The 574,562-nt window shown below is 44.5% G+C and overlaps 2 protein-coding genes and 2 non-coding genes across 5 annotated transcripts; all 4 read left to right on the forward strand.

Annotated features, from left to right (window-relative positions):
* Positions 1 to 149,621: 149,621 nt before the first annotated feature.
* On the forward strand, positions 149,622 to 474,289 carry FCHSD2 (FCH and double SH3 domains 2). Of its 2 annotated transcripts, none has more exons than XM_030200031.1 (20): positions 149,622 to 149,726; positions 151,167 to 151,264; positions 223,973 to 224,018; positions 276,998 to 277,074; positions 287,327 to 287,471; positions 295,560 to 295,693; positions 303,558 to 303,612; positions 304,436 to 304,564; positions 344,041 to 344,163; positions 364,018 to 364,113; positions 398,774 to 398,890; positions 405,062 to 405,166; positions 443,337 to 443,498; positions 450,556 to 450,690; positions 455,569 to 455,652; positions 456,982 to 457,159; positions 462,807 to 463,027; positions 466,444 to 466,573; positions 466,688 to 466,770; positions 471,958 to 474,289. In XM_030200031.1, the coding sequence occupies exons 1-20, from the start codon at positions 149,706 to 149,708 to the stop codon at positions 472,039 to 472,041; spliced, it is 2,223 nt and encodes a 740-aa protein (XP_030055891.1). In that variant the 5' UTR covers positions 149,622 to 149,705; the 3' UTR covers positions 472,042 to 474,289. The 2 variants fall into 2 exon arrangements, with proteins under 2 accessions (XP_030055891.1, XP_030055892.1); XM_030200032.1 differs by having other exon boundaries at positions 443,337 to 443,426.
* Positions 474,290 to 543,689: 69,400 nt separating this feature from the next.
* Positions 543,690 to 571,887, forward strand: RPS3 (ribosomal protein S3). Its single transcript, XM_030200037.1, has 6 exons — positions 543,690 to 543,772; positions 545,334 to 545,464; positions 551,242 to 551,335; positions 559,475 to 559,569; positions 561,258 to 561,445; positions 571,651 to 571,887. The coding sequence occupies exons 1-6, from the start codon at positions 543,743 to 543,745 to the stop codon at positions 571,875 to 571,877; spliced, it is 765 nt and encodes a 254-aa protein (XP_030055897.1). The 5' UTR covers positions 543,690 to 543,742; the 3' UTR covers positions 571,878 to 571,887.
* LOC115469804 lies at positions 563,659 to 563,810 on the forward strand. Its single transcript, XR_003942069.1, has one exon. It is a non-coding gene; the product is annotated as a small nucleolar RNA SNORD15 (small nucleolar RNA).
* A 117-nt stretch (positions 571,888 to 572,004) lies between the features above and the next one.
* LOC115469805 lies at positions 572,005 to 572,150 on the forward strand. Its single transcript, XR_003942070.1, has one exon. It is a non-coding gene; the product is annotated as a small nucleolar RNA SNORD15 (small nucleolar RNA).
* Positions 572,151 to 574,562: the final 2,412 nt, after the last annotated feature.

Consider the following 574,562-nt stretch of genomic DNA (forward strand, 5'->3'; position numbering starts at 1 on the left):
AGGCCATGAAATGAAGACCACATGTCTCTCTTAGTCCCTCCAGAGCAGGGGTGGAGCAGTCTCCTTTAGAAAGTGTGCATCGGTTTCCCACATTCATTCTTTCAATGCCATAATCTTTTTTTTTTCTTTTTATATCCTGTAGATTTATTTATTAGGATTTTACTTACCACCTTTTTGAAGGAATTCACTCAAGGGGTGTACAGTAAGAATAGATCAAACATGAGCAATAGGCAATTACAGCAGCAAAACTATTCAAACTAGGCGTGGCCTACTGGTTAGAGCACCGGTCTTGTAATCCATAGGTGACCAGTTCAAATCCCACTGCTGCTCCTTGTGATCTTGGGCAAGTCACAACCCTCCATTGCCTCAGGTACAAACTTAGATTGTGAGCCCTCCTGGGACAGAGAAATATCCAGAGTATCTGAATGTAACTCACCTTGAGCTACAACTGAAAAACGTGTGAGCAAAATCTAAATAAATGCAAAGTATGGCATGGTATACTATTTGCAATGACAACCCAATATGTACTAGAACATTATAATTGGTAGTGAAGGGTAAAGCAAAGATGAAACATATAGGGGGCCTTTTGCAAAGGGATGCTGAAAAATGGCCTGCAGTAATGTAGATGCGTGTTTTGGGCGTGCGCAGAATCATTTTTCAGCGCACCTGTAAAAATTGCCTTTTTTAATTTTTTTGCCAAAAATGGACGTGCGGCAAAATGAAAATTGCTGCACGTCCATTTTGGGTCTGAGACCTTACCGCCAGCCACTGACCTAGCAGTAAGGTCAGTAATGGTTTACGCGCTTAAAATGCCGATTACCGCCCACGCACCAGAAAATTACAATATTTTCCAGCACGCGTAGCAGACGTGCGGCAAAAGTGAAATTACCGCAAGGGTCACGCGGTAGCCGGGCGGCAACTCAAAATTAACCCACGTTGGGCGCACATAGGCACTTACGTGGCTTAGTAAAAGGGCCTCATAGATAGGTAAGAAGAGTTAGAAAGTAAGGCGACTAATTTAAAGAGCGTTCAGGGGCGTATCTGACCTTCAGTGGTAGTGGGTCCAGAGCTGAAGTGAGGGGGCACATTTTAGCCCCCCCCCAGCGCCGCCGCCACCCCCCCACCGCCACCGCCACCGCTGCCATCATCATCATCATCGCCTACCCCCCTGCTGCCGCTGCCGCCATCATCGCCGACACCCCCCCTGCCGCCACCGACCGTTTTGACCCCTCCGCCCACTCGCCTGCCCGCTCGCTCGCCGTCACCTACCTGGGCTGGCGGGGACCCCATCCCCCACCATCCGAAGTCTTCTTCCTTCCTTTCAGGTTTCTGAGTCTGACATCCTAAAACCTGAAACCTGAAAGGAAGGAAGAAGACTTCGGCTGGCGGGGGATGGGGTCCCCGCCAGCCCAGGTAGGCGACGGCGAGCGAGCGGGCAGGCGAGCGGGCAGGGGGGGGGGTCGACAGTAGGGGGGTCCAGGACCAAATCTACGGGGACCCTGGCCCCCATGGCCCCATAGCAGCGACGCCCCTGGTTGCACATGAGGTCAGAGAGATGGTTAAATATTATCTCAGCTAGGGTAGGAGTGGAGAAACCTATGTACAAGCTAGAAAGTAACAGACAGGTCCCTCCCAGTTACGAACTCGTCAGCCGACAGACAGCCGTCCTGTCAGGTCATGCTTTTCCTTCAGTGTGATTGCACACGAACACGTTTGGTTAAATGCTCCACGTGATCGCTATGCATTTTATTTTCATGTATCTAAAGGGAGGAACCAGAGTTTTCACCTTTGTAAAAGAGAGAACCGGCTTAGGCTTCTGTTAAAACTGTAGTTTAACTTTGTAAACAAGCAGTGAAATCTAAAGAGAGAGAACAGAGGTGCATAAAAGTGTTAGATCACCGGGCTGTTGATGAAGGAGATGGTCAGTAATACGCCGATGGTAATGATCGTTAATTACGCTCACAGTTTTCATAATGGACCTGGACATATACTGACAGCTACGCATTGTTCTTTCTTTTTATTGCGTCTTTACATCCTGTCCATCGTTGTTTGCTTGTTTGCGTTACGTTGAATGTGTTACTATTATTGCATAACACTCAGAAGGACCTTTGTACCTGTTAGTGATTTATAATCTGTTACAACTTCAAATTACAGGGACCAGTTTTATGAGTGACTTGGAGCCGCTTTGCCCTCAGATCTAGGACATTGATTCCCAAACCTGAGATAGATTTGCATTTATTTTATTTATTTATTTATTTATTTATTGATTGATTGCATTTGTATCCCACATTTTCCCACCTATTTGCAGGCTCAATGTGGCTCACATACTTTTATTAACATTGTCATTCCAGGATATCAAATACAGTTAGTATTGTGCAGAGATTAAGTAGGGAAGAGAGAAGAAGGAAGGGAGGGATTAGGGTAGTTATAGAAGGTGGGCTTTCGTAACTGAGTAGGTTGGTGAGGTGGATTAGTGAGGTTATCGGTTCTCATTGTAGGCTTTGTTGAAGAGGTATGTCTTCAGAGATTTGCATACACTGCCTCCTTGGTATGCAAATCTATCTTGTGCATATTCATTGTGAATTAGATAATGACACGGGGCCAGAGCCCGCGGGGATGGCAGGGATAGAGTGGGGTACAGGGACAGATCCCACGGGGATGGGGACAGAGCCCATAGGGACAGGGGCAACAGTGCCGTAGCGAGGGCAGCTGACACCCGGGGCGAGTTGCCGCTGCGCACCCCCTCCCCCCGGAGCGCTTACCACTACCATAGAAAATGGGGCAGGCGGGCGGGAGGGCCATTCCGCCCGGAGTGCACGTCACTGGGAGCTGAGTCGGCTCCACTGGTTCCCTGCTCTCTCTCTCTGCCCCGGAACAGGAAGTAACCTGTTCCGGGGCAGAGGGAGCAGGGAACCAGCAGAGCCAACACCCCCCCCAGCAGCGTGCACCCGGGGTGGACCGCCCCACCGCCCCCCCCTTCCTACGCCACTGAGGGGCAAACTTTGTCCCCGTGTCATTTGCTACTTTGAAGTCTGTTAATGAACTGGACTGTTATGTTTGAGTGATGCAGACGACAATATTTTGATTATTTGGAAAAACAAGCAAACAAGCTGGCCACAGCTAGCAAAAATTTGCACGGGGGATCCTGCTACCAGCACATCTTCTAAGAAGACAAGTTGCTCATTTTTATTGTTTTCTGTGGTTTATGCACAACAGTTGCACAGCGTATTGTTCCTTTTTATACTTTAAATATAAAATCGTAAGTGTTCGAGGCTTCTACAAATGAGGACCGAGCCACGAGGATGGGGCGGGGACAAGGACAAACCTGCGGGGATGGAGACAGGGCCCATGGGGATGGAGACAGGGACAGACAGAACCTGCGGGGATGGGGTGGGGACAGAGACAGAACCCACGGGAAAGGGGACAAACTCTGTCTCCATGTCATTCTCTAGTGTGAATTATATTTTTTTGAACCGCAACAACTATGTGGTCATTTTACTAAGCTCCTAACACCTGTTGACTGCAGCTACAATGCCTTACCATGGGACGTGCTCAGGCATCCTGTGATAATTTTGGCATAAGCACATGCTTCACATACTAAAAACTAGATTTTATTTTTTATCACTGGGTGCAGGTTCAGGGGGTGGAATGTAGGTGTGTTCACCACTAATCAGTTAGCACAGCTGTATTGCTGCACGCTAACCAATTAGCGTATGGTTAATGTGTGAGCCCTTACCACCTACAAAATAGGTGGCAGTAGGGCTTGTGTGCTCATGGCCAGGACCGCCGAGAGACTAGGCCAGGCCCAGGGCAAGGCCGCCCCACCTCCGCCCCACCCCCCGCCGCTGCTGCCCCCCTGTTGCTCCCCCCGCCGCTGCAGTCCGCGGTCTCATCTGCCTGCCTCCTCGGCTCCGGGCCCCCTGCATTCGAAGCGGCAGTCACAGATCGCCTCTCTTCTGGCCTTCCCTCCCTGTGTCCCGCCCTCGTCTGATGTAACTTCCGGTTTCCACAAGGGCGGGACACAGGGCAGGACGTCAGAAACAGAACTAAGCCTTCGCGGGAAGAAGAGGACCTTGGCTGGCAGGGATTGGGGTCCGCCAGCAAAGGTAGCCCACGGCAACGACGGCTGCGGTGGGGGAGGGTTGGCGGTGGGAGGGGGGTCAAGAGGGTTGTCGGCAGGGGTCGTCAAAGTTGGTGGTGGTAGCAGTGGCGGCGGGGGGGGGGGGGGCGGTAATGGCGGGGGGGTCGGCGGCACCGGGGGGGGCTAAAATGTGCCCCCTCACCTCGGGCTTTGGACCCCCTCCCACCGAAGTCTGGCTACACCCCTGCTTTGACCCCTTTTCTAATTCTATATCTTTTTAAAGATACAACGACCTGACGTGCACATAATACACAATACTTAAGTGTAAATAAAGATTTGCATATTTAAAAGCACAGAACAGCGCCAATGTGTGCTTGTGTAACCCCTTGCTGTATTGGGACCTATGAACGGAGCCCTAGGTGGGAGGTGCCCAGCAGGGAAAAAACGTGAGTCCATCTAGCACTGGAGAGTGCCTGATTTGTGGAATCTCCGTATGGGGTGGAGCTGGTAATTATTATATAAGGGAGGACAATATTGTAGAATTTGTCCTTGGTAGCCTGTGTTTGAGAACGTCTATACCCCCGCCAAGTGTGGAAAGAGAGAGGGGGGTACCTGCTGAGCCAACCCTGACAGTTGAGGACTATCATGTCAACCGTTACTTGGTTCTAATTTGTTAAATAAAGTTCAGTTGATTTTCTTGACTCTCCTTACTATCGTGTGGTTTCTGGGTTGGAATCAGAGGGAACCTGAAGTGAGTTGTTCACACCCAGTCTCCTGAACCCCAAGGTCAGCTCTCAGATAAAACCTGAGATCCTAATCCGGCTAAGAGAGAGAAGAGAGAGAAGCGAGTTTTGCCTGGACATGCGCAAAACAGTGTTGTAGCTACTTAGGGCCACAGGGACCTGGGCCCCCGGTTTTGCTGGCGGGGGTCCTCAACCCCCACCAGCTGAAGGGTTGTCCAGCGCCGGTCCTTTTAGTGAAACTGAGCATACCCAATTTCACTAAAAGGAGCGTGCAGGATGTGAGGAGGGGAAGACAGAACAGGGCAGGCAACATGGCGGCGCCAAAGACTGGCGCTGAACAACACTTCAGCTGGCAGGAGTTGGGGACCCCCACCAGCCAAGGTATTTGCTGTGGCAGTGAGGAGGGAGCGGCGGGGGTGCAGTGGTGAGGCGACAGACCAGAATGTTCCCCCCCACCTCGGGCTCTGGACCTCTCCTACGGCGAGGTCTGGCTACACCCCTGGCACTGAAGAGCCACGCTTACCGTGAAGCTTTTGTGCGCATTCACTAGACGCATTCCTCCGCTTGTGTTTGGTTTAATAGGCACTTTCTAACAATAATAGAACCAGGGGACATAAGCTGAAGCTAGAATGTACCACATTACCAAATTTGAAACAAATAGGAGAAAGTTTTTATTTACTCAGCGTGTAGTTAGACTCTGGAACTCGTTGCCGGAGAATGTAGTGACAGCAGTTGGCCTTGCTGAGTTTAAAGGGGGTTTGGACAGATTCCTGAAGGAAAAGTCCATTGAACATTATTAATTAAATTTTTTCTTTTGTTTTTGGGTTTTTGCCGGGTTCTTGAGGCCTGGATTGTCCACTGTCGGAGACAGGATGCTGGGCTTGATGGACCCTTGGTCTTTTCCCAGTATGGCGGTGCTTATGTTCTCATGTTCTCATGCTTTAAGCATTGGTTGGGTAGTTTTCTATGCTATTGTGCTATGGGGTTTGCATTGAGGGGTTTAACACCCAGACTTTAAGTATCAGCCCCCAGCAGAGGGGAAAAGAGAAGACAGGTACTAGCTATGTGGAAGATTGTCATCTCCAGTGTAAAGAAGGACCCTCCTTACCAACCATTCTAGTTACTGAAGAGAGAAATTCTGTGAGTAGGACAAAGCAAAGGAGCCCAGCTGGAAAGAGGATGTGGATCCGGAAGCATTTCTGCAGTATTAGAGAAGTCTTGACCCATATGTGGGGAAGATGCATTTGTGAGAATGAACAGAGGTATTGTGTACAGATCCCAGGCAGAAGTAGAGAAGAAACTTTATCATTTGAAACAAATCAGAGAAAATATTTCTTCACTCAACCTATAATCCAAGCTCTGGAACTCATTGCCAGAGAATGTGGGAAAAAAAGCCATTAGTGCAGCAGGGTTTACAAAAGGTTTGGACAAGTTCCCAGAAAATAAAGTCCATAAACCATTATTAAGGTGGACTTGGCAAAATCTAGTGCTTATTCCTGGAATTAGAGGCATAAAATCTATTGTTCTTTGGGGATCCTGCCAGGTACTTGTAACCTGGATTGGCCACTGTTGAAAACATGATACTGGACTTGATGGACCTCTAGTCTGTCCTAGTACAACAGTTCTCATGCACTTTTCTGAGTGTTATCCAAGTGACGAAAGAGGAACTATGAAGAGGATCTGGTTTTGAGGATCCCACAGGCCTGGGAGACCAGAATAGGGAAATGAAGAAGACTGTATGAGAATTGTATTTTATTTTTTTTTATTTGTTACATTTGTATCCCACATTTTCCCACCTATTTGTAGGCTCAATGTGGCTTACGTAGTACCGGAGCGGCCTTTGCAGGCTCCGGTGTGAACAAATACCTCGGAGTCATCTTCGACTCCTCCCTCTCCTTCTCTGCCCATATCCAGCAGACAGCCAAGACCTGTTGCTTCTTTCTCTTTAACATCAGCAAAATTCGCCCTTTCCTCTCTGAGCACACCACCCGAACTCTCATCCACGCTCTCATTACCTCTCGCCTTGACTACTGCAACCTACTCCTCACTGACCTCCCACTTAACCATCTATCCCCCCTTCAATCTGTTCAGAACTCTGCTGCACGTCTTATATTCCGCCAGAACCGATATACTCATATCACCCCTCTCCTCAGGTCACTTCACTGGCTTCCGATCAGATACCACATACAGTTCAAGCTTCTCCTTCTTACCTACAAATGCACTCAGTCTGCTGCCCCTCACTACCTCTCTACCCTCATCTCCCCTTACGTTCCCACCCCGAAATCTCCGCTCACAGGACAAATCCCTCCTCTCAGTACCCTTCTCCACCACCGCCAACTCCAGGCTCCGCCCTTTCTGCCTCGCCTCACCCTATGCTTGGAATAAACTTCCTGAGCCATTACGCCAAGCCCCCTCCCTACCCATCTTCAAATCATTGCTCAAAGCCCACCTCTTCAATGTTGCTTTCGGCACCTAAGCTTTATACCTTTCAGGAAATCTAGACTGCCCCTATTTAACTGACTGTACATTTGTCCTTTAGATTGTAAGCTCCTTGAGCAGGGACTGTCCTTCTATGTTGTATTGTACAGCGCTGCGCAACCCTAGTAGCACTTTAGAAATGTTAAGTAGTAGTAGTAGTAGATGTTGTGGTAAGATCAAGTTCATGTGGCACAGCCACATTAGGGTATCGGAGAACGGAAGAGTTGTGTTATGTCCATTACGTGCTTTAGTTTGGTTATGTTGCAGAGATCAGGCATTTAAGTTGGATCGGTAGAGTATGCCTTTTTAAACAGGTTGGTTTTTAGTGATTTCCGGAAGTTTAGGTGGTCGTACGTCGTTTTCAAGGCTTTTGGTAATGCGTTCCACAGTTGTGTGCTTATGTAGGAAAATTTTCTAACATCTCACCAGTGCTTGAAGGTCAAATAGGTGCCTATTTCCATCCTCTTTTGTAAAGACATATTGCATCCTATATGTTTTGATAAAATAGCAGCATAAATCCAAAAGAAACTACAGCTAGATTGATGCTGTGGACATTTACGAACCATGGCATAAATATTCACACGTATGGTATGTATGTTTGTGCATATTTTATATAACAAAAGAGAGGGAACGAAGTACAAACTAAAGTCCAAACAAAAAAACAGCACCACGGGCCTTTAAAAAAGGAACACAGTTCTTTGATGAATGAGCCTTGACAAAAAGACCCGACACGGGCCGTGTTTCGGTGACTAGCACCTGCGTCAGGGGTCACAGTGATGACGTGGAAAACTTGGGGAATAACTCGAATATATTCCTCTACAATATATTATTCCTTTTCATCCATTTGGATACAGAAAGTGAAAGTGCCTTGGTGCTTTGTAGCTTTTACTATATGAGACGTGGGGTAAGGAATAATATATTGTAGAGGAATATATTCGAGTTATTCTCCAAGTTTTCCACATCATCACTGTGACCCCTGACGCAGGTGCTAGTCACCGAAACACGGCCCGTGTCGGGTCTTTTTGTCAAGGCTCATTCGTCAAAGAACTGTGTTCCATTTTTAAAGGCCCGTGGTGCTGTTTTTTTCGTTTGTGCATATTTTATAAACATGCATTAATATACAGTCCATGTTCCACCTAACCTCCACCTCTGAACATGCCTACTGTAAAGCCACACTAAAATATGCATCTTTTAGTCACTGTATGTTCATTTATGCATGAAATCACTGAGGTAATTATATAAAATCCCATTTATGTGCATAAAAGCATAGGACGCAAGAGCTGCTCTACTGGGTCAGCCCAGTATCCTGTTTCTAACAGAGGCCAGTCCAGGTCTCAAGTACCTGGCAGAGTCCCAAAGATTTCATGCTACGTAACCTCAAGGGTAAGCAGTGGCTTTCCCCTGATCTACCTTAATAACAATTTATGGACTTTTCCTCCCAGCTACATTAACTGCTTTTTACCACTTGTTCCGTTAATGTCCGGAGCCTAACTATATGTTATTTGTTTTAAATGCGCCAACCATTCACAGCCTTTAATGAGACCCAGTTTTGGGTAGCTTTGTGGGAGAGAAATGTGGTGTATAAGCCTAAGAACTGAAATGAATAGGAAAACTAATACTTCCTGGACTTAAGATTTCTCATAAATCAAATGGAATGGTCTACTTCAGCCAACTTCTTTCCAACCCATAGTTCTCCTGCTTCAACTGCCATACCAGATTAGAGAGCCAGAAAGCGTCACCTCTATTCCTTGCTGAACAGGGTTTGATCAACACAATCAGATCAACTGTTCTTGTTAATTCAGTGTTCCACTTAATGATCAGTTCCTCTCCTGTTAGGTCCTGTGGAAGATCTGTGAACTTGTCTGGACTTAGCTTATTTCTAAGGAAGCTCTTTGTCACGCCAGCCCTATGATCGACCTTCAATTACCCCCAGGTTCCAGTCTGCACTTGCCCATTGCAGTGATACAGGAGAGGGAACAGATTCATAGGTCCTCAATGTTACCCTCCTGACTTTGCGTGTATTGGCTACTTCATAGTCTAAGAAAGGCCTAACACTGCCTAAGGATTCTCTGTGACTTAAGTAGAGGTTAGGTATCAACATGGTGATTAGAGTCCTCAAGAACAATTAAATGATTATACTCCAACCTTACTCCTGTTACTCTATTTTATCTATCTACTAGTAAAAAAGGCCCGTTTCCAAAACCAATGAAACGGGCGCTAGCATGTAGCTTTTTTTTGTGTGTGTGTGTATGTGTCACAGAGTTATTTTGTGTGTGTGTGTGTGTGTGTGTGTGTGTGTGTGTGTGTGTGTGAGTGAGTGTGTGAGGGTGCGGTGTGTGTGCAGGTTGTTGATGTGTGTCTTTTTTTGTTTTTTGCTTGGGGGTTGGGGGATGTGCTGTGCTGTCCTTGGTCACTGTTTGCTGCTGGCTGTGTTGCGGGTACTCCTTCCAGCTGGGCCACAGCTTGTCCTGTTCGCCCACGTCCCAGATGGTGACGGGCACGTTGTTTTCCGGCTCCTCTGACTCCATGTCAAGCGATCCCAAATATAGTCTGTGCTATAGGCCCTCTGGCACTCTTCAGTACTGGCATTAGGCATTTAAAAATTTCCCCCCCCCCTCCCCCGGTCTATTTTTGCACATACCCACAGCAGGAATATTCTTCTCTCGTTCCAGCGGTGGTTCTGTGCTCTCCGTGCTGCACAGATAATGAGCCATTCTGCTGGGGAATGCTCCTCCCTTATTGTCACGTAGTTTCCTCTGATTGGCCGGCTTACGTAGCCTAGAGTTGCCTGGGAACGGTGTTGTGATGGTCCTTTGTGTTTCAGAATGTTGAGGGTGTTTTTTCTGATTGGTCCGTCATGCGAGGGCGGGGCAGAGAGACATGGTCAGTGTTGTGGCTTCACCACCATGAATCCATGAACCCTTCAGGGAGTGACTGAGTGACTTCAGAACGTTGTCTTCAGAACGTTGAGGGTGAGTTTTATTATAGTAGATATGTTCCTTCTTTGCTTGCACCCTATGCTGTCTATTAAAATGTGTTATTGTGTATTGTGCTGGCATTGTAACTGTCTATTGCTTAGGTTTGACTTATTCTTGCTGTACATTGCCTTGAGTGAATTCCTTCAAAAAGGCAGTAAATAAATTCTAATAAATAAATAACAGTACCTTCACAGCACCAATCCTCAATCTGGGGCCAGAGACCATAACTCCCTCCAGGGCCAGGAAAACCTGAACTATAAGAACATAAGAACGTTATGCGATGATAGGGGCTCCATTTCCTCCTCTCAGGGACTCTGAACATTTATAAGTACATAAGTAATGCCACACTGGGAAAAGACCAAAGGTCCATCGAGCCCAGCATCCTGTCCACGACAGCTGCCAATCCAGGCCAAGGGCACCTGGCGAGCTTCCCAAACGTACAAACATTCTATACATGTTATTCCTGGAATTGTGGATTTTTCCCAAGTCCATTTAGTAGTGGTTTATGGACTTGTCCTTTAGGAAATGTCTAACCCCTTTTTAAAATCTGCTAAGCCAACCGCCTTCACCACGTTCTCCGGCAACAAATTCCAGAGTTTAATTATGCGTTGGGTGAAGAAACCTTTTCTCCGATTTGTTTTAAATTTACTACACTGTAGTTTCATCGCATGCCCCCTAGTCCTAGTATTTTTGGAAAGCGTTAACAGACGCTTCACATCCACCTGTTCCACTCCACTCATTATTTTATATACTTCTATCATGTCTCCCCTCAGCCATCTCTTCTCCAAGCTATATAGCCCTAGCCTCCTTAGTCTTTCTTCATAGGGAAGTCGTCTCAGCCCCGCTATCATTTTAGTCGCCCTTCGCTGCACCTTTTCCAATTCTACTATATCTTTCTTGAGATGCGGCAACCAGAACTGAACACAATACTCAAGGTGTGGTCGCACCATGGAGCGATACAACGGCATTATAACATCCTCACACCTGTTTTGCATACCGTTCCTAATAATACCCAATATTCTATTCGCTTTCCTAGCCACAGCAGCACACTGAGCAGAAGGTTTCAGTGTATTATCGACGACGACACCCAGATCCCTTTCTTGGTCCGTGACTCCTAACGTGGAACCTTGCATTAAGTAGCTATAATTCGGGTTCTTTTTTCCCACATGCATCACCTTGCACTTGCTCACATTAAACGTCATCTGCCATTTAGCCGCCCAGTCTCCCAGTCTCCTAAGGTCCTTCTGTAATTTTTCACATCTGGATCATCAGCTCAGGCAATCAGGATAAGAAAAAAAAACCCCATCCTTTCACCTGGCAGCAACCAGCCTCGGCTCTCTTCCTTACTTTCCATACTTTGTTATTGTGGGGTTCTCTGGATTTTCACATGTCCCCAAACACATAAAGGAATAAAACTTGTATTATAGGTGTGCAGCAGTTTTGAATGAATTAAAACCGCATTGCCTGCTCATGTTGCCAATTTCAAAACATTTTTGTTTGCTCAAGGCCGGATACACTAAGCACTTTTCACACAGACAGAAACTGAGAAAAACCCTTCAGTACATCTGGCTCACTGCATATATTAACAAAGCACTTAGCACAAAAAGCTGCTGATCCCTGGGGGTAAGCAGCACGGAATCCACCTACTTTTTGGGATTCTGGTAATAGCACACACAAGGGAAAAAAATCGAAACTGTACTCCTCAAGAGATAATATACAGAAAAAAGGAGCAGTATCACAGTGACATTCCTAAAGGAACCTTAAAAACAAACCATAAAAAGAAAAGTACCATGGAAGCATTAGACATACGAAGAAGAAGAAAGAACAGGGAGACAGGAACCTCAGGGAAAAATGAGCATCAACCAAACAAGTGAGGCAAATACCTGGAGGATATCAAAATATGCAAGGACCTTTATTGTAGTAGTCATACAAAGCAAACCGACATGGCCGTGTTTCAGCGCATGGACCTGCCTCAGGGGTCATCAAGCCTGTAGGACTGACGTTAATAAAAAGAAAACTTGTATCTGAAGCAGTGGCGTAGCTACAGGGGGGGCCACGGGGGCCTGGACCCCCAATTGGCTCCAGGGCCCCCGGTTTAGCTGATGGGGGTACCCGACCCCTGACAGCTAAGGCGTTTGTCCTGTGCTGGTCTTACATCGCCTGGCGCCCTGTCTTGTTTTCAGATCCTGCTCAGTTTCATTAAAACGAGTGTGAATGGCGCAGAAAACAGGACAGGGCGGCAGACAACGTAAGACCAGCGCGGGACAAATGCTTTAACTGGCAGGGGTTGGGGACCCCGGCCAGCCAAGGTACCTTCCAGCAGTGGGAGGGGGAAGTGATGGTGGGATGGAAGCGGTGGCAGGGGGGCAGAAGTGGCTGCGGGAGGGCGGCAGCGGGGAGGTAGGCCAAAATGTGCCCCCCATCTTGGGCTCTGCCCCCCCCTACCATCGAGGTCTGGCTACTCCCCTGATCTGAAGGATGTGAAAGTCCTTGGCTGTGCAAATCGTCATGTCATCCAAGTGAGAAACAAGCGTAACTATTTTGCAAAGCAAAAAGAACTCTCCGGAGAGCTGGTGATGTACTTCATGCACTTCTTTTTATTAACGTCTGCCCTACAGGCTTGGTGACCCCTGAGGCAGGCCCATATGCCGAAACACGGCAGTATTGTGTCCCTTTGTATGACTAGTGCAATAAAGGTCCTTGCATATTTTGATATCCTCCCGGTATTTGTCTCACTTGTTTGGTTGAGCATCAAACATACACCCAGTGATGTAGAAAGGGGGGGGGGGGGCAGGAGGGGCGGTCCGCCCCGGATGCACGCGCTCGGGGAGTGCCGGCCCCGCTGGTTCCCTGCTCCCTCTGCCCCGGAACAGGCACTTGGGGAGGATCGGCCCTCCCGCAGGTAAGAATGCGGTCCGAGGGGGGGGGGGGTGCACCACAGAGGGGGGGGTCGCGCCGTGCTGCACTCGGGGGAGGGGTGCGCAGCTGCGACCCGCCCCGGGTGCCATTAGCCCTCGCTACGGCACTGCATACACCAGAGGCAAGACTATTGGATTTCCTATAGCACACAACTATTCCAAATCCTTGAGCCTACTGCAGGTGATCGATCACTTGCAACCATGGTCTAAATACTCATGTTCAACAAAAATCATTCCAAACCTTTTTAGCAATATGTAAGGCACATTGAACCTGCCATACGGTGGGAAAATGTGGGATACAAATGCAATAAAAAACTAAATAAATACTGTACAGCTCCCTCAGATTTTGCAGCCTAAATGCATGGCCCTGCATTATTTTAGTGTGAAATCTTAGGGATCAATATTCAAAGCGACTTAACCTTGCAAGAGAGCCTCCTGCCCGATTAAATTGCTTGTGCCTTCCTATTCATTGGTATTCAGCTGTACTTCACCAGACAGTGCTGTCGTCCGGTTAGTGCGGGACAGTCCAAAGGCAGCGATGAGGCTAAATATTACCTCCTTAGCTTCCAAATTCCACAAGTGTAACTGAGAGGGATATAGGCCTGGGTCCCCTTCTCTACAGTGCACTGCACCAACGATTCTTCAAGCTTCGCTACATCCCTCCTCATGTTATCCACACCATTAGGTGCAGATTTTGCTATCATCCACAAAGAGGCAAATCTTACCAGACAGCCCTTCGGCAATATCGCTTGCAAAAAGGTTAAGAACTGATCCTTGCAGCAGGGCCGCCGAGAGACAGAACTAGGCCCGAGTAAGGTAAGGGAAGGGGGGTAACGGGGAGGGGAGTGGAGGGGAGGTGATGGGGTGTGTGATAGGGGGCGGTGCGAGGGTGTGAAAGGGGAGGAGTGAGGATGGGGTGGGTGGGGTGTGGGCGGGGCATGCATCCTCTTTTGGGGGGGGGGGGGGACCAAATATGGTAATCCTACCTGGAAGCAGGCAGAAAGAAGAAGCTTGCCGAGCCCGGACCCCCCACCCCCCTTGGAGGCCAGGCCTGAGGAATTTTGCCCCCCCCCCACACCCCTCTCTGTGGCCTTGCCTTGCGGCACACCACTGCTACTGTACTATCCCTTTCCTCAGAGTGAACTCCATTTACCACTACCTGTTGATGCTTTCCACTCTGCCAGTTTCGAAACCAGTCAGTCACTTTGTCGCCCATATTGAGGGCACTTGGTTTTATCTGTAAGATGCCTAAGCGGAACTGTGTCAACGGTAATGCTAACATCTAAGTACAAAAACGAAAACAAGGGAAGGTTACACAAGTGATTACTAAGTCATGTTAATTCAAAAACTGGGGAACATCATATTTATACAAGACAGGGCATAACATCTCTTGTGGTCCTTTCTGTTTGGAAATCTTACATAATCCCGGAGCTGGTAGGATATAATAACCGAAACAACAATTAGGACACTGATGTTTTCTGTGGGGGCGTTGAGTGTGTTTACTTGCTCAGCACTGAAGACTTTGGATTCAGATAAGTGACCACTTCTAAGATTATTGTTATTGACAATTGAGTAAAGGTTCTTGTAAAGTTAATTTGGAGAATTAGTGCATATATTGAATATTGCAGTTGATTAAACAGATGACTGAACTTACATGAGTGTTACTATACTGGGACAGACCAAAAGTCCATCGAGCCTAGCATCCTGTTTCCAACAGTGGCCAATCCAGGTTACAAGTACCTGGCAAGATCCCAAATCATTACAATACATTTTATGTTGCTTATCCTAGAAATAAGCAGTAGATTTCCCCCAAGTCCATCTTAATAATGGCTTACTTGGGAGCTATTCAAACCTTTTTTTAAAACCCCGCTAAGCTAACTGCTTTTATCACATTCTCTGGCAACGAATTCCAGAGTTTAATTACACATTAAGTGAAGAAATATTTTCTCCAATTTGTTTTAAATTTGCTACTTTGTAGCTTCATTGTGTGCCCCCTAGTGCTAGTACTTTTAGAAAGAGTAAACAAGCGATTCATATCTACCCATTCCACTCCACACTATCATATCTACTACTACTACTACTTGACATTTCTAAAGCGCTACTAGGGTTACGCAGCGCTGTACAATTTAACATAGAAGGACAGTCCCTGCTCAAAGGAGCTTACAATCTAAAGGACAAATGTACAGTCAGTCAAATAGGGGCGGTCTAGATTTCCTGAAAGGTATAAAGGTTAGGTGCCAAAAGCAACATTGAAGAGGTGGGCTTTGAGCAAGGATTTGAAAATGGGTAGGGAGGGGGCTTGGCATAAGGGCTCAGGAAGTTTATTCCAAGCAATCTCCAATAGGAGCAACATTCCATGTAGAAGTCGGCCCTTGCAGATCACCAATGTGGCCGCGCAGGCTTCTGCTTCTGTGAGTCTGACGTCCTGCACATACGTGCAGGACGTCAGACTCACAGAAACAGAAGCCTGCGCAGCTTTCTACATGGAATGTTGCTAGTGGAATAGCAACATACTACTACTACTTGACATTTCTAAGCGCTACTAGGGTTACGCAGCGCTGTACAATTTAACATAGAAGGACAGTCCCTGCTCAAAGGAGCTTACAATCTAAAGGACAAATGTACAGTCAGTCAAATAGGGGCAGTCTAGATTTCCTGAAAGGTATAAAGGTTAGGTGCCGAAAGCAACATGGAAGAGGTGGGCTTTGAGCAAGGATTTGAAAATGTCTTTTCTCCAAGCTGAAGAGCCCTAGTCGCTTTAGTCTTTCCTCATAGGGAAGTCATCCCGTCCCTTTTATCATTTTTGTCGCCCTTCTCTGTACCTTTTCTAATTCCACTATATCTTTTAGATACGGTGACTAGAATTGCACACAGTATTCGACGTGCAATCGCACCATGGAGTGGTACAAAGGCATTATAACGTCCTCATTTTTCTTTTCCATTCCTTTCCTAATAATACCAACACATATTTGCTTTCTTCACCACCGCTGCACACTGAGCAGAGGGTTTCAATGTATCATCAGCGATAACACCTAGATCCCTTTCCTGGTTGGTGACTCCGAATGTGGAACCTTGAATCACATAGTTATAGTTCGGGTTCCTCTTTCCCACATGCATCACTTTGCACTTGCTCACATTAAATGTCATCTGCCATTTGGATGCCCAGTCTCCCAGTTTTGTAAGGTCCTCTTGTAATTTTTCACAATCATCTTGCGATTTAACAAACTTGTCTGTGTCTTCAGCAAATTTAAATACCTCACTAGTTACTCCCATGTTTAGATCATTTATAAATATGTTAAAAAGCAGCAGTCTCAGCACAGACCCCAGGAGAACCCCACTATCTACCCTTCTCCATTGAGAATACTGACTATTTAACCCTACTCTCTGTTTTCTATCTTTTTTTTTTAATTTCTTTATTAAAGAACTAGTAAAAAAGGCCCGTTTCTGACACAAATGAAACGAGCGCTAGCAAGGTTTTCCTCGGAGTTTGTATGTTTGAGAGAGTGTGTGTGAGAGTGACTGTGTGTGAGAGAGAGAGAGTGAATGTGTGAGTGTGTGTGTGTGACAGAGAGAGAGTGAGACTGGGTGCGAGTGTGTCTGTGAGAGAGAGAGTGTGTGTGAGAGAATGAGAGTGTGTGCCAGGGGCCCCCTCCCCCTCCCTCCCCCTCCCTTCCTTCCCCTTGCTCCCTCCCTCCCTCCCCCTCCCTCCCCCTCCCTCCCCCTCCCTTCCTTCCTTTCCCTCCCTCCCAGTTCCAGGGTCGTTCCTTCCCTCCCTCCCTCAGACTTTCAGGGTCGTTCCCTTCCTCCCTCCCTCCCTCCGACTTTCAGGGTCCCTCCCTCCTTACCTCCGACTTTCAGGGTCCCTCCCTCCCTACCTCCGAGTTTCAGGGTTCCTCCCTCCCTCCCTCCCTCCGGGTTTCAGGGTCCCTCCCTCCCTCCGAGTTTCAGGGTCCCTCCCTCCAAGTTTCTGGGTCCCTCCCTCCCTCCTGAGGAGTCATGGCGACTGCCCACACACCCTCCCATGGGGCCCAGAGGGGCAGCTGTGGCCGTCGCCTGCTTTCCTCCTCTGCAGTGCCGCTCTGACTCCTGAGATCCCCCCTCCCCCGCGCAGGAACGCGCGAGCATACCCGCGTGCCGGCTCGGCACAGCAGCACGCTCTCCGTGGCTCTGCCCCCTCTGCTCATGCCCAAGGAGGACTCCGACCTTTCTTTCCCTGCCATTGGTCGTGACGCTCTCAGCTACTCCGCCCCTCAACGCTTCTGTTTCTCTTTCAAGCTCCACCTCCGCCCCTGTGCCCTGCCCCTTTCGCTCCTCCTCCTCTGGCTCTGGCGTTCTACGTGACGTCAGCCAGGACTTCGGAGCCTAGCAGACCAACTCTGAAGAAAGCCACGGACACAGGCAGCCAGACGCATAGAACGTTGGAGGTGAGAATTATTATATAGGATGGTGCACATCATGATTATAACAAACCAACTTTGAGAATAGATAACTGATCATTTGACATATAGACCATGGGTTACAATACTTATAAAAAAACACATGTTCGCTATCAGTACAGCAGTAGCTCCTCATGTACCATTCTCATTTTCCTTTTCCTCCCACCATGGTCCCCCCCTGCCTTTTGAAAATCCAGACACACAATATCAACCGGCTCACCTTTATCCACATGTCTATTCAGCCCTTCAAAGAAATGTAGTAGATTGATGAGGCAAGATTCCCTTCACTAAATCTTATGTCCTGTCTCGTAAAAATATGATGTTCTCCAGTGTTTGATTTAGCATGATTTTAGTGACCACTTGTGTGACCTTCCCTTGTTTTAGTTTTTGATTTGTGTTGAGGATAGGTTGTTCAAGTGTGGCACTTTTGTTTATTTTTTTAAATCTAAGTACATCATATCTGGTGCTATCCCTTGATCCAGCTATCTGGTTAGCAGGCAAAGAAATACCTCTAGTAAACCATGCTACCTCAGGTCCTGTAATCTACTGGATTTCACAAACCTCATTATCCTCTGATTTAGAAACATTTCCATTAATGTACTCAGCACAGAGCTACATAAGTACATCCTATATAATAATTCTCACCTCCAACGTTCTGTCTTGCCTGGGACCGTGCCTCCCTCGGAGGTGGTCTGGTAGGCTCCGTAGATCAGACAAAGACGTCACTGGCTGCATTATGACGTGATCCCACACAGCTGATCGACACCCACGAACTGACACGCGCAAAATTAAAAAATTAAAAAAGGCTCGAGACTGGCTGCCGCCCTCCCCAAACTGCCCCGCTCACCAACCGCCCTCACAAAACCTAGCAGCTGACAACACTGCTGCCCTCCCAAACCTGCCGCCCTCAAAAAAACAACATAGCAGCTGGCGAGATTTCCGCACTACCGAAATGCCATCCCGAACCTGCCGCCCTCAAAAAAACAAACAGCTGACGAGACTGCCGCCCCCACGAACCGCCAACCCGAACCTGACGCCCTAAAAAAAAACAGCTGACGAGACGGCCGCCCTCCCGAACCTACCGCGCTCAACGAACGCCCTCCCGAACCACCACTGACAGAACAGACAACTCCTGCTGCCATGACACAGGCGCCTGACAGGCAGCTCCGAAATCAAAATGAAGATGATTTCAAACGTACTGAGAAACCTGTAACTGTTCTGCAGATCTGAAATCAAAACGAAGATGATTTCAATACTACTCAGAAGCCTGAAACTGTTATGCGTAAGTGTCCTACTGATTATTATCTCCTGCGAAGAACGGAAAGAGGGGGGGGGGGACGCAATTCTCATGGAAACGGGGAGGGGGACTTCATGGAGAGCAACCTTACATTGCCACTCACACAGGATGGGGTGGGGGCAGGAACTTCGAATGGAAAGGGGGGGGGGGACCTGCACCTAGGACGGAAGGAGGGGGTCTTGCGCACACACACACACACACACACATACTCACTCTGGCACAATGTAGCTCTATGTCACACACACTCTCTCTCACAAACACACACACACACACACACAGTCTTTCACTCTCTGTGTCTCACTGTCACACACACTATCAAAAACACACAGACACACACACTCTCTCTCTCTGTCACACCCACACTCTCACACACACATACACTCTGTCTCACTGCCCACACCTGTGCTCATGCAAGGGCTTGCCGGAAGGAGGAGGATATGGAGACACACATACACACACACACACACACACACACACACACACACACACACACACATACTCTGGCACACTGTAGCTCAGTGTCAAACATACACATGCTCTGTCTCTCTCACACACAACCAGTCTTGCACTCTCTGTGTCTCAGTGTCACAAACACACACACACTGTTTCTATGTCACACCCACACTCACACATACACATATACTCTGTCTCACTGCCCGCCCCTGTGGTCCTGCAAGCAGGGGCGTAGCTACGGGTGGGCCCAGGCCCACCCAGTTTAGCCTCAGGAGGGAAGGGGAGAAGTTTTGGATTTGCAGAGGGGAGGTTGGAAGGAAGGGGAGAGGTTTTGGATTTGCAGAGGGGAGGTTGGAGGGAAGGGGAGAGGTTTTGGATTTGCAGAGGGGAGGTTGGAGGGAAGGGGAGAGGTTTGGGATTTGCAGAGGGGAGGTTGGAAGGAAGGGGAGAGGTTTGGGATTTGCAGAGGGGAGGTTGGAGGGAAGGGGAGAGGTTTGGGATTTGCAGAGGGGAGGTTGGAGGGAAGGGGAGAGGTTTGGGATTTGCAGAGGGGAGGTTGGAGGGAAGGGGAGAGGTTTGGGATTTGCAGAGGGGAGGTTGGAAGGAAGGGGAGAGGTTTGGGATTTGCAGAGGGGAGGTTGGAGGGAAGGGGAGAGGTTTGGGATTTGCAGAGGGGAGGTTGGAAGGAAGGGGAGAGGTTTGGGATTTGCAGAGGGGAGGTTAGAAGGAAGGGGAGAGTTTTGGATTTGCAGAGGGGAGGTTGGAGGGAAGGGGAGAGGTGCAGGGAGAAAGAGCCAGATGCATAAGGGGAAGGAAAGAGAGGAAGAGAAGCTGGTTGGGGGGTGGGATCAGAGAGGAGAGGGACACATTGGTGTGGAGGAGGGAGAAAGGGGACATAGGGAAGTATACAGATACAGAAGGGAGATGATGGGCATTAGGTGGGAGCATGGGGACAGGGACACAAATGTGAGATGCTGTATGGGGATGGCACATGGGCACAGAGGGGTAATGCCTGACAGGGGGGGGGGGACGGGGATATGGAATACAGATAAAATGCTGGAGAGGGGGGTATATGGACACAGAGGGGGGGAGATACCAGACAAGGGGGAGAATATGCTGGGCATAGGGTGCATAGGTGCACAGGGGAATGATGATGGATGAGGGGATATGAACACAGGGGAGATTCTGGACAAGGAAATATAGGAAAACAGGGATGGGAGATGGATGATGGACATGAAGAAAGAAGAAATGTCAAATAGGAGACACTGGCAAGTGAGTTAAGAGAAGATAGAGGGAAGCAGAAACCAGAGACTGGGACCAATATGATTTGAGAAAAAATGACCAGACAACAAAAAGGTATAGAAAATATTTTATTTTCAATGTTGTTTATTTATTTATTTATTTATTGCATTTGTATCCCACATTTTCCCACCTTTTTGCGGGTTCAGTGTGGCTTACAATACATTATGAATAATGGAAATACAATTTGTTACAATTCAGGTTATGGATTACATTGTGAAGAGTTAAACGAGTCAAAATCAAATTCGTTAAGGAGTAAATCAATTGAAAGAACATTGAGACATTGGAAGGAGACAACAGGAAATTAAGGGGCGTTATATGGAGCAAATGGTACACATTTTTCTGTGAGTAAATGTTTGGGTGTAGTGAGATTAGGGTTAAGAATTCATAAGTAGATGTATAACTGAACAGTGAGTGTGAGCTTTATGTGTTGTGGTTTCTTCCGTAGATTTTATCAAAAAGATGTGTCTTTAGTGATTTACGGAAGTTGGTTTGTTCGTAGATCGTTTTCAGGTTCCGCGGTAGTTCATTCCAGTACTGCGTGCTCATGTAGGTAAAGGTTGATGCGTGCAGCGTCTTGTATTTCAGGCCCTTGCAATTAGGGAAGTGGAAGTTGAGGAAGGTTCGGGATGATCTCTTAGCGTTTCTGGGTGGTAAGTCGATTAATTCAGACATGTAGGCTGGGGCTTCGCCGTGAATAATTTTGTGGACTAATGTGCATACTTTGAACGTGATTCGTTCCTTGAGTGGAAGCCAGTGTAACTTCTCTCGTAAGGGTTTTGCACTTTCATATTTTGGTATTCCAAAGATGAGTCTGGCTGCTGTATTCTGGGCTGTTTGCAGTTTCCTCAAGATTTGCTCTTTGCATCCGGCGTACAGTGAGTTGCAGTAATCCAGGTGGCTGAGAACGAGGGATTGTACTAGGCTGCGGAAGACGGATCTTGGGAAGAATGGTCTTATTCTTTTCAGTTTCCACATGCAGTAGAACATCTTTTTGGTTGTGTTGTTTGCATGGGTTTCGAGTGTTAGGTGTCGGTCGATAGTAACTCCAAGGATTTTTAATGTTTCTGAGATTGGAAGGCTTAGGTTAGGTGTATTTATTGCAGTGAATTCGTTCGTGTTGTATTGGGAGGTGAGTATCAGGCATTGGGTTTTTTCTGCATTTAGTTTCAAACGAAATGCATCTGCCCAGGTGTTCATGATGCGTAGACTTTGGTTGATTTCATTGAATATTTCTTTGATGTCTTGTTTGAAAGGGATGTATATTGTTACATCATCGGCATAGATATATGGGTTGAGGTTATGGTTTGATAGGAGTTTTGCCAACAGATTTGGAATGTACATCTTGCCAAAGTTGATGGTAAACATGGCTGGGGTCCAGGACAGAAATCTAGGAAAGGACCCCAAAGTCCATTACCAGGCTGCGCCTTCAGCTTCCAGCATGCAGGCTTTCTCTGGCCAAGGAACCAACCCCTAACACCATCCCTGGCATGTGCCATCTTTATATTTTGCACAGGAGCAAATGCCTTTCTTTCTTGTTTCTCTGGTGTTGTACTACATGCAAGGTCTAGTTTCTTGGGGTTTCCGTTTAATTTCTATTTCTAGAGTTTGTGGTCACTTATTTTGTATTTGTGTCTTGTGTGTGTGACTGAGGTATTCTGTTAGCATGAAGTTTCCATGTAGCATTCTGTAGTAAATTGGCTTGTTCAGCTTTCCTGATATTTATTTGTATTTTAGGGCCCTACTATAATATTTAAGGCACTTCTTTTTCATAGGTAGGATCTTTGTTTTTGGAAGTTAGTGTTGGCATGGTAGATTTGCTCTAGGTTCTGAGTGACTTTTGTTTTATAGATTTTTTAAAAGTTAATTTATAATATGTCTGTAATTGAGATTACACTAGAAAACAAAATTTCTTTGTATGATGAGTTTTATGGAGAATTGTCCTTGCTGTGCTCTGTATCCATTGTTGGTGGAGGGCCAGGAGGTTCTCTGGATGCAGAATGTGTGGCTCAATGGGGCTGAATAGTGCAGTCTATTGTACTTCCCTTAGCTCTCAATTGGCCTGCAGCCACTGAAGCCTGCACTGCAACCCTCATTGAAGTTATGGGGAGTGGGGTAGGGACAGAGCATGGGTGCATCAGGTTGCTGTTTTTTCTCTTTCAAAAAAGTTGGCAACTCTAGTGCCCACCCATCCAACCTGTTGGCCCACCCAAAAATTGCCTTCTGGCTATGCCACTGCCTGCAAGGGAAAGGACTGTGGATGTTACTGGAAGAAAGGAGCGATGCAGAGCACCTGTACATTGGCACTCTCACAACTCTGTCACACTCTATCTCTGTGACACACACACACACACACACTCTCTCTCTCTAAAACACACACACTCCAAGGAAAATAAAGGGGGTCTGAAAACACGGGGGGAGGGGGCCTGCACCTCGGTCGAAAGGGCCAGGGGACAGCATTTTGGACAGAAGGGGTGGAATTGGGGGGGGGGGGCTCTCACACACTCTCTCTAACATACACACTATCTCTCACTCTCACAGACACAGTTGGTTAATCATTTTATTAATGCATTCCAAAAACAGTCTCACTGTGTGTCTAACAGTGACGTTCCTAGGGTGGCTGACACCCGGGGTGGATCACCGATGCGCCCCCCCCCCCCCGGGTGCATTTTTATCTGCTGTGGGGGGGGGGGGGGGGTGCCGCGCGCCTGTCGGCTTCGCTCCTTCCATGTTCCCTCTGCCCCGGAACAGGAAGTAACCTGTTCCGGCGCAGAGGGAGCATAGAACAAGCGGAGCCGACTGGTGTGCGGCACCCCCCCAGCGGCGTGCACCTGGGGCGGACCACCCCCACTGCCCCCCCCCCCTTGGTACGCCACTGATTTCTAAGAATAACTCTCTCTCTTTAAGGAGGGAGTGGGGGCTGCAGTGGCGTACCTAGGGTAGTTGACACCCGGGGCCGGTCATTTTTTAACACCCCCCCCCCCAAATCCAGTACTAGGCATGCCGAGAATACAAACACTATAGAGCAATTCTACCATACCATAAGCAGTCATTTCTACGAGTCACACAATGAAAAGGAAAGCATCTTAAACACTACAGTGAGCACTAGAACATCAATTCACCTATTGTAAAACGAAACCAGACAGAATAGTACAGATCGTAGATCCTGCACAGTCAATGCCAACTGAAAGCCATGTCTTTTTCACAAACACAGATACACCCTAATCCACTATAGAATAAGTAATCATAAACTTTCTATTTAGACAAAAATTAAACTGAACCCCCAATGCCAGACTCTGCATACAATGCAACACCACAGAAACAGAAAATGTCCCCTAGTACTGTGCAAAATATAAAGACAGCAGATGTAAATTTGAAAAAAAAAACCTAACAAGTACCAATCACCACTTTACAAATTAACAAATAGAAATAAAACAAATATAGAAAGTAAAATAATACCATTTTATTGGACTAATACATTTAGCTTTCAGAGGCCAAAACCTCCGTCCTCGGGTCAGTACAGTATAGTGCTGTTACAGTATCCTATCCTGACCTGAGGAAGGGGGTTTTGTTCTCCGAAAGTTAGTCAAAATGTATTAAAATTAGTCCAATAAAAAGATTACCTTATTTACATGTTCTTTTTTTTAAATTTATTTATTTATGCAATTTTTTTTTTATACATCCAAAGCAAAGCTTTGTCAAAAAGCTTCAGTTATTAACAGGAAAATCAAATAATGGGAATACTCCCAGGAAATAAATTTCTATAATTACATAGTCCTCAATATAGGAGGAGACTGTACATATAAACCTAATAAGAGGTTAGGTATTATATAGGCAACAAGTTAAAAAAAAAAAAAAGAAAAAGAAGGCGTCTAGGTATTTAACATCAAATAATATAAGTCCGTGATAGAAACTCTCATGATGGTTTAGGATTCCTTGCATTTAAGAATGATCGAAGCTGAACCGGGTCAAAAAAATGGTATGTCTCTGAGTCAAAAAAGATTACACATTTGCAAGGAAAGCGTAACTGGAATTTCGCTCCCAATTGAACAGTCTCTTGTCTCATTATCAAGAATTTCTTTCGTCTTTCTTGTGTGGCCCTCGACACATCCGGAAAGATTTGAATCCTTTCACCGATAAAGGTGATCATTGAAGTTTGCCTCAAATATAACCTTAACAAGGATTCTTTATCAACAAGAAACACAAATGATACCAAAAGCGTAGATCTAAATTCAGCCTCCTCCTGTGATTGCTCTAATAAAGCTGATACATCAAGACTCACAGAAGGTTGAACCCTCTGCGGTGTAGTTTTCACAGGAAGGAAATAAATCTTTTGCACAGGAGGAAGGTTGTTTTCTGAATATTTAAATACTTCTATTAGAAACTTATGAAACAGATCTCTTGGTGAGGTATATTTAAGAGAGGGAAAGTTTAACAATCTAAGGTTTAAACACCTACTTCGATTTTCTAGATTCTCAATCTTTCTTTGCATCAAGTCCACATTTTGAAATATTTTAATCTCTTGATCTTTTATCTGAGTTATCGAAAGATCACATTGCTGTAAGTTCTTCTTTTGGGTAGACAATTCTGTTTGAAGATTTTCAATTTTCAGAGAGTTAGTATTCGAATTAGTTACAAAATTCAAGCATACCTTATGCAGAGATTCTATAGCACACCATAGAGATTCTAATGTAACATTCGGTGGTTTCTCCAAAGATTGCAGAGTCACGGGTGGGATAGGCTGGTCAGCAAAGCTTTGCTGAACCGCAGAAATTTGCTCCATGGAGTTGTCTGTAATTCTGCTTTCCTTGGGAGTACTTTCCAGATTCGATCTTTCGCGGGGAATCCCCACTATTGGCAGCGCCATTTCACTAGAGGAGTTCTCCCTCCCCAACTCCGCAGCCGCTTTCTCAGGCCGAAGGGCGGGACTTCCTCCCGGAATGCTTCCTGCCACTCGAATCTGCGACGGACTACGAGGGCTTAGCGAAAGTTCGCTATCCAAGCCCGGACTCCTCTCGGTCTCGGGCAGCGGAACGCCCGATGATGATACTGGAACAGTGAAGGCTGTTATTGGAGGTTGCCTACGGGTCAGGTCAGTGGAGGGTAGGGAGATTCCTCCTCGCACTTTCCCTGTCCGTTTAGGCATAGCAATAAGAAAGAAAAACAATTCAAGGGAAAAAAGACTCTCCAGCTCCGACTTCAGCGTCCTAACCAGACACCATCTTGAAACAGTCTCCACCTTATTTACATGTTCTATTATAAACATTTAACACATCTACAATACTTTATCCTAAAGCAAAAAAAATAAAAAAAATATATTTTATTTACAGTTTGTTGTCTCTGGTTTCTGCTTTCCTCATCTTCTTTTCACTGTCTTCCTTCCATCCAGCATCTGTCTTCACTCTCTCTCTCTCTCTCTGCCATCCAGTGTCTGCCCTCTCTGCCGTCCCTTCTATCCAATGTCTGCCCTCTCTCCCTGCTCCTTCCAGCCACATCTGCCCTCTATCTCTGCCCCTTCCATTCACTGTCTGCCCTTTCCCTTCCATCCACTCCACTGTCTGCCCTTTCTCTCTGCCCCTTCAGTCCACCATTTGCCCTCCCTCTCCCATCCATCCAGGGTCTGCCCTCCCTCTCGCTCCCCCTTCCATCTAGGATCTGTCCCCTCTCTCTGCCCCTTTTTTCAGCCCCCAGTTCCAGCCCCCTTCTCCCCTCTGAACACCCCCACCCAGTCCCCTTCTCCCCTCCCCTTCTCCTGTCTGAGACCCCCACCACAGTCCCCTTCTCCCCTCCCCTGTCTGAGACCCCCACCCCAGTCCCCTTCTCTCCTCTGAACACCCCCCACCCCAGTCCCCTTCTCCCCTCCCCTTCCCCCCTCTGAGACCCCCACCCCAGTCCCTTTCTCCCCTCCCCTTTTCCCCTCTGAACACCACCACCCCAGTCCCCTTCTCCCCTCTGAGATCCCCACCCCAGTCCCCTTCTCCCCTCCCCTGTCTGAGACCCCCACCCCAGTCCCCTTCTCCCCTCTGAACACCCCCACCCGAGTCCCTTTCGCCCCTCTCCTTCCCCACCTCAGTCCCGTTAAAACCGGCGAAGCAGCGTCGCAGGCAGCGCCTCGTGCCCTGCTTGTAAAAAAAAAATCATATCTCCTTCCTTCTCCTCGTCTTGACGTCGACTCGGGCCTTCCAATCAAATTGATTGGAAGGCCCAAGTCGATGTCAAGACGTCAAGACGAGGAGGAGAAGGAAGGAGATTTGATTTTTTTTTTTTTTTACAAGCAGGGCACGAGGGGCGCTGCCTGCGATGCTGCTTCGCCGGTTTTTTTTTAATGTGCAGCACCGCGGGAAAGGCCACGGGAGGCGGCGGGAGCGGAGCACCCCCCCCACCCACTGGCACCCGGGGCGGACCGCTCCCACCGCCCCCCCCCCTTGGTACGCCACTGGGGGGCTGGAACTTCGAATGGAAAGGAGGGAGGAAACCTGCACCTAGGACGGAAGGAGGGGGTCATGCACACACACACACATACTCTGGCACACTGTAGCACAGTGTCACACACACACACACACACACTCTTTCTCTCTCTCTCACACACACACACACACACACACACAGTCAACAGTCTAACCTTAATTTAAAAAAAAAAAAAGGTCACACTCATGGACCATCTTCAATATTATACAAACTACACAATTATTCCTTCTCATTATAACACTTTCCTAACAACTATTTGGTTTTAAAAAAACCCCCAATATAACCTTGCTAGCGCCCGTTTCTTTAAAAACTAAAACGGGCCTTTTTTACTAGTAAGTAAATAAGTATTGCCACACTGGGACAGACCAAAGGTCCATCAAGTCCAGCATCCTGTTTCCAACAGTGGCCAATCCAGGTCATAAATACTTGGCAAGATTCCGAAAAAGTTCAATATATTTTATGTTGCTTATCCCAGAAATAGCAGTGGATTTTCCCCAAGTTAATTTAATAATGGTCTATAGACTTCAGACCTTTTTTAAACCCCACTAAGCTAACCACCTTTACCACATTCTCTGGCAACGAATTCCAGAGTTTAATTACACGTTGAGTGAAGAAACATTTTCTACGATTGTATTAAACTTACTACTTTGTAGCTTCATCGCATGCTCCCTAGTCCTAGTATTTTTGGAAAGTGTAAACAAGCGATTCTCGTCTATCCTTTCCACTTCACGCATTATTTTATAGACCTCTATCATATCTCCCTTCAGCGGTCTTTTCTGTAAGCTGAAGAGCCCTAGACGCTTTAGCCTTTCCTCATAGAGAAGTTGTCCCATCCCCGTTATTATTTTCATCGTCCTTTCTAATTCCACTATATCTTTTTTCAGATGTGGCGACCAGAATTGAACACAATATTCGAGGTGCGGTCATACCATGGACCGATACAAAGGCATTATAACGAACCTGTAGTTCCACTTTTGTCCTTTGGGACCACTCCCAACTCTAGAGAAGAGCTTTCTCTTCTAAATCAGGGATAATGAGGTTTCTGGAATTTAAATCTCATTAATTTCTTGGTTGGTCTTCAGCTTTGTTAGGGGTGGGAGAGAAGGGGGATCAGGATCATGGGGGAGGGAGGGGGGAATTGGAGGTGATGTGGGTTCCGACCAATATTCAGCCAGGGCCCACATAAGCTCCAGTGATCATCACATTTAGAATTAGTCCTGAATATTCAGTTCCGGTGCCCGGACATGGTCTGGCATCGCATATCTGAGACTAATTCTGCCCGCAGCAGCCAGTGTTTCAAAACATGCTGATCACTCGCAGGCTGAATATTGACCGGATGGTTTTTTGTAAGCATTTTTCTTAGACATTTTGCACTAATTCTAGTTTTACATCAGTGGTTCCCAAGCCTGGTCCTGGAGGCACCCCAACCAGTCAGGTTTCAGGATATCCACAATGAATATTCATGAAGAGATTTGCATGCACTGCCTTCACTGCATGCAAATCTCTCTCATGGATATTCATTGTGGATATCCTGAAAACCTGGGTGCCTCCAGGACCAGGTTTGGGAACCACTGTTTTAAATGATGAAACTGTGCTGTTTAAGACTTGTGTAATCTTGTGCTTTTTTTTCTCTCTTTCTTAATACTCCTAGAGCTTATGGTTAGGATGATAGATAAATAAACATAATTATTATTCTTTGATGATGATTATACATGGCACATAACACAAACAATGATTATGTCTGCTATCACTGGAGAATTTGAGCTTCATCCAGAAGCTTAGGAATTATCCAGGTATCCTCATAAAATTATTATTAAGTCACTATTTAACATGTTTGGTGGCAATACCTAGCAGTATCATTCTTACCCACATGGATAAGCAGCATAGGATAATAGTCAGTTGGCTCGATGAATCTCTGCAAACTCTCCATAATGTCTCAAACCTTGGCTCCTGGCAGAAAGCAAACCTACGTAAGTACATAAGCCCTGCCACGCTGGGAAAAGACCAAAGGTCCATCAAGCCCAGCACTCTATCTCCGACAGCAGCCAATCCAGGCCCCAAGAACCTGGCAAAAACCCAAAATTTAATAACGATCAATGGACTTTTCCTTCAGGAATCTGTCCAGTCCCCCCTCTAAACTCAGCAAGGCCAGTTGCCGTCACTACCTTCTCCGGCAATGAGTTCCAGAGTCTAACCACACGCTGAGTAAAGAAAAACTTTCTCCGATTTGTTTTATGTTTAAATCTTTTTATTCAAAACAAAAGTGACAATTGCAATTACAAGTCACAGGTACAGTTGACAACTTATCAGGTCTGCAATCATACTTCAATAAACATATTATGTGGAAAAAACACGTTTCAAACTCCCCTTCCCCTCCCTTTCTTCCCTATTCCCCCCCCCCCCCCCACCCAAAAAGACATTCAGACAGTGCATCAGAAAGGTGTGGCACATTCAACACTATTTCACAGAGGCATTAACTGTTAAGAAGACTGCTCCTGGCTGCGGGCTGTAGTGTGTCCCAGAAACGACTCCACATCAACCGCAAACGTTTGCCCTCCGGTGACTCAAAATTCTTGATTCCCCGTCTCTCCAGCTTTAGTCTCTCAATCATTTGCACCCTCCAATGCGCCACAACTGGGGCGGTCGACTCCCTCCAGTTCAGTAGCAACACTCTCTTTCCCTGTAGCACAGACCTCCTCAGGAAGTCTTTCAAACCCGATGCGTGAAGATTTCTTAGTTTAAAGTCCTCAAATAAAAGCAGAGGCTGCATGGGCACTGAGTAGTTCCAATATTTCTGGATAGCCGCTAGTATCTCTGCCCAGAAGTTTGCCACTAATGGGCAAGTCCAGAACATATGGCCCAAAGTAGCTGGGTTCCTGCCACACTTTGGACACGCCCCTGTGGATCCAAAACGCGCCTTGAATGCTCTATTAGGCGCAATATATAGTCTTAGCGCAAACCTGTACTGCAGCTCCCAGTCTCGGGAAAAGGTGGCCTGTCTCAAGATGCTTCTGAGAAAGTCTGTGAACAAACTCTCCGAGACATCCTCCGCTAAGTCCGCTGCCCACTTCGCCGCATAGCCCGCATAGTCCAGATCTTCTGTTGTATCCAACAAATTCCGATGGAAAAATCTTAATGGTACTGCATTTTGGGAGCCCAAGGTAAGAGCCGAGCTTAAAACATCCTGTGCATCCTCGCATAGGTTCTCCCAGCCGAGGGATGCTGCATAATGCCGCACCTGGTAATAAGCATAAAAGTCCTGAGCTGGTAATTTAAACTCCTGCTGCAGTTCTGTGAAGTCTTTAATCTTCCCCTCCTCATTCAGCAGCTGGTAAATATAGTGGATCCCGCGCTTCTGCCAGGTGAGAAGAGTCTTTGAAGATGTGCCCGCTGGGAAGTCTGGGTTGTTTCTCAACGGCAAGAATGGTGTTGCTGCGGGCGAAAAGTTGTGGCGCCTGCACAGCCACCTCCAGGCCGCTCTTGCAGAACTAATAAACGGATTTTTCCGAATCTCCAGCTGTGGTTTCCTGCTTGTTGTGTGTATCAGCCATCCCAGATGCTCCTCAGGGGCCAGCGATGTTTCTATTGCAGTCGGTGTGAAGTCCTGGGTCCCCGCCAGCCAGTCCCGAACATGCCTCAAAACACAGGAAACTACCAAGTACCTAATATTCAGCAGTCCCATTCCCCCATGAGACTTTGGCTTTTGTATTACTGCCATCGACAATCTAGGGCGCCGATCCCTCCACAAAAAGCCTTGCACCATGCGATGTAATATCCGCTCTTCTCTGCGCTGCAAATATAGCGGCAACATTTGGAATAGGTAGAGCCACTTAGGCGCTATCATCATGTTAAAAAGTGCTATACGGCCAGTAAGCGAAATGGGATAGGCGCCCCAGAGTTGTAGCAATCGACGGGTTTCTGCCAGCAGTGGGAACACATTCACTCTGTATAGCTTAGCTAGATCAGTCGGGACCACAACCCCCAGATATTTTATTTTCTCAATCGCCCATCCCAAAGGGAACTGTTCTCCCCAGCCAACTTTCACCTCCTCTCCTAGGGGCAGGCCCTGTGACTTTAGTAGGTTTAGCTTAAAGCCTGACATCTCCCCGTACCCCTTCAGAACTTCTAACAGGCAATGGAGTGTCGAGTGGGCCGGGTCTAGAATGAGTAAGAGATCATCGGCATATGCAAGTATTTTGGGAGCTGCCCCCTGCGTTTGTATGCCCCGTATCCGCTCCGCCGCCCGAATCTCACATAAAAGAGGCTCTAAGGAGAGCACAAATAGCAGAGGAGACAGGGGGCATCCCTGTCGTGTCCCACATCTAATCTCCATCTCTTTCGTTCTAATCCCATTCACTATCAGCATAGCTTTTGGGGATGTATAAAGTGCTCTTATAGCCTGTAAGTGCCATCCCGTGATCCCCACCCATTGTAACACTTCAAACATAAAGGGCCAAAACACTCTATCAAAGGCGCGTTCCGCATCTAGGCTGACTATCAACCCCGATGTGCCTCCCACTGTATTGTGTATGACTGCTGCTAGTAATTTGCGCACATTTAAGACTGACTGGCGACCTCTCACAAAGCCTATCTGATTCTCCTGAATTACCTGGGGCAGCAAAGGGGCCAGTCGGTCTGCCAGGACTCGTGATAGAATCTTCACATCCACGTTTATTAGTGAAATCGGCCGATATGAGCCAGGGTCCAATAAATCCCTCCCACTTTTTGGCAGAAGGCTAACTAACGCCATATTTGCCTGAGGAGGAAACTCCTCGTGCTCTATGATTTCTGTGTAGTATTCCCATAATGGTCCCAGTAGTTGGGGGCCTAACATTTTGTAAAACTCGCCCGAAAAGCCGTCAGGCCCCGGCGCCGAATGTAACTTTAGAGCCTTGATGGCACTCTGAACTTCTTTAGCCGTTAATGGCACATTTAGCCCCTCCACTGCTTCAGCCGGGAGCTGCGGCATACCCGACCGAGCTAAGTAGTCCCTTATTCCTTTTCGCTCCCCAGGCTCTCCTTGGTATAACCCTGAGAAATGCCTCCAGAAGGTCTCCGCCACCTCCTCCGCTCTAGACACTCTCTGTCCTGCACTATTCCTCAGGACCGGTATATAGTGTGACCTACGCGCTCCTTTCACCATGCGAGCTAGCTGCCCTCCCACTTTATCTCCATGCTTGTAAAGTTTATACTTTCTGTAAATAAGGGAACGGGTCGTTCTCTCATGCAAGAGTTCATTTAATGCAACCCGCGCTGCCCTCAATGTATCATAATTGTCTGCTACTGGGTCTTTAATGTACTGCCTCTTTGCCTGTCTAAACTGGCGTTCTCGAGCTAGGATCCCCCTTGCGATCTGACGATTTCTCTGGCTCACATAGGCTATTATGTCTCCTCTTAGCACAGCTTTAGCAGCTGCCCAAAAAAGAACTGGGTCTTCCGCATGCTGGGTATTAAAGGTGCTATATTCCTCCCATTTTTTAAGAAGATATTCCTGAAATTCCGGGGAGGAATATAAATAGGCCGGGAAGCGCCAGTGTCTCGCTGTTTGATAAAATGGCTGTGCCTCCAGGTCTATCCAGACCATAGCATGATCTGACAGCTCCTCAGGCCCTATCCTTGCTGCCTGGACCTGCGAGAACAATTCTTGGGAAAGTAATATATAATCTAGTCTGGATTGTGTACGGTGGACTCTTGATGTATGAGTGTAATCGTTCTCATCCATGTTCAGCAACCGCCATGGATCAACTAACCCTGCAGATTGACAAAAGGATTCTAGTAGAGTGGGCCCATCAAGCTCCCCTCTTCTCCTTGGTCCCGTACGATCCAGCCCCCAGTCAAATACCTGGTTCATGTCTCCTGCTATTATTTTGGGCAGATCCGGGTACTGTTGGCATTTGCTTAATAACTGTGAGTAAAACTGTTTGTTCATCCCGGTTGGTGCGTAAACAGCCACCAAAAGTCTATCTCTGCCCTGCAGGTGTATTTTTACTCCAACATATCTCCCCTCACTATCTTTGAATAAGGGCGTTACTTGGCAGGCCAAAGCTTTATGTATTAAAATTGCTACCCCTCCTTTTCTGCCTGCCGCTGGAGAACCGTACACCTCCCCCACCCACTGTTTTTTTAGCTTTTCATGCTCCTCTTGGGAGAGTCTCGTCTCTTGAACGCAGGCTATCTGGGCCCCATGACGCTTCAAAGCCTCCAATAGCTTTGTTCTTTTTATTGGGGACGTGATCCCACAAACGTTCCAGGAGATCACGCGAACCTCATTCCCCCGTGGCTTGCTCAAAGCTCTTGTATAGTGTTACAGTCATAGTATCCTCTCTGCGTTCCCAGAAGAGCCCAGCCTCCCTCCCAGGGAATCTTCCCGTTAAGTTCTTAAAGTCTCTGTCCGTACTTTTCCTCTTTGTCATGTGTTCATTGCTACAAGTGTCCCACCTTTCGATGCCCCAATTGCTCACAAAATTGGTTCTGCTACCCCCCCAACTACCCCTTCCCATGCCCTCCCTCTTCTGCTTCTGACCCCTACCTCCCCCCCCCCCCCCGCTCCCCTCTGCCGTCCCACCCCTCCCCCATTCCTTATCCTTCCCTTTATTGTCCCTCCCATCTCTGTGTCCCCACCCATCTCTCTCTCTGGATGGGTAATCGGGGTTTCCGTGCCTCCGGGCCCCAACTCTAGCATAATCATGGCAGCCCCTCCATAAACAAGCTTGGGCATCAACCCCTGAATCCCTGCGTGAGATCTTACTATATTGTAACCAACACTCCAACATAGCAATAAACATTTGATACATTACATTAGGTAAATTATTTCTCTTTCTCTCCTCTGTCAGGCCTGTTTTTCTTGTCTTCCAAGTCCTCCACGTGGTGTTGTGCTGCAGAGACTGTGCTGCAAAACTTCCATTTGCCGTCGCTTTTGATTTTAAGTACCGCAGGGTATATGAGCATGAACGGCACTTTCATTTCATGGAGTCGCTGACACCATGGAGTAAATTTTTTCCTCTGCTCCTGCAGTGCTGCCGAATAATCCTGGTAAATTCGGACTTGGTGTCCATTGTATTTGAGATCCTGGCGTTTTTGTCTATAGCCTTGCAAGATTTCTACTTTGTGTACGTAGTTGTGCACCTTGACTATAACTGTTCTCGGGCTTTCCTTTCCCTCTTGATATCTTCCCACCCGGTGGGCCCGTTCCAAACAAATCTTGCCCGCATGGTCAGATAACGCAAATTCTTCTGCTAGCCACTTTTCCAACACAGACGCTAGCGCTTGGTCTGGGACCGCTTCTGGGAGGCCCACCAGCCGCAAATTTCCCCTTCGCGATCTGTTCTCTAGGTCATCGAGTTGAACCTTCAGCCGCTCCACGTTTGCTGTAAGGTCCGTTACTTGGCGCGCGATGGGGCCCGACGCATCTTCGACGTCTGAGACTCGCTTTTCAAGCTCACCCGTTCTCTGCACAGTGTCCGTGAGGAGCGACTCTAAGTTCGCGGTGCGTACACATAGTTGATCTAGCTTTTGCGCCATCACCTCCTCCATCACGTCTCTGAGCTGTTTTAACTGCTCCTCTGTGAACGCGGCGTTCCCGCTCAGCGTCGGGCCTTCCTCCGCACCACCCACTACCTTGGGTTTGTCTTTTTCTTTTTTCGTGCTTCTGCTGGTCATCGCTCTTGCTGGAGTGCTCAGAAACTTTTCCATAAAGGTTCTCCGCTATATTCTAATGTTTAAGGGCTCTTGCCTTTTAATATAATCGTTTTAATTTCAGATTTCAGGGGTCAGGGCCTCGGAGCTCACGAAACCACGTCTGCCTCCTTTCAGAGCATCACGTGACCCCCCTCTCCGATTTGTTTTAAACCTACCACATTCTAATTTCAACTTGTGTCCCCTGGTTCTATTATTGTTAGAAAGTGTAAACAAAGGCTTCACATCTGTCCGCTCTACCCCACTCATTATTTTGTAGGCCTCTATCATATCGGCCTTGAGCTGCCTTTTCTCCAGGCTAAAGAGTCCTAGCCGTCTTAACCTCCCGGGATATCATATCTGGTCAGCATATGGACACATCTCCATCCCTCACAAGTGAATCACCTTCCCTTCCTAGTTTTCACTGATCTGCACCTTAGCCACACAGACGTACACCCCATCTCCTTCCCTCTCCAAACCCTCAATACAGACATATCACACATACCCCACCTACAAACCCCCTCCAGCAGCCACCTACTAACCACACACATGTACCTTCACAGACCTCCAACAAAAGGGAAGTGAAATGCTTAACACATGTACTAAAAATGCTAGCATGTTTTTCTGAAAAGACCCCTATAAACACTGTGTTCAGTCTTACAAACTCCAAAAAGTTATGTAGGTTTATATATGAAAAATAGGAAGGAAAAGCCTCAGACTTCTAATGAGTGACTTTATACTTTTCTACCCGTTCATGTATCCAACACAGGCATAAAAACCTTCCAACCTCCCTACTTTCACTCTAGACTTTATTTTTAATTAACATGTTCCAAAAAACTTTCATTTAAATTATACTTAGCTTCTCAGCTATACCATGCTATTTAGAAAACTGTCTCCTATTGCTCCTTTGCAACCCTTCCCCACCCACCCTGCTCCACCCAGTCACACACACCACCCCACTTCCCACTTTTAGTCCTCCACTACTGCAGAACAACTGCAAGACACAAAGAGGGGCATAATCGAACGTCGCCGGCGATCTATTTTGGCGGTGGCGCAACAGCTGGCCGGAACCGTATTATCAAAAAAGATGGCTGGCCATCTTTTTTTTTTTTTCAATAATACGGTTTAGCCCGGCCAAATGCCAGAGTTCGTCAGGTTTGGGATAGCCGGTTTTGTTTTTCAGCGATAATGGGAAAAAAATGCCGGCCATCTCAAACCCGGCGAAATCCAAGGCATTTGGTCGTGGGGGGAGCCAGCATTTGTAGTGTACTGGTCCCCCTGACATGCCAGGACACCAACCTGGCACCCTAGGGGGCACTTCTAAAAATGTTTTAAAAAATACACAAATAGCTCCCAGGTGCATAGCTCCCTTCCCTTGGGTGCTGAGCCCCCCAAATCCCCCCCAAACCCACAACTCTACACCATTATCATAGCCCTTATGGGTGAAGGGGGGTACCTACATGTGGGTACAGTGGGTTTTTTTTGGGGGGGTTGGAGGGCTCAACACTTAGCACCACAAGTTTAACAGGTAGGGGGGGATGGACCTGGGTCTGCCTACCTGAAGTGCACTGCACCCATTAAAAACTGCTCCAGGGACTTGCATACTGCTATCAGGGAGCTGGGTATGACATTTGAGGCTGGCATACAGGCTGGTAAAAAAAGGTTTTGATTTGTATTTTTTTAGTGTGGGAGGGGGTTGGTGACCACTGGGGGACTATGGGGAGGTCATCCCCCAATCCCTCCAGTAGTCATCTGGTCAGTTGGGGCACCTTTTTGAGGCTCGGTCGTGAAAATAAAAGGACCAAGTAAACCCGGTGAAATACTGCTTAATGCCGCTTTTTTTTTTCCATTATCCGCGAAAGCCGGCCATCTGGTAGCCACGCCCATGCCCGCCTATGTACCACCTTTGCCAAGCCGCCGACACGCCCCCTTGAACTTTTGCCGGCGAGGCGACGGGAAAGCAGCGATGCTGTCAAAAACGCCGTTTTCGATTATACCGATTTCGCCGCTTTTGAGAGATCGCCGGCCATCTCCTGATTTATGTCGGGAAATGGCCAGCGATCACTTTCGAAAATAAGCCTGAAAGACACCCAGAGGAATTGTTATACACACATGCAGGTCACAGAGTCATCAAATGTGTTAAATTGAGTCCTTCTGTTTGGAGGAATTTCCACGTTGAACGCATGGATGTTATCCTAGCCAGTTCCCTTAGTAAATTCTAAGCCTTCAAGACACAAAACAAAGGCCACGCCTTTGAACAGGCTTTGTAGCTTTTGTCTTCATTATAACACAAGGAAGGGAAGGCATGAATCATGTGATTTTGGCAAAGCTTTCTATATTTTGCAATGGCTACTGATCAAAGTCGACATGGATCTAGCCAAGGGAAGTCTTGCCTCACCAATCTGCTACATTTTGTTGAAGGCATGACTAAACATGTGGATAGAGGTGAGGCACTTGGTATGGTGCATCTAGAATTTCCCAACGCTTTTGATAAAGTCCTTCATGAGAAACTCCTGAGGAAATTAAATAGCTATGTTATTTTACTGTTAATCCCAGTTATTAATAACTAGGTCTCACTGAATAAAATGGGATCATGTGGTAAAATAGCAAGAGTTAATGGTAAAATAACCCATCTTAACAGTAACTCACCCTCCCTTAGTATGAAGAGTTAACCAGAGCTGATATTATGATGTCATAATGCCTCATTCCACCAATGCCTAAGAGCCAATCTCATCTGTGATGTCACAATGGCTTGATTGTCCTATACTTGGCTCAATTTTACTACATATAGCAATGATTTCGATTTCTAAAGACATTTCTTTTTTCTTTAATTAAAGGGGGAAGTTAGCAATGTGAGCTACCGTTAAGATGTATTTCACTATTAATCCCACTTATTAGTAACCAGGTCTCATTGCATAAAATGGGACCTGTGCTAAAACAGCAAGAGTTAATGGTAAAATAACATATGAACGGTAGCTCATGTTGATAACTGTCACATTTTCAAGGCAGAAACTAGGTTCGTGAGCCCTTGGACCACTGCCGAGGAGTGGCAGTGGCAGGCAAAACCACCCCACACCAGAGACAAGGCAGAACTCTGACAGAAAGAGCTAGACTTCACCTGCACTTGACCGCCGTTCCTCAGGAGTTGAGCCCCTGGGTGCAGGCGGCCGGCAGGACTTACCGGACAGGGCAGGAACTGGATACCAACTAGGCTGAACAGGGACTGAGGGTCAGAGGGGAAAGGAGTATACATGGGCAGCAAGGCAGGAACTGGGCTAGGACCCACAGACGGACCATACGGCACAAGGCAGGAAAAAGAACAAGCTAAAGGACAGGAACTGAAAGCTGCCAAGCAGCCACTGAAACAGGGTACAAATACTGACAGACAAAAGTCAGGACTGAAAGCTGCAGAGCAGCCACTAAGCAACAGACACAGACAAACAGAAACTAGACCAGGAATACAACCCAGAAACAAGACTAAGAAATAAGAAATAAACCTAAGCTAAACTACACACAGACTAACTAAAACCGGACAAGAAACCCAAACAAGAAACCAGACTAGGCAGAAGTGCAACAAAGCACCAACAAACTAGGGACTTTAGACGATGCAAAGGCAAACACAAAAGTTTCCAGGTGATTAATAAAGCCCCTCAGCTGCTGAAGTTCAGCTGCAGGAATCACAAGGCAGCTACAGGTGCTGTTCAGGCACAAACAAGAGAAGCAAGTCTGGCAGCCCGGAAGATCCGGACCGGACTGGGCTGAAGTCTGGAATGGGTGATAGTTCATAGCAGCCACCAGTTCTGGCCACCAGGGGGTGAGGCAAGCACAGACAAGGAAACAGTCACGAACGTGACAGATAACTTTCCCCCTTAGTGTGAAGAGTTAACCAGAGCTGATATTGTGATGTCATAATGCCACGCCACCAACCTCAGCAGTGATGTCACAATGGCTTCATTGTCCTATACTTGGCTCACTTTTATTACATATAGCAGTGATTTCAATTCCTAGACAGATTTCTTTTTTCTTTAATTAAGAGGGGAAGTTATCAACATAAGCTACCGTTAAGATGTGTTATTTTACTATTAATCCCATTTAATAGTATTCAGGTCTCATTGCATAGAATGGGACCTATGCTAAAATAGCACATTAGTGGTAAAATAGCCTGTCTTAATCTTAGCCGCCATTGATAATTATGCTCCTTCACTATGTGGAAAGAGGGCACACTATTTCGGAAGGAAGACACTCTCGTGTGAAAAATTACAAGAGGACCTTACGAGATTGGGAGATTAGGCATCCAAATGACAGATGATGTTTATTGTGAGCAAGTGCAAAGTGATGCATGTGGGAAAGAGGAACATGAATTATAGCTACATAATGCAAGGTTCCAAATTAGGAGTCACTGACCAGGAAAGTGATCTAGGCATCATCGTTGACGATGCATTGAAATTTTCTGCTTGGTGTGCAGCGGTGGCTAAGAAAGCAAACAGAATGTTAGGTGTTATTAGGAAAGGAATGAAAAACAAAAATTAAGACACTATAACGCCTTTGTATTGCTCCATGGTGCGACCGCACCTCGAATATTGTGTGCAATTCTAGTCACTGCATCGAAAAAAGGATATAGTGGAATTAGAAAAGGTACAGAGAAGGTCGACGAAAATGATAATGGGGATAGGATGACTTCCCTATCTACTATAATAAAACTCACCCTCAACGTTCTGAAGACAACGTTCTGAAGTCACTCAGTCACTCCCTGAAGGGTTCATGGATTCATGGTGGTGAAGCCACAACACTGACCATGTCTCTCTGCCCCGCCCTCGCATGACGGACCAATCAGAAAAAACATACTCAACATTCTGAAACACAAAGGACCATCACAACACCGTTCCCAGGCAACACTAGGCAACGTAAGACGGACCAATCAGAGGAAACTATGTGACAATAAGGGAGGAGCATTCCCCAGCAGAATGGCTCATTATCTGTGCAGCACGGAGAGCACAGAACCACCGCTGGAACGAGAGAAGAATATTCCTGCTTTGGGTATGTGCAAAAATAGACCGGGGGGGGGGGGGGGGGGGGAGAAATGTTTAAATGCCTAATGCCAGTACTGAAGAGTGCCAGAGGGCCTATAGCACAGACTATATTTGGGATCGCTTGACATGGAGTCAGAGGAGCCGGAAAACAATGTGCCCGTCACCATCTGGGACGTGGGCGAACAGGACAAGCTGCGGCCCAGCTGGAAGGATTACCCGCGACCCAGCCAGCAGCAAACAGCGACCAAGGACAGCACAGCACATCCCCCAACCCCCAAGCAAAAAACAAAACAAAACAAAAAAAGACACACATCAACAACCTGCACACACACCGCACCCTCACACACTCACACACACACACACACACACAAAATAACTCTGTGACACATACACACACACACAAAAAAAAAAGCCACATGCTAGCGCCCGTTTCATTGGTTTCGGAAACGGGCCTTTTTTACTAGTGTGGAAATAATGAATGGAGTGGAACAGGTAGACGTTTCCAAAAATACTAGGGCTAGGGGCACGCAATGAAGCTACAAAGTAGTAAATTTAAAACGAATCGGAGAAAATATTTCTTCACTCAACATATAATTAAACTTTGGAACTCATTGCTAGAGAACGTAGTAAAAGCAGTTAGCTTAGTGGGGTTTGAAAAGGTTTGGATAGCTTCCTAAAAGAAAAGTCCATAAGCCATTATTAAAATAGTCTTGGGGAAAATCCACTGCTTATTTCTAGGATAATCAAAACATAACAAAAAAATGGCAATGCTCCACCTTATAACGCTTGAAACGTACACAACAAACTGTGGACAGAGCAACTAAAGCTCAAACAACCATTTATTCTTTGATAAGGGGACGTCTCATACCGTCACACAGGAACTTGTGTAACGTGCTTCTTACAAGCCTCTGCTTTTGTGACTATTTATAATCATCGACTGCCCCCAACCACCGATAGTGCACCCAACTTGCCTATCCTATATAATAAAAAGCACCTCCAACATTCTGAAGCTGACTTCGTGGCACTGTGGCAGTGTAGGGTTCATAAGTCTGTAACTCAGCGTTTCATTGGCTCTCACTGTCAACGAAGAACCAATCAGACAGAACGGAACTTGGAGGAGGGAAGTGGAGTGGATTGAATCTCTAACAAAGAATCATATACAGGGAGGTACGAACATCAGTGGAGGCAAGTGCACAGAACGGAAGGGAAGACAAACATTTAACCACTTTGTCACACACATCACACACACAGACAGACAGACATCACACACACACACACACACACAATCACTCTGTGTATCTCTCTCTTACACTGTCCGTAAAACACACAGTCACTCTCAGTCTCTCACATGGGCAACTGTATGTTGCATTCTCAGGAGTAAGGAGCTCTTCTGATGTGATTGTTAAACTGATTGAAGGGCCTGAACAAGGAAAACTTTTACCACATTGTAACACAGTTTACACAAAAAATATTGTATATAAAGAAATCTTACACATGTAAACAACAATTATATTCAGAATACAACCGTGGAAACATTAATGGCAGGAACTCATTACTTTGCCAGCGCCCGTTTCATTGCGTTAAGAAACGGGCCTTTTTTACTAGTTATTAATAGCCTTTAATCCATTTGATACTTCAAACGTCTTATAAATACCTCTGTGCAGCAAATATTTTTTTTCCTTTCTTTTTTTTATATGGATATTCTCTTAATGCACTATCGCTTCAATCCAGTGCTAGTAACAAGCTGCAACACTCATACAAAGAGCTTAATCTGGTGCAGAAAAAAAATGGACTTATCTTTATCGTGCTGAAAGCCACAAACTTCTCAGTTATCCTGAGATCGTACTGTGTCGGGACGGGACTAGACATATACCGGAGATTTAACTGACCGTTGACATGGAGATCTAGAAAGTGCAGGATGTTTGCAGCCCACAGTACGATCTCAGGATAACAGAGAAGTTTGTGGCTTTCAGTACGATAAAGATAAGTCCATTTTTTTCTGCACCAGATTAAGCTCTTTGTATGAGTGCTGCAGCTTGTTAGTAGCACTGGATTGAAGCGATAGTGCATTAAGAGAATATCCATATAAAAAAAAGAAAGGAAAAAAAATATTTGCTGCACAGAGGTATTTATAAGACGTTTGAAGTATCAAATGGATTAAAGGACATTAATAATAGGCAAGTTGGGTGCACTATCGGTGGTTGGGGGCAGTCAATGATTATAAATAGTCACAAAAGCAGAGGCTTGTAAGAAGCACGTTACACAAGTGCCTGTGTGACGGTATAAGACGTCCCATTATCAAAGAATGGATGGCTGTTTGAGCTTTAGTCGCTCTATCCACAGTTTGCTGTGTATATTTCTAGGATAAGCAGCATAAAATGTATTGTACTGATTTGGGATCTTGCCAGATATTTGTGACCTGGATTGGCCACTGTTGGAAACAGAATGCTGGGCTTGATGGACCTTTGGTCTGTCCCAGTATGGCAATATTTATGTACCTATGTACTTGTCTGATATTGAAACCACCATGCGTGTGCAAACTATTCCGCATGCACAAACTTGTATGCACACGCACACTCTTTCAGATAAAAAAAGTGCACTCTTTCTGAAATATTGTGCCCTCTTTCCATATAGTTTGCTGAGAATAACTGTTAGTGCTGAACTGCAAACTGGCAATTTTGGGGATGTTCCAGGGACGGAGTCGGCACTTGGCTGCCGATATTCAGCACTTAACCGGCCAGGTTAACCGTATAAATAGGACCACATAAAAGTCAGTCCTATCTTTATGCGGCAACCCATAGCTAGTTAAGTGCTGACTATCGGAATTAACCAGCTATACATTAGCCGGCTCCGGAAACCCCGAAATTCAGTTCGGAAGTCCAGACAGAGCCAGCCACTGGAACTTATCCGGTTACCAGACATATTCAGACCAGTACTTTTTTTTTTGTTGTTGTTACATTTGTACCCCACGCTTTCCCACTCATGGCAGGCTCAATGCGGCTTACATGGGGCAATGGAAGGTTAAGTGACTTGCCCAGAGTCACAAGGAGCTGCCTGTGCCTGCAGTGGGAATTGAACTCAGTTCCCCAGGACCAAAGTCCACCACCCTAACCACTAGGCCACTCCTCCACTGTTGCTACTATTTGAGATTCTACATGGAATGTTGCTATTCCACTAGCAACATTCCATGTAGAAGTCGGCCCTTGCAGATCACCAATGTGGCTGCGCAGTCTTCTGCTTCTGTGAGTCTGACGTCCTGCACGTATGTGCAGGACGTCAGACTCACAGAAACAGAAGCCTGCGCAGCCTTCTACATGGAACGTTGCTAGTGGAATAGCAACATTCCATGTAGAATCTCCAATAGTATCTATTTTATTTTTGTTACATTTGTACCCTGCGCTTTCCCACTCATGGCAGGCTCAATGCGGCTTACATGGGGCAATGGAAGGTTAAGTGACTTGCCCAGAGTCACAAGGAGCTGCCTGTGCCTGAAGTGGGAATTGAACTCAGTTCCCCAGGACCAAAGTCCACCACCCTAACCACTAGGCCACTCCTCCACTGTTGCTACTATTTGAGATTCTACATGGAATGTTGCTATTCCACTAGCAACATTCCATGTAGAAGTCGGCCCTTGCAGATCAGCAATGCGGCTGCGCAGGCTTCTACATGGAATGTTGCTAGTGGAATAGCAACATTCCATGTAGAATCTCCAATAGTAGCAACATTCCATATAGAATCTCCAATAGTATCTATTTTATTTTTGTTACATTTGTACCCCGCGCTTTCCCACTCATGGCAGGCTCAATGCGGCTTACATGGGGCAATGGAGGGTTAAGTGACTTGCCCAGAGTCACAAGGAGCTGCCTGTGCCTGAAGTGGGAATCAAACTCAGTTCCTCAGTTCCCCAGGACCAAAGTCCACCGCCCTAACCACTAGGCCACTCCACTTGGATAAGTTCCTGGATAAAGGTAAGACAGCAAAAGTTAGAACAGCTCTGTATGGTCCTAACTCTATCCTGGTCATTTAACCTGTTACTGGACTGAGTACCACACTAACCAGATAAATCACAGAGCCAGCCTGACTCCCTCCCTACCCTTACGCAGACCACCCTGGTACAAACTGGATACTCCTGTGGCAGTAACTCCAGATTGTCAGTGGCATTATCCAATTAAGGGGATGAGCAGCTCGCTCAGATTTAACCACGCAGGAGCCTCTGCCGCCTGGTAAAATCATTCTGAATAATAATAAATTGATAAGGAAGATCTGCCTTTGTTGAGCCCATGCTAGCAAGAATTCCCATGAAGCCGGATAGTAATTTTGTTTTTTTTCATACAGGATTCTGCAGTTAAATTTGTAAAATGCAAAATAACATTGTTTGTATACCTATCAATCGGGTCAATATTGAACGAGCAGTGGTGAACATTGTTTTAAAATGCTGAGCACCATCTACTAATTTAGACCTATGTATTCGATGCCGGCCCAGGTCAGCAGTGGTACCCAGAAATTACTTATTATTTGTTACATTTGTATCCCACATTTTCCCACCTATTTGTAGTCTCAATGTGGCTTACATGGCACCGGAGAGGCCTTTGCAGACTCCAGTGTGAACAAATACAAAGTGGTGTTGTGGTAAGATAAAGTTCATGTGGCACAGCCACATTAGGCAATCGAGCAACGGAAGAGCTTTGTTATGTCCATGACGTTCTTTAGTTTTGATATGTTGCTGAGATCCGGCATTTAAGTTGGATCGGTAGGGTATGCCTTTTTAAATAGGTTAGTTTTTAGTGTTTTCTGGAAGTTTAGGTGGTCACACGTCGTTTTCAAGGCTTTTGGTAATGTGTTCCATAGTTGTGTGCTGATGTAGGAAAAACTGGATGCATAGGTTGATTTGTATTTAAGTCCTTTGCGGCTTGGGTAGTGCAGGTTTAGATATGATTGTGTTGATTCGGATGTGTTTCTTGTTGGTAAGTCGATTAAGTCTGTCATATGTCCTGGGGCTTCACCGTAGATAATTTTGTGTACCATGGTGCAGCTTTTGAAAACAATGCGTTCTTTGAATGGGAGCCAGTGTAGTTTTTCGCGGAGCGGTTTTGCGCTTTCAAATTGCGTTTTTCCAAATATAAGCCTAGCTGCCGAGTTTTGAGCGGTCTGAAGTTTCTTTAAGGTTTGTTCTTTGCATCCCGCATAGATTCCATTGCAGTAGTCTACATGGCTTAGTACCATTGATTGTATCAGATTGCGAAATTTGTCCCTCGGGAAGAATTGTTTCACATGTTTAAGTTTCCACGTTGAGTGGAACATTTTCTTTGTTGTGGATGCCGCTTGGCTCTCTAGTGTTAAATTACGGTCCAAGGTAACGCCGAGGATTTTCAGACTGTCTGAGATAGGGAGGGTGTAATCTTGGGTGTTGATATATGTGGAGTTGTCCACGCTATGTTGGGATGAGAGGATGAAACATTGTGTTTTTTCTTTGTTGAGTTTTAGCTGGAATGCATTTGCCCATGAGTCCATGATGTTCAAGCTGAGCTTGATTTCGTTGGTGATTTCTGTCAGTTTTGTTTTGTAAGGAATGTATATTGTGACGTGGTCTGCATAGATGAAAGGGTTAAGGCCTTGGTTGAATAGGGGCTTGGCTAGTGGGTCATCATTAGGCTGAAGAGGATCTGTGATGGTGGTGATCCTTGTGGTATTCCACAGTCTGCTTTCCATGGTGCTGATATGTTTGAGTTTGATTTTACTTGAATGTTCTTGTGGTTAGGAAACCCTTGATCCAGTTAAGTATGTTTCCAACAATCCCGAACTTATCTAGTAGTCTTATTAATATATTATGGCTTTACCATGTCGAATGCACTAGACATGTCGAATTGGAGAAGGATGTTTTTGCCTGTTGCTATTTCCTGCTTGAATTTGGCTAGGAGAGTGAGTAGTACTGTTTCAGTACTGTGGAGGGGGTGAAAGCCAGACTGAGATTCGTGTAATATTGAGAATTTGTTTATATAGTCTATAAGTTGTTTGGTCACCATTCTTTCCATCAGTTTGACTACCAACGGGATAGATGCTACTGGATGATAGTTAGTGATTTCAATTGGGTTTTTTTTCTTGGTATCTTTTGGTGTCGGGGTGAGTAGAATATTGCCTAATTCTTTGGGGAAGAGACCTTGCTGAAGCATGTAATTTAGGTGGGATGTGAGGTCTGCTATGAAGCGGTAAAACAACACTATTAAGAATGTTTTATGTTTTAAGTTAAATCTTATTTTGTATTAACTGTTTTATTTTACCTTGTTTGGTTGGGTTCTTTCCTGTTCCTTAATAACTGGCATTCTTTTCCATAGATTAAATTAATTTTAAATTATTGTTAACTGCTTTGCTATACAGTGTATTAAAGGCAGTATCAACGGTTTCACTAGACAAAAGTTTTTTTTGGGGGGGGGGCACAGGGGAGGCTACTCATGTATTGGGGGAAGCAGGTCAAAGTGACATTTCTGCACATCACACCCCTCCCCCATTTAAATCTGCTATAACAGTCATGGCGAACCTATGGCGCACGTGCCAGAGAGGGCACACAGAGCCCTCTCTGTTGGCATGCGCACCGTCGCCTTACCCACCGGAAGTTTGTTCCCTCCTCCCTTCGAGTTCCAGGCCCCCTCCCTCTGAATTTTAAAAGTAATCTATTTTACCTTGTTGGGGTTAGGGCGGCAGCATGCAGGCTCGGCTCGGTGCTTAGTTCAGTTTTCCCTTCTCTTTCAGCTCTGGTCCCGCCCTTGCGGAAACAGGAAATGAGGGCGGGACCAGAGCTGAGAGAGAGAGAGAAGGGGAAACTGAACTAAGCACCGAGCCTGCATGCTTTTTACCGCTGCTGCCGCCCTAACCCCGACGAGGTAAGATAGATGACTTTTAAAATTTGGAGGGAGGGGGACCCTGGAACTGGGAGGGGGGCCTGGAACTCGGAGGCAGGTGGAGGGGGGACAGGAGAAGGAGGGGGGATGAGGGGGAGGGGGGACAGGGGGGACATGGGGAGAGGGAGAGGGGACAGGGGGAAGAGGGAGGGGTGAGGGGGAGGGGCGAATGCACCACCTGTTAAATTGCCCTGTTGGCACTTTGCAATAAATAATTAGATTTTGGGTTGCTGTTTGGGCACTCGGTCTCTGAAAGGTTCACTATCACTGTGCTATAAAATATAGCACAAGTCCCAAATGACTTAGAAACCCTTGTATCCAGTTTCAGCCACACAGAAAACAAGTATTATTTTGTAATACCATTCAATGAATTCTGCCATATGGGAGTGAAGTCTGTAGACTATACAGTCTGGTTTCCAAGATATGCACAATGAATATGCATGGCATTGATTTGCATAACAAGGAGGCACTGCATGCAAATCTATCACATTATATCAATGAGGATATGCTGAAAACCGATGCACCTCCGGGACTAGGTTGAAAAGCACTGCTACAGAGTATTGGACAGAATCTCAGAATAAACCTGTCACTTCCAGTTCTGTAATCCACTCCACATCCCCCAATAATGAAGCTGGGACATAATTCAGCATAGAAAAATATATAAACATTAAAACTCTAATATCATCTTGGGAATGCACTCATCTTCCACTGGAAACACTTTCAGAAGCAACACAAAACCCTGCACAAAAAAAAGACACTCAGAACCAAGCAAACACCATGCCAAAATATTGCTAACTTTCACTATCCAAACTGCAACAGACCTACCTGTGAAAAGGCAACACTGCAAATATTGCATCAGGCCCTAGAAAAATCAACACTACTACTACTACTTAACATTTCTAGAGTGCTACTAGGGTTACGCAGCACTGTACAATTTAACAAAGAGAGACAGTCCCTGCTCAAAGAGCTTACAATCTAATAGACAAGTGAACGGTCGGTCCGATAGGGGCAGTCAAATTGGGGCAGTCTGGACTCACTGAATGGTAAGTGTTAGGTGCCGAACGCAGCATTGAAGAGGTGGGCTTTAAGGAAAGACTTGAAGACGGGCAGGGAGGGGGCTTGGCGTAAGGGCTCAGGAAGGTTGTTCCAACATAGAGTGAGGCGAGGCAGAATGAGCGGAGCCTGGAGTTGGCGGTGGTGGAGAAGGGTACTGAGAGGAGGGATTTATCCTGTGAACGGAGGTTACGGGCGGGAATGTAAAGGGAGATGAGGGTAGAAAGATAGTGAGGGGCAGCAGACTGAGTGCATTTGTAGGTAAGAAGGAGAAGCTTGAATTGAATGCGGTATCTGATCGGAAGCCAGTGAAGTGACCTGAGGAGAGGGGTGATATGAGTATATCGGTTCTGGCGGAATATGAGACGTGCAGCAGAGTTCTGAACAGATTGAAGGGGGGATAGATGGCTAAGTGGGAGGCCGGTGAGGAGTAAGTTGCAGTAGTCCAGGTGAGAGGTAATGAGAGCGTGGACTAGAGTTCGTCTAAAGGACGAAATGTCAAGTTGGGGCAGTCTATATTTCTGAATAGAGGTATAGTGGTTAGGAGCCAAAGGCGACATTGAAGAGGTGGGCTTTGAGCAAGGATTTAAAGATGGGCAAAGAGGGGGCCTGGTATATGGGCTCAGGGAGTTTATTCCAAGCATGGGGTGAGGCGAGGCAGAAAGGGCGGAGCCTGAAGTTGGCGGTGGTGGAGAAGGGTACTGAAAGGAGGGATTTGTCTTGAGAGCGGAGGTTACGGGTAGAAACGTAAGGGGAGAAAAATCAACACACCTCCTACTGGGGAAACAACAAATCAAACTGCTAGAGATCCCTCTACAGGAACTGAATCGTTTATCTCAGGCACACATGGAAAATATGGGTATACCTTCATCTAATGCAGAATAATAGATCACAAATTAGAAACAGAAAATGCAGACAAAAACTGAAATAGAAATTCCCCCCCAAACTAGACTGAGATGTGAAAAACTGAAATGCATTTCATCCTGTATTTTGCAAACATATTAAAAAAAAAAAAAACAACAGATGTGCACAAATCCCAAGCTGACAGTCCCTAAAAATGAAAATGTTTTTCTTTTCTACCTTTGTTGTCTCGTCATCTTAGTTCTTTGTTCTCTATTTTTCTTTTCTGCCTTCTAGGTTCTTTTTCAGGGTCTCCTTTTCATTTCTTCTCTCCTATTGTTGTCTTCCATTCCTCCTCTACATGTCTCTGACACTGATGTTTCCTTTTTTTCTCCATTTTTCTCTTATTTCCCTCTCTCCCACTCATATCTATTTTACCCCTCATTTTCCTGTTTTTTCACCACCCTTTCATCTTTCACTCACCTTCTAGCTTTCTATTTCTCTCACCACCCCTTCTCCAGAGCTCCTATTGTCCCCTGTTTCTTTCTGTCCTATAACCCTCTATATTTAATGTACTCTCTTAGTCCTTCATTTCCAAGCTCTGCACTTACCCCCTTTCATCTTTTTCCTGCCATTTCTCTTAATTGCCTTCTTATCTTCTTTTAGCTAGACTTTATTTCCCCTTTTCCCTCCATATACTCACTTCTCTAGTCCTTCCACTTGTCTTTGATTCCTACCTTTCAACCACCTTCTAGTTCCTTATTTCCACTATCTGTACTCATAGCCTACTCAGCCTCATCTACCTCCACCTCTCATCCCCTCACCAACCCCGTTCCTTCCCTGTCACTCGTCTCCTCTGCACCTCCGGTCCCTTGCTTATGTCTTACCTCCTTAAACAGGCTTCCATTCCCCCTTGTACTTACCCATTTCCATCTTCTCTCACGTCCTTCAAACACTTGCCCCCTTCCTTTGCATTTCACCTTCTTCATAGCCCTCTGCCTTTTTATCTTCTCTCCCCAACGTCCATTGCTCCACCTCTCTCCCATCTCTAGCATTCATTCTCCCATCCCCTTATCCTCTTCCCCAGCATCTGCTTACTGCCTTTTCCTCCAATAGTAATTCACCCTGCCTTTTCTATTTTCCCCAGCATCTATCTACCCTCCATGTCCACCTTCCACTGCATATGCCCTTGTTTCACCCTTGCAACACTGTCTGTCCTCTTCTTTCTCACTCCCCCAGCATCAACCCCTTCTCTCACTGCCATCTGCCAACATCTTCCCCCTTCTCCTAGAATCTCCTTATCTCAATTCAATCCCCAGCCTATGTGTCAGCCCTCAGCCCGCTTCTCCCAGCCCCAGCAAAAAACTCTTCTCTCTCCTCAAGCCCCAGCATGTGCCCTGTTCTCCCATCCCGAGTCTGCCAGTTTGCCTCCTTCTTCCAGCCCCCACATCAGACCCTCTCCCACCCCAAAATGGTCCCAGCTTTTTTTTATTTTTGTTCCCTACTCCACCCCACCCCATCCCCACCTTGGTTCGCCAGCATCTTCCCCCTCCCTTCCAGCATCACCCTTTCTTGCCCTCCTCCCATGGCGGTCCCACCCCTCCCATTTCCATCTTCGTTCAAGCTTACCCTCCTCTGGCAACTTCTTCCTGCTTCAGAACTGTCACCACTGTGAAAAAAAAACCTACACTAAAGGAAAGGGCAGCCCTCACTCAGGTCCTGCTGGTCTCTGCCCCACAGCAACAGTGTATGTCAGAGGGGGCGGAGCCACTACAATCTGACTGAGAGCTACACAGCATGAGGCTCTGTGCAGGCTGCCCTTTGATTTATTTTGTTTGGTTGTGTGTGTGTTGTTTTTTTTTTTATTACCCAGCTGCAGACAGTCCTGGAGCAGGAAGGAGCTGCAGGAGGAGGTCCTCTTGTAAAGTTTGAGGGAAGGGAGCAGACCATGGGGGGAGGTAGAAGCGAATTTGGGGTGACAAAGAGGTAGCAAGCCATATTTTGGGAGTGGCATTTGCCACCCCATAGCGACACTCTATAGGTGGTATATTAAAGGGCTCATTTTCAAAATAAAAAAAAAGTCCAAAAATGTCATAAGTTGGCAGAAGGTCTTTCTCTCTCAAAAACATCTGTCGCAGTTTTCAACACCCTGGTTTTAGACATATTGCTCCACAGTTCCTCCAGATTTCAAGGAGGCATGTTGGGTGTTTTAGGCGGGACATGAGTGGCACCAAAAGATAAACTTTTTTCTGCAGTAGTGGAACAAAATGAAACATTAAGACTTTTTGGCTAGAACCTGTTTCAATCGTGACTAAGTGACCAAAGGTGCCTTAAATGAGCACTGGAGGGATTTAGGCATAAATCCCCTTACTTCACCAGTGGTCACTGTCCCCCTCCCACCCTCAAAGCTGTAAAAGAAACAGTACATACCAGCCACTATGACAGCTTCAGATGTTATGGCCGGTCCTATTAGAGCAGCAAGCAGGTCCTTCGAGAAACCTAGTGGTCAGTGCAGTGTACTGTGGAGAAGCGAACCCAGGCCCATATCCCACTCTAACTGGTACATGTGTGGTGGAAAGTGTGAGCCCTTCAAAACCCACCAAAAACCTACCGTACCGACATCTGTAGCCATAAGGGCTATTGTAGTGGTGTTTAGTTGTGTACAGTAGGTTTTTGGTGGGTTTTGGAGGACTCACTATACAATATAAGGGGGTAACAATGAGATGTGTATCTGGGACCTTTTATGTGAAGTTCACTGTAGCGCCCCCTAGGGAGCCCCACTGCTCTGCTGGGATGTCTGTGTGGTCAGTCTATTAAGAACGCTGGCCTCCCCTATATATTCCAGTGGCTTGCTTTTGTATGTTTTTCCCTTGGAATTTCCCCCCCCAAAAATGGTCCTAAAAAATAGACACACAGCACAAAAAATGGCCAGCAAATGGCCACTTTTGAAACAAAAAGTTGGACTTTTTTTCTGGTTTGAAAATGGCCACGTTCGCTACTGGAATTTTGGACATTTTGCCAAAATGTCCAAAATCAGATTTAGGCGTCATATCTAAAATGCCCCTCTAGGTCTCCAATAAACCATAAACAACCAGGAGACCAGAGTGGACCCAGAGTGGACCCATTGCTACAGCTCTAAAGGAATGTGAGAGTTGCAAATTGATGTCTCGGTCTACTAATTAGGGTGGAACACATCATCATAAATACCTTGATTCGCAAAGTTGCATCACTCTCCAATGGAGAAGGCTGGCTGCTGTTTGTTTAATTTACAAGGTCTTTTATTGAAGGGAAAGGGAAATGGGACGATATACTGCCTTTCTGAGGTTTTTGCAACTACATTCAAAGCGGTTTACATATATTCAGGTACTTATTTTTGTACCAGGGGCAATGGAGGGTTAAGTGACTTGCTCAGAGTCACAAGGAGCTGCAGTGGGAATTGAGCTCAGTTCCCCAGAATCAGAGTCTGCTGCATTGACCACTAGGCTACTCCTCCACTGGCAACATTCCATGTAGAAGCCTGCCTTTGCAGATCACCAATGCGGCCACGCTGCTGATCTGCAAGGGCAGGCATCTACATGGAATGTTGCTAGTGGAATAGCAGCGTTAACATTCCATGTAGAATCTGAAATAGTAGCAACATTCCATCTAGAATCTCCAATAGTAACAACAGAATCTCAATAGTAGCAACATTCCATGTAGAATCTCCAATAGGAAAAGGGAAATGGGACTTGATATACGGCCTTTCTGAGGTTTTTGCAACTACGTTCAAAGCGGTTTACATATATTCAGGTACTTATTTTGTACCAGGGGCAATGGAGGGTTAAGTGACTTGCCCAGAGTCACAAGTAGCTGCAGTGGGAATTGAACTCAGTTCCCCAGAATCATAGTCTGCTGCATTGACCACTAGGCTACTCCTCTACTGGCAACATTCCATGTAGAAGCCTGCCCTTGCAGATCAGCAATGCGGCCGCGCTGCTGATCTGCAAGGGCAGGCTTCTACATGGAATGTTGCTAGTGGAATAGCAGCGTTAACATTCCATGTAGAATCTCAAATAGTAGCAACAGAATCTCAATAGTAGCAACATTCCATGTAGAATATCCAATAGTAGCAACATTCCATCTAGAATCTCAATGGTAGCAACATTCCATGTAGAATCTCAAATAGGGAAAGGGAAAATGGGACTTGATAAGGTTTTTGCAACTACATTCAAAGCGTTTTACATATATTCAGGTACTTATTTTGTACCAGGGGCAATGGAGGGTTAAGTGACTTTGCCCAGAGTCACAAGGAGCTGCAGTGGGAATATGAACTCAGTTCCCCAGGATCAAAGTCCACTACACTAACCACTAGGCTACTCCTCCACTCCAAGACATTATTATACAAAAATACACAGCAATAACCGAACAGCTGACTGAAGAGTAACAAGTAAAACCAAACACTGCAATACTGCTAGTACCGGCCAGCTGTTTAAGGTGCATTTCACTTTTAACATTGGGTGGGTACAGTGCAACAGTCACCCATTCACCTTATGCTTTGTGATTCTGTGAAAGCAAGATTACTGGGTGGGGGTACTGTAAAAATGGGTTGTCTATTTACTCTTTCTATGTATTTAAAATGATTTTGCACATGGGATGAGCTTTCTTGGAGCTGCTATCATCAGACTGGGCATCCAAATGGCTGATGAAATTTCATGTGGAGTTGTGGACAAATGCAAAATAGTAGACATAGAGGGGCATAATTGAACGAAAACGTCTATCTCCATAAGCGTTTATCTCCGAGAACGGGTCCGTGAAGGGGCGGACCGAACCGTATTTTCGAAAAAAATAGACGTCCATGTTTTATTCGACAATTTGTGAGCTGGGCGTTTTTGTTTTTCAGCGATAATGGAAAATGAAAGCGCCCAGCTCAAAAACGAATAAATCCAAGGCATTTGTTCGTGGGAGGGGCCAGGATTCGTAGTGCACTGGTCCCCCTCACATGCCAGGACACCAACCGGGCACCCTAGGGGGCACTTTTACAAAAACAAAAAAAAAGGTAAAAGAGCTCCCAGGTGCATAGCACCCTTCCCTTGTGTGTTGAGCCCCCGAAATCCCCCTCAAAACCCACTGCCCACAAGTCTACACCATTACTATAGCCCTAAGGGGTGAAGGGGGGCACCTACATGTGGGTACAGTGGGTTTGGGGGGGTTGGACGACTAAGCATTAAGCAGCACAATTGTAACAGGTAGGGGGGGGATGGGCCTGGGTCCACCTGCCTGAAGTTCACTGCACCCCCTAACAACTGCTCCAGGGACCTGCATACTGCTGCCAGGGAGGTGGGTATGACATTTGAGGGTGAAAATAAAAAGTTGTGAAACATCATTTTTTGTGGTGGGAGGCGGTTAGTGACCACTGGGGGAGTCAGGGGAGGTCATCCCCGATTCCTTCCAGTGGTCATCTGGTCATTTAGGGCACTTTTTGGGGCCTTATTCGTGAAAAAACAGGGTCCAGGAAAAGTGTCCTAAATTCTAGCTAAAAACACATACTTTTTTCCCATTATCGGTGAAATGCGCCCATCTCTGTTCGGCCGATTACCACGCCCCAGTTCCGCCTTCGCCACACCTCTGACACGCCCTCATCAACTTTGTCCGCATCCGCGACGGAGTGCAGTTGAAAACGTCCAAAATCGGCTTTCGATTATACCGATTTATTCGTTTTGGGGAGATAAACGTCTATCTCCCGATTTGGGTCGCAATATAGGCGTTCTTCTCTTTCGATTATAAGCTGGATAGTAACATAGTAGATGACGGCAGAAAAAGACCTGCAAGGTCCATCCAGTCAATGACGCAGATCGGGAAGAATAATCCAAATCTTTAGTTACCTGATGCTAGGGTCCACCTTAGGAGTCAGCACTCAAGAAAAGGATCTAGGTGTCATTGTTGACACACGTGTACAGCAGCGGCCAAAAAAAGCGAACAGGATGCTAGGAATGATTAGGAAAGGGTTGCAAAATAATAACAAGAATATTATAATGGCTCTGTATTGTTCCATGGTGTAATCTCACCTTGATGTTGGGGAGGGGGCTGGAAGGGGGTGATGGTAAGGGGCTGATGTTGGGGGGAACTAGCTGGAAGGGCCTGATGCTCTGGAATGTTGCTGGAAGGGGGTGATGGTTAGGGGCTTATGCTTAGGGAGCTGTCTGGAAGGGAGTATGCCTTTATTAAACAGGTGTATTTTTGAACATTTCACATAGGCACGTTAAGAAATGACCTATATGAGGGTATTTAATAAAGCATCCTCTTTGGTATTATAAAACTGCACGTTCAAGTATGCATACAGGCAAGCAGTACATTTCAGAGACTGAGATCACATACCCTAGCTTAGGAGTGAGGTTCATTCCTGTCTTCATGGCCTTGTCTTCCCTGAGTGCCCCATTTACCCCTGAATCATCTAGCAGTCTGACTGATTCCTTTACCGGCTTCTTGCTTCAAATATACCTAAAAAAGTTTACTAAGTGTTTTTGCCTCCAACGCAATCTTTTTTTCAAACTCTACTACTACTACTGCTTATCATTTCTATAGCGCTACTAGACGTACGCAGCGCTGTACACTTAAACATGAAGAGACAGTCCCTGCTTGACAGAGCTTACAATCTAATTAGGACCGACAAACAGGACAAACAAGAGATAAGGGAATATTAAAGTGAGGATGATAAAATAAGGGGTTCTGAACAAGTGAATAAGGGTTAGGAGTTAAAAGCAGCATCAAAAAGGTGGGCTTTTAGCTTAGATTTGAAGCCGGCCAGGGATGGAGCTTGACGTACCGGCTCAGGAAGTCTATTCCAGGCATATGGTGCAGCAAGATAAAAGGAACGGAGTCTGGAGTTAGCGGTGGAGGAGAAGGGTGCAGATAAGAGAGATTTACCCTCTTTGGCTTCCTTATCAGAGCTTTGCATTTGACTTGCCATTCCTTATGCTGTTTCCTATTATTTTCATTCAGATCCATTTTCTGAAGGATTTTCTTTTAGCTCTAATAGCTTCCTTCACCTCACTTTTTAATCATGCCGGCTGTCGTTTGGCCTTCCTTCCTCCTTTTTTAATAAATGGAATAGAACTGACTCGGGCTTCCAGGATGGTATTTTTTGAATAGCATCCAAGCCTGATGTAAATTTTTGACCTCTAAGTAATTGTTGTTGTTGATTTTTTTTTTTTTTTTTGGGGGGGGGGGGGTTACCATTCTTATTTTATCACAATCTCCTTTTTGAAAGTTAAACGTATTGGATTTCCTGTGTATAGTTACTCCAGAGATTATATCAAATCTGATCATGTTATGATCACTGTTATCAAGCGGCCCCAGCACCGTTACCTCCTGCACCAGAATTGTTCCCGAAATCTCTCTCCAATTCTTCTGCCCGCTTTAAAGGACTGTAAGGCGTACCCTCTGTCTGAGCTAACCTATGACACCTCTTCACTTCATCATCCAGCCAAACTTCCAGCCAGGAATACATCAAGCACATGCCGTTCATTCTTAAATCTCCATTACCCTACCTGTAACGGCCTCAAATATAAATCCACTTACGCTTCCTCCTTTTCCCTTCATCAGCACCCAATTATGGAATACTGTGCAGAAGGAAGGGATCCTCAGGAGCTTAGCCTAGAATGGGTGGCAGAGCTGGTGGTTGGGAGGCGGGGCTAGTGCTGGGCAGACTTATACGGTCTGTGCCGGGGCTGGTGGTTGGGCGGCGGGGATAGTGCTGGGCAGACTTATACAGTCTGTGCCGGGGCTGGTGGTTGGGAGGCGGGGATAGTGCTGGGCAGACTTATACAGTCTGTGCCGGGGCTGGTGGTTGGGAGGCGGGGATAAGGCTGGGCAGACTTATACGGTCTGTGCCAGAGCCGGTGGCGGGAGGAGGGGCTGGTGGTTGAGAGGCGGGGATAGTGCTGGGCAGACTTATACGGTCTGTGCCAGACCTGGGGTTGGGAGGCAGGGATAGTGCTGGGCAGACTTATACAGTCTGTGCCAGAGCTGGTGGTGGGAGGCGGGACTGGTAGTTGGGAGGCGGGGATAGTGCTGGGCAGACTTATACGGTCTGTGCCCTGAAGAGGGCAGTACAAATAAAAAAAGTAGCACATATGAATTTATCTTCTTGGGTAGACTGGATGGACTGTGCAGGTCTTTTTCTGCCGTCAACAACTATGTTACTATGTTGCCAAAAGCTGTCAAAACTACCCGAAACCATCTCAACTTTAGGAAATTACTCAAGACCGACCTGTTCCGGAAGGCCTACCCCCATGATCCAACATAAATCCTAAAGTACTGCCAAACAGCATATAAATGGACCATTTCGGACTCTCTTACCTTTACCCACCTTACACCCTATTCTTTCTATCCTAACAGTCTACTACCATCTATTGTATTTGTATGACTACCGGATAGGCGTTAGCCTTTTCGGTTTATTGTAAGTCACATTGAACTTGCAAGAATGTGGGAAAATGTGGGGTATAAATGTGATAACTAAATCAATGAATAAATCATACCCCTGCATTTCAGTTACCTTAATGTATTTTGCTTTCCATAACGTGCCGCTCTTCCCGCGTTTGTTTCCTATGCAATGTAAAGCTGGTGTAGCTACAACCCATTCAATGGTCTCTATGAGAAAATTCAATACCTAAATCTGCTTCTGCCATTAAGGCTTGGGAGCCTGGAGTTTTATGGCTCAGAGCCATCCCTTATCTTCCCTCTGTACATCCTCATGCCCGGCTCCTCACCCTCCCTGCTGTTTGCCAGTGGCTTTGCTCTGCTTTCACTTTATTTGTTTGCTGGGAGTGAGATGCGATTCAACCAGCTTCCATCTGTCACCTCTCTTATCTAATTTAAACTCATCAGCCAGGTCTGCACTTTTCGCCTGGACACTCCGAGTGAACTCAAATAGTCAAGAGAGATTATCATCTAACAAAGGTTAAGGAGTAGTCAAGGATCTGCAAACTAAAACTTGGCGCACGCATTTGAGGCATAGATTTATTTATTTATTTGTCACATTTGTATCCCACATTTTCCCACCTATTTGCAGGCTCAATGTGGCTTACATAGTACCGTATCGGCGTTGGCCAATTCCGGAGAGCGCTATATGATGGGAGTAAGGGAGAGAGGCATTGATGTTCAGCAAACAGGGAAGACATTTTGGGGTAATCATATCTGATGATCTCAGAGTTGCAGTGGCATAGCTACGGGTGGGCACAGGCCCACCCAATCTTGGCTCAGGCCTACCCAGCTGCAGCACCACACTGCTCTCTTCTCCCTTCTCCTCTGCAGCGTCCCGGTCTCTGAACTCCTTCCTTCCCCAGTGTCGATACAGGTGTCCTCAGCGCCTGCAGTGATTCATTCTTGCTGCTTGCACCAGCCCTGCAAGCTTCCATCTGCCGCGTTCCGCCAGACAGGAAACAGGCAATGATGTCAGCGAGGGCGGGATATGGCAGATGGAAGCCTGCGGGGCCGGCACAAGCAGCGAGAATGAATCGCTGCAGGCGCCAAGGGCGCCTGTACCGACAGCGGGGAGAGATGGAGTTCAGAGACAGGAGTGCAGATGCCGGGACGCCGCAGAGGAGAGAGAGAAGATGTGGGTTAGGTGGAAAAAAAAACCCTCGTGTTCTTAAAAATTATCTCCAGGAAGATTTTTGTAGTGTGTGGTTGGGGAGGGGGAACGTGTGCAGGGAAGGGCCCATCCAATTTACTTTCCATCCAAAATACAGAATCTGAGTTGCGAAACAGTTTGGCAAGGCTGCAGCCAGAGCCGAAGTAATACCAAGCTGCATGGAGAGAGACATAACCAGTGTACAAATGAGGTGATGATGCCTCAGTACAAACCATTGGTGGGACTGGACAACTTATTGGAACATAATGGGCAGTTCTGGTGGCCACATTTTCAAAAAGAAATAGACAGAGTAGAGACTCATGACGCTGGAGAAATAATAAGCAGTAGCAGAGGAAAGCGATGCATTATCTGTCCCGTAACGCTATGACATGATGAGAGAGGCATCCAATCGCATCGGTAATTCTGTAACTGTGCATCTGTATATAGACACCCAAAGGGTACCTGATTGGTGCATATTCTAGGCATCTACTTTCCTTTACAGAATACTAGTGTAATCAGGTAGATACACACTTATGGTTTTAGGCGTGAGCAGAGGTGGACTGACCGTTCGGACAACCGGGCAGTATCCGAGCGTCCACAGGCTCTGCCCAGTTGCCCCCCACTGCCACTGCACATTACAGCCTCCCCAGCCTCAGCTTCAGTGGTGGGCCCTGGTGGTCTAGTGCCCTGTGCGGAGGCAGGAAAGAATCCCACTCTTTCCTGCCCACTGCCGCTACTCTGCTTGGTGGTGCTGCCATGTTTTAAAAATGGCTGCCGAGACCCAGGAGACTACTGCGGGAGTTCTTGGCAGCCATTTTGAAAAAACAGTAGCACTGGGCCCGGACTGGGATTCTTTCCTGCACCTGCAGACCACCAGTGCCCTTCAAGGTAGGACTGGGGAGGACCCACTTTGACTCAGGGGTCTGTAGTGAGTGGGAGGGGGCGGTAACTGTGGCGGTGGGGGGGGGGGGACTGTAGTGTGCAGGAGGGGACAGTGGTGCAGTGGTGGGGCAGCAGGGAATGGCTGGGAGGCCCAATGACCCCCACTGCCCAGTAGAGGGGGCCAGGGCTTAATCTGTGAGGGGGCCCATGCCCCCATGGCCCCACCTAGATACGCCCCTGCTCTCCGCCCCTCCTGTCCAGCATCTCCTTCTCTTGCATTTCTTCTTCTACCCCCTCCTTTCCCCTTAGTTTACCCTCTCCCCTGAAACCTCCTTTATTCCTGTTGTGGCCACAACTGTCTGCAGTGAGATGAAGCAGAATGGACCACAGAACCTCACGCGAAAGCACTCTGCAAAGGTCTGCTGGTCTCAGTCTCTCTGATGCACAAAGGGGTGAAACCAGCAAAACCTTGCACAGTGCTTCAGCCCGAGGCTTCGTGGTCCATTTTGTTTCTTTTTAATATGGACACTTGCTGCTGTTACAACAGGAATTAAGGAAGTTTGAGGGGAGGCATTGAAGTGGAAGAGTAGCCTAATGGTTAGTGCAGTGGACGCTGGTCCTGGCAATCTGGGTTCAGGGCCGCCGAGAGACTGGGACAGGCCCAGGACAAGGCCTCCCCCGGGGCCCCCCCACCCGAGGTCACCGGGCCCCCCCTCCACCTGCCACCGGGCCTTCTCTCCACCCCCGGGCCCTCTGCACTGACCTTAAGCACCTCACCTTCGAAAACGCAGCAAGCAGCGGCAGACCACTCCTTCCTTCCGTCCTGCCCTCGCGGAAGTTACGTCAGGCGAGGGTGGAACACGGAAGGAAGGAGTGATCTGCCATTGCTTGCTGTGCTTTCGAAGGTGAGGTGCTTAAGTTCAATGCCAGGGAGCGACGGAGGGCGGGCGGGCGGGCCGGACTGTGGCGGCGGCGCCAGACCCCCCCCCCCCCCCGGAGACCTGGGCCTGGGGAATTTTGTCCCCCCCTCTCGGCGGCCCTGTCTGGGTTTAATTCTCACTGCAGCTCCTTGTGATCTTGGGCAAGTCACTTAGGGGCCCATTTACAAAGGCACACTGAAAAATGGCCTGTAGTAGTGTAAATGCATGTTTTGGGCGTGCACAGAATCATTTTTCAGCGCACCTGTAAAAAATGCCTTTTTTTAAAAATTTTGCCAAAAATGGACATGCGGCAAAATGAAAATTGCCGTATGTCCATTTTGGGTCTGAGACCTTACCGCCAGCCATTGACCTAGCGGTAAAGTCTCACGCGGTAACCAGGTGGTAATGGTCCAGGCGCATAAAATGCTGATTACCGCCTGCACGCCAGAAAATAAAAATATTTTCCGGCGCACCTCACACGTCAAAAATGAAATTACTTCAAGGGCCACATGGTTTCCGGGTGGTATCTCAAAATTGACGCGCGTTGGGCATGCGTAGGCACCTACACAAAAAGTAGCACATGTGAGTTTATCTTGTTGGGCAGACTGGATGGACCGTGCAGGTCTTTTTCTGCCGTCATCTACTATGTTACTATGTTACACAGCTTAGTAAAAGGGCCCCTATTCCCTCCATTGCCCCAGGTACAAAAACCTTAGATTATGACCCCCCCTAGGGACAGAGAAAAGTACCTGTATATAATGTGTACAGTGCTGCGTACGTCTAGTAGCGCTATAGAAATGATTAGTAGTAGTACTAGTAGTAGATGAACTGAGGGGGGAGGAGGGGGGGGAAGGAAGGGCATAAGTAGTGGAATGTGGACATGTAGGAGCAAAGAATGGATGCTGGGGGCAGGAAGGAAGATAGGCACAATGGATAGGTGGGCATATGCTTTATTTACCACCCTTTTGAAGGAATTCATTCAAGGTGGTGTACAACAAGAATAAGTCAAACATAAGCAATAGACAATTACAGCAGTAAAAATATTCAAACAACACAATATACAATAAAACATTTTAATAGACAGCATAGGGTGCAAGTAAAGAAGGAATATATAAATAGATAAGATAGAGTAACAGCAATAACATAACATAGTAACATAGTAGATGACGGCAGAAAAAGACCTGCACGGTCCATCTAGTCTGCCCACGATAAACTCATATGTGTATACCTTACCTTGATTTGTACCTGTCTTTTTCAGGGCACAGACCGGATAAGTCTGTGCAGCAGTATTTCCCGCCTCCCAACCACCAGTCCCGCCTGCCATCACCGGCTCCTGCACAGACCCCGTATAAGTCTGCCCTCCCCCATCCTAGCCTCTCAACCACCAACCCCTCTTCCCCCCGCCACCCAATTTCAGCTAAGCTTCTGTGGATCCATTCCTTCTGCACAGGATTCCTTTATGCCTGTCCCACGCATGCTTGAATTCCGTTACCGTTTTCATCTCCACCACCTCCCGCGGGAGGGCATTCCAAGCGTTCACCACCCTCTCCGTGAAGAAATACTTCCTGATATCTTTCCTGAGTCTGCCCCCCTTCAATCTCATTTCATGTCCTCTCGTACTACCGCCTTCCCCTCTCCGGAAAAGATTCGTTTGCGGATTAATACCTTTCAAATAAGGATGAGAGAAATGGAGAAAAAAAGATGAACTAGGATTGATGTCAGAGAGAGATGTACGGGATGAAGGGAAGAAGACAGGGAGCATGAAAAAAAAAAACACCAGAAAATGGAACTGAGATCATGGCAAAGGGCTTAGAAGAAAAACAACAAGTAAAACTGGTAGAGAGAGAATCCAGGATTAACCCAACTGGGACTGGGGGGGGGGAAGAAAAAGACGCAAAATATTAATTTCAATTTTTAGAGGATTAAATATATCAACTTTGAAAAAGTGAATTTCTCGTATTTTGTTCCTTACAGATGGAAATGCATTTCTGTTCCCCTTTCTTCAGTGTTCCACTGCACAAGCCGAGATGAAAGAGTCTGTCGACATGTAGGTTCTGTGTAAGAAACTGTAGCAGACTGTCTTGTTCCCTTTTCCAAACTGGAGGTGTATTGCTGGTCTTCTAAAATATTTACAATATTTTCGTAGGTAGGGTTCATTCTTAGATTTCGTGTTGGTACAGTATGATAAGGTTCTGAGTGTCCATTTTCAGGCCTTTGTGTTACTTCACAAAGAGGCTCATTTTCGAAAGAGAAGGACGTCCATCTTTTGACATAAATCGGAAGATGGACGTCCTTCTCACAGAAACGTCCAAATCGGTATAATCGAAAGCCGATTTTGGACGTCTCTAACTGCAGTCCGTCGCAGGGACATCCAAATTTCAAGGCGGAGCGAAGGCGGGACTTGGGCATGCCTAACGCTTGGACGTCCTTGACCCATAATCAAAAAAAGCAAGGATGTCCTTGACGAACACTTGGATGTTTTCACCCAGACCTGTTTTTCTTACGAATAAGGCACAAAAAGGTGCCCAAAATGACCAGATGACCACCAGAGAGTATCAGGGATGACCTCCCGTTGCTCCCTCAGTGGTCATTAATCCCCTCCCACCCTCAATAAACATTTTTAAAAATATTTTGTGCCAGCCTCTATGCCAGCCTCAGATGTCATACTCAGGTCTGTAACAACGCATGCAGGTCCCTGGAGCAGTTTTAGTGGGTACTGCAGTGCACTTCAGACAGGCGGACCCAGGCCCATACCCCCCTACCTGTTACATTTGTGGAGGAAACAGCGAGCTCTCCAAAACCTACCACAAACCCATTGTACCCACATATAGGTGCCCCCTTCACCCGTAAGGGCTATGGTAGTGGTGTACAGTTGTGGGTAGTGGGTTTTGGGGGGGCTCAGCACACAAGGTAAGGGAGCTACAGTATGTTCCTGGGAGCATTTTATGAAGTCCACTGCAGTGCCCCCTACGGTGCTCGGTTGGTGATCAGTGCACTACAAATGCTGGCTCCTCCCACGCCCAAATGGCTTGCATTAGGACATTTTTGGCATGGATGTCTTTGGTTTCAAAAATCGTCGAAAGTCAGAAACGTCCAAATCCAAGGGCATCCAAATCTAGGGATGTCGAAATCTACGGACGTCCAAATGGACGTCCAAATTTAAGGATTTGGACGTCCCTAATGGTATTTTAGAAACAAAAGATGGACGTCCATCTTGTTTCAAAAATACAGTTTTCCCCGCCCCTGGATTTGGACGTTTTGCAAGGACGTCCAAATCGAAACTTGGACGTCCCTTTCTAAAATGCCCCTCCAAGTATCTGGCAATGGAGAGATAAACAGAGTGTGCTGGGGGATGAGGAGGGATGAATGTGGGCAGGGGCAAGGAAAAGCGAGACAGAAAGAGTGTGAAGGGGAAGGGGAGAGATAGGAGAGGGAAGGAAAGTGGTGGAGAGAGGAAGATAAGGGAGAAAGAGAAAGATGGAAGAAAGCAAAAGGATGGGAAGGGGGAAAGGAGAGAGTGGCATAAAAGCTGAAAGAAGGATAGAAAAGAGAGATGAGCGGGAAGGGGCTAAAGTGGAGAGAAGGAAGAAGGGAAAGAAGTGACAAATGAGGGAAGTATATAAAGGTGGAGAAGGGATGTGTGTGAGAGGAGAATGGAAGAGTAGAGGTAGGATGAAGGAAAACATAAATGGAACCTAGGAATCACAGAAGCAAAAGAAATTTGACAACAGGATGGGAAAATCTAGAAGAAATGCTGAGAGAATAAAATGGGTAAGAGAAGAAGAAAACTTAGAAATCAGTGGGGAGAGGAAATGTTCAAAAAAAATACATTGAATTAATAAGGAAAGGCCAGAAAATTAAAACAAAGCTAAATAAATAAACATTAAAAACCAAAAAGATACAATGGTATGAAAATATTCTATTGTGTTACCCTCTGCACCTACAACTGGTGGGAGGGTTGAGGATCCTTGTGGCGCCTCTGAGAGGAGGTCGGAGCTAGTGCTTATCCCAATGGCTGGTTTACCACCTTTCACACAGACTTGATTTCTGCAGGCTCAGACCCTCCCCTGGTCTGACCCTCTTCCAGGGATGACCCCTCTCTGGATTCACCCTGGTCTGGGGACCGAGCTCTCCCTGGCTCAAATCCCTTGCCCTCGGGCTGGGTCTCTCCTCCACCCACCTGTAGCCCACACACTGTCTGGGATGCGGCTTCAGGAGCCACAACCCCCCCTTTTCCTTAACATAGGCAGCCGAGAGACCTCGGTTTGCCAATTTTTAGCAGTAACATCATTAATCATCACAAGACACAATGTATTTAATCTGGTATAACTCGGCCGCAGCTTTATTTATATACAAACATCTTACATATGGGCATACCCAAGCCTCCTCCAGCCTCTGGCTCAATGTCCATCCGCAGTCTGCCGTCCTAGCAGGACTGACCAATCGTAAACCTGCGCTCCCCGCCGTCTAGCAAGGGGGCTCCACCGTACTCGCAGCTGCCCCAGCTGCCTAGCTTAAACCATCAGGCTTGGGTACCCCGCCAAAGCTGCGACAGTATAGAACAATGCAAGTAAACATAGCATAAATTGGGCAGGGAGGGCTGGGAGCACCTGGAGCCCGGACAGGAAAGAGGGCATCCGGGCTCCTCCCCGGGGCTTTTATACCCCGTTTTTCTCTCCTCCCTTCTCCCAGCGGGGTGCCCCATTCCCGTCGGGCAGACGAACACCTATTACCTGTCCTGGGCACCCCGCTGGCCTGATCGCGCATGCCCCCTCGGTGCACGGCGCCATGTTATCTTCGGCTCCGTGCACCCAAGGGGGCACTGCGCCTTTCTGTATCAAGCACTCTGAATTTCCCTTTCCTTCTCCCGGTCTCTTGGCAGGGGACCCTCAGGCCATCAAAGACCCCTATCTGGGCATATCTCCAACCTTTATCCCCTTGGTAACACCTCCCTCCTTGTCACTCCCAGGGAACCTTTTTCTCCACAACACCTGTAACAAACACTCCCCAAGGGCTGGGCCTCTCTCCACCCTCAGACATCCCACTCACTCCCCCCCCCCCCCCCCCCCATGCCTCTAAGGGGGAAACTCTTACGCCCTGTAATCCCTATATAATAGGGGATTCCATGCATAATTATTCACTACTGGCGTGCCTACTGAAGAGAGGTTTTATTTTAAAAGACAGCCCTGGCCTTCAGCATTGTTTTTGCCTATTTCCTTACCATGCCTAGTGATTATATGCCATCTGTTCTGCTCACACATGTTTATATTTATTGTATTTGAATTGTATAATTTGTAATCTCTCTTTTCGTAGGTCACTCCTTGCACGAGACCCATTTCCTTCATGGATACAGCTGTGTGGCTGCTGTGTTAGTTCACTTTAAAGGTAGTAAATAGAAATAAAACAAAAGAAAGGAAAATACGGTGATACCTTTTTTTTTATTTTATTTTATTTTTTTTTTTTATAATTTTCAAATAATACAAACCATGTATATACATACAAAGAATGTTAGGAAATGATATTACAGGATATCTCCAAAACTCTAACACAATTAGGTAATAGTTCTTCTTACTTTGACCACAATAAGTCAGACAAGATACTAGGAATTTAGTTAAGGAATTGTTTTCTTAATAATTAATTGAGAGGAAAAGACACATAAACCAACTAGCTGATATTACTAGCATATCAAACTGTGTGATGATTCAGGTACATCCAATACCATCACTCTCCTCTTTGGCAATCACCCATGCCTGCAATTTCTCAAGGTCAAGAAACACATAGTTAACATCATTTAAAGAAACAAAACATCTACACAAATATTTCAGTACAAAAGATCCACCTAATGCGAGTATTCATGGTTTTAGCGCCAGAAACTCTCGCCTTCTTTTCTGTGTTTCTTTATTCAGGAAAAACTTGTATCTTGGCCCCCAGGAATAATGCTTTCATATGTTTAAAATATAAACAGAAAATGTTATTCCTATCCGGCTCCAGTGCAAAGGTCACAAGGAGAGTGGTACGGTGAGTTATCACCTCTAGAGAACTTTCCAGAAATTCTGTAAGGTTAAGTCCAGGTTGAGAGCCTTGGGAGGGAGTTCTGATTCCTGAGATATATTGAGCTCTGGTAATCTCTCTTTTCGTAGGTCACTCCTTGCACGAGACCCATTTCCTTCATGGACACAGCTGTGTGGCTGCTGTGTTAGTTCACTTTAAAAGTAGTAAATAGAAATAAAACAAAAGAGAGGAAAATAAGGTGATACCTTTTTATATTGGACTAACAATATAATTGTTGACAAACTTTCAAAGGCAGAACCTTCTACAGATCGGTTATGAACAAAACATGACAAAATCAAAATATATATTTTTTCATACATCCAGTAAACTTTTAAGTCAGGAAAGGTACATTTATTTATTTTAGTACATTTATACCCCACATTTTCCCACAAAAGCGGGCACAATGCGGCTTACAAAATATATACATATAACTACATAAGTACATAAATGTTGCCCTTTTGGGTCAGACCAAAGGGCCATCAAGCCCAGTATCCTGTTTCCAACAGTGGCTAATCCAGGTCACAAGTACCTGGCAAGGTCCAAAAACAGGACAATACATTTTATGCTGCTTATCCCAGAAATAAGCAGTGGATTTTCCCAAGTCTATTTTAATAATGGCTTATGGACTTTTCTTTTAGGAAGCTATCCAAACCTTTCTTAAACCCCGCTAAGCCAACTGCTTTTACCACATTCTCTGTGCTCAAGAGTACCAATGCTGTTTTTGCAGGACCAACATTTGTCATCTCCATTATCTGACAGTCTGGATATTTGTATGGTGTCCATAAGGCCCTGTGTATCAAGAAAAACATAGACTGAGATGTAGCAGCAGAGCGGGTAGCTTTAGTTAATTAAATCCCAAAGTCCTGACATTGTGTGATAGATAGCTTAGCATTCAGTTCTTAATCCCATACTGATTCAGAACCAGTGGAGCTGAGGAATTTCCATTGCTGTATAAGTTTATACTGTTTAGATGCAGCACCAGGAACACTGGCAAGCTTATGCTTAACAGTTAAATATAAAAGAGTGGCGGCAGACAGCTCTTAAGAACATAAGAGTAGCCATACTTGGTCAGACCAATGGTCAATCTAGCCCAGTATCTTGTTTTCCAAACTGTGGCCAAGCCAGGTCACAAGCACCTGGCAGAAACCCAAATCATGGCAACATTCCAGAACCCCAAAGAGTAACAAGATTCCGGAATCATAACGAATAGCATGATTCCATGAAGAATCTCAAAGAGTAGCAAGATTCTGGAACCCTAAAGAGTAGCAACATTCCATGTAGAACCCCAAAGAATAGCCAGATTCTGGAATCCTAAAGAGTGACAAGATTCCATGCAGAATCTCAAAGAGTAGCAACATTCCATACTACAAATCCCAGGGCAAGCACTTGCTTCCCATGTCTGTCTCAATAGCAGAATATGGACTTTTCCTCCAGGAATTTGTCTAAACCTTTTTAAAACCTAGATACACTAACCACTGTTACCACATCCTCCGGCTAAGAGTTTCAGAGCTTAACTATTCGTTGAGTGAAAAAATATTTCCTCCTGTTTTAAAAATATTTCAATGTAACTTCCTTGAGTGTCCCCTAGTCTTTGTACTTTTGGAACAAGTAAAAAATCGATTTATTTCTACTCGTTCTACACCACTCAGGATTTTGTAGACCTCAATCATATCTCCCTTCATCCGTCTCTTTTCCAAGCTGAAGAGCCCTAACCTCTTTAGCCTTTCCTCATATGGGAGGAGTTCCATCATCATTTTGGTCGCTCTTCTTTGAACCTTTTCTAATTCTGCTATATCTTTTTTGAGATACGGCGACCAGAACTGAATGCAATACTCAAAGTGAAGTTGCACCATGGAGTGATACAAAGGCATTATAGTATTTTCGGTCTTATTCACCATCCCTTTTCTAATAATTCCTAGCATCCAATTTGCTTTTTTGGCCGCCGCCACACACTGAGCAGAAGATTTCAGCGTATTATGTACTGCGACACCCAGATCTTTTTCTTGAGCACTGACCCCCAAGGAGGACCCTAGCATCATGTAACTCGAGTGTTACAATCATATGAAAAAGGTCTGGACTCCTTTAGTTGAATTCTGACATTACCCTTAACATTACTTGACTTTTTTCTGCTTCATAGTTTCTAGACTGCGTTAGTCTCTTGATGATTATTTATATCACTTGTGCATTGTGGGGACTTTTCACTAAGCCGAGTAGGCACGTACGCACGTCCTATGTGCATCAATTTTGAACTACTACCCGGCTACCACGTGGTCCGGTTGGTAATTTCATTTTTTACATGTGTTCACTAGCAGGCTTATTTTCAAAAGAGAAGGGCGCCCATCTTCCGACACAAATCGGGAGATGGGCGTCCTTCTCTCAGGGTCATCCAAATCGGCGGGGATGATCAAAGTTCCCGGGGGCGTGTCGGCAGCGTAGCGAAGGCGGGACTGGGACGTGCTTAACACATGGATGTCCTTGGCCGATAATGGAAAAAAGAAGGGCGTCCCTGACGAGCACTTGGCCGACTTTACTTGGTCCATTTTTTTCTTCTGACCAAGCCTCAAAAAGGTGCCCGAACTGACCAGATGACCACCGGAGGGAATTGGGGATGACCTTCCCCTACTCCCCCAGTAGTCACTAACCCCCTCCCACCCTAAAAAAAAACTGTGATCTGGGTTGGCCACTGTTGGAAGCAGGATATTGGGCTAAATGGACCATCGGTCAGACCTTGTATGACTGTTCTTATGTTCTTATGTAATTCTCAGCCTCAACTAATGAGGAGGTTACTACACCGTATTGTGGGATATTATATTACATATGCCGTGATTTTACACCTTGTGCTCTGCTGAGAGTTCTTTTGGTAATTCAGTGGATAGATAAATAGATACTGAGTCAGAGCTGGAGTCTCAGGGATTTAATGGCTCTTTTTTACGTATTCTTCCTTTTCAAGGGTCCAGCTGCTCTGCTTCTGCTCCTACATCCTCTGGTGAAGACGAATATTGCTGGATTGTGATACGTGCAGCAGGCTCCACAGCACCAACACTTTGCACACTTTAGAAACATAGAAACGTGGGAAAATGTGGGCAGATAAAGACCATATGGCCTATCCAGTCTGCCCAACCACGCCCTCTACTCTTCCTATCAGTCCTTTAGAGATCCTTTGTACTTGTCTCAAGCTCTCTTAAATTCAGAAATTGTTTTCATCTCCACCACTTCCACCAGGAGGCCAATCCACGACTTCACCACCCTTTCTGTCGAGAAATATTCCCTCAGGTTGCTTCTGAGTCAACTGAAGGAGAATCACCTCCTGTGCATTTATGCCGTGTAGGTATTTAAATGTCTCCATCATATCTCCCCTCTCCCGCCTTTCTTCCAAAAGTATATATATTGCGATTTTTAAATTTGGCCCCATAAGTGTTCTAACAAAGACCACTGACCATTTTAGTAGCCACCTTCTGGACCGACTCTTGAAAGTGCAGTCTCCAGAATTGTACACAATATTCTAAACTAGTAAAAAAGGCCCGTTTCTGGCACAAATGAAACGGGCGTTAGCAAGGTTTTCCTCGGAGTGTATGTTTGAGAGAGAGTGAATGTGCGAGTGTGTGTGTGTGTGTGTGTGTGTGACAGAGAGTGAGACTGGGTGGGAGAGTGTGTATTGTGGTTTTGCCGTGGGTGTGTGGCAGTGCGGTGGTAAGTTTAGAGGGTACACCTCTTTACGTTTGATATTCACCCCAGTCCCCTCCCCCAAGTGTTCTGTGCTCCCTAGCTTTTGCAGGTGCCTGACCTTCCTCAGAAATTTGAGTTATTAGAAAAAAAAAAAAAGAAACCAATACTGGGCTTTGCTGTGGGGGACTTCCTGTTTCTCACTGCGTGTTACCTTTGTGGGAGAGTGAGCCGACTCCAGCTTCTGCCTCTTTGCTCCTTCCGGGGTTATTTTATTTTTTGTTTCCCTTCTTACTCCGTTGCAGCTTCCTTTTTTTTTTTTTTAATGGTGGCAGAATTGGTAAAGCTTTGCTGCCGCTGTGGGAGGTGGAGAAGAGCGTCTGATCTTTGTCGGGGAGGGTGTTGGAGGCCTGATGTGTGTGATGTTGCTGGCGGAGAGGTTGAGACTGTGTGTTGAGGCTCGCAGGAATTGTGCTGTGCGCCATTTTCGGAGGAGCTGGCAGCCATGTTGCATGCATCCTCCACAGTTAGCACACAGTGGCGTCGACACCTCGGTTCTCTGAGCCTGTGACTTGTCCCGCTGTGGCTGCTAGAGAGGGTGACGTCAGTCGTAGGGGGCTGCTGCTTGCGTGGCGTTCCGTTCGTCTGCCTCCTCTCAATCGGGTGAGCGATGCGATTGGATGAGTGTCAGTGCTCCACCCTCGATGTCATAACGTTGGGACGCGAGGGCGGGGCAGACACTCATGGGGGAACAGCGGTCTACACAACTACGGAAGTTGGCTTCATTAGAACGTTGGAGTTGCGAATTATGTCTGGATGGGACGTGGCTGAGGGCGGGTCTATGAGTGAGGGTGAGTGGTGCTGACAGCCTAGCCTCCGAACAGTACAGGGCTTCAGTGCTTCCCTGCCACGGAGTGAGCTTCAGAATGTTGGAGGTGGGAATTATTTATATAGATGAGGTCTCACCAGTCTTCTACAGGAGTATCAATATCTCATTTTTCCTACTGGCCATTCCTCTCCCTAGGAATCCAAACATCATTCTAGCTTCCACCGTTGGCTTTTCTACCTGTTTGGCCGCCTTAAGGTAATCACATACAGGGGCGGCCCCAGACAATCTGCTGCCCGAGGCAAGAAATGAGCTGCCGCGCTGGCTCCTCCACCGCCGCTGCCACCCCCCACCCCTGCTCCCCATCCTTCCTTCCCCAAAATTACCTTTTCTGTTCTTGTTTTTCAAAAGAAGGTGACGGCAGCAACACCCACAGGCTACCCTGCCGCTAGTCCCGGCTCCTTCTGTCTACTGCAAGCGACCCGCCTCTCTGACATAATTTCCTGTTTCCTCGGGGGCAGGCTGCCCACAGTAGAGAGAAGGGGCTAGGACCAGCAGCAGGGCAGCCTATGGGGGAATCGCTGCCGCCACCGCCTGCTTTTATGTGATTTATAATTTTTATTGGTTTTATATAAATTAAACAGACATAAAACTGTTAAGTGAAATACAGCCAAAGGTATAATACTACCCTTTTAGGAAATACTTTCTTTCAAACAATCTAAATTAGCTTCATTAGACCCCTATAATTCAAAGGGGGGGGGGGGTAAGAATTAGTGAAGATGACATTTTTTTCCCCCAACAATAACCGCGCCGTTTCTCACATTTTGAAAAAAAAAAAACTCTACTGCTGTTTTGCATCCAGGAAATTCTTTAGCTGATCAGGAATAAAATAACACATATTTTGTTTGATTTAACCTTATAACACATTTACAGGGATATGCAAGAAGGAAGGTACCCCCTAATTCTAATATTTTAGGCCTCACAGAAAGAAACGTTTTCCTCTTTTCCTGAGTAATCTTGGTTACATCAGGATAAAGCCAGATTTTTTTGGCCTCCAAACATGCGATTAGATGATTTAAAGTAAAGTCTCATTATTGAGTTTAAATCCTGCTGAAAAACAAATGAGACTATCAACGTCCCTCTTTCAGAAGCTTCTTCCAATGATTGTTTCAAGATGGCTGTAATATTTTGTAAATCTGTAGATTTTTCTCCTTCTAATTTTTTCATTGTACTTGATATATAATAGATCTTATTCAATGGAGGAATTATTTCTTGAGGAAACTTTAAATTCTCTTTCAAAAATCTTGTAAGCATTTCTAATGGTGATACCCCCAAAAGTCTAGGAAAATTCAACAGTCGGAGATTTAATCTCCTATTAAAAGTCTCCATTTGTTCGATCTTTCTTCTTATTTCAGTATTATCTTTTATTACAGCCAGCTTAAATTCGTCTGTTTTCTTAGTCTCTTCCTGTAATGCCTCTATTTTCAAAGAAAAATCTTGTTTTACCGTAGTTATGGAGTCCTTCACTTCCTGCACTTTCACACTCAAAGTTTTTACCTCATCGGATGATTGTCGCAAGGTTTTCTCTATTTCAAGAAGTTTCAGCCAAATTTTTCCTAGCCTCACCTCCGATTCCTGCCCTGCAGCTGTAGTTCTCACCGCTAAGTCAGAGTCCCCACAGGGTTCGCCAGAATCGCCCTTTCCGGGCTCTGAGAGAAACCCTTCTCGACTTGCAAGAGTTGCTGAGCTCGGAGGGATCTTAGAGTCTGGCGGCGGAGAAAGGGATGTTTCAACTTCCAGCGGGGGGCCCGCTTCACCGACGCCTCCCACTAAGGAATCCGTCCCGCTTGTATGTGAAATAGCGGGGAAGAAGCGTTCCAGCCCAGGTCTCTCCGGTGTAGATGCCCCGGTAGGTGGGGGAACCCCGCGGACAGTCCCTTTTCGTTTGGTATGGGGCATACTTGGTATTTAAATTGGTATTCGGAGGGACAAAGCTAGAGCTCGCTAACAATGCGTCCGCTCATGGCGCCATCTTGACACGCCCCCCTTCTTCCTCTATCCCGCCGCCTGCTTTTAAAAGACATGAGAAGAACTGTTGTCTGTATTATTTAGATTGTAAGCTCTTTTGAGCAGGGACTGTCTCTTTGTAACAGGTGTTCAGCGCTGCGTGCGTCTGGTAGCGCTATACAAATGCTAATAATAATAATAACAAAGGGGATTGGGGAGGGAAGGGCAGCCACCACTGATCATGTACGATCACATTGAAGTCCTGCTCCTCTTTCGTGCACAAAAGTTCTTCACCCTCATACTGTACCATTCCCTCGGGTTTTTGCAGCCCAAGTGCGTTTGTACCTGAGGCAATGGAGGGTTAAGTAATGGAGGGTTAAGTGACTTGCCCAAGATCACAAGGAGCAGCAGTGGGATTTGAACTGGCCACCTCTGGATTGCAAGACTGGTGCTCTAACCACTCCACTAGGCCACTCCTCCACTCAGCAACATTCCATGTAGAATTTTTTTTTTTTTGTTACATTTGTAGCCCGCGCTTTCCCACTCATGGCAGGCTCAATGCGGCTTACATGGGGCAATGGAGGGTTAAGTGACTTGCCCAGAGTCACAAGGAGCTGCCTGTGCCTGAAGTGGGAATCGAACTCAGTTCCTCAGTTCCCCAGGACCAAAGTCCACCACCTTAACCACTAGGCCACTCCTCCACTCACCAATAATAGCAACATTCCATGTAGAATCTTCAATATGTATTTATATTTTGCTCACACTTTTTTCAGTAGTAGCTCAAGGTGAGTTACAGTCAGGTACTCTGGATATTTCTCTGTCCCAGGAGGGCTCACAATCTAAGTTTGTACCTGAGGCAATGGAGGGTTAAGTGACTTGCCCAAGATCACAAGGAGCAGCAATGGGGTATGAATTGGGCACCTCTGGATGTCAAGGCTGGTGCCCTAACCACTAGGCTACTCTTCCATTCCGAACTCACTTCCCATTGACATCAGAACAGACAATAATTACTTGATCTTTAGGGAAAAAAAACCTAAAGACTTTTGCTTTCCCCAAATCTTTTCTGTGACAATCCTCACCATTAGCCTCCAATCTTGTCCCCATACGTAGATCTACGTCCCTTCTCTTCTGAGACCCATGTAGAGCCTGTGTATGCTGTAATGCCTTTTTAATCTAATTATTGTAAACCGCATCAAACCCTGTTCAGGGGATTTTAGTGGTATATAAGCCTCTAATTTGATTTGATGTATCACTTACCCTGCTCTCTACACACTTTAGTCACAATGCTACATACGATACAGTCTCTTTGGTTTGTTGAATCTTGCAACCATCTCTGCGTGAAATTGTTCTAACTCCCCAGATGTGAACACGAGTCCTTTCACATCTGGCCAAGGGCGGGGCAAGCAGTCCAAGCCGAGCAGATGTGCTGTTCTGACCTTCAAACAAGGCCAGTGCCCCTACATAGAAGAGCAATAGAAAAATGCAACCCCAGGGACTTGAACAAAAGATCCAGTGTCCAACAATCCCCCGTCTTTCCCACTGAATAGGTCATTCAGAAATATCTCACCATCAGCTCTTTATTCTGAGTATTACAATGAATGGAATCCAAAAATGAAGGCCTATAATTGTTTTCCAATCTTCAAAAAGGCATCACTTGCATCATATTTTCTATTGCCTCATCAACCTTTGGACCAATCGTAGCAAACCCCCAGACTCTAAGATGCCTTTCATTCTTGTACTCATACGAGGAGCTCTGTCTTAATGGATGGGCTTCATGACAGAGCCTGGGAAAGTTCACTACAGCATCTGTGTTTTGTGGTGAAAAAGCACACCTGTATGCTCAGACTCTTGTAATGTTACGAGCATAGGCACAGTTTGCCTGCTTCCTTCAGGAGGCAAGGAGTAGGGAGCTCAGTTTAATGACAGGGGTGGAGATGAACTTTTCCCCCCTTCCATCAGATGGGCCTTGATTTGCTTTTTCTGTCTACCACTGACACACACACATCCTCAGGATAGGCATGAACAGGAGAACTGTATATATCTATATATTTCATCCACCAGGCTGTTTTTGTAAATAACTTTTTTTTTTTTTTACATTTGTACCCCGTGCTTTCCCACTCATGGCAGGCTCAATGCAGCTTACATGGGGCAATGGAGGGCTAAGTGACTTGCCCAGAGTCACATGGAGCTGCCTGTGCCAGGAATCAAACTCAGTTCCTCAGGACCAAAGTCCACCACCCTAACCACTAGGCCACTCCTCCACTGTTGCTACTATTTGAGATTCTACATGGAATGTTGCTATTCCACTAGCAACATTCCATGTAGAAGTCGGCCCTTGCAGATCACCAATGTGGCCGCGCAGCCTTCTACATGGAATGTTGCTAGTGGAATAGCAATTCCATGTAGAATCTCCAATAGTAGAAACAGAATCTCAATAGTAGCAACATTCCATGTAGAATCTCCAATAGTATCTATTTTATTTTTGTTACATTTGTACCCCGCGCTTTCCCACTCATGGCAGGCTCAATCGGGCTTACATGGGACAATGGACAATTCCAGAGTTTAATTACACGTTGAGTGAAGAAAAACTTTCTCCGATTCGTTTTAAATTTACTACATAGTAGCTTCATCGCATGCCCCCTAGTCCTAGTATTTTTGGAAAGCGTAAACAGACGCTTCACATCTACCCGTTCAACTCCACTCATTATTTTATAGACCTCTATCGTATCTCCCCTCAGCCGCCTTTTCTCCAAGCTGAAGAGCCCTAGCCGCTTTAGCCTTTCCTCATAGGGAAGTCGTCCCATCCCCTTTATCATTTTCGTCGCCCTTCTCTGCACCTTTTCTAATTTCACAATATCTTTTTTGAGATACAGCGACCAGAATTGAACAGAATATTCGAGGTGCGGTCGCACCATGGAGCAATACAAAACCATCATAACATTATAAGAGCACGTATGTCTGTAAATGCTCATTATCTGGGCACACACAGTCATAGTATTGGCCTATCACTGTGTGGTAACTGCAAAACTTTACCACATTATAGTTAAAGAGCTCCTGGACCACATAGCCAGACCTGAAAATAACAGCCACAGTATTTTAAATCATAAGGCCCACAACACAAATTCATGGCATTTAGAAACATACATTGCGAAAGGTCTGCTCAGAGCAACCTTTTTAAACCACGTAATTATTCAGTGTGATTACAGTTTTTTTAATAATCCCAGTGCCAAAGAAGCTGATGATACAATGCAAACATCAAAAGAATAAAGGCCGCACCCTAGTCTGGAGGCTGTAAAAATGCTAGAAATAACTAATGAATTAACTTATAAAAGGGGTCTTTGACTAAAGATTGGCACATGTTATCTGCATCAGGGTCCATAGGAATAAAATGGGTCTTGTAACATGCACTAACCTTTAGTAAAGGACCCTCCAAAATCTCTGTATATTAATTAGCCATGGAACATTTTGAGGGGCATAATCGAACGTGAACGCCCATCTCCATGGGTGTCTATCTCCGAGAACGGGTACGTGAAGGGGCGGGACAAACTGTATTTTCAAAAAAATGGGTGTACATCTTTTTTCCGATAATACGGTTTGTGCTCGGCAAATGCATCGGATTTGTGTGGATTTGAGCTGGGCGGTTTCGTTTTTCAGCGATAATGGAAACCGAAGGCACCCAGCTCAAAAATGACCAAATCCAAGGCATTGGTTCATGGGAGGGGCCAGGATTCGTAGTGTACTGGTGCCCCTCACATGCCAGGACACCAACCGGGCACCCTAGGGGGCACTTGTAACAATTTAAAATAAAAAGTTAACTACCTCTGAAGTCCATAGCTCCCTTCCTTTGGGTGCTGAGCCCCTCAAATCCCCCCCAAAACCCACTGCCCACAACTCTACACCACTACCATAGCCCTTATGGCTGAAGGGGGGCACCTAGATGTGGGTACAGTGGGTTTTGGGGGCGGTTTGGAGTGCTCCCATTTACCAGCACAAGTGTAACAGGTAGGGGGGGATGGGCCTGGGTCCACCTGCCTGAAGTCCACTGCACCCACTAACAACTTCTCCAGGGACCTGCATACTGCTGTGATAGAGCTGGGTATGGCATTTGAGGGTGGCATACAGGCTGGAAAAAAAAGTTGTTAAAGTTGGGGGTTTTTTTGGTGGGAGGGGGTTAGTGACCACTGGGGGAGTCAGGGGTGGTCATCCCCGATTCCCTCCGGTGGTCATCTGGTCATTTAGGGCACTATTTTGGGACTTGTTTGTGAAAAAAAAGGGTCTAAAAAAAGTGGCCTAAATTCGCGCTAAAAACGCCTTTCTTTTTTCGATTATCGGCCGAGGATGCCCATCTCTCCTCGGCTGATAAACACACCCCAATCCCGCCTTCACCACGCCTCCGACACGCCCCCATCAACTTTGGCCGTTTCCGCGACAGATTGAAGTTGAAGACGCCCAAAATCGGCTTTCAATTATACCGATTTGGATGCCCACGGGAGAAAGATGCCCATCTACCGATTTGGGTCGAAATATGGGCGTTTTTCTCTTTCAAAAATAAGCAGGTTTGGCTTTCTGTGTGTGCAGGTTTCTTGGATTTGTGGGATTTAGACTTGAGGGGTTATGTTGATCTATTTCAGATGAGATATTGACAAAACACTGGGATTATAAATTTGCTATTTTGTTTTGATAGAATCAGCATGTGTCTGATGACCTCAGATACTTTTGCACTGAGATTCTTTGTTGTCTGGTTCCCCCTAGGGGCTATGTCTCCAAAAGGTTGGACTCACTCCAAAAGTGTTGGGAGGTGAAGTTCTTGTTTCCGAGGTCTTTCTGAGAGGAATTGCTAAGAATGCAGCTATCTTTCACAATTTTGAGAAACAGTTCTTTAGAATTGTCAGATATTTCACTGTTCCTTTTCTCCTTTTCATGGATAGTTAGTTGCTAGTCTTGCACATACCATGTGAACTTCACCCCTAAGCCAGGAAATGTGGAATGTGGTCTTAGTCTCTCAAATTTACTGATAACATCTGCTGTAGAATTTGCATCGTGCCAAAGAAAACTGGAGTTCTCTTCCACTTTTTGATGGACTTTCCTTGTATGTTTATCTCCTCCATTGTCTCAGGTTCAAAAACTAAATTGTAAACCCTCTGGAGACAGAGAAATATCGACTGTATCTGAATGTAATTCCCCTCAAGCAACTAGTGGAAAGGTGTGAGCTGCATGAAATAAAAAGAACATTTCAACATACCCTCTTGACATGAAGATAGGGGGCCCAATATTCAAAAGGGTTTAACTGAACAGGAGAAGCTGACTGCCCAATTAAACCCCACTGAGCTGGCTGGGCAGTGCTGCAGAATATTGGCTTTATCTGCCCAGGTGGAATTAGGGTGGTCCAGGTGCAGAGTCGGGGAGCAGAACTGGTGCCTGCATAGCTAAGCTGCCTAATAGAACTGCACAAAAGGCTGTCCTAACTTTTGTTGCATAGCTATTCAAATACAATGAATCTGGGTGGAGGACCTACATAACTTCCACTTAGTGGCCTGCAAAAATTTTTGTCTCCACTCCCAATGACCCAACCTAACAGCATCACCACTCTCAAATCTACCACCCCCTCCCAGGAGCATTGTCCCCCTCCCAAACTCCTAAGAGTAGGCCCCCCAAGATAATCCCCCTCCAAGATCCCTCTAAAGAGCATGTCCCCTCAAATCCCCCTGAGTCAACCTCCACCCAGACCCTCCATCTTTTCAAGAAGTCTTTCCCCCCTGGATCTGCCTAATCCCACACCACCATACATCACGAAAAGTTCAGAAATGGAAAACAATAATATTAACCTCTCTCATAATATATCAACCTAAGCGTTTATTGTATTTCTGTATTATGTACTAGACTTCTACAAATCTAAATTTTGTAACCGCCTTTTTAGCAATATGTAAGCCACATTGAACCTGCCATACGGTGGGAAAATGTGGGATACAAATACAATAAATAAATAAATAAATAAATAAATAAATAGGCTTCTCCCTACCTCATGACCCTCACCCATCTGTAGACCTGCCAGGCCTACCTGAGGATCTCTAGTGGTCTTCCTAGGGGTTTAGAAGATAGTCCGCGCAGGAGTGAACCACAGTTGCTGCTGTCCATGCCTGCTCTGGCCACAAAATGGCTGCCATGATCTCTAGGTAGTACCATGAGTCGACCGCTGGAGGTTGCATCATCAATTTTATGTCCAGAGTCAGCATAGGCAGGAACGACTAAGGTTTGCTTCTACCTGGACTACCCTTTAGACCACCAGGGAGACCACCAGGGATCCTAAGGTAGGTTCAGGGGGCCTTCAGGTGAGTAAGTGGGTGGGGGATCATCAGGGGGAGAAAGAACATAGTAGGGGGGTCTGGGTGGAGGACAGGTCTTCACTTGGAAGGGTTGGGAAGAGGGAACACTCTTAGAAGGGTCGGGAACTGGGCAAATCTTGAAGGGAGAACCCAGATAAGTATTAGCGGCCAGGACATGTCTGGTTATCTCCAGATATTCAATGCCGATGCCTGCTCTTACTGACCTTTAAATGCATCCATTCTGCAGCCCCCCATTACCTCTCCACTCTCATCTCTCCCTACATTCCTCCCCGTGAACTCCGCTCACTGGACAAATCTCTCTTGTCGTCCCCCTTCTCCTCCACTGCTAACTCCAGGCTTCGCTCCTTTTCTGTCACGGCACCTTACGCCTGGAATAGACTTCCTGGACCTATATGTCTAGCTCCATCTCTACCTGTTTTCAAATCTATGCTGAAAACCCACCTTTTCACCACTGCTTTTGGCTCCTAACCACTACTCAATTGCCCTCCCCTTGTTTATAGCATAAATGTAGCAGGACATTATCTCCTTTTTATCTGCAGGAGTCCACTTATTTGTAGTAAATCCTCTTAACTTTTCCATTAACGTCTCTGATCTATCTCCTGAGGCAGTGGGTCCATGAGCAAGTTCACCAAGGCCTTTGTCTGCAGCAAGAGTGTTATCTTCACCTGCACTGTTGCTACCACCATCTTTAGCCCTAGTGACATAAGCTGTGGGCGGGCACTTTTTCATCTCCACCTATGTGCAGCCAGAATGTATTCTTACTTCTGGTATATCAAATGCCTTACCCATATCCTTACCCTCTGTACCATACTTCAATTGTTTTGTTGCTTTGCTGAGATTTGGCATAGATTTAATACAGTAGGAGTATTGGCACATGAAGGTACTCAGAAAGACTTGGTAAGAGAAATGAATTCTCTACCTTCTTCCCACCCACCCACCCCCTGCAATACAACCCACCCCACCAGCTGAATTTTATGTTGTGCCCTCCATTGACTCCAGATTTTTGTTGGTTGGTTATTGTATCTGCCACAGAAGTAATCCAGCTTATTTTCGAAAGAGAAAAACGCCCAAATTCCGACCTAAATCGGGAGATGGACGTCTTTCTCTTTTGGGTGCCCAAATCGGTATAATCGAAAGCCGATTTTGGGCGTTTCCAACTGCACTCTGTCGCGGGAACGCATAAAGTTGACGGGGGCGTGTTGGAGGCATGGTGAAGGCAGGACTGGGGCGTGGTTATCGACTGAGGAGAGATGGGCGCGCTCGGCCGATAATCGAAAAAATAAAGGCGTTTTTAGCCAGAATTTAGGACACTTTTTCTGGACCCTGTTTTTTCACAAACAGGTCCCAAAAAAGTGCCCTAAATGACCAGATGACCAACGGAGGGAATCGGGGATGACCTCCCCTGACTCCCCCAGTGGTCACTAACCCCCTCCCACCAAAAAAACCCGAACTTTAAACACTTTTTTTTCCAGCCTCTATGCCAGCTTCAAATATCATCCCTAGCTCCATGACAGCAGTATGCAGGTCCCCTGAGCAAATTTAGTTTAGTTGGTGCTGCCGGGACCCATGCAGAGAGCAAAAATCGGAAGAAAAAAAAAAAGTGCAGTTGGGGACTTGGAGGGACTTAATGGAAAGGGAAGGATGTCTAAACAATTGACTCTGTGGTGCAGTGCTTAGAGCACTGGCCTGGGAATCAGAAGGTGGCTGGTTCGAATCTCCCTTTTACAATTTTTTAATTTGGACGTCCCCAACTGCACTTGCATGTTTTTTTTTTCTTCCGATTTTTGCTCTCTGCATGGGTCCCAGCAGCACCAACTAAACTAAATTTGCTCGGGGGGGGGGGGGGGGGGGGTCCTGTATACTGCTGTCATGGAGCTTGGGATGATATTTGAAGCTGGCATAGAAGCATTTCAGGGGGACCAGTACACTACCAATGTTGGCCCCTCCCACGACCAAATGCCTTGGATTTGTTCGTTTTTGAGCTGGGGCGCTTTGGTTTCGATTATCGCTGAAAAACGAAAACGCCTAGCTCAAAAAACGCCCAAATCTTATGCATTTGCCCGGCACAAACCGTATTTTCGAACCTAAAGATAAACGTCCATCTTTTTCGAAAATACGATTCAGCCCGCCCCTTCACAGACCCGTTCTCGGAGATGGACGTTTTTACAGATGGGCGTTCGCGTTCGATTATGCCCCTCAATATCTACTACTACTACTACTACTTAACATTTATAAAGCGCTACCAGGGTTACGCAGCACTGTACAAGTTAACACAGAGGACAGTCCCTGCTCAAAGGAGCTTACAATCTAAAGGGCAAAGAAGTGCAGTCAATCAGATTGGGGCAGTCTAGATTTCCTGAATAGATGTATAATGGTTAGGTGCCGAAAGCGACATTGAAGAGGTGGGCTTTGAGCAAGGATTTGAAGATGGGCAGGGAGGGGGCTTGGCGTAGGGGCTCAGGGAGTTTATTCCAAGCATAGGGTGAGGCGAGGCAGAAAGGGCGGAGCCTGGAGTTGGCAGTGGTGGAGAAGGGTACTAAGAGGAGGGATTTGTCCTGTGAGCGGAGGTTACGGGTAGGAGCGTAAGGGACTCTTTTTGGATTCATTTTGCGCATACCAAGACGATAATGAACCTCACTCCTAAGTTAGGGTACGTGGAGTATGATCTCAGTCTCTCAAATGTACTGCTAATGCTTGCTGTGCCATAGAGTTTCATAAGATTTGTACAGGCAGCCTATCCAGGTGTGCTTGAAAATTCCTTTAAATCAAGCCTGTGGCTCTCAATACATTGGGAAATATTGCTGTAGCTTTCTGACACGTTTTCTTGGTCTCTGGTATTTAAAGATCGTTTCCCTCTTTACCTGATTCACAGAGGGGCCCTTTTACTAAGGCGTGATGAAAAATGGTCTGTGCTTGTGTAGGCTCGTATTTTGGATGCGCACATTTTTCAGCGCGCCTGGAAAAAAGGCCTGGGGGGTTTTGCCGCTGAAAATGGACGTGCGGCAAAATTAAAACCAGCGTGCATCCATTTTTAGCCTGAGACCTTACTGCCACCCATTGACTTAGCGGTAAGGTCTCACGCGCTAACCGGGCGGTAAGCATCAGCGAGCATAAACTGCCGCTTACTGCCGGGTAAGAGCCACGAGATAGAAAAGAGAAAATATTTTCTACCGCGTGTTTTGTACACATGTCAGAAATGGAATTACTGCCCGGGGCACGTCGTAGCCGGGCGGCAGTTCCAATTTGACATGCGTTGGACGTGCGTAGGCACTTATGCACCTTAGATGAAAATGGTAACTGAATTCAAACATGCGTGGGATAAACATAAAGGAATCATGTTCAGAAGGAATGGAACCTCAGAAGCTTAGCGGAGATTGGGTGGCAGAGCCGGTGGTGGGAGGCGGGGCTAGTGCTGGGCACACTTCTACGGTCTGTGCCCTGAAAATGACAGATACAAATCAAGGTCAGGTATACACAAAAAGTAGCACATATGAGTTTATCTTGTTGGGCAGACTGGATGGACCGTGCAGGTCTTTTTCTGCCGTCATCTACTATGTTACTATCAGGCTTATTTTCGAAAGTGATCGCCAGGCATCTTCCGACATAAATCGGGAGATGGCCGGCGATCTCTCAAAAGCGGTGAAATCCGTATAATCGAAAGCTGCTTTTTTGACAGCATCGCTGCTTTCCCGTCGCCAAGCCGGTGAAAGTTCAAGGGGGCGTGTCGGCGGTGTAGCGAAGGCGGGGCATGGGCGTGGCTACCAGATGGCCGGCTTTCGCGGATAATGGAAAAAAAAGCGGCGTTAATCAGTATTTCGCCGAGTTTACTTGGTCCTTTTATTTTCCAGACCAACCTCAAAAAGGTGTCCCAACTGACCAGATGACCACCGGAGGGAATGGGGGATGACCTCTCCGTAGTCCCCCAGTGGTCACCAACCCCCTCCCACACTAAAAAAATAAAAACCTTTTTTGCCAGCCTGTATGCCAGCCTCAAATGTCATACCCAGCTCCCTGACAGCAGTATGCAGGTCCCTAGAGCAGTTTTTAATGGGTGCAGTGCACTTCAGGCGGGCAGACCCAGGCCCATCCCCCCCTTACCTGTTACACTTGTGGTGCTAAGTGTTGAGTCCTCCAAACCCCCCAAAACCCACTGTACTCACATGCAGGTGCCCCCCTTTACCCATAAGGACTATGGTAGTGGTGTAAAGTTGTGGGAAGTGGGTTTTGGGGGGGATTTTGGGGGCTCAGCACCCAAGGTAAGGGAGCTATGCACCTGGGAGCTATTTGTATATTTTTTGTTAAATTTTTAGAAGTGCCCCCTAGGGTGCCCGGTTGCTGTCCTGGCATATCAGGGGGACCAGTGTACTACAAATGCTGGCTCCTCCCATGACCAAATGCCTTGGATTTCGCCGGGTTTGAGATGGCCGACGTTTTTTCCCATTATTGCTGAAAAACAAAACCAGCGATCTCAAACCCGCCAAACTCTGGCATTTGGCCGGACTAAACCGTATCATCGGAAAAAAAGATGGCCGGCCATCTTTTTCGATAATACGGTTCCGGCCAGCTGTTGCGCCGCCGCCAAAATAGATTGCCGGCGAACCATTTCGCCGACGACGTTCGATTATGCCCCTCCACGTTACTATGTAGTAAAAGAGCCCCAGAATTATCATTTGGAAATGGCACCTCTACAATCAATGCTGGTCAGGTGGTTTTCTCCGCTTCCATGGTGACTGCTTTTCTTACATCTATCTTTTTATTGGTTGGAACTGGAATGACCCAGGTTTCTATGTATTTATTGCTATTTGCTTTGTGCATTCCTGAGGTCAGTATCCTGGTCGGTTCAGTGACTGTAGGAGTACATCTGTCCCTCGTATATGTTTTTGTCACCTTTTGTTGACATCATTTATCATGTCAGCTGTGTGATATGAAGACGGATCTTTGTAATTACTTTATAGCTCCACCCTTGTCATTTACAAGGTTCTCATGCAATCTCTGTATTTTATCTACTATGCTGTGTGGTGTTATTAAATGAATAGAGCTGAGTTTTACCAGTAGGTCTGTGAGGTCCATAGCCGTTCAGAGAAAGTTGAAGGTGTACCCCACAGCTTGTCACCCTTTGACGAGAGGCTTTACTTCTCTCCTTCTTGCGTTACCAAATGCTGGGGGGTTGTATAACAGCTAAGGTGATGGAGTCTTGCCATCTATTTACTCTCTGAATTCTTTCCAAGAATTCACTCTGGATGTTTGCTCCAGTCCTTCACCTCTACACTCCTTTTCAGTTTTGTCTTTGACCTTCATGTTTTCTTCCCTCCTTATTTGCTCTGCTTTTGCTTTATCTTTATTCAAATCATTTGGTTTTCATATGTACTCATGGGCCTGCTGCACTTGCTGCCTGTTTCCCAGTGAACAGCAATGATTGAAATCAATGTGCCCACAGTTTTTACAGCAGGCCACTCTTTTCATCTTTGATTTAATATATATACATATATACAAGCAAAAAAAGGCCGTTTCGCGAAAAAGTGAAGCGGGCCCTAGCAAGGCTATCGTCTAATGGCCATTATGTTTTAGATTCTCTGCCTTTCCAAATCGGCGTTTCTTTCTCTATAGTTTGCTCTGTGCTCATCAGTCATATTCGCCACCCTGCACCTTTTCCTTGCAGCAGCTTGTTCCCTTTCACGGGCCTTTTGGTCTTCGCTCATAGCTGCACGCGTTTTTCTTTGCACTTCGGCTCTTTTTCGTTTATTTTATTTTTGTTACATTTGTACCCTGCGCTTTCCCACTCATGGCAGGCTCAATGCAGCTTACATGGGGCAATGGAGGGTTAAGTGACTTGCCCAGAGTCACAAGGAGCTGCCTGTGCCTGAAGTGGGAATTGAACTCAGTTCCTCAGGACCAAAGTCCACCACCCTAACCACTAGGCCACTCCTCCACTGTTGCTACTATTTGAGATTCTACATGGAATGTTGCTATTCCACTAGCAACATTCCATGTAGAAGTCGGCCGTTGCAGATCACCAATGTGATGTGGCCGCGCAGGCTTCTACATGGAATGTTGCTAGTGGAATAGCAACATTCCATGTAGAATCTCCAATAGTAGCAACATTCCATGTAGAATCTCCAATAGTATTTATTTTATAGCAGAGCTGGTAGTGGGAGGCGGGGCTGGAGGTTGGGAGGTGGGGATAGTGCGGGGCAGACTTATACGGTCTGTGCCAGAGCCAGTGGTGGGAGGCGGGACTGGAGGTTGGGAGGCGGGGATAGTGCTGGGCAGACTTATACGGTCTATGCCAGAGCCGGTGGTTGGGAGGCGGGGCTAGTGCTGGGCAGACTTATACGGTCTGTGCCCTGAAGAGCACATGTACAAATCAAAGTAGGGTATACACAAAAGTAGCACACATGAGTTGTCTTGTTGGGCAGACTGGATGGACCGTGCAGGTCTTTTTCTGCAGTCATCTACTATGTTACTATTTTTGTTACATTTGTACCCTGCGCTTTCCCACTCATGGCAGGCTCAATGCGGCTTACATGGGGCAATGGAGGGTTAAGTGACTTGCCCAGAGTCACAAGGAGCTGCCTGTGCCTGAAGTGGGAATCGAACTCAGTCCCTCAGTTCCCTAGGACCAAAGTCCACTAGGCCACTCCTCCACTGTTGCTACTATTTGAGATTCTACATGGAATGTTGCTATTCCACTAGCAACATTCCATGTAGAAGTCGGCCCTTGCAGATCACCAATGTGGTCGCGCAGGCTTCTGCTTCTCTGAGTCTGACGTCCTGCACGTATGTGCAGGACGTCAGACTCAGAGAAACAGAAGCCTGCGCAGCCTAGTGGAATAGCAACATTCCATGTAGAATCTCCAATAGTAGCAACATTCCATGTAGAATCTCCAATAGTATCTATTTTATTTTTGTTACATTTGTACCCCGCGCTTTCCCACTCATGGCAGGCTCAATGCGGCTTACATGGGGCAATGGAGGGTTAAGTGATTTGCCCAAAGTCACAAGGAGCTGCCTGTGCCTGAAATGGGAATCAAACTCAGTTCCTCAGTTCCCCAGGACCAAAGTCCACCACCCTAACCACTAGGCCACTCCTCCACTTCAGCCTGCTCCTCAGCAGTTAGTTGTGTTTTTGGAGCCATGGCAGATCGTGGTGGATAGTAGTTAAGGTGTGTTGCAGTAGATGGCGTGTGATGTACAGCAGGTTGGAGTGGGCCTCTGCTTCCATGGAGCAGTGTGTGGTGGCAGTAGCTCATTTGCATACGGTTATGAACCCAGCCAGCCAGCCAGCCAGGGATACAGATTGACAAATTATTATATAGATGTAGTTTAACATGGAGATCTCTGCTGTCTGTTGCCAAGAAAGAACTTTCAGGAGTAATTCTTAAGAGGATAATGGAACAACTTGTGGAGAGGATCTTTCTTGGCTAGTGGATTGTGGATGTGTGTTTTTGGCCAAGCAGATTCAGTGCCGAGAAACCTGATTGAGAATTGATTCACCCCTACTCCTAGGCCAGTGCCTACTCCTACTCCAGCAGCAAAGCACGGAAAATCAAGCAGTAGTCAAGCAACGAGGCAGACACCACACACCAGTAGCCGTTGTGTTCAAAAAATCACTCACACGCCAAGCTCCGCTTAGAGAGTGACGTGTATCTTACACGCCGTGGATGCACGTCTATGATGTGTGACATGCATACAAGAGCCACAGTGATACCGTGCATTTAGCGAATGACTATTGTGCGCATGCATTTCCTACACCGCTAGCGAGGATTTCACCAGATTAGCGATACTTTCATGCATCCGACTTTTGATTGCAGTGCCGAACATTTGCGAGTTGTTTTTTTAGAGCATCCATCGTTTTTTCTAAATCGGTAAGTTTACTACGTGACTTTTACGTTTTGTTGATGCATCTACCCCTCTGAGTTTCTGGATTGGTGTTACAGGCAGGGAGATCTGGTTGGACATGAGAGAGAGCCTTGTTTTGGCAGTGGAGACTTGGGACTGCTTTTGGTGGTGTGTGCAACGAAAACAGGAAATGTTAGAAGGTAAAGCTAGTTTATTTGGGGCTGTCTAAATAGGTTCTGATGTCCCTATACTATATATATTGGGGTGGGGAGGGGTTTGAGTTACAGATTCCCACCATCTTGCTTTCTGGTATAACACTAGTAGATGATGTTGTGTATTATTTTTGTTTAAAATTCTAATAAAGTTTTGAATTGAAAAAAAAAAAAGAAGAGATGTTTGCATGCTGAAGTAATTTGAAGTATTTATGGAGGAACAGTACTGCTGAATTGTGTTTCAATAAAGGTTTCTAAGTAGTTCAGGCCGGACAATTTGTTAGACTAATAAAGTTACTTGACTCTCAATATGAATTTGTTTGTATCTGGATTGTGATATTTATTATTATTATTATGATTATTATTTTGATGTATTGAATGCTTCTGAGTTCATTCCCATGTAATTCTTCAATCTTTGATCTGTGCAGTCTAAAGCCCAAATTCCTAGATAACGTTATCTCTGTGAGAGAGGCAGAGGAATGTGTTAAGATAAACAGAATCTATTTTCAAGCTAACCTCACTGTAATTTGCACAATTGCACTGTCTGCATTGCAAAGAAAATCATTTAACCCTGTGTTGGTCTCTCAACATATCTCCTCTTCCCCCCCCCCCCCCCCCCATGTCATCAGAGTCCCATCAGAGATCAGAGAGAGTGAGATCTTAGTGGTTCTTGGATATTTCCCAGTGAAAGGTGTCTTCAGAAAAACAGTTGTGAGCACTACTACTACTACTATTTAGCATTTCTATAGCGCTACAAGGTGTACGCAGCGCTGCACAAACATAGAAGAAAGACAGTCCCTGCTCAAAGAGCTTACAATCTAATAGACAAAAAATAAATAAAGTAAGCAAATCAAATCAATTAATGTGAACGGGAAGGAAGAGAGGAGGGTAGGTGGAGGTGAGTGGTTACAAGTGGTTACGAGTCAAAAGCAATGTTAAAGAGGTGGGCTTTCAGTCTAGATTTAAAGGTGGCCAAGGATGGGGCAAGACGTAGGGGCTCAGGAAGTTTATTCCAGGCGTAGGGTGCAGCGAGACAGAAGGCGCGAAGTCTGGAGTTGGCAGTAGTGGAGAAGGGAACAGATAAGAAGGATTTATCCATGGAGCGGAGTGCACGGGAAGGGGTGTAGGGAAGGACGAGTGTGGAGAGATACTGGGGAGCAGCAGAGTGAGTACATTTATAGGTTAGTAGAAGAAGTTTGAACAGGATGCGAAAACGGATAGGGAGCCAGTGAAGGGTCTTGAGGAGAGGGGTAGTATGAGTAAAGCGACCCTGGCGGAAGATGAGACGGGCAGCAGAGTTTTGAACCGACTGGAGAGGGGAGAGGTGACTAAGTGGGAGGCCAGCAAAAAGCAGATTGCAGTAGTCTAAACGAGAGGTGACAAGGGTGTGGATGAGGGTTTTGGTAGAGTGCTTGGAAAGAAAGGGGCGGATTTTACGGATGTTGTAAAGAAAGAAACGACAGGTCTTGGCAAATGAGTCCATCCCAGCTTGTGTTCTTACTTCTTTGTCCCCTGTCCTGAGCAGGTGACTGGGAACCAGCTTTGACTTGCCCATGCCTTTGGGAATAAGGTGACTTCTTACAATCCTGTATGGACTGATGACAGTTCAAAGGACCAGAAGGTGACTTGTTGGAAAGAGGGGAGTTATGCCACATTATTATTAATTTTGATTTTGCTCACACCTTTTTCAGTAGTAGCTCAAGGTGAGTTACATTCAGGTACACTGGATATTTCTCTGTCCCAAGACGGCTCACAATCTAAGTTTGCAACTGAGGCTATGGAAGGTTAAGTGACTTGCCCAAGATCACAAGGAACAGCAGTGGAGGTTCACCGGACCTCTAGCCCCTTGTGTTGGGGGTGGGCTGGGAGGCCTCCAGCCCTGTATGACATGTCTGGATTTTGTTTTTGTTTTTGGACAGCCCAAACTTGTCAAACAGCTCCTATGGGAGGTGTGCCTTGGGCGCATGCCCAGGCACAATCCTCCCAGAGGATGATCAAAACTAACAGCGTGCATAAATTTGAATGCTATTAGTTTTGATCATGAGAACTTTAATTCCCCGCGCTGTTGCAGCGCTAATTTTTCAGACATCTTCGGCGGGAGAGGGGGGGTCAATCAAAAGTGGCGGGGGGGGGGGGGGGGAGTCGGCAGCGCCGGGGGGGCTAAAATATGCCCCCCACCTCGGGCTCTGGACCCCCCTCCCGCCGAAGTCTGGATACACCCCTGGCAGTAAGTGTTCCCCACCCCCAAATGCCGCACGGTAAGTAGTTTACTTACTGCACAACCATTTCTTGTCCAGGAAAAAAGACAGCCTTTTACCTGCAGTGGTAAAAGGGAGCCTCAGCACACATTGTAAACATAAGTATCGCCATACTGGGACAGACCAAAAGGTCCATCAAGCCCAGCATCCTGTTTCCAACAGTGGCCAATCCAGGTCACAAATACCTGGCAACAGGGGCGTAGCTACGGGTGGGCCTGGGTGGGCCCAGGCCCACCCAATTTCAGCTCTGGCCCACCCACCCACTTTTCCTTCAGGCCCACCAGCCCCAGCTCCCATTGCTGGCCACTGCTGCTTTTCCTGATGAGCAGCAGGGCCGGCGCTACAAAAAGAAGAAGCGCTCAGCTGACTGAGCTGAGCGCCAACGCTAACCCGACGAGAAAAAATGTTTTTAAAAAAACGCGGCACCGCAGGCAGCCTCAAAGCATTGGCTGCTGGTTCTGCAGGCTCCTCCCGTCTCTTTCATCACTGCCCCTGGAGCGAAGCAGGGGCAGTGACATAAGAGACGGGAGGAGCCTGCAGAGCCAGCAGCCAATGCTTCGAGGCTGCCTGCGGTGCCGCGTTTTTTAAAAAACATTTTTTCTCGTCGGGTTAGCATTGGCGCTCAGCTCAGTCAGCTGAGCGCTTCTTCTTTTTGTAGCACCAGCCCTGCTGCTCATCAGGAAAAGCAGCAGTGGTCGGCAATGGGAGCTGGGGCTGGTGGGCCTGAATCGGGAGAGGGAAAATGGATGGCAGGATGGGGAGAAAGAGGGAAAACAGATGGAAGGATGGCAGAGAAAGAGGGAAAACAGATGGATGGGGAGAGAAAGAGGGGAGATGGATGAAAGGATGTAGAGAAAAAGGGGAGAGACTGGAAGGATGTGGAGAGAGAAGGGACACTGAACAGAAAAGGGTAGAGAGATAGACACTGGTTAGAAGGAGGGAGAGAGACATTAGATGGAAGGATCAGGAGAGAAGGTAGATGGGTAGAAGGATGGGGAGAGAAAGAGGGAAGACGCTGGATGGAAGGGTAGGGAGAAAGAGGTGACACGATGGAAGGATGCAGAAAGAAAGAGGGGAGACTATTGAAGGATGGGGAGAGAAAGAGGAGAGCTGCTGCATGGAAAGGGGGAGTAGTGAAAGATTGGAGAATAAGAGGAAGGGGCATGGGGAGAACAAGGGTGAGAAAAAGATGAAAAGCCATAAGTAGATGAAGGAAATTAAAGAATGGATAGTAAGAATGAATTAAATCTGGACACCGAGAGAGGCAGAAAAATATTGAAGAAAGCAAAGAAAAAGGAGAGAAAAATGACAAATGGCCAGGAAACCCTGGCAGAAGAGTCAAGCAAAAACAAAGGAAAGCAGAATCTAGAGACTGGGAGCAACACAATGAGAAAAAGTAAATGGCCATACAACAAAGGTAAAGAAAATAATTTTATTTTTAATTTAGGGTAAAGTAATATGGTGTTAATAAAGTTTCAGAGACCAATACTTCCTTCCTTAGGTCAGGAGAGGATACCGTAACAGCATTATACTGACCTGAGGCAGGAGGTTTTGGCCTCTGAAAGCTCATTGAAAAGGGTGTTAGGCTATTAAATAAATTGTCTGAAATCGGATGCACTGAAAAGCAGCACTTTACCCTGTGTGACAAATGCATCTGAGTGTGACTAAATTTTGCTGGGGGGGGGGGGGCAAGATCCCCAAAACACAAGCTGACACCAGTGCAGGCCCCCTTTTACTGCAGCTTAGTAAAAGGGGCCCTAAGTTTAAAGCGGGCAAAGACAGGATTGCTATTTAGGCAGTCTGATATGCCCACTAAGCATAACAATAATAAAATGACCACATATAAAGATAAATACAATCAATGAGGTAAACTTGGAAATGGTAAATTGAAACCTAATAATAGTCCAGAAATATACACATTTAACAGCACTGTAGAACAATCATATAACAGAAATATGATAAATGCCAGTACAATACAAGCAATAGTATAATAGAAAGCAAGGAAGAGCATTGAAATAACAAAGATATAACATGATACATAGTAACATAGTAGATGATGGCAGAAAAAGACCTGCACGGTCCATCCAGTCTGCCCAACAAGACAACTCATGTGTGCTACTTTTTGTGTATACCCTACTTTGATTTGTACCTGTGCTCTTCAGGGCACAGACCGTATAAGTCTGCCCAGCACTATCCCCGCCTCCCAACCACCAGCCCCGCCTCCCGCCACTGGCTCTGGCACAGACCGTATAAGTCTGCCCAGCACTAGCCCCGCCTCCCAACCACCAGCCCCGCCTCCCAACCACCGGCTCTGGCACAGACCGCGTAAGTCTGCCCCGCACTATCCCCGCCTCCCACTACCGGCTCTGCTATGCAATCTCGATGACAGCATAATTCCAATGAAACAGGCTACTTTGAAGCATTCCACGTGCTGGACCTGAACCATAATACTGCTAAGTGTTTTATATTATTTTATTCTTAATTTTTCAACTTTCCAGATACAGGTTTAGCTACCTGATATATCTATTCTCTAGACTTTATTGCTTATTGTTTAATTAATTTGTCCTTCTGTAATGTGGTGTATTTCTCTGTCTTTTAACCCAGGCTCCAAAAACAAGACCAACCCCCCCCCCCCCCCCCAAAACAAAACAAACCTTTGTCTCCCTTTCTGCCTAGCTCTGATAGTAGAGAAGATAGACTTTTCAAACTATTTCTTATCCTTCATCCTGCTAACTCTTGCTGTAGTATTCTAACTTTGGCTACTATACTGTGGACTGGCTCTGCCAGGTTTATTTTCTATTGTCAGTCCTACGTTAAAAAAAAAAAACAGCTTTAGTCTTACAATTGGTTTAATTTATTTTTGTTACATTTGTACCCTGCGCTTTCCCACTCATGGCAGGCTCAATGCGGCTTACATGGGGCAATGGAGGGTTAAGTGACTTGCCCAGAGTCACAAGGAGCTGCCTGTGCCTGAAGTGGGAATCGAACTCAGTTCCTCAGTTCCCCAGGACCAAAGTCCACCACCCTAACCCCTAGGCCACTCCTCCACTGTTGCTACTATTTGAGATTTTACATGGAATGTTGCTATTCCACTAGCAACATTCCATGTAGAAGTCGGCCCTTGCAGATCACCAATGTGGCTGCACAGGCTTCTGCGAGTCTGACGTCCTGCACATACGTGCAGGACGTCAGACTCACAGAAACAGAAGCCTGCGCAGCCTTCTACATGGAATAGCAACACTCCATGTAGAATCTCCAATAGTATCTATTTTATTTTTGTTACACTTGTACCCTGCGCTTTCCCACTCATGGCAGGCTCAATGCGGCTTACATGGGGCAATGGAGGGTTAAGTGACTTGCCCAGAATCACAAGGAGCTGCCTGTGCCTGAAGTGGGAATCGAACTCAGTTCCTCAGGACCAAAGTCTACCACCCTAACCACTAGGCCACTCCTCCACTGTTGCTATTATTTGAGATTCTACATGGAATGTTGCTATTCCACTAGAAGTCGGCCCTTGCAGATCACCAATGTGGCTGCGCAGGCTTCTGCTTCTGTGAGTCTGACGTCCTGCACGTATGTGCAGGACGTCAGACTCACAGAAACAGAAGCCTGTGCAGCCTTCTACATGGAATGTTGCTAGTGGAATTGCAACATTCCATGTAGAATCTCCAATAGTATCTATTTTATTTTTGTTACATTTGTACCCCACACTTTCCCACTCATGGCAGGCTCAATGTGGCGGGCAATGGAGGGTTCAGTGACTTGCCCAGAGTCACAAAGAGCTGCCTGTACCAGGAATTGAACTCAGTTCCTCAGGACCAAAGTCCACCACCCTAACCACTAGGCCACTCCTCCACACATGATGGTTTAATATTCATGATGGTTTAAGCTAAGTTATCCAAATTTTTATTTTACGATGAACTTTCCATCCTGAATACCTACTCCATTCTGTCTACTCTACCTTAACTATGTATTTATTTTTTCCGGAACTGGTAATCACCATTTCGGAACTATGTAAGCCACAATGAGCCTGCACATAGGTGGGAAAATGTGGGATAAAAATGTTGTAAATAAATAAATAAATATGCAATGCCAAACAATATTTCTTCTCTACTACAGTTCCTACACTCGCTTCCCATTGAATTCTGGATTAAATTCAAAATCATGCGCACAGCCACTCCATCTTATTTTTTGTACCCCGTGCTTTCCCACTCATGGCAGGCTCAATGCGGCTTACATGGGGCAATGGAGGGTTAAGTGACTTGCCCAGAGTCACAAAGAGCTGCCTGTGCCTGAAGTGGGAATCGAACTCAGTTCCCCAGGACCAAAGTCCACCACCCTAACCACTAGGCCACTCCTCCACTAATTTGCATTTACATTGATGAAACTGCTATAATTCTTGGGAATATTTAGATTTAAAGGAGAAAAGTTAGTTTCTAGCTGAATTTGATTGTTTTTTTTATCAAACTGTGTCATTGCTTGCCCCTCCCAGAGAACCTTTAGATAGAGGATTTGGCTGACTCACCCCAGTGGCGTTCCTAGGGGGGGGCGGACACCCGGGGCGGCGCCCCGCCCCCTGGGTGCAGCGCCCCCCGATGCAGCGAGGACCCCCCCGGCGAAAGACACCCCCCCTGCGAAAGAGCCCCCCCTGGGTGCATGCCTCTGGGGGGGGTGCCACAGCGCGCGCCTGCTGCGAGTTTACTAACTTTGCTCGTTCGCTGCAGCTCCCTCTGCCCCGGAACAGGAAGTAACCTGTTCCGGGGCAGAGGGAGCTGCAGCGAACGAGAGAAGTTAGCAAACTCGCACAGGAGGCGCATGCCGTGGCACCCCCCAGCGGCGTGCACCCGGGTCGGACCGCCCCCACCGCCCCCCCTTAGTACCTCACTGACTCACCCCCCCTTCCCAGGGTTTTCTATCTATCTATCTATCTATCTATCTATCTATCTATCTATTTATTTAATACATTTATACCCCACATTTTCCCACTAGTTGTAGGCTCAATGTGGTTTACACATAACCGTAGGTTAGGCTACAGTTCAGAAAGTATAAATGAACAATGCAATAGTAGGTTATTAAGCGTATAGGTATCATATAAAACAACAGAGATAACAAAAGATATTACAGGGTAATACAAGATAATAAGGTCCACGGATTTTGCTGAAAACAGGAAAAATTAAGATTAGGTTGAGTCTGGAAGGTATGCCTTTTTCAACATGGTGGTCTTGAATAATTTTCTGAAATTTAAATAATTCTGAGTTGATTTTAAGGTTGTGGGTAGTGCATTCCATAGTTGTGCGCCTATGAAGGAGAAGTTGGATGCGTAAGTAGATTTGTATTTAAGGCCACTGCAATCTGGATAATGTAAATTTAGGTAGGATCGGGAGAAACTGGAACTGTTTCTGGGTGGTAAATCCACCAGATCTAACGTATTCGGGAACTTCTCCGTAGATCATCCTATGAATCTAGGTACAGACCTTAAAGGCGATGCGTTCTTTAATGGGAAGCCAGTGTAATTTTTCACTAAAATCATTAATATTACTCTTCAGTCATACGCAGGCAATCTTTCAGAGTGTTAACCCTTTCATAGTTACACCTGTTCATACCCATTCCAACCATTCAATACTTTTATTCTACACCTCTGCAACATACAGCTTTCTTATTGGGGTGGGGGGAACGGGCCACGTCAGGGGGTGAGAGGAAGATCTGGACTTTGCCGGGGAGTGGGTGAGGGGAATCTCTGTTATGTTATTCAGATCTCAGCCAATATTAATCCAGGGCCTGCATAACTGTCTTCCGCAGGCTCCACCTGAATATTGGCTGGGACTTGCAGTCTCAATTAGTGCCAGATATTTTTGGACATGGGCCCGGCCCTGAATATCCGGGACTAATTCTGTCCATGGGTGTCAGTATTTAGTCTTATTATTTTTATTAATTTTCGTTACAAAGATTAAGACAAGGATCGACAATTTTGAAACATGAAATGTTAAGTAACTCTGATTAAGGATCCAAAAAAAAAAAAGAGAAAGAAGATAGAAAAGAAACAGAAATCCATGAGGATATATAATAAAGTATGATTCGTGCATATGTCATAAATTACTTATAATCAGCATGAGATAAATACATGCAACATTTTACATTAGACATCTTTAAAATAAGACAAAAGTGGAGACCATTTTTTTTTATGCAAAGCAAAACGAAATTATTTTTTTAGCAAATTATGTTTCAAACTTATAAGTTTAAAATAATAAATTCCACCATTCTTGGTAAGTAACTTGATGTAAGGTCTTCCAATGTGAAAAAATTATAAGATTCCATAGAAAGTTAGAGAGTAATTTTTCCAATTTTTTAATAAAAAGAACAAGGAAAAAGAAGAGGGATCATGCTCAAAGTATATGTGATCTTAGGTACTACCATCATTTTGATAGTATCCAGCCTGCCCCACCATGCTAAATTTAGTGGAGACCATGATGATAAGGAGTTTTCAACTTTTGCAAAAATTTTGTCAGAGTTAATTTTGATAGTAGTGAGGAGATCTCTATCAAAGAAAACACCTAGATATTTAATAGAGGAGACTACCCATTTAAGAGGAAAACCTTGAATGGTGAAGGGAATGCAGACATCATTCAAAGGCATCAATTCGGTTTTGTCCCAATTAATTCTGTAACCTGATAGTTTTCAAAAGTAAGATATTAGTTGAATGAGAGCTTTCATAGATGTCTGCGGATTAGTAAGATATAACAATACAGTGAAACCTCGGTTTTCGTTGACTTCAGTTATCGTCGGTTTCGGTTTTCATTGTTTTTTTCAGTGAAAAATTTGTCTCGGATTTCGTTGGTTGCCTCGGTTTTCGCTGCTAATTTTGTGAAAACAAAGGGCAACCCACGCGTTCTCCTGCTCATTGGATTTACATTGATTCATATGGAATAATTGCCTCGGTTTTCGTCTGTTTCGGTTTTTGTTGATTGTTTTCGGACGGATTATCAACGAAAACCGAGATATCACTGTATATCATTGGCATATGCTGAGAGTCTGAACTCTTCCTTACCTTTGAAAACTCCAGTAATATCTTTGGATGTATGGATAGCCACTAAGAGGGGTTCAACAGCCATGTTAAATAATAACGGAGAAATAGGGCAACCTTGTCTGGTACCTCTGTGTAAATGGATTAGAAGGTTCCCCATTAGCTGCAATTCGTGCAGAAGGTGATGAGTATAGTAAATGAAGCAGGTGTAGGAAGAGTTCAGGAAAACCGAATTGCCTAAGAACGCTAAAAAAAATATTTCCACTCCACCCGATCGAAGGCTTTTTCAGCATCCAGAGAGAGAGATAATATAGGGTGATCCTTTGATCGGGCAAAGTGGATGAGATGATAATAACCTGGTATTATCAGCACCATATCTAGATTTTATGAAACCAGCCTGATCGCTATGTATGAGTGAATGAATAATGTTCTCCATTCTGCAACATAAAAGTTTTGTATAAATTTTATAGTCTGTATTTAATAATAAGATTGGCCTATAGTTTTGTACAAGGGTACAGTATTAGGTTTTGGTATTACTACAATGTTAGCATTCAGAAAATGGCCTGGAGAAGATGATTCAAGTAGAGCTTGATAATAGGCCATCAGATGAGTTGAGATAGAAGTGGAGAATGACTTATAAAATTCCACTGGTAAACCATCTGGATCTGGTGCTTTAGATGAAGGTAGTTTTTTGATTGCAGAGATAATCTCATCATGAGAAATGAGGGTTGATTAAGTTGGTTCATTTGTTGCTCCGAGAGGTGAAGAAGATGTAATGATGTGAGAAATTTGGAAGTTTCAAAATCTTGAGCTGTGCTTTCTGAAGAATAGAGTGACATGTAACAAGATTCAAAAGCCTCAAGTATTTGAGAAGAAGAGGTCAAAGAGGATCCTGTAGATGATTGAATAGTAGTTATCGTTGTTTTGTTCTTTTGCCTTTAAGATAAGATGCCAGTAATTTACCAGCTTTATTGGATTCTGTATAATATACAGCATTTTGCATTTAGAGATGCTTGACAAAAGAGAATTATATTGCAGTTTAAGAGACCTGAGTTTTTGAAGCGTAGATTTGGATGATGATGTATATAAAGTCACCTCAAGTTGACGGATTTCCTTCTCAAGTTTGGTAATTTTAGCATTATTAGTTTTGTGGAGATGAGACGTAAAGCTAATTATTTCACCTCTTAGCCAGATTTTAAATGTTTCCCATATTGTTATATAAGAAGCTACACAGTCTTTGTTATTATCAAAAAAGTCAGTAGACTTCTGAGAAATATGTTGCAGAAATAGTGGATCTGAGAGTAGAGTTGGTATCAAGTCCTCAAGGAGAAGATTTTGTTTTATTAGACCAATTAAAGTCACACGATATTGCTGCATGATCAGAGATCGATATTTCATGTATCTTTGCAGTAGACAGCATAGGGATCAAGTCTTTAGTACCCAAAAAGTAATCCATTCGTGAGTATGTATGGTGAGGAGCTGAGAAGAAGGAATAATCTCTAGATGTTGGATGAAGTAATCTCCATAGATCAGACCAACCGTTGGATTACATGAGAACATTTAATGTATTTCGGACTTTGAGCTTGGCAGGTCTGCAGTTTGAAGATCTGTCCAGGGAAGGATCTATTGAAAAGTTGAAATCTCCTCCACACAGCACAACAACAACAAAAAATTTTTCATGTGCTAGTGGGGAAAAACCATTTGTCCTATACTAAATTCAGTGTGCGTATTCCAAATCCGAAGTCAGAATTGTTGTAACAAGTCAGGAAATTTTGTTATGCATAAGTTTTCCCAAATGAATTAAGCACTCTGAAAGCATTGAATAATTTTTTACAGAATGAGTTTTACGCCAACAATTACCTGATCTACATCAAAGTTTTCATAGTAAACAATATATGAAAATGTAATGGAATAACAAAATTTCAAAAAAGTCTCGTATTCCAGTTTAAAAGCCTTAGTTCAGCAAGGCCCAGTACTGTTAAAAGTGCTTCAGGCAGGGATCCAAGATGGCGCAGTGAACAGACGTGCGTCGTGAGAGCTCCCGTACCTCCGCTGTATGTTTGGCAGTGCGGCGCGTCCCCGGTGAAATGGGCAAGAGAAAGGGTAAAACCGGTACCCCTGCCTCCTCGGGAACGGTTGGGAACCCCACCTCGCGCCAATCTACTTTGGAGGCATACGGGATCCGGGCGCCGGAGATTCCAATGCCTACCTCAACAGCGCAAACATCCGCACACAGCAGTAGCGAGGAAGTGACGCTCAGTCCTCCCTCGCAAGGCCTAACCCCGCCGCAACCCGGAAGCAGTGTTGCTCGAAGCAGCGATCGCTTGAGGAAGTCCGAAGTGGGCTTGTTTCCTACAGCGCTCGGAGGAGGCTTACTCGCTGAATCTTTCTCTGGAGAAACATCAATCGAGGGTTTGAGAACTACCTCGACGCCGTTGCAGCCCAGAGAAGGTATTTCCGGGGGAATTTGTGGTTTGGTAAAACCGGCCTCAGTCACTATTGACATGCTCTGGAATGTCATACAGAGGCTTGACTCATCTTTAATAAAAATCTCTGAATCTCTTCAAGGAGAGACTCAGGAATTAAGAAACAATCTCCAACAATTATCCAGTAAAGTAGAGGGAAATACAGACAGTTTAAAAAAACTGGAAATTGAAATGGTATCTTCAAAAGAAATTACAACAGCACTAATTAAGGAAAGGAATGTAGTTGCTAAAAAATATGAGTTCCTTGAGAATCAACTCAGGAAGAACAATCTGCGATTATTGAATTTTCCAGTTACAACATTTATTTCCCCAATGGAGCTGTTAAAAAAATATTTCTCACAAATTTTGAGTTTCACAAATGATAATTACCCACCAGTGACAAAAGCTTATTATGTTAAAGGGAAAAGTGTGATTGAACAATTACCAAATGCAGGTGAACAACCTTTAAACGTAACAGAACTCTTAGAATCCTCTGTGATAACAGAGAGAGCTACTTTATTGGTATCCTTCGCTTTTGAACTGGATAAAATCAATGTTCAACGTATATATTTTCAACATATGAAAGAAGATTTCATGGGGGGACAGATAAAAATTTTTCCTGATTTATCATGGGAAACTCAGTCAAGGAGGAAAAAACTTCTGGCCTTTAGGGCAAGAGTTTTAGCCCTAGGGGGATCTTTCTTTATTAAGTTCCCATGTAAATGCTTAATTTCTTATGAGTCTAATAATTTTCTTTTTACCGACCCCATGAAACTTCAAGAATTTGTAATTGCTAAAGAAAGTTTGAGAAATCCCTCTGGGGCAATTAACCAGAATAATGCTGCTGTTTGATTGTATATTTGGTTTAACCTCTGTTCTAAAATTTAAGATGATAATGAGGCATATTTTCAAAGCACTTAGCCTCCCAAAGTTCCATAGAAACCTATGGAAATTAGCCTCCCAAAGTGCTTTGAAAATATGGCTCATTGTGTTCAAGTACATTTTCTGATTCTTGGATCCTACCGGTAGTGGTTTATGAAAATGAGAAAATTTTCCTGTATGCAATTTTCTGTAATGATTTAATTTCTAATAATTTCTGTTATTGCGTTCTTTGTGAATGTTATAATTTAAAACTAATAAAGAAATCAAACTACAAAAGTGCTTCAGGCATCTGCTTTTGCGTTTGTGACCGGTCATATTTTCCTGTTGCAAAAACCAGCAGTAGTCCCCCATCATGTTGGGATTCCAGCGGCCTTGGTATCTGTTCTCCCTTGTAGAAATGTCTTTATGGAACCTCTCTCCATGTTCGTCACTTATGTGTCTCAAATTGGGTGGGAAAAAGTCAAGATGGGTATGTAATAAAAATGCATTTTCAATGACATTCAGCAGCCAAGTTGTTCATATGCTTTAAGCATGTTGTCTACTAGTTCAGCATAGTTTTCAGCTCGTCTGTTCCCAAGGAAGTTCTGCACTACTAGCACAAATGCATCCCAAGCATTATTATAAGTGAATAGGCTTTGCATGTATAACTTAAAATCTAGACGTGTCAGGCAAATTCGGAGTCCATATTTGGAATCGGCAGGTTCAATTTAGTACAAATCACATGTTTTTCTCTCAGTAGCAAAATCATTGTTGGGTTGTGTTATAGTATGGCAAGTGAGAGCATTCAGACCAGAGGTATTAATTTTGTGGAAAAAATTAGGGTCATCAATATTTGGAGCATAAACATTAATGTTATGGGATTACCTTCGCGGAAGCCTTCCAATCTAGACCATCTACCTTCATTATCATTGACATGAGAGATTTGTTGGAAGGGCAGAGATTTTCTGATAAGTGTATCAATAGAAATCAAACAAAATACAACCCCAAAATAATCTCCAAGAATATTGCCTCCTCCCTCAAAACACCCAGGGAAAAATCTGCTACAGTACAAAGAAAAAAAAGCCACAGACAGAATTCCCCTTGTAGTGACATACAACCCAGAGCTGGAGAAACTGAGGAAAATCATAAGAGACCTACAGCCACTACTCCAGGAAGATGAATTACTGAAAGAGATATTCCCATCCCCACCAGTGCTGGCCTTCCGACAGTCACCAAATTTAAAACACAAGCTGATCAGAAGTAAACTTCCAACACAGACGGGAAAAGAAAAGGGCACGTTTCCTTGTAACACAGCCAGCTGCAAACTATGCCAAAACATTTCACAAGACCCCACAGTCATTCACAAAGGAAAAATATTCAACATAAAGGACTATTTTACATGCTCATCTTCCAATGTGGTATATATCATTCAGTGTAAAAAATGTAATGAAGGATGCTATATTGGAGAAACAGGCCAGATGCTTAAGACAAGATTCAATCTGCACAGACATCACATGAAAATAGCCGGTGCCAGTCAAGCCCCCACCCCTGTGGGCCAACACTTCACAAGACCAGAACACTGCACCAGTGATTTCACAGTAAGAATACTGAAAGGTAATTTTAAAACAATACAGGTATGTAAGACCTTTGAAATAAGAATGATTGAATATTTTGACACCCAACAAACAGGACTTAATAAGGATCTGGGTTTTCTAACCCATTATAAACCATAAAGCTGTATTTCTCTGTTTATTACCCTCCTCTCACCTACCAACACCGATCCTTAGAATATCAATGAAATGCTTTGATGTCCCCATGCATACCCCCACCCTCCCACTCTGTCAGACTGTCAAAGTAATGCTTTGATGTTTCTCTTATATATACTATCTGCTAACACATTTGCTTATTTCCGATCTGACGAAGAAGGGCAACCTTCGAAAGCTAATCAAGAAATGTATTAAGTTATGTCCAATTAAAAAAAAGGTATCATCTTATTTTCTTTTCCATGTTTTATTTTGTGTGATTTCTATTGATAACCTTTAAGAGTGGACTAACACGGCTACCACACCTCTCTACTGATAAGTGTAATAACACCATTTTTGCGACCTTTTGCAGAGCTGATAAAACATTGATCAATCCATTTGCCCAAAAGTTTAGAGCCTTCTTGTGAATCCAAATGAGTTTCTTGTAAGAAACATATTTTTTTTCAGATATAATATGAGCTTCTTCCATTTATTTTTTTTTAATTTTACATATTTATTAATTTTTTACATTTACATATTTGAAACATAAATGTGGAAATACAGGAAAAAAAAAAGAATATATGAATAACATATTTTACATCCAGTAAATCTATTATTGAAATATACCTTTATTTTAGTCCCCAATATCAATATCTGAATCAAGATACTAGGATATATAAAAAAAAAGTTAAATCAAATTAATAAGCAGTTAGGAACCACAGAGGCTGAAAGCCGACTTTACAGCATTTCCTATGAGATCGTTTCCAGGGGTCTTCTCGCTTTTTCTTTAAGTTCAATAAATTCCAACAATTTTCTTGGGGTATAAAATACATAATGAGGCATATTTTCAAAGCACTTTGGGAGGCTAAGTTCCATAGGTTTCTATGGAACTTTGGGAGGCTAAGTGCTTTGAAAATGAGCCTGATAGTTAACTGATTCTAAAGATATACAACATCTGCAAGGGAACTTTAACACAAAAAAAACACCTAAATTCAAAATCCTGGATTTATATAAAAGAAATTCTTTTCTCCTTTTTTGTGTATTTCTTGCGATGTCCGGAAAGATCTGGATCTTACCCCCAAGGAAAGAGTCATTCAGGTGACGAAAATAAAGTCGAAATATATTGTTTTTGTCTGGTTCCAGAGCAAATGTTACAATTAACGTTGTTCTTTCAGTTACTATCTCAAGAGAGTTTTCAAGAAATTCTGATAGGTTTAAGTTAGGATTATCTTGATTTGGCCCTTTAGATCCCTTTATTCCTGATAAATACTGGGCCCTCGTGATGGGCGGGAAGCCCTCCATTGGGATCTCCAGTATTTCTCTAAAGTATTTCTTAAGCATTTCACCTGCGAGTATCAATGGGCACTTTGGAAAATTTAACAACCTCAAATTATTCCTACGAGCATTATTTTCCAAATATTCAATTTTCCTTTCTTGTAACTCTCTTTCTCTTATTAATTCTGAGGTAATACTTTGTAATTTTTCCAGTTCCCCATCGAACTTAGAGCTTCTTCCATTTAATGGGAATGAAGATTCCCTTAATGTTAAGGGAGAGTATTCGCAGTTTCATCACTGATAGTCATAAAATATGTATCCACCTGTGTCATGCAATACCAAACTGTATATGCATGAAAAGAGAACTGGAGATAATTAATAAGCTTATAATCCTCAAAAAAGGAGAAGAGAATTGAGGAACATAGTAAGATGAAAAATTTTGATAAGTAAAAACATTTGAGAAGAAAAAAAATGTACACTCCAAAAAGGAGTTAAGAGCTTAAGCCAGCATGAGATAATATGACGTAGACCAAAAAAAAAAAAATTCACATAGCAGCGATGCGAATTCAGCATCTCACAGAAAAAAAAAACGCAAAGAGAGGAGAATTGTAATAAAGCACTTACATATTCGGTAGCCAAGATATCAGTTTGCGTCAAAAGAGTCTTTATCAAGAAATCTTTGCAAGTCAGTAGGATCGTTGTAATGTTTAGTAGCATTTTGAAAAGTTACTCGCATACTTGCAGGATATAGAAGACCATATTGAGCTCCTATGGCTTTCAGCTTGGGCCGCATTGCTAAAAACATCTTTCTCTTTTTAGCAGTGGGTTTGGAGAAATCTGGTACCAGAATAATTTTTGCTCCATCGTATAGCACAGGAGATTTTGATCGAGTAATGCTTAAAATTGACATTAGTTGATCATGTTGCAGAAATTTAGCAATTTTAGGGCGTGGGTAGTTTTTTCCTGGAGTAGTTCGCGACGCAATGCAGTGAGCACGTTCTATGTCTATAACTGAATCGGCTGGAAGAGCAGCGATTTTTATGAAGAATGCTTTCGGAAATTGAATCATATCCTTACCCTCTGTTTGTTCGGGCAGCCCTAGTATTCGGATATTGTTCCTTCTCATACGATTAGAAAGGTTCTCTATTTCTCGCTGTAGGAGATCAACTTTGTTTAACTTACGATTCATCTCTAAATGAAATGCGTCATGAGCTGACATACAATCTTCGAGGAATTCGATTCGTGCATTAAACTGAGTAAGATGAGTAGAAATTGCGGTTAACTCTGACTTGATTTCAGAGCGTAGCATTGAGATTTTGTTGCATAAGAATGTGTAGCGCCTTGATATCATCAGCGAGAGACTCCGCTTTATCGTGTGGTAATGGCGCCTGCAGGGCCTTCTCAGGTGTGGACAGATCACATCACCCATACCCTTACTCTAAGAAATATGTATACCATATGTCTTTACGCCTTATTATTGCCCCTCAAGCTCCCATTGTCTCCTTCCAATGTTCAATGTTTGTGTTCCACTGTTGCACTCCTTAACGACACAATGTCTCGCATAATTCTGCACAATGTAATCCATAACCAATTTGTAACAAATTGTACTTCCATCACCCATTTCTTATTGTAAGCCACACTGAACCCGCAAAAAGGTGGGAAAATGTGGGATACAAATGCAATAAATAAATAAATAAATAAAATCAACTTTATTCCTTTTGGAAACTGAATGAATAGAGTATGAGCCTTCGTTCCTGCTCATTGTTGATGCCATCTTATTTAGGCACAGAGGGTACGAGGGTTCTTGCGAAAAAAAAAAAGAAAGGTACTAGGCGGCTATATGCCGTTGTACAGTAAAGCTGGCGGGAGAAAAAGCTCTAAACGTCCATGCTGGATGAAGTCACGTGATGCCTCCCCCCCGGGTGTCAGTATTAAAAAAAAACAAAAACACTGATCACTCCAGGCTAAATATCGACTAGATATTAATTAATGAAGTAAAAATACATTGGCCAACCAGTATATGCATATATGTTGCATACATATTAATTGGAAATCTTTTGAAAACATGATTGGCTGTGTGATCACCAGGACAGATTTGGGAACTGCTGTATTAAGCGCTAAGACAAAATGCACAGAGTGGAAGTGAAAGAGGCCACTGAAAAATGCATGAGTGAAAAACTGTAATTAATATCCCTAGACAGCTCATTTGCTGCTCACCAGGATCTGGATGCTGACGATATAACATCGGTTACACAGGTGGAGTTTGATAATTCCAGTAAACGCAGCTGCATTGTATATATTTCTGCTTAAATAACAAAGAAGTCAGGAAAGAGCATATCCAGCTTCCCTTACATATATAATGCCTTGGGCGATGAACTGCCCAGTGGCAAGGCCAGGTCACAGAACTACAAGCTGTGTGCCCAACCAGTTCCCCAGTCTTCCTGGGGAGACTCATTGCACTGAGCCTATCCAAATAAACACCGTGTGAAAAAGCAGAAATCATTATAATGCCAGAATAAACACGGATGCCTGGCTCAGTTCTCTGGTGGCTCTGAGCTGCAGCACTGTACAGACAGTCATGCATTGCTGGCAGCGTGACAAGTGACCCGCTCTCGGGAAGGAAATCCTAGAACGAGGCCTGGCTTTTCAACTCCAGCCTTGATGCATTCTGGTCCCTCGCAAATGAAAGGAGCCAGACTACCATAATGCACTGGGTGGGAGTTCAGAAACCACCAGAGGCTCCCCTTTCAAGGATCTGGATCACTTGGCAGATCTGTGCTGGCTGAGTTAATCAGTTAATTATAGGAAGATATACAATGAATGCTTTTACCTGGGAAATATTAATTTTATCTGGTCTGCCCTTTGATAAGGCAGTTGTCATGATGGTGACTATTTTCCTTTGCTGTGCTCACCTAACCCTCTGGTGGCCAGAACCGGTGGCTGCCATAGACTGTCTTGCTGTCTCCCTACACATTCCAGACTTTCATTCCATTCCGGTCCAGATATTCTAGCCCTCCAGACTTGGTTGGAAGTTTGGCAGCTAGCCTCACCCTTAGCTGCCTTGAGATTCCTGCAGCTGAACCTCAGCTGCTGATTGCCTTTATTAGGCACCTGGCCCTTTCAGCAGGGCCTTTGCATTGCCAAGGGTCTCGAGGTAACCGGTGTGCAGTTGCATTCTTGCCTTGTTCTGTTCTGTGCTTATTTCTTGGTGCCTGTGTGTACTTTAGCCTTGTCCTGTTCTGTGTTTAGATCTTGGTGCCTGTGTGTACTTTAGCCTTTGTGTTCTCTGTTTGTTTGTCTGCTAGGTTCTGCTTTCAGTCTAGCTTTATTGCTTGTATGTACAGTGGGGGAAATAAGTATTTGATCCCTTGCTGATTTTGTAAGTTTGCCCACTGACAAAGACATGAGCAGCCCATAATTGAAGGGTAGGTTATTGGTAACAGTGAGAGATAGCACATCACAAATTAAATCCGGAAAATCACATTGTGGAAAGTATATGAATTTATTTGCATTCTGCAGAGGGAAATAAGTATTTAATCCCTCTGGCAAACAAGACCTAATACTTGGTGGCAAAACCCTTGTTGGCAAGCACAGCGGTCAGACGTCTTCTGTAGTTGATGATGAGGTTTGCACACATGTCAGGAGGAATTTTGGTCCACTCCTCTTTGCAGATCATCTCTAAATCATTAAGAGTTCTGGGCTGTCGCTTGGCAACTCGCAGCTTCAGCTCCCTCCATAAGTTTTCAATGGGATTAAGGTCTGGTGACTGGCTAGGCCACTCCATGACCCTAATGTGCTTCTTCCTGAGCCACTCCTTTGTTGCCTTGGCAGTATGTTTTGGGTCATTGTCGTGCTGGAAGACCCAGCCACGACCCATTTTTAAGGCCCTGGCGGAGGGAAGGAGGTTGTCACTCAGAATTGTACGGTACATGGCCCCATCCATTCTCCCATTGATGCAGTGAAGTAGTCCTGTGCCCTTAGCAGAGAAACACCCCCAAAACATAACATTTCCACCTCCATGCTTGACAGTGGGGACGGTGTTCTTTGGGTCATAGGCAGCATTTCTCTTCTTCCAAACACGGCGAGTTGAGTTCATGCCAAAGAGCTCAATTTTTGTCTCATCTGACCACAGCACCTTCTCCCAATCACTCTCGGCATCATCCAGGTGTTCACTGGCAAACCAGACGGGCCGTCACATGTGCCTTCCGGAGCAGGGGGACCTTGCGGGCACTGCAGGATTGCAATCCGTTATGTCGTAATGTGTTACCAATGGTTTTCGTGGTGACAGTGGTCCCAGCTGCCTTGAGATCATTGACAAGTTCCCCCCTTGTAGTTGTAGGCTGATTTCTAACCTTCCTCATGATCAAGGATACCCCACGAGGTGAGATTTTGCGTGGAGCCCCAGATCTTTGTCGATTGACAGTCATTTTGTACTTCTTCCATTTTCTTACTATGGCACCAACAGTTGTCTCCTTCTCGCCCAGCGTCTTACTGATGGTTTTGTAGCCCATTCCAGCCTTGTGCAGGTGTATGATCTTGTCCCTGACATCCTTAGACAGCTCCTTGCTCTTGGCCATTTTGTAGAGGTTAGAGTCTGACTGATTCACTGAGTCTGTGGACAGGTGTCTTTCATACAGGTGACCATTGCCGACAGCTGTCTGTCATGCAGGTAACGAGTTGATTTGGAGCATCTACCTGGTCTGTAGGGGCCAGATCTCTTACTGGTTGGTGGGGGATCAAATACTTATTTCCCTCTGCAGAATGCAAATAAATTCATATACTTTCCACAATGTGATTTTCCGGATTTAATTTGTGATGTGCTATCTCTCACTGTTACCAATAACCTACCCTTCAATTATGGGCTGCTCATGTCTTTGTCAGTGGGCAAACTTACAAAATCAGCAAGGGATCAAATACTTATTTCCCCCACTGTATGTCTTTCTTAGTGGCTGCTTGGCACTAGTTCTTGTCTGTGTAGCCTAGCTTTGTGTTCTGTCTAGTCTGTCTTGTTTGGTTCCCTGTTCACCTTGGGCTTCAGCCCTACCCTAGTTAGTCAAGCTTGTCTTAAAGTCCTTTACCCTGTATAATATCTGTTCTTCCTCTGTTTGTGGCTGGTTGTTGTCAGCTTCAGTTCCCCTCCTGCTTGTGTCTGCCCTGCTTGCTTGCTTTCTGTTTCCTTCCAGCCAAGCCTGTCTGGAAATCCTGATTCCTATCCTGGACCCTGTTTTGGCCAAGCTTGTTTAAGAATCTTTTCTAGTGTGAGTTTCTTGGTGTTCCAGCCTGCTTGCTCTAGTACCAGCTTTCCTCTAAGTCCTGCCAGCTGCCTGCACCCAGGGGCTCAACCCCTGGGGAATGGCAGTCAAGTGTAGGTGAAGCCGAGTTCCAGTCCAGTGTGTTCCAGTCTGTGTGTTCCGGCTTGCTTATCTGCAGTCCCTGCCTTGCTGGTGTGCTAGCCCACTGCTGGTTGGGAGGGGGGGTTCCTGCCGCTCCTCGGCAGTGGTCCAAGGGCTCACGAATCCAGGTTTAGCCTTGAGAGTCCTGACAGCAGTCAATTATTAAAGTCAAAGAGAGAGAGTGCTTTTGACTTTTTTTGCAGATCTATTGCCCATGCACCAGGCATGTTCCTCCCCCTTGCTTTCACTTTCATTGCACACATATAATTTGAATACCATTTCCTTTCAGCATTGGAGAGCTGGGTTTCTGCTCTGTTTGTGTGCTGTAGGGTCTGTGCCGTTGGCGTTTGCACCAGACCTTTGAGCATTGGGGCCCAGGTCAGGAAGTCTGTTCCAGACATACAGCTCAGAGGTGGAACTTGGCAGTGGAGAAGAAAGATACGGATAAAAGTGAGGGAAGGGAAAGGCTTGGCACAGGGTGGGACAGGAAGACAGATAAGAGATGCTGGACTTGGAGGGAGCATAGACAGGGACACAAACCAGTGATGCCAGACACGAGAGCAGAAAGGGACACAGGGGGGCGGAGGTAGAAAAGGGGGGCTAGGGACACAGAGGAGCAATGCTGGATAAAGGGGAGGAATAGAGACACAGAGGAAAGATGCTGGACATAGTGATAGGGACACTGAAAAGGCAGATGTTGAACTTGGGGGAGAGGGTAGGGACAGGGATAAAAAAACAAAAAGCTGGACCAGAGGGATAGAGACGCAGGAAAAAACGGAGGAAAGCAGAAAATAGACACCAGGACCAAAACAAGTGGAAAAATAAAATGCTCACACAACAAAGATACAAACAAGTAACTTATTTTGAATTTATTAATTGTACTGTGTCAGCTTTTGGAAATGTGCGTCTCTGATATCTTGCATTTCAGTTTCTCTATCTTACTTCTTGAGGTTTTCAGTTCAGTGTTATTGTTTGCTTTCATATCTACAGAGTCTTATCGACTATTAAAGAATATTTTTTCCATCTCTCATCTCCTTGGTCTTGCTTGGAAGTGTCCTGTTCATCATTTCTTTGAGATGGGTCATCCTTGGCCTTTCTGATGTAGTGAAAGATAAGTTGCACAGCTGAATATTGCACCAACTGTAGCAGAGAGAGATGGACCCTGGGAGACCTGTGAGAAGCAGCATAAGTAAGAGATGATAACAGAGTGAGTAGAACCCTGTCGGTGTGTTCAGAAAGAAAGGGACAGATTTTGATGATATTATGGAGAAAGAAACAACAGGTGTTAGCAGTGTTTGAATGTGTGTAGAAATGTCTCTAGATTATACAGCAATGCATATAACCAGCATGGGATCAACATCCAGAGGGTTGACCTGAACCAGGTGGGGGCCTACTCAAAGAAGGGCAGGAGGTGGAAGGAAATCTATGGTACATAAGTATTGCCATACTGGGACAGACCGAAGGTCCATCAAGCCCAGCATCCTGTTTCCAACAGTGGCCAATCCAAGTCACAAGTACCTGGCAAGATCCCAAAACAGTATAATAGATTTTATGCTGCTTATTCAAGCAGTGGATTTTCCCCAAGTCCATTTTAATAATAGTCTATGGACTTTTCCTTTAGAAAGCCATCCAAACCTTTGTAAAACCCCGCTAAGCTAACTGCTTTTACCACAATCTCTGGCAACAAATTCCAAAGTTTAATATTACGTTTGGTACAGAAATATTTTCTCCAATTTGTTTTAAATGTACTACTTTGTAGCTTCATTGTGTGGCCCCTAGTCCTAGTATTTTTGGAAAAAGAGTAAACAAGCAATTCACGTCTACCCATTCCACTCCACTCATTATTTTATAGACCTCTATCATATCTTCCCTCAGCCGTCTTTTTTCGAAGCTGAAGAGCCCCAGCTGCTTTAGCCTTTCCTCATAGGGAAGTCTTCCCATCCCCTTTATCATTTCCGTCGCCCTTCTCTGTACCTTTTCTAATTCCACTATATCTTTTTTGAGGTGCGGTGACCAGAATTGAATACAATATTCAAGGTGCAGTCGCACCATGGAGCGATACAAAAGCATTATAATATCCTCATTTTTATTTTCCATTCCTTTCCTAATAATACCTAACATTCTATTTGCTTTCTTAGCGTCCACTGCACACTGAGCAGAGGGTTTCAACCTTTCATGAATGATGACGCCTAGATCTCTTTCCCGGTCGGTGACTCCTAATGTGGTAGCTGAAAGTGGTAGATTTCTCCAGAGAGCCTGCAGGAGCAAGCTGCATCTCTCATCACAGCTCTGGCAGAGGGAGCAGAATAAAAAAATGATTTTCAAGGCAAAATAACCAGTTTAGGAATCCAAGCGCACTGTGGTTTCACAGCTCTACTATAAAAACCTAATAATCCTTTTATGCCTTGTGTCTTGGCAGGACAAATGAAAAGTTGGGAGTAACATAGTAACATAGTAGATGACGGCAGAAAAAGACCTGCACGGTCCATCCAGTCTGCCCAACAAGATAAACTCATATGTGCTACTTTTTGTGAATACCCTACCTTGATTTGTACCTGTCTTTTTCAGGGCACAGACCGTATAAGTCTGCCCAGCACTATCCCCGCCTCCCAACCACCAGCCCCGCCTCCCACCACCGGCTCTGGCACAGACCGTATAAGTCTGCCCAGCACTATCCTCGCCTCCCAACCACCAGCCCCGCCTCCCACCACCGGCTCTGGCACAGACCGTATAAGTCTGCCCAGCACTATCCTCGCCTCCCAACCACCAGTCCCGCCTCCCACCACCGGCTCTGCCACCCAATCTCGGCTAAGCTCCTGAGGATCCATTCCTTCTGAACAGGATTCCTAGGGAAGAGGTGAGGTAAGGCTTTACATTTCAGTTCTTGAGAAACAATTTGAGAGCAGAAAACATTCCATAAAATTAAAAATATATATATAAAAACAAGAAGAGAGGGAAACATCTGGGCAAGAAAGGAAGTGGGAAGTTACTCAGCCTTTCTGGCACATGTGTTAAGGGGGACTTCCTCTGTGCCCTGCACCTCCCTAGGGTCAGGGTTGCAACAGGAAAGAGGTATTCTCCTTTCCAGAGCTTATCTACTGCAGACGTTTTAAGGAAAATTCCTAAGGCATTGATTAAGGTACACAGAGCTCCACGGCTCCAGTGTTCTGATGGCGGAGTTACAGAGGTCTCATCTCTGAAGACAATAAAATGAATCAGCTCACACAGTCAGGTATCCTCCTGTGTGCTTATATTTTTATTTTGAATAACCTCTGAATATATGGTTGCTAGGAGTGGCCTAGTGGTTAGAGCACTTTGGGCCGAAATATGGGCGTCTTTCTCTTTCGAAAATAAGGCGGACATTATTGTTGTGTTCTTTTATCTCTGTTCTTTTTGTTTGTTTGCTTTTAACTTTCTAACAATCCTAGTGTAAAACAGTTAATAAAATTCAATCCAACAAATTTATCTGCAGTTGGTTCAAAAAAAAAAATTACCCCAACGGAGGCATTCATTTCACATTTCTTCATACTGCTTCAGGGGCAACATCTCTTTCCGAATCATCACATGCAGTGGCGTACCAAGGGGGGGGGCGGTGGGGGCAGTGTATGCCACTGGGGGGGTGCCGCGCGTCTGTTGGCCGAGTCCGCTCGTTCCCTCCTTGCTGCTCCCTCTGCGCGGAACAGGTTACTTCCTGTTCCGGGGCAGAGGGAGCAGCAGGGAATGAGCGGACTCGGAGTCGACAGGCGCGTGGCACCCCCCCCAGCAGGTAAAAATTCACCCGGGGGGGGGGGGTGTAATTTTGCCGGGGGGGGGGCCGCATCGGCGATCCGCCCCGGGTGTCAGCCAGCTTAAGAACACCACTGATCACATGTTCATACTTTCTTTAGAATATTTGTACTTTCCTTAGAATGTCATAATATTTCTCCTTTCTATCTTTTATTTAAATTATTTGTATTATATTATAGACAGTTTCATCAAACAAGAAGTGACTTGAAATAAGTTAAAAAGAAATGAGAATCACCAAAATATAATAACCATCAAGAAATAAAAACGTAGACCACAAAATTTCTAAAGGAGGAGCTTAAGGTAAGAACAATTTTTAAGGAAAAGAAAGGGTCCATGTGAGAACAGAATAAGAAAACATTACAGCCAGCCTTCAACTCACACTGAACAAAGATCTTCACTTTGAGCCATAAAACTCTACTGCCTGTCATTTTCAGATCACTTAACACCCCTCCACCCTTTCCTTTCCCAGTATCAATGGAATGCTTATAATGATTTGCTTCTGTTTTGTGGAAATGTCTTCTGTTGCTCATTCTGTTCTGACCTGAGGAAGGGAATGTTAGCTCCCAAAAGCTAGTCAAATGTTTTCAGTTACATAAGTATTGCCATACTGGGACAGACCAAAGTTCCATCAAGCCCAGTATCCTGTTTCCAACAGTAGCCAATCCAGGACAAAAATACCTGACAAGATCCCCAAAAAGTACAAAACATTTTATACTGCTTATCCCAGAAATAGTGGATTTTCCCCAAGTCCATTTAATAATGGTCTATGAACTTTTCCTTTAGGAAGCTGCCCAAACCTTTTTAAAATTCTGCTAAGCTAACTGCCTTTACCACATTCTCTGGCAACGAAATCCAGAGTTTAATTACTCATTGAACGAAGAAAAAGTTTCTCTGATTCATTTTAAATTTACTACTTTGTTAGTCCACTATTTTATGGTTGTTGTTTTTATTTCTGTGCTTTCTTTAGAATGTTTGTGCACTCTTTTAGAATTCTGTAATACAGCTCCATTTTCAAATACACTGGTATACCTATTTTGCATCAATATGTGAGTGTCACGGTTGTGCCCATGTTTTGTGCTCTCCTTCTTCTCTCCACCTGGTGACCAGACCTGGTGGCTGCAATGAACAGTCTGGTTATTATCACCCGTTCCAGATTTCAGCCTAGTCCGGTCCGGATCTTCCAGACTGCCAGACTTGCTCTTTTTGTTTCAACCTGCACAGCTCCCGTAGTTGCCTGGTGATTGCTGCAGCTGAGCCTCGGCTGCTGCTGGGCTTATTAGCCATTCTGAAATCTTGCTGCTTTGCCTTTGCATCGCCTAAGGCCCTGAGGTTTGTCGGTGTGCTGTGTGCACGTCTGCCTAGTCTGGTTTTATTGTATTGTTTCTTGCCTGAGTTTCTTGTCTGTTCTAGTTAGTCTGTGTGTAGTTTAGATTAGGTTGTTGCTTGTTCTCTAGTCTTGTCTCTGAGTTGTAGTTTTGTGTCTAGTCCTTGTCTGTTTGTGTCTTTAGTGGCTGCTCTGCAGCTTCCAGTCCTGTCCCCTCTCTGTCTGTATTTGTTCCCTGTTTCAGTGGCTGCTTGCAGTTTTCTGTCTTGTCCTTTAGCTTAGCCTTTTCCTGCCTTGCTGTCCCTGTTTATTCCTTTCCCCTCTGACCCTCAGTCCCTGTGCTGCCTTGTTGGGATCCTGTTCCCGCCCTGTCCTATAAGTTCTGCCGGCCGCCTGCAGCCAGGGGCTCAACTCCTGGTGAAAGGTGGGCCATGTGCAGGTGAAGCCTAACTGTTTATCAGAGTTCTGCCTTGCCTCCGGTGTGGGGTAGTTTTGCCTGCCACTGCCGCTCCTTGGCAGTGGTCCAAGGGATCACAACCCAGTTTCCAGTTTGGAAGTCGTGACAGTGAGGACAGAAACCTCTTGCTTTGATTTGCTGTGCTTTTTCTACTGTAACCCTACAGGAAAGTGGAACTATACTATAAAACAGGGGTCATAAAATCTCTCTTATCTGTCCCTTTCTCCTCTACTGCTAATTCCAGACTCTATTCCTTTGATCTGGCTGCACCTCACGCCTGGAATAGACTTCCCAAGCCTGTACGTCTAGCCCCATCTTTGGCCGTTTTCAAGTCCAAACTCAAAACCCACCTCTTTACCACTGCTTTTCACTCTGTGATAAACACAGTGTCTGCCCTTACATGAGGAGACCGCCAGATGGCGCTCGCCTACCGAAAACCGGGAAAATGCCCATTCTGGCCAGTAGAGGGAGCTCACAGTCAAAGAATAAGAGTTGGAAAGCCAGATTCCCAAAAGACTATAATCAAGCTCTAATAAACTGAATTTACTTGCAACCAGCTAATTTGCATATTTTTGCAAGCAGAGGAAGCTGTGCTATCTTCCAGAGAAGGGTGACCAGGGGGGCCCCACCAGAAGAACTGGTAAGGTGGGTCGGTTACCAGGAGATACAGCAGGGAGGCCAGGCCTGGACTGAAGGTTAATGAAGAGGTCACCCTGAGGGAAAGGGGAGGCCCAAATATAGAGGCCCGAGTCAACGCAGTCACAGAGAAGTCTGGTTTCAAGGTGGTTCCCTGAGGCAAAGGGCTGGTGGGGCCGGGCAGGAGCCACTAGAGGACTACTGCACACCAGAGAGCACCCCTGTGGGCTTACGACTCCTAACTTACTTGCCCTGTTCTTTATCTTCACCTCTTTATTCCCTTACCCTTAATTGTTCAGTCTGTATTCCCTTACCCTTAACTGTTCTGTCAGTATTCCCTTACTCTTAACTGTTTTGTCTACCTGTCTTATCTAGATTGTAAGCTCTTTGAGCAGGGATTGTCTTTGTGTATGGTATACAGTGCTGTGTATGCCTTGTAGCGCTATAGAAATGATAAATAGTAGTAGTAGTAGTAGTAGTCATAAAATCCTCTGTCTGTCCCACTGAGGCTCTTTTACAAAGGTGCGTACGGGCCTAAGTGTGTGCAGCATGTGTCAATTCTGAGTTTGGCGTGCGCCGAAAACCCATGGTAGGAAACAATTTTCTATTTTCTACAATGGGGGCGGTTCCCAGTGGTAATTGGCAGTTGGCGCGTGCTGGACAGTTACGGCATGGGTAACGTATAAGCCTTTAATGGGTGGCATTAAAGGCTCAGGCCATAAATATACATACGCTGGTTTTAATTTTGCCATATGTCCATTCCCAGCTCCCCCCCCCAAAACCCCCTTTTTTCCAGACGTGATGGAGAAATTGTCCAGCGTGCATTTAAAACACGTGCCCACACTACCGCAGGCCACTTTTTCAAAAAAAGGACCCTCTGTTTGTACGTCTGGTGACAGAATAACTTTCCAAAAATTAAATAGACACCATGCTTGCCACTTGATTTTTGGACATTTTCAGCAAAACATCCCAAATCGTCTTGAGGCGTCATATCGAAAATGCCCCTTTTAGTGTTCTTTGCCCATTATTTTTTGTGTATACTTTACAGATTTTAATTGGTCTCCCATTTATTTGCTATTCTAAGAAAGAATCTCTACTATGCTGAACAAAAGAGCCTTAGGATCCAGTCCCATTCCCTTCTTGCCCTATTGGTTGGATTAACTCTTCAGTTCCTTTCGACAACATTGTTGGTTTTATTCTTGGACAAGAGTCTCTCTATTCACAATGCTTTCTATGATATGACAGAGAAATCCATTCTCTGTTTATCTCAGTTCTTGCTTTTGCCTCAGTTACCCCCCTATACTAAAGCTTTTCAACCCTCTGCTGAACACAAGCCTAGTCCAACCAGATATTCCAGATCACCACAAGGAACATGTACGAGAATGATTTGCATAAGTAGGAGACCTTTATGCAAATCTCTTGATCCTGAAAAGCCTATTGGCTAGGTGTATCTCCAGGAGAGGGGTGAGAAACACTGCCCGCATGCCGGGTCCTTTGGGCGCTCCTCCTTCGGCTCAGGGATGTAGAGCTCATGAGCCACATTAAGCAGGACATGCCGATGTGGATCTTCTGCACTCCTTCTTGAAATAAACTATTAATTATTACTAGGTTTGCTTTTCTGAAGTAGGCTGTGGAAACTGTAAGGCTGTTTATAGTTATTCTGCAGGCTCTTTTTAGATTCTTTATTTTGTAACTTTTTCAATTTGTATTTTGTATTTCTTATCTTTTCATTACTTTTATTCTTTAATTTTTTTAGGACTACATTTTCATTAAAATTTATGGCACGTCTCCCTCCCCCCCCCCCCCCCCCACCCGAAGCTCTTTGTGACTCCGGGCAATAGAGGGTTAAGTGACTTGCCAAAAGTTACAAGGAGCTGCAGTGGGGGAAATAAAATAACATACCTTTTAATCACGCAATTAAAATTTTTATTGAAATGCAGCCCTAATTTATTGTTCCTATTACATTACTACTAACTTTACAACCTTGATGCATATTCTATAATGGCCATTGTTTACAGTCATTGCATTACTCTTCCTCTCTACGATCCCCCAATGTGTCTATAACACATGAACCTTATTCGACCACAATATCTCTTTGTATTTGTTCCTCTGCCGGAGACGGCGAACGCCTCTACGGTACTATGTAAGCCACATTGAGCCTGCAAATAGGTGGGAAAATGTGGGATACAAATGTAATAAATAAATAAATAAATAGTAGAATTGGAAAAGGTGCAGCGAAGGGCGACTAAAATGATAGCGGGGATGGGACGACTTCCCTATGAAGAAAGACTAAGGAGGCTAAGGCTTTTCAGCTTGGAGAAGAGACAGCTGAGGGGAGACATGATAGAGGTATATAAAATAATGAGTGGAGTGGAACAGGTGGATGTGAAGCGTCTGTTCACGCTTTCCAAAAATACTAGGACTAGGGGGCATGTGATGAAACTACAGTGTAGTAAATTTAAAACAAATCGGAGAACATTTTTCTTCACCCAACGTGTAATTAAACTCTGGAATTCGTTGCCGGAGAACGTGGTGAAGGCGGTTAGCTTAGCAGAGTTTAAAAAGGGGTTAGACGGTTTCCTAAAGGACAAGTCCATAAACCACTACTAAATGGACTTGGGAAAAATCCACAAATCCAGGAATAACATGTATAGAATGTTTGTACGTTTGGGAAGCTTGCCAGGTGCCCTTGGCCTGGATTGGCCGCTGTCGTGGACGGGATGCTGGGCTCGATGGACCCTTGGTCTTTTCCCAGTGTGGCATTACTTATGTACTTATGTACTTATGTACTTCATCAACCTTATTTGAAGAGCCACTGCTCTGCATTTCTCTGCATTAACCATGGATAATAACAGCGTTTCTGGTATGATAAACATGGCATACAGCCGTAAAACAAAATGCCTAGCTGACAGAAAAGCCTACTGGATGTCTTTTTATTTTCATATCTCTTTAATTCACCAGGCATGCAGCACTGGAAATCATTTTCTTCAGCAATCATTTTATGTACTATGATGTTGTATTTAAGTATCCTATACTGTTTATTGTAAACCGCATTGAACTCAAACTTGTTTGGGATAATGTGGGATATAAATGCCAAAAATAAATATTAAAGATTCTAGGCAGCCCTGCATTATTTCTGCGCTGCAATGGCGACACCCAGTGGCCGGTAAGATAAATTCCCCCATGGCATTATAATTGGCATGTTTGTAGAACAGGGATTCTCAGCCCCTTTGGAATACACCCAGTTAATCAGGTTTTCAGGATAACCAACAATGAATATGCATGAGGTACATTTGCATGCATATGCAAATCTATCTCATGCATATTCATTGTAGATATCCTGAAAAACTGACTGGCTGGGTGTGTCCTGAGGACTGGGTTAAGAACCCCTGTTGTAGAAGATGCCGGGTTTACCACTTTACTTCTCAGGTAGCATTTTAAATGCACAGTGTAGTGAGCAGGGAATCCAGTGTTGGATAAACCTTTCCAATCTGCCCTACATTCCAAACTTGTTCTCCACTTGCAGAATTACCCATCATCAAACATATAAATGACAAGTGACCGACTCACCCGCAAATGCGCAGTAGAGACCGAACGTTGAGAGTGCAGAAGTCCAAGCCCCACTTCCACCAGCAGTACAGCCCAATAGGGAGGAGGGCTTGGACATGGGCGTGGAAATCGGAGGAGGAGGGAGCAGGGAGGGAAGGATGGGGCAGAACTGAGGGAAATGGACGCAGCGATGGAGGAGAACTGACGACACAACAGGAGGAATCACGGGAGGTAACGAAAGCAGCTGAAGGAGAACATGACGACGGTGGAAAGAGGGGGGCGACGCCGGGGCAGAGGAGGTCACAATCGCGGTAGGAGATGGGTGGACATGGATGGGAGCCCGAGGATGGAGGGTAGGGGAGAGAACAGTTGATGGATACGGGTGGATGGAGCGGATGGGAGGGGGGAGAGGAGGGTTGCTGGACAAGGGGGGAGGGAAGGGGAGAGAGCAGGGTTGGTGGATGGGGGGAGGCCATAGGAAAACAAAAAACTCACCCGTTGTTAATGGCTAGTACAATAAATAAAGGGCCACAATGGAAAAGTTTCACAAAAAGCTTACATCAGTGACTTGTATAGGTTACAGCAGGGGATTTCGCATCTGGTGCCGAATCCCCTGCCGTGCTCAATGCCGATACAGAACCAAAACGTTTGTTTTGCTGGACTCTGTGGGCTTTAAGGGGCCGTTTTACAAAGGCGCCTAAGTGCGTCCAACGCGTATCAGTTTGGAACTACCACCTGGTTACCATGTGCTCCGGGCGGTAATTCCATTTTTTTACGGACATCCGATACCTGTGTTGGAAAATATTTTTTCTTTTCTACCGCGTGGCACTAACTAGGCGGTAATCGTCAGTGAACGCGCATTGACGATTACCACCCGGTTAGCGCGTGAGACCTTACCGCTAAGTCAGTGGGTGGCGGTAAGGTCTCAGGCCCAAAATGGACGGGCGCCAATTTTCATTACGCCACACGTCCATTTTCGGCCCCCAAAAAAAGGCCTTTTTTACAGGCGCACTGGAAAATGGACCTTCGTGCGTCCAAAACACGCGCCAACACTAGCGCAGGCCATTTTTCGGCACACCTTAGTAAAAGGACCTCTAAGTGTCCTCGTTTACTTGCACAGGCAGAGGTTACACTGTATGTTCCGGTGCTCCACCACTCGCCTCCACCTACCCTCCTCTCCTCCTTCCTGTACACATTAATTGATTTGATTACTTTATTTTTTGTCTATTAGATTGTAAGCTCTTTGAGCAGGGACTGTCTTTCTTCTATGTTTGTGCAGCGCTGCGTACGCCTTGTATCGCTATAGAAATGCTAAATAGTAGTAGTAGTAGTAGTAATGTCCCGGTGCTCCAGACTATGGAGGTCAGTGCTTGAGAGAGTCCTATTGTACCAAGTATAATTCTTAAAGTCACTCGGCACCATCTTTGATATGAAGAGGAAAATGACCAACGCATGGTTAAAAAGCTCAGTGGCTGGGGGAGGTCGAGTACATTTTAGATCGAAACGGGTCGATGCTCCCCTGCTAGAAAAAGGTACCAAAGACCAAAAATTGAAAAATCATAAAAATGAGAAAAAAGTTAGTTTAAAGTAAATTTAATATCAAGAAAAATAAAAGAAGGTAGACAAGCTGAGAAAAGATTAGAAATCCAACCTCTCTGCTCCACGGAAAACGTAAGACTAAAGTTCCTGCACTCAAGGGTCCAACGGGAAGGCACCTATGCATGTACGGTGGAGGCACTGCCTCAAAAATTTAAAGTGACACTACACTTTGGCAGTGTCCACACCGGGCTTCGTGGATGATGTCACCCACATGTGAGAATATTATACCTGCTAGTTCTCAGAGAACTATTACTACAAAGACCTCCACATTTCCCCCATCCTCTAAATGAACAAATATCTCAAGCTGCCAAATTACCCAGTTTCAGACTGGAGATTTTGGGATAGCTCTGGATTTCTGACCGCCCCATCCTGTTGCATTATGGGTGCTGTGCCTGCTCTCTCCGCACCCCAGCTTACCAATTCGCCATCAGGAGGCATCGGGGCCAGGCTCTGTGGGCCTGTCCAGGATAGGGTTACCATATTTTGTCCCCCCAAAAGGAGGACACATGCCCCGCCCCCACCCCACAATGCCCCCTTTCACACCCACCACGCCCTCTTTCACACCCTGCCCACCCCCTTTCACAACCTGCCCTGCCCCCTTTCACGCCCTCGCTCCGCCCCTGTCACATTTCCCCCTCCCCCCTGTCACACACCCCGTCACTCCCCCTCCCCGTCACCCCCGTCCCCTTACCTTACTACTGCCCTGGTGGTCTAGTGACCTCATCGGGACAGGAAAGAGTCCCCTGTTTCCTGCCCAGAGCACTGCCCTGCATGCATCCTTCTTGTTGCTGATCTCAGTGCCGATTCAAAATGGCCGCCGAAGTCTCGCTAGGTCACTTCAACTCTCGGCGACCATTTTGAATTGGTGCCGAGATCAGCAACAGGAAGAATGCATGCAGGGCAGCGCTCCGGGCAGGAAAGAGGGGGCTCTTTCCTGCCCCGAAGGCGGAAGAGGTCACTAGACCACCAGGGCAGTAGTAAGTAAGGGGAGGGGAGGCTAGCAATCTGCCCGTTTGTCCGGATTTCTGGACAAACGGGCAGGCTGGTGGGCGGGCCATCCGATTGGCAAAACCCGCCCGGTTGCCCGGACATGTCCTCAAAAAGAGGACATGTCCGGGTAAATCCAGGCATATGGTAACCCTAGTCCAGGGTCCCTGGCCAGCTTCCTGAGATGGCAGGCCACCTGCGCTGCAGCTCCCAGCACGCAAGGTCACTCCCGCTGGTTCTGCAAGCTGCTCCCTCCTGATCCCCTGCTCTTGGTATGCACAGATCTGTGTCCAGGCCCTGCTATAAAGGGCCAGCAGCAGCAGGAAAACCTTTTGGGGAGAATATAAGCACTTCCTGTCGGGAAGAATATAAGAAAGTTCTTGATTCCAACTAAGTCGCCTAATCTTCACTTGTGCATTCCACTTTCTTCAGCCTTGTTCCTGTCCATCTCCTGCCTTGTTCCAGTTGTCTCCAGCCCTGTTCTGGTCATCTCCAGCCTTGTTCCAGTTGTCACCAGCCTTGTTCCTGTCCATCTCCAGACTTGCTCCAGTTACCATCAGTCTTGTTCCTGCCTCAGCTCCAGTCCATATCCCAGTTTTGATCCTCCTGTGTCTTCCACCTTGTTCCTGCTTCGTTCCAGGCCTTCTGGCCCTTGTTTCTCTTTGACTGTGGTGCTGTGCAGCTAGCCCCCAAGGACTCGTCTCGGAGCCACCCCTTGGTCTAGCCTCCGCCTGGGTGTGACCCACTTGCCACCAGTTGGGGCCCGTGTAGCCTTCAGGCCAGGTAGGCAGTATAAACTCAACTGCAGCCCAAGGGCTCACCTTCTGAATCCTGACAATGGGATTTGCAGCTCTGGTTTCAATAGGCAGGAACAGGCACTACAAATCCTTTGTGGTGTAAGTTCAAAACTTGGACTAGCAAAAAAAGTCTCCAGCGTAGAACTGGGTAACTTGGCATCGCTGGAAATCCAGATACTTGACTCTTCTTATTACAGAGGGCAACTTGCAAAGCCCTTAGTTGTCTGAAACTGTGCACCCTCTAAGCAGTTAAAAATATGTGCACTGTTTCACAATGAAAGTGCCTTTAACTGTATATAAGAGGGGAGGGATATGTTGGGCAGGAATGGAAAATAATATGTGTAGATTGTATTTTTCAAATCTACATATATTTGTTCCCATTGAAATTTTATCCATGAAAAGAAACAGCTGCAAGGTTCATGGAGTCTTTGCATCGATGGCAGCTTTCACAGGAAAAATATGCGGTACCTCCATTCAGTTCAAGATCCACATGTGCAAAGTACCTAAAGACTTTGCACCTAGACGGGCAGCTTGGAAATTACCCCCAAGATGCAATCTGAAGTTCAGCTATAAAGCATATCTGTAAAAGCCTTTTCTCAGGCACATACTGTGCAGTTTAACCATAAACAGCTAAATGATTTAATAATGCAACCAGCTGTGCTAAACTTTCTGCCCAGGCTGCAATCTAAAAGCTTCATAAATACACAGTGTAATAGCAGACAATGAACACTAGGGTGCACTAAAGCTCCAAATCAACAAAAGGAGAAAAGGAATTTGGGGATTTAACTCGCACCTTTTTCAGCTATAGCTCAAGGCAAGTTTCATTCAGGTACGGGAGGCATTTTCCTGACCCTGGAGAAGATCCCTACATTAGTTAAAAACTGAGACAATTAAGAGCAATATGCTCTGTTTCATCCTTCAGTAGATTTAGAAATGTTGCACGAGCTATTTTAACTCCTTCTTTAGGCAATTGTAACTCTTTATATGAAAGAATTTCATGTAAATTGATTAACAAGCTGCAGTTTTTGCAGAAAACAGCAGCAAGATTAATTCTTGGGCTAGGGAAAAAGGTTTGGCTTTTGTCTTTTTCAAGATGGCGATTCGGGCAGTCATGAGGTGGTGGAGCTCCTGAACTCAAGTGAGTGGACCGTGTTGGAAATGGGGAAAAGGAAGGGGAAGCCCAAGACTCCTATCTCCTCAGGCTTGGTGGAGGCCCCAACCGCCCGACAGCCCACCCTGGAGAGTCCTTTTACTAAGGCGCGATAACAGATTTAGTGAGCGCTAAATGATAGGAAACCCACAGTAATATAATGTTAGTGCGCCTTAGTAAAAAGGACCCATATGTTACTATGGAGTCCTTTTACTAAGGTGCGATAACAGATTTAGTGAGCGCTAAATGATAGGAAACCCACAGTAATATAATGTTAGTGCGCCTTAGTAAAAAGGACCCATATGTTACTATGGAGTCCTTTTACTAAGGCGGGCTAGCAGATTCAGTGCGCGCTAAATGATAAGACACCCACAGGAGTATAATCTTAATGCGCCTTAGTAAAAGGACCCATATGTTACTATGGAGTCCTTTTACTAAGGCGCACTAACAGATTTAGTGCGCGCTAAACAAGACACCCATAGGAATATAATGTTAACACACCTTAGTAAAAGGACCCATATGTTACTATGGAGTCCTTTTACTAAGGCGTGCTAACAGATTTATTGTGCACTAAATGATAAGACACCCACAGAAATATAATGTTAATGCGCCTTAGTAAAAGGACCCATATGCTACTATGGATTCCTTTTACTAAGGTGCGCTAACAGATTTAGTGCACACTAAGCTAACAGATTTAGTGCGCGCTAAATAAGACACTCATAGGAATATAATGTTAACACACCTTAGTAAAAGGACCCATATGCTACTATGGATTCCTTTTACTAAGGTGCGCTAACAGATTTAGTGTGCGCTAAATGATAAGACACCCATAAGAATATAATGTTAACACACCTTAGTAAAAGAACCCTGCCCCCTCCAGCCATCCATACCCAGTGATTCTCCTCTCTCCCCTGCCCCCTCCATCCATCCATATCCAGCAGCTGTCCTCTCTCCCCTGCCCTCTCCTCCCCTCCAAGTCCAGCAATTTCTCCTCTCTCTCTGGGCCCTGCCTTCCCATCCATATCCATCGATGGCTTCGATGCTCCTCTCTCCCCTGCCCTCCCGCTCCAATGTCCACCTGCCCGCCCTCTTCTCCCCCAACATCCCTCTTTTTGCTCCTGCCGTCCTGGGGGGGGGAAGGGGTTAAATCATTGATTTACCTCTGTCGCAGCAGCCGCAGTGAATGCCCGTCTCTGGCCTTCCCTTCGTTTCCTGTCAGTGTCCCACCCTCGTGGAAAGAGGAAATGATGTCAGAAGAAGGCGGGACACTGACGGGAACGAAGGGAAAACTTTCACTGCAGCTGCTGCGACGAAGGTAAATCAACGATTTAAACCCCCCCAGAGTGGTGGGAGGTGAGGTAAGCATAGCTATAGGTGCCCTCCTGCCATGCTTACCTCACTTACCGCCAGGTTGCGCCGCCCCTGGGAGCCGGCTCGCCTGCCAGAACAACCGGCTCTTGCGAGCCGGTGCGAGCCGGCTCCAGCACACCACTGGATATAATTACTACTACTACTATATATCATTTCTAAAGCGCTACTAGACGTATGCAGCACTGTACACTTGAACATGAAGAGACAGTCCCTGCCCTGCTTGACAGAGCTTACAATCTAATTAGGACAAACAGGACAAACCCCCTTGCTTGCACCTCTCCTACTCCTTCACCCCTGTCCTTCTCTACCTGCCTACCACTTTTGTTTTTCTGCTATATTTAACTTTTATTTTCTTATCAAGATCCTGTTATCCCTATTACTATGTAAGCTGCATTGAGCCTGCCATGAGTGGGAAAGCGCGGGGTACAAATGTAACAAAAATAAAATAGATACTATTGGAGATTCTACATGGAATGTTGCTACTATTGGAGATTCTACATGGAATGTTGCTATTCCACTAGCAGCATTCCATGTAGAAGCCTGCGCGGCCACATTGGTGATCTGCAAGGGCCGACTTCTACATGGAATGTTGCTAGTGGAATAGCAACATTCCATGTAGAATCTCAAATAGTAGCAACAGTGGAGGAGTGGCCTAGTGGTTAGGGTGGTGGACTTTGGTCCTGGGGAACTGAGGAACTGAGTTTGATTCCCACTTCAGGCACAGGCAGCTCCTTGTGACTCTGGGCAAGTCACTTAACCCTCCATTGTCCCATGTAAGCCGCATTGAGCCTGCCATGAGTGGGAAAGTGCGGGGTACAAATGTAACAAAAAAAAATGAGTAGAAGTGAATTAATTTTTTACTCTTTCAAAAAGTACAAAGACCAGGAGACACTCAATGATATTACATGGAAATACTTTTAAAACAAATAGGAGGAAATATTTTTTTACTCAACGAATAGTTAAGCTCTGCAACTGTTTAGCTTTGTTGAACATACACAGCGTTGAATGGCCAGTATAAAAGCTCTCCTTTAAAAAGTTGTCAGAAGGAACCATTGCTCTTCCCGATATGAACATTCCCTTTCACCAATGCTCACTGCTAGCTCATTTTACTAATCTTTGTCTGCAGATCATGTTTTGCTTTCCAGCGTGAGCTAAGTGCATATCTAGGTTGTAAAGAAAACTACATAGGCAACACAATGCAGGCCTCATGAAACTTTCTCCACATCTGTATCAGATTAGATCGCTGACATGTTGCCTTAACTAAATCCTAAGAGTTCCAGGCATGTTTTCTTCCATTTTAGCTCTTGGCAAGACTCTCGTGTAAACACCAAACACTGTGAAATTAACTCTGGCTCAAGCATCCCCTTCCTCAGTCAAGTCAACCATGCTGATCACTTGGATACATTCAGGAAGGTCTATTGTTACCATGAGGCATGGAGAACTGAAGGGCGGCTTTCTCATTAAAAGTAGCCAGGGCCGGCTCAAGGGACTGTGATGCCCTGAACCAACTTTTGAATTAGTGCCCCCCCCCCACATCAGCTCCCACCCACCCGTGATCCAATATCTTTCCCTCCACTCCCTCCCCTCTCTGCAATCTGGTATCTTTCCCTCTACTCCCTCCATTCCCCACATGCAATCCAGTATTGTCTCTTCTCTCTCAACCTACCCCCCCCCCCCCCCATCTACCTTCATACTTTATAGGGTGCCAGCAGCCGCAGTGATCCATACATGCTGCCTGTGCCTAGCACAGAAAGCTTCAACTTTTCCTCTGTTGCATCCGCCCCCACTGGAAACATGAAGTTGTATTAGCGGGAAAAAGTGGCGTAGCCAAGGGTGGGCCCAGGCCCACCTAGTAGCAGCACCCCAAGCCCCACCAACTGAAAACTCCTAACAACTGTCCCTTCTGCCTACCTTCAAAAAAAGCAGATCTTCGCCTGCCTAAAGCAGCGACTGATACATACTGCTCGCACCGGCCCCACAGCCTTCCCTCTGTTGTATTCCCGCCTATGCAGAAACAGGAAGTTGCATTAGAGGGAAGGCTGTGGGGTCAACATGAGCAGTGTGTATTAGCTGCTGGTGAAAATCTGCTGTTTAAAAGATCTGCAGGGGAGGAAGGGATGTTTGAGAGACCATATGGCGTGCAGGTGAGAGAGGGAGAGACCAAATCACTTGTGGGACAAGACGAAGATCTTCTGCCCCTCCCATCTTGGGCCCAGGCCCACCCAAAATTAGGTGTCTGGCTACGCCCTTGAAGGCTCTGGACTGGGTGTCCGCAGTGTGTGTGTGGATCATTGTTGCTGCTGGCGCCCTCTAGAGTGTGATGATAGATGAGGAGGATTGAGAGAGAAGAGGCGATGCTGGATCGTGGGTGGAGGGGGAAGGTAGTGAAAGGAGAGAGACTGGATTGGGATTTTGGCAAACTTTATTACCGGGTGTTTTGAGCCAGTGCTCAGCCAGCCCTGCAGGCAGCTGTACTAAATGTCTTTTCCCATTTTGTACCTTTAGGAAAAGTGCTTATTGCAGATGTGCTTAAATGCTGCCTGCACACTCAGAACAAACAGCAAAAGGGGTTTTCAGTGTAGCAGGACACAAAGAGGGACATAATCGAAAGGGACGTCCTTGTTTCGATTTGGACGTCCTCGCAAAACATCCCCATTTTCGAAACAAGATGTACATTCATCTTTCGTTTCGATAATACGGTCAGGGACGCCCAAATCTTGAAATTTGGTCGTCCTTAGAGATGGTTGTCCCTAGACTTGGTCGTTTCTGATTTTCAGCGATAATGGAAACCGAGGACGTCCATCTCAGAAACAACCAAATGCAAGCCATTTGGTCGTGGGAGGAGCCAGCATTTGTAGTGCACTGGTCCCCCTCACATGCCAGGACACCAGCTGGGCACCTAGTGGACTTCACAAATTGCTCCCAGGTACATAGCTCCCTTACCTTGCGTGCTGAGCCCCCCAACCCCCCCCCTCCCAAAACCCACTACCCACAACTGTACACCACTACAATAGCCCTTACAGGTGAAGGGGGGCACCTAGATGTGGGTACAGTGGGTTTGTGGTGGGTTTTGGAGGGCTCGCTGTTTCCTCCACAAACGTAACAGGTAGGGGGGGATGGGCCTGGGTCCGCCTGCCTGAAGCACACTGCACCAACTAAAACTGCTCCAGGTACCTGTATACTGCTGTGATGGACCTGAGTATGACATCTGAGGCTGGCAATCAATATTTTTAAAGATGTTTTTTGAGGGTGGGAGGGGGTTGGTGACCACTGGGGGAGTAAGGGGAGGTCATCCCTGATTCTCTCCAGTGGTCAACTGGTCATTTCGGGCACCTTTTTGTGCCTTGGTCATAAGAAAAACACGACCAGGTAAAGTCATCCAAGTGTCCATCAGGGACATCCTTGTTTCTTTCGATTATGGGTCGAGGACATCCAAGTGTTAGGTATGCCCAAGCCCTGCCTTTGCTACACCTCCAATACGCCCCCTTGAACTTTGGCCGTCCCTGCGACAGAAAGCAGTTGGGGACGTCCAAAATCGGCTTTCGATTATACCGATTTGGACGACCCTGTGAGAAGGAAGCCCATCTTCCGATTTATGTCGAAAGATGGGCGTCCTTCTCTTTCGAAAATGGGCCCAAATGTGTCTTCCTATACAATTGCTAGAGGAACATTCTGGGTCTTTGTTCCGGAGCAGTGCCAGTAAGACAGGAGCACGCAGCGTCGGTCCTCGAGATCCGCAACCCAGTCAGGTTTTCAGGATTTCCCCAATGAGATCTATTTGAATACAGTGGAGGCAGTCCATGCAAAGGGATCTTATGTATATTCATTGGAAAAATCCTGAAAACCCCTGCGGTAAGGGACAATGAAGGGGTGGTCTGTTCCAGGGAAATAGCCCGACAGAACTGAAGCCATAATGGCAATTCTATGACGGCATGTGCAGTTCTGCATATCATGGCCACATTTTGCAAAAATGTGCAAAAACGTCCAAATCACTATTTTCAAAACTCGTTTTAAAGTCGTTTTTCTATGCAGTTCATCTTAATCTCAAAGGGGCAAGTTGGAGGCGTGTTTTGGGCAGGACTAGGGCGAGCGTACGATCTGGACGTTTTTCTGCAATAATGGAACATTGTAAAAACGTTCAGGGCAAAAAATAGGCCAGACCTGTTTCAATAATGGCTAAGTGTCAAAAAGGTGCCCAAATGGACCACATAACCACTGGAGAGATAAAGGCATGACCCCTCCCTTAATCCCCCAGTGGTCACTGACCCCCCTCCCCCTCCTGTCCCCTGAGGTGAAAGTGACAGTACATACCAGGCTCCATGACGGCTACAGATATAATGGTTATTCCTCTTAGAGCAACAAACAGGTCCGTGGAGTAGCCTAGTGGTTGGTGCAGTGGACCCAGGCCCATATCTCAGTCTAACGGGTACACTTGTGGTAGAAAGTGTGAGCACCCCCAAAACCCACAAAATACTTACTGAACTCACATATAGATGACACCATTACCCAAATTGCAAAGGACTTAAATACAAAACAACCTACGCATCCTGCTTCTCCTACATAAGCGCACAACTATGGAATGGCCTCCCAAAAGTTGTGAAAACAATCCGTGACCACCTAAACTTCAGGAAATCACTAAAAACCAACCTCTTCAAAAAGGCTTACCCCACTGACCCACCTTTAAATCCCCAAACCCAGCAACACAACACAACCAATGATCGTAATGGACAACATACAACCTTCATTCCCTTCGACCCTCATGATGCCTGATACACATCTACCTCATCTGACCACATTATAACCTTGTATTTGTTAGCAACCGACTTGGCGATCGCCTTGACGGCACTATGTAAGCCACATTGAGCCTGCAAATAGGTGGGAAAATGTGGGGTACAAATGTAACAAATAATAAATAAGGATTATTGAAGTAATGTGTGGTTGGATACAGCATAATTTTTACTACTCCTAGATGGTTCACCATACAATATAAGTGAGTTATGATGTGATGTGTACCTGGGACCTTTTATGTGAAGTTCACTGCACTGCCCCCTAGGCTTCCCCTCTGCTCTGCTGGAATATCTATGTGGCCAGTCTAATAAGACTGTTGGCCTCCAGACATCCCAATGGCTTGTTTTTGTGTGTTTTTCCCTTGGATGTTTTTTTCTTTGATTGAAAATGGCCAAGAAAGATGCACTGAGCACAAAGGTATCTAAAATAGGGTGATTTTCAGACCAAATAGACAGATGGTTTTCTGGTTCAAAAATGACCATGTTTGGCCCTGGATTTTTTTGGACGTCTTTTGTAAAACATCCAAAATCACACTTAGATGCCATATTGAAAATGCCCCTCGTAACCTCCCAAAGGACAAAATGCTTTTGTGTACGGATATGCTTGCTAAACTCACCGATTGTTAGAAAGGCATTACTGATACGCTCCGCCTTTTCCAGGAAATAATTACACAAAACCTGAGCAGAAATAACCAGATCAAGTAACACTGATGTGGACATACTTGGATAGAAGAGAAAAGCTCACGAGAGATTGAAAGTAGATTACATTTTTTTGGTAAAATGTCTCCTACCAATGTTTTGTTTCCCAGCATTAACCCATTAGTGCCCAATGCTCCCATATGAGAATGTTCCCATATGGCTTATTATGGGAACATTGGGCACTAATGAGTTAATAAGTTGTAAGCTGCTTTCTCCGAGGACAAGCAGGCTGCTTGTTCTCACGACTGGGTTGACGTCCGCGGCAGCCCCCACCAACCGGAAAAAGCTTCGCGGGACGGTCGGCACGCAGGGCACGCCCACCGCGCATGCGCGGCCGTCTTCCCGCCCGTGCGCGACCGCTCCCGCCAGTTACTTTTTTCCCGCGACTGAGAGAGTCGTGTTTTTGCAACTCTCTCGTTTCAGCCGCCGGAATTTTCGACCGCGTTTACGCGGGTCGTCGCTCTTGGCCCTTTTGGCCTCTTCTTCTTTCAGTTTCGTTTGTTATCCAAAAAAAAAAAAAAAAAAAAAAGAATTTTGCGCGTGTGGAGCACGCGCTCCTCCTTTTTCCCTCGCTTTCTAGCGGGGACGCCTCGTTGCGGCCTAGTGGCCGCTCGGTCGGTTTCAATTTTCGTGGTGTGATTTTAGCCACCATTGCCGACTTTGACTTCGCCGACGCGATTTTTCCGTCGATGTCCTCGAAGGTCCCGAGTGGATTTAAAAAGTGTGGTCGCTGCGGCCGGCCGATCTCGCAGACCGACACCCACGCTTGGTGCCTCCAGTGCCTCGGGCCGGAGCACAATCTCAAGTCGTGTGCTTTGTGTCTCGGTCTCCGGAAACGGACTCAGGTTGCGAGGCAAGTTCTGCGGGACCGTCTTTTTGGAACTTGCGCCGGCCCCTCGACGTCGACCTCGACGGCATCGGTATCGAAGGCCGGTTCTTCGGTACCGGTATCGATGCCCGAGACATCGGCACCGATGGCAGCGACCCCAGGAGAACAGGTCCCGTCGGCCCGCCGGTCCGCCGGCGAGAGTGGGGTAGAGAGACCGCGTGGGCAGTCGGCCCCGGTCACTCCCTCAACTCGTGAGCCACGGGACCGAACCCTGTCGGACCCGGTACCTCGAGACCGAGGGGGATCGACCTCCTCCTCCTCCATGCCCTCCGGCACCGGTGACGTGCACCGGAAGAAGGACAAGAAGCGCCGTCACCGGGAGCCCTCGGTGCCTGAGGAGGTGTCGACGCCGAAGCGTCATCACAGAGAGGAGAGATCTCCGTCGGTGGTGGAGGTACCGACGCGTCGGGGTTCCGGCACCTCGGTGCCGTCTCCTGGCCCCCAGCAGCTTCTGGCACCGACACCCTTGCCGGCCCCACCGCCTTTCTCGGTAGCGGGCCTGGACGAGTGCCTCAGAGCCATCCTTCCGGGGCTCCTGGAAGGGCTGATGCGCCAGGCTGTGCCGGCGCCGGGGGTGCTTGCGCCCTCGGCGCCGATGACTGTGGCGCCGGCGAGCTCTAGCCCGGCGCCGGGGCAGTCGACACCGCCGCCGCTTGCGGTGCCGGTCTCGACAGCCACGCAGGTGGAGTCCCCGTCGACGTCGATGGAGGGAGCTCCGTCCCCGCCGGCGCGGGAGTCCACCGCTCGACGACACCGAGGCCTCGGTGCCTCGACGTCGAGCCGGGCCCGGTACCGGACTCAGCTACATGAGCTAATGTCCGATACCGAGGATGAGGACTCGTGGGGGGAAGAGGAGGACCCGAGATATTTCTCCTCAGAGGAGTCTACGGGCCTTCCCTCGGACCCCACGCCGTCACCGGAGAGGAAGCTCTCACCTCCTGAGAGTCTCTCCTTTGCCTCCTTTGTGCGGGATATGTCTATAAGCATTCCCTTTCCCGTGGTCTCTGTGGAAGAGCCGAGGGCCGAGATGCTCGAGGTCCTCGACTATCCATCACCACCTAGAGAGTCCTCCACGGTACCGCTGCACAATGTCCTGAAGGAGACGCTGCTCCGGAACTGGGTGCGACCATTAACTAATCCCACCATTCCCAAGAAAGCAGAGTCCCAGTACAGGATCCACTCTGACCCAGAGCTCATGCGGCCCCAGTTGCCCCATGACTCAGCGGTCGTGGATTCTGCTCTCAAGAGGGCACGGAGTTCGAGGGATACCGCCTCGGCGCCCCCGGGGCGGGAGTCTCGCACTCTGGACTCATTTGGGAGGAAGGCCTACCAGTCCTCCATGCTCGTGACCCGCATCCAATCGTACCTGCTCTATATGAGCATCCACATGCGGACCAATGTGCAACAGCTGGCGGACCTGGTCGATAAGCTCCCGCCGGAGCAGTCCAGGCCTTATCAGGAGGTGGTCAGGCAGCTGAAGGCGTGCAGAAAGTTCCTGTCCAGGGGGATTTTTGACACCTGTGACGTGGCATCTCGTGCTGCGGCCCAAGGTATAGTGATGCGCAGGCTCTCATGGCTGCGTGCCTCTGACCTGGACAACCGCACCCAGCAGAGACTGGCCGACGTCCCTTGCCGGGGGGATAACATTTTCGGTGAGAAGGTCGAGCAGATGGTGGACCAACTGCATCAGCGGGAAACCGCTCTCGACAAGCTCTCCCACCGGGCGCCTTCAGCACCCGCCCCCACGGGTGGGCGTTTTTCCCGGGCACGGCAGGCTGCACCCTATTCTTTTGCAAAGCGTAGGTACAACCAGCCGGCCCGAAGGCCTCGTCAGGCACAGGGACAGCCCCAGCGCGCTCGTTCTCGTCAACAGCGTGCGCCTAAGCAGCCCCCTGCGCCTCCACAGCAAAAGCCGGGGACGGGCTTTTGACTGGATCCACGGGAACATAGCCGCCCTACAAGTGTCCGTACCGGACGATCTGCCGGTCGGAGGGAGGTTAAAATTTTTTCACCAAAGGTGGCCTCTCATAACCTCCGACCAGTGGGTTCTCCAAATAGTGCGGTGCGGATACGCCCTGAATTTGGCCTCCCTGCCTCCAAATTGTCCTCCAGGAGCTCAGTCTTTCAGCTCCCATCACAAGCAGGTACTTGCAGAGGAACTCTCCGCCCTTCTCAGCGCCAATGCGGTCGAGCCCGTACCACCCGGGCAGGAAGGGCAGGGATTCTATTCCAGGTACTTCCTTGTGGAAAAGAAAACAGGGGGGATGCGTCCCATCCTAGACCTGAGAGGCCTGAACAAATTCCTGGTCAAAGAAAAGTTCAGGATGCTTTCCTTGGGCACCCTTCTGCCAATGATTCAGAAAAAACGATTGGCTATGTTCCCTGGATTTAAAGGACGCATACACTCACATCCCGATACTGCCAGCTCACAGACAGTATCTCAGATTCCGCCTGGGCGCACGGCACTTTCAGTATTGTGTGCTGCCCTTTGGGCTCGCCTCTGCCCCACGAGTGTTTACAAAGTGCCTCGTGGTGGTAGCGGCCTACCTACGCAAGCTGGGAGTGCACGTGTTCCCTTATCTCGACGATTGGCTGGTCAAGAACACCTCGGAGGCAGGAGCCCTCCGGTCGATGCAGTGCACTATTCAACTTCTGGAGCTGCTGGGGTTTGTGATAAATTACCCAAAGTCCCATCTCCAGCCAACTCAGTCTCTGGAATTCATAGGAGCGCTGCTGAATTCCCAGACGGCTCAGGCCTACCTTCCCGAAGCGAGGGCCACCAATCTCTTGGCCCTGGCTTCGCAGACCAGAGCGTCTCAGCAGATCACAGCTCGGCAGATGTTGAGACTTCTGGGTCATATGGCCTCCACAGTTCATGTGACTCCCATGGCTCGTCTTCACATGAGATCTGCTCAATGGACCCTAGCTTCCCAGTGGTTCCAAGCCACCGGGAATCTAGAAGATGTCATCCGCCTCTCCACCAGTTGTCGCACTTCACTGCTCTGGTGGACCATCCGGACCAATTTGACCCTGGGACGTCCATTCCAAGTTCCGCAGCCCACGAAAGTGCTGACGACGGATGCATCTCGCCTGGGGTGGGGAGCCCATGTCGATGGGCTCCACACTCAGGGTCTGTGGTCCCTCCAGGAAAAGGATCTGCAGATCAACCTCCTGGAGCTCCGAGCGATCTGGAACGCACTGAAGGCTTTCAGAGATCGGCTGTCCTGTCAAATTATCCAAATTCGGACAGACAATCAGGTTGCAATGTATTACGTCAACAAGCAGGGGGGCACCGGATCTCGCCCCCTGTGCCAGGAGGCCGTCGGGATGTGGCGTTGGGCGTGTCGGTTCGGCATGCTCCTCCAAGCCACATACCTGGCAGGCGTAAACAACAGTCTGGCCGACAGACTGAGCAGAGTCATGCAACCGCACGAGTGGTCGCTCCATGCCAGAGTGGTACGCAAGATCTTCCGAGCGTGGGGCACCCCCTCGGTGGACCTTTTCGCCTCTCAGACCAACCACAAGCTGCCTCTGTTCTGTTCCAGACTTCAGGCACACGGCAGGCTAGCGTCGGATGCCTTTCTCCTCCATTGGGGGACCGGCCTCCTGTATGCTTATCCTCCCATACCTTTGGTGGGGAAGACCTTACTGAAGCTCAAGCAAGACCGCGGCACCATGATTCTGATAGCGCCCTTTTGGCCCCGTCAGATCTGGTTCCCTCTTCTTCTGGAGTTGTCCTCCGAAGAACCGTGGAGATTGGAGTGTTTTCCGACTCTCATTTCGCAGAACGACGGAGCGTTGCTGCACCCCAACCTTCAGTCTCTGGCTCTCACGGCCTGGATGTTGAGGGCGTAGACTTCACTGCGTTGGGTCTGTCTGAGGGTGTCTCCCGGGTCTTGCTTGCCTCTAGGAAGGATTCCACTAAAAAGAGTTACTTTTTCAAGTGGAGGAGGTTTGTCGTGTGGTGTGAGAGCATGGCCCTAGAACCTCGTTCTTGCCCTGCACAGAACCTGCTTGAATACCTTCTGCACTTATCAGAGTCTGGCCTCAAGACCAACTCAGTAAGGAATCACCTTAGTGCGATTAGTGCTTACCATTATCGTGTGGAAGGTAAAGCCATCTCTGGAGAGCCTTTAGTCGTTCGATTCATGAGAGGCTTGCTTTTGTCAAAGCCCCCTATCAAGCCTCCTACTGTGTCATGGGATCTCAACGTCGTCCTCACCCAGCTGATGAAACCTCCTTTTGAGCCACTGAATACCTGCCATCTGAAGTACTTGACCTGGAAGGTCATTTTCCTGGTGGCAGTTACTTCCGCTCGTAGGGTCAGTGAGCTTCAAGCCCTAGTAGCTCATGCTCCATATACCAAATTTCATCACAACAGAGTAGTGCTCCGCACTCACCCAAAGTTCCTGCCGAAGGTGGTGTCGGAGTTCCATCTTAACCAGTCAATTGTCTTGCCAACATTCTTCCCCAGGCCGCATACCCGCCCTGCTGAACGTCAGTTGCACACATTGGACTGCAAGAGAGCATTGGCCTTCTACTTGGAGCGGACACAGCCCCACAGACAGTCCGCCCAATTGTTTATTTCTTTCGACCCTAACAGGCTAGGGGTCGCTGTCGGGAAACGCACCATCTCTAATTGGCTAGCAGATTGCATTTCCTTCACTTACGCCCAGGCTGGGCTGACTCTTGAGGGTCATGTCACGGCTCATAGTGTCAGAGCCATGGCAGCGTCGGTGGCCCACTTGAAGTCAGCCACTATTGAAGAGATCTGCAAGGCTGCGACGTGGTCATCTGTCCACACATTCACATCTCATTACTGCCTCCAGCAGGATACCCGACGCGACAGTCGGTTCGGGCAGTCGGTGCTGCAGAATCTGTTTGGGGTGTAAATCCAACTCCACCCTCCAGGACCCGAATTTATTCTGGTCAGGCTGCACTCTCAGTTAGTTGTTCTTCGTAGGTCAATTTCTGTTGTACCCTCGCCGTTGCGAGGTTCAATTGACCTGGGTTATTGTTTTGAGTGAGCCTGAGAGCTAGGGATACCCCAGTCGTGAGAACAAGCAGCCTGCTTGTCCTCGGAGAAAGGGTATGATACATACCTGTAGCAGTTGTTCTCCGAGGACAGCAGGCTGATTGTTCTCACCTTCCCTCCCTCCTCCCCTTTGGAGTTGTGTTTCATACTTTATTGCTTGTCATTCAACTGGCGGGAGCGGTCGCGCACGGGCGGGAAGACGGCCGCGCATGCGCGGTGGGCGTGCCCTGCGTGCCGACCGTCCCGCGAAGCTTTTTCCGGTTGGTGGGGGCTGCCGCGGACGTCAACCCAGTCGTGAGAACAATCAGCCTGCTGTCCTCGGAGAACAACTGCTACAGGTATGTATCATACCCTTTATCTGCTGATGAATACCAACTTCATTCTACATGGCATAAACAGCACTTTTCCTCCTCTGCTTTTCATGGAAACCATCGTTTAAGGTGACGCGTTCAATTTTTTACAAATCATCAAAGATCTACCTTACCACACCTCTCGCTGGCCTGCCTCAGGAGTCTGTTGATGGAATTTCTCCAATGTAGGTATCTTATAGCAAAAAAAACGTTACGTAGAGGTCTTGAAAAAGACCGTGAGTTCACACTAAACATCATCTGCTCTGGTCACGTGAACCAGTGCAACAAACGTGACCAGAGCAGACATTGATGCTTAGTGTGCTCTCACGGTCTTTTTCAAGACCTCTAATAATAATAAGTATTGCCACACTGGGACAGACCAAAGGTCCTTCAAGCCCAGCATCCTGTTTCCAACAGTGGCCAATCTCTCCTTTTTCAGGTGATGCAGAGTGAACATCACTCAGGGGCGTAGCCAGACAACAGATTTTAGGTGGGCCTAGACAAGAAGTGGGTGGGCACCAAGTGTTCTCCCTCCCCCCAACCACCACCAAAAAAATATCTCAGCTGGCGGGAAAATGCTTCTTTCTACCTTGGCAGTCTGCAGCAGGCATGCGCTGAAAACTGAGAATGTGCAGATGCTGGTATCATAGACAGTTGTGTTTTCATTACCATCAGGGGGAAGTCTTCAACTGGCCGAGCTTGGGAATCCCCACCAGCTACCGCTAAATGTGTGCTACTGTTGGATGGGCCTGAGCCCTAAATGGGTGGGCCCTGGCCCACCCAGGCCCACCTGTGGCTATGCCACTGACATCACTGCTTTTCACGTGGATTTCTAAAATATTGCACAGTGCCGGGCAGACAGGCAGTGTCCATGGGCCAGTGGTTAAATCTGTGCCCCCCTACCATACTCACACTCCCGCTCCTTCTCCTGCACCCCTCTCAGACTCTCAGGGACCCTTTTACTACGGCACCTAGGCGCCTACATGCATTCAATGCGCATCAAATTAGAACTACCACCAGGCTACCACGTGCCCCCGGGCGGTAATTCTAATTTTTACACGCGTCCGATACGCGCAGCAGAAAATATTTTTTGTATTCTACGGCGTGGCGCTAACCAGGCGGTAATCGGCAGTGTACGCACGCTGACGATTACCACTCAGTTAACACGTGAGACCTTACCGCTAAGTCGATGGGTGGCGGTAAGGTCTCAGGCCCAAAATGGACGCACGCGCTGATTTTTATTTTGCCATACATCCATTTTCTGCCCCCCCCCAAAAGGCCTTTTTTGCAGGTGCGCTGAAAAAAATGGACCTGCATGCACCTAATACAGGCGCCTACACCAGCGCAGGCCATTTTTCGGTACGCCTTAGTAAAAGGACCCATCAGACTGGAACTTGGGGGCACAGACCCCTCCCCTCAGTACTCCACTGCAGATATGTTTTTTTCTATGGGCGCCTGCACAGCCAACAGAAGAAACAAAGAAAAACGTTTCAACACTCTCCAATCCCTTGACAGAATTTTTTTCTCAATATTCTGACAAAGGAAACTAATGTGTTTTCAAGAACCCTAAGACAGCCCTGCATCTCATTTTTTTGTGGACTTGCTCAATTTCCTTTGGCCCAAACTAGATCAACATTTCCCATTACTGAATATGACATGCGTTAAGTAAAACGAAAATGCAGATTCTGCAGCTTCAAAACAAAGAAGTCGCTTTCGAGGTGATAAACTTTTACTACTTGCCAAAGGAGGTTCCTTGAAAACAGGAAGAAAATGGGATACACTTACCAGAAAAGATGCAAATGGGGAAGAGGCCTGCTGGAAGATGTGAAGACACTTGGGGCTCCATTCTGCCAAACTCCCCAACTGTGTAAATAGCTGAACATCTGGAGAAATTTGATCCACTGCATCTTTTTGTTTAGGATAAAAAGAACACAGGCTAGGCTGGATTACAACAGAGGTTCTCAAACTGTCACGGATAACAGGAATAGCCCTTGTGCCAATCCAGGGACCAGCAGTCAGAAGCCCAACACTTCACCTGCGGTGACCACCGTTCCCCAGCGGTTGAGCCCCTGGGTTCAGGTGGCCAACAGGACTTAGGAAGTCGGGCGAGAGAGAGAACTTGGGCTCAGACAGAAGGAGGGGAAGACAGAGCTATGCAGAAGTCAGGTCCAGGCGGTAGTCAGGTCAGGCAGCGATCCAGTGGAGGTCAGGTCCAGGCAGTAGTCAGGTCAGGTGAAGAACAACTGAAAGAGCAGCAGACACCAAGAAGGCAGTAGCTGAGGCAATGAAGTAGTGAGAAGTTCCTGATTTTAAAGTGAAGGCATCTGACGTCAGAGTAGGCGCACCCAGAGTGTAGATACATCCAAAGTGTAGGCGCACCCAAACTGGAGATACTCAGAAGAAAGGTATTAAGTACATTGCAGGTGCATACATATGGCTCCACGTTTGATATTCCAGGTTCGGGACACAAACCTGTCCTGGGAGACCACGAGCCAGTCAGGTTTTCAGGATATCCCTAATGAACGTGCATGGCAGAGATTTGTATATAAGGGAGGCAACAGACAGGGGTGTAGCTACCATTGAGTGAGCGTGGAAAAATGCCCAGGGCCGCCTAAAGGTCCTCCAAACACTGTGGTGGGTCGCGGCAGAGGCAGTGTTGAAAGCTACTCTCTGTCAGGCAGGGCCTTTCCTCTACCATGTCTCGCCTCTCTGATGCAACTAGGGCTGGCGCAACCCAGTAAGCGAGGTAAGCATTGTAGAGGGCACCAACCTCTGGAGGGTACCACAAGCCATGCTTACCAGCAGCTCCCAGTTCCAGCCCTAGCCCCCTTCTCAGCTGTTAGTTCCAGCCCCAGCCCCAGTCTCCACCTGGTCACCAGCAGCTCCCAGTTTATTAATTTGTAGCATTTGTATCCCACATTTTCCCACCTGTTTGCAGGCTCAATGTGGCTTACATTGTTCCGCAATGGTGATCACTAATTCCGGAAAAGAGAAATACATAGTAGAATGGAGGTAACGGAGTGGATTAGGTAGTCAGATAAAGAAAGTTCATTTTCATAATAAGTAATAAAAGGTATTGGATTAAACTTCAATCGTGATAGATTAGCTTGAACAATCAGGAATAAAGAGTTACGATTTGTGTAATTCTGGTGTAAGTTTTGTTACTGGTAGTTAGGATGGATGTTGCCGTAAAGGTCATCTGCCATTTGGATGCCTAGATTGTAAGCTCTTTGAGCAGGGACTGTCTCTCTATGTCAAATGTACAGCGCTGCGTGCGTCTGGGAGCGCTATATAAATGCTATTAGTAGTAGTAGTAGTGGTGGTATGTCTTACACAGTAACATAGTAGATGACGGCAGAAAAAGACCTGCACGGTCCATCCAGTCCATTGGTTTTAAATGGACTTGGGGAAAATCCACTATTTCTGGGATAAGCGGTATAAAATGTTTTGTACATTTTTGGGATCTTGCCGGGAATCTGTGACCTGGATTGTTGGAAACAGGATGCTGGGCTCGATGGACCTTTGGTCTTTCCCAGTATGGCAATACTTATGTACTTATGACAGAGCCGGGCGGACTTCTACGGTCTATGTTCCAGAAACAACAAAGAAAGACCATGATCAAGTATATAATATCACACGTTCATTGCTGATTTAATCTTGAATTGAGAATGAACGTGACTGTTGGGCAGACTGGATGGACCATTCAGGTCTTTATCTGCCGTCACTTACTATGTTACTATGTTCAGTAATTTTCGGAAATTATTTATGTCATCTGTTGTTTTTATGGATTTTGGTAATTCATTCCATATTTGCATATGTTGATTTATCCAACCCCAGCCCCCTTCTCAGCTGTTAGTTCCGGCCCCAGTCTCCACCTGGTCACCATCAGCTCCCACGACTGCCCCTTTCTCGTTCCTGCCACCCTGCATTTTGGAATCTTTTACCTTCAATTGGCAGTGTCTGTGAAGGAAGCAGGCTGCCTCGGGCCTTTCTTCACCGGTCCCGTCCTACTCTGAAAAAGGCCCAAGGCAGCCTGCTTCCTTCACAGATACTGTCAATTCAAGTAAAAGATTTTAAAATGTGAGGTGGCAGGAACAGAGCTGCAGGTGGGTACTGGGGGCAGCGGCTGGGACTGAAACTAGCAGCTGAGAAGGGGCCGGGGCTGGAACTGGGGACTGAAACGGGGGGGTAGGTATTGGGACTGTCCCTAGTGGGCTCACAGTACATTGTAATCTTTTCTATAGTGCTACTAGAAATATGCAGCACTGTACACATTATATGCAGGTACTTTCTCTGTCCCTAAAGGGCTCACAATCCATGCTGAAGAGCCCTAGCCGCTTTAGCCTTTCCGCATAGGGAACTTATCCCATCCCCTTTATTGTTTTCGTCATCCTTCTATACGGACATAAGAGTAGCCATGCTGGGTCAGACCAATGGTCCATCTAGCCTAGTATCCTCTTTTCCAAACAGTGGCCGAGTCAGGTCACAATAGGGGATATTAGCAGTATATAAGATCTGAATTGAATACTTCATATGTATACCTAGTGGCGTTCCTAGCCTCGATGACACCCGGGGCGGATCGCCGATGCGCCCCCTCCGGGAGCAGCGTGCACCCCCCCCCCCCCCCCCGTGAAATGACACCTCCCCCCCCCCGGTGCACGCTGCTGGGGGGGGGGGTGCTGCAGCGCGCGCCTGTTGGCTCCGAGTTCGCTACGCTAACTTCGCTGGTTCGCTGCAGTTCCCTCTGCCCCGGAACAGGAAGTAACCTGTTCCGGGGCAGAGGGAGGGAGCTGCAGCGAACCAGCAAAGTTAGCGTAGCGAACTCGGAGCCCACAGGCGCGCGCCGCAGCACCCCCTCCCCAGCGGCGTACACCCGGGGCGGACCGCCCCCCCCCCCCCCCCTTGGTACGCCACTTTGTATACCTGATCTTGATTTGTAAGGCACTGTTCTTTAACTTCTGAAAGTTGCCACTGAAGCCCCACTCCAGCCCATCCAAATCTGTCCAGCCATGATCAGGGCACAGACTGTAGAAGTCTACCCAGCACTGGCTTTGCTTCCCAATTACTGCTGTTCCTATCTAATTGCGGCTATCTTCTTTGGATCCATTTCTTCTAAACAGGCTTCCTTTGTGTTTATCCCATGCATTTTAAAATTCTGTTAGCATTTTCATCTCCACCACCTACCGTGGGAGGGCATTCCAAGTATCTACCACCCTCTCTGTGAAAAAGTACTTCCTGACATTATTCCTGAGTTGTCCCCCTTGCAGCCTCAATTCATGTCCTCTAGTTCTACCACCTTCCCGTCTCTTGAAAAGGTTTGTTTGTAGATTAACACCTTTCAAATATTTGACTGTCTGTATCATATCACCTGTCTCTCTTTTTTCCTTCAGAGTATACATGTTTAGGTCAGGTTTCTCCTCATACATCTTGCGAAACAAACCCCATACCTTTTTGTCACCTTTCTCTGAACCACTTCAAGTCTTTTTAAGACCTTAGCAAGATACAGCCTCCAGAACTGTCCAAGTGGGGTCTTATCACCGACTTGTTCAGGGGCATCAACACCTCCTTTCTTCTGCTGGTTATACCCTTCTCTATGCAGCCTAGCATCCTTCTGACCATGGCCACTGACCCCCACGGTCCCTTTCCTGAGCTGTGCTTATCAATCTCTCTCCTCCTATCTGGTACATCTCCTTTGGATTTATGCACCCCAAGTGCATCACACTCTACTTCTTGGCTTTAAATTGTAACTGCCAGACCTTTGACCATTCTTCTAATCTTTGGAGATCTCTTCTCGTGCTTTCTAATCCCTCCGTGGTATCAACTCTATTGGCTATCTTTGTGTCATCTGCAAAAAGGCAAACTTTTCCTTCTAACCCTTCAGCAAGATCTCTCAGAAATATATTAAACAGAAGTGGGCCCAGCACTGACCCGAGGCACTTCACTGCTCACCTTCCTTTCCTCCGAGCGGATTCCATTTACCACCACCCTCTGTTGCCTGTCAGTCTGAGCAGAAGCTCTCAGATAGAACCTAGGGTTACCTCGTTAGTTGCCTGTCTTATGGACACTGGAGCTGAAACCATGCTGGAACTCTCTATAGATAATCTCTCTAAATCATGGGATGGCAAGGCCAGTGGTAGACTTCGCCCCTCTGTAGATTCACCCACCCACACCAGTTGCCTCCAAGCTGCCCACTGATAACTGTAGCAAATTCTGTACAAGACGGGGAGCTGATGGCATGCTCAGACCTTTTGCCTCAAATCCTTCCAGATGTGCAACATAAATCTGTACCAGAGGGAGTCACCGCTCTGAATTCCTCTTTGTAGCTGAGTGAAGAAGCCAACAATCATCAGCTGAGTTGCTGGATAAAACATGCTTGCAGGTAATTTTTTTTTTTTGTTACATTTGTATCCCACGCTTTCCCACTCATGGCAGGCTCAATGCGGCGGGCAATGGAGGGTTAAGTGACTTGCCCAGAGTCACAAGGAGCTGCCTGTGCCAGGAATCAAACTCAGTTCCTCAGTTCCCCAGGACCAAAGTCCACCACCCTAACCACTAGGCCACTCCTCCACTGTTGCTACTATTTGAGATTCTACATGGAATGTTGCTAGTGGAATAGCAACATTCCATGTAGAATCTCCAATAGTATCTATTTTATTTTTGTTACCTTTGTACCCCGCGCTTTCCCACTCATGGCAGGCTCAATGCGGCTTACATGGGGCAATGGAGGGTTAAGTGACTTGCCCAGAGTCACAAGCAGCTGCCTGTGCCGGGAATCGAACTCAGCTCCTCAGTTCCCCAGGACCAAAGTCCACCACCCTAACCACTAGGCCACTCCTCCACTCTTCTTACCCTTCCTTTCTGTTTTGAAGGCATAAAGGAAAGAATTAACTGAAGAAAGATTAAATAAACAGAATTCAACCTCAAAGCTTGCTCCTCATGGGACTGTGTTTAAATAATGTTTTCAGTTTTTATTTTATATCACATTCATTGTTTGTTTAATCATGAATTGATAATGAATGTAACAGTTGGGCAGATTGGATGGACCATCCAGGTCGTTATCTGCAGTCATTTACTATGTTACTATGTTGTTTTTTAATTTTTTATTTCTATATTATAAGCCCAAAATTATGGAACAGTTTACCTGTTAATATGAGGTCAATTAAAAACCTACAAGTTTTTAAGAGAACTCTTAAAACATTTGTATTTCAGCATGCCTTTGATGATGTGCGATATTACTTTTCTCAGACTGATGACAGTGATAATAATTGGAAGTTTAATTCAAGTGTTTTTTTTTGTCATTCTGTCTTCTTTTATGTTTTGGTTGCTTATTTGTATTGTGTATGTTACTTTTGAACCCCATCATTTTACATATGTTGCTTATTAATGTTATTATTCTATGTATGTTTTTTTTAAAGCTCGGGTCATTTTTTAATTCATTTTTATTCAAATTATATACAGTGAAACCTCGGTTTTTCGTTGACTTCGGATTTCGCCGTTAATTTGTTTGTGAAAAATTTGTCTTGGTTTTCGTCTGTTGCCTCGGATTTCGTTGGCGTGCCCACGCTGCTAATTTTGCGTTCTCCTGTGGCGTTGTTTCTCGTTGTGTGATCATTGCCTGCTCTCTTGGTTCAGTGCCTCTGCTGTGGCTTGAAGATAAGAATTTCATCGTGCCCACACTGCTGATTTTGGTTCAGTGCCTCTGCAGAAATGACTGTTTCTTATTGCCTCGGTTTTCATTGGTTTCGGATTTCACCGATTATTTTCGGACGGATTATCGACGAAAACCGAGGTTTTACTGTATTACAGAACTCTTAGAGAGATAATACAAGAAATTGGAAAATCTTACCATAAAGAAATACTCAATGTTATCAATAACAGAAATCTTTCCCCCACTTTCGACCACTATAATTAAGTAAATTAGATCCAAGAGTTTAAATAAACCCATTACTCTAGGAAATCAATTTATATTTATTGCTACCCAGTTAGTTTACTCCAAGCATTCATACAGTGCACTCACTATCTGTGACTAGACTATATAATATTTACCTCTTCTTTAGACAGCAAAAATTCTTCTAACTGCTTGGGATCAAAGAATTGAAATTGCTTAGACTGAAATAATACTCGACATATGCAAGGAAATTTAAGTACAAAATTTGCACCTAATGCCAAAGTCCTTGGGTGTAGAGCCAAAAAGGCTTTATGCCTTTTCTGTGTTTCTCTAGCCAAATCAGGATAAATTCTTATTTTAGATCCCAGGAAGAGAGAGTCTAAATGATGAAAAGAAAGTTTCAACACAGTATCTCCCCGCTCCCCCCGTTTTCTATTTCTGTTGATGGCTCTCTCATTCTCCCTGTCTCCTCAGCTCGAAACCTTGGGGTCATCTTTGACTCTTCTCTCTCCTTCTCTGCTCATATCCAGCAGATCGCCAAGACCTGTCATTTCTTTCTTTACAACATCCGTAAAATCCGCCCCTTTCTTTCCAAGCACTCTACCAAAACCCTCATCCACACCCTTGTCACCTCTCTTTTAGACTACTGCAATCTGCTTCTTGCTGGCCTCCCACTTAGTCACCTCTCCCCTCTCCAGTCGGTTCAAAACTCTGCTGCCCATCTCATCTTCCACCAGGGTCGCTTTACTCATACTACCCCTCTCCTCAAGACCCTTCACTGGCTCCCTATCTGTTTTCGCATCCTGTTCAAACTTCTTCTACTAACCTATAAATGTACTCACTCTGCTGCTCCCCAGTATCTTTCCACACTCGTCCTTCCCTACACCCCTTCCCGTGCACTCCGCTCCATGGATAAATCCTTCTTATCTGTTCCCTTCTCCACTACTGCCAACTCCAGACTTCGCGCCTTCTGTCTCGCTGCAGCCTACGCCTGGAATAAACTTCCTGAGCCCCTACGTCTTGCCCCATCCTTGGCCACCTTTAAATCTAGACTGAAAGCCCACCTCTTTAACATTGCTTTTGACTCGTAACCACTTGTAACCTCCTCTCCTCCTTCCTGTACACATTAATTGATTTGATTTGCTTACTTTATTTTTTGTCTCTTAGATTGTAAGCTCTTTGAGCAGGGACTGTCTTTCTTCTATGTTTGTGCAGCGCTGCGTATGCCTTGTAGCGCTATAGAAATGCTAAATAGTAGTAGTAGTAGTAGTATCTCGATCCATCTCCAAAGCAAAGGAAACCACCACAGTTGCCCTCTGGGTAATAACCTCTAGTGAGGATTCCAAGAAAGATGTGAGGTTCATATTATCTCCTACTTGGGGTTGAGAAGTTCCAGATGAAGGTTTTACATTACTCTGCAAATACTGTGCCCGAGTTATAGGCGGTAATGAGTCCCCAGACATTCCTAAAATTTCCACCAAATATTTTTTAACCATTTCTATCGGTGTAATCTAAGGTGATCTGGGAAAATTGGTCAGCCTCAGATTTAATCTCCAAGATTGATTCTCTAAGAATTCCAATCTACGAAATGTAAAATTTCTGTCCCTGATTGAGTCTTGGCCAAAAGATTCCAGTTTTCGAATTTTTTCATCTAGAGGTTTCACTTCTGAGGTTTGCTGAGCAGTTGTCTGTGCCTGGATAAGGACTGCTTCAGACAATACCTTAATTTCACTAGTATTTTTGGTTATCAATAGTTGTAAAGAAGACGGTAAGTTAAATGTCAAGTCCCAGAGTGACTCCATTGTCACTATGGCTGGTTTTGCCAAAAGCCCCAAAGAAGAAGCAGGAAGGGGAGCCTTTAAAGACTGGTTTAAAGTACTATCTGTGATGGCAATATCTGTGCTGCAATTTGTTCATCCAGTAGGCTGCTCCTAATCGATTCTCCCCGCGTGGGCAAGTTCCCTCCCTGCACGTTTGTCTCCTCTACATTGGGAGACTGAGCTGCAGGACTTGACTCCATGCTGTTCCTTCCTGGTTGTGGGGGAGCCGCACATAAGACGGGGCTTAAGAAGACCCCGTCGACAATGCTGGCCAACGCTGACACGCTGGCTCCGACTGCAGGAGAAGAGGCTTGCCTGGGACCGGACGTCAACCCGAACTGCTCCAAAGTTGTCTGCTGATGAAGGTGGGTCCCGGGGGGGGGGGGGGGGGGGTCGAGGGGTTCTCCTGCACCTTCCCTCTCCTTTTCCCCATTATCCACGGAGGTCCGGAGCTGTTCACAGCAGTACTTGAGGAGAGTGTCTGAGCGCATCTGGTGCAGTAAAACACTACGACGCCATCTTGGATCTCTCGGGTCATTTTAATACAGGTTGTTTTGATGACCTGCACACTGTTTTAAGTGTTTTTACTCCACCTTCTGGTTTGCTGTCTCCTCCTATGGTCCAGCTCCTGAGTAGGGCTTGTTCCTCATTGTCCTTTCAGATTGAGGGTCAGGCTGCTGCTCCACTCCTTAATTAAATAGCAGGCAAAACCCCTATCCTGTCAAACTCATTTCACACTGGATACAACTCAAATGTGAAGGGAAACTTCGCAGAAAACACCCCAAGGCAACAGAAAAATGTGTGTCAGAGCCACGAAGAATGCATGGGCTGGATGCTCCTTTGTGTGTTCTCATTCAGCTTACTGCTGTCATTGTCGCTGCAGCTTGGGAAGCAGCCTCCACAGAGAGTCAGAAAGGGCATTTGAAGAAAGGTGCAGGCCCGTAAGGAGGGGATTGTGAGGTGCAAATCACATGGGGGGGGGGGAGCAAAAAGAAGGTGAAATGTTAAAACCATGATGGAGGGAGATATGAAGGGAGGATGAGTTGCTGGACCATAATGGGTGTGAAGAGATGGTTGAGGTGTTGGACCATGGAAAGGGCTGTGCAGAGAAGTTGATGTGCTGGGTGTCGTCGTCGATGATACGCTGAAACCTTCTGCTCAGTGTGCTGCTGCGGCTAGGAAAGCGAATAGAATGTTGGGTGTTATTAGGAAGGGTATGGAGTCCAGGTGTGCGGATGTTATAATGCCGTTGTATCGCTCCATGGTGCGACCGCACCTGGAGTATTGTGTTCAGTACTGGTCTCCGTATCTCAAAAAAGATATAGTAGAATTGGAAAAGGTACAGCGAAGGGCGACGAAAATGATAGTGGGGATGGGACGACTTTCCTATGAAGAGAGGCTGAGAAGGCTAGGGCTTTTCAGCTTGGAGAAGAGACGGCTGAGGGGAGATATGATAGAAGTGTATAAAATAATGAGTGGAATGGATCGGGTGGATGTGAAGCGACTGTTCACGCTATCCAAAAATACTAGGACTAGAGGGCATGAGTTGAAGCTACAGTGTGGTAAATTTAAAACGAATCGGAGAAAATTTTTCTTCACCCAACGTGTAATTAGACTCTGGAATTCGTTGCCGGAGAACGTGGTACGGGCAGTTAGCTTGACGGAGTTTAAAAAGGGGTTAGATAGATTCCTAAAGGACAAGTCCATAGACCGCTATTAAATGGACTTGGAAAAATTCCGCATTTTTAGGTATAACTTGTCTGGAATGTTTTTACGTTTGGGGAGCGTGCCAGGTGCCCTTGACCTGGATTGGCCACTGTCGGTGACAGGATGCTGGGCTAGATGGACCTTTGGTCTTTCCCAGTATGGCACTACTTATGTACTTATGTACTTATGGACCATTACAATTGTTCAAGTTATTTTTTGTCATGATTGAAGTTTAACCTATTACCTTTAGCTCTTATCATAGGACGAACTTTCCTCTTGTAACCTAACCTAATCTGTCCCTTTGCCCCAACTATGTATTTCTCTTATCCGGAACTGGTAATCACCACTTGCGGAATTATGTAAGCCACATTGAGCCTGCAAATAGGTGGGAAAATGTGGGATACAAATGTTATAAATAAATAAATAAATGTGAACAGAGGTTGAGGTGCTGGACCATGGGGTGGGCTGAAAAGAGGGTAAGGATCTGGACTGGGGGAAACAGTGAGAGGAGAGGAAATAATGGAGGGAGATGCTGAACTCATGGAAGGTGGTATATGGATTAAGAGAAAAACTAAGCAATGTCAATCAGAACAGGGAGATAAGTTCACCTTCCCCTGTCACTAAACTTGAGCTCACAGGACAAATCCCTCCTCTCAGTACCCTTCTCCTCCACCACCACCAACTCCAGGCTCCGCTCATTCTGCCTCGGCTCAACCTATGCTTGGAATAAACTTCCTGAGCCCTTACGCCAAGCCCCCTCCCTGCCCATCTTCAAATCCTTGCTCAAAGCCCACCTCTTCAATGTTGCTTTCGGCACCTAACCTTTATACCCTTCAGAAAATCTAGACTGCCCCTATTTGACTGACTGTACATTTGTCCTTTAGATTGTAAGCTCTTTGAGCAGGGACTGTCCTTCTATGTTAAATTGTACAGTGCTGCGTAACCCTAGTAGCGCTTTAGAAATGTCAAGTAGTAGTAGTAGTAGTATGTTGCTATTCCACTAGCAACATTCCATGTAGAAGGCTGCGCAGGCTTCTGTTTCTGTGAGTTTGACGTCCTGCACGTACATGCAGGACGTCAGACTCACAGAAGCAGAAGCCTGCGCGGCCACATTGGTGATCTGCAAGGGCCGACTTCTACATGGAATGTTGCTCCTATTGGAGATTGCTTGGAATCAACTTCCTGAGCCCTTGCGCCAAGCCCCCTCCCTACCCGTCTTCAAATCCTTGCTCAAAGCCCACCTCTTCAATGTTGCTTTCGGCACCTAACCTTTATACCCTTCAGGAAATCTAGACTGCCCCTATTTGACTGACTGTACATTTGTCCTTTAGATTGTAAGCTCCTTTGAGCAGGGACTGTCCTTCTATGTTAAATTGTACAGCGCTGCGTAACCCTAGTAGCGCTTAGAAATGTCAAGTAGTAGTAGTATGTTGCTATTCCACTAGCAACATTCCATGTAGAAGGCTGCGCAGGCTTCTGTTTCTGTGAGTCTGACGTCCTGCACGTACGTGCAGGACGTCAGACTCACAGAAGCAGAAGCCTGCGCGGCCACATTGGTGATCTGCAAGGGCCGACTTCTACATGGAATGTTGCTCCTATTGGAGATTGCTTGGAATCAACTTCCTGAGCCCTTGCGCCAAGCCCCCTCCCTACCCGTCTTCAAATCCTTGCTCAAAGCCCACCTCTTCAATGTTGCTTTCGGCACCTAACCTTTATACCTTTCAGGAAATCTAGACCGCCCCTATTTGACTGACTGTCCATTTGTCCTTTAGATTGTAAGCTCCTTTGAGCAGGGACTGTCCTTCTATGTTAAATTGTACAGCGCTGCGTAACCCTAGTAGCACTTTAGAAATGTCCAAGTAGTAGTAGTAGTCTTATCCCTTGCCTACATGGCTCACCACACAAACTAGGCAGAATCCACCACATACTCACTATGGGGGAGGGGGGGGGGGTCTCTGACTTATATAAGGGCAAACTACCATTGTAGCCATCCCAAAAGGGGATGCTGTATAGTCTATATCTTCTCTGTGACCTGGCAGGGTCCTCCTGAATGCTGAAGCATTACACACAAGACTTTATACACATGAACTTCTAATGGCACTGGGGGAGTTTTCCAAAACTTTAAAGACTGATAGGCCGCTGATCAGAAGGAACAACAAGAATGATATTATTTGAACTTCCAAATTCACTGTCCCAGGCTGGGGGAGGGGGAGGGGAAAGGGGGCAAACAATACGTAGGAGCGCTGGGCTCAACGCGTCGACGTCACCTTCTGCCCCTCTTCCGGCCCGTCGCTCGCTCTATGATCCCCTCTCGCCTCCTCTCTATGGCACAGCGGTGTAAGAAACGGAGGGGGGGGGGGGCGGGGGAAGTCGCTTCTTGGCCGCGGTGCGGCGCTCTTCAGCCGTCTTTTCTCCCGTTCCCCTCGGTGTGGCGCTGCTGAGCCGGAAACAGCCGGGGCACCCGGGCCGCAGAAGAGCGCTGCGCCCCTCCCCCCCCTGTCAATCAGCCAGCGGCGCGCGCCGGCTCCTCCTCCTCCTCCTCGGCCGCGCTCAGCAGCTCTTCCGCTGCTCCTCCTCCAGCTGCTGCTGCCGCGGGTGACTCTGGAGAGAGAGAGGGAAGAAAAGCAGCTGCTGCTCCCGGCGCTTTTCCTTCGCCTTCTGCAGCCCAGGATGGACTGAGCGCCTCGGGGCGGAGAGGGCGGGAGGGGTGGTGGGGGGAAAACCGACCCGCGGACGCCGCAGGAGAGAAAGGGAGAGAGAGGGCGCAGAGGGGGAAAGCGACCGACCCCAGACTCCCCCTTCCCCCACCATCTCCCCCGCACGCAAGGATTTATGTGTCTTTTCACCCCGTCGGTGGCATCATGCAGCCTCCACCGAGAAAAGTAAGGATGTGCTTGCTGAGCGTGCAAAGTACGCGTCTAACTGTCTCCCTCCCCCCCCGGGCTGTGCGTTTATCATTTTCAGCGCTTGCTGCATTTGGACACCTATAATTACAAGTAGCTGCTGAGAAACCCGCTGTTGCTGCTTTAGCTGCAGTTCTTGGATGGATTCTTTCTTTCTTCTGCATAGCCTGAAGAGCTTTCGTTTCCCCTGGATTGTTTTGGTTTTTGAGCAAGAGTAGGAACGGGTTTGAAATGTATTCCCCTGGATCTTCTTTAAAGAATCCCGCACTGCTGTCTTTTCCCCCCACCCCCCTTGCCCCCCCACCCCCATTCCTGCAGTGCTGCGTGGAGCCCATGTGTAAAAGTTGTTCTCCCCCCCCCCCCCCCCCACACTGTCTCCGGGTGGGGATGCGATTTTAATTGCTTCTCTGGTGTTTTGGGAATTGGGGGAGGGGAAGAGAGGGGTTGTCAGCTCTTCTTTATATTATTTACAGAGCTATTCAGCCCTTTCCCCAACGTCAGATCTGTTTGATTTCGCTTTTAATTCTGATACCAACGCCAGCATGAATAGGCTTTACTTTAGTTGAAGCAGCAAAACCTATGCACTTACATACAACTAGTAAACATTTAAATGTTTTAATGCCAAGCTCTGGTGTTTAAAAATAGGATTTCTCTCCTCTAGCCAACTGGATTGTTTCCCTGGCTCTAGATGTCTGGCCCACCCCCTTCCTAAAAACATTGAGCTAAATTTTTCTTTTGGGTATAGTGGAGAGAAATTGTTTTCTTGCTCTGGGTACATGGGGATTGTGTTTTATAAAAATCTAGCTACTGATGTTAGTATCAGAATGTTTAACCTAAGGTGTGTTTTATAGGCATGATTTTGGTTCCGTCTGCTTTTCTCAGTGGTACTTTGGGGTTTGTCATTTTAAATATGGGGTAAACTATTGTGGAATTTTTTTTTCTGCCTTGTGTAAGTTGAAAGCCAGTTAACACACACCCTTGTGCATTTCCATGGATTGTAAATTTTGTACAGCATATTTGGTTTTATCTTTAGCTGTTTTTTGAAAGTAATTTACTGTTTGTTTACTAGTTCTGTGTGTTGGATAAAAGTACTGGTTTAATCCAGAAAAGTTGTTGATTATAAGGATTGTGTATTGCATTTTTTTATGTGGTTAAATACGATGCAATCCATTTCCAATAAAATGTAGAATAAATTGATTTCAGTAGATTAGCTTGTTTGTAGAATGAGGTTAACCAGAAAGGGTTTTTTTTTCCCTCTAATAGAATCATTTTCATTCATTATGTTCATAATCTGGTCATAGGGTACTGCCAGTTGTTAGATGGAATAATGGAGTTTTCGCCTTAACATTCAATAATTGGAGATGGTTGTTGAGAAACAGCATACTTGTGACCATGTTGCTGTATCGTGTCTAATTCTAGGTGAAAGTTACGCAAGAGTTGAAAATTATTCAAGTTGAACAGATGACAAAGCTGCAAGCCAAACATCAGGCAGAATGTGATTTACTTGAAGATATGAGGTAAGGTTGCAGCAAATACCACAAAACATTTCTGTCCAATCTGCTCCTTTTGGAAGAACATTTGGGTTACAGAACTCTGGGAACTGACAATGGAATTTCCTTTTGGATTTCCTGCATTTAAGCCATTGAAGGTTGGACACAGCTGGAAATTATAACTGGAACTAGCACAGTGCCAGCTCCTTTATTTTTCCTTTTTTTTTTTTTTCAATTGAGGAAACTCATTAGTCACTAAAGTATAAGCTTTTCTTGTGAAACAAAATAAAAATAAAGTATTATATACACCATATTAAAAAAGCCAACTTAAAAGCAAATAGATTGTAAGGCAACTGCAGTGTTAAAAATGTTTTCTGTAAAAATGCATAAAAACTAAAAAGATGTGCATCATGATCTCGTATGTTATCTATGCAGCCATTGGAGGTGTCTTGGCTCTCAGTCATTTGTGAATAACAAAGCGGTTAGCTTAGCAGAGTTTAAAAAGGGGTTAGACAGTTTCCTAAAGGACAAGCCCATAAACCGCTACTAAATGGACTTGGGGAAAATCCACTATTTCTGGGATAAGCAGTATAAAATGGTTTGTACTTTTTGGGGATCTTGCCATGTATTTGTGACCTGGATTGGGCACTGTTGGAAACAGGATGTTGGGCTTGATGGACCTTTGGTCTTTCCCAGTATGGCAATACTTATGTACTTATGGATAAAGGCGAGCTGGTTGATATCGTGTATCTGGATTTTCAAAAGGCGCTTCACGGGGTTCCATAAACCGCTACTAAATGGACTTGGGAAAAATCCACAATTTCAGGAATAACATGTATAGAATGTTTGTACATTTGGGAAGCTTGCCAGGTGCCCTCGGCCTGGATTGGCCGCTGTCGTGGACAGGATGCTGGGCTCGATGGACCCTTGGTCTTTTCCCAGTGTGGCATTACTTATGTACTTATGTCCTCTACTTGGCTCACTTTTATTACATAGAGCAGTGATTTAACCTATTGTGATGTCATAGTGGCTCATTCCACCAATAAGAGCCAACCTCATTAGTGATGTCACAATGGCTTGATTGTATAGAATGTTTGTACGTTTGGGAAGCTTGCCAGGTGCCCTTGGCCTGGATTGGCCGCTGTCGTGGACAGGATGCAGGGCTCGATGGATCTTTGGTCTTTTCCCAGTGTGGCATTACTTATGTACTTTATTTTGTTCTGAATGTGCGTATAGGTTAGAAACCAATTAAGATTTTAAATGACATGCTGTTGTGGGCAAGTTACGAACCACATTTGCATTAACATTAATCATTTCTGTAATATCTTGGCCGGTTTGTGTTCTTTCTCCTCCCGTGTATTTTAAGCATGTTCGTCCAGATAAAATTACGCGTTGGTGATGTAGATGGTTACTTGTTTTGACACTGAATCCATATGATGATTGAAATGAGGTAGACTACGATAGTGATGACCGAAAATAATCTTTTTACCAGTTTGCTGTCGTGTTGCAGAAAGCCATTGATTAATACAACTGTCTTCTTTTTTTTACTTTATTCAATTTCTGAAGCCCATTTTAGTACCATTAACATTCATGAACAAGTGGCCAAGTTACAGGAGTCTGTTTACATTTGTCATAAAATAAGTTGCAAGTTCTGTTAGTCTCGTTTTTGAAGTGTGTTTAAACAAAAACCTGAAAAGGTTGTACAGTATATAGTTGCAGCACGTTGACAGTCTAAAGGCATAGTTCTTTGGAGGCATGAGGCTGAAATCCTACCTTGGATTTGGTTGTATTCAGCCTATGTACCAGGGCCGCTGAGAGGGGGAGAGGGGCAAAATTCCCTGGGCCCGGGCCGTCAAGGGGGGGGGGGGGGGGGCTGGTGCCGAGGTCTCTCTCTCCTTCTCCTGATGGGACCCTGATGATCGTGTCCTGACAGGAGCAGGAGAGAGAGAACTCTGGTGCCGGGCCTCCCCATGGAGGCTGGGGAGGGATCCGGAGGAGCAGACACAGCAGGTGTGCGGGGGTCCCACTAGCAGAAGAGATCTTCTTCCAACACTGCTCTTCTTCACTCTGCTGCATCGTCTGAGCTGCTTTTCCCCTCAGGCCGCACATGCTTAGTTTTGAAACCGAGTATTTGCGACGTGAGAGAAAAAGCAACTGCGGGGGCAGGCCATGCGGCAGAGTGAAGAAGAGCAGTGTTGGAGGAAGACTCTTCTGCTGGCGTGGCCTTGGGATCCCTGTCGGCCAAGATATTTTACAGTTGCAGGGGGGGGGAGGGGGCGCGGCCCTACCCCCTGCCCGGCACAGTCTCTCGGCGGCCCTGCTATCTACCTTTTTTTTTTTTTTTTTTTTGGAAGAAACATACGTTATCTTAAAAGTTACATAATAATGTAGTAAATGAGGGCAGATAAAGACCTCTACTGTCCATCCAGTCTGCCTAATAAGGCAGGCCAGAGCTGTACAACAGTGTTGCAGACTGTCAGCATTTTACTTATCATCATCCTTAAAGTGTCTTCCCCTCCACCCGTGGAATACAATTATATCATATGATGATATGAATGCGATAGAATGGATTCTCTGCCTTATTGCTAACTTTCACTCTCGGTACCTCGATCCTGATGCAGTCTTATCGAAACATGAATTCATGTCGTGAGACAGAGTATATAGCACTAAATGAAGAGGTAGATATAAATAGATATCTCAGACATGGTGAAACGAGGACAGTCAATGGGACACTGTGCTATCAGGGTACAAATTATATCGTTGTGATAGGATCAAATTGGAGGGGTGAGGGTTGTGCTATATGTTAAAAAGGGAATTGAGTCGAACGGGGAGAGGGATCTTGGGGTGATAGTATCTGAGGACCTGAAGGCGATGAAACAGTGCGACAAGGCGGTGGCCGTAGCGAGAAGGTTGCTAGGCTGTATAGAGAGAGGTGTGACCAGCAGAAGAAAGGAGGTTTTAATGCCCCTGTATAAGACGTTGGTGAGGCCCCACCTGGAGTACTGTGTTCAGTTTTGGAGGCCGTACCTTGCGAAGGATGTTAAAAAAATGGAAGCGGTACAAAGAAAAGCTACAAGGATGGTATGGGAGTTGCGTTCCAAGACGTATGAAGAGAGACTTGCTGACCTGAACATGTATACCCTGGAGGAAAGGAGTAACAGGGGTGATATGATACAGATGTTCAAATATTTGAAAGGTATTAATCCGCAAACGAATCTTTTCCGGAGATGGGAAGGCGGTAGAATGAGAGGACATAAAATGAGATTGAAGGGGGGCAGACTCAGGAAAGATGTCAGGAAGTATTTCTTCACGGAGAGGGTGGTGAACACTTGGAATGCCCTCCCGCGGGAGGTGGTGGACATGAAAACGGTAACGTAATTCAAACATGCGTGGGATAGGCATAAAGGAATCCTGTGCAGAAGGAATGGATCCACAGAAGCTTAGCTGAAATTGGGTGGCGGAGGGAAGAGGGGTTGGTGGTTGAGAGGCTAGGATAGGGGAGGGCAGACTTATACGGGGTCTGTGCCAGAGCCGGTGATGGGAGGCAGGAAATACTGCTGGACAGACTTATACGGTCTGTGCCCTGAAAAAGACAGGTACAAATCAAGGTAAGGTATACACATATGAGTTTATCGTGGGCAGACTAGATGGACCGTGCAGGTCTTTTTCTGCCGTCATCTACTATGTTACTATGTCACTATGAGGCTCATTTTCAAAGCACTTAGCCTCCCAAAGTTCCATAGAAACCTATGGAACAAAGAGACATATTTTCAAAGCACTTAGCCTTCCAAAGTACCATAGGTTTCTATGGAACTTTGGAAGGCTAAGTGCTTTGAAAATATGCCTCTTAGCCTCCCAAAGTGCTTTGAAAATATGCCTCTATGTATTCTACATCAAACAGGTAGCAGTGTTGGATCCTTATGGATAGAAATTCCAGGTGTGAAGGGAAGGAGTATACTGGTAGGGCTGTACTGCCGTTCGCCAGGAAAGAACAAAGAGACAGATGAAATGTTTATGGAAATTAGGAAAACTGGCCTATTGGGCAACTGTATAATAATAGTGGATGATTTCAACTACTCCAATATCGACAGGAAGTGCTAGGGAGGTAAAATTCCTCCTATATGTAATAAATGACTGCTTCATTGAGCAACTGGTCCAGGAACCGACAAGAGGTGGAGCCGTTTTAGATCTAGTCCTTAATGGAGTGTAGGGCATAGTACGAGGGGTAAAGGTGTTTGGGTCCCCTGGAAAACAGTGTTCATAACATGATCGCATTTGAGCTAATATCTGGAGTGAGGTTGCAAAGGAAATGTACTATATCAGCATTTAACTTTTGAAAGGACGACTGTGATAAAATGAGGAAAGTGGTTAAAAAGAAGCTAAAAGAATCAGCCGCATTCATGGTCGTTGTTTAAAAATGCCGTCTTGGAAACCCAGATCAGATGTATTCCATGTATTTACAAAGGTGAAGAGAAAATGGACCAGTCAGCGTGGTTAAGGAGGAGTGGCCTAGTGGTTAAGGTGGTGGACTTTGGTCCTGGGGAACTGAGGAACTGAGTTCAATTCCCACTTCAGGCACAGGCAGCTCCTTGTGACTCTGGACAAGTCACTTAACCCTCCATTGCCCCATGTAAGCCGCATTGAGCCTGCCATGAGTGGGAAAGCGCGGGGTACAAATGTAACAAAAATAAATAAAATAAAAGGTGAAGTGAAAGAGACTATTAGAACCAAAAGAACATCCTTCAAAGAATGGAAAAAGGACCTGAATGAATAAAATAAGAAGGAGCATAAGCATTGGCAAGTGAGGTGCAAAGCATTGATAAAGAAGGGTAAAAGAATGTGAAGAGAAGCTTCCCGCCGAGGCAAAAACTCATAGTAACAACTTCATGTACATCAGAAGCATGTGAGTGAATCCATGGGACCATTTGCTTATGAAGGAACAAAAGAGGCACTTGGGAGGACATGGCCTTAGCAGAGAGATTGAATTATTTGCTTCAGTCTTTATAGAACAAGATGAAAACCATAGATCTCCTACAAGGGTGATGATGTGAGGAAAGAAGGAACTGAAAGAAATCTTGGTGAACCTGGAAGACGTACTGAGCTAAAGCAACAAATTAAAGAGTAGTAAATCACCTGGACCGGATGGCATGCATCCCAGAGAACTGAAAGAAACATGAAATTGCTGATCTACTCTTCATGATCTGTAACCTGTCATCAAAATTGTCCATAGTACCTGAAGAGCGGAGGGCGGCCAATTTAACGCCAATTTTTAAAAAGGGTTCCGGAGTGATCGGGAAATTGCAGATTGCTAAGCTTGACTTTAGTGCCAGGCAAAATAGTTGATTAAACTATTATAAAGAATAAAATTAAGGAACACATAGATAAACATAGTTTAATTGGACAGGATCAACATGGATTCAGCCAAGGGAAGTCTTTCCTTACCAGTTTGCTTCATTTCTTTGAGTAGAGAGGTGTGGTAGCCGTGTTAGTCCACTTTTAAAAGGTAATCAATAGAAATAAAACATGGAAAAGAAAATAAGATACCTTTTTTATTGGACATAACTTAATACATTTCTTGATTAGCTTTCGAAGGTTGCCCTTCTTCGTCAGATCAGAAATAAGCAAATGTTGGTAGATGACAGTATATATGAGTGAAACATCAAAGCATTTCAGTGACAGTCTAACAGGATGGAGGTGGATAGGTGAGAGTCTGGGAGACAGGAAGGTGACAGAGCAATACAATTTACAAAGCAATACAATTTTATGCTTTATAATGGGCTAGAAAACCCCAGATCTTTAAGTCCTGTCTGGTGGGTGTCACAATATTTGATCATTCTGACTTCAAAGGTCTTACGTTCCTGTATTGTTTTAAAGTTCCCTTATAGGATCCTTACCATAAAATCACTGGTACAGCGTTCTGGTTTTGTAAAGTGCTGTCCTACAGGTGTGACATCTTTGTTGGTACTAGCATTTTTCATATGATGTCTATGTAAATTAAATCTCTTCTTTAGCATCTGACTTGTTTCTCCAATGTAACAGCCTTCATCGCATTTTTTCACACTGAATGATATATACCACATTGGAAGCTGAGCATGTGAAAGATTCCTTAATGTTGAATACTTTTCCTTTGTGAATGACTGTGGGGTCCTGTGAGATATTTTTGCATAGCTTGCAGCTGGATATATTGCAAGGATGTGTGCCATTCTTTTCTTTTTGAGTCTGTTTTGGGAGTTTACTTCTAATTAGCTTGTGTTTTAAGTTGAGTGGCTGTCGGAAGGCCAGCAGTGGTGGGGATGGGAATATCTCTTTCAGTAATTCATCCTCCTGGAGTAGAGGCTGCAGATGTCTTATGATTTTTCTTAATTTTTCTAGCTCTGGGTTGTATGTCTTTTAAGGTGTGAATAAACATGTCGATCAAAGGTGAGTTGGTTGATGTATTGTATTTAGATTTTCAGAAAGCTTTTGACAAAAGTTTCTCATGAGAGACTTCTGAGAAAATTAAAGTCTTAGGATAGAAGGCAAATGTTCTGTTGTGGATTAGGAATTGGTTATTGGACAGAAAACAGAGGGTAGGGTTAAATGGCTATCCTTCTAAACGGAGAAGGTTGAATATTGGAGTGCTGCGGGGATCTGTACTGGGACCGGTTCTATTTAACATATATACAAATGATCTGGAAATTGGAACAGCAAATGAGTTGATTAAATTTGCAGATGACACAAAACAATTCAAGGTTGTTAAAACACATGCAGACTGAAAAATTGCAGGAAGACCTTCGGAAATTGGAAGACTGGGCATCCAAATGGCAGATGAAATTTAATGTGGAGAAATGCAAAGCACTTAAAAGCCTCTCTAGGTCTATGCAAAGCGCTTAGAAGGGCAGAAAGTATTGGTTCAGCTTCTTACAAAAATTTGTGGTTTAAGTATGGGAAGGGACACGGTCCGGGGTGTGAGCTGACTGCAAAATTTTGTATGCTCCTCTGCTTGAGATGATAGACTGCAGATAAGTAAGGTGGCAAAACTGTTCTGAATGATAAGAGAGCTTACAAACGGTCATGCTCCATGGTTGGCAATTTTGGATTTATCCTTGAGGTGTGGTCAGGTTTAAATAGGCAAGCTAGGGGTCCGATGCTCAAAACTTAACACCAGTACTAAAAGGGGGTTAGTGCCAGGTTTGCACACGCGATAATATGCGCTGAATGCCCTAATAATAGCACGGGTGCTGAAACCATTAGTGCAGACTGCATTAACATGCATTTAAATGTATGTTAATACGGTCATTATACATGCCATAGCCATGCTAAATAAAACCCCAAAACTTCTCAAGCGTGTTTAGCGTGGGAAACTTTCCGCCAAGTCCAAGGCGGCGTTAGAAAGGTTGGTTGAGAGGCACCCCTTCTCTCCCTCCAACCCAACCACCCTGCTGCACCGGCCCCCAAACAACAATGGCCCTCCTGCCCCCAATATAGTAAAAAAAAAAATAAAATAAATTGCCCTGATAGCCCAGTGGGCCCTCCCCAGCTTAACCCCAAACACAAACTGACATGGTGGTCTAGTGGAGGCTCCTCCCCCAGACCCCCCCCCCCCCCACCTTATAGAAGGCAGAAGCGATGCCCATTCGCTCTTGCTTCTCTGGGTAATATTTGGTATGTACAGGGTAGGGCCTGCCTACCTTAATTAGGCCCCGCCCAGTGCATCTCAACACGCGAGATGGAGTGCTGACTTTTTGAAGATAGCACTTGGAGAAACAGGAATGAGTGGGCACTTCTGCCTTCTACAAGGTGGTAGGGTTTGGGGGAGGGCAGCCTCCACTAAACCAAGTCAATTTGTGACGTGGGGGGGGGGAGGGCTGGCCAGAGGAGCCACTGACCACCAGGGCATTTTTTTTTTTAAAGATTTGGAGGAAGATTGTGGGAGGTTGGGGTGGGTGCCACTAGACGATCTACGAATTAACTAACTTCCGCAAACTACTGAAAACCCATCTCTTTAATAAGGTATACCACAAAGAACAACAAATGTGAACTCCTACACATATAACCAGAATTGCCTTACGATATTTGCTTGTTTATAATAACATCATGCTTCATCACTATCATGTAACCCAAGATCCTTATGCAATACTAAATGTCTATTTTCTTATCTATTTCCACTATTTTGACTGCCCCAACTTGACGTTTCGTCCTTTAGATTGTAAGCTCCTTCGAGCAGGGACTGTCCTTCTTTGTTAAACTGTACAGCGCTGCGTAACCCTAGTAGCGCTATAGAAATGTTAAGTAGTAGTAGTAGTATTACATATAGCAGTGATTTAACCAGAGCTGAGATTGTGATGTCATAATGCCTCATTCCACCAATGCCTAAGAGCCAACCTCATCAGTGATGTCACAATGGCTTGATTGTCCTATATTTGTCTCACTCTTATCTATTAGATTGTAAGCTCCTTCGAGCAGGGACTGTCCTTCTTTGTTAAACTGTACAGCGCTGCGTAACCCTAGTAGCGCTCTAGAAACGTTAAGTAGTAGTATTCATGATGTAATGTAAGCCACATTGAGCCTGCAAAAAGGTGGGAAAATGTGGGATACAAATGCAATAAATAAATAAAATAGACACCAGGGATATATATATATGGGGAGGGGGTAGTAAGATTTGTCAGGCTGGGTTGTGGGTAAGTGGATTTCTGTGGCATGCACTTTTTTTTTTTTTTAAATGTTAGTATCAACTTTCCTGTTGGTACTCGAGCCAGTCACTCCTCAGTCCCTGAGCAAATGAGAGCTGAGCAGCAGATTACTGCCATGATTTTAATGTGGCGTTAATTTGCATACTCTTACTTTGAACATGACATGGCTTTTTTTCTGTGCTAGTTATATGGTAGAGTTTCAATTTACCGCAAACATTTTGAGTATCGGCTCCTAGAATGGCTTGTAGATTGTCGTCTGCTATGTTACTATGTAATATTTTCATTGGAATTTTATATATAAATCGGAGATTGATAGTGGAATTTTTGTGATGATATTCATCTTCTGACTAAATTACTTACAAAGTATATTCACTGGTAGTGCTGTTTTAATTGTGAGCTGCTTAGTGTTAGGTGCTGAATACGTATTTTTACATTCCTCTTGAAAGACCTGAAAGGGTGTAAAAGCCTATATCAGTGATGGCGAACCTTTCAGAGACCGAGCGCCCAAACAGCAACCCAAAATCTAATTATTTATCGCAAAGTGCCAACAGGGCAATTTAACCTGAATAACAGGTGTTGGTACTCATGGGCGGGGTCACATTTGACTCCACCCCTATGATAGTCACACCCCTTACACCAGCCATGGCGCATATAAACAGACATCATTGAAAATACTATACCAGTATAGGAGAAAAAAATAACAACATTTTCTTTCATTATAAATCATTTCTGTAAGCTGTTACAGCTCCAGTATACCCAGTGCAAATAAGACAGCAGATGTAAATTCTCAAGTTGGACATATTCCAAACACTAAAATGAAAATAAAATGATTTTTTTTCTACCTTTGTTGTCTAGTGACTTTGTTTTTCTGACCATGCTGGCCCAGTATCTGATTCTGCTGCTATCTGTCCTCTTAACTCCGTTTCCTGGGCTTCCTTTCCATTTATTTCTTTACTTTCCTCCTTTCTTCTTCATTTCTTGCCCTCCATCCATAAGTAAAAGCTGGGTCCTCCTCTGTGGAATTGACTGGAGGAGGTATTATGTGGATCTAGCTTTTGCCTATTTTCGCCATGTGCAGTTTTTCTCCCTCGTGCCCTCCCCTCCAGCCACCCTCCTCTCCCCCTCCCTCCCAGCACCAGGCATCTCACCCAGCATCAAGCACACGGCACACCTCCCTCCCACCCAGCACCAGGCATCAGGCATCTCACCCAGCACGAGGCACCAAGCATCCCTCCCTCCCACCCAGCATCAAGCACCAGGCACCCCTCCCACCCACCCACCCAGCATCAAGCACCAGGCAGGCATCCCTCCCTCCCACCCACCCAGCATCAAGCACCAGGTATCCCTCCCTCCCTCCCACCCAGCACCAGGCATCCGGCATCCCACCCAGCACCAGGCACCAAGCACCCCTCCCTCCCACCCAGCATTAAGCATCAGGCCTTCCTCCCTCCCTCCCACCCAGCATCAGGCTTTCTTCCCTCCCTCCCTCCAAGTACCAGGTCGCCTGCCTGCCCCCCCCCCCTCCGAAATTTAAAACTCATACCTGCGCGGGGTTAAGGTGACGTCGGCAGCGAGAGCAGCAGTGAAAGGCGTGCTGGCTTGGCGCACCTTCAGCCTTCCCTTCTGTCTCTCAAGCTCTGGTTCCGCCCTTGCGGAAACAGGAAATGAGGGCGGGACCAGAGCTTGAGAGACAGAAGGGAAGGCTGAAGGCGCGCCGAGCCAGCCCAGCACGCTTTTCACTGCTGCTGCCGATGCCGCCTTAACCCCGAGCAGGTATGAGATTTAAATTTCGGAGGGGGGGCAGGAACTGGCTGAGGCGACGGCGCGCGTGCCAGCAGAGAGGGCTCTGCGTGCCCTCTCTGGCACGCGTGCCGTAGGTTCGCCATCACTGGCCTATATCATGTTTTGGGAGTGCTTAGCAGCAAGCAGGGGTGCCTATTGTCAAAAGGATGTTATATGTATGTATGTAGATATGCTTGTGTGACCATGGGCCCTTTGTTGAACTGTTCTGCATGCTACATCACACCTGCTGCTGCTGCTTCCTATCTCTGACCCCATAACAGTTTGAGTGGTGCAGTGGGGGTACCCATGTTCCATGTTTTTACTGCCCTTCTCTTGTGCATTTGAGGGGAGATCTGTGCATGCCATGTATTTATGCAGTCTGGGAGTCTGTGCTACTGCTCCCCATCTTCCAATCCCTGGTAGAGTGTGTGTGTGGGGGGGCAACAGTGTTTTTAGTTCTGTTGGGTGGTTTTCCTCCTTCAACCTGTGGGGTACAGGACTCGGAATGTTCCCTTAAGAGAAATGCCACTTTTGTGTCGCTTCAACCAGGCACTTTCCACTTGATTTTCCTTTTATAAGCATATCAGCGTTCTCATCACAGTCAATTTCTTACCAAGGTTTCGCCAATTCTGCTGTTATGAAATAATTTAATAATGGCTTTCCGCAAGTCCCTTCCAGCACTTTACTGAAGTGGATATCTCCAAATACTCCTTGCTGCCAGTTCTTGATTTGGTGGGTGATTTGTAGTGGATTCTTCAGTCTTTAATTTTTTTTTTCCTGATACTGTACGAGCATCAAAATATTTAGGTAGTGAATGTCAGGTTGGTAGTCCATTAAAAAAAAAGCAAATATGGTGTACAGAGAAGTACTACCTAGTTATAGAGATAAAGAATAGTGGCTTAAGTAACTTGGTAAAAGTCATATAGCCAAGTGAAGAGCTGGGATTTGAACTCTGAAGTTTTATTTCAGTCCTGTTCCTAAACTTTAGGTTTTGTGTTAGAAGAGCAGTAGCCCAGCTACTTTGCGTTGGAAACGTAACAAATGTACGCTGTGTAGGAGTGAAATACTGGTGTACACGTGTCTCTCATTATCTTAATATGCTGTGATGTATTCATAAAACATATCTAGACGATAAAGGCAGTATGTTCATAAAATTCACCTGATGTGTCATGAAGTTTTTCTCTATAACTGTAATTTAATATCAGTGAAGCTATTTTGGAAGGAAACATTATGTATGAAAATTTACTACAGCAGCAATTTCTTTAATTGGGCTCTGCTAAATTTTGTAGGGAGACAAAATTGGCAAAAGCAAGAAAAGTCAGTAGATTTGTAGTAAACTTTCCCATCTGTATCTCATTTTTTTTTCTCCGACTTTAAAAACTGTTACAGTCTGTCTTGGCATTCTAGAGTATTTCTAACCCCTTTCTGCTGATTTCCCCTATCTATCTGGAGTGGAGGAGTGGCCTAGTGGTTAGGGTGGTGGACTTTGGTCCTGGGGAACTGAGGAACTGAGTTTGATTCCCACTTCAGGCACAGGCAGCTCCTTGTGACTCTGGGCAAGTCACTTAACCCTCCATTGCCCCATGTAAGCCGCATTGAGCCTGCCATGAGTGGGAAAGCGCAGGGTACAAATGTAACAAAAACAAAATAGATACTATTGGAGATTCTGCATGGAATGTTGCTACTACTGGAGATTCTACATGGAATGTTGCTACTATTGGAGATTCTACATGGAATGTTGCTATTCCAGTAGCAACATTCCATGTAGAAGGCTGCACAGGCTTCTGTTTCTGTGAGTCTGACGTCCTGCACGTATTTGCAGGACGTCAGACTCACAGAAGCAGAAGCCTGCGCGGCCACATTGGTGATCTGCAAGGGCCGACTTCTACATGGAATGTTGCTAGTGGAATAGCAACATTCCAGGTAGAATCTCCAATAGTAGCAACAGTGGAGGAGTGGCCTAGTGGTTAGGGTGGTGGACTTTGGTCCTGGGGAACTGAGGAACTGAGTTCAATTCCTGGCACAGGCAGCTCCTTGTGACTCTGGGCAAGTCACTTAACCCTCCATTGCCTGCCGCATTGAGCCTGCCATGAGTGGGAAAGTGTGGGGTACAAATGTAACAAAAATAAAATAGATACTATTGGAGATTCTACATGGAATGTTGCTACTATTGGAGATTCTACATGGAATGTTGCTATTCCACTAGCAACATTCCATGTAGAAGGCTGCGCAGGCTTCTGTTTCTGTGAGTCTGACGTCCTGCACATACGTGCAGGACGTCAGACTCACAGAAGCAGAAGCCTGCGTGGCCACATTGGTGATCTGCAAGGGCCGACTTCTACATGGAATGTTGCTAGTGGAACATGTAGAATCTCCAATAGTAGCAACAGTGGAGGAGTGGTCTAGTGGTTAGGGTGGTGGACTTTGGTCCTGGGGAACTGAGGAACTGAGTTCGATTCCCGGCACAGGCAGCTCCTTGTGACTCTGGGCAAGTCACTTAACCCTCCATTGCCTGTCGCATTGAGCCTGCCATGAGTGGGAAAGCGCGGGGTACAAATGTATCAAAAAAAAAAATAAATAAATAAATCTGAAAATCTACCTCTTGTTTTTTTTAATGCCAGCCATAGGGTAGATCTTCAGAGCTTTTAAGCAGTTAGGAAAGGCTCGTGCACGCTTAAACCCTGATCAGTGGGCCGGGGAAGGGATATTTGGCAGCACTTAACTGGACACTGCCACTAAATATCTCTTCTGACTACTGCGGTATTGTCTAGTTAGTACCGGGGAGGGGGGGGGGGGGGGTGTCTGAGTGGAGCCAGTACATGTGTGGGCACCAGCCATATTCAGTGCTGAATGCCTGCGGATCTGACCAGGCAGAAAGGTCTGCACAAAAAAACCAGTCTTATCTTTGCTTGGATAGGTATACGAGTAGGCATCTCTGAGACCTGGTGGAAGGAGGATAACCAGTGGGACACTGTCATACCGGGGTACAAATTATATCGTAGTGATAGGGTGAATCGGATTGGTGGAGGGGTAGCATTGTATATTAACGAGAGCCTTGAATCAAATAGATTGAAAATTCTGCAGGAAGCAAAACACTCCTTGGAATCACTGTGGATTGAAATTCCATGTGCAAAGGGGAAAAGGATAGTGATAGGAGTGTACTACCGTCCGCCTGGCCAGGACGAACAGACGGATGCGGAAATGTTAAAGGAAATCAGGGACGCAAACAAACTGGGCAACACAATAATAATGGGGGATTTCAATTACCCGCATATAGACTGGGGTAATGTAACATCTGTACACGCAAGGGACATAAGATTTCTTGATGAAATCAAGGACAGCTTCATGGAACAGCTAGTTCAGGAGCCGACAAGAGAAGGAAAAATACTAGACTTAGTCCTTAGTGGTGCTCATGATCTAGTGCAGGGGGGTAACGATACGAGGGCCGCTTGATAACAGTGATCATAATATGATCGGTTTTGATATTGGCATTGAAGGAAGTGAAACTAGGAAATCAAGTACGCTAGCGTTTAACTATAGAAAGGGTGATTACGACAAAATGAGAAAAATGGTGAAAAAAAGACTGAAAGGAGCAGCTCGCAGAGTAAAAACTTGCATCAGGCGTGGATGCTGTTTAAAAAACACCATCCTGGAGGTTCAGGACAAATATATTCCACGTATTAGAAAAAAGGGAAAAAAAGACTAAACGTCAGCCGGCGTGGCTAAACAGTAAGATAAAGGAAATCATTAGAGCCAAAAAACAATCCTTCAGAAAGTGGAGAAGAGAACCAACTGAAAGTAACAGGATAGATCATAAGGAATGCCAAGCCAAATGCAAAGCGGAGATAAGGAGGGCAAAAAAGGACTTTGAGAAGAAATTAGCGTTGGAAGCAAAAATACATAGTAAAAACTTTTTTAGATACATTAAAAGCAGGAAACCGGCCAAAGAGTCGGTTGGGCCGCTGGACGAAAATGGTGTTAAAGGGGCGATCAAGGAGGACAAAGCCGTAGCGGAGAAATTAAATGAATTCTTTGCTTCGGTCTTCACCGAGGAGGATTTGGGGGGGACACCGGTGCCGGAAAGAATATTTGAAGCGGGGGAGTCGGAGAAACTAAACAAATTCTCTGTAACCTTGGAGGATGTAATGGGTCAGTTCAGCAAGCTGAAGAGTAGTAAATCACCGGGACCTGATGGTATTCATCCCAGAGTATTAATAGAACTAAAAAATGAACTTGCGGAGCTACTGTTAGAAATATGCAATCTGTCCCTAAAATCGAGTGTAATACCGGAAGACTGGAGGGTAGCCAATGTTACTCCGATTTTTAAGAAGGTTCCAGAGGAGATCCGGGAAATTATAGACCGGTGAGTCTGACGTCGGTGCCGGGCAAGATGGTGGAGGCTATTATTAAGAATAAAATTGCAGAGCATATACAAAAACATGGACTGATGAGACAAAGTCAGCACGGATTTAGTGAAGGGAAGTCTTGCCTCACCAATCTAATGCATTTTTTTGAGGGGTAAGCAAACATGTGGACAATGGGGAGCCGGTTGATATTGTATATCTGGATTTTCAGAAGGCGTTTGACAAAGTGCCGCACGAAAGACTCCTGAAGAAATTGCAGAGTCATGGAATCGGAGGTAGGGTATTATTATGGATTAAGAACTGGTTGAAAGATAGGAAGCAGAGAGTAGGATTGCGTGGCCAGTATTCTCAGTGGAGGAGGGTAGTTAGTGGGGTCCCGCAGGGGTCTGTGCTGGGTCCGTTGCTTTTTAATGTATTTATAAATGACCTAGAGATGGGAATAACTAGTGAGGTAATTAAATTCGCCGATGACACAAAATTATTCAGGGTCGTCAAGTCGCAGGAGGAATGTGAACGATTACAGGAGGACCTTGCGAGACTGGGAGAATGGGCGTGCAAGTGGCAGATGAAGTTCAATGTTGACAAGTGCAAAGTGATGCATGTGGGTAAGAGGAACCCGAATTATAGCTACGTCTTGCAAGGTTCCGCGTTAGGAGTTACGGATCAAGAAAGGGATCTGGGTGTCGTCGTCGATGATACGCTGAAACCTTCTGCTCAGTGTGCTGCTGCGGCTAGGAAAGCGAATAGAATGTTGGGTGTTATTAGGAAGGGTATGGAGTCCAGGTGTGCGGATGTTATAATGCCGTTGTATCGCTCCATGGTGCGACCGCACCTGGAGTATTGTGTTCAGTACTGGTCTCCGTATCTCAAAAAAGATATAGTAGAATTGGAAAAGGTACAGCGAAGGGCGACGAAAATGATAGTGGGGATGGGACGACTTTCCTATGAAGAGAGGCTGAGAAGGCTAGGGCTTTTCAGCTTGGAGAAGAGACGGCTGAGGGGAGATATGATAGAAGTGTATAAAATAATGAGTGGAATGGATCGGGTGGATGTGAAGCGACTGTTCACGCTATCCAAAAATACTAGGACTAGAGGGCATGAGTTGAAGCTACAGTGTGGTAAATTTAAAACGAATCGGAGAAAATTTTTCTTCACCCAACGTGTAATTAGACTCTGGAATTCATTGCCGGAGAACGTGGTACGGGCGGTTAGCTTGACGGAGTTTAAAAAGGGGTTAGATAGATTCCTAAAGGACAAGTCCATAGACCGCTATTAAATGGACTGGAAAAATTCCTCATTTTTAGGTATAACTTGTCTGGAATGTTTTTACGTTTGGGGAGTGTGCCAGGTGCCCTTGACCTGGATTGGCCACTGTCGGTGACAGGATGCTGGGCTAGATGGACCTTTGGTCTTTCCCAGTATGGCACTACTTATGTACTTATGTACTTATGAGTATCCCTTCTCAGTGTTGGTCAGCACCTGCATAACTTCCCGGGCCCATGGATGACCCACACTTGTCCTGGCATTGAATATATGGGTTTAATTCAGACCGTGACTACAGCAGGCTAATGTCACCCGGTATAGTTATTAAAAAGCTTGTGCATTTTATTACCTTTTAAAATAGGATATGAATTGCTTTAGGACTTAAACTGTCTGAAGGATGCATGGAATCTTGCTACATTTGGGATTGTGCCAGGTACTTGTGAACTGGAGTGGTCATTGTTAGAATCTACTACTACTACTACTATTTAGCATTTCTATAGCGCTACAAGGCATATGCAGGGCTGCACAAACATAGAAGAAAGACAGTCCCTGCTCAAAGAGCTTACAATCTAATAGACAAAAAATAAATAAAGTAAGCAAATCAAATCAATTAATGTGAACGGGAAGGAAGAGAGGAGGGTAGGTGGAGGCGAGTGTTTACAAGTGGTTACAAGTCAAAAGCAATGTTAAAGAGGTGGGCTTTCAGTCTAGATTTAAAGGTGGCCAAGGATGGGGCAAGACGTAGGGGCTCAGGAAGTTTATTCCAGGCGTAGGGTGCAGCGAGACAGAAGGCGCGAAGTCTGGAGTTGGCAGTAGTGGAGAAGGGAACAGATAAGAAGGATTTATCCATGGAGCGGAGTGCACGGGAAGGGGTGTAGGGAAGGACGAGTGTGGAGAGATACTGGGGAGCAGCAGAGTGAGTACATTTATAGGTTAGTAGAAGAAGTTTGAACAGGATGCGAAAACTGATAGGGAGCCAGTGAAGGGTCTTGAGGAGAGGGGTAGTATGAGTAAAGCGACCCTGGCGGAAGATGAGACGGGCAGCAGAGTTTTGAACCGACTGGAGAGGGGAGAGGTGATTAAGTGGGAGGCCAGCAAGAAGCAGATTGCAGTAGTCTAAACGAGAGGTGACAAGGGTGTGGATGAGGGTTTTGGTAGAGTGCTCGGAAAGAAAGGGGCGGATTTTACGGATGTTGTAAAGAAAGAAACGACAGGTCTTGGCAATCTGCTGGATATGAGCAGAGAAGGAGAGAGAAGTCAAAGATGACCCCCAAGGTTTCGCGCTGTGGAGACAGGGAGAATTAGAGAGCCATCAACAGAAATAGAAAACAGGGGGAGCGGGGAGGTGGGTTTGGGGGGGGGGTCTCACCCAGTACAGCAATTCTTGTGCTCTTATTAAGTAGAGATTATATTGGACTGTTGTAGTATTGAGTGAGGTGTGTTGGTAGTTGGTGAAACACCTGTGGTCTTGTAAATAGTTCCACTTTCACATTCGGTACAAACTTAGATTGTGAGCCCTCCTGCGACAGAGAAATATCCAGTGTACCTTGAGCTACTTCTGAAAAAGGTGTGAGCAAAATCTAAATAAATAAAATGTAACCTTCTGTAACTACCCCATTACCATCTGTCTTACTAGGTTGTGTTTTCTTTATTCACCCTTTTGTTTTCCCTTTATTATCTCTCCTTTAGCCTTTGATCTTGAGGAAGTGCCAAAAACACTTGGGACAGGTGCCGTACTTGAAATAGTTTGGTCACTGTATCCTCTTCTAAGAGGATGATGGACATAACTTAATACATTTCTTGATTAGCTTTCGAAGGTTGCCCTTCTTCGTCAGATCTGAGGAAGAAGGGCAACCTTCGAAAGCTAATCAAGAAATGTATTAAGTTATGTCCAATAAAAAAGGTATCATCTTATTTCTTTTCCATGTTTTATTTTGTTTGATTTCTATAGATTCTACATGGAATGTTGCTATTCCACTAGCAACATTCCATGTAGAAGTTGGCCCTTGTAGATCAGCAATGTGGCCGCGCAGGCTTCTGCTTCTGTGAGTCTGACGTCCTGCACGTACGTGCAGGACGTCAGACTCACAGAAACAGAAGCCTGCGCAGCCTTCTACATGGAATGTTGCTAGTGGAATAGCAACATTCCATGTAGAATCTCCAATAGTAGCAACATTCCATGTAGAATCTCCAATGGTATCTATTTTACTGTCATAGTAATGCTTGAATGTTTTCACTTATATACACTGTCAGCTAGCACATTTGCTTATTTCCGATCTGAGGAAGAAGGGCAACCTTCGAAAGCTAATCAAGAAATGTATTAAGTTATGTCCAATAAAAAAGGTATCATCTTATTTTCTTTTCCATGTTTTATTTTGTTTGATTTCTATTGATAACCTTAAGAGTGGACTAACACGGCTACCACACTCCTCTACTTAAGAGGATGATGGGAAATTATTGTGAATTTAATGTTTTCTGAGCTTAAAGCCTCATGGTTAATCCATTTGGAAGCTATTTGAGAGCTGCTTACATTGGTTGCCTTTTTTTTGTGCTTGGCCTTGGAAAAATTTGCGTACGTTTAAAGTCTCTTGCATATATTGTGAAATAGCTGTGATATGTTCGTAATATATGATTGTTTTAAATTTAGTTTTCTGTCCTTGTATGAGCAGAGCACATTAGTAATTAGATTTGTCTTTTTATTATTGTGTTCAGTGCTAATACGTGCTTAACCTATGAACAGATTATGCTTAAGAATAAATGGCAACTGTTCTGTGTCTTTAAATGCTGTTGAGCATTAGATTTTCTGTATTATACTGCAGCAAAATTTCTGTGGGGTAGTTGAGCTGACTGTATATTTTTGCCTGCAGGCTTGCATCTTGCAGATGTTGGTACAGACACTGCATTGTATTCTATTTAATGAAGTTTTTGTCCCAAAAAAAAACCCTGTAGCTAAGAGCTAACTGCATTTTTTATTTAGCACAGTGGTTTTGAACCTTTCTTCCATTGTGACACACCTGACAGATGGTGATCACATCCGTGACGCACTGAACGCTACAGCATGGCCGAACAACAACAACAAAATAAATCCCATTTTATATCATCCGTTATTGCTGAAAATGATGCAAAGAAAGGTGCACGACTGCTGGCTGGGGAAGGGCAGATTTTGCAACATTTCCACTTGGGGCTTGGGAGTAGGAGTGAGCATTGTGGGTAACGGTGAAGCAGAAAGGACCAGTTGTGGGGATTTCAAGTTCCTGATTCTGTGTTCTGCTCTTCCCAGCCTGCAGGCACACAACATGGTTGTTAAGGAAAGCAAGGGCTTGCTGTCTGTCACATTTTTGGTAAAACACTGGTGTGTCCGGACACACTGGTTGAGAAGCACTGACCAAGTGCAATTGAGCTATTAGTAATTATGGTGTTTTAATTACTTTGGAGAATGGAAGCAGTGTGCAGAAAGGAAGAACCTAGCCATTTTTTTTTCATGTATGTTTGAATTTTAACGTTTGCATCTTGCAGCATTTGGACAGGGAATCTGCTCTTAAGAAAATCTAAAATCATAGGTCAAAATAACTAACAAAAACAGTTGCAGAAGTTAATTTATATTGCCTGTTTGTTCTTATGTTGCTTAAAATAGCATATGGCACTCAGGGGAAGAACCATCTGGCACATTTTTACATATTGTGCACCATACCTTAGCAAAAGTTTAGTTTCACCAAGGTTTATTTTTTTTCTGCTGGGTATTTTTATTAAAGGTTTCAAGCTTCATGGTCTGCATGCTTGCAGCTGCTTTGCCGATTTTCTCTGCTAGTGCTAGAATAAGTCCCAGAATTGCACACGGGCCTCACCAGAGACTTGTACAAGGGAAAGGGAAATGGGACTTGATATACGGCCTTTCTGTGTTTTTTGCAACTACATTCAAAGTGGTTTATGTAGTATGTAAAGGTACTTATTTATACCTGGGACAATGGAGGGTTAAGTGACTTGACCAGAATGACAAGTTGCTGCAGTGGAAATCAAACCCATTTTGTGCTGTCAACTGATGGGGTTCCAGTGAGCAAAAAAAAAAAATAATTGTGAGAAATTTGGGAGTATTGTATTATTATTATTAACTTTGTACCCCGCACTTCCCCACAGAAGCAGGTACAATGCGGCTTACATAGTTAACAGAATTACAATTATTAGATTCATTAAGAAGAATGAACTATAATGTAACATAATAGAATGCTTTTAAGTATATGTTAATTGACATGGGAAAGAGTAATGAAGATAGATAAGGAAATGAGGATGGTTATGATGAAGAAAGGAACGGGGAAGGGAAGACTAGGATAGTATGGAGTATATAGGGGACATGGTTAATATATAGGCAACGTTATAATAAGAGAAATGTGTAGGTTGATGTCGGGTCATTTGGATAAGCTAGCTTCAAGAGATGGGTTTTCAACATTTTCCTAAAAGGTAAATGGTCATTAATTGCTCTGATGGATCTTGGTAATACGTTCCAAAGCTGGCTGCCCAGAAAGGGAAAGCTGGATGCATAGATTGTTTTGTATTTGATTCCTTTGCAGTTGGGAAGGTGCAAATTAAGGTACATACGTGAAGACACTGAGCTGTTTCTGATAGGAAGGTCGATAAGGTTATTCATGAAACTAGGGGATTCTCCTTGTATGATCTTGTGAATCAGAGTATGTATTTTGAAGGTTATTCTTTCCCTGATGGGGAGCCAGGGAAGCTTCTTCCGAAGAGGTGTTGCACTATCGAATTTGGATTTGCCAAAGATAAGTCTATTATGAAGAGGTCTCCTTGGAGAATCAAATCGTCACTGTTATCAGGGCTGCTTTTGCGAGTTTACATTTTTAGATGGTTGTATTCTTTGTTGGACCTGCAGGATCTAGAAACTCTGGCCTGTGCATTTTACTTCTAGGCTTGACTATTGCAGTAGTTTGTGTTGTGGTCTGCCTAAATGTCAAATTAGCTGCAGTGGGTCCAGAATATGGTGTTATGTTTATTGATGAATAAAAAAATATCTGATCCACATCTCACAAAGTTTATTGGAGCTTCACTGGTTATCCATTCAGGCCCACAATAAGTTCTAAGATTTTGTTTGGTATTCAGAACTTTGTTTTTGGATGGTCTATTATATTTGAAGGGAGTTCTTTGTTTGTCAGGTCATTGAGGTCTTCATGGCAATTTTTTTTGTGTTTATTATGGTTAGGTTATAGTGTACCCGGATGTGTGCATTTGTGATTTGCAGCCCTAGGTTATAGAACTCGCTGCCTGTTGAGCTGAATTTTTGTTTTTGAGCAACATCACATAAGAACAGCATTACTGGGTTTAAAAAAAAAACTTTGGACAAGTTCCTGGAGGAAAAGTCCAAACTCTGCTTCTGAGACGAACATGAAGGAACCCACGGCTTGCCCTGAGATTGGTAACAGCTACCAGATACTTGTGACCTGGCTTGGAAACAGGATACTGGGCTAGATGGACCATTGGTCTGACCCAGTACGGCTATTCTTACGTTCTTATGTAGTATTGCATGTTGAAACAGATTTTATTCTGTCCACTGACTGCGATGAAGCATGAGTTGATTAGGTGTTAATTGGCACATTTCTCAGGAATCGTACAGCAGCGATTGACAGATCGATTATCGGTATCACTTTTTCTTTGCAAGAGGGAAATTAGTGTTTGTAGCCGTAGACAACTTCCTGTGGATCCACTCTTTCTATTATATACATAAGTATGTTAGTACATTATTTGCTATTATTAGAAACCTGATCTAGCAGTACTGTATCCAGCATAAACAACCAGAATGACCTCAGGGGAAGAGTTCTAATGAAAAAGGGTGTGTCCGTAGTCTTACAATTATATTTCAGGAGTCTATTTCTGCATAACTGGCTGGAGAGAGCTCTGAAACTTTTTTTCTCATGGGTGTATCTTTTACTCTTTCTAGAAGTGCGACTAACAGAGGAGTCGGAGCTTTCTGTAGATCTCCAAGACCTGTTTTTGTCTGTATTTCTTGATCTATTAATGACATGAGCTACTGGGGCCGATCTGTACATAAGTAACTTGTTCATCAAATCAGTTTTATACCTTTGGTTCACAGTGCCATGTACAGACATGGAATATATCTCTGGCATGTTAAGTAGCGCAGAACGTTTGGTCAGGGCTTGGATTTTAGCTTCCATCCTGTTACATTGTGGTGGTGATGGGCCTAATTATTCCATTTGGAATCTGTACGGCAGAGGAGTGGAGGAGTGGCCTAGTGGTTAGAGTGGTGGACTTTGGTCCTGGGGAACTGGGTTCGATTCCCACTGCAGGCACAGGCAGCTCCTTGTGACTCTGGGCAAGTCACTTAATGTTAAGTAGTAGTAGTAGTACTATTGGAGATTCTACATGCTATTCCACTAGCAACATTCCATGTAGAAGGCTGCGCAGGCTTCTGGTTCTGTGAGTCTGACGTCCTGTACGTACGTGCAGGACGTCAGACTCGCAGAAGCCTGTGTGGCCACATTGGTGATCTGCAAGGGCCGACTTCTACATGGAATGTTGCTAGTGTAGGAGTAGCCTAGTGGTTAGTGTAGTGGACTTTGAGCCTGGGGAACTGAGTTCAATTCCCACTGCAGGCACAGGCAGCTCCTTGTGACTCTGGGCAAGTCACTTAACCTTCCATTGTCCCATGTAAGCCGCATTGAGCCTGCCATGAGTGGGAAAGCGCGGGGTACAAATGTTAACAAAAATAAAATAGATACTATTGGAGATTCTACATGGAATGTTGCCACTATTGGAGATTCTACATTGAATGTTGATATTCCACTAGCAACATTCCATGTAGAAGATGTAGAAGGCTGCGCAGGCTTCTGTTTCTGTGAGTCTGACGTCCTGCACGTACATGCAGGACGTCAGACTCACAGAAGCAGTAGCCTGCGCGGCCACATTGGTGATCTGCAAGGGCCAACTTCTACATGGAATGTTGCTACTATTGGAGATTCTACATGGAATGTTGCTACTATTGGAGATTCTACATGGAATGTTGCTACCGTGTAGGGTCTTAATAAACTCCATTGGTGCTCTTACTCTGTATGTTTTTTCTGGTCTGTTTTGGTTTTTCTTCTGCTCTTTTTGTTGTTTCAAGAAGGCCTACCTTCCAGACGTTACTTAGTTTACTTAATATGTTACAGCAAATATATGGACCTTAATAATTTTCTTTTATATTTTATTATCTTGTTTTAGACGATACGTTTACAATCACAATTTTTACTACGACATTGTTTACTATGACAATGTTTATTGATATTGTAGCATACCCTTGTTATTGTGTAAGCCACATTGAGCCTGCAACTAGTGGGAAAATGTGGGGTTTAAATGTGTTAAAATAAATAATTGATCATTTGCTCATAGCTTCTAGTAGAATTCTGTCTCTATCATTTGGATTAGTTTCCTGTTTCCAACATTTCTTAATCGTTTGGGAAGCAATAATGATCATAAGGTAATATAGTTTTCTTTGCTGTTTTCCATTTTCCAACCATGAGTTGGGTGGGTAAACTGGAGTCCCAGAAGCTTTGCTATCATATCCCTGAACTTGATAGGCTGCGTCCCGTCCCCACCCCTGCAGATCGAGAATGTAGTTATTGTTTCCACGATTTCAGTTATTAGCATCTTCAAGTTCTTTTTGTATGTGCTTAATAATCTGAGTCTTGCTCTAGGCCGCATCCTAAATCCATGACTCGTGCTTCAATTTACGACATGTGCTCTTAGCAGAATTGGAGTTGAGACCCAATAGTAGCAATCTCAGTCCAGAGCTCACTCTTATTGTGGTCATTTGTTTTCATCATAATTTTTATCTGTGCAAGCTCCGACATAAACAGGTCAACAGTCTCTTGCAGCTCTCTTGGGGGTGCCATCTTCACAGGCATTGGGAGATCCTGTTTCAGTCTGTTACTGCCGTCAACGGCTGAAAGTCTTTATTTTTTAACTTTGGAGCTGGACATTCTCAGACTCTGCCGCAAGCATTTGGCTGTATGTCCATGGGATAACCTCAGTTTTATAGGGATTCAACACCACAATCACAGTGGGAGATAGCACTCAGGTGGCCATCTTAGTTTGAGGTCAAACTGGAGGACCCGTGCTAGTATTTCTGATTTGGGTCTTTACAGAGCTTTGTCATTAGACACAGAAAAGCATGGGAATGGAGGAAAGAGTATATTTTACATGCTAAATCTACCCAAGATGATGGTGTATCAAGAATAAGAGTTCTTGTACATGGTCAATTTGCAGATGACAGCTGGGATAGATCATTAACAGTATGGGCAGAATGACTGTATGGGTTTAATATATTTCTTTATAAGGACACGTATAACAAATGCAGGTCTATATCAAGTAAAGCACTGTGGACAAGTGTAGACATGATTACATCCATAATTACTCATTTATAGTTGTTGTTCTGTCCTTCTGAAGGATGTTTGAATTTGACTCCCTTGATTTGTCTGTCCAGATTTAAGGATGGATTTTGATTATGAAATGTTAATCAGAGTGCTGGTTTAGGGTTTTGAAATGAGGGTTTTGGAAATTGCTGACATTTTGTTATGAAGTATGAGTAGTCATGTGTGAGGTCAATCCTGATCCTGGCACTGGACAGGTGGAGGTCTGGGCAGCCGCATCAATCTGACTAGTAGCCGGGTGGTGAATGGTGACCGGAACCGAGGGGTCCTGGACACAAGGGTAATGTTCAATAATGGGGGGGGGTTTGTCAATCTCATAACCCCCAATAGTACGATAGACATGAGGTTGTGGAGTTAGCGTTTGGGTAGTTGCTTGCATCGTTGGGGCAGTCGTGACCGTGGGCGACTGGGCGGTAGTCGGGGCCACTGGGATTGTTGAAGGAGTTAAGGGTGTCTGAGTTTGTGCAGACCCATGAGATATAGGGATTGAATCTTTTTGTGATGAGGGTAGGGATAGATCAACAACACCGGCGATGTGCACGGTAGTGGGTGGGTCAAATACCATAGGAGCGGGAGATACCGCAGGCAGCGGGGGTGTCATTGTCTGAGATCCTAGAGAATTCTGCAGCAGAGGACTTGTGACCGGTTTATCACAATATCCTGGGGGTATCGGGGTATATCCCACTGCACATGGTAGAAGCTTTGTCGTACCTGCAGCGGTAGCAGCATCATAAGGTGGTGGGGCAGTAGGTGTCACTGGATCTTGGTAGGGGGCTTGGTCGGTATCTGACTTACCTAAACTCCTATCGTGTTGATTTCGTGCAATAAGTATGAACTTATTAATAGCAGCTAAATGTTTATCCCTAGATTTTCCTGTTTTGTTGGACTCATTGTAGCAGACCAAGGCTTGGAGCTTGCCCTGATCAAAGGAGCCCTTTGATGGCCATTCCAGTCCTTGATCCTTAGCAAGTATGGTGCAACAGCCAAGAGCAGAAGGCAAAAGTAGAGACTAATAGACGATTCACCACTGGAGACGTGAGTCCAACAGTCTTTATTATATCTGTGATTCGTCATCGTAGAGAACTTTTCCTGTTCTATATTTTGCAACAGCCAAGAGTAGATTGCCCTGCAAAGTCTTCACATCCTTGTACATTTTTTAAATTTTCTGCTGTTTATAGTACAGTTCAGAATGCTTTAAGTTGTAAGTTTGGTTCAACGATCTGCACAAGAGGCTGTATGTTTTCAAAGTGAGAGCAGGGATGAGTGATGACCAACGTTGGAGTTAAGCAGGTGCAGCTAGAGAATGACATGGGGACAAAGGTTGTCTCGGTCCCCGCCCCGTCCCTGGGGGCTCTGTCCTCATCTGCAGAAGCCTCAAACACTTATGATTTTATATTTGAATCTTTTTATTAAAATATGAAAAGGGAACAATATGCTGTGCAACTGATGTGTCTAAATTACAAATAGAGAACAATAATAACAATGAGCAACTATAATAACCCTCCTTCCCACCAACACCCTCTACCCTTCCAACCTCACCAATAGGTGATTTCTACTACCCCTCCTCCCACCCTGTCAGACTGTCACAGTAATGCTTGAATGTTTTCACTTATAAACACTGTCAGCTAGCACATTTGCTTATTTCCGATCTGAGGAAGAAGGGCAACCTTCGAAAGCTAATCAAGAAATGTATTAAGTTATGTCCAATAAAAAAGGTATCATCTTATTTTCTTGTCCATGTTTTATTTTGTTTGATTTCTATAGATTCTACATGGAATGTTGCTATTCCACTAGCAACATTCCATGTAGAAGTCGGCCCTTGCGGATCACCAATGTGGCCGCGCAGGCTTCTGCTTCTGTGAGTCTGACGTCCTGCACGTACGTGCAGGACGTCAGACTCACAGAAACAGAAGCCTGCGCAGCCTTCTACATGGAATGTTGCTAGTGGAATAGCAACATTCCATGTAGAATCTCCAATAGTAGCAACATTCCATGTAGAATCTCCAATGGTATCTATTTTACTGTCATAGTAATGCTTGAATGTTTTCACTTATATACACTGTCAGCTAGCACATTTGCTTATTTCCGATCTGAGGAAGAAGGGCAACCTTCGAAAGCTAATCAAGAAATGTATTAAGTTATGTCCAATAAAAAAGGTATCATCTTATTTTCTTTTCCATGTTTTATTTTGTTTGATTCCTATTGATAACCTTAAGAGTGGACTAACACGGCTACCACACTCCTCTACTACACCAAGGAATCCTAATTCACACTGTTAAAATGTCCAGGGGTATAAAATACAACCCATTCTATATGCCCTAGAGGGGAAAAATATGCCCTATGAAGCACTGTTATGGTTTTTAAATCTGTGGATAAGTAAGAAGTCATCAACAATCTCAGGATTCAATCTAGCTCTCCTTCCTGGAAATAGAAGTTGTCTTCTTAGAAGATGTGCTGGTAGCAGGATGTACAGGATCCCCCCCATGCAAATTTTGCTATTTGTGGCCAGTATGTTTGCTTGTTTTTCCAAAAAATCAAAATATCTTTGTAGGCATCACTCAAACATAAATAACAGTCCAGTTCATTAACAGGCTTCAAAGTAGAAAATGACATGGGGACAAAGTTTGTCCCATGTGCCTGTGGGATCTGTCCCCTCCCCGTCCCCACGGTTACTGCGGTTCCCCGTCCCCGTGTCATTCTCTAGGTGCAGCTGTGCGTACCGTGCAGCTGTGCGTACCGTGCAGCTGTGCATCCTGGGTGAGCCAAACGATCCTTGGGCTGACATTAAGGTTGAGGACAACTTTGCATGTATCATTTAGGAGGGGAAATGGGTGGATGTGGAAGTTTATGAAAGGCTCTGTGTGCACTCCGTCTTTTATAAAATACTTGCGATGCCAAAAAAACCCACACACATTTGGTGCTGTGCACCAGAGAAAAGGTCATTTTATAAATGAACATGTTCTCCCTCCCTCCAACCCCCCCCCTCCCCCCAAAGAAGGCAGGATCACTAAGGGGGTTATACTATATCATAGTAACATAGTAAATGTCGGCAAATAAAGACCTGAATGGTCCATGCAGTCTGCCCGGCAAGGGGCAAAAGTTGTATCTTGCAGTCTGCAGAGCGTCCACTTCACGATTAAATACTAGTGCTACTTGCACACATAGTAGCAAATTCTATGTATGGTGCTGAAAAAAAATGAGCGTTAAATGCTGTTGTATAAACGGCGTTACGAGTTGGGCTACATTTATAGAATAGCACCGGGATCCGTGGTTAACTTTTAAGTGTGAAGATTCTCACCAGCTGAAACCTAGTGTAAATCCCTCAGCCTGAATTAGGTGCGGATTGAGCATATCCTGTAACAGTGCGTGCAAAGTTTTGGAACACCCGTGGCCACGCACCTTTTCATCTAGAATTTACGTCCGCATCTTTATAGAATGCATGTTTCAAGATGTTCACGTAATTTCTAATTGTTGTCCATTAACTCTGATAATAGCACTCCTTGGCGCTAATTGATTCATTAATTCGATTAAATTGCTTGTGGAAATTGGCTGCATTCCAAATTTCCCTGCACAGTTTTGAGCGCTATATATATATATAGTGGATTTTGCGAATCTGCATGTACTTGAATGGATAGTGGAGGTCCAGGGATGGTAATCACTATTTCCTCCTCCCCCCGCCCCCAACAGCACTTGTGCATAATCTTAGAATAGCTTCTTGTTTGGACAACTCAAAAAAGTTGTAAATGCGAATAGTTAAAAGTGCTACCGCATGTGTGTATTACTGCTTGAAAAGATGGCATACACGTATACTTTGAAGAATCACTGAGAACGTGCTTCTCAAAATCTTTGCATACTGCCACCTATTTATCTATCTGTGTATATATATATATATATATATATATATATATATATATATATATACTAGTAAAAGAGGCCCGTTTCCAACAGAAAGGAAATGGGCGCTACCAAGGTTCCAGGGCCCCCTCCCTCCATCCTCAGATATCCAGGTACCCCCCCTCACCTCTCCCCCTTTCCCCTTCACCTCCCCTATTTTGCATAAGATACTTCCGTCCACAGCACACCCAAAATTTCTTACTAAGGTGGTGTCTCTATTTCTTTTAATTCAATCCATCACACTTCCAGTATTGTCCACCTGCTCATACTGATACTAACCAACATCAACTGCATACTTTAGGCTCCATCTCCTCAGTTGACGACACGTAGTTCCGGAACGTTGCAGGAATGCTTCAAGGCTTGAAGGCCTTACTTGGCTTCAGAATGTTGGATTCTCAAAATGGCCTCCAAATTTGGGTGCTGAGAAAAATGAACACGAATTACTATTCTATAAATGGTGCTCCGAGTTGGGCACTGTTTAGAATAGCGCTTAGTTCCAGGATGATCCACATTCAGTTTTGGGCATGAGGGTTTTACCCCAACTGAAACCTGTTCTAAATCCTCACACCTAAATTAGGCATGAATCTGCCATATTCTGTAATCCTGCACACAGTTTCTAGGAAAGCTCCCAGATCCACCCGTGCCCCTCCCAAGGCTTTTCAGATCGCAGAAAATTTACACACCCATCTTTATAGAATCTCGACTAGGAAAATGTGTGTGTAAATTGAATTGATGCCAATTAGCCCTCCCCAGAGCTATCCGATCAATCATTGACTACCCTTCCGGAAATCACTAAAAGCTCAACTGTTCAAGCAAGCCTACCCAAATGACCCAGGTTAATCCTATGAACTCATCTACCCATTACATATCCAGGAGAAAGCAACATTGACCTAGATTACTTCTACCACCTAATTTCCCTATGCTTATCCCATGTCTCATCACCCTCCACCTCCTCTACCCCTCCTCCAATGCACACTTTCCCTTGCTCATACCTCTCCTACTCCTTTCACTTTCGCCCTTCTCTACCTACCTGTTTCTTTTATTAATCTACTATACTTAATTTATATTTCATCATCAAAACTCTTTAATCCCTGTTACTATGTAAGCCGCATTGAACCTGCTTTGAGTGGGAAAGCGCGGGGTATAAATGTAATAAACAATTGATTTATTAGTGCTCACTTATTGCCATTTTACTGCTTATTAATTAAAGTTGCACATACAATGATGGAATACGTCCGACGCGCACCAAAATTTTGTGCACAGTTTTGGGTGCCATGTATAGAATCCGGGGTATAAGTAGCACCTTTTCTAGAATCACTTCTTATCAGTAAGTACATAAGTACTGCCATACTGGGAAAAGACCAAGGGTCCATCAATCCCAGCATCCTGTCTCTGACGGTGGCCAATCCAGGCTTCAATGGACTTTTCCCTCAGGAATCTGTCCAAACACCCTTTAAATTCTGTAAGGCCAGCTGCTGTCACTACATTTTCCAGCAACGAGTTCCAGAGTCCAATTATATGCTGAGTAAAGAAAAACTTTCTCTTATTTGTTTTAAGTCTACCATATTCTAGCTTCATCTTGTGTCCCCTGGTTTTGTTGTTGTTTGAAAGTGTAAACAAACGCTTCACATCCGTCCGATCTAATCCGCTCATTATCTTGTAGACTTCTATCATATCACCCCTCAGCCGCCTTTTCTCCAAGCTGAAGAGCCCTAACCTTCTCAGCCTTTCCTCATAGGGAAGTCGTTCCATCCCTTTTATCATTTTTGTCGCCCTTCTCTGCACCTTTACTACTACTACTACTACTTAGCATTTCTATAGCGCTGCTAGGGTTACGCAGCGCTGTACAAGTTTAAACATGGGGAAGGACAGTCCCTGCTCGAGAGAGCTTACAATCTAAAGGTAACAACTATGTAGTCAGTGTAGGTATCATGAATGGGGGATGGTGGTTAGGCGCCAAAAGCAAGGAGCTGCCTGTGCCTGAAGTGGGAATCGAACTCAGTTCCTCAGTTCCCCAGGACCAGAGTCCACCACCCTAACCACTAGGCCACTCCTCCACTAATGATAGATGTTCAGATGTATTAGTACAGGTTTGAATTGCTTATTCTCTAATTCTCTAGTTCCTTTATATCTTTTTTGAGATGCTGCGACCAGAATTGGACACAATACTCGAGGTGCGGTCGCACCATGGAGCGATGCAACGGCATTATAACATCCTCGTGTTTGTTTTCCATCCCTTTCCTAATAATACCCAACGTTCTGTGCGCTTTCTTAGCCGCCGCAGCACACTGAGCAGAAGTTTTCAACGTCTTATCAACGATGACTCCCAGATCCCTTTCTAGGTCCGTGACTCCTAACGCGGAACCTTGCATGACATGGCTGTAATTCGGGTTCCTCTTACCCACGTGCATCACGTATTTATTTACTTTCTATAGATATAAATTGCACCTAAGACTTCTAAAATTTACTCCTATATGTACAATGTACAGTAATGTATTGTGCTGAAAAATAACCGCTACTAAATGGACTTGAGAAAAATCCACAATTCCGGGAATAACGTGTATAACATCTTCAAAGCCTTGCTCAAAGCCCACCTCTTCAATGTCGCCTTCGGCACCTAACCTTTATACCTATTCAGGAAATCTAGACTGCCCACCTTGACATTTCGTCCTTTAGATTGTAAGCTCCTTGAGCAGGGACTGTCCTTCTTTGTTAAACTGTACAGCGCTGCGTAACCCTAGTAGCGCTTTAGAAATGTCACAGGACAAATCCCTCCTCTCATTACCCTTCTCCACCACCGCCAACTCCAGGCTCCGCCCTTTCTGCCTCACCTCACCCCATGCTTGTAATAAACTCCCTGAGCCCATACGCCAGGCCCCCTCCCTGCCCACCTTCAAATCATTGCTCAAAGCCCACCTCTTCAATGTCGCCTTCGGCACCTAACCACCATACCTCTATTCAGGAAATCTAGACTGCCCCCACTTGACACTTGACATTTCGCTCATTAGATTGTAAGCTCTTTGGAGCAGGGACTGTCCTTTTTGTTAAACTGTACAGCGCTGCGTAACCCTAGTAGCGCTCTAGAAATGTTAAGTAGTAGTAGTATGTATAGAACGTTTGTACATTTGGGAAGCTTGCCAGGTGCCCTTGGCCTGGATTGGCCGCTGTCGTGGACAGGATGCTGGGCTCGATGGACCCTTGGTCTTTTCCCAGTTTTGCATTACTTATCTACTTATGTACTGAATGGAATAAGACCATAGGAGGAGTAACTGAAATACATAGGAAAGTTGTTATTATGCTTTGTAAGTGCTTTAAGTTGTTATGCATATTGTTTAAAACAAACGACAACAAAAAAAAAAGAAAGCATTTGAGCAGATGTGTTTACTAGAAAGTACTGCATTAAAATTAATTACAATTTTGTGTTGTCTGACTTGGTATTCAGATGTAAGCAAAGTGTGGGGTGAAATTGGCACATCCCACGTTCTGTGTAAATAAGCATGTGGAACCAGATCCTCTGTATAAATCCATCTGTCAGGAAATTGGATTTCTTGAGGCTGCATATTCTTGCCATAAATCTCGTACCTTAAGCTCTATTGGGGGAGGTTGTGTATTTTTAAAAAGGGGTTACATCTTAATAAATCTCATAGCTTTTTCTAGATCAGTGATTCCTCAATCTGGGAGTTTGAGAAAATCAGGGGGGCGTTTTATAGATCTGCGGAACCAGGGCGGTGCGTTTCCAGCATGTCTTTCGTCCCGCTTCGGCTGTAGTGACAAGAGAAGCTTTGCGTGAAGCCGGCAGAGTCCCTGTACTGTTATCGAAGAGAGACGCCCTCTGATTTCGGAAATAAGTCTCCTGCTGCTTTCTTCACACTCCCTCCTTGGGCTGCAGCAGGTGTTCTAATGTCTATAAGCCAAAGCACAGGACACAGTAAGAATGTCCTTATTTTTGCTGTTCCTCCTGTTCCCTACTTGCATGAATTTATTTTCTGAATAGGAGTCACTTGATAGAGGGGGAATGTATGAAACACAGTGACTGGGAACAACCTTATGTGTTCTCTATTGCTAACCTAACAGTGGTGGGTAGGAACAGGGGAAGAGGACTGCAGGTGTGGAAAGCGTGGAGGATTGAGACAAAATGGAAAAAGAGGCGAAAATAGAACAGGTATTGAAAGGGTGGGGGGGGGGGGGGGGGGAAGGAATGGCTTAAAGATGAAGATAGGATTTAGGGAGTCGAAAGGTGGAGTGGAGTGGCCTAGTGGTTAGGGTGGTGGACTTTGGTCCTGGGGGACTGAGGAACTGAGTTCGATTCCCACTTCAGGCACAGGCAGCTACTTGTGACTCTGGGCAAGTCACTTAACCCTCCATTGCCCCATGTAAGCCGCATTGAGCCTGCCATGAGTGGGAAAGCGCAGGGTACAAATGTAACAAAAATAAAATAGATACTATTGGAGATTCTACATGGAATGTTGCCACTATTGGAGATTCTACATGGAATGTTGCTATTCCACTAGCAACATTCCATGTAGAAGCCTGCGCAGCCACATTGATGATCTGCAAGGGCCAGGCACAGGCAGCTCCTTGTGACTCTGGGCAAGTCACTTAACCCTCCATTGCCCCATGTAAGCCGCATTGAGCCTACCATGAGTGGGAAAGCGCAGGGTACAAATGCAACAAAAATAAAATAGATACTATTGGAGATTCTACATGGAATGTTGCTACTATTGGAGATTCTACATGGAATGTTGCTATTCCACTAGCAACATTCCATGTGGAAGGCTGCGCAGGCTTCTGTTTCTGTGAGTCTGACAAGGACGTCAGACTCGCAGAAGCAGAAGCCTGCGCGGCAACATTGGTGATCTGCAAGGGCCGACTTCTACATGGAATGTTGCTAGTGGAACTGAGTTCGATTCCCACTTCAGGCACAGGCAGCTCCTTGTGACACTGGGCAAGTCACAACCCTCCATTGCCCCATGTAAGCCGCATTGAGCCTGCCATGAGTGGGAAAGCGCAGGGTACAAATGTAACAAAAATAAAATAAATACTATTGGAGATTCTACATGGAATGTTGCTACTATTGGAGATTCTACATGGAATGTTGCTATTCCACTAGCAACATTCCATGTAGAAGGCTGCGCAGGCTTCTGTTTCTGTGAATCTGACATCCTGCACGTATGTGCAGGACTTCAGACTCACAGAAGCAGAAGCCTGCGCGGCCACATTGCTGCTGATCTGCAAGGGCCGACTTCTACATGGAATGTTGCTAGTGGAACTGAGTTCGATTCCCACTTCAGGCACAGGCAGCTCCTTGTGACTCTGGGCAAGTCACTTAACCCTCCATTGCCCCATGTAAGCCGCATTGAGCCTGCCATGAATGGGAAAGCGCAAGGTACAAATGTAACAAAAATAAAAATGGGGAACGATCTAGAATAGGCTGGAGGACCTGAGAAAGTGGAGTGGGTTTTTTTTTTTTTAATTTACTGGGATTTATTAACTGCTTTTATGAAAAGATTCACCCAAGGTGGTGTACCTCAGGCACATTTTAGCATAGCAATGGTAAAATAACCAGATGTAAACATAATAAATGAGGTAAACTTGGAAACAGCAAATTGAAACCTAATAATAGGACTACCATGAAACAATATCAAAAGTATACAAATGTTTTCTGCAGTGCTGCTAATCATATAACAGAAATATGATAAATGTTAGTACATCCTCAGCTCGAAACCTTGGGGTCATCTTTGACTCTTCTCTCTCCTTCTCTGCTCATATCCAGCAGACCGCCAAGACCTGTCGTTTCTTTCTTTACAACATCTGTAAAATCTGCCCCTTTCTTTCCGAGCACTCTACCAAAACCCTCATCCACACCCTTGTCACCTCTTGTTTAGACTACTGCAATCTGCTTCTTGCTGGCCTCCCACTTAGTCACCTCTCCCCTCTGCAGTCGGTTCAAAACTCTGCTGCCCGTCTCATCTTCCGCCAGGGTCGCTTTACTCATACTACCCCTCTCCTCAAGACCCTTCACTGGCTCCCTATCCGTTTTCGCATCCCGTTCAAACTTCTTCTACTAACCTATAAATGTACTCACTCTGCTGCTCCCCAGTATCTCTCCACACTCGTCCTTCCCTACACCCCTTCCCGTGCACTCCGCTCCATGGATAAATCCTTCTTATCTGTTCCCTTCTCCACTACTGCCAACTCCAGACTTCGCGCCTTCTGTCTCGCTGCACCCTACGCCTGGAATAAACTTCCTGAGCCCCTACGTCTTGCCCCATCCTTGGCCACCTTTAAATCTAGACTGAAAGCCCACCTCTATAACATTGCTTTTGACTCGTAACCACTCGCCTCCACCTACCCTCCTCTCTTCCTTCCCGTTCACATTAATTGATTTGATTTGCTTACTTTATTTATTTTTTGTCTATTAGATTGTAAGCTCTTTGAGCAGGGACTGTCTTTCTTCTATGTTTGTGCAGCGCTGCGTACGCCTTGTAGCGCTATAGAAATGCTAAATAGTAGTAGTAGTAGTAGTAGTAGTAGTAATTGTTAATAGCATGGGAGAACATTCAAATAGCATAGATATAATATGTCAGAATAATAATAATAATATTAAAACTTTATTTATAACCCGCTCTATCTATAATAGTCTAATGTCACCTCCTGTGACAGAAGAAATCGCCATCTCCATGTGAGGCACACTGCTTTTCTTTCTTTGCTTTACCTTTATTTATTTTTTCCCCTTTGCAACCAAACAAGAATAGTAATAGAAATAAAACAAAACGTAGAAAACAAAATATTGGACTAAATACATTTTTTGATTAGTTTTGAAGCAAACTTGAAACCACCTTAAAAGTCTTGTCTCTTGCTTGAGACCTCAACATTATTTTAGCCAACTCGTGGAAAATCCATTCGGTCCACTAGGAACAGCATTAGCCAAACATCTAACTTGGAAAATGATATTCCCAGTGGCCATAAACACAGTGAGAAGACTCGGCGAATTGCAAGCTCTAGCTCATTACCCTTCCTACACTCAATTCTTCCACTGGGTGCCCAAACAGTTGGATGTGAGAGGGGCGCTTGATGTGGTATACTTGGATTTTAGCAAAGCCTTTGACACGGTTCCGCACAGGCGACTGATAAATAAATTGAGTGCCCTCGGTGTGGGACCTAGAGTAACTGATTGGGTAAAAAATTGGTTGAATGGTAAGAGACAGAGGGAGGTGGTAAATGGAGCTTTCTCTGAAGAAAAGGATGTCGTCAGTGGAGTACCGCAGGGATCGGTCCTAGGGCCGGCTCTTTTTAACGGTTTTGTGAGCGATATTGCGGAAGGGCTGTCTGGTAAGGTTTGTCTCTTTGCGGATGATACTAAACTCTGCAACAGGGTGGACACCCTGGAGGGTGTGAATGACATGAGGAAGGGCCTAGCAAAGCTAGAGGAATGGACCGATATTTGGCAACTAAGGTTTAATCCCAAAAAATGCAGGGTCATGCACTTGGGTCCCAAAAATCCGAGGGAACGGTACAGTAGGGGAGGTGTAGTGCTTCAGTGTGCGAAGGAAGAGTGGGACTTGGGGGTGATTGTGTCGCACGACCTTAAAGCTTTCAAACAGATAGAAAAAGCAACGGCCAAAGTGAGAAGGATGCTTGGGTGCATAAAGAGAGGCATGACCAGCAGGAAAAAGGAGGTGATAGTGCCGTTGTATAAGTCTCTGGTGAGGCCTCATTTGGAGTACTGCGTGCAGTTCTGGAGACCGCACCTACGGAAAGATATAAACAGGATGGAGTCGGTCCAGAGGGCGGCTACGAAATTAGTAAGCGGTCTTTAACGCAAAAATTATAGGGGCAGGCTTATGAACCTCAACATGTATACGCTGGAAGAGAGGAGGGAGAGAGGAGACATGATAGAAACGCTTAAATATCTCAAGAGCATTTATGTACAGGAAGAGAGCCTTTTTGCAAATGGAGAGCTCTGGAATGAGGGGGCATATGACAAAGTTAAGAGGGAATATGCTTTAGGAGTAACCTAAGGAAGTATTATTTCACAGAAAGGGTGGTGGAGGCGTGGAATGGCCTCCCGGTGGAGGCATAGGAGCCGACTTTGTGGGTGCTGTGGGTGCTTGAGCACCCCTAATATTGAGAAAAATCCTTGTGTCCAAGGAGGGGTTATTTCCATTGGGCTTAGCACCCCCAATAATTTTCAAAAGTTGGCTCCTATGGGTGGAGGTGGTGGAGTCAAGGACTGTTCCAGAATTTAAAAAGGCATGGGATAAGCCTGTGGGATCGCTTAGGAACAGGAACAATTGGGGGTTACAGAGGATGGGCAGACTGGATGGGTCATATGGCCTTTATCTGTCGTCATGTTTCTGTGTTTCTTGTGAACTCATGCCAAATGCATCCCCCCAAAGTAATTTCAGATTTTCAGCTTAAGCAATCGATCATCTTCCACCTCCACTCTGTGAAACTCAAGCAGAGGTTTCCCATAATATTCAGGACTGTAGACCAGCCTTGCGGTATCGCCTACGTAGAGCAAAAGATTTATGGAAGCCTTCTCAACTTTTAGTGACTTTTATAAACCCAATAGCCTCAGTAGACCTGCTCACAAACAAACACTTTTGAACTGGATATCAGACTACATTTCCTTTTGCTGTACACTTGCAGGTTTCCTACCACCTGAATGCATAGGAGCACATAACTCCGAGCAAAAGCTGCTTCTATCGCGGATATTTACATAGTGGCCACATGGGCTTCAACTCCTACCAGATCATTCCTCAGCACGGGATTGCAGCATTCGGCTAAGCAGTACTGTGCAAACTCTTTGCACTTTGCTCATCTTTCTTCACAATATATTCCTCCATCCGATGTACCATGTCCAAGCTATCAAAGCAACCAACTTTGTATGGTTCTTAGCTTTGGATTCACCATAGTGTGTGTGTGTGGCGAAAGCGAAGTTGCTTATCTATTACACAGGTTCTCTGTACACAGCAGTGGAATGCAGCTAAACTTGACCTCTCTCTCTCTGTTCCCTCTTTAAAAAAAAAAAAAAAAAGCACACTAAAGAGACAAATTAGAAATCCTGACTCACTTCTCAGCTTGAATACAGACTGAGGGAGAGTGCACCAAGTAGGAATCCCTGTATATACTGAGAGAGGTCTAATTTTAGACTTCTCTGAGCTGGACCAGAGCCCTGGCACACATGGTTATGTCGGGTGACATCACCACGGAGTGTGGCTGCATTTCCCTGCTGTCTGTGGAGAACCCTCGTTATAGGTAAGCAACTTGGCATTCTGCACATAGAACATTGTTCTATATGCAGAATTGTTATAAAAAAATGACTCCCTTTATGTTCCTCTCAAGTCTTTTATTGCCTAGATGTTTGGCATTCCTGTGTTTTAATGGAATTTTTTTCAATAACATTTCCAAATTACAGTGTTTTCATGTTTACCTTAGAAAACTTTTTTTTTTAAACATAGCATGGTTTTATTTTTGAAAACCTCGCGAATATAGGATTTTTTTTTGTTTTGTTACATTTGTACCCCGCACTTTCCCACTCATGGCAGGCTCAATGCGGCTTACATGGGGCAATGGAGGGTTAAGTGACTTGCCCAGAGTCACAAGGAGCTGCCTGTGCCTGAAGTGGGAATCAAACTCAGTCCACCACCCTAACCACTAGGCCACTCCTCCACTGTTGCTACTATTTGAGATTCTACATGGAATGTTGCTATTCCACTTGCAGCATTCCATGTAGAAGTCGGCCCTTGCAGATCACCAATGTGGCCGCGCAGGCTTCTGTGAGTCTGACGTCCTGCACGTACGTGCAGGACGTCAGACTCACAGAAACAGAAGCCTGCGCAGCCTTCTACATGGAATGTTGCTAGTGGAATAAAGTGGTTCTTTGAAATCTTATCTCCCGTTCTCCTGGAGTCATTGGTCCATTTCCCACTCTCTTTCTGTGCTAGTGGAATAGCAACATTCCATGTAGAATCTCCAATAGTAGCAACATTCCATGTAGAATCTCCAATAGTATCTATTTTATTTTTGTTAAATTTGTACCCTGCGCTTTCCCACTCATGGCAGGCTCAATGCGGCAGGCAATGGAGGGTTAAGTGACTTGCCCAGAGTCACAAGGAGTTGCCTGTGCCTGGAATCAAACTCAGTTCCTCAGTTCCCCAGGACCAAAGTCCACCACCCTAACCACTAGGCCACTCCTCCACTGGATCCACATTTAATTTGACAGGGTTGATCTAGTCTTGTGTTTCTTAGGTAATGCATCAGAGAAACCAGAACTACAAGTGGCCTGCATGCAATGGGTTAAACCCAGGGCTGGATCCAACCCTGTTGGGTTAATCTTGGCTCAGTTGTAAACCTTATGTGATATCTGTATACCCATATTCATTTGCTTACTAAAGCAACGCATGGTACAAAAACATTATGTAACTGTTTTCTAGTTCAAGGGAGAGTAACAGCATCACAGTGGAAAGAATTGTCGTCCATCCATAGATCCTTAAATTTGTTGCACTTTGGAAGAACTCTTGTGCTTGGGTACTTTATTATGTAGATATTGTTTTTAAAAGAAAATTAGAAATTGGGCTGCACTTGGCCAACGTGCAACCATCTACTCGTCCTCGCTTCTTTGTAAATGCCCAGTCTTAATAATAAAATAGCCAAGTACAATGTGCGCTTTTATTGCACAAAATGAGGATTCAGAAAACGGGGAAGACATTTTCCATCCCAAAGGATTTTTTTTCCGGTAATACCTCTTAAACTTGCATTATCCAGACTGCAGTGGTCTTAGATACAAATCAACTTATGCATTCAGCTTTTCCTACATAAGTACACAACTGTGGAACGCTCTGCCCAAAACCTTGAGATCTATTCATAACCATCTCAACTTCAGGAAATTACTGAAAACCAACTTGTTTAAGAAGGCCTATCCCCCTGACCCAAATTAACTTCCTACTTCCTGCGACACAGTACATAAGTACATAAGTAGTGCCATACTGGGAAAGACCAAAGGTCCATCTAGCCCAGCATCCTGTCACCGACAGTGGCCAATCCAGGTCAAGGGCACCTGGCACGCTCCCCAAACGTAAAAACATTCCAGACAAGTTATACCTAAAAATGCGGAATTTTTCCAAGTCCATTTAATAGCGGTCTATGGACTTGTCCTTTAGGAATCTATCTAACCCCTTTTTAAACTCCGTCAAGCTAACCGCCCGTACCACGTTCTCCGGCAAAGAATTCCAGAGTCTAATTACACGTTGGGTGAAGAAAAATTTTCTCCGATTCGTTTTAAATTTACCACACTGTAGCTTCAACTCATGCCCTCTAGTCCTAGTATTTTTGGATAGCGTGAACAGTCGCTTCACATCCACCCGATCCATTCCACTCATTATTTTATACACTTCTATCATATCTCCCCTCAGCCGTCTCTTCTCCAAGCTGAAAAGCCCTAGCCTTCTCAGCCTCTCTTCATAGGAAAGTCGTCCCATCCCCACTATCATTTTCGTCGCCCTTCGCTGTACCTTTTCCAATTCTACTATATCTTTTTTGAGATACGGAGACCAGTACTGAACACAATACTCCAGGTGCGGTCGCACCATGGAGCGATACAACGGCATTATAACATCCGCACACCTGGACTCCATACCCTTCCTAATAACACCCAACATTCTATTCGCTTTCCTAGCCGTAGCAGCACACTGAGCAGAAGGTTTCAGCGTATCATCGACGACGACACCCAGATCCCTTTCTTGATCCGTAACTCCTAACGCTGAACCTTGCAAGACGTAGCTATAATTCAGGTTCCTCTTACCCACATGCATCACTTTGCACTTGTCAACATTGAACTTCATCTGCCACTTGCACGCCCATTCTCCCAGTCTCGCAAGGTCCTCCTGTAATCGTTCACATTCCTCCTGCGACTTGACGACCCTGAATAATTTTGTGTCATCGGCGAATTTAATTACCTCACTAGTTATTCCCATCTCTAGGTCATTTATAAATACATTAAAAAGCAACGGACCCAGCACAGACCCCTGCGGGACCCCACTAACTACCCTCCTCCACTGAGAATACTGGCCACGCAATCCTACTCTCTGCTTCCTATCTTTCAACCAGTTCTTAATCCATAATAATACCCTACCTCCGATTCCATGGCTCTGCAATTTCTTCAGGAGTCTTTCGTGCGGCACTTTGTCAAACGCCTTCTGAGAATCCAGATATACAATATCAACCGGCTCCCCATTGTCCACATGTTTGCTTACCCCCTCAAAAAAATGCATTAGATTGGTGAGGCAAGACTTCCCTTCACTAAATCCGTGCTGACTTTGTCTCATCAGTCCATGTTTTTGTATATGCTCTGCAATTTTATTCTTAATAATAGCCTCCACCATCTTGCCCGGCACCGACGTCAGACTCACCGGTCTATAATTTCCCGGATCTCCTCTGGAACCCTTCTTAAAAATCGGAGTAACATTGGCTACCCTCCAGTCTTCCGGTACTACACTCGATTTTAGGGACAGATTGCATATTTCTAACAGTAGCTCCGCAAGTTCATTTTTTAGTTCTATTAATACTCTGGGATGAATACCATCAGGTCCCGGTGATTTACTACTCTTTAGCTTGCTGAACTGACCCATTACATCCTCCAAGGTTACAGAGAATTTGTTTAGTTTCTCCGACTCCCCCGCTTCAAATATTCTTTCCGGCACCGGTGTCCCCCCCAAATCCTCCTCGGTGAAGACCGAAGCAAAGAATTCATTTAATGTATCTAAAAAAATTTTTACTATGTATTTTTGCTTCCAACGCTAATTTCTTCTCAAAGTCCTTTTTTGCCCTCCTTATCTCCGCTTTGCATTTGGCTTGGCATTCCGTATTGGACTTCAATCACCACCCCCTCTTTATTTCTTTGTTGCTCTATAGTTATGTTTCTTTCAAATTGATTACTATATTGTGTATTTGTATTTTATCGAACCGGAGCCTGCCTCTCCGGTATTGTGAAAGCCACATTGAGCCTGGGAAAATGTGGGATATAAATGTGTTAAATAAACTGAAACAAATTTGAGAAATTAGCATTTTCTATAATAATGCTTCTGGATAGGTTGTATGGGCTTTTACCTGCCTTCATTTTTCTCAGTTTCTTTTAGCAGGAGAAAGGAAGAATGATTTGGAATTTGTAGTGGTAGTTGTAAGGAGTCATAAGAAGAAACGTCAGTGGATCACAGGTTTCCAGCACTTAGGAGTTCTCAACCCAGTCCTTGGGACACACCAGGCCAGTTTGGTTTTCAAGATACCCAGAATGAATATGCATGAGGTAAATCTGCATGCACAGCCTCCTTCATATGCAAATCTGTCTCATGCATATTCATTGTGGGTATTCTGAAAACCCGATTGGCTTTCTGTGTCCCTAGGACTGGGTTGAGAACCCCTGACTTGGTCTATAAATTTATACAGTTTTATTTTTTTGTGTTTTTATTTATATGGGTTTTATTGTATTTTATTTATCTTGTTTATATCAGTGGCATAGCCACAGGGGGGCCTTGGGGGGGCCTAGACCCCCCCAGTTGGATTCGGGCCCCCAAAGGTTTGCTGGTTGGGCTGGCGGGGGTCCTCAATCCACGCCAGCAGAAGCCTTCCTCCAGCGCTGTTTGCCGCTGCGTTGCCTGCCCTGCTCCCCCTCCCTCCCGTGTGCATGCTTGGTTTTAGTGAAATTGAGCATGTGAGGCATCACGCATGCTCAATTTCATTAAAACCGAGCATGTTCGCCGCAGGGAGAAGGAGTGCAGGTGCCGTGGCAACGAACAGCGCTAGAGGAAGGCTTCTGCTGGTGGGGCTTGGGGACCCCCACCATCCCAGGATGCAAAATGGTAGAGGCTATTATTAAGAACAAAATTACAGAGCATATTCAAAAACATGGATTAATGAGACAAAGTCAACATGGATTTAGTGAAGGGAAATCTTGCCTCACCAATCTACTACATTTCTTTGAAGGGGTGAACAAACATGTGGATAAAGGTGAGCCAGTTGATATTGTTTATCTGGATTTTCAGAAGGCGTTTGACAAAGTACCTCATGAAAGACTCCAGAGGAAATTGGAGAGTCATGGGATAGGAGGTAGTGTTCTACTGTCGATTAAAAACTGGTTAAAAGATAGAAAACAGAGAGTAGGGTTAAATGGTCAGTATTCTCAACGGAGAAGGGTAGATAGTGGGGTTCCCCATGGGTCTGTGCTGGGACTGCTGCTTTTAAACATATTTATAAATGATCTAGAGATGGGAGTAACTAGTGAGGTAATTAAATTTGCTGATGACAGAAAGTTATTCAAAGTCGTTAAATCGCGGGAGGATTGTGAAAAATTTCAAGAGGACCTTACGAGACTGGGCGTCTAAATGGCAGATGACGTTTAATGTGAGCAAGTGCAAATTGATGCATGTGGGAAAGAGGAACCCAAATTATAGCTACGTCATGCAAGGTTCCACGTTAGGAGTCATGGACCAAGAAAGGGATCTAGGTGTTGTCGTCGATGATATGTTGAAACCTTCTGCACAGTGTGCTGCTGCGGCTAAGAGAGCAAATAGAATGTTAGGTATTATTAGGAAAGGAATGGAAAACAAAAATGAGGATGTTATAATGCTTTTGTATCGCTCCATGGTGCGACCGCACCTCGAATATTGTGTTCAATTCTTGTCGCCGTATCTCAAAAAAGACATAGTGGAATTAGAAAAGGTGCAGAGAAGGGCAACGAAAATGATAAAGGGGATGGGACGACTTCCCTATGAGGAAAGGCTAAAGCGGCTAGGGCTCTTCAGCTTGGAGAAAAGACGGCTGAGGGGAGATATGATAGAGGTCTATAAAATAATGAGTGGAGTTGAATGGGTAGATGTGAAGCGTCTGTTCATGCTTTCCAAAAATACAAGGACTAGGGGGCATGTGATGAAGCTACAATGTAGTAAATTTAAAACGAATCGGAGAAAAGATTTCGTCACTCAACGTGTAATTAAACTCTGGAATTCGTTGCCAGAGAATCTGGTAAAGGCGGTTAACTTAGCGGAGTTTAAAAAAGGTCTGGACGGCTTCCTAAAGGAAAAGTCCATAGACCGTTATTAAATGGACTTGGGGAAAATCCACTGTTTCTGGGATAAGCAGTGTAAAATGTTTTGTACATTTTTGGGATCTTGCTGGGTATTTGTGACCTGGATTGGCCACTGTTGGAAACAGGATGCTTGGCTTGATGGACCTTTGGTCTTTCCCAGTATGGCAATACTTATGTACTTATGTCGCCATAATGCAGGAGGAGAAGGGCTGATAAATGCTAGTTGGTTTTTTTTTAATAATCCCCCCAGTTAGAAGCATGTTTATTTGTTTTTTTAGGACTTTGTTTCTGATGATTGCATTCTCTGCTGTGACCTCTGGGAGCATAGCTTCAACTGTGTCTAGGCACCAGGGATTTCCTTTTGAGTGTTGGTGCCATTTCAAGAGGTGTGGAAGAAGGGTCTGGTGCTTTGAGCTAGTTCCTGGAATGCCTCTGTTGTCTACAGTTGCTTGGAAGCTTTGGGGAAGGAGTTATCAGTTCCAGAGGAGGACCCTTTGCCAGCATGGACAGAGGAGCCAGAATGCTCTTCTGTGCTTGCATAAGAGCCCTTCAGATCTCTCACTGTCTGCAGGAGTTGGTACAGATAAGCTTTGAATCAGTGCCCTTGGCAGTTTAGTGCAAACTCTAGTTGAGTCTTTCCCTGAATAAGCTTTTGCCATCAAGTAATTTTCATTTCTCCTCTAGATACACCTTCAGCTTGTGACTTCTAATCTATTAAGCTCTAGGGGTTATATGGGCATGTGTAGCCAGTTGTTCATGTAACCCATACATAAATTGGGTTTGATAAGAGTCTTGTCTCTCCCTAAGTCCCCCCTCTGGTACTCCGTTCTGTTTAATAAATCTCTCTTATCTATCCCCTTCTCTGTTCCTTTTATCTCGCTGCACCTCGCGCCTGGAATAGACTTCCCGAGCTTGTACGTCTAGCCCCCTCTTTGCCCGTTTTCAAGTCCAAACTTAAAGCCCACCTCTTTACCACTGCTTTTGACTCCTAACCACTGCTCACTTGCCCTGACCTTTTATCCTCACCTCTTTATTCCCTTACCTTTAATTGTTCTGTCTGTCTGCCTGTCTTATCTAGATTGTAAGCTCTTTGTACAGTGCTGCATATGCCTTGTAGCGCTATAGAAATGATAAGTAGTAGTAGTTTGTTAGTGAAGCTGGCATTTTGATCTATGTGATTTTCTTGTGAGTACTTGATGTCATGTTTGTGAGAGGGCATTCCTTAAGTGGATGATGAAGTGTGGCGATGGCTCTTGGCCGTCCATGGAGAAAAGTAGTGTCTGCTGTTTGCAGACTGTTCCTCAGAGTTGATTTTTATAGCGACAGGTGTCTTTTCAGTATTGCTTAATAAACTTGCACACCTACAATTCAGTAACGATTCCTGCGGCTATGGCATTCTCTGCAAGTGCAGTAATAAAATGTGAGCGGGTCAAGGGTTGGATGCCAGTGTTTGTAAATACTGAATTGAAACTGGTAAGATAAACAGCTTCATGACGAACTGTCTCAAATTAACTTAAGGGGCAAAATTCTATTTGTCGATTCAAGTGTTTAATATAAAAGGAGGAACCTTCAGAAGTTTAACAAAGCAATCTTTTAGTTGTTACATTAGATGGCTGTTTTATTTTTTTTTAATCTTTTATTTATCATTTTTCATTAATTCACAAGCATTACAACTTGTTTAAGGGAAAAAAAACAGTCAAAGAATACTTTTCAAATTCAAACGAAAAAGAAACATTGCATCATAACATTTTATATTGACTTGTATTAGACCACCATACTGGAGGGCTAAGAGCCGTTAACTTTAGGAGATAAGATGCTTACATATTATTCTTAAGAAAGGCTTAACTATTATCCATACACCAATTTCAATTGTTACCCAATTCAGGTTCTGCTCATACTGTGCGGCACAGACCGGAATTAACTTACTTTTTTCTGTGCTATAAATTGTTTCAAGTGCTCAGGATACAAAAATACATATTTTACACCAAGATATTTTATATTACACTAGCAAAAAAGGCCCGTTTCTTTGAGAGATGAAACGGGCGCTAGCAAGGTTTTTGTGTCCAGCGAGCGTCCTGTTCCCCAGCCCCCCCCCCCCTGCAGGCACCCATGGCCAGGGACCCAGCTGTCCCCAACTCTCCTCCAGGCAGGCACCTGTCCGCTGCTGGCGCTGGCGGTCCATCCCCTGGCCCCCCCTGCAGCCACCCATGGCCAGGGATCCAGCTGTCCCCCAACCCCCCCTGCAGGCAGGCACCTGTCCGCTGGTGTCGCTCCATCCCCCGGCCCCCCCTGCAGCCACCCATGGCCAGGGATCCAGCTGTCCCCCAATCCCCCTCCAGGGACCTGTCCGCTGCTGTCGTTGGCGCTCCGCGATGCGGTGTGCATGTGAAAAATGTCCGGCGACGGGCAGGGGGAGATGGCGTTTCGTGGAGTGTGTTTGCTCCGCCCTCGTCGTCATCACATTGTGACGCGAGGGCGGGGCACACACTTCGGCAAACCGGATATCTATCTCGCCCCCTTCAAAGTTCCGGTTGGAGGCTTCATAGAACGTTGGAGGTGCCTTTTATATATAGAGATTTGCATGGGTAGTTTAAATTAAAAGTCGCACCCAGCGCTATAGTGTCAGGTCTTAATGGGAGAAATTCTTTTCTCCTAATCTGTGTTTGTTTTGTTACGTCTGGGAAAACCCAAATCTTCTCTCCATAAAAGGGAGTTTGCAAATGTCTTAAAGCCAATTTCTTGACCAAATCCAAATCCTGTTGAAATACAAATGAAACTAATAATGTTCGCCTCTGCGTTATAGCTGTTAAAGATGATTCCAGCAGTGCCGATACATTTAAGTCTCCTTGTGGTTGTGTTTCATTACTCTTTTTTATAGGAAGAAAATATATTTAGTTTAATGGTGATATTGATTCTGAAGAAACTTTTAAATGTTCAACCAAATATCTTTTGAAAATCTCAAGAGGAGTATAGACTGGGGTACATGGAAAGTTCAACAAACGAAGGTTCAATCTTCTATTATAATTTTCAAAATACTCCAGCCTATTATGTATCATAGAAGTATCTTTTATCAACTTTAATGATGTTTCCTTCAATTTTGTATTTTCTGTAGTCAAAAAATTAATTTTTTCAGTTAACTCAGTTTTCATTGAAGCAAATGACAAAGTTAGTTCCTGAACATAACTCACTAAACCTTCAATTTTTCCAGTCGATGTCATCACAGTCTGCAACGTCTCCCAAATCGCTTCTAGCGTAACCACCGCAGTTGCTCTCTTTCCAGGGTTCTTCAAATCAGAAGTCCCTGTAGCGCCAACGCTCTCGGCAGAAACCCCGACAGTGGGCCCCATCTGTGCAGACCTTTCCACGCTCTCGCGATGTTTGGTTCCGCCCCTGCTATCGGGTTCTGCCGGCTGCGGTGGAGGGTAACGCGATGGAGGGGACAATGAAACGTCCTGTCTCAGCAGAACGGACTCTCCTTGGTCCGAAGTCTCAGCAGGACCTCCTATCGCCATTGCTGTGGATCTCACGAGGTAATCATCGATAGTTTGCTGGTTTGGTGTAGATGTTAGAGCCGGTTGGGTCACGGTTCGAACAAATGCCTTTCTCTTTGTGTGCGGCATCTTTTAGGCAATATCTAAGAGGAAATTCACTCACGGAGAGAGAGTATTAATCCTAGGGAACTAAGGAAGCTACTCGTGGAGCAGTGTCACCGCCGCCATCTTGCTCCGCCCCCTTCTGGCCGCTGTTTTATTTTTACGTTTTATTTTGTTTTTGTGTTGGCTCTGTTGCTTTTGGACTCCCCCCCCCCCCCCCCCCCCCCACCAGTTGGACGACGTAATTCCCAATTGTCCAACTGCACAGAATTTTTTCCCTTCATTCTTAATGTGTGCACTGTTTAAACTCCCAGCTGTTAGCCATCGCAGTGATCATCCTAAGCACGGTATGCTAACTAGATGTCACTGTTTTGCGGTGGTTGACATAAACCAAGTTGACTAATGAAACAGAAGTGGGGGATTCAGAATCAAACCCATATCTCTTGTATGGCGGCAGCACTGGAGCTGAGCAAATGAGCTAACACATTAGCTCCACTGTTTGATATCTGGAGTGTATTGTGGATTTCTACCGTTGAAATGACACGTGAAAATGGAATTGGAACAGCTAGAGCATTAAGAAAAAGTTGATTTGATCTGAAGGGAAAGCAAAGATTGTTTTAAATTATAACAGAAAAATATTTTCTTGTGGCTGATTATGAAGAAAATACTTCTGAATAGTTGAAAGGTTGGAATAAAATAAATTAAATTTTAGCTCCTCACCATGGCTGCTGATTAGGTTTTCGAGATTAGCATTTCAAATAACCTTTTTTTTTTTTTTTTAAAGCAGCAGATCATCCCTTGCATTCAGAAAAGAATCTTTTTAAGGGGTTTGTTCAGTCAGGAACCTGTAAGTTGACTGAAAAATAATAAATGAAAATAAAATATTTTTGATAACATAATAGGAACATAGTATCTAATGAAGGTAAAAGATCAGTTAGCTCATTTAGGGGTCCTTTTAGTAAGGTACACTAATGGATTTAGTATGACACCACACCCTAATTCATTAGCACACGCTAAATCTATTAGCATACCTTAGTAAAAGGACCCCTTTAGTTTGCCCAGTTATTGCAGACTAAGGATAAAATGCAGTTGTTAGATTGCAGACTTGGGGGGGAGATGCATCAACCAAACAGTAAAAAATCTAAATCGTAAAAGTGCTTAACAAATTTGAAACAACGAAGAATGCACAAAAAAAACAGCTCAAATGTTCGCTGCGGTATTGATAAGTACAATGTATCATACGTTCGTAATCCCCGCCTTTAATTGGCCCCTTAAGCGTGCACAGAGCAGCCAAGCGTTATGCTGGCTGCTCTGCGCATGCCACAAACAGTCAAAACAAAGAAAAAGCACGTGGCTCCCAAAATAAAAACAAAATCAAAAAAGGATCAGGAGAGGGCAAAGGCACTCGTCAGGAGCGTCCTGTATGGACAGCCTTGCCCCCCCCCCCCCCCCACCTAAGGTCGCCGCTGCTCCCCGCTTCCCCCTGCATTATAAATTAAAAAGCAAAACAAAAATCAGCAGCCCCGGCCGGCCCCGGTCCCTTCCTCTCTACTCTTTCGCCCCACAGCTCCGCCTCCCGACATCCTTCGCCCTGTGCCATGCCCCCTCCGCCTCCTCCTGGGGTCGTCGCCACCATTCCCCCCCTCCACCGGGCCCCCTCCCTCTTACCGGCCCGTGCAGCGCTGTGTGAAGGCGCTGCACGGGCAAGAAGAACAGCTGATGCCTCTGTCTGTGCCCAGTCTTCCTTCGCATCTCTCTCCTCTTGGGCCCGTTGGTTACTTGCCAAGGTTGGACAAGTTATCAGCATGCATGCAACAGCAAAAATCACATTAATTATTCAAACGCATGCCAAATGCTTTTAAAGTTCTGTTATTCAGGTTAAATTGCCCTGTTGGCACTTTGTGATAAATAACTAGATTTTGGGTTGCTGTTTGGGCGCTTGGTCTCTGAAAGGTTCGCCATCACTGGACTAGGGTGTGGATGGTATTCTAGATATCAGGGATTTATTTTTAATTTTGGGGGGGAAGGGAAAAGGAGCCACTAGACTTAACCACTTTGCCACCATCCATGGGAGCTAAGTCCCATGCAGAATCCTTTTCTGTATCATTGACTAAGATCCTCAGGAGCTTAGTCAAGATCGGGAGGCGGGGCTGGTGGTAGGGAGGCGGGGATAGTGCTGGGAAGACTTATACGGTCTGTGCCAGAGCCGGTGGTTGGGAGGCGGGGCTGGTGGTTGGGAGGCGGGGATAGTGCTGGGCAGACTTGTACGGTCTATGCCAGAGCCGGTGGTTGGGAGGCGGGGCTGGTGGTTGGGAGGCAAGGATAGAGCTGGGCAGACTTATACAGTCTGTGCCAGAGCCAGTGGTTGGGAGGCGGGGATGGTGCTGGGCAGACTTATACGGTCTGTGCCCTAAAGAGCACAGGTACAAATCAAAGTAGGGTATACACAAAAAGTAGCACACATGAGTTATCTTGTTGGGCAGACTGGATGGACCGTGCAGGTCTTTTTCTGCCATCATCTACTATGTTACTATTTGCCAGCTAATGTGTGCACCTGTACCTCATTAATTGGTATCTTTCTGCATCGGCCGCTCGGTCCTGCTCACGGCTTCTTAGTCTTATTTCCAAGCTTTGTGAAGATTTAAGGAGCTACTAGCACTAGTTGCCTGAACATCTCTGATCATCTGGGTCCGATGACTTTTCCGAATGGGTATCTGCCTGTTCATTTCTGGGGAGTCAGCCTGGTTTGTGCTGTTTTTATCCTTTTTCATTTTCTCCTTATGATTCTTCCCCAGTTGGTTTGCATTACAGCAGACCTTCCCACCTTCCTCTCTCTGTTTTCTCTATCTTCAGTGTGCTTAAATTCTGTCACATCGCTGGTTTCCTTCACCTCTGCTGGAAGATTTCATGTATCTGTCACCTTCTCAATAAAATTTGATGTCATGTTTTCTGTGAAACTTCCAATTTCCTTCTTATCTTTTAAAGTGCTTTTATTCCAGGAAGCGAATGTTGAGAATCTTAATCTTTTAAAACTTCTTGGGAAAATTTTTGCGTGTGTATTGGATACATGGTAAGACTTGAAATTGGCACAACTTTGAAAAGTTTGCATTGGCTACCAGTACAATTTTGAATTTTGTTTAAAATTTTACTGTTGAGTGGTAAGGTTTGTTTGTTTTTTTTTAAATCATGAGTTGCCTTATTTGTCATACTAAATATCAAAAAACATTTTGCTCAAAAGACCGATGTGAGGTTATTTTCAACACACTAAGGGGCTCTTTTACTAAGGTGCGCCCAAAAGTGGCCTGCGCTGGCGAAGGCACGTGTTTTGGATGTGCACTGGTCCATTTCCTGAGTGCGCCTGGAAAAAAGGGGATTTTTTTAAATGTGCTGAAAAATGGGTGTGCGGCAAAATGAAAACCAGCGTGTGTCCATTTTTGGCCTGAAACCTTAACGCCACTCATTGACTTAGTGATAAGGTCTCACGTGCTAACCGGGTGGTAAGCGTGCAGCTCGTGTCACCTGCCGATTACTGCCGGGTAAGGGCCCCGCGGTAGAAAATAGAAAATATTTTCTACCACATAAGTACATAAGTATTGCCATACTGGGAAAGACCAAAGGTCCATTGAGCCCAGCATCCTGTTTCCAACAGTGGCCAATCCAGGTCACAAATACCCGGCAAGATCCCAAAAATGTACAAAACATTTTATACTGCTTATCCCAGAAATAGTGGATTTTCCCCAAGTCCATTTAATAATGGTCTATGGACTTTTCCTTTAGGAAGCCGTCCAAACGTTTTTAAAGCTCCGTTAAGCTAACCGCCTTTACCTCATTCTTTGGCAATGAATTCCAGAGTTTAATTACATGTTGATTGAAGAAAACTTTTCTCCGATTCGTTTTAAATTTACTACATTGTAGCTTCATCCCATGTCCCCTAGTCCTAGTATTTTTAGAAAGCGTGAACAGACGCTTCACATCTACCCGTTCATCTCCACTCATTATTTTATAGACCTCTATCGTATCTCCCCTCAGCCGCCTTTTCTCCAAGCTGAAGAGCCCTAGCCGCTTTAGCCTTTCCTCATAGGGAAGTCGTCCCATCCCCTTTATCATTTTCATCGCCCTTCTCTGCACCTTTTCTAATTCCACTATATCTTTTTTGAGATACGGCGACCAGAATTGAACACAACATTCGAGGTGCGGTCGCACCATGGAGTGATACAAAGGCATTATAACATCCTCATTTTTGTTTTCCATTCCTTTCCTAATAATACCTAACATTCTATTTGCTTTCTTAGCCGCAGAAGCACACTGAGCAGAAGGTTTCAACGTATCATCAACGACGACACCTAGATCCCTTTCTTGGTCCGTGACTCCTAACGTGGAACCTTGCGCATTCCAAAACTGGAATTACTGCCCAGGACATGCGGCAGCCGGGTGGTAGTTCTAATTTGATGCATGTTGGATGCTCGTAGGCACCTGCGTGCTTTTGTAAAAGGGTCCATAAGAATATAAACTTAGCATTAATTACTTAAATAAACGAAGCTTCAGTTTTACCAAGGAAAGCCTACACTGGCTAATTAGAGAAACGGGGATCAGTATCACAGGCTTCAGCATGGTGGCAAAAACAACTGCTCATAATTGTAGGAGAAAAAAAAGCCACTGTTGTAAAAAGCCAGCCAGTGCTACTATAAATGGTTAATAAATAACTCCACAATCGGTCTCAAAAAATAATCTAGGAACATGACCCCAAAACAGAAAAGTTATTATGCATAGGAGGAAGCATAAAACAGTGCACTGTCAGTTTTACTTAACTGGCGATGTATCAATCCAGTTTAAGGAGCTGAAGAAAAATCTACTTGCTTAACGACTCCAGTTTTTGCTGTCTTCATCCTTGACAAAAGGGCCCCCTGTTTCGCATAGCTGCCTTAGGAGGGGGGGGGGGGGGACAGTTTTGTGAACATTCGAAGCAATCCAAGATGGCAACGAGATTTTAAAAGAACGCCAATATACTGCACCAGTCAATTGAAAGAGTCAATTTAAAGGGACAGCACCCCTCAAATTTTAGCAGTAAAAAGCATCCCGTTTTAAAGGGGGCCATTCAACCCCTTAGTTTGAAGGGTCTTCAATTTATGTATCCAACGCTGCTCCCGTCAGTGGAGAGACTTAGAAATGTCCCCTCTATGGCAACATTGATTTGGTCAGTTGACCAATTGACCAAATCAGTCTTACCATAGGGTGTCACTAGTGACTTACAAAGGGCTCTTGTTCTTGTATTGTTTTAGGCAAAGTATAGTAACATATATAACATAGTAGATGACGGCAGAAAAAGACCTGCATGGTCCATCCAGTCTGCCCAACAAGATAAACTCATATGTGCTACTTTTTGTGTATACCTTACCTTGATTTGTACCTGTCCTTTTCAGGGCACAGACAGTGTAAGTCTGCCCAGCACTATCCCCGCCTCCCAACCACCAGCCCCTCCTCCCACCACTGGCTCTGGCACAGACCGTATAAGAGTGTACTTTTTGGGGCATTTGCAGGGATAATTTTTGGGTGTGGGTGCAGTTTTCAGAGTTCATACCGCAAATTGTCAAGAAGCATCTAAGTGGTTTACAAAATGTTAAGCTAAAAACTGACATGCAGGAAAAATGGGAACACCACACTAGGAAAATAGGTTACAAATGTTCATACAACAAGGAAGGTGTAGGGAAGGAGATAAAATTAACCCTAAAAGGAAACATGAGAAAAGAAGGAAGTGATAAAATGCGTATTAGCAAAAATGCCATCCAAGGGCACCCCCCCCCCCCCCCCCCCGTCAGAGACAAACAATCATGATGTCAGTTAACTATACCATATGCTTTAGAAAAGAAGGGTGATCAGGCAGGTTTAGGAATACTTTTAGGGGTTGTAGTAATTGTAGGATTAAGTATACACAGGAAATCCAATGCATTAGCATTTAACTTTCAAAAGGGAGACTATGATAAGAGTAGCATTACTTGGCCAGTTCAATTGTCCATCTAGCCCAGTATTCTGTTTTCCAAACAGTGGCCAAGCCAGGTCACAAGTACCTGCCAGAAACCAAAATCGTGGCAACATTCCATGTAGAACCCCAAAGGGAATAGCAAGATTCTGGAATCCTAGAGAGTAACAAGATTCCATACAGAATCTCAAAGAGTAGCAACATTCCATACTACAAATCCCAGGGCAATAGCAGACTATGGAGTTTTCCTCCAGGAATTTGTCCAAACCTGAGGGGGTGCTGTAAGAAGTACTGCAGCTGGCAGGGGGTGATAAATGAGAAGAAGTGGGGGATAATAGCAAGATTCTGGAATCCTAGAGAGTAACATTTGTGTTTTTATTTATGCATGCATGGACAGTTTATGCAGACAACTTTTCTAATGCCAGGAGTTCTATGTGTGAAGAATCCCAAAGAGTAGCAAAATTTTGTACACAATCCCAAAGAGTAACAAAATTCTGGAATCCCAAAGACTACTACTACTTATCATTTCTATAGCGCTACTACACGTATGCAGTGCTGTACAGGCAGTCCCAGCTCGACAGAGCTTACAATCAAATTAGAACAGGACAAACAAGAGATAAGGGAATATTAAAGTGAGGATGATAACATAAGGGTTCTGAACAAGTGAATAAGGGTTAGGAGTTAAAAGCAGCATCAAAAAGGTGGGCTTTTAGCTTAGATTTGAAGGCGGCCAGAGATGGAGCTTGATGTATCAGCTCAGGAAGTCTATTCCAGACATAAGTTATAGAAAAAGATAGTCATCTAGAGACTACTGGATTTGGGGAGAGTGGGGAGGGCCAAGGTTTCTAATTGGAAAGTACAGGAGCTGCCAGGCTGTGAATCAGTTTGAGCAGAAACACATTTCATCACTGATTGAGAAACTTAACATCACAAAGCAGTGATGGGATCTATCCAATCCTTTCTGGAAGACACTTTAGTTCCAGAGTAGAACATCACCTCTGAGATCTGTCAATTAATATTTCAGTCCAGGGACATGTGCAGAGGCCCCATCTGAGAAAGTAAAAACTGGGCAGTTTAGTGTCTTAGTAGTGTATCGGTGTTCAAGCTGGATAGAAAGTTAGTGATGGCCCACAGTTTCAGATGTAAAACATCTGTGCATGAGTGGTTTTGCCCTGAAACCACAGGTGTGTCCTGTGCCGTTATCGTTTAAGTTATGCATATGGGGGATGAAGAAAAACACCATTTCTGCAAGATTTTCCTGGCTGTACAGTTTTCAGACATCCAAGCTGTGTTCCTGGCCAAGTTGTGAGCAGCACTTTGATTTATTATGTTGAACATGAATGGAAGTTTGTGCATTCACCTTTCTGGAAGTTCCAAAATAATGGTGTTTTTGTAGATGGAATCACAGTCACAAAAGAGAGGGTAAAACAGCATACAAGCATAAACAGAAAAAAGTAACACTGGGCCTTCAGGGATGTAGCCAGACTTCGGCGGGTGGGAGGTCCAGAGCCCAAAGTGAGGGGGCACATTTTAGCCCCCCCCCCCTCGGTGCTGCCGACCCCCCGCCCTTGCCAACACCCCCACTCCCCGCCCCACCATTGTCACCATCTTTGACCCCCCCCCCTGCCGACGACCCTCTCGATCCCCCCCACCTCTTGCCGCCAACCCTCTCCCACCACTGTCGCCTACCTTTGCTGGCGGGGGACCCCACCCCCCGCCAGCCGAGGTCCTCTTCTTCCTTCGTTCTGTTTCTGACGTCGTGCAGGACGTCAGACTCAGAAACAGAACGAAGGAAGAAGAGGACCTTGGCTGGCGGGGGTTGGAGTCCCCCGCCAGCAAAGGTAGGTGACGGCTCATTGACGGCGGGGGGTCGAGAGGGTCGTTGGCAGGGGGGTCCAGGGCCAAATCTACGGGGCCCATGCCCCTGTGGCCCCACGTAGCTACGCCCCTGCTTCAGGATAGAGATAATAGTCGTCCTTTAATTTGAAAATTAAAGGACAACTGTTATCTCTATCCTGAAGGCCCAGTTTTTGTAGATGGAGAATGTTGTTGTTGTTGTTTTTTTTTTTTCCAAACATTACAGAGGGGGCAAATGATTGTTAGCTAATATTTGAATGGTATTAATCCGCAAACGAATCTTTTCCGGAGATGGGAAGGCGGTAGAACGAGAGGACATGAAATGAGATTGAAGGGGGGCAGACTCAGGAAAGATGTCAGGAAGTATTTTTTCACGGAGAGGGTGGTAGACGCTTGGAATGCCCTCCCGCGGGAGGTGGTGGAGATGAAAACGATAACGGAGTTCAAACATGCGTGGGATATGCATAGAGAAATCCTGTTCAGAAGGAATGGATCCTCAGAAGCTTAGCTAAAATTGGGTGGCGGAGCAGTTGGGGGGAAGAGGGGGTGGTGGTTGGGAGGCGAGGATAGGGGAGGGCAGACTTATACGGTCTGTACCAGAGCCGGTGATGGGAGGCGGGACTGGTGGTTGGGAGGCGGGAAATACTGCTGGGCAGACTTATATGGTCTGTGCCCTGAAAAGGACAGGTACAAATTCAAGGTAAGGTATACACATATGAGTTTGTCTTGGGCAGACTGGATGGACCATGCAGGTCTTTTTTCTGCCGTCATCTACTATGTTAATGTACCACATGGAAGATGAGTTCTTAAGCTGCTGTGAACACCTTCTGATAAAATAGTGCTATGCTCTGTGTCATGGGCTTTGACTTCTGGGATATGTACTGAAATAAGTGTTTTGCTTACTCCATTCAGTTAGCTCCCACAACAGTCTGGATCAATCCTCTGAATATTTGTTAGTGCACTGCTGGCTTATATACAAAAATATGCCTCTTCCAGCACTTTACTTAGTATTTGTGCCAGGATCATATAGTATATGTGCATAAGCGCCCCCTCTAAGAGGCTTGGGGCTGCAACTGTGCCCTTCCACGGCTCTCTTCCTGATATTATACTGTTTTTCTCTCTTCTTCCCCCCCCCCCCCATCCTTTATTGCCCTTCTTACTCTTCCATAACTTGCCTCAACTTATTCCTCCTTCCTTCCCTTTGCCACCTCTGCCAGACCTGCACTAATAAACGGTGAAAACACGCAGGACTGTGGCTCTGTGCGTGCCACTGCTGTCGCTTTTGCTTACCTCACCTTGCTCAAAAGAGGGTGGTTTGTCCTTCCTCTCCTTCCCCCTCATCCCCTGTCTCTCTCTCCCCCCCCCTCCCCGCTCTCATCCCCTACTTTCCTCCTCCTCTTTTCTCCCCATTTTTCCTCTTTTCCTACCTTTCCCCTTCTTCCTCCTTTTATTGCCTCTATTTTTGTCCTCTGCTGTTTGTTGTCTTTGTTTCTTCTTCTTTCATTCTTCTCTATCCATCTTTTCCTTCCCCTTTTATTTTTCTTTCCTCAGTCACTTGGCACACACCTTTTCCTTTTTTTCTTCACTTTTTTGCCCACACCTTTTCCCTTTTTTCTTCACTTTTTTACACACACCTTTTCCCTTTTTTCTTCACTTGTATGCCCACACCTTTCCCTTTTTTTCTTCACTTGTTTGCCCACACCTTTTCCTTTTTTTCTTCACTTTTTTGCCCACACCTTTTCCCTTTTTTTCTTCACTTGTATGCCCACACCTTTTCCCTTTTTTTCTTCACTTGTTTGCCCCCCCCTTTTCCCTTTTTTTCTTCACTTTTTTACACACACCTTTTCCCTTTTTTCTTCACTTGTTTGCCCACACCTTTTCCCTTTTTTTCTTCACTTGTTTGCCCACACCTTTTCCCTTTTTTCTTCACTTTTTTACACACACCTTTTCCCTTTTTTCTTCACTTGTATGCCCACACCTTTTCCCTTTTTTTCTTCACTTGTATGCCCACACCTTTCCCTTTTTTTCTTCACTTGTTTGCCCACACCTTTTCCTTTTTTTCTTCACTTTTTTGCCCACACCTTTTCCCTTTTTTTCTTCACTTGTATGCCCACACCTTTTCCCTTTTTTTCTTCACTTGTATGCCCACACCTTTTCCCTTTTTTTTCTTCACTTTTTTACACACACCTTTTCCCTTTTTTCTTCACTTGTTTGCCCACACCTTTTCCCTTTTTTTCTTCACTTGTTTGCCCACACCTTTTCCCTTTTTTCTTCACTTTTTTACACACACCTTTTCCCTTTTTTCTTCACTTGTATGCCCACACCTTTTCCCTTTTTTTCTTCACTTGTTTGCCCACACCTTTTCCTTTTTTTCTTCACTTTTTTGCCCACACCTTTTCCCTTTTTTTCTTCACTTGTATGCCCACACCTTTTCCCTTTTTTTCTTCACTTGTATGCCCACACCTTTTCCCTTTTTTTCTTCACTTTTTTACACACACCTTTTCCCTTTTTTCTTCACTTGTTTGCCCACACCTTTTCCCTTTTTTTCTTCACTTGTTTGCCCACACCTTTTCCCTTTTTTCTTCACTTTTTTACACACACCTTTTCCCTTTTTTCTTCACTTGTATGCCCACACCTTTTCCCTTTTTTTCTTCACTTGTATGCCCACACCTTTCCCTTTTTTTCTTCACTTGTTTGCCCACACCTTTTCCTTTTTTTCTTCACTTTTTTGCCCACACCTTTTCCCTTTTTTTCTTCACTTGTATGCCCACACCTTTTCCCTTTTTTTCTTCACTTGTATGCCCACACCTTTTCCCTTTTTTTCTTCACTTGTATGCCCACACCTTTTCCCTTTTTTTCTTCACTTTTTTACACACACCTTTTCCCTTTTTTCTTCACTTGTTTGCCCACACCTTTTCCCTTTTTTTCTTCACTTGTTTGCCCACACCTTTTCCCTTTTTTCTTCACTTGTATGCCCACACCTTTTCCCTTTTTTCTTCACTTGTATGCCCACACCTTTTCCCTTTTTTTCTTCACTTGTATGCCCACACCTTTTCCCTTTTTTTCTTCACTTGTATGCCCACACCTTTTCCCTTTTTTCTTCACTTGTATGCCCACACCTTTTCCCTTTTTTCTTCACTTTTTTGCACACACCTTTTCCCTTTTTTCTTCACTTGTTTGCCCATATTTCTTTATTGGTATGTTTCCATTTAACCAGAGAGAGAGAGACCGGGGGGGGGGGGGGGGGGGCAGTGCTGAATGGCTGGAGAGGACAGATATATGAGATACTGGATAGCAGGGAGAGAGAGAGACAGACTTTGCTGGATGGGAGGAGAGAGACAGGGCAATGTTAAATGTGGAGAAGAGAGAGATGGGGTAATTCATGTCAGGAACAGAGAAAAACAGACAGAGGCAGTTCTCAATGGCATGGGGGAGGGGGGAAGAGATAAAGATGGAATACTGGATGGCAGAGGGGTGGGGAGAGAGAGAGTGGATGCTGGATGCAGAGATGGTGTTAAATATATTGGGGCCCAGGGCAGAAATTTGCACAGGGGCCCCAGAACCTGCCAGCAGGCTGTGGTGCCTTCAGTTTTGGATAGGCTTGGGGTCCCTTCTAGGATGGAGGCTCAGAGGAAGTGCCCTGTTTGCACCCACCCTAACACCGGCCCTGGGTGAATGGTGTGTGTGGGGTGGGGGGAGAGATGGGATGCTGGATAGGGAGAAGGGAGAGAGACAGGGAGAGTGCTGGATGAGAGAGGGAGAGAGAGACGGGGGGGGGGGGGATGCTGGATGAGAGAAGGGAGAGAGACGAGGGGATGCTGGATGAGAAAAGGGAGAGAGAGAGAATAAGAATAAAGGAAAAATTAAAAAAAAATGTGATATCTTTTTGTTGGACTAAATACATGTTTTGACTAGTCTTTAACCTTCAAAGGCCAAAATCTCACTTTTCAGGGTGGGACGCACTGTCCTGACCTAAGGAAGACGTTTTTGGCCTTCAGAGGTTATTCAAAAAAATGTATTGTTAGTCCAATAAAAAGATATCACCTTATTTTCCATTTTTAAAAATTTTAAATATAGCGATTGGAATGTCAGTTTTTGAAGTATAAATCTGCTATTTCTATATTTTGCTTTGTACAGGGGAATAAGAGTCACTATTTCTATTTCACTGGTGAATGCAGAGTCTGGCTTCTTGGGGGGGGGGGTTCAGTTTGTGAAAAAGTGGTTGTTTGTGTATTTCTGCGTGAAGAAGGCCAGGTATTCTGTTAGCATCAGATGTCTGTGTAGGATTAATCTGTACCAACGTAGTTTGTTTTGATTTCAAATAGATGTATTAGTATTTACAATACTTCTTGGAAGGAATTTATGGTGGTTCCTGGAAGTTAGCATTTGGTAGAATTGCTTTATAGGTCTGGAGTGATTTTTGTAGGGTTTTGTATTACTTCACAGTATGCCTGGCACTGGATTTTGGATTTGGTTCACATTTTTTTTCAGCAATGCATAAAAGACAGTAGCCACAACGGGAATTTTTCTTATCGGTTTCTGTTTCACTAACTCCAAAAGCTGTTCGGGTGCAATAAGCATTTTCCTGTCTCTGGAGGGCTTACATTAGCCTGTTTTGTACTCAGGGTAATGGAAGGTAAAGTGACTTTTTCAAGATGTCAAGGAGCGGGGCACTTGGTCTTGAACTCTGTCTTCCCTGATTCTCAGCCTGCTACTCTAAACATTAGTTACAGCTAGTACAGATAAAACATATTCCAAACATGTTTGGCAACTCAAGAATAAACTAAAAGCTAGCAGACCTGAGGGCCTGGTAGCTATTTGGCAGCCTATCAAAAACATTGATAGCTAAATTATTTTATGGTTGTTAGTAATCACAGGATATCTGTTATAGTGCAGCTTGAACACCACTGTTACATAGCTAAATTACCTACATATATTTCCAGAATTATTCTGTTTAATATGTTGTATTTTGATCAATGATTCAAGAAAGCACAAAGGCAGACGGTCTGCAAACTCCAAGATGGAAAATGAACAGAGCAGATCGTTAACAAGCAAAAAAGTTTATTAATAGGAACCAAATTGCACAATATGTATACACACAAACAGCCCGACACAGGCCGTGTTTCGCCCAACAGGGCTGCTTCAGGGGCTATACGATAGTCCTTCACTATCAAATGTAAGGACAAATATGAAATGTCCAACCTATAAAATATAAGGAGGACCTCTTTATTCTGAAAAAAAAGCTGGATCAGAGATGCCAGAACATTAACTGCTGACTTTTTTTTCAGCGATTTCGGAGATATGCGACTGTAGTACTGACTTCAAGTCAGCAGTTAATGTTCTGGCATCTCTGATCCAGCTTTTTTTTCAGAATAAAGAGGTCCTCCTTATATTTTATAGGTTGGACATTTCATATTTGTCCTTACATTTGATAGTGAAGGACTATCGTATAGCCCCTGAAGCAGCCCTGTTGGGCGAAACACGGCCTGTGTCGGGCTGTTTGTGTGTATACATATTGTGCAATTTGGTTCCTATTAATAAACTTTTTTTCTTGCTAACGATCTGTTTTGATCAATGATTTTCATTTTTTTTTTGGCACATACACACTGAATATACTCCAGGGTTTATCTTAGCATCATTAACAGAGGTACTGGGGGTGGGGGGGGGGGGGGGGGGGGTGGGGGGGGGGACAGCTGGTGCACCAGAGCCACACAGTGAAGGACTATCTCCTTGCCATGTTAAATACCCCACTGTCCTTTTTACTTCAGATATTATTATTATTATTTGTTACATTTGTATCCCACATTTTCCCACCTTTTGCAGGCTCAATGTGGCTTACATATAACCGTTAACGGCGTTAGTCGATTACGGTCTGAACAAATACATGGTATGAATGAATACAAAGTAATATTTATTTATTGCATTTGTATCCCACATTTTCCCACCTATTTGCAGGCTCAGTGTGGCTTACATTGTTCCGTCATTGCAGTCGCCATTTCCGGAGTGAGAGATACAGGTGGTATTACATTAAAGATTGATAATAGTGGATTAAGCAGTCAAATATAAGGAGTTCAGATTCGAAATAAGAGCGAGGGCGGTATTGCGTTAAAGTTCATTCGTGGTAGAGTAGGCCTTGGTAGTAGAGTATAGAGTGATAGGTTTTATCCAGTTCAGGCTTGAATTCCATTGTCTGGTAGTTAGGGTGGATCGTTATGGTATGCCTTGTTGAACGAGCTGGTCTTCAGTGATCTCCGAAAGTTAGTTAAGTCAGGTATTTTTTTCACGGCGCATGGTAATGCATTCCATAGCATGCTTATATAGGAGAAGCTGGATGCATATGTTAATTTGTATATTGTGGTATAATGAGGTACTTGTATGGTAGGAATAGTTGGGGGGAACTTAGAGAGGGAAATGGGGAAGAAGAGTCAGGTAATGTCCGTTACAGTCTTTGGTTATATTGTGTCGCAAGTGACCAGGTATTTTTATGTTGGGTTGGTGGGGTATAGGAATTGCTCCCCACCCAAAGGATTTTAATGTGCTATGTTTCATTCCACCCTACTCCATATCCTGACTCTAGCCTCCTGAAACAGCTGAGTGACTGGCCACCTGTGTGTGTAATTTGTTGTTGTTACATTTGTACCCCGCGCTTTCCCACTCATGGCAGGCTCAATGCGGCTTACATGGGGCAATGGAGGGTTAAGTGACTTGCCCAGAGTCACAAGGAGCTGCCTGTGCCTGAAGTGGGAATTGAACTCAGTTCCTCAGTTCCAAAGTCCACCACCCTAACCACTAGGCCACTCCTCCACTAGCAACATTCCATGTAGAAGTCGGCCCCTTGCAGATCACCAATGTGGGCACGCAGGCTTCTGCTTCTGTGAGTCTGACGTCCTGCACGTACGTGCAGGACGTCAGACTCACAGAAACAGAAGCCTGCGCAGCCTTCTACATGGAATGTTGCTAGTGGAATAGCAACATTCCATGTAGAATCTCCAATAGTAGCAACATTCCATGTAGAATCTCCAATAGTATCTATTTTATTTTTGTTACATTTGTACCCTGCGCTTTCCCACTCATGGCAGGCTCAATGCGGCTTACATGGGGCAATGGAGGGTTAAGTGACTTGCCTAGAGTTACAAGGAGCTGCCTGTGCCTGAAGTGGGAATTGAACTCAGTTCCTCAGTTCCAAAGTCCACCACCCTAACCACTAGGCCACTCCTCCACTAGCAACATTCCATGTAGAAGTCGGCCCCTTGCAGATCACCAATGTGGGCACGCAGGCTTCTGCTTCTGTGAGTCTGACGTCCTGCACGTACGTGCAGGACGTCAGACTCACAGAAACAGAAGCCTGCGCAGCCTTCTACATGGAATGTTGCTAGTGGAATAGCAACATTCCATGTAGAATCTCCAATAGTAGCAACATTCCATGTAGAATCTCCAATAGTATCTATTTTATTTTTGTTACATTTGTACCCTGCGCTTTCCCACTCATGGCAGGCTCAATGCGGCTTACATGGGGCAATGGAGGGTTAAGTGACTTGCCCAGAGTCACAAGGAGCTGCCTGTGCCTGAAGTGGGAATCGAACTCAGTTCCTCAGGACCAAAGTCCACCACCCTAACCACTAGGCCACTCCTCCACCATTTTCAGAACCATTAGTTGTGGTTTAATATTCTCTATTACTTTTTTCTGGCTTATCCAATCAGGTCTCCATGTCTTTGCTATTTTAGACAGCCATATTTTCAAGTTAACTTTTGTGACTTGCAGAAACCCCGGAATCAAAACACCAATGTGTTTTAGTCGATTGATACAGCGCTGTGTCTGCTAATGCAGCTAAGTAGTCGCTTCAATCATATTGGATTTTCAAGATTCATATTAACATTTTTTTTTCAAAAGTATTTGATTCACTCATATTTCTCAGCACTGAATGCTTTATTATAAAGTGCAACATTGGATGCTGTATGCAAGTGATTAATAATGATAAGAAGGCTTGGGATTTGAAATAGTTTAGCGCTATAAGAGATCCAAAAGCTTGGCTTCTTGAAGTTTATATGATGCGTTCACATCCACTTTAGATTATTGTTATGGCACAATTCTTCCCAAGGGAAACATTTCGCAACCTGATACAATCAATGGTACTAAGCGATGTGGACTACTGCAATGGAATATATGCGGGATGCAAAGAACAAACCTTAAAGAAACTTCAGACCGCTCAAAACACGGCAGCGAGACTCATCTTTGGAAAATATGATTGAAAGCGCAAAACCCCTTCATGAAAAACTACACTGGCTCCCAGTCAGAGATCACATTGCTTTCAAAATCTGCACTGTGGTTCACAAAATTATCTACGGTGAAGCAGCGGGATACGTGACAGACTTGATCGACCTACCAACCAGAATCACATCCGAATCAACACGAACGTACCTAAATATACACTACCCAAGCTGCAAAGGACTCAAATACAAATCAACTTACACATCCAGTTTTTCCTACATCAGCACACAACTATGGAACGCACTACCAAAAACCTTGAAAACTACATACGACCACTTACACTTCAGGAAATCACTAAAAACTCACCTGTTTAAAACGTCATACCCTACCGATCCAACATAAATGCCTGATCACTGCAACACAACAACACTAAAGTTCGTAATAAACATTACACGACTCTTCCGTTGCACAATTCCTTAATGTGGTCCTACCACATGAACCTTATCCTACTACAACATCACCTAAAATAGTTGGGCTCTTCTTGCTTCATTGTTTGATTTTGAGGAGCATGCTATTTTCCCACTGTTTTGTTGTTGTAGAAACTCAAATAGTAGCAAGATACCATGCGACCAATCCCAGGGCAAACAGTGGCTTCCCCCATCTCTATCTCAATTATAGACTATGGACTTTTCCTCCAGGAACTTGTCCAAACATTTTTAAAACCCAGATACGCTATCTACTGTTACCACATCTTCTTGCAACGAGTTCCAGAGCTTAACTATTCTTTGAGTGGAAAAATATTTCCTCCTGATTTGTTTTAATAGTATTTCCATGTAATTTCATTGCATATCCCCTGGTCTTCGTACTTTTTGAAAGAGTGAAAAATTAATTCACTTTTACCCGTTCTACACCACTCAGGATTTTGTACACCTCAATCATATCCACCAAATATGAAGCATAGTAACATAGTAGATGACAGCAGAAAAAGACCTACACGTTCCATTCAGTCTGCCCAACAAGATAAACACATATGTGCTACTTTTTGTGTATACCCTACTTTGATTTGTACCTGTCCTCTTCAGGGCACAGACCGTATACGTCTGCTCAGCACTATCCCCGCCTCCCACCACCGGCTCTGCCACCCAATCTCGGCTAAGCTCCTGAGGATCCATTCCTTCTGAACAGGGATTCCTTTATGTTTATCCCATGCATGTTTGAATTCCGTTACCGTTTTCATTTCCACCACCTGCGGGAGGGCATTCCAAGCATCCACTACTCTCTCCGTGAAAAAATACTTCCTGACATTTTTCTTGAGTCTGCCCCCATTTAATCTCATTTCATGTCCTCTCATTCTACCGCCTTGTCACACTGTTTCGTCGCCTTCAGATGCTCAGATACTATCACCCCAAGATCCCTCTCCCCGTCCGTACCTATCAGACTCTCACCGCCTAACACATACGTCTCCCGTGGATTTCTATTCCCTAAGTGCATCACTTTGCATTTCTTCGCATTGAATTTTAATTGCCAAACCTTAGACCATTCTTCATGGTTCCAATACCTGAACATCTTCGCCAACAATTAGGAGAAACTGTAGGGTACCATTAGTGTAACTTTTCCAGTGTAAGATACCAGCAGCGTTGTACCATTTTTGACATTATTTTCTTGAACGTGAGATGACACCGCCAGCTATAGACAACCAAAGTTCCTACCTCACTGATCCCTTAGAGCAGAGCAAAATGGATCCACTTCAGCCAGTCATCTGTACAGGGCAGTTATCAGATATTTAACGTTATGAAAATCCTCACATGTATCCTCAAGATCTGTCGTCTCTCTAGTCAGCCTACACGAAATATTCCTCCGAGTAAGCTGATTAGTTAGTTGTAGAGAGGCAAAGCTATGGGAGAGAGGGAGGTGGTTTCTCCGTGTTAGAACTTCCAATGTCAATAATTTATAGTGTCTGGAAAAACCGTCGCAAAACAAGGGGAAAAAAATTTAAAATCATGGGGTAACGACCATATTACTATATACTAATCCCGTCTATAGCAGTCTGCACATGTATCACTTTGATGAATGTAGGAGAAACTTCAGTTATTCAATAAATTTGTTTTGTGTGCTCATAGATTTTTTTTTTTTTTTTTAAGGACTAGCACAGACCAACTTGTTCTAATCTAGGGAAAGGGAAATGGGCCTTGATATACTGCCTTTCTGTGGTAATTTGCAACTATATTCAAAGCGGTTTACATATATACAGGTACTTATTTTGTATCTGGGGCAATGGAGGGTTACGTGACTTGCCCAGAGTCACAAGGAGCTGCAGTGGGAATCGAACTCAGTTCCCCAGGATCAAAGTCCGCTGCACTAACCACTAGGCTACTCCTCCACTCATTCCACCAATAAGAGCCAACCTCATCAGTGATGTCACAATGGCTTGATTGCCCGATACTTGGCTCACTTCTGATACTGTGATGTCATAAGGGAAAGGAGGAAAGGGGAATGGGTCTTATAATACCGCCTTTCTGAGGTTTTTGCAACTACATTCAAAGCGGTTTACATATATTCAGGTACTTATTTTGTACCAGGGGCAATGGAGGGTTAAGTGACTTGCCCAGAGTCACAAGGAGCTGCAGTGGGAATTGAACCCAGTTCCCCAGGATCAAAGTCCACTGCACTAACCACTAGGCTACTCCTCCACTCATTCCACCAATAAGAGCCAACCTCATCAGTGATGTCACAATGGCTTGACTGCCCGATACTTGGCTCACTTCTGATACTGTGATGTCATAAGGGAAAGGAGGAAAGGAGAATGGGTCTTATAATACCGCCTTTCTGAGGTTTTTGCAACTACATTCAAAGCGGTTTACATATATTCAGGTACTTATTTTGTACCAGGGGCAATGGAGGGTTAAGTGACTTGCCCAGAGTCACAAGGAGCTGCAGTGGGAATTGAACCCAGTTCCCCAGGATCAAAGTCCACTGCACTAACCACTAGGCTACTCCTCCACTGGCTGCTAATCATTGCACTGTTTTCTTTTTTAATATGTTCCAAACTGTGCAATCTCAAACACAAATTTAAACTGTGTAAAGTGCCACTTAAGGTTCTGGGTCTCGAGATGGACCACGTTTTGCTGACCTGTTGTTTCAAGGCACCGAACTTTAAATGTGTCATGTTGGCTTTAGTGAGTCCCTAGAAAATCAAAGAAAGAGCTCAAATCTTAAAAAAAAAAAAAAAAAAGTAAAGTACTAAAACATTGTTTGCATTATTCATAACTATAACAAGTACTTGAAAATATCACTGGCCTACGGAGTGAGAAAAAAGCTTACAAATTGACTCACTGAATAACTGACAAAAAAAAAGACCGTGGCTGAACCCGGAAGTCAGCTGCTGCTCTGAAAATACCCAGTGGAAGCGTGGAGCTCTTTCCTTGATTTTCTAGGGACTCACTGCAGCCAGCGTGTGACGTTTAAAGTTTGATCCCTTGGCACTTGAACAAGCTTTGGCTGGGGATGTTCCCTTGCGTCATTTTCTCTGACTCCCTAAGGCGTTGTAGGGGCTCAGTATCACCTCACACACTTTGCAGCAGAATTTTTTAAAATATGGGCAGAATTTTCAAACATTTTGCACAGAGTTCCCCCAGGAGTAATTAAGGGGCTGATTAAGTTTTCTCATAGACACCAAATGGGGTGAAGAGCCTTAGGAGGTATTTTACTAAGGCACGTTAGCGTTTTCAGCATGCTGTAAAAATAGGCGTGCGCTAAACGCCAGAGACGCCAATGTATTCCTATGGGGAGTCTAGTGTTTTTAGCACACGCTAAAAACACGTGCCTTAGTAAAAGACCCCCTTAATTTTGTTGTTACATTTGTACCCCGCGCTTTTCCACTCATGGCAGGCTCAGTGCGGCTTACATGGGACAATGGAGGGTTAAGTGACTTGCCCAGAGTCACAAGGAGCTGCCTGTGCCTGAAGTAGAAATTGAACTCAGTTCCTCAGTCCACCACCCTAACCACTAGGCCACTCCTCCACTGTTGCTACTATTTGAGATTCTACATGGAATGTTGCTATTCCACTAGCAACATTCCATGTAGAAGTTGGCCCTTGCAGATCATCAATGTGGCCGCGCAGGCTTCTGCTTCTGTGAGTCTGACGTCCTGCACGTACGTGCAGGACGTCAGACTCACAGAAACAGAAGCCTGCGCAGCCTTCTACATGGAATGTTGCTAGTGGAATAGCAACATTCCATGTAGAATCTCCAATAGTAGCAACATTCCATGTAGAATCTCCAATAGCATCTATTTTATTTTTGTTACATTTGTACCCCGCGCTTTCCCACTCATGGCAGGCTCAATGCGGCTTACATGGGGCAATGGAGGGTTAAGTGACTTGCCCAGAGTCACAAGGAGCTGCCTGTGCCTGAAGTGGGAATCGATCTCAGTTCCTCAGGACCAAAGTCCACCACCCTAACCTCTAGGCCACTCTCCCCTTTCCCCCTCTGTTGAGGAGGGGGGGGGGGGGTTGATGTTTCTAGTTCCCAGGTCAAAGGCCTTGTGTGGATGATACAGGCTCAAAGAACAAGAATTGTTCTTGACGAGTATGGTAGTTTCAGCTTACAGGGTTGGTGCTAATTGGGTTGATTTCAGCACAGTTGCCCTTTCATATCCTACCCTGCAAGAAGTGACAGTGAAAAGTGCTGACCAACATGCTGTGGGTAATAGTTCAAACATTTAGATTGTCTGTAGATAAGATTTACATCTTTTTTTTTTTTTTTTTTTAATTCACCAGTAGAGATAGTTTGAGTTCTGAAGTGTTTAATTCCCTCTTTCAGTTGCAACTATATTCTGTCTGGTTATAAGCTACTAGGAAAAAGGCCCGTTTCTGAAATCAAGGAAACGGGCGCTAGGCAGGCAATCCCCCATCCGCCCTCGGTGTTTCACAGTCTGCCCTCCCTCCGTTTTCAGCCCCCGCGTTGTGGCCCGTGGACCCCCCTTCCGTGACCCTGTGGCCCCCCCTTCCCTGCGAAAACCGCCCCCCCCCCCCCGCGCCGCTGTTGTCGGCTACCTGTGCTGACGGGGGACCCAAACCCCCGAAGTGCTGTTCTGCCCTTCACGTTGGTTCCTCAATGCTCTTCTCAAACTCTTCAAGTTTCTGTGCGTGCGTCTGATGTCAGATGCACGCACAGAAACTTGAAGAGCATTGAACCAACGCAAAGGGCAGAACAGCACTTCGGCTGTCGGGGGTTTGGGTCCCCCGTCAGCAGCGGTAGTCGACAAAGGCGGCGGGGGCGGTTTTCGGCGCGAAGGGGGGGTCGCCAGGTTCGCGGAAGGGGGGTCCTGGGGGCCGTAACGCGGGGGTGACGGCTGATTCCGAGGCAGGGGGAGGAGTAGGGGGGAACGGACATTTTGGGCCACCCCCCTGCCACCCCTCACCGCCACCACTGCACATACCTTGGCTGGTGGGGGGTCCCCAACCTCCGCCAGCTGAAGCATTGCGTGATATAGCCGGCTATCACAGAATATTCAGTGCATAGTCAACTATTGTAAGCGACCGCATTGGGCCCCATAAATAGCTGGAACAGTGGCATAGCTACGGGGGTGGCCACAGGGGCTAGTCTCCCCTCAAATTGCCTCTTTGCCCCTAGTTTGGCTGGTGGGGGTCCCCAACCTCCACCAGCTGAAGTGTTTGTCCACCACTGGTCTCTGGCGCTGCCGCATTGCCTGCCCTGCTCTCTCTTCCTCTCGCGTCTGGCAACACTTCCCTACTCCTCCCCCTGGTTTCAAATCAGCTGTCACTGACGTCACTGATGTCAGTGCGTGCCTGCCTAGCAGACCACCTCCGAGGGAGACACGGTCCCTGGCACATTCGAACGTTGGCGGTGAGAATTATTATATAGGATAATTCTTTTCTCCAGTTATTTTTGCCAAGGCATCTCCTCAGTCGCATCAAATATTATGTACACAGACACTCATTTGTATAGAGCAAATATTTTGCTGGAAGGTCTGGCACGTTTAAAGCTTTAAATGTAATCTGATACATATTCAGACAGTCTTGGCAAAGGAGGACTACTTTGTCTGTCCTCATTTGCACCTGCTGCCTATTGTGCTGTTACAAGTCTTAATAGATCCGTATTCTCCCGCCCGCCTGTCAATAAGGTCATTTTTGTTACCTGGCTCTTGTGTGCTTGAATTCTGCCTCCTTTTTGGTTCCTTTCAGTTCACCGCTCTTGACCTTTTTGAAGGTAATCAATAGACATAAAACAAAATAAAACATGGAAAAGAAAATAAGATGATACCTTTTTTTATTGGACATAATACATTTCTTGATTAGCTTTCGAAGGTTGCCCTTCTTTGTCAGATCGGAAATAAGCAAATGTTGGTAGATGACAGTATATATAAGTGAAACATCAAAGCATTTCAGTGACAGTCTAACAGGATGGGGGTGGATAGGTGAGAGACCAGGAGACATGCATGGGAACATCAAAGCATTTCAGTGACAGTCTAACAGGATGGGGGTGGATAGGTGAGAGACAGGAAGAATCAGGTGGATAAGGGACAGAGAGATATGCATGGAGACAGGAGGGTGACAAAGCAGTACAATTTTATGGTTTATAATGGGCTAGAAAACCCAGATCTTTGTTAAGTCCTGTCTGGTGGGTGTCAAAATCTTTATACTACTACTATTTAGCATTTATATAGCGCTACAAAGCGTACGCAGCGCTGCACAAACTTCAAAGGTCTTACTTTCCTGTATTGTTTTAAAGTTCCCTTTTAGGATTCTTACCACGAAATCACTGGTAGTGTTCTGGTTTTGTAAATTGCTGCCCTTTTGAAGAAAGGGCGTTATATCAGATTTTGATTAAAACATAATACCACCTTATTTCCCTTCAGTTTATTATAATGGCTCTTTCTTGAACTTTTCGTTGTAAAGAAAATACCCTACAGTATCTATTTATTGTATTTTTTCAACTTGGCCTTCCTTCTTTTAGAAACTGGGGGGCCGATACTCACACCGCGGGAGGGAGCCCCGGCTATCTCCTGTGTTTGGCGGTCAGCCCGGATATTCAATGCCAGGCCGTTTCCGCTAACCGGCATTGAATATCCGGTTTATTTTTGGCCGATTTAAACTGAACCGGCTATGTTAATATTCAGAGTTAGCTGGTTCAGTTTAAACTGACCAAAGGTATTCCAGCTCAGGCCCGTAGCCAGACCTCAAGGTGGGAGGGGGCCAGAGCCCAGAGTGGGGGGGAACGGACATTTTGGGCCACCCCCCTGCCACCCCTCACCGCCACCACTGCACATACCTTGGCTGGTGGGGGGTCCCCAACCTCCGCCAGCTGAAGCATTGCGTGATATAGCCGGCTATCACAGAATATTCAGTGCATAGTCAACTATTGTAAGCGACCGCATTGGGCCCCATAAATAGCTGGAACAGTGGCATAGCTACGGGGGTGGCCACAGGGGCTTGTCTCCCCCCAAATTGCCTCTTTGCCCCTAGTTTGGCTGGTGGGGGTCCCCAACCTCCACCAGCTGAAGTGTTTGTCCACCACTGGTCTCTGGCGCTGCCGCATTGCCTGCCCTGCTCTCTCTTCCTCTCGCGTCTGGCATACTCGTTTTAATGAAATTGTGTGCCGGATGTAAGGGGAAGAGAGAGTAGGGCAGGCAGTGCGGCAGCGCCAGAGACCAGCATTGGACAAACGCTTCATCTGGCTGGGGTTGGGGACCCCCACCAGCCAAACCAGGGGCAAAGAGGCAGTTTGGGGGGCCAGGCCCCTGTGCCCCTCACCGTAGCTATGCCACTGGTCCAGCTATTTATGTGGCCCAATGCAGTCGCTTACAATAGCTGACTATGCACTGAATATTCTGTGATAACCAGCTATATCATGCAATGTAGCCGGTTAACTCTTAACCGGGAATATTCTACAGGGGATAGCCTGTTATCCCCCGCTGAATATCGCCGGATAGCTGGTTAAGTGCTATTTAACCGGTCAGGCGCTTTTCCTGTCCAGTTAAATGGTTTTGAATATCAGGGGGGCATATCTTTTAGTTTCTTAAATCTCCCTATAGCACAGTCCATCTACAAATTCTAGCGTCCTTCCTTTGAATTGCCTCCCCCTTGTGAATTTTGCATGTGTAGAACGTTCAGAATTGTACACAGTACTCAAGGTGGCTTCTCAGTAGGGACATCTAGGGGTCCTTTTACTAAGGTATGCTAATAGATTTAAGCACGCGCTAAATAAGACGCCCATAGGAATATAATGCGCATCTTATTTAGCGCACGCTAAATCCATTAATGCACCTTATTAAAAGGACCTCCTAGAGAGGTAATATTGCTTATATATTTCTGGTAGAGATACCCTTGGTTATCTTCACAGGTCTACTGGTAGCTTAACTTTATGTTAGGCATGAAAGATGACGACACCAGGTCTTTTTTTTTTTTTCTTTAACTGCTAGCTGTTTACTCAGAGCTATGTGGTGTTGGATCTGACCACGCTGTGAAATCCTTGTGGTAAGCTGAGGGGAACTCAAGTTGAAAAATGTTGGATGTTTAGACTCCTCATGCTTCTTCAAGACAACCGACATCAATTCACTTGTTAACTTCTAGTGTTAGACCCAAAAGAATGGAACACCGTTGGCCATGTTTGTTAATATGCTACCAGTTTTTTTTTTTTTATCAAGGGGCTCTTGATGCTACCTACAGCTATCGTGGTCTATCCAGCTCTACTCCGTATAGTGTGATATACTTTTAAAACAATTATTGCAACTGGGGGCTTGGGGAGTCTTCAAAAATCTTCACTTCCTTCAATGTTTTTACTTCATTTGTTTTTATTTCATGTTTGTTTGCTGTTATCTTTATGCTGTGGGCCACACTCGTCCTTCCCTACACCCCTTCCCGTGCACTCCGCTCCATGGATAAATCCTTCTTATCTGTTCCCTTCTCCACTACTGCCAACTCCAGACTTCGCGCCTTCTGTCTCGCCGCACCCTACGCCTGGAATAAACTTCCTGAGCCCCTACGTCTCGCCCCATCCTTGGCCACCTTTAAATCTAGACTGAAAGCCCACCTCTTTGACATTGCTTTTCACTCGTAACCACTTGTAACCACTCGCCTCCACCTACCCTCCTCTCCTCCTTCCTGTACACATTAATTGATTTGATTTGCTTACTTTATTTATTTTTTGTCTATTAGATTGTAAGCTCTTTGAGCAGGGACTGTCTTTCTTCTATGTTTGTGCAGCGCTGCGTATGCCTTGTAGCGCTATAGAAATGCTAAATAGTAGTAGTAGTAGTAGTACTGTGGATTGTATTAATGTGAATATTTTTTTACTACAGTATACATTAGTAATTTTCAAAAGACTTTTCGCTTGTTCTGGGCCAATTTTTAGTATATGTGTATTTTATTTATTTATTTGTTACATTTGTATCCCACATTTCCCCACATATTTGCAGCCTCAATGTGGCTTACATAATATCGTGAAGGCATTCGCCAATTCCGGTACGGGATAAGTACAAAATGTTGTATTGGGATAGGGAAGATAAGATTCAATCAAGTTGGTTGGGTTGAGGTAATTTTAGTTAAATATGTTCAATTTTTTCCTTATTTTTCTTTTCTAGGACATTCAGTCAGAAGAAGGCTGTGATTGAAAGGGACTATGCACAGGTAAGCGCTCTGTATTAGACTTTTATGATATGTTGTCATTTTGTAATCGAATTAAAATAAGGAGGCTGACTCTTTGTCCTTTTGTGTAGAGTGCATAAGTATATAGTTATTGTTCTAGGCCTAGTGGTAGTTGTAACTGTGACAACATTAAGAAAGCTGCACAGTGTACCTTTGCAGCTGTTAAAAACCTGTAGGCTTATGTAGTCATTTAAAGGTTCTCTATGAATTAAAAAAAAAATTGGCGTTTATTGATCTTTCATCATTATGCAAGGTTTGTTAATCCTCATCCACCTTTTTTGTAGAATTCACTTTCAAGAGATATGCAACTGCTGCTTTTGGATCATTAGCCTGGAACAGTGAAACAGCTTGTTTTCCTTTGAGTGCGTCAGCAGATACATCAACTTTTAAGAAACATTTGAAGGCTATAGGGTTTAGATAGGCATTTGGTCAAGCTAATTGAGGGTTGTTTTGCTTGTGTTGGGCCCTATCCACGGATTCTAAATAACATGCCTTGTGTTCTGTGCCAAAATCCAAGCGTATTCTGTAAGAACGTCCGTAACCTAATTGGCTTAAGGCAATTAGCATTGTTAACAGCACTTAACAAGTAATAATGAGCACTAATTGACGAAAATTAGAATTTATGTCCCTAAGCGTATTCCGTAACGCAGTGCGTTTAAATTTTAATGGCACGCAGGCAAAAAAGGGTGTAGTTATTGGTCGGGAAATGGACACTTTATGGGCGAGCCACAATTTACGTGCTTTGTTATAGAATATGGCCCTTTGCTCTCAAATCTACTTTCCGTCATTTACGCAACATTTTCATTGGTGTAAATGGAGGCGCGTAGTTTTAGGTGCTAGAATAGCAGCTAAGCGTATTCTATTTACTATGCCTAAATATAAGCACTGCTTATAGAATATGCTTACATGGTAACATAGTAAATGACGGCAGATAAAGACCTGTACGGTCCATCCAGTCTGCCCAAGATAAACTCATTTACATGGTATGTGATACTTTATATGTATACCCAAGTTTGATTTGTCCTCACTATTCTCAGGGTACAGACCGTAGAAGTCTACCCAGCACTGTTCTTGTACTACGTTCTGGAGCTAACGTCAAAGCCCCTTAAAATTTACGCTCCAGCCCATCTCTATTTAGTCACAATCAGGGCATAGACCGTAGAAGTCTGCCCAGCTCCCGTTTTGTTTCCCAATTACTGGCGTTGCCACCCGATCTCCGCTAAGTTTCCATGGAACCATTCCTTCTAAATCGGATTCCTTTTTGTTTATCCCTTGCATGTTTGAATTCCATTACTGTTTTCATCTCCACCACCTCCCGCGGGAGGGCATCCCACATATCCACCACCCTCTCCGTGAAAAAAATACTTCCTGACATTAGTCCTGAGTCTGCCCCCCTTCAACCTCAATTCATGTCCTCTGTTTTCCTAGGCGCTATGTATAGAATCTGGCTCTATAAGGGCATTTGTTCTTAGTTTCCTCCCTGTTTGTGTGTTTTAGTTAAATGTTATAGTTTGTTTTTAATGGAATTGTATGAACTGTGTGTGGACGGTTGCAATCCGCACAGGCTTATTGTGCTGAAAATAAATGGACACACAAATAAATAAGGTGAGTTACATTCAGGACATATTTCCTTGTCCCCAGAGAGCTTGCAATCTGTTTGTACCTGAGGCAGTAGAAGGTGAAGTGACTTCCCAAGATCCCAAGGAGTGCTAGCAGGATTTGAACGTAGACCTCCTGATTTTCAGCCTGCCGCTCTAATCACTGCATTTTACCCCTCTGCTTCTTCACTTTAGCCCACGTAAGCACAAATGCAAGCAACCACCCTTATTTGAATAAAGTCATCAAGGACAGTAAAAACAGATCTGTTTAATATTTTATTTAAGACTAGTAAAATAGGCCCGTTTCTGTAAGAAATGAAACGGGCGCTAGCAAGGTTTTCCTTGTTGTCTTGGGCCATACCGTCCTGAATGAGTGGGTGTTATCCCCTCCTACCAGCAGATGGAGGTAGAGAAAAACTGATCCCGTCTAGTGAACTCAACAGTATAATCTGCTGGTGCTCAGTGGAAAACTCAGGTATTTCCTCTATCTTTAGCAGATGGTAGGTGGCTCAGGCTGGTGCTCCCGGTCCCTGGCCTAGCTCCCAGCTCTTCTGACCATGGCCACACAGCTTGGTAGAGACTAACGGCCGCTCCCAATCCCCAGACCAGTCCTGGTGGAGTGTACAACATCGCTCTTCTGCACCCTGACTGTCAGTATATGCTGTGTTTGCCTCTAATTTAATAATAGAAATACAGTTGCCAAGTTTCTGTGAGGTCCTTTTACCAAACTGTGGTAAAAGTTGACCTTAGTGTTCTAAGGCCATTTTTACTGCAGTCTGGAAATGGTTGATTTTCAGTTTCTTCCATTAATGGCCAAGCACTAGTGTTGTCATGAGCATGTAGTGATTAAAATTGTAGCAGTAGCACTTAGTGACATTTATTTTGTAGGTAGAAAGGGCTTCTACAGTAATCCTGCACTAATCAGTTAGCATGCGGTAATGTGGACAAGCTAACTGATTAGTGCAGAAATGCCCACTGTCCCCCCTCCCTCCCCCGAAAAACCCCCTCTAAGAAAAAATAGGCCGAGTGGGAACTTACCACAGGATGCCTGAGCGCTTCCTGCAGCTTAGTCAAAGGACATCAGAAAGAAACGAGAGTACTTTTTCTCTCTATTATTAAAACACTGGTTTGTTCTAAAAAGAAAAAATCTAAATGTACATACGCAAAGAATGTAAAAAAAAAAAAAGGGAAATTTATGTATAACACTCTCAGCATGCATCTTTAAAATAAGTCAGTAACAAAGACAACTTCTTGTATAAGGCAAAACGAAGTGATTTTTTTAGCAAGGAATGTTTCATATTTATAAGTTTGAAACACTAGATTCCACCAGTCTTGATGTGTGGCTTGGTTCAAAGTCTTCCAGTGCATGAAAACGACCTTCAAGGCTAAAGTGAACAAAGTATTAGCAAGCATACATTCATTTGGGTTTAACGTAGATCTAAAACATTGGTCTCTAAGCAACACATATTTCTACAATATAGGACCAGTAAAACGAAACACTTCTGTTAAAGTTAGCCATATGTTTTAATACATACACACTCAAAAATAAGATGTTTAATAGTACCTTGCTGGGCATGACAGGACCAACATAAACTGGGAATGCAAGGATTAATTGCATGCGACCTGAGGGGCGTCCATAATGATCTATGCGTAAAGAAATAGAGGGACTGTGTTATGGCAGCAGATTTGGAACATTTAAACAGCGATTTCTATATCTGCTTCCTACTTTTATCTGAAATAGATTGTTGGATATCCTCTTCCCAACACCTACGCAGACCCGTGCATGTAATGGGAGATTTACTTAAAAGGAAAGTATAAACATGCGATGCAACATGTCTCGTAGACTGAAGACTTGTAATGAAATCAATAAGCGCAAGGGAATGATGCATCTTATCAATTTGCCTTTTTTCAGCATGGAATATTTTAAAACTAGTAAAACATACACGTTTCTTGCGGAAATGAAACGGGCGCTAGCACGGTTTTCCTTCCGAACCTCCCCCCCCTACTCACCCCTTCGGCTTTCTGAAGGCACTGACCGCCATTGTTGCGGATCTCGGCACGCCACCTTCAATCTGCTGCGTCGTTGGTTGTGTTGCCAGTGACGCCATTGCTCCGCCCTCGACGTAATCACGTTTGACGCGAGGGCGGGGCCCCAACACAGGGCGGGGCCCTTCACCACCACGAAGGCTTTGAACCGGAAGGAAGTGCCCGTAGGACCTGACAGTGACGTCAGTGTCCTCAACGTTGAGGGTGAGTTTTATTATGTAGGATATTTTATAAAGAGCTACTAAGGAATACATAGTAACATAGTAGATGACGGCAGAAAAAGACCTGCACGGTCCATCCAGTTTGCCCAAGAAGATAAATTCATATGTGCTACTTTTTTATTTGTACTGTCCTCTTCAGTGCACAGACCGTATAAGTCTGGCCAGCCCTATCCCCGCCTCCCAACCACCAACCCCGCCTCCCTCCACCAGCTCTGGCACAGACCATATAAGTCTGCCCAGCACTATCCCCGCCACCCAACCACCAGCCCCGGCACAGACCGTATAAGTCTGCCCAGCACTATCCCTGCCTCCCACCACCGGCTCTGGGACAGACCGTATATGTCTGCCCACACTAGCCCCGCCTCCCAACCACCAACCCCGCCTCCATACACAACTTTACGTTATCTGTAGTATTAATAGTGTTATTGATATGCGGCTTTGTATAGTTATCTAGGTCTCTTCGTACAGCATGGTGTGGAATATGCCATTTTAAATTAAAATGTACTTTTAAAATGTGTTGAAAGATGAATTTACAGCATCTCAACACCCAACTGAACAAGTATTGAAGAAAGTTTAAATAAAAGACCTGATTTAAAATACACAGAAGTGATTGTGAGCTAAGTTATGTTTTCCATGCGGACAATCCAGAACCGTAGCAAGAACACAGAAGCCTTATGAAAGAACAGCTGAGTGGAAGGGATTTTAAGGTCAAATCAAGTCTGGTCTCTGAGCAATTAGTTAACCACCGGTGAAAATAATTTGATGTGCTTTTACATTGGAAAGCATCACAAATGGCTTTCTGTGCTTTAAGTTACTTCATCATTGGCCTTGGCAGAATATGAGCTCAGAAAGATGAGTACAAAAGGTGACTGTAGGAAGATTGTAGACTTTCAGGGTGGGTCACTGTTTCGAGCAGCCAGTTATCCAGAAAAAGACAGCCACTTGCTATCATGTGGACACATTTAATATTTGTTTCCACTTTTCTTCCTAGAAATGAAATCATCAAACATATAAACGGCGAGTGACCGTACTCACTCGCAAATGCGCAGTAGAGACTTCCCTCTCTGTCCCGCCCCCGCGTCAATACGTGATGACGGGGGGACGGGACAGAGAGGGAAACTGCGCGAAGGGGAGGGAACTGCTGAGGTCGCCACCGCTCCCCCTCCCCCCCGAGGTCGCCGCCACTGGTACCCCTCCCCCCCCCCCCCCGGAGTCGCCGCTGCTGCCACCCCATCACCCGGCCCGTCTCTTCGCTATTCAACTTACATCTCCGCAGCAGGCAGATCAGCTGAGCTGCCGTTGGCCTTCCTTCCCTGCCTGTGTCCCGCCCTCGCCGACGTTACGTCACACGAGGGCGGGACACAGGCAGAGAAGGAGGAGCTCGGCTCATCTGCCTGCTGCGAAGATGTAAGTTGAATAGCGAACAGACGGGCCGGGTGGAGGGGTGGCGGCGGCGGCTGCGACGGGGGGGGGGGGGGAGGGTATCGGCAGCGGCGAACTCGGGGGGGGAGGGGCCAGCGGCGACCTCGGGGGGAGGGGGCAGCGGCAACCCACTAGCCCGTTTTAACGGGCTCAACGGCTAGTCCTATATAATAATTCTCACCTCCAACATTCTAATGTGCTTGGTACTGTGGCTCCCTCGGAGGTGGTCTGCTAGGCAGTTTAGAATGCACTGACGTCAGTGATGTCACTGACAGCTGATTCCAAGGCAAGGGAAGGAGTAGGGAAACACGCGGAGCCCCTGCAGGAAGACCCCGGAGGAGCGCAGCGAAGTCAGAGGGGAGAGGAGGAGCGGCTGCAGAGATGACAGCCAATGCCAGATGGCTGTCTACGGAGCCGTGTTTCAGGTTTAAAATCTTTTTTGGGCTTTTTTCTTTTTGTACCGGCCACTCAACAGGAGATGCAGCAGCGGCCGGACAGCGTTAGTATTGGCGGCTGCGGGTGGCGAGGGGGTTGATGTGCCCGGGGGGGGGGGGGGTAGGGGCTTGGGTGATGCGCTGGGGGTGGTAGGGGTTTGGGTGATACGCTGAGGGGGAGGGGAGGGTCGCTGGACATGGATGGCTGCAGGGGGGCAGGGAAGAGGGAGGTGGGGAGGGGGTCTTGAGACCAGATGGGTGGCTGCAGGCGAGGGCAGGGGAGACAGAAGAGACACTGCAGGGGGGGCAGGGGGAGAGGAGGGTCACTGGACATGGGTGGCTGCAGGGGGGGCAGGGGAGAGAGGTGGATCGCTGGACATGGGTGGCTACAGGGGGGGCAAGGGGAAAGGAGATGAGGGTCGCTGGACATGGGTGGCTGCAGGGGCAGAGGAGGGTTGGTGGGGAGGGGGTCCTGAGACCAGATGGGTGGCTGCAGGGGGGGCAGGGGACACAGGAAGGATGCTGCAGGGGGAGGGGGATTACCTTGCTAGCGCCTGTTTCATTGCCTACCGAAACGGGCCTTTTATACTAGTTTACTTATAAAAGCAGTACTGTAAAAATTAGTTTTTAGATTAGTAAGTAATAGCATTATATTTTCATTCCTTCCCAAGTAGAGTTGCTTCTAAATCTAGAATGTTTCTTCAGTTGACCTAAAACCAATACATTTATCTTTGGTAGAACAGTATGTTTTCTATTTAATTCCAGTGATGCTAGGAATCGTTAATTTGATTGCTTTGCATTAAACAGCATTCAGTTGTACATTGAAACAAGGGTAGATATACTGTGTGCAGATTGTTACTAGTTTTTTTCGCTACCTAGAAAAGACAAAATGCCACATTCTAAGGAGTATTAAGCTGTTTTTTTAAATTATGCCTAATTCAGCTCTACCAACATTGCTTTGCTTTATTTTTTTGCTCTGCAAAACTGGTACCAGTGTGTTCTATGTTAACACAGTATCTATTTATTTATTAGGATTTATTTACCACCTTTTTGAAGGAATTCACTCAAGGCGGTGTACAGTAAGAATAGATCAAACATGAGCAATAGACAATTACAGCAGTAAAAATATTCAAAAACAATACAAAGTATGGCATGGTATACTACTTCCAATGTCATCACAATACGTAATAGAACATTATAATTGATAATGAATGGTAAAGCAAAGATGTAACATATTGATAGCTAAGAAAGTAGGAAGAGGTAGAACGTAAGGTGATTGATTTGAAGAAAGTTGCACATGAGGTCAGAGAGGTGATTAAATATTATCTCAGCTAGAGTAGGAGTGGAGAAACATGTCCCGCTGCAGTATGTGCAGCTCGAGTCAATCCTTGTGCGTGTGAGTGAGACTGACGAGTTAGTTACTTCTTCCATTAAAGGCCTGGTTGAAGAGCCAAGCTTTCACCTGCTTCCTGAAGTAGAGATAGTCTTGTGTTAAGTGGAGCCTTTCAGGAAGTGCATTCCAGAGTGTGGAGGCTACTCCGGAGAAGGCTCGCTTGCGGGTATCACTTCGTGTAATGTCTTTTGGAGAGGGTGTGGTTAGTGAAAGTCCTTGGGAGGACCTTAGTGTCCTTGGCGGTGTGTGGAGGATCATCCTATTTTTCAGGTACTCAGGGCCATTTCCTTTCAGGGCCTTGAAGATCAGACATAGAGTTTTAAATTTAGTCCTGTAGTATCGCCCAAAACCACCCAAAAATGTAGACCAAAAACATTCAAATACCTATGTACAGGAGGGATAGATAGAATGGGGTAGAAGTTTTTTTTTTGGGGGGGGGGGGGCGGGTGGAGGAGAGTATTTCTGTGTATTTTACTGCTTCCTATAAGGATGAAGTTGATGCTTTTGTTGAACACTGTCTTTAATAAACAGTTAATTGCAAAAAAAAAAAAAAAGGTAAAGTAAATGAAACACCAATTTCTGCTCTCTCCAAATATAAAAAAAATATATATGAGAGAGAGAGAGAATGAAAGGCGCACAATGAAGTTACACAGTAGTAAATTTAAAACAAATTGGAGAAAATATTTCTTCACTCAACATGTGATTAAATTCTAGAATTCGTTGCCAGAGAATGTAGTAAAAGCAGTTAGCTTAGCAGGATTTAAAAAAGGTTTGGATAACTTCCTAAAAGAAAAGTCCATAAGTCATTATTAAGATGGACTGAAAATCCACTGCTTATCTCTAAGCAGCATAAAATGTATTATACTGTTTTGGGATCTTGCCAGGTACTTGTGACCTGGATTGCCCATTGTTGGAAACAGGATGCTGGGCTTGATGGCTCTTCGGTCTGTGCCAGTTTGGCATACACTTATTATGTTCTTAAATTAATCTCTCAATACAGCCATTACTGTAAACCTCTAATATCCTCAGGTAATATTGGAGACTAAACTATTTTCTTCAGTATTCCAAATACCCGTTCTCTCTTCCTGTGCTAAAATAAATAGCTTCAAATGAGTAGGATCAAGGAGAATAAAGCTACAAAGTAGTAAATTTAAAATGAATTGGAGAAAACTTTTCTTCACTCAACGTGTAATTAAACTCTGGAATTCATTGCCAGAGAATATGGTAAAAGTGGTTAGCGAAGTGGGGTTTAAAAAAGGTTTGGACTGCTTCCTAAAGGAAAAATCCATAGACCATTATTAAAATGGACTTGGGGAAAATCCACTATTTCTGGGATAAGCAGTATAAAATGTTTTGTACTTTTTTGGGATCTTATTTGTGACCTGGATTGGCCACTGTTGGAAACAGGATGCTGGGCTTGATGGACCTTTGGTCTTTGCTAGTATGGCAATATTTATGTACTTATGTAAGGAAAACATAATCTTTCCATAAATATTTAATCCAACACTTAAGAAGGAAGATCTGCCTTAGATCTCAGTTTAATAAATTTTCCCCTTAATTCCTGTACTATTTATTATTTTTATTTTGCTACATTTGTACCCCGCGCTTTCCCACTCATGGTAGGCTCAATGCGGCTTACATGGGGCAATGGAGGGTTAAGTGACTTGCCCAGAGTCACAAGAGCTGCCTGTGCCTGAAGTGGGAATCGAACTCAGTTCCTCAGTTCCCCAGGACCAAAGTCCACCACCCTAACCACTAGGCCACTCCTCCACTGTTGCTACTATTTGAGATTCTACATGGAATGTTGCTATTCCACTAGCAACATTCCATGTAGAAGTCGGCCCTTGCAGATCACCAATGTGGCCGCGCATGCTTCTGCTTCTGTGAGTCTGACGTCCTGCACGTACGTGCAGGACGTGAGACTCACAGAAACAGAAAGCCTGCGCAGCCTTCTACATGGAATGTTGCTAGTGGAATAGCAACATTCCATGTAGAATCTCAAATAGTAACAACATTCCATGTAGAATCTCCAATAGTAACAACATTCCATGTAGAATCTCCAATAGTATCTATTTTATTTTTGTTACATTTGTACCCCGCGCTTTCCCACTCATGGTAGGCTCAATGCAGCTTACATGGGGCAATGGAGGGTTAAGTGACTTGCCCAGAGTCACAAGGAGCTAGCTGCCTGTGCCGGGAATCAAACTCAGTTCCTCAGTTCCCCAGGACCAAAGTCCACCACCCTAACCACTAGGCCACTCCTCCACTCCATACCTTATGCAAGAAAACAAAAAGAAAAGGAAACCGTCATTGCCCAAGGAAAGAGCTAAAAAATAAATAAATAAATAAATAAAGGCAAAAGGCTGGCATTAGCAAAGTACAATGGATCTCGAGAAGAAAAACACACAAAAAAAAAGATATCTGGTAAAGCTGAATGAGATAATGAAACAAATCAGGGTGGTAGAAATGAGAGAGGAAGAAAAGATTGCTAATGATATAGAAAGAGGTGACAAGACTTCTTTCAAGTATGTTTGGTAGAGGAGGTTCGAAAGTGGAACCATAAGTCTGAAAGGTGCCAAGGACCAGTGAGGAAAATGCAGAATTCCTGAACAAGAATATATATTCAGTGTTTATAGAAGTTAAATCTTTAAGAAGGACCTTGAATAGACAGCAAAGGTATGCATGGGAGTGGAGTTAGATACCTCACAGTTCATGGAAGAGTACATTTATGAACAACTTGCAGAACGAAATGGACACAGCCACGTTGGCAGATGAGATATATTCCAGGATACTAAGGGTGCTCAGAGACCCTGGCGGGTTCGTTGAGGGATGTCTTTAATAGGTCCCTAGAGATGGGCGTTGTTTCATAGATTAGAAGAGGATGGATGTGATAACTCTTCATTAAAGTGGTAATAAAAAAGAGGTGGGAAGCTATTTGCTGATAAGCCTCACCTCGTCGGTGGGAAATGTAACGGAGGAAACCCTACTGAAGGAGAGCACAGTGAAATATTCGTAATCCAGTGGGTGTTATAAGACCTGAGGCAACATGGTTTTAACCAGCGGTAGGTTGTATCTAATGAATCTTGATTTTTTTTGTTGTTGTTTTTATTTTTGGATAAGGTGATTTGAGAATTTGCTTGGATTTCAGCAAATCCTTTGATACTTTTCCTTATAGGAGGCTGATTAATAAACTGAATAGCCTGGGGATGATAGGTCTCACGAAACTGGATCGGTAATAAATAGAAGTGGAACAAAACAGAGAAAATAAAATAAGATGATGATACCTTTTTATTTGACTGGCAATTCATTTTTTGATTTGCTTTTGAAGGTAACTCTTCTTCAGATCAGAAATGAGCAAATCCCTCTATATAAAAGGCAAAACCAACGTTCTATGAAGCCTCCAGCCGGAAGTGTGAAGGGGGCGAGATATCCGGTTTCCCTATGAGTGTCTGCCCCGCCCTCTCTGTAACAGTCAGTGAAGGAAAACAGCAGAGCACGAAATCAAATCGCTGGCTCTGTAACAGTGAAGGACTCAGAGGGGGGAGGGGCCAGAGGGCAGGGACACACACACTCCCACATGCACACAGAAGAAAACATTGCTAGCCCCCCCCGTTTCATTTGCATCAGAAACAGGGCTTTTTTACTAGTGTTAGAATATATAAGTGAAACACCAAAGCATTCCGATGACAGTCTCACAGGAAAGAGGGTGGGGAGGGCTAGGTGAGAAAAAGGGAGCGCTAGATGGGTGAGAGAAAGAGATGGATGGGTGATAAGAAGGTGATAAAGCAGTATAATTGTACAGTTTATAATGGGATAGAAAACCCAGCTCTTTAAGTCCTGTCTGGTAAGTGTCAAAATATTTCATCATTTTGACTTCAAAGGCCTTGCGTTCCTAGATTGAATTAAAAATTCATTTTAGTATTCTTACTATAAAATAAAACATGCAGTGTTTGGTTTTGTAAAGTGTTATCCCACAGAGGTGGAATCCTGGTTGGCATTCTGATGTTTAATATGATGTTAATGTAAATTGATTCTCGTCATTAGCATCTGACTTGTTTCTCCAATATAGTGCCTTTTTTTTTTTTGCACTGAATGATATATACCACATTGGAAGATGAGCATGTGAAGGATCTAGATTGGAACTGAATTGGAAATTGGTTGACTGACAGATGGTAGTGGTAAATAGAATCCACTTAGATTACAAAAAAATATATATATGTGGAGTACCTCCAGTCCTGGGGCGTGTTCTGATCAATCTTGCTGAAGGTTTAGAAAGAAAAGTTTGCTTTTTTGCAGATCTTCATGTCATCTGTAATGGAGTGGGCACCCTGGAGGGGAGAGACAATATGAGAAGTGATCTACAAAAAAAGGGAAGACTGGTCAATTACGGCCTGCAATGGCAAAAGGAAGCAAGTGCTTCAGTAAAAGTAGGAACTTGCTTCCTTTTGCCATTTGCAGGGCATAATTGCTTACTAGATTAATGCGAAGAAATGCATAGTGATGCATCTGGGCTACCCTGTATGTAGGGTGGGGGAAGAGTCAGATGTGCAAGGGCCAGAAGAGAGACCTGGGGTGACAGTGTCTGTTTAGCTACCTTTAGATAATCAATGTGGTAAGGCGGTGTCCAAAGCCAGAAGGATACAGGGCTGCGTAGAGATGCACAACCAGCAGACAAAAAGGAGGTGATAAGGCCTCATCTATATAAATAATTCTCACCTGCAGCATTTTGAAGCTCACTCTGTGGTAGGGAAACACTGAAGCCCTGCACTGTTGGTAGGCTAGGCTGTCAGAACCACTCACTTTCACTCATGCACCACTCACTCTCACTCATAGACCCGCCCTCAGCCGCGCCCCATCCGCACATAATTCACAACCCCAACGTTCTAAATGAAGCCTCAACCGGAAGTGTGAAGCGTCGAGATATCCTTTTTGCCCATGATTGTGTGCCCCGCCCTCGCGTCACAACGTGATGATGACCAGGGCGGAGCACTGACACTCCATGAAACGCGATCTCCTCCTGCCCCTCGGCGGCCATTTTTCATACGGAACCCGCATCACGGAGCAGACAGGTGCCTGGAGGGGGGTTAGGGGACAGCTGGGTCGCTGACGATGGGTGGCTGCAGGGGGGCCCGGGGGACAGGAGGCTCGAAATGCGATCTCCCCTTGCCCCTCGGCGGCCATTTTTTATACGGAACCCGCATCACGGAGCGGACAGGTGCCTGGAGGGGGGGTTGGAGGACAGCTGGGTCGCTGCAGGGGGGCCCGGGGGACAGGAGGCTCGCTGGACACCAAAACCTTGCTAGCGCCTGTTTCATCTCTCACAGAAACGGACCTTTTTTACTAGTATGGAATATTGTGTTCAGTTTTATTAGGAGGTCAGAGGTGGTCCACAGAAAATGACTGTAATGATATGGGATTTGAGCCTGAAAAGAACATGAAAATTTATTTCCTAGAAAAAGGAGAGTCAGGAGAGAGAACACTTAAATATTTTGAAAGGTATTAATGCACAATAAATAAATCCTTTCCAAAAGAAAGCAACCTGTAGAACTAGGAAACATGATATGAAACTGCAAGGACTCAGGAGCAATGTCAAAAAACATCTGTTTCATGGAAAGGGGTGGTGGATATCTGGAATGCCCTCATAGAGAAGTTGCTGTTTTGGAGAGGATCTGAGCAACTTGGTGAAAGAGCTGGGGGAGTTGAAGTCACAGTGGTTGCTAGAGGACAGGCCTAGGGCAGCTGCCCGCTCTTCGGGGTCAGTGTGGTCACGGTTCAGGGACAGTAAGAAGCACAGGCCGGGTAGGCAGTCCTTTGGCCAGAAGTCACGATTTCAGTCCCGTAGGTCTTTATTTCGTCATCTGCACCAGCGGGACAATCACAATGATGTCAGGCCGGTCCACTCTCCCATTCTGGTTGGAAGGTGCCTTCAAGCATTTCGGGAGGTGTGGGCCGCCATCACCTCAGATCAGTTGATGTTGGACATCCCGCGATACAGGTACACGTTAGCGTTCTGCAGCCGGTCGCTCCTTTCTTCTTATAATCCCTGTGCCAAGGGGTCATTGAATGTCGAGGCCAACTTACTTACTCGACACTTTCTTTAGAACACCTTAAAAGCTATGCTGTTCCCTACCCTAGGATTGCAGGCTGGGCAGGGAGTGTATAAAGTCTGGAATGACTTTGACCAAGGAGAAGGTTGAAGTCTCTTCTAGGTGATCCAAAGCTTTACTTGATATAGCTTTTCAGATTGATTGGCAATATTGCACAGCTTCTTGACTAGAGAAAAAAGCCTGGTACTTTTGCTGTAGTACCATTGAGAAATAACGAGAGAAGAATTTATTTTGGTTTTGGAACAGTAGCTCTTGTTCCTGCTCACAGCATTCAGAATTGCTAACTTATTTTAAGTAGAGGAGTGTGGTAGCCGTGTTAGTCCACTCTTAAGGTTATCAATAGAAATCACATTTGCTTATTTCCGATCTGAGGAAGAAGGGCAACCTTCGAAAGCTAATCAAGAAATGTATTAAGTTATGTCCAATAAAAAAGGTATCATCTTATTTTCTTGTCCATGTTTTATTTTGTTTGATTTCTATAGATTCTACATGGAATGTTGCTATTCCACTAGCAACATTCCATGTAGAAGTCGGCCCTTGTAGATCACCAATGTGGCCGCGCAGGCTTCTGCTTCTGTGAGTCTGACGTCCTGCACGTACGTGCAGGACGTCAGACTCACAGAAACAGAAGCCTGCGCAGCCTTCTACATGGAATGTTGCTAGTGGAATAGCAACATTCCATGTAGGATCTCCAATAGTAGCAACATTCCATGTACATAAGTACATAAGTACATAAGTAGTGCCATACTGGGAAAGACCAAAGGTCCATCTAGCCCAGCATCCTGTCACCGACAGTGGCCAATCCAGGTCAAGGGCACCTGGCACGTTCCCCAAACGTAAAAACATTCCAGACAAGTTGTACCTAAAAATGAGGAATTTTTCCAGTCCATTTAATAGCGGTCTATGGACTTGTCCTTTAGGAATCTATCTAACCCCTTTTTAAACTCCGTCAAGCTAACCGCCCGTACCACGTTCTCCGGCAATGAATTCCAGAGTCTAATTACACGTTGGGTGAAGAAAAATTTTCTCCGATTCGTTTTAAATTTACCACACTGTAGCTTCAACTCATGCCCTCTAGTCCTAGTATTTTTGGATAGCGTGAACAGTCGCTTCACATCCACCCGATCCATTCCACTCATTATTTTATACACTTCTATCATATCTCCCCTCAGCCGTCTCTTCTCCAAGCTGAAAAGCCCTAGCCTTCTCAGCCTCTCTTCATAGGAAAGTCGTCCCATCCCCACTATCATTTTCGTCGCCCTTCGCTGTACCTTTTCCAATTCTACTATATCTTTTTTGAGATACGGAGACCAGTACTGAACACAATACTCCAGGTGCGGTCGCACCATGGAGCGATACAACGGCATTATAACATCCGCACACCTGGACTCCATACCCTTCTTAATAACACCCAACATTCTATTCGCTTTCCTAGCCGCAGCAGCACACTGAGCAGAAGGTTTCAGCGTATCATCGACGACGACACCCAGATCCCTTTCTTGATCCGTGACTCCTAACGCGGAACCTTGCAAGACGTAGCTATAATTCGGGTTCCTCTTACCCACATGCATCACTTTGCACTTGTCAACATTGAACTTCATCTGCCACTTGCACGCCCATTCTCCCAGTCTCGCAAGGTCCTCCTGTAATCGTTCACATTCCTCCTGCGACTTGACGACCCTGAATAATTTTGTGTCATCGGCGAATTTAATTACCTCACTAGTTATTCCCATCTCTAGGTCATTTATAAATACATTAAAAAGCAACGGACCCAGCACAGACCCCTGCGGGACCCCACTAACTACCCTCCTCCACTGAGAATACTGGCCACGCAATCCTACTCTCTGCTTCCTATCTTTCAACCAGTTCTTAATCCATAATAATACCCTACCTCCGATTCCATGACTCTGCAATTTCTTCAGGAGTCTTTCGTGCGGCACTTTGTCAAACGCCTTCTGAAAGTCCAGATATACAATATCAACCGGCTCCCCATTGTCCACATGTTTGCTTACCCCCTCAAAAAAATGCATTAGATTGGTGAGGCAAGACTTCCCTTCACTAAATCCGTGCTGACTTTGTCTCATCAGTCCATGTTTTTGTATATGCTCTGCAATTTTATTCTTAATAATAGCCTCCACCATCTTGCCCGGCACCGACGTCAGACTCACCGGTCTATAATTTCCCGGATCTCCTCTGGAACCCTTCTTAAAAATCGGAGTAACATTGGCTACCCTCCAGTCTTCCGGTATTACACTCGATTTTAGGGACAGATTGCATATTTCTAACAGTAGCTCCGCAAGTTCATTTTTTAGTTCTATTAATACTCTGGGATGAATACCATCAGGTCCCGGTGATTTACTACTCTTCAGCTTGCTGAGCTGACCCATTACATCCTCCAAGGTTACAGAGAATTTGTTTAGTTTCTCCGATTCCCCCGCTTCAAATATTCTTTCCGGCACCGGTGTCCCCCCCAAATCCTCCTCGGTGAAGACCGAAGCAAAGAATTCGTTTAATTTCTCCGCTACGGCTTTGTCCTCCTTGATCGCCCCTTTAACACCATTTTCGTCCAGCGGCCCAACCGACTCTTTGGCCGGTTTCCTGCTTTTAATGTATCTAAAAAAGTTTTTACTATGTATTTTTGCTTCCAACGCTAATTTCTTCTCAAAGTCCTTTTTTGCCCTCCTTATCTCCGCTTTGCATTTGGCTTGGCATTCCTTATGATCTGTCCTGTTACTTTCAGTTGGTTCTCTTCTCCACTTTCTGAAGGATTGTTTTTTGGCTCTAATGATTTCCTTTATCTTACTGTTTAGCCACGCCGGCTGACGTTTAGTCTTTTTTCCCTTTTTTCTAATACGTGGAATATATTTGTCCTGAACCTCCAGGATGGCGTTTTTAAACAGCATCCACGCCTGATGCAAGTTTTTTACTCTGCGAGCTGCTCCTTTCAGTCTTTTTTTCACCATTTTTCTCATTTTGTCGTAATCACCTTTTCTATAGTTAAACGCTAGCGTACTTGATTTCCTAGTTTCACTTCCTTCAATGCCAATATCAAAACCGATCATATTATGATCACTGTTATCAAGCGGCCCTCGTATCGTTACCCCCTGCACTAGATCATGAGCACCACTAAGGACTAAGTCTAGTATTTTTCCTTCTCTTGTCGGCTCCTGAACTAGCTGTTCCATGAAGCTGTCCTTGATTTCATCAAGAAATCTTATGTCCCTTGCGTGTACAGATGTTACATTACCCCAGTCTATATGCGGGTAATTGAAATCCCCCATTATTATTGTGTTGCCCAGTTTGTTTGCGTCCCTGATTTCCTTTAACATTTCCGCATCCGTCTGTTCGTCCTGGCCAGGCGGACGGTAGTACACTCCTATCACTATCCTTTTCCCCTTTGCACATGGAATTTCAATCCACAGTGATTCCAAGGAGTGTTTTGCTTCCTGCAGAATTTTCAATCTATTTGATTCAAGGCTCTCGTTAATATACAATGCTACCCCTCCACCAATCCGATTCACCCTATCACTACGATATAATTTGTACCCCGGTATGACAGTGTCCCACTGGTTATCCTCCTTCCACCAGGTCTCAGAGATGCCTATTATATCTAATTTTTCATTTAGTGCAATATATTCTAACTCCCCCATCTTATTTCTTAGGCTCCTGGCATTCGCATATAGACATTTCAAACTATGTTTGTTGTTCCTAAGTACATCATGCTTAGTACTTGACAGTATTAATTGGCAATCTTTTGTCTGATTTTTATTGTTATTTAAAGATACCCGATCTACTACAATCTCTTTTGCAACCTCACTATCAGGATACTCTATCTTCCCTGTTATGGTGATATCTTTGAAAGATACCTTATCCCGAACCATGCTCTTTTGAGCGACTGTCGGCCTTCCCCCCATTTCTAGTTTAAAAGCTGCTCTATCTCCTTCTTAAACGCCGATGCCAGCAGCCTGGTCCCACTCTGGTTAAGATGGAGCCCATCCTTTCGGAATAGGCTCCCCCTTCCCCAGAATGTTGCCCAGTTCCTAACAAATCTAAAGCCCTCCTCCCTGCACCATCGTCTCATCCACGCATTGAGACTCTGGAGCTCTGCCTGTCTCTTGGGCCCTGCGCGTGGCACAGGTAGCATTTCAGAAAATGCTACTCTGGAGGATCTGGATTTCAGCTTTCTACCTAAGAGCCTAAATTTTGCTTCCAGAACCTCTCTCCCACATTTTCCTATGTCATTGGTACCCACATGTACCAAGACAGCGGACTCCTCCCCAGCACTATCTAGAATCCTATCTAGGTGACACGTGAGGTCCGCCACCTTCGCACCAGGCAGGCAAGTCACCAGGCGATCCTCACGTCCACCAGCCACCCAGCTATCTATATGCCTAATGATCGAATCACCAAGTACAACAGCTGTCCTAACCTTTCCCTCCCGGGCAACATTTGGAGATATATCCTCGGTGCGAAAGGATAATACATCCCCTGGTGGGCAGGTCCTGGCTACAGGAGTACTTCCTACTTCACCAGGGTGATGCTCTCCTTCTAGGAGACCTCCCTCCTCCAAGGTAGCACAGGGGCTACCTTGTAGAATCTCCAATAGTAGCAACATTCCATGTAGAATCTCCAATGGTATCTATTTTACTGTCATAGTAATGCTTGAATGTTTTCACTTATATACACTGTCAGCTAGCACATTTGCTTATTTCCGATCTGACGAAGAAGGGCAACCTTCGAAAGCTAATCAAGAAATGTATTAAGTTATGTCCAATAAAAAAGGTATCATCTTATTTTCTTTTCCATGTTTTATTTTGTTTGATTTCTATTGATAACCTAACTTATTTTAAAAGTTGTGCACTTGAGCAGTTAGAGCAGGTGGTCTTTTTGCCCTCGGCAGGGAATCGATGTTCTCTGTCCAGTTTGACTCTTCTGTGTTTGATCTGTTGCACCAAAGTTTTGAGGATTAAGGTTTGCAGCAATGCCATACAGTCCAGACCCTCATTTGTTTTGGTTTTTTTCTGGGAGAATCTCAATGCCTTTGTTTCGTGATTCTGATGCTTGATCAGTGCCTGAAGCTTCCCCTCTGAACTGTAGAATTTCCTGATTTGTGTGGTCGACACCATCTCAGTTGTATTCATCCTAGTCTCTAACAGATCTGTGTGTTTAGCCTGGTTCTCTTATCTGGCAGAAAATTCTACTAATCTTGCATCTAGGCTAGATTTTTTCTTCCAGACAGTTTTTTCTATTATACTGTAATCATTTCACTGATCTCCATGCCACAATACTCTTCCAAATGCAGTTTGGCAAATTGGGCAGCCTGAAATGCGTACTCATCTCTAGAGTTCTTGTGTCTCAGTACAGTACTCCAAAAGCAAGTACTCCAGGTGTCAGCAAACGGCTGGATCAGTTTGGCAAGCAACTGATCAGAGCACCATGAGTTCAGGCATCAATGCTCAGCACTTCGGTAGCTTGCTGCAGAAAAATTGAGGAATAAAAACACACTTTAAATATTTGAAGGGGTGGGGGGATGTAACAGTTTTATGCAGCCATTCTATCTACTTGCATTCTCATAAACAATGCATGTAAGTTGTATTCTGTGCATCATAAGTACATAAGTATTGCCATGCTGGGACAGACCGAAGGTCCATCAAGCCCAGCATTCTATTTCCAACAGTGGCCAATCTAGGTTACATGTACCTGGCAAGATCCCAAAACAGTAAAGCATTGTGTCTGAAGTAATAAGGTATGCTCTCATGTCAAAAAAGATATTATACTTTCAAACTAACAGAAGATACTGAGTTTTTTTTTTACAAAAATCCAAGGATTTATTATTAGAGCAATGTTGATTTCCATTTTCTCCTTTTTGCCATCATAGGTGCCAGCTCTGTGGGTTCTTTAGCATATAGGAGGCTGCAGGGTTCACATGGGGACAGAAGCAATTCCTACAGGGTTCCCGTGGAAGTGTAAGCTGCACCTGCGCCAGCCTCTCACCTACCAAGTTCTTTTGAGTCCTGCTGCCTTCTCATCCTTCTTGCTTTTAACAGCACAGACGTGAAAAGTCTTCCATTAATCCTGTCTGACCCCGGGCTGATGCGCAGGCCTCGTCTCTGACACAGGCACGAGCAGCAGAGGTCACCTGACAACCTGGCACATGCATGTGGTGACCCCTCAGCACACGGTGCCAGCGAATCAGAGACAAGTTACATGTGCGCACAAGAGTTTTCTAAGTTCCATTCTTTCCTTGCCTGCAATTCTGCGGCTTGAACCTCGATAGAGACTGAGAGAACTGATTAGAATTTTAAAACATTTTTTTTTAGGTATCATTAAATTCTTGTGGGGACGAGTATGATTCCAGTGGGGGCAGGTTTGATTTTTTTGAACCTCACGCCTGGAATAGACTACTTGAGCCTGTACGTCTAGCCCCGTCTTTGGCCGTTTTCAAGTCCAAACTTAAAGCCCACCTCTTTACCACTGCTTTTGACTCCTAACCACTACTCACTTGCCCTGTCTTTTTATCCTCACCTCTTTATTCCCTTACTCTTATTGTTCTGTCTGTTTACCTGTCTTATCTAGATTGTAAGCTCTTTGAGCAGGGACTGTCTTTTTGTGTATGGTGTACAGCGCTGCGTATGCCTTGTAGCGCTATAGAAATGTTAAGTAGTAGTAGTAATCTCTCTATATATAAAACGCACCTCCAATGTTCTAATGAAGCCTCAGCCGGAAACTTGAGGTGGCATAGATATCCGGTTTAGTGTCTGCCCCCCCCCCCCTCTCGTCACAACGTGATGACGTCGAGGGCGGAGCACTGACACTGAATGGCATCGCCTCGCCAACCCGTTGCTCGGCGGCCTGCAGCAGTGAAGGCGGCTCTGCGCCAGCGAGGGGCAGCGGTCTACGTCCTCCTCTCCTGCTCCGCTGTCTCCTGCAGCCGTTACCATGCAGGACTGTCAGGCAGGCGAGAAGCTCTACCGGGCCGAGTACGCCAAGAGCGGCCGAGGTTCGCGCAAGAAATGCGGGCACAGCATCGCCAAGGACTCGCTGCGACTGCCCCATCATGGTGTAGGTAGGCGCACGCGCTGCAGCACATGGGGGAGGGGAGCAGGGCTCGCATACCGGCGATCGCGCTGATCGCTCAAAACCTTGCTAGCGCCCGTTTCATTGCTTTCTGAAACGGGCCTTTTTTTTTTTTTACTAGTGTTTACTAAAGCCTACCCCGAAGTCAGCAATGTTGTTTAACCTCCTTTTTTTCCTGTTTTGGTAGTTTACCTGCTCTTTACCCTCTGTCAGCTTCTCCTTGGTTGCTCCTGTTTTCCCATCCGTATTCTCTTATTTTAGCCCCTCTGTACTTCTTTGTATCCTATTACTGGAACAATTTTCTCCTGTTGTATTATGTAATCTTCTTGTAACTTTGTTAGCCACATTGAGCCCGCATAAGCTGGGAAAATGTGGGATACAAGTGGACCAAATAAATAAATTTAGCACTCCTCCTCATTCTTCTTGATCTTTCCGCTGCTTTTGACACTGTCGATCACAGCATACTTCTCGATACCCTGTCCTCACTTGGATTCCAGGGCTCTGTCCTTTCCTGGTTCTCTTCCTATCTCTCCCTCCGCACCTTTAGTGTTCACTCTGGTGGATCCTCTTCTACTTCTATCCCTCTGCCTGTCAGGGTACCTCAGGGTTCTGTTCTTGGTCCCCTCCTCTTTTCTATCTACACTTCTTCCCTTGGTTCATTAATCTCATCCCATGGCTTTTCCTACCATCTCTATGCTGATGACTCCCAAATCTACCTTTCTACCCCTGGTATCTCACCTTGCATCCAAACCAAAGTTTCAGCGTGCTTGTCTGACATTGCTGCCTGGATGTCTCAACGCCACCTGAAATTAAATATGACCAAAACCGAGCTTCTCATTTTCCCCACCAAACCCACCTCCCCGCTCCCCCCGTTTTCTATTTCTGTTGATGGCTCTCTCATTCTCCCTGTCTCCTCAGCTCGAAACCTTGGGGTCATCTTTGACTCTTCTCTCTCCTTCTCTGCTCATATCCAGCAGACCGCCAAGACCTGTCGTTTCTTTCTTTACAACATCCGTAAAATCCGCCCCTTTCTTTCCGAGCACTCTACGAAAACCCTCATCCACACCCTTGTCACCTCTCGTTTAGACTACTGCAATCTGCTTCTTGCTGGCCTCCCACTTAGTCACCTCTCCCCTCTCCAGTCGGTTCAAAACTCTGCTGACCGTCTCATCTTCCGCCAGGGTCGCTTTACTCATACTACCCCTCTCCTCAAGACCCTTCACTGGCTCCCTATCCGTTTTCGCATCCTGTTCAAACTTCTTCTACTAACCTATAAATGTATTCACTCTGCTGCTCCCCAGTATCTCTCCACACTCGTCCTTCCCTACACCCCTTCCCGTGCACTCCGCTCCATGGATAAATCCTTCTTATCTGTTCCCTTCTCCACTACTGCCAACTCCAGACTTCGCGCCTTCTGTCTCGCTGCACCCTACGCCTGGAATAAACTTCCTGAGCCCCTACGTCTTGCCCCATCCTTGGCCACCTTTAAATCTAGACTGAAAGCCCACCTCTTTAACATTGCTTTTGACTCATAACCACTTGTAACCACTCGCCTCCACCTACCCTCCTCTCTTCCTTCCCGTTCACATTAATTGATTTGATTTGCTTACTTTATTTATTTTTTGTCTATTAGATTGTAAGCTCTTTGAGCAGGGTCTGTCTTTCTTCTATGTTTGTGCAGCGCTGCGTATGCCTTGTAGCGCTATAGAAATGCTAAATAGTAGTAGTAGTAGTAGTAGCACTCTTAATTTTCAAAGGTTGGCTCGTATGATGACTGTCCTTTTGCTAGAGTATAAAAACTTTTTAAAATGCTGATTCCAAAAGTTAAGACTCGGAAACTAAAGAAATAATATAATTCAAAATTAATATAAGCTTCTAGCCAGTGAATTTTTATTAGAATTCAAACCGCTGCTACCCAGTGTTAGAATGAATAGTCCAATGTGTGCTGTCTGCTCAGCAGTATTTAACGCGTGTTCCTGGTTATCCCCATGCCAGTGTAGAGGAATCTGAGGGGTAACCAACCACCTAAGTTTGTTAAAAGAATGGTCCATGCAAGTCAGTGAGCTACCACAGCCATTAACCTTTTAACCTCTTCATTGCTCAATCCTGTGTGTAGAAATCGTGCAGTAGAAAACATAGGCATATAATCACATACCAAAAATGTCTGTTCAGTATTTGTGACCATCTGTGGGAAAACATGAGGTTTTAATGAATTCTATTAGAGCAAATAATTTGTAGTACAAACCCCACCCTTTTACATGAAAAAAAAGTTACAGAAGTTAAAACATGTGACTAGTTAGTAAGTTTTGAGCAATCGAGTTCAGAATGGATCCGTGACATTAGTCATATTTTCCCAGAAATGTTCATATTTTTAAAGCTGTGATTATTTCCATAGTAGTATGACAAAAAAATTTACCTCGGTGTCAAAAAAACAAAAAAAGGGGTAGCAAACTAGTAACACCATTCAAAAAAAAAAAAAAAAAGGGGGAAACCCCCCCCCCCCCAAAAAAAAAAAATTTGCTGTGTGTTTGAAACAGAGTGCATGAGGCTGTAAAATATACTCAAATTGTAAAGGTAAGGCCTCAATGCTCCAAGAGCAACTGAAGGCTAGACTACTACTACTACTACTACTATTTAGCATTTCTATAGCGTTACAAGGCATACGCAGCGCTGCACAAACATAGAAGAAAGACAGTCCCTGCTCAAAGAGCTATGTAATAAAAGTGAGCCAAGTATAGGACAATCAAGCCATTGTGACATCACTGATGAGGTTGGCTCTTATTGGTGGCCTGAGGCATTATGACATCACAATATTAGCTCTGGTTACAAGAGACTACTACTACTACTATTTACCACTTCTATAGCACTACAAGGCGTACGCAGCGCTGCACAAACATAGAAGAAAGACAGTCCCTGCTCAAAGAGCTTACAATCTAATAGACAAAAAATAAATAAAGTAAGCAAAATAAATAAAGTAAGCAAAGTAAGCAACAGTCCATCTGCCATAACTCTTATTAGAGTCCCATAATCTTATCATTGGCCATATTGCAATAAAAAATTCTAACAATTGGAAAAAAAAATTGCTCCCTAAAAAACTGGAGGCAAAAATCAGCAAATCACACAAAAAACACGGTCCCAAAAAAATTCAAAAATCCAAAAACACTTCAGAACTGCTGGTGATCATATAATAAACTTTGCTAGCATTCCACAGTCCCTATTACTTAGCTTTATATAGAGTGGAGGAGGTCTATCCAAAGTCTATAAATCTTCCAAGAGAGGCAATTTCATGTTCTGTGCTTCCATAACGGACCCCAATAGCTCTAGCACCCCGACAAGTGCCACTTGTTTTGCGTCTCATTGATGCTGCTTCAGGAGGGGGAACTTATAACTGTAAAACCAGTTGAAAATGGTGACCAGCTTAAAAACAGATGCTCATATTCAACCAATCACAGTTCATCTTATTTTAAAGGAGAACGCTCCATAAACAATCACCACTCAGCAGAAACGAGGAAAGCTCGTAACCGTGAAGACACCCAACGCTACATCTTAACAGAAAGCTTGCCATTCAACCGAAAGATTAAGGCCCAAAGGCTCGACATCCAGCACTGTTCACTCTGTCTTAATATCTTTTTAAGATCCCCGGCCCTCTCTTGGATCTGATCAACAATCCAGCACCTCAGTTCTTGAAAACCATGATTATACTTCACACAGTGTTGGACCAAGGGAGATTCCATTTTTTAGCGGAAACACTATGCCAGTGTTTGATTATTCTAGTTTTAAAGGCTTGGGAGGTTTGACCAACATATTTCAGGTCTGATGGACAACTGATGATGTAAATCACTCTCTTTGATTTGTACGTAGTGGCACATCTTAGAGAAATCCAAGAGTTATTGTTCTTATCATAAAAAGTAGAGTACTCTAGAGTAACAACACAAATTGAATATCTTCTGCACCCTTAGGATATACAGTCCATATATCTGATTTACGTAATTTGTCTGCAAGATTAGAATTTCTAGTATATAGGCAATCATGCATTCTGTGCCAACAAACCTAGGATGAGCCTGAATAATACGCCAATGGCGTTTAATGCAAGAAGCAATTTTAGTTGAAAATGTGGTATATTTCAAAACACAAGATATCTTAATTTGTTTGCACTCCCTGGATGAGGTTGCAATAGCAAATCCCTATTAAATAGAGCATGTTTATAGGCCCTTTTGACCACTTGTTTAGGGTACCCACATTGGTTCAGTTTATCAATCAATGTATCTGCAGAATGCTTAAACTGAGCTCTTCCCCATGCCTCAAAACCCCTGCAAAAAAAATCCCTGGTGGTCCCAGTGGACCTCAAACCCCCGTCTCTTCACTGATCCCCCTCCCAGGCCCCTCTGAGTCAAGAATTGCCCTGGTGTTCTACTGACTCCAAGCCCCCTTCCCGCACCCCCTTCCTGACACCTCTCCAAAAGCGACAATGGCCATGGTGGTCTAGTGACCTGGAAAAAGATGGAGATAGGAGGGTGGGAGCAACACCTTCCACCCTTCTGACTCAGGCCTGTCCGGCACAAAATGAGACGCTAGACACCAGGGCCATTGTTATTGGAGGGGTGTCGGGAACTGGTGCCGGGGGGGGGGGGGTTCAGGGTCACTAGACCACCAGGGTCATTCTTGCCTGGGGGGAGCTGGGAGGAGGGTGGGTTTGCATTCTTGCTTGGGGGTTTGGGAGGGGCTGTTGGGGATAGTTGGGGGGGGTGAGTCCACTAGGACCACCAGGGATTTTTTTTTTTTTTTTTTGCATGGGTGTGTGGGGGAAGTGGTCAGCGGGGGTTGTTGGGGGTTGCATTTGACAGCTTGGAGTTGCAAACAACAACAACTGATGCACAAAGGGAGATCTGTGCAGCTCATTTGCATGCGATTCCCTCTGTGCATTGGTTGCGACTCGCTAAATTTTACCGATGCAGCAGTATTTTAAGGCTTCCTTTGTGGATTGTGCCCTGTCGCTTCATATTTTAGGAAATTTTAAAAAATGTTTTAAAACTTTTTCCATCTCTTCACATTTTACTGACCTTTTCCTTTGTGATAGTACTATGCGTTAGGTAGAATAGTTTTTTTTTGTGTGTGAGTTTCTGCAGTACATACTGTATCCATGTAATATATATGCACAAAAGTATTTCAGCCTCATATTGCATCTGAACCTGGATATTCCTACTCACCCTGCTCAAATCCCACTATGGCATCTTGGGATCTTAGACAAGTCACTTACATCAAGTGTTTTTTGTATGTTAAAAGGTACATGTTGAAATAGCCATGGGGACGGGGACAAACTTTGTCCCCGTGTCATTTTCTACTATGAAGCCTGTTAATGAACTGAACTGTTATTTATGTTTCAGTGATGCCTACAAAGATATTTTGATTTTTTTTTTGAAAAACAAGCAAACATACTGCCCACAACTAGCAAAATTTGCATGAGGGATCCTGTACATCCTGCTACCAGCACATCTTCTAAGAAGACACCTTCTATTGCAGAAGGATCTCTGAAAGGCAGGAGAGCTAGATTGAATCCAGAGATTGTTGATGACTTCTTATTCATCCATAGATTTAAAAATCATAGCGGTGTTTCATAAGGCATATTTCTCCCCTCTAGGGCATACAGAACAGGTTGTATTTTATACCCCTGGACATTTTAACAGTGTGAATTAGGTTTCTTTGGTGTAGTAGAAATCATCTATTGTTTGGGGTTGGAAGGGTAGAGGGTGGTGGGAAGGAGGTTGCTATTATTATTTTCTATTTGTAATTTATACACAACAGTTGCACAGCATAGTGTGCCTTTTAATTCTTTAATAAAATGATTTAAATATAAAATAAGTGTTTGAGGCTTCTGCAGATGAGAGCAGTGCCGACAGGGACGGAGATGGAGACAGAACCCGCGGGGACAGGGACAAACTTTGTCCCTGTGTCATTTTCTAGTGGAGACATTGCAACGTGAATTTGTTTTGCATTTTCCACACAGATGCTATGTAAAGAATAACTGATATTGAGATTTTATTTTATTTTTGTTACATTTGTACCCTGCGCTTTCCCACTCATGGCAGGCTCAATGCGGCAGGCAATGGAGGGTTAAGTGACTTGCCCAGAGTCACAAGGAGCTGCCTGTGCCTGAAGTGGGAATCGATCTCAGTTCCCCAGGACCAAAGTCCACCACCCTAACCACTAGGCCACTCCTCCACTGTTGATACTGTTTGAGACTCTACATGGAATGTTGCTATTCCACTAGCAACATTCCACGTAGAAGTCGGCCCTTGCAGATCACCAATGTGGCCGCGCAGGCTTCTGTGAGTCTGACAGGACGTCAGACTCACAGAAACAGAAGCCTGCGCAGCCTTCTACATGGAATGTTGCTAGTGGAATAGCAACATTCCATGTAGAATCTCCAATAGTATCTATTTTATTTTTGTTACATTTGTACCCTGCGCTTTCCCACTCATGGCAGGCTCAATGCGGCTTACATGGGGCAATGGAGGGTTAAGTGACTTGCCCAGAGTCACAAGGAGCTGCCTGTGCCTGAAGTGGGAATCAAACTCAGTTCCTCAGATCCCCAGGACCAAAGTCCACCACCCTAACCACTAGGCCACTCCTCCACTGTTGCTACTATTTGAGATTCTACATGGAATGTTGCTATTCCACTAGCAACATTCCACGTAGAAGTCAGCCCTTGCAGATCACCAATGTGGCCGCGCAGGCTTCTGCTTCTGTGAGTCTAACATCCTGCACATACGTGCAGGACGTCGGACTCACAGAAACAGAAGCCTGTGCAGCCTTCTACATGGAATGTTGCTGGTGGAATAGCAACATTCCATGTAGAATCTCCAATAGTAGCAACATTCCATGTAGAATCTCCAATAGTATCTATTTTATTTTTGTTACATTTGTAGCCCGCGCTTTCCCACTCATGGCAGGCTCAATGCGGCTTACATGGGGCAATGGAGGGTTAAGTGACTTGCCTAGATATTTTGATGCATGCCCTGAGAAGCTGATGCAGAAAGCTAACATTACAAGAAGCATGAAGATGAGATGTACACGTTACAGGGTGCAGAATGCATAAAGGAGTTCAGTGCAGAAATTAATATGAGTACATAGTATTACTTCTGCTGGAATTCTGCACCAAAAAAAAAATCAAAATTCTATGCACGAAAATTTTCAAATTCTGCAAGTTTGTCATAATTTAAATATTACAGCCCTTTCCCTGCACCCACACATAGCATCTTACCCTTTTGATCCCCTCACACTCCATCCAAATGCTGGCTGTCTGGTGAGCCCCTCCTTTTTGAGCCCCCTACACTCCATCCAAATTCTGGCTCCCCCCCCCCCCCCCCCCCCCAAGCGTCGATGAGCCCAGTCCGGGCCTACCTTAATACCTCTGCTGGTCTAGTAGCCTCTTCGGGTGCAGCAAAGAATCCTACTGTTTCTGCCCGGGGACACTGCTCTGTTTAAGTACACAAGTATTGCCATACTGGGAAAGACCAAAGGCCCATCAAGCCCAGCATCCTGTTTCCAACAGTAGCCAATCCAGGTCACAAATACCTGGCAATATCCCGAAAAAGTACAAAACGTTCTATACTGCTTATCCCAGAAATAGTGGATTTTCCCCAAGTCCATTTAATAATGGTCTATGGAGGAAGCCGTCCCAAACCTTTTTAAAACTCCACTAAGCTAACCGCCTTTATCACATTCTCTGGCAACGAATTCCAGAGTTTAATTACAAGTTAAATGAAGAAGATTTACTCTGATTCGTTTTAAATTTACTACATTATAGCTTCATTGCATTCCCCCTAGTCCTAGTATTTTTGGAAAGCGTAAACAAACGCTTCACGTCTACCTGTTCCACTCCACTCATTATTTTATAGACTTCTATCATATCTCCCCTCAGTTGTCTTTTCTCCAAGCTGAAGAGCCCTAGCCGCTTTAGCCTTTCCTCATAGGGAAGTCATCCCATCCCCTTTATCATTTTTGTCGCCCTTCTCTACACCTTTTCTAATTCCACTATATCTTTTTTTAGATATGGCGATCAGAATTGAACACAATATTCAAGATGCAGTCGCACCATGGTGCGATACAAAGGCATTATAACATCCTCATTTTTGTTTTCCATTCCTTTCCTAATAATGCCTAACATTCTATTTGCTTTCTTAGCCGCAGCAGCACACGGAGCAGAAGGTTTCAGCGTATCATCAACGACGACACCTAGATCCCTTTCTTTGTCCGTGACTCCTAACGTGGAACCTTGCATGACGTAGTAATAATTCGGTTTCCATGCATCACTTTGCACTTGCTCACATTAAATGTCATCTGCCATTTAGACGCCCAGTCTCCCAGTCTTGTAAGGTCCTCTTGTACTTTTTCACAATCCTCCCACGATTTAACGACTTTGAATAACTTTGTGTCATCAGCAAATTTAATTACCTCACTAGTTACTCCCATCTCTAGGTCATTTATAAATATGTTAAAAAGCAGCGGTCCCAGCACAGACCCCTGAGGAACCCCACTAACTACCCTTCTCCACTGAGAATATTGACCATTTAACCCTACTCTCTGTTTTCTATCTTTTAACCAGTTTTTAATCCACAATAGAACACTACCTCCTATCCCATGACTCTCCAATTTCCTCTGGAGTCTTTCATGAGGTACTTTGTCAAACGCCTTCTGAAAATTCAGATACATAATATCAACCTGCTCACCTTTATCCACATGTTTGTTCACCCCTTCAAAGAGATGTAGTAGATTGGTGAGGCAAGATTTCCCTTCACTAAATTTTTGACCCTTGCAGCCGCTTCTCTTTTTTTTTTTTCACCGTTCTTCTCATTTTATCTTAGTGTCCTTTTTTTTTTTTTTTTTTTAATTAATTTCAAATAACATAACATATACAAGAAATCTTGTTTCAGAAAATCAGACAGAAAAATTCAATGGATTTACACCATCCCTTAGATACATTATATAAGAAAACATTAATGTCTTTTTTATATCACAAAAAGGAGGGGGGCATTACTAAAGCATATGGGGAATACATCAAGAAAAAATAACCGAGGAACAGGCTTCGCACGCAATTTCTATCCTATAATATTCAATTTGAACCAATTGCTAGAGCGTGGACATTTATACCTTTCTTGAATCAATGAACACTCTTAACTCTTCCGGCTGGAAAAATATATATTTTAACCCTTCATATTTCACTACACATTTACTTGGATAGTTCAAAAAGAAAGAGGCTCCAAGCTCCTGGGTCTCTTTTTCTCAATAGTGTCCTTTTTTAAAAGTTAAAACGCTAACGTATTTGATTTCCTATGTATACTTCAAAGCTAATATCAAATCCGATCATATTATGATCACTGTTTTCGAGCGGCCCCAGCACCATTATCTCCCGCACCAGATCATGAGCTCCACTAAGGACTAGGTCTAGAATTTTTCCTTCTCTCGTCGGCTCCTGTACCAGCTGCTCCATAAAGCAGTCCTTGATTTCATCAAGGAATTTTACCTCCCTAGCGTGCCCCGATGTACCCAGTCAATATCGGGGTAATTGAAATCACCCATTATTATTGTGTTGCCCAGTTTGTTTGCGTCCCTAATTTCCTTTAACATTTCTGCATCCTTCTGTTCATCCTGGCCAGGCGGACGGTAATACACTTCTGTCACTATCCTTTTCTCCTTTACACATGGAATTTCAATCCATAGTGAGTCCAAGAAGTGTTTTGTTTCCTGCAGAATTTTCAATCTATTTGATCCAAGGCTCTCGTGTACGTCTAGTAGCGCTTTAGAAATGATAAGTAGTAAGTAGTAATATACAATGCTACCCCTCTACCAATTCGATCCACCCTATCACTACGATATAATTTGTACCCCGGTATGACAGTGTCCCACTGGTTATCCTCCTTCCACCAGGTCATAGAGATGCCTATTATATCTAATTTTTCATTTAGTGCAATATATTCTAACTCTCCCATCTTATTTCTTAGGCTCCAGGCATTCACAAATAGACATTTCAAACTGTTTGCTGTTTCTATTTACATCATGCTCAGTACTTAACAGTATTAATTTGCAATATTTTGTCTGTTTTTTTATTTAAGGACACCTGATCTACTATGGTCTCTTTTGCAACCTCACTATCAGGATACCCTATCTTCCCTGTTTTGGTGATATCTTTGAGTGATACCTTATCCCGAACCACGCGCTTTTGAGCGACTATCGGCCTTCCCTCTGTTTCTATTTTAAAAGCTGCTCTATCTCCTAAACTAGATCCTGCAGTGCCTGCTAGAGTCTATCTGTTAATGCTGTGGTACAAAGTTTTTAAAACTAAGGGGAAAAGGCTATGGAGATTAGTTGATAACATTTGCTTTTTTTTTATATTTTTTTATTTTGCCTATCAGTTACCTAGAATTCCTCCTTTAAACCCCAATCTTTAAGTTCCCAAAGCAAAATAGTGTTCACTTACCAGAGAAATGTCCTCTTCTCTCAGAACTTCTCAGTGGTGCTGCTTCTTCAAAATGGCCACTTTCTGCGGCAGTCTCACGAGATTACAGCGTAAAGGCTCAGTGGCCATTTTGAAGAAGCGGAGGCACCGGCCAGAAGGTACACATGCAGGTTGAGAAGTTAATTGCCAGGCTCGAGGCAGCGTAGAAATATTAGTTGAGTAATGCCAGTTTTGATGTTTTATTGCCACTTTTTTCCTTTTTTTTTTTTTTTGTCCCCATTGCAAGTACCTGAAACTTAAAAGATATACTGGGGGGGTAACAGCTCTGTGCGTATGTCCAAAGAAAGCGAAAGTACCAGTACACATCTGTGCATGAACTGGAATGTTCTGCCTGTAAATATGAGCGTTGCAAAAACTTCATTTACAAGAAAGTTTTCCAAGGTTAGTATGTATGCACAGAATAACATGCTCGGATGCGTGCTGGTCCTTTCATTTTCTTCAGTGGACAGGCACCTCAATGTAAAATGTTCCATGTGATGACCAGCAGTCTATTGTGGTAGAGACATGTTTGTTCACCAAAAATAACAACCAGCTATCGTGCCTGTCCAACACGGCTGTACATAAGTACATAAGTAGTGCCATACTGGGAAAGACCAAAGGTCCATCTAGCCCAGCATCCTGTCACCGACAGTGGCCAATCCAGGTCAAGGGCACCTGGCACGCTCCCCAAACGTAAAAACATTCCAGACAAGTTATACCTAAAAATGCGGAATTTTTCCAAGTCCATTTAATAGCGGTCTATGGACTTGTCCTTTAGGAATCTATCTAACCCCTTTTTAAACTCCGTCAAGCTAACCGCCCGTACCACGTTCTCCGGCAACGAATTCCAGAGTCTAATTACACGTTGGGTGAAGAAAAATTTTCTCCGATTCGTTTTAAATTTACCACACTGTAGCTTCAACTCATGCCCTCTAGTCCTAGTATTTTTGGATAGCGTGAACAGTCGCTTCACATCCACCCGATCCATTCCACTCATTATTTTATACACTTCTATCATATCTCCCCTCAGCCGTCTCTTCTCCAAGCTGAAAAGCCCTAGTCTTCTCAGCCTCTCTTCATAGGAAAGTCGTCCCATCCCCACTATCATTTTCGTCGCCCTTCGCTGTACCTTTTCCAATTCTACTATATCTTTTTTGAGATACGGAGACCAGTACTGAACACAATACTCCAGGTGCGGTCGCACCATGGAGCGATACAACGGCATTATAACATCCGCACACCTGGACTCCATACCCTTCCTAATAACACCCAACATTCTATTCGCTTTCCTAGCCGCAGCAGCACACTGAGCAGAAGGTTTCAGCGTATCATCGACGACGACACCCAGATCCCTTTCTTGATCCGTAACTCCTAACGCGGAACCTTGCAAGACGTAGCTATAATTCGGGTTCCTCTTACCCACATGCATCACTTTGCACTTGTCAACATTGAACTTCATCTGCCACTTGCACGCCCATTCTCCCAGTCTCGCAAGGTCCTCCTGTAATCGTTCACATTCCTCCTGCGACTTGACGACCCTGAATAATTTTGTGTCATCGGCGAATTTAATTACCTCACTAGTTATTCCCATCTCTAGGTCATTTATAAATACATTAAAAAGCAACGGACCCAGCACAGACCCCTGCGGGGACCCCACTAACTACCCTCCTCCACTGAGAATACTGGCCACGCAATCCTACTCTCTGCTTCCTATCTTTCAACCAGTTCTTAATCCATAATAATACCCTACCTCCGATTCCATGGCTCTGCAATTTCTTCAGGAGTCTTTCGTGCGGCACTTTGTCAAACGCCTTCTGAAAATCCAGATATACAATATCAACCGGCTCCCCATTGTCCACATGTTTGCTTACCCCCTCAAAAAAATGCATTAGATTGGTGAGGCAAGACTTCCCTTCACTAAATCCGTGCTGACTTTGTCTCATCAGTCCATGTTTTTGTATATGCTCTGCAATTTTATTCTTAATAATAGCCTCCACCATCTTGCCCGGCACCGACGTCAGACTCACCGGTCTATAATTTCCCGGATCTCCTCTGGAACCCTTCTTAAAAATCGGAGTAACATTGGCTACCCTCCAGTCTTCCGGTACTACACTCGATTTTAGGGACAGATTGCATATTTCTAACAGTAGCTCCGCAAGTTCATTTTTTAGTTCTATTAATACTCTGGGATGAATACCATCAGGTCCCGGTGATTTACTACTCTTCAGCTTGCTGAACTGACCCATTACATCCTCCAAGGTTACAGAGAATTTGTTTAGTTTCTCCGACTCCCCCGCTTCAAATATTCTTTCCGGCACCGGTGTCCCCCCCAAATCCTCCTCGGTGAAGACCGAAGCAAAGAATTCATTTAATTTCTCCGCTACGGCTTTGTCCTCCTTGATCGCCCCTTTAACACCATTTTCGTCCAGCGGCCCAACCGACTCTTTGGCCGGTTTCCTGTTTTTAATGTATCTAAAAAAATTTTTACTATGTATTTTTGCTTCCAACGCTAATTTCTTCTCAAAGTCCTTTTTTGCCCTCCTTATCTCCGCTTTGCATTTGGCTTGGCATTCCTTATGATCTATCCTGTTACTTTCAGTATCTTCCAGACATTGCCTATGTACCATTACAGTTCTGTTACCCCCTTTTTCTGATGCTGTTGCTACAGCTGCTTCTGTGGCAACTAGTACCTGGTATAATGACAGGTATAGTGGTCTTAGCTGTGGTACCAATCGCATCAGCTGCGTGTTTTGCTCTCAGATCCCACAAGAGTTCCATCAATAGGCATGGCTTCAAATCCAGTATTCAGAGGCACAGCTTTCAGTATAGCATCCTTGAGTCCTGCTTCAGTAACAGGATCCGTAACCTTGGATTCTCATACTCTATCCACAGGTGTGGCTTCTGATGCTGCACTTGGCTGGTGGGACCCCCAGGTGCAGTGTTGTGGGATTGCTTTCATTTGTAGCACCTCAATTCTTCAGCCACTTCTGTAACTACTACTACAAATCATTTCTACAGCGCTGTCAGTCGTACGCAGCGCTTCACAATTGAACATGAAGAAAGACAGTCCCTGCTCAAAAGAGCTTACAATCTAAATCAGGACAAATAAGGGATAAGGGTAGGACAGATAGGACACATAAGAAAAGGGGACTATTGAAGAGAGGAAGACAAGATAAAGGTTACGAGCAGGTGACAAGTTAGGAATTAAAAGCAGCATCAAACAGGGAGGCCTTTAGCCCGGATTTGAAGGCGGCCAGGGATGGAGCTTGACGTAATGGCTCAGGAAGTCTATTCCAGGCATAAGGTGCGGCGAGATAAAAGGAACGGAGTCTGGAGTTAGCGATGGAGGAGAAGGGTGCAATTAGGGTGTAACTGCAGCTCAATCACCCACCTATATTCAACAGCTGTGGTAGCTGCATCCTTGATGGCAGTTTTGGCGCTCACCTTTTTGGCAGCAGCTGATGCAGTGGCTTGTTTAGTGCTTTATTCTGTGCCTGCGAGCTACTTTTTCTCTCTTTCATTCCGCAAGTAGATGGATACAGCCTGCTTGTCTTGACTGGTGCAATCGGACTAAAGGAAAGAAAATGATCACATAAGATATAATTTCTCCACTGATATGGCTTTAGGATGATCCGTTTGGTATGCTTCAAAAACAGAATATTTTGCCCGCCCAGGTTTAGTTTTCACTGGAATAAACCTCTCATTGACAATGGTGATTTAATTCTGCTGGTTTGTATTATTTTACCTTTGCAAATGAGACTATGAGAAGAATGAAGAAAATTGTTTATAAAAAGTAATAAATAGAAATAAAAAAAGAAAAGAAAATAAGATGATACCATGTTTTTATTGGACTAACTTAATACGTTTTTTGATTACCTTTGAAAGGTAACCCTTCTTCTGATCTATTGCACTGTTTGTAAAAGATGACCTTCTGCTTATAAGGGTGATTCTGCAATAGGATGTCTTCAAAGTGTGCAACATATAAGGTGCCTTTATCTGGTGCCATTGCTGCCCCCATTGCAGTGCCACAGGTCTGCAAATAAAATGTGTCCAAAAAACAGAAGTAATTTTGGGTAAGAGCTATCATGGTTAGAGTGAGAATGAACCACTTTGGGATCCTGCAGTCAGTTTAGACCCTGCCTGACCAGAGTGAATGCAAACATTGTACTAGTATGTTTCCTTGAGCCTTCCAGATAGCCTCAATTGTCTTTGCAACCACAACGAAATGGAGAAAGCACTACCTCAAATCCAGAAGGATCAAAAGAGGGTCTCTTGTGTAGTAATCTGGAAACTCTGAATTTTTTTTTTAAGAACTACTCTCCAGTTCCCCAAGAGGGAGGACTGGTTCATCCGTCCTCAGAAGTTTCCAGAGCCACTGCACAGACATCTGAGCTTGGACAGGCCTGAAGGAAAGGCAGAATCTTCAACCCCTTTCAAAGCATTGGAGAAGCAGAAGCAATCCAGCGCCGTCTCTCTCGTTTCTGAGCATCAACAACTGGACCCTGCTTCTGAGCAGAAGGTGTAGTGCACTTGTGCAGACCACTTGGATGATGTGGGCACAGCACAAGACCTTTTTGGCACAGATAATACTGATGACAGTCATTGCACAGAAACCCTAGCCACAGTAGCAGACAAATTTTCTCCGTCTGTTTACTTTCAGAGCAGCCATGTTCTTTCTGGCAGAAACTAGCCTCCACATAAGGATATCGCTTAGGTGAAATTTATGCAAAAGATGGCAAATGAGGTGTGTTTTGTTTTTTTTTTACACTGTAGTAAGTGGTGGAGCTGTGGGCAGATGCTTTTTGGACTTCTGTAATTGTCACCTAGGAAGGAAGTAAATAATATTTTTATGAACTGTAAATATAATACTATTTTCTCTTGTATCCTATAATTCTCATCTAGAAGTTCCCCCAAGATTTAGCGAGGCTGCCATGTTAGCAAATTAGGTATGAATAAAGATCAGCAAACAACTGGTGGGTGGTTCTTTATTGGACTAATGTAATAGTTTGATTCCCGTTAATCAGGTTAGTACAAAACCTTAGCTCTTTTATTTCTGCTAGATTAGAAATTTACTTGTTTTGTCATGCAGGCATTCTGGCTTAAATGATTGTTTTTATTGAAATGTGCTATTTTATTTGACTTTTTGTACTCTTTATTCAGGAGAACTTCACATAAAGGTGTCTTGGGCACTGTGCGCCCTGAATTTTATCATTTGTCAGGACAGTATCTGTTCTGGTGTTGTTCAGTAGCATCTCCACTCTGAATCTACCTCTGGAAATAAAATGTTAAAAGTCCGCTGGAACGGCAACAGAAAACTTGACCTGGCATATGCCCAGTCTCTTCCCCTTCTCTCATTCTCTCTAGTCTATTGCCTCGCAACTCCCCTTAAACATTCTACTGGGTTTGTTTTTCCACATGACTGGGAAACAATTGCCTCTTCCACATGGAGTCCTTCTCCTATTCCTGGGAAAATAGCAGGGAATAGCTTGCATTTGCATAATCGTCTTTAGTGCTATTGTGGGTGGGCTTTGGATGCCAGCACAGAGCTGCAGACTGGCCACCTGTCCAGAACAAATGAACTTACCCTTTGTGTAACATTATCTTTTTTTTTTTTCCACAGTGTTATTTCTGTGTAATGAATAACTTGATTAAAATATTATAAAACCCATCATTCACTAAATGTTTGTGTTGAGTTTAAATCCTCCTTTCATAGGAGGGGAAAAAAAGAATTTCCTCTTTCATTTTACGGCATCCCCTAGGGCAGCTAGATTTTCAGGCCCTTCTGACATAGTTTTATAACTGTCTTTGTGAAATTATACTCATGAATATTAATTAGGGATGTGGGAATAAAAAATCTCAATCATTTGCATTCAGTCATATATAAATTATAAATTAAGTGTTGTCCAGTGTGTTCTAATGGTTTGGTTTATATAAAACAATTAGAAAAAAAAACTGAGAAATTCTTTGCGAATGAAATACAGCAAATGTTTTTGGAGACCTTGTTCCTTATGGTTAATGTAGGAAATGAATCCTGCACTTTACAAAATGCTTGATATTAGGAGGTAATTGGATTCCAGCTTCTGTCCTCTTAATTATATCTTGGATGAGATGATTGTAAATGTATTTGACAATTTATTTTACACATTACTGAGTGGCGATAGGAGAATAAAAAGGTTTGAAGCCAATGTGTAACCAAAATAGTCTTTATATTATCAGTTGCAGTACATAATTACTACTACTACTACTTATTTCTATAGCGCTACTAGACGTAAGCAGCACTGTACACTGGATGCAAAGAGAAAGTCCCTGCTCGACAGAGTTTACAATCTAATTAGGACACACAAACAGGACAAATAATATATATCATAATACATTAGTAATAATACTTAAATAATATACATAGTAGATGAAGGCAGATAAAGACCTGTACAGTCCATCCAATGTACCCAACAAGATAAACTCATAGTATAAGGTATGATGTGATACTTCATATGTATACCTGATCTTGATTTGTCCTTGTCATTTTCAGGGCATAGGCCATAGAAGCCTTGCACGGTCCTTATTCTAAAATTTTCTGAAGTTGTCATCAAAGCCCCTGAAAAGCCTCACTCCAGCCTATCCAAATCTGTTCGGCTACGATCAGGACAAAGACCGTAGAAGTCTGCCCAGCACTGGCTTTTTTTCTCAATTACTGGTGTTGCCACCTAATCACTGCTAAGCTTCTTTGGATCCATTTCTTCTAAACAGGGTTCCTTTATTTATTTATTTATTACATTTGTACCCCGCGCTTTCCCACACAATGCAGGCTCAATGCGGCTTAGGTACTTATTTGTACCTGGGGCAATAGAGGGTTAAGTGACTTGCCCAGAGTCACAAGGAGCTGCCTGTGCCTGCAGTGGGAATCGAACCCAGTTCCCCAGGACCAAAGTCCACCACTCTAACCACTAGGCCATTCCTCCACTCGAAATTTCAAAAACAGTAGTGAAACAATGTAAAGTTGGGCTTTATGTGTTTATCCCACACATTTTTGAATTCCGTTACTGTTTTCATCTCCACCATCTCCCATGGGCTGGCATTCCCGGTATCTGCCACCCTCTCCTTGAAAAAGTACTTCCTGACATTATTCCTGAGTCAGCCCCTTTCAACCTCAATTCATGTCCTCTAGTTCTACCACCTTCCCGTCTCTAGAAAAGGTTTGTTTGTAGTTTAATACCTTTCAAATATTTGAATGCCTGTTAGAGAATGACACGGGGGGAAAAAGCTTGTCCCCACCCCGTCCCATGGGTTCTGTCTCCGTCCCTGCCCCATCCCTGCAGGTTCTGTTTCCATCCCCATCCTATCCCTGCCCCATCCCTGCAGGTTCTGTTTCCATCCCCATCCTATCCCTGCCCCATCCCTGCAGGTTCTGTTTCCATCCCCATCCTATCCCTGCCCCATCCCTGCAGGTTCTGTTTCCATCCCCATCCTATCCCTGCCCCATCCCTGCAGGTTCTGTTTCCATCCCCATCCTATCCCTGCCCCATCCCTGCAGGTTCTGTTTCCATCCCCATCCTATCCCTGCCCCATCCCTGCAGGTTCTGTTTCCATCCCCATCCTATCCCTGCCCCATCCCTGCAGGTTCTGTTTCCATCCCCATCCTATCCCTGCCCCATCCCTGCAGGTTCTGTTTCCATCCCCATCCTATCCCTGCCCCATCCCTGCAGGTTCTGTTTCCATCCCCATCCTATCCCTGCCCCATCCCTGCAGGTTCTGTTTCCATCCCCATCCTATCCCTGCCCCATCCCTGCAGGTTCTGTTTCCATCCCCATCCTATCCCTGCCCCGTCCCTGCAGGCTCTGTCTCCATCCCCATCCTATCCCTGCCCCATCCCTGCAGGTTCTGTTTCCATCCCCATCCTATCCCTGCCCCATCCCTGCAGGTTCTGTTTCCATCCCCATCCTATCCCTGCCCCGTCCCTGCAGGCTCTGTCTCCATCCCCATCCTATCCCTGCCCCATCCCTGCAGGTTCTGTTTCCATCCCCATCCTATCCCTGCCCCATCCCTGCAGGTTCTGTTTCCATCCCCATCCTATCCCTGCCCCATCCCTGCAGGTTCTGTTTCCATCCCCATCCTATCCCTGCCCCGTCCCTGCAGGCTCTGTCTCCATCCCCATCCTATCCCTGCCCCGTCCCTGCAGGCTCTGTCTCCATCCCCATCCTATCCCTGCCCCGTCCATGCAGGCTCTGTCTCCATCCCCATCCTATCCCTGCCCCGTCCCTGCAGGCTCTGTCTCCATCCCCATCCTATCCCTGCCCCGTCCATGCAGGCTCTGTCTCCATCCCCATCCTATCCCTGCCCCGTCCCTGCAGGCTCTGTCTCCATCCCCATCCTATCCCTGCCCCATCCCTGCAGGTTCTGTTTCCATCTCTGCCCCGTCTACACAGATTGTGTCCCTGACCCCGCAGGCTTTGTCTTCATCTGAAGAAACCTCAAACAAGTTCCTAATCCAGTTCACCACTTTGGGTCCTAAGTTCACCCTGTCAAGTTCATTCAAGAGCCTCCTATGAGGAGTTGTGGCCAAAGGCTTTGCTGAAATCTGAGTAGATGACATCTAACACACTTCCTCTATCCAGTTCTCTGGTCACCCAGTCAAAGAATTCAGTCAGATTTGTTTGGCACAATTTACCTTTGGTAAAACCAAGTTGTCTCGGATCTTGTAACCCGTTGACTTCCAGGAAATTCACTATGCTTTCCTTCAGCGTTGCTTCCATTACTTTTCCAATAACCGAAGTGAGGCTTACCGGTCGTTTCCAGCTTCTTCTCGGTCACCATTTTTGTGAAGAAGGGACCACATCTGCTCTTCTTCTAAAATTATCAATGTGAAAAGGCCCTTTTCAGTTGCAGTCAACCACACTACTCCTTTGATTTGTATGCCCTATATTAAACAACTATCTTTGGATAAAAGAAATTAATGAAATCAGTTTACTTTTACTTGCAATAATATGTACTAGTAAAAAAGGCCCGTTTCTGTAGGCAAGGAAACGGGCCTTAGGCAGGCAATCCCCCCCCCCCACCCCGTGCTACGGCCCCCTCGAACCCACCCCCTCCCGCGAACCTGTCGATCCCCCCCCCACCCCGGAACGCCGAAAACTGCCGCCACCGTCGCCGCCGTTGTTGTGCTACCTTCCCTTCCCTTCCCGTAGGTTGTTCAATCATCTTAGAAAGTTTAACTCCGTGCGTCTGACGTCAGACGCACGGAGTTAAACTTTCTAAGAAGATGATTGAACAACCTACGGGAAGGGAAGGGAAGGTAGCACAACAACAGCGGCGGCGGCAGTTTTCGGCGTTCCGGCGGGGGGGGTGGGGGATCGACAGGTTCGCGGGGGGGGGGGTTCGAGGGGGCCATAGCGCGGAGGGGGGGGGGGGGGTGACAGCTGATTCCGAGGCAGTAGGAGGAGTAGGGAAACACGCTGCGCGTGTTTCCCTACTCCTCCCCTTGCAATCAGTTGTGTTGACGTCAGTGACGTCCTGCGTGTCTGCCTCGCAGACCACTTGCAGCCAGGGACCCACGGTCCCAAGCATGGAACGTTGGAGGTGAGAATTATTATATAGGATGTGGCCCTAGTCCCAGATGTTGATATATGTTTTTCACTCCAGAGATATGCCAAAACTTCATCCTCCACTTGTAATAGGATACTTGACCACAGGTAAACTTAAATGAATTCTTAATACAAACTAGAATAAGATATTCTGTCTGCTGCCTTTTGATTTGAACAGTCATGCATGATTGAGAAGTCTTCTGAAGGTGATTAACACATAGAGGGATTTGTTTAAAAAATGGTTTATTTTGTTTTTGCTGGATAGAACAGGAAGGGAGCAATTCTATAAGTGTGGGCTACAATTTGTTGCCTAGATGGATCATGCTGAGTGCTAATGCTGTAATGACACGTGGGTGCTAACGTTCTGTTATAGTGTAAATTAAAGTGCCTTTGTTTAGGTGTGTCCACTTATGCTATTTCAATAGCAGGCGTAAACTTGTGTTCCTAAACGTAGCACTTTTGTGTGTAACTTAACTGTGTTCCATAAGTTAACATGCGTAAATGTTGGTTCCACCCATGCATTTATGCCCTAAGTGAGATGTGCATATCATTTATAGAATAGGACTAGGTACTCAGGTTTGCAAATGTGTACTTCATTAGTGTTAATATCCTGTTATTTTAAGTACTCAAAGGGCTCTTACAATTAGGGAGGGGGGGTCACTATATGGTACTTTGATCCAGTGTCATAGACCCTATCTTGGAGTGCCTCAAGGGTTTGTTTGTTTTTTGAATTTCCAGTTTAATTTATTTGTAGTTTCATTATGTGAAATCTTAGCAGGAGAACAGTACGCTCATCGCAGGTGATTTACAGATTGTTTCCAATTTCATATGAAAGGTTGGAAGAGCTGGGCAATATGAATTTGTTTCATGAATACAGCACAGTTGCATAAGGATCATCACATATTAAGTTGCCAGAACTTTTGCGATTTAGGGATGGAAAACCTGTCTAGGATTCTGAGTACAAGTAGAGTGGTCTCGGTGATGCTAGGGGTCCATCTTAGGAGTCAGCACCCAAGAAAAAGATCTAGGTGTTATTGTAGACAATACGCTTAAATCTTCTGCCCAGTATATGGCAGCAGCCAAGAAAGCAAAAAGGATGCTAGAAATGATTAGGAATGAGATGGAAAATAAGACCGAGAATATTATAGTGCCTCTGTATTGCTCCATGGTGCAACCTCACCTTGAGTATTGCGTTCAATTCTGGTTGCCGTATCTCAAAAAAGATAGTAGAAAAGGTTCAAAGAACGGCAACCAAAATGATAAAGGGAATGGAACTCCTCTCATACGAGGAAAGGCTAAAGTGGTTAGGGCTCTTCAGCTTGGAAAAGAGACAGCTGAGGGGGGGTGATTGTGGTCTACAAATTCCTGAGTGGTGTAGAATGGGTAAAAGCAAATCGATTTTTTTAAAAAAACTCTTTCAAAAAGTACAAAGACTAGGGGATACTCAACGAAGTTACATGGAAATACTTTGAAAACAAATAGAAATATTTTTTCACTCAACGAATGGTTAAGCTCTGAAATTTATTGCTGGGATGTGGTAACAGCGGTTGGCGTATCTGGGTTTAAAAAAGGTTTGGATAAGTTCTTGGAGGAAAAAGCCATAGTCTGCTATTGTGAAGCCACTGCTTGCCCTGGGATTGGTAGCATGGAATGTTGCTACTATTTGGGTTTCTGCCAGGTACCTGTGACCTGGCTTGACCACTCTTGGAAACAGGATACTGGGTAGATGGACCATTGGTCTGACCCAGTTTGGCTGCTATTATGTTCTTATGTTTCAGCAATGAGTACATGGTTTAGGTGTTAATGCTGGATTCAGATTTAACTGTCCGGCCACATACTACTGCAGTAAAGCATGCTTGATGAATCTCTCTTGTCGTCCTCCTTCTCCTCCACTGCTAACTCCAGGCTTCGCTCCTTTTCTCTCGCGGCACCTTATGCCTGGAATAGACTTCCTGCACCGATACGTCTAGCTCCATCTCTACCTGTTTTCAAATCCATGCTGAAAACCCACCTTTTCACTGCTGCTTTTAGCTCCTAGCCACAATTGCCCTCCCCTTGTCCCTTCCTCCCTTCTCACCCATTACTTCCCTCACCTGTAACTGTCTTGTCTGTCTGTCTATTATTTTGATTGTAAGCTCTTTTGAGCAGGGACTGTCTCTTTGTGTCAGGTGTTCAGCGCTGCGTGCGTCTGGTAGCGCTATACAAATGCTAATAATAATAATAATAATTAACTGATTGCAGAAAATTCTGCAAACACATCCATGCTTGGCAACATCAGACCTGGCATGTGTGGTTGGTTCAGTCATTGGTTGTGTCACAGGCGGATTTCCGAAATACTGTGCGCTGTGGGATTGCACAGAAAAGACGGAAACATTTTCAGTGGATTTGACCTGCCACTGCTAAATTAGTAGGAAGTTGTGTTTGGGAGAATGATTCCCCAGTTGTAAAGGAACCACGTTGGTTGCCTATAGAATTTTGCATGCAATGTAGATCTTTTCTTTGGGTGACTCTGTTGATACAGGTAAATCAATTTAGATGCATGAGTTGACAGTGGTGGTGCTGGCAGAGTATTCCTTACACTGTGGTACAATTTCTCCGTTTTTTTTGTTTTCTTTCTTTTGGACACGATGAACTGTGCTTTAAATAGACATAGTAACATAGTAGATGACGGCAGAAAAAGACCTGCATGGTCCATCCAGTCTGCCCAACAAGATAAACTCATATGTGTATACCTTACCTTGATTTGTACCTGCCTTTTTCAGGGCACAGACCGTACAAGTCTGCCCAGCAGTATTTCCCGCCTCCCAACCACCAGTCCCGCCTCCCATCACCGGCTCTGGCACGGACCATATAAGTCTGCCCTCCACTATCCTTGCCTCCCAACCACCAACCTCTCTTCCCCCACCTGCTTCAACACCCAGGGTTCTTTGTTTTTACAACTTCTTAGAATGTGTTGGGTTTTTTTTTTTTAACTTTCCTTTTCTGGCATCTTAATAAACGCTGAAGTGTAATCAGTGCAAATATTTTTCTTTCCTTTAAATTCCCTTCATACATATATGTCTGGCTGAAACAAGGGCTTAATTCACTAAATGTTTGTTGCATAGTAGCTTGGCCGGAGAACTGAGGTTTTTGCTGTTAATTCTGAAAGCATTTACTTATGGAGAATACAAGTACAGAGGACTATAGCTTCCTTTCAAAAGATATATTTCTTGAAGCATACTGTAATTTTAAGCACTTTCCTATCTCCCAGAGGAAAGCTTTGATTATAAAAATATCATGTGCCAAGAAACAGTCGCCAGTGTAGCTGAAACGTACCAAAAAGCTGAGAAATTGCAATGTTCATTTCAGGAGTTGCTAGTCTGCTGTGTCTGGTAAAAGCTGAGAAATTGCAATGTTCGTTCAGGATTTGCTAGTCTTCTATATCTGGCAGCCATGGCACATTGCTCTGCAAATAAGAAACACAGCCATTTGCTTACCTTTTTGTTTTTTTTCTTACATCTTCCAAGTGTTGGCCACCTTATGACTTCTCGCTTGCTGCTTTTGACATGGTCAAGGCCATTTTTATTAAATGTATTGCGAAATTTGTGCATGCGATCTCCAGGAATACTAATGACTTGGTTTACTAAAGTGCACTACCACATTAGCTTGGAGAAAAGATGACTGAATTGGGATATGGTAGACATAAAGTTATAAGTCAGATGAAATGGTTAAATACTGCATGTTTAGTACATAGATCTCATTGCATAAAATGGGGCCATGGGTAAAACACGCACAAACAGCATTAGCATAATTTAGTAATTCTAGTGTACAATATAAGTAAATTGCTTTGGTTGTACCACAGAAAGGCGGTATATCAAATCCATCACCCCTTACCTAGCCCTAACTTCACATTACCATGGTAAGATAGTTCAGGGTATTGAACTGCTTGATTTGATGAGAGCGAAGTTGGCATCGTAGAGTGAGGACGCACCAGCAGTTGTTCCGGTGGTGGGAAGCGGGACTGGTGGTTGGGAGGCGGGGATAGTGCTGGGCAGACTTATACGGTCTGTGCCAGAGCCGGTGGTGGGAAGCGGGACTGGTGGTTGGGAGGCGGGGATAGTGCTGGACAGACTTGTACGGTCTGTGCCAGAGCCGGGTTGGGAGGCAGGGCTGGGGAGGTGAGGATAGTGCTGGGCAGACTTATACGGTCTGTGCCTGTGCCAGAGCCGGTGGTTGGGAGGTGAGGCTGGTGGTTGGGAGGCGGGGATAGTGCGGGGCAGACTTATACGGTCTGTGCCCTGAAGAGCATAGGTACAAATCAAAGTAGGGTTTACACAAAAAGCAGCAAATATGTCTTGTTGGGCAGACTGGATGGACCGTGCAGGTCTTTTTCTGCCGTCATCTACTATGTTACTATGTTGTGTAGCAGTGTTAGCTCAGACCCTTAACTGGATCAGCGATGGGCAAAAGGAGAGGGGAGGTGAGAGAGTTCTCCTTCCTGCCTCCACTTCTGCGATGAAGCAGTATAGAGTGTCTGGACTATTGACGACCTCCTCCCCTTCAGCTGGGACCATTGCTCAAGTGTCGGCCAGCAGTTTGGAAGGGGTCTCCATTGATCCACGAATAACAAGCGGCTCAAGTGCCTCGAGTAGGGGTGGGAATGAGCAAGGGGGATCGTCTGCATTGTGTTTGGCTCTTCTGTTGGGGGAGGATTCATTATTTCAAGCAGCAGCCAAGATCCTTTCGCAGGAAACTCTGAATAACGTACCAAGTGAGCAACCAGCCTACTTTCTATATTGAAACCTGGGATATTAAATAACCAGTTGTAACATTAGAGTCACTGTGGGATGTTATACATGGCATGCACACCTCTTTGCTGTCATTGACTCTGGAGAATACTAAAGATATTAAAGTAATTTCGGAGGCTGTCCTTAAGCAGGCTCTGGTAACCGGCTAACAGTCCTTAAAGTTAGAAATTTTGTAGTCTAAAGTTCAGAACTGCACATTGTTCCTTCCTTACTTCTGAAAGTGGTATCAGCATTTCATCTCAACCAATCTGTGGAGCTTCCATCCTTTCGCAGAGAGGACAGCAAGGCTCAGTATTCTTCCTTGAATCTTCTTGATGTGCGTAGAGTCCTCGGATATTTGGAAGTCACGAATGGCTTCCAAGCCCACAATTGCTAGATGGCTGAAGGAAACTACCGTGTCATCTTATTTGCTTACGAGGAAGCAGGCTGCTCAGGCCTTGAGGGCTCATTCTAGGACGCGTACAGCAACATCCTGGGCAGAGACTACCTTACTGTCTCCGGCGGATATTTGCAAGATGGTGACGTGGTTGACACTGCATTAGCAATACAGGGTGGACATTGCAGCATGCTTGGAAACCAGTTTTGGTGCTACGGTCCTCAGGGCAGTGGTGCCAGGATCCCACCTACTCTAGGGATTGATTTTAAACATCCTACAAGTTCTAGAATAGTGGGAAGCTACATAATGGAAGGAGAAATTAGATCTTACCTGATAACGAGGCTTCATTGACTCCCAATTAAAGCGTCACTTTAAACTTTGTGTACTTATTTACCAAATATTATATGGTATGACCCCTGACTTCATTCAATCAAAGTAGGGTATACACAAAAAGTAGCACATATGAGTTACCTTGTTGGGCAGACTGGATGGACCGTGCAGGTCTTTTTCTGCCGTCATCTACTATGTTACTATGTTACCCCATAATGCTGTATTTGGGGCTAGAGACTATTTGCGACTACACTATCCGAGCTGTAAGAAAATCGTTTACAAATCAGTTCTTGTAGCAGGATTTGCTTACTAGGGCACAAAATGCTTGAACTCATTGCCGAAATCTGTTTGAGGTCAGTATGATTACATGATATATTATAAAATGTTAAAGACCTTCTTCTTTAGCAGGTTTCTGGGTGTCGTTCCTGAACTTCCTGTGTAGACAACTTGACTCATCCTTTAACCCTGCTGACATTTGGTCTGATTTTTGCAATTTTCCTTTTATTTTTGTTGTAGTTCTCATGTATTCATTTTGCAATATGTACTTTCAGCGATGATGCACTGTATTGTTAACCACATTGAACTCAAATTGTTGAGAAAATGTGGGATATAAATGTCATAAATAAATAGATAAATTTCTTTCGATTAGTCCTTTCCACTATTCCAGAGGCTCTTCCAAGGTTTCTGAGATGTTTAGTTGGTGCGAAGTAATGGGACAAATAATGACTGTCACCTTGTGTGATGCTTCCTGTATATCTCTTGTTCTCTACAAGTTGTCCAGAGTTGAGAGAGGACTACACATGTTTGCTTGTCTGTTTAGGTTAGTGAGTTGTTTGTTATGTTTGTTCTGAGTTTCTCCTTACTACTTGTCTACATAAATACTGGAGAGCTGGACTGGATGCCGAGACACGTATTTTTAGCTCTCAGTCTCCACCCGCTGGTTGATGGACACTACTGTCCTACAGGTTTTGGAGTAGTGAGAAATGGGAAGAAAATGATCAGCTAAGACCTAATTTCTCCTTTTAACTGTTTTTTTTTTTTTTAAAGCACTGTCCTTGACCTGTCATAGCACAGGGAACTTATTCCATTCCATGAAACCCACTATGGAAAATACAAATATTCTGGTTTCTACCAGATGTATCCGCAACAAGAAGGAACAACAAGTTGATGCAATCCCTCTGACCTCAGCAAACCTGGTGGGTGATACAAAGTCACAGCTTCACATACAATAGTACATCTCACCACAGTGCCTGCTGAATAATTACCAAAAATTTAAACTTCATTCGAAACAAAACTTGTAGCCAATGTAGATCTTATAAACAGGGAGTAATACAAGAAAATCTGGAACAACCGTAAGTGTCATGAACAGCAGAATTTTGAATCGATTGCAAAGCCTCTATCTAGCCCATGGAAGACCTAAATAGAAAGAATTAGAGTAGTCTGTTCAAGATAGAATTAGCCTTTGCACAACATTTCTGAACTCCTCAAAAGGAATCCTCGGTTTTATTTTACTAATCATCCGTAAACGAAAATAAGACTGAACGATACTTTTAACCTGGTCACAAAATGATAAATGGGTATTCAAGATTATTCCATGACTATGAATTGTCTGGAAAACCTCAAATGCACACTCTGATAATCCACAAAAGGAGGAATCAGAGTACAAGAATGACTGACTGGCAACTGTCCCAAACAAGTGGGTGTTATCCCCTCCTACCAGCAAATGGAGGTAGAGAAACAGATCTTTTCCAATGATATCACCAGTATTCAGTGGAAAACTCCAGTTTAACACAGTACACATTAAAACATTTTAATAGACAGCATAGTGTGTAAGTGGAGGTGGAACATACGGACAAGTAAGAGATAGAATAACAGGAGTTAAAAAAAAAAATAAGGGTGACTTGCCAAAGGAAAAAGGGTGACTTGCCAAAGGAAAATTTGTAAGTTTTTTTTTTTTTTTGGGGGGGGGGGGGGAGGCAGTGTAGCATGCACTGTCAGCTATTTTGGTGCAGAAGTCAATTCTCTGCTGGTGGGCACCCTTTTGAACCATACTGTTATTTATTTATTTATTTATTTATTTATTTTATTTATTTATTTATTGTATTTGTACCCCACATTTTCCCACCTTTTTTCAGGCTCAATGTGGCTTACAGAGTATGGAAATGAAAACGTCGTTACATGATTTGAAAAAAAAACAAACCAGTCAATCATAAGCTGAGGTGAAAGAGGAATTCAGATGGAAAGGTGTTGGGTAAGGTCGTGTGAGAGGTGTTTTAGGTGTACTTGGGTAGTTTAAGGAATGATTTGTTTCATTGAGGGTGACTTTTGTAGGCTCTGTTGAAGAGATGTGTTTTCAGAGCTATGAAGAATCGTCTAACGATGTTGCTTATTCTTATAGTGCTACTGGACATATACAGTTCTGAACTGTGGAGATATATATTCAGGTTCAATATCTGCCGGTCCCAAAGTGCTTAATATCTAAATGGGTGGCTGAAGCAATGGGAAATAGTGACGTCCGTAGCTTCATTGGCAGAAGCATCAATTGAGCTCTGGTTCTCGATCCATTTTCATAACAACTAGGCCACTTCCGGTATCCAAAGCCATCGGTTCAGTGCAGACGAAGTTGCACCTTTGCCAATGTTTAAAGACATCTAAAGACTCAATAGCAGCCAGTATGCATATGCTTTTGATGGATAAAATAAAGTGGTGGTCTCAGCAAATCATGGCAAACTTCAGTCAAGAAAAATTAGTAGTATATAACTCGCACTGTGGCAAAATATTGTAATTGCTCATAAAACATCTAGATTTATTTTATTTAAAGGTACCTGACATGCCACTCAAAACACACATGGTGTTGCTAGGCAGTTTGCAATATTTTTAAAAAAGGAGGTTAAAAGAAATACAAAGTTGAAAGTTAAAAGAGCTGAAAGCAGATTGCATGAGAGAATGGGTAGTGAAAGAAGGTAAGGTGTCGAGAATTAATTAATAGCGAGGTCTGTTATCCAAAAGAACTTTAAAATAACCAGATCTTGAGCTGGGTTTTAATTATTTGAGAGATGATGATGTGCAGATGTAGTCTGATAAAGAGTTCCATAAATGAGGGCCAAGGTAGCCAAAGGCAGGCTCAAGTATGATCAAACCAAATCTGATAAGGTGGTGGTACATTTAGGAGAGAGGTCTGAGTTGAATGTAATGAACAGGAAAATACATAGGTCGTGATCATAGTAGAAAGACAGGTGTGCCAGGTAGTTTGTTCTTAAAAACTAACAGTATATTGTGCTTGACTCTTGCTGAAACTGAATCTCTTATATAGATACTTTTTATTTTAAAAAAATTATAACCCCACTCTATCCTACGATTCTAGGCAGTTTACAATAATTATATTTTTCCATATAGATCTTTTACTAATTAAAAAAAATTCTATCCAAAACCAGGGATGGCAGGAAAAGCAGGATTTAAAAATAGCATTGAAAACCCGCTATGGGGGGGGGGGGGGGGGGGGAGAGAGGGTTATTTAATGGTTAATATGTGCTGTTAGTAAATAACCTTTCTTACCTTAACTTCCCACTATTCCAGGGTGAGTGGGTAGTGATATCCATCGACCAGCAGGTGGAGATAGAGCATACAAAACTGAGCCCTAGTACATAGACCCCTGCTACTGGCTCAGTTCCTCAGTATCTTCTGTCTCCAGCAGGTGGTTTGAAATGTTACTCTTTCTGTCTTTCTGAGGCCTGTGCTCCTGGACCTGCTGATTAGTTGGTTCCCAATTTGAGCGTAGCAGCTGGTGCAAACATACCTGGTGGTGCTGGGTCCCTGTTGTGTAGACTGCCTGGGGTGATCTCTACTCCCGTTTCTTCTAACTTTGGAGCCTAGCACTCAAAAAAAAAAAAAAAAAAAAAAGGGGGGGGGGGGGGGGGGTCAGAGCACGAGACTTGGTGACCCAGTTGTTAGCTATGCCCATTAAGGAGTGCTACAAAGTGCTGCGGCTTCTGAATGGGCGCACAGAACTCTTATCCGGCAGTCCCGCGGTTCTGCGCCTGGGAGAGTGTGCTTCTCCGCCTCAGCCGCCAGTGCATGGCTGTGCCCGTATTTGGGAGGCGCAGATCAGAGACATGGCATTGCAGGCCATTGTGCTGGGCCCTCCCGTCGAATGTGGGCAGGGGCACTATTCCATCTGTTTTATGGTCCCCAAGAAACGGTTGCGCCCGATTTTTTGGACCTCAAGGGGGTCAACCGATGTCTGTGAGTTTCCCACTTTCGTATAGAAACTCTGTGGTCTGTGATTACATTGGTCTGAGAAGGAGAATTTCTCACCGCTGTCAACCTCAAGGAGGTATACCTGCACATCCCCTCCATCTGGGGGCCGCATCAGCAGTTTCTACACTTTATTTTATTTTCAGCATTCGTACCCCACATTTTTCAGACTCAGTTCAGTATGGCTAATTAAAGTATTTGATAAACTGCCTTTTTGAACAAGTCATAAAGCAGTAGAGAAACACCAGTGAATGAGAGCTTCAGGTATACTGCCTCAACTGTATGCAGTTCTGCCTCACTCAGGTGTACAACGGATTTATTTATTTACTAGTAAAAATGGCCTGTTTCTGACACAAATGAAACGGGCGCTAGCAAGGTTTTCCTCGGAGTGTGTATGTTTGAGAGAGTGTATGTGAGAGTGACTGTGTGTGAGAGAGAGAGAGTCTGGGTGCGAGTGTGTCTGTGAGAGAGAGAGAGAGAGTGTGTGAGAATGAGAGTGTGTGCAAGTGCGTATGTGAGACACAGTGTGAGAGAGAGAGTGTTTCATACAGATACAGTGTGTGCGAGAGAGAGAGTGTGTGTGAGACACAGACTGTCTGTGAGACTGAATGTATGAGACCAAGAGAGAGTGACTGTGTGACACATAGAATGTGATATAGTGTGTGTGAGAGACAGAGTGAGAGAGAGAAAGACATTGACTGTGAGAGAGAGTGTGTGTGTGACAGAGACGCCCCCCCCTCTCTCTCTGGTGTCTGAGCGTTACTGTGCAGGACGCTGAGCTGTGGCTGTGCTTCAAGGAACTGACCAATCCTATTTAATAGAATGCACCTCCAACATTCTGAAGTCGAGAAACCTCGTGTGGTTGGTCACTTCTGCTTGTGATGAACCTGGTAGTACATGATGTCAATTCAGGAGATGGATACAGAGAGCAGGAATGCCTCAGCCATGCAGTCAGCTTCAGAATGTTGGAGGTACGTTTTATTATATAGGATTAGGATTTATTTATCGCCTTTTTGAAGGAATTCACTCAAGGTGGTGTACAGTAAGAATAGGATGGTCTATAAACCTGACTGGTGTGCTATTCTTGAGGGGACTGAAAGTTCTCTACCCCTGCTTTAGAACAGGAAGTAAGTTATAGCCTGAGGCTCCAAAGTGTAGACCTGGGAGCAACATCAGAAAATGTTTCTTCACAGAAAGGGCAGTGGATGCATGGAATGGACTCCCAGTGGAGATGATAAAATAGTACCGAAAAGAAGGTGAGGATAAGTATATAATGAGAGACAGTGATTGTCCAGGGGGCTGTGGCATTTTGCCAGATGTAGGTGGTAGTTATTTTCGATTGATGCAGAATTTCTGGGCAGGACCTGGGAAAGAATGGGGGTGTTGGATTAAGGATATAATTTTATATGCTTATTTACTTGCAATGATTGGCAGCCAGTGACCAATACAGAAACTGATATGGATAAGAAATGATATCCCAAGTTTTTATGGCCGGCAGCTGAAATATATCCTTACAGCATAGACATGAATCCTCGGACAGATTAGATGTACCAGTCTGCCTATTCCTGCCATCATCCGCTGTACTACTGTAGAATCTAATTCAGTGAGTGGAAAGAGCAGTTTTGTTGAAGTTTCCGTGTTTTTTTTTTTTCTAGAAAACCATTTCACTTTGCATTTTGCTAGTGATACCTGTGTTTATCATTGTCTGCCACATTGATCTATATTATCCTGGTCAAGAAGGGATGGAATGAACGGAGAGATATTTGCATATAAGTACATAAGTAATGCCATACTGGGAAAAGACCAAGGGTCCATCGAGCCCAGCATCCTATCCACGACAGCGGCCAATCCAGGCCAAGGGCACCTGGCAAGCTTCCCAAACGTACAAACATTCTATACATGTTATTCCTGGAATTGTGGATTTTTCCCAAGGCCATTTAGTAGCGGTTTATGGACTTGTCCTTTAGGAAACCGTCTAACCCCTTTTTAAACTCTGCTAAGCTAACCGCCTTCACCACTTTCTCCGGCAACGAATTCCAGAGTTTAATTATACGTTGTGTGAAGAAACATTTTCTCCGATTTGTTTTAAATTTACTACACTGTAGTTTTATCATATGCCCCCCTAGTCCTAGTATTTTGGAAAGCGTGAACAGACGCTTCACATCCACCTGTTCCACTCCACTCATTATTTTATATTCCTCTATCATGTCTCCCCTCAGCCGTCTCTTCTCCAAGCTGAAAAGCCCTAGCCTCCTTAGTCTTTCTTCAGAGGGAAGTCGTCCCATCCCCGCTATCATTTTAGTCGTCCTTCGCTGCACCTTTTCCAATTCTTCTATATCTTTCTTGAGATGCGGCAACCAGAATTGAACACAATATTCAAGGTGCGGTCGCACCATGGAGCGATACAACGGCATTATAACATCCTCACACCTGTTTTCCATACCTTTCCTAATAATACCCAACATTCTATTCGCATTATCTCCTCAAATTGTGCATTGTTAGTGGGTACCTATTCTGGTGGTACAGCCAATACTTCCATGGTACAATTTGGTATTTGTAGTAGTCTTGTGAGTTAGCTCCACAAGAGGCTCTTACATAATCATTTGTATACTGCTTTGAAGACCTTTATCCTAGAAGTTAGTAACTGTGCTTTGCAGTACTAGTGGGATGATAATCAGTTGTTTTAACCTCAATTCAAACAAAATGTTACCTGTGATACTGTTGCATTGTGTGTCTAGTTCTTTAATACACCAAATTACTTTGCTTTTGTTCTACATAGTATGATGATTTATTACAGAGAGCAAATAAAGTTTAATTTTATTGCATTTGTGTTTATTTTCTAGGCGATTCAGAAATTGGCTAGCCAGTATCTAAAGAAGGATTGGCCTGGAGTAAAAGTGGATGAAAGAAGCAATTATAGGTATCTAACAACTGAAACATTTTTTAAAAATCTAAATTTAGAATAGGAAAACTGATAATGTGAACTCAAAGAAGTGAATATTTTATACTAGTAAAAAAGGCCCATTTCTGACACAAATGAAATGGGCACTAGCAAGGTTTTACTTGGAGTGTGTATGTTTGCGAGAGTGTATGTGAGAGTGACTGTGTGTGTGAGAGAGAGTGTGTGTGAGAGTGACTGTGTGTGAGAGAGAGAGAGAGTGTGTGTGTGTGTGTGTGTCTGTGCTCCTTGGAAGAAAAAAAAAAAAGTGTGTGTGCTTGGTTTTGAGTGTATGGGAATGACGGCTGTGTTGGGGAGTGGAAACAGAGATTAACCAATGGGCTTCCTTGCTCGTGTGTAGTAATCGTCATGCACCATGGCTGGAGTCGGAGAGGAGAGGGAGGGCGGTGGAACGGTGAGCGAGCGGCTGCGAGAGGGTGGGTGAGGGGGACTGTGGGCGGGGGGACGGGGTCCAGCGCCAATGTTGGTTGGTTTTGAGTGTATGGGAATGAGGGCTGCATTGGTGAGTGGAAACAGAGATTACCCAATGACAATCCGATTTGTTGAGTGTCATTGCTCCGCCCTCAACGTCATCACGTTGTGACGCGGGGGCGGGGCTGACACTCATGGGATCTTGCAACTACAAATTTAGAACGTTGGAGGTGCCTTTTATATATAGAGATTTTGTTTATGGCTTTGTAAACCTTGTCTGTTGTTTATTTTCTGTTATACTCAACAAAACCAACTGTGAATCGTGTACCTGCGCACTGAAAACCAACTGTGAATCGTGTACCTGCACACTGAAAACCACTGTGCTCTTCTGAGTTCAGTGTTGCACTGGTTTAATATAAAGGTGGGAGGAAAAACCTCGTACTGCGGCTCAACACGGTCACTTAACTGGAACGCTTATTTGGCTGACAAAATTAGAGCTCACAGTTCAAAAGTGTATTAAACCAGTGCAACTTTGCGCTCAGAAGAGCACAGTGGTTTTCAGTGTGCATGTTCATGATTCACAGTTGGTTTTATTGAGTAAAATGTTGTATAGTGAATCTGATCTACAGTTATTTACATTTATGTTTATTTTTACTGTTAGCCACATTGAACTCGAGCATGTTAGGAATAATGTGGGGCATAAATACCAAAATGAGTAAATATAGGTGCTTTTCTGTAAATGCAATTAATTGCTTTTGCAGAATATGGCCAGCTGAAGTGGAGGAGTGACCTAGTGGTTAGGGTGGTGGACTTTGGTCCTGGGGAACTGAGGAACTGAGTTTGATTCCCACTTCAGGCACAGGCAGCTCCTTGTGACTCTGGGCAAGTCACTTAACCCTCCATTGCCCCATGTAAGCCGCATTGAGCCTGCCATGAGTGGGAAAGCGCAGGGTACAAATGTAACAAAAAAAAAATTCCTGTTGTTAACAGCGCTCTGCTGTTCAGAGAGAGGCTGAGAATGAAGTTCTCATGTACTGCAAAATGTGTTTTGCAGAACTGTCCCCTAGAACAGCAGTTCTCAGCCCAGTTCTGGGGCATACCCACCCAATGATATTTTCAGGATCTATGCCATGCATATTCACTGGGGGGGGGGGGGGGGGGGGGCAATTCTGTATTTAGGCAACTGGTAGGAGCCTGTTCTGTTAAGGAATGTGGGGCATCTACTTTCCTTTATAGAATACTAACGTTACAGTAAAAATATGTGCCCGTAAGTTAGGTGCAAGCTGACGTGTGTGTGCCTAAGTGCCGGAGATATGCATGTATGGTATTCTATGAATTACATACGTGTGAGTCCTGCCTGTGCTCTGCTCAGACACTGCATGTGTGTGTACAATATACTGAAGGTAATCTGGGGATCTATAAACTAAAAGGTTTCTCAAAATATTAATCTATGGAGAAAATGTAGAAACCTATGAATATTTAAATCTATGACCTAAATATCTATAGTGATGTGCAAAATAGCATGATAATGTGAGTAGTGCTCAGAAATAGGTGCATGAAATAAGCTATTGGGCAGCTTGTAACATCAACACCCTTACCACCATCATCGCACTAACAGACCCTCCCTTCCTACCTAAAAAATGCTGGTACTCGATACTTCAAATAGGGCTAAAGCAAAGAAAAGCCTTTCGGCTGTAGACCTAGGGCTGTAGAAGATAATAACATGTACTTAGCTCTATAACCGTTGCAAGTGCTGGGTGCGACTAGGGTTGAGTCAGCTGCTCATCTGTACTTGACTCTCATTTCATTTTCTTTTTTTTTCTTTTGCTAGTGCTGTGATGAACCATACTGAATCATTTCACGCTCTCAGCATGCTTAGCATGTTTTGCCTTCTGGCGTCCTCAGGAGAACGAAATCTGAACATAAAAATATAGAATGTGAATAATACTCATTGCTATAATACTACTTGCTCACTAATACTTAGTATCCATTTACTAAACACAAAAAGTTCTTCTTACGTTGCTTGGAGACCACCGAGTGAAGGACAGACAGCAGTCCCGACTCAGATCGGCTAGACGCTGGTGCATGCGCAATACACTTTATATGCCCACCCTGAGGACGCCAGAAGGTGAAACATGCTAAGCGTCTTGAGAGCACGGCATCACAGCACTAGCAAAAGAAAAAATGAAAGGAACGTATAGATGAGCAGGCTGACTCAACCCTAGTCGCACCCAGCACTTGCAACGGTTATAGAGCTAAGTACATGTTATTACCTTCTACAGCCCTAGGTCTACAGCCGAAAGGCTTTTCTTTGCTTTAGCCCTATTTGAAGTATCGAGTACCAGCATTTTTTAGGTAGGAAGGGAGGGTCTGTTAGTGCGATGATGGTGGTAAGGGTGTTGATGTTACAAGCTGCCCAATAGCTTATTTCATGCACCTATTTCTGAGCACTACTCACATTATCATGCTATATTGCACATCACTATAGATATTTAGGTCATAGTAAATTTAGATTTAAATATTCATAGGTTTCTACATTTTCTCCATGTGTACAATATATGCCATGTAAAATATATATGTTTTACAGAATAACATGTAGGTAGAATTTTGGCATTTACATCCATATGTGCAGACATAGGCTTATATATTCTAATGAATTATGCACATAATCAGCGCTTAAGGGCAGACTTATACGGTCTGTACCAGAGCCGGTGATGGGAGGCGGGACTGGTGGTTGGGAGGTGGGAAATACTGCTGGGCAGACTTATATGGTCTGTGCCCTGAAAAGGACAGGTACAAATTCAAGGTAAGGTATACACATATGAGTTTGTCTTGGGCAGACTGGATGGACCATGCAGGTCTTTTTCTGCCGTCATCTACTATGTTACTATGTTACTTTATAGAATCGCTCTTCACATGTATATTTTGAAAACCTGACTGGCTGGGTGTGCCCTGAGGATTGGGTTGAGAATTGCTGCTCTAAAGATTTAATTCAAACACGTGACTTGGAATAGGAAAGATCAGGCATAAGTGATCTCAGCCCTTACCTGTGTATAGTTTGGGGTCCTCAAGTAGTGCCTGTTTTCAAATGTGGTAGAACCATTCATACAAAAGAATCTTCTCCTTAATTTTGCAAATCAAGTTGTCCTCAACAGAGACATAGCCAGACCTTGATTTTGGGAGGGAGGGCCTGAGCCCAAAGTGGGAGGACATATTTTGCCCTGCCTCTCGCCGCCCTTGCCACAACCCCACATACCTGGGCTGGCGAGGGTCCCCAAGCCCTGCCAGCAGAAGCCTTTTTTGTGTGGTGATACTTAGCACTGCGTTGCCTGCACTGCTTTCCCACCCTGGCACGCATGCTTGGTTTTAGTGAAATTGAGCATGTGCAAAGCTCACTTATGCTCAATTTCATTAAAACCAAGCTTCCTTGTCATCATCAGCAGATGAATCCATTACAAATGGGTTGTGTCCACCTACCAGCAGGGGGAGATAGAGAACACTGAAAACCATAGTGCCTCGGACGGCTAGCTCCATCTGCCTCTCAGTATTTCTCTATCTCCCAGCAGAGTTGGACGCAGCTTGTTCAGCTCCTTGAAGATTCTGCCTGGGGTGGCTCCTGTGCTTTTGCCAGTTGTAGCAGGGGTGTTGTGGCTAAGTGGAGCCCACTTTAAAGGCACATAGGTTCACCCTTTCCCTGCCTTACCCTTCCCACCCTCTTCTGCCTCTGGAGTACCTCTGTAGCTGTTTGCTTCCAACTTTCCTCACAGTGTTAAAAAAAAAAAAATTGCGCTTTGACAGCGCTGCTATTTCTGAGGCTTTTCCTGACTGTGCAGCGTGACTGGAGCTTGTGGACTCAGTCCTTTGAGGTAAGAGCGGTACTCAGCTCCTCCAGGGAGGGCCCACGGATGGCATTCCAATCGTGGTGATTTTGGCGCAAAGCCGACATTTTGAATTTTATTCCGCTATTTTTCAGCGATGGCTGCTGAGGGAGTTAAGCGCTGTTCCTTTGTGGCAAGCGCAGATCAGCAGCGGGGCTCTGTAAAATGTGTTGTTTAGACGGTAGAGCCAGTACGAGCATGGTGAGCGATGATTCTTCCCGCTCGATGGAGCTGGCAGCGGGCGCCATCTTGGAAGCGCCGCATGGCTCAACCCTCGCAGTTGCGGAGGAGTCTAAGAGCAGAGGGGCGCTTCAGGCCGAGTCTACCAGACGAGCTCCGTTCCCTGTGGCTTTTAATTCGGAGACGGGAGGTCAGGGTGAGTTTTTCTCCCCCGAGTTTGTGCTTATTTTACATAAAGCCTTCATGCTGAGAAGAGCTCTGCCACAGGTGTCTGACGTTGCTACCTGGTTCCCCTCCGACTGATGATGGCCCGGGGCTGATGTCAGACGTGGATTCCCCTGAACATTGGATGCACGCTAAGCATAGACTGGTAAATTCTCCGTCGGAGAGTGGCACACCCCCCTCCCCCCCCCCCCCCCCCCCCCCCCCCCCCTGGTCGGGCTGTGGGGACTCTGAGGGATCTGGCAGGCCTTCGTGGTCTGAGGAGCCAGAGGAAGGTGCCAGTTTGCCATTGGATCTGGATGATCCCACTACGGTTCGGATTTTCCACTGCGATGAGCTGCCAGCACTTATCTCTGATGCCTTACAGGCCCTCTCTATTGATGATCCTGTTAAAGGCGAGGCCGCCTCTGGTAATCAGAGGATGGCGAGTACTAAGAAGCCTACTCGAGCCTTTCCTTTGCATGACTCCATCCAAGAGCTTATTTCTGCTCAATGGGCTGACCCAGAGGGGCCCTTGAAAGTGGCCAGGGCGATGGGGCATCTTTACCCTCTGAGTGAGGAGCACTTGTCCCGTTTTGGGATGCCTAAAGTGGATGCCTTAGTCACGGCGGTGACAAAAGAACCACCCTCCCAGTAGAGGGAGGGGTCGCCCTGAAGGACATTCAGGACCGGCGGCTGGAATCAGCGCTAAAACGGTCCTTTGAGATTTCGGGCCTACTTTGTTGTATCTAGCAGTTAAGGCGGTATATCAAGTCTCAAATAAATAAATATTTTGTTTTTAGCCTATTCTTGGATAGAACTGGATGTCCATCAACCAGATCAGCTTGGCTAGTGGGTTGAGATAGATATTCAACAAAATAGGGAACAGTATGGATCCTTGTTCCCTGCAGTTCAGGGCCCAAGGTGGTGATGAGGTGGTGGTTCTGTTATATTTTTCTGTATCAGGTCCTGTAACAGAGAGAAATGTCCTTTTCCAAATCTTAGTTATTCTAGACAATATATTGTCTGATTTACTTGAGTATATGCTTTCTATTAAAGCAGAGAGTGTTTTGTATGCTGATGGAATCATATTTAAAGCTGTCATAGTGGCTAAATGTTCATTTTGTTTGGATTTCTTATCATTCTAATTCTGTTACTACAAAAGTGAAGGATGCTCAGTAGGTCTATTTCCATTTTGATGATTTAAATAAAGGAAGTTAATAGAAACTAAAATACTGTAGAGTCTTGATTATCCAAATGTAAACTGGGCCGACAGATTGTTGGATACCTGAAAAGTTGTATAATCCGAGCTCTATGCACTGCACCCCCCCCCCCCCCCCAAACACACACACACACAGTCAGCTCATCTCACTCCCCACCCAACCAACCAAGCGTAGGCTCCCTAGGTCTACCTTCAAAGCCCTGGTGGTCCGCAGTGAGGTTGGGACAAGAGCGATCGATCCCCAGTTGCTTCTGTCCACCCTAGTTCCACATTCAAAATGGCTGCCTAATAACCTTCTGGAAATTGTGGAATCATTTTACCCCTTTGCTTTATATATTACATTGGCTACTGCTTAAGTCATGTTTTTTCTTTAAGTTATTTTGTTTGATTTTTTTTTTTTGGGCGCTTCAGGGTATGAGACGTCGGTATTTGAATGTTCTTGTGTTGCCTTATCACTATGGTCTGGTATCTCTCATAATCTGGCATTGCTTTCTGCAGAGGAGTTTCATTTGTTGTGAACACAAAGTTCATGTTTTTCAGAGGCGTCTCTGAAGTTTTGGAATCCACTCCATGAGGATTTTAACGTTCTTAGTATTTTGTCATCATTTAGATGTTTTTCCTCTCCGTGTGATAAAGTTGAGGGTTAGGGGAAGGTAGGGTATCTGTTTATCTTGTTGATGCTGTTGTAATCAGAACTGTACGGTCTTGTGGCTGAAAGTGGCAGGCTATAATGTATTAACTTATGGTTTAACATTTTATTGATGACTTGTACAAGAAAATACAGCAAATATTTAAGTACACTGAAAATCAGAGAGAACCATACACTCACTGCGCCCAAAATAATGCCTTGTGTCATCCAAATTTTTATCATCAAACCCCCTCCCCCCACCCCTCTATTGAAAAGTTCAGGCTGATGATGTATTCCACAATGTGATGAAAACAAACAGTCATCATTGTACAACGAACAAGTCCTATTACAAACGTACAACAGTCAGGCCTGCCGTGAACAGTCCATACTTTTAACTTCTCCCCCCTCCCCCCTTCCCCCCTCTCTCCCTCCCTCATACCCACATTAACCATCAGTTATGAACCAAAAATACACAATAACACCAACATCCCTATAAAAAAATAAATCACTCACAAACGATTCAAAATAAAGCTGCGTGCTTTAGGTGATAGTGTTTGTATATAGAGCTCCCATATCCCCAAGAATGCTTTCCGTCTCCTTGGGGAGCATTCCACCACCCTACGCTCCTGTAAGAGCAGCTCATGCAGGCGATTCCTCCAATGCCAAAAATTTGGTGGTTCCGTCTGCATCCATGCAGACCGGATGAGCTTCTTCCCTATAATGCCCGCTTTGCGAATGAACTGTCGGACCCCTCTAGAACGTTGCACAAAAACCTTGTACCTGTCTAATAAAAACCCCTGATAATGTATTAACTTAAATTCTGGGAACCTCACAAAACGTAGGTTGTTCCTGTTGGATCACTTTTCAAGATCTTTAACCTCTCACAACTCACTCACTACTCTCTGCAGGACTTATGAATTTTATATAGTTTTTCCATGCAGTCATCTGAATCTTACATCCGTGTACTCCGCCAAATGTACACTAAAATTTGCTCTTTAGTCTTACAGCTTGCTGTTGGACCAGTTTGCAATATTTGTATACTGCTTTTACTACTTAGTGGGTTTGACCAATGCTGATAATTAGTGCATTAAGATAACACAGAGGTGTTTGGTTGTAAATTAATTTTTAAGCATTCACTAAATACATATATTTGGTTTCCTGGAATGGTTTTTATTTTTGTTACATTTGTACCCCGCACTTTCCCACTCATGGCAGGCTCAATGCGGCTTACATGGGGCAATGGAGGGTTAAGTGACTTGCCCAGAGTCACAAGGAGTTGCCTGTGCCTGAAGTGGGAATCAAACTCAGTTCCTCAGTTCCCTAGGACCAAAGTCCACCACCCTAACCACCACTAGGTCACTCCTCCACTGTTGCTACTATTTGAGATTCTACATGGAATGTTGCTATTCCACTAGCAACATTCCATGTAGAAGTCGGCCCTTGCAGATCACCAATGTGGCCGCGCAGGCTTCTGCTTCTGTGAGTCTGACGTCCTGCACGTACGTGCAGGACGTCAGACTCACAGAAACAGAAGCCTGCGCAGCCTTCTACATGGAATGTTGCTAGTGGAATAGCAACATTCCATGTAGAATCTCCAATAGTATCTATTTTATTTTTGTTACATTTGTACCCTGCGCTTTCCCACTCATGGCAGGCTCAATGCGGCTTACATGGGGCAATGGAGGGTTAAGTGACTTGCCCAGAGTCACAAGGAGTTGCCTGTGCCTGAAGTGGGAATCAAACTCAGTTCCTCAGTTCCCTAGGACCAAAGTCCACCACCCTAACCACCACTAGGTCACTCCTCCACTGTTGCTACTATTTGAGATTCTACATGGAATGTTGCTATTCCACTAGCAACATTCCATGTAGAAGTCGGCCCTTGCAGATCACCAATGTGGCCGCGCAGGCTTCTGCTTCTGTGAGTCTGACGTCCTGCACGTACGTGCAGGACGTCAGACTCACAGAAACAGAAGCCTGCGCAGCCTTCTACATGGAATGTTGCTAGTGGAATAGCAACATTCCATGTAGAATCTCCAATAGTATCTATTTTATTTTTGTTACATTTGTACCCTGCGCTTTCCCACTCATGGCAGGCTCAATGCGGCTTACATGGGGCAATGGAGGGTTAAGTGACTTGCCCAGAGTCACAAGGAGTTGCCTGTGCCTGAAGTGGGAATCAAACTCAGTTCCTCAGTTCCCTAGGACCAAAGTCCACCACCCTAACCACCACTAGGTCACTCCTCCACTGTTGCTACTATTTGAGATTCTACATGGAATGTTGCTATTCCACTAGCAACATTCCATGTAGAAGTCGGCCCTTGCAGATCACCAATGTGGCCGCGCAGGCTTCTGCTTCTGTGAGTCTGACGTCCTGCACGTACGTGCAGGACGTCAGACTCACAGAAACAGAAGCCTGCGCAGCCTTCTACATGGAATGTTGCTAGTGGAATAGCAACATTCCATGTAGAATCTCCAATAGTATCTATTTTATTTTTGTTACATTTGTACCCTGCGCTTTCCCACTCATGGCAGGCTCAATGCGGCTTACATGGGGCAATGGAGGGTTAAGTGACTTGCCCAGAGTCACAAGGAGTTGCCTGTGCCTGAAGTGGGAATCAAACTCAGTTCCTCAGTTCCCTAGGACCAAAGTCCACCACCCTAACCACCACTAGGTCACTCCTCCACTGTTGCTACTATTTGAGATTCTACATGGAATGTTGCTATTCCACTAGCAACATTCCATGTAGAAGTCGGCCCTTGCAGATCACCAATGTGGCCGCGCAGGCTTCTGCTTCTGTGAGTCTGACGTCCTGCACGTACGTGCAGGACGTCAGACTCACAGAAACAGAAGCCTGCGCAGCCTTCTACATGGAATGTTGCTAGTGGAATAGCAACATTCCATGTAGAATCTCCAATAGTAGCAACATTCCATGTAGAATCTCCAATAGTATCTATTTTATTTTTGTTACATTTGTACCCTGCGCTTTCCCACTCATGGCAGGCTCAATGCGGCTTACACGGGGCAATGGAGGGTTAAGTGACTTGCCCAGAGTCACAAGGAGCTGCCTGTGCCTGAAGTGGGAATCGAACTCAGTTCCTCAGTTCCCCAGAAGATTGATTTTGGTCTTTCCTTTTATTATTTGTATCCTTTAATTTTTTTTTTTAAGCTGATTTTTTTATCTGTTTTCTGTTGCCGGCACTCTTACCAAACATAGGCCATGTCAGGTCCTTTTTAAATAAAGCTGTGAAGTTTATCAAAATTTGCCTGAGCCTCTTTGTTTTCTATACACAAAGTATAACCAATAGTGATTAAAAAAAACTTTCTGAAGTTTATAGGTACCTTATTAGGATGGCAGTGAATAATATGCTTAGAGCAAGAATTGAAACATATTTTTATTTTTAGGACACTTTTTTGGATTTGGTACATTTTAGATGCTGATTGATACTTGTATGCTTTAACATGAGACATGGAAACCTTGCTTTTAGGCCTTGTAATAATATTTATAGGATGCACCTTATTCTTCAGTTGTACCTAAGCCACTGGTAGATACTATGCTTTGGTCAGTCAAAGATTTAAATCTCAATCCATTTTGAAGAAGAAATTATGTGGTGTTGCAATCATTAATTTTTAAGAAGGATCACACCGTGAAACCTTATTTTCTCTCATTCATAAAATGTATGTTTGATTTTTAGACACATATATGCTGTTTGGAAATCGTTCTTGGAAGGCACAATGCAGGTTGCCCAGTCCCGGATCAACATCTATGAAAACTACAAGAATCTGATTTCAGAGCCTGCTAGAACTGTAAAAATTTACAAGGAACAGCAGCTGAAAAAGGTATTGCCTATTTCAAAAGTTGTTTATACTTCTTTTTTTTTTTGGGGGGGGGGGGGGGGTTCTTCTTTAAAGCCTCTTCCCCCATCCCACCTGTTGCAGATGGCATAACCAGGTGGTAAATTAAAGCCTTGCTAGCTCTGTGTTGGAAAGATGCTTTCTCCAAACTGATTCCTCAGCACCACTTAGTATTACAGTCCAGTTTACCTGTGTAAGGTTTTTAAAAATTCTTTGCCACTTAATGTAGCATATTTGCATTATTTTGCATAAAGTTTTAACGTATCGGACATATTCATAAAATATTTTGTTGAAACTGTTTCGCACTGTGATTAATTTTCGATCTTCCAGTAGGCTTGAGTCAAGCATGCAGGTAGGTGGTAGCTTTGCATTTTCACTGCTGGTGGTCTATTTGTGGAGTCCCTCAATCCTGAAGAAATGTTCCACAGAGTTCTATGATCCTTGGACAGTTTGGCTGAAAAACTCTTCTAAGCCAGTTGCCTATCTAGTTTTGAATGCAGAGGAGATTAGCCATCTGTATTTGGATGGGGTTTGAGATGGCAAATTCAATGCTTTGCTGCTTCCTAAATTATTGATATATACATAGCAATTTGGTTGCCCATCTCAATTAAGGCTGAGTGATATTTTTGCTCTTCACTTGAGATGATTGGTGTGAAGAAGCTCTGTTGACTTCAACCATGTGCACCAGTTGAGTTGAGAGTCTAGGTAACCTCCCTATCTGGCGTTAGAGCATCTCTTGTCAGGACACATTAGTATTTCAGCAGAGCAAAAGGGTTGCTTGCAGTCGGGTTAGTTTAGTATTGATGTTCACCACTACAGAGTGGTTTAGAGCTGCAATGGGGGAATGAAGACTGGAAGAGAGAGATTTGGATACACCGGTACCAGTGGAGCTTGAAATCCCATTGACCATTTGATTTTTAGTGAATCGTGAAGAACATATGGGTGGCAACAGACAAGAAGCATCAAAGAGTTTATTCTGTCCATTAGCAGAAAAAACTTTGGCTTTGTAGTGTGTCCACTACTACGTTCATGAGTGAAGGATGTGAGGCGGATTTTGGAAGCTGATGAAGCCTAAGCTCCAGAAGTGGTGAATTGTTTTGTCCCTAAAGGCTAGAGCTAGACTTTCCGAGAAAGTTGCTTAGGAGCCAGCTGTTAAGGTATGGGGAAAAAAGTAGGTAATTCCACTTGCCTAATAGTGGCAGCTGCCATTCCCACATTTGGTATAAATTCAGAAGGCCTGAACAAAGGGGAAAAAGAAAAAAGAGGAGCTTGTTTTGTTAGTGGTATACCTGAAGGAAGAACAGGAGTTAATTTGTGTGAAAGGATCTTTGAGGTGCAGTGTGAACCTGTAGTCTGCTCTCGTTGGAACATCAGATTAGAGGGAAGAGTACCTCTTCAGTGCTGCTTTCGGCACCTAACTCTTACCTTTCAGGAAATCCAGACTGACCAATTTGACGGCCCCTATCGGACTGACTGTTCATTTGTCCTTTAGATTGTAAGCTCTTTGAGCAGGGATTGTCTTTCTATGTTAAATTGTACAGCGCTGCGTAACCCTAGCAGCGCTTTAGAAATGTCAAATAGTAGTAGTAGTAGTAGATGACTCTGATTAATTTCTTTGACAGGGTAACCAGAGAAATGCCCTGAGATTTAATCTGTTCTTGATCTCGTTCTTTGCAACATTTTTGTAAGCAATATCGCAGAACAGCTGTGTGGTAATATTTGCCTCTTCGTAGATGATACCAAAATCTGCAATAGAGTAGACACCCTCAATGGTGTGGATAATATAAAGAGGAATTTAGTGAAGCTGCCAAATTCTAGTCCATTCTTCAAGCTAAGATTTAATACTTAAAAATTCAGAGTCATGTCTTTGGGTGCATAGGAGAGGAATGGCCAGCAAGAAAAAGGAGGTGATAGTGCCTCAATATATGTCCCTAGTGAGTTCTCATTTAGCGTGCTGTATACAATTTTGGAGAGAATACCTTCAAAAAGATATAAACATGAGGAGTCTGTCCAGAGCACAGCTACTAAACTGGTCAGTGTTTTTTTTTTTTTTTTGTCATAAAGCATACAGAGACAGACTTAAATATCTCAGTATGTACAGTTTGGAAAAAAAGGCAAGAGAGTGGAGATTCAGTACAGAGATTTAAACACCTCTGTAGCATAAATGCAAATGTAGCAGCCTCATTAAGTTGAAAAGAAACTCTGGGAAGACGATAAAGGGAAAGGCTCAGGAGTATTCTAAGGAGCTATCTCCTATGTAAAGGGGGTTGATGTGTGGAATAGACTTGCAGGGTAGTTGGTGGGAATGAGGACTGAATTCAGGAAAGCGTGGTAGTATCTCTAAGGGAGATGGAGGGATTGTACAGCTTAGTAGTTGGTATGAATGGTCAGGCTAGATAGGCCATGTAGAGGGGCATAAACGAAAGGGACGCCCAAGTTTTCCTGGGGACGTCCTCACAAGACGGCTCCAGCAAGGGGCGGGGAAACCCATATTATCAAAATAAGATGGGCGTCCATCTTTCGTTTCGGTAACACGGTCGGGGATGCCCAAATCAGCAAATTTAGGTCAACCTTAGAGATGGTCATCCCCAGGACTTGGTCGTTTCTAATTTTCGGCGATAATGGAAAGCGAGGACGCCCATCTCAGAAACGACCAAATCCAAGCCATTTGGCCGTGGGAGGAGCCAGCATTCGTAATGCACTGGTCCCCCTGATATGCCAGGACACCAACCAGGCACCCTAGGGGGCACTGTAGTGGACTTCACAAATTGCTTCCAGGTACATAGCTCCCTTATCTTCAGCCAGATGCACTAACTGAACGGAAAAAGCCCTTCCCTTACTGATCCTTTAGCGATTCAGAACGGAACGGGCATGCATGAAGGAAATCGCAATCAAATGAGCCGCTCGCTGTTAGCTCATTTGCACACAATTTCCTTCCTAAGGAGGGGAAGCCAGTGCAGAGCAGCCACGCATAACGCTTGGCTGCGCATGCCAAAGATAGCTTCATACATGCAGACAAGCTGCATGTATAATAGCCGTCTACAACCTTAAATAAATTGTCTCTACAACCTTAGAAAAACACAAGTCCAGGTGAAAACGTCCAAGTGCTCGTCAGGGACGTTTTTTTTTTTAAGAATATGGGTGAAGGACGTCCTTCGCTATACCTCCTTCCCTGCAACAGCAGTTGAGGACGTCCAAAATGTGGATGTTTCTGTGAGAAAGATGTCCATGCCTTTGCTATGCCTCCGACACCCCCTTTATTTATTTCCTCCAACACCCCCTTTATATATTTGGATTTTGGATCACAAGTAACAGCAGTGGGATTTGAACCAGCCACCTCTGGATTGCAAGACCAGTGCTCTAACCACTAGGCCACTCCTCCTCCACTCCACTCCCTTGAAATTTGGCTGTCCCTGGGGGGGGGGGGGCAGTTCAGGATGTCCAAAATGTTTGAAAGAAGGACGTCCACACCTTCGCTATGCCTCCGCTGTCACACACACCTCCCCTCCCAGTGACCTGCGTATTGCTGCGATGGACCTGAGTATGACATTTCAGGCTGGCAAAAAAAGTTTAAGTTCTTTTTTTTTTTCAGTGTGTGTGTGTGTGTGTGTGTGGGGGGGGGGGGGTTAGTGACCACTGGGGGAGTCAGGGGAGGTCATCCCCGATTCCCTCCAGTGGTCATCTGGTCAGTTTGGGCACCTTTTTGAGGCTTGGTCGTAAGAAAAAATGGACCAAGTAAAGTTGGCCAAGTGCTCATCAGGGACGCCCTTCTTTTTTCCATTATCGCTCGAGGACGCCCATCTGTTAGGCACGCCTCAGTCCCGCCTTTGCTACGCCTCCGACATGCCCCCAGGAACTTTGGTCATCCCCGTGATGGGAAGCAGTTGGGGACGCCCAAAATCAGCTTTCGATTATGCCAATTTGGGCGACCCTGAGAGAAGGACGCCAAGATGGGTGCCCTTCTCTTTCGAAAATAAGCCTGATGGTCTTTTAAGTGCCATAATTTTCTATGTTTCCAAAACCATTAATCCTCCATCTTCTAAGAAACATTGGCTGCCAAGCTTAGGACGTTGCTGAAAGGAATGCTGTTTCTATTGAGGGGGGTAGCCTGCTCAGAAAATCGGTTCATTGGTGGAGTTTAATGAAACAGGATGTTGTACGTATTGAAATTGTCTGGGAGGTCAAAAAGGAATTTAGCAGTAGTGAGGAGCTGATTTAATGAATTGGTAAAAACAGTAGAGACGTTGAATAGAACGGTAATTCTCTATTCATTGTTTCTTTCCCTTTTCACTATGAAGTGTCTAGTGCATGAAATACCTTCTAACGTTATATGGAGGTCTTCAAGTGGCTGAAAGCATGCAGATAACAGCAATGGTTGGCTACTGTGACATTAGCTGAATTTCTGTTAGAATTGCAGCGGGGTTGCCAGACTGTGCAGCCTCTATTAAGTTACTTTCCAACTGAGGCAGAATGTGCCAGGGAAAGCATATTAAATTCTTCAGAACAACATATTTTGCCTGCTGAAATTAATATAATATAGATGGATAGAGCTGGCCCCTAGTTTACTGGCTGAGACCGATAGCATGACAATTGTTGGAGAGAGGGGGACGCTTGCTTATTTTTTTCTAGATTGATCTCCCTTTTTTGCCGAAGAAGATATCTCAGAAATGAGGAATTCTGTATTTCTAGATGAGACAAGTGACACAGTGTACAGAACTAGATGAATTTTGGCTGATCACCATGACTGACGCCTCAAAGAAATAATATGTTCACTTTATTCTGCATATAATGGAGGTGGGGGTGGGGGGGGGGGGAGACAGTGTCAGATCTTAAATGTAACTTTGGACCATCTTTACAGTAACCATTGCCAAAACTCATTAACATTGTGCCGGACAAGCAAGCAAGGGCAATCAGGATGGGTCTGCACAGCTTGAGTTGATGCTGTAGGGATGGCAGTCAGCAGGAAAGCCACCATTTTTGTTGGGCTCATGGTCATTGAGGAGTCTTAGGATAGAAAGGTGGAAGTCCTGAGACAGTCCTTTTTCTTGGTGACACTGGAGGTCCAGGCAGCTGTGTGCATTGATTTGTCACTTGGGCCTTGCTTTGCTGCATGAATTGCTGGAGTTCCCTAAGGTATTCTGCCCAGAGTTGTTTGGGGGGGGGGGGCAACCTTTTTATTTTATTGCTTAATTTTTTAGGATTTATTTACCCCCTTTTTGAAGAAATTCTCCCGAGGTGGTAAACAGAAAGAGTAAGCCAGACATAAGCAGTAGACAGTTCCTTTAGCTAAGGGAGTGTGTTAATTTTACAGTTGAATTGCTGTTTTAATTTGGAAATAAATTACTTTTGTATTAAATTTCTTCTTTTTCAAAATTTGTAGTTCTCTTGCAAGTTCTTGGTTCAGCATTGGAGGGGAGGTGGGAAGGGGATATATGGTAAATTCGCATGACATTCTCTGTGTATGTTTTTTGATTATGGGGGGATGGTGGAGGAGGTAAAGGGGTTTAGGAAGGGGATAATGGGGCAAGACTGGGGGGATCTTGGTTAGGGAAGGGGGAGATCAGATAGGCTGATATTTGAGATGATCTGGGAATATTTAACCAACATAGATATTGTAGGCGTAGAGCAGAGGCTGGGCATTCTGCACCTTTTTATTAGATCTTCTTTTAAGTGCTTGTTCTTATTACTAGATTGAGTGTCATTTTATGTTTCTCTTTCATGCACCTTTTTCTGTCACTCCTTTAACATTTCACGCAATCACTCCACCCCCATCAGCCCTCTGTGTGTGTATGTCTCAAACCTTTCCCCGTCCCAGTTATCATTCCTGTCTTTCAAGCCCTCTGCTTTTCTTCACCTCTGGCTCTTTCTTGCCCTCTCTTCACTTTCGCCATCTCTGGCTCTTTGTCATGAATGCCGTTCATAAAACACCTTTGTCCCACCCAGTACTGTATCTGGCGTTCTTTCTTGGCCGAATGAAGAGCAGGTTTGGAGCTGGCACATCAGGTCAAAGAAGATTACCCCGTTCTTAGTTTAACCTCTCCCTTCTTGTCCTCTTACATGTTTTCCCCTCCTTCACCTCACCAGAGAAGTGCATTTTGTTTCATGGACAGAAGAGAGAGGACTGGACCAGAGAGAATTCAGGCTCTTTTTCTGCAGTCTCTTTTCCAGCCACATCCCTCCCTATCGCTGAATGACAGGAGAAGAAGATGACTCGCTGCTCAGTCTGCTCCAGGCTTATCATCTCTCTTACTATTTCCTACCGGCTTCCTGTGAGGGGAAGGTCTGGAGTAGAGACTTGCACGGGAACAGGGTTTGCGGGAATACCACGGAAACCGTGGGGTTCCCGTGGGGACGGAAGCTGTTCTGCGGGGTTCCCGTGGGGACGGAAGCAGTTCTGCGGGGTTCCCGTGGGGACGGAAGCTGTTCTGCGGGGTTCCCGTGGGGACGGAAGCTGTTCTGCGGGGTTCCCGTTGAAGTGTACGCTGCACTTACTATGCCAGCCTCTCACTTACCGAGTACCAAGCTCTTCGAGTGCTGCCTCCTCCTCTTCCTCCTTGCTTTAACAACACAGATGCAGAAAGTCTCCATTAAGGAGGTGGTAGAGACACAAATGGTGACAGAATTCAAAAAGGCGTGGGATGAACACAGTGGATCTCTAATTAGAAAATGGAAGTTATAAAAAACCCTAAAGTGGAGGGATGGCCTAGTGGTTAGGGTGGTGGACTCTGGTCCTGGGGAACTGAGGAACTGAGTTCGATTCTCACTTCAGACACAGGCAGCTCCTTGTGACTCTGGGCAAGTCACTTAACCCTCCATTGCCACATTGAGCCTGCCATGAGTGGGAAAGCGCGGGGTAGAAATGTAACAAAAAAAAACCAAAACTTAAATGGTTGCATGTATGTGGATGTGTCGAGTGACGCTTAGATGGTGACTCTGGCTATGATGAACTAGGGCCGATACCATGAAATTCTTGCGAGGACGGGTTGGGACGTTCATGTGCGGACAGGTGGGAATGGGTGAGATTCCTGCAGGGACGAGCGAGGACGGGTAAGATTTCTGTCCCGCGCACCTCTGTAGTCTGGAGCAGGAAGCAAAGCTATTTTCTGGGGCACTATTAGTTATGAAACAAAATCCTCATAAGCCCCAGCGTAATCACACCCACCCCTGGTAGTTACTACCAGGGGCGTAGCTATCATGGGGGCATGGGCCCCCGTAGATTTGGTCCTAGATCCCCTGCCGCGAACCTCTTGACCCCCCTTCCCGCCGCCAACCCTCCCTCCAGCCAAAGTCGTCTTCTCGGCCACACGACGTTGCTTGCTGAATGATCTGATCAAGTTTCTGTGCGTGCGTCTGACGTCCTGCTCGTTGTACGTGCAGGACGTCGGACGTACGCACAGAAACAGATTCAAACTTGATCAGATCATTGGGAAACACCGCGTGGCCGAGAAGAGGACTTTGGCTGGCGGGGGTTGGGGTCCCCCGCCAGCAAAGAGACGCGGCGGGAGAGGGTTGGCGGCGGGAAGGGGGGTCGAGAGGGTTGCAGCGGCCGGGGGGGGGGGGGGGTCAGCAATGCTGCGTGGCTGAGAAGAGGACTTCAGCTGACGGGGATTGGGGTCCCCGCCAGCAAATATATGCGGCGGGAGAGGGTTGACGGCGAGAAGGGGGGAGTCGAGAGGGTTTGTAGCGGGGGGGAGGGGTCAGCGGCACCGGAATGGGGGCTAAAATGTGCCCCCTCACCTCGGGCTGTGGACCCCTCTCCTGTCGAAGTCTGGCTACGCCCCTGGTTACTACCATGCACACCAGAGACTTTACTAAGGCACATCAGCATGCCATGGTTGATAAGCAGTACCATATAGAACCAAATTGTAATATTTTATTTTCTTAGCATTTGTCTAGAAGAAAATACAGCATTAAATATTTTAAATTTTGCCTTAGATATTAAAATCTTCCCATAGATCTTTTTCTTGACTGGCAAGGACTGCTGCATGAATGTTTGTTTTTTTTCTTAAATGTAAGCTATATTTTGGGGATAGGCAAGCAGGCCACTAACACTGTTTTTCCTCTATTTGACAGTGTGTGGATCAGTTGACAAAGATCCAGGCTGAATTGCAAGACACGGTGAAGGAGCTGGCTAAGGCCAAGAAGAAGTATTCTGAGATGGAGCAGATGGCTCACGCAGTTCGGGAGAAAGCTGACATCGAAGCCAAGTACGCTCATTGTAACCAATATCTTCCACAGAAAAGTAGTTTAATCGCTTTTGTTTCAAGATCAGGTTTTTTTTTTCTCAGATCCAAGCAGCTGCAGTAGAGGCACAAGGAATTGGGTAAACTGTGCTGAATATGTAGAGTGAAACACCCGTCCAACTGCCAATTTTGATTTTTCTGTGTGGTCTGGTTTTCCATTCCTACTCCGCTCACTTCAGAATCCTTTTTTTTTTTTTTAACCTTCCCTCCGGATGGGTCTTTTGACTACTGATGCATTAACTATGCCATATTGACTGCAGTAAGCTTGTTTATCAGGTTGAGCTGTGCCTGCAGACCATTTGGGATTTCTTTTTCTGTTTGGGGAGTCCTTTTAGAAAGATTTCCATCTTTTGACTTCATTTCTGCTGTTTTCTACCTCAGGTTGTTTAAATTAAGCCAGTGGCTTTTAAAGATATTACCATTTCTTCCACACAAAGATTAATTTTTTCCCTTTTCAGTAGTATGAATGATAATTTTAATCTAGGGGATTACACTGAGTGAATATTTTTTGGGAAGCTATCCAGCTTATAATCGAACGAGAATAACGCCCAAGTTCCGACCTAAATCGGGAGATGGGCGTTCTTCTCACAAAAACAAATAAAGCGGCATAATCGAAAGCCGAACTTTGGACGCTTTCAACTGCACTCCGTCGCGGATGCGGACAAAGTTGACTGGGGAGTGTCGGAGGCGTGGTGAAGGCGGAACTGGGGCGTGGTTATCACCCGAACAGAGATGGGCGCCCTTCGCCGATAATGGATGCGTTTGTAGCTAGAATTTAGGGCACTTTTCCTGGACCCTGTTTTTTCACGAATAAGGCCCCAAAAAGTGCCCTAAATGACCAGATGACCCCCAGAGGGAGTCGGGGATGACCTCCCCTGACTCCCCCAGTGGTCACTAACCCCCTCCCACCACAACATATGATGTTTCACAACTTTTTATTTTCACCCTCAAATGTCATACCCTCCTCCCAAGCAGCAGTATGCAGGTCCCTGGAGCAGTTGTTAGGGGGTGCAGTGGACGTCAGGCAGGTGGACCCAGGCCCATCCCCCCCCTACCTGTTACAATTGTGCTGCTTAATGCTACTAGTCGTCCAACCCCCCCCAAACCCCCTGTACCCACATGTAGGTGCCCCCCTTCACCTCTTAGGGCTATAGTAATGGTGTAGACTTGTGGGCAGTGGGTTTTGAGGGGGATTTGGGGGGCTCAACACCCAAGGGAAGGGTGCTATGCACCTGGGAGCTCTTTTACCTTTTTTTTTTGTTTTTGTAAAAGTGCCCCCTAGGGTGCCCGGTTGGTGTCCTGGCATGTGAGGGGGACCAGTGCACTATGAATCCTGGCCCCTCCCACGAACAAATGCCTTGCATTTATTCGTTTTTGAGCTGGGCGATTTCATTTTCCATTATCGGTGAAAAGCAAAAACGCCCAGCTCACACCTTGGCGAATAAACCATGGGCGTCTATTTTTTTTAAAAAATACGGTTCACTCCGCCCCTTCACGGACCCGTTCTCAGAGATTAACGCCCATGGAGATAGGCGTTTCTGGTCGATTATGCCCCTCCACGTCAACTTACAGTGCATGAAACCTTTGTTTAGGTTTAAAACATGAGAATAAAAAATGAGGGTGTAGAGCTGGAAGTATTCTGTTTCTTCCAATACTATTCAGCATTAGTTTAGGATTCTAGTAACATCTAACTCCAGTAAGACAAAAATCCAGTGACTGTGCCATTTCAGATATGGGACATTTGACTCATCGTGCTGCTGCTGTGCTCAGAATTTTTGGTACTTCATTAATAATAAGTGAATCCATTTCATCACAGGAACATTTTCTCTTCTATATGTGGGTCCCTTCAGCTCGCAAGTTATCCCGACCTAATCAAAAAAATTGTTATTAGCAGGATACAAAGGGATTTTTACAGTTAGTTTAAAAAAAATGCCTCTATCATTAAAGGCTTTTGAATTAAGTGAAGTTATTGGGTTTATGGGATAGACTTTTTAACTGCCAGCTTGTAGAGCACCGGGACACAGGTGTATAAATTCTGAATCTATGTATTGAGATTTTTGAAAGCATCTGTGAATTTATAAATGGCAGTGAATAGTTTTTGTTTATTTTTTTGGTGGGGGGAGGGGATCTTTCTGACTTTAGAATGAGTCAGGTGATTATTTTCTACTTAAAAATCTTGAGACGTAATATCTCTGTTTTTTTTTTTTATTCTGATTTTTTTTTTTTTTTTTGGGGGGGGGGGGGGGGGGGTTGCCACTTCATTTTATTTTACTTCTGTTATATGTCTTTTACTGCTTTATTTTAGTTTTTCACCACTTAGATTGTCCTTTAGGTATGTTGTTGTATGGCTATTGCACCATACAACAAGAGGGACAGATGTGGCTGGAATAGACGGGTATTGGGTTCATGCTAATTTGCAACTGTTTTGTTCTTGTGTGTGTTGGCTGAAAATCAAATAAATTGCATTTTTTTAAAAAAAAGTCTCAATACTAAGAAGCTTGAAACTTAACACAATGATTGTGTGTCTCGCCTCCTAACCACTCACTGTTCACAATGCAATACACATCCACATCTGATCCATCATCCCTTTATCCAGTCAATCATACATTCATCCACGGAACTATGTACACTATATGTCTAGGTGCCTAATAATGCCCTTTTTTCCCATTGTCTCCTTCTAATGTTTCTATGTTGTTGTCCCATTGTTATACTACCAATGATATTCGAATGTCTCGCACAACTCTGTTCAATGTAATCCATAACCTAATCGTAACAAATGTATTTCTATTATTCAAGTCTTATTGTAAGCCACACTGAGCCCGCAAATAGGTGGGAAAATGTGGGATACAAATGCAATAAATAAATAAATAACGCCCGAAGATTTCAATCAAAAAATCTTCAAAAATGTTAAACAATTGGAACCTCAAACGGCTCCCAAAAGGGGAAAACTCACGGTCTTCAAACCCTCAATTTGAAAGGGAGCGAGGTACTATCACTGTTCCCCATCAAGGAACAAAGGAAAAAAAGTCTGTTAAACAAGAAATTCTCTAGCTGCCTCTGAAAAGACCATATTTTCTGTTGCATCTGCTCAAGAATTCGAGCCTGGAATGTGGGGTTTCTTGCCGGTTCAGATTCCAGCTTGAAACTATCCTTGGAACTAAGGAAGAACAGCTTAAAAGAAGCTGTGTGGAATAGAGCTGGTGGTCAGACTCGGTGTACTCCTTAGTGATGTTTGTGCTTCTGCAGTAGGCAAGGCCCTGGGGAAATATGTCCCACTTTTACTGCCTGTGGACATTAATGGGCTCAGAGTAAAACAAAATATGAAAGTGCTAAACCTTACGAGAAAAACTGCACTGGCTCCCACTAAAAGAACGCATCACGTTCAAAATAGGCTCACTAGTCCACAAAATCATTCACGGAGATGCACCAGCCTACATGTCAGACCTGATAGACCTACCACCAAGGAATGCCAAAAGATCATCCCGCACATTCCTTAATCTACACTACCCTAACTGCAAAGGTCTAAAATACAAATTAATGCACGCGTCAAACTTTACCTACTTGAGCACACAGTTATAGAACGCACTGCCAAACAACTTAAAAACGATCTACGAACTAATGAACTTCCGCATACTGCTCAAGACCCATCTCTTCAACATGGCATACAACAAAGATCAACCAATGTGAACACACACAACTCCTCCACATATATTCTGAACTATCTCACAATTCCTGATTGTTATACCACAATTTTGTTTTATTAATTTCATATTGCCAAAGATCCCTCTTTGACAATAAATATCTATCTTCTAGCATCTTTTCACTATTCAAAATGTATTGTAAGCCACATTGAGCCTGCAAAGAGGTGGGATAATGTGGGATACAAATGCAATAAAAAATAAATAAATAAAGTACAAGGAGAAGAACATTTTCGTCATTTATTTGTTAGGATTTATTTACCGCCTCCAAACCCTAACCATCTCTCTGTCGCACTGAACTTCCTTTTCACTTTTTGACCAGATTATGACCGAGTACTTCCATGACAAGGTTCACAAGGTTAATGAGTTCTCTACCAGGCCACCTCAAATCTCCTGTTCTCTCACTTCATTCTCACCCCCTTTTCTTCAACTCCATCCACCCTTTCTTCATTGTGAATATCCTGAAAACCTAACTGGCTGGATGTGTCTTGAGGACTAGATTGAGAAACAATACCTTAAATAAGCAGCTCAAAACTTATATAGAAAGACTGAGTCATATACTACTTGAGGTCGGGAGACATTTTTCAAGATAGCTGCTGAGGTAGAGGTACAAGCGAGGATTTCTTCTCTTTTGAGTTGGCTTTGAATTAGAATGGAGGGGAGATAAAGTGAGAAGAATCAAAGGGCCACCAAGGGCTCTTTTTTTTTTTTTTTTTTTTTTTTAAGGAGTCTGGGCAAATTTCAGGTCCACTTGCCCACCAGGAAATAGAGGTCCACTCAGGGGTCACAGGTGGGGAATTGGAGGGGGTCTTTGTAGTGATCTTAGGGCAGGGTCTTTTGGAACATAAGTAAATGGAAGTTAAAAACTTTAACTCAAGGGCTTGTGTTAAAAATCAAGAGCTCAAGTGTTTAAAAAACCCTTTAAAGTTTAGCGCACTTTCCTTCATAGTAACATAGTAGATGACAGCAGATAAAGACCTGAACGGTCCATCCAGTCTGCCCAACAAGATAAACTCATTGTATGGGATACTTTATACCTGTCCTTGCCATTTTCAGGGCACAGACCCTAGAAGTCTCCCCGGCACTGGCTTTGCTTCCCAATTACCAGTGTTGCCACCCAATCTCCAGTAAGCTTCTGTGGATCTGTTCCTTCTAAACAGGATTCCTTTGTGTTTATCCCACACATTTTTTAATTCTGTTACCATTTTCATCTCTCCCCCCCTCCAGGAGAGCATTCCAAGTATCTACCACCCTCTCCATGAAAAAATACTTCCTGACATTATTCCTGAGTCTGCCCCCCTTCAACCTCAATTCATGTCCTCTAGTTCTACAGCCTTCCTGTCTCTGGAGGCGGTTTGTTTGAGGATTAATACCTTTCAAATATTTGAACGTCTGTATCATATCACCCCTCTTTCTCCTTTCCTCCAGGGTATACATGTTCAAGTCAGTAAGTCTTTCCTCGTTCGTCTTGCAACACAAGTCCCACACTGTTTTTGTAGCTTTGCACCACTTCAAGTCTTTTTATATCCTTAGCAAGATACGGTCTCCAAAACTGAACATAGTACTCCAAGTGGGGCCTCGCTAACGACTTGTAGACGGGCATCAACACCTCCTTTCTTCTGCTAGTTATACCCCTGTCTGTGCAGCCTAGCATCCTTCTGGCCATGGCCACCGCCTTGTCGCATTGTTTCTTCACCTTCAGATCCTCGGACACGATCACCCCAAGGTCCCACTCCTGAGTCGAGCTTACTAGTCTCTCCCCACCTGTCCAGTATATCTGGGTTTTTGCACACTAAGTACATGACTGCACTTCTTGGCATTAAATTTTAACTAATGAAAAAGTTACAGAACCAAAAACATATAGAAAATAAATATCAAACAAGCAATAACAAAGACATCCTTTTTTATTTTTTTATATATATATGTAGTGTGTAATATTATTTTGTGCTCAGTTTTTTGGTGTATTACAATGACCCAAAGACTTAGGATGTGTAAAAACACCTTACCGACAACATCGCACACCCTGCCTCCAACCTAAACGCAGCATTCCAGTGCTAGAGTGATTCCTAAAAAAAATACGAAAAAAAATAAAAGAAAATGATGGCTACTTAGGTGGATTTTAGGGGGCGGAGTAGTACCGCAATTTTAATCTTGTTGCCAGATCGAAAGGTAAAGTGAAGTCCCGGTCAATGCAATACTATTTTCTTGAGAATAAATAATGGTGCCTGATTATTTCATCAGTCTTACAGTCAATGTCCGAAGTTCCCTACATGGGCCACGTTTCACCTAAAAACGGCCTCTTCAGTGGAACTGAACTGTAGAAGATACATAAATAAACATAACAGAACAAATGTGCGATGATGTCGGTAAGGTGTTTTTACACATCCTAAGTCTTTGGGTCATTGTAATACACCAAAAAACTGAGCACAAAATAATATTACACACTGCATATGTATAAAAAATAAAAAAAGGATGTCTTTGTTATTGCTTGTTTGATATTTATTTTCTATATGTTTTTGGTTTCTGTAACTTTTTCATTAGTTGACTCATTAGAAATCGTTTTTTTTTATAGGAAACCCGGAATTTTGAATAGTATTAAATTTTAACTACCAGACCCTTGACCATTCTTATAACACTGGATATAATTCCATGTGCAGGTTTTTCATGGAAGGAACATGTGATATACTTAAAGCAAACTTTTAAGTTGCATTTTTTCCATTTTAAAATCTATATTAAACATAGGAATAAAATTAGTATGGAAGAATAAAACCCAAATAACAGGCTTGCTAAGGTAATACACAGAGAGAGAGTACTGTAATGGATCATTTTAGAGTTATCTCACAAAACTGGGGATTGGAGATAAGGAGGTGTTCTCAGTCTTAAGCTACCTGAAACATGTTCTGCTTTTATAAGAGACCTTTGCTGCCTGGCCACGGTTGTGGTGGTGTTGGAAAAGCAGGTGGCATAACGAGCACTATTTCCCCAACTTCTCCCCCCCCCCCCCCCCCCGCCCCGCCCTCTCCAAATTCATTGAGTTCTCATCTTCATTGTTCCTTGACCCCACCCCCACCCCTTTCTGTTCTTCCACCTCCTTTTGGCCATCCTCTACTATCATTCTTTGTTACATTTTTGCATGTCTGCTCTTATTGGATCACATCACTGGTCCCTAAAATACAAATAAACCCACTATGGTTGCTAGCTTTGTTGTATATACTCAACCAATGGAGAATTTATTCCATTATAGTCTTCACTCACTGTCCAAAATAGCGGAATGCTTCACATCTTCATTGAGGAAAAATAGCCGCCTCCACCGCTGGACAAATTTCGTTCCAGAGCAGTGAGTCACTAACCCCTTCCAGCTGCTTTCAGTCGTTGACTGTGGGGGGGAAAAAACCTCCAAATACTGTCCTTTCAATAAAGTCTCTAGTTTTATGCTTTTTTCTTTCTTTATCTTTTTCTTTGTCTTTTCAATAAACTGTTATCTGTCTTAAAGATTCCTCAGTGAACACAATAAAGTTCAATCATGTATAAACGCGGGAAAAGAAGCACTTAACTCTCAGATGGACAATCCTAATGGGGCCCGTGGGACAGAAACATAAGAGTGAAATTGATTGGAGAGAGACACAGGAGGACATCCCATGATGAAGCAAGGGTGAAACAGGTCCCCGTTGGGATTGTCCATCTGAAAGTTAAGTGCTTCTTTTCCCGCGTTCATACATGATTGAAATTTATTGTGTTCATTGAAGAATCTTTAAGACAGATAACAGTTTATCAAAAAGACAAAGATAAGAAAGTAAAAAAATAAACACTTTATTGAAAGGACAGTATTTGCAGGTTTTTTCGGAGCCAATGATTGAAATCAGCTGAAAGGGGTTAGTGACTTCTCCGGAAAGAAGTTTGTCCAGCAATGATTGAGGCTCTTTTTCCTCCGTATCAATCATAGTTTGTAATGTTGTAGATTACTCAATGACAGTATGAAGCATTTTACTGTTTTGGACAGTGAGTGCTACCTTTGTTGTAAAAGAAATTCACAATTTTAGAATAATTGGTTCTTACCTTATTTGTGAAACACGTACTACGAACTTTGTTTATAATTTCAGAGAATGAGGTTTTGTTTCTCTTCCTTACAGATCCAAGCTTAGTCTTTTTCAATCAAGAATAACTTTACAGAAGGCAAATGTAAAGGTGAGTTTTCCCCAGAACTACTTTAAGTAAAAAAAAAAAAAAAAAAAAAATCACTAAATGGCCACATTCAGACGTTCCTTACATCATACAGAGGAGTTTTTCATGATAAGAGAAACTCATTCAGGTTAGCCGGTTCTGCCTTCTGAGTATTCAGACCCCTTAGGGCCCTTTCTACTAAGGTGCGTTAATGTTTTTAGCGTGCCTACACTTAGCGTGTGTGCTAACCATGTAGGCGCCTATAGGGATATTGTAGGCATGTACATGGTTAATGCACGTACAGGATTAACGCGCATTAAAAATATTAACACACCTATACCGCTGCTTAGTAAACAGGGCCCTTAGTTTCATAATGCTGAATTTTTCTGAAATTTCTTGAAGTCGAGTTGCATAGTATCTTATCCTGGCAACATGAAAATGCTGCTCTGTGAAAACGATGAATGAACTCTAGTGATCGGTCAGTTCATTGTATAAACAAAACGTGTAAAATAGTTTGTGCAAATTCTGATTGCAGTTTTAAAAGGCACAGAGCCTGAATTTTTCTAAACAATTGAAATGGAATACTTTGGAGTGAAATAGCATAAATCCCCTACTCCATTCAAACTGAAGTAACATAGATGCAGAATAATTAAAGCATCCCATGAGAAATCTTAAAGTAACGCATTGAGATGTGGAAAAACATTCCTCCCCTGCAAGCCTCAGGAGCACTGCATTTTATGCTTAGAAAGGAAAGTTATGAACTAAGATACATCTCGGATTTGGGGAGGACAAGATTTCTCTTATATTGGTGAACCGGTTCTGACAGTGTTCCCTTTTCTGAACATAGTTAAAAGCCCGCCGTTCTGAGTGCAACACAAAAGCAACCCATGCCAGAAATGACTATCTCCTTACGTTAGCTGCTGCTAATGCACACCAGGATCGCTACTACCAGACAGATTTAATTAACATTATCAAGGTAAGGTTGTGTATTCTTTGATTCAAAGAGTTTATTTATTTTTTTATTAGCACTTTGTACATATAAACATACCTTCAACAAATCATATAGAAACACCAAGCACAGCATGTAATAAGAAATTTGGAAAACTTTTTTGTTAAATACTTGATCTTGTATCCCACAATAAGGAAAGAGGTAGATCCAGTGAACCTAGAATTTGGTTTTTTTGGTTGTTTTTTTTTTTTTTTTTTTTGCTATGAATGTTTGCTTTCATTGTAGCATAGTAACATATGTTACTATGTTACAGTGAAAGCAAATTGCAAACATTCATAGCAAAAAGAAAAAGCCGAAACAGATTTCGAGATTCATTCCAAAATTTGCAACCCCTGTATACTTAGGGAGGAGTATGAGAGCTTCAGTCCCCTTAGACAACTTATTAGAAAGAAAAACCCTTAACTGTTCTGATTCCCTGAAATCTAAGCAAACACTTAAAAAGAAATTGTAACAAAACTTGAGCTCTTTAGAAACAGAAACCCCTTCCTTCTCAACTAAGTACCCCTTGTGTCATCAGTGAAGATGGAAGGCTTAAATGCTAGAAAAATTCTGCAAAAGAGCATTTCTTTTCAAGCGGTTTACTACTTTGATCTGTGGCTCTCCCTTGGGTTTTAATGTTATGAAGCCTGTTGCACAAGATTTGTTCCTTTCAACTCTCAGCTGTTTTCCTAAGCAATTCTTGTCTCAAGATAGAAGGTGAAACTCACCTTAATCTGGTTGAAAGCCAAGAGACGTGGCTTAGTGCCATGTCATTTATTCTAGTACGCACCAAATGTGTGCCTGGCTGTTCAGAAAATATCTAGAATTGCACATAGTAATTTTGCCTAATGTAAAAAAAAAAAAAAAAAAAAGATACAGCTGATGTCTTGATGTATCACATCAAGCTCTTATGTATTGGTGAATCAGATGTCAAGTTGGGGGATTGGTTGGCAGGTGGTGGAGGGGAGGATAAGAGGAAGAGGTGTTTCTGGAATCCTTAAAATTTAACCAATTTTAGTAAACTGTTTTATTTTGCACGCTTGATGCGTTAATAAACTGAATAGGTGGTTGAATTTTGTTTTTGCTTATAATAAATTTGAAAACATACTGCGTTTGGGTTGAGATGTAGAAAAAAGTATAACAATTTCATTCAGATGTTGAAAACTAAATTACTTTTTGGATCAGCTGGTTGTAGCAGTGGCTCTTTTTTTTTTTTTAGGTAAGAGAGTTAACAGACTGTAGTTAAAAAAAAAAAAAAAAAGTTCAAATTACCTGTACATTTTGAAAAATTAGGAGCACCGTAACACATATATGATCAGATTATAATTGATTGACTATGACTAGGCTGGTATATAGAGCAGTGTGCAGTTTAGAATTTCACCTTTGAATTCCTTGATAGTAATGGCTGCTATTAAATTTTATTTCTGGTTTTTTTTTTTAAGCTCTTTCGTTTTATTTTCTTTTTCTTTTGCCATTTCCAGACTAAGCATCTGCATGTGACATATTGTTGGTGTAGTACTGTAATCTTATCTATCTGACAGCATACCCGATGCCCAATTCACCTGGCAGGGGTCCAGGATGCTGTGCTAAGTGCAGACCGCCGCTTAAATAAAGCTCTTTCTGTAGATACAGTAAAACTTTGCACAAATGCCATTGTAATGACCTTGGAGTGTGTACAGACATGGTCTTGTTTTGCTTGAAAGCTCCGAATGTGGTTTTTGGCTCGCCATGAAATAGCACAGAATAGAAGAGAGAACAGCATTATGGATAGTTTTTTTGTCAAGCAGTTGTATTCATCCAAATGTGTTTTCATTTACATGGGGAAAAACATCTGACAGGAAGTAAATAAATAGCAATTTGAATATTGTCATTTTCTTGAAATTACTTTAGCACAGTGCTCCAAATGAATGAACCTTGTACTTTTCCCCTACAGTGTTGTATGTTAGTGTAATACTTCTTCATCTGGATTCTTTGTGTGATAAATTTTACGTATTAAGACAGGCCTTGATCATTTTTATTTTTGGATTTAGGAGCCAGTGGCTGACACATTTTGGCAGTGGCATTCCTAGGGGGGCTGACACCCGGGGCGGATCGCCGATGCGCCCCCCCCCCACCGATGCAGCGCGGACCCCCCCGCGAAGGAACCCCCCCGGGTGCACACCGCTGGGGGGGGGGGGGGGGGTGCCGCGCGCCTGTCCTCCGTTGTTCCATGCGTCTTCTCTGCCCCGAAACAGGAAGTAACCTGTTCCGGGGCAGAGAAGAAGCATGGAACAACAGAGGACAGACACGCGGGGCACCCGGGGCAGACCGCACCTACCGCCCCCCCCCCCCCCCCCCAAGGAACGCCACTGCATTTTGGTCCCCTTCCTCACCACCATCTGCATAAAGTTGAATTGGGAGGGGGAAGGAGAATTCTTAGGTCTACCACAACTTCTGTAGGGACTGATTGGTTAATGCTGTTTTGCTGTTCCTTACCTAATGGAAAAGAAAGCTTAATTAATCAGGTCTTTAATAGACCACCAGCAGAAATATACAGCCAGCAGCTCCCTCACTACTCAGTGTCTCTCTTATCCCTTTCTTTCTTACCAATTTCCCTTCCCTATGAGCCCCTCCCCCAGGAAGAGAGTTGTCTACTTCCCCAGCCTCTACCTACACCCCCATGAAACTAGTTAAATCTGTTACTCCTAGCTAGACACAGGCCCCCCCCTTGCCTCACCCGCCCAAACTTCCATTAGGCCACCTCTCCTTACCTTGATCTTTATCCTTGTATCTGCCGCTGCTGCCACCACAGAAACAGGAGCTGCTTCCTCTCTTGAGACACATGGGTGCAGAATCTATTATGCTGGTCTGATGAGACTTGAGACCCCACAACCAGTGTGGAAGTTCTGTACCATGTACCTCAGAAAGAAACTTTTGCTCTGGTAAAGGTAGAGGCAGCGGTAAAAACGAGGCATGAAAATCTCAGGCTCTGAGTCAAAATTTCTAGATACCGTGGTGGTCTGGCACCTGGGATTTATAACTTTGTTGAAAAAAATATGTTTTCTAAGTTGCTCAAAATTGAAATTTTTATTTATTCCTTCCTTTCTTTTCTGGTCTTATTCTTGGGTCTCCAGTTTTTATTTTGCATTCTTTTGAAAAAAAGATATTCACTTTTTATTGTGCCACATCTACATTAAAAAAAAATCTCATCTCTTAATTGTGTTGTGCAACTGTAATACATTCATACTTCACATGCTGTTTCATGTGTATTAGATTAAAAAAAAAATCAGCACAGCTACACCCTGATTCATGAGTAAATAAACATTTCAAAAACTGCAACAATTAATATCTCTTTGAGCAAATTACAAACCAGAACTCAAAAGGGAGACCTTAATGATTATTTTACTTAAATTAATTGGCTAAAAATTCAAATGAGCTAATACTGACGGTTTAAAATGGCGCTCGTATAAATCATTGCTGGATGAAAGCTTGCATGGCCTTTTTCTAAAAATGTTATTTTTTTTCCTGCATACAGCTTTGTTAAAAATACAGATTGCACAGTAGATTGTAAGGGCTCATCTGTGAAATCATAGTTTGATTATCTGAATTCCTTTTCCAGAGAAGGAGATAGCTCTCCTTAGGATATGACAGAAGGCACCACATTTTGAGAGAGAACCACATTTTTTTTGTTTTGTTTTAATGCTTTACAGCTTCCTTATGCTACCTGTCATTTCAGATCACCTTGTTCTTAATCGCTGTGATAAATGGGTCTTTACATATTCTGTCTCTAGGAATTTTCAGGTTCCTTCAAAAAACTTGCAGGGAACAATTTTTATACTACGTATGTAGCTGCAAAGTCTTCAGTCACTTTTTAGCCATATTGCAATGATTTTCAAAGTAGAAATGAACATATGCCAATGCTTACTCATTTGTAATATATTTATCATGAGAGCATAAGTTTTATCCAGCATTCTTTCTTCCACAGTAGCTAGTTTGGGTCATGTAATAGATGACGGCAGAAAAAGACCTGCACGGTCCATCCAGTCTGCCCAACAAGACAAACTCATATGTGTATACCTTACCTTGATTTGTACCTGCCTTATTCAGGGCACAGACCGTACAAGTGTGCCCAGCAGTATTTCCCGCCTCCCAACCACCAGTCCCGCCTCCCAACCACCCCCTCTTCCCCCCCACCTGCTCCGCCACCCAATTTCGGCTAAGCTTCTGAGGATCCATTCCATTCATTTTGAAGCATGGAGAAGATCAGTCCTCTGTTGATCCTTCCAAGGTGTAAGAGGTGGTGATCTTTTGCCTCCCTAGCTAATATATTACATCAGTTATTATAAGGGAAGCAATAACAATTATTTTCCTTATTTATCACCGTATACACGTAACATTCAAATTTGTTTTTTTATGAGTCTTTTCTAAGATACAGAATTGACAACAAAACAGAGCAAATGAAACTATAGCCTATATTTATTTATTTATTTTATTTATTAAGATTTATCTACCGCCTTTTTGCAGGAATTCACTCAAGGCGGTGTACAGTAAGAATAGATCAAACATGAGCAATAGGCAATTACAGCAGTAAAAATATTCAAACAACTACTTAGAATGTCAACACAATACGTAATAGAACATTTTAATTGATAGTGAAGGGTAAAGCAAAGATGTAACATATAGATAGGTAAGAGTAAGAAAACCTAGAAAGTGACTGATTTAAAGAAAGTTGCACATGAGGTCAAAGAGAAGGTTAAATATTATCTCAGGCTAGGAGTGGAGAAACATGTCCCGCTGCAGTATGTGCAGCCCAAGTCACTCCTTGTGTGTGTGAGTGACACTAACAAGTTAGTTACTTCTTCCATTAGAGGCCTGGTTGAAGAGACAAGATTTCACCTGCTTCCTGAATTAGAGGTAGTCTTGTGTTAAGCAGAGCCTTTCAGGAAGTGCATTCCAGAGTGTGGGGGCTACTCCGGAGAAGGCTCACTTACTGTGTTAATTAACTCATATTAATTTTGCACTTAATATGTGTAAATGTGATTAACATGAATTATTAGCAAATAGCCCATATTTGACAATTAAGGGTTAATGTGCAATAGCATTAGTGGGGTGGGGGGGGGGGGGCGCTGTTCTATTTTGTCACAGGTTAATGAATAGGCCCCTTGGATTGTAAACAGTCTGGGGTCAGGGAAATAATGTACTTAAATGTAGCTCACCTTGAGCTATCAATAAAAATGTGTGTATTATATCCAAATATTTTTTTTCAATACAGTATTACTGATCATATCTGTCACTTCTATAGCTGAAACCTTGTTTAGATCAAATTGATACAGAATTTCTGCACAGATCTGCACTGTATTTGAGATGTGAAGTGTTTTTGGTCTTCAGATAAAAGTCGTCATGCACTGATCATGTTTATATATTGAAGCAAATGCTTTAGACCCTAAGGGGCCGATGCACAATATGTTAACTATGACCGCCATGAGTGAGCTTACCGATTCGATAACAGCAGACCGATGCACAAAGGGGATGGCATGCAAATGAGATACTCATAATTTTAATGGCGACCCTTGTGTATCAGCCCCTGGAAGCGTCTAGCACATGTGCAAAACAGTCTCTCAGAAAGTGTCCATGTTCTGTACATCTCTCAGAAAGTGTCCATGTTCTGCTCATGCGCTAGGCGCATTCTCTACCAAGCTGCCTAAATACCGCCATATACCCTTGCATGTTATCCCGGGCAGTAGACGGAAAATGCAGCCTTCCCTTCCTAAGGCTCTCCAGTTCAAGGTCAAGCAGTGGGTACTAACATATGGGTTTTTTTTTAGCCTGTCAAAAATGTGCAAGACATCTCCTAAGGCACTATTAGCGGTCAAAATCTGTGTGATCTGAGGAGGATTGTAATCCTTGTAATCAGGATTGTAGCCAGGAGCCTTATGTAATTCTTGCACACAACTTATTCTCATGTAGAAGTTAGTCACGCCTTTCTGTACATCACATGGAATGCTCATTTTATTACTAATGAACTTGTTATATATTTGTGAAGGGTTTTCGGTAGCTGCTACGGCAAATGGTAAGATCAACATAGAAATCCTTTGTGCTGAATACTTGCTGAATAATGCGAACGTTCAAACTGGCTAGAACCAGTCTAAATTGGACGTTACTAGCACGGTAAGCGTTGTGCATTGGCCCCTGAACACTTTGATAAGAAATTGAACATCACTGGTAAAACATGGAGAATTTGTCTCGTCACTTGTGATGGCTCCTTCAGGAGGAAAAAAACGCTGTTAGTGTTAAAAGCTAAGACATATCTAAAAATAGAATGGAGCCCTGTGAAGGATATTATGTAGTACTGCCAAATCCCGCAAGTCCTACCTACTATCAATAACATGTTAGGGTGTTAATTAGAATTGGAGGAAAAGCTCACATGGCGTGATGTGACTCCTTATTTCGCAGTATACACTGTCATATAACTAAGGAGTACTCACTCGCATCATTGGCATAAAAACCTCCAATCGACCAGACTGTGTTATTTATTATGTAAGCACTCTAAATCCAGCTTAAGTCATACTCAATTAACAATTCTTTGGCGTATCCAAACCCTATGGGACTTATCTTTTGCAGTTCTACAGTCCGTGAGGTAGAAGTGAAGACTAGATATTCAGCTTGGTATTTCTACATCTTTTATAGACAGTCGCGACCACGGACCCTGAAGCAGGACGCGAAAATCTGGCCACGGTTAAGGCCGTGGGAAGGAATCGGACTGTAGAACTGCAAAAGATAAGTCCCATAGGGTTTGGGTACTCCAAAGAATTGTAAATTGAGTATGACTTATGCTGGATTTAGAGTGTTTACATAATAACACATTCTGATTGATTGGCGGTTTTTATGCAAATGATGTGTGTGAGTACTCCTTAGTTATATGACAGTGTATACTGTGAAATAAGGAGTTACATCACGCCATGTGAGGCTTTTCCTCCAATTCTAATTAACACTCTATGTAACCAGGTACCTATCTTGTGCAGCCAAGGATAGAACAATCTCCTCCAGCCACAGGCTCCCGGTGCAATGAAGAAATAGATGTCCACCAGTAACTTCAATCTCTTAAGGACTTTTATTCCATGCAGGTTTCTAGTACACAGTTCCAACAGCAGCATAGCACATACCAGGATTCAATACAGGCTTACAGGCTCCAGTCAGGGCTCTTTATCCAGTGCACAATAAACAGTAATTCAATTCCCAAGACAAACAGTTCTTTCAGTTCATCATCACAGTTCAGTCACCAAGCAGCATTTTCTACCTTCTATCCTCTTTACCTTCAGGAGAGTTCAATATTTTAGGGACTCCTTCTACCCAAGGGTTTTCCCCTGCATCAGCTTCACAGTGAATTCAAAACTCTTGGGACTTCCTCTCACCCAAGGAATCTCAGCCTGCTTCAGTACTTTAGGGACCTCCCTGCCCAAGGATTTTCAGCCTGCAAATACTTCTCTGCTTCTCTCTCCTGAACTGAACTTCTGGGACTCCTTCCCATCTACCTAATCAATCCCTGGCTTCAGCTACCACCACCAATCATTCTCCTTCCATTAGCTTCCTCACACCTACATCAGCTGAGTTAAGCATTAGACTAATGAGACCAATGATGAGCTCCTGCACACAGGGTTTCCCAACTCTCTTTCCGCCTAGTGGCAGCCACTCTACCCAACCTGCCAGCTTACACCCATGTCTTCCCTGATTGCAGCTAGGAGTCCAGTCCGGGTTCTTCATCTCCCCCTCTGGCTCCTTGCCTGCAATGCCTTCTGGGACTTGTATTTCAGACTGAAACTGCCTTAACCCAACTATCCTGGATGTGACTTTATCACACCTAACACGTTATTGAAAGTAGGAAGGACTTTATTGCGGGATTTAGTGTTAAAAGCTATCCAGCCTTTAATATATATAGGTTAAAACTGTGGATAATTCTCAGGTAGAGAGAAGTATGTAATATACACTGAGACAACAAAAACTTATTTAAAAAATGTCTTCACTGTCTTTGTGTCAATGAAGCACTTAATTTAAAGATAGTAGAATGCTTTTATATAACCCGTGGTTATTTTATTTAGTGCTCAGTGTTTGACTGCTGAACTTTATTAATAGGTACAGAGTTTTGATGTGGTATTTTCTCAATACTTGAAAGATAGCAAGGAACAAAGCAACCTTTTTTTCCCAAAAACAGAGTGTCCATAAGAAGTAGAGGACATGAAATGAACTTGCAAGGAGGGAAACTTAAAGGCAACACCAGGAAATACTTTTTCATGAGAAGGTGGTGGATGCCTGGAATGCTCTTCCTTGGGAAGTGGTGAGGACATAAATAGTGACAGAGTTCAAAAAGACATGGGATAAACACAGGTCTCTCTATACACATCAAGATGGAATAAAAGTATGGAGCGTTTTCACTCACAAGAAAACCTAAATAACTCATCACATTTTTAAAAAGGGCACAGACTGTGGTGGGCATCAGTTACAACCCTTAAAGGCCCACATGGAGCGTCAGGTACAGCCCTACCCACCTCTCTGGGCAGATTGGATGGTCCATGCTGGTCTTTATCTGATTTCTTTTACTGTGTTACTGTGACTACACAGATATTGAGTTTGATTGCTGAGCTCGGCAGTGGAGTAAGATTAGGAACGTTCCTTAATTTCCTTTACTGTTTGAAGGTTTCGCTTGGAAAGTTAAGTGTTATACAGGTAGTACGGCTGATGGTTTAAACATAACATAGTAGATGACGGCAGAAAAAGACCTGCACGGTCCATCCAGTCTGCCCAACAAGACAAACTCATATGTGCTACTTTTTGTGTATATCTTACCTTGATTTGTAACTGTCATTTTCAGGGCACAGACTGTACAAGTCTGCCCAGTGCTATCCCCGCCTCCCAACCACCAGCCCCGCCTCCCACCACCAGCTCTGCCACCCAATCTCGGCTAAGCTCCTGAGGATCCATTTCTTCTGAACAGGATTCCTTTATGTTTATCCCACGCATGTTTGAATTCCGTTACCGTTTTCCTCTCCACCACCTCCCGCGGGAGGGCATTCCAAGCATCCACCACTCTCTCCGTGAAAAAATACTTCCTGACATTTTTCTTGAGTCTGCCCCCCTTCAATCTCATTTCATGTCCTCTCATTCTACCATCTTCCTATCTCCAGAAAAGGTTCGTTTGCGGATTAATACCTTTCAAATATTTGAACGTCTGTATCATATCACCCCTGTTTCTCCTTTCCTCAAGGGCATACATGTTCAGGTCAGCAAGTCTCTCATGGTTTAAATATATTTGGTATTGTCAAACAAAGTGGAGAATTTATGCTCTAGACTGTGTTGTGGATTTCTTGTTCCTAGCTTGCTTTATGAACTTCTGTAATCATTGCTGCTGGATTTAACAAGTTTGCCCTTCAGTTTTTCCCCAGGAGATTTCTAAACTAAACATTCAGTATTGCAGAGTGGCACAATATCAGATACATTTCGCATTTGTTTTATTAACGATTGACCTTGTTGGTTTCCGGGGAGTGTTAGCCTGCTGGTTTCCACATGCTGGTGGAGTATAATATCATGCTTGCTTTAACAATATCGTCTTTTTTTTTTTTTTTTTTTACTTCACATGCTATGAAGTCATCCTTAATGAAACAAATCACTCCTTATCCCACCCAAGTGCTTTAAAACACCTCATATACGACCTTACCATCTAAATCCTCATCTACCTTCAGCCTATTATCGACTGTATCTAAGATTATGTAATGACTATATCATATTAACACCCTGTAAGCCACATTGAGCCTGAAAACAGGTGGGATAATGTGGGGTACAAATGCAATAAATAATAAATAAATAAATGAAGGGTGTTGAAGAGTAGGTTTTTTTTTTTTTTTTTTAATTTTGTTTTTCTTTTTTGCAATACTGCAGTCTTTTAACTTTGTTCTGCTTGTCTGCGTCAAATATGCTTGAATTCTGCCATGATACTTGTTTTTGCCTCCCCTGCCAGGCTATTTCAGTGTGTATGTTTTGCGTTTTTCAGTCTTTTTGTAGGGTTTCTGTTGCAGGCCTTGTAACATTTTAGTCTAGGGCTTCCCATACCAGTCATGTGGACTGCACAGCCAGTTGGGATTTTAGAACATATATAAAGACCCTTCATGAGATAAATTAACATACTCAGGGCATCCAGTATATGCTAGTTATATATCATACATATGGATATCCTGAACGTCTGACTGGCTATGGGGTCCCCAGGACAACTGTGGGAAGCTTTGTTTTAGTACAGTGATGGCGAACCTTTCAGACCGAGTGCCCAAACAGCAACCCAAAATCTAATTATTTATCGCAAAGTGCCATTCCCCCTCCCCCTAGTCCCTCCTCCACCTCCCTCCGAGTTCCAGGGTCCTCCCTCCCTCCGAGTTCCATAGGATCCCCCCTCCCCCTCTCCCTCCCTCCCTCCGAGTTACTGTGGAGTACTGTGCAAGTGGGCAACTGAGAACTGTATATATATAATTTTCAAGTCAAGCAAGTGTTATTGCTATGTAAGGGCTGTTTTGGTCACTTCAGATGGCTTAGCAAAAAGAAAAGAAGGACATTTGGAGAAGATACCTGCTCCTGAGCTGAAGAAACCACCTCCTGCTCACTTTCTGCAGTACTCGGCTGTCCTGCAGGTAGAGATGAACCCGCTACTGTTGCTTGGGGATCCGGACCAATTGACGTTCCCAGATCTGACGTTTGATTCAGAGCCTCCTGGCGAACTGACTCTACTCCACTTCCTTCCTGACCCACGACGCGACCCGGCCGGAGGAGGAGCAGCAGGCACTAGCCCCACCCCCATAGCAAAGCATAGGCTGGTGCTACTGGCCACACCGCCCACCCATGCGGCACGCGCCGCACACACGGAGCAGAGCGAATCGCGAGGCTGCCTGCGACTGTCCCCCCTCTCGGCGGCCCTGACGACTGGGCGCGTGTGCCAACAGAGAGGGCTCTGCGTGCCCTCTGTGGCACGCGTGCTATAGGTTCGCCATCCCTGTTTTAGTAGCTCTTTTTCTGAGAGGATGGAAATAGTGATTTTTATGTCTAAGCATTGTATGTCTCTGTTAAATTGCTGCCTTTTGAGATGCTGGATTGTTTGGGTAGAACTGTTTAGAAATGTATTGGTACTCAATGCCTAGGTTCAAAATAAATACCTAACCAAAACCTTGGAGGAGTAGCCTAGTGGTTAGTGCAGTGGACTTTGATCCTGGGGAACTGAGTTCGATTCCCCACTGCAGCTCCTTGTGACTCTGGGCAAGTCACTTAACCCTCCATTGCCCCAGGTACAAAATAAGTACCTGAATATATGTAAACCGCTTTGAATGTAGTTGTAAAAATCCCAGAAAGGCAGTATATCAAGTCCCATTTCCCTTTCCCTATTTGAGATTCTACATGGAATGTTGCTACTATTTGAGATTCTACATGGAATGTTGCTACTATTGGAGATTCTAGATGGAATGTTAATGTTGCTATTTATTCCACTAGCAACATTCCATGTAGAAGCCTGCCCTTGCAGATCAGCATTGCAGCCGCGCAGGCTTCTGTTTCTGTGAGTCTGACGTCCTGCACGTATGCTAGTGGAGGAGTAGCCTAGTGGTTAGTGCAGCGGACTCTGATTCTGGGGAACTGAGTTGGAGTCCCACTGCAGCTCCTTGTGACTCTGGGCAAGTCACGTAACCTTCCATTGTCCCTGGTACAAAATAAGTACCTGAATATATGTAAACCGCATTGAATGTAGTTGCAAAAACCTCAGAAAGGCGGTATATCAAGTCCCATTTCCCTTTCCCCTTACTCCTGGTTTTGGTTGGGTATTTATCATTTGTACCAGTGAGTTGGGGATTTTTTTTGTTTGTGTCTAGTTTCAATATAAGGCAGGTCCAAGGAGTAGGGTGTGGGTTGGCACTTCCAAAGACCGCAAGACAGCTGAGACGAGATATTGTCTTATATACTCATGCTATAATTTATATTACTTGTCTTATACACTCATGACATAATTTTTAATATACAGTTTTTATAAGTTAATTCATGGATTATGTATTGTTTTTACTTTCATCTTGAAAATCAGATTTGCTCGTACAAGTGAAGGGCTGAATTTGTGTCCTTGTATTTTTAATTTGCATTGTTATTTTTCATTAGAAATAAAAGTTCATGAAAAAGACCTTCATCTTTGTATTTAATATCAAAGAGGTTGAAACTCTTATCAAGCTGTTTATTTTCAGCACACGTTAAAAAGATTATCAGGTTTATCTGCACACCCTACTGTTTAAGTAGCTAATCCAGTGTTGACTTGGAATAAGGAAGGGAGGACAACAGGGTAGCCCTTGAGCTGTTGAAGATGACTTTGCTTGGTGGATTTTGGAAAGAAAGCTTTCTAAAGCTGGTATGAATGGTCCTGGAATAACAACATAAAGGCAGTTGCCCAAATGTTTGGGTAAAGATTTTGTTTCCCCGAAGGAAAAAAATAAAAAGCTTCTATGAACACTTCAGCGAATAAGCGACCCACTGGAGCAGTTCGTGTGAGGGTGGTCTTTCAAATGTTTAAACGCTAACAGATAATTGGAAAAGCCTTAGCAACATAATTGAAATCCGGAAAATGAATATAGTTGAAATTGTGGAGAAAGAGAACTTTTGTTGGCTCTAGGAGACGCAGTTCTGGATCTGATGGACTACTGCCAAGACAGCTGCAGTATGCTGAGAAACCCCAGGTATGATGATAAAACAACATGATGGGGAAAGTTTAAGAAACTTACAGCAAAAAGCCTGCTGAATCAGAGCAGCATAAGCCAGTTGGGTTTAAATGAGTTTTGGACAGTATTGCTTTGTATAACTACTTAAGTGTACTTTTGTACTGCTCATCTTTTTGAAATTTTAAAATGTGACCTCAGAAAAAAAGGAATGCATTGTACTGATAGGAAAAATTATCTTACAATAAACCATTTGTTCTGACATATGTAATTAAAGGATTTTCACAAAAAGTCTCTCTAGTTTTCAGTTGCTTATATTTATTGAAATATGTTACTTATGGCATTGATTTTGGTGTCAAGAAACATATACAGAATGGGAAATTGAACTCGTGTGGAAAATCTTTGGGTTCGCTCCCTTGGTATCCAAAGCCATTTGTGGATCTTGACCAATGTTTTCATGATCTGCCCTAGAAGAATTTTTTTTACTGATACTATTCACAGCTAATTTTTTCCTTTGATACTTGAACAGTATATGGGTTATTCTTGTGGACTAAGACTTTTTTTTTAAATATTTGCTCCAGTGCAATGTCTCTGTCACTGCTTGGTGTAGGTGAGCCCTGCGGTCGCAGTCAGGTTTACGCTGCCTACCCAACCCGAAGGCTTGATGTGCCCCAGCTGGCGGCAGGCGAGTCACCCTGGCAAAGACCAACTAGAGAGTGGCTCTTAAAAGATCCCTTGGGGGCTGATCTGACAGAATCTAGGGCAGGAACAGCTCTTAAAAGAGCCCTTGGGGATGTCCCAACAAGTCAGAGTGGAGAGTGGCTCAAGAGTGCCCTTTGGGAGCTGGCCCGATGGAGTCTACTACTACTACTTAACATTTCTAGAGCGCTACTAGGGTTACGCATTGCTGTACAGTTTAACAAAGAAGGACAGTCCCTGCTCAAAGGAGCTTACAATCTAAAGGACGAAATGTCAAGTTGGGGCAGTCTAGATTTCCTGAATAGAGGTATAGTGATTAGGTGCCGAAGGCGACATTGAAAAGGTGGGCTTTGAGCAAGGATTTGAAGATGAGTCAACGCCAGGGAGTAGCTGGAACAAGGTTAAAGCCACAAATGGGGACAGGATGGATGACACAGACTGGAAAGAGGCTGAAGGCATAGACTTAAACAAGGCTGGGCCAAGGCTGAGAACACAGATGGGAACAACGTGCAACTCACTCTAAATCAGGCTAGGCGACCCGATGCAAAGGCACTGGTTGAGAGTCAGGAACTTCCTTATTATACCACTAGATAGGAAGTGATGACATCAGTCAGCACTCTCTTGCAGGGCTATAAAGGGAAGTGCAGAGTTTTCAGGAAGTAAATCAGACTCTTCTAGCACGGAATGCTGCTGGAGATGACAGAAAACAGATGAGGGGCTTGGCAGTGTCATTTGCTGCCTAGATATATGCACGTTAATTTTATGCTTAAAACCTGTGTACAGACCAGGAGGCAAAGCTTGGTTCATGCTGTGGGCAGACAAAGATTATAGGTAGGCCTAACTTTTCACTGATCTAACTTGGGCGTAGAAGCGGCAGCATAATCCCAACTAACATGTATGTTTTGCAGTGCTATTAACGAAAAGAGAAATGGGGTTCACACTCTCCACAAGGAACGAATACAGCAGTAACAGGGTGGAAAGGAACCAGTTCCAAGTGATCAGTCACCACATCGGGATAAGATGCTCCAATAAAACTTTATTAAGACCCAACACAGCCTGTGTTTCGTCTATAACAGTCTTCCTCAGGGGTCGAATCGATGAGTGCTCAGTTGTGTGTATCAATTGATAGTGGAGCGTTTTAAACTCTCTGTTGTAGCTAGCATTGGACAAGCTCGGATATAACATGCGGGAATAGAGGGTTCTTCCCTTAGCTGCAGCGGTGCTGGCACATGCTCCGTGATACTAACCCTCTATTCCTGCGTGTTATATCCGAGCTTGTCCAATGCTAGCTACAACAGAGAGTTTTGCAGTCATTCCTCTTGTGGATCGCATTAAAATCAAGTCCATTGTCACAAAATGCCTCGCCACTTAGAGGGTCTATCCCCAGCACAGCTCAAGTCTGCCTGCACCTGCCGTTTGTGCCCTACACTAGCACCCTCCTCCCAGCAACTGGATCACAACCGCTTCTAGGTGAGTCTCCAGCTCTCCAATTATCCCCAGTGAATTTCTAGGTTACTGGAGCCACACTCCCAGTTCCCAGAAAACACTCACAGACCCAACACAGAGACCACCAGAGGATTCTTTAACAGTCCAGACAGCGGAGTCAACAAACTAAACAGGTTTATTGTCACACTGTAACAATGAACAAAAAATGTGCAATCAGCAAACAATAACAGGTAACTGAAATATGGATCATTTATAACTCTAACTAAACATCTATATACTGTCTAAATAGTACCTGGGAAGGTCAGGACATATGTTCACAGAGCCTCAGCACTGGCTTCCGATCAGATACCGCGTTCAATTCAAGCTTCTCCTTCGTACCTACAAATGCACTCAGTCTGCTGCCCCTCACTATCTTTCTACCCTCATCTCCCCTTACGTTCCCGCCCGTAACCTCCGTTCACAGGATAAATCCCTCCTCTCAGTACCCTTCTCCACCACCGCCAACTCCAGGCTCCGCTCATTCTGCCTCGCCTCACCCTATGCTTGGAACAACCTTCCTGAACCCTTACGCCAAGCCCCCTCCCTGCCCGTCTTCAAGTCTTTGCTTAAAGCCCACCTCTTCAATGCTGCGTTCGGCACCTAACCCTTGCCGTTCACTGAATCCAGACTGCCCCAATTTGACTGCCCCTATCGGACCGACCGTTCACTTGTCTATTAGATTGTAAGCTCTTTGAGCAGGGACTGTCTCTCTTTGTTAAATTGTACAGCGCTGCTTAACCCTAGTAGCGCTCTAGAAATGTTAAGTAGAAGTAGTAGTAGTAGTCTTTCCTCTCGGGCTAAGACAAGCAACAGCCAGCACTACTGGGTAATTTTTCAAACTCCAAGCCAATCAGAGCCTAATCAACAGCTTTTAAAAATATACTGCTGCTTGCTTTCTTATATTAGCACCATCTGCTGGCCAAATAGGAGAAATACACTTCAGGACATAAAACAGTAAAATATCCAATACGGTTTACAGGCTTAAAACACACGGTTTCTTCACATCCATAGATTAGTGCAAACCCGGAGATCCGTCACTCTGAAAAATACTTGCTGCAGATGCTTATTTTGAAGGGTAGAAGGACTCCTCCTGAACAGCTCTGCTGACACATGTCCTGAGCTGCTCACAGCATCACGTGACCCTCCCCCCCTCCCCCCCATTTGCTCTATAATATGCATCTTTTGAATTGGGTGACTTCAAGGGGCACAAAATATGAATACACTAGTAAAAGAAGCCCGTTTCAGAGCAAATGAAACGGGCGCTAGCAAGGTTTTCGTCGCCAATACCCCCCTCCGTCCCTGGGCAACCCCTTCATTGTTCTGGCATTGCTCCGCCCCCAACGTCATGACATTTGACGCGAGGGCGGAGCCCGGAGCGATTTCCCACCTCCCTGCCTCCCTCCCTGCCAACCCCTTCGTTGTTCTGCCATTGCTCCGCCCTCGAGGGCGGGACCCAGAGCGATTTCCCACCCCCCGCCCGCCTCCCTGCCTCCCTCCCTGCCAACCCCTTCGTTCTGCCATTGCTCTGCCCTCGAGGGCGGGGCCCGGAGCGATTTCCCACCCCCCCGCCTCCCTGCCAACCTCTTCGTTGTTCTGCCATTGCTCCGCCCTCGAGGGCAGGGCCCGGAGCGATTTCCCACCACCCCCGCCTCCCTGCCAACCCCTTCATTGTTCTGCCATTGCTCCGCCCTTGAGGGCGGGGCCCGGAGCGATTTTGGTGGCTTCACCACCACGAACCTTCGAACCTTTTTGAAGGAAGTCAGAGCTTGGCTTCACTGACGTCAGTATCCTCAGAACGTTGAGGGTGAGTTTTATTATAGTAGATCATATCCTGCTGTTTGATTTAAATTGAAAAAAATTAAAACAGCAGTGTCCAATCGGTTGGTTGGGTTCTAATTGTACGTATAGGAAGAGGGAGCTGCTCTGAGAGGTTGACAGTTTCATAGAGCCACATATATTTTTCCCCAGTTTTTCTACACTGCTTTAAAAAAGCAGACCAGTAAAAAATCACTGATTTTTCTGTTTCTTGTCCACCAGTCGTCCTGTTCATTGTAACTATTGCAACAGGAAGGGAAGGTACCATCTTTAAAGCTATGGCAGGATATGGAACTAGCAGTTAGAAAGTTAAAATATAGCAAAGCATACAGCAGCCTAAAGTGGAATTAGCTGCTTACAATTCCATGTGAAGTAGAGAGGTGTGGTAGCCGTGTTAGTCCACTCTTAAAGGTTATCAATAGAAATCAAACAAAATAAAACATGGAAAAGAAAATAAGATGATACCTTTTTTATTGGACATAACTTAATACATTTCTTGATTAGCTTTCGAAGGTTGCCCTTCTTCGTCAGATCGGAACTAAGCAAATGTGCTAGCTGACAGTGTATATAGTGAAAACATTCAAGCATTACTATGATAGTCTGACAGGGTGGGAGGATGGGGGTGGGTCAGAGGTATGCATGGGGACATCAAAGCATATCATTGATATTGATAACCTACCCATACCCATCCTGTTAGAATATCAATGATATGCTTTGATGTCCCCATGCATACCTCCGACCCACCCCCATCCTCCCACCCTGTCAGACTGTCATAGTAATGCTTGAATGTTTTCACTTATATACACTGTCAGCTAGCACATTTGCTTATTTCCAATCTGAGGAAGAAGGGCAACCTTCGAAAGCTAATCAAGAAATGTATTAAGTTATGTCCAATAAAAAAGGTATCATCTTATTTCTTTTCCATGTTTTATTTTGTTTGATTTCTATTGATAACAATTCCATGTGAAAATAGCCTGTATAGCTGTTTTCTTCGGAAACCTTTAATAACTTGTTTTTCGAAATGATGGAATTCTGCTGTGGATCTGAACTTTAGAGCTGAATTCACAAGTTCAGCTTAGTTGGCTTGCCAAAGTGGTTATAAATAAAGCCAATTCAAAAGTGTGGCGTGAAATAACATCTTCATATTTTGTGCATTTCAAGTTATCCTTACAGTTTTCTGACTCCGCATTTTCTTGCAGCTCTCTTGGATTTGGTTTCATGGTACAATTTCCCTTTTTGCGTAAGCTTTTTTACTCTGTGAAATAAGATAAGTCTTCGTGGTTTCTCTGCTCTTGGATGCTAAGTAGACGGTTAAGATCTCTCCGTTACAAAGAAACAGGCAGAATGATTCTAACCACGTATAAATTGACCTACTGGTAAAGTCTCACACAGTAACCAGGTGGTAATGACCTACCCGCACAAATGCCACTTGGCGCGCGTCAGATACGCAAGGCAGAAAATAAAAATTATTTTTCTGCTGTGAGTATTGGAGACATGCCAAAAATGAAATTACCGCTAGAGCCATGCGATAGCCGTGTGGTAACTCCATTTTGACGCGCGTTGGGCGCTGGTAGACGCTTACGTGGTATAGTAAAAGGGCCTTCTAGTACGGTGAACACACCATTTCCATTCCCAGTTGACCTGGAGAGTAGAATTGGTCCAGGTGGTCTGCATTGTACTGCACAGTAGCGTGGCTCCTAATTTCATTTCATTTCTTTTCTTTTGTCCATTTTGCCAGTATTTCTTGCATATGTTCTGACATGGCCCCTCTAGCTTCTAGAAGACAGATTGATGGTGATGAAAACATAGCCATTCTTTTTTTCCCAAAATGTTTGGAACCAAGAGTTTTATAACATGCTGTCTTTTTTTGTTTTTTTTTTGTTTTGTTTTGTTACATTTGTACCCCGCGCTTTCCCAGACATGGCAGGCTCAATGCGGCTTACATATACAGGTACTTATTTGTACCTGGGGCAATGGAGGGTTAAGTGACTTGCCCAAAGTTACAAGGAGCTGCCCCCGTGCCTGAAGTGGGAATCAAACTCAGTTCCCCAGGACCAGAGTCCACCAGCCTAACCACTAGGCCACTCCTCCAGTTTTGCTAATTATTTTTTCAATTAAAGACTTAAATACAGGTTATCACATTATATATATTGTTTTATCAGCGACAAGTTGTAGGATTAAGCATAAATATTTAGTAAAATTACACGTGTACTGGTAATCCTGGTAAGCCTATGCAGAACAAGGCAAGTTTGAAACAAAGGATACCATCATACATTGAATGTGGGATTATGTATGTAAATATACATAATTCTACTATATCTGAAATGTAATTTATAAAAGTAAGTATCCATATCCAATCCAAATTGGTCAAGTAAAATGGGTAGAAAAGGAGGCGATGTTGGGAGGCGGGGCTAGTGCTGGGCATACTTATACAGTCTGTGCCCTGACAATGGCAGATACAAATCCAAGGTAGGGTATACACAAAAAGTAGCACATATGAGTTTATCTTGTTGGGCAGACTGGATGCACCATGCAGGTCTTTTTCTGCCGTCATCTACTATGTTACATTACTGGTATGACTGTCTACTTGTTTACTTTCTGAAAAGCTAAAGTTTGTGCATACATCTAATATGTGACCATGAACACCCCTCCACCCTAAGAATGACGTATATGGCTAAGAAGCTGCACATTATGAAACTGCACATATAATTTTAGTAAGCTGAAAATTAACTTACCACATATGACCGATACAGGCTATTCTTTTAACCTATATAATGGACCACAAAATCTCTGGTGATCTACCCAAGTATGTTTACTTAAAACTTTAAAAATAGTTACAGAAAGCTGATACCATTCTTTCCAGTCTTTTTTGTTTGTTTGTTTTTGAGGGCATGGAACTTTAATTTGTAAAATCTTGAATTTACCTTAGTTAAACTGGTTATACCTTTTATCAGATTTGTAAAAACAGCTGTTTTGTGTTGATGCATCAACATTTTCAGTTGGCTACGTAAGTTCATATTTAATAAGGGATTGAGTGTAAATTTTAAGGGGCTTCGACATCGCTTGAGCGTTGTCTTTCCAGTGCAACACAATTAATTTTAAAGCAATAAGAAAGTCAAAAAATTTATCATCATCTGAAAGAAAGAATGGAATACAAATGGACTTCCAGATTATATATTTTGGTAAAAATGATGCTTGAAAACCAAACATTTTCTGCAGCTTATCCCATACATCTGACCAAAACATAACTCAGGACATTCTAGTGAAAGATGTATTAGCGTACCTGTGTATTTTTTTACACGACCAGCAAAGGTCGACATTTGAAGAACCAGATAACTTACTCTTTCTTGGAGTACAAAGAGCTCTATGATACATAAAGTAGCGAGATTGTATCAAAACAGCTGACAAAGAAGCTCTTGAACCTCTTGACCAAACTTGAGACCAATGGGTCATTAAGATCCAATTCCCAAGCTTGCTGAGTGGGTCTACAAGTGGATCTCAACCTTTTTCTATCCACGCCTTTGCTCATTCGAAGCTTCGGCTTGGAGTCTTTCTGCCCTGCTTCTTGTGACTCTGTGTTCTGTCTTTGCCTCTTGGACCTCTGCCTGCTACGACCCGGACCAGATTCTGCTAGTGCTGCCAGAACCTTAAGGCTGAACCTTAAGGGGTGGAAAAGCGGCTGGTGTAGGTGAAGTTTCCGATTGTTGGCTATCCTCTGGTAGAGCAGCACAAAGGCTCACTGTTTCCAGTGACCTCGGCATCAGCCAAGACAGAGCTTGACTACATTAGCACGCTACTTGCGTTGTTAGGCTGCGCAGTTGTTTGTTCCTGCGCTCCGGGCCTCTGAACATTCTGCGCAGGTGAATGTGGGTGATAATACGACCCCTGCGTTTACTTGTGAGCATTGGAGCCAGAGTGATTTGAAATTCACTGAGAGCTGCAGAGTCTTAGAAAGGAACAAAACAGCTATTCTGCAGGAAAGTGCCAGCAGCTTCCTCCAGTGAGGGTGGAGGGAAGAGGATTGATACACCGTGTATCGGTTTAAGAGCCATCATGTGTCTGTGCCTTTAAGCTAGACATACATACCAGCCTCAGGTATCTTAATCGGTCTTTTAGATCATCCAAGGTTTTCAAGCTATAATTTTGATTGCATTGTTCAGTGATTATAAACTCATAACTTAATTTGTTATACATGTAGTTTCCTTTACGTTAATAAATTTTCTTCACACCAGCAGCAAAATAATTGAAATTCAATATTGTTACAGTACTCTGACTTCAATTATTGTAATGCATGCTGTACTTATTATAAAGTAGATTGCTCTCAAGAATTATTAAAGACTCCTATTTGAGTGAAACTTTTATGTGACATGTATGTATTTATTTCATCCTCAATTTAATAGGCTCATTACAATTAATTTCCAAGGCTTTGTTAAATGCTTAGTGAAAATTCTGCGTGGATTTTTTTGTTGTTGTTTTGCGTTGGATGTTGGTTTTAGATTATAGGGAGCCAAGAAATTAATAATAAAACAGAAGTCCAAAGAGTATAGGGAGATGCTGTGAGTCCCCTTGGAAAGGCGGGAGAGTATATTCTAGTGTGAGCTACAGATTCCTGGCATAAGTGAGAAACCTGGTAGAGATTTTCCTGGCTGTGGGAATCAGACCTTAGATGCGATGTGCAAGACAGGCTTTACTGATGTGCCTTGGAAAGTATATAGGTGAAGGAAGCAGAGGATCAGATCAGAGTACATTGTTCAATGATTCTGACCCTCCCCCCCCCCCCCCCCCCTTTCCGAGGAAGTGCTCATGATGTCATCCTATGCCCTTTCATTCTTGACGTCAGCAACAGGGACATCTCACTCTTGTCTAAAACAGAGGGCCCAAAAACCACAGTCATCTCCCCAGCTAAACCTGGGATCAGATTTCAACTGGATTTGGGCTTACATAGCTAATATTCCAGTGTCTGATCTGGGAAAACCTTCATGTTAAGGGAAGGCTAAAGTTTTACATAAACGTTGCCCAGTATATCTTTAGACTTGAGTTCTTAGAACGGTATGGAATAGATAGAAATCTTGCCTATTTGGAAACCCCCCCCTTAGATTGCCTGTTAGAGCCTTGTGAGCAAACTTTCAATATCAGGATTTACAATTAAGGGAATGTTCCTTCTTAGAGAGCAGTCTGATTGAATCCATTGGAGTATAAGGGCAGAGATTTTACTGCAAATACATAGAAATAGAAAAATAACAGATTAAGTCCACGCAACCTATCCTGTCTGCCCATTCACACCAAGTGCTAAGCTCTGTAATGCTTTCCTCTCCTTCAGAGACCACCTGTGCTTGTCCCATGCTTTTCTTTTCTTTTTTCTTTTTATTTTTTTAGTTCAGATGCTGTCCTTGTCACCATCACATCTGCTGGAAAGCATCACTGCATTTTCTTTTTATAAGTAATACAGTGATGCTAGACCTGGATTAGTAACTAGATTTGGTAGTATTTGCAGCCGTTTTGCTCATTTTACAGAAACGGTTCAGGCTTGTCCAAGTTCAGTCCTTGAGGGCTGTAAATAGGCCAGATTTTCAGGCTATCTGTAATTAACTATGCATTATACAATCTGGGTTCACAATCTAAATAAAAGTGTAAAAATATACCTGTATGTGTATGTATGTATATGTGTATGTATATTTATTTTTATTTATTTATTTATTGTGAACATTTATATCCCACATAATCCCAGTAAGGCAGGCTCTATGTGGCTTACAACATTTGATGAAAAAAACTACATAATAACTCTAGTACAAAACAGAGAATAAGGCAGGTGAGGGAAGGAAACAGCAGGAGAAAGGAATGCGGGATTACAGGAGATCAAGCAGCAGAGGAGTATGAACGATCACGGAGGTAGGTCTTTAGGGACTTCTTGAACAGACTGTGATCGGCTGTCTCTCTTAACGTTGATGGTAGAGCATTCCAGTACCGGGGACACATAAAGCTAAAAGAGGAGGCAAAGAGTAGTTTGTATCTTAAGTTCCTGCAGTTAGGAAAGTGGAGATTGAGATAGTTACGGGACGACTTCTCGGAATTTTTGGGAGGGAGGTCAACCAGGCTGTACATATAAGCTGGAGCGTCCCCGTGTACAATCTTGTGGGTAAGGGCACAGATTTTGAATTCGACACATTCTTTAATCGGGACCCAGTGGAGCTTCTCACGAAGGGGTTTTGCTGCCTAAAACCGAGATTTGCCAGATAGTAGCCTCGCCGCTGTGTTCTGTGCTGTCTGGAGTTTCTTAAGGGTATGTTCTTTGCAGCTGGTGTAAATTCCATTGCAGTAGTCAAAATGGCTCAATACGAGGGAGTGGATTAGAGTCCTGAAAAGGTCAAACAGTAGGAACTGCTTGATACGCTTAAGGGACCTCATGGAAATGAATATTTGCTTCGTAGTTGACAAAACTTAAAGGTCGAGTGTCAAGTGGGAATCCAGAATAACCCCAAGTAGCTTCAAACTTGCTGCGATGGGGATGGAGAAGTCCAGCACAGCAACCGTGCCCGGTATAGACTTTTTGAACTGGGAAGAGAGCATGAGGCAATGCGTTTTTTCCTTATTAAGCTCAGACTTACATGTGTTAGCCCAATGTGTGTGTGTGTATAAATAGATATAGATATGTATATGTGTATATGTAATAATTTTTTATGCCACATCTTTGTTTTCATCATGATATACTACAACTCACATTGAATACCCCCCAACCAATACATCTTTAACATGGTGCAATGATGCACATGGGTTTGTTACAACATTGAGGCCTTCCTTTGCACCGAATGATTATATTAAAGAGAGTTTTTTTCCTTATTTGGACATAATTTGATCTGAAATGATCATCAAGGGTTGTATTGGATTAGAACATCAGGTAAGTAAAAACTATATATGTTGAAATGCATTTACTAGCTCAGCCGATTGTATTGGTTGGTGTATTTAATGTGAGTTTTAGTATTTCATGATGAAAATAAAGATGAGGCATTAATATTTATATACATATATGGTGGTCTTCTTTATTGGTTTAATTAAATATGCATGAGAGATTTGCATGCTCACTACCTGCATTGTATGCAAATCTCTCTGATGCATATTCATTAAGGATTTCCTGGAAATCTGGCCTGTTTTGTAGGCCATGAGGACTGAACTTGGAGAAGCCTTCAGCTAGATCATCAGAATAACTGTGACTTGGTGGGAAAATGATTTTAAAAAATATTGCCATGTTACACTAATTTGGCTTTTATAGCTGTAGTCTCTAGAGGTTAAATAAAAAGGTTATTTATGTTTCACAGAATAATAGAATGTTCACAGAATAATGGAAAGATTAGGCTGAATGGAGTCTCAAGGTGTCCTTCAGTCCTGTCTGCTTAACTCGAGGCAGAGTCCATTCTGCTTCTATATTTTCAAGTCAGCAAACGCACATTCCCCTGTACTGTGTTCATGCCACCTGGATGGGTGTTTGATACTAAAATGGAATTTCAGCATATTGCAGAATCTCAATACAGAGTGCCTAGGGCTAAAATATAACAATCCCAAAAAGGGGGAAAATACATGGTTTTCCTTAGACACTGGGACTTGTGCTGGGTGCACTCTGATCACAAGTCCGTTTTATTCTCCTCCTCCTCCTCCGCACACTAAGTCAAAGCAGTTTTCTTGCAAGAATTTCATCTCTCTTAACCACCTTTGAGGCCTATCAGGGATTTTGAATTTAGCTCTCAGCTTTTTTCAGTTGTAGTTTAAGGCAACTTACATTCATGTACAGAAGATATTTTCCTGTCCAAAGAGTATGTGACAGCTGAGTTCCACCTCCCGTACCCTACCTCCTTTCCCAGCATCTCCTCTTCCCCTGTCTATCTCCCCCACCACCTGTGAGCAGCATCTCCCCTTCCCTTCTGTAAACCCCCACCCCTGGTGGCCAGCATCTCCCCTTCCCCTTTGTAACCGCACATGCACACACGAATTGCCAGCATCTCGTCTCTAACCACCATCCTGTGACCAGCATCTCCCCTTCCCTTCTGTAAACCCCCACCCCTGGTGGCCAGCATCTCCCCTTCCCCTTTGTAACCGCACATGCACACACGAATTGCCAGCATCTCGTCTCTAACCACCATCCTGTGACCAGCATCTCCCCTTCCCTTCTGTAAACCCCCACCCCTGGTGGCCAGCATCTCCCCTTCCCCTTTGTAACCGCACATGCACACACGAATTGCCAGCATCTCGTCTCTAACCACCATCCTGTGACCAGCATCTCCCCTTCCCTTCTGTAAACCCCCACCCCTGGTGGCCAGCATCTCCCCTTCCCCTTTGTAACCGCACATGCACACACGAATTGCCAGCATCTCGTCTCTAACCACCATCCTGTGACCAGCATCTCCCCTTCCCTTCTGTAAACCCCCACCCCTGGTGGCCAGCATCTCCCCTTCCCCTTTGTAACCGCACATGCACACACGAATTGCCAGCATCTCGTCTCTAACCACCATCCTGTGACCAGCATCTCCCCTTCCCTTCTGTAAACCCCCACCCCTGGTGGCCAGCATCTCCCCTTCCCTTTGTAACCGCACATGCACACACGAATTGCCAGCATCTCGTCTCTAACCACCATCCTGTGACCAGCATCTCCCCTTCCCTTCTGTAAACCCCCACCCCTGGTGGCCAGCATCTCCCCTTCCCCTTTGTAACCGCACATGCACACACGAATTGCCAGCATCTCGTCTCTAACCACCATCCTGTGACCAGCATCTTTGTCCAACCACCATCGCTTCCAGGATGCCTGCACCTCTTTTATTTCTTCTTGTGTTAGCCCCAAGCTTAAAAGGAGTTTTAAGCATAGGGTGGGCTCGTGTTGCATCATTACTTTGTCCTGCCCATCTCCCATGGGAAGTCTGCTTCGGAGGGTAGTGAGGCAAGGCAGTGCTTGAGCATGGGCCTGTGTTCATTGTCTATGCCATGTGCATTCTTCTTTGTAGTTTCATTGCGTGCCCCCTAGTCCTAGTATTTTTGGAAAGAGTAAACAAACGGTTCACGTCTACCCATTCCACTCCACTCATTATTTTATAGATAGAGATTGGAAGTTCTATATTTCAACCCCCCTCCACACACTTTCACTATTGCTTCCTGCTCAGATAGAAAGCACATAAGTGCCTTTCGCATATTTAAATGAGTATTGTGTTGGTATGCAGACAAGCTGTTAGCTTCTTGCATTTAGTTGGCATGGATATCGTTGTAGTAGCCTCGCAGGGTGATATCTGAATATAGAATAATGTTGATGTCTGAAAAGTAACGTATTGTGTCAGGAAAGTGACGTTGATAATGTATAAAGAAGTTAAATGTGTGAGTCTAATAACCTATTTAAATGGAAGGGTAAGAGTTCTTACTCATTTCGCACAGGGCCTCTTGGGTTGTGAATTTGTAACAAAATCATACAACTTGAACTGCCCAGTGCTAATAACTACTGAGTGAAATTTTTCTTAAATCATCAATTTGGATTAGTTTATTCCACGAGTGTTAACATTATAAATGGAAAATATGTGTTGAGAAAATTTTGTTTAAATCTGCCATATCTACTGAAAGTAATGTTTTCAGCCTGTATATGCACAGAAATGTGTATAAATTGTCACAATGAATATTGTTTTATAAATAGTGGATTCCTTGTAAGTATACTGCGGTCGAAATGTTTATTACTAAATAGAGTTGAGTCATTTGTAAAAAAAAAAAATGAATTTTTCTGTTATTGTCTAATTTAGATCATAAGTCACCTAGCGTGTATATTTAACTCATGTTTTCCAATTAGGTTGGTTCAGTGTGACATTTTTCACAGCTTAACAGTTTATGAAACAGGAAGGAGACATAATAGGAACTGTGATTACATGGTAATTCTGAGCTAAGTCTGGTAAACTTCCTGTAGTAAAGCTAGAAGGAAGAAATGTGTGTGTGTTTCTGTATTATTTTGATGTATGAGCGTATATGTAAGGTCCCAGTCAGAGCGCTACCCATCTGCAGTGGGGGATATGCCACTGGGGACTGCTTTCATGCTATTTTCATAATTTTGTAATGACTAGAGCCCCCAGGACAGGCAGCAACAGCTCCTGCTGGAGAGGTGCCCTGTTCTGTTAAGTGATTTGCAGTCTGTCCACATTGTGCTGCCCACTGACACAGTTGAGTTTAACTGGCTTGGTCTCTCTCCTTGAGTTCAAGCAGCCAGCTGGATGCAAGAAAGGAGAAAAGCCTGAAATATTGAACCAGGAGGAAAAGTGTGAAGTACTGGACCAAGGAGAAGAGGGGGCAAGATGCACTAGCCACAGAAGAAAAAAATAAAGGAGGGGGAGGACAAAGGAGAGGAGAAAGGAGGAAATGCTTGGATATAGGAAAGGAGGGAGGAGAGATGGTATCACATTTCCTAGGAAGGAATTCTGCTGGTCACTTAGCAGTAACACCCTACTGCTTTAAAGGCACGTTTTGTACTGGTTTGCAAAGGGAACTGCAGTTTATTTTTAAGTTTTATTTACCACCTTTTTGAAGGAATTCACTCAATAGTTCATGTCCATCAGCTGCAGCGATGCCCTGTTAAAGTATAGGGGAAACTAACAGTGGGAAACCCTGGCTTCTAGAAGCCACATGAGTTTTATATCATCTCATCCTAACTACCCTGTTTCCCCGAAAATAAGACATCCCCTGAAAGTAAGACCTAGTAGAGGTTTTGCTGAATTGCTAAATATAAGGCCTCCCCCGAAAGTAAGACCTAGCAAAGTTCTTGTTTGGCCCCGATGGGACATGGACATAGAAACCTTAATTATTTTCGCTGCAACCCAAAGACGAAATAACATTAAAGAAATGCAAGAAACAAGACTGAGGTGGAAAAACTATCGTCCAGCGGACTCCTACCATCCTCCTTCACGCTTTCGTGAAGATCAACTAAGTGAGTCCGGAAAGAAAAGAAACATCCCCCATGCAGAAATAAGAAAAGAAAATGAGTAACCGAGCCCTTTCGGCGCTGCTCCATCGCCCAAGGGCTAAGTCAGACTAGAAGGATGGAAAGTGTTGCGAATGTACAGGAGGAGCACATAAAGCGCCACCAACGGGGAACGGAGCTACCGTAGAATTTTTTTTTTTAACGTTTGTAATATGGTAGGGATGATCCTGCGCCCTAAGCCCTCTCACAACCTTCCGAGACCTCCAGCCAGAGCAGCCCGGCCCCACATTCCATTACCTTCCCTAGTGCATACCCCTCCTCCATTCCCAGCCTGGCCAGGGCGGCTCGGCTCCGCTCGAGTCCTACGGTCACTGTGGGCAGATAGGTGAGCCGCGGCGTACTCCTGCAGGATACCACCCCCCACTTCAATACTGTGCCCGGCCCCGCTACTACAGAGTACTACGGTATCCTCTGAGCTACAAGAGACTACTCGTGCACCCACGGTAAGAATTCTTCTTCATGAAAAAATAAGACATCCCCTGAAAATAAGACCTAGCGCATCTTTGGGAGCAAAAATTAATATAAGACACTGTCTTATTTTCGGGGAAACACGGTAGTAATAAACAGGGCTGAAACAAAATCCAGGACTGAAAACCTGAACCCTCCCCCGCCATCGCCTACCTTCGGTTTTGCTGGCGGGGGACCCCAATCCCCACCAGCCGACATCCTCTTCGTCCTGCAGTGAAAAAAGTCTTCGTTCTTCTGTTGCATGCTGATGTCCTGCACGTTTGTTTGTTTGTTTGTTTGTTTATTACATTTGTACCCCGCGCTTACCCACTCATGGCAGGCTCAATGCGGCTTACATGGGGCAATGGAGGGTTAAGTGACTTGCCCAGAGTCACAAGGAGCTGCCTGTGCCTGAAGTGGGAATCAAACTCAGTTCCCCAGGACCAAAGTCCACCACCCTAACCACTAGGCCACTCCTCCACTTTGTATGTTGTACGTTCAGGACGTTAGCATGCAACAGAAGAACGAAGACTTTTTTCACTGTCTGCAGGACGAAGAGGACGTCGGCTGACGGGGATTGGGGTCCCCCGCCAGCAAAACCGAAGGTAGGCGGGGGAGGGTTCGCGGGGGGAGAGGGGTCCAGGAGGAAATCTACGGGGGCCCAGGCCCCCTCAGGCCCCACGTAGCTACGCCACTGGTGGAAACACAAAGCAGCAGAAGGAAACTGTTATTCCAAAATAATACGTTAGTAATATTAGTTAATCCCTTGAGTTTTTTTTAGCACATTCATGCAGATGCTATGTTTACTGTTGATGGAAGGGTTAAATTATTGTGCAAAATGGTTGGGAAACAAAACCAGGAAGCATCAGTCATTGGAGAGACAAAGGCAGAAAAGGAATCATGAGCTCCAATTGTATATGTATCTATATATAAATACACGCACACATTATGTTTCAAAATAACAGTGCCACTTCTATTTTTCTGTATAACAAATAAATGGCTGAGCGTACAATAATAAAACTTGGCTCATAAAGAGGCCTTTGATAGGGCTATAAAATCGTTCAACAGATTTGGTGTGTGATAAATGTTATTTTTAAATCGCATAAAGATACTCAAAAGGTCACATGAACAAGTGAAAGAGATAAATGTGAACGCTAGGAACATTATCCTCGAATCAATTTGCATATAAAAACATGCCAAATTTAAGTTCCTGACTGTTTTAATGTGTGTGTTCGAAATGTCCACCGTTTGCTGCGTTGTGTGCACAGATACATTTATACCGGTGCTTAACAACTTCATCAATGATGCATTGGTCCAAGCACACAACTCCTTCAATTTAGGTTTTAAAGTACCTTTATTATGTGTTGCATGATCACTTTGTAGCTCTATCATAGGCCTATATGTGGAACAAATTTTATTATTGTACACTCAGCCATATATTGAATATACAGGAAAATAAAGGGGTCCTGTTACTTTGAAACATGGTGTATATATAGAAACTAGTAAAAGAGGCCCGTTTCAGAGCAAATGAAACAGGCGCTAGCAAGGTTTTCGTCGCCAACACACCCCCCCCCGGCCAACCCCTTTTGTTCTGCCATTGCTCCGCCCCCAACGTCATGACGTTTGACGCGAGGGCGGAGCCCGGAGCGATGTCCCACCCCCCCTCCGCCTCCCTGCCTCCCTCCCTGCCAACCCGTTCGGTGTTCTGCCATTGCTCCGCCCTCGAGGGCAGGGCCCGGAGCGATTTTGGTGGCTTCACCACCACGAACCTTCGAACCTTTTTGAAGGAAGTCAAGGCTTGGCTTCACTGACGTCAGTGTCCTCAGAACGTTGAGGGTGAGTTTTATTATAGTAGATTTGGAAAAGTGCGTATATGCACACACAGATAAATATCCCGTAATAAGGCTTCTCAGGGAATGCTTTTGTAGCATGGGTCGTGAAAGGGAAGTGATGAAAGGGCATGTTCAGAGGCATTTATCTTGCATGGTCTTTTACACACTTGACTTTTCAAATCAGGTGAAAGTAGGGCATTTATCCAAGTGGTTTCCTTTGACTGCAAATGGTGGTTAATAATGTGCTTTACAGCAGACTGGTATTCTAACCATTTGAAAGAGGTTTCCAATCATCTGACGTTCTATTATATATTGATTGATGCTGTGAGTAATTTCTCTCCTAGTATAGGAAGAAGAACACACACACCACTAAGATGAATAATGAACCACAGAGCAAAATATTAAATATTTCCGGCAGGCAATCTGAGAGAGAGGACCAATTTACTATAAAAGAGCTTCATTCACAGCACTTACTGACTCTTTGGAGAACTATCAAGTATTTTATATTATGATCAAGTATTTTATATCACAGTCATTGCTGGTTTAATCATGACTTTATAATGAGTGTGACTGTTGGGCAGACAGGATGGACCATTCAGGTCTTTATCTGCCGTCATTTACTGTGTTACTATGTATTAACCTACAGCTAGATGTCACCTGGCTAAATTTTCCCCATCAACTCTGACAGTGCCGGAGCCCATGCTGATGCTTCCTGTTGTTCTTCCTTAGGCTGAATGTCCTACCTGTCATTTACAATGAGGTGGGCACCAATAGAGAGATACCAGCTTTTAGGAGCAGAACAACTTTATATAGATAGAGGCCAGGTTCTTCTTAACCTATAGCTAGTTGGGAAAGAATTATAGAGAGGGGATTGAGAATGTATGGGAGCAAAATTAATCTGAAAATTTAACAGTGAGGATCCAAGATGGCGACGTCGTGAGTTCAATCACCAGACGCGCTCCAACCTACCTCCGTTAGACGCTGAGGAAGGTGTTTTGCCGGTCGGTTGCGATGGGCAAATGGAGAAGCAGAGTCAAGGAGGCTCCCTGTACCCCTGGCAGAACCCCCCCCAACTTCAGCAAGCAACGCTGGAACGGTATGGAATCGCGTCGGGTCCCGAGATGGTGTCCACTCCTGCTGCCGGACCTAGCGTGTTGACGCTAGCCAACAGTATAGACGGGGCTTCCCTGAGCCCCGTCGAACATGCGGCTCCCCCGCAAACCAGACGAGGAAGTACTCCATCAAGTCCTACCACGCTACTCCCAGGAGAAGAACGGAGTGAACGGAGAGGGAACTTGCTGGAGACAGAAGGAAAACTGGACGCTAGCAACCTGGGTGAACCAGTTTTTAATTCCAGCCCGGTAGTAAGATCTAAAACAGTGAGTACTCTGGACCAGGTTGTTAAAGCTCCCCTCCCGGATTTTTTAACGGGACAAACGGAAAAACCAGCCGTAGTGACCTTAGAGTCACTGTGGGACTTAACTTCCAACATGCACTCCACACTACAAACTCTGGTTAAAAAAAATACTGAGACAATTAAGACTTTAGTTGAGACTGCGCTGGTACAACTGCAAACTAACGATCTCCATACCTCTGAAGTTAAAGCTCTGACTGAAAGAACTGAGAAGGTTGAGCTTAAGGGTCAAGCTTTTCTAAAGGATAAGAACTTTTCTTCAAGGCGATTGGAGTACTTAGAAAATCACTCTAAAAGATTGAACTTACGTTTCATAAACTTTCCTAAATCACTGCTTGTTACTCCATTGCAAATGGTTAGGAAATACTTGATTGAGATATTAGGTATGTCTGAGAATTCATTGCCTCCAATAACTCGGGCTTTTTATTTGCAAACAAACACTAAAGATGTAAAGGAAAATTCGCAAGCCCAGAAGGAGGAGGCAATGAATCTCACTACTTTTCTTGAATCGTCACTTGAGGTGATAACTCAAAGAACAACCTTGTTAACTACCTTTGCACTGGAATTAGATAGAGATGCAGTGCTCAGACTTTCCCTTAGACATCTAGATTCTTTATTTTTGGGTTCAAAGATAAGAGTGTACCCGGATTTATCTAGGGATACACAAAAGAGACGCCAGGTATTTTTAACCTTGCGCCCTAGGGTGCTTGCAATAGGTGCTAATTTCCTGTTAAGATTTCCTTGTGTATGTAGAGTATTGCACCAGTCTAAATCCTACCAGTTTTTTGAACCCAATCAGTTGGAGGATTTCCTGATAAGTAGAGAGGAGGTTAATGTGGTAATTTAGTCACATATGTAATACTGTATGACAGCTTAGAGTGACCACTTGGGACAAGATGTTCTCTTTAATTAGTTTTGCCTCTGTTTAATTTCTCTTTCTTGGATCCTTTCCTTAATAGTATTGTGGACGATAGAAATGAAACCTTAGATTTGAATTTATCTTTCATTCTTTATTGTATTACTTATTTGTGTAAACACTCATAAGAGTTATTATGATTGTTAAAAATTTAATAAAGAGAAATATAAAAAAAAAAAAAATTTAACAGTGAGATGAAACTTGGCATATTTAAAATACTGGTAAAAAGACAAAAAAAGTGGCCAGATCTACTGGGGGTTCCAGAGAAATGTCCCCTCCTAGAGCATTACAATGGGAGAAGTAGTTCCAGGTTCTGTAGCATAGAAACCTATCTACAGTGAAACGTAGCAGCTATGGGATTTCCCCCCTTTCAAACACCCTCTCCTTGTTCTCTCAGAACCTCCTCGACCTAACCCCCACAACCGCCTCACCCCTCCACAAAATGATCCCACCCCCCAAAAACTGTTCCACAACCTCACAACTATCCCCAAAATGACCTCTCTCAGAAAAACTACCCTTGCAACTGCCCCACCTCTAAAAGTACCCCTTCCAAACTGGTCCAACCTTTACAGATTGCCCCACCCCCCAAAATCCAATCTCGGTCAGCTCTCCCACTACTGTGCAAACTGCCACACCCCCAAAAACTACCCCACACCTCTCCCAGTATCCCTAAATATTGCTGCTTTTACTGCCTTGTAAACTTCACCATTTCCCGTATGTGTAATGCTGTCTAATATCTGTTGCCTTGGGCAGAGTAGGCAAACTAGGAACATACCTAGGGTCCAGAGGTTAAGGGAGCTCACACATGGTCCAGCATTTTACCTTCTTCCCCTCCCACACCCATACATGGTCCGGCATTTTACCTTCTTCCCCTCCCATACCCATACATGGTCCGGCATTTTACCTTCTTCCCCTCCCACACCCATACATGGTCCGGCATTTTACCTTCTTCCCCTCCCACACCCATACATGGTCAGGCATTTTACCTTCTTCCCCTCCCACACCCATACATGGTCCGGCATTTTACCTTCTTCCCCTCCCACACCCATACATGGTCCGGCATTTTACCTTCTTCCCCTCCCACACCCATACATGGTCCGGCATTTTAACTTCTCTCCCTCCCCAGGTAGTCCAGTATTTACCTTCTCTTCCCCCACCTTCAAATAGTTCAGCATCTCTCTCTCCTGTCCCTTCTCCAACCGGTGACCAAGCATCTCCCCTTGTTCTCTTGACCCCCCCCCCTTCCCGGGTACCTTTTAATTTTATTGTCGTCTTTAGTGGGCAGCAGAAGCAGCGATTCAAGCAACTTGCTCATACCAACCCTGGAGCTTTCTCTGACACTTCCCGCCTATGCGGAAGCAGGAAGTTAAGTCGGAGAGAAGGCTCCGGGGTTGGAGCAAGCAAGTTGTATGAATCGCTGCTACTGACTGCTTGAGACAAGGAAACTTAAAAGCTACACTCCATTCCGTCACATACTAAGCTGGCCTAACTCCTGCGGGACACCAGTTGAAAAACACTGAGCTACAACCTTGCATCACATACCTGTAGTTTGGGTTCCTCTTCGCTATATGCATCACTTTACGCTTGCTCAAATGAAATGACATCTGCCATTTGGATGCCCAGTCTCCAAGTGTCATGAGGTCCTCTAACAATTTTTCACAATCCTCTTGTAGTTTAACGACTTTGCGTCATCAGCAAATTTAATCACCTCAGAACAGACTTCTGGGGACCTCCACTACTTTCTCCATTCAGAATTTTCACCATTCAACCCTACTCTCTTTTTTTTTTTTTCTATCTCTTCACCAGTTCTTAATCCACAATAGGACACTGCCTCCTATCCCATAACTTTCTTATTTCCTCAGGAGTCATTCATGAGGTACTTTGTCAAATGCCTTCTGAAAATCCAAGTACGCAGTATCAACCAGCTCATCTCTGTCTACATGTATATTCACCTCTTCAAAGAAATGTAGCAGTCTGGGGGGGGGGGGGGGCATATTTCTTTGACTAAATCCATGTTGGCTTTGTCCCATTTAATCCATGCCTATGTATATGTTTAGGAAAAGAATGGAAAACAAAAATGAGGATGTTATACTACTACTACTACTACTTATCATTTCTATAGCGCTACTAGACGTACACAGCGCTGTACACTTGAACATGAAGAGACAGTCCCTGCTCCACAGAGCTTACAATCTAATTAGGACAGACAAACAGGACAAACAAGAGATAAGGGAATATTAAAGTGAGGATGATAAAATAAGGGTTCTGAACAAAGTGAATAAGGGTTAGGAGTTAAAAGCAGCATAAAAAAGGTGGGCTTTTAGCTTAGATTTGAAGACGGCCAGAGATGGAGCTTGACGTACCGGCTCAGGAAGTCTATTCCAGGCATATGGTGCAGCAAGATAAAAGGAACGGAGTCTGGAGTTAGCAGTGGAGGAGAAGGGTGCAGATAAGAGAGATTTACCCAGTGAACAGAGTTCCCAGGGAGGAATGTAGGGAGAGATGAGAGTGGAGAGGTACTGAGGAGCTGCAGAGTGAATGCACTTATAGGTCAATAAGAGGAGTTTGACCTGTATGCGGAAACTGATAGGAAGCCAGTGAAGTGACTTGAGGAGATGGCTAATGTGAGCATAACGACACTGGGGGAATATTAGTCGTGCAGCCTTTGTATCGCTCCATGATGCGACCACACCTCAAATATTGTGTGCAATTCTGGTCAACGCATCTTAAAAAAGATATAGTAGAATTTAGAAAAGATACAGAGAAGGGCGACGAAATTGATAAAGGGGATGGGACGACTTCCCTATTAGGAAAGACTGAAGCAGCTAGGGCTGTTCAGCTTGGAGAAAAGATGGCTGAGGGGAGATATGATAGAGGTCTATAAAATAATGAGTGGAATGGAACGGGTAGACATGAATCGCTTATTTACTCTTTCCAAAAATACTAGGACTAGGGTGCACAGTAATATAGAATACGTTGAGTGCCTTTCAACGTGACCAGATTTAATCGCAGCAATTTACACTACGTTTTACTTGGCTTAAATCCCGACACCTAAATTACAGAGCGGGTGTATTCTATAACAGCACACACAGATTTTAGAAACAGGGTTACGCCTCCTTTTCAACTATGCGACTTAGAATTTAAGTGCACCACGTTACAGAATGCGTGTAGATCTTAATGCCATTTAGTGCTGATAATTGCTAACATCCAATTAACAGCGCAGATTAGCTAGTTTACCAGTTAAGTTACATGCATTATTATAGAATACGCTTTGATTTCCGCTCGGAAATTAAGGCGCCATATATAGAATCCAATAATCAATAATAGGAACTCCAGTGCATCACTACTTGATAGTTTGTCTGTTTTCTGATTTACTGAATTGATTATATCCATTATGTTACACATGTTTCTTTGTAACCAATTGTTTATCTTCTCTTGATTGGCGCCTGCCATGATGTAATATTGTAAGCCACATTGAGTCTGCAAATAGGTGGGAAAATGTGGGATACAAATGCAACAAATAAATATTAAAAATACCCCTCTATATCTATTACTATAAAGAAAATAGGCTCTTATTCTCTATTTAGAAAATGTTTAAAGGCTTAACTTTTTATGAAATATTTGAGTAAAAATACATAATTTCTGTATAATTCTGGTCTGCTTATTATCATATTATCTAATTCCCGCAAATGAACCTTTTCCGGAGATGGGAAGGCGGTAGAACTAGAGGGCACAGTATGAGATTGAAGGGGGGCAAACTAAAAAAAAAATGTCAGGAAGTATTTTTTCACGGAGAGAGTGGTGGATGCTTGGAATGCTCTCCCGCGGGAGGTGGTGGAGAGGAAAACGGTAACGGAATTCAAACGTGCGTGGGATAAACATAAAGGAATCCTGTTCGGAGGGAATGGATCCTCAGAAGCTTAGCTGAGATCAGGTGGCGGGGCTGGTGGTTGGGAGGCGAGGATATTGCTGGGCAGACTTATACAGTCTGTCCCAGAGCCGGTGGTTGGGAGGCAGGGATAGTGCTGGGCAGACTTATACGGTCTGTGCCCTGAAAATGACAGATACAAATCAAGGTAAGGTATACACAAAAAGTAGCACATATGAGTTATCTTGTTGGGCAGACTGGATGGACCATGCAGGTCTCTTTCTGCCGTCATCTACTATGTAACTATGTTTTTCCCGATGATTGATCTGTTCTCTTCTATATTGTTATTGTTTTTAATTACCCCTCTCTAGACCCCCGCAGGACCCTTGCCCACGGAGGTGTACAGAGGGTTTGTTCTTCTAGGATCTTGTTGATCATCCCCTCCCTAAATTCCAGCGAAACCCCATTCCATGGTTATCAGGCCTAGTCAGTGCTTTTCAGCTGTTTAAGCTATGTAACTTGGCCCACCACTATTCCAGTGGATAGGTCTCAAGCTGGGACACATATTAACATTATCCTCATTGAACCTTGTGATATATACAGACTATAAGACTATTTTGTATTTGTATCTATGTGCTCAACGTTGCACAAGATTTGATCTATAATCCACGTTCCTGGTCCCAAGAAGAAGCTGCACAAAGCAGTGTAAAAATAATACACAAATTAAAAGCATAATTTAAATGGTTAAAGTTCACATGTTGCAAAGAAATTACCTCGGGAGTTAAGTAACTTGCTGAAGGCTGCACAGTGAGTGGTAGACAGGAAATAACTTTACAAATTTGCTTTTTACTTGCAGTAAAAATGTTGCTTGTTGGAAAATGTTTCTTAATCTGACATCAGCACAGAGTGGTGGATAGATTTACAGAACTGTATGAAAAATATTTACTGCTTTTCAGTGCTCTGTAGTGCCATCGTATGGTTTGTAATGGTACAGTTTGAAAACCGTGTTCACAATCTGCTAAAATGAACAATCTGGATTTTATACTGTTAGAGGGTCCTGTGAAGATAGTGAACCATTAACACTTGAAATTACAAAACAGTATGGTTTAGTGAGCAGTTGCAGGGAACAATATATGTTTACTAGCCGTTAAGCCCGTAAAAACGGGCGAGTATTGCAGCCCTCTTCTCTCCCCTGGCCTCACCCTGTCCACCGATCCTCCCCCCTCCCCCATATCAAGCAACCCTCCTCTTTCCCTTGGCCTCCCCCTCCCCCCATGTCCAGCAACCCTCCTCTCTGCCCTGCTCTCACCCCATGTCCAGCTACCCTCCTCGCCGCCGCTCCCTCCCCTCCCCTCTCCGTGCCGGGCCCCCTGCACTGACCTGACAGCGCCTCTCACCTCTGTGTGACAGCGCTACAGGCAGCAGCAGATCGCTCTGCTGCTGCCTGCAGTGCTTCCACACGGAGGTGAGAGGCGCTGTCAGGTCAGTGCAGGGGGCCCGATACGGAGGGGGGGCGGGAGCGGCGGCGGGGATGGGGGGGAGGGTGGAGGTTGGTTTGCGCGATGTTCGTTTCCAGGCGGCAGCAGCGGCGTCCGACTCCGTTTCCCTCTCTGTTCCGCTCTCTGACGTCATGACATCTTGACGCGAGGGCGGGACAGAGAGGGAAGTCTGTACTGCGCATTTGCAGGTGAGTCGGTCACTTGCCGTTTATATGTTTGACTAGACTTTGAGCCCGTAAAAACGGGCTATTATAGGAAGGGGGGGTTGAAAGGCCCGCCCCCACCGCCGAGTTCGCCGCTGCCCCTCCCCCTCCGAGTTCGCGCCCCCCCCCCCCACCTAGCCGTCACCACCCACCTTCCACCTGGCCGGGCCCTCGCTCCGCTATTGAAACAGCGAGGGTCCGGGAACGCAGCACTGAGCTCTGCTGAGCTGCCGACGTCGGCCTTCGTTCTTCTTCTCTGCCTGTCCCGCCCTCGTGTGACGTAACGTCGTCGAGGGCGGGACAGAGGCAGAGAAGAAGAAGGAAGGGCGATGTCGGCAGCTCAGCAGAGCTCAGTGCTGCGTTCCCGGACCCTCGCTGTTTCAATAGTGGAGCGAGGGCCCGACCGGGTAGAAGGTGGGTGGCGGCGGCGACTCGGTTGGGGGGAGCGTTAGACGGCGGTGTCCCTCCCTCAACAATGCGCAGTACAGACCCTCTGTGTTCCGCCCCCGTCATCACGTATTGACGTGGGGGCGGGGCAGAGAAGGTCTCTACTGCGCATTTGCGAGTGAGTACGGTCACTCACCGTTTATATGTTTGATTCCACACTTGATATATTGCCTTTCTGTAGATACAGTCAAAGTGTTTTACATATATTTTTGCAGGTACTTTTCTGTCCCTAATAGGGACAGAAATGGGAGGGAGGAGTGGCCCAATGGTTAGTGCAGCGGGTTTTGATCCTGGCAACTGGCAACCTGAGTTCAATTCCCACTGCAGCTTCTTGCGACCCTGGGCAAGCCACTTAACCCTCCATTGCCCCAGGTACAAAAACTTAGATGGTGAGCACTCTAGGGACAGAGAAAGTACCTGCTTATAATGTGTACAGTGCTGAGTACATCTAGTAGCGCTATAGAAATTATTAGTAGTAGTACTAATAGGCCTACAATCTAAGGTTATTTGTACCTGAGGCAATGGGAAGGTTAAGTGACTTGCCCAGGGTCGTAAGATGCTGCAGTGGTAATCCAACCTAGGATCTCAACCCACTGCCCAACCATTAGGTAGCAGTGGGAATCGAACCTAGTTCCCAGGTCTGAAAACCACTGCACCAACCTTTAGGTCACTCCTCCACTCAAGTGCCTCAAGCTAGGATAAGAGGGGGGTCTACAGGGAAGTATCAGAATTAGGTGCTACATTTTAGACATCCAGCTTATTGCATTTTAATCAAACTCGGGTATAAAGTATCACATACCATGTAAATGAGTTTATCTTGTTGGGCAGACTGGATGGACCATAAGGTCTTTATCTGCCGTCATTTACTATGTTACTATGTTCTGAAGGTCATGGCTTACTCCAGTATTCACTTGTAAGAGTGTTTCCAGAGTTTTTCCTCTGTAATCACTGATTTTCTATGGGATATATACAATAGGCACAAAGCATTTGCCTGATACCAGACATAGAGACTAGATACTTTTGGAAAGGTTTTGTTTGTTGTTTTGAGGGTTTTGTTGTTGTTGGTTTTTTTTTTGTTGGAGCTTTAGTGTGATATTGTGGATGTTTGCAGCACTTACCATGCTCATGTGCTTCCTTCTCCCCATCCACAGGCTCTCGATGGCAATGTGTATGACCATCTTAAGGATTACTTGATGGCATTCTGCAGGACTGAACTGGAGACGTGCCAAAATATACAGAACACGTTCCAGTTTTTATTGGAAACTTCAAACAAGGTGAGATATTTTACCAAATGACTTACTACTTACAGGAGTCGCTCAGCTGTATATGCAGTAATCCTAATTTAGCAAAGCATTAACATGAGTGGACAGCACTGCTTATATTTTAAAGTTTTGTCTGCGAGAATATGGTTCCATGTCAAATGGAACAAGCTGATCAAGTGCTCGAAATAGATCTTTGGAATTCCTTTGCCAAAATGATTCAGACAATAATGGATTTTATCACTTTTAGGAAAATGGTGACGACTTGGGTCTTAGCATTTTCTTGACCTCCTCTCTTAGGTCAGCTGACTTTTGTTTTCTATATAGTTTTTTACATGATCATTTCTGTTGTAATTACGTTTATTTAAAACTTGATATACTACCTTTTCTAATATGCTATTTTAATTATGTGTACCACTCTGAGCATATTAATAGAAGGGGGGTTTCAATTGAAATAAATAAGATATTCAGGAAGAGTTGACTTGATTTTTATTGTTCATTCTCTGACCCAGTGATGTAGCTTGGTGGGGCCACGGGGGCCTGGGCCTCCCAAATTTCTTCTGGGCCCCTAGTTTTGCTGACGGGGGTCCCCAACCCCCTCCAGCTTGAAGCCTTGGTCCAGCGCCAGTCTCCGGCACCGCTGCGTTGCCTGCCCTGCTCTGTCTTCCCCTCATGTCCGGCATGCTCCTTTTAGTGAAACTGAGCATGCTCACTTTCACTGAAAGGAGTGTGCCGGACGTGAGGAGAAGAGACAGCAGGGCAGGCAACGCAGCGGCGCCGGAGACTGGCGCTGGACAAAGGCTTCAGCTGGCGGGGTTTCGGGACCCCCACCAGACAAGGTATTTGCAGCAGAGAGGGGGTGGTGGGGCGGCGGCAGCGGGGCGGCACACCAAAATGTGCCCCCTCCATCTTGGGCTCTGGCCCCCCTCCCACCGCAAGGTCTGGCTACGCCCCTGCTCTGACCCTATAGCTCTCATTATTAGTGAAGTTTATCATTTGATATACCACTTATCAAGGTAAGGGCCCTGTTTACTAAGGCGTGTTATCATTTTTAACGCGCCTACAATTAGTGCACGTGCTAACCGTGTAGGCGCCTATGGGGGGATATTGTAGGCGTGTACACAGTTAATGCGCGTACATGGTTAACGCGCGTTAAAAATGTTAACACGCCTATAACGCGGCTTAGTGAACGGGGCCCTAATTACCACTCTGCTACATAGCATAGCATAACTTTTCAAATTTAAAACAGCAAAGGTGACGAACTTTGTCATGGATATAGTAAATAATATAGTCTGAATGCATGTTTTGAGAAAATAAATTCCGGGGAGAGGTAGCATATGGATGGGAAAAGCCAATTATAATGGCAAGCAAAAATTTGTAAAGAACCAGATTAATTAACCGTTTTGACTGTTCTAGTATACTAGACTTTGAGCCCGTAAAAACGGGCTATTATAGGAAGGGGGGGTTGAAAGGCCCGCCCCCACCGCCGAGTTCGCCGCTGGCCCTCCCCCTCCGAGTTCGCGCCCCCACCACCGAGCCGTCACCACCCACCTTCCACCCGGCCGGGCCCTCGCTCCGCTATTGAAACAGCGAGGGTCCGGGAACGCAGCACTGAGCTCTGCTGAGCTGCCGACGTCGGCCTTCGTTCTTTTCTCTGCCTGCAGCTGCCTGTCCCGCCCTCGTGTGACGTAACGTCGTCGAGGGCGGGACAGAGGCAGAGAAGAAGAAGGAAGGGCGATGTCGGCAGCTCAGCAGAGCTCAGTGCTGCGTTCCCGGACCCTCGCTGTTTCAATAGTGGAGTGAGGGCCCGACCGGGTAGAAGGTGGGTGGCGGCGGCGACTCGGGTGGGGGGAGCGTTAGACGGCGGTGTCCCTCCCTCAGCAATGCGCAGTACAGACCCTCTGTGTTCCGCCCCCCCCCCCCCCCCCCCGTCATCACGTATTGACGTGGGGGCGGGGCAGAGAAGGTCTCTACTGCGCATTTGCGAGTGAGTACGGTCACTCGCCGTTTATATGTTTGATAGTAAGAGTAATTAGACCAGTGTTTCTAAAATTCATTTGGAAACATTTTATTATTAACCCCCCCTCCCCCTCCGCATCACCAGAACCCTTTTCATGGGTGATATTCCACAATTATACCTCCAGCTACAGTTCAGTACATTGCTGTTTGCTCTTTGCAAGAGCATCTGTGAAAATCGTAAGTGGATTATCAAACTACAGAATAAAAAATAATAATAATAATTCTCCAAAATCTCCTGAAACATTTAGCTTTTTAAAAATCTAAGTTAACGCCATTTTCTCCATGTCCATAAAATCAGTTTATACATGGATGTAACAAATGCGGTATTATCAAAATAACATGATTTCACATTTTTTCTACTTCCTTCCAGAGTCATGCCTTCAGATTGCTCACAGTCCACAGTTTTTAATTAAACTTTTTAATACCTGATGACTGTCAGCTGTATTGAAACACTTAGCCACTGGTGGCCAATACTATTTTGCCACACTTATATATATATACCATTTGCAAAACACGACTCCTTTTAAACAGAATGTTGTTTTTCTATAACATTTGTACCAGTGTGTCCCAGAAACTCCCCTTCCCCATTACTACTTGGCAGCAGGCAAAAAAAAATCAAAACTCGGAGCACTATTCTGATAGTCTAGGGACGGCAGATTGTGATCCTTTAGTGCTTCAGATGAGTTTGGTTCTCAGATCTTCCTCACTGAATATTCATGAGGTATATTTGCCTCTATGTGATCCAACATCCTGATTAATTTCCATAATTTGAATACCTTGAAAGGCAGAACTGTTTGTAGACTCATGAAAACCAGTGTTTGCTCAACTTAGAATTTACCGTGGCAGTGGTTTTCAACCAGTGTGTTGGAACACGCTAGTGTGTCTTCAAGTGCCGGGAGGTGTGTCATCCAAAATTTGACAGCAAGCTTGTGCTGTCTTTATTTTGCATCCCCCCCCCCCCCCCCCCCCAAAAAAAAAAAAAAACCTGCCATATTGTGTTCTTCCACTTGTTAATGGTTTTCGCAGATTGCTTGAGCTAGCTTATGGCTCAGTTGGTTCTACAGTTTCTTGTGCAGTGTGGCAGGCGCTTTTACATGATTGAATTTTGAGAAGTAAATTCCTTTCTAAGCGAGTAGTTGGGTCAGTGTTCACCTGCCACCAAGCTTAAGAATTTAAGTTATGTTTTCTAACTAAGAGAAATGACCTCTTACGGAGCAGGAGGAAACGTTCTACATAAGTACTGCCATACTGGGACAGACCAGAGGTCCATCAAGTCCAGCATCCTGTGCTGATATTCTTTCCTCCGCATCAGGCTTGGCTCTAGCCTTACTTGGGGAATTCCGAGCCATCTACGCTTCTGTCCTACAGCTCCCCTGTTGGGTGAGCAGGGTTCCAATTCTGGAATGCAATAGGCTCCTTTTCAGTATGTGCCTCACTCTCTCGCCTTTCTATCCCTCTCCAACTCTGAACTTGGGCTCCACAGCTACATCTCTTCTGCAAAATAGAAAGTTTCCTTCTTGTCATCGCAATGGGTGTGCTTTGCCTGTCCTCTTATGGTAAGCTACAGCTCCATTTCGACCAGGGAGCCCAAATTCATACTTCCTTCTGGGCACATCTCTGTCACTGTTGGGAGCAATGCATCCTTTGTTCTTTAAAGTCAACAGTTTTCCTGCTTCTTTCGATGTGTTTTCAAGGCCAGGCCTGGTGGGGTCTCGTGTGTGTGTCTGAGGGCACGGACATCCTTATGTAATCCAGGTCTCACCTGTGTGCTAGCTCCGGCCCTGGGCCACAGAAAAGACTTTACAGTTTCTGCTCACACTCTGGCCACTGTTACCACACACATCAGTTCTAGTCGTGCTGGGCGTGGGTCAGTGGTCTTTCTCTCACCAGTTCTGAGTTCCACTCAGCTCTTCAGTCCGGGAACTACAACAAATCTTAACTTTTATTTAACTTTTGCAGCAGGCAACTCTTCAATGCTTCTTCACAGCACTCTTACTTAAATCACTCTCATAACTCTTCCGTTCTGTGGGGAACACCTAGACCGCTTTCTTCCCAGGTGTATGTACAGGAGATTGTTTCCTTTTCTCTTTTTTTTAGGGCTATTTACATATTCACAAGCACCCCTGTGCATGTCTATCCTGTTCGCCAGATGTAACCTCAGGGCTAGTCTCTTCTCCACCGACTTATTTGCTACCACCAGGCACAGACCCTTATGGCTGTCCTCCTTCTGCAGGTGTACCCACGTGAAGAACACGACGAAAAAGATGTTTTACTCCATGTGGAAACTCAAAAGTGTAAAACCTTTCTTCCCGAGATACATCTTCTGTACCCTGGTACAGTCAATGGTAATAAGTCATCTGGACTACTGCAATGCACTGTACGCTGGCTGCAAAGAACAGACTATCAAAAAACTCCAAACAGCCCAGAATACGGCCGCCAGACTCATATTTGGAAAAACTAAATATGAAAGTGCAAAACCCCTAAGAGAAAAACTACACTGGCTCCCACTTAAGGAACGCATTGCATTCAAGATCTGCACGATTGTACACAAAATCATTCACGCAGATGCCCCAAGCTACATGCTAAACCTTGTGGACCTACCTCCCAGAAACGCCATAAGATCATCCCGCAAATTTCTCAACCTGCACTTCCCCAGCTGTAACGGACTGAAATACAAGCTGATGCATGCCACTACCTTCTCTTACATGAGCACGCAATTATGGAATACATTACCTACAGACCTGAAAACAATCGACGAAACAAGTATCTTTCGCAAATCTCTGAAGACATACTTCTTCAATAAGGCCTACAATGAGAACCTATAACCTCACTAATCCACTTCACTAACCCACTCAGTTATGAAAGCCCACCTTCTATACCTACCTTAATTACTCCCTTCTTTCTTCCTTTACTTAATCTCTGCACATTACTAACTGTATCTGATATCCTGGAACGACAATGTTAACAAAACTGTGTAAGCCATGTTGAGCCTGCAAATAGGTGGGAAAATGTGGGATACAAATGTTGTAAATAAATAAATATCTCACAAGGCAGCACCCTACCTTGAGCAGGTTACACCCTGCCCTGAACGCTGCTTACGGGCTATATTTCCCAATCCACCCGAAGCTCTGACTCCTTCACCTGTTGTTGTGAATGAGATGATAACTGCTCCTCAATTCTAGCCCAGTCTCAAAGTGGCACTCCAGGATTCCCCCCTTCTCCTTCTTTGGGTCACTTGGTAGGTGTTGCAGGCAACCAAAACCCTTTCCCACTACTCTTTTCCCTTTTGTAACTCCTCCTTCTACAGAGCAGGGCACTATATCTCTCCCAAACACACTCCCCATGGGCTGGGCTTCCTCCCACCCAGGGACTTCCCAGTCACTCCCCCCCCCCCCCCCCCCCCCCCCATTGACTCTCTACTGGGACTTATTCTCTAGTATTTTCTTAGGCTGTGAAGCCTATATCCTAAAAAAAAAAAAACTTCAGACCGCCCAAAATACAGCAGCAAGACTCATCTTTGGCAGATCACGTTTTGAGAGTGCAACTCCTCTCCGTGCAAGACTGCACTGGCTCCCAGTCAAAGAACGTATCAATTTCAAAGCCCAGACTTTAATCCAGAAGATAATACACGGAGAATCTCCGAACTATACGATAAATCTGGTTGACCTTCCAGCAAGAAACTTGTCTGTATCCCTCACGAAAGTACCTCAACCTGCACTACCCCAGCTGTAAAGGTCTCAAGTACAAAACTTATTATGGATCCAACTTCTCCTTCCTGGGCAGCCGTCTATGGAACGTTGTCCTTAGACCTATCCGAACAATCCATGACCACCTACCATTCAGAAAAGCACTAAAAACCCATCTATTCAAACAAGCCTACCCAAAAGACCCAGATTAATCTCATGAACCCATCTACCTTACATATACTGAAGAGAAAACGACATTGACCCAGAATCTATCTCCCACCTTACCCTCCTCTCTCTATCACCTGTCTCTACCTACCTACCCATCCATTTACTACCCATCCATCCTTCTATTATGTTATACTTAATTTCCTACTTTACATAACAAAATTCTGTGCTACCTATTACTATGTAAGCCGCATTGAGCCTGCTTTTAGTGGGAAAGTGAGGGATACAAATATAATAAATAAATATTGATCCTCAGCGTCTCTCATGGGAGAGGTGAAGAGTCTGTTTTCACGGTCAGTGCCCACTTGATGCTGATCTGGAACACTATTCCTTGCTGGTATGGCCCAGCTCCCAGTCTGACACTTATGGTCTAATGGCAGGTCATGATTGTCCTATTCCCAGGGCGTCTTATCTCCAACTGTAAACGAGTCTCACGGTTTATTTTATAAGGTCTTTTGCAGCCTTCACAGATCTATTATTCTTGGGTCACTCCCACCCTAATGGGGAGACTACTTTGCTACATCCTGTTAAGTCTGGACTGAACTGGTATGGGTGGCAAGGATGGAAAACTTGTCTTACCTGATAATTTTCTTTCCTTTAATCCTACCAGATCGTTCCAGATGCTCTCCCTTTCTGGTTTCTTCGTTTCTGTTCCCCTTTTAGGTCTCATCCCCTGGAACTGTGCGATATGTTTCTGTTGGTGGCACAAAGACAGCAGATGTTGTTTCATGTCAAGATCCATCTTCTACCTCCGTGGTACCTGATTCAGTGGCATGTCTGAATATCAGTGAGTGGAGGCCATGTTATGAGTCATTCCTCATGCCGTATCTCCTAGATGGGTGATCTGTGTACGGAGCTCGGTTAAGCAGGAGCTACTAAATATGTTGCACCTGTGTACCCAAGTGGCTTCCACGTCTGTATAAATGTTAAATGTTTTCATTGTAGATGTTACCGTGTTTCCCCGAAAATAACAGTGTCTTATATTTATTTCTCTAAGAACGGATGGAAAGCAGAAAAAAGGTATACAAAAAAAGTTGATTTTGGTATAATCTCGATAAAAATGTAGATCCTTTTTAGTCCCAAGCATACTGTGTCTGTAATGCAAAGCCTACAAAAATCAATCAGGACCTATAGAGCTAATCTACTTTACCATAACACCACTAACTTAGAGAAGTAACACAGCAAGGACCGTACCTAGGATAATGCATCACAATAAATATTGCAGTCAGACCTAGAACATCAATACGCCTATTGGGAAACTGAACAGGCTGAATTATTATAGAAGCTTAAACTAGAGAGTGATGCGGGGACGCCCCCCCCCCCCCCCCCCCCCCCCGAGCCTTGATTAGATTGTTCTCTTGTCTTTTAGATTGTAAGCTCTTTGAGCAGGGACCGTCCTTCTATGTTTAAATTGTACAGCGCTGCGTAACCCTAGTAGCGCTTTAGAAATGCTAGTTAGTAGTAGTTGTTGCCATCCCGGCAAACTCTGTCTCTGCCCCGCCCCATCCCCGTGTGCTCTGTCCACGTCCCCGTGAGCTTTGTCTTACCCATCCACAGAAGCCTCGAACAGTTATGGTTTTATATTGAAATCCATTTTATTAAAGGATAAAAAGAAACAATATTTATTTATTAATGTATTTATACCCCACATTATCCCCACAAACATGCAGGCTCAATGTGGCTTACATAAACCGGAGAGAGAGAGAGAGGACTCCGGGTGATATCAGATACAAATGAGAATAGTAGAGTAGAAGGGCAAGAAAGAAAGGATACTTTACATATAACAGTGCATAAGAATAGGAATAATCAGGATCCACGTATGCCAGCTGGCAGAGGCTATAGTTCTACATTGTTCCTGGAGAAAATGCTTTGGTAAACAGGTGCGTTTTTAATGCCTTGCGAAAGGTAAGGTAGTCTCTCAGACTGGTTATGTCTCTAGGGAGTGCATTCCACAGTTGCGCACTGATGAAGGGAAAGCTTGACGCCTGAATAGATCCGTGCTTACAGCCTTTCCAGCTGGGGTAGTGTAGGGTGAGATATAATCTTGAGGACGGGTCAGCATTTCTGGCTGGCAAGTCAATCATATTCAGTATGTAACTTGGGACATCCCCGTTGATGACTTTAAAGGGGCTCATTTTCAAAGCACTTAGACTTACAAAGTTGCATAGGTTACAATGGAACTTTGTAAGTCTAAGTGCTTTGAAAATACGCATCTTTGTGAACCATGGTGCAAATTTGAATTCAATGCGCTCCTTGATCAGAAGCCAGTGAAGTTTAGCAAGAAGAGGCTTCGTGCTATTCTGTACAACTGTTTTATAAATCACAACTAATACAGAACAAGGATTTAAAAAAAAAAAAAACCTGTCTTCCCTCCCCCTCACAAAAATCCCTTCCACTATTGGGAAACCCTAACAAACCAAAATACTACTATATAGAAAATGCATGCTAACAGAATACCTCGGGCACACACACACAACACAAATGGCAAATACATAATAGCTGACCAAAAATTATAAACACATATTAAACCAAAACCCCAATAAGCCACACCCAAAAAAATAGAGATGCATTTCCTTCTATACCATGCAAAAAATATAAAGATCACACTAGGTAATTGCCCCCTGGTCAAAGAGAGCCCTAAACAGCTGAAGAGAGCATGGCCTGGTAGTGGGCTTTGGTGTCCCCTCCAAAATTTCTTCCTGGGCCCTAACCACATCACCAGCTCTGGCAGAATACACATTTCAAATCTGACATATTGTAATCACAAAATAGAAAATAAAAAAAAAATTGGTCATTTTATTTTTAAAATCTTATTGGTCCCAGTCTCTGGTTTCTGTTTCTATTTCCAAATATTTTATTAATTTCCAAGAATACAAATAACAGGAAAACAATGATGGAAAAACATAGGAAGCAAGAAACACAACAGGTGGGAAAGGAAAGAAGAGAAAAAAGGAGGGGAAAGCATCCAGGTGTTTAACAAATAAGTCCTTTGTACTGGTTTAAGGTGTGGCCTGAATAGTTTGGAGGTAGTTGTCCAAAATAGACCAAATTTTTTTCTTAGATACTATCATCCGACTTTTTGCAGCCATGGCGAGCTCAAACTTCTGATGCTGCAGGACTGTATTCCACCAGAAATGAATATTCAGCAACTGTGCGTTTTTCCAGTTTTGCAAAATATGCCGTGAGAATGTCCAATAGTTTTGATTACGGGGAGGTCAAATCAAAAGTTGCATGAACGGACTTAAAAATTACAATTGAATAAGTCAGGTCATCAGTTATGTGCAAAGTTTTTTTGTATAATATTCCAAACAGCCTTCCAGAATTGAAAGATCTGGTTTCTGTTTCCTTCTGCCTTTTCAACTCACTCGCCAGAGTATCCTGCCCATTTGACATTTCTTCTTTCTCCATGCTGTATACCTATCTTTCCTCATGTCCAGCATCTCCTTTGTCTGTGTCCCCTATTCTTCCCTTTCCAGCATCTCCCCTGTGACCATCTTCCCGCATTCATCTTCCATGTCTGTATACCTATCTTTCCTCATGTCCAGCATCTCCTTTCTCTGTGTCCCCTATACTTCCCTTTCCAGCATCTCCCCTGTGACCATCTTCCCGCATTCATCACCAGCACTCTGTCCCCTCTCCCTGTGTCCAGCCATCACTCCCCATTGTCCCTATGCCACCCAAGTCCGTCCATCTCCCATCTATGTTCCTATTCTCCCCCATTTCTAGCATCGTCCCTCTGTGTCCATATATTCTCTCCCATGTCTGGCTTTTCCCCCTCTGTATCCATGTGCCATCCGCGTGCAGCATCTTACCCACCCTTCCAACCCTCGGTAATGGTAAAACAGTTTTCTATCCTGCTATTACCTTACAGTTCTAAGCGGGTTACAATTTATAAGAAGCCAGTTTCATTTAACTGGGAAGAAGAATGGTTAATGATAGATTCGACAATTGGGGGAAATATATATATTTAACTAGAATGAAGAACAGTTAATGAAAGATTCAGCATTTAGGATGGGATACAGGATTGGATGCATATTTCTGAAACAAGAAAGTTGTCATATTTTTCCTAAAATTGATGGTAAGACTGAGAAGACTGAAAAATAGATGCAATCATAGTCCGTAGTGTTGCCGCTTGAAAGGCCAAACCTAATTCAAATGAATATAACCTCTTTTTTTCCCTTTTGGCGATAGAAAAGAATAACCTACTGTACCAGTACGTCTTGTTCTCAAAGCAAAAGTAAACATAAAATGTGGATATAAATAATCCGGTGCCAGACCACATTGAAGTTTAAAAAGAAAACATGCCAGCTTGGTATGTATTCTGGCTTCAGTAAGCAGCTAATGCAATGTTAAGTAGCTAAGAGTGATACTTTCAAATTTAGATAATCCAATAATTAGTCGGACTGCCATATTCTGAATCGTCTGTAGTCTCCTTATTAGAGTTTTATTACATCCTAAGTATACTAGATTACAATAATCCAATTGAAAGATTAAGAGGGATTGAACCAGGATTCTAAATTGATCTTCAAAATAGCTGTGCACGTATCGCAGCTTTTTCATCAGGAAGAAAACATTTTCTTTGGTTAGAGCACTATCAATAAACACCTCTAATATTTTGATAACTGTAGAAAATTCGAAGGTAACTTGATTAATGGTAATTGATTTTGGTATATTCCAGGGGCGTATCTGGACTCGGGCGGTAGGGGGGGCCAGAGCCAGAGGGAGGGGGCACATTTTAGCCCCCCCCCCCCCCCCGGCGCCCCCGATTCCCCCCCCCCCCCCGCCATTTCCGGACCCCCCCCCTCGCCACCAATGACACCCTCCCCCACTGCTGTCACTTACCTTTGCTGGCGGGGGACCCCAACCCCCCGCCAGCCGAGGTCCTCTCTTCCATGCAGGCTGCGCCGCTGCAAGTTGCAACGCTTCCTGTTCTTCTGAGTCTGACGTCCTGCACGTACAACGCGCAGGACGTCAGACTGAATTCCAAATTCTGAGTCTGACGTTCTGCACGTTGTACGTGCTGGACGTCAGACTCAGAAGAACAGGAAGCGTTGAAACTTGCGTCCTGCACGGAAGAGAGGACTTCGGCTGGCGGGTGCTTGGGGTCCCCCGCCAGCAAAGATCGGCGACGGGTTGGTGGCGGGCGGGCAGGGGAGGTGGAGAGGGTCTTTGGTAGGGGGGTCCAGGGCGAAATCTGCGGGGGCCCAGGCCCCTATGGCCCCACGCAGATACGCCCCTGGTATATTCTCTGGATGCATATTAAAACGTATGAATTTTGTTTTGTTGGTATTCAAATTTTAACTTACGAGAAAACGTCCACTTATTTATTAGTGACATGCATTGTTGAATTAATGTGGGATCAGTTGCTGGAATAGAATCAAATGAAATTAAAACTGAAATCTCATCTGCGTAAATGTAGTTTAAAAATGTATTATACAGCAAGAGACCTAAGGATCTGAATAAAACATTGAAAAGCAATGGAGACAGAGGAGAACCCAGTGGGAGTCCATATGTGTTGTTCCAAGAGGAAGATAAACCATCCTTTGTTTTAACTGTGTAAGAGTGGATGAAAAAGGTCTTAAACCAGTTCTGCACTTTTCCGATAATTCCAGTATTTTCAAGCAGCTGCAACAAAATTCTAGGATCCACTAGATCAAATGCCGCCGAAAGATCGAATTGTAACAATATCTCCTCCAGTGCTGCCTCTGTCCCCTTCAGCTCCAGCCCTCCCTCTCTTCAGCGCAGCCTCTCGCTCAGTTCCAGCGTTCCCTCCCTCCAGCACTGCCCCCTTCAGTTCCAGCCCTCCTTCCCTCCCTCCCTCCCAGCACTGCCCCCTTCTGTTCCAGCCCTCTTTCACTCCCAGCACTGCCCCCTTCAGTTCCAGCCCTCTTTCGCTCCCAGCACTTCCCCCCTCAGTTCCAGACCTCCTTCCCTCGCTCCCAGCACTTCCCCCCTCAGTTCCAGACCTCCTTCCCTCGCTCCCAGCACTTCCCCCCTCAGTTCTAGCCCTCTCTCCTCTCAGTTCCAGCCCTCCCTCCAGCACCTCCCCTACCTCCTCGTGTGTCCAGCACTTCCCCTCTTCCCCTACTGGGGTCCAGCACTGCCCCGTTCCCTCGCATTGGTCCAACACTGCCTACCTTCCCCCTTTCAGATCCAACACTGCCCCCCTTCGCTAGGGTCCAATACTGCCCCCTTCCCCCTCAGGTCCCGCCTTCTGCTTTAGCTTCCTGTTCTAGGGGCAGTGTTCACAGCCTCTGCAGGGGAAAGGAAGCCTTAGTCATTGTGAAAAGTGACATCTAGTGGCCATATTTGGAAGCCACACTAACACGGAGAAGTGTGGATAATTCCTTTGAAGTTGCAATTTGTGAAACAGGGGACCCCTGTCAGAATTTCGGAGGAGACGCTACTGGAAGGAAGATTAGATCAAATGTTTTCAGCTAAGTGTTTGGTTTTATGGGGGTTTTTTGAATGGTACAATATTGGCAGCATGATATTTGAGTGGTAGGAAGAAGTTATTCATCTCACCATAAATTGTGTTGTGTTTTCTTTAGCACATTTTGACATTTGCACTTTATTTTGGCTTTGTTGTTAAGCTTGAAACGTCATTATTACCATTTTACAGATGGTGTTTTTTTCTGACCAATGATTGATTACTCTCAAGCAGGAGCATTAGTTTGTTCAAGCTGGGGAATTTTGACTGAGGTCTTTTTTTTTCTCCGAGAACTTTTGTGTTCAAGAAACCCAAAGTGAGCAGTTTTCATATGGTTATTCAAATCTCTCATTATTGTTGTGCTGACAAATGTTAGTCTGCCTACCGTATTTTTCGGACTATAAGACGCACCGGACCATAAGGCGCACCTAGGTTTTAGAGGAAGGAAATAGGAAAAAAAATTTTTTCCTTTTTCCCTCCTCTAAAACCTAGGTGCTCCGGTGCGTCTTGTCCGAATCCCTCCCTCCGAGTTCGGGATCGCCCTCCCCCCGGCCCTGTCACCACTTCTCCCTACTCACGCGATCTTCCCTGGTGGCCTAGTGACGTCGGGGCAGGAAAGAACCCCCTCTTTCCTGCCCAGCGCGCTGCTCTCCATCCTCCTGTATGCATTGCTGCCTGACGGTCTCGGCGAGATTCAAAATGGCCGCTGAGAATTGAAGTCTCGGCGGCCATTTTGAATCTTGCCAAGACTGTCAGGCTGCATACAGGAGGATGGAGAGCAGCGCGCTGGGCAGGAAAGAGGGGGTTCTTTCCTGCCCCGACGTCACTAGACCACCAGGGAAGATCGCGTGAGTAGGGAGAAGTGGTGACAGGGCCGGGGGGGGGGGGGAGGAGGTAACCCTGACGGCGATCCGGAACTCGGAGAGCGGGCGGCCGGCCAGCCAAATCTACCTTCGGACTATAAGACGCACCCCCCATTTTCCTCCCAAATTTTTGGGGAAAAAAGTGCGTCTTATAGTCCGAAAAATACGGTAATTACTGCTCGCAGTCTCTCTCGCTCTCTCTCTCTCTCTCCCCGTCTCCATTTTGTCCAGGTGGACAATAGTGTTCACACCTCCAGTTTGCTCTTCCCCCTTCACACATGGAATTTCTCCTTAAAGATTCCACATCTGATTTTGTTTCTTGCAGAACTTTTATCTTGTTTGACTATAAAGTTTAAAATTCTTACTTGAGTGCATAGTGTGAAAAGTGGTGAAACTCCAGTAACCATTGATAGTCTGTTAAGGTTATACCGTCCCCAAAGAATTTTGAGATTGGAAAATCAGTGTCTTCTGGAACTCAACTAGGGAGCATGTTTTCTCAGTGACAGCTCCCAGCTTATGGAATACCCTCTTTGTAGGGTTGCAATTGATAACCAGCGCACTAGGGTTTAGGAAACAATTGAAAGCTTTTTTTTAGACAAGTGTTTGTGGATTCTTGACAAATTTGTATGTTTACAAATGGCTGCCAACTTCAATAGGAAGAAACGTGCTGAAAGTGTTTGTTTTCAAGGTCAATTGTATCGTTTTATGTTGATTGTGTTTAGAAAGATTGTTGTGGGTTGTAAATTGTATTAAAATTCGAAAAGTTTATATCCCACTATTTCCAAATAAATAAGTATAGGCCATGCTTAATATATGCCACCCCTTCACAAATTTGATCAATGCTGTCATTTCAATATAATGTGTACCCTGTTATGATATCTCATTGATTTGTCTCCCTTCCACCGGGTTTCACATGTTTATTATGTCTCACTCTTCATTTACTTCCATATATTCTAAATCTCCAATCTTATTATTTTTTTTAGATTTATGGAATTTGCATACAGATAATGTAAAAGATGCTTTTTTTTCTATTAAATCCAAAACCCTATTGAAAAGTTATAAAATCGTTTTTTTCTAATTATTAGATTACAATAGTATGTTTTGATGGAAAGGATGGTAAATGCATAGAACAGCCTCTCTATAGAAACTATGGAGACAAAAACAGTAACAAAATTCAGGAAACCATATATTTTTTTTTTTTTTTTTTTTTACATTTGTACCTCACGTTTTTCCCATTCATGGCAGGCTCAATGTGGCTTACATGGGGCAATGGAGGGTTAAGTGACTTGCCCAGAGTCACAAGGAGCTGCCTCTGCCTGGCCCTTGCAGATCATCAATGTGGCCGCGCAGGCTTCTGCTTCTGTGAGTCTGACGTCCTGCACGTACGTGCAGGACGTCAGACTCACAGAAACAGAAGCCTGCGCAGCCTTCTACATGGAATGTTGCTAGTGGAATAGCAACATTCCATGTAGAATCTCCAATAGTAGCAACATTCCATGTAGAATCTCCAATAGTATCTATTTTATTTTTGTTACATTTGTACCCCGCGCTTTCCCACTCATGGCAGGCTCAATGCGACTTACATGGGGCAATGGAGGGTTAAGTGACTTGCCCAGAGTCACAAGGAGCTGCCTGTGCCTGAAGTGGGAATTGAACTCAGTTCCTCAGGACCAAAGTCCACCACCCTAAACACTAGGCCACTCCTCCACTGTTGCTACTATTTGAGATTCTACATAGAAGTCGGCCCTTGCAGATCACCAATGTGGCCGCGCAGGCTTCTACATGGAATGGTGCTAGTGGAATAGCAACATTCCATGTAGAATCTCCAATAGTAGCAACATTCCATGTAGAATCTCCAATAGTATCTATTTTATTTTTGTTACATTTGTACCCCGCGCTTTCCCACTCATGGCAGGCTCAATGCGGCTTACATGGGGCAATGGAGGGTTAAGTGACTTGCCCAGAGTCACAAGGAGCTGCCTGTGCCCGAAGTGGGAATCGAACTCAGTTCCTCAGTTTCCCCAGGACCAAAGTCCACCACCCTAACCACTAGGCCACTCCTTCACTCCACTTAGTTAAGAACATAAGAATAGCCATATTGGGTTAGACCAATGGTCCATCTAGCCCAATATCCTGCTTCCAACAGTAGCAATCCAGGTCCCAAATACCTGGCAGAAACCCAGTTAATAGCAATGTTTCATACTACCAATCCCAGGGCAAACAGTGGCTTCCTCCATGTCCATCTCAGTAACAGACTATGGACCCAGGAATAACGTATAGAATATTTGTACGTTTGGGAAGCTTGCCAGGTGCCCTTGGCCTGCATTGGCCGCTGTCGTGGACAGGATGCTGGGCTCGATGGACCCTTGGTCTTTTCCCAGTATGGCATTACTTATGTACTTATGACTTTTCCTCCATGAACTTGTCCAAATCTTTTTTTTAAACCCAGATAGGCTAACCACTTTTACCATATCCTCTGACAGCGAGTTGCACAGCTTAACTATTCTTTGAGTAAAAAAATATTTCCTCCTATTTGTTTTAAAAGTATTTCTGTTATTTCATTGAGTGTCCCCTGGTCTTTGTACTTTTTGAAAGAGTGAAAAATCGATTGACTTCTACCCATTATGCACCACTCAGGATTTTATAGACCTCAATCATATCGTACCTCAGCTATCTCTATTTCAAGTTGAAGAGCCCTAACCTCTTTAGCCTTTCTTCATACGGGAGGAGTTCCATCCCCTTTATCATTTTGGTTGCTCTTCTTTGAACCTTTTCTAATTCTACTATATCTTTTTTGAGATACGGCGACCAGAATTGAACACAGTGCTCAAGGTGAGGTTTCACCATGGAGCGATTCAAATGCATGTATAATATTCTTGATCTTATTTTCTATCCCTTTCCTAATACTTCCTAGCATCCTGTTTGCTTTTTTGGCTCCACCTTAGGAGTCAGCACTAAAGAAAACAATGTAGGTAACTATGATTTGGATTATTCTTCCCAATGTGCATCACTTTGCATTTGTCCAAATTAAATTTCATCTGCCATTTGAATGCCCAGTCTCCCTGCTTCTTTGCTGCAATTTTTCGCAATTTGCATGTGTTTGACAACTTTGAATAGTTTTGTGTCATCTTCAAATTTAATCACCTCACTCATTGTTCTGCTTTCCAGATCATTTACAAATATGTTAAATAGCCCACTAATTCACCCTCCTCCATTGAGAAAAATGGCCATTTAAACCTACCATCTGTTTTCAATCTAATAACCAATCCACTGAAAGACATTGCCTCCTTTCCCATGACTTCATAATTTTCTCAGGAGTCTCTCATGAGGAACTTTGTCAAAAGCTTTCTGAAGATCTAGATATTACATCAGCCGGCTCACCTTTATCCACATGTTTATCATTCTACGCCTTCAAAGAAATTAAGCAAATTGGTGAGGCAAAACTTCCCTTGGTTGAACCCATGCTGACTGTCCCATTAAACCATGTTCGTCTACTTGTTCATAATTTTATTCTTTAATAGTTTCCGCTATTTTGCCCAGTACTGAAGTCAGGCTTACCGGTCTATAATTTCCCGGATCACCCCTGGAACCCTTTTTAAAAATCGGCGTTACATTGGCCACCCTCCAATCTTCAGGTACTACGGATGATTTAATGACAAGTTTCAGATCATTAATAATTAGCAATTTCATGTTTTCAGTTTTTTCAGTACTCTGGGGTGTATGCCATCCAGTCCAGGTGATTTGTCTCTTTTTACCTTGTCAGTTTGGTTCAGTACGTCTTCCAGGTTTACCGAGATTTCTTTCAGTTCCACTGCGTTGCCACACGTGAAAAACATTTCTGGTACAGTTAGGTCTCTTACATCTTTTTTTTTTTTTTTTTTGTTACATTTGTACCCCGCGCTTTCCCACTCATGGCAGGCTCAATGCGGCTTACATGGGATAATGGAGGGTTAAGTGACTTGCCCAGAGTCACACCAATGTGGCCGCGCAGGCTTCTGCTTCTGTGAGTCTGACGTCCTGCACGTACGTGCAGGACGTCAGACTCACAGAAACAGAAGCCTGCGCAGCCTTCTACATGGAATGTTGCTAGTGGAATAGCAACATTCCATGTAGAATCTCCAATAGTATCTATTTTATTTTTGTTACATTAGTACCCCGCACTTTCCCACTCATGGCAGGCTCAATGCAGCTTACATGGGGCAATGGAGGGTTACGTGACTTGCCCAGAGTCACACCAGTGTGGCCGCGCAGGCTTCTACATGGAATGTTGCTAGTGGAATAGCAACATTCCATGTAGAATCTCCAATAGTATCTATTTTATTTTTGTTACGTTTGTACCCCGCGCTTTCCCACTCATGGCAGGCTCAATGCGGCTTACTTGGGGCAATGGAGGGTTAAGTGACTTGCCCAGAGTCACAAGGAGCTGCCTGTGCTGGAAATCAAACTCAGTTCCTCAGTTCCCCAGGACCAAAGTCCACCACCCTAACCACTAGGCCACTCCTCTTCTTCCATGAAGACCAAAGCAAGGAATTCATTCAGTCTTTTTCTATGTCCTTGTACTCCCTGAGTGCCCCTTTTGCTCCTTAATGATCTAACAGTCCCACAGATTCACTCGCAGGCTTTCTGTTTCTGATATACATGAAAAAGTTGTTACTATGAGTTTTTGTCTCCACGGCAAGTTTTTCTTCATATTTTCTTTTAGCCTTCTTTATCAGTGCTTTGTTGATAAGTGGTTGGAAAAGCCAGGAATAAAATGAGATTGATGGTGTGTCTAAGGAAATGAAGGGCATTGGAGCCACTCGTGGAACCAAAAGGACTTTATTACCAGTGTCTGCAGCACATACAAAGCGATCCAACTTGGCCACGTTTCGGCACAAACAATGCCTGCGTCAGGGGTCTATACACTCTTAACAGTTGTGTTACTGATTTGATGCAGGAGAGAACGCTGGTTTAAAATCCTTAGTCAGCTGGCCACTAGAAAAAAAACTTCAGTGCTCAGAAAGAAACGCACTAAGCGTGCGGTGCCTTACGCAAAAGTGCTTAGTGGTAACGCCTTTTTGTTTACGGTGCCGCACGCTAAGTGTGTTTTCTTAATCTGGAGCAGGTACCACACCTTAATCTGAACGTTAACACTTGACCTGAAGAAAATCTATTCTTCATCTGTGGATAACGGTTGAACGTCCGGCGTTGTCTCAGTGGCGGTCTAGGATGATTTTCCTTTGTTCCCTGGAACGTAGAGAGGTTGGGGATTTGGCCTCATCCGGGGGGGGGGGGGGGGGAACGCCTTTTGCCGTATGTGGGCCCCTTTTTGGGACTCGTTGACAGCAGTGGCGCGGAGCAGAATTTTAAACTCTTAACAAGCATGACATGGCACAGGAAGGGAAGGGGGAGGGTTCTAGGAGGGGAGGGGGGGAGGGGTCCTATGCTGGGAAAGGTGAGAACTTTGTACTAGAATAAGGGGAAGAAGCTTCAGGTGGTTTTTGAACATGACTGTTTGTTTTCTTCTTAGAGATACCTGGCTTCAATTATTTTTGTGAAGTTGTACATTGTAACAACAGACGAATAGCGTGCTGAGGAGAAGAGGAGGGGAAGTGGGGAGGGGGGAGTAGAGGGGGTGGGGATATCTGTTTGTGGAGGGAAGGGGGAAATTAAAGGAAAATATTGTATTTGATGGCTGATGTTACATTCTTGCTGTTATTTAATTTATCCTGACTCTGGCTTTGACTGGTTTTAACTGTTTCAAGCATTATGTAGGTAGGGTTTCTGCCATCAATAAAAATGATTGAATCACACACACACACACACACAAAAAAAAGTTGAAACACTCCCGATTGGTGTTACTTTAAATTTGAAGCTACCCCGCGGTAAAATTCTGTTAAGGTGCAGTAACTACAAATTTTACCATCAATATATATATAAATGGCGAGTGTCGTACTCACTCGCAAATGCGCAGTAGAGACCCTCTCTGCCCCGCCCCCGCGTCAATACGTGATGACGGGGGCGGAACAGAGAGGGGTCTCTACTGCACATTTGCGAGGGACACCGCCGTCGCTAACGCTCCCCCCACCCGGAGTCACCGCCGCCACCCACCTTCCACCAGGTCAGGCCCTCGCTCCGCTATTGAAACAGCGAGGGCACGCAGCACACAGCTCTACTGCTGAGCTGCCGTCGGCCTTCCTTCTTCTTCTCTGCCTGTGTCCCGCCCTCAACGACGTTACATCACACGAGGGCGGGACACAGGCAGAGAAGAAGAAGGAAGGCCACGGCAGCTCAGCAGTAGAGCTGTGTGCTGCGTGCCCTCGCTGTTTCAATAACGGAGCGAGGGCCCGACCAGGTGGAAGGTGGGTGGCGACGTCTCCGGGGGGGGGGGCGAACTCGGAGGGGGAGCGGCAGCGGCGAACTCAGCGGCGGGGGTGGGGGGCCTTTCTAACCTCCCCTTCCTATACTAGACCATTTTTACGGGCTGAACGGCTAGTGGTTTAATAAAAGGGCCCCTAAATTAGGTAGATCAAATAGTTTTTAAGGGCCTCTGCCATTGTCTGTTTCTCTGTGTTTCCAATTATTCTTTGTCAAAACTGAGTAGTGTGCCTAGGTAACTTTTCTGCCTCATAGCTTCAATTTGTTCTGTTTTTTTTTTTTTTTTTAGGTGGTACAGGATTACAATCTTCAGATGTTCGTTCAAGAAAACTCAGTATTTCACAAAGCACAACCCTTCAAGTTTCAGCCTAGTGACAGTGATACGGTAAGAGCGTTTTATCAGCTATGTGAATAGCACTCACAGCAGTGCAAGTTTTGTAATAATTGTGATATGGTCCGTTCAGTGTCAACATTCGTTAGATTTTGTTTTTGTATTAGATTGTGATTTTTGTAATTGTATAATGGAATTCTTACCTTGTGCAGCAGAAGTGTGCATAAGTTAACTCTGACTTTCTGTTTATACTCAATATTTCTTAAATTCACACAGATGGCCTTGTTTATTCTATGTGCATCTGCATATCAATATATATAAAAGGCGAGTGTCGTACTCGCAAATGCGCAGTAGAGACCTCTGCCCCGCCCCCGCGTCAATACGTGATGACGGGGGGCGGAACAGAGAGGGTCTGTACTGCTTATTTCTGAGGGAGAGACACCGCCGTCTGCTCCCCCCACCCGAGTCGCCGCCGCCAACCACCTTCTACCCAGTCGGGCCCTCGCTCCACTATTGAAACAGCGAGGGTCCGGGAACGCAGCACTGAGCTCTGCTGAGCTGCCGACATTGCCCTTCCTTCTTCTTCTCTGCCTCTGTCCCGCCCTCGACGACGTTACGTCACACGAGGGCGGGACAGGCAGAGAAGAAGAACGAAGGCCAACGTCGGCAGCTCAGCAGAGCTCAGTGCTGCGTTCCTGGACCCTCGCTGTTTCAATAGCAGAGCGAGGGCCCGGCCGGGTGGAAGGTGGGTGGTGACAGCTCGGGGGGGGGGGGGGCAGCGGCGAACTCGGCGGCGGGGGCGGGCCTTTCAACCCCCCCCCCCCCCCCTTCCTATAATAGCCCGTTTTTACGGGCTCAAAGGCTAGTATTTTATAACACAGGCATATGTGTTCAGACTTTAACCCTGGGAACACTTGTGCTTATTCCAGGTAATTTTATAAACTTCTGTTTGAGCTAAAACACTATTTTGCCTGCAGAAGAAATAATTTTATAAGCAGTCATTCCTTAGCATTCATATCAGGCCAGTCTAGAACATGTGGGTTATGTCCATCTACCAGCAAATGGAGACATAGAAATAAAGTAGCTTTGCACGGTTCACCCCTTAAGAACACTCTGTGGTCTTAAAATGCTCAGTATTTCTCTGTCTCTAGCAGATGGGACAGATGGGCCTGGCTGTTCCTGGATTGTTTCCGACAAGCTCCTGACTGTTCAGCAGAGGGATACCTACTAAGCTGGTTACTGAGGCAGCTCTTGATCGAGTTGGAGCAGAAGAGGTACCTCAGTTGAGGTTTTAAGCTCCATTTAAAAAAAATAAAAAAGACATAAATCAATTGAATTGGACCTGGAGCAGGGATAATACTCAGGAGTCCAAGTTCTTCCACCTTCCCTTTCCTGGACTAAGAAAGGAGCATTTTCTATTGCAGACCCTTTGGAGTTGAATAAGTTGCCTTTAAGAATTAAGAAGCCCGACTGCCTGTGTTTAAATGCCAGTTGAAGGACCATTTGTTGTGTTTGGCCTATCATGTGCCTGGAGAGCTGTGAATTAGTTGACTCTGGTGTTGCTATCTATCAACTACTACTACTAACTGACATTTCTAAAGCGCTACTAGGGTTACGCAGCGCTGTACAATTTAAACATAGAAAGACAGTCCCTGCTCAAAGAGCTTACAATCTAAAAGACAAGAGAACAATCTAAAGACAAGTGTACAATGTAGAGGACGAGTGAACAGTTAATCTGATAGGGTGGATAGATTGGGGCATTCTATATATCTCGAGCGGTTAGGCGCCGAAGGCAGCATTGAAGAGGTGAGTTTTAAGCAGAGATTTGAAGATGGGTAGGGAGGGGGCATGGCGTATGGGTAAAGGAAGATTGTTCCAGGCATAGGGTGAGGCAAGGCAGAATGAGCGGAGCCTGGAGTTGGCAGTGGAGCCGAGAAGGGTACTGAGAGAAGGGCTTTGTCCTGTGAGCGGAGGTTACGGGCGGGAACATAGGGGGAGATGAGGGTGGAGAGGTAGTGAGGAGCCGCAGACTGAGTGCAATTGTAGGTAAGCAGGAGGAGCTTGAATTGTATGCGATATCTGATCGGAAGCCAATGAAGTGATTTGAGGAGAGGGGTGATACGAGTATATCGGTTCTGGCGGAATATAAGACGTGCGGCGGCGTTCTGAACGGATTGAAGGGTTATAGTATTCCAGTTCGTCTTCATTATTGTAATTTGTTTTATGTTTATATGTATGTACTATTGTTCTGTGCCCAGGGTAAGGGCAGATTATAAATCATTCGAAGATGGACAGACAGCCACCTGTTTGCTTTAACAGCCATCGTGCCACCGTCCTGGTGAAAGGTGTGCATACTATGCTACAGTTCTTCCTAGACCAAGGAGTGACAAAATTGCTTCCAGAATCATCTGGAGAACCAGAATGTACTCCTATTATTTCAAAACTGAAACTTTTTTTAAAGTAATAGTGGCCGTGCATCCAGGACAGTTTTTAACAGCATTTCATCTCAGAAGGCTTGCCTAAAGTCTTCCTGTGAGCCACTCCATACACATAAGAACATAAGCATTGCCATACTTTGACAGGCCGAAGGTCCGTCAAGTCCAGTATCCTGTTTCCAACAGTGGCCACTCCAGGTCACAAGTACCTGGCAAGCTCTCAAAAGAGTAAAACAGATTTTATGCTGCTTATCCTAGAAATAAACAGTGGATTTTCCCAAGTCCAACTTAATAATGGCTTATGGACGTTTCTTTTAGGAAATTATCCAAAGCTTTTTTTTAAACCCTACTAAACTGACTGCTTTTACCACATTCTCTGGCAAAGCACTGATAAAGAAGGCTAAAAGAGAATGTGAGATACAGGTAGCCATCAAGCTTTTTCCAGTTGAGGTGTTCCGTGATCATATTTTCTCACATTAAGCCTGATTGCTGTGTTTTGGATCAGTTGTAAATGATGAAGCTCTTTCATCTAAGCTCTTATAAAAAGAATTGCAGTAGTCTAACTGCCTGATAATTAAATTAAAGAGTGTATTAAAATAGTTAAGTGTAGAGGGGTGCAGTAAGGATTTTATAGATCGGATCAGGCAAACTCTGTGGAAGGGAACGTTGCATCAACCATGAGACTTGAGGTCTGAACCTGAGCATTGCGTCGATAATGCCCAAGATTTATATGATGTTGGTACTGGAGTGGAGTAGGAGAAATAAGAGCAGTTTTGACTTGATTAGTAAAGAGTAGGCCTTTAGATTTCCCAGGATTCAATATAAAGTTGTTACCTTTAAGCCACTTTGTTATCTGTGTCTTTTGTTTTGGGACGAATAGAGGCTGATTTCCAGGTGTGTGGAGCATGTCCAGATGAGAGGCTTAAACTGACCATAGAGTGAATAACGGGAGTAAGGTGGTCAGGAACTTTTTTTTATTATTACAGATGGAATAGCATCATGTGGTGCTGTGGTCTAGTTCATACTTTTAATTGATTGTCCTAATTCTTCCAAAGAGAGAGAGTTGAAGTTACATAAAGTGCTGCTTGATAAGGAAGTGAAAGTTGAGGCAGATGATGGTGACCAAGACGTAGGTGACAGGTGTAATGCGTTTCTCGAAGAAATACGAGAAACATGTCTTGTATAGCCTATTTTTTTTTGTTACATTTGTACCCCGCGCTTTCCCACTCATGGCAGGCTCAATGCGGCTTACATGGGGCAATGGAGGGTTAAGTGACTTGCCCAGAGTCACAAGGAGCTGCCTGTGCCTGAAGTGGGAATCGAACTCAGTTCCTCAGGACCAAAGTCCACCACCCTAATCACTAGGCCACTCCTCCACTGTTGCTACTATTGGAGATTCTACATGGAATTCTATATGGGAATGTTGCTACTATTGGAGATTGTACATGGAATGTTGCTATTCCACTAGCAACATTCCATGTAGAAGTCGGCCCTTGCAGATCACCAATGTGGCCGCGCAGGCTTCTGCTTCTGTGAGTCTGACGTGCAGGACGTCAGACTCAGAGAAACAGAAGCCTGCGCAGCCTTCTACATGGAATGTTCCATGTAGAATCTCCAATAGTAGCAACATTCCATGTAGAATCTCCAATAGTAGCAACATTCCCATGTAGAATTCCATGTAGAATCTCCAATAGTATCTATTTTATTTTTGTTACATTTTTACCCTGCGCTTTCCCACTCATGGCAGGCTCAATGCGGCTTACATGGGGCAATGGAGGGTTAAGTGACTTGCCCAGAGTCACAAGGAGCTAGCTGCCTGTGCCTGAAGTGACCCATCTACGTAGCTTTGAATCAAACTGTTTAATTTAAATTTTGATTTAAACCTTTGTATTATCAACTACAATATTATTCTTTTCAAACTTGACTCTCTCTGAGATTCACTTGTATAGTGTTTCTTCTTAAAATAGGGCTATCCTTACAGCATAAGTATACCGTTAGCCTTATCACAAAAACCTTGGAATTTAATATATCCCAAAGATGGAATAAGCTTGGTACCCCAAAGTATATGTAGGGTATCGGTGTTCAGCTCATACTTCATTGGGACCAACCCACTGTGGTGTTACAACACAGGTGGATTTCTGTTTCCAACAAGTGCGAGTGTGCTTCCTTCCCTGTAGCTGCTCTCAGGCCTTTTGACTTGTACAGGATTCCTTTCCCCTTGCTTAATAAACTCAAAGGGGTAGAAAAACTTAACTACTCTCAATTTCAAAAGAGATATTTTTTTTTAAATTCCATATGAGTGTAACTTCACTCCAGCTGTTTTGTGTCCCTGAATAAATTAAAAGAATAAACTTCCAGTCATTCCTCTCATGAATACAGAGGCAACGCAAGGGTCTTGCTTTGATGCTGGCTTCCCTCAGCTGTTAAGTTTTTGTGCAGCTCCTCTGCAGCAGGAGTTTTAGCTTAGGTCAGGCCCCTGGCTTTGGACGCACTCACCAGATTGGTTTTCAGGTCACTCTCATTGGACGGTCTCTCTGATCAGCTCCTCCTATATCTGGACTCATGCAGTCTCCTTATCTCTGCAGCTTGCTAAGATTCGGGTACTTCTGTAGCTCTAGCTCTTCTCGTTTCCAGTACAGCCTCGTTGAACTTAGTCTTACCCACATCAGATCAGTGGTCTTGCTCACCAGAACTGGGCTTCCCAGTGGACCCAGGTCACTTCTGCAGTTGACTTTTTCCCTGCTAGTAACTTCTCACCTCCACAGGTCTTTGCTTCAGGATGAGCTACTGCTAGAGGGCTTTTCAGTTTATCACCCCTACTGTTTCTCAGCTCTACAGATCCGTGGTGATTGGCACGTTGAGATAAATTCTATATATGCCGCTTAAAAAAAATTGATGACGAAAAAAAATCGCTTAATCGTTATTCTGTAAACCGGGCCTAAAGTTAGGTGTGGTTTATAGAATAACGCTTAAACGTTATCGTTTCACGTAAATTTAGATGCCACTATGTGCACCAACGAAAACATGGTGCAAATGCCCATGTCTAAATTTACGTTCAGGCCTTTATTCTATAATTACGCACGAAACGGAAAACTTCATGTCCGTTCTACCCCAAACACTCATCATATCCACTTTCCATGCCCCCTTTTTTGGGCTGTACATAAATCCTAGGCACTTATCATAGCCTAAAGTTCGGCATCCAATTAAATCTAATTAGTGCCAGTTATTGACACTAATTGGCTTGTTATTCAGTTTAATTGTCCACACAAATCAGAATTACACCTGAATTTGCGCGCGCAATTTTCGTCGACCTTTATAGAATCGGGGGGGGGGGGGGGGGGGGTTAGTGCTTTGGGGGGCATCCTTGTATCTTCTCTAATCCTGTTCCTCTTCAGCTCCATGTGTATTTCTTTTTTTGCGTGGGCTTCCCTTAATCTTTCTTCTGAGTCCACTCCAAAGTTATTGCTCATCCTTTGAGTTTGCTTTTGGTGGGGGGGGGGGGGGGAGTAAAACTTTCTTCTGTAGGAGGTGTCTGAGGGGGTTCCGTTAAACTGCCAGATTCTCTTTTCCTACCTGTTACACCTAATGCTGCCAGGACAGCTGAGAGACTGAGCTGGGCCTGGGGCAGGACCACAGCCCCCCCCCCCCCCCTCCAGGATTGCTGGCCCCCCATCCCAGAATAGTCATCGCCGCCCCCCCCCCCCCCCACACACACACAGAATTGTCATTGCCGCCGCCGCCCCCCCCCCCCCCTCCCACACACACACACACAGAATCGTCATCGCCGCCTGCCTGAAGTACCTTGGTTGGCCCAGCTAGCTGCAAACAACACAACTCCTTCCTTTGCCCAGCATTGCCTGGTCCTGTGGCTGCTTTCCTTAGCTGACACGGGCTCGGTCTCAAAACTGAGCATGCGCGGCCTGAGGGCCTAGCCGCTAGGCAGGCAATGCAAGAGGGCCCGGCGCCAGAGTTTTCTCTCCTGCTCCTCTCGAGATCACCCGGGTCCCATCAGGAGCAGGAGAGAGAGAGACACCTGCGCCGGGCCCCTTCTCGGCGGCTATGGCTGCTGCTCATGGCTGTGCTGCAGTTCTGGAGCCTGGATTTTCTGCTCCAGTTTTCCGTGTAGTCAGTGGCGTACCAAGGGGGGGGGGGGGGGCAAAATCAGACTGAGACAGGGCAGCGCGCGCCGCGGCACCCACCCCCCCAGCGGCGTGCACCCGGGGGGTGCAGGCTAATATTGTGAGCCAGGCACTTTTTATGGTGGGTAGGTATTCCTCATTTGATCCACAAATTTTAATACCAATTAATACCAGGTATGAGATCTCCGAGATGAATGAACAGCATTTTTAAAGTATCTTGATGAAGGAGTCCTGGGTGACGCTACAGATAGAAGCTAAGTGCTTATGCTTAAGTAAAAGAAACAAAAAGAAATAAATAGAAAAAAATATTGATTTAACTGGTATTAATTGGTATTAAAATTTGTGGATCAAATGAGGAATACCTACCCACCATAAAAAGTGCCCGGCTCACAATATTAGCCTGTGTGGTGGTGATAGGAGAATCTGAAGGATCCTATACCGGGGGGGGGGGGGGGGGGGAAGAGGTGTCCTTTCGCTGGGGGGGGGGGGGTCGCGCTGTACCTGGGAGCGCGCATCGGCAATCCGCCCCGGGTATCAGCTAGGGTCGGAACGCCACTGCGTGTAGTCCTTCTTCTCTGATGCTGCTGCTTTTATTTGCTGTGAGTGTCTTTCCCCGTTGCTGCTTCTTAGTCACAGCTGCCTTTTTCCTCTTCCCCCTTCTATGTCACTGCCTTTTTATCACAGCTGTAGCATCTGATCTCCTGGGGCTGCACCTGTGGGGGTCCCACAGCTCCCTGCCTGTTGTGAACTTTACAACACTGGTCGTCCTCTATTGCAGCTATTTCTTCTGCTCCCTTAGCTGTTTCTTTCCTATCCCTGAGGCCTTTATGGCATCTGCTGCTGCATCCTTGACTGCTCCTGTACTGGCTGCAAGTCTCTTGGGGAAAGGGGGAAAGTAGATTTAATAGCCACAGATTGCATTATTGTGATGCTGTTTCTATAGTGTTCACACTTACATAGTAGAAACTAGACTGAAAGCTATTTTTGGAGGAAAATATATATTCAGCTTCGTTTTAGAAAGCATATAGAAGTCAGGATTGAGATATCTAGATCAGAATGTCTCTAGTTTCATTAGTATTCAGCCAATATAGAGGCTGTCCTAAAATATAGACCTTTGAAGTCAGAATGATTGAATATTTTAACACCAAACAGAAAGGACTTAACAAGGATCTGGGGTTCCTAACCCATTATAAACCATAAAGCTGTATTTCTCTGTTGATCACCCTCCCCTCACCTATCTACACCCATCCTGTTAGAATATCAATGATATGCTTTGATGTCCCCATGCATACCTCCGACCCACCCCCATCCTCCCACCCTGTCAGACTGTCATAGTAATGCTTGAATGTTTTCACTTATATACACTGTCAGCTAGCACATTTGCTTATTTCCGATCTGAGGAAGAAGGGCAACCTTCGAAAGCTAATCAAGAAATGTATTAAGTTATGTCCAATAAAAAAGGTATCATCTTATTTTCTTTTCCATGTTTTATTTTGTTTGATTTCTATAGATTCTACATGGAATGTTGCTATTCCACTAGCAACATTCCATGTAGAAGTCAGCCCTTGTAGATCACCAATGTGGCCGCGCAGGCTTCTGCTTCTGTGAGTCTGACGTCCTGCACATACGTGCAGGACGTCAGACTCACAGAAACAGAAGCCTGCGCAGCCTTCTACATGGAATGTTGCTAGTGAAATAGCAACATTCCATGTAGAATCTCCAATAGTAGCAACATTCCATGTAGAATCTCCAATAGCAGCAACATTCCATGTAGAATCTCCAATGGTATCTATTTTACTGTCATAGTAATGCTTGAATGTTTTCACTTATATACACTGTCAGCTAGCACATTTGCTTATTTCCGATCTGAGGAAGAAGGGCAACCTTCGAAAGCTAATCAAGAAATGTATTAAGTTATGTCCAATAAAAAAGGTATCATCTTATTTTCTTTTCCATGTTTTATTTTGTTTGATTTCTATTGATAACTAAAATATAGGAGAAATGGACATTATGTGCCAAGTGTGGGCACATATTCAGAGACTGATTTCCCTTGACAGCTTTGCAGGGGGGTGGGGGGAAGAGACAAAAACTGGGGGATTTAAGGGGACAACCTCCCCTAATCCCTACAGTAGAGTGCTGCTCAGTAACGTTCACTAAATCTTAAAATGCTTAGTAGCAGGTATGGTGGAGGAGTGGCCTAGTGGTTAGGATGGTGGACTTTGGTCCTGGGGAACTGAGGAACTGAGTTCGATTCCCACTTCAGGCACAGGCAGCTCCTTGTGACTCTGGGCAAGTCACTTAACCCTCCATTGCCCCATGTAAGCCGCATTGAGCCTGCCATGAGTGGGAAAGTGCGGGGTACAAATGAAACAAACAAAAAAAAACTCCTGACATCAGTCATCTAGGACAAACCATTATGAAATGGGGCACTAAAAGTCTATCAACTTGTTCTGCCCAAAATACGCCCAGACCTTGTCATTTGCATACACTTAAATTTTGAGACATGCATTTCCTGGCTTTTTAAAATGAGGTCTTAGACGTTTACGCAGGATAAATATTTCTCCAAGGACAAGCAGGACAAAAGATTACCACAGATGGGTGATGCCACCAACAGAGCCCTGGGATGGATGCCGCCCAAAACAGTCCTGAAGCCTTTGATAGGCCCCGCAAGTACGGGTGGCTTCCCACCAGATAGTCCCCATTTGGGACCGTCAGTTTGATCTTTTCTGCAGTTGATCAGACAAATTTCCTTATGTCTCTGACACGCAGTTACTACTTTGTTTTTTTCTGTCTTCCTGCACTTCCCTGTGCATAGCGGGACCTTTCCGTTTAATTTTTGCTTCTGCAGTTTTTCTGGTGTCCCAGAAACCTTCCAACGGTTTCAGTTTCAAAAAGTGTTTGAGATGTGGAAGGACCATGTCTGTGACTGATATTCTCAACTGGTGCCTCGGACCTGATCATTTGCCCTCTCCATGTAAACTCTGCACTAAAATACAGAAACGCACACAGAAGAGTAGAGGCCTAGTGCGAGAAATTTTTCAGTGCGCAGAAGTCCAAGGCAGCAGAGGCCCCAACCCAGATTTATTTATTTATTTTATTGCATTTGTATCCCACATTTTCCCACCTATTTGCGGGCTTAGTGTGGCTTACAATACATTGTGAATGATGGAAATACAATGTGTTACAGTACAATTATGGGTTACATTATGAGGAGTTGTGGGAAGACAAAGTCAAGTCAAAACAACATTTAGAGCGTAGAAACTATGGAATGTTACAATGGGGAAAAGATAGGGCGATAGAACAATAGCACGAAAACCTTAAGGTATAGCAATTTTATATGTGGGTGGAGTATTCGGGGTAAGAGAATTTAGAAGAAAGTGTATTGATGCATTTCTGTTAGTGTGTATGGACTTCATGTGTTTTGATCCTTGCAATAAATTTTCTCAAAGAGATAAGTCTTTAGTCGTTTGCGGAAGTCGGTTAGTTTGTAGATCGTTTTCAGGTTGCGTGGTAGTGTGTTCCAGAGTTGCGTGCTCATATAAGAGAAGGTTGATGCATGTAGTACTTTGTATTTTATGCCTTTGCAGTTAGGGAAGTGGAGATTGAGGAAAGTTCGGGATGATCTTTTAGCGTTTCTGGGTGGTAGGTCTATTAATTCAGACAGATACATAGTAACATAGTAGATGACGGCAGAAAAAGACCTGCACGGTCCATCCAGTCTGCCCAAGAAGATAAATTCATATATGCTACTTTTTTATTTGTACTGTCCTCTTCAGGGCACAGACCGTATAAGTCTGGCCAGCCCTATCCCCGCCTCCCACCACCAGCTCTGGCACAGACTGTATAAGTCTGCCCAGCACTATCCCCGCCTCCCAACCACCAACCCCGCCTCCCACCACCAGCTCTGGCACAGACTGTATAAGTCTGCCCAGCACTATCCTCATCAGATGGTATTGGGAGCTCCCTTGCAAGCTGGAGATGCACCGACATGGAGGTCTCCATCGTCCTTGACATCAACTGTCATTAGTGCCCACTCGGGCTGAGAACCCTGTGAGAATTGAACTTTATCTCTATCAGTACCAAGGGATCTCAATGCCTTTAAAGAAACACAGGGAAAATAAGATCAAGATATTAAAGAATGCATATTCTCATGCGTTCCCTGTTGTCTGCCCATTAACCAGAGGATTGACTGCTGCTGGAAATACTCTCTCAGGCATGGTCAGCTTTTGTCATGCATTATGACAGAAAATCTTTTAAATAAAACCCGGTAAAGGGATATCAATACTGTGAAATCTAGGAACACAAGCTTCAGTTTTCTTAGAGATTTTAAGTTTCTCTTCAGATCCTTGCCAATATTATTTGCAGGACTTTTTATCTTTTCAATCTATTTGGAATTATTCCTCACTTATGTGTCCCTGGGGTAATAAAAATCTCTCTGTGAACTGTATTCATAATGCACATCTGCTTTTATGACTTCCTGAACATACTTGCTTACTTGAACATTAAATCTTTCTTTTTTGCACACTCCCATTTCCACATGAGGACAGGGAAAAAAAAAAACCAGCATAGGTATTTCCTGCAGATTGTCCCTAACACAAGTAGAAACAACACAAAATTTACCCTTTCACACCCTGATTTGGTAAAAGGTTTATGCTCCATCAAATTGTTTTGACTTCCCTTGTGCAAGACTCAGCATTTTGTGGTTGCAGCAGGACTACAAAATTTATTATCTGTAGAGAATTAAATTGTTTCCACACACAACAAATAATATGGCACCTGAGGGGGTTGATAGCCCATGTCTGTTTCTGCTGTGTCTTACCAAGATATGCACGATCAAATATGTATGCTAGCATTGGAAACCTGATAGTAAACTACGTATATTTTAAAGAATTGTATCATATCCCTCCATGAACTCGTGACATTTTTTATTTTTGTCACTTTTTAAATTGAAATTCTGATAGGGTTGCTGTCATTATAAACAGCACTGTTTCCAGTATTATTTTGAGATTTGTGGAGGAGTGGCCTAGTGGTTAGTGTGGTGGACTTTGGTCCTGGGGAACTGAGTTTGATTCCCACTTCAGGCACAGGCAGCTCCTTGTGACTCTGGGCAAGTCACTTAACCCTCCATTGCCCCATGTAAGCCGCATTGAGCCTGCCATGAGTGGGAAAGCGCAGGGTACAAATGCAACAAAAATAAAATAGATACTATTGGAGATTCTACATGGAATGTTGGAGATTCTACATGGAATGTTGCTACTATTGGAGATTCTACATGGAATGTTGCTATTCCACTAGAAACATTCCATGTAGAAGGCTGCGCAGGCTTCTGTTTCTGTGAGTCTGACGTCCTGCACGTATGTGCAGGACGTCAGACTCACAGAAGCAGAAGCCTGCGCGGCCACATTGGTGTGACTCTGGGCAAGTCACTTAACCCTCCATTGCCCAGGGTACAAATAAGTACATGTAAGCCACATTGAGCCTGCAATGAGTGGGAAAGCGCGGGGTACAAATGTAACAACAACAAGAAAAAAAGCTACAGATTCAGAGCGTTTTTAATTTCCACTCTGCATTTATTTTATATTATCGGCAGCAATTTAATATCACCTTATGTCAGTTTATGCAGTTGTAATATAGTTGGGGAGTGATCTTTCTCATCTGTGCCCTAAAGAAAATAAGGTGCATTCCAGACATTAGAAAAAAATGTATCCAGGCTATCTGCCACAGTGTAGTGGCTGCAAAGTACATTGGGATTTTATTTTGATGATATGTGTTTTATGGAAATATAAAATACTAGGGCTGTATATAACACCGTTCACTGAAGCGAGTGTGTATGAACAACTTGAAAATCTAAAGCTGGACAAAGCCATGGGACCGGACAGGATCCACCCCAGGATATTAAGGGAGCTCAGAGAGGTTCTGGTTGGTCCTCTTAAAGATTTATTTAATAAATCCTTGGAGACAGGAGAGGTTCCATGGGATTGGAGAAGATCGGATGTGGTCCCTCTTCATAAAAGTGATGATAGGGAAGAAGCTGGAAACTACAGGCCAGTAAGCCTCACTTCAGTTATTGGAAAAGTAATGGAAGCGATGTTGAAGGAAAGGATAGTGAATTTCCTGGAAGCCAATAAGTTGCAAGATCCGAGACAACATGGTTTTACCAAAGGTAAATCGTACCAATCGAATCTCATTGCATTCTTTGACTGGGTGACTGAAGAATTGAATCAGGAACGTGCTATAGATGTAATCTACTTAGATTTCAGCAAAGCTTTCGACACGGTTCCCCACAGGAGCTCTTGAATAAACTTGACAGGCTGAAGATAGGGGACCCAGCGTGATGAACTGGATTAGGAACTGGTTGGCGGACAGACACCAGAGGGTGGTGGTAAATGGAATTTGCTCGGATGAGGGAAAGGTGAATAGTGGAGTGCCTCAGGGATCGGTTCTGGGGCTTGTTCTGTTCAATATATTTGTGGGTGACATTGCCAAAGGGTTAGAAGGTAAAGTTTGCCTTTTTGTGGATGACACCAAGATTTGTAACAGAGTGGACACCCCGGAGGAAATGGAAAACGTGAAAAAAAGATCTGCAGAAGCTAGAAGAATGGTCTAATGTTTGGCAATTAAAATTCAATGCGAAGAAATGCAAAGTGATGCACTTAGGGAGTAGAAATCCATGGGAGACATATGTGTTAGGCAGTGAGAGTCTGATATGTACAGACGGGGAAAGGGATCTTGGGGTGATAGTATCTGAGGATCTGAAGGCGACAAAACAGTGTGACAAGGCGGTGGCCGTAGCCAGAAGGTTGTTAGGCTGTATAGAGAGAGGTGTGACCAGCAGAAGAAAGAAGGTGTTGATGCCCCTGTACAAGTCGTTGGTGAGGCCCCACCTAGAGTATTGTGTTCAGTTTTGGAGGCCGTATCTTGCTAAGGATATTTAAAAAATTGAAGCGGTGCAAAGAAAAGCTACAAAAATGGTATGGGATTTGCATTACAAGACGTATGAGGAGAGACTTGCTGACCTGAACATGTATACTCTGGAGGAAAGGAGAAACAGGGGTGATATGATACAGACATTCAAATATTTGAAAGGTATTAATCTGCAAACAAACCTTTTCCGGAGATGGGAAAGTGGTAGAACTAGAGGACATGAAATGAGGTTGAAGGGGGGCAGACTCAAGAAAAATATCAGGAAGTGTTTTTTCACGGAGAGAGTGGTGAATACTTGGAAAGCCCTCCCGCGGGAGGTGGTGGAGATGAAAACGGTAACAGAATTCAAAAATGCGTGTGATAAACATAAAGGGATCCTGTTCAGAAGGAGTGGATCCTCAGAAGCTTAGCGGAGATTAGGTGGCAGCACCGGTGGTTGGGAGGCGGGGCTGGTGGTTGGGAGGTGGGGCTAGTGCTGGGCAGACTTCTACAGTCTGTGCCCTGAAAATGGTAGATACAAATCAAGGTCAGGTATACATATAAAGTAGCGCATATGAGTTTATCTTGTTGGGCAGACTGGATGGACCGTACAGGTCTTTTTTTGCTGTCACCTACTATGTTACTGAATATTCGATTCGGCCCTGAATAGTGCCCCACATAGTGATTTAAATTCGAATACGAATAACCCGAGACTCTGCTAAATCCTACTGAAATAAACACTTCATCTCTGATTTTAGATTGCTTCTTTTATTATTTATGTTAAAGCTCAGTATTTGTATTTGGCCAAATAATAATTTTTATTATAGCGTATTCGGCCGATTAGTAAAGTATGCCGTTCGGTACAGCTCTATAAAATACTAATTAATTAGCACCCTATTTATTAAAAGAGCAATAAGACTCTGCAGTTTCTGTCCGTTAATTGCCAAAACTGATTTGTTTATTATTTGAAATTAATATACTGCCTTATCTGATACATAGGAGGGAGGGGTTCACAAACCAGAACTAAAACAAAACCTAGAAAAGAAAAGCAAGTAAGTAGGACGGGAAGCAATCATTCAAACAAGAAGGGAGGGAGCAGAGGTTAGTAGATTGCTTGCCGACACCTCAACTAAGCACAGAGAGCCGAAAGTATATGTCAAAAAGTCTCTTTGAAATAATAAGTTTTTAAGCAGGGCCTTAAATTTGGAAAAAGGTTGTTCAAAGATAAGGTAATTAGTCATTCCATAGTTTTAGAACTAGAAAGAAAAATGCTGAATGTTTTATAGACTTGTAGTGAGTTTACTTGGGAAGTAGGAGAGAATAAGGGGATGAGTATCTAGAGATCAAATGGGGTGCGTGGAGGTATGAAGGAATAGGCGACAAAAGAGGAACACCTGTGTGTCAGGCTTTGAGGTAGACATAGTGGAGGAGTGGCCTAGTGGTTAGGGTGGTGGACTTTGGTCCTGGGGAACTGAGGAACTGAGTTCGATTCCCGGCACAGGCAGCTCCTTGTGACTCTGGGCAAGTCACTTAACCCTCCATTGCCCCATGTAAGCCGCATTGAGCCTGCCATGAGTGGGAAAGTGCAGGGTACAAATGTAACAAAAATAAAATAGATACTATTGGAGATTCTACATAGAATGGTGCTACTATTGGAGATTCTACATGGAATGTTGCTACTATTGGAGATTCTACATGGAATGTTGCTATTCCACTAGCAACATTCCATGTAGAAGGCTGCGCAGGCTTCTGTTTCTGTGAGTCTGACGTCCTGCACGTACGTGCAGGACGTCAGACTCACAGAAGCAGAAGCCTGCGCGGCCACATTGGTGATCTGCCAGGGCAGACTTCTACATGGAATGTTGCTAGTGGAATAACAACATTCCATGTAGAATCTCAAATAGTAGCAACAGTGGAGGAGTGGCCTAGTGGTTAGGGTGGTGGACTTTGGTCCTGGGGAACTGAGGAACTGAGTTCGATTCCCGGCACAGGCAGCTCCTTGTGACTCTGGGCAAGTCACTTAACCCTCCATTGCCCGCCGCATTGAGCCTGCCATGAGTGGGAAAGCACAGGGTACAAATGTAACAAAAATAAATAAATAAGACCTTGAAGCAAATTCGGTAGTTCACTGGCAACCAGTGTAATTTAAACAAAAGTGAGGTGGTGTGATCATGTCTAAGGGCATTACGTAGGAATCGTGCTGCCGGATTCTGTAAATATTTTGAGTCATTTGAGCTATGCCAGCATAAACAGAATTGCAGTAATCAAGCTGAGAAATCAAAAATGTAAAGTCTAAACTGTGTAAAGTGGAAGCTTCAAGGAGACTGTGTAGTGAGCGAAGTTGATAACAATGCCTGAAATCCAGATTTCAAGACCTTGGAGATGTGTTTGTGAAAGGAGAGCTCAGAGTCAAGGGTAATTCAGCTGGCCACTTTGGTTTTTTTTTTTTTTTTTTTCTTTTTTTTCCCCCAGGATAAAAGATCTGTGTTGGGGTGTTCTCATGCACTTAACACAGAGTAAATTCTATTGCTACTCGTTAACTGCATTGCAAGTAAAACATAGTAACATAGTAAATGACGGCAGATAAAGACATGTACGGTCCATCCAGTCTGCCCAACAAGATAAATTCAATACTACATGAATCACAGTCAGGTTTTTGCCCCCTCCACAGTACTGAAACAGTACTAATCACTCTCCTAGCCAAATTCAAACAGGAAATAGCAACAGGCAAAATTATCCTCCTCCTCCAATTCGATATGTCTAGATTACTAGACAAATTCAGGATCGGTGGAAACATGCTTAGCTGGATCAAGAACCACAAGAACATACCAAGAACATACCAAGTAAAATCAAACTCAAGCATATCACCACCGTGGAGTACCGAAAGGATCACTGCGATCACCGATACTTTTCAATCTAATGATGACCCCACTAGCAAAGTCCTTATCCAACCAAGGCCTCAACCCCTCCATATATGCAGACGATATCATAATATACATTCCGTGCAATACCAAACTGACAGAAATCACCAATGAAATCAAGCTCAGTTTGAACATCATGGACTCATGGGCAAATGCATTTCAACTAAAACTCACTAAAGAAAAAAAACTCATTGTCTCCCCATAAGTATCAACACCCCAGATTACACCCTTCCTACATCAGACAGCTTGAAAATCCTCGGCATTACAATAGACTACAACTTAACACTAGAGAGCCAAGTGGCATCCACAACAAAGAAAATATTCCACTCAATGTGGAAACTCAAACGCCTGAAACAATTCTTCCCGAGGGAAACATTCCGCAACCTGATACAATCAGTGGTGCTAAGCCACCGTAGACTACTGCAATGGAATTTATGCAGGATGCAAAGAACAAGCCTTAAAGAAACTCCAGACCGCTCAAAACACGGCAGCTAGGCTTATATTCGGAAAAAGACGATTTGAAAGCGCAAAACCCCGCCGTGAAAAACTGCACTGGCTCCCAATCAAAGAACGCATTGCCTTCAAAATCTGTACCCTGGTCCACAAAATTATCTACGGAGAAGCCCCGGGTTACATGACAGACTTGATCGACTTACCAACTAGAAACACATTAGAATCAACACGTTCATATCTAAATCTGCACTACCCAAGCTGCAAAGGACTTAAATATAAATCAACTTACGCATCCAGCTTCTCCTACATAAGCACACAACTATGGAACGCATTACCAAAAGCCTTGAAATCGATGTGATGCAGTTAGCTCCACCTCTTCGGGTGGGGTTAACTGAAATGCACAATCCCTGCCCTTTCTCCGTCTGTTCCATCCCTCCTTCAGCATTAAGGCCCAGATGCACAAAACCTAACGAGCCCACAACTTGCGTTTTAAACTGGTTCCAGCCAGTTTAAAACGCAAGTAGTTCACCCCGGGCATGCACTAAGGGCATTTTCCCTGCCACGGTAGCAGGCAACGAAAACGGAATGCAAATGATTGAAAAGCTATTATAATGAGCTGCACTACCGTTTTTCTGATTCCCTTACCGTAGGAACCCTAACGAGGTGTCTGACCTCTTGTTAGGGCTCCTGTGAGGGAATCGGAAAGGAAAAGGGCCCCCAAAAAAGGTAAAAAAGAAAAAACAAAAAGCAGGGAGCGCATGTGAGGGGCATCCTTTAAGGATGTACTCTCCCTGCGCTTGTGAGAGACGTCTTTTTTTTTCGCAGTTTTTTGCTCTGCCGGCGCTCGTGTTTTTTTTCCCCCTTCTATTTAGTCTTCGCCGCGCCACTTACCCCTCCACAGCGAAATTTTTCTATTTTCCTGGTTGCCGGAGAATCGGGACATCCCTTTAGATTAGGCTTCTCTTCCTGGTCTCTTCAGCCAATCAGAGCGCGTTTCGCTGAGAACAGCCAGCTAAGCCCGCTTTGATTGGCTGAAGAGACCAGGAAGAGGAGCCTAATCTAAAGGGACGTCCCGATTCTCCGACTCAGGTACCGAAGGACTAGAGAATGCAAGTGAGCTACAGCGAGTAGCTCATTTGCATTCCCTATCGTTGATGCATTCCCGTTCCCTACCGATTCGCTATGGAATCAGTAGGGAATGGGAATTACCAATGTCTTTAATGCATCTGGGCCTTAGTCTCTCAGCGGCCCTCCTTGGCACATCAAAATATGATGTCTCAATTCCTATTTCTCTGTTCTATCTAAAATGGGGCTTCCTGCATCTTAAGCTTCTTCTCACTTAACAGTAGAACTGAAAAAAAAAAAAAGAATGAATTGTGAAGTTCCCCTTATCAGTCATTTTGTGCACAGCAGTAATGCTTGATAGGTAGCTGAATATTTCATGTTTTCATATTCCCTCTTGTATTGTTTATTCAGTTTCATGGTTTTATATTTACCAAACTTTTTCACTGGAGCTTTCCACCAATCTCAATATAACATAGTAACATAGTAGATGACGGCAGAAAAAGACCTGCATGGTCCATCCAGTCTGCCCAAGACAAACTCATATGTGTATACCTTACCTTGAATTTGTACCTGTCCTTTTCAGGGCACAGACCATATAAGTCTGCCCAGCAGTATTTCCCGCCTCCCAACCACCAGTCCCGCCTCCCATCACCGGCTCTGGTACAGACCGTATAAGTCTGCCCTCCCCTATCCTCGCCTCCCAACCACCACCCTCTCTTCCCCCCAACTGCTCCGCCACCCAATTTCAGCTAAGCTTCTGAGGATCCATTCCTTCTGCACAGGATTCCTCTATGCATATCCCACGCATGTTTGAACTCCGTTACCGTTTTCATCTCCACCACCTCCCGCGGGAGGGCATTCCAAGCGTCCATCACCCTCTCTGTGAAAAAATACTTCCTGATATCTTTCCTGAGTCTGCCCCCCTTCAATCTCATTTCATGTCCTCTCGTTCTACCGCCTTCCCATCTCCGGAAAAGATTCGTTTGCGGATTAATACCTTTCAAATATTTGAACGTCTGTATCATATCACCCCTGTTCCTCCTTTCCTCCAGAGTATATATGTTCATGTCAGCAAGCCTCTCTTCATACGTCTTGGAACGCAAATCCCATACCATCCTCGTAGCTTTTCTTTGCACCGCTTCCATTTTTTTAACATCCTTCGCAAGATACGGCCTCCAAAACTGAACACAATACTCCAGATGGGGCCTCACCAACGTCTTATACAGGGGCATTAAAACCTCCCCTGTATGAAATTGTTCATTGTATTATAGACAGTAAACCGGAAAAAAATGGTGTTATAGCTGTGCTACTCCACTTTTAAAGGTAATAAATAGAAAAAAGACAAAAAAAAAACCCTTTTTTTTTTTTTTTTAATCATTTATTTATAATTTTTTCATTTTACAAGGATCACTTGCAAAACAGTAAAACAGAGATGATTGTACATTAAAACAATCTCAACAAGATAAATGGATTTTATACAATCTTTCTCAGACCACAAAATAAATAGGGAGAGTGAAACAAGACAAGGAGATCAATTTAAGCAACAGCAAACAAAAGAAAACGTGGTATTAACCCGATTATCCCCAGTTATTATTTATCTAAATCATTATTCCACATTGATCATCTGGTTGGTTTCTTCAAGACCATAACGGTGCATAGTCCATCAATTTCATTGGAAACATACTTATTGTCCAATATTAGTGAAAGTAATACACCTGATTTCATTTTTTTTCCCTTTTAAAACCAGAAATTGTTTAACAATACAAACCCTTGAATCTCCAATCCAATTCCCGCTGATTAAAGTAATCCCAGTTTCACAGGCTCCACTCCTTTTGAATTAATATATTAAGAGGAATCATTTCAGAGGAAAAAAAAATACTTTTTTTAATTAAACTAACTTAGTACGTTTTTTTGACTCGAAATACTCTGTTTATGAACAAAAGGTGACAAATATCAGAATATATAAGTGAAACATAAGACCATTCCAATGGCGGTCTAATAGGGGTTGGGGGGGGGGGAGGTGAGAAACAGGGAGAGATGAATTGATCAGAGGGTGACAAAGCAGTATAATTTTATGGTTTGTCTTGGTTTCCTATCACATGATAAAACCATAAAACTATACTGCTTTGTCACCCTCTGATCACCAATTCATCTCTCCCTGTTTCTCATCCCCTGTACATTCCTTGTAGGGCAGTGGTTCCCAAACCTGGCCCTGGAGGTACTTGATGTTACTTTAATTGTGCCATTGGAATGGTTTTATGTTTCATTTATATATTTTATATCATTTGTATATTCTATTTGTCACCTTTTGTTCACGAAGAGAGTATTGCGAGTGAAAAGACCTGCTAAGTTTTAGTGATTTGATATCCTGCTTTTTACTATAAGTTTTAAAGTGGGTTACAACAAAAAATAGCATGATTTAAAAAATACATTGGAATTGAAAAAAAAAAAAACACCCATTAAATTCAACTGAAAAGTACAATGTTTTAACCAGCACTAAAACTTAACTAATGAGATGAATAGACGTAAGTGACAAAGAAAATGCATAACCCTCCTCATTCTTTTTTTCTTTTTTTAAACAAAATTCACCATTGAAAATCTGTGCTCCGTATGTGTTCTGCTGTGCACGGAGTATTTACCTAATTATATTATTCAAGTCATAGGTGATCATTTATTTAATATACCACCCATCAAAAAAAAGCTATTTGAGTGGAGGAGTGGCCTAGTGGTTAGAGCACTGCTCTTGGCATCCAGAGGTGGCCGGTTCAAATCCCACTGCTGCTCCTTGTGATCTTGGGCAAGTCACTTAACCCTCCATTGCCTCAGGTACAAACTTAGATTGTGAGCCCTGGGACAGAGAAATATCCAGTGTACCTGAATGTAACTCACCTTGAGCTACTACTGAAAAAGCTGTGAGCAAAATCCAAATAAATAAATAAAGATTCTAGAATTCTAAAGAATAACAAGATTCCATGCAGAATTTCAAAGTGTAGCAACATTCCATGTAGAACCCTAAAGAGTAACAAGATTCCTTGGGGTGGAGGAGTGGCCTAGTGGTTAGAGCACCAGTCTTGCAATCCAGAGGTGGCCGGTTCAAATCCCACTGCTGCTCCTTGTGATCTTGGGCAGGTCACTTAACCCTCCATTGCCTCAGGTACAAACTTAGATTGTGAGCCCTCCTGGGACGGAGAAATATCCAGAGTACCTGAATGTAACTCACCTTGAGCTACTACTGAAAAAGGTGCATGTAGGCTGGAGTTACAAGAAGGGAGGAAAGAAAAAGATTTAGTTTTGAGTGATGTCTTTTTCAGTAGTAGCAGAAGGAACAGTAGGTATTTTCCTGTCCTGAGAGGGATTAAAATCTTAAATTTATACCTGAGGCAATGAAGGGTTATGTGACTTGCCAAGGATCAAGAGGAGCAGCAGTGGGATATGAACCTCGTCTCCCTTGGTGCTCTAACCATAAGGCTACCCCTTTACTGGGCATTATTATAGTTCATTCTTTAACTCCTGTCTGACTGGCCCAAGTGATATTGCAGGTTCTTTTACTGGAGAAGAAACCTACACAGAGATTGAACTCTTTCAGTATCCCTCCTTGAGTGTGTAGGAGTCACTCTTGCATTAGTAATTAATACCTATTCTTCCTTATAAGTCTTCCTCTCGCCTTGACTACTGCAACCTACTCCTCACTGGTCTCCCACTTAGCCACCTATCCCCCCTTCAGTCCGTTCAGAACTCTGCTGCACGCCTTATCTTCTGCCTGAACCGATACACTCACATCACCCCTCTCCTCAAGTCACTTCATTGGCTTCCGATCAGATACCGCATTCAATTCAAGCTTCTGCTACTAACCTACAAATGTACTCGATCTGCAGCCCCTCCTTACCTCTCAACCCTCATCTCCCCTTACGTTCCTACCCGTAACCTCCGCTCTCAAGACAAATCCCTCCTTTCAGTACCCTTCTCCACCACCGCCAACTCCAGGCTCCGCCCTTTCTGCCTCGCCTCACCCCATGCATGGAACAAACTCCCTGAGCCCATACGCCAGGCCCCCTCCCTGCCCATCTTCAAATTTCTGCTTAAAGTCCACCTCTTCAAGGTCGCCTTCGGCACCTAACCTCTACACCTCTACCCAAGAAATCTAGACTGCCCCAACTTGACATTTCGTTCTTTAGATTGTAAGCTCCTTTGAGCAGGGACCTTTTTGTTTATTTTGTACAGCGCTGCGTAACCCTAGTAGTGCTCTAGAAATGTTAAGTAGTAGTATAAGTCGACTTCTGCAACATGGAGCCATAAAACTCAAATCTGAGTCTCCCGTATATCAGCTGAGCCATGCAGTTTTGGTGCTGGATATTTTTCTTTATATCCACAATGTGATTTCTCTGTATGGGACTGAGAAAGGACCTTATCTGGAACGTAGATACTCAGCCTGAAATCCTGCAAACTTGCATTCCCAGCTTTATTCTTCTTCCTAGCTTTCACATTAACACAAAGGCCTCTTCCTCTCTACTTTCCTTGAACTACATGTTATTTAAAAAAGGAAACGAAAAAAAAAAAAGGTGCTAAACCAGCAAAACAAACTTTCAAACAATAAAGCAAATAGGAGCAAATAGCTGATGTGCAGTTTTTAAGTACATTGTATTTCCTGTTTTTTTTTAGATACCAGTCTGCTTATGCAGGATTACCATATCCTGAAACGTATTGGCAAGGCTGTACTTGAATATCAGTTTAGTCTTCTTAACATGTTAGTTGATGCTGCCTCTGTTTATGGTCTGTATTAAATAAGGAATCATGGAAAATACATGCAACGAATGCTTTAAATATCTTCTACCTACCCTAAACAAAAAAAAAACTACACCAGCATGAAAACTGTGAGACTGTTCCACACATTCACCATCACTACTACTACTAATATTTGACATTTCTAGAGCGCTACTAGGGTTACGCAGCGCTGAACAGTTTAACAAAGAAGGACAGTCCCTGCTCAAAGGAGCTTACAATCTAATAGATAAGAGTGAGACAAATATAGGACAATCAAGCCATTGTGACATCACTGATGAGGTTGGCTCTTAGGCATTGGTGGAATGAGGCATTATGACATCACAATGTCAGCTCTGGTTAAATCACTGCTATATGTAATACTACTACTACTACTTAACATTTCTAAAGCGCTACTAGGGTTACGCAGCGCTGTACAGTTTAACAAAGAAGGACAGTCCCTGCTCAAAGGAGCTTACAATCTAAAGGACGAAATGTCAAATTGGGGCAGTCTCGATTTCCTGAATAGAGGTTAGGTGCCGAAGGCGATGTTGAAGAGAGGTGGGCTTTGAGCAAGGATTTGAAGATGGGTAGGGAAGGGGGCCTGGCGTATGGGCTTAGGGAGTTTATTCCAAGCATAGGGTGAGGCAAGGCAGAAAGGGCGAAGCCTGGAGTTGGCGGTGGTGGAGAAGGGTACTGAAAGGAGGGATTTGTCTTGAGAGCCAAGGTATGAGGGTAGAAAGGTAAGGAGGGGCTGCAGATTGAGTGCATTTGTAAGTTAATAGGAGAAGCTTGAACTGTATGCGGTACCTGATTGGAAGCCAGTGAAGTGACTTGAGAAGAGGGGTGACATGAGCATATCGGTCCAGGCGGAAGATAAGACGTGCAGCAGAGTTCTGAACGGATTGAAGGGGGGATAGATGGCTAAGTGGGAGGCCAGTGAGGAGTAGGTTGCAGTAATCAAGGCGAGAGGTAATAAGAGAGTGGATGAGAGTTCGGGTGGTGTGCTCAGAGAGGAAAGGGCGAATCTTGCTAATGTTATAGAGGAAGAAGCGACAGGTCTTGGCTATCTGCTGGATATGCGCAGAGAAGGAGAGGGAGGAGTCGAAGATCGAGGTTGCAGGCAGATGAGATGGGGAGGATGAGGGTGTTATCAACTGAGATAGAAATAATTCTTTGTGTAAAGAAATAGATAGAAGTACTTCTTTGTGTAAAGAAGTATTTCCTGAGACTGCTCCCCCTCCCTTTCACCCTCATCCTATAACCCTTTTTTGTCCATTGCTTTTTTTTTTTTTTTTTTTTTTTAACTTTCCTACTACCATTCTCCTGACAACTCCAAGATGCGAGCTCCCATCTTGACAAAATTTTCCTGAAGTCTAGGATTCTTGCTTTTGAATGAACATTCATAATCTGGGCCTTAATGCCTAAGTTTGTACCTGAGAGAGTGGCTGATAAGGGTCAAGTCAGGATATCGTTATAAGGTTTCTCTTGCTCCGAGATGACACCTGGACTTACATATTGCAGTCTCATACCCAGTTTTTCTGAGATAGTCAAGTTACTTCTTCAAGCTAATGCAATAGAACTCGTTCCATACCAGAGACGAATCCAGGGATCTGTTCCAGGCATTTTCTCATAAAATTCAGCGTGTGCTCTTCAGATATCGTTCATCAGAATATTCCGCACACTATCTGCCTTCATGTCCTGATAGAGCAGGTTCTGGCTTCCTAGAATCTGATTGTTTTTTATTTCAGACCTCCAGTTTGTGGGGAGGTTTTTGTAATTTTTTTTTATTTATAAGACTTAAATAAAAATTACAAGTCAAACCACTCAAGAAATACAATGAAGACTTCTTACAAATATCAATTATATACAGTAACATAATGGAGGATGAGGGAGGATTGCTGGGATATTGTATATTAGGTTATATGCATTTCTATGAAAAATTGTATATCAATGATACTGTTGGATATTTTGGTTTCAACAAAAATGATGTAAACATACCATATAAGAATCATGAGAAGAAAAGCAATATCAAAAGAAGCCTGACATTGCCACAAAATAAGCAACAATGAGGTATAAAATAAAGGAGATTAAAAAAAAATTAAGAAAAGACAACCAGAACAATTCCCAACATCAAACATGAGTAAGCTGAATCATAATATATCATTACTGGTCAACTCCTTTAGGTCCAGAAAAAATCTTAGATGGTCAGGTACAAAAAGAAAAATACTTTAACCCAAGGTACTTCACTACACATTTACATGGATACAGTAGTAAAAAGGTCACTCCCAACTTATTTGTCTCATAGCCAAGAATTCTTTATGCCTGTCCTCAGTAGATTTTGTTTCCATGAGGATATAACCAAACACGCTGACCACAAAAATGAGATCCAGGTTTCCTAACATAATAGAATTCAAATCTTGTTAAAAGATCCTCAGGAACTTAACCGAGATTGGATAGCAGAGCTGGTAGTGGGAGGCAGGGCTGGAGGTTTGGAGGCAGGGATAGTGCTGGGCAGACTTATACGGTCTGTGCCAGAGCCGGTGGTGGGAGGCGGGGATAGTGCTGGGCAGACTTATACGGTCTGTGCCAGAGCCAGTGGTAGGAGACAGGGATAGTGCTGGGCAGACTTATACAGTCTGTGCCAGAGCCGGTGGTTGGGAGGCGGGGATAGTGCTGAGCAGACTTATACGGTCTGTGCCCTGAAGAGCATAGGTACAAATCAAAGTAGGGTATACACAAAAAGTAGCACACATGAGTTGTCTTGTTGGGCAGACTGGATGGACCGTGCAGGTCTTTTTCTGTCGTCATCTACTATGTTACTATGTAAGAGAAAGTTTACAGAGCAGCACGATCGTTCACTTAAGAGAGAGAAATATTTCCATGTCACTTCCTTGAGTGTCCACTAGTCTTTGTACTTTTGGAACGAGTAAAAAATCAATTTACCTCTACTCGTTCTACACCACTCAAGATTTTGTAGACCTCAAATATCTCCCCTTGTCCGTCTCTTTTCCAAGCTGAAGAGCCCTAACCTCTTTAGCCTTTCCTCATACGAGAAGGGTTCCATCCCCTTTATTGATTTGGTTGCTCTTCTTTGAACCTTTTCTACTTCCGCTATATCTTTTTTTGAGATACGGTGACCAGTTCTGAATTTAGTACTCAATGTGCGGTCGCACCATGGAGCGATAAAGAGGCATTATAGTATTTTCGGTCCTATTCACCTTCCCTTTCCTAATAATTGCTAGCATCCTGTGTGCTTTTTTGGCCGCTGCCACACACTGAGCAGAAGATTTTATCTTCAACGACACCTAGATATTTTTCTTGAGTGCTTAACCCCAAGGTGGACCCTAGCATCAGGTAACTAGAATTTTTAAGTTGTCAGATATTGGGAGGGATGTGCCCATGGTGTTGATGTTTGCAAAGCGTTCAGTATTGTGGGATAATGGGTGTATCAGATAGTGTGTGTTTTTTCCTTGTTTAGTTTGAATGATGATGCCCAGGATTTCATTATGTTTGTTCTATCCGCTATCCTGGGCGCGATTTTGTGTAGATTCTTTTTGAAAGGGATGTATATTGACAAGTTATTGACATATATAAGGGGGTTGAAGTCTTGTTTCAATAGTGTTCGGGCAAAAGGGACCATCATCAAGTTGAATAACATTGGTGAGAGCGGCGAACCCTTGGGGACTGCACATTCAGTTTTTCGTGTAAGAGAGAGAGGAAGATGCCTTTACTTGATAGGATCTAGTAGTCAAGAAACCGAGGAGTCATTTGGGTACCTTCCCTCCAATGCCAATTTTGTCTAGTATTCTTTTGAGAATTTGATGCGTTTGATATGTCAAAATTGTAGTAGAAGAATGCTTTTTCCTTTTGAGATTTCCTTTTTGAGGTTAGTCAATAGTGTAATCAGCACTATTTCGGTGCTGTGGTGAGGTCTGTTGCCTGACTGGGATTCATGTAGTTTGGAAATTCGTTAATTTAGTTGGTTAGTTGGTTGGCCACTATGCCTTCCATTATTTTCATTGTCAAAGGTATGGATGCCACTGGCCTGTAATTCAAGATGTCATTGATGTTTTTCTTGGTGTCCGGGATTGGTGTGAGCAGTATGTTGCCTTTTTTCTGTGGGAAACGACCTTCCTAGAACATGTAATTCAGATGGGAGGTTAGTTGGTTTATGAATCGGTCCGGGACAACTTTTAGTACGTGGTTAGGACGCGAGTCTAGCATGCAGTAAGCGGAGGAGAATTTTCTTTGCGCTTGTGCTACTGTCTCATTAGTGGGTTGTGTTAATGTGGTTCATGTCCTGTCTGCTGGGCCTTCTTCTGGAGGGTGATCAAGTTTGTGTATAAGTGTTTCGAAGTATGTCTCGTCATGTATTAGGCTCTTTCTTAGGTTGTGGATCTTATCTTTGAAGAATTTGACGAGATCTTTTGCTGAAGGGGGATCTTCGTTTACCGTCATCAGGGGTTTGGTGTTTGTTAGATTACTTAAGAGTTTATATAATTTCTTTGTGTCTTTGTAGTCTGAGCCTACTTGTTCTTTATAGAATTTCATTTTAACCTGTCTAATTTTGATCTTGTCCCTTTTTCATGCTTCTCTGCATGCGGATTTGTTTTTCGTTTTTTGGCCAGTACACTCATACTGAACACTTTTCAAAATGTAAAACCCTAGCATATGGATTGAATTTCTCTTCTCTATTTGTGGAGCATTTAATATTTTTTGTTTGGGTCTTTTGACCCAAAGGTTTCCTCCTCCTCCTCCTCATATGATTCCAACTCAGCTGGAGCAAGAGCTAAGCGCTGGCACCATGCCCCTTCATTCAAAACAACCTGTGAATATTTTCTTTTTCTTTCTTTTGTTTTTAAGTATTTATAGAATGCATCCAAGAAATAAAACCTTGTGTAGAAATCCAAAGGGAAAATATTAATATGTAACATCAATCGTAAAGATCAATACAAGATGATTCTTCAAATCAGTCCCTTATTTTGGAAGAAAACACTATTAACAAGTAATTCTGTAAGCCAGAATGACTATTCAGAAGGAAAATTGGTGGATAATATGTTGACTTTTTCAGCCTGGTAATTTAATTTTTAATTTTTGTTACATTTTTAATTTCTGTTACATTTGTACCCCGCGCTTTCCCACTCATGGCAGGCTCAATACGGCTTACATGGGGCAATGGAGGGTTAAGTGACTTACCCAGAGTCACAAGGAGCTGCCTGTGCCTAAAGTGGGAATTGAACTCAGTTCCCCAGGACCACCCTAACCACTAGGCCACTCCTCCACTCCTGTGACATCTAAATAAAAAGTTTTAAAAAGCAAATAGGGATTATCCAAAAAAAGGATGGAGACAAAACTGAGCAGATCCCTTGATGCATCTGCATACTTAGGAAATGATTGATAACCTCTGAAAAGCCACAAAAGAGGAGGACACTCCATGAAACTAATGACTAGCAGATTGAATCAAATAGAAAGTTATTTTTTTCCACACATCAGTTAATTAAGCTGTGGAATTTGTTGCTGGAGAGTGTGCTCAAGGCAACCAATATAGCGGAACTAGCCGTTAAGCCCGTAACAATGGGCTAGTTTTTTGTTTTCCTATGCCCCCCCCCCCCCCCCCCCCCGTCCACCAACCCTGCTCTCTCCCCTGCCCTCCCCCCAGCGTCTGTTTCCCTCAGTTCCGCCCCCTCCTTCCCTCCCTGCTCCCTCCTCCGATTTCCACGCCCATCTCCAAACCCTCCTTCCTATTGGGCTGTACTGCTGGTGGAAGCGGGGCTTGGACTTCTACACTCTCAGCATTCCGACTCTACTGCGCATTTGCAGGTGAGTCGGTCACTTGCCGTTTTATATGTTTGATTGAAAAGAGGACAGGACAAGTTCTTGAAGGAAAAGTCCATTAAAAAAGTATTAGACTTGAGAGATCCATTATTCATCCCTAGAAATTAACTATGGGAAATCTACTTTTTATGATCCAGGTATTTGTGACCTAGACCAGTGGTTCCCAAACCTGGTCCTGGAGGCACCCCAGCCAGTCAGATTTTGAGGATATCCGCAATGAATATTCATGAGAGAGATTTGCATACAGTGGAGGCCTCAAAGACCAGGTTAAGGAACCACTGACCTAGACTCTACTGTTGGAGACAGAATTCTGGGTTCGAGGCATCAGGATAAATTGGCCATGAAAACAGAATCTATCCAAATCTCTGGAGGTCACTACAGTAGCTTTGTAGATAGCCTGATTGGAGTTCTCCAGTAGATGTGTTAAATTAATACCTTGATCTTGATCTGCAGCATTTTCCCAAAACATTAATAGTACTGGAATATAATCAGCTTTAACAATCCATGAGAGAAATGTAGAATCAAGATTCAACATATCAAATCAACTATATGTTGAGTTTCTTAGCCAACACTGTTGGCTAAGAAACACTGTTACAATATGGAAAAACGGAATTCAAAAATGTGTGGGATAAACACAAAGGAATCCTGTTGAGAAGGAATGGATCCACAGAAGCTTAGCAGAGATTGGGTGGCAACACCAGTAATTGGGAAGCAAAGCTAGTGCTGGGTAAACATCTACAGTCTGTGCCCTGAAAATGGCAAGGACAAATCAAGGTCAGGTATACATATAAAGTAGCACATACAATGAGTTTATCTTGTTGGGCAGACTGGACGGGACTGTACAGGTCTTTATCTGCCGTCATCTACTATGTTACTATGATGGACATTGGTCTGGCTCAGCATGGCTTTTCTTATGATCTTATGTAACCTGCTGTACTGGCACCATTCTAACAGAACCAACCAATTAGTTCTGAAAGGGGGACATCAGTTTCCCAATGACCTCCATGTTGCTCAAAAATTCAGCAAGCTATGGCTGGTCAAACAAGAAAAAAAAAAAGCACTTAACAGATCTTTATTTAATAGCACATTTGCAAAGAAAATGATCTAATCATTATTCTCAGCCAGGATTCTCTTTTAAGAATCCTGCAATCATGGGCTGTAAATTTGGCCACTACTCTATATGATCTCTTCATCCCCCTCCCCCTCCCCCTCATTCCCCAGCTGTGAAGACAGCCTGTGCAGCAGCCCTAGCTGATCTGAGGAATGAAAAGCCCAACATGTGGATCAGACCGTATATTTCTCACATGGCAGTACACCTGAGCCTTTCAGTCAACTCTTGAATTTTTTATGTATTCTTTCTCTACATTAAGAGGCAAGAGTAAATTTGTATCTATCTGAAAATTAGCTATAGCACAGGCGAAAAAAGGAAATGCTTGGAACTGTATTAAATTTATAATGTTTTTATACTTGGGTATGTTTACTAAGGTGCGTTGGCATTTTTAACGCGCCTGTTAAATGCTAACGCACCGATACATTTCTATAGGCGTGCTAGCGTTTAATGCACGTAAACCGTTAACGCGCCTATAGCACACCTTAGTAAACATAGGCGTTAAATAGGAAAGAAAATTTTAAAAATCTGTTTTGCAGCTGTTTTGAGATTCACATGGTTAGTCATCGAGGCTTAGAATTACTGCTTAAATATTTTTTGCAGGTTCAATTAATAATAATCATTAACAGTATACAGTGGGGGAAATAAGTATTTGATCCCTTGCTGATTTTGTAAGTTTGCCCACTGACAAAGACATGAGCAGCCCATAATTGAAGGGTAGGTTATTGGTAACAGTGAGAGATAGCACATCACAAATTAAATCCGGAAAATCACATTGTGGAAAGTATATGAATTTATTTGCATTCTGCAGAGGGAAATAAGTATTTGATCCCCCACCAACCAGTAAGAGATCTGGCCCCTACAGACCAGGTAGATGCTCCAAATCAACTCGTTACCTGCATGACAGACAGCTGTCGGCAATGGTCACCTGTATGAAAGACACCTGTCCACAGACTCAGTGAATCAGTCAGACTCTAACCTCTACAAAATGGCCAAGAGCAAGGAGCTGTCTAAGTATGTCAGGGACAAGATCATACACCTGCACAAGGCTGGAATGGGCTACAAAACCATCAGTAAGACGCTGGGCGAGAAGGAGACAACTGTTGGTGCCATAGTAAGAAAATGGAAGAAGTACAAAATGACTGTCAATCGACAAGATCTGGGGCTCCACGCAAAATCTCACCTCGTGGGGTATCCTTGATCATGAGGAAGGTTAGAAATCAGCCTACAACTACAAGGGGGGAACTTGTCAATGATCTCAAGGCAGCTGGGACCACTGTCACCACGAAAACCATTGGTAACACATTACGACATAACGGATTGCAATCCTGCAGTGCCCGCAAGGTCCCCCTGCTCCGGAAGGCACATGTGACGGCCAGTCTGAAGTTTGCCAGTGAACACCTGGATGATGCCGAGAGTGATGGGAGAAGGTGCTGTGGTCAGATGAGACAAAAATTGAGCTCTTTGGCATGAACTCAACTCGCCGTGTTTGGAGGAAGAGAAATGCTGCCTATGACCCAAAGAACACCGTCCCCACTGTCAAGCATGGAGGTGGAAATGTTCTGTTTTGGGGGTGTTTCTCTGCTAAGGGCACAGGACTACTTCACCGCATCAATGGGAGAATGGATGGGGCCATGTACCGTACAATTCTGAGTGACAACCTCCTTCCCTCCGCCAGGGCCTTAAAAATGGGTCGTGGCTGGGTCTTCCAGCACGACAATGACCCAAAACATACAGCCAAGGCAACAAAGGAGTGGCTCAGGAAGAAGCACATTAGGGTCATGGAGTGGCCTAGCCAGTCACCAGACCTTAATCCCATTGAAAACTTATGGAGGGAGCTGAAGCTGCGAGTTGCCAAGCGACAGCCCAGAACTCTTAATGATTTAGAGATGATCTGCAAAGAGGAGGGACCAAAATTCCTCCTGACATGTGTGCAAACCTCATCATCAACTACAGAAGACGTCTGACCGCTGTGCTTGCCAACAAGGGTTTTGCCACCAAGTATTAGGTCTTGTTTGCCAGAGGGATTAAATACTTATTTCCCTCTGCAGAATGCAAATAAATTCATATACTTTCCACAATGTGATTTTCCGGATTTAATTTGTGATGTGCTATCTCTCACTGTTACCAATAACCTACCCTTCAATTATGGGCTGCTCATGTCTTTGTCAGTGGGCAAACTTACAAAATCAGCAAGGGATCAAATACTTATTTCCCCCACTGTATGTGGAAATTAAAAATTCATGTTTTTGTATGACATAATAAATGACTTCATCTTCTTAATGGAAACTGCATAGAATAGTCTCTAAATCATTTGCATCTGTCTGTTCCAGGACACATCATTTCTGTACCCAAATTTAAAGTAGCCCAAATCATTTCAACTGATGTATTTAATTAGGTCCAAATTTTAACTCTTACAGTATTGAGAAACCCTGGGAAAGACAGCAGGAAACATATCCTGCAACTGATTAAAATGCTTATTCAACCATCTAATTCTCAAATTATAACAGTTTTGGTGAAGAAGTTTAATCAGTAAAATGTGCTTTCAGCGTACCGATATATGGTTTAATAGGTGATATTTTTTCATGTTAAATGGGCCTAAATGGAAACAATATGATAGATTTAATGGTATTATTTCAAATTCTCTGTTTAAGCAATTTCTCACGGATGATCATAATTAATTTAAACCCCTAATTGTACAATTATTCTAATTTCTCAGTTCCATTGTAATTGTTATTATACATGGATCACTATAAATTGTTACCTTTTTACGTCTAGCATTCGTTTCCATGTTGTAATACTCAGTCTTCATTTACTTTTTATTACTACTTAATGTCAGGGGCGTAGCTGTGTGGGACCACGGGGGCACGGGCCCCCATAGATTTGCCCCCCCCCATTGCCGTCAGGTACCTTTGCTGGTGGGGGTCCACAACCCCCGCCAGCCGAAGTCCTCTTCTCCAGCGCAAGCAAGGCCTCTGTTTCTGTGCGTCTGACGTCCTACATGTCAGGGGCGTAGCTACGTGGGGCCACTGGGGCATGGGCCCCTGTAGATTTGGCCCTGGCCTCCCTCCGTCGCCGTCGGGTACCTTTGCTGGCAGGGGTCCCCAACCCCCGCCAGCCGAAGTCCTCTTCTCCAGCGCGGCCGTGTTGCTGATGTGCAAGCAAGGCTTCTGTTTCTGTGAGTCTGACATCCTTCACATACGTGCAGTACAGGACCTCAAACTCGCAGAAACAGAAGCCTTGCAGATCAGCAACGCGGCTGCGCCGGAGAAGAGGAACGTGCAGGACGTCAGACTTACAGAAACAGAAGCCTTGCTTGCAGATCAGCAACGCGGCCGCGTCGGAGAAGAGGACTTCGGCTGGGGAGGGTTGGCGGTGGCGGGAAGGGGGGGTCAAAAGGCGGGAGGTTGGCGGTGCCGGGGGAGGGCTAAAATGTGCCCCCTCACCTCGGGCTCTGGACCCCCCTCCCGCCGAAGTCTGGCTACGCCCCTGCTTAATGTATACTATCTCGCATCACTTTTTGTACTGTTAATTACAATAAATTTGTTAGCCACTTTGAACCTGATGTATTGGGATAATGTGGGATATAAATGAAATAAATAAACTATTCTAAAGGGTGGGGAAGGGCATGCTTTGTAGCCCAGTTTCTTTACTCCCCTGTGTACAAAGCCTGTCGGCATTAGTGCACCAGCAGCCACTAGCTCGGCTTTGTAAACAAGGGGTTAATGTTTTATGTTTAGTTCAATTACTTTTCGGTCCATTTATTTCAATGTCATCCATTGTTAAAAAGGTTTAGACTACCATACAGAGCCTTTATTTTCTTCCACAGCTCCAAATTTCGTATCATCTTGGATTATCCCTAGCAACTGTGATGCACAGTTCAAATTTCAGTTCAGTTTCCAACGTACTTGTGGTGCACATTGGTAAAGTTTTGTGAACATTGATTGTGAAACTACGTTGGGAATATAAGTGCAAAATTATTAAAATGAATGCTTAGAGATTACTACATAATGCAAGGGTTTGGTTTTTTTATTTTTTTTTTTTTGGGGGGGGGGGGGGGGCCTTCACAGGAAAGTTATTTAAAATCTACTCTGTAATTCACTTCCATAGGCCAAACTGTCCGGTTCTGGGTGTTTGAGAACTAACCTGCTAATTAGTATGTGCCGAATAAATTGAAATCCTCCTTAAAAGTGAACCTAATTAATTTTAAATAAAATTTGTAATGTTGTACTTCTTATTAAAATTTTATAATGGGGAAAAGATTTTGGAGGGAGAGCTTCAGGTTGGCGTAGAAGTAATTGAGAACTCTGAGGCTGCATGGTAGCTATAATTGTCACTTTTTCCAAACATTTCACATAAAATATGAACCCTATTACCAGGGGTGTAGCCAGACTTCGGCGGGAGGGGGGTCCAGAGGCCAAGGTGAGGGAGTACATTTTAGCTGCCCCCCCCCCCCCCCCGCCGCCACCTCCACGTACCTTTGCTGGTGGGGGTCCCCGACAGCTGAAATCCCCTTCAGTGCCGGTCTCCAAGTCTGGCACGTTCGCTGATCTGGATTCTGTTTCTGTGAGTCCTGATGGCCCTGCACGTTCCTACGTGCAGGACATCAGGACTCACAGAACCAGAATCCAGGTCAGCAACACGCCGGATAGACCGGCACTGAAGAGGACTTTGACTAGCGAGGGTTGAGAACTCCTGCTAGCAAAGGTACCTGACGGCGGCGGCGGGATAGGGGGTCGAATGTGGCAGGGAGGTGGGTGAAAGCAGGGAGGCCAGGGCTAAATCTGCCGGGGCCCATGCCCCCATGGCTCCACCTAGCTACACCCCTGCCTGCTACTTTGAATTTCATTTTCCTGTAAGCTAAATTAGTGTATGTTAAACACACAAAATAAAATGCAAAAAGTAATATTTAGAAAAAGACTTGATATACAGTGTATTTTCTTAAATATTTCAAATGCCTTCAAACTATTGGTATTTTTGTCTTGTTATAGGATGTAAATGCAGATGTTAGGGGGAGAAGAATAAAGTACATGAGATGCCTTAGAAAAATATTGATAGGTTGCTTTACCTTCAAGGTTGTGCTTTCTATTGCAGAGTCGACAACTAGAATCTGAAACTGGGTCTACAGAGGAGCACAGCCTAAACAAGGAGGCTCGGAAATGGGCAACACGGGTAGCACGAGAGCACAAAAACATTATCCACAGTAAACGGGTAAGATGGAAATGCTTTTTTTTTTTTTTTTTTAAGCAGGAAAATTAATAGGTTCCAAACAATTCCTGTATTTTTTCAGGGCCAGTGGTGAAATTCTTGTTTGTCTTGTCTGGAAGTCAGAATTGGCATCTTTCAGACTTGTAAAGAAGTATTAAGTAGCAATGTTTTCATCTGTTAACATGGTTAATTTTCCTAGGCTGACATCCTTTGCACTACAGAATTAAAACGGATGTGGCCTGCTTATTCCATGCTTAATATTATGTGAAAGATACTTAAAACGTCCACTGGCACATGTGATGATCAGATAAAAGTATTTGGTCCTTGAATTCTACAGTGGTTTGTTGCTGGAGTCAGGAGTATTTTGTCAACAATAGGCAAAGTGTGACAGAATTGGGGGAGGGGCGTTCCCCCCCCTGTCTGATGACTCAGCTGGCTGATTATACAATCAAGGGAGTGAAACCCCCCTCCCCCTCCAATGACACTAAAGACAAGAGTGAGAGCAGCTGGTGGGAGCAGAGTTGAAGCTCCTGTGAGAGTCAGCTGTTTCTGGGGACCAAGTGATAGCAGAGCCACAAACCAGATGAAATTGTGCAGCAAGCTAGTGGTTCCCCAGCCCTAGCCTATTTGTCTGGACTTCCAAAAGTTGAGTTGAAAACTGTAGCATCGCTGGCCTAGTTGGATAAGTGTAATCACATATAAGCTCCTTGTGATCTTGGGCAAGTCACCTCACCCTCCATTGCCTCAGGTACAAACTTAGATTGTGAGCCCTCCCGGGACAGAGAAATATCCAGAGCACCTGAATGTAACTCACCTTGAGCTACTACTGAAAAAGGTGTGAGCAAAATCTAAATCAATAGTTTTAGATTCTGTTGCTACTATTTGAGATTGTACATGGAATGTTGCTACTAGTGGAGGAGTGTCCTAGTGGTTAGAGCACCGGTCTTGCAATCCAGAGGTGGCCAGTTCAAATCCCACTGCTGCTCTTTGTGACCTTGGGCAAGTCACTTAACTCTCCATTGCCTCAGGTACAAACTTAAGAGATTGTGAGCCCTCCTGGGACAGAGAAATATCCAGAGTACCTGAATGTAACTCACCTTGAGCTACTACTGAAAAAGGTGCGAACAAAATCCAAGCTACCGTATTTTTCGGACTATAAGACGCACCGGACCATAAGACGCACCTAGGTTTTAGAGGAGGGAAATAGGAAAAAAAAAATTTGCTTTTTCCTTCCTCTAAAACCTAGGTGCTCCGGTGCATCTTGTCCGAATCCCTCCCTCCAAGTTCGGGATCGCCCTCAGGGTTACCTCCTCCCCCCTCCCCGACCCTGTCACCACCTCTCCCCTTACTCACGCGATCTTCCCTGGTGGTCTAGTGACGTCGGGGCAGGAAAGAGCCCCCTCTTTCCTGCCCAGCGCACTGCTCTCCATCCTCCTGTATGCATTGCTGCCTGACAGTCTCGGCGAGATTCAAAATGGCCGCTGAGAATTGAAGTCTCGGCGGCCATTTTGAATCTCGCCGAGACCGTCAGGCTGCATATAGGAGGATGGAGAGCAGCGCGCTGGGCAGGAAAGAGGGGGCTCTTTCCTGCCCCAATGTCACTAGACCACCAGGGAAGATCGCATGAGTAAGGGGAGAAGTGGTGACAGGGCCGGGGGGAGGGCGATCCCGAACTCTGAGGGAGGGCGGGCGGCCTGCCAGCCAGCCAGCCAAATCTCTACCTTCGGACTATAAGACGCACCCCCCATTTTCCTCCCAAATTTGGGGGGGAAAAAGTGCGTCTTATAGTCCGAAAAATACGGTATATTGAGGCTAAGTAAAAGTGCTCAATACTGAGCCAGAAAGGTATTGAACACTCACGAGCAAGGAACCATGGTTAGCATGGACAGGTGAGGATGGTTCTGAGGGAATACGTTTGATGGCGCCACTCCTTCCCCACTCCTCTTAAGAGAGAAGGCGTGGGGAGGGGCCTTGCTGCCACACACGTTTTCTGTTTTGCATGAGCTTGAGATCAGTTGAGTTAGTAGGAGGTCATGAAGCGCCTCAGGATAATGCAGATGATCGGGGCTCCTTGCCACTCCCCTTGTTGTGTGGCACACCCTACCCTGCAGTCAGCCCTGTGTTCTAATAAATTCTAGGATAGTACTTTAGTATTCCCAAAAGGTGGAAGGGTCTCGAGGGAGGCCAAGTAAATATTACTACATTTATTGTGTGTGTGTGGGGGGGGGGGTGTAATTTACTTTTTCTCAATGATAATACACAAATATCTACACAGATGAAATAAAACCTAAGGTTTGCTCCTTCCGTTTAAACATTTTGTTAGTCCCTTTCCCTTTTCTTCGCCTCTTGATATTTGCATACATTTATGTCAGCCAGCGGTGGTGAGCATTTTTTTAAAGAAATATCTTTTAATTACAGAAAAAAAATTAGAGTGATACAATGAAAATAAACACCTGACTATAACAGTTTCTCTAACAGTACAACATACTGGTGATCATTCCTCCCCCCCCCCCCCCCCCCTTTTTTTTTTATTTTTTTAAGCCTCTCATTTCCTTCACAAGGAATTCTTACATCCCCTCCAAGGGACATAATTGAGCTGCTATTTTGAGCCTGCCCCTATATGTTTTATGACCGAGACCGCTGACCGACTCCATCCTGTTTATATCTTTCCGTAAGTGCGGTCTCCAGAATTGAGCACACTATTCTAAAGGGGGCCTCACCAGAGACCTTGTACAAGGGCACGATCACCTCTTTTTTATTTTATTTTATTTTATTTATTTATCATTTTAAATTTTTTACATGCGGAACATGCAATATGTAATACACTGTACAAACTTGATCAAAAACAAAGGTAATTACAACATTACTTTCAGTAAGGAAAAGAGCAAGCTATACAATTAATTAGACCACAATTCTGCCTTGAGGGGGAAGTGATTTAGATAATAGGAGATCTTAGACAAAAAGAAAAGAAAATGCATATATGGCCTGGCCTTCTACCCCCCCCCCCCCCCCCCTTAGTTTAATACTTAAATGATATCGATTACTCTACAGGTTATTAACTAGTTTTTTCATCTCCAAGAATGCTTTAAGGTGTTCCGGTTCAAAAAAAGGTATATTTTACGCCCAAATATTTAACCAGACATTTACATGGGTAAGCCAATAAGTATGTTGTCCCCAGAGCTCGGGTCACTTCTCTGTACAATAAAAATTTCTTTCTCCTGTCTTGAGTTGTTTTACAGACATCCGGGTATATCCACACTCTTTGACCACAAAACATTTTCAAGGCATTTTTAAAGTATAACTTCAATACAGCGTTCAAATCCTGTTCAAAGACAAACGATATTAAAATAGTTCTACGTTGCTCAATATCAGATATAGATGTCTCCAAAATTAATGAAATATCCAACTGTGCTTGAAGGTTCGAAGGTTTGTCCAAATTATTTTTCTTGCCACTATCTCCCGGCTCAGCTAGTAAAGGACTTGGTAAATAGTATACTCTATTTAAGGGAGGAATAGCTGAGTCCGGGTACAGTAGAATTTCTTTTAAATACTTCTTAAAGAGCTCAGTAGGACTCAATTCCTGAATCCAAGGAAAGTTTAATATTCTAAGATTAAGTCTACGATCACCTCTTTTATCCTACTGGTCACCCTTCTCCTTATGCACCCGAGCATCCTTCTGGCTTTGACTGTCGTGTATTCTACCTCTTTGGCCACCTTAAGGTCATCAGACACAATCATCCCCAAGTCCCGCTTTTCTTTCGTACACAGAAGCTCTTCACCCCCTCTATACTGTACCGCTCCCTCCGGTTTTTGTGACCCAAGTGTACGACCCTGCATTTCTTAGCATTAAATCTTAGTTGCCAGTTTTCAGACCAAGCTTCACCAGATCCTTCCTTATGCTATCCACACATAAATACATAAGAGTAGCCATACTGGGTCAGACCAATGGTCCATCTAGCGCAGTATCCTGTTTTCCAAACAGTGGCCAAGCCAGGTCACAAACCCTGACAGAAACCCAAAATCATGGCAACACTCCATACTACAAATCCCAGGGCAAGCAGTTGCTTCCCATGTCTATCTCAATAGCAGACTATGGACTTTTTCTCCAGGAATTTGTCCAAACCTTTTTTAAAGCCAGATTAACTAAACGCTGTTACCACATCCTCCGGCAAAGAGTTCAAGAGCTTAACTATTCGTTGAGTGAAAAAAATATTTTCTCCTGTTTGTTTTTAAAGTATTTCCATGTAACTTCCTTGAGTGTCCCCTAGTCTTTGTACTTTTGCAACGAGTAAAAAAATTGATTTACTTCTACTCATTCTATACCACTCAGGATTTTGTAGACCTCAATCATATTTCCCCTCATCTGTCTCTTTTCCAAGCTGAAGAGCCCTAACTTCTATTGCAGAATTTGTTATCATCCACAAAGTGGCAAACCTTGGCAGACAGCCCTTCCGTAATATCGCTCACAAAGATGTTAAAAAGAGCCGGCCCAAGGACCGACCCCTGCGGTACACCACTTGTAACATCCTTTTCCTCGGAGCAAACTCCATTTACCACTACCTTGTTCCAGCAGTCTGTTCCATCACCCGCTGCTGGAACAATTCTTCCTGTAGAGAATCTAAGAAGCAGGAAATAGGAGAGAACAAGCCGTGCTTATGTGAGGCGGCAGGCTGAGAGAGAGAAAGACAGCTGCATGCTAGCTGGAGGCAGTGAAGAAAGCCTGGGGAGTAGAAGAGCTGCAGGCTGAAGAAGAGAGGCATCAAACATTTAAATGGCAAGTGACCGACTCACCTGCAAATGCGCAGTAGAGACTTCCCTCTCTGTCCCACCCTCGCGTCAAGACGTGATGACGTCAGAGGGCGGAACAGAGAGGAAAACGGTGTCTGACTGTCGGACGCTGCCGCCTGGAAACGAACATCGCGCGCACCAACCTCCACCCTCCCCCCCCCCCCCCATCCGTGCCGGGCCCCCTGCACTGACCTCAGCAGGAGCAGCGCTTTCACACGGAGGTGAGAGGCGCTGTCAGGTCAGTGCAGGGGGCCCGGCACTGAGCGGGGAGGGAGCGGCGGCAAGGAGGGTTGCTGGAAATCTCGCCCGTTTTAACGGGCTTAAGGGCTAGTGCCTGCATAAAGTAGGAAAGCTGAACTGTGAGTAACCTGAGAGAATGAGAGCTTCAAGCAAGTCTGGGGGATTGTGGGAATAACAGTCCAGTTCATAAACAGGCTTCAAAGTAGAAAGTGACATGGGGACAAACTTTATCCCCATCCTCATGGGCTCTGTCCCCATCCCCGACCCGTCCCCGTGGGATCTGCTGCCATCCCCATGAGATCTGTCCCCGCAGGCTCTGGCCCCATCCCCACAGTTACCCCGGGTCCCCGTGTCATTCTCTATCTGGAGTTCTCTCTTCACTATTACTACTACTTATCATTTCTATAACGCTACTAGACGTACGCAGCGCTGTACACTTGAACATGAAGAGACAGTCCCTGCTGGACAGAGCTTACAATCTAATCAAGACAGACAAACAGGACAAATAAGGGATAAGGACAAAGTAGCAAGATTCCGGAATCCCAAAAGAGTTGCAAGATTCCAGAATCCCAAAGACTACTACTACTACTTATCATTTCTATAGCGCTACAAGACATACGCAGCGCTGTACACTTGAACATGAAGAGACAGTCCCTGCTCCACAGAGCTTACAATCTAATCAGGACAGACAGGACAAATAAGAGATAAGGGAATATTAAAGTGAGGATGATAAAATAAGGAGGCAAAATCTTATGAGACCATGCCTAGCCTCACACCTCACTGTCACCAGCAAGGCGCGCTGGTTGAGATGCATCTCTGTAAAGAATGACTAATTTGATATGTTTGACTATTTTATTACCTTTTCTTTAAGAACCAAACTGAAGTTTGAGAATTGTGTGACAGAGATTTAAGGACAACTGGTCTTCATTTTTTGTGATTTCTGTGTGTGGTTTAGAATCAGATTAGTATATTATTTTGATCCATTCATTAAAAATTGGATTGCTTCAGATATCATTTTATAAGATTTTTTTTTTATTTCTATGCTCCCTAACTACCCCTTTTTTCCATTGAGGATGGTAATAATTGATTCAGTCTTACACTTTTAGTCCATAGCAATAATTTATCCTGTGTGATTTTTTTTGATAGGCGCTTGATGAACTAGAATGCCATTGCACACCAGTATCGGAACAAAATCGGATAGAACTAGATCAGAAAATAGAAGAGACCAGAGAGAGTCTTCGCAAAGCTGAGGTGAGAGAAATCTTCATTTACAAGGGACTATAGATATTCTGCTCTTTGATTTCTTACCATAAGACATAGTGCCATACTAGTGTTCAGGTAAGCTACACAGTATTTCCTCTTGGCTGTTAATTCAAGTAATGGTATTGAATTAATGGCCATTGGTATTTAAAGATGTAATACTGTTCTTTATGAGAACAATTATCAAAAGTCTTATGCCTCTGTAAATGGACGTTTACCCAGATAATAGAGCTTTCAGGCAAATTACCCACTCTGTGTATGAGCAAAAGTGAGCATGTTATGGGAAATGGGTCTGTGTTTCTGTAATGGTGTTCCCAAGGTGAGGTTAGGCTGGGGAGGCAAAAACACATGCAGTTTCAGCCAGAAAAAAAGTACCTAAGGAAAAATCAGGAGCATCTTGTTATTTCCCTGGTGGACCACGACTCCACCCCCCCCCCCCCCCCCCCCCCCACCCCCGTGACCCCAGAACTTTTTTTTTTTTAATTTTCCCTGGTGGTCCAGTGAACCAAACCCCTTCCTCTGCACAGGCACACACCCCTCCCTCCCGCACCCAACCCACACCCCACTCCTCCCTCATGCACCCAATCCACACCCTGACCCCTCCCTATACCTTTGCAACAGTGTGGAGGCAGGAGGGCAGGAGCAAATGGCTCCTGCCTCGGGCCTGCCCGGAACAAAATGGCGGCTCTCGGGCCCTTCCCAGTGTATTCTGGGATGCACTGGGCAGGGCTAAACACCATATAAAAGGGAAAAAAACTCCTTATGTGGTGTTATATTGTGCATCGGAGTCTGAATGAATTCTTTGCTTCAGTCTTTATGGAAAAAGTTGTAAGAGATCTACCTGTACCAGAAATGGTTTTCATGGGTGATAATGCAGAGGAAGTAAAAGAAATTTCAGTGATCCTGAAAGATGTACTGAGCCAAGTCGACAAATTGAAAGGTAGTAAAGAGTAGAAAGAACTCAAACATGAAATTGCTGATCTGTTATTAATCTGTAACCTGTTGTTAAAATCGTCCGTAGCACCTGAAGGGTGGCCAATGTAACGGCAGTTTTTAACAAGGGTTCCAGGGGTGATCCGGAAAATTACAGACCATAAGCCTGACGTCAGTGCTGGGTAAAATAGTGGAAACTATTATAAAGAATAAAATTACGGAACACGTAAGTAAACATTTTTTAATGGGACAGGGTCAGAATGGTTTCAGCCAAGGGAAGTCTTGCCTCACCAGTTTGCTTCATTTCTTTGAAGTCATGAATAAACATGTGGATAAAGGTGAGCTGGTTGATGTAGCATATCTAGATTTTCAGAAAGCTTTTGACAAAGTTCCTCATGAGAGACTCCTGAGAAAATTAAAAAGTCGTGGAATAGGAGGCAATGTTCTGTTGTTGATTAAGAATTGGTTATTGGTCAGAAAGCAGTGGGTATGGTTAAATGGCTATTTCTCTCAATGGGGGAGGGTGGAGTGGAATGCCGCAGGGATCTGTACTGGGATTGGTGCTATTTAACATATTTAGAAATGATCTGGAAATCGGAACAAGTAGGGAGGTGATTGAATTTGCAGATGACACAAAACTATTCAAGGTTATTAAGACGCATGCAAACTGTGAAAACTTGCGGGAAGACCTTAGGAATTTGGAAGACTGGGTACCAAATGTGAAGTGAAATTCAATAAAGTGATTTGCATTGGGAAGAACAATCCAAATCATAGTTACCTGATGCTAGGATCCACCTTGGGGGTCAGCAACTAAGATAAAGATCTAGGTGTCATTGTAGGTAATATGCTGAAATCTTTGGCCCAGTGTGCAGTGGCGGACAAAAACCAAACAGGATGCTTGGAATTACTACTACTACTTAACATTTCTAGAGCGCTACTAGGGTTACGCAGCGCTGTACAGTTTAACAAAAAAGGACAGTCCCTGCTCAAAGGAGCTTACAATCTAAAGGACGAAATGTCAAGTTGGGGCAGTCTAGATTTTTTGAATAGAGGTATAGTGGTTAGGTGCCGAAGGCGACATTGAAGAGGTGGGCTTTGAGCAAGGATTTGAAGATGGGCAGGGAGGGGTCCTGGCTTATGGGCTCAGGCAGTTTATTCCAAGCATGGGGTGAGGCGAGGCAGAAAGGGCGGAGCCTGGAGTTGGCGGTGGTGGAGAAGGGTACTGAAAGGAGGGATTTGTCTTGAGAGCAGATGGTAAATAAGACTGAGAATACTATAAAGCTTTTATATCGATTCGTGGTGCAACCTCACCTTGAAGATATGGCAGAATTAGAAAAGGTTCAAAGAAGAGCAACCAAAATAATAAAGAGAATGGGACTCCTCTCATATGTGGAAAAGCTAAAGAGATTAGGGCTCTTCTGCTTGGAAAAGAGATGGCTGAGGTGGAGATATGATTGAGGTCTACAAAATCCTGAGTGGTGTAGAACGAGTAGAAGTGAATCAATTTTTCACTCTTTCAAAAGGTACAAAGACTAGGGGACACTCAAAGTTGCATGGAAATACTTTTAAAACAAATAGGAGGAAATATTTTTTTCACTCAACAAATAGTTAAGCTCTGGAACTCATTGCCAGAAGATGTAGTAACAGCAGTTAGTGTATCTGGGTTTTAAAAGGGCTTGGACAAGTCCCTGGAGGAAAAGTCCGTAGTCTGCTTATTGAGGCAGACATGGGGAAGCCACTGCTTGCCCTGGGATTGGTAGCATGGAATGTTGCTACTATTTGGGTTTCTGCCAGGTACGTGTGACCCAGATTGGCCACTGTTGGAAACATGATACTGGGCTAGATGGACCATTGGTCTGACCCAGTATGGCTATTTTTATGTTCTTGGACATAGTGCATGTAAAATGAACTTGCGATGTTTGTTTATTTATTTATTTATTTATTTATTTGCTGCATTTGTATCCCACATTTTCCCACCTATTTGCAGGCTCAACGTGGCTTACAAGATGTTATAACGATAATCACATTAATGGAATAAAAATTTCAGAATATTGTTACAAATAAGGTGCATAAGAATATCATGTAGGATTAGAAGTAGATAAAGCATAACATAATGAGATCAGGTCAATATCTAATATTCAGTAACGAAGGTGTAATTAAAATGAACAAATTAGAAGGGTTCCTTTTCTTCATGTTCAATTGTGAAGTTCTGCGTACGACTGGTAGTGCTATAGAAATGATTTATAGTAGTAGTAGTTGTATCTGGTGTAGTTTAGGAATCAGTTCGTTATGGAGGATCCTTTTTGTACGTCTTTCTGAACAGGTTAGTCTTCAATAATTTCCGGAAGGTTGTCAAATCGTGTGTTGTTTTTATGGTGGTCGGTAATTCATTCCATAGTTGTGTGCAGATGTATGAGAAGCTAGATGTATGTATAGATTTTGTATTTGAAGTCCTCTGTTCCGTAAGCCCTCAGTTTGTACATGGAAAGAAACAGTAGTGTTGGTGTAGGAGCGACATTGTAAGTTCTACTTTTTTTTAATGTGAACATTTGGGATCACCCAAGACTGCTGAATAATGTGGTACATCTTCAACACTCTTATTGCACTTAGAGTGCTCATTTTTATAGTAAAGTATTCCCTTGCATATCGTTATGCATCACAGTAGCGTAGCCAGCGATTAATTTTTGGGTGGGCCTGGAGGTGGACTGGGTGGGCACAGACCTTTTTCCTCTCCACCGCCCGCCGCCACCACATTTTGTGTCCACCCGCGACCGCCCCCTGCACTGACCTGAAGCGCGTTCTCCCTCCAATCCAGCACCAGTGATCATAGCCAGCCTTCTACCATGTCCAGCAGGAAGTTGCAGAGTAGGCGGGACGCGCCTGAGAAGAAGCTCCGACGACGCGCACTGGACGTGGTAGAAGGCTGGCTATGATCGCCGGTGCTGGATTGGAGGGAGAACGCGCTTCAGGTCAGTACAGGGGGCTGTCGCGGGTGGGGCGGGCCTGTAGCAAAAGTGGGTGGGCCTGGGCCCATCCAGGCCCACCCGTGGCTACGCCCCTGATGCATCATATTTAACACACTGCTGACTTTGACTGTCCAGGTGTTTTATTTTTGCTTTGCATTGTTCCAGTTGCGGTGTATTTCTGTGGTATAGGCAAAGCTATGCAAGTCACATCTGATTAAACACATAGTAACATAGTAAGTGATGGCAGATAAAGACCTGAATGGTCCATGCAGTCGGCCCAACATGAGTGGATAAAGCATTTTCTTATCTGTCTTTTCGAAAGGAGAGGCAAAACCTTTGTGATATGTCCTGGTTGTGGTAGTCAGCAAAAATTCAGATACTCAGAAAAATGACGTAAGTTTGGTAACGTGTCATTGGGCCCCTTCTGACCTATGATGTAAATGCATCTCCCCATACATAGCTCATTGTACATAAGACCAGCTAATGAGTAATGTCTGCTGCTGATGTTGCCAGAATTATAAATAGTACTGCACATAGATCTCAATTTTGGATTGGGTAATTCTTAACATTTCACTTGTATAAAGCCCGATGGTGTCTGCTTGACTAGATAAAACTCCTAAAACATCTGCAACCTGACAGCTTGTACAACTGAGAAGCAGCTATTGTCAGTAATGATACTGCATATTCTGTTACCATCCAGTCCCACCCTCCTAAGCTAGCTGGAGATTGTTTAAACACGTGACTTTTCTTGAGGATTTCTTGGAGTTATACCTATAGGCAGGGGCGTAGCCAGACAACAGATTTTGGGTGGGCCTAGGTAAGAAGTGGGTAGGCACCAAATGTTCTCTCCCCCTCCCCCCCCCCCCCCCCCCCCCCCCCCCATCACCACCGCCACCAAAAAAATATCTCAGCTGGCAGGAAAATGCTTCTTTCCACCTTGGCAGTCTGCAGCAGGCAAGCGCTGAAAACTGAGCATGCGCAGGTGCCAGTATTGTGGAGAGTAGAATTTTGTTACTATCAGGGGAAAGTCTTCAGCTGGCAGAGCTTGGGATCTCCACCAGCTACTGCTAAACGTGTGCTACTGTTGGGTGGGCCTGAGCCCTAAGTGGGTGGGTCCTGGCCCACCTGTGGCTACGCCACTGCCTATAGGGGAAAATGATCTTCAGTGTAATAGATTTCCATTTTATTAGTAATGCAGTGCTAGGGCCCCTCAGAACAATAACATTGTGGTGTTTGTACAGTTATGTATTGTGAATGTGGAAAACCGAAGTTTAAAGCTGTTTGCAAACTGTTAAGATCATCCTGTCTTTTTCTTTAATTGTGATCTTTCTAATTAAAGAAGCCAATGCAGAAGGCCGTGAACTGATGGCTGAACGCACATCTAGCACAAATGTAACATTTGAGTTTGCTAATCGTATGCAAATTTGAAACACGCAGAAATTGTGTGCTGATCAGGCAAGTGTATGGGATGCATGCACGCAAGGGTCTGCACCTGCCCAAGCAAAATAAGTGTCGACTCATATGTACGCATGTTCTAGAACGTTATTCTGCAGATGAATATTGGCATCGCAAACATTTCTTGCAGATAAATCATAAGAAATATATCAGAAAAGAGGACTAAAATGTATGTAAACCATATGTTAAAACAGCAGAGATATATATTGTAAACATACAGTAAATGATATCATATGGAATTAGAAAAGGTGCAGAGAAGGGCGACAAAAATGACAAAGGGGATGGGACAACTTCCCTATGAGGAAAGGCTAAAGCGGCTAGGACTCTTCAGCTTGGAGAAAAGGCGGCTGAGGGGAGATATGATAGAGGTCTATAAAATAATGTGGAGTTGAACGGATAGATGTGAAGCGTCTGTTTACACTTTCCAAAAATACTAGCACTAGGGGGCATCAGATGAAGCTACAATGTAGTAAATTTAAAACGAATCGGAGAAAAGTTTTCTTCACTCAACATGTAATCAAACTCTGGAATTCGTTGCCAGAGAATGTGGTAAAGGCAGTTAGCTTTGCGGAGTTTAAAAAAGGTTTGGACAGCTTCCTAAAGGAAAAGTCCATAGACCATTATTAAATGGACTTGGGGAAAATCCACTATTTCTGGGGTAAGCAGTGTAAAATGTTTTGTACTTTTTGGGATCTTGCCAGGTATTTGTGACCTGGATTGGCCACTGTTGGAAACAGGATGCTGGGCTTGATGGACCTTTGGTCTTTCCCAGTATGGTAATACTTATGCACTATGTACTTATATGAAAGAATACATAATTAAATATTAAAGCAACCTCTTGTGAGAAAAAGAAAGAATTATGAAAACTAACCTTACAGAAATCGTTCTTTGTCACTGTGTATTATTTTTTTTAAAAACATGAGTAAAGTAGCTCCAGTTGCAGCAGTGAAAGATGTCACCAGCTATATTCTCAGAGCGTTAAATGGATTAAACAAAACACTAATCGCCATCTTAGTATAGCTGAAAAATTACATTACAATCTATATATATAAAACTCACCCTCAACGTTCTATTTGCACTGACGTCACTGAAGCCAGGTTCGTAAGTTCGAAGCTCTGAAGCCACACAAAATCACAGTCTGTGGGCCCCGCCCTCGCATCAAACTTTATGACGTTGAGGGCGGAGCACATTCTCAGCTCCAACGTTGTACTGCACTGTAGCTCTGCCCCGCCCTCGCGTCAAAACGCAATGACGTCGAGGGCGGAGCACACGTTACTCTATCGGTTCCTACTGCAGGGGCATTCACATGACGCAGAAATCTTCTGTTTCGGCAGGTCAGTGGGGTGGGGGGGCCTTCGGAGAGGGGGGAAGCGCCGGCAGCGACGGTGGGGGTGGAAGGGGGTGCACTTGCAACACACACATCGGGGGGAACGGAACGGTCACGGGCGCTGGGGGTGCGTGCCAAAAGGGCCAGGGTCACAGCACATTCGCACGGAGGCTGCAGGGGGGCCGGCGACACACGGAGACACAAAGGGATGGAGGGGAGCCTTGCTAGCGCCAGTTTCATTGCGATTTGAAACGGGCCTTCGTTACTAGTATATTATAAAGAGCATAAAATAGCAGTTTCAGAAAGAAGGACTGGCAACAGGTGTATCCTTAGGGCCCTGTTTACTAAGCCGCGTTGGAGGCGCGTTAGTGCTTTTAGCGCACGCTAACTGTGTAGGCACCCACATTATTTATTTATTTAATACATTTATACCCCACATTTTCCCGCCTAATGCAGGCTCAATGTGGCTCACATGAATCTGTAAGAAGGCTGCAGTACAGAAAGTACAATTAAACAGTGTAAAAGTAAGATAGTAAACATCATTTAAACAACAACGTGTGAAAGATAATGGAGATAATAAAGATAATTAGTGTCCAAGAGTCTTGATTAAACTAGGAGATGATCAGAATTACGTTGAACCTGTAGAATAAGCCTTCTTGAACAAGACGGACTTCAGTTAATTTCCCTCCAGGAGATTCTCTCTTCAGCACCAATCCAGATGCCTTGCTCCTGATCTGCAGTCCACCTGCCTCATGGCTCTTCAATGGACCACAAAATGCTTTTGCAACAGACTGCTTTGTAAGTTATAACTTTTGATCTAGACCTGCTACTCTACTTTACCTTACTTAAGCACAGATTATCTGTAAAGATCTCTTAAAACCTACCTCTCGTGTGCATTTGTCTATTAAATCAACCTTTTTGAAGCTAAAAATACGGTCTCTTTGTGTTCTGAGTATATGGTATCTTTTATATATACTTAAATTATTTAATTTATTGCAATTATCACCTTTGGTGATTGGTGGAGAAATTAATATCCTAAAACTTATAAATACAGCACCTGCTCTTAAATTATAAACAGTAGCGAGTGCTCTAGAGCTCTTTCCCCCAAGATAAATCATTTCTTGTAACATATTTAATTTTCTGAAATTTAAGTAGTTCTGGGTAGATTTTTACTGATTTGGGTAAAGCATTCCACAGTTGTGTACCTATGAATGTGAGGTTGGAGGCATAGGTAGATTTGTACTTGAGGCTACCACAATATTCCTATGGGCTCCTACACAGCACGCGTTAAAAATGTTAGTAAACAGGACCCGTAGAGACTTAAGGCAATGAAGAATACTGTAATACAAATCACTGCCTAGTTGTCACTTGAAAGATACAATTATCACTAAAATACCCAGAGAGAATGCTGATTAATCTAGGGATGTGAGAGTATACTCAAACTTTCAAATTTCCAAAAGCAGAATTGCTGTCATTCTAATGTTTGTTTGACGACATATACCAAACCACAGCACCGGCAGAGAACACAGAGAAAACTTGTTCAGTGTGGATGTTTTAAAAATAATCTACCTTATTTGCTTACCAGCAAAGGTAAATAAATAAATATGCACTGAATTAAAAAGTAATAAGATAAAATTGCAAATATAAAAACTGAGACAAAGCCATGTCCCAATCTGAACTGGGAATGCCATATCCAGTGGCTTAGCAAGGGGGGGGGGGGGGGGGGGGGGGGCGGTCCACCCCGGGTGTCAGCTTGGGGGGGGTGCTCCCTGCCAGCTCCCCCCCCCCCCCGGGTGCAGCACGATGACACCCCCCCCCCGACCCAGTGCCTACCCTCCTCCAACCAGCTGAGCACCCTACCTTTAAAGAAATTTCGGAAGCCGTGGAGAGGCGAGGCGCACTGCCTCGCGCCTGCAAGTAAAAGAAGCAAGGATCGTCATCGGGCCTTCCCTCACACTGTGTCCCGCCCTCCACTGACGCAACTTCCTATTTCCGCAAGGGCGGGACAGACAGCGTGAGGGAAGGCCCGATGACGATCCACGCTTCTTTTACTTGCAGGCGCGTGGCGCTGCGCCTCTCCTCTCCACGGCTTCCGAAATTTCTGTAAAGGTAGGGTGCTCAGCTGGTTGGCGGGAGCTGTGGAGGGTAGGCACTGGGTCGGGGGGGTGTCATGCTGCACCCAGGGGGGGGGGGGGGGTGCAACGGTGAACCGCCCCGGGTGGCAGCCCTCCTTGCTACGCCACTGGCCATATCTAGAATATCTATAAAAGTACCTTTGAAGAAAGTGTGGTGTCACGATAGATATAAACCAGGCATCATTTTTGTGGCTAAACTTTGTGAAGTTCAGCAGCTCATAAAACTTTAATGGGAAAAAAAATGTAAAACTGTCAGAGATGTTATGCATTTCTTTCTTAACCAGTCTTCATGGCTGGACCGGATAGTGTAAAAATATCCATAAATAGTCAAGATGTGCATACCCCATAAACTTAAATTTCTAAAATGTGATTTAAATCTCAAGTGGAAAAATTAGTAGCATAGTGCTTACCTTGCGACGAATCCGTAGTCTCAACTGACAGTGTGAGACAGCACGGGAAACACTTGCGTAGAGCAGTGTGCTATATAAAAAAATTTAGTAAAGTCACAGGAAGAGCTCCACCATATGGCAATACTGACAAATCATTGTCACCCATGGATAACGGATAGAGACAACCAACTGATAAAACGTGCCTCTGCTTTCTTCTTCCAAAAGTGTGCCTTGCAATTTACTTGTCCATCCCTACTCTCTTGTGCTACACATTCATCTGTAGGGTTGTTTTGTCATTTTCTTCTGAGGCTTAAATTTATAAGCATAATTTTAAGCTCCTAAATTAAGACACATTTTCTGCTGAAAATTTAGTCTTACATTTGTTTGAAGATTGGGTGCAAATTTTGGAGCATAAAATTAGGAGCTCAGATTTTTTATATTGGTCCAGTAATGGGTTTTTTTTCCCCCTGTAATCTACTTGCTAGCATTGTAGATCTAAGCAATTTGAATGCTACTGAATTACATATTCCAGAGGAGCCTCTAGTGCTCTGTGTGGAGCAAGAGTGTGACACACATTGTTGGTGAATGATTTTAGAGTATTTATGGAAGTACAGTAAAATCTTGATTTATCAGACCTAAATGGGAGTGACCTATTGTCAGATTGCATAATATGGAAAGCAATGGTAACCCCTCAAACAATGCAGAACAAAAGGCAATAAAAGTAGAACCCCGGCTCATAATGGTGGAAAAAGTAGGGTCCCAGGTTCAGAAAACGGAAGGAGAAGCCGTGTGACCTCACCGGGGGGGGGGGGGGGTGTCTGTCGGATATGAAGGATGGTCCAATCAGCAAAGGTCGGATAATCGAGACTGGACTGTAGAAAGAAATTATACATTTATTTATTTATTTGTTACATTTGTACCCCCGCGCTTTCCCACTCGAGGCAGGTTCAGTGCGGCTTACATAGTAATAGGGGTTACAAGGTATTGCAGAGAGAGTACAGGCTGTGGTATAACAGAATAATGATGGAGATATTCAGATTTAAACTGTTCATTCAGCAAAGGACACATGAATCCAGAAAGCAGACATTGTTTCTGAGCCTAATTGGGTATTTTGTATAGGGACAGATTGGCCTTATCAGTGAGTATGAGCCTTGCAGGGCTGGGGATGCTGCCATCAAAGGATTCGCAGCCCAACGGGAAGGAGGAGTCTTAGTAATTATACAATGGTAATATCAAGTGGTCAGACTTGGGATTCATTTTAGCTGGGTTCTCAGGAGAGATAGTTTGTAGTTCCTTCACCAAGGACTATTGTTTCAGTGACTGGGTGAAACTGGGAAGGTATACATTTTGATATCAGTAGAAAATTCCTGAGTAGGCTCATGGCAGTACAGAGGCCGGTTTCAATTGAGCTGAAAGCTCAGAGGAGCAAGAGAAAACTACATTGCCACAAAGGAGCATTGTTTTAAACAGCATGAGTCGGCCATTATGAATATGCATGATTCCTGGGCTTCTCTCTTTCCTTCTCTGACTTGCAAGAAAGTCTCTGGAACAAAATTTCTCCTCCTAGTGCTCTTTTGTAATGGTGAGAACAGACTGCATGCAATACGGTTAGAGAGAATTTCACCCTAAAAGTGTAGTGTCCAGTCATACTTATTTGTGATCCGATGTTGTGGGTCTTCTATAAATATAGATACGTATTTTTCCTCCATTCTAAAAATCCTGGAGAAGTAGCCTAGTGGTTAGTGCAGCGGACTTTGATCCTGGGGAACTGAGTTCAGTTCCCACTGCAGCTCCTTGTGGCTCTGGGCAAATCACTTAACCCTCCATTGCCCCTGGTACAAATAAATACCTGTATATACTACTTTGAATGTAATTGCAAAAACCACAGAAAGACGATATATCAAGTCCCATTTCCCTATTTGAGATTCTACATGGAATGTTGCTACTATTTGAGATTCTACATGGAATGTTAATGTTGCTATTCCACTAGCAACATGGAAGCCTGCCCTTGTAGATCAGCCGCGCAGGCTTCTGTTTCTGTGAGTCTGACGTCCTGCACGTACGTGCAGGACGTCAGACTCTCAGAAACAGAAGCCTGCGCGACTGCATTGCTGATCTGCAAGGACAGGCTTCTACATGGAATGTTGCTAGTGGAGGAGTAGCCTAGTGGTTAGTGCAGTGGACTTTGATCCTGGGGAACTGAGTTTGATTCCCACTGCAGCTCCTTGTGACTCTGGGCAAGTCACTTAACCCTCCATTGCCCCTTTTACAAAATAAGTACCTGAATATATGTAAACCGCTTTGAATGTAGTTGTAAAAGGTGGTATATGAAGTCCAATTTCTCTTTCCCTCTCTTAAACTTGCTATAAAAAGGAAAAAAAAGAAGCAAAACTCCAGTAACATATGAGTGAGAGCAGGAAATATCAGATAGTATGCCTAGCATGAAATGCTAATAGTGATTGATAGTGTGAAGGAGACTTCATAACCTTCACAGTTCCTAAAGCTCAACTTTGAACGAAAATGCTGGTTTACTGTATTCACACCCATCCACTCATCATTCGCTTCAGTGAGCCATCACATTAAGCAATAGTGTTGTGAAATCTCCAAAATCATGTTTGTTTATAAAAAGGTTCAAATCCAGGAATGATAAAAATTCACTTTCAATCAGTGACCCACAACAGTTCAGTAGTACTTTGTTGTGTGTAAACACCACCTGGGAATTGTACTTATGTGCCATCAGTAAAATGAAAAACTAAACAGTTATCTACACAAACAGTAGTGGACTTGGCTAAGCAAGCCCAGTTACAAGGTTTCACACCTGTGGAGCAGTGATGTAGCCAGCAGGGGGCCTGGGGCTTGTAAGAAAGGGACGGGCCACCAATATGTAGGTATTCAGAGGTACTTAGCTGTGAGAACACTACTAAATAGCAATTATTCTGGACTCGTGTCTAGGGGAAGCGTACCTCTTTATCCCAATGACTAGCTAGTTGCTGGAAAAAGGAACAATGCCACAGATGGAATATGTATTATTTATTAAGTAAAGAAATATATATATAAATAGTTCTGAAGCAAAATGCCAAGCAAAATACAAAATAACTTGCTATAAAAATAGATTATCACCCAAAATATAGATAATGGAATATGATTATCCTAATGGACTAACTAAATGAGTGATTACACAACCAATCACAATACTAATATCCTAATGATTAGCACGAGAAGTTACACCACACGTCTTATGCAAAATACCGTTACCAGCTAAATTCATAGACCATAAGTCATGACATAACCCATCTGTCACAGACAAAGCCAAGGACTAATTATCCCCATGACCATAGGTAGTAAATCCTGGTATCTCACCCTGCAGTCTGTGGCAGACTTCCAATGGTAAAGAAGCAGATTCCTCCTGTTAGACTCAAGCTGAAGACTCAGCGAGTCTCTCAGTCCAGGAATAAAGTCCGAGATCTGTATTCTGGATGCAGAGGGCACAGTCTGTAGATAAGGCCGTATATTATATCTAACCTTATGAGTTTGTTACAAGGTATGCAGTTCACTGGTTAGGAAAATCAGTCTCTGGCTCTTTTCGAGCCTTCTATCCACCTGCAAGTCTTCCGCTCGTCTCCCCTCTCCTTCTCCTCTTCAGTCCAAACTTTTGGTATCCAAGGGTCAGATGATACCTGTGGACCAACCACAGATGGTGTAATAATGTCCAGCCAGTTTCATGGTCAAGAAGCGAGCCTTTGTTCGATGGCATGCAAACCTCCCTGTCTTCTCACATACTCCTGGAGCCATGTGTGTCTCTCCTCCAATCTTCCCAGGAAATAACTGGCTAGTTTGCATCACAGAATATGTCCTTGAGTGAAGTCATCGTGCAGTGCTTAGCAGTAATGTTCCTTTGAGAAAGCTGGTTACTGATACATACAGGCCACAAGCTGTAATCCATATTGTTATAATAATGGCTGTATAGGCCAAGACCAGCAAAGGTGAGATCTCAGGTAAATACTCCTACAGGCTCCACCTCACTTTAGGTTCAGGTGCCTGTCAGAACGGCAGCACCCCTTTACCTTTGCTGGCGGGGATGCCAAAGCCCCTCTAGCCAAATAAATACAGTGCCACATCTCTCCCTTTCCTCGCACTGCTTCCTTAAGGCAGAAATCGGCGTGTGCCTTAAGGAAGCAGCACGAGGAGGCGGGGAGCTGCGGCCCTGTATTTATTTGGCTGGAGGGGCCTCAGCATCCTCGCTAGCAAAGGCTACACCCCTGCTCTGGAGGAGTAGCCTAATAGTTTGTGCACTGGTCTGAGAACCTAGGGAACTGTGTTTAATTCCCACTGTAGCTTCTTGTGACCCTGAACAAGTCGCTTAACCCTCCAGTGCTCCAAGTACAAAACTTAGATTGTGAATCCACTAGGTACAGAGAAAGTGCCTGCATATAATACAAACAGAGAAACACGGCAGCAGATATAGGCCAAATGGCCCATCTAGTCTGTCCATCCACAGCATCCACTCTCCTCCTCCTCTCCCTAAGCGATCCCATGTGCCTGGCCCACACTTTCTTGAATTTAGATACAGTCCTGGTCTCCATCTCCACCGGGAGGCTATTCCATGCATCCACCACCCTTTCTATAAAAAAAAGTATTTCTTTAGATTACTCCTGTGCCTCTTACCTCTTAACTTCATCTTATTTTATTATTTATTTATTTGTTAAATTTGTACCCCGCGCTTTCCCACTCAAAGCAGGTTCAATGCGGCTTACATAGTAATTGAGATTACAAAGTATTGGTGGAGAGAAATAAGTTGAGTATTATCAGAGTAATAAAAGAAATAGGAATGTAGAAATGCAGGGATGAGGGGAGTAGGAGAAGTATGAGCAAGGGTAAGTGAGCAATTGGAGGGTAGATGAGGCGGAGGGGAATGGGCAAGAGTGAAGGGAGTAGGAGAGGTGTGAGCATTGGGGGAGGGGTCGATGAGGCGAAAGGGGATAGAACAGGGGATACACAGGGGAAAATGAGGCGGGAGATGTAGTCTAGGTCGTGGTCATTGTCTCCTGGATATGTGATGAATAGATGGGTTTGTGGGAATTAATCTGGATCGTTTGGGTAGGCTTGCCTGAACAGATGGGTTTTTAGTGATTTCCGAAAGGTCAGATGGTCACTGAGTGATCGGATTGGTCATTCCAGAGTTTTCCTACATTTGAAAAAGGTTCACCTCCTGTACATGTAGTGCCATGTAGATATTTAATGTCCTCATCGTATCCCCTCTCTCCTGCCTTTCTTCCAGAGTATACATACTAAGGTCTGTAAGGCTGACCCCATACGCTTCGATAGAGACCACTGACCAGTTTCCGATCCGCCCTCTGGACCGACTCCATCCTGTTTGTATGGTTTATTAAAATTTATTGAATCACCTTTCCTCGAAAATAACAAGGCGAAATGCATTAAAATCAAATAAGATAAAAAGAAAGGAATGGCATTTCATTATAGGATAGGAAAAGGAGAGAGAGGAGGAGTAACAAGAGGTAAGTTGGTCATAGGTATGAAGAATAGTTATAGTAGATGTGGACTAGTGAATCCCCAAAAGGCCGACCCCCCCCCCCCCCCCTCAAAAGCTGGATCGAGTAGCTTTTTCAAACAAGTGTGTCGACCCAAGTTATCTCGAATTTTTGGCATTGCAAGACTGTTTGCCACCAAAACATATGTTAAGTAGACTGTTGTTTTTCCAATTAGTCAGAACCAGTTTTATGGCACTTATTATAAGGATATCGAGGAATCTTTCTTGGGAGTTGGACAGTTTTATCTTTAATAGAGATGGATTTAAATATAATGGTCGTATATGGCAATTGTGCAGAACTTTTCAATGATAGACCAGAATTTTAACCAAGATGTGTGGGTTTCAGGGCATTAAAACAAAATATGCTTTAGAAGTCCTTGTGTTGTAGTGCAAGACCAGCAGATATTCGTATTTGCGAAAACTGCTCTCTTCATTTTTTTTGTTGTGTCCATAGAGGTTTATGTTGGAGAAAGAACAATAATTGGATATAACTAGCTGAGAATAATGCTTTTCTAGGGTTGGTCCAAATATCTGACTGATTTTCAGTGGAGATTTCACTATTTAGCTCTAGTTCCCATGACTTCTTTAAACCAATGTTGCTTTGGAAAGTAAGTTTAACAACAGTTTATAAATTGAGGAGGCTACATGTCCACTTATTAATTAAGTTTTTTCTAGAGCAACAAAGGAAGGTGCATACAATGTTAGAATGGAAGAAGTGTTTAAGAGGTAATGTAATTGCAGCCATTTAAAGTATTGTGTGGGTGTAATTTAAAATTTTGTTGTAGTGAAGGACAAAAAGGGATTTATTAAGCAGAATATCTTTGAGTTTCCATATTCCTGAAAAGGCCAGGTCTTTCCAAAAGATATAGATTTGTTAACAGTAACATTAGAATTAAAACCAAAGAAAAATATGAAATGTTCTTTATGGGATATCTAATAATTTATCAAGTTCAAATAAGCAGTGATAAGTAGAGTGTAAAATTAGCTTGGGTTCTACAGTCTACTTGTAGGGATAGGATCTCTCAAAACTTGTTCAATTATGACCCATTTAGGAATGTAATCTTGAGCATTAGTTAGCCAGAGAATACCTTGGTGACAATAAACACTTTGTGGTATAGATAGACGTCTGCAAAAAACGACTCCAGATATTAAGAGCAATTTGGGGGGGGGGGGGGGGGTTGATGCCCAAAGAACTTAGGAAAGCAATCTTTCAATCAGTTGGTAAAAGGATTTGGAGAATAAGATGAGAATTATACATAGTTTATTTTAGGTGCAGCCATCATTTTAAGTGTTTCCAGTCTACTCCACCAACTGAGTTGGAGGGGGGGCTTCAGAATAGAAGTAGGTCTTTTACTATTTTTGTGATGGCTTTACTATTATTATCAGTTGTAGATTGAAAATCTGCATATGTCTGTACCTAAGTATCTCATCTTGTTAGACCAAAGAACATAGTAGATGACGGCAGAAAAAGACCTGCATGGTCCATTCAGTCTGCCCAACAAGACAAACATATGTGTAAACCTTACCTTGATTTGTACCTGCCTTATTCAGGGCACAGACCGTACAAGTCTACGCAGCAGTACTTCCCGCCTCCCAACCACCAGTCCCACCTCCCATCACCGGCTTTGGCATAGACCGTATAAGTCTGCCCTCCCCTATCCTAGCCTCCCAACCACCAACCCCTCTTCCCCCCACCTGCTCCGCCACCCAATTTCGGCTAAGCTTCTGAGGATCCATTCCTTCTGCACAGGATTAAATGGACTGATTAAATCTGGTGTAGCATGTACATTTAAAGGAATGACTTCAGTTTTTTTGTTGTTGTTGATTTTATAGCCTGAAAACCTAGGAAAGAGTTTTTTAAATGCTTTAGAGAAGTTCTGGGATGAGGCGAAAAATAATCTTACATTGTCAGCATATTCTGAAGCTTAGGTGTACAATTTGTCTGTCCTAATGCCTTGAATTTCGGGTTTATTACGTATCACAATGGTTCAAGGGCTAGATTAAATGGGTAGGGAGATGAGGAGCAGTCTTGCCTCATACCTCTTTTTAGGACCAAAGGTTCTGAAAGGGTGTTATTAACAAAGATACATGCAGATGGGTTGGAATAAAGAACCTTAACATGAGAGGAAAATTTGACTAGCACCAAACCACTGAAGAATCTTGGACAAATAGTTCCACTCCACTCTGTTGAAGACCTTTTTGGCATCTACTGCAAGGGTACTTATAGGGGAAGGGCATGTTTCGCTAAAGATGAGAGCTGGAAGAATAATCCCGAGTTTTCAGTGATGACTACTACTACTACTATTTAGCATTTCTATGGCGCTACAAAGCGTACGCAGCGCTGCACAAACATAGAAGAAAGACAATCCCTGCTCAAAGAGCTTACAATCTCTTACATGAAGCCAACTTGATTGGGATGAATAATTTTACCAATAGATTTCTATTGATGACCTTTTTGGCATCTACTGAAAGGGCAATTATAAGGGAAGGGTATGTTTTCGCTAAAGCTGAGAGCTGGAATAATAATCCCAAATTTTCAGTGATGAGTTTTGCATGACGCCACCTTGATTGGGATGAATAATTTTACCTATAGATTTCTACTGACAACCTTTTTGGCATCTACAGAAAGGGCAATTATAAGGGAAGGGTATTTTTTCGCTAAGCTGAGAGCTGGAAGAATAATCCTGAGTTATCAATGATGAGTCTTGGCATGAAGCCAACTTGATTGGGATGAATAATTTTACCTATAGATCTACTAAATTTAATAGGACTTTAGGATAGACTTCATAACCAACATTTCATAATGAGAGAAGTCTATAATTCTGAACTTGCTTGGGATCTCTAAAGTGGACTGTGTGGGGGGGGAGGGGGGTGATTCCCATTTAAGAGAGATGATGGTTGCAGCATGGTCTGAAATTGTGATTGAATGGATTGCTGAGGTGGTAACTAGATCTAAAAGAGATTCGGAGATGAGAAAAGAGTCTATTCTTTATCTTTAAAATGAAGCATGGTACCAGAAGATTGGAGGGTGGCCAGTGTAACGTCAATTTTTATAAAGATGATCCTGGAAATTATAGACCGGTGAGCCCGACATCGGTGTCGGGCAAAATGGTACAGACTATTTTAAAAAACAAAATTACAGAGCATATTCAAAAGCATGGATTAATGAGACAAAGCCAACGTGGATTTAGTGAAAAATCTTGCTTCACCAGTCTACTATATTTCTTTGAAGGGGTGAATAAGCATATGGATAAAAGTGAGTCAGTGAGTTGTTTCTGTTCTTATTGCTTTCAGCTTTATTAAAATTATCCTGTATTGAACTAAGCACTGTAAGATTTCATGCACAACTACTTTGGTTCTTCTCTTACTTCATATTAACCCCCTTCCATCTCTTCCCACCTGTCACACTGATGTCTTATGGGAAACCTGGACCCTGACTATTAAGAACCCTAAGGTGTATTTTGCCTGCTTACTGTGGTTTGAGGGGGGGGGGGTGAAAGGGTAAAGAAATCATATTGGCGATGGGTGAAGGGGGAACCAGTTCAGCATTAACACCTGCAACCTTGAGGAGGAGGCACTGACCCCCCCCCCCCCCCCCCCCAACTATGCCCAATGTTGTGAACACTGCCTCTGTGTAATCCAAGCTCCAGCCAGTCTAGGAAACAGAAACCAAGCAAGGTCTCTTGCCCAGCGGCTCACAGTACTGCTGCTGAACCGCTGGACCAATGCCAGTAAGTCTGCTTTTGTCTGGGATGATCAGAGAGAAACAACTTGTTAATGGAATATTCAAATAAGCTAGTAGAGAGAATGCAAAATTGGATGCCTAAATTCCCAAGAATGTCATTTATTTATTGTAACATTTTCTTCTGACATTTTTAGAGCTCTTTTGGGTTACGTTTAAGCAGCTCATTATCTTCCGTCATACAGATTCATTTTTGGGTTTTTTTGAACAGACTCGAAAACAGATTAAGACATTGTGCAGTACTGGCTACAAAGCTACAGATTTTCCCTTACTCGTTTCTGGATTGCACACGTGGGGGTTAACTTTACACAAGGGTGCTTATGTTGGTAAGAAAAAGGTGCCAGATTAATGCTTATTTTATCAAGGCAACTTAAACACCTATATGCCTTTGTAAAATAAGGATCCAGATCTAGAACCAGCTCTGGAAGCAGGCAGATTTTCCCTTACCCTGAAGGTTTAAATGTGTCTACATATATTCTGTGTGTAGCCATGTCTTTTATGAAATACTAGGAAAAAAGGTCCGTTTCCAACACAATTTAAACGGGCGCTAGCAAGGTTTTCCTCGGAGTGTGTATGTTTGAGAGAGTGTGTGTGAGAGTGAATGTGTGAGTGTGTGTGTGTGACAGAGAGAGAGTGAGACTGGGTGCGAGTGTGTCTGTGAGAGAGAGAGTGTGTGCCCCCTCCCTCCCAGTTCCAGGGCCGTCCCTCTCTCCCTCCCCCTCCCAGTTCCAAGGCCGTCCCTCCCCCCCCTCCCAGTTCCAGAGCCGTCCCTCCCCCTCCCTCCCAGTTCCAGGGCCGTCCCTCCCTCCCAGTTCCAGGGCCTCCCTACCTCCCTCCCTCCCTCCCTTAGTCACCTTTGGGGGCATACCTTACTGCAAGGTCCCTGCCTCACCCTGTACTCTTATCTGACAGGATTATGTGCTCTCTGCTTGGCTCTCTCATTCTCTCCTCACTTAAAAAAAAAAAAATCTGAGAACCATAAAATTTATTTTAAACAAAGAATTTGCGTAGATTTAGGGGGTTAGTTCCTGTCTGACTGACTGCTGCTGTTCTCGGAGCCAGAGCGTTTCCCTTGCCTCCGGCTGTCAGTGCTGCGCTGCAGGGGGGATCAGCTGGTAAGTGCTGGCTTTGATTTTCTCTTTTTTTGTAGCGGCATGGCGGTGGATACTGTTAAACACTGTTCCCGTTGTGGGAAGCGGCGTTCAGCGGCAGGAGTTTGTAGTGCTGAGTGTGCTAATGTGTCTGAGGCAGAGGGGCCTTCCTCCATCACGGAGCTGATGTTTTCCTGAGCTAGGAAGGTGAGGGGCTGCCGGAGGACAGGTCATGCTTGGAGGGCTGAGAGAGAGAGGGAAGGAGGCGCGGGGGCTTGCAACTCTACAGAGTTCCCTCGAGGGCGGGGCGATTACAAACCCTCGTGTGGTTGGTCACTGCTGCTTGTGACGAACCTGGAAGTATGTGACGTCAGTTCAGGAGATGAATACAGAGAGCACAAATGCTTCAAGGTTTCAGTGCCACGGAGTCAGCTTCAAAACGTTGGCGATGCTTTTTATTATATAGGATAGGATATGCATTCATTTCAACTCAGCCCAACTGCATCCGCATGAACACTTGCACATGGCACTTGCATGAGTATATGCAGCCACGCAATCTCATAAAAGCCCTTTTCTGCATGTAAAACAGGCTGTACAGCCCCCCCCCCCAACACATGCACACACAATAATGTGCTGCTTTCTAGTGCTGTACCTTTTTTGTTACATTTGTTCCCCGCACTTTCCCACTCATGGCTGGCTCAATGCGGCTTACATGGGGCAGTGGAGGGTTAAGTGACTTGGCCAGAGTCACAAGGAGCTGCCTGTGCCTGAAGTGGGAATCGAACTCAGTTCCCCAGGACCAAAGTCCACCACCCTCCCTACCCACTAGGCCACTCCTCCACTATTGCTACTATTTGAGATTCTACATGGAATGTTGCTATTCCACTCATGTAGAAGTCTGCCCTTGCAGATCACCAATGTGGCCACGCAGGCTTCTGCTTCTGTGAGTCTGTACGTGCAGGACGTCAGACTCACAGAAACAGAAGCCTGCGCAGCCTTCTACATGGAATAGCAACATTCCATGTAGAATCTCCAACATCCCATGTAGAATCTCCAATAGTAGCAACATTCCATGTAGAATCTCCAATAGTATCTATTTTATTTTTGTTACATTTGTACCCTGCGCTTTCCCACTCATGGCAGGCTCAATGCGGCTTACATGGGGCAATGGAGGGTTATGTGACTTGCCCAGAGTCACAAGGAGCTGCCTGTGCCTGAAGTGGGAATCGAACTCAGTTCCTCAGGACCAAAGTCAACCACCCTAACCACTAGGCCACTCCTCCACTGTAGTTAATTTTTCTTCATTGGATTTCATGTGTTTGATACTACATGTGTAAACTTTTGGTTTATTGGTGGATTAGGGTTTGATATTTCTAAATTACAACATTTTACAGCTGCTTGAGAAGAAATAGAAACAGACGTTATTGGCAGTTAGGAACTGTTTGAGCCAACATTCAGCCTACAGTACTGTAGCAGATCTTACGTGGTCTGTTGTCTCCTCCCCCCCCCCCCCCCCCCCCTCCCAAAAAAAAAAAAACTTTTAAATTCTGAGACTTTTACCTCAGTACCTCCACTTCAGGTCTTTTTCTGGTGCTGAGCAACATTGCCGTGAAAAAAAATATATATTTTCACATTCCCTTAGAGCCTTCCTTATTTAAAAACCGGTGTGCCACGGCACTCAGATACACGAGGGATCGCAACTGGAATCTGGGGTACAAGGGCAGCTGCACTTCTTGTCTCTCTGTTTGGCTTCGTTAATCAGGTGCTCCAATGAACAGACCTGAAGAGGTTGCTGTTTTTGTGCCTGTTGGCAGGAGAAAGCTGTGAAAAGTGTATCAGCGCCTCACTCGTTAAATTCGCGCCACACCCTATTGTATTTTGTAGTTTTTTTTACATATCACATTAGGCGTCTTTCATCGACTCCTACACAGTCCTTGCCAGCAACTAACTCCCACCCTAGCTGCTTTCAACAACCAAGGATCCTTACCCTGGCCTGCTTCCAGGTCCTGCTTGAGAGAGAGAGCCGTGAATCTGAGGATAGAACCCCCAAGGAAGCTGGTTTAAGAGACCGGATGACTCCCGGGTACCTCATTTTCTTACATACCGTTTGGATACCAAGCAGTGCAGGGAAGGTGTCAGAATCCAGGGAGGGGGGAGGGTTGCCTGCCTTGGGCTCGTTGCAACATTTGTTTATTTTTTGTGTGGGTGAACGGTTGATTGATCTGAGAGGTTGAAGTTTGTACAGAGGAAAGCAAGTTCATCCCCTTCAGGAACACGGGGGTCCCATGGGGATGGTCATAGTTCCTGCAGGGTTCTCATGGGAGCCTCTCAGGGACCACCTTCTTACCCAGGGTTCTTCAATAATTCATTGCAGTCGCACTTGCTCTCTGTCCGAGCTGAGGTTAGCAAGGCTCACGTCATTGACACACACACAGGTTTTGTTATAATTATTTCTTTTATTTTCTTGGATTTATTCCTCTATTTGGTTATCAATAGAAATCAAACAAAATAAAACATGGAAAAGAAAATAAGATGATACCTTTTTTATTGGACATAACTTAATACATTTTTTGAGGCGACGAAACAATGTGACAAGGCGGTGGCCCTAGCTAGAAGGTTGTTAGGCTGTATAGAGAGAGGTGTGACCAGCAGAAGAAAGGGAGTGTTGATGCCCTTGTATAAGTCGTTGGTAAGGCCCCACCTGGAGTATTGTGTTTAGTTCTGGAAGCCGTATCTTGTTAAGGATGTAAAAAGAATTGAAGCGGTGCAAAGAAAAGCTACGAGAATGGTATGGGATTTGCGTTACAAGACGTATGAGGAGAGACTTGCTGAACTAAACATGTATACTCTGGAGGAAAGGAGAAACAGGGGTGATATGATACAGACGTTCAAATATTTGAAAGGTATTAATCTGCAAACTAACCTTTTCCGGAGATGCGAAGGCAGTAGAACGAGAGGACATGAAATGAGATTGAAGGGGGGGCAGACTCAGGAAAAATGTCAGGAAGTATTTTATCACGGAGAGAGTAGTGGATGCTTGGAATGCCCTCCCGCGGGAGGTGGTGGAAACGAAAATGGTAACGGAATTCAAACATGCGTGGGATAAACATAAAGGAATCCTGCTCAGAAGGAATGGATCCTAAAGAGCTTAGACGAGATTGGGTGGCAAAGCCGGTGGCGGGAGACGGAGATGGTGCTGGGCAGACTTATACGGTCTGTGCCAGAGTCGGTGGTGGGAGGCGGGACTGGTGGTTTGGAGGCGGGGATAGTGCTGGGCAGACTTATACGGTCTGTGCCAGAACCGGTGGTGGGAGGCGGGGCTGGTGGTTGGGAGGCGGAGATAGTGCTGGGCAGACTTATACGGTCTGTGCCCTGAAAAGGACAAGTACAAATCAAGGTAAGGTATACACAAAAAGTAGCACATGTGAGTTTATCTTGTTGGGCAGACTGGATGGGCCGTGCAGGTCTTTTTCTGCCGTCATCTACTATGTTACTATGATTAGCTTTCGAAGGTTGCCCTTCTTCCTCAGATCGGAAATAAACAAATGAGGTAGCAGATACCTCTTTTCCATGTTTTATTTTGTTTGATTTCTATTGATAACCTTTAAGAGTGGACTAACACGGCTACCACACATTCCTGTATTTGAAAATTTTCTATTTTTCCACATGCCAGTGGCTGCATGTGGAAGAGCGCTGCACATGGAGGTCACCACACACATCCACCAGTAAATCAGATGATGAACTCTGATGCATCTGGCCTTTTGCATGTGTCAGTGTGAGCCTTGCTAACCTCAGCCCAGGCAGTGAACAAATGGGTCTGCACTGAATTATTGAAGCAAGGACTTGCTGCACAGTGCGTGGTTTGCCACCAAAGTGGTAAACGTTAAATAATGCACAGGAAGTTATAAAATCAGCACCAATGCTGATCACATAAGTTGTCTTTTGTGTGTGTGTGTTTCGCTTCTACAAATAATTTTATATATATAGGGCTAGATTCTGTGTATTGCGCCTTAAAAATTGGCGTGGAATAGAAATATACCAAGGCATATTCTATAAAGTATACCTAAATTTAGGCATGGTTTATAGAATACGCCTTCTGCCCATCCATACAACTATGTAATAATGTGCATAGATTTTAGAAACACCCATGACCCGCCTATTCCACACTCGTGGCCACGCCCCCTTTTTAGCTATGTGCCTTAGAATTCATGTGCATTACTTTACAGAATACAGTTTGTGTCTGTAACTGCTTGTTAATTGCCAGCTATTGGTGCTGATTGGCTTGTTAGCTAATTAAGTTGGGCACGCAAATCCAGAATACAACTGGATTTGCACACACAATGTAAATCGCGCTATATAGAATCTTGAAGAAAACTGTATGCATAGGCTTGAAGATGGAGTTAAGGGCAGACTGGGGACCAACATAGGTTATAGGTAGACATCTAATAATTGTTGTATTTTTAAGAATAGTTGGACTTTGTTCCCAATTTTCTAGGATGTGTGTACAGTGCAGTAACAGCTGCTCCAACCTTTCCCGTGAGGTTGCCACAGAATTAGCCATTTGACGCATTGTGCAAAAATACCAACACTGGCTGGTGTTTTTGAATGCATGTTATTTGTGGCTATAAAGATAACACAATAATTAAAATATTAATTATTGAACTTTAAACACAATCTTAATACTCATTTGTTAAACGTTAAAATATATCCTTAAAAAACTGATGGCGTGCCTTGTAAGTGTGCCGCGAGATGAAAAAGGTTGAAAGTCACTGCTCTAGAAAGAACATTTATACAGCATATGACATTTTGGAACAAGTCAGAATTGTGTTTTACTACACTCCATCTGCCTACTACAGCAGTAAAAGAGGAAAGAAACTGAAACAGAGCCAGGAGTAGTAATTAACGTTTTCAAATTTAGTCCCTTGGCTACAAAAATTAAGAAATGTTTCCTCTGGCTTCGCTTCTAGTGGTCGAAGAAACTTGCTGAGCTGGGAATCAGTACCCATGCTACTATTTTTACCTGGGAAACAAACATCAGTGGCTATTAAGGGGATAATTCCATAAGGGGGCATGTACTTGATGAGGTAAAGCACGTGCCCGCTTTGGGGTATTTTAGTTATTTACATGTTGGATGTGGTGGTATGTCCTTGTAATGACCCCTTAAAGAATGCCAACTAGTTGAAAAGTATGTGCCACGACATAATGGCACATGCTTTCTGGTGGATATGCCAGGGGCGTAGCCAGACCTCGGCGGGAGGGGGGTCCAGAGCCCTGAACCCCCCCCCCTTGCTGCCGCCGCTGCTAGGTACCTTTGCTGGTGGGGGACCCCAACCCCCACCAGCTGAAGCGTTCATCTGTCCCGCACTGGTCTCGCACTTGCTTCCTCTACTGTTTTTTTAGCACGCCATGCACTGCATGCTCGTTTTACTGAAACTGAGTACGCGCGAGCATGGATTTACAGGGCTGTTTTATAAAACGTTTAGCAAATGGGTGGTGCCCCTGTTAGTGTGATTATACAACTCCCTGGAAGGGGATGCATGTTTACCCTACTATATGAGGTTAGCAGGGATTACAATCCTGTCCAGACCGGGAGGACACTACACAGTGTGGGGGCTTTAGGCCTGTATCATTGTTGGGCATCAATAGTAAGTTGTTAGCGAGGGGGGCTGGTGGATAGACTGGCACAGGTCATGTCAGGCCTTTTACACCAAGATCAAGTGGGATTCAAAGTGGGGCGATGTTTGAATTTGATATGGAGGGCGCAGACCACCCAGTTTCTCTTACTTGCACTGGACGCGGAAAAGGCTTTCAACCACATCTACTGGCCATTTATGATTCAAATGTAGGAAAAGGTGGGGGTGGGCTGGTGTTTTATCTACTGGATTCAAACACTGTATCATCAGCCTTTAGCATGTGTTAAATTCAGTGGGAGATACTCTCCGATATTCAAACTGCAAAGGGGCACCAGATTAGTGTCCTCTCTCATCCCTTTTATTTGCCTTGGTAGTGGAGCCCTTAGCCCCAAAAAATTAAAACTTGTGCTGATATAGACAGCTTAGTAGCTGGAGGTACACAACACAAGATCTCCCTAATTGTGGGTGATATACTTATCACCGCTTAGGGCATGGAGAGAGCATTGGTGGTGATACAGTATGGGGAATTATCCCGTTTTAAATTATTTCTGTTTCTTCACAAGCATACCACTTATGCTTTGCAAAAGAGAGGAGGTGTTGATGCCCCTCTACAAGTCGTTGGTGAGGCCCCACTTGGAGTATCGTGTTCAGTTTTGGAGGCCGTAGCTTGCTAAAGATGTAAAAAGACTGGAAGCGGTGCAAAGAAAAGCTACAAAAATGGTTTGGGATTTGCATTGCAGACCGTACGAGGCGAGACTTGCTGACCTGAACATGTATACCTTGGAGGAAAGGAGAAACAGGGATGGCATGATACAGACATTCAAATATTTGAAAGGTGTTAATCCGCAAACGAACCTTTTCCGGAGACGGGAAGGCAGTAGAGCTAGAGGACATGAATTGAGGTTGAAGGGGGACAGACTCAGGAGTAATGTCAGGAAGTATTTTTTCACGGAAAGGGTGGTAGATATGTGGAATGCCCTCCCGCAGGAGATGGTGGAGATGAAAACGGTAATGGAATTCAAACATGCGTGGGATGAACACAAAGGAATCCTGTTTAAAATGAGTGGATCCACAGAATCTTAGCGGCGATTAGGTGGCGACGCCGGTAATTGGGGAGCAAAACAGTCGTGACTAAATAGATATGGATGGGCTGGAGTGTAAATTTTAAGGGGTTTCGATGTTAGCTTCAGAACTTTTAGTACAAGAAAAGTGCTGGGCAAAGTTCTACGTTCTGTGTCCTGAGAATGGCAAGGACAAATCAAACTCCGGTGTAAGGTATCACATACCATGTAAAATGAGTTTATCTTGTTGGGCAGACTGGATGGACCGTTCAGGTCTTTATGTGTCGTCATTTACTATGTTACTATGTTATTTGTAGGATTTATGGTTTGCCTTCTGCAAAAGGTATGCCTGGTTGACAGGGGAGAGTGGGATTCCCCAGTCTGTTGTGTGGAAGTGTGATCGCGTTGTTTCGGGTTTGTTAGAAAAGTCAAAAAGTGAGATTTTCTTTAGCAGCATTGGTTGTGAATCTTGTGCAGGAATGTGACACTGAATTTGTATCTAAATAATTTCTGAGAAGCTAGGAGACCTTTTCCTAATTGTAAAATTAAAGAAAGGAGATAGACTTTTCTGCAGTCGTGTGTTTTGGTTCTCGGGACTGGAGCCACCTCTTTCTGAAATATCCATGCAAATATTGTACTACTTTTTGGGGAGAAATATATTTCTTTTAACCATTTCTACTCTCCATTTTTTAGCCTGACAGTGGTTCCTATATTTCATCAGAGATTACTTTGGTTATATAATGAATGATAGCAATTGCTGTTAGGATGTCTTATTGTCCCTTTCCTCTAGTTATTATGACTGTTCTCTCTGTTTTTTTTTTTCTTACATTTTTGTACCCCGCGCTTTCCCACTCATAGCAGGTTCAATGCGGCTTACATATTATATACAGGTACTTATTTGTACCTGGGGCAATGGAGGGTTAAGTGACTTGCCCAGAGTCACAAGGAGCTGCCTGTGCCTGAAGTGGGAATCGAAAGTTCCTCAGGACCAAAGTCCACCACCCTAACCACTAGGCCACTCCTCCACTGTTGCTACTATTTGAGATTCTACATGGAATGTTGCTATTCCACTAGAAGTCGGCCCTTGCAGATCACCAATGTGGCCGTGCAGGTTTCTGCTTCTGTGAGTCTGACCTCCTGCACATACGTGCAGGAGGTCAGACTCACAGAAACAGAAGCCTGCACAGCCCTTCTACATGGATTGTTGCTAGTGGAATAGCAACATTCCATGTAGAATCTCCAATAGTAGCAACACTCCATGTAGAATCTCCATTAGTATCTATTTTATTTTTGTTACATTTGTACCCTGCGCTTTCCCACTCATGGCAGGCTCAATGCGGCTTACATGGGGCAATGGAGGGTTAAGTGACTTGCCCAGAATCACAAGGAGCTGCCTGTGCCTGAAGTGGGAATCGAACTCAGTTCCTCAGTTCCCCAGGACCAAAGTCCACCACCCTAACCACTAGGCCACTCCTCCACTGTTGCTACTATTTGAGATTCTACATGGAATGTTGCTATTCCACTAGCAACATTCCATGTAGAAGTCGGCCCTTGCAGATCACCAATGTGGCCGCGCAGGCTTCTACATGGAATGTTGCTAGTGGAATAGCAACATTCCATGTAGAATCTCCAACAGTATCTATTTTATTTTTGTTACATTTGTGCTTTCCCACTCATGGCAGGCTCAATGCGGCTTACATGGGGCAATGGAGGGTTAAGTGACTTGCCCAGAGTCACAAGGAGCTGCCTGTGCCTGAACTGGGAATCAAACTCAATTCCCCAGGACCAAAGTCCACCACTCTAACCACTAGGCCACTCCTCCAATCTAGCATGGTAGTTTGGTCTTCTCCTCCTTTGATTGTGAGCTGGTTTTATAGTTCAGTGATTTGTTAATGGTACATTTGAGATTAGTATGTTATATTTATGTGGAAGTTAATTAGGTACTAGACAGATGATATTTCAAGATTATAATTACTGGAATGTTATTTGAAATTAAAATAAAGGTTTTTTAAAAGAAAAAAATCAGTGGACGATGCGTGTTCTCTACTGGGTTTAATGAAGATTAGTAAATAGACCCTTTGGATAGGCCCCAGCCACCAAAATGAAAAGGATCAGAGAATAACAAATGTTTTTTTTGTTGTTGTAATGTTTTAAATGTTCTACTAAATGCTAAGTTTTACTGGCTCAAGATAGTTTTAAATATACGATTGCAAATCATTTTGTATCCTGATTACTATGCAGCCTTTATTTCACGCTGTTTTATTTAAAATAATCTGAGCTACTTTTTAAAAGTAGAGAAAACAGGTTAGGAATGATAGAATGTGAACATTACATTCTGATACCTTAGTGTTAGTGTTGTTTTTCAATGAATAAGTTTCTCATTTGCAATGAACTGTCAAGTTTGCTTAAGGGAGTTATTTGTAGTTTATTGTAATACTTAAAAAAAAATAGTTGTTACCTTACACTTCAAGCATTGCTAATTAAGAAATTTTCGTTTTCTGGGGGGGGGGGGGGGGGGGGGGGGGGAGGGGTCAGTAAAGCTGCCCTTTTCCATGGAAAATATTCTTCCATGGGAGGTGGTGCTATGATGGATGGGAATTCACTAGGAGATGTCCATCCTTTTTGCTGCTGGTGCACAAAGATGGAACATATAGGGTCCCTTTTTACATTTAACCCTACCCTTGATTTTCTATCCAATAACCAATTCCTAATCCACCACAGAATATTGCCTCCTATCCCATGACTCTTTCATTTTCTCAGAAGTCTCTCATGAGGAACTTTGTCAAAAGCTTTCTGAAAATCTACTACTACTTAACATTTCTAAATGTTAAACATTTCTAAAAATCTAGATACACTACGTCAACCTTTATCGACCTTTATCGACATGTTTATTCACGCCTTCGAAGAAGTGAAGCATATAATATAACAAGGTAACACTGAGATGTGTACGTGGGACCTTTTATGTGAAGTCCACTGCAGTGCCCCCTAGGATGCCCCATTATTCTGCTGGGATGTCTGTGTGGCCAGTGTACTAAGAATGCTTCACCCCCCCCCCCCCCCCCCAATACTTAAGTACATAAGTATTGCCATACTGGGACAGACTGAGGTTCCATCAAGCCCAGCATCCTCTTTTCAACAGTAGCCAATCCAGGTCACAAGTACCTGGCAAGATCCCAAAAAAGTGTAATACATTTTATGGTGCTTATCCCCCAATGGCATGTTTTTCCTTGGATTTTGTTTCCCAAAAATGGTCCTAAAAATAGATGTACAGACATAACATCTAGCAAATGGCCATTTTTGAAACAAAAAGTTGAATATTTTTCTGGTTGGAAAATGGCCATGTTCGCTACTGGATTTTGGGATGTTTTTCGCAAAACATCCAAAATCGCATTTAGGCCTCATATTGAAAATACCTCTCCACATCTTCTACCATACTGTTCACTTGTAGTTGATGTAAAAAAAAAAATAAGAGCACAGAAGGATTAGGAGTCTGACAAAGGGAATATGCTGTCCACAAATTGGAGGGAGGATTTTTCCCATCTTCACATCTCCAGTGTTTCAATCACAATAGATTTTCTTTTCTAGCAATGTATTTCTATCAAAACTTATATTCTGCTTTATTGTATTTGATTATATATTTTTTATTACATTTGTACCTCGCACTTTCCCACTCATAGCAGGCTCAATGCGGCTTACATATTATATACAGGTACTTATTTGTACCTGGGGCAATGGAGGGTTAAGTGACTTGCCCAGAGTCACAAGGAGCTGCCTGTTCCTGCAGTGGGAATCAAACCCAGTTTCCCAGGACCAAAGTCCACCACTCTAACCACTAGGCCACTCCTCCATTCTGCATTATGAAGCCTATCACGTCTTGAGTTGAATTTCATTTCTTCCCCACAGTTTCTATGGAGCCTTCACTGATCTAGCTAGCTAATTGATTCTTATATTTGCTTTATATTTTATTATGCTGTTCATGTCAACTCTTAGCCCAATTCATAATTCAACAACCTCCATGTTCCAGTAGGATCGACATTCCCAACCTCTATCCTCCTTGCTTTTTCCAACTTCTCCGCTTCACTTCATGTTAAAGTGGTGGACTCGCCAACCTTAACCTAGCAGTGGACATTCCTTTTGCACTATGGGAACATCAATTAATCCCTGGACCCAAGAGTGGGGAGCTCATCTCAACAATCAACATTCAGAGGAAATCTAGTCAAGATACAAGACAACTCTTCACATAACCATTTGGAACTCAGGGCAATCTTCTGTGCCCTATGAGTATTCCTTCACTGCCGCCTTAGTACAAAGTTCTGAGTATGCGTGTGGCCCTTTTGGCATGTAGTGGTCTCCTCATTTCTTCAAAATAACTAAGTTCTGAGCTTTAGTGGGGTAGTGAAGTAAAGTGCATCAAGCGTTACACACAGGTTAGCTCGGCTTTTGGGCATGATTTTATGTGTGCTTTATGTAGAAAGGAGTATTGTGTAGAAGCTAACCGTGTACAAAGCCTCCTGCAGACATTAAGCCCCCCCCCCCCCCCCTCATGATTTCCCCTATTATAGCAAATATACGAATGGTTCCTGATCTTTAAACAGTATATGTAATATTAGACAAAGGGAACCTGAGTAAGCACATGACACAGTTTTTAAATTATTAATTCATTATTTAAGGAACAGATTTATCCAGCATCCATATCACTAATATGAAAACATAACTGTCCCTGTAGTTAATCAGCCAATTGACCAAATTAAATTGTTAATGTAGATTTAGCTGATTGAACACAGCCAAACTTGATTGCAGCCACCCCCTCACTATATATTGAACCTTACAATGAGAATGAAGCAGTTACTACAAGAACACTATCCGGCTTATTTTCGAAAGAGAAAGACGCCCATATTTCAACCCAAATCGGGAGATGGGCGCCTTTCTCCCGTGGGCGCCCAAATCGGTATAATCGAAAGCCGATTTTGGGTATCTCCAACTGCAATCTGTCGTGGGAACGGACAAAGTTGACGGGGGCGTGTCGGAGGCGTGGTGAAGGCGGGACTGGGGCGTGTTTATCAGCTGAGGAGAGATGGGCGCCATTGGTCGAGAATCGAAAAAAGAAGGGAGCCAGAAGCGAGAATTTGGGTCACTTTTTCTGGACCCTTTTTTCTCATGAACAAGTCCCCAAAAAGTGCCCCAACTGCCCAGATGACCACTGGAGGGCATCGGGGATGACCTCCCCTGACTCCCCCAGTGGTCACTAACCCCCTCCCACCCAAAAAAAAAAGAACTTTAAAAACTTTTTTTTTCCAGCCTGTATGCCAGCCTCAAATGTCATATCCAGCTCCATCACAGCAGTATGCAGGCCCCTGGAGCAGTTGTTAGTGGGTGCAGTGGACTTCAGCCAGGTGGACCCAGGCCCACCCCCCCCCCCCCCCACCTGTTACACTTGTGGTAGTAAATGGGAACCCTCCAACCCGCCCCCAAAACCCACTGTACCCACATCTAGGTGCCCCCCTTCAGCCATAAGTGCTATGGTAATGGTGTAGAGTTGTGGGGAGTGGGTTTTGGGGGGCTCAGCACCCAAGGGAAGGGAACTATGGACTTGGAAGGTATTTTAATTTTTTTTCATTGTTACAAGTGCCCCCTAGGGTGCCCGGTTGGTGTCCTGGCATGTGAGGGGGACCAATGCACTACGAATCCTGGCCCCTCCCATGACCAAATGCCTTGGATTTGTTCGTTTTTGAGCTGGGCGCCTTCGGTTTCCATTATCGCTGAAAAACGCCCAGCTCAAATCCGCCCAAATCCGATGCATTTGCCTGGCACAAACTGTATTATCGAAAAAAAAGATGGACACCCATCTTTTTCGAAAATACGGTCTGGCCCACCCCTTCACGTATCCCTCCTCTGAGATAGACGCCCATGGAGATGGGCATTCACGTTCGATTGGTCTAGTCAAAGTTCTGAATTGAACGCAGGGCCTGAAATGAGCAGTTCAGGCACAAAAACCTGGTTCCTCAACAACGATGTGAAAAACTGATATAAAGTTATAGGAAGTGTTGTTATGTATGTATTATTGGAAATAGCCTAGGTGTTAGGTGGGGTATAAGTTTTTAAAATAAATAAATTGTTGCTGCTCAAGGTGGTTGCAATCAGTTATAAAGTTTAGGGTGTAACTTTGGTCCTTAAATAAATTAATAATTTTAAAACTGTTGTGTTTACTCAGGTTCCCTTTAGAAACATGACGGCAGATAAAGGCCATATGACCCATCCAGTCTACCCATCCTCTGTAACCCCTAATTCTTCCTGTTCCTAAGCGATCCCACATGCTTATCCCATGCCTTTTTAAATTCTGACACAGTCCTCGACTCCACCACCTCCACCGGGAGGCCATTCCACGCCTCCACCACCCTTTCTGTGAAATAATACTTCCTTAGGTTACTCCTAAGCCTATTCCCATTATGACATCACAATATGAGCTCTGGTTACCAGAGACTGAAACTCTTCACACTAAGGGGGGAAAGTAAGCCAAGAATGGGACAATTGAGCCATTGTGACATCACTGATGAGGTTGGCTCTTAGGCATTGGTGGAATAGAAGCATAGAAACATGACGGCAGATAAAGGCCATTTGACCCATCCACTTTGCCCATCCTCTGTAACCTTTTCCTAAGCGATCCCACATGCTTGTCCCATGCCTTTTTAAATTCTGGAACAGTCCTAGACTCCTCCACCCTTTCCGTAAAATAATGCTTTCTTAGATTCCTCCTAAGCCTATTCCCTCTTAACTTCATTGTATGCTCCTCGTTCCAGATGCTCCTTCAGTTGAAAAAAGCTCCCTTCCTGTACATAAATGCCCTTGAGATATTTAAGCGTCTCTTTCATGTCTCCTCTCTCTCAGCATATACATGTTGAGGTTCATAAGCCTGTCCCTATATTTTTTTGTGTTCAAGACCGCTTACTAATTTTGTAGCCGCCCTCTGAACCAACTCCATCCTATTTATATCTTTTCGTAGGTGCGGTCTCCAGAACTGCACACAGTACTCTAAATGGGGCCTCACCTTTGTCTAACATATGTTGTTTAAAGATCAGAAACCATTCAGTGCAACATAGGTGCATTAATAGGGGAAATCAGCAGAGGATGGAAAACTTTTTTCACATCACTGTATTAGCTGTTCTGCCAAGATACAGAGAAGTGCACAAAAGACAGGAAGGCTGAGCACAATGCTGGGGCTGTAACACAAGCTATGAGAATGCGTCAGTTCAGCTCATTCTTCATAATAACATAGTAGATGACGGCAGAAAAAGACCTGCACGGTCCATCCAGTCTGCCCAACAAGATAAATTCATGTGTGCTACTTTTTGTGTATATCTTACCTTGATTTGTATCTGCCATTGTCAGGGCACAGACCATGGAAGTCTGCCCAGCTCTAGCCCCGCCTCCCAACCACCAGCCCTGCCTCCCACCACCGGCTGTGCCTCCGAATCTCGGCTAAGCTTCTGGGGATCCCTTCCTTCAGAGCAGGATTCCTTTATGTTTATCCCACGCATTTTGAATTCTGTTACCGTTTTCATCTCTACCACCTCCCGCGGGAGGGCATTCCACGCATCCACCACTCTCTCCGTGAAAAAATACTTCCTGACATTTTTCTTGAGTCTGCCCCCCTTCAACCTCGTTTCATGTCCTCTCGTTCTACCGCCTTCCCATCTCCGGAAAAGGTTCGTTTGCGGATTAATACCTTTGTGGAGGAGTGGCATAGTGGTTAGGGTGGTGGACTTTGGTCCTGGGGAACTGAGGAACTGAGTTTGATTCCCGGCACAGGCAGCTCCTTGTGAGTCTGGGCAAGTCACTTAACCCTCCATTGCCCCATGTAAGCCGCATTGAGCCTGCCATGAGTGGGAAAGCGCAGGGTACAAATGTAACAAAAATAAAATAGATACTATTGGAGATTCTACATGGAATGTTGCTATTCCACTAGCACCACTAGAAACATTCCATGTAGAAGGCTGTGCAGGCTTCTGTTTCTATGAGTCTGACGTGCAGGACGTCAGACTCACAGAAGCAGAAGCCTGCGCGGCCACATTGGTGATCTGCAAGGGCCGACTTCTACATGGAATGTTGCTAGTGGAATCTCAAATAGTAGCAACAGTGGAGGAGTGGCCTAGTGGTTAGGGTGGTGGACTTTGGTCCTGGGGAACTGAGTTCGATTCCCACTGCAGGCACAGGCAGCTCCTTGTGACTCTGGGCAAGTCACTTAACCCTCCATTGCCCCATGTAAGCCGCATTGAGCCTGCCATGAGTGGGAAAGCGTGGGGTACAAATGTAACAAAAATTAAAAATAAAAAAAAAAATCACCCCTGTTTCTCCTTTCCTCCAGGGTATACATGTTCAGGACTCAAGTCTCTCCTCATACGTCTTGTAACGCAAATCCCTTACCATTCTCGTAGCTTTTCTTTGCACCGCTTCCATTTTTTTTCCAGTAGCATTAGTGAGGACTTCATGCCTCTTTCTTCCCTTCACCGCTCCAAGCATAAGGATCCATAACCTTTTCTATTTATTTTTTATTTATTTATTTGTTACATTTGTATCCCACATTTTCCCACCTTTTTGCAGACTCAATATGGCTGACATATTACCATTAACAGCGTTAGCCAGTTTCGGTCTGAACAAATACAAGGTATGAATGAGTACAAGGTGATATTATGGTAGGTAAGGTATATGTATGGTAGGTAATTGGGGGAGTTTGGAGAGGGGAGGAAGAGTCAGGTAATGTCCATTACGGTCTTTGGTTATATTGTGTCGCAGGTGTCCAGGTATTTTTTATGTTGGGTCTATGGGGTATGCTCTTCTGAACCAGGACTGTCTTTAGTGCTTTCCGGAAATTTAGGTGGTCTAGCGTAGTTTTTACTGCTTTTGGCAGTGCGTTCCATAGTTGTGCACTTAAGTAGGAAAAGCTGGATGCATAGGTGGATTTGTATTTGAGTCCTTTGTTGGATGGTTATTGGAGGTTTAGGTAAGATCGTGCAGATCTTGTGGTATTTCTGGTTGGTAGGTCGATAAGGTCTGTCATGGATCCAGGTGCCTCACCGTAAATAATTTTTCTCCTTCAGTGAAGGGCATGGTTTACAAAAAATAAAATCAAAAAACAGACAGCTGAGGGGAGAAGTCCTGAAAAAAGAGTCAAGTGCTGGACTGTTGACAAATGGATATTGACACACATCAGATTGCAAGCACATATATTGGTATTTTCTGCATAGAGTAGCATTTTAGCAGATACATAACATGCAGTACTGATTTTCCTCAACTTATGACATTCAAAATGCCCATTATTTAGTCGTTCGTTCTGATATCATGGAGTAGCTAGTTACCCACAGTTTTGCACCCGAAATAATATGCAGATTTTCATGTTTATGGCAGTTACCTGGTTTATGGAGATCTTGTATTTAGGGTGCTAGCAACATGGTCCTATGAGGACAAAATGATAGCATTCATAATCCCTGGGTTTTGGGGAAAGTCCCACAGAAATCTTTTCCATCTTGAAAAAACAAGATGATTTTTCATCCACAGTAAGAAATCTGTTTGTGACAATTGACAGATTTGGGGGATTAGAGTACCCTGGGGTAACAATGTCTTAACAGGGCAAACAAATCAAAACTAGATCCTTGGAGTTAAATCACAAAATTTATTTTATTTTATTTTATTGCATTTGTATCCCACATTTTCCCACCTATTTGCGGGCTCAGTGTGGCTTACAATACATTGTAAATAATGGAAATACGATTTGTTACAATTCAGTTATGGATTACATTGTGAGAATTTAAGCGAAGGCAGAGTCAAGGTATTGTTAGGGAATAGGACAAGGAAAAGAACATTGGAACAATGGAAAGAGACAACGGGAAATTAATAGGGTAATAGAACCTTAGCAAATGAACATTCGGTATAACATTTTTTGTGAGTGAAGGTTTAAGTGTGATGAAATTACAGGGGATGAGAGTTCAGAAAAGAATGTATTGGTGTATTTCTGGAACAGTAAGTGTGGGCTTCATGTGTATTGATCCTTACAGTAAATTTTATCAAAGAGATGAGTCTTCAGTAATTTGCGGAAGTTGGTTAGTTCGTGGATTGTTTACAAGTTGCGCAGTAGTATATTCCAGAATTGCGTGCTTATGTAAGAAAAGGTTGATGCGTGCAGCGCCTTGTATTTTATGCCTTTGCAATTAGGGAAGTGGAGGTAAGGATATGATGCAGTTTTGTGGTCTGTCGAATAATTGTGACCCCAAGCTGGACACTGTGGAGACAGGATGCAGGATTGAGTGGGCCTTGGTCAGATCCAGCATGGCTTATAAAATAAGAAAAAAAATAAAAGCTGGTTTTAGAAAGCACATTTGTCAGCCCTATAAACAGCTCAAAGTGTTCCACACAAATATCCTTCGTCTTTCCAAACAATCCTCGCACAGGCTCAAATTCCAATGGAACACTGTTGAATTTTTTCTTCAAGAGCGTTCCATTGGAATTTGAGCCTGTGCGAGGATTGTTTGGAAAGACGAAGGATATTTGTGTGGAACACTTTGAGCTGTTTATAGGGCTGACAAATGTGCTTTCTAAAACCAGCTTATCTTATTTTTTTCGTGCCCAAATTTTCACTTGGGGAGAGTTCAGCACAGTTTTTTTTTATGCATGAATTAAAAACTGTAACACGTTGAAATTTGTTAAAAGTAATAATGTTGAAGTTATGATATCAAATGTATTGGCAAAGTATGAAATTATTTGCTCTGGGGTAACCTTTTCCCCCCATCGGTTTTTATTTTGTTTGATAACAGCTGATTGACTGTCATTACTGGCGAAATATTTGTGACCAGGTTCTAAATGTTATGAGTTCAAACTTTATAGTTAAATCACAATTGCATTGAGCCATGTCACCAGTTACCCCCAAGATCTTATATGAGTAATAAAGTGACTTGCTTAAAATGTTAGTGCAGGACGTCCTAATGAGACCTAGTAAGCTAAGAACTAAAGAAGCCAGGGATTAAATCTAATTCTTCCATTGATGCTCCTTGTTGTGTTGGGGAAATCACTTCGACCTCCATCACCTCAGATATTCCCCCCCATTCCCACCCTCCTGGATATTTTTTCCCACCCTTCTGGATATTTTTTTAAGTGGTGGCCATGGCAGGCAAAAATATCAAGGTATTCAACAGCAGTGCTCAGATAATGGCTACACTAAACATCTGGATACTGTGAGTGCCTGACACTATCTCCAAGCAGTGATGATATTCAGCCATTATCCAGATAGCCTATCCAGATAACTTAGCACTGTTTTTGACCCATTCTAAGTTATCCAAGTAGTGGACTGAATGTTGATGCTGTCCAGATAACTCCTGGCTCTGCCCAGGCTCCACCCCGGACCATCCCTGCGCTATCCAAATAGTGCTATAAAACGATACTTAGCAGTACTCTCTGGATAGTTTGCTGAATATTTTTCTCAGTGGCATTTATCCAGGTAGTAGATGCTGCTATCTAGATAATTGCTTTTGAATATTATCCCCTTAGATTGTAAGCCCTCTGGGACAGGAAAATACCTACTGTATTATCCAAATGTAATTTGCCTTGCTTGTGGATTTGTAAATTCGAATAATTATGTTCAAATTCACGTTCATGTAGCTTTTTCAAAATGCAAGAATTGACCCAGCTCTGAGCCCATTATATGTAATCCTCCTCTGTGCTAATTCGGCCTCATGTTCTCTTACCTCCCTCTCCCCAGACTGAAAAATATTGGCCTTGGTAAGGGCGCCACTTGCCTAAGACCTTTTCTTTACCTTTATTTGTGACTCTTAATAGCATGTAAATGTAAACATTCAGCTTGTAATAGATTTTTAACTTCTTGCTATCTCCTCAGATCATTAAACTGAAGGCAGAGGCTCGTCTGGATCTCCTGCGGCAAATAGGTGTTTCTGTGGATACCTGGTTGAAGAGCGCAATGAATCAGGTGTTTGAAGAACTGGAGAATGAACGCTGGGCAACCCTCCCTACAGTCATGAATAATGGCTCCTTACACTTGGTATAGTCCTTGTGCTCATTAGGCAAAGTATTAATCCATGATGGATATGTGTCTTTTCTCCTAGCCTTTGGTATTGCAAGAAACACAAATAACACAGCCTATAAATCTAGGCTTGCATGAGGGTCTCGGAAGACAAGCAGGATATGGAAATCTCCAACCACGGTTGACAAAATCTGCCAGAGCCCTGCATCGAAACTTTTCTCCCAATCCTGAAGTGCAGAACTTTTGAAGTAACTCAACTGTGCATTCACACGCCTTCCTGCCTGCCGCTGTTGCATAGTATTAATGATTAATTTTTTTTTTTGAGGGAATTGAATGCGTTTTGCATCATAGTCACCTCAGCCCATATTTTCTTTAAATGTTTGCAGATAATTCTTGTACAGGTAAGTCCTGTCACTATCGTGGTCATGTGGTACTCATCCCTATAACTTCCCTAGTTGCTTTTCTGTCCTTTGAAGTTTTTTTTTTCTTTATATTTTTGATGTTGACTTGGGGTAGACTTCAAGCATCTGTTCAGATACTTGTATTATCATTGAGTCTCTTGATTTGTGCTGAAGCTATTTTTCCAGATGATATTTCCCAAAAGAAGGCTCAAATGGCTTCAAGAAGTGCTCCTGGTGCAATAGGATCATATCCATCATGGATTACATGGGTGGGGAGGGGCCATGATCCCTCTCATTATATTCTGTGTCACAGATGTCAAAGAGAGGGATTTGTGGCCATGAGAAACTGCAAAAATATTTTTGGTGCACACATTGATCCATCCACATCTGCATCTGAAGCATCGGTCTCCCTGGGTCGCAAAGCGGTATCAAACACTGGGAATGCACTGACACCAAGAGTGTCTCGATCATCCTCGACATCGAGTGTCAATAGAGGCCATTGGGATCAGTCATTGTCTAGCTTTTGCCTGAAGAAGAGGGAGGATTTGCCCTCATCTTCGTTGGTGCTGAGATCATGATGCAGGATATCAAGTGGACTGTCATCAAACAACCCACAATAAAATACTGAAAATATATCAGAACTTCTGTGTAACTAGTTTTAAATGTGCTTATAATTGTAATTGGACCATCACTAACCGAACAGGTCAGTGCTTGCATAGGTTAGTCCGTTAGTCCATGGCTTTATATAATCATCACACTTTCGATTGAAATGTGACCCACCTTGTGCCAAAACACTTGTGAAAACTTATAAATGTGAAAAAATGTTGAAACTTAATTCAAAAAATGCAGCTTATTGGCAGGCGTCCCTTTCATGGGTCCCACATCTGTTTCAAAGAATTCACACTATCAAAAAGCTCGAACCATCTGGTGTGATATTAAATCTTTCATGCAGATACTCTCATACTGGTTCAAAAGCACCATTGAGGTTTGCCTCAACATTGCATGTATTTCCTTAGAGACATAGTGGATGGTATAGATGAGCGGACTGGATAAGCTTTATATTGTCTTTGTGCCATCATTTTCTGTCTTCCTCTCTGTTGAAGATCCTGTTTGTCCCATGCTTTCTTGAATTTGTATACGGTTTTGGTCTCCACCAGGAGGCTGTTCCACACATCCACCAAACTTCTTAAAAACATATTTTCTTAGATTACTCCATTCTCCCCTCATTCTTGAGATTCAGTTGAAAGAGACTTGTCTCCTGTGCATTTAAATGTCTCTATCATAGCTCCCTTTTCTGCCTTTCTTCCAAAGTATACGCAGTGAGACCTTTAAGTGTTCCCTCAGGCTTTATGCACAGTGGTTACTGGTGTTATCTAAACCCCCTCAATGTGATGAGTGCTCATCCTCAGTAGTATCGGAGAGTGTGCTACAGCCTCAATAGATCAGAGACCCTGCTTCCAATACACTCCCCAAGTGACATGGCCATTGTCAGTGTGATGTCCACACCTTTCTTGATAGCAGCATTTCAAGCAGCAGCTCATGAAAAAATTTGAGGATAGGATAGAACACTTTTTCACGTCACACAAGGTAGTTCAGCTGATTGTGAAGACCCATGCACTGCCTACAGGAGGAGACACTTTGACACTGTGGCCTCGAAGAGGCTCAGAGTTAAATCTGGCTGCACTGGTATCGATTTCCAGCATTTCGGAAGCTTTGCTGGTACCTCGGAAATCTTCAGTGTCTCAACACTCATGGCCAAGTCCTGAACCCTGAGGTTAATAGATAGAAACAGAGACTTGGATGTTTCCTGTAGAGTATTTTTATGAATCTCATTCTGAGTGCTCCTGGGAGTCTGAAGAAGAACCAGAAGGTTTCTCAGAAAAGGAGTCCCCAGGCCTATCTTCAGATCCCTCCTCACCTCACAAGAGGTGCAACTCCCTATCAAAGGAGCTTGTGTTCGAGTTTGTCCAAGAGATGACTTAGGCCATCAAGTTGAAAATGGAGGAGCACAGGGCAGGAACATTGATATTTTCCTATTCCTCAATGCATCCATGAAGTTTGTGATAGTGCTCATGCACAGTTTCCTGAAGGAGGTTCGAATTAGAATGTGGGAAATGTACCCCCCCCCCCCCCCCCACACACACACACAGTTTCTTTATGTACATAGTCCAGAAGACATTCAGATTCAAGAAGCAACAAGCTTCCTCATCATTTCATGATATTCAGGTCCGCTCTCAAAACAGCCAAAAGCTCCCAGACTCACTCCTTGATGCCCCCTGTGTGGGAAGCTCAGATATTGGAGTCTTTTGGAAGAAAGTTTTTCTAGAATGCTACACTAACGTCCCAATTCGCATCCTACTGGCTTTTTGTGAGTGTGTGATGATATGGAAAGAAAATTATCAGGTATGATACATAATTTTACCTTTGTGAGTGTGTACTTGTGTGATATTGTACGCAGTGTATTTTACCAACACACTCCCCAGGTAGAAGGCTGAAGAATTCTGTGAGCTAATAGTCAACAGGAAGGAATGTAAAAAATACATGGTCTGTGAGACCTATGATATTTTTGATATGGCATTTTTGGGTTCTGCAGTGGATATTCACACTTTTATTCTTGCCATGCGATAGGGCTCTTTGGAAATAAAGTGCATGAAACTGCAACTCTTATCAAACCAGCATAGTGACACCTTTAGGATCCTTACCAGGCCCACTTCTGACCCAGCCTCCTCTTCCAGGAAATATCACAGTGGTGGGGCATGGAGATACCACTCTTTTTATTTGTTTTGTTTGTTTTTTAAATATTTATGATATTTTTAATTAACAAAGATAACTGTCCAGAAATATAAGTAATTTTTAGAGTTATACAAGTAACAAGAGGAAAAACAAAAAGAAACCTTTTACTGTAACTGAAAATGCTAATCTAGCCCTCAAATATGAGAGGGGGGAGGATTCCAGAAATTATATAAACAGATGATTATATCACATATTACATTATAATACATAATGCAGAGAGAAGGTCAACCTAAAAGAAGTTGGGCTACCTACTAGTTACTATAAGATACAATGATATAATTAAGTAGTCGGCTGCGTAGAAACAAACATTCTTTTTCTTACCCAGAAACAGTCTCAAATGTTTAGGGTCCCAAAAAGTATAACTTTGATCTTCAATTCTAATCAAACACTTAACAGGAAATTGTAAAAACAGCCCTCCCAAAGCTAATACCTAGACCTCATAGCAAGAAACAATTTATGCTTTACTTGAATCCGTCAAGAGACATCAGGAAAAAGCCATATACGCTGACCCAAAAAAGACACTTGTTTACAGAAATACATTCTCAAAATAGGGTTTTTATCAGACTCAAAAATAAATGTCATTAGCGGAGTTGCTCTATCTTGAACATCCTCCGTAGATGTTTCGAAAAAGTTTGTCAAATTCAAACTATCTTGTGAAATCCCTTCCCAGGGTTCTCCCACCCCTTGATTTTCCTGTCTTTGTCTAAAAGGAAGGTAGTAGACTTTTTTTGAAATGGAGGTATAGCCCCTTCCTGGAGGCCAAGAGTTTCCTGCAGGAACCTCTTCAAAAACTCCTTTTGCGATATGGAAGTAACCCAGGGAAGGTTTAACACCCTTAGATTCAGATATTTTATCTTATTCTCAAGCATCTCCAGGTTATTATGTAGACACATGGTATCTTTAATAACTGTTTTTAGTTTCTTGCTATCCTAAATCTTTTAGCTGGGGTCCACTATGTCAATATATCAGTCTCCAAATATGTGGTACGATCTTCCAAACACCCCAGGACTCCATCCATAGTGGCAACTTTGTCACTAATAGTGTTTTCCAAAGCAACCAACACAGTCCATATAGTATCTGAAGTTACACCTGCCAGTTTTTTTCCATTTCAAGGAAAATGTATTTGAGCCTCTTGCAGGAGAAGAATGAAAAACTCCTGCCTTGCTCTCCAACAGGAGGTAAGCTTATCTTCCCCTCCTGCGCATTTTCACCCATCAGGGAAACAGTAGCAGTTGCAGGATCCTTGGGAGTAAGGACTGCTCCCTCCTTCAGTGGGGCAAAACCCTTCTCTGCAGTCGGCAGACTGCCCTGGATGATATTAGGTCCCAGTTGAAGGGGAGGCATTCAACCATCAGGGCTCAAAGACACCTCGCCGAGTCTCGCCTTTTGGTGGCTGAGCAGCAAGGACTGCTCCCAATATTCTAACCACTCCGATGAGTAGAGAACCATTGGAGGAGGACTCCAAGGATATATAGTAAGCTAGAAATAGCACAAAATAGGTAAACATGATTCACTAGTCATGGAGCTCTCAGCTACAATGTCCTGCTCCCTGCGCCATCTTGGATTTCCCTACCCCCCTCCCCTTTTACTACTCTAACACATAGAAATCCACTGTCCTCTCACTTCTCCAAGCCTAGACAGGGATCTTGCTCAGTCAAAGGAGAATATAGCTTTGGGCTCTGTATCTGTTCTGGATGATCTTCTGATAGGAAGGAGACTAAAATTTTTTGAAGACCAGTGGCCCCTTGGAACCTAGACCAATGGGTTCTTAAGAGTCTGGATAGAATATGGTCTTCAGCTATTGGATCTTCCTCCAGATTGCCCCCTGAGGGCATTGAAATTAAGTTCACAGCATCAAGAAATACCTACAAAGGAACTCTCTTCCCTCTTAGAAGCCAGTATGATAGAAATATTCCAACAAGGGAAAGATGAGAGAATGTGGTAAAATCAGTTAGCTTAGCAGGGTTTAAAAAAGGATTGGGATAATTTCCTAAAATTATCCTTAAAAGTCCATAAGCCATTAAGATGGACTTGGGAAAATCCACTACTTATTTCTAGGATAAGCAGCATAAAATCTGTTTTACGCTCTTGGTATCTTATCAAGTACTTGTGACCTGGATTGGCCACTGTTGGAAACATGATACGGGGCTTGATGAACCTTCAGTCTGTCCTAGTATGGCAACGCTTATGTTCTTATGAGGTCAGGGATTTTATTCCTAGTATTTCCTGCTCACAAAGAAAATGGGAGGATTTCGTTTCCTAAGAACCTTGTAGAAATATCTTATCAAACAAATGTTCAAGATGGTTTCCCTAGCTTCCTAATACCACTACTCCAGAGAAGGGGACTGGCTGTGTTTTCTGGTCTTAAAGAAAGCTTACGCCCATATTTCAAATACATCCAGATCAGAGAGAGTATCTAAGGTTCTTCATAGGGAAACACTGCTACCACTATTGCATACTACCCTTTGGCCTCATGTCATCTCTTTAAGTGCTTGCAAAATGCCTAGCAATCATAGTAGCATGTTTACGTAAAGATTGAATGATTGGTAAAGCAGACATCACAAAAAGGAAAAGAAGGCTCTGTGTGCTTTACCATTCAGGTGTTAGTTACTAGGGTTTGTCATAAATTATCTGTAGTCTCATTTAAGCCCCGCACAGGAATTAAAGTTCATAGGAGCCCTTCTAGACACAACTTGAGCATCTGCCTTTCTTCCACAACAAAGGATCATCATTCTAGTATCCCTAGTGGAGGAAGTTCAAAGGCGTCAGCAAGTGTCAGCTAAAATTATCAGGAGAACTCTGATTTAATTTTGGATTTTTCAACAAAGGCCCGACTACAGCCTGTTTTAATGGGAAAATATTCAGTACCCTCCTGAAAAGAACGGTTTACAGTTATCAAAATGAAGGGTTCGATATCACCACAGCTGGATTTCATCACACCTGTTGAACAAATATTCAGTAAATTTGAGGAATTATTTAAAGAGCGAATTGGCTTCAACCACTTGCCCCAATGATACCTCTGTAAAATATTTAAGAACATAAGAATAGCCATACTGGGTCAGACCAATGGTCCATCTAGCCCAGTATCCTGTTTCCAGCAGTGGCTAAGCCAGGTCACAAGTACCTGGTAGAAACCCAAATAGTGGCAACATCCCATACTACCAATCCCAGGGCAAGCAATAGCTTCCCCATTTCTGTCTCAATAGCAGGCTATGGACTTTTCCTCCAGGAACTTGTCCAAACCTTTTTTAAATCTAGATATACTAACCGCTGTTATTACATCCTCTGGCAAAGAGTTCCAGAGCTTAACTATTCGTCAAGTGAAAAAATGTTTCCTCCTGTTTGCTTTAAAAGTATTTTCAAAGTCATCTGAAACCGATTCAGCTTAAGGTAACTCACGGAAATCTAAGAATGCAATAATCTCGTGAGTTTTCTTCTGAAACCTATATTTGCAAATGGTGGAGATGACAGTTAGGTAAGAGACACAAATTTTATAGGTTCGGATAAATTAGCAACTGTAGTAAACAATCCCTTGGGCTCAGGAAACACATTGAATTTTCTTATCAAAACATTCTTGTTTTTATTTTAAAAATTCAATAAAAAGAAAAGCAAAAAAAAAAAAAAACTCAGCCCAGCTAATATTGACTGTAGCATATTCTTCACTCCTTTCATGATTGTGATTTTCAAAAAGAACTAGTTCACAGCTGGCATCTTAATTATGATTTTGGTGGGTTACAAAAAATATGCCACGAAATTAATGCCAGCACTTCAGACAGTAAAGTTGTGCTAGTTAATATACCATTTGCACTGATTTGAAACTAGTGAGGATTTGTCCTTTTGCTGTAATCCAGGTTTATTTACATTTCCTTTTGTTTTTACAGCCAAATAATGATGGGGAACGAGAAGAGGGAGAAGAGTTGGAAGACAGCATGGATGCTTTTGATGATAGCAGTTCCAGCCCTTCCAGTACCCTAAGAAGCTACCCACTGACTTGCAAGGTTGTTTACTCATACAAGGTTTGTATTGATTCCTGGATTTGTCTTCCACCGTAGAATCAACAGACATGTTCCATACTGTTTCTGGGCTGATCTTGAGCCTATGATCTAACAGCTTATATCAAATGAAAATGAGGCTTTGGCAAGTCTGAACAAAATTGCATGGTATGCTGACCTTCATGCTCTATGTTGTAGGTTCCCGATAAGACCTAAAAGCTAACAGCTCACTGAGATGAGTTGTAAACTTTTTAGCAAAGTTCCTAGGGCTAATAAGACCAGAAGTAAAAGGCAGAGGGGGTTTATTCCTCCATTAATCCCTCTTCAAGCACCCAGCCCACTTGTCAAATAACTGGGCCTCCTCAAGGCAGCTCCCTATCTCCCATCACCACCCTTCTGGAATGAGTCCTTGACAGTCCTGAGGGTCACAATCTTTTACCCACATAAGAGACCCGAGAGCCGTTCTGGCTGCACCACTGCAGTCCTCCAATTGACATCATGTAGTTATCTCTCACTACTGTAAATTGAAATGGACATCTCTTGGCGGGATTATTTGTGAGACTACACAGTGCTGCCAGTGAGGATCACGACATTTCAGAATTGTGGATACACATTTTCAGGGAAGGGGGGTGTCAGACCTTGTTAAGAAGGGCAGACAGCAGGCTGATTGTTCTCACATACCTGCCCGCCTCCCCTTTGGAGTTGTCTTTCTTTCTTTGTTATCGAACTGGCGGGACTCTCGCGCGGAGGGTGGGAGGCTGGTGGCTGCGCATGGGATTAGGGTCTCTGATCCACAACAGCTTCAAATAATTCAGAATACTGCAGTTAAGATGTTCTAGTGCTCTCAGATTTGACCATTTTACCCCTCCGCTACTTCTGCCACTAGCTTCCTGTCTCTTATCGGATCTTCTTCAATATTCCTTTGTTAGGTCAGAATACCAGTGTGTTGCCCTATATACTATCAGCCTTGATGGTTCATTACTCCCCTAGTTGCTCCCTTCATTCACATCATGAACATCATCTCATCATTCCTCCAGTCTCTTGTTCTAGGCTTGACTCTAGTAGACAAATAGCATTTTTCTTCTTAGGGCTGACCCTTTGGAATCGTTTACCTGGATGCAAACTATTTTCTGTTTAAATATGTGGTAAGCTGTTGTGACTCAAATTGTGTTGTATTTCGCATTCTTTTTACACCGACCCATGACTTTCTATATGGCTTCGTGAGATACTGGCATTGCAAAACATGTATGTAACATATTAACCAATTAAATGACTTTGGGCCTATTTACTAAGTAGTTGAAGACAACTGTTAACGCATCCCATGGACAGCCAAAATAACAAACCAAGCAGTTCTGGAATGTATCAAACCAAAAAGCTCACTGGAGGCCAAGGTAGCAAAACAAAAGCTCTCCTATTTTGGTCGCATTATGCGAAGCAAGTCCCTCGAAAAGGACATCATGCTTGGAATGGTTACTGGCAAGAGGCCGCCCAAGAATTCGCTGGATAGATGCTATCAAGGAAGATACTGGAATGAACATAACAGAACTGAAAGAAGCTGTGAGAGATCAGAAGGCATCGCGGACACTGATCCATAGAGTAACCAAGAGCCATACTCAACTGACCGGATAAGGAGGGAAGGAAGTACAGTTTTGCAGTTACAAAACATCTATGTTAACTGTTAGTCATTCTCAGTACCTTTCCGTACAATTAAATCGCAGTAAAGAACTTTTTCCTTGTTAAGTGTGTGGTGGATAATACGATGCATTTAGCTGCACCTATTTAGGTGGTGGTATGATCACCTAAAATTCAGAAAATTATTAAAGACTCACCTATTCGGAAAGGCATATCCGAATGACCCAACTTAGGTGACTCAATCCTGCAACACTTCACTATCAAAGATCGTATTGAACATTGACAAACCCTTTTACTTCAAACCCAACTTGATTGAATCTTATCTTCCCTATCCCAATACAACATTTTGTACTTATCCCGTACCGGACTTGGCAAATGCCTTCACGGTATTATGTAAGCCACATTGAGCCTGCAAATGTGTGGGAAAATGTGGGATACAAATGTAACAAATAAATAAAATAAATGACGTGTGCCGTGTTATCTGCCACGTTAACAGCTTAAAACACAGTAGCTACCTCTGAACTGTATGACACAGGTCCTGCCGACATGCTACCCATTCCATATTAGCTGTTAATGCAGAAATTACTGCACGTTAATTGCAAAAATACGGCATTAATTATTACTGCATAATAAATAGGCCTCTTAATGGTAAATCGTCTTACTATTTAGTAATTTATGCGTTAAGAACTGCTGATAGTTGTAAGCAGCACTTCTGTGTATTTATAATTTAAACAATTAACTGTTTAAATGCCAGTAGTTTAAAACCTTTTTTCAAACGTAAATTAAACTAAAGCTTTCTTAGCTTTAGAAGGAAGGGGTATAAGTGTCTCATGTAAAATCTCAAGACAAATCCCTCCTTTCAGTACCCTTCTCCACCACCGCCAACTCCAGGCTCCGCCCTTTCTGCCTCGCCTCACCCCATGCTTGGAATAAATTCCCTGAGCCCATTCGCCAGGCCCCCTCCCTGCCCATCTTCAAATCCTTGCTCAAAGCCCACCTCTTCAATGTCGCCTTCGGCACCTAACCACTTTACCTCTATTCAAGAAATCTAGACTGCACCAACTTGACATTTCGTCCTTTAGATTGTAAGCTCCTTTGAGCAGGGACTGTCCTTTTTGTTAAACTGTACAGCGCTGCGTAACCCTAGTAGCGCTTTAGAAATGTTAAGTAGTAGTAGTAGTAAGTATAAATAAACATACTTGTTTCAGAGGGCTTTTTCTCTGTGACAGGTACAGGGATGGATGGAAATTTTATATCTGATATTTTATTTGCTATGTATGCTGTATTGATTAATTTCGTATGCTAAGATTTAACTCACTCAAGAGCTGAGCATTGAAAGTCTGACCTTTGACATCTGTACTAATATAAAGGAAGTCATTGCTCACTTCCTGTTTTTGTTTTTTTTTTTTTACTATAGAAGATCTTTTTGATCATATGATGTCCCGATTTTGAGCGCAATGTTGCTTGGGAAGAAGCTACCTGCTGTTTATATGCTTTTGCTTTGCTTGATATTACAGCAACTGAAAGCCCCTGACGCAGCCCTTGTGGGCGAAACACAGTCTGTGTCGGGCGATTATTTCTCCAATAAAGTCTTATTAATACCACCTAGTGATCTGCTCTTTTGTTAACTATAGGCAAGGCATAACTTTAATCATAATAATGATGATGGGTAATAGTTTAAAATTGTGTATACATTCAATACAAACATACAACATCAAGATAAAATGTCTAATGCAGATCTTGCAAAACTTGACATCACCTCCCCCCCACCCCCAGCCTCTGTCTTCCCTTCCCTTCTCTATCTAAGTTTAAGGTGTACAGTTTTCAGCTTTCTCCTAAATCCAGCATACAACTTGATCATCCTGAGGAGTCTGTTCGTCACTTATGAGGTGGTTCACTGGGGCTTTAGAATCTCATTACTGGCGTTCAGATTTTCTGCACTTGGTTGCCATTAGAATTTATATCATTAAATGCAAAATGTCCAAATCCGATGTAGGCTTATTAGATTAGTATCCATAATCAGTAAAGGCTCCTGAACCCTTAAACCTATCCGCTTCCGCATACGGTTCAGACTTCTCCTTTTGACCTACAAGTGCATCCATTCCGCAGCTCCTCAGTACCTTTCCGCTCTCATCTCTCCCTACACTCCTCCCCGTGAACTCCGTTCGCTGGGTAAATGTCTCCTGTCGTCCCCCTTCTCCCCCACGTACTGGCTCCGTTCCTTGTATCTCGCTGCTCCCTATGCCTGGAATAGACTCCCTGAGCCTGTACGTCAGGCTCAGTCTCTGGCTGTCTTCAAGCCCACCTCTTTGCTACTGCTTTCGACTCCTAACCATGACCCTCTTACTCAACACCCTCACTTATCACCCCTACCACTGCAATTTCCCCACCCCTAGCTGTCTGTTCGTCTGTCCAATTTAGATTGTAAGCTCTGTTGAGCAGGGACTGCCTTTTCATGTTCATTTGTACAGCGCTGCGTAAGTCTAGTAGCGCTATAGAAATGTTTAATAATAGTAGTATGAGCCAAGTATAGGACAGTCAAGCCATTGTGACATCACTGATGAGGTTGGCTCTTAGGCATTGGTGGACTGAGGCATTATGACATCACAATGTCAGCTCTGGTTAAATCACCGCAGCTCCTCAGTACCTTTCCGCTCTCATCTCTCCCTACACTCCTCCCCGTGAACTCCGTTCGCTGGGTAAATGTCTCCTGTCGTCCCCCTTCTCCCCCACTGCTAACTCCCGGCTCCGTTCCTTCTATCTCGCTGCTCCCTATGCCTGGAATAGACTCCCTGAGCCAGTACATCAGGTTCAGTCTCCGGCTGTCTTCAAGTCTAGGCTTAAAGCCCACCTCTTTGCTACTGCTTTTGACTCCTAACCATGACTCTCTTACTCAACACCCTCACTTATCACCCCTACCACTGCAATTTCCCCACCCCTAGCTGTCTGTTCGTCTGTCCAATTTAGATTGTAAGCTCTGTTGAGCAGGGACTGTCTTTTCATGTTCATTTGTACAGCGCTGCGTAAGTCTAGTAGCTATAGAAATGTTTAATAGTAGTAGTAGTAGTAGTAGTTACCACTTTAGTAGGTTAGTTTTTTTTTTCAAAGCCCTTTAAAGATTTGTTTTAACTTTTTAACTTATTTTCATTAATGTTTCTTTTTTTTTGTAGAAAGACTAATTTTGGCTCTGAGTTTACTTTGGAGCAATTCACATGTCCAGTGCAGTATAAATGCCACTGTTTCTAATTTTCTTTCATATTTATTTTCCAGGCCTCTCAGCCTGATGAGTTAACCATTGAGGAACATGAGATGCTGGAAGTGATTGAAGATGGTGATATGGAAGACTGGGTGAAGGTATGCTGCTTTCCGTCTTACAGAATTAATCTGAAAGGGTGATGCTAACCCCCACCTTTCTGTAATTTAAAGTAGCATGCCCACAGGGGGGAGGGAGGCAGGATGCTTGGGGAAAAATATAAAATCTATTAGATATGGGCTGCAAGAGCAGTGGTGGTTGGAATGGTTATTGTTCTGGAAAAAGATTAATATGCATGTATTATGGGTTCTTCAAGTTAATAAAAAAAACAGCACCACGGGCCTTTAAAAATGGAACACAGTTCTTTAATGAATGAGCCTTGACAAAAAGACCCGACACGGGCCGTGTTTCGGTGACTAGCACCTGCGTCAGGGGTCTACATAGAATACAAAACATAGAAATAATATATTTTTAAAAAATTTTTTAAATATAATGAGTAAAACCAAAGATTAATATTTAGACTCATCAAGCATACATATATAAGCCTATATAAACACCTAAAGCATTTAATATTTTAACATTGCATTTAATATTTTAACATTCTCATATATTATTATATAGTAATTTAAAAATAAATGGATAATTAATCAAAACAAAAATGGTAACTCACCACAGTGATGACGTGGAAAACTTGGGGAATAACTCGAATATATTCCTCTACAATATATTATTCCTTACTTTTGGACAAAAAATTTTTCATATATTAATATTATATGTTTAAAACGCTTATTTTAATTATTTATAATATATTTTATAAAAAGGTCATATTATATAATACTGGCTATAACTAAATTTCATATTCATAAAAGCTTAAACTAACAGGTCAAAAATAATTTTTTAAAAACATTTTAAAATATACAATAAATTTCAAACATTACACTGATAATATCATAAACCTTCAAAAAAATTCAAATCAGCACGGAAATGAATAAATATATACATCTTCAAATATAAAAAACCAAAACTATAATATCTAGTGGCATTAATTTTCTTCAAGTTAATAAACAGGTTTTGACATAAGGCGGGGTTGTTGGGGGGGAGGGAGGGAGAAAAGGATAAAATACTGATGATGGACGTTAAGATGTCTGTCTATAAACACGACGTGTTATTCCAATGGTAACACGTTAAATTTCAGGATCTGTTTCGAGTGTTGTATTCATCAATAAAAACCGTTGAAACATAAAGTAGCATGCCCACAGTACAAGACTAAGACGGTAAAGCACTGGATTTTATTACTCCAAGGCTGAATAGTGTATGTGGGCCTTGTATTTCATAATTACAAAGAATTGTCCTATGTTCTTACCTCCTCTGTCTGTTCTTCTTTAGCAATGTGAAATATCTGAGTAATAAATTTTAATTCTCTTCAACAGGCACGAAATAAAGCAGGTCAAATAGGTTATGTACCAGAAAAGTATCTACAATTTCCAACGTCCAACAGTTTGCTAAGCATGCTGCAATCACTTGCAGCGTTAGACAGTCGATCTCATACCTCCAGCAATTCAACTGAAGCTGAGCTAGTCTCAGGAGGCATCAATGGAGATTCTAATGGTAACTACCAACAAGCCTGCAGATCTGTCATCGTTGATAGGATTTGGAACTTACTATGTTGATACCAAATATTAAAAATGAACGTGAAACTAGCAGAAATTTGTAATATAGTAGAACTTAACAAATTGAGAATATGTATATGGAAGACGTTGCTCCCCTTTCCCTCCCGATATTTAATTACGGTGGTCAGCCATTTTTTTTTTTAAATGCCAGCTGTCGCACTTAAATATAAGCTGGATATTCTGCGCCAATACCCAGATACCAGCTGATACTGAATTACTACTACTACTACTGCTTATCATTTCTATAGTTCTACTAGACATATGCAGCGTTGTACACTAAACATAGAGACAGTCCCTGCTTGATAGAGCTTACAATCTAATCAGGACAGACAGGACTTCAAACATGCGTGGGATAAGCATAAAGGAATCCTGTGCCGAAGGAATGGATCCTCAGGAGCTTAGTCAAGATCGGGAGGCGGGGCTGATGGTTGGGAGGCAGGGATAGTGCTGGACAGACTTGTACAGTCTGTGCCAGAGCCGGTGGTTGGGAGGTGGGGCTGGTGGTTGGGAGGTGAGGATAGTGCTGGGCAGACTTATACGGTCTGTGCCCTGAAGAGCATAGCTACAAATCAAAGTAGGGCATACACAAAAAGCAGCAAATATGAGTTATCTTGTTGGGCAGACTGGATGGACCGTGCAGGTCTTTTTCTGCCGTCATCTACTATGTTACTATATGTAGGACAGACAAGACAAATAAGGAATAATGACAGAGTAGCAAGATTCCGGAATCCCAAAGACTACTACTTATCATTTCTATAGCGCTACTAGACGTACGCAGTGCTGTACACTGGACATGACGAGACAGTCCCTGCTCAACAGAATTTACAATCTAATCAGGACAGACAAACAGGACAAATAAGGGATAAGGACAAAGAGTAGCAAGATTCCGGAATCCCAAAGACTACTACTACTACTTATCATTTCTATAGCGCTACTAGATGTATGCAGCTCTGTACACTTGAACATGTAAGAGACAGTCCCTGCTCGACAGAGCTTACAATCTAACCAGGACAGACAAATAAGGGATAAGGGAATTACTTTAAGGTGGGAATAACCACACTGACAAGCAGTGCTATCCAGTTAGCAGTGGTATTCAAACTGCTAAAATAGATAGGTAACCGGGATACAGCTAGGACATCTTTTTAGGGGTCCTAGTTTTATCTGGTTAGTGGACTGACTATCCCCATTAACTGGATTAATCTCCAGCCCTGCCCCTAGACCACCCTAGCGCTATCCAAATAGTGTCAAGGTAGTTCACACTAGCTGGCACTTATCCGGTTAGCAGCACTTGTTAACCAAATAAATGTGTTTAATATTATTAAGAATGTTCATGGTCATAATTTGGGGTAGCATTACCTCCCTACAAAGATCGGTCCGAATCCTCGACATCAGCATTGGTATCGGCATTGATCCTTTCGTTGGTCCATATGGCTGTGAGATCCTTAACAGACACTTGGAGTGGGCATGCATCGAGCAGGTGTCCACTTGCCTTTACACCAGCCGCTGAGCAGAGCCCCCCCGGACCCGTCAACATCAGACCCGACACCAAGACACTGTGTGGATTCAATGTTGTCTTTGTAGGCACTGAAGAGCATTAATGACGAGCATCGGGTGAAGACCAAGAAGCATGAGCATCAATCCCACTTGACACACAGTGCCGAAGCTCTGGGGCATCAAGGGATTCAGTCCCCGAGAAGCGTCGGTGCCAGGAGAACCCGCTCCCCCTCCATACATGAGGCACCGATGTGTGGGTCTCCATGCAGCCAGGACCAGGCATCCACTTTGACCCCAACAGTTTAGCAGCCTGTCTCCCACCCAACGCCCCAGTCTTTCCCGATGGCCTCCCTCAATGAGCGCATCCGGGCCATGCTCCAGGAGCACTTGGCGGGATTTTACAACAGTGTGCATCGGCATCTGGGGTGCTTGCACCAACCATGTGTCTTGCTGCTGCCCTGCAAGGCCTTCAGCCTGCGATGAGGTCTCTGACGCCAGTGCCATCTGGTGTTCCAGTGTTGGCAGCTGCCCATGTGGGCATCCTTGTGACATCTGTGGTGGAAACTTCTCCAGAGTAAAGGGTGGAGCCCATTCCTCGATGCCTCTCTCGAGGTCGTGGTTCCTCTGTGTTGAAGCAGGCTTAGTGTTTACCCTCCCATGAGGAGTTCTTTGCTGACACCAATTGAGGAGCACTCGTGGGAGTCTGATGAGGATCCACGGTACTTCTCGGTGGAGGAGTCATATGGTATCCCATCTGACCAGAGGAGGAAGTCCTCCAGTTTTGTCAGGGAAATGGCGGCTGCCATTCCAATTTGTTTGGAGATAAACGAAGAGCCCAGGGCTCAGATGTTCGAGGTCCTGGACATCAACTGTCCTAGAGAAGCTGTGATGTCCCCTCTTCATTGAATCCTGAAAGATGTTCAGGTGAAGAACAGGGAGTGCTCTCTGTCGGTCCCTGTCCTGCCCAAAAATATTGACACCATGTATCGGATCCAAAGTTCCCCAGGGGTTGTCAGGCCTCAGTTGCTTCATCATCCCCTGGTGATAGAATAGACGCTCAAAAGAGCCAGGAGTTCCAGGAACTATATTTCGGCCCCCCTGGGCAGAGAAGCTCGTACCCTGGATTCTTTTGGGCGGAAGATGTATCCGGTCTCTGTGCTCATCTCCCATATACAATCTTACCAGCTCTACATGAGCCTTTATTTGCGAAAATTGGTGCTCAGTATGTCTGATTTGACAGATTCTTTCCTACCGAAGTAGGCTGAATATCTTTGCCAGCAGGTCAAGCAGCAGAAGGCTTGTCATAAGTCAGGGATGCTTAAGATACCTTCATTGTGGTGTCCCACATCTCTGCCCAAAGTATAGCGATGCGCAGACTATCATGGCTATGTATCTCTGATTTGGAGCTTTATTATCATCAAAGTCCTGCCACCGCTCTCGGAGATGTTGCTTACAGTCCTGATCGTGATAAAGATATGCTGGAAAGTGCCATCTCCCAGGATGACTCTCCCCCCCCATGGAACCCCCTAACTCAGCATCTATCCACACAGGGAGAGTGGTCAGCAACCACCAAGGGAACAATAGCTGCAGAGGAAACCTTAGAGAACAGCTCCCGGGATACAAACACATAGTCAGTACGGGACACTGAGGCATGCACATTAGACATAATGAGTAAAGTCCTTATTCTGGGTGTGACAAAATGGTGGGTTTGTATTCCTGTCAACTGTATTAATTATTTCTTGAAGTGTATTTCTCTAGTTTGGCCAGCCACCTTTGACCCCTAGCAGTAATCTCACTGTACTACAGGCTGCCAAATGATTTTTGCATAAAGTATTCCCACACATATGTGGCCACACACATGTATAAATGATCTCGTATAAAATACCAACTGGTATAAAAGTACACGCCATGGCATATACTTTGCTGATGGGTGTGCACCAGAGTAGAGCATGGGTAGAGTTAGCACGACTGATTATTTAATTAGTTATTAGGATTTATTTACCACCTTTTTGATGGAATTCGCTCAAGGCATTGTACAGTAAGAATAAACCAAACATAAGCAATAGACAATTACAGCAGTAAAAATATTCAGCTACAAGGTATAGCGTAGTATACTACATTACAATTTATTTTTTTATTTAGATTTTGCTCACACCTTTTTCAGTAGTAGCTCAAGGTGAGTTACATTCAGGTACACTGGATATTTCTCACAATCTAAGTTTGTACCTGAGGCAATGGAGGGTTAAGTGACTTGGCCAAGATCACAAGGAGCAGCAGTGGGATTTGAACCAGCCACCTCTGGATTGCAAGACCAGTGCTCTAACCACTAGGCCACTCCTCCACTATAGCAACATTCCATCTAGAATCTCAAATAATAGCAACATTCCAAAATCTCAAAAAGTGGTGACATTCCATGTAGAATCTTCAATAGTAGCAACATTCCATATATTTTGCTTACACCTTTTTCAGTAGTAGCTCAAGGTGAGTTACATTCAGGTACTCTGGATATTTCTCTGTCCCAGGAGGGCTCACAATCTAAGTTTGTATCTGAGGCAATGGAGGGTTAAGTGACTTGGCCAAGATCACAAGGAGCACCAGTGGGATTTGAACCAGCCACCTCTGGATTGCAAGACCAGTGCTCTAACCACTAGGCCACTCCTCCACTGACAACATTCCATCTAGAATCTCAAATAATAGCAACATTCCAAAATCTCAAAAAGTGGTGACATTCCATGTAGAATCTTCAATAGTAGCAACATTCCATATATTTTGCTTACATCTTTTTCAGTAGTAGCTCATGGTGAGTTACATTCAGGTACACTGGATATTTCTCACAATCTAAGTTTGTACCTGAGGCGATGGAGGGTTAAGTGACTTGGCCAAGATCACAAGGAGCAGCAGTGGGATTTGAACTGGCCACCTCTGGATTGCAAGACCAGTGCTCTAACCACTAGGCCACTCCTCCACTGACAACATTCCATCTAGAATCTCAAATAATAGCAACATTCCAAAATCTCAAAAAGTGGTGACATTCCATGTAGAATCTTCAGTAGTAGCAACATTCCATATATTTTGCTTACACCTTTTTCAGTAGTAGCTCAAGGTGAGTTACATTCAGGTACTCTGGATATTTCTCTGTCCCAGGAGGGCTCACAATCTAAGTTTGTACCTGAGGCAATGGAGGGTTAAGTGACTTGGCCAAGATCACAAGGAGCACCAGTGGGATTTGAACCAGCCACCTCTGGATTGCAAGACCAGTGCTCTAACCACTAGGCCACTCCTCCACGGACAACATTCCATCTAGAATCTCAAATAATAGCAACATTCCAAAATCTCAAAAAGTGGTGACATTCCATGTAGAATCTTCAATAGTAGCAACATTCCATATATTTTGCTTACACCTTTTTCAGTAGTAGCTCAAGGTGAGTTACATTCAGGTACACTGGATATTTCTCACAATCTAAGTTTGTACCTGAGGCGATGGAGGGTTAAGTGACTTGGCCAAGATCACAAGGAGCAGCAGTGGGATTTGAACCAGCCACCTCTGGATTGCAAGACCAGTGCTCTAACCACTAGGCCACTCCTCCACCCCACAATGTCAAACAATACATAATAAAACATTGTAATAGACAGCGTAGGGTGTAAGCAAAGATGCAACATATAGCTAGATAAAATGGAGTAACAGGAGTTAGAAAATAAGGGACTAATTTAAAGAAAGTTACATGTGAAGTGAGAAATGTGCATGAATATTATCTCAGTAAGGGTAGGAGTGGGTAAACATTTCCTGCTACAGTATTTGCAGTTGGTATCTCTCCTTGTGTGTGTATGACTAGCAAGTTAGTTCTTCCATATATGCATAGATTAGGTATTTCATAAAGTATTCACCTTAATTTGCTCCAGCTCTCAAGCAAATATATGCACTAGTATTTTATAAAGGTGTCTGTAAGTGCCTACCCATTACACCCCGTTATAAAATTACCTTTATTATGTCTAGCATCCTAAACAGGCCGTAGAATTATTTGCACATTTATACTTGCCTGGAGCACATTGTAATAAAAATCTTTTCCTGTAATTTCTCAACCTTTATTTAGTCTGTTTCGTGAAAGCACTTTATGACTATGAGGGCCAGACAGATGATGAACTGTCATTTCCCGAGGGAGCGATCATACGAATCTTAAACAAGGAGAATCAAGAAGATGATGGCTTCTGGGAGGGAGAATTCAATGGCCGTTTTGGAGTTTTCCCATCCGTGCTGGTGGAAGAACTCGCATCCTCCGAGAATGGTGATTTACAGTGCGTGACAGATGTTCAGGTACATACAGCTGTTTGAACAGGCCTCAGGTCGCTTGTCTGGGTCAGTCAGGCTTACAGATGGTGCACTAGAATGGAACGCTTGGAATGCCCTCCCGCGGAAGGTGGTGGAGATGAAAATGGTAACGGAATTCAAGCATGCGTGGGACAGGCATAAAGGAATCCTGTGCAGAAGGAATGGATCCACAGAAGCTTAGCTGAAATTGGGTGGCGGGGAGAAGAGGGGTTGGTGGTTGAGAGGCTAGGATGGGGGAGGGCAGACTTATACGGGGTCTGTGCCGGAGCTGGTGATGGGAGGCGGGACTGGTGGTTGGGAGGCGGGAAATACTGCTGCACAGACTTATACGGTCTGTGCCCTGAAAAAGACAGGTATAAAGGTAAGGTATACACATATGAGTTTATCGTGGGCAGACTAGATGGACCGTGCAGGTCTTTTTCTGCCGTCATCTACTATGTTATGTGTGGGATAGGCATAAAGGAATCCTGTGCAGAAGGAATGGATCCACAGAAGCTTAGCTGAAATTGGGTGGCGGGGGAAGAGGGGTTGGTGGTTGAGAGGCAGACTTATACGGGGTCTGTGCCGGAGCCGGTGATGGGAGGTGGGACTGGTGGTTGGGAGGCGGGAAATACTGCTGCACAGACTTATACGGTCTGTGCCCTGAAAAAGACAGGTATAAATCAAGGTAAGGTATACACATATGAGTTTATCGTGGGCAGACTAGATGGACCGTGCAGGTCTTTTTCTGCCATCATCTACTATGTTACTATAGAACTGAAAGCAGAAGGTTGGCTGCTGTGTGGTAGCTCCTACCAGCCAACCTGTGATAACTTCATTTATGCCTCAAAGCCAAGTCTTCATAAGCCAGTGGGGATTGTTAGTCATCCAGATATGATATTTCAGGGAAGAAGCCTCTAGGGGACGGTTCAAAAATGGTGGTTCATTTGACTTAGATCTTTATTCTTTTTTTTTTTTCTTTTTTTCATTTATAAGTTAACAAAATATAACCAAGTAAATACGCTTGTACAGAAAAGTAGTGAAAGAATTAAACATGGTTTATTTCAAACCTAGGAAATACAGATACAATACAAGAAATAAAATTGGTATCTTTATATCAAGTGAAATTTACCAGTGACTGTAACATTGTGAGGTCCGTTTTCAAAAGACATTTACCTGGGTAAACGGGATATCTGAAAATGCAGTTAAAAATAAGTGCAGATTTCCACTGTGTCTGCCCCATTAGGAGTTTCCGTTTTATGGTTGTTATTTTTCATCCAAAAAGTATCAGAGAGAAAGCAGAAACAAAGATTTGCAGATATGTTGTCTCCACATGTGCTTTCTCTTTGGAAATTTAAACAGAATTTCAAATTTTGCACCTGGGCTGGCTTTGAAATTTTCCCCTAGTGTGTGGTCTTAGGAAGTTGAATAGATTTGGTCAGGATTTATAAAGAATCTAACCCCTAAATTATGGATAAAATGTTATCAAACGGTTATTTTATTCTCTAAAGGGGCAATTAGATCAATGTTGTTGGAGAGTGGGGTGTGATTTCCTAACCAGTAAGGAAATTTGCAAATCAAAGGTGAGAAAGCAATCAGTGATAACACCTAGGAATTTTACAGTCACTCAGTGGAATCGGGATTCTGTGATTAGTAGGTAAGCAGGGTAAAGAGACAGAATTGTATTCGGAGAATAGCACAGAAACTGTTTTCAAGTGGTTATCTTTAAGGCCAATATTAAGCAGCAATCTGATCACGCTTAGAGGAAAAATCAGAAATGAAGGCTTTTGATGCCGGTGATCGCTATCATATTTATTTATTTATTTAGATTTTGCTCACCCCTTTTTCAGTAGTAGCTCAAGGTGGGTTACATTCAGGTACACTGGATATTTAATGTTAAGTAAACTTAGCGCTTTGGGAATGGGAGACATAATAATGTGCTGAACAGGTTTTCAGAACTTTTGAAGAAAAGGAGATATTGTGTTGAGTCAAAATTCAGTTTCAGCAACTGGGAGGGCTCATTGTGGAGTTCCGCAGGGTTCATGCCCTTTGCCTTTGCTGTTTAGTGTCTATATTATGAGTTCTCAGGGGGAAATGCTGTCTAATCTGCTGTTAATCTTGGTTGATTTCTGGGAAGCTAGAGCATGCTGCTTCCAATCTGGTTATACCATGGCTGCAGTCTCTTTGGGTCTTGCTTCCTTTATCACCTCATTTTTCTCATGATCTTCTTGTTTATAGTTTTGATGGAGTTGAAGAGTGATTTGTGTAACGTACTTAGCTTCTCAACCAGAGACGTAGCCAGACAGCCAATTTTAGGTGGGCCTGAACCTAAAATGGATGGGCATGGAATTCAGCCCCCCCCCCTCCCCACCCTCTGCTGTGCTCTCCACTGTCCACATTCTGCCCCTTCCCCTACCCTCAAACACAAAATATTAAATACCTGAGCTGGTGGGGATCCCCAAATTGCACCAGCTGAAGATTTCCTCCTCCTCGGGCAGCCAGTGCTCTTCCAAACAACAGCCGGGAGCACATCATGTCATAACCAAACTCTGTAAGCCACATTGAGCCTGCAAATAGGTGGGAAAATGTGGGATACAAATGCAATAAATAAATAATAAATAAATAAAATCACTTGAGCTGACGCCGCTGATAGTAGTCTGTACATGCTCAGTGCTTCCGCCTGGTGAAAACTGAGCATGTGCAAAGGGGCTGGTGTGTGGTGCCAGCTGCCGTTTGGAAGAGCGTTGGCTGCCTCAGGAGGAGGAAATCGTCAGCTGGTGGGGTTTGGGGATTCCCACCAGCCACAGCAAGAGTGCCACAATTTTGGGTGGGCCTGAGTACAAATTTGCCCACCTGTAGCTACGCCACTGTTCTCAACCTTGTTCCTCCCACACTTCTCCGCAGATATCTCAAGCATGCTTGAGGCTATTAAGTTACTCCAGTCGTCTACTACTCTTTCAGTAAAGAAGTATTTTCTTGTGTGTCTTCTGAACCATCTTTCCTCAACACTTTGTCCTTGAAATTTCCTTTCTATGAAACGTGTCACCTTGCGAGATGAATTTTATAGTACGTTTTCAATACGTATGATGCCTTCCAAGGAAATAGTGGCTTGTGTTACAGCAGTATGTCTGTCATAGCCTCACTTTCCTCCAGTGAGTACATTTTGACTGTCGTAAGCCTTTCTTTGTAAGAGGGTATGTTGCAGACTGAACCGCTTTCATCCTTTGTCATCATGACCTCCAGAACTGTGCACAGTACTCGTGATTGGGGTATTACTAGTGACCTACACAAGGACAATATTTTTCCTGTTGATGAAACCTGTAGTTATGCAGTTGACCATGCCAAAATCATAACCAAAACTTGTGTTCTTTCCATTGATTTGATTTCTCTCCGCTTAAGACTTCTTTTTATCCTTGAAACAGATATCTCCATCTCCTAAGCCACAGAATTCCCTCCCATCTTTACCACTGTATGACCAGCCTCCCAGCAGCCCCTTTCCTAGCCCTGACAAGAGAGATTCTCAGTACTTCCCACGGTCGCCATCGGTGAACGGTAAGCATAATTTTGCTGACGTTTCTGCTAATGGGAACTTTATTTTAGTGGTGTTGGTGTTTTTTTTTTTCCATTTGTATGTCATTTAATGCTTTATATTTGTTTCTGTTTAAGAAAATAACTTCAACACAGATTCTCCTGGATTGTCCCAACCCCTGCGATTCACTCCTGAAACCCCCTATGGCAAACTACGACCTGTAAGTTATTAGTTTTATAATTCCTCTTACCTTCAAATTAAATTTTCTTGGAGACCTGTTTGTTTGACATGCGGAGGAGTAGCCTAGTGGTTAGTGCAGTGGACTTTGATCCTGTGGAACTGCGTTTGATTCCCGGATTCTGGGCAAGTCACTTAACCCTCCATTGCCCCTGGTACAAATAAGTACCTGAATGTACTATGTAAACCGCTTTGAATGTAGTTGCAAAAACCACAGAAAGGCGGTATATCAAGGCCCATTTCCCTTTCCCTAGTGGCTTTAGAAGATTCCCCTGTTAGTGGAAGATACTGCTTGTGGTGGCTATAGCTGTCCTCCGACCAGACCCTGGTGTTTCTAAATGTGTTAACTGCAGCAGGATGTTCATGAAGGGGCAAGGTGCTTGAGGGAACTGTCAGCCCTTAGCATCGGACTCTCCTCCACTACCTAATCACACAAAAATGGAGAGAAAAGTGACAGACCCTATGGATGGAAAGAAACAAACACCACTTATAACCCCAGCTAATGGTTCCTGCTGAAGAAATATTGGGAAGGAGCCACTGCACAGGAGGTACCCTTCAAAGGATTTGCATACTTCAAAGAATAGGCAGGACAGGGATCAGTGTTTTAAAGGGGCAGCTGCTGGCACAGAACACTCAGCTGCCCACAATGTGCTGAAATTCGTTGCACAGACAGTAGCTCCGGTGCACAACAAGAACGTGGCAGAGAAGGATACAGTGCACATCTGGTGCCCAAGAATGCTAAAAGAAAACAGAAACAGGGGGGAAATACAACCAAAATTATTAGTCTAGTTTAAACACCAAAACAAAATAAGGAAAAAAGCTGGATTACAATCAGAGAGTTGCCAAACAAACCAGCTTATCAAAGAGACTGTCCCGGTTTCCTGCACCATTAATGTTGCAAAACATTTAGAGTCCAATGGAGGTATTGAATTCAGCTTGTTGTGTCCTCAAGCTGAAACTGGTGGTGTTTTGAGGAAGCCATGTCAACAGGACAGAGCCTTTTCAGTTCAGACTCTAATGCTTTGGAATGCCCTCCCTGGGGGGGGGGCCCAAGTGAGGAAACGATGTGGCCATATTTAGGAGAGAGCTGAAAGAGCTTTCCAGGAGGTGTAAGTTGTAGGGATGGGTAGTTGGGCTGTTCCTTGTTTGTATTATTTATTTAGATTTTGCTCACACCTTTTTCAGTAGTAGCTCAAGGTGAGTTACATTCAGGTACTCTGGATATTTCTCTGTCCCAGGAGGGCTCACAATCCCGCTCTCTGTTGGAGTTCCTCAGGGATCTGTCCTAGGACCCCTTCTTTTTTCATTCTACACCTCTTCCCTGGGCTTCCTGATCTCATCTCATGGCTTCCAATATCATCTTTATGCCGATGACACCCAGCTTTATCTCTCCACACCAGACATCACTGCGGAAACCCAGGCCAAGGTATCGGCCTACTTATCCGACATTGCTGCCTGGATGTCCAACCGCCACCTGAAACTGAACATGGCCAAGACCGAGCTTATTGTCTTCCCACCCAAACCCACTTCTCCTCTCCCTTCACTCTCTATCTCAGTTGATAACACCCTCATCTGCCCGCAACCTCGGAGTCATCTTTGACTCCTCCTTCTCCTTCTCTGCGCATATCCAGCAGATAGCCAAGACCTGTCTATTCTTCCTCTATAACATTAGCAAAATTCGCCCTTCTCTGCGCATATCCAGCAGATAGCCAAGACCTGTCTATTCTTCCTCTATAACATTAGCAAAATTTGCCCTTTCCTCTCTGATCACACCACCCGAACTCTCATCCACTCTCTCATTACCTCTCGCCTTCACTACTGCAACCTACTCCTCACTGGCCTCACACTTTGCCATTTATCCCCCCTTCAGTCCGTTCAGAACTCTGCTGCATGTCTTATCTTCCGCCTAGACCGATATACTCATATCACCCCTCTCCTCAAATCACTTCACTGGCTTCCGATCAGGTACTGCATACAGTTCAAGCTTCTCCTACTAACCTACAAATGCACTCGATCTGCAGCCCCCCCCCCCCTTACCTCTCTACCCTCATCTCCCCTTAAGTTCCTACCCGTAACCTCCGCTGTCAAGGCAAATCCCTCCTTTCAGTACCCTTCTCCACCACTGCCAACTCCAGGCTCCGCCCTTTCTGCCTCGCCTCACCCCATGCTTGGAATAATCTCCCTGAGCCCATACGCCAGGCCCCCTCCCTGCCCATCTTCAAATCCTTGCTCAAAGCCCACCTCTTCAATGTCGCCTTCGGCACCTAACCACTACACCTCTATTCAAGAAATCTAGACTGCACCAACTTGACATTTCGTCCTTTAGATTGTAAGCTCCTTTGAGCAGGGACTGTCCTTTTTGTTAAATTGTACAGCGCTGCGTAACCCTAGTAGCGCTCTAGAAATGTTAAGTAGTAGTAGTAGTTTTGTACGCTGAGCAGATCAGAGATGTGGTTTATAAGTATCAAAGAGGAAAGAGAGAATATTTAATATTGAGCTGTTTAATGTTCAGTTACTACCTAAGTTGACTTCTTTTTAACTAATAGTAAAAATGTTAATATAGGCTGGCTAGAGACCCAGTAGCAAGTGTTTCCATGGTACATCAAGTCCAGCATCTTGTCTATAATCATGGCCAGTCTGGGTCGCTTGAAAGTACTCAGCACATTCTAGTTGTGCATTCCCAGAAGTAAGAGGTAGCTAATTACTGATAGGAAAACCTACCATCCAGAAACATTTCCTAATGTTTCTTAAACCTGGCTGTATTAACTGTGACCACATCCTCTGGCTCAGCTTAATTGTCATTGACTGACTGAAATACTTCCTTAAATTTGTTTTAAATCTGCTACCGGTTAGTACTAAAACCTCGGAAAGTTCCCTGAAAATGTTTTCAAGAGTAAATAAGTGTTCTTCTTAAGTGCTCACACAGCACTGATGGTTTTATAAACCTCTATCATAATCCTTTCTCCATCTTCTCTTCTTCAAGTTAAAGAACCTGAACCTAGCGGAGTCATACAGCTGGGGGGTTTGTTTCATTAGGTCTTTCAGGGAAGCCTGTGAGAGAGACTCCTCATCTGTGATTGTAAAACTAAAGTGTCCAGTTAGCCAAAATTCATAAAAGTTAACTTAGATAAATGGGAGAAACGTTTTCAGAAAGATGCATGCCAAATGAATTATTGAACCACTAGTAAAAGAAGCCCGTTTCAGAGCAAATGAAATGGGCGCTAGCAAGGTTTTCATCGCCAACACCCCCCTCCCTCCCTCCCTGGCCAACCCCTTTGTTGTTCTGGCATTGCTCCGCCCCCAACGTCATGACGTTTGACGCGAGGGCGGGGCCCGGAGCGATTCCCCCCTCCCTGCCTGCCTGCCAACCCCTTCGTCATTCTGCCATTGCTCCGCCCTCAAGGGCGGGGCCCGGAGCGATTTCCCACCTCCCTGCCTCCCTCCCTGCCAACCCCTTCGTTGTTCTGCCATTGCTCCGCCCTCGAGGGCGGGGCCCGGAGCGATTCCCCCTTCCTGCCTCCCTCCCTGCCAACCCCTTCGTTGTTCTGCCTTTGCTCCGCCCTCAAGGGCGGGGCCCAGTGCGATTTTGGTGGCTTCACCACCACGAACCTTCGAACCTTTTTGAAGGAAGTCAGGGCTTGGCTTCACTGACGTCAGTGTCCTCAGAACGTTGAGGGTGAGTTTTATTATAGTAGATTTTAGAATTATTATGTGCTGAAACAATTAAGCTGACGTTTAAATTTCTGTATGGTACTTTTCCAACCATGGTGGTTGAAAAGGTTAAGCGTCCTGGGAAAGCTGAAGAATTTTAGCAGCTGGCTGAGATTAGCAAATTGGAATGATCCTCACCATTCCCCAATATGTATTTTATTATGAAAAAGTGTCTTCATAGTTTTTCAAACAGCAACAAAAGCACCAGGAGCCTTCACAAGTGTGGCAAAGTCTTTAATTGAATATCATATATCATTGGCCCGGCACGGGCCGTGTTTTGGTGCGTAGCGCCTGCGTCAGGGGTTGTTTGTACTTAATCCTCTAAGTTGAAGGAAACAGCTGAAAGCTGTGTTCACATCAAACGTGATGCACCAAATACAAACTTAAAATGCTTGCTTGCCCCGCACGGGAGCGCAGCATTCTTCTGGACTCTTTCTGAAGCAAGAACGCTGCATTCCCGTGCGGGGCAAGCAGGCATTTTAAGTTTGTATTTGGTGCATCACGTTTGATGTGAACACAGCTTTCAGCTGTTTCCTTCAACTTAGAGGATTAAGTACAAACGACCCCTGACGCAGGCGCTACGCACCACAACACGGCCCGTGTCGGGTCAATGTTATGATATTCAATTAAAGACTTTTCCCCACTTGTGAAGGCTCCTGGTGCTTTTGTTGCTGTTTGGACTCTGTTTTGTGCTTTGAACCCTCTCTGCTTTTTGTTTGTTCATAGTTTTTCACACACACAGGTACACCCACACCTACCTATATATATAGATAGCAGGGGTGTAGCCAGACTTTGGCGGGAGGGGGGTCCAGCGCCCGAGGTGAGGGGGCACATTTTATGCCTCCCCCCCTCCCCTGCCGCCACCACCACCAACAATTCTGACCCCCCCCCCCCTCGCCCCGCCGCCAACCCGTCATTGCCTACCTTTGCTGGCGGGGGACCCCCAACCCCTGCCAGCCAAGGTCCTCTTCTTCCTTCGTTCTGTTTCTGTGTGTCTGACGTCCTGCTTGATGTACATGCAGGACGTCAGACTCACAGAAACAGAACGAAGCCTTGCAGATCAGCCAGCAATGCGGCCGCTGGCTGATCTGCAAGGTTTCGTTCTGGTTCTGTTCTGTTTCTGAGTCTGACGTCCAGCACATACAACGTGCAGAACATCAGACTCAGAAACGGAATGAAGGAAGAAGAGGACCTCGGCTGGTAGGGGTTAGGGTCCCCCGCCAGCAAAGGAAGGTGACAGCGGGAGGGGGGTTCAAGAGGGTCGTCGGCAGGGGGGGTCCAGGGCCAAATCTACGGGGGGCCCAGGCCCCAGTGGCCCCACGTAGCTACACCCCTGATAGATAGATATATAGATATAAATGCACACACACATACTAATGTTCTGTGTCAAAGTATGACAATTTAATCTCATGCATTTTGCTGACTCTCCTTGGGGTTTTATTTGTTCTGTTTTCGTTAGGTGCGAGCAGCCCCTCCTCCCCCAACGCAGCCCCAGCGGAGGCCAGCGGAGAAGGTAGAAGATGTGGAAATCACTTTGGTTTAATGACGGGGACTGTTCGAGTAGTGCTACAATCAAGGCCGAATGTAGTGCTTGCTCGCACTCATTTTTAGGCACCTTCGAGTGATGTGACTCGTTACAGAGCAAGGAGTAAAAGGGAGGATTTTGAGCAGCACGGTGGCGTGTTGGACAAACTCCCCACGCTCATAAAGATATCGTGCCTTTTTTTTTTTTTCCTTTTCTCTTCGTTTTTATGTCATCTCTCCTCCCCGAGCGCAAAGTAAGGCAGGCCAAATGATGAGTACAGAATACGTCCGAGTTAGATTCCCAGCTGCTGATACCGGTCGGCTCTTTTTCGGAGGTTTGTGGGCAAGGCCTTGCTCCTGTAACTTAGTCATAGCATACTTATATCATATGCATTAGTACAGTATATTACTGTTGCCATAGGAATGTGTCATGTTACACTTATATATAAATATACAGCCTTTCTCAAACAAAAGTTCAGTCCAGAGCATCTTGCAGCAAACAGAAAAATACAATAGTCAAATTTCACTATCCTCTGTAACGTTACATGTCTAGTTTAAACATTAATTGAATACCTTTTCGTTAGGAAATATAGAGGGAAACGAACACACGTAGGAAGAGGCTGGTTCCTCTTGGACACCCTTTCAAAGAAGAAAATAACGGGATGCATAAAAGTACTGAAGATCACGTGGCGCTAATTATCCAAACGCACATCTCTCCAGTAATTGCCATTTTTTTAAAAATGACTAAATGTCTTTATATTAATATTTATGCATTTCCATTAGTATAGCAATATCAAATATGGAGGTGCTGAATTAGCAAACACATCTTGTTCTGTAGTGGAATGTGTGACTTCGTGTGACCTGGGTAACATGAGGCGTCACTTCTCTTTGCTAAATTCTTTCTTTTCTTTTTTCCTATTAAGTATTTGGTTCATTTATATCCCACTTATTACAATGTACTTTATTATCCAGCATTAGCAGTATAACGTTATGACTTCAGAACGTCCAGAGAGAGCTAGAGATTACTACATTTAGGATATGTACACACGCTGTAGCCTCTTGCAGATACATTACTTTGTATAAATCCTGTCAGCTCACCAAACCCAGGAAACTTCTGGCTTCAAGCAGTCCACAGGCCTTAGGATGCTTTCCTCTTGACCTGTTTTTGTCGTCTTTGGTGAAAAAGTGCAAGGCCATTTTAAACCAACTTTTTTGCACAAAAGCATTTATTGTAACGTTTGGGAAAATTAGGGTCACCTACCTTCTCTTTAATAAGGATAAAATCTGTTGAAAATGTTGATGTGGAGGAGGTAAATTCCTGACACTCAAAGGCTATGAATCTCTCCTCCTTTGAAAATGTAAAAAGGAAAGGAAATGTATTAATCTGCAGCAGCAAAGCTGTAGACTTCAAAGTGTTGACCAGGTATGGAAGAGTTGTTCAGCAGTTCTGTTAAGTTCTTTATTTGTTCCCTTTCATGCCAGAGAAATACCTTAATATCCTTTTTTTTAATATCTGACAAGAGAATTTTGTTGTCGAGGCAACGTTTGGGTAGGGAGGGGTTGCATTTACACGTTTGTACTATAAACACGCAGGCTTACATTTCACATTCATCCTTCAGTGGATGTCAGGAATGTGTTTATAGGTCTCTTCCTCGGGCAATATGACCCAGAGAGGGAAAAAGAGTCTGATGCCTGTGTGCAAAGACCTGTTCAATCGGTCAGTTTTCAAATCGGTGACTGTATCTTCTTTGAAGATTATTTCTTCCCCCCCCCCCCCCATGTTTCGCCTCCTTCTGCACCTCTTGTCCTGTTGATCTGTTTGAGATCTTTTTGTTATCAAACTTGTTCTTAAGTTTATAGAAAAAAATAATTCTTTAAAAATGTAATTATCTCCAGAGTTTAAAATGCATGACGATGCAAATTTAAAGCAACTATTATCATTTCCCTGTCCATCTTTGGCCAGTTTTTTTTTTTTCATGAGTATCACTCCCTAATTTTCAAAATTTGAAAAGTGTTATTTTAAAATATAAAATCTAGAGTTTTCAAATATAATTTTGTGTAAGAGCTGCTAATTTTATTTAAGAAAGTTGTACAAATATGCCCCCTTTTAACTATGATTTCATATAGGGAATCTAACCCATGTACCACACTGTACAGTGTCAATACATTGAGAGCATAGGTGCAAATGCTGCTTTTCTTTGTATTGGCTGTGAAAAGTTTGTATTTATTATGTATAAAATGTTGAATAATAAAACCTGTAATTAAGAGTGTTTATTTTTACTGTAGTGCACCAAAGGTTATTTGACAGCAAAACATTCTGAACACGCGTCTGAACGGTATATTAATCAGAGGGGGGGGGGGGTAACAGATGTCTCCTTTTATGAGAAATGTGCCACGCTTCTGTCAGAGTACATTTTTGGCAGAGCTGACTCTCACTTCTCTTTTATCCACGGTTCTCAGATCCAATCCATAGCACCCATTACAGGTCAGTTTCGGAAATTAACCTCTTACTAGGCCTGTTGTAAGTAGATATAATCAAGAATCGTGAAGGTACTCAAAAAAAAAATATTGCTTCAAGCAAGTACTCTTTATCTTAAAGAGGAAAAGGCCTCGAGAAACCCCTTGACAGCCAAAAAAGTCAAACTAGGGTTGGACTGCCTCATCATCAGCCCAAAAACCTCTATCTACAGACTTTAAATTTAAACGAAACTTAGCTCAAAGATAAGTCAGTCTCTGTGCTCCTTTGTTGATTAAGACCGTGATCAACGGGGGCCAGCGTTTCAAATTCGTGGTTTCTTCTTCAGGATCACTGGACAAATCTGGAAAAGAGCAAATCAAAATGAAACTGTGTAGTCGTGTCCACTGATCTTCAAGACAGTGTACTTACTTCCGCTCGATCCTAACGGCGAATATCACAGAGGCGGCCCTAAGGAAAAATGGCGCAGCTTTTAAGCCCTGCTGACGTCAGACGCCGGGGGACATGATTGGTTGAAGGATGTGCAACTCCACAGCTAGTGTGCTAGCGACATTTAAAATCATAACTCTCACAAACAGTGTCATAAAAAATGGACCCACTCAATTTTTGAATTGAGACCTGTTGGAATCAAAGCTTTAAGCTTATAGATCCATCTCTGTTCATTTTTGTTAATATGTGTCCCAGCTTGAGACCTATCCACTGGAATAGTGGTGGGCCAAGTTACATAGCTTAAACAGCTAAAAAGCACTGACTAGGCCTGATAACCAGCTGATGGCCTTGTAGCTGAGAGCCTACAAGAGCAGGACTGCTTCGTGAGTCTTATTGAAACCTGGTACAACTGTCAAATTAGGTGTAACACTTAAGATGAAGGAAATAATGACAAAAATGGAAAAAGATTGGTTCATAAAATGGAATCTGTCATGGTAACATGGCTCCCAGAGTCACAAGATAGAAAGACACAGATCTTTCTCAGTATTAGGAAAGAGGTTTTAAAAGTGTTGAAATTGGCACTATGAAGAAATCTTTGAGAGGAGGGGCAGGTGGGCACCTGACCTGCGGTTAAGTATGAAGAAAGATTAGAAAAAAAAGTCTCTCTCCAATTGACTTGTATGGGGACGAAATACTATATAAGAAATGCAGAGCTGAGCTAAAATCGGATTCTTTCCCCACCAAATCTCTGAAGGCGAAGCTCTGGCCGGTTGAACCCAGAATCTGTCTGATGTTTGTACCAACTTGAAGTCCTGATTTGGGTGAGAATAAAATACTATTTCTATCACTAAACTGCTCCAGTCTCTGTTTTAATCTCTCCTTTCTCCTATGCTTATCTTACACATGCACAAGTAAAAATTCACTCTCACTCATATAGATTTCATGTGGGAACATAGATGGCCAAAGATTCACTTAGATCCACAGAGACAGAAAGCTGTGGTCATGGGAATTAGATTTGAACTGTGCCTTCTGTCACCCCCCCTAAGCCTCCGTGACCGGAGGCGCTCCTTAGAACCCCGATTTGTAACACCATGGAATGGGGTTTCGCTGGAATTTAGGGAGAGGATGATCAACAAGATCCTAGAAGAACAAACCCTCTGTCCTGCGGGGGGTCTAGAGAGGGGTAGATTTTAACATTTTGTAATAGGTTTTGATGTTTGTCCTTTCTCTCTGCTGAAATTTCCTGCAACACCTAGACACTGTAGAGAACTAAACTGGTGTTTAAATTCTTCGCAGTGAAGTATGTTTTTTGATCTTGATTGCACTTTTATGTTCAATCAGTCGTACATACAAAGTAGGGGAAGTTTGTTCTACATAAATCATTCTGCAGGGACAAATAATGCAATAGATTACAAAACTGGATTTGCAGGTCGTATTAGTCTTCAAAACAAACTGTTCCTGGGTATTCGGATGTGTGAAGACAGATGTCTCAATCATAATATCACACATATTGCAGTTTTGACATTTCTAAAGGGGTTTCTCGAGGCCTTTTCCTCTTTAAGATAAAGAGTACTTGCTTGAAGTAATATATATTTTTTGAGTATCTTCACAATTCTTGACTTTCAACCGACTGATCTAGGTTACTCACCCCTATTTTCATTCATTTAGTAAGTAGATATAATCTCAGGAACATTCACTGTGGATATCCCAGACGAAATATAGTATTGAATCACAGAACCAATGTCTTGCCAAGGTCTGGACTAAACTCCATAAACCTAATGAGAAACCCCTTCCCCTCCCAAAAGAAGTGCATACAGTCCATCGAAATCCTAGAACAGACGATCAGCCCACAAAACCAAGGAAACCATACACTTATCTCTCTGCACATTTTATTTAAATAATTTCCGGGTGTGTGTGGGGGGGGGGGGGGATCCTTATTCTTTACAGTGTCCCTTTCTGCAAGAGGAGACGTAGTTGAAAGCAGAGTTTAGAACGTAATGTATTTCTTTAACAATTATCAAGTATGCCAAAGTTTGATTTTTTTTTTTCTTAGTGCAGGTTTTGAATGTTACAAATGTAGATTAGTTATTCAGTTGACAAGCAAGTTACATACACTGAGATGATAACCATTGAGTAATTCTATTTCATATATTCTTGCTTGCTTTTTTATATATAACTAGTAAAAAAGGCCCATTTCGTAAACAAATGAAACGGGCGCTAGCAAGGCTATAGAGAGAGTGAGAGTGTGTATATGTATGTGTGTCTGTGTGAAAGAGAGTGTGCACAGGTAGGGTGAAAATGAAGAGACAGCAGTGAAATTTTACATAGGACAGCTGAACCATTTGAGGCGTGTTTGTGTGTCTGTGTGAGAGAGTGTGTATATGTGTGTGAGATAGAGACAGTGTAAGTGTGTGTGTGTGCGTATGTGTGAAAGAGTGTGTGAAAGGGTAGGGTCAAAATGAAGAGACAGCATTATAATTGTACATAGCACAGCACAAACATTTGAGGCAGTTCTTGCCTTATCTTCCCTGCCGCCCCCTCCATACCCAACGATTCGTTCCTTGTCTTCCATCCCCTCTGTGTCCCGTGTGTGTGAGAGAGAGAGAGAGGTGCTAGCAGTCCCTGTGATAGTGGCAGGTCAGTTGCTCATTATAGCCAGTTAAGAGTGAGAGTGTGTGTGTATGTGCTGGTTTTTCTCCTTCCCTCATATGCCCTCCGTGTCCGTTGTTTGTGTGGAGAGCAGAGATCTATATGGTCCTTTTAGCGTTGCTGTTGACGTCGCGTAGCAACTGTGTGCTGCTGGTTTTCATTGTCTCACGATGTGTCTTATGTCACGTTCCGTCGCTTAGTAACGGGTTCGTGATGCGATTGGTTGAGTGTCATTGGTCCACCCTTGACGTCATGACGTTTGACGCAAGGGGCAGGGCCAACACTCATGGGTGAATTCCGGGTTTCACCACCATGCATTTAGAACGTTGGGACTTGTGGAGGCTTCAGAACGTTGGAGGTGTGTTTTATATAGAGAGATGATAGTATACCCCAAGCATCTTTGTAGCCATGTCCAGAACTCCTGTTCATAAGAAATGCAACTCCAGCATTCTAGTCCTCATTTTCCTGCTAACTCCGTGACCTTGAATTTGTGTATCAAATAACATGCTTCGCCCATTTCTACAGATATAAAGATAACTGTATTCCAGATCACTTTTGGAAACAGTCTCAATCAGATGACCAGAATTATTTCATTAATTCATATTAGTACCCTTTACATAACACTACAGCACCAATTACAGTGGGGAAATAACTAAGCATGCAGAATAGAAACAGATCCATCACATAACAGAGAAGGAACTGGTGCTTAATGAAATTCAGAACTCTTTAGAGCAATGCTTTTCAACCCAGTCATCAGAGCACACCCATCCCAGTCATGTTTTCAGGATATGCACAATGAATATGCAATGAGAGAAATCTGCATACCGAAGAAGCAGTGCATGCAAATCTATCTCATTTATATTCATTGTGGATTTCCTGAAAACCTGAACACTGAGTTGAGAGTGGATTGCTTTAGAATGCAAGAACGTTGACAGTCGCCTGTCGCCCAATGGCAGGATTGAGATGTGGTTTAGTGATCAGAGGCTTCCCCCTCCTTTCAGACTGGCTGTTTTGCATAATTTTACCCAGCGCTAGTTTACTGATGCTAACATTATTCTGTCTCCACTTTCAGAAGTTTAGCAAGCTGCAGGAAAGCACTTCTGAGCTATCCACCCTAGAAGTAGTTGTGCATGAAACATAATTGTAAATCCCATTGGCAAATTATTGTTGATCTCTAATGTAAGTCCATGTAGAATCTGCTGTTAAGCAGATGTCCTGTCACCAGGGCCGCTGAGAGACTGAACTGGCCCGGATCGCGGCCTCCCTCCCCCACAATTGTCGCCACTGCCCCCCCCCCCCCCCCCCCCCGCCACACACACACACACACAGATCGCTGCTGAAATACCTTGTTGACTGGCGGGGATCCCAAGGGCCTGCCAGCAGAAGACGTCTTCCTCCAGCACTTCTCTTCTGCCTATTGCCTGCCCCTGTGACTGCTTTTTCTCTCAGGGCACGCTCGGTTTCAAAACCGAGCATGCGCCTTGAGAGGAAAAGCCGCCACTCAGCTGGGCAGAAGAGCTGCACTTTAGTTGCTCCTCTGGGTCCTCCCCAACCGCCAAGGGGGGGAGTTGTCTCACTCCTGCTCCTATCAGGATGCGATCACTCAGGTCCCGTCAGGAGCAGGAGAGAGAGAGAGACCCCGGCGCCAGGACCCCCTTGGAGGCCTGTGGAATTTTGTTCCCCCCCCCCCCCCTCCCTCAGCGGCCCTGCCTGTCACTAATTTGAACTTCAGTGGTATGCTCTGGAGAAGACTAGCAAGCTAGTGGTTAGAAGAACTGCAGGCTCTGATCCAGAGAATTAGGGTTTGAATACCACTGATACTTCTTGTGAAATTTGGTAAGCCACGTAACCCTCCATTGCCTCAGGTACAAACTTAGATTGTAAGCCCTCTGGGGACAGGGAAATGTCTACTGTACCTGACTGTAACTCACCTACAGATGCAACTGAAAAAGGGAGTGAGTTAAATCCAAAATTCTTTCTCTTCCCTTCGTACATCTACCAGCGAGCTGTATACCATGGTCCCAAACATAGATAAATGTGCAAGAAATTGTAGTGTCTGGCTTGTCACCACCTGTATAGAAGTTATCAATAGATAAGGATGGAAGGAATGATTACATAAGAGATTTGGGGTTTAGACTACTGTTTTGGTCCATTATCTTTCTTCTAATTTTCCTAGTTATGGTTAAAGTATTCGATTCTTCCTCTCTGCACACAGCTTTAAAATGCTCCAGGGCATCTTGGTATTTCTAATCTGTAAAATAGCTAGAGTGGAATCTTTACCCATAATTTTGCTTCCCGGCTGTTGCCTTAAAACTGTTAATGAAATATAAATACTGTGGAAGAGCGTCATTTCAGTGCAAAATTTAAGAAGTTTGGGATTGTAGTTAATCTTCTGTGATGACGGTTACTTAAACAGTTTATCCGTTTTGCTATTTACAACATCTTTACTGAGAGCCAAGTGTTCTCTGTGATAAGTCTGTGCTCCTTCTAGCTAATGCCAAAGAAATAAAATGTGAACATGTAAATACACAAGTGACAAGTATATATGCAATCGAGAGAGAAAAAATGTTAGAATGAATGTGAGAGAAGAAACTGAAATGAGAGAGAAATTATGAAAAGTAATAACTGATTTATGTTGACCTCATTAAGAAACACACTGATGTCATTGACAATCTCACCTGTGCCGAGGGCGGACACACTTTTCCACTCAGGTCCAAGCCAGCCGGCAGGTCACAGCTTGGAAAATATTTAGGTTGTTAGGCCACACGGTCTCCACTATCCATGTCATGTCCATGGCACATCTTCACATGAGAACTGCTCAGTGGATTCTAGCTTCCCAGTGGTGCCAAGCCTCTGGGAGCCTAACGGATGTCATCTGAGTGATGCCAGAGTTGGTTCAGTCCCTTCTCTGGTGGACAAGTCAATCCAATGTGACTGCGGGACTTCCATTCCAAATTCCTCAACACCAGAAGGTGCTGACAACGGATGCATCCCATCTGGGCTGGGAAGGTCACTTAGACGGGCTTCACACCCAAGATGCTTGCTCAGCCAAGGAAACTGATCTCTACAGCAACCTCCTGCAGCTCCGGGCAATCTGCAACGCTCTAAAGGCTTTCAGAGATCAGCTGTTAAACCAAATTATGCTCATTCAGTCAGGTTGCGATGTATTACACCAACAAGCAGGGGGCACCGGATCGCATCCTCTGTGTCAGGAGGCCGTCCAGATGTGGCATTGGGCAACCCAGCATAGGATGCTCCTCAAAGCCATATATCTGGCAGGCAAATCCAACAGCCTGGCCTACAGACTGAGCAGGATTATGCAACCACATGAGTGGTCACTCAGCATGTGTGTTTCCCGCGAGGTCTTCCAAGTGTGGAGCACCATCTTGGTGGATCTCTTTGCTACTCAACCCAATCACAAAGTCCCTCAGTTCTGTTCTAGGCCCACAACAGGCTAGCATCGGATGCCTTCCCCCTTCATTTGGGGTCTAACCTTCCGTATGTGTATCCTCCCATCCCTCTTGAGGGGAAGACTTTGCTGAAACTCAAGCAAGACCGAGGAACCATGATCCTAATTGCTCCATACTGGCCCCAGCAGATCTGGTTTCCTCCTCTTCTGGAGTTATCCTCCGAAGAACCTTGGAGATTGGAGTGTTTTCTAGCTCTCATAATGCAGAATGAGGGATCTCTTCTGCATACTAACTTTCAGTCTCTGGCCCTCAGAACCTGGATGTTAGAGCTCGGAATTTGCTTCCTTGCATCTTCCTGAGGGTGTCTCCAGGGTCTTGCTGGCTTCCAGGAAAGATCCACTAAAAGGTGTTACTCTTTCAAATGGAAGAGGTTTTCCATCTGGTGTGAGGGCAAGGCCCTTGATCCTCTCTCTTGCCCTACACAGACCCTGCTTTGAATACCTTCTACACCACTCTGAGTCTGGTCTCATAACCAACTCTGTTAGAGTTCATCTTAGCACAATTAGTGCTTATCATTATCGTGTAGAGGGTAAGCCCATCTCTGGACAGCTTCTAATTCATTTCATGAGAGGCTTGATTTTGGTAAAGCCCTCTGCCAAGCCTCTGTCATGGGGGCCGCAATGTTGTCCTCACGCAGTTGTTGAAAGCTCCTTTTTAGCCATTTGATTCCTGTCATTGAAGTACTTGACCTGGAAAGTCTTGGTTTTGGTGGCAGTTACTTAAACACCCCAGGGTCAGTGAGCTTCAGGCCCTAGTAGCAGATCCACCTTACACTAAGTTTCATCGCAACATAGTAGTTCTCCACACGCATCCTAAGTTCCTGCCTAAAGTTGTGTCGGAGTTCCAGGCGATTGTTTTTCCAATATTCTTTCCCAAACCACATGCCTACCCTGGCAAAAAGCACACTGCACACCTTGGACTGCACTGGCCTTTTCCTTGGAGTGAAATAGGCCCTACAGACAGTCCACCCAGCTTTTTGCTTCTTTTGATCCCAACAGGGTGGGAGTTGCCATCGGAAAACGCACAATGTCCAGTTGGCTGGCAGATTTCATTTCTTTCACTTAAGGCTGGGCTGACTCTTGAGGGTCATGTCAAGGCTCATAATGTCAGAGCTCCTTCGGTAGCCCATTTGAGGTCAGCCTCCATTGAAGAAATTTGCAAGACTGCAACGTGGTCTTCAGTCCACACATTCATATCTCACTACTGCCTTGAGCAGGATACCCAGCACAATATTTGGTTTGGACAGACAGTTCTGCAGAATTTGTTTGGGGTCTAGAATCCACAATCAGACTGCAATGTGCAGCTGGTGTGATTTTGGGGCCCCTTTTACAAAGCAGTATTTCCCATGTACGTGAAAGAAATTTGCATTCAATAGAGGCAGTGTATGCAAGTCAATTTCATGCGTGTTATTATTATTTGTTACATTTGTATCCCACATTTTCCCACCTATTTGCAGGCTCAATGTGGCTTACATAGGACCGTACAGGTGATCGCCAATATCGGTATGAACAAATACAGAGTGATGTTGTAGTAGAATACGGATCATGTGTTACTGACATGTTAGGGAATCGTAAGGGGGAAGAGTTGTGTCCAGTACAAGCTTTGGCTTCGTTGTTCATTGTGGATATCTTGAAAACCTGACTGGCAAGGGGGTACTCCAGGTCCGACTTGGCAAACACTGCCATATACCCCTTCCTGCCATCTGCGCTCACTTCATTCGAACTGTCTTGTTCTGCCTAATCCAAAGTCTGCCCATTATGAATCTACTCAACATTCTGCATTCTTTTTTCTATCACCAAAATTATGGATTGATCTTCCACCTAAAAATTCGTTCTGAACTGTCTTTTGCTGAATTTAAAACTCTTTTAAAAACATATTATTTTAGACTGGCTTTTAACGTCCCACTGTGATGGCATTTCTCCCCGGTCCCCCCTTGTCTCTTTCCTTAGTGGACCAGTGGGGCGATGAGTTGGATTTGGATGGGAGGTCTGAGTACTCTATGGGAGCAGTAGAATTGACCTATGGATCAGACTGTATATGTTCTTGTGTGTCTGGAGTAGAGAGTTCCACAGGGACAGAAATCTTACCCGTCCCTCAAGAATTTAATGGTATATATATATATAAAATAAATTCTGGTTGGTTCTCTCAGTCTCAGGGTTTGAGCCGCAGCACTGCAGGCAAGGAAGGAACAGAAGTCGGAAAACTCTGGTGCACACGTGTAAGATTCGTCTCTCACTGTGTGCTGAGAGGTCACCACATGCACACGCCAGTAGGTCAGGTGGCATCTGATGCTTGTGCCTGTGTCAGAGCTGAGGTCTGTGCATCAGCCCGGGAGCAGAGAGGATTAATAGTAACATAGTAAGTGACAGCAGATAAAAACCTGAACATGCTCATCAATTCATAATTAAATCAACAATGGACGTGATGATATATACTTGATTATGGTCTTTCTTTGGCATTTCTGGGACATAGACTGTAGAAGTCCACCCGTTAAGTGAGAGGCCGGCACGACTGCAGCTTACACTTCCACTTGAACCCCACAGAACTGCTTTTGTCCCTGCGGGAACCCCATTCCGTGCAAGTCTCTGGAGTCTCACTGTCCTTTTAATAAATGGTGTTCCTTTTCTTATGTTCGTAAACTGCTTAGACCTGCAAGTTTTTAAATAAACATGTGACTCTCCTAATCGCTTTATATTTTCCTGTGTCCCTTTGTCCCTCTCTATATAGCAATTATGATGCTGTAACTTGGCTCCTCTTGTTCTACCCTTCCCCCCACTCCCCTTATTCCCACTTTTTTTCTCCCTGTTCTGTCATTCCCCTGATTCATTAATTTATTGTTAACTGCTTAGATTTCCTTTAAATGATTTGCAGTATATCAAATCAATGTGGACTAAAGTTTCTTATCGAGCCTCAGAGGAAAAAAAAAGGCGGAGGTCATGCCTGTAAAATGAATTGATGCACTTAATTTAGGAGTCGTTAATTGCTAATGTCCCTTTCATTCCTGCCACTGGAAGGGAGGAGAGTTCCTGTCCTCTCCCTCTCCCCTAGATTTCTGTGAGAAAGAGCTGGACATTAATAGCTGTTTTCTGATGGAGAAAGAATGAGCTCAGCCTGCTGGAATTCCGAAGCTGCCCACCCTCCGTCCACATACACCGTCATCCTGTGCCACACTATGGCTGCAGTACTAAAGGGCTGGGAGGTGGCAGCTAAGGAAAAGCAAATAAAACCAGAGCAAAGCATTAAACAAACACCCAAGTAAATGGAACCAGTTGTTTTCCAAGCCCCGTATGAGCTCTCCTTTATATATTAACAGTGATGTTAATTGTCTGGCTATGTTTGTGTACTTATTTCCTTATATTAAGTAATATATCTAATATATTGCTATTTGAGGGACCTCATTCAGGGCCCCTTTTATGAAGCTGCAGCAAAAAGGGGCCTGGGCTAGCATCGGCGTGTGTTTTTGATGCGGGCTGAGGTCCCCTTTTACTGCAGCAGTTAAAATGCAGTTCTTTGTTTTTTTCAGGAAATGGCTGTGTGGCAAGTGAAGCACTGGCCGCAGAGCCATTTCGGGGGGGGGGGGGGAGCGGAGCACTTAGGGTTACCATATGGCTCCAGAAAAAGGAGGATCTGGCCCTTTCAATAACCAGGGGAGACATATCTAATATAATAGCACCTCCAATGTTCTGAAGCTGACTCCGTGGCAGCCTGGCAGTGAAGCTGTGTAGGGTTCGTAATCGCTCCGCCCTCGAAGGAACTCTGCACAGTTGCCAGGGAAACAAACACAACGTCAGAAGGAGGAGGGACCAACCACAGGCAATCGCACTCGCTCTCACTGCCCTGCCCTCGGAGGGAAGGGAAGGCTGCATAGCAACCCGCAAACAAACGTTACTCCGTCCCAAACAGCCCTGATCCCCTGCCCCGCCTCCAGCACCCAGCGATTCTCCTCGCTCCCCTGATTACCTCTGTCGAAGCGACCGCATCATTGAAAGCCCTGCCCGTCTCTAGCCTTCCCTTCGAGTTCATTCCCTCAGAGTCCCGCCTTCTGACGTCATTTCCTCTTTCCGTGAGGGCGGGACTCTGAGGGAACGAACTCGAAGGGAAGGCTACAGACGGGCAGGGCTTTCAATAACGCATCCGCTTCGACGGAGGTAATCAGGGGAGCGAGGAGAATTGCTGGTTCGCAGGGGAGAGAGGAGAATCGCTGGGTGGCTGGAGGGGGGGCAGGGGAGAGATGAGAATCGCTGGGTGGCTGGAGGGGGCGCAGGGGAGCGAGGAGAATCACACACACTCTCACAGACACACACCCAGTCTCACTCTCTGTCACACACACACACACATTCACTCTCTCTCTCTCTCACACACACAGTCAATCACACACACACTCAAACATACACACTCCGAGGAAAACCTTGCTAGCACCCGTTTCATTTGTGTCAGAAACGGGCCTTTTTTTACTAGTATACAATAAAGAGGTTTTTTTAATTCAAGAACATCATGTGACTCAACACAGCGGCTGTGTTTCAGCGCCTGTGCGCCTGCTTCAGAAGTCTTATAATGTTCCAAAGGTCTATAAGGATTTGAACTGGCCACCTCTGGATTGTAAGACTGGTGCTCTAACCACTAGGCCACTCCTCCACTCCATAAGTGTATGCATTAAGACTCCTGAGGCAGGCACGTCTGTGCCGAAACACGGTACTGTGTCGAGTCATCTTAAATATACATCTTTAATTCCACATTGGGAGTCCTGAGTCAGTTTTCGAAAAGCCTGATCCAGTTCCCACTCCCTTTTTATGGCTTTGTCTATCCCGTGGGACTTTCGTGTTCCTTCCACTTTTTGTGGTCTTTTTTACATTAGTTTCTAAATAGCCCATTTACCCAGATTTTGAGAATGGTGGTAGTAGGGTGATTATGATTATTGGTGGGGGTGCCAAGGGGCTAAAAAGTTAATGGGGGCACAAAGCTGAGGAGCTATTTACAGCACTTCAAATGGGCCCAGATTTAGAAATTTGCAAGGTGCCAAGTACTCGGGCCAAAAGGGGGAGGCCTCTTCAACATACTTTAGGGCTGTTCACTGGTGGCACTGCACAGGGGACACCATTATGGCATTCTGGCGTAAACACTCCCCCTTTTCCCCTCCCCCCTGATTTCTAGTTTCGAGGGACTCTCTGAGCTACAAGGGAGGATCTGTGCCCTGGCCCTCTGATTGTACCTCTGGACACCAAAATCTTAAATCTGGCCTTGAGCACAAAAGTGTGAACCAGCTCCCTCCCCCACCCCCAACAACCCCCTATCCCCTTTTGATCTGGTGCTTTCTTCATGCTCTTTTCAACTTCCAACTCAATTGAAACTGGGACCAGGATTTGATGCTATGATCCTTCATTCGCAACTATGCTGAGATGTTTTCCCTCCATGTACATCTAAGCCCCCCATTTCAGCTCACTTAGCATGGCCATTTCTGTGATGCTCTTCAACTGGAGCCATGCCAGGGATTTGGGGAACCTAAATCTACCAACTATCAGTGTTGTGCAATGAGAATGATGCCACCCCTCTGCTATGAATGCTGACTCTGCTGCATCCCCAGTCCAACCCACATGAAAAGTGGAAGACCTAAGCTGGGAATCAAATTCATGTCCTTCTGTTTTTGTATGTGAGGGGGTGGGTAGTGGTCTTGCTCACAGGTCCTCCACTGGGTTGGTCTCAGCCCAGGTCACTTAATGGAAGTAGTACAAACTGCAGTATGATTGCACATCGCCTTGCTATTTATACTGAATTAAGACTATTTTCTTTCTTGGTTTTTGCACCGCAAAGTCAGCAATGATGTCTTGTACTAAGCTACAAAATTTGTCACATAGGTGCATGAGACGCTTAGGGCCAACAGCTTTTCTTGCAGCAGTGCTGTTTCTGGTTCATTCTTGATACATTTCAGTTGCAAAAATGACATTTCCCATGAGCAATTTAATATCAGACTAAAATAAAAAAAAGTTCTAAATTATTTCTAGGGCACTCTCTAAAGTCTGCAATGACTTGTTCCTTGCCAAATCCAAAGGTCACTATTCCATCATTATCCTCCTCGACCTATCTGCCGCCTTTGACACCATCAATCATAATTTATTTCTTGACACACTGTCCTCATTCGGGTTCCAGGGCTCCGTCCTCTCCTGGTTCTCTTCATATCTTTCCCAACGCACCTTCAGAGTATATTCTAATGGCTCTTCTTCCACCCCCATCCCGCTCTCTGTTGGGGTTCCTCAAGGATCTGTCCTTGGACCGCTTCTTTTCTCGATCTACACCTTTTCCCTGGGCTTGCTGATCTCATCACATGGTTTCCAGTACCATCTCTATGCTGATGACACCCAGCTTTATCTCTCCACTCCCGACATCACGGCCGAAACCCAGGCCAAAATTTCGGCCTGCCTTTCAGACATCGCTGCCTGGATGTCCAACCGGCATCTGAAACTGAACATGGCAAAGACTGAGCTCCTTGTCTTTCCACCCAAACCCTCTTCTCCTCTTCCCCCACTTTCCGTCTCTGTTGACAACGCCCTCATCCTCCCCGTCTCTTCAGCCCGCAATCTCGGAGTCATCTTCGACTCCTCCCTCTCCTTCTCTGCCCATATCCAGCAGACAGCTAAGACCTGTCGCTTCTTCCTCTATAATATTAGCAAAATCTGCCCATTCCTCTCTGAACAGACCACCCAAACCCTCGTCCACTCGCTCGTTACCTCTCGTCTTGACTATTGCAACCTTCTCACTGGCCTCCCGCTTAACCATCTATCCCCCCTTCAATCTGTCCAAAATTCCGCCGCACGTCTTATCTACTGCGTGAACTGATGCTCTCATATCACTCCTCTCCTCAAGTCACTTCACTGGCTCCCGATCCGCTACCATATACAGTTCAAGCTTCTCCTATTAACCTTCAAATGCACTCAATCTGCAGCCCCCCATTACCTCTCTACCCTCCTCTCCCCGTATGTTCCCACCTGTAACCTCCGCTCTCAGGACAAATCATTCCTATCTGTACCCTTCTCCACCACCGCTAACTCCAGACTCCGCCCCTTCTGCCTCGCATCACCATATGCCTGGAACAGACTTCCCGAGCCCATACGCCATGCGCCCTCCCTGCCCATTTTCAAGTCCTTACTCAAAGCCCATCTCTTCTCCCTTGCTTTTGGCGCCTAACCACCTTTCCCATTCATGATACCTACACTGACTACATAGTTTGTAACCTTTAGATTGTAAGCTCTGTTGAGCAGGGACTGTCCTTCCCCATGTTAAACTTGTACAGCGCTGCGTAACCTTGGCAGCGCTATAGAAATGCTAAGTAGTAGTAGTAATATCCACTGAATCTTATCACGATAAATGTCCTGATTGTTTAAATGTCCCTTGCATACTTTTCCTTGATGTAGGTATGAACATGAGGTTAACATCAACATCTTAAGGATAACTTTACATTGAGATCATTCCACTTTCCATTTCCTGTGTGGCAAATGAGAGGAAGCCCATTCAAGTCCTATGGGCTTCCTCTCATTTGTCTCGTGGGAATCGCTAGCTCGGCTTTGTAAGTGAAGACAAAATTTTACTAGCTGGCCAACAAAAGTCTGCCTTAGGAGACTGATAGCAGACTAGCTTCTAGAAATACTCATTTTACAAGTAGAAAACTGTTTCCCCCTTCCCTCGGCCTTGGCTAGCCACCTGTCAATAATGAACAATGTACTGTAATGAAAAATAAGAGGATTTGTGTAGCAAGGTATTTTTTTGTGTGTGTCAGACTTGAACGAACATGTCTACTCGGAGAAAGAAGCTTTATTCCATAAATGCTTTATCAGTTTTTAATGGAGTCGGGTTTCTCTCTTATTTATGTTTAAAGAACCCTCTTAAATTACAGGGCCCTAGGCCGGTGGTATTCACCCATGGGCCTTGAGGGCTGCAAGCAGGTTGGGTTTTCACGTAATCCTTGATGAATATGCATGAGAGATTTGCATGCATGTTGTCTCCATTATAGTCCGATCTATCTGATGCATATTCATTAGGAATATGCTGAAAACCCAACCCGTTGGTGGCCCTTGAAGACCTAAGCTGTTGATTACTTAGATTATTAGGACTTTCCCATCTTGGCCTGGGGCCCCAGATTTTTCAGTGTAGGCAGGAGATACATCTTATGTCCAGGAGATCCAGCATATATATATTTCTCTTCTAAATATTTATTGTGGGTATCCTGAACGCTTTATGGGCTGTGGAGTTCACTGTGACAGGTTTGGGAAGTCCTGCTGCGTATGCACAAAATTTGGGAAGGCCTGGTTTATACTTTAATCTAGCACTGACTCGTGGAGATAGCCTGGGACCAAATTGGAGACCTGTTAGACAGAGCAGACGTGGACCAGAACAAGAGTGACTTTTAATCACCAATTTCTCTAATTAAAAAAAAAAAAAAAAAAAGCAAAATTACAAATCTGTATATACAATGAGATGAAAGCAGGGTCCTCTCCACCTGTTCACATGGCATAAACATAGTTAGCAGTCCTTATGCCGACAGCAGACTGAAGAGAAGTTCACACTATGGTTTTCCCTTGCTATCAGAATAAATGCTCTGTAGTAGGAATGTGAATTTCAGTGCACACATCTCTATTCTGCCATGAAAACACACATGATGAAAAATAGTAAAAAGTGTATGGATTCTATGTTTTTAAACTCTGGAATGTGTTGCCAGAAAATGTGGTAGAAGCAGTCAGCTTAGCAGGGTTTTAAAAAAAGGTTTGGCTAATTTCCTAAAAGAAAAGTCCATAAGCCATTTTTAAGATGGACTTGGGGAAAACCCACTGCTTATTTCTAGGATAAGCAGCATAAAATGTACTGTGCTGTTCTTGGATCTTGCCAGCTACTTGTAACCTGGATTGGCCACTGTTGGAAACAGGATGCTGGGCTTGATGGACCTTTGGTCTGTCCCAGTATGGCAACGCTCATGTTCTTATTTTCTTATGTTTTAGACTTTCCACCAGATTCCTCTCTCCTCCATAGGAATCCGACCATAAAGGAAGCTGTGGAGCCAAGAACCTGTCAAGTGGCTAACCAGAAAGTATCTAGCTGCTCTAATTACAGTGCACAAACTTTACAATAAATACTCTCACCTCCCAAACTGAAGCCATAACACCATTAGGAAAACACACGCTGGGAAAAATGATTTCCAAATGTGATTTTAGAATGCATTTCCTGTGGCACCGAGTTGGCATTTTTCTCCTTGGACTGTGCCAACAGCGTGGCAGGTCAGGAAACCAGAAAATGCAAGAAACAACTGAATAAGACAAACACTAGTCTCCATGCAACTAAGCTCAGCCACAGCACTCATTAGAGAAGCAGAAGGAAGCAGGGGTGTTGCCAGACTATAGATTTTGGGTGGGCCTAGGCAAGAAGTGGATGGGCACCAAGTGTTCTCTCTTCCCCCCCCCCCCCCCCCCCCCACCCAAAAAATGATCTCAGCTGGCAGAAAAACGCTTCTTTCCACTTTGGCAGTCTGCAGCAGGCATGCGCAGGTGCTGGTATCATGGACAGTAGCGTTTTCGTTGCCATCAGGAGGAAGTCTTCAGCTGGCGGAGCTTGGGATCCTCACCAGCTACCGCTAAACGTGTGCTACTGTTAGGTGGGCCTGAGCCCTGCCCACCCAGGCCCACCTGTGGCTACGCCACTGGATTGAAGGTGAACGTACATAGCAGCTCAACGGCCAGACACGAGTCTCAGATCACTTCACAGGAGACGCAATGCACCCAAGTGTTTCTCTGCTCGGATCCACATGGTGAGCTCAGACTGCCATCTGCATCCATTTAACACATGTGATGAGACGTCAATCATTCTTACCTAATTTCATCTCATAGCTGATAATAGATCATGAAATATTAATATTTTGAAAATGTATTCTTTTGAAATTAATAAATATATTTAGTATGAAATAATTGGTTTTATTTAAAAAAAAAAATCATTAAAAAAAACATTTTTTGGAACCATTGATGTTATAGAACCCATTGTGTAGAATTAGATAGCTAGTTTTAAAGTATATTTTTAGCCCATTTCTAATGTGCTGTCATGTGTTTGAGTCTGGCTACAAAAAGCGCAGTTCCCTTCCTAATTCTTTGCTCTGCTCCGGGAACATGGGAGTACCAGCTTAGTCTGCCAGTTACTTAGAGCCAGAAATGTTCATTCTGCCTGGCTAAGAGCGCTCGATGATGGATCAATTACTGAGAAATGAATGCATCAACTTGACAGCATACAAACACTTAGAATGCGATGATGCTAGAGAATATACTCATAGGGAAAACAAGGGATGATATAATTGGAAATAGATATTGCAGGTCAACAGGGGGAAAAACGGACTCAGCTTTTCTTGTATTCAAAGTAGAATGTTGCTTTAGCCAGCCATACTGGTTCACACTAATGGTCCAGCTAGCCCAGTATCCTGTTTCCAACGGTGGCCAAGCCTGGTCACAAGTACCTGGCAGAAACCCAAATAGTGGCAACATTTGTGGAGGAGTGGCCTAGTGGTTAGGGTGGTGGACTTTGGTCCTGGGGAACTGAGGAACTGAGTTTGATTCCCACTTCAGGCACAGGCAGCTCCTTGTGACTCTGGGCAAGTCACTTAACCCTCCATTGCCCCATGTAAGCCGCATTGAGCCTGCCATGAGTGGGAAAGCGCAGGGTACAAATGTAACAAAAATAAAATAGATACTATTGGAGATTCTACATGGAATGTTGCTACTACTGGAGATTCTACATGGAATGTTGCTATTCCACTAGCAACATTCCATGTAGAAGGCTGCACAGGCTTCTGTTTCTGTGAGTCTGACATCAGACTCACAGAAGCAGAAGCCTGCGCGGCCACATTGGTGTGACTCTGGGCAAGTCACTTAACCCTCCATTGCCCCATGTAAGCCGCATTGAGCCTGCCATGAGTGGGAAAGCGCAGGGTACAAATGTAACAAAAATAAAATAGATACTATTGGAGATTCTACATGGAATGTTGCTACTACTGGAGATTCTACATGGAATGTTGCTATTCCACTAGCAACATTCCATGTAGAAGGCTGCACAGGCTTCTGTTTCTGTGAGTCTGACATCAGACTCACAGAAGCAGAAGCCTGCGCGGCCACATTGGTGTGACTCTGGGCAAGTCACTTAACCCTCCATTGCCCCATGTAAGCCGCATTGAGCCTGCCATGAGTGGGAAAGCGCAGGGTACAAATGTAACAAAAATAAAATAGATACTATTGGAGATTCTACATGGAATGTTGCTACTGCTGGAGAATCTACATGGAATGTTGCTACTATTGGAGATTCTACATGGAATGTTGCTATTCCACTAGCAACATTCCATGTAGAAGGCTGCGCAGGCTTCTGTTTCTGTGAGTCTGACGTCCTGCACGTACGTGCAGGACGTCAGACTCGCAGAAGCCTGCGCGGCCACATTGGTGATCTGCAAGGGCCGACTTCTACATGGAATGTTGCTAGTGGAATCTCAAATAGTAGCAACAGTGGAGGAGTGGCCTAGTGGTTAGGGTGGTGGACTTTGGTCCTGAGGAACTGAGTTTGATTCCCACTTCAGGCACAGGCAGCTCCTTGTGACTCTGGGCAAGTCACGTAACCCTCCATTGCCCCATGTAAGCCGCATTGAGCCTGCCATGAGTGGGAAAGCGCGGGGTACAAATATAACCTACATGCTACCAACCCCAGGACAAACAGTGGCTTCCCCCATGTCTGTCTCCATGGCAGACTATGGACTTTTCCTCCAGGAACTTGTCTAAACCTTTTTTAAACCCAGTACTAAATTTGTATATGTGACCCCCTAAGTGAAAAGGTATCAAAAGCAGAGTATGTGACTTACTTATACCACGATATAGAGCAGCATTTTTCAACCAGTGTGCTGCAACTGCTCCCCACATGTGCCACGGGGAGTCCTGGAATCCTCTCTAAATAATGAGGCAAATCACAAGACACCTGTGATCTTCCTCCTCCCACCCCTCGGGCTTCTCTCCTCTCCACCACAATTCTTCAAATGTTGTGGTTGCCGGCAGGTATTAGAACAGGCCTTCCTCTGGCCAGCCCTGGGGTCCTTCCTTTTCTGCGCAGGAGGGAAAGCCTCAGGATGGCCAGAGGAAGGCCTGTTCTAATAGCTGCCAGCAACGCAAATTTTGAAGATTCGGAGCGGAGGAGAGAGGCCCGAGGGGTGGGTGGAGGAAGGTAGGGGGAAAAAGGTAAGATCCATGGCAGAGGGAAGACAGGCTACACATCTAGGGAAGGAAAGAGGGGAGACCAGAGAGATTTGAGAAGGAGGTATGAAAGATCTGTACCAAACAGACATAGGGCAGGAGGTGAGAAAAGAAGTTGCAAATGGAAAGGAGGCCCTGGAAACACAGAAAGAGGAAAGCAGAGCCAATGATTGGAGTAATAAAATCACCAGACTACAGAGGTAGGAAAAATGATTTTATTTTTAGTTTAGTGATCTGAACTATGTCCATTTACATCTGTTGGCTTTATTCTGTACTGTACTGGAGGGATGTGTGTTTCATGCTCCATCTACCGCTGCAGAAATGCTGTTGTGTTAATTGTTCATGTGTTTACAGACTCAATATATTATGCCCCTCCTTACCTCTCTACCCTCATCTCCCCTTACGTCCCTACCCGCAACCTCTGCTCTCAAGACAAATCCCTCCTTTCCGTACCCTTCTCCACCACCACCAACCCTAGGCTGCGCCCTTTCTGCCTCGCCTCACCCCATGCTTGGAACAAACTCCCTGAGCCCATACGCCAGGCCCCCTCCCCACCCATCTTCAAATCATTGCTCAAAGCGAGAAGGTTGCTAGGCTGTATAGAGAGAGGAGTGACCAGCAGAAGAAAGGAGGTTTTAATGCCCCTGTATAAGACATTGGTGAGGCCCCACCTTGAGTATTGTGTTCAGTTTTGGAGGCCGTACCTTGCGAAGGATGTTAAAAAAATGGAAGCGGTGCAAAGAAAAGCTACGAGGATGGTATGGGAGTTGCGTTCCAAGATGTATGAAGAGAGACTTGCTGACCTGAACATGTATACTCTGGAGGAAAGGAGGAACAGGGGTGATATGATATAGACGTTCAAATATTTGAAATGTATTAATCCGCAAACTAATCTTTTCCGGAGATGGGAAGGCGGTAGAACGAGAGGACATGAAATGAGATTAAAGGGGGGCAGACTCAGGAAAGATGTCAGGAAGTATTTCTTCACAGAGAGGGTGGTGAACGCTTGGAATGCCCTCCCGCGGGAGGTGGTGGAGATGAAAACGGTAACGGAATTCAAACATGCGTGGGATAAACATAAAGGAATCCTGTGCAGAAGGAATGGATCCACAGAAGCTTAGCTGAAATTGGGTGGCGGGGGGAAGAGGGGTTGGTGGTTGAGAGGCTAGACTTATACGGGGTCTGTGCCAGAGCCGGTGATGGGAGGCGGGACTGGTGGTTGGGAGGCAGGAAATACTGCTGGACAGACTTATACGGTCTGTGCCCTGGAAAAGACAGGTACAAATCAAGGTAAGGCATACACATATGAGTTTATCTTGGGCAGACTAGATGGACTGTGCAGGTCTTTTTCTGCCGTCATCTACTATGTTCTATTTCTCTGGTATTGCACAACATGCAGAGTCTGGCATCTCTGCTTTCAGTTTTTGTCTGCATGTTTTTAGCAGTTCCCTATTTTGTATCAGGTGAGTGTTATGTTCTGCATCTGCAACTGAGGTGAAGGACTCTGCTGGCATGTGGTGTCTGTTTAGGAGTCTGTAACAGTCCATCTTGTTCCAGTTTCCCAGCAGCAGGTAGACTGGTGCTTTAACGTATTTCAGTAAATCCCTTTATGTGGTCAAAATTGGACAACAGAGCTAATGTATGACATCAGCTAATGCAGCATAATTAAATGAAATAACTACTTCTTGAAGGTTCCAGGTACGGGTGGGGATAGAGGAGATGACTTTCAGGGATGGAATGGATCTTGGCGGGGATGGGTTAGATTCCAGTTGTGTGCCTTGACAATTTTTGTGCCTTGTAAGTATGCTGCGAGATGAAAAAGGTTGAAAATCACTGTGTCTAATGTGGTCTTGTCTGAAAATTATTTACTTTTTAATTTTAGTTTCAGTAGAGAGGTATGGTAGCCGTCTTAGTCCACTTTTAAAGGTAATCAATAGAAATAAAATAAAATATGGAAAAGAAAATAAGATGATGCCTTTTTTATTGGACATAACTTAATACATTTCTTGATTAGCTTTCGAAGGTTGCCCTTCTTCGTCAGGTCGGAAATAAGCAAATGTTAGTAGGTGACAGTATATATAAGTGAAACATCAAAGCATTTCAGTGACAGACTGACAGGGTGAGGGTGGGGTGGGTTAGGTGAGGGACAGGGAGAGATGGATGGTGATAAGAGGGTGACAAAGCAGTAGAATTTTATGGCTTATAATGGGCTGGAAAACCCAGATCTCTGTTAAGTCCTGTCTGGTGGGTGTCAAAATATTTGATCATTCTGACTTCAAAGGTCTTACGTTCATGTATTGTTTTAAAGTTCCCTTTCAGGATTCTTACCATGAAATCACTGGTACAGATTTCCGGTCTCCATGCATATCTCCCGATCCCTCATCCACCCACTCTTCCTGTCTCTCACCTATCCACCCCCATCCTGTTAGACTGCCACTGAAATGTTTTGATGTTTCACTTATATATACTGTCATCTACCAACATTTGCTTATTTCCGATCTGACGAAGAAGGGCAACCTTCGAAAGCTAATCAAGAAATGTATTAAGTTATGTCTAATAAAAAAAGGCACCATCTTATTTTCTTTTCCATGTTTTATTTTGTAGTTTGTATCCTTTTTACTCTTTTTAGATTGTACGCTGCCTAGATGGAATTTCCTATAGGCGGGTTAGAACATTTTAATAAACTTGAAACTTGATATCATTATTAAAATGATTTGGGGAAAATCCACTGCTTATTTCTGGGATAAGTAGCATAAAATGTATTATACTTTTATGGGATCTTGCCAGGTACTTGTGATCTGGATTGGCCACTGTTGGAAACAGGATGCTGGGCTTGATGGGCTTTGTACATATCTTCAAATGATGTGTTGTTTGGTACTTACAGTCTGAAGATCAAAGGTAAATGCAGGTGCTAGAGGCCATTAGCGCTGGACTAGCACTCGCGCAAACGGCACCTGTACCCCTCAATACTGCAGAGCTCACTTCAATTAGATTTAAATGAGCTTTGCTTGTATTCCACCCCTATGATCTGAGAACAGCCCTCTGATCATAGGGGCGGAATAACACCTAAACCCTACACCAGTTCAGAGCTGGTGTTAGGGTCTGCTCCCCCCCCCCCCCCCCCCCACATCAGTCAGGCAGTTCAGGCTGCCACTGTGTCCTGGGGGTCCATTGGACCCCTGGGCCTCTGCCATCACTCAGCCCTGGTTGCCTAGTGCCCCCCAAGCCTCCACCCAGACAGCAACAAGGGGGCTGGAGGTCCAGCAGACCTTCAGTCCCCCAGACCCTCCCTCTGACATAAGTGCCCCGGGGGGGGGCTGGAGATCCAGTGGATCTCCAGCCCCCTTATACCCCCTCCACAACCCCCCCCCCAAAAAAAAAATCTCTAGTGGCCCAGTGAGCTTCTAACCCAATTGCCCTGATGATCTAGTGGCCAACACGCCTGTACCTCCGCAATGGAAGAGGGAGTAGCACATAAGTACATAAGTAGTGCCATACTGGGAAAGACCAAAGGTCCATCTAGCCCAGCATCCTGTCACCGACAGTGGCCAATCCAGGTCAAGGGCACCTGGCACGCTCCCCAAACGTAAAAACATTCCAGACAAGTTATACCTAAAAATGCGGAATTTTTCCAAGTCCATTTAATAGCGGTCTATGGACTTGTCCTTTAGGAATCTATCTAACCCCTTTTTAAACTCCGTCAAGCTAACCGCCCGTACCACGTTCTCCGGCAACGAATTCCAGAGTCTAATTACACGTTGGGTGAAGAAAAATTTTCTCCGATTCGTTTTAAATTTACCACACTGTAGCTTCAACTCATGCCCTCTAGTCCTAGTATTTTTGGATAGCGTGAACAGTCGCTTCACATCCACCCGATCCATTCCACTCATTATTTTATACACTTCTATCATATCTCCCCTCAGCCGTCTCTTCTCCAAGCTGAAAAGCCCTAGCCTTCTCAGCCTCTCTTCATAGGAAAGTCGTCCCATCCCCACTATCATTTTCGTCGCCCTTCGCTGTACCTTTTCCAATTCTACTATATCTTTTTTGAGATACGGAGACCAGTACTGAACACAATACTCCAGGTGCGGTCGCACCATGGAGCGATACAACGGCATTATAACATCCGCACACCTGGACTCCATACCCTTCCTAATAACACCCAACATTCTATTCGCTTTCCTAGCCGCAGCAGCACACTGAGCAGAAGGTTTCAGCGTATCATCGACGACGACACCCAGATCCCTTTCTTGATCCGTAACTCCTAACGCGGAACCTTGCAAGACGTAGCTATAATTCGGGTTCCTCTTACCCACATGCATCACTTTGCACTTGTCAACATTGAACTTCATCTGCCACTTGCACGCCCATTCTCCCAGTCTCGCAAGGTCCTCCTGTAATCGTTCACATTCCTCCTGCGACTTGACGACCCTGAATAATTTTGTGTCATCGGCGAATTTAATTACCTCACTAGTTATTCCCATCTCTAGGTCATTTATAAATACATTAAAAAGCAACGGACCCAGCACAGACCCCTGCGGGACCCCACTAACTACCCTCCTCCACTGAGAATACTGGCCACGCAATCCTACTCTCTGCTTCCTATCTTTCAACCAGTTCTTAATCCATAATAATACCCTACCTCCGATTCCATGACTCTGCAATTTCTTCAGGAGTCTTTCGTGCGGCACTTTGTCAAACGCCTTCTGAAAATCCAGATATACAATATCAACCGGCTCCCCATTGTCCACATGTTTGCTTACCCCCTCAAAAAAATGCATTAGATTGGTGAGGCAAGACTTCCCTTCACTAAATCCGTGCTCCTCTTCCAGCACTACCTTCAAAATGGCAGCATCCCGCCCTGTCCAGTGCATCCTGGAATGTGCTGGGCAGGGGTTTGGGGGAGGGCACTAGGCCACCAGGGCTAAGCAATGGTGGGGGTCCAGGGGTCCAATGGACCTCCCATTTCCTGCGTTTGACAGGTCTGGGCTTTTGACAGCACGGACCTGTCAAACAAGTGCTCTCACTATTGTTAGTTGATTACGTATTTTGTATGACATGTTCAAATTGTAACCTGTGTTTTACTGATGAGGTCTGTCTGCACCTTAGTCAGAGATTACTCATAGACAGTCATCCTCTAAGGATAGCTGGTTTTATTAAAGGTTTCTCTATTGCACCACAAATGATAAACAGTGAAAGAAAGGAAAAGGGTAGACACAGGAAAAAAATTAAAATAATTCCATTATGCTTCATATTATAAAACAGCAAAGTGCAAGGTTAATGCATTTCTGAAATATCCATATGTGAACTGTGGCTCCTTGTGATCTTGGGCAAGTCACTTAACCCTCCATTGCCTCAGGTACAAACTTAGATTGTGAGCCCTCCTGGGACAGAGAAATATCCAGAGTACCTGAATGTAACTCACCTTGAGCTACTCCTGAAAAAGGTGTGAGCAAAATCTAAATAAATTTTCAGGAGTGGTCTTTGAATAGGGCAAGCTGTATAGTCACCAAGGGCACTATAAAAAGAGGGGCGTCCTAAGCACCCCTGAGTATCACTGGGGCTCAAATCCCCTGCCTCAGCAGGAAGCGAGTGCACATCTGTGCTATCTGCCAAGGCATAGACAGCGGGCCTGTATGGTAGGCATTTGCCCTGTGCAGTAAATGCACAGCAGATGCTAGGCACAACCCCTGAATTTATCACACAGGCTTTGCACCTACCACACCTTAAGTTTAGCACTTAGGGGGGGAAGTTATCAATGTGGGCTACCATTAATGAGTGTTATTTTATCACTAAATCTTGCTCTTTTAGCACAGGTCACATTTTATGCTATTATACCTAGCTACTAATAACTGTGCATAGCAGTAAAAGAACATGTCTTAACAGTAGCCACATTGATAAACTTCCTCCTTAATTAAAGAAAAAAAGAAATGTCTCTAGAAATTAAAATTCTCCAAAGACAAGCAGGCTGATATTCTCACAAGTGGGTGACGCCACGTCGGCCCCGGAGGATTTTAAAGCAAAATCTCAAAATCTCTTTACGGCGTTCCGTCGCGCGAGCGATCGTACTGCGCATGTGCGCACACCTATTCCCGCTCGCCGAGCGGACACGCCCCTCAGTTTTTCTTTTTCCGCGTCTGAGGAGACACGGAGTTCGTTAGGGCTTCGTGTTTTCTTCAGGTCTTCGGAGTAAATCTCTTTTTTATTTTTTCATTTGTACTTTTTATGGCAGGCTCATTGTGGCTTATATATACAGGTATTTTTTGTACCTGAGGCAAGAAAAAATTTAAGTAATTGCCAGAGTCACAAGGGGCTGTGCCTCAACGAAGCATATAAGCTTCTCTTTTTCTTTTTTCTTCAAGCCCACATTTTTTGATCCATTTATTAAAACTTAAACAAATTGCTCTTGAGAGCTGTGAGAGCCTGCTTCAGCACACTACTGTCTTTGAGCCTCACAAGTGGTGAAGGTGTATGTCACAGGAAAAACCAGGAACCTAAGCAGGTGCATCCCTGGTTAGCCACTGAATGGGCAGCCTGGTGACACAATATCAGTGGTGTAACCTTTGAAGTGAGTCTCCACCCGTCTCGGCGTCTCCTGCTCTGCAGGTCATTCGGACGCATCGACGGAAGTGTCTTGGGCCGGATCATCTCCCTGTGAAGCGCAAGTAGTGTCTCAAAGTACCGAGACGTATTCTACTCTGCCAGGGATGCCCAAAGGACCGGATCATCTCCCTGTGAAGCGCAAGTAGTGTCTCAAAGTACCGAGACGTATTCTACTCTGCCAGGGATGCCCAAAGGACCGGATCATCTCCCTGTGAAGCGCAAGTAGTGTCTCAAAGACGAGACTTATGCTACTTGTCAGGGATGCCCAAAGGAGTTTCTGGAGTCCGACAGAGACCGATGCACGCTGGGTATAGTTATGCATCGAGTAGGTCTCCACCTGCCTCGGCGCCTCCTGCTTGGCAGGTCATTCGGGCGCATCAGCGGGTGTCGGTACCATCGGTGCCCAGAGCTTTGCTCCCTCTGTTATGGAGGTATTCGGGCTTCAGACATCAGTCGGTGCCGAGAGCGTTGCTCCCTCTATTATGGAGGTATCCTGGCATTGGACGTCGATACACCGCATCGCGGGTGTCATGGGTACCGTCGGTACCGAGTATCATCGGTACCGGGTGTCATGGGTACCGTCGGTACCGAGTATCATCGGTACCGGGTGTCATGGGTACCGTCGGTGCCGAGTATCATCGGTACCGGGTGTCATGGGTACCGTCGGTACCGAGTATCATCGGTACCATGGGTGCCGTCGGTGCCGAATGTCACCGGTGCGTCGGTACCGAGGAGTATCGGTACCGGGAACATTGGTACCATGGTCGGTGCCATGGGTCCCGTCGGTACCGGTACCATCGGTACCATGGATTCCGTCGGCACCGGGTATCATCGGTACCATGGGTACCATCGGTGCCGAGTGTCTTCGATGCATGGGCACCGTCGGCACCAGGTATCACCATCGGCATCAGATATCATGGGCACCATCGATCACAGGTATCATCGCCCATCGGTACCGAGTATCACGAGTACCATCAGTATCGGGTATCGTCGGTACCATGGATAGGTATCATGGATACCGTCGGTACATGAGTACCGTCGATACAAAATATCATGACCAGGTACCATCGGTACCATGGGTGCCATTGGTACCAGGTGTCTTGAGCACCGTCGATACCATGTGTACCATAGGTACCGTCGGTGCTGTTGGTGCCGAATATCATGGGTACCATCGGTACCACATGTCAAGGGTCCCTTCGGTACTAGGGTATCATGGGTACCATCGATACCAGATATCATGACTATCATCGGTACCAAGTACCATGGGTTCCATTGGTACCGGGGGTCATCGGTCCATGTGTATCATCGGCACCGTCGGTGCCATGAGTACTATCAGTACCATCGGTCACATCTCTGTTATGGAAGTCATCTGGCAGTCTGGTTTCGATTCCCTTGCATTGCCAGATGTTGTCCTTGGCTTCGAGACCATGGGTACCATTGGATGCCATGGATGCTACCGCCTCCCGCGGCATCTAGCTTTTCAACTGGTCTCCTTCACCGATGCTGCCTCTGGTATGGGTGTTCGCTCGTAGAACTTACCGCGCCTCCATACCTTGGCTTCCAGGCCCAGAAATGCATGTTAAGAACAGCCATTTTGCTACAGGAGAACATATTTTTCCATAGCTGTTCTGTAGAATTGTATGTATGACAGTTGCTCTATACTGGTCAATGTTTGCATCTGAGCTGCTCTGTTTGAGTAGTTGGCTCAGTTCAATGATGGTTCATCTGATGAACATGAAGGTCATGGGGTTTTCTCTGCTGAGAATCCTCTAGATCCTCTATTTGTCTTGACACATTACAATGGAGATTGTCAATCAGCCCAATGCCAGATGCTCGAGGTCCTGGACTACCATCTTCAACTCAGAACTGATAGCAGTTCTAAGAACTTGCTTCGGCGCCCCCGAGGCCAGAGCATACATCCTTAGCCTCCTTTGGAGAATGGCATACCAGGCTGGCATGATCGCGTCCAAGACCAAGTCCTGCCAGATCTTTATGAACATTCCCACCGGAGTAGGCTACATCTTTTTTCCAAGTGTCGCAAGTTCCTGTCCAATGGCGTTTTCATCACTTGTATTGTAACACCTAGATTTCTGCTCTAGGTATGGTGATGCGCAGACTCTCATGACTGTGTGCCTCTCACCTGGAGGAGGAGACTCAGCAGAAAATTGTTGATATGCTGTGCATACACTTCCTCATCTCGGAACTTCTTTAAAGAGATCAGCACGCTCGTTCTAGTCAGCGGCGTGCACCTAATCAGGCTCCTGCAGCTATTCCGCAGGAACCAGAGAGGGGTTTTGGAGTGGCTCCAATTCAGCATAGCCACTATATAAAAAAAAAAACAACAAATGTCCGTACCGGCCAATCTGCCTGTCGGGGGGAAGTTCAAATATTCTCCACCACAGGTGACTTCTATATCCTCCAACCGGGGGGTTTTTTTCAAATAGTCCGGTTAGGATACATTCTCAATCTGGAATCAAACCCTCCACATTGTTCATTGGAAGTTTAATCCTTTAGCTTCCATCAACAGTGAGTACTTGCAGAGGAACACTCTGCCTTTCTCAGTACCAATGCAGTCGAGCCTGTTCCACAAGGGTAAGAAGGATTGAGTTTCTATCCCAGGTCCTTCCTTGTGGGTTCCGTCCCATCATAGACATAAGGGGCCTCAACAGATTTCGTTCAGGATGATTTCCCTGGGCATCCTTCTTCCCATACTTCAGGAAAACGAATGGTTATGCTCTCTGGGCTTACAAGATACTTCTACTCACTTTGCGTCCAGAGTATGTTTTTCCTAGTGCCTAGCTGTTGTTGCAGCGTATCTTCATGGACTGGGAGTGCAAGTGTTCCCTTAACACGTTGATTGCCCGTCTCAACAGATTACAGCACAGTAATATTGAGACTTCTAGACACATGGCTTCCACAGTTCACGTCACTCCCTTGACACTTTTGCACATCTAGAGGATGTAACCCAACTGTTCGCCAGTCTTCGGAATTCCCCTCAGAGGTGGTTAATTCTCTCCATTTTGATTCTGAGGTGTCCAGTCCACCTTACTCAGTCAAAAGCTGCTGACGAAGGTTGCATCCCTCCTGGCTATCCAACCTAATTATTTTAATCAACCACACAATCGGGTTGTGATGTACTCGATAACAAAGGAGTACTGGATCTTGTCCTCTGAGTCAAGATGCCATGCAGATGTAGCGGTGGGCTCGCCAATGCGGCTTGTTTTCTCCAAGCCATTTATCTAATTGGCGTAAACAGCAGTCTGGCCGACAGGCTGAGCAACTTAGTTCAATCACAAAGTCCCTCAGTTCTGTTCCAGGCTGCAGGTTCACGGCAGACTACCATCGGATGCCTTTCTCCTTCTTTGGGGGACAAGTTTTCTGTATGCGTATCCTACCATACATCTGGTGGAAAAGACTTGCTGATTCTCAAGCAAGATTGTGGAGCCATGATTCTCATTGCTCCTTTCTAGCTACGTCAGATACGATTCCCTCTTCTTCTGGAGTTGGAATGTTTTCCAGCTCTCATTACGTAGAACGAGGGGGCACTTCTACATCCCAACCTCCAATCTATGGCTCACACGGTCTGGATGTTGAGAGTGTAGGTTTCGTTGACTTTTCCAGAAGAGTGTCTCCCGACTCTTGCCTGCTTCCAGAAAAAGATTTCACAAAGAGGTGTTATTCTTTTCATGGAAGAGGTTTGCCGTCTGGTGTGACAGCGAGGCCCTAGATCCTGCCTCTAGTCTTATACAGACCTTGCTTGAGTTCTTTCTACACCTGTCTGAATCTGGTCTCAAGACCAACTCGGTCAGTATTCATCTTCGTGCAATAAGAGCTTATCATCAACGTGTAAAAGGTCAGCCTTTAGCTGTCCACTTCATGACGTTTACTTCTCCCACAGTATTGAGAGAATTCCTTGTATGTGTCTAAGGGGGATTATTTCTGTTGGGCTTAGCACCCCCAATAATTTTTACAGTTGGCTCTTATGCTTCGGTCAGAGCCCCTATCACTCCTTATTCAGTATCTTGGGGTCTCAATGTCATTTTCATCCAGCTGCTGCAAGCTCAATTCGGGCCACTGGATTCCTGTCATCTGAAGTATTGGACCTGGAAGGTCATTTTCCTTGGTGGCTGTTCCTTCAACTCGAAAGGTCGGTGAGCTTCAGACTCTAGTAGCTCAAGCTCCTTACCTTACTTCTCATCTTAACAGAGTAGTTCTTCGCATGCAGCCAAGGTTCTTACGGGCGCTGGTATCAGAGTACCATCTGATCCAGTCAATTGTCTTGCCAACATGCTTTCTCCCTCATCTTACAAGCCCTGGCGAAAGCAAGCTGCGCACTTTTTGCGTGGAGCAGACGAGCTCCCTCGCAAGGTCCGCCCAGTTGTTTATTTCTTTTAATGCCAGTTGCTGTCGGAAACCGCATCATTTCTTCTTAACTGGCAGATTGCATCTCCTTCATTTTTGTCCAAGCTGGACTGACTCTAGAGGGCCATGTCACGGCTCACAAAATTAGAGCCATGGCTGAATCGGTGACTAATCTAAAATCAGTCACTATTGAAGGGATCTGCAAAGCTGCGGCGTGGTCATCAGTCCACACATTCACATCTCACTACTGCCTTCAGCAGAATAGCCGACGCGTCAGTCGGTTTTGGGCAGTCGGGGCTGCAGAACTTCTTTGGGGTTTAGAATCCAACTCCAACCCTCCTAAGCCCATGTTTGTTCTGTTCCAGGCTACACTCATTTAGATGTTTCTTCTTTTCAGGTCAATTTTTATTCTGGCCTCGCCGTTGCGAGACTCTATTGACCACTGTTTGTTGTGTAAGCCTGAAAGCTTGGGATACCCCACTTGTGAGAATATCAGCCTGCTTGTCTTTGGAGAAAGAGTAGTTACTTACCTGTAACAGGTGTTCTCCGAAGACAGCAGGCTGCATATTCTCACAAACCCTCCCACCTTCCCCTTTTGGAGTTGTCTCCTCCATCTTTTGGATATAACTGAGGGGCGTGTCCGCTCGGCGAGCGGGAATAGGTGTGCGCACATGCGCAGTACGATCGCTCGCGCGACGGAACGCCGTAAAGAGATTTTGCTTTAAAATCCTCCGGGGCCGACGTGGCGTCACCCACTTGTGAGAATATGCAGCCTGCTGTCTTCGGAGAACACCTGTTACAGGTAAGTAACTACTCTTCACTGCTACATGTAATAAAAGTGAGCCAAGTATAGGGCAGTCAAGTCATTGTGACATCACTGATGAGGCTGGCTCTTAGGCATTGGTGGAATGAGGCATTATGACATCACAATATCAGCTCTGGTTAAATCACTGCTATATATAATAAAAGTGAGCCAAGTATAGGACAATCAAGCCATTGTGACATCACTGATGAGGTTGGCTCTTAGGCATTGGTGGAAGGAGGCATTATGACATCACAGTCTCAGCTCTGGTTACCAGAGACTGAAATTCTTCACACTAAGGGGAGAAGTTATCAACATGGGCTACTGTTTAGATGTGTTATTTTACCACTTACTCATGTTAACAGTAAAATAACACATCTTAATGGTAGCTCCCTCCCCCAGTGTACACAATTTCTGGCACTGCAAAAGTAACATAGTAACATAGTAGATGACGGCAGAAAAAGACCTGCACGGTCCATCCAGTCTGCCCAACAAGATGAACTCATGTGTATACCTTACCTTGATTTGTACCTGTCTTTTTCAGGGCACAGACGTATAAGTCTGACCACCACTATCTTCGCCTCCCAACCACTATTTCTCTAGTGCTGGTGTGTACCCAGCAATAATTGGGCAGTGCCGCGTGCTGCCTGGTTACTGCCGGGTTAACGCAGGAGCTTTTACTGCTACCTCAATGGGTGGCGATATGTGCTCCCCCCCCCCCCCAAATGGCCATGCGGCAAGTGGTTCACTTGCCGCATGACCATTTCTTTAAGGGAAACCTGCCTTTTAGCCACTGCGCGGTATAAGGGGGCCTTGGCGTACGTCAAAATCACGTACTAATACCAGCACAGGCCCCCTTTTGCTGCAGCTTTCTAAAAGGACCCCATAGACCCTAAGGATGTTTATGACTCTCGAGTTCGACAGGTCTGCATGAAGATCCTAGAAGAATGCCTTGTATTATCAGCTGGACCATGCTTTGTGATAAGTCTAAGAACTGTATGCCATAAACTTTACAAAAATGACCATGCTTTCAAAAGAAAAACAATGAAAACAAGAGATGTCAGTATTTTACCTTGCTTTGCTGAATTATAATATTTATTTATTTATTTATTTATAGCATTTATACCCCGCTCGATAGCAGGTTCAGTGTGGCTTACAATGTATGAGTACAAAGTATCATAGAGGTAATACAATGTATGGATAAAAAGTATCACAGCGAAAATACAATTGTATAGAGCAGGACAGGGGAGGAGATTGAGGTATGTATAGTGTTAGTGGTGCACAACAGAGGCAGGATACATGCACATAAGTAGTACACAAAACCAAGCAAGGAAATGCCTGAAGTATAAATCAACATACGCGTCAAAGTTTCTCTTACATATGCACACAGCTCTGGAATTCTCTACCAAAACGCCTGAAATCTACGAATAATCATCTAGAATTCCGAAAAAAACCCTAAAAACTCACATGTTCAAGAAGGCATACTCCACAGCGTCTGACATAAATACTGAATAATGAAATATGGCATTTTAATCAGGAAACGGACAGTTTTCAACCCTGAAGCATGATCACACCCTAACATTTTGTCTGAATCGCCCCAACCTATTTACCGATTTTTCTTTACTGTACTTGTCACTGTAATAGTACCCCTGTACTGTATTTGTTCACACCGGAGTCTGTAACCACCTCTCCGGAACTATGTAAGCCACTTTGAGCCTACTAATAAGTGGGGAAAAGGTGGGATACAAATGTAATAAATAAATAAATAATAAAGGAACACAGACAATGAATAAATAAATCTGAAATTGTAACGTTAAAAAAATATTAACATTTTTTTTTATATTCAAATCACTTAGAACTCAAAAATAAAACCCAGCAGGGCCATGTTTGGCTAACAGCTGCTTCAGGGGTACAACACAATTCCATAAAAACCATGTCTGAGTTGTTAACATTTCTGTCCTAGGCACTGCTTCCTCCTGAGGGTTCAATATTTGCTTGTCCTAGAAAAGATAAGGCTGGAGAAGGAAGTAATGAGAGTTGGCAAATCCCTGGGTGTGGTAATGAAACCGTGGACAATGATCGGCAAAAAAAGATGGAGGCCAGGACTGCCTTGGATTTTGGATTTAAGAATTCATCTTTTCGAACTAGAACTCCAGCTGATTTACAAATTCAGGTCCAATCCCTAGGTTCCTAATTTTCATTTTGCCGTACGTCCATTTTCAGCAAAATTTTTTAAAAAGGCCCTTTTTACAGGTGCGCTGAAAAATGATTCTGCGCACACCCAAAACACACGTCCACACTACCGCAGGCCATTTTTCAACGTACCTTAGTCAAAGGACTCCTTAAACTGCTGTTTCATCCTCTGACGCCATCCATCTCTCCCTGTCTCTTTCCGCTTTGCCCCCGCTCCTAACTTTCCCCAAGAGACTGTCATCGGAATGCTTTTATGTTCCACTTATATATTCTGATATTTGTCATCATTTGCTCATTTCTGATCTGAAGAAGGTGTTGCCTTCAAAAGCAAATTGAGGGGCCCTTTTACTAAGCCGCGTAGATTCCTACGCGCATCCCATGTATGTCAATTTTGAACTACCGCACGGCTACTGTGTAGCCCGGGTGGTAATTTCATTTTTTACACGCATCCACTAAGTGCAGCGGAAAGTTTATGGCACATGGCGCTAACCGGGCAGTAATCGGCATTGTACGAGCATAGACCATTACCGCCCAGTTAACTTGTGAGAACATACTGCTAGGTCAGTGGGTGGCAGTAAGTTCTCAGGCCCAAAATGGACATGTGCCAATTTTTATTTTGCCGCAGGTCCATTTTGGCCCCCCCCCCCCAAAAAGGCCTTTTTTGCAGGTGGGCTGAAAAATGGACCTGCGGTCATCCAATACACGCATCTACACCAGCGCAGGCCAATTTTCGGCACACCTTAGTAAAATAACCCCACGCAAAAAATGTATTTAGTCCAAAAGAAAGGTATCATCTTATTTCCTTTTGGTTTTTTTGTTTTTAAATTTCTATTTATTACCTTTAAAAGTGGACTAGCATGGCATTATGCCAGGGGTGTTAGCTCTGCCATTGTGCTCAAGCAGACATTATTAGAACAGATAATGAATACATTTAGACTGAGGCTGTATTCATGTTTTTTTTTTTTTTGCATCCAAAATGCACTGACATAAAGAGCACATCTCTGACGGAGATTTCGCAAACCAGCCCACTGGCATAGGGCAGGGCTCAGGTTCTCTGTCTTTCTTTGAACACAGAAGCTCCGATTAAGGAAAAGCCACAGAGAATAAGAGAGACTACACCTTTGTTAGAGACCATCGATTGGGCAGACTGGATGGGCTGTATTCCACGCTTGCAAAAGCTGGGCTATCAGAGGAGGTCAATAATGGAAGCCAGGACATCATTCTGAGTAACTCTCATAGAGAGTCGGCCTTCGGTCCGTAGTAAGAAGCAGAACAAATTCAGCCTAAAGAAAATGCATTGCAGACTTCATCCTCCCTGTCCCATTTGCATGCACAGCTTAAATTATTCAGGAGTACATTTACAAGCTATTTTTAAGAAAAGCCCAGCTGACAAGCATAAACTCATAATAACAATAAAACAGAGCTTCTCAGTCAATTATGCCTAACACACACTCACAGGCACACAGCTTCAGAGGGACCACAACAAAAAAAAAAAAGAAAATACATAAAATCATAAGAAATACTTAAACATAGTAAACATAGTAGTTGACGGCAGAAAAAGACCTGCACGGTCCATCCAGTCTGCCCAAGAAGATAAATTCATATGTGCTACTTTTTTATTTGTACTGTCCTCTTCAGCGCACAGAACGTATAAGTCTGGCCAGCCCTATCCCCGCCTCCCAACCACCAACCCCGCCTCCCACCACCAGCTCTGGCACAGACTGTATAAGTCTACTCCCTAAGTGCATCACTTTGCATTTCTTCGCATTGAATTTTAATTGCCAAACCTTAGACCATTCTTCTAGCTTTTTCAGATCCTTTTTCATGTTTTCCACTCCCTCCGGGGTGTCCACTGTGTTACAAATCTTAGTATCATCCGCAAATAGGCAAACTTTAAAAATAAACACACATGAGGAGGTCACGTGACGCCATGATGCAGGGCTGACGCTGGATAGCTAGGCTCCGCGCACATTCGCCCAAAAATCAGCAAATTCGACGGTCCCGAGGAGAGAAACGGCGCTGTCTGGTGTATGAAAGAAGCGGAAATCGATAGCGATCGATAAAACGGCGCAGAGGCACGGCATGGCGGCGAAAACAGTTCGCAGAGAGAGAGACAAGACTAAGCCGGCCGATGCCAAGATGGCCGACCAGCGTGAGATCGGAGAGCTAGCTGTGGGATCCGCGTGGTTAGCAGAAATTACCGCGGAGGTAACTGCAGCGGTTGAGACAGCGCTGGACAAGAAGCTTCAACAACTTTACGATCGCACAGAGGAGGCTCATGAACGTATTGATAGCATGAGCTTAGAGTTGGATGAAGGCCTGCAGCGCATATCAGAGGTAGAGGAGAGCGTGGAGGCACAGAAGGAGTTAAACAAAGAACTGGAAAAGAAAGTGCAGGATCTGGAGGTTAAATTGGATGATTTGGAGAATCGCAGCAGGCGCAATAACCTGCGCCTGATTGGACTACCAGAATCCTTATTGGATAGGGATCTGCCCAACTTCTTGGAAGGATGGCTGCCAAAGACTTTACATATAGAGGATAAAGTATCACAATTCTGTGTGGAGCGAGCCCATCGGGTGGGGACCACGAGGCAGTCAGGGAACAGACCAAGAGTGGTGATCCTAAAGACTCTTAATTTCAGGCATAAACAATACATATTGGATGCGCTTCGAGGTGGGCAAGCACTTACCTATGAAGGGAGAAAAATCCTTTGCTTCCAAGATTATTCACATCAGGTGCAATTGAAGAGGAAATCCTTCGCGCCATTATGCACGGAGTTATATAACAAGAAGATAAAATTTGCACTCCTATACCCTGCCAAGCTCAGACTCACCATAAATGGTGTAACTCAATTTTTTTGAACAGGTGGAGGCAGCTAAAGAATATATACAACAACATGGAGAGCTTAAATGAAGCAGAGGTAATGTGCAGGATGGAACAGCGGCATAAAAGAGGACGCTGGAGATTATATTATAGCTTTATAGTGGAAACCAGATTGGGAGAATATTGACCTGACCTTTTGGATTGAGAACATGACTGATGGACTCTTGATAGATTGGACAGATATATTTCGGGTGTGCGGGTGTTTTTGGAGTGCGCCCAAGACAGTGTTCTGGATGTACCTAGCACGTCTCGACGCCATTTGACTGCAGGAGATGACGACATGGCAGAGCTAAATAAACTGCTTTGGGGCTCTTGGAAATGAAGTAGAAGTCAGAAGTCTACAGGGTCTGATCATATAAGAACTAAGTAACATTGGCCACCGGAGGAGTTACACAGGAATGGAAGTGTGAGACAATTAAGATATGATGCTAGAGATATAACACATAAAGTTTTGTATGTTGGGGAAGTTGGGGAAGCTGGGGGAAGAATCAGGAGGGAGGGGGGGATGTGTGATATGTTGGTGGGTGAGTGCAGGTGTTATAGCGTGACTAGTTCTGGGAACAGGAGGGCTAGGGGGGAAGGATAGGGGAATAGGGAATAGAGAGGATACATATGGGAGGGAGGGGGGAGGGATTAGAGGGCGGGATGTAGGGGAACGATTACCAAAAAATGATAGATGGAGATATGTGAGTGAGTGGAACGTTGAATGGCTGCGACACAGAGTGGTGGGGGTGGTGCTGCTGGGACACCATGTCTACCTGCTTTTGGATAAGAGGCATGAGCGGGGACATGTAAGAGATGACGGAGGTTGATGGGCCTTAAAGTATACTCCTGGAATGTGGGGGGAATATCCTCCCCCATTAAAAGAAAGAAAATCCTTCATAGTCTTAAAAAGAAAAGGGCAGATGTGGCGCTCCTTCAGGAAACACATTTATCAAAGCAGGAGCATGAGAAGCTGAGAACTTGGTGGGTGGGGACCATATTGGAGGCCCCGGCAGTAGGGAAAAAAGCGGGCGTTGTTATTTTATTTCATAAAGCTCTACAGGTGGAGGTGGAACAGGTGTGTGTTGATCCTGAAGGGAGGTATATAATAGCACAGGTAAAAGTGAATGGCAATATATGTCTCATTAGTAATATATATGCTCCCAATGTGTATTGTAAGAAATTTTACCATTTAATCATTAGTAAGATACAACACTTCAACGTTAAAAATAAGATAATAGGAGGGGACTTTAATGTGGTGGCGGACACAATGTTGGATAGATCACACGGGACAGCAAGCACGATGGTGGGGGCCGGTAAAGGCATAAAACTGCTATGTGAAACATTGGGAGCGGTTGATGTGTGGAGGGTATTGCATCCAAATACTAAAGACTATACACACTACTCAAGAGCCCATCACACTCAATCAAGGATTGATTATCTATTGATAGATGAAGAGAGCTTCACACATATAGCGGAGGCCGATATTGATCCTACGATTATATCAGATCATGCGGCTATATATATCAAATTTCAAGATAATACCTCACATAATAGACAGTATAGGTGGGCATTTCCTATGGAGCTATATAAGGATTCGGAGTTTTGGACTTATATCAGAGCAAAGTGGAAAGAATATTCATTACACAACGCATCTCACAGGCATACCCCGATATTGTTTTGGGAAGCTGGAAAGGCTGTCCTAAGGGGAGAGATAATAGCGTATAGCATCAGAAAAAAGAGACGAAGAGATAAAGAGATCATAAGATTAGGAGATAGCCTGATACGGTTGAGGAGAGCTTACGGACAGCAATCCGCGGACCACCTTCGTGAGCAATTATTAGCCACGCAGACATCTCTGAATGAGCTATTACATCAGCGTGCTAAGAAATCAGCAGAGTATTACAGATACCAATTGTATAAGTTTGGTAATAAGACAGGGAGGATGATGGCAGGATTAGTAAAAAGGGGGAAGGGACAGAGGAGAGTGCTAGCCATTCGGACACAGGAAGGGGGATTGGTACATACTGATGCAGAGATACTAGATGTATTTCATGACTATTATGCTAAGTTGTACACTAAGAATGAAAAGGAGGATTTGGATCCAGATATTTATCTTGAGAATGTTAAACTGCCGAAGATAACAGTGCAGCAGCAAGAAGAGCTAAACAAGCCAATAGAAGTAGAAGAGGTCCTGAGAGAAATTAGAGGCAGTGCATTACATAAAGCTGCGGGGCCAGATGGGTTCAGGGCAGAACTGTATAAGATCTTAATGCAAGATATAGGAGAACCACTGGCAGATGCCTTTAACAAGTCGGTGGAATTGGGGGAATTACCGCAATCCTTATGTCTAGCGGATATTATGGTTTTTTTGAAACCAGGAAGAAATGTGATCTTACCAGAATCCTATAGGCCTATATCACTTATTAGCTATGAAGCTAAACTATTGGCTCAGATCTTGGCTGCTAGACTGGCAACAGTACTGACACATATAGTGGCGCCCCCGCAGGTGGGATTTATACAGGGAAGACAGAGTGGGAAGAATATTAGGTTGATATTGGCCACGATGGAGAGAGTGCGAAGAGAAGGAGGGGAATCCCTCTTGATCAGCTTCGACGCCGAAAAGGCGTTCGATCGGGTTGAATGGGAGTTTTTATTCGCATCGCTCAGGGCATATGGCTTTGAGGGATTTTTTACACAAGCGATATCCATTCTGTATAAGAACCCGACAGCAAGGGTGTTGGTTAATGGTACTTATTCACGATGTTTCCCAATAAATCGGGGAACTAGACAGGGTTGTCCTCTGTCCCCCTTATTATTTGCCATTACATTGGATCCCCTGATTAGAGAAATTCTGGGGAATGTGGAGATAGAGGGGATTAAATTGGGACACCAAGAATTTAAAGTTGCGGCGTTTGCTGATGACATTTTAGTCCATTTGGCGAGACCGGAGGAAACGTTGCCGGTGCTGATGGAAGTATTTGCAGAATACGGGGCTTTTTCGGGCTTTAGTTTAAATTTTCAAAAATCAGAAGGACTACCCACTAGCAGCATGGTAAGGGAGAGGTGGAAGGGATCATTTCCATTGAAGTGGGCGGATCAGGAATTTAAATACTTGGGTATAAAATTAACGGGGGACTTGAGAAGATTATATAGAAGAAACGTTGATGAGTTATTAAACTATACAAGGAATCAATTGGATCTATGGGAAGGACTGCCGTTAACACTGAGTGGCCGAATTGGTATGTATGCCATGATGCTGTTCCCGAGATGGCTATGAGGCTTATTTTCAAAGCACTTAGCCTCCCAAAGTTCCATAGAAACCTATGGAACTTAGCCTCCCAAAGTGCTTTGAAAATATGCCTCTATATGTCTTAAGACAGCTGCCAATATTGCTACAGATCAAGGATGTAAAGAAACTTAGGAGAATGGTGACTAGATTCTGCTGGGGTGGAAAGAAGGCCAAAGTTAAACTGGAATATATGTATGGGAGTAGGAAAGAGGGAGGCTTAGGGATGCCTGATATCCAACAATATAATTGGGCATGTTTGACCAGACATTTAGCGGACTGGATATTAGATTCAGAGGAACATACGGCGTGGAGTACGGAGTGTGTGCTGTTTGAGCCTTATCACCCCTACTATATGATGCATGTTCAAGGAAAGTGGATACCTAAGGGATGGAGTCAGCATCTCTTGTTACAACCAATGCGACGGGTATGGCGATATATTTTAAAGGGATTAAATAAGAATCCACATTATACAGATCTGCTTCCTCTGGTGGGGAATAGTGCCTTTGATCCTGGGAATACACAACCGAGATTCAGAAAATGGGCACGGGAAGGGATAGTATTAGTGGCCGATGTTATGCAGGATTCGGGGAAGATTATATCTAGAGAGGCCTTAGAGAATATAGTGGGAGCTGAGAATGTGACATGGTATGATTATTATCAATTACATAGTTACATTAAGCAGCTAAATTCTGCTGGATGCGAGAGAGGGATGTATTGCTTATTGGTGAATTTATTTCTGCCACAAGGTAGAGAACAGACCTCAATCTCAATACTTTATAAACAGCTGAGAATGATTTTCCCGCCCCGTGGATATGAGGAGGTTGCTCGGAGGTGGTCTGCGGATATGAGAGTGGAGGTTCGAAGCGGAGATATAGCCCAGGCTCTGAAGGAGATAGTATATAAAGTGACCAGTGCACGACATAGGGAGATTCAATTTAGAATTATTATGAGAGCATACTTCTCCCCTGTACAGGCCTACCATGCTGGTAGACTTACAACACCACAGTGCAGCAAGTGTAACTTTCAGAGAGCATCACTTTATCATATGCTGTGGGAGTGTCCGGACATTAAGGAATTTTGGGATAATATTAGGAAATTTTGTGAGACATTAATTCATAAGACAATTAGATGGGCACCTAAAAATCTAATATTGGGTCCAGGGGGGAGAGGGCTAAATCTGAAACATACAGAAGGTATATTTATGTATAAGGCTATAATAATAGGGAAGCAATGTATTATGCAATTTTGGACCCAGGAAAGTGGACCCTCTTTCTGGCAGTGGAGGAATTCACTTCATGCCTTGGTGCTGCTGGAGGCGCGTGAGGTACATCGAAGCCCTAGGAGTAAACAACGATTCTGGGAGATTTGGGAGCCATATGTGCAGGCCCTGTCAGGTAGAGCCCGCAGCTTACTAGTAAACTCACTCTCATTGTAGCTTGGGATAGGGAAGAAGACTGGGTAGAGTAGGCTGGAGTGGGAGGGAGGGGGGTGGGTGAGGTGATGGGAGGAAGAGGGAGGAGGGAGGGAAAGGGGGGGATGTGTGCTGGGCTTATGCTGCAATTGATGAAACTGAGACCAGATAAAGGAATGTGATTTCTGAAGGAAGGGGGTTACATGCAATGAGGGGGGAAAGAGTGTATTATCGTATCGATATGTATCTATTGGTATGAATGGAGGATTCTGAGAGTGATGTTCTGGGTGTATTATGGGATGGCAATGGAACAGCTTGGTAAGCGGAGCCTGGATATGCAAGATGCAGATCAATTTAATTTATAACCAGTAAAGCCTGTTTGAGATACTGACATAATGCAGGATTGCTGTGATTCTCCTGCTAAGGAGTGATGACTTGCTGGCTGACGGAGGCTGATATAATAGAGTAATGGAATGAAGCTAAGTACACAGAACGACATCAGTGATATATATTTATTTTTAAATTTTATTACATTATGAATAAAACCAAGCACACAGAATGATATCAGGGATTTGCATTTATTGTTCACAAATCTCATTGCATAATACTCTGATCACTAATGGATATATTTCAGAAATCGCAGACAGAGATGGTGATAATAGCTATTTATGACATTATTGCTTGCATAAGCCAGGGTTAATTAATACAGTAATTTAGAGGGGGGAGGGAAGGTGGGGGGGGGGGGGAGAAAAGAAAAATTGATGATAGCGGTTTTGCTGTATTAGTGCAGGATGGCAATGTTAAATGCCTGAGATGTTATGTTAATATGGAATTGTTTTGGAGATGCATTCATCAATAAAAATTATTAAACCTAAAAATAAACACACATTACATAAAAACAGATCAATACAGATAGGCTTCCCCTGCACTCAGACACCTAACCTAGGGGCCAATGCAGAAAGCTCCGTGGGCTACTGCGCTTGTAATGAGCAGTTTACTTGCTCGTTAATGGCCATTGTATGCCAAAAGGGCTTCTGAGCTGCCACGGTAGACATCAGCACCCATTAAAATGCATGCAAAATGGCTGATTAAACTACCTTGCAGCATGCAGAGCTGTGTGCCAGTGGCATAGCTACGTGGGGCCACGGGGGCCTGGGCCTCTGTAGATTTGGCCCTGGACCCCCCCCCCCCCGCCGACGACCCTCTCGACCCCCCCTCCCGCTGCCAACCCGCCATTGCCTACCTTTGCTGGCGGGGGACCCCAACCCCCACCAGCCGAGGTCCTCTTCTTCCGGCGCAAGGCTTCTTTCTGTTTCTGACGTGCTGCACGTGCAGGACGTCAGAAATAGAATGAAGCCTTGCGCCGGAAGAAGAGGACCTTGGCTGGTGGGGGTTAGGGTCCCCTGCCAGATAAGGTAGGCAGCGGCGGGGGAGGGTTGGTGGCGGGAAGGGGGTCGAGAGGGTCGTTGGCAGGGGGGGGGGGTCAAAGTTGTTGGTGGTGGTGGCGGCGTTTTGGGGGGGGGGTCAGCAATGGCAGGGGGAGGGCTAAAATGTGCCCCCTCACCTCGGGCTCTGGACCCCCCTCCAGAGTCTGGCTATGCCCCTGCTGTGTGCTGATGTCTACCGTGGGACCTCAAGGTTAGAAACCTTCTACCAGGTCTGGAGCTGGCACTGAACTTCTGCAGTTAACTCCATCTCCCTCCTCTGCCCCACCCTCCCAAATCACCTGACCCCATTCTCTCCCACCCCTGTCATATATAATACATTTTAAAACATTCATGCTACACCCTCTCCCTTGGAAAGAAACTGTTCCCCTGGTGTCTAGTGGCTCGACTGGAACTGATCAGCCTTTCTCCCTCCCTGCCCCCGCCCAACCAGAATATAAAAAAGAAGTCCCTGGCATCTAGTGGCACCCACTTGACCCTCAGCCAGGCCCCATGCCTCTTAATGGCAGGAGCCATGCCCTCTGGCTCCAGCACAGTCATTCTGAAAATGGCGGCTACTGCCCCGTCCGGTGCATTCTGGGATGCACTGTGTGGGGCAAGGAGGTTTAATTAACAGGAATGGAAGTGAACCTATCTAGTCCACTAAGAGCTGAAGCCAGTAGGCGGAGCTTGCCATGGTTTTAGTACACCCAAAACAATAGCAAAAGATTATTAGAAATAAGGAACTGCCTATGCCTGGTTCATCTGTAACAAGTCTAAAACTGTTCCAGTTGGACAGACAGTGCTTTAAAAGGTGGAGGACAAAAGTTTTGTTTTCTTTTTTTTACTTATTGGAAAGCTTTTTAATTTATTTGAAAGCGTCCTATATATAGATATAAATCTCATGAAATAATTGAATATCACTAAAACAGCTTTAAAAATTATTGTAGCTGGTAGCAAAGCAGTTATAATGAGAGATCTGTATTTTGTGCTCATTTTTTTACACTGTTCTATACAATACAGATGACCAAATTTCAGTGAGAATATCTTGACTGTTGTAATCTGCCTGATGATGGAATATATTGAAATTAAATGGAAGTAGAATTAAACTCTCCTTTCATTGGGGTACATGGAATCACATCTTCATCTGTTTTGTAGAAGTTTACCTTTTAGATACACAAATGGATTAGTCTGTTTTGAACATGTTTCAGGAGCAAGTGGTTTTATAAGTCAAAATAAAAATACATATTTTGTTTCCTGCAGATATCTTTTGTTTAAACATAGCTAAATGGGCTGTAAGTCCCTGTTGCAGTCCATTGGTTTCATTATATTTTGTTCTTGTGATGACTTATACTGTGCCAAAATTGAAAACTCTTATCTCTTCTAACTGGTCGATAATAAAAGGAGCTCATTGTGAACACTGTCCACCCTACAAGGTTGTTTTGTGGCTGTACATGAGGAATTGTGATGTTGAATAAATAAGTGTATGTTTGTGTCCCTAGTCCTGCATCCAAAGTTTATACATTCCTTTCAAGAAAGCCAGTTAATCTTTTAACTTATTAGTGAAACATAACCACAGAGGCATGGTATGGTCGCATTTTCACTATGGTAATACTAAGGCCCAGCTAAGGAACAGGTTATTTTGAGTTAGTCTTCACTGAACCATCACCAGTGGCATACCAAGGTGGGGGCGGTCCGCCCCGGGTGCACGCCGCTGGTGGGTGCCGCGGCGCGTGCCTGTGGGCTCCGAGTTCGCTACGCTAAAACTTTGCTGGTTCGCTGCAGCTCCCTCCCTCTGCCCCGGAACAGGTTACTTCCTGTTCCGGGGCAGAGGGAGCTGCAGCGAACCAGCAAAGTTAGCGTAGCGAACTCGTAGCCCACAGGCGTGCGCCGCGGCACCCCCCCCCCCAGCGGCGTGCACCCGGGGGGGGTGTCATTTCGCCGGGGGGGGGGGTGCTGTACCCGGGGGGGGGCACATCGGCAATCCGCCCTGGGTGTCATCGAGGGTAGGAACGCCACTGGCCATCACCATCCAACTACTACTACTACTACTATTTAGCATTTCTATAGCGCTACAAGGCATACGCAGCGCTGTACAAACATAGAAGAAAGACAGTCCCTGCTCAAAGAGCTTACAATCTAATAGAGCTTACGCTGCCACCACCACCAACAACTTTGACCCCCCCCTGCCAACGACCCTCTTGACCCCCTTCCCACCACCAACCCTCCCCCACCGCTGCCTACCTTATCTGGCAGGGGACCCCCAACCCCCACCAGCCAAGGTCCTCTTCTTCCGGCACAAGGCTTCATTCTGTTTCTGACGTCCTGCACGTGCAGCACGTCAGAAACAGAACGAAGCCTTGCTTTTTTTTTACATTTATATCACACATTATCCCAAGCAAACTCGGGTTCAATGTGGCTTACGTTTGAAAATACAATGAGACAGAATAATAGAATTCAGTTATATCATAGGAGCAAGTTTATGGACGTGTCTGAAACATTTGACAAAGTTGAGATTAGCACATATACCCAACTGGGCATTTAAACGTTTGTCCTTTAATGATGCTGCATGTTCAGAAGTCATAGTATAGACAGTTATTCAAATATTATCACATGCACACATCAGAACAGGCATCCATACACATATTGCAAAAGTAAACAACATCTTCTACAGAGTATATCCAAAATGTAATTTTATTTTCTCATTTCCATCTTCCAAAATTCTAGCCAGCAGATGTACGGATCAGCATGACCCAAAGCAGTCCAAAAACAAGCAACGTCAGAAACAACACAGTTTATACCTAATTGTTCAACCACCCTTAGGATTCACCTTTGGGTTTAAAAAGCAAAAACATGTGTATGTAAGAGCCAGACCACTAATATCTGAGCCAACCTTCTTCGTGGCTACCTTTTAATGTGATCAGTCAAAAAGTCATTGCTGGGCTAGAAAAACCTCCGTCAGAAAAAGTTAGGTAGATCCACTGATTATCAAAACTTTCAATTATTCTTTATAACATCTACCAAACTGGAATTTTCTTTTTCAGCTCACAACTAAGTAAGGGCCTTTTCACAAGCCGTAGGGCTGGTGTAAATTATTGTCCTTTAAATATAAGCCTGATATCTGCCTCTTGCACTCGTATTCTGTAAAGACAGGTAGGTGTCTACTTTTGTAGAAAGAGCAGGTTTACAGTCTGAGTTGGCAAGATAACAAATACCTGTATAGAATTACTCTCTGTATGTGTTTGAGATCTCACTCCTGCTCTCCCATTTTCTATCCTGCATATCATATGCTATGAATCTCATATCATATGCTATGTCTGCTATCATATGCTGTATATCTCAGTGGGGAGGGGAAGACAACATAAAGTTGAATTAGCAAATAAAGTGTTGTATTAATACTATTGGGTTGTTGGTTTAATAACAAATTGATAATGAATGTGACCATTGGACAGACTGAATGGACCATGCAGGTTTTTATCTGTCGTCATTTACCATGTTTACTGTATCTTATAAAAATACACTGTACAGAGCTACATTTGAGCTGTGAGCATGTTTGTGTTCAGCTCTGGTCAATAATTCAAACTCGGTTTTCCAGCTGGTGTTTTCCAGCGCTGTTCCCTACAGCGTGGAGTTCTGTACATGTCCCCTTGACTCAGGAAGTCTGTTCCAGGCATATGGTGCAGCAAGATAAAAGGAACAGTCTGGAGTTGGCAGTGGAGGAAAAGGGTACAGATAAGAGAGATTTACCCAGTAAACTTCCCAGGCAGGAGTGTGGAGAGAGATAAGAGTGGAGAGGAACTGAGGAGCTGCAGAGTGAATGCACTTGTAAGTCAATAAGAGGAGTTTTAACTGTATGCGGAAACGGATAGGAAGCCAGTGAAGTGACTTGAGGAGAGGGCTAATATGAGCATAGCGACACTGGCGGAATATAAGTCGTGCAGCAGAATATTAAACGGATTGAAGGGAGCGAGAGAAGGGTTAGTGGGAGAACTGTGAGATCTAGAGCTTTTTATATGCACTAGGGCAGTGGTTCTCAACCAGTGTCACCAAAATTTGGAATAGACAGCAAGCCAGTGCTTTCCGTAGAAACCGTCTGTGACTGCAAGGTAGGGAGACCAGATATTCTGAAAGTACGTTTCAAGTTTGTTACACACTGGTCTTGACATCCAGAGGCGGCCAGTTCAAATCCCACTGCTGCTCCTTGTGATCTTGGGCAAGTCACTTAACCCTCCATTGCCTCAGGTACAAACTTAGATTGTGAGCCCTCCTGGGACAGAGAAATATCCAGAGTACCTGAATGTAACTCACCTTGAGCTACTACTGAAAATGGTGTGAGCAAAATCCAAATAAATCATTTGAGATTCTGTTGCTACTATCTGAGATTCTACATGGAATGTTGCTACTATTTGAAATTCTGTTGCTACTATTTGAGATTCTACATGGAACGTTGCTATAGTGGAGGAGTGGCCTAGTGGTGAGAGCACTGGTCTTGTAATCCAGAGATGGCTGGTTCAAATCCCTGCTGCTGCTCCTTGTGATCTTGGGCAAGTCACTTAACCCTCCATTGCCTCAGGTACAAACTTAGATCGTGAGCCCTCCTGGGACAGAGAAATATCCAGAGTACCTGAATGTAACTCACCTTGAGCTACTACTGAAAAAGGTGTGAGGCAAAATCTACATAAATAATTAATTAATATACCTCTCAAGAGAGGAACTATCGGAGCAGTTAACAATTCCATAATATCAATAAAGAAAAGAAGTACAATAAGAAGAGAGAGCGTCAAAGACCAGCACTGCTGCAGATTGGACTGCCCTCCCCTCCCCCCCCCTTATCAGACAGCAACCAGGCGCCTAGAGCCCAAACGCTTGATGAAACAAATAAGTTTTTTATTTAATCTTAAAGTCGTCAAGGGATTGTGTCAAGCGCAGGTCCAAAGGAAGAGAGTCCCATAAAGTGGGACCCTGCACACTCATAGCTTCTTTCTAATAGTAGATGAATGAATGACTGAAGCAGGGGAAACTGAGGCAACCGGCCCTGAGAGGAGCGAAGTGTCCGTGAGGGAGAATAGGGTAACAGAAAACAAGACAAAGATTCTTGAAATCCCTATAACTGTTCCTTATTTATTTTAATTATTTTTAAAATCTAACCCCACATTCCATACATAGCGCCTAACATTGCACATGCAAATCAGCACGCCAGTGGCGTAGCAGGGGGGCTACCACCCGGGGCGGGGCGGTTCGCCGTTGCACCCCCTCTGGGTGCAGCACGATTACACCCCCTCCCCCTGACCAGCTCCCGCACCCTACCTTTAAAAAGAATATCGGGAGGCGAGGCGCAGCTCCTTGCGCCTGCCCTGCACGTAAATGAAATGTGGACCATCGGGCCTTCTCTCGCTCTTGCGGAAATAGGAAGTTGCGTCAGCGGAGGGCGGGACAGATAGAGCGAGGGAAGACCCGACGGTCCACATTTCTTTTACGTGCAGGGCAGGCGCGAGGCGCTGCACCTCACCTCCTGATATTCTTTTTAAAGGTAGGGTGCGGGAGCTGGTCGGGGGGGGGGGTGTCGATTCACCGAGGGGGGGGAGCTGGCAGGGAGCACCCCCCCCCTGTGCTGACACCCAGGGCAGACCGCCCCTCCCGCCCCCTTGCTACGCCACTGCAGCATGCATAGACAATTTGCATGTGCAACTTAATTAACAAGCTAATCAGCACCGATAATTGTCAGCACTAATTAGAATTTATGCACACAACTTTCTAAGCGTATTCTGAGAGGTGTGGTAGCCAAGTTAGTCCACTTTTAAAGGTAATCAATAGAAATAAAACAAAATAAAACATGGAAAAGAAAAGAAGATGATACCTTTTTTATTGGACATAATACATTTCTTGATTAGCTTTCGAAGGTTGCCCTTCTTCGTCAGATCGGAAATAAGCAAATGTTGGTAGATGACAGTATATATAAGTGAAACATCAAAGCATTTCAGTGACAGACTGACAGGGTGAGGGTGGGGTGGGTTAGGTGAGGGACAGGGAGATATGGATGGTGATAAGAGGGTGACAAAGCAGTAGAATTTTATGGCTTATAATGGGCTGGAAAACCCAGATCTCTGTTAAGTCCTGTCTGGTGGGTGTCAAAATATTTGATCATTCTGACTTCAAAGGTCTTACGTTCCTGTATTGTTTTAAAGTTCCCTTTCAGGATTCTCACCTTGAAATCACTGGTACAGTGTTCTGGTTTTGTAAAGTGCTGCCCCACAGGCGTGACATCTTTATCGGTACTAGCATTTTTCATATGGTGTCTATGTAAATTAAATCTCTTCTTTAGCATCTGACTGGTTTCTCCAATGTAGTAGCCTTCGTTGCATTTTTCATGTTTTATTTTGTTTTATTTCTATTGATTACCTTTAAGCGTATTCTGTAAAGCGGTGCAAATCCAAATGCGTGGATCAGAAAATGGGCATGGCCGTTCACGAAAATTACGCACACTGTTACAGAATAAGCCCGATCCGCGCCTAAATAAGATGTGGAAATTTACACCAGGTTTTAATTGGTGTAAATGGCTGCACCTAAGTTTTAGTCATGGGGTCGGCTGCTACGCGTATTCTGTAAACCACACCTAACGATAGGTTAGGTTTATAGAATAGGATGAAGCATGTTTTTTTCAGCACCAGTCTTGCTGCTGTGGCCTAGTGGTTAGAGCACCAGTCTTACAAACCAGAAGTGGCCGGTTCAAATCCCACTGCTGCTCCTTGTGATCTTGGGCAAGTCACTTAACCCCCCATTGCCTCAGGTACAAACTTAGATTGTGAGCCCTCCTGGGACAGAGAAATATCCAGAGTACCTGAATGTAACTCACCTTGAGCTACTACTGAAAAAGGTGTGAGCAAAATCCAAATAAATCATTTGAGATTCTGTTGCTACTATCTGAGATTTTACATGGAATGTTGATATTATCTGAGATTCTACATGGAATGTTGCTACTATTTGAAATTCTGTTGCTACTATTTGACATTCTACATGGAATGTTGCTATAGTGGAAGAGTGGCCTAGTGGTTAGAGCACTGGTCTTGCTAATCCTGAGGTGGCTGGTTCAAATCCCACTGCTGCTCCTTGTGATCTTGGAGGTTTTAGCTATTACAGCTGCATTAAATAAGAAAATGTTTCTTTTCCCCCTTCTGTGCTGGTCGCTTAACGTAAAACTGGGAGCACATTTATTTCAAAGTTAATGAGTGCCACCTTGTGGCCACTTGAAGCAGTTTGGCTACGATAGTCACAAGGATATGAAAATAAGTTTTTAAATATTCTGAGGGCAATTTCTGTAAAGACATCTATCTGAGCTATTTTCTGTAAAGCAATGTTTCCCCAAGTCCAGTCCTGAAGTACCCCTTGCAAGTCACAATGAATATGTACTAAGGGGAAAGGGAAAAACATATATATGCACCCTCCCTTATCTAGAAATCAACAAAAAAATCAATCTTCCAAATGTATTACAAATAACTTAAAATGAATGTTTAGAGAGAGCGCAATATGGCATCAGACATAACCAATGAAAACTGCTCTGCCTTCCAGTATGGGCCAGGTATGGGCGAGGGGGAGGGATTGGGGGCCAGGTCTGACAGGGGGTGAATATGCAACATACGCACCTAGTATAAATATGCCACTGGTGTACACAGAAGCCTAATGCTACTACATAAGTACTGCCATACTGGGAAAGACCAAAGGTCCATCGAGCCCAGCATCCTGTTTCCAACAGTGGCCAATCCAGATTACAAATACCTGGCAAGATCCCAAAAAGTACAAAACATTTTATACTGCTTAGCCCAGAAATAGTGGGTTTTCCCCAAGTCCATTTAATAACGGTCTATGGACTTTTCCTTTAGGAAGCCGTCCAAACCTTTTTTAAACTCCGCTAAGCTAACCGCCTTTACCACATTCTCTGGCAACGAATTCCAGAGTTTAATTACACGTTGAGTGAAGAAACATTTTCTCCGATTCGTTTTAAATTTACTACATTGTAGCTTCATCGTATGTCCCCTAGTCCTAGTATTTTTGGAAAGCGTGAACAGACGCTTCACATCTACCCGTTCCACTCCACTCATTATTTTATAGACCTCTATCATATCTCCCCTCAGCCGCCTTTTCTCCAAGCTGAAGAGCCCTAGCCGCTTTAGCCTTTCCTCATAGGGAAGTCGTCCCGCCCCCTTTATCATTTTCGTCGCCCATCTCTGCACCTTTTCTAATTCCACTATATCTTTTTTAAGATGCAGCAACCAGAATTGAACACAGTATTCGAGGTGCGGTCACACCATGGAGCGATACAAAGGCATTATAACATCCTCATTTTTGTTTTCCATTCCTTTCCTAATAATACCTAACATTCTATTTGCTTTCTTAGCCGCAGCAGCACTGATACTAGTCTGATCATTTATGCAAATTCTTGGCACTGTTTTTATAGAATGATATTTTACCAATGAGAGTGGAGAAGGCAATAGGCAGCTATTTTCTGGAAAATACTAATTGTCCAGATGTGGGTCTGGTTGGGTTTCCGCTCAGCCCAGGGCACTGAATCAGTTGTAGTAGTCATGATGAGTCGTGTCTATTTTTTATTTCGATAGTTTTATTTGTACGTTAGATCGTGGTTGAAATCATTTTTATCAGCCAGGGAGTGGAAAGTAGCTGTGAATGAGGAGGTTTGCCCTGAACTCAGTCTAACTACTACCACCCCCTGGTTAAATTTATCCAGAAAATCTGTTAACTGATTTTGAGTCACAGGCCATTGTGTACGTTTCTGGTATATTTAAAAAAAACATTTGTAAGGAAAGAGGTAGGTTTCCTGTTGCTTCATATGCAGAAACTCCTGCAGTCTCAGGGCTCTTAGAGGGATTTATTTTACTTATTGGGATTTATTAACTGCCTTTATGAAGAGATTCACCCAAGGCGGTGCACAGCATAAAACTTACAATTTTGTTAACAGCATAACAATAGTAAAATAACCAAGAATAAACATAAATACAATCAACGAGGTAAACTTGAAAGCAGTAAATTGAAACCTAATAACAGAACTACCATGAAACAGAATCAACAATATACACATTTAACAGCACTAGAATTCAAATGTGGAGAGTGATAATGAAGTACATAAGTACAAAAGTAATGCCACACTGGGAAAAGACCAAGGGTCCTTCGAGCCCAGCATCCTGTCCACGACAGCGGCCAATCCAGGCCAAGGGCACCTGGCAAGCTTCCCAAACGTACAAACATTCTATACATGTTATTCCTGGAATTGTGGATTTTTCCCAAGTCCATTTAGTAGTGGTTTATGGACTTGTCCTTTAGGAAACCGTCTAACCCCTTTTTAAACTCTGCCAAGCTAACCGCCTTCACCACATTCTCCGGCAACAAATTCCAGAGTTTAATTACGCAGGCTAAACAAATACTTCTGTACTGTGTTCACAGAAAAAAATCCTGGAGAAGGACCACGATCAGCTGGTAAAGGTACATATAAGAATGGAGTGGATATCACACCATTCACAGAAGAATGTTTATGAACCACTTGAAAAATTGAAGGTGGACAAAGCCATGGGACTGGATGGGATCCATCCCAGGATATTGAGGGAGCTTAGAGAGATTCTGGCGGGTCCTCTTAAAGATTTGTTTAATAAATCCTTGGAGACGGGGGAGGTTCCGAGGGATTGGAGAAGAGATGTGTCCCTCCTCACAAACGTGGTGACAGAGACGAAGTGGGAAACTACAGGCCGGAAAGCCTCACTTCGGTTATTGGAAAAGTAATGGAAGCGTTGCTTAAAGAAAGGATAGTGAATTTCCTGGAATCCATTGAGTTACACGATCCGAGGCAACATGGTAAATTTGTGCCAAACGAATTTGATTGAATTCTTTGAGTGACCAGAGAACTGGATCAAGGACGTGCACTAGATGTAATCTACTTGGATTTCAGCAAGGCGTTTGACACGGTCCCTCATAGAAGGCTCTTAAATAAACTTGAAAGGCTGAAGTTAGGACCCAAAGTGGTGACCTGATTTAGAAACTGGTTGACAGACAGATGCCAGAGGGTGGTGGTCAATGGAATTCACTCAGAGGAAGGAAAAATGCTGGGTACAATTCTGTTCAATATATTTGTGAGTGACATTGCCGAAGGATTAAAAGGTAAGGTTTGCAATTTTGCAGATTATACCAAAATTTGTTACAGAGTGGACACCCTGGAGGGAGTGGAAAACAGAAAAGGGGATCTGCAAACGTTAGAAGAATGGTCTAACATTTGGCAATTAAAATTTAATGCAAAAAAAAAGTGCAAAGTGATGCATTTGGGGAGTAGAAACCCAAGGGAGCTGTAAGTCCTAGGAGATGAAAGGCTGATATGCACAGATAGGAAGAGGGGCCTTGGGGTGTTGGTGTCCGAGGATCTGAAGGTGAAGAAACAATGTGACAAGGTGATGGCCGTGGCCAGAAGGATGCTAGGCTGCATAGAGAGGGGTATAACCAGTAGAAGAAAGGAGGTGTTGATGCCCCTGTACAAGTCGTTGGTGAGGCCCCTCTTGGAGTGTTGTGCTCAGTTTTGGAGGCCGTATCTTGCTAAGGATATAAAAAGACTAGAAGCGGTCCAGAGGAAGGTGACGAAAATGATAAAGGGGCCTGCACCATAAGACGTATGAGAAAAGACTGGAAGACCTGAATATGTTTAGCCTGGAGAAAAGAAGGGACAGGCATTAATATAGAAACAAATCTCTTCCAGAGAAGGGGAAATGGTAAAACTAGGGGACATGAGCTGAGGTTGCGGGGTGGTAGACTTAGGAGTAATGTCAGGAAATTCTTTTTCATGGAGAGGGTGGTCGAAGCCTGCAATGCCCTCCCGAGGGAGGTGGTAGAGACAAAAACAGTGACGGAATTAAAAAAAGGCATGGGATGAACACAGAGGATTCCATTTTAGAAAATACATAGTAACATAGTAGATGACAGCAGAAAAAGACTGCACGGTCCATCCAGTCTGCCCAACAAGATAAACTCACATGTGCTACTTTTTGTGTATACCTTACCTTGATTTGTACCTGTCCTTTTCAGGGCACAGACCCTATAAGTCTGCCCAGCACTATCCCCGCCTCCCAACCACCAGCCCCGCCTCCCACCACCGGTTCTGGCACAGACCGTATAAGTCTGCCCAGCACTATCCCCGCCTCCCAACCACTAGCCCCGCCTCCCACCACCGGTTCTGGCACAGACCATATAAGTGCCCAGCACTATCCCCACCTCCCAACCACCAGCCCCGCCTCCCACCACCAGCTCTGGCACAGACCGTATAAGTCTGCCTAGCACTATCCCCGCCTCCCAACCACCAACTCATATGTGCTACTTTTTGTGTATACCTTACCTTGATTTGTACCTGTCCTTTTCAGGGAACAGACTGTAGAAGTCTTGCCCAGAACTAGCCCCACCACCCAAACACCAGCCCCACCTCCCAATCTCGGCTAAGCTTCTGAGGATCCATTATCAAGAGATGAACCACAGATACTGTATAAGGCTGGGAACAAGAAGCAGAAATATAGACATGTATCTTAGTATCTATCAGAGGTAACATAGTAACATACATAGTAGATGACGGCAGAAAAAGACCTGCACGGTCCATCCACTCTGCCCAACAAGATAAACTCATATGTGTTACTTCTTGTGTATACCTTACCTTGATTTTTATCTGCCATTTTCAGGACACAGACCGTAGAAGTCTTGCCCAGAACTAGCCCCACCACCCAAACACCAGCCCCACCTCCCAATCTCAGCTAAGTTTCTGAGGATCCATTCCTTTTTTTAGAAAATAGATGGTAGAAAACAAAAATAAATTAAAAAACAAACCTTAAATGGCTGCAGGGGTTGCCTGTGTGAGTGACATTTGCAAGGCTACTCTGGCTGTGAAACATAGAAACATGACGGCAGGTAAGGGCCGAATGGCCCATCCTCAGTAACCAGTAACTCACTCCTCCTTTTCCTAAAAGATCCCACATGCCTGTCCCACGCCTTCTTACACTCACAGTCTTCATCTCCACGACCTCCATCAGGAGGCCATTCCACGCATGAACCACCCTTTCTGTGATAGAATATTTCCTCAGATTCGTCCTAAGTCTATTTCCTCTTAACTTCATCCTATGCCCTCTCATTCCAGAGGTTTCCATCATTTGAAAAAGGCTCACCTCCTGTATATTAACACCACTGAGGTATTTAAATGTCTCTATCATACCCCCTCTCTCCTAGCATATACATGTTGAGCTCAGTTCATGGGTCTGTCCCTATATGTTTTATGACTGAGACTGATGACCAGTTTTGTAGCCGCCCTCTGGACCGACTCCATCCTGTTTATATCTTTCCGTAAGTGCGGTCTCCAGAATCGCACACAGTATTCTAAATGGGGTCTCACCAGAGACTTGTACAAGAGCACTATCACCTCTTGTTTTCTGCTGGTCATCCTTCTCCTTATGCACCCGAGCATCCTTCTGGCTTTGACTGTCATGTATTCTACCTTTTTGGCCACCTTAAGGTCATCACACAATCACCCCCAAGTCAAGCTCTTCTTTTGTACACAGAAGCTCTTCACCCCCTAAACTATACCGTTCCCTTGGGTTTTTGTGACCCAAGTGCTTTTCTTAGCATTAAATCTTAGCTGCCAATTTTTGGACCATTCTTCAAGCTTCACCAGATCCTTCCTCATGCTATCCACACCCTCTGGGGTGTCCACCCTATTACAGAGTTTGGTATCATCCACAAAGAGACAAAGAGGGGCATAATCGAATGGTGCCGGCGAAATAGCTGGCTGGCCATCTTCGGGGCTGGTGCCACAAGTGGGCGGAGCCAACCGTATTTTCGAAAAAGATGGCCGGCCAACTGGCCGGCCATCTTTTTCTTTGCTAATACGGTTGGGCCCGGCCAAATTTCAGATTTCGCCGGGTTTGAGATGGCCGGCATTGGATTTCGGCCATAATAGAAAATAATGCCAGTCATCTCAAACCCAGTGAAATCCAAGGCATTTGGTCATGGGAGGAGCCAGCATTTGTGGTGCTCTGGTCCCCCTCACATGCCAGGACACCAACCGGACACCCTAGGGGGCATTTTTAAAAATTAAAAAAACAAAACAAAACATTAACATAGCTCCCAAGTGCATAGCTGCCGTACCTTGTGTGCTGAGCCCCCCAAATCCCACCCCAAAACCCACTTCCCACAACTCTACACCATTACCATAGCCCTTATGGGTGAAGGGGGGCACCTACATGTGGGTACAGTGGGTTTTGGGTGGGTTTTGGAGGGCTCCCATTTACCACCACAAGTGTAACAGGTGGGGGGAGGATGGGCCTGGGTCCACCTGTCTGAAGTGCACTGCACCCACTAAAAACTGCTCCAGGGACCTGCAAACTGCTGTCATGGAGCTGGGTATGACATTTGAGGCTGGCATACAGGCTGGCAAAAAAATGTTTAAAAATTTTTTGGGGGGGTTGGGAGGGGGTTGGTAACCACTGGGGGAGTAAGGGGAGGTCATCCCCGAATTCCCTCCGGTGGTCTTTTGGTCAGTTAGGGCACCTTTTTGAAGCTTGGTCATGAAAAAAAGGGACCAAGTACAGCCAGCAAAATGCTTGTCATGCCTGGCTTTTTTTTCCCATTATCAGGCGAAGCTGGCCATCTCTTGAGCAAGCCCAAGTCCCACCCCGTCCCGCCTTCACTACCCTACCGACACGCCCCCTTGATGTTTCGCCGGCTCCGCGACAGAAAGCAGTTGAACCCGGCCAAAATCGGCTTTCGATAATACCGATTTGGCCGGGTTCAGGAGATCGCCAGCCATCTCCCGATTTGTGTCGGAAGATGGCCAGGGATCTCTTTCGAAAATGAGCTGGATACCTTATCAGACAGCCCTTCTGTAATATCACTCACAAAGATGTTAAAAAGAGCCGGCCCAAGGACCGATCCCTGTGGTACAACACTGAAAACATCCCTATCCTCAGAGCAAACTCCATTTACCACTGCCCTCCGTCTCCTCCCTTTTAACCATTTTCTAACCCAGTCAGTCACTTTAGGTCCCATACTAAGCGCATTCAGTTTGCTTATCAGTCACCTGTGCGGAACCGTGCCAAAGGCTTTTGCTAAAAGTACGCCACATCCAGCGCCCCTCCCCCATCCAACTGTTCGGTCACCCAGTCAAAGAAGTGAATCAGATTCGTCTGACAAAATCTGCCTCTAGTGAAACCATGCTGCCTCAGGTCCTGCAGTCCATTCGATTTGAGGAACCTCACAATCCTCCGCTTTAGGAGCGTTTCCATTAGTTTACTCACCATTGAGGTCAGACTGACTGGTCTGTAATTCACAACCTCCTCGTTGATTCCGTTCTTTTGCAGGCTGCACAAATTGCTGCAGGGGGTGGATGTGAGTGACGCTTGGACAGCTACTCCGGCTGTGAAGAACTCAGGGCTAGATGCACTAAGGACCTCGGAAGAGCCCTTCCCTTACCGATTCCATAGCAAATCGGTAGGGAACGGCCATTTATCAAGGAAATGGAATGCAAATGAGCTGCTCGTTGTAGCTCACTTGCATTCTCCCTCGAAAGCCAGTCAGCCGGTCGAGCATGCGCAGAGCAGCCAAGCGTTATGCTGGCTGCTCTGCGCATGCCAAATACGTCCAAAAATGATGTCCCTGATGATGTCTGCCTTTTCCGCTTTGCCTGTGGCCGTCCCTGCGCCTCTCTGTGCCGCCCGGGAAAGGAAGACGCCGCGCCGCTCACCCTGCTGCAGGAAGGCTCCGATGCTGCTCGGGTTCCTCCCTTCCGTGATCCTAGCAGGAGAGCGCAGTTGAGGACGTCTATCGTCCACGTCTTTGACACCTGTCCATCTTCCACCCCTAGGTCTCTCAGCCAATCACACCGCATTTAGCTCAGCTAACCGCGCTGTGATTGGCTGAGAGACCTCCAGTTCTCTCTCAGCTGAGCTAAATGGGATCACGCAGTGAAGGATGTCCAAAAAGGATGTCTTTTTTGGAGTGGGGGTCCTACGAGTGAAGGATGTCCAAAAAGGACGTCTTTTTAGAGGGTTTTTTTTTTTTTTTTAGTGAAGGGCGTCCAAAAAGGACGTCCCTGACGACATTTTTTTCTTCCGATTCTTTCCTTTGCCCCAACGAGAGGTGTAGACCTCCTGTTAGGTTTTCCACGGTAAGGGGATCGGAAAACAGTAGTGCAGCTCATTATAATAGCCTTTGGATCATTTGCATTCCGTTTTTGTTAGCTGCTACCATGACAGGAAAATGTCCTTTTGTGCATGTCCCTGTTTACTACTTGCACGTTAAACTGGTTAGAACCAGTTTAAAACCCATGTTGCTGGCTCATTAACTTTAGTGCATCTAGCCCCAAGGCTGGTGCTAGGCAGACTTTGTAGGTCTGTGTCTGTGTCTGGAAAGGGATTCAATAGCAACTTCAATAGCTGGAACCAAAGACAGTGTTGGGTAGACTTTTATGGTCTGGGTCCAGCAAATGACAAGACGGATTTGGATAGTGAGCTTTGACGGCAAGTCCAGTAGGTGGAATATAAGGACAGAGCTGGGCGGACCTCTAAGGTCTACGTCCCAGAAACGCCAAAGAAAGCTTTGTGATAAAGAATATAATATCACATCCATTCTTGATTTAATCATGAATTGATAATGGGTGTGACTGGTTTGCAAACTGGATGGGACCATTCAGGACTTTATCTGCTGTCACTTACTATGTACATTACTATGTTGTACTTCTTTATAAGTACAGTAACTAGTTACTTTTACTTAAGACTTGATCGGCCTACCAACTAGAAACACATCCGAATCAACACGAACGTACCTAAATCTTAACTACCTAAGCTGCAAAGGACTCAAATACAAATCAACTTACACATCCAGTTTTTCCTAAATTGTATTGTATTGCAACATTTATAACCCGCGCTTTCCCACTTGTTAGCAGGCTCAATGTGGCTTACGTGGAGGGGCATAATCGAACGCGAACGCCTATGTGTAAGAACGTCCATCTCCGAGAATGGGCCCATGAAGGGGCGGGCCGAACTGTATTTTCGAAAAAAAATGGACGTCTATCTTTTTTTGCGAAAATACGGTTTGTGCCAGGCAAATGCATTGGATTTGGTCGTTTTTTGAGCTGGGCGTTTTCGTTTTTTAGCGATAATCGAAACCGAAGCGGGCCAGCTCAAAAATGACCAAATCCAAGGCATTTGTTCGTGGGAGGGGCCAGGATTCATATTGCACTGGTCCCCCTCACATGCCAGGACACCAACCGGGCACCCTAGGAGGCACTTTTACAAAAACAAAAAACAAAAAAAAAAAGTAAAAGAGCTCCCAGGTGCATAGCATCCTTCCCTTGTGTGTTGAGCCCCTCAAATCCCCCCCCCCAAACCCACTGCCCACAAGTCTACACTATTACCATAGCCCTAAGGTGTGAAGGGGGTCACCTACATGTGGGTACAGTGGGTTTTTTTTTTTGGGGGGGGGGGGTTGGAGGAGTCAGCATTAAGCAGCACAAGTGTAACAGGTAGGGGGGGATGGGCCTGGGTCCACCTGTCTGAAGTCCACTGCACCCCCTAACAACTGCTCCAGGGACCTGCATACTGCTGCCAGGGAGCTGGGTATGACATTTGAGGGTGAAAATAAAAAGTTGTGAAACATCATTTTTTGTGGTGGGAGGGGGTTAGTGACCACTGGGGGAGTCAGGGGAGGTCATCCCTGATTCCCTCCGGTGGTCATCTGGTCATTTAGGGCACTTTTTGGGGCCTTATTCGTGAAAAAACAGGGTCCAGGAAAAGTGCCCTAAATTCTAGCTACCAACGCATACTTTTTTTCCATTATCGGTGAAATGCGCCCATCTCTGTTCGGGCGATAACCACGCCCCAGTTCCGCCTTCGCCACAACTCTGACACGCCCCCATCAACTTTGTCCGCATCCGCAACGGAGTGCAGTTGAAAACGTCCAAAATCGGATTTAGATTATACCGATTTATTCGTTTTTGGGAGATAAACGTCTATCTCCCGATTTGGGTCGCAATATAGGCATTTTTCTCTTTCGATTATAAGCAGGATAATATAACAGATTTACAAGATAACACAAAATGGATAAAACATCTAAATATAGTATATAAAGAGGAGGACAATAAAAAGGATAAGGGAGGAAGGTATTTATATTTACATTTATACCCCGTGCTTTCCCACTCATGGCAGGCTCAAAGTGGTTTACATATTATATACAGTTACTTATTTGTACCTGGGGCAATGGAGGGTTAAGTGACTTGCCCAGAGTCACAAGGAGCTGCCTGTGCCTGAAGTGGGAATTGAACCCAGTTCCCCAGGACCGAAGGCCACCACTCTAACCACTAGGCCACTCAATGTGGCTGCGCAGGCTTCTGTTTCTGTGAGTCTAGTACATGCAGGACATGAGACTCACAGAAACAGAAGCCTGCGCAGCCACGTTGCTGATCTGCAAGGGCAGGCTTCTACATGGAATGTTGCTAGTGGAATAGCAACATTAACATTCCATGTAGAATCTCCAATAGTAGCAACATTCCATGTTGTTGTTACATTTGTACCCCGCGCTTTCCCACTCATGGCAGGCTCAATGCGGCTTACATATTGTATACAGGTACTTATTTGTACCTGGGGCAATGGAGGGTTAAGTAACTTGCCCAGAGTCACAAGGAGATGCCTGTGCCTGAAGTGGGAATTGAACCCAGTTCCCCAGGACCAAAGTCCAGCACTCTAACCACTAGGCAACTCCTAGTGGTTAGAGTGGGAAGAGGGTGTAAATTGGGGTAATGTGTTGTAAATAAGGAAGAATGTATAATAATGGTTCAAAGAGGGATGAATTCAAACAGATTAAAAGCATATTTTAAGTTCTGTCAAGTAGTCAGATCCAGGTATCGCAGATGGATTTCTAATTTAAGTCAAGTCATATGTGTAGGCTTGCTTGAAAAGGTGAGTTTTCAACAGCTTCCGGAAGGGTAAATGGTTATTGACTATTCAAATCGATCTTGGTAAGGCGTTCCTGAGCTTGCTGCCTATAACGGAGAAATTGGATGCATAATATGTTTTGTACTTGATTCCTTTACAGTTGGGAAGATGTACGTTTAGATAATTTCGAGATGATCTAGTGGGATTCCTGCTAGGAAGGTCAATCAGATTGTACATGTAGGCTGGGGATTCTTCGTAGATAATCTTATGAATCATCGTGTGGACTACACAAGCACACAACTGTGGAACGCATTACCAAAAGCCTTGAAAACTACGAACTACCACCTAAACTTCCGGAAAACACTAAAAACTAACCTGTTTAAAAAGGCATACCCTACCGATCCAACATAAATGCCTGATCTTTGCAACACAACAAAACTAAAGAACGTAATGGACATAACACAACTCTTCCGTTGTACGATTCCATGTGGCTGTGCCACACGAACTTTATCTTACCATAACATCACTTTGTATTTGTTTACACCGGAGTCTGCAAAGGCCTCTCCGGTACTATGTAAGTCACATTGAGCCTACAAATAGGTGGGAAAATGTGGGATAGAAATGTAACAAATAAATAAATAAATTACTATACAACACCGGATCAGATGCTTCAGCGGATAGCATGGCCGCACCTGTGCCATCTCCCAAAGCAATTGATGATGAACAATTTTAAAACGTTTACACTCAAGAAATGGGAAGAGTGCAGTCAGAATAAGGCTGCTCATGACTCTGCTCCTGTTCATTTCTGGGAAATGGGTAAGGAGGTGATTAAGGGAGAGATAATAACGTTATCGTCATACACAGTTGAATCATTGTATCTTGTCACTCCATGCCCAGCTCCTCCAAGCCCATCATGCCTTGACGTGTAATCTGACTCAGGACAATAAGGAGCAACATTTTTGACTCTAACGTAGCCTTGATAGTTTAATATATCAGTGTGCTCAGAATAGTTTATGATATGGCCACCACTCCCTCTTCAATATGGAAATCATACGCGCACTTGTTTGACCCGCTTGGTCCGAGCAGAGACTGGCCCCTGTTTCATCCCCCTGCTTAGAGATCCAACATGGAGGAATCTCACGGATAATAAATTAATCAGATGCTAAAAAACTTTTATAAAACTTTGTATGCGGCTCAGTCTACCTCAGATCATGCAGAGCCCTCTTTCTTAGCTGGATTAACGCTACCCAGTGGCGTAGCCATGGGTGGGCTTGGGTGGGCCAGGGCCCACCCATTTGTGGCTCAGGCCCACCCAACAGTAGCACATGTTTAGTGGTAACTGGTGGGAATCCCAAGCTCCGCCAGCTGAAGATTTTCCCCTGATGGTAACGAAAACGCTACTCTCCACGACACCGGCACCTGCACACGCTCAGTTTTCAGTGCATGCCTGCTGCCAAGATGGAAACTTGGTGCCCACCCAATTCTTGCCTAGGCCCACCTAAAATCTGTTGTCTGGCTATGCCCCTGACGCTACCATAGGTGTCTGAAGTGGATTTGGAGCTCCTGAACGTCCTGTTATATCTGGGTGAGCTGCAAAATGTTTTCAGAAGTTCAGCCCCCTTAAAAACTCGGGGTCCAGATGGCCTGCCATCGTCACTGTAAGCAAAGTGCCTGCAAATCTATCTTCTATCATATTCATTGTGGATATCCTGAAAACCTGATGGGACTAGATGGGCCTCAAGGACTGGGTTGAGAAGCACTGCACTAAGAGCCAAATGTTCAACCATAAATGAACGTTTTCTGTCCAGATTTAAAAGTGGTGAAATTGGATTTGGATCTCCAACAGAGAGGAATAGGCTTTCAGAGGGTAGTGGCTACATAGCTGAAAACACTGTGTGACTAGGGTTGTCATCTGGATCCAGATTTGTCTGACAGAGCTATTCCGGGCCTGAATTTACCCCCAATGCGTGTAGGAACTTGTGATTCTAATTTCCCCATTGCATTCCTTAAGAAAAGCAAAACTACAAGTCCCTGCATGCAATGTCTGAGAACAATTTTCAAAGCGGAGGAGTGGCCTAGTGGTTAGGGTGGTGGACTTTGATCCTGGGGAACTGAGGCACTGAGTTGGATTCCCACTTCAGGCACAGGCAGCTCCTTGTGACTCTGGGCAAGTCACTTAACCCTCCATTGCCGCATTGAGCCTGCCATGAGTGGGAAAGCGCAGGGTACAAATGTAACAAAACAAAGCCTTGTCCATGGCTAAACAATTGCTGGAAGTATGCAGGGAATCCACATCATACACACTTACATGGGAAAAGGCGACATTCCTGTGGGTGTGTTTAGTTAGGAGAAGAAAGTGGTTTATATGCATTTGGTTTTCACTTACTTGTACATCTGTTATTTTGCCCCACTCAATCACTAACACAGTTAGCAGGGTATGAAGACTCTTTGAGCTTTTGTATAAAGCACCTTCATAGTTTGCACCTACTTGAGCTATTTGAAAATTCCACCCCCCCCCCTTTGTATTTTGAAAAGTGTAACACAAAAGACCAGAATGCCAGCTCAGTACATAAGCACATAAGCACCGCCATACTGGGAAAAGATCAAGGGTCCATCAAGCCCAGCATCCTGTCTCCGACAGCGGCCAATCCAGGCTCCACATCTGTCCGCTCTACTCCGCTCATTATCTTGTAGACTTCTATCATATCACCCCTCAGCAGCCTTTTCTCCAAGCTGAGGAGCCCTAACTAACCTTCTTAGCCTTTCCTCATAGGGAAGTCGTTCCATCCCTTTTATCATTTTTGTCGCAATATGGAGGACCTGGGTTCAGTTCCCAGCTCAGATCTTCCTCAGTTTGATCAAGGACCATTACCACAATTCCAAGGTGATCAGTACAACCTTATATCTGGACAATAAACAGTTGTACAGATCACCTTGGAAATTGTGTTTGGCGTCTTCCACTCCAGTGTTCCGTTGTCATATTCCTGTGGAAGACCTATTGTTCTCCTGTTTTGTTCCAAGGACCATTAACTCCATAACTTGTATTAAGTGAGTCGGGGGTGGGTATTTATTGTATCCCACATTTCCCCACCTATTTGCAGGCTCAATGTGGCTTACATTATGCCGTAATGGCGATCACCATTTCCGGAACTGAGAAATACAAAGTGGTATTGCATTAAAGTTCGTAGAAGATAGAGTAAAGTGAGTTAGACAGTCAAATATAGAAAATTCATTTCCAGCATGGGAAATGGAGTGGTAGTGCACAACGCGTAGTGCGTGTTCGAGTAAATGAGGTAGTCAGGTGTAGGGAGTTCAGCTTTGTTTAGTTTTATTAGAGTTTTGTTGTTTAGTATTTAGGATGGATCATTGTGGTATGCCTTTTCGAACAAGCTGGTTTTCAGTAGTTTTCGGAAGGTTGTTTGGTCATGTATTCTTTTTATGACCCTTGGTAGTGCGTTCCATAGTTGGGTGCTTATGTAGGAGAAGCTTGATGCATATCTATCCCCCCTTCAATCCGTTCAGAACGCTGCTGCACGTCTTATATTCCGCCAGAACCGATATACTCACATCACCCCTCTCCTCAAGTCTCTTCACTGGCTTCCGATCAGATACCGCATACAATTCAAACTTCTCCTCCTTACCTACAAATGCACCCGGTCTGCGGCTCCTCACTACCTTTCTACCCTCATCTCCCCCTATGTCCCCGCCCGTAACCTCCGCTCACAGGACAAATCCCTCCTTTCAGTTCCCTTCTCCACCACTGCCAACTCCAGGCTCCGCTCATTCTGCCTTGCCTCACCCTTTGCCTGGAACAATCTTCCTCAACCCCTACGCCAAGCTCCCTCCCTACCCATTTTCAAATCTCTGCTTAAAACTCACCTCTTCAATGCTGCGTTCGGCACCTAACCTTTCGTGAAATATAATATTCCCTATCAGACGGACTCCACACTTGTCTTTAGATTGTACACCTGTCTTTTAGATTGTAAGCTCCTTGAGCAGGGACTGTCCTTCCATGTTAAATTGTACAGCGCTGCATAACCCTAGTAGCGCTTTAGAAATGTTAAGTAGTAGTAGTAGTAGTAATAAGTTGATTTATATTTGAGTCCTTTGCAACTGGGCTAATGGAGATTCAAGAATGTGCGTGCTGACCTTTTTGTGTTCCTGCTTGGTACATCTAGGAGGTCTAACATGTAGATCGAGGCTTCACCGTGAACGATTTTGTGGACTAGGGTGCAGACTTTGAACGCAATACGTTCTTTTAGTGGGAGCCAGTGTAGTTTTTCTCTTAGGGGTTTGGCACTTTCGTATTTTGTTTTTCCAAATATGAGTCTGCCTGCTGTGTTTTGGGCAGTTTGGAGTTTCAAATAGGGAGAAAGGCTCATGGTGTCAGATCTCAGTCTGGTTCTGGACTGAGCTGAAATCCCAAAGGAACAGAAGGAAACTGCTGGATCCATAAAAGAAAACCTGTAATATGCATGCACTTTGGATGCTTATCTGTAGTTCCATCATCCCCCAGCAGGGGGCCTCTCATTACGTGCATCCCTCCTCAAAACTAGTAATAAAAAATTAAGTGGAACATGAAAAGGTTTCAGCTTTACTATATTTTGTGATATTCTTTTGAATAAAGGCCCAATGTATTCAACATCATTTTTCCTGAATATTTATTGGGCTGATTTGGGTTATTTATTTATATTTCCAAAGCACTTAGAACAAACATGGTTTGAAAAAGAAATACAGATTCTATAGCACAACATTAATCGCCATAATACAATCAATGAAAGATATTATAAAAATCTATGTAATCTAGCCCACCATGAGGAGGGAACCTAAGAATCACATTCAAAGGAAGATGGTAGGTAGCAGTAAGAATTGCAAACATAAGTTGTATTCTCTAAGCAAACTATACATTTACAAGGACATCTAAGTTGAAATTTGGTTCCAATAGCGGTAACTCGATGAAAATAATTTTTTTTCTATCTTGAGTTCATCTCAAGACATCAAGGAAAATTTATATTCTTTCCCCTAAGAGACATCACAAGATCTGAAGTAGAATTTTTTTTTAAATTTGTACCCTGTGCTTTCCCACTCATGGCAGGCTCAATGCAGCTTAGGTACGTATTTGTACCTGGGGCAATGGAGGGTTAAGTGACTTGCCCAGAGACACAAGGAGCTGCCTGTGCCTGGCCCTTGCAGATCATCAATGTGGCCCCGCAGGCTTCTGTTTCTGTGAGTCTGACGTCCTGCACATACGACAGACTCACAGAAACAGAAGCCTGCGCAGCCTTCTACATGGAAGGTTGCTAGTGGAATAGCAACATTCCATGTAGAATCTCCAATAGTAGCAACATTCCATGTAGAATCTCCAATAGCATCTATTTTATTTTTGTTACATTTGTAGCCCGCGCTTTCCCACTCATGGCAGGCTCAATGCGGCTTACATGGGGCAATGGAGGGTTAAGTGACTTGCCCAGAGTCACAAGGAGCTGCCTGTGCCTGAAGTGGGAATCGAACTCAGTTCCTCAGGACCAAAATCCACCACTCTAACCAATAGGCCTTATCAAAGCCTCCTTATCTTGAAGAACCCCCCCCCCCCCCCCCCAATAGTATCTAATCTTCAGACTTCTCCAAAACTGCAGTCAAAGTCAAGCCATCTGAGGAAACTGAAAGATCACGTGCTCCACATGACATCTGCCTTCCCTGAGTAGGTAGGTAATAGATGTTTTGTTATGGTATCAAACTCATCTCAGAATAGTTCAGTCTCCTGTAAAAAAAAAAAAAAGGTAATTCGGGAAAGACATCAATGTTCAAAATCCTCAAATTCAAATTCCAAGAGTACTTGTCAGAATTTTCAATTTTCCTTTGGATAATCTGTTTCTCCTGAGACATTGTATCTTGGTCCAATTTAAATTGAGAAACAGACCCCCAGTTCTTCAATTTATGTGGCCTGATTGGACAATTGAGTCTCAAGCGCCTGAATTTTAGAATTGTTCATAAGGGAAGAATTCATGAACCTGCACAAATATGCAAGGCAGCCAGTGCAGTCCAAATTGAAACCAGGGTAATTTCAGCAGGTCTAACCAGACCAAACAACATTTTTTGTTCCTAAAGGGGGATCATCAATTTAGTAACCTGTAATCTCCATACCAGACCTTCCCTTCAGTTCATCTCGGGTCTTGGACAGCACTCTGACTGGCAGGCTCCACTTCTGGGTACGGCATGGATGAAGACAGACACCACTGTTTGCAACATCACAGGGGAAACACTTCAGGCTCCCCCCCCCCCCCCCCAGATAATGACACTGTCACAGCACAGTCTTTGTACATAAGTGTTGCCATACTGGGACAGACTGAAGGTCCATCAAGTCCAGCATCCTGTTTCCAACAGTGGCCAATCCAGGTTACAAATACCTGGCAAGATCCCCAAACAGTACAATACATTTTATGCTATTTATCCTAGAAATAAGCAGTGGATTTTCCCCAAGTCCATGTTAATAATAGCTTATGGACTTTTCTTTTAGGAAGCTAGCCAAACCTTTTTTTTTTTTAAACCCCGCTAAGCTAACTACTTTTACCACATTCTCTGGCAATGAATTCCAGAGCTTAATTACATGTTGATTGAAGAAATATTTTCTTTGATTTGTTTTAAATGTACTACTGTGCAGCTTTATTGCGTGCCTCCTATTCCTAGTATTTTTGGAAAGAGTAAACAAGCGATTCACCTCTACCCATTCCACTCCACTCATTATTTTATAGACCTCTATCATATCTCCCCTCAGCCGTGTGTGTGTCCTACTTTGATGGCATCTTGGATCTCCTCAGCTGATTGTTCTTTGCCCATGTTTTCATGATAGCAATGCTTATTTTAATGGTGCTTTCCCACTGCAGCTCCTTGTGACTCTGGGCAAGTCACTTAACCCCCCCATTGCCCCGGTACAAAATAAGTACCTGAATATATGAATGTAGTTGCAAAAAAACTCAGAAAGGCGGTATATCAAGACCCATTTCCCTTTCCCTTTCAAGAGAATAATGTCAATCGTCATATGCAGCAGGAACTTCAAAAGTTGCCCACTGTGTCTATAAAAAGGAATATTCCTGCTTCAAAGTTTAAACTCAGCTTGCAGGGGAGGCTGGACTTGCCTGCCTGTCACTGAGTAGGTGTCCCCTCTCTAAACTAAAGGGCCTTGCATTCAGAAGCTCACATTTTCCTTCCAGCAAAGAGGTGGTCACATCTAAGGGATAACTGCACAGCCTGGGGTGCTGCATCTGATGTGACCTACTCAGCCACTTAATAATAATAATAATAAATAGCAGTGCACCCAGAAGCTGGTTAGGTTTGACCCAAAAACCGTCTGAACAAAGGAAGAAGGACAATGCAAATCAAGAGAGGTCTGTGAAGGGAGAAACCAATAACAGAGGCACTGGTAGTACCTAAGGAAACTCTATTCATCTGTTGAGATAAGAGAACAAAGGGGATGACTGGTGTGAAAGGGACCTGCACCTAGGAGAATCACTGCTTTTTACTAGTGCAAAACCATGTGTGCATGTATCTGATATACTCTCCCACGTAAATGCACAATTTTTGTGTCAGGCCTATTTACATAGTGGAGTGGAGGAGGAGTGGCCTAGTGGTTAGAGCGCAGGTCTTGTAATCCAGAGGTGGCCAGTTCAAATCCCACTGCTGCTCCTTGTGATCTTGGGCAAGTCACTTAACCCTCCATTGCCTCAGGTACAAACTTAGATTGTGAACACTCCAGAGACAGAGAAATATCCAGAGTACCTGAATGTAACTCACCTTGAGCTACTACTGAAAAAGGTGTAAGCAAAAAATCTAAATAAATATTTGGTTAGTGCATAGAAAATCAAATCTTTGGCATTAGAAAGCCATGTCTAAGTGTAAGTGCATAGCTCTAATGCCAACATACTGCATCAAACTCTAGGTGAGATAATGGATGTTAGGCTCTATTTCTCCATCCTACAGAGAGGTAGCCAGGATTCAGGGAGGAGTACTTGGGCACTGCAATAGAGGGGGGTCACCAGAGTTTACGTGGGTCAGGAGAGAGAAATTCTGTGAGAAGTCCTTACCCTTCTGGTGGACAACTAGGGCTGAAGGAGGGTACCTGGATGTCATAGTGAAGGGCAGCTGGACTGGAAGTGTCACTGACAGCCTATGTCAAGTACAACCTAGGAAGGAACAAGGAGAATGACAAAGTAACCACAGGAACCAGATGGAAGGCAGAGATAAGATGCTAGTTAGTCTCTGAGGGAAGCCAGTTTCTTGCGACGTCAGACTCCGAACTGGATTCAACAGCTCCTATCAACAACAGCACGGCCACGGAGGCCGAAGATGAACTTTAAACACCTATGGGCGGTTGGCGGGGGTGGTCCCCCGCCAGCTGAAGAAATAGTTTTTAAGGCAGCGGCAGGTGGAAGCGGACCTCGGCTGGCGGGGGTTGGGCCCCCCTCCCCCACCAGCAAAGGTAAGCAACTTCAGCAGGGGAGGGTTGGCGGCCTGAGGGGGTTGGAGAGAGTCGTTGGTGGCGGGGGGGGGGGGGGCTAAAATGTGCCCCCTCCCTCTGGCTCTGGTCCCCCCTACCGCCAGAGTCCAGATACGCCCCTGCTTCAGGCACAGGCAGCTCCTTGTGACTCTGGGCAAGTCACTTAACCCTCCATTGCCCCATGTAAGCCGCATTGAGCCTGCCATGAGTGGGAAAGCACGGGGTACAAATGTAAAAAAAAAAAAAAAAAAAAACTAACATGAAATGAACCTACAAGGAGGTAAGCCTAAAAGCAAAATCAGTTTTTTTTTTTCACTGAAAGGATGGTAGACACCTGGAAGTAGTTGGGACAAAAACAGTGACTGATCAAAGCAAAACACATGACCTTGAGCAGTGTATTCTGCAGGGAGTGGCAGGCACAATCATAAACCAAGGCATAGAAGCGATGTCCTGCACAGAGCAGCATCAGCAATTAGGGATGGAGTTGGACAGCAGGGGCTGAGGGTGGCTCTTTAGACCTCCCCCACCCAACCAAAAAGCTGTTCAGCTGCATCTATTTACCCATCTTAGACCTGCAACTCTACCTAAGTCATTTTTTCATTCAAGGTAATGGCAGACCTAACAGCAGGCTTTTAGCCAAGCCAGATTTGTCCCATGGCACATAGGGAGTTGTAGTCCTGTTCTCCATTGAGAGCTAACCAATAACAAACCAGTCCATAGACTCAGAGTAAAACTAGAACATTTATAGACTGTTCCTTATACTAATGTTTTCTAAGTCTATACTGGAGAACCCCCCCCCCCCCCCCCTTGCCAGTCAGCTTTTCAGAATATCCACAGTGAATAGGCATGAAACAGATGTGCCTACAATGGAGGGAGTGTATACAAATCAATCTCATCCCGACCAGGAGGACTGACTTCACAGTGTTTCCCAAGGGCGGGAACTATAGTTCCCATGAGCCCCTGCGCCGGGGACGGAAGACGTCGGTCTTTTATCTGCACTTCCCGCGGAAGTGTTCTCCCTTTTTGCCTTCGGCCCAACGGAGCAAGATGGCGGTGCAGATCTCCAAGAAGAGGAAGGTGAGCGGTGACGGCGTAGACAATAGCCGTGAGGGCGCACGGTGAGAGCGGAAATGGTGGCGGGAGGGAGGAGCTCGTGGTCTGCCGCGGTTGCCGGCCATGGTGTCAGCGGCCTGGGCTGCGAGCGAGGCCCGGATGGGGAGGGATTCCGCGAGGCCCGGCCGGACTGCGCTCGCTCTCTCCGGGGTGTAAATACAGGGCAGAACGTTCCTGGGGTTTCTTTTCTTAGGGGTCTTGTTGCTGACCCAGAACTCGATTTGAGGTTTCACTGCTTCTAGTGCATAAGATCGATTGCTTCCTTAACCTGATGGCTTTTTGTCCCTCCCTGGACTTAAATCGTACTATAGCAACGATTTACAGTTAAAAGTCTCTTGCTATATATTAAGTAAAAGGTTAGCATCCATTATGTTAATAGTGCCATTAACTGGAATAAAGTAAGAAGGTAACTGGTAGAAGTCACTGCTAGAATTTTGTCAGCATTTCAAGCTTGATCTAAAGGTTTGTATAATAATAATAATTTAAATAAGAAAGCAACAAGTATAGGAGCACATCCAGTATGTGTAATGTCTTTTAATTTGATTGTAATGATTCAGCACTAAAGCCACACTGAGCCCGCAAAAAGGTGGGAAAATGTGGGATACAAATGCAATAAATAAATAGTTTCTATCAGTTGTTAGACATCAGTGTTGCACGTTTTTGAATGGCGTTCAACTTATTTAGAAATACTGTGTGCTGTAGCTGATAGTATTCATTTACTGCTGTAGGTTTTTACTTACAATTTTCTAGAACTGACCAGGGTAAACTCAGTGGTAAGGGAAGTGGCCCTTTGTAGTCTTGGACTAGTTATTTAGGCGGTCTTTTACTAAATGTTAGTGCATGCTATCTGCCACAGGACCCGTTTCATTCCCGTGGGCCCTGCTGCAGATTATATGCACAAATCTTTATTAAAAGACTGCTAATTCTTCATTACTACTACTATTTATCATTTCTGTAGCGCTACTAGACGTATGCAGCGCTGTACACTTGAACATGAAGAGACAGTCCCTCCTCGATAGAGCTTACAATCTAATTAGGACAGACAAGAGATAAGGGAATATTAAAGTGAGGATGATAAAATAAGGGTTCTGAACAAGTGAATAAGGGTTAGGAGTTAAAAGCAGTATCAAAAAGGTGGGCTTTTAGCTTAGATTTGAAGGCGGCCAGAGATGGAGCTTGATGTATTGGCTCAGGAAGTCTATTCTATTCATTTCAAGTCTATTCTGTTTCATTACCTAATATGCAGACTTACCCCCCCCCCCCCCCCCCCCCCCCCCACTCCCTCCAATGGGGTTAGATTGTAAACTCTCTGGGAACAGGAAAATATGGATTGTACCTGAATGTAATTTATCTGCGCAACAATTGAAATGCTGAATCCAAACATCTTCCCTTTTCTGGTTTTATACGCATTAAAAAAAACCCATAAGCATTTATGCTGTACACAGGCTTGGCTAAATTTCTTCATGGCGGTAAATAAATCTTAATAACGTACATAAAGTCTCCTCTTACTCTTTTGTTTCAATAGTTTGTTGCTGATGGCATCTTCAAAGCTGAATTGAATGAGTTCCTGACTCGTGAGCTGGCTGAAGATGGTTACTCCGGAGTTGAAGTCAGAGTTACTCCGACCAGGACTGAAATCATCATCCTTGCCACCAGGTAAATGTCATCTTCTTTCATGCTCCAGCTACCGCTGCAGAAATGCTGTTGTGTTAATTGTTCATGTGTTTACAAACTCAATATATTATGCCCCTCCTTACCTCTCTACCCTCATCTCCCCTTATGTCCCTACCCACAACCTCTGCTCTCAAGACAAATCCCTCCTTTCAGTAACCTTCTCCACTACCGCCAACTCTAGGCTCCGCCCTTTCTGCCTCGCCTCACCCCATGCTTGGAACAAACTCCCTGAGCCCATACGCCAGGCCCCCTCCCTACCCATCTTCAAATCATTGCTCAAAACCCACCTCTTCAATGTTGCTTTCGGCACCTAATCACAACACCTCTACTCAGGAAATCTAGACTACCCAACTTGACATTTCGTCCTTTAGATTGTAAGCTCTTCTGAGCAAGGACCGTCCTTAGTTATTAATTTGTACAGCGCTGCGTAACCCTAGTAGCGCTCTAGAAATGTTTAGTAGTATGTAAATAGGTTTGTAGAAGCTTAGCATTTCACCTCAGTTCTGCATTTTCTTTACTGTGTACTTTAACCCTTGAATTTATATTTAGTAAGTGTCTTTTCAGCTGCAGTATGTTGTGCCCCATGCCAGCTGCCCAAATGTTTCTTGGCGACTTAAGAAGTGTGATTTTCTCTGATCTAGCATCTTTAACTGTAATCCGCTATGAACTAGGTAGTTGGCTTTAGTGGGCTATAAATGTTACATTACATTAGGCCAGTTCATGTTCATACTTTTGCGGACCTGAGTGGAGGAGTGGCCTAGTGGTTAGGGTGGTGGACTTTGGTCCTGAGGAACTGAGTTCGATTCCCACTTCAGGCACAGGCAGCTCCTTGTGACTCTGGGCAAGTCACTTGACCCTCCATTGCCCCATGTAAGCCGCATTGAGCCTGCCATGAGTGGGAAAGCGCGGGGTACAAATGTAACAAAAATAAAATAGATACTATTGGAGATTCTACATGGAATGTTGCACCTATTGGAGATTCTACATGGAATGTTGCTACTATTGGAGACTCTACATGGAATGTTGTTATTCCACTAGCAACATTCCATGTAGAAGGCTGCGCAGGCTTCTGTTTCTGTGAGTCTGACGTCCTGCACGTATGTGCAGGACGTCAGACTCACAAAAGCAGAAGCCTGCGCGGCCACATTGGTGATCTGCAAGGGCCGACTTCTACATGGAATGTTGCTAGTGGAATAGCAACATTCCATGTAGAATCTCAAATAGTAGCAACAGTGGAGGAGTGGCCTAGTGGTTAGGGTGGTGGACTTTGGTCCTGGGGAACTGAAGAACTGAGTTCGATGCCCACTTCAGGCACAGGCAGCTCCTTGTGACTCTGGGCAAGTCACTTGACCCTCCATTGCCCCATGTAAGCCGCATTGAGCCTGCCATGAGTGGGAAAGCGCGGGGTACAAATGTAACAAAAATAAAATAGATACTATTGGAGATTCTACATGGAATGTTGCTACTATTGGAGACTCTACATGGAATGTTGTTATTCCACTAGCAACATTCCATGTAGAAGGCTGCGCAGGCTTCTGTTTCTGTGAGTCTGACGTCCTGCAAAAGCAGAAGCCTGCGCGGCCACATTGGTGATCTGCAAGGGCCGACTTCTACATGGAATGTTGGAATCGCAACATTCCATGTAGAATCTCAAATAGTAGCAACAGTGGAGGAGTGGCCTAGTGGTTAGGATGGTGGACTTTTGTCCTGAGGAACTGAGTTTGATTCCCCGCTTCAGGCATAGGAGCGCCTTGTGACTCTGGGCAAGTCACTTAACCCTCCATTGCCCCATGTAAGCCACATTGAGCCTGCCATGAGTGGGAAAGCGCGGGGTAGAAATGTAACAACAATAACAACAATTCTGCCTATGTCTATACAGTTCAAGGACAGTTTACAACAATCGAGCTGGACCAGTCGATCCAGGAGTTAAAACAATCCAAACGACCAACATAAACTAAACATTAGATAAACCCGCCTTGCAAAAATAAAACTTTTAAATGTTTTCTAGATAAGATATTGAGTCCAAGACCTCAAAGACAATGGGAGCGGATTACAGCAATTGAGAGCTGGACCAATCGATCCAGGAGTTACAAAAAAAACAAAAAACCAATAATATAAACTAAACGTTAGACAAACTTGCCTTGTCCTATATAATAATTTGCACCTCCAACGTTCCATCGCTGTCTGGCTGCCTGGGTTCGTAACGTCTCATGACGTCAGCCAGCCTCCAGCGTTCCATTCCCCCTCACTGCCCTGTCCTTGTGTCAAAACATAATGATGTCAGAGGGCAGAACAGTGAGAGGGAAGGGAACGCTGGAGGCGAGCTGACGTCAGGATGTTACCAACGGAAGGGAAGCCAGCCAGGCCAACCAGAAAACGATGAGGTACAAAGGAAGAGAGAATCACGGCACATCGAGGGGAGAGCAGAGCAGAATCGATGGACATGGATGGGATGAGAGGACAGGGGAGAAGAGAATCGCGGGACACGGATGGGAGGGCAGGGAAGAGGAGAATCGCTGGACATGGAGGGCAGGGATGAGACAAAACAAATCGCTTACAAGAGAGCCTTTCTAGGGCCCGTTTCATTGTTGAGGAAACGGGCTGGGTTCCACTAGTTTCCTAGATAAGATATTGAGTACAAGACCTCAAAAGACAACAGAGGCGGATTCCACAAATTATCTAACTGGTATTGAATAGATAGTGTAAGATGCTTAATTGATTCTAAATTCTTAAACATTGGAAATCTTAGCTGAAAGAGATTTCTGGAAGGAGACCCTTTTAACAAGGATACTAAATTCAGCATATAATCAAAAATTTTCCCAGTAAGAATTTTAAAGGTGGTGATATGGATTTGCATTACAAGATGTATGAGAAGAGACTTGTGGACCTGAACGTGTATATCCTGGAGGAAAGGAGAAACAGGGGTGATTTGATACAGACGTCAAATATCTGAATGGTATTAATCCGCCAACAAACCTTTTCCGGAGATGGGAAGGTGGTAGAACTAAAACATGATATGAGATTGAAGGGGGCAGACTCAAGAAAAATGTCAGGAAGTATTTTTTCACGGAGAGAGTGGTGGATGCTTGGAATGCTCTCTCACGGGAGGTGGTGGAGAGGAAAACGGAATTCAAACATGTGTGGGATAAACATAAAGGAATCCTGTTCCGAGGGAATGGATCCTCAGAAGCTTAGCCGAGATTGGGTGGCAGAGCCGGTGGTGGGAGGCGGAGCTGGTGGTTGGGAGGCGGGGATAGTGCTGGGCAGACTTATACGGTCTGTGCCCTGAAAAAGACAGATACAAATCAAGGTAAGGTATACACAAAAAGTAGCACGTATGAGTTTATCTTGTTGGGCAGGTCTTTTTCTGCCGTCATCTACTATGTTACTATGATACATAATTTAAACTGGAATTCTCTCAGCAGTTGGTAACCAGTGAAGTTTAGAATAATAAGATTGAAGTTATTGAAATCGAGATAATACAAAGATCAGTCTAACAGCAGAATTCTGTACCAGTTGTAAACCATGAATAAGTGATTTAGAACAAATATAGCTAATGTAAGACTACAATAATCCATAGAAATGTGACGGCGGTTAAAGGCCCAATGGCCCATCCAGTCTAAAAGAAAAGTCCGTAAGCCATTATTAAAATGGACTTGGGGGAAATGTACTGCTTATTTCCAGGATAAGCAGCATAAATTGTATTGGGTTTTGCCAGGTACTTGTAACCTGGATTGGCCACTGTTGGAAACAGGATGCTGGGCTTGATAGATCTTCGGTCTGTCCCAGTATGGCAATACTTATGTTCTTACACCAAATTTTGATTTTGAATACAGCTGCTTAAAATGTGACACAGGAGGTTCACATCAGAAAAAATAGTCGGTGAGATGCTGATACAGATTAACCGTCCAGGACAGTATACAAGTGTGTCTTGTCCATTATTTCCCCTCCAGCTGCCTTTACCGTACCAGTGACATTGTTCTGTTCCAGGTCCTTGCCCCAGCGTTTACATTTTATCATTTTCCAGACCACCTGCAGTACTCCTGATTCTGCACTTAATTTGCCTTAATTCTGATAGAGCCTAGCTTGGTTGAGGCATGAACTCCTAAGGACAAGCATCTACTTTCAGGGTCATGAAGTTTAGTTGAGAAGAAATGTAGAATAAAGCTCCTCTGGTTTACCTAGTTAAGTCCTTGGCAATTGCAGAGAATGCCAGCTGATATCTTTCCCCTTTCTTCACAACTAGATTTCTTTGTGCTAATCCCATGCTTTCTTGTATTAGTGCTTTTTGTCTCTACCACCTTCCATTCATTCACCTTTTCCGTTTTGCCAGGTACTTGTAACCTGGATTGGCCACTGTTGGAAACAGGATGCTGGGCTTGATAGATCTTCGGTCTGTCCCAGTATGGCAATACTTATGTTCTTACACCAAATTTTGATTTTGAATACAGCTGCTTAAAATGTGACACAGGAGGTTCACATCAGAAAAAATAGTCGGTGAGATGCTGATACAGATTAACCGTCCAGGACAGTATACAAGTGTGTCTTGTCCATTATTTCCCCTCCAGCTGCCTTTACCGTACCAGTGACATTGTTCTGTTCCAGGTCCTTGCCCCAGCGTTTACATTTTATCATTTTCCAGACCACCTGCAGTACTCCTGATTCTGCACTTAATTTGCCTTAATTCTGATAGAGCCTAGCTTGGTTGAGGCATGAACTCCTAAGGACAAGCATCTACTTTCAGGGTCATGAAGTTTAGTTGAGAAGAAATGTAGAATAAAGCTCCTCTGGTTTACCTAGTTAAGTCCTTAGCAATTGCAGAGAATGCCAGCTGATATCTTTCCCCTTTCTTCACAACTAGATTTCTTTGTGCTAATCCCATGCTTTCTTGTATTAGTGCTTTTTGTCTCTACCACCTTCCATTCATTCACCTTTTCCGTGAAAAATGTGCTGATGTTCTCACGTATATCTTTTTTTCCCCCGTGGAACTTCATATTGTGACTTGTTGCAGAGCCTCGTTTGTATCTTTTGAGGTGCTTATGTCTCTCATAGCCCTTTGTTTCTCCTCTTCCTTGAATGTACACATTCAGATCTCGGTGTTGTTTCATATGACTCTTCTGTCTGTTTTTGGAAGCACAGCTTCCAGACTTGGACACAGTTACTCTAGGTGAGGTATTACCAGTTGGCTATACGGTTATCCTTTGCCTTCTGGCTCTGGTAGTGCATTACTAGACTGTATTCAATACCCTGAGGTTATGAAACATGATTTCTTTGAAGTGTCTTAAATCCCGTCGTGTTCTAGTCCCTTGAATTTGTGCAGCCCATCAGTATATTACACCTCAAATTCTTTCCCAAATACACAAGAGAATAACAAAACAGAGCACAAACTCCTAACCCGCAGAAATCCATACATAATCTGCCTTGCTCACCCCTCCTCCCAATTCTCTTGCTCTCTTTACAAATTCCTCCTCTGTCAAGAGCAGCCTTTAATTTCCCTTCTAATTAGCGATTTACAGTAGTTACCCTCCCATTTCTGGGAATTCTCACTGCTTGGACTTTCCAAGATCCTGCCTTTCCCTCTCTTCTGCTTCAATTCATCTTGCCTCTTCCATCTTGGCAAGCACAACTCCTAATCCCTCAGCATCTCCCGTTTATATTACCCTTCAGAGTACTTAATTGTAAAATGGTATAAATTGGAAATAGGTTTCACCAGATCAGCCTTCTTATGCACCTGCAATAATTGTTTCCGTTCTTTCCAGGACTCAGAATGTTTTGGGTGAGAAGGGTCGCCGTATCCGTGAGCTGACTGCTGTGGTTCAGAAGAGGTTTGGATTTCCTGAGGGCAGTGTAGAGGTGAGAAAGAAAGCAAGCAGGTTGCAGTCTTTATAGTTCCTGAAAGAATTTAATCACTTTATAACCCAAGGCTGGTGTGCTTTGCCTTCCTATATTTTCAGCTGATTCTGACCGGAAAGACAGGTGGGAAAATGTGGGATACAAATGTAAAAAATAAAATAAATAATTCTCTAGCTGGGGGAGTGTTTTTACTCCTGTTGGAGTAGGAGCTGAGTTTCTAGAGGCTGTCTACAGTATCACATTTTCTCTGATTTTTCACATCCTCATTGCTTAGTACTGGCTGTCTTCAAGTCTAGGCTTAAAGCCCACCTCTTTGCTACTGCTTTCCACTCCTAACCATGACTCTCTTACTCAACACCCTCACTTATCACCCCTACCACTGCAATTTCCCCACCCCTAGCTGTCTGTTCGTCTGTCCAATTTAGATTGTAAGCTCTGTTGAGTAGGGACTGTCTTTAGGGACTGTCTTTTCATGTTGATTTGTACAGCGCTGCGTAAGTCTAGTAGCGCTATAGAAATGTTTAATAGTAGTAGTAGTAGTATGAGCCAAGTATAGGACAGTCAAGCCATTGTGACATCACTGATGAGGTTGGCTCTTAGGCATTGGTGGACTGAAGCATTATGACATCACAATGTCAGCTCTGGTTAAATCACTGCAGCTCCTCAGTACCTTTCCGCTCTCATCTCTCCCTACACTCCTCCCCGTGAACTCCGTTCGCTGGGTAAATGTCTCCTGTGGTCCCCCTTCTCCCCCACTGCTAACTCCCGGCTCCGTTCCTTCTATCTCGCTGCTCCCTATGCCTGGAATAGACTCCCTGAGCCAGTACGTCAGGCTCAGTCTCTGGCTGTCTTCAAGTCTAGGCTTAAAGCCCACCTCTTTGCTACTGCTTTCCACTCCTAACCATGACTCTCTTACTCAACACCCTCACTTATCACCCCTACCACTGCAATTTCCCCACCCCTAGCTGTCTGTTCGTCTGTCCAATTTAGATTGTAAGCTCTGTTGAGTAGGGACTGTCTTTAGGGACTGTCTTTTCATGTTGATTTGTACAGCGCTGCGTAAGTCTAGTAGCGCTATAGAAATGTTTAATAGTAGTAGTAGTATGAGCCAAGTATAGGACAGTCAAGCCATTGTGACATCACTGATGAGGTTGGCTCTTAGGCATTGGTGGACTGAAGCATTATGACATCACAATGTCAGCTCTGGTTAAATCACTGCAGCTCCTCAGTACCTTTCCGCTCTCATCTCTCCCTACACTCCTCCCCGTGAACTCCGTTCGCTGGGTAAATGTCTCCTGTGGTCCCCCTTCTCCCCCACTGCTAACTCCCGGCTCCGTTCCTTCTATCTCGCTGCTCCCTATGCCTGGAATAGACTCCCTGAGCCAGTACGTCAGGCTCAGTCTCTGGCTGTCTTCAAGTCTAGGCTTAAAGCCCACCTCTTTGCTTCTGCTTTCCACTCCTAACCATGACTCTCTTACTCAACACCCTCACTTATCACCCCTACCACTGCAATTTCCCCACCCCTAGCTGTCTGTTCGTCTGTCCAATTTAGATTGTAAGCTCTGTTGAGTAGGGACTGTCTTTAGGGACTGTCTTTTCATGTTGATTTGTACAGCGCTGCGTAAGTCTAGTAGCGCTATAGAAATGTTTAATAGTAGTAGTAGTAGTTGACTTATTTTTCCTCATTTTATGAAAGAGTAGCTTTTGTCACCAGGCTAAGTTTGTTTCCCTGGCCAGGGGAAGGAGGTCTTTTTTTTTTTTTTTGTGCAAGATAATTGTAAACATTTTAGGTCAACAAGTGGCCCTTCCTTTAGTCATATACAGTTCTTCTATTATTACCAACTCTCAAATTATCTCATCACCTACTTTATACAGGCTTACAGGGTATTTTACTACTACTACTTAACATCTCTAGAGCGCTACTAGGGTTACGCAGCGCTGTACAATTTAACAAAGAGAGACAGTCCCTGCTCAAAGAGCTTACAATCTAATAGACAAGTGAACGGTCGGTCCGATAGGGGCAGTCAAATTGGGGCAGTCTGGATTCACTGAACGGTAAGGATTAGGAGCCGAACGCAGCATTGAAGAGGTGGGCTTTAAGCAAAGACTTGAAGATCGGCAGGGAGGGGGCTTGGCGTAAGGGCTCAGGAAGGTTGTTCCAAGCATAGGGTGAGGCGAGGCACAATGAGCGGAGCCTGGAGTTGGCGGTGGTGGAGAAGGGTACTGAGAGGAGGGATTTATCCTGTGAACGGAGGTTACGGGCATTTTAGGTCAACAAGTAGCCCTTTCTTTAGTCATATACAGTTCTTCTATTATTACCCAACTCTCAAATTATCTCATCACCTACTTTATACAGGCTTACAGGGTATTTTAGTTTCGGATCTATCAGATACCCATGTCGCCACCATTCAGGCTATAGTGTGAGCCAGGCACTTTTTATGGTGGGCATGTACTTCTCATTGATCCATATTTTTTAATATTATTAAACTTTTCATTCATTGTTTTAACTCAATCTATTAGTCAAATTTGCACTTAGCTTTAAATGCAGTATTGCTATATTCTTTTTCTATTTTTCTGCTTTAAAAATTAGTCATCTCGGAGACCTCTTAATCCGACATGAACACATGGTTCGCATTTAATGCTGTATCAAGGCATGTCTCAATCAAAGCTGGAAACAATTTAGTACACTATACATTCAGGAAATATGGCAGTTAAATTGGAAGTGGTACTGTACTTGCATGCACAAACTTTTTAAAATATACAGGCACATATCGCATTTAAAGCTGGGTTTTTTTTTTTGGGGGGGGGGGGGGCTGGTATAACATAATAGAGAATCCAATACATAATGACCAAATCAGACCGTGAGAGGGAGGGGGAAAGAATAAACAAAAATGTAATTGTCTCAGCTTGGATGTCATTTGACTTTGCATAAGAAAGAGGAGAGAGCCTTGTGCCAGAGTTCTACAGAATGTAAAACAGACTGGAGTGATTTGCATTACCCCTTGATGTGTTAGCATCTTCCCATTGGGAGTTTGAAGTCTCTTTTCCACGGCATCCCACATATCAATCCAGAGACTTGTGGTTATGCCCTTCTAACAGCAGATGGAGATAGAGAACTTCAGAGAGAGCCATTTGTGGTCATGTGCAGCCAGCTTCTCTTCAGTTTCCTCTCTATCTAGCAGGTGGAGGGTCATAACAGTGCAGCTCTGGATTGATCTGGCTGCTAGCCTGACCCACGGGTCCCTGTTGAGCCTGGATCGGGGTTGAGGTCCCAATGTTTTCTTTTTGGGGTCCCCCCCCAACGACTCCTTGGTTCCCAGGGTATCTGTAACCTGCTCTACTTGGCCTGAGCTTTTCTCTCCTGCCACTCTCATATAATTTTAAAAAAGGAAAGCCAGAAATCTAAGCTCCCAGCTACTGAGGCAAGTACTGCTGTATAGTTTGGAAAGGGGGAACCAAATGGAGGCGTGCTTACCAGCGCTGCAGTATCTGTGTGGGGGAGTCGTCTGTTACCGGCCTTGGTGTGCAGATGTTTGCGTCGTTGGAAGCCGCAAAGCACTGCTCACTGTGGGAGCCTTAGAGTGGCAGGCGGCAGATGTGATGTCTGTGTGCAGGTGCTCCTGAGTCTGAGCCGGCGATTGCAGGCAGCATGGAGGACCCGGACTTGATTTTTTTGCAGTAACCCCGGCCCTGATTCTGAAGCACCCTCATGTGGGCACCATTTTTTTCGGCTGTGGCGGTGGGAGAGGTGCAGTCTGTTCAGTTTTGGGGAGTTGGATCCTGAGCGGTCAGAGGGCCTGGGGCAACCGTCAGGCAGCCATGAAGCCCCTTTCTCCCTGGAATTTGTGTTTCTTATGTGCAAAGCCTCCTTATTAAAAAAGTCAGGGGACTCCAGGTCACAGAATGCCCCTCAGAAGTCCTTTTCCTCGCTTCCACTGCTTCAGGTGAAGCAGCCCAGTTGTGAGGACTTATGATGCCCCGATGGCGTTGTACACAGACAATCCCCTTGTACCCGAGGACCCCTCTCAAAGAAACGCAGAGCTTTTGGAAGAGGGAGAGCTCCCGACGGAAGAGGGAGATGATCCCACGGCAGCCCGTTCTGAAAGAATGAACTTCCCGCCCTGACTTATCATAGCGCTCAAGGTGTTGAATATTTCCTCCCCTGATGCTGCAGCTGGTCCGCTGCCTGCCCCCTCTATCATGTCAGAGACCAAGACGCCTGAGAAATCTTTTCACATCCATGAAGCTATGAAGGTCTTCATCTCAGCGCAATGGGATACACCGGATGTGGGATTGAGTATAGCGCAGGTGATTGCACATCTCTATGCCTTGCTGACGACGAGTTTGGAGCCCAACGGCTTCCCACAATAGACTAGTTGATCACAGCAGTGACGAAAAAGGCGGGACAGCCCTTAAGGAACCCCAGGACCGTAAGTTGGAGGCATCAAACTTGCGCATGAGGTGACGGTGTTAAGTCTCCAAGCATCTGTTTCCGGCTCTTACACAGCAAGGACCTGCCTTTCGTGGGTGAATAGACCTTCCTCGGGAGACGACCTCCTTGGGGATCTCCTGGCCCTGGACTGGCCTTTCTGGCGGATCTGCTTTATGATCTGTTACAGGCATCAGCCAAGGAGGTGTCCTCAAATGTGGCAGATGTGGCCTCAAAGTCGAGATTGTGAAAGCTTTGGATGATTCTAAGGGTCAGCGGTTGTCCAAAAGATCAAAGACCGGTTCTCGATCACGGCCTCCCCGCTCCTGTTTTCGGGCGGCAAGATGATACTGTCCAGGGTGCTCGGGGTCCTTTCAGAGACCTAGTTTCCAGCATAAGTCACCGTCCTTTCAGAGCGGGTGCTTGCCCTTAGCAAGAGGTTCACAATGATGGGGCCCTGGCTCATTCCCTACCAGTGGTAGGGGGTCTGTTGTCTCATTTTCTGGGGGAATGGGCCAGGGTAACTTCAGACGAATGGGTCTTGGAAATATTATGAGACGGGTACAAACTAGAGTTTGCCCGGCCCTTGGCAGATTTTTTTTTCTGGCGTCTCCATTCAAAGCAGCGACCAAGGTGGAGGTGGTGCAAGACACTGGCGGCATTGCTGCAGTTAGGGGCAGTGCTGTCTGTACCCCTGGAGGAGTGCGGCTAAGGTTATTGCTCCATTTACTTTGTGGTCCCCAAAAAGGGTGGGTCTTTTCGCCCTGTGCTAGACCTCAAGTCTGTCAACAAGGCCTTATGGGTTCAGCATTTCCAAATGGAAACGTTGAGGTCAGTCATTGCTGCGGTGCAACCAAGGGAGTTCATGACCGTGCTCGATCGGTTTGCGGTTCTCTGGCAACACCTGCAGTTCTAGGCTATGCCCTTCAGACTCGCTGCAATGCCCAGAACCTTTTCAAAGATCATGGTAGTTGTAGCGGCAGCACTTTGGAAGGAGGGAATTCAGGGTGCATCCCGGTATGGACGATTGGCTCATTCAGGCACCGTCCTACGAAGAGAGTTTAAAGGCCACAGACAGAGTGATCGGTCTACTTCAGTCCTTGGACTGGGTGATCAGTGTGCCAAAATGCCATCTGTCTCTGTCGCAGTCTCTGGAATACCTGGTGTGATTTTCGACACCCGGGCGAGGACAGTGTTGCGGCAGGCGGACTATGTACAGGTGTTAGGGTCTATGGCATTCATATTGGAATTAGTTCCATGGGCCAGGAGTCATGTGACCACTTCAGTTGTCCCTACTAGCTTGGTGGTCACCTCTGTCGGAGGATTACCAGGTCAGGGTTCTGTGGACGCCGCGGGCTAGATCGGTCATGCAGTGGTGGTTGAAGATGGAACACCTTCAAAAGGGGTTTCCCTTGGTGACGCCGGTCTGGGTGGTATTGATCATGGATGCTAGCCTCTCCTGCTGGGGGGGCTCTTGTTCTCTGGCGGAGGTGACTTGGTCCATAAACCGGTTGGAGTTACAGGCGATTCGTTTGGCACTCCAGGAGTTTGTGAACATCCTGTGCGGGTGCTGTCGGATAATGCAACAGCGGTAGCCTACGTGAACAGGCAAGGGGGGACAAAGAGGCAGAGCTCCTATGCCATTGGGCGGAGGTCCATCTGACCCTGCTTTCAGCAGTGCACATCGCAGGTTCGGCCAGTCTGCAGTTGGATTTCCTCAGTCGGCATCTCCTAGACCCGGGCGAATGGGAACTGTCGCCACTAACATTCCGGCTGATCATGGAACGCTGGGGGATTCCGGTGCTGGACCTTATGGCCAGCTTCAGTGCAAAGGTAGCCGGGTTCTTCAGCAGGGGAAGGGAGTTTGGCTCAGAGGGCATAGATGCCCTGCTCCAAGGTTGGCCCCCTGGGTTAGCTGTATCTGTTTCCTCTGTGGCCCATGATGGGGCGGATTGCGAGGCATCCCAGAAGGGTAATAATTAGTAGCACTAGATTGGCCTCTGCGCCCCTGGTAAGTGGACCTAATCAGGCTGCGGGTGGATCGCCCACTATGTCCAGCTCGGGAAGGTCTACTATGCTAGGGGCCCTCTTGGATGGCGGATCCCTTCCCCTTTGGTCTTACGGCATGACTCTTGACAGGGCTCTTCTGAGAAAGAAAGGTTATCCTGACAGTTGTGACAACCATTCTGCAGGCCAGAAAATTCCCTACTTCTCTAGCTTATGCGAGGGTCTGGCGCATGTTTGAAGCGTGGTGTTCGTCCTCAGGCATCCTTGCCATTTTGGCTTCGGTCTCTGTTGTTATGGCTTTTCTGCAGGAGGGTCTGGAGAAGTCACTCTCCCTTAATACGTTGAATGTACAAGTGGCGGTACTGGTCTGTTTTTGAGGCCACCTGCAAGGCTCCTTGTTAGCTGCACACCTGAATATCATTCGCTTTCTGTGAGGAGTGAACCATTTGAATCCACCTCATCTACTGATTTTTACCATCTTGGAATTTGAACCTCATTTTGCAGGCCATGTAGCAGCCGCCCTTTGAACCTCTGGATCACATATCGTTGAAGGATTTCACTCTGAAGACGGTTTTCAAGGTAGCTGTAGCGTCGGCGTGCTGAGTGTCGGAGCTTCAGGCTTTATCGTGCAGGGAGCCATTTCTCCGTCTTACAGAGGTGTGCATTTGTATTCGGACGGTGCCTTCTTTTTTGCCCAAGGTGGTGTCCTGTTTCCACCTGAACCAGTGCCTGGTGTTACTGGCATTTCGCCAGGAGGACTATCCCACCGAGTACCTGACACAATGGTGTCTGGATGTTTGTCACGTCCTTATGCGTTACCTGAAGGTCACTAATGACTTCTGCTGGTTGGATCATCTATTTGTGCGTCATATTGGGCAGAAAAAAAGGCCACTATGTGGGCCTCGGTGCATTCTTTCACTAGAAATTACAGATTGGTAGCTTGTCAGGATGCCGCGTTCAACACTTCGGTGCTTTCAGATGGGGTGGATTTGGTCTGCCCGACTTGAGGACTGGTTTGGTACATCCCACAAGTCTCTGGATTGATCTGTGGGACACCATGGAAGGAAAAATGAGTTCCTACCTGATAGTTTTCTTTCCATTAGTCCCAACAGATCAGTCCAGAGGCCTTCCCTTTTTGAGTACGATTTGCTGTTCGGTTGTTTGTGTCGCATTCAGGTGTGGTGTTGCAGGAGTTCTAGCACTTGTTTACCTTCTCTCTTTAAAAAAAAAACAAACTTTTATTGGAAGAATTTTCTGTAGGTACTCCACAGTATAATTCAGTATCCACTACAGTGGTGTTCATCTACCGTCCGCTTGAGCGGTCGAGGTCCTAAATTTAATTCTCAGAGGCAGGAGAGTGTTTGGTGCAGATGGTTTTCTGGATTTCCACTGCTTTGGTATCGGCAATACTGAAGAGATTTCTCTTTGTCTCCATCTGCTGATAGAGGGACATAACCACAAGTCCCCAGATTGATCTGTTGGGACTAATGTAAAGAAAATGATCAGGTAAGAACTAATTTTACCATTTGTAACGGGGGGAGGTAATATAGCCTATGACAGATTTCACTTTTTGACAGGCTGTTTTAATGACCTGTCAGTTGTTTTGATGACATGCCACGTTATGTTCCCATCCCTGTTGGTTTGATACATGTCATGAGCAGTTTGGAGTAAAGCTTTGGTTACAGTTCTTCATTTCTTTGTAGCTCTATGCTGAGAAGGTGGCCACAAGAGGACTCTGTGCCATTGCCCAGGCAGAATCTCTGCGTTACAAGCTTCTCGGGGGTCTAGCAGTGCGCCGGTAAGTCCTTGCAAGAGTGTGCATGAACTTAAAAGCAATATATTTTAAAACGTAGATACTGTGCATCTGTGAGAGTTTAGTATGCCGCCAAAGGTAAGTCCTCTTGTCCTGAGGTTGTCATTTCTTTGGACACTAGAGCAGTGGTGTAATTTGGCTGATGTGAACGGGCCAAAGGAGTAATTTTTTCACTCCTACCAATGGTATGTAAAAGTATCTGTGGATTAAATAAAAGGTCTCAAACCTGAAAGCAAGAAGCTAGTGTATAGATTTTCATGGATTGTTTTTATAATTTGTTACAATAGTCTTGTTCCCCCTCTCTCCCTCAGAGCATTTTAGGCTTTTGAACAGAGGGGGAAATACTGAGTACCCTGGCATCCAGCATTCTTAATAGCTGGTGCCCACATCTGTCCTGGCTCGCAGGGGGAGGCTGTAGTGTATTGCCACTGGTCATGCACAGAACAGGAAGGCTGCCAAAAAAGCTGGAGGGAGAGAAGGGGGGGGGGGGGGAGGCAAGGGAACAGCCGTGAAACTAACAGGCAGCAAGTATGTTTGAACCAAATTGGTGAAATGTTTAAGGTGTGCAGTTTTTTTTTTTTGCCATAAAGTCAGGTATCCAGGATAGGGTTCAAGATGGGCTTGGACAGGTTCCTTGAGGAAAAATCCCAAAATTAGCAGTGTACTGCAGTTAGATTAGCATAAAACTTCGTTTTGTTAACAGCATAGGTAATCAATAGAAATAAAACATGTAAAAAAATAAGATAATACTTTTTTTATTGGACATAACTTAATACATTTCTTGATTAGCTTTCGAAGGTTTCCCTTCTTCGAAAGCTCATCAAGGAATGTATTAAGTTATGTCCAATAAAAAAGGTGTCGTTTTATTTTGTTTATTTCTAATGAATACCTTTAAAAGTGGACTAACACAGCTACCACACCTCTCTACTCGAGATGGAAGTTCAACAGCATAACAATATTAAAATGACCAAACGTAAGCATAAATACAATCAATGAAGTAAAGTTGGAAATAGCAAATTGAAATTTAGTAATGGAGTTAACACAAAACATTATCAGATATATTCACGTTTAACAGCACTGTAGAGCAATAATATAGAAATATCAGTACTATACAAATATACCATAATAAACAGCCTATTATTGAATGGGTCTGTTGGTGGGAGGAGGAACGTTCCTCATTTTCCTACAGTACAAAACACCACTATGGACAAGAGTGCCATGGAGAACAAAGAGGTGGGCTGCAGGGGCTGCCAGAATGAAATAGATGGTCAAAAAGAAACAAAACAGGAGAAACGGCAAGAAAAACATAGTTGTGGCATTGTAACAGTGCAGATGTTTTCTTTGTGTGGGAGGGGACATTTTTTTTCTCCTTTCGTAGGGTGTTTGAATTTCTGTGAAAGTATCTGATTGTCATTTTAAAAGTCATTTGAAAGTGCATAAAAATAAATCAAATATTTTTAAAATGGGAAGTTGTCATTGAATCAGTGTGAAATGAGCAGAAGAAACTACTTTTCCAATAGCCATTAAGATAACTCAGTTCATTCAGCAGGCCTGGATGTGACCTGATGTGCTGTGCAGCGTTTGTTTTAGGTTAGGATCCATTGTGAGTAAGTTTGTGTGAAAGAAACGCTAAGAAGCTTGTTCCCTAATCCTTTGAAATCTGCCTTTTCTAGAGCCTGTTATGGTGTTCTCCGTTTCATTATGGAGAGCGGTGCCAAGGGATGTGAAGTTGTTGTCTCCGGCAAACTCCGAGGCCAGAGAGCCAAATCCATGAAGTTTGTGGACGGTCTGATGATCCACAGTGGAGACCCTGTCAACTACTACGTTGATACTGCAGTGCGCCATGTCCTCCTTAGGCAGGGTGAGTCCTTGGAGAAGGTGTGCCGATAATTCCATTCAGATAGGAGCATGTGATGTGGAGCAGCCCCATCTACTGGCACTAACAGGCCGCTGTAATCCCAAGTTTAGGAAGCTTCTTGCAGATTCTGCATACGAGTTTCTCCACTCATGGTTTTGTCTCCCTATGCAGAGAGGAGTGCAGTGCACAAGGAAACTGCATAGTATTACAAAACATCTCTCTATATAAAAGGCAACCCCAACGTTCTGAAGCCTCCACGGAAGTTGAGGCGCCCGAGATATCCGGTGTGCCCTGGAGTGTCTGCACCGCCCTCGCGTCAAAACGTCATGACGTCGAGGGCGGAGCTATGACACTCGAGGGCCGAAACGGAAACTGTGGCGAACAAGGCAAGTACCTCGGAGGGAGGGGGCCCCTTGCTAGCGCCCGTTTCATTGCGTTCTGAAACGGGCATTTTTTTCCTAGTTGGCTATAAAGCCCAGATGCAAAGACACACGACCCAAAGGTTTAATGTTAGATTTTCCAACACTGGGGATTTAAATCTGAGGGCAGTCCGCATTAAGTTTTATGCCAATTTCTTTTAATGTGTCGGCATAAACTACCCACAACTTTTTAAAAAATCTTACTGAAGGTGGTACTTGTACAATCTAACGAATTAAAAACAAAGCACAGGAATGAAGAGCTGAGGTCACGCTACTGACTGTGGGTTGTGACTACTGCCAGTGAAGGCAGGGTTAAGTAACATGGTGTAGAACAGCAAACACACCAAGAACACAAAACCACATAAATCTTCAAATTAATTTGTTGTTGCGCACAGTGGGGGTTACTCTTCCTAAAAGCCTGACGTGGCTACATTTTGCCAAGAAAGGCTGCTTTGGGGGTAGTCTATGAAAGGATGAACAATTATTAAAAAAAAAAAAAGACAAAAACATCACATTAAGAACACGTATGAAATAAAAATGAACAAATTACTTAGAAATGACAAACTGATAAATCAATTTAAAATTGTAGCTAACAACCCATGAAATCATAATATAAATATCAAATGAATAAATGAAAATCACATCATAAAAATAACAGAGGGTAAAAACAGCACTTCTAAAATAAATACATTCAAAACTTAAGAGAATTCATTCAAGAAGCACAAACAATTAAAAACTGTAGGTGGCACTGCTTACTGACGGGCAAAACCTCAAAGTAAGAGAGTACGAATAACCTTCCAAATAAGGTAAAAAAAAAAAGACTCCAAAGAGGGAAACAGAGGTCAGTCTTTCTTTTTTTTTTTTTTGGGGGGGGGGGGGGGACATTATTTGGAAAGCTATTCATATTACCCTACTTTGCTGTTTTGTCTGTTGGACTTGTGTAAGGGTGCATCCTCTTTTGTTGGGTCCCTCCAAGAAAGCACAGCAAAGTAATGGCAATCTGTACTGCTAGTGGGACTTAAATGCACATTCTAAGAGGTGAAAGGTCAAAAGTGACTACAAAAGGCAAATAAAATCCTCAGAAGTTGCCAAAGCAATATGATCTGGCTAAAATGTCAGGCATGAATGATTCACTTTAAAAAAAAAAAAAAAATCACGTTTAGAAGGGCAGTGCCACAAAGAAAATCAGGGAGTATCACAGAAACTTGAGCATCCAATCAAATCTGATGTCTCAAGGTCTTGCAAATTAAATTGCAATTTAAAGGGCTAAAAAAAATTAACACTATACATTTCAGGGATGTCATTCGCCTAGGAACTAGAGAGCTGCACAGGAATAGGGTTAGGGTTCCCGCAGGGATCGCAGGTCCACGGAACTTCCTTAGGAATGGATGCAGGTTTTGTGGGGGTTCCCGTGGAAGTGTAGTGCCAGGCCAGCCTACGTATCCTTTCCTCGTGTTTCTCTGCCAGCTTAGTAATTATAATAGCAGTAAAAAAAATTAATGGATACTGAAATCCCCATAAGCACTGAGAGGGGAAGTTGTCAACATGGGCTACTGTTAAGTTTGGTTATTTTAGTACAGAGATTCCAGTGGGGGCGGGTGCAGCTCTCCACTAGGAACTGCATGGAGATCACATAGCACACAGTGTGTGAGCTGACAGGACAGCTGTGTACAACAGTCGATTTGAAGAATTGTGCTTTTGTGTTCGTGATCTGTTACGGAATGCGCAGCTTCAAGTGACTATTCTGTTGTGTAGTGTATCTAGAGTCAGGTTTGGAGAAAAGCCAAGTTCTGATCCCTTCAGTGATGACACGATGACGAGTCAGAATGGCTGGGTTGTGCTGAAGGCGTTTAACCTCCTCAGTGCCACGTTCTGTGGTTCTGGCTTGGTTGCCTTAGCAAAGACCTGACCTTGTCATTGAATGATTTAGAGGCATTTGTCTGAGAAGGGACATGAAGAACTTGCCTTTTAAGGGTGTGCAGCCCACACATTTTATTTACCATGTTTGAGAATTTTTGTGGCTTTTTTTTTTTTTTTTTTTTTTTAGCTTCCTGTTTTAAGGACAGTGTCAAAAATCATGTACTCTGGAGGAAGTGACGTCACGGACCTGAATGGCTGCCTAGAGAGCTAGCTCCGTTGCCACCCTCCGTAACTGAGCAATAATAGCGTTCCTTTGCTTGTTTGACGAACTAAATTAGGTACTGCAGCGTTCCTTGTGGTGTGTGGAATCTAACGCGACATTCCCCGCTGAAATACATGGCGGCGTCTCGGAGGGAGAGTGAACATACGTTGGAGAAGCCGGCGCTCCGGACCACGCGGCGCCATGTGCTCTCGTCGGCACCCGCCTCACATTCTGACTCGGACTCCGCTCCATCCCTGTGCGAATCGGGAAAATCAACCGGTAAGCGGGGGTTGCCCAAAGACTTAACGCGTTTTCTAATGGAGATCCGCAAGGAAATCAAAGCGTCAAAGGAGGAAATCCTAGAAAAGATGGACGGGCTGAGCGTAGACCTCCGGGAGATGGGAGGCCGCGTGGAAGAATTGGAGGTGCGGGTAGATGAGAACGCGGAAAAACTGATCGAGACTGAAACCCGTCTTTCGAAAATACTCACCTCCTATGCCGAAATGCAGCTTAAATTGGACGATTTAGAAAACCGAGGGCGTCGTAACAACTTGCGTTTTCGTGGAGTCCCGGAGGTGGGGGACCATGAGGATGTTGGCGCCATAGTAAAGCTGCTATGTAGCAAGTTGATAGACACTCTAGATATCACATTTGAGCGCGCACACAGAGCATTGGGGAGACGGACAGACAATAGACCACGGGACATTGTGGTTTGCTTCACCTCCTTCACCGCAAAGGAACAGTTGCTACAGAAAGCGCGCCAAGTACAGCACATTGAGTATAATGATGCACAAATTAAAGTCTTTCAGGATTTGTCTGCTCACACCTTGTCCCTGAGGAAAGTGATGAAACCAGCACTGGAAGTATTAACAAAGAATAAAATCCCCTACAGATGGGCTTTTCCATTTGCCCTTTGCTTCACAACAGGTGGACATATGTACCGAACCCGGACCCTGGAAGAAGTGTGGAAGATCCTACGAACCGAGGGACTGGTGTCCACAGAAGGCCCACCAACTGAACTGGATCCGACCACGCGAGCTAAGCTGCAGAGATGGCAGAGAGTCCAAGGCAAGGGGAAAAAGGCACGAACAGGCACCTGAAGTTGTAAAATGAACTTGTGCTGTGCGTTGCAGTGGAGAGTCATGTCAATTTGTATTTGTTAAGTATGCCTATATAAGTAAGAGTGCTGGGAATGGGATAACTTGAACGATGTTAAAGTAGTATTGGAAATAGATGAACCACTCCCACAGGGGCGAAAAGTTTTATAACATTGAGGAGGGATTATAGCGTAAAAAGCAGGGATATGAAGGGATGGGGGAGGGGGCCTTGGGTAGCTGTTTGGGTTAATGGGTTCTTCCTTCTGTATTCCTAGTCGAGGGACTAAAAACCTCGCTAGTGGTTTCCTGGGAAGGGGGAGATGGGAGGGAGGGAGTATAGGGGGGGAGGGGGAAGATTGTTCATTAGGGAGAGAATGTACTATGAAGTATAGAATGGGGGATCAAGAACTAAACTACTTGGGGAGAATCCGGAGAAGGGGCAAGAAGGGTCAGATACCAGAAGGTTTGAATGTTCCTCATACACTGTTTCATAGGGATGATTTACTGAACAAGTTTAATGTCTGACTTTAAGATACTTACTTACAATGTAAAAGGGCTTAATTCCCCATACAAACGCCATGCCCTTCAGCGTGAGTTACGCTTAATGTGCCCGAAGGTGGTGTTTTTACAGGAAACGCATATGTTACCAAAGCATGAGGGGTTATTGGCATCTAAAATGTATCCAGGGGTATACTGTGCTTCTGATGTTAAAGGGGGGAAAAAAAGAGGAGTTGCTATTTTGTTTCATAAAGATATCCAGGTACGGGTTCTCCACCTGAGGAGAGACGTGGCGGGGCGATATCTCTTTTTGCATGTGCAGCTTGAGAGGGAGGAGTTTACTTTGGCCAATATATACGCCCCTAACGAAAACCAGGAGGGGTTTTTCAGACAACTTCATAGGGAATTGCAATCGTTTTCCCGGGGGAGGGTATTCATGGCAGGAGACTTCAATGCAACCATGCAACCTGGTCTGGACAGGTCAGCATCTCCTACTAAAGCTGATTACAACATTTCCCAAGCTTTGCGGAACTTAGTAGAAGAAATGGGTCTGTGTGATTGGTGGCGAATGTGTCACCCGAGGGGGCGAGATTATACTTTTTACTCCCAAGCGCACCTGTCCTATTCGAGACTAGACTATGTCTTTCTGGACAGAACCCTCTCGGAGGGGGGGGGGGGAATCCGCTATTGGCCATATTACAATCTCAGACCATGCTCCGGCGTGGGTTGTGGTTCCTTCGTTAGAGGGAGAGCGAAGAGAATGCAGGTGGTCATTTAATAATTGCCTGTTGCAGGATCCTCAGATTGTAGCGGATTTCCTTCCGGTCCTGAAGGAATATTTCGAAATAAATATGGACTCGGGGCCAGCTTTGAGTACTGTGTGGGACGCCTTTAAGGCGGTGGCACGAGGATATTTTATTAAGTGTGCCAGTCACAGAAATAGGATACACAGAGAGCGCTTGTTGAAATGTATGGATCTCATTGGGGACCTTGAGTCCAAATATAGGGCGTCGGGTAGGGTGGCTGATTACCGTAAGTTACAGGATGTGAGATTGGAACTGACTGCGCTGCATGAGGAAAGCTTGAAGTTTGTGCATGCGCGATTGAAACAGGTGTATTATGAAGGGACTAATAAGCCAGGGAGATTGTTGGCACGGAAATTGAGAAAGATGAGAGCTGACAGACATGTTATGCGAGTGAAAGCTGAGAATGGTACAATGCTGTATAAATCTGCCCAAATTAGAGATCGTTTTGCTCAGTTCTATGAGTCTCTGTATAGAGAAGATGCTGCCGTACAGGTTGGGGGGATAGACCAATATCTAGCAGATAGAGGGCTGGCTGTATTATCCGAACAGCAGAAAAAAGAACTGGATGACCCAGTGCAACTAAAAGAAGTATTGCAGGTTATTAGGGACTTACCAACGGGAAAGACGCCAGGCCTGGATGGCTTTACTAATTAGTTCTTCAAGAAATTTGCGCGAGAGTTGGCGCCCTGCTTAACATTGGTCATTAACTCAGTTAGAGAAGGACAGGCGCTGCCTAGAACTATGTTAGAAGCCTGGGTGGCAGTAATACCTAAACCTCAGAAAGATGGAACGGACTGTGCTTCCTACCGCCCTATATCAATTTTAAATACGGATGTTAAAATCCTGGCAAAAGTCCTTGCCAATCGGCTGGGGAGGTTCTTACCTATCTTGATTCACCCAGACCAAGTGGGATTTGTGCCAAAGAGACAGGCCATGGATAATGTGCGCAGAACCCTGGACTTGATGCATTGGGCTCGGTCGAGGGCCTGTCCGTTGGTCTTGTTGGGGCTGGATGCGGAGAAGGCCTTCGATCGAGTCCATTGGGGATTCCTGGATAAGGTCCTGCACAGGCTCGGGATAGGGCCCCTGTTTAGAGCTTGGACCCAATCGCTTTATACAAGACCGCAGGCATGTGTTAGGATTAACGGAGGGAACTCGGAGATGTTCTCGCTGGGGAGGGGCACCCGACAGGGATGCCCGCTGTCCCCAATGTTGTTTGCCTTGACAATGGAGCCACTGGCTGCTGCAATCCGGGAGAATGTGAATGTAACAGGGGTGGAGGTGAAGGGGCAGGAGTACAAAATCGCATTGTTTGCGGACGATGTGTTATTGTCGTTAACAAACCCATTAACCTCATTGCCTAACTTACTAAAGGAAATTGAGAAATACTCGCGGGTCTCAGGCTATAAGCTTAACGCTAATAAGTCAGAAGGACTGGTGGTGGGAGTGTCGCCACGAGTGTATGAGGCCTTGCAGGCGTCATTTGTCTTTAAATGGTCAACTAGATCTATACAATACCTGGGGGTACAGATCCCTGCAGACCAGTCGGAATTGTTTTCAGCTAATTACCCGATATTGCAAAAAGAGATCTATAGAGATTTGGGCAGATGGTCCCTCATTGGACTCTCCTGGCTGGGCCGAATAGCGGCAATTAAGATGAACGTCTTGCCTCGGCTAATGTATCTTTTTCAGGTCCATCCCTTGAAGGTACCCCGGGCTTATCTGTCTAATTTACAGGACCGTCTGATGCGGTTTATTTGGAATCAAAAGAGACCCCGCTTGGCACGGGCAATTCTCTATAGGAATAAAAATCAGGGAGGTTTAGCAGTGCCGAATCTGTGTTGGTATTATTGGGCGGCACAGGCTAGATCAGCGGTAGAGTGGTTCAGGGGGGAAGATCATAAGCTTTGGGTACAATTGGAACAATCCATGGTGGGATCCCGTAAGTTGGGTAATTTGATGTGGCTACCCAACAAGTATAGAGGGCGGGTTGAGTGCTTTCCACCGGCGGTACAAGCCACTTTTTATTATTGGGATCGGATGTTTATTGATCGGCAACCGCCTGTTTCGGGCCTGGCGCCCATAGTTGACAACCCGTTGTTCGAGCCGAGTGTGGGGAACCCCGTGCTGGTACGCTGGGCTGAAGCCGGACTAGATATGATGGGCCAATTGCATGTAGGAGGGGAGGTGGTTACCTTTGAGGCTTTGAAGGATGATTTTGGGGTGCAGCAGAGTGACTTTTATGTTTATTTACAATTGAGACATTTTCTGAAAGGGTCTGTTTATGTAACTTGTCTTAAGAGGGAAACGCACCCCATGGAAGAAGTGTGTGTGCGATATCACAGTACACGGGGGATGATCACTTATCTTTATGCGGTGCTAGCCGGGCACCAAAAGCCATCTTTGTTACATAGGAGAAAATGGGAGCAGGAATTGGGTTTCACCCTAACGGACGAAAAGTGGTTACAGCTGGAAAAGGGGACAATGCGTGCAGCGAGATCAATACCTATGAAAGAAAATGCAATTAAGGTCTTCTTCCGCTGGTATCTTACTCCGGCGCGCCTGCACCATATATTTGGGCAGGTCTCAGATAGATGTTGGAGGAGATGTGACGCTCTAGGTACAATGGGCCATATATGGTGGACCTGCCCAAAGGCTAGAGCGTATTGGAGAGCAGTCCAGGCGCGCCTTCAGAGATGGATAGGGGGACCTGTGCGGTGGCATCCATTAGTATACATACTGGGCCAGCGACCAGTAGGTCTCAAAGAACATGAATGGCTTCTGACAAGGGGAGCCTTGCAGACAGCCAGAGCGAATCTGGCTCAGAGTTGGAAGTCGCCATTGGTACCACCATTAACACGCTGGCTTACCAAGTTACGATATGTGTGCGAGATGGAGAGATTGATTGCAGTTAAAGCCCAGGTCCTGCCTAAGTGGGAGAGAATATGGGGGCCTTTTTTGAACGCTGAGTAGGGGTAGTGCCACCGGAACGTCTCTAAACACAGGGCTTCATAGTTGGACACGGGGAGTGGGAGAAGGGGGGGGGGGTGGGAGGGAGGGGTTGGTTTGGATGGGGGGGAGAGTTTTCTTTGTACAAAAATGAAAAAGTTGAAGTTGCTTACAGATTTCAGTTTGTTTCGACACAAATTCAGATCATAGTTTATCTTTGTATTCCTACTACCGCTATAATTTTGTAACGTTTATTAGCTGTAACTATTTTGTTATGTATCTGAATAAGTACAATAAAGACTTCTAAAAATTAAAAAAAAAAAAAAAAATCATGTACTCTTTCAGGCACATCCACCATCTCTCCCCTCTCCTTCCCCAAATGTCAGTTTTCATTTGGCCTTAAAAAAAAAAAAACAAAGGATACAGGGATTGTCATTTCAAGCAAATGCTTACCTGCCTTAGAGATTGAAGATTTAATACTGCAGAAAATGTTCAGTTTTGTTTCAATGGCTTAATTCAAATCTCCAAAAAGAAACCCAAACAAGTGAAAAAAAAATAAAATAAATAAATAACACAAAGCAAAATTAATTAAAAAAATAAGTAAAAATGACAAAGTGGATGTATGTCCCCGTTTCCACATTACGGACCAAATTCTATAAATAGTGCCAAAAAATAGGCTCTTAGCGCCATTCTATAAGAGGCGCTGAAAACTAAGCACCGTTGATAGAATAGTGCTCAGCACTGGGATCGGTGCTTAACTTTAGAAGTGAGGATTTGCACCAAGTAACCCCTGGTGTAAATCCTCGCACCTAAATTAGGCACGGATTCCCCGTATTCTATAACAGCGTGCATAAATTGTAGAAACGCTCATGACTGTGCCCCCTTTCTGGGGCCCTGTGTAAAATTTTACATGTGGATCTCTGTTACCAAAATTGCGCATGTAAATATTGTCAATTAGCACCAATAATTGTTAGCACTCGATTATCAACATTATTTGGCTTGTTCGGTTGAACTGGGCACACCTCCAAATTTATGTGTGCAATTCAAAGCACCATTTATAGAATTTGGGGGTATTTGTAGAAGTCATCGTCTACTGAGGTGAAATTTTTCTTTGGTATTACTGTGTAAATCAGCAGCATGGTCTCATTTACTTGTGTTATTTGATGCTGTTCTACAGAATTATTTGGATGTGAAAGTGGAGTAATACCTCCCAGAACTCCAGCCACCTGAATCTAATTGTGTAGAGTTTGAGGAGAGGTGCAGCATCCAGCCCCGTCACTATAGTGCCTAAATTAACAGCATGGAGGGGTTTATGGCCATGGCATATACCAGTTGGATTCTACAAACCTAGCTGCAACTGACTGGGTCTTTCCACTTGGAGAGGGGCATCGGGATTGTGTTTGTGCCTGTAAAACGCTACTAGTGCCCTATACATTTCTCTTAAAGGTAAACCTGGGTGACTCTTCAGCGGTGTATACGGACTGTATTATGGGTACGTCAGCTGGCAGCTTCATCCTGGAGTCACATCTAACCAGTCTGCAAAATTATCATGCATGCACATTGTATCCATCCTGAATTCCAGAGTAGTTAGGTGTTCTCCAGGATTGTATTTTGAAACATTGAACTAGAGCAGGGGGTTTGCATGTACATCTCACGTGTATTCATGAAACCCCAACTTATTTGTGGCTCTCAAGGCCTGTTAGTGAATATCACTGTGCTAGAAGGAAAGAGGGAAAGCAGACACACACACATTTCAAATATCTTGCAATACTTAATGATTAGAATTTTGAGTAGAATATGAAGCTTAGAGCCTGGCTTCCCAAACTGAGGGTCGTGACTCCACTTGCAGTTGTGACCTGGTTAGGTTTGTCACATAGATGACATTGGTCCGGCGTGGGGAGTCCTTTCACTTCTGTGGCTGTGCAAATGGGATAGGGATAGTGGGCACAGACTGTCTGTCTTCCAGTTCTTAATGCCCTCGTTGTTTCTGATTTGGGGCAATTCAGGGGAGTTACCATTAAACCTTTGTTCCTTGAAGGTCAGTCCTCGTCATGCCCATTAAAGTTGAGTAGTTAATTAGCAACACATTTTGTGAAGAGAAATGCTTATAATATGGACTTTTACTCTGTGTGACTAGTACTTACAAAGTGTATACCTAAGTGGAGGGTGGTGAACACCGTGATTAAAGGTATAGAATGTTTTTGACAGCTGTCCAATGCAGAGGTTGGTCATTTTAGTATGTCGAGAAACTATTTTGAGAAAAGGGCGCTTGATTGAATGAAAATTAGGGAATAACCGTTGTCATTTTGTCCTATAGGTGTGCTGGGTATTAAAGTGAAAATCATGCTTCCCTGGGACCCCAGTGGAAAGATCGGCCCCAAGAAGCCCCTGCCTGACCACGTCAGCATTGTGGAGCCCAAGGAGGAAATCCTGCCCACCACTCCCATCTCCGAGCAGAAAGGAAGCAAACCAGAGCAGCCACCTCAGCAGCAGCCCCCACAACAGCCCCCACCAGCCATGCCTCAGCCTGTTCCTACAGCATGAGGAGTGTACGGTACCTTTCCCTATCTCTGCACAGGGCCCAGAGAAGAAATAGAGGTTATGTTCTTACATTTGGATGTAAAAAAGAATTTTCTAATTAATGGCCAGCATCCAAATGTTACGCCATTCCCTTCAGTGATGATACGATGACGAGGCTGAAAAGCCATGCTCACGACCTAGGCTGGCATTCCGCGGCATGTTCTGTGCTGTGGACTATGACCTCCTTGAGTCGTGGCATCTTTTCACTGATGAGTTAGAGGCATTTGTCTGAGAAGGGTTTTGTGGCGTTCAGACTGAGCTAACCTAGCAGTAGCAAGGACTGTTCTACTGGCATGACACTCTATGTTGTAATTTGTTTGTATGATCTTCTCACTGCATTTCACATTTGATATGCCACAATCTAAGTAGTTTACAAAGCGAATTAAATAGGGTAAGGAGGCCTAAGTTACAAGCCTAAGTATAACTAATGGAGTACAGTGTAATTATTATACTAACCTACACAGGAGGGTAGGTTGTGTGAAAAGTGTATATGTGGACATAGCGAGGTTGTCCATCAATGAACGTATATGACTATTTGGAGCAAAACGGGCAGGGGATGCCACAGTACTGGTGCTGCTTAGATTTAGCATGTGTTCTGGTTGCATACAATTCCCCAGATTCTATATATGGTGACTAAAGTTGCGTATGCAAATTTGGCACTGCGGCCAAATTGTGCAAGCAACTTAATCTAATATAATAAAACGCACCGTGAACGTTCTAATGAGGACAACGTTCTGAAGCCATCTGACGTCACTCCCTAGGGTTCGTGGAGTTCGTGGTGTTCGTGGTGTGAAGCCATCCAGCCGTCTCTGCCCCGCCCTCGCGTCTAAACAAACATCCGGAAGCGAAGCGTCAGGGAAGGAGGCGGCGCTCCCGACGTCTAGCCTTCCCTTCGCTGTGTTCCGCCTTCAAAACAAGGCGGAACACAGCGAAGGGAAAGCTAGATGTCGGGAGCGCCGCCTCCTTCCCTGACGCTTCGCTGCACGAACCGCCACGGAGGTAAAGTTAAAAAGAATTAAAAAAAAAAAAAAGGGATGCATGGATGCGAAGGGGTGGGGGGGCATGGATGCGAAGGGGGGGGGGGGGGAAGAGGGCGGGCCAGGCTGGGACATGGGAGAGAGAGTAGCATGGATGCGAGGGGGGGGTCATGGAAGGGCGAGAGGGGACTTGCTGGAAAAGGATGAATGGAGGCGGCAGGGGACAGAGGAGCATGGATGGGTATGGATTAGGAGGGCAGGGCACAGGGAGAGAGGGGAATAACTGGAAATGGATGAATGGAGGGGGCAGGGGACAGAGGAGCATGGATTGGGAGGGCAGGACTCAGGGAGAGAGGGAAATTGCTGGATAGGGATGAATGGAGGGGACAGATGGGCATAGATGGATATGGATTGCAGAGCAGGCCTCAGGCAGAGAGGGAAAATGCTGGATAGGGAAAAATGGAGGGGCCAGGTGACAGAGGAGCATGGATGGGCATGGATTGGAAGGGCAGGACTCAGGGAGAGGGGAATTGCTGGATAGGGATGAATGGAGGGGACAGATGGGCATGGATGGATATGGATTGCAGAGCAGGCCTCAGGCAGAGAGGGGAAATGCTGGATAGGGAAAAATGGAGGGGCCAGGTGACAGAGGAGCATGGATGGGCATGGATTGGAAGGGCAGGACTCAGGGAGAGGGGAATTGCTGCATAGGGATGAATGGCGGGGACAGATGGGCATGGATGGATATGGATTGCAGGGCAGGCCTCAGGCAGAGAGGGGAAATGCTGGATAGGGATGAATGGAGGGGGCAGGTGACAGACAAACATGGATGGCCATGGATTGGGAGGGCAGGGCTCAGGGACAGAGGGGAATTGCTGGAAAAGGATGAATGGAGGGGCCATGGATTGGGAGGGCAAGGCTCACACTGTCTCTCTCATATACAATGTCTTTCTGACTCTCACTCTCACACACTCTGTCTCACACAGTATCACATTCACTCTCTATGTGCCACACAGTCACTCACACACTCGCTTGGTGTCATACACTCACTCTCACAGAGAATCTGTGTCTCACACACACTCTGTCTCTTGCCCACACACACTGTCTCTCACACTGTGTCTCACATACACACTTGCACACACTCTCATTCTCACACACACTCTCTCACAAACACACTCACACCCAGACTCACTCTCTCTCTCACATACTCACACTTTCACTCTGACTCTCAAACACTCACTCTCACATACACTCTCCCAAACATACACACTCCAAGGAAAACCTTGCTAGCGCCCGTTTCATTTGTGTCAGAAACGGGCCTTTCCATATCATCAAGCTGATCAATCCATAGACTGGTGGGTTGTGTCCATCTACCAGCAGGTGGAGATAGAGAGCAAACTTTTGCCTCCCTATATGTGGTCATGTGCTGCCGGAAACTCCTCAGTATGTTCTCTATCTCAGCAGGTGGTGGTCACACACAGCAGCAGCTCTGGCTAGGCCTCCAAGCCTAATTTTTAGGTTTTGTTGAGTGCCTGGGGTTGAGGGCTCTTTTGAGCAAGTGCAAACCTGGTGGTGCCAGGTCCCTCCTTTTCTCCCCCCTCCCGCTGACTCCGTTAAAAAAAAAAAAAAAAAAATTTTGAACGTCCTTAAAGGCGTTTATTTCGACGTTTAT

This window comes from Microcaecilia unicolor, chromosome 4 (genome assembly GCF_901765095.1).
Source record: "Microcaecilia unicolor chromosome 4, aMicUni1.1, whole genome shotgun sequence".
NCBI lineage: Eukaryota > Metazoa > Chordata > Amphibia > Gymnophiona > Siphonopidae > Microcaecilia > Microcaecilia unicolor.

Excerpts from the sequence above, each read along its gene's own strand:
- FCHSD2 (XM_030200031.1), top strand. The coding sequence starts at position 149,706 with ATGCAGCCTCCACCGAGAAAA. Across the intron at positions 455,653-456,981 it reads ATATGGAAGACTGGGTGAAG|GCACGAAATAAAGCAGGTCA; the intron begins GTATGCTGCTTT and ends TCTCTTCAACAG. Across the intron at positions 463,028-466,443 it reads AGTGCGTGACAGATGTTCAG|ATATCTCCATCTCCTAAGCC; the intron begins GTACATACAGCT and ends TCCTTGAAACAG.
- RPS3 (XM_030200037.1), top strand. The coding sequence starts at position 543,743 with ATGGCGGTGCAGATCTCCAAGAAGAGGAAG. Across the intron at positions 545,465-551,241 it reads ATCATCATCCTTGCCACCAG|GACTCAGAATGTTTTGGGTG; the intron begins GTAAATGTCATC and ends CGTTCTTTCCAG. Across the intron at positions 551,336-559,474 it reads TTCCTGAGGGCAGTGTAGAG|CTCTATGCTGAGAAGGTGGC; the intron begins GTGAGAAAGAAA and ends ATTTCTTTGTAG.